The sequence below is a fragment of the Parasteatoda tepidariorum genome, chromosome 8 (genome assembly GCF_982258835.1).
Source record: "Parasteatoda tepidariorum strain Cologne lab strain chromosome 8, Ptep-v5.0, whole genome shotgun sequence".
Taxonomy (NCBI): Eukaryota; Metazoa; Arthropoda; class Arachnida; order Araneae; family Theridiidae; genus Parasteatoda; species Parasteatoda tepidariorum.
This window is the reverse complement of record NC_141762.1, coordinates 74,066,318-74,643,033: the sequence shown is the minus strand read 5'-3', so window position 1 is coordinate 74,643,033 and position 576,716 is coordinate 74,066,318. Positions and strand designations below refer to the sequence as shown.

The window sequence follows — 576,716 nt, the reverse complement described above, 5'->3', positions numbered from 1 at the left end:
ACGACTTATAAGGGGAAAATACATGAAGAAATTAATTCTGGTAAAATTACTGTACCAAAAGGTACTGACATTTCTGGTAATAAAACAAAAATATTCAGTATTTAAACAATTTATTTAATAATTTTTATAGTTAATGCTATAATAAACTACCGAAAATTCTGGTTGTCAAAATTATCGTTCTTATTAGCACACATTTCGTTAAATATGCGAAATTAAAAACAAAATTCAACTGAATAAATTGTATTATGCCATGCTCTAAATTATCATGAAAAAAACATCAAATTTTATTCCATATTTTTAAATTTTTATTTATTTTAATTTTATCAAAATCATCACTGGAGAGATTCAGAAAAATTACAGTGCTTTTTTTGTGTTCCCATAAAGTCAGAAACACGGTATATTTTACCGTATTCTGGCTGTTTTGACCGTACTTTTTTCTTTGGTGTAGTGTTCGTAAAATTGAAGATAGGTTACACACAGGATGACAGGAAAAAAAGTCCTAAAATAAAGAAACATATCATTCAAAGTTCCACAAACTTTTTTTAAAAAATAGGTATTTATATTATAAAATAGGAATGAAATTAGTTATCTAGACAATATTTAATTTGCACGTAGGGTTAACGAAGATCGTTAAGAACTTAGGGTTTCAAGTTAGATTAGTATTAAAGTGTAAAGGTCCGTTCGGTTGGGAGCTGGGCCCATGTCCGAGAGTTCGTGGGTTCGAAACCCGCCGGCCGAACACTACCCGTGTAGTAAAGTGACTGATGCACGTTAAATCTGTCGAGTCGCAAAAGTCCTTCATGTTCCCACAACAAATCAATACCTCTGGGGGTACTGGATTATAGATCGATCGTTCTCTGATTCAGGTACGATCTGTGGATGAATGAATGTATGTATGAATGGGTCCGCCCTATAAACGGGTGTGACGTATGGTGCGAAAGAAGTCGAATTCTTGGCCATAGATGGCGACACTGAAAAAACAAGAAACGCACACTCTGCCTTAAATTTGCTCGGTTTCACCAAGCAGGCTTGTCCATGTGGCAAGTGGCATTAGAAACAACACAACAACACATTAAAGTGTAAACATCAAGTAAGTATCAGTTGCACTCAAGGAAAGCAGGGTTTCTAGAAGCTCCGGTCTCACCCTCAACCTTTCAATATTACAGTGATATTACCAATGGTAATAATGGAACATTGCGAGATCCTATTTGTAAAAACCAAATTCTTGAACCAGGAGGAATCATTGAAGAGCTCGAGAAATATCTTAAATAAAAAATCTTTTTTGATAAAAATCAGAAACTTTATGTGTGTTCTTTTAAAACCACCTTTAATTTTGCTAAAATCAACAATTTGTATGACACAGATAGATTATTTACTGTCATATTTAGCCTTGTTGGTCATACCAAATGTCACTTTCGTTTCCTTTTTTTTTTAATATGATAGAGCTATATCTTCCTCCTGTTTTCATTCTTGAATGTCTGTTCCATAAGATTGAGATACATAAAATGATGGTTTAGAAACCAATCGGATTAACTTTAAGTTTGTGTTTGTCTTCAGATTATATCATGTATTTCGAATAACGTTGATTATAAATTGGGATCAAAAATAAAGTTACAGAATATAATTATCATTGAGCAGTGACTAGCATAGTGGTTAAGTCACTGTACTGTAATTGTGAAGTACTGGGGTTCGACCAGCAATATAGCCTTGAAGCGCAATATAGCCATCTGCGCTTGAAGCGCAGCTTGCGCACAATGCTGACCACATTGCTACAATTATTGTGTTGGTCACAGAAATGTAGAGCCTTAACCTAAGTGACCTATCTGGCCCTTAACTGGCTATTGTAGGAATGATTTATTACTTTTTTTTGCCTCAGAAAGTAATATAATGGTAATTTTTAGAGACATGCATGATTTTGGAAGTATGGCTGTATACGCACTTCGGTTTTAGACGCCTAGAAATTACGCTTGGAAACAAACTTTTCGATGCGTATATATAAATATTTGCTCTTTCTTTATTTGGGTGTGGTGACATCCAAACTGAAATTAGCTTCGGTACTAAAGCTAAATATATTTTTAAATAGCATTTCTGGTTGATATTTGGTTAAAATCTCCAAGCTTAAAAATGTTATATATAACAGGGGGTCACGCAAATGCTGTGGCAAACTTCTAACAAAGTTAGTTCATATCAACAGAATTAAAACTGAAAAAGAACTCAAGCCTGGAATGCATTGTCTTACGCAGCTAAAGGCGATTACCTATTATAACCTGTTCAGAAGCAAAAGAAAAATACAGCTTATTAAAATTAGGCATTTCAAGCGGCGCATAGCAATAGGGGGTTCCTAAGTAATTTGCGGGTTCCTAAGTTACTTGCGGGTACCTAAAATACTTGCGGGTTCCTAAGGTACTTGCGGGTACCTAAAATACTTGCGGGTTCCTAAGTAATTTTAATCCAGATTATGTGTCGTTACTTTTCTAGAGTTTTTTTGCAACGTTTATGCGATAAAAATCAGAAACATGATGTGAGATCCTTCGAAATAATTTTGTCAAAATCAACAGTTTGTAGAACACAGATATGTTTTTTGTAGTAAAATGTTTGTTGGTTAACCTTGTTAACTCATTAACCTTGTTGGTCATACCAAATGTCTCGTCGTGCTGTCTATAATGTCCCAGTAAAAATAAAAAATATATATTTACCAAAATTATTTGAATACTTTTTTTTTACTTTTAGACTTTAATTTAGTTAATCTATTGTAATTTCTATGACAATATTTAATACTGATTAGAATATTTTCAACTGCAATGCAAAAAATTCCTGGCCAAATTAAGCTGAAAAGTACCGACACTTAGAGTGCATCAATCGTAAAATTCATTTTTTTAAAGTAAAATATTATACTGCAATTTTTACAGTAATATTTATTTAATTCGAGTGGCTCAGTTATTATTACTGTAAAAATTGCGGTGTATCATATTTTTATTTGGTCGTTATAGTTTCTGGAAAAAGCGGATTTTATGATAAAAAGTACTAGCACACTGAGTGCTGGAACTTTTTACCGGCACTCACAACGCCTAGTTTTTAACATTGTTTGATTGATTTAGTATAATTTACTTTATGATGTGCATGTAATTTACATTTGTTATACTTCATTTCAAATGCTGCATATAACTTTTACGTTAGATATGGTTAAAAAATAACAGCGATTTTTTTCTCTACATTAAATTTAAGTAAAATAACTATTTTCTTGAAAATCATTTCATAGAACTTTGCACCCTTTATATTTACTTCCTTGAAAGTAAATTTTCCATTATGCTCTAAAGTTTGCACTATAAAACATAGCTTCTAGCCATTGTTAGGAAAAGAAAAAGAAAAGAAAAGAAAACACAGAGAAAAAGTTCGCACCCTAAAAATGCAATAAAGTAGGAGACAGCTTTTTCACTAACATCTTAAGCAAAACTAAGGGTTTTAGTTTTGTGTGTGTTATTGTGCACTTTCACCGGAGTTTTAGAATACAGAACTGAACTAAATTTTTGTTTTCAGCCGTTTGAAATAAATTCAGAGCGATTTTCAGACTTTTCTGATTATTTTCATTTATCTTTTTTTTATTAATATTTTATCAATACAAATTGCTCTCAATGTATTTATTTTAGTATCTGAGGGGATTTATCGTTTAAACAGTTTAAAGTATACAATAAAACCTTTTTTTTGTGCAGTGGATAGGGATCGCATAAAAGAAATCGTACAAAAAAAATTCGAAAATTTAATAAACTCTTACATATAATACGAGGGTTGCTATTTATATTTCTGGCCTAATAATGAAAAATCAAATATGCAGGATCGAAATTGGTTTTATTGTTTTTCAAAATATTCTCCATGATGATCAATACACTTTTGCATGCGTTTGAACCAATTTTCAAAGCACTTTTTCCAGTCCGATTGAGGTAACTCCAAAACATGCGTTTTGAATGCATCAACCGCTTCTTCGGGGGTCGAAAATTGTTGTCCACGTAATTTATTTTTGATGTGTGGGAATAAGAAGAAGTCATTGGGTGCCAAATCAGGGCTCGTAAACATCGGCGGATGACCCATCAGTTCGATCTTTCGCTCCGTCAGAAATGCCTTTGTTTGAATCGATGTGTGAGAGCTCGCATTGTCATGATGAAGAATGATTCGTCTGTTCTTCTGTTGTTTTTTGAATTTCTCCGATGACTTCTGGCAAACAAATGGTCGTGTACCATTCAGAATTGACAGTCCTGCGTTGCTCTAACGCCACTGTTGCCATATGACCGTTAATGCCGAAGAAACAGGCAATCATTTGTTTCGATGTGCTTCTTCCTCGAACAACTTTTGTTGGTTTTGCCTCGTCTTGGAAGACCCATACAGTTGATTGCTGTTTTGTTTCCGGCTCCTATGCATAGATCCATGATTCGTCACCTGTGCAGATGTTATACATAACCTTTGATGTACCTTGATCGTATTTTTCCAACATTTCCTTGCACCAATCGACGCGAGCCTTTTTTTGAGCGTTTGTCAGATTATGCGGGATCCAAAGCGAAAAAAAAAATTTACGCTCAAATGTTCATGCAATATTTTATTGATGCTAGTCATACTAATGTCCAAAGACGCCTCTATCTCACGGTATGTCACATGACGATCTTGCTTTATCAGTTCACGCACAGCATCCATCTTTTCTGGCACAACAACGGATTTTGGACGACCTGCACGGGATTCGTCCTGGATCGAACATCGACCACGATTAAATTCGTTATACCAATTTTTTACAGTGCTGTAGGAGGGCGCTTTATCGCTGAATAAAGAATTAAGTTCATCGAAGCACTCTTGTCTTGACAATCCACGTCGAAAATTATGAAAAATAATGGCACGAAAATGTTCACGATTCAATTCCCTTTTTTGAAAGAGAAGAACTTTTCAATTTACTGTCAACAACACAAATGAAGCTATAATGGTAAATCGTCTGCTGAATTTATGTTTAAAAATATCAAACTTTCGATTAAAATCGTCTGCGGTCGCCTAGCAACACTTACTGTGGCCAAGGACAGAAATATAAATAGCAACCCTCGTAAACAACTTTGTACGATATACTACTTAAATTATTTTTATGCGGTGGTTAGGGACCGCAAAAAAAAAGTCGGACTTAGAAAATACATTAATGATTTATGAAGTAGATGAGAGAATGCTTTCAATTAAATTGAATAATTAAATTAGACTTAAAGAAATTGTAAAAATATTTAATTCTTCATTGTGCATATACATGGAGAAGTTTTCAAATTATACGTTTAATAGTTTGCTGCTATTCATTGTAATCCAAAACGCGCATCTTCTTGTGAGATGAATTGCCTGAAAATCGCTTTCGTCGCTTGAAGATAGGATTTCAATTGATCTGGTTTTTGGTACCATAAAGTCAGTGATCAGTTTTTGGGACGACGGTCGACTGGTCAATTAATCTAACAAATTCTTTAATCTAATAAAGAACTTACGAGGACGTCGCTTTCATTCAAAAGAAGAGATTGATGTGGCTATAAATGCATTTTTTTTCATTTATTCCAAGAAGTGAATGGCTTGAGGCATTTAATCTGTGGAAAGCTCGACTACAAAAGTACATTGATGCTGCAGGAGACTACTTTGAGCACTCCTAAAATTTTGTAAGTGTAACTTTAAAAATCTAGTTGTATCTCAAAAATTTCAGAACTGATTCTGGCTTGTCAGAAGATTGCTTGAAATAAATGAACAGAGCATCGCGAAGTCCGGATGCATCGTTGTCAAGGAGACCACGTAATCAGAGTTCGTCCACAACACGTAGGGGAGAGTCGGGTAGCCCCGCCCACAGTCAATTTCATATGTATAGAATATTTTTTCAAGTCAATGGGCCATCGGACATTAATTGTTGTATTAAAAAAAGATTATTTTCAAAGTTTCAAGTATTTATGCAGCAGTTAACATGGTAAACAATAGTTTTGAAAATATGATGAATACAGTAGTCATGAAATTAAGAAAAATCGGTTGAATGTTTCGATTAAACTTCATTTTAATACCAAAAAAAATTTTTTTCTATACATACAACATTAAAGTATGTAGTCTTAAGTTTAATTTGCACGAAGAAAGAAGTTTATATGTGAAAAATTGTTCGAGTAATTACAAATTTACAAAAAAAATTGGATTTTGGGTAGCCCCGCTCACATGAATGTTGAGTATCACAGCCCAATTTTATTTCGTCGATAAATGTACGGTTGCAAAGATTATTATTTTATTGCTTCAAATTTGAATGTTATATGCATTTTTAACAACAAATATTGTTGTTATTAAATGATAGAATTCACTAAAAGTATATAAATATGTAATAAGTAAAACAATTTTGTGATAAAAATGATAAATGAGGTTTATCTATTGTCAATACATTGGTCACTTTCTTTTACACCTGAAAAAACAGTCAAAAAACATAATTTTTGTAACTGGGTGGGGCTACCCGACACATTTTGAAAAGAGCTGAAAAACATGTTTTTTTAAATTTCTATTTTTTTAAGTTAAACTATTCTTTTTTTGGTTTATTCCTTTTGCATTATTTAATTAGATGGTAAAGCAATAGAAACATACAAAAATATTGATTATTACTCAATATTATACAGACATATAAGCAATTCTCCTTAAGTGGGCTACCCGACTCTCCCCTATATGTACATTGATAGGAAACATTAAACTGGTGCTAACGCCGCTAAGATTCATATACCGCATAAAAATAAATCGCACTGAAAAAATCGCACAAAACCAATCGCACAGAAACAAAATCGCATAAAAAAGGACCACACAGAAATAGGTTTTACTGTACTCATTTGTCATTTAATATTTTTTATATGCGTTGTTTTAAGATGCAAAAAAAAAAAAGAAGAAACAATTAAAAAAAATTCAAATTCGGTCAATAAGCACCAGAATTACTGAGCAGATTTTAATGATATTTGGCGTGAGCGTAGATTTAAACAATAAAAAAAAATCAACAATTGTAATACAACTTTGTATTATTGTGTGTAACATTCCTCGGAGTCGAAAGGTAAGGAACAGTGGTCAAAAATTAGAACTAAAAAATGAATAAATAAAAATAAATAAATAAAAAATAAATAAATAAAAAATAAGTAAATTAGGTTAATGTCGGACATGGTCCAATTCTTACAGATATGTAAGCCTCATGAAATAAAACAGTTCAGTTATTCCTGTTCTATTCTGACACTAGATTGTCTTTAGAGAGGGATTGTGAGTTCTAATTGCAATTCCAGAAGAAGTATTTTATCATTTTTCCTCTTTTAAATCCTTTAAATAGAATTATTGATTATTGGTGCATAAGTTTCAAATAAATGCAAGTTCAGCACATTTTAGGTCTTGTTTAAAAACCTTTCACTAAAATTAATAAATAAACAATGCCAAAGCACATATTATCATTGCAGTATGCCATGGCTACCGCATTCATAAAATTCAGTATAACTATTTATTTTGTAGTTGTTGCTTTGCGTTTCTCGGTAGTAGTGGTAGTTTATTTACGTCCCACTAGAGCTGCATATTAGGATATTAATGATGGTCTAGGGAGCTTCCTGAGGATGGTCTGAAAACATACCTCACATTTTTGATCTTTTTCAGAATGGATGGCTTACCCAGATAGGTACATTAAGAAAATTTCGGGCTCAAATTACGGTATAAATTACCAGGAATATGGGTGCATCATCATAAAATCCAATTTTTCGTAAAATATTATACCATGATTTTTACTTTAATATTTATTTAATTAGAGTGATTCAGAAATTTTACCGTAATTAATTCTGCGAAAAAAACGGTATATCAGATTTTTTGTTCCGTAACAGGTTTCGGTGAAAACGCCACCACCATGAGTATTGACATTTTTTGTCGTATTTTGGCCGGGAATCATTTACAGTGTAACCCGGTGACCTCTGTGAGAAATAAAGCAATTTATGTTAGAGTAGTTTAACAAAAACTGATATCACAAACTCTCGGTCTTTTCGCAGACTACTCAAATAGTCACTCGCCCACTCACTGACAGCTGTTCTGCCAGTGATGTTTGACTTATGAATTTTACTGGGAACTGTGTCTTTACGATAAGTTCACTGTGGGACTACGCTTCTTAATACTTCGCTTTAAATATTTGAAGAAAAAAAGTAATAAGGACAAGCAAAGATTTGCAAAGGGAAAGTAATTTTTTCGACACAAAGAAAAAATATTTGTGCTGACCCTTACCTAATTTTATGGTTCTCAACTATTTTTCGAGCAGTGGTAGAATAGAAACTTAAACTCATTCTCTATATGTTCTTAAAGAGTGCAACATGAAGAACAGTTTGAAGAAAACTACTTTAAATTTGTAATATGCCCAGTAGAAGACCTTTCTGAGCCAATCAGCAGCATTATCTTAATAAATCAAAATGTGTTGCGACATAATCGCTTATAAGAATTTGACTTACCAAATGTATAGCAAAATTTGATTTTGTTATCAAATGGCACCAAAGACCTATACATTACTGAGCACCCATTGTGAAGAACTGGAACTCGACCAACAGCAAATCTGTGTAAAGGCGGCTTGCACACAATGCTGACCACTTTCCCACAATCATTGTATCGGTAATGGAAATGTAGCTCCTTAGCCGTCGTGACCCGTGACTGTCTGTTGCATGAATAATTAAAACTTTTTTTTGCTTTTGAAAGTAACATTATGTTAATTTTCAGAGACAAGCATGATATAGGAAATGAGGTTTAAATTATGCTAGAAAACAATCTTTTTGTTGCATTTATACAAATACTTGTTCTTGCCTTATTCGTGTGTGGGGATTTCAAAACAGTAATTAGCTTCAGTATTAAAGCTGCAGATATTTTTTAAATGTCATTTCTAGTTTTTATTTGTTTAAAACTCCAAGTTCAAAAATGCTATATATAACAGGGGGTCACTTATTTGTTGCGACGAAGTTCTAACGAAGTTAGTTCACATCAACAGGATTAAAATTGCATGCAAACCCAAGCCTATAATGTGTCTCATACGTGGCTTGAGGCGATTACCTATTAAGACCTGCTCATAAGCAAATGAAGAAACAGCTCATAAAAATGAAACTCCCCTAGTGGCGTGTGACGATATCGCTGGGTATTTATTCGTAAGTTATTCCCATCCTGATGATGTGTTCGAGCTTCCCAAGAAGTTTGTAGCAATATTTACGCGACCCCCCCGTTTATATAATGATTCTAAATTTGTACATTTTGAAAAAAAATAGACTAAATGCCATTTAGAAAAACTGTAGCTAGGGGAAGGATTGCAGATTTGAGATCAGTTAAAAAAAATCTCATTGAACAGAAAAAAAAGTTCTCCGGTATTATTTCTTTCAACACTTCCTCTTCAAGCATCTCACAGATAATGCCCATTTTTTCCACAAATGCCATGAATTGAAAAAAGAAAATGTGTATTAAAACAAAACGAACGAACGAAACGAAATGGAATTGCTGCTACAATTTATCAGAAATCTTACGAATTTAGTTGCAGAATGTCACCAAGTCATTTGGAGACGGATAAAAGACAGTGTTTTCTCTTTGCTTGTTGACGTCAGCGTTTTTAAAAATTTAATTTGAGAAGAAATAATCTTTCACCGAGTATTTAATTCTATAGTTTTCTATTACTTGAGGACTTTCTTAGGTTAGTGAAACATCTTCTTGCACTTCTTTTTAGTTAATGTTTAAGTTATTAATATTATTATATGTTTTATATATCAAGTTATTATATGTTTTTTCTTGTATTTTCAACACTTTTATTGTTGGTTGATTTCATTCACTTTGATGTTTTAAGCACTTTTAATTTTTTATTTTATTTATTTTTTTGATTTTGGGGTTTTTCCTATGTGTATCAATCTTTTAAGTTTTGATTTTACTTTTCTGCAGTTTTGTAGTGTTTAGTTCACGTGACAACGGGTGAAACCCTTATCCGCAAACTCCTTTGGGGGTAGGTCGGTTACTATTGGTCTTAAGTTATTACAATATGCTTTATATCACGTTAAAAATAAACTAAACCTTTCTTTTCCCTTCTGTTTAATGGCGTTGTTGGAGAAAGATGGACATGTGATGGCAGCTATAGTACACAATACTAGAACTACCAAGAAGCTTACATATGTTTCAGATGCAAACGATGAGGTTATAAAGCATTTAATATTGCATAGTAATATTGTCCTAGAAAAATTGTTATAGGAAGTATAGAAAATTTTCCATAGATAGAATACAGATATAGAATATAGATAGGAAGGATAGGAAAGAATAACTACTGAATCTATATAGAATATCATCGATGGAAAATATTATCATAGAAATATTATGTTAAATTGTAGGTGTGATTACTGATATTAAATCAGATCAACTAGTTTAATTTGTGATCAGTTCCGAAGATAATCCTTGTGCTCCTTATTTTTAGAACAACCTGCAACGTGCCTCAGGGGAGGATGGTCATAATAGTAATTTGATGCTTTAGTAAGTATTTTTGTCTAGAAAACGAGTTGTTTTCCATCATATCTATCTATCTATATCTATATATATATATATATATATATTTCTTTTACATTAAATTCTGAAAGAGTTTATCGATTTGACTTTTGGACAAATAAATATTACTACATATTCTTTTAATTCTGCTCATTTCATTCACTCTTTTTTGTGGATATAATTGTGTGGGCTGATGAAAAGATTATGTCTTTTTTTCCGGTTTTTTTAAATAAAATTTAATACTTTTTTTTTCTTAACTGTTGTTTGTTATTTTTTTACTTATTATTCCCCCCCCCCCTTTTTCATATGTCTATAATTTTTCTTTGTTTTATCTTCATTTTGAACTTATCTAATGAGTTCTGCTTACTTGCAGCTTATCAGCTTATGCGCAATATTGAAACTTATTGCACACACACACGCACGCACGCACACACGCACGCACGCACACACACACACACACACACACACACACACACACACACACACACACACACACACGCACACACACACACACACACACACACACAACAAATAAAATAGATTGCAAAAAGTAAAAATAACATGTAAATACAGAAAATAAAAAAAAAATAAAAAATAAAAAACAATAAAAGGGGGCTATAAAGCTAGTAGCAAAATCAGATCAACTTACACGGACAGAAAATTTTTCAAGAATGATTTAAAAATGTTTTCTCAGAAAGATTGCCAGATTACAAAATATGAAAACAAAAGATGAAAACAAAAGCTCATATTGAGTGCAACAAGAGGGTAAATATATATATATATATATATATATATATATATATATATATATATGGTGAGAGGACTAGGTCTGTTATAAAAATGAAATAACGAAGGTTTATCGTATCGATATTTATTATTTTCAAGTTCACGTAAAAAGTTTCAAATGTTGAGAATCAAGAAATGCAATATTTTAGTAATTTAGTAATTATACTGTATATTGTAAAAATTTATTTTGCATACTAAGTAAACAGTGTAAAATCTTCTTCTCAAGAAATCTATGGATATAGGAATGATACATAGAATGTAAAACGAACAAGTGGGGAACGTGTTGAGAAAGAAACATTTTATCATTTTTTCCATTCTTAAATCTTTCTCTGCACAAATATAGATTTTTTTTTGCATCTACGCCACATACTTGCAAGTCCAATGCATTTTTAGTCATTGTTCCAAAAAAGGACACTGAAAGTAATAAATGGACAATACTGAAGCATATATCTTATCCGTCCAGTATATCGCGTTTATCTATTTTATAAAGGTCTGTAGATCCATTAAGTTTAGCATTTGTTTTCTTACATTGCTTGATACTACGTTTTAAACAAATGGATATAAAATAGAATAAAAATGTTTGCAACAAAGAAATTCTTTTTCAATAAACAAAATCCTAAAGTTATTTTTTCAGTCCATTGCTAAATGTTTCAGAGAACAGATTTATATTATCAAATATTAAATAATAAATAGATCATCAGAAATCACGAATCAAAGACAAAGATGGCGCAGCATTCTATATGAAGTATTAATTAATAAAAGCGAAATTTATAAGATAGTATGTATTGCATAAATTTTCCCTAGTTATTTGAACCATCTTTCAAGCAAACCCCTGGTCGTAACTAATAATCCCTAGACAAACCCAGAGTCATGCGTGGATACTAGTGACATGCATGGTATATAACTATTCTTACGTCTTCATTCAGGTATTTCAGCGCTGTGGACTTTTACTCATACTATTTTGGTTTTATTGGGGGATCAGGACTTTATTGTTTCATAAAAGGGGTCATCTTGAATTTATATTGCACATTATGACTGAAGGAGACACATTGAAATTTTAAGACTTATTTTTAATGAAGATAATATCTTGAAGCTACACTATTAGAAATTTCATGGAAAAAAAATGGTTAAAACACAAATTATATAAATGCTATTACACCATGCAATTGTTATTTTATCATATACAAGTAAAACAGTCAAAAAACCATAAATATGATGGTATTCAAACTGTTAGCTGTGAAAAAAACCCATCTATTAATGGCTTCACGGAATACGGTTAAACAACCAGAATTTTATCGCACCAACTAAACCCACCTTATAAAGCCACTTAGTTCCTTGCAGCTGTGTACATGTTATGTGTGCATTATCTCAGAGGGCTAATCTGTCATTCTAAAGACCGACAGAACAGGGGTTCGAATCCCAGCGTTGACGTCACTATATTTCTTTCATATTTTTCCTCATAAAGAGTTTCCAGTGTCCGGCGCTCCCAACTTGTGTCCATCCCGCTCCAATGACCATTACCTAGCAGAAAGCCTAGATCAAATTTCCAGCTAAATCTCTTTTTCACGATTTTAGCATCAAGCTAATCATAAATAGTTTAAAAAAAACGTTTAGTTTTGTATTTATGGTCTTATTAGTTGTAAACGATTTCAAAGCCGTTAGGGCAAAAATATTTTTACCGTAAACTTTACGGTTAATTAGACGGACAGACTGCTTTCGGTTATTTTACCATAATTTTAGAAAGAAAATTTTAGCAGTGTATAAAAATATTCTGACTAAAGAGGTTAACATAGACAAAGCAAAATATATCAGTACAATGGTTAAAGAAACATCAAAAAGTAATTTCGATTTATCAGCATAATTTAATCAAGAAAAAGCAAAACAAATACTAAAAATAAAAGATAAAAAAAAAAAAACATATAAAAGAAGAAGAGAAAAAGGCGTTATACATTTGCGATCAACTTTTAGCGATGATTTAAAAATATTACCGAGCCTAAGTAGTCATATTAAATAACATAAAGTTAAGGTAGTATGAATTAGCTGCATAGTTTGATTTTATTTGGTTTCTCAATCACTAACTTGCCTTAAAAATTAAATAAAAAAGTAAAATTACTTAAGAATCAAAGTTAACTATCTATTAAATATCATATAATATCTTACAAATTGATTAAAAATGAAATGAAATTTACATAATGTAATGATTAACTTTTATTTAATGCAGTTAGTTTTTTGTAAAAAATATATTTCTCTCCCCTTTTCCTTGATAGATTTTAGAATCTTAATTGTAGGCTTCAATTATGAATAATTCAAATTGCATTCCCCATGTAAACTTTCTTTAAGAAGAAAAATCATTAATAAATATTAAATACAAACATAATTATATTCATTGTCATTAAATAAAGCTTATTAAAATTTTAAATTTTTTGATCGTAAGTGTCCTTTAGCACAAAACATCTGGGATTCTTAACCTCAGGAGACACATAATAGATTCGCTCTTTTTATTACGATTGCTTGTTTCCTAATAACACCGATTATATTTTTATAATATGGGCGACTCTGCTCTACCGCCGTGGCCGAGAAGAGAGTAGCAGTTCTGGCACTCCTAGCCAATGGGACATTAGCCATGGGACTAGCCACATTAAAAAATAAATATTTCTATAATATTTTTTTATCCTGCTCAGAGACATATCATATATTCAAAAAACGCAGCAAACTATATTTCTTATCACCTGAAGAGTATTCCTTACTGTGAAGATCAAATTATTCAACAAGTAAACTTATTTAACAACATTCTTAAATGTCTTAATCAATGAAGAAAATCATCACCATAAATTGAATTTCAAATAGGACTTTAAACATGTCTTTTAGTACAAAACATCGGGATTTTTATCGTCAGTAGACACATAATAGATTCGCTCTTTTGTTACGATTGCTTGTTTCTTAATGACACCAATTATATTTTTATAATATTTTGTTTTTCCCGTTCAGAGGCATATCATATAACTAAAAACACGCAACAAATTATATTTCATATCACCTGAAGAGCATTCCTTACCGGGAAGATCAAAATATTCAGCAAGTAAACTTATTTAAAAACATTCTTAAATGTCTTAATCAATGAAGAAAATCATCACCATAAATTGAATTTCAAACAGGACTTTGCAGGACAGAGTTCATTCAGTACAAAACATCGGAGATTTTCCTCGTCAGTAGAGACATAATAGATTCTCTCTTCTTGTTACGATTGCTTGTTTCTTAATAACACCAATTATATTTTTATAATATTTTGTTTATCTAGTTCAGAGACATATCAAAAATCTAAAAAACGTAACAAACTATTTTTCTTATCACCTGAAGTGTATCCCTTACCGTTAAGATCAAAATATTCAACAAGTAAATTTATTTAAAAACATTCTTAAATGTCTTAATCAATGAAGAAAATCATCACCATAAATTAAATTTGAAACAGGACTTTAAACGTAAGTGTCATTTAGTACAAAACATTAGGGATTTTCATTCTCAGTTGACAAGTAGATTCGCTCTTTTCGTTACGATTGCTTGTTTCCTAATAACACCCGATAAGACTTTCCGGTTAATTAGATTTGTTCTCTACGAGTCCCAAGCGAGCTTAATCTTAATTCTATGTGACTAGCTGATTTGTTTTCCAATCCAAACATACTGAGAGATTATCAAATAGTTTTATTAGAACTAAACATCAGGAATAATTACTAAAAAAGGAATTGAATATTGTCAAGAAATTCAATTTTATTTATAATTCCTAGAATTTTGAAATTATTGTTCTCCGATTTTTTCTTAGATTATAAACATTTATATTTTTATAGAAACATTAAGGATGTGATCTATGCAAACATTAAGGAAATGTAAAATGTTTGCAGAGATTGGAGAACTCTCTATCTTTCCTAAATTATAGTAAATTAATCTTTTGATACAGATGAGACACCGGTATGCCTTTTATATACTTTTTCGAGATACTCTAATTACAAGCAAAGATATATTTTTGTAAAAGCAGTTAAATAGTTACTAGAAAAATCAGTTGGGTTATGGAAGTTATAAAAATTTGATGAAAAAAAAATCCTGAGTTGTTTGAAATTGTTTTATTCATATTCAAAAAATAATCAATAACTGATTTTGTAAATAAAAGAAATTTTAATAACAGTTAACTGTTTATCTTAGGCCTAAATTACGGCAAATAAGTGCATATTTGAAAAATTATTGTTTGGAAGTGAACCGTGTTTAGAACAGTGTTCTTTTAAAGTAGTAAAAGACACCGGTATTTCTTGCTGTATTTCATAACTATAAATTAGTATTTTTCATAACCATAATATAGTATTTTTCACTTATTTTTACCTAAGCTAATGCAAAATAATATTAAAAAATGTTAAAAATATGTTTTAATAAAAGTCCTATGTCAAAGGGTTAAAAGAAATTAACTTCTTAAATTATTGTAATTAATTAAAGTATACAGAATATATAATCGGAAAATTTAATTACATTTAACTACTGGGAATAAAAAGGTATTTTAATGACAAGAATTGAATAGAATTAATCTATGAATTAAGATTAATTTTAATGACAAAAATTTGGAAGTTTCAATAAATTCAATCCTTTTACGAGCCTCTGTTTTAGAAATAAAATACAGAAAATATTTAAATCAGTAAACTTGCAATTTCTTGCATTTGGAACATTATCAGTCAACCTGACATAAAAGCAACCCAAGGGTTTTTTCGAATACAGAAAATCATTTCACCCTTTCTCTCTTTACTCCCAAATCTTTATTTTATCTTTTTTTTCTTCTCTGAAGTAAAATATGTAAATACATAATCGACAAATTTCAAATTCGACATTATTTTATGGGTCCCAGTACACACAAGGTAATTTACGAAAGAATTGAAAATCATTAAATCAGACGTTCCTTGCGAATTTCTTTCCGATTTCGAATATTCTTGTCTTTCACATTTCCTCTTTTCTTTAACGACTTACTTTTAAATTTCTTTGTTTCTACATTTCATTAAAGTGCAATGGTGTATTGCATTTTCTTGAAAAAACTAATAAACGTTCTAAAAATGTTTTATTTATTTAAAATAAACAAGCGTTTTAATGTTTATTTTTTTACTACAAGATGCATTGTTTCAATTTTAATGTGAAATTGCGATTTAATTACGTTTTGAATAGAGATTTAACGTTTTACAGAGAATGCTCTTTAAAGTGACTGATGTAATAAAATACCTGAAAAATTATTTTACATGAACACAAAAATACTAACCATAGTAGCAAATTTAAAATCTTTTCCTTGAGTAGAAACTTTTCAAATAGATATGTGTGCTATTAATATTTTTGAAAAAAGACTGTAATTAAAATTATTTCTCTAATAGTAAATTTTTGTAGCATTTTCATATTATAATTTGCACAATAAATACCTGCATTGCGCAGAGCATTGTGAAGTTATAGGAGCTATGGTGTGGACATAATATATATATATATATATATATATATATATTATGTTGCATTAGCTTTATATATAATTTCTAAAATCAGAAAAAAATCTAAACCTCAACTTTTTACCTCTTCAATTAAGTTATTTCTGTAAGAGAATCACAGGCAGGAATTTTTAAAGAGTATTAAATTAGAAAGGTAAAACAAAGAGTTTTCAAATATTCGTTTAGAGGTCTTTAGCTTAGGGGGAGCACTGGTCAACTAAATATATATAATCTTAAAAAATATGATAGTGAGAAAACTCTGGAGATCTAATTTTTAATTGAAAGCTAAACTAAGACTTTCAATTTTTTTTAAAAATATTTCTTCTCTGTCAAATTAATGTTTTAACTTTACTTTCAAAATGCAATGCATCTTGTTTGTAATCTTTAATATACATAATTCTTTTCGTTTTAAAGTAAACCAAATTAAGACAGAAATAGTAAATAGTTTGAAACAATAATACATCTGCATTTTGCCTGTAATAATGTGCCATATTCACTTAAGAAAAAACTAAACGTAATCTTTGTTACCATATACACTGATTTAAAGTATTTATTATGAGTGAATGTGCCGTATTCACTTAAGAAAAAACTAGACATAATCTTTGTTACTATATACATTGATTTAAAGTTCTTACCATAAGAAATTTTTTTTAAGATATTAGATTTATTATTTAGCAAGAGTTGATAAAAGTGTTAAACTAAGTAGTACTGAAAGAGGAAACACACTTTTTGCAAAAAAGCATATCATTTTTTAACCTACAAAATGACCAACTTACTTTTTATTCCTTTCTTTTCCTTGGTCTGAAAATGCTTCTTTCAAATCTCAGATTTGTTTACATAACAGAATAAAATCCCTCTTCCACTTGGGTGCGTAAAAACATTTTTCTTAATAAAACTCTACATTTCCTTGAACGTTTTATTTCAAAACTGTCATTTCCTTGCTTTCTAAATAATAGTCTGTAAAAGACGATTGTTTTTCTGAGAATTGGAAAGAAATTTATTTACCAATTGCTGCATATCATTTCGTGTCATTAGAAAATACTTTTAAAACAAGATTACAAACCTATTAAACATGACATTTTTGGAACATTGTATTCATTATCGAAAATTGCTTTATTAGCAATATATATATATATATATATATATATATATATATATTTAAAGGACAAAATCATTTCTTTCACCCCTAAAAATCTTTATCCCATGGCTCTTTATTATGCTACGTTGTTAAATATTCAAAACTACGTTGGACTAAAAGTTGGTATTCATTTGCTAGATACGTAACGTAAAGTTCAATGTTACAATATTTTTGTATTTTCATTAACTCAAAAAATCGGGAGAGAGTTTGCATCAAAAATAGGTGTTATGAAAGCACCTAAAAGTGGAGGAAGGTTTCAGCATTGTTAAATATTTTTACAACATCCAAATGCTAGGCGAGATTGCCCTATAAATTGGTATTTATCACCAAAATATACTGTCATCCACATTACATCATCAACCAATCTTGAAAACTCAACAAAAAAGGAAAATATTTTTAATTAGTGCATTTAAAATAAAGTATTAACCCATCTAAAGTTGATACTGATATTTGAAACAACCTGCAACAGTCGCTCATCCACCCCGAGAGGAGGGCGCAGTAAAAGGAATCATGCATTGTCAAAATTTTGTGTCTTCCAAATTTTGGTATATAAATAGCATTCCGGAGTTATTCCTCGATCATACTTACCAATTTTCATTGTAATCAAAAGAAAATAATGTTTCATTTACCAAATCTTTGGTGCAATGAGGAATGTTTCGCCAAATATTGGTTAAAGAATTATTGAAACTTCTTAAAGTGCATTATTGTGTGTGAACAGTAATTAATCATGATTCGTAGTATATTTAAAACTATTGAAAAAATAGTTTCTTACTAATATTATTTTATTCAAATTTAAGCAATTACAGTAATTTATACTATTTATCAATTCGCAGGAGCATGGTAATGCTTCTTATGCTTCTTAATATTAAAAAAAATTCTTAAGAGTCATTGATAATTTGATATAAACTTTATTTTATAAATATTAAATATACCATATGGATAAATATTTTAGAAAAGAGACGGCAAGGTGTAAAGATCTAGTTACATTCACCATTATTAAAAAAAAATTCAATATATACTCCTTAAAATATTAAAATGTCTAAAATCAATTAAACTACAAGTTACACTTGCAAATAAAAAATCTGAAATATTGTTTTTTTTTTAAATTTTGTTTAAATAACTTATACATACATTTAAATGCGAGTGCATATTTTTTTCAAATTTGAGTTTTTTAATGTAAAACATTTTTATATAAAATCGAAAATTGTTTTTGTGGAAATATAAGTTTTCATCAGATAGAGAAAATAAGTATCAGTAAGAAGGGATTAAGAACTTATCTCTTTCACTAAGTACTAAACCGAAACAAAGATTAGACGGGTGTGTTTCTTATTTCTATAAATAAAACTTACAATTGGATCGAAGTAGGAAAAAAGTTTTGGTCTTGTTCGAGTATTAAAGAAACGATTAAGTTCAGTGAAGTAAAATATTTTACGCTACTACTTTTATGTATTTTAATAGCTTAGGTATAAGACTAGTAAACTTTTGAATGCCACCGGCATAATTAGAACCGATGATACGAAAGAATATTCAATTTCCTGTTATTACAAAGTACCGTCATGTGGAGCTACTAGGTGCAGCGGGGGCTACTTTGTGCAAATTCGAATTTGACACTTTTCAAGTGCTGCTATTTAGTATTATGTTTTTTCCCGCTAAAATTGTGTGGAATTTGAAGATAGAAGTCTCTTCTATTACTACAATTTTTTTTTTTCGAATTTTGAATCTCAGAGTGTGTTTTGTTTATCCAATGTCAACAACTTTCCGAGAACGTCGGACGTCGAAAAGTGTACGTGAGAACTTTAGCTGTGAAATGCAAAAACTTTGATAAAACAATTGTCGTAAGAGCAAAATATTTTATTTATATATTAATAAACAATTATATCATGTTAGCGTTAAAAAAAATTTGAAAATTAATAACAAATAAGCGGAAAATGAAAAAAAAATGCACTTTGGGGCTACTTTGTGCAAAGTTTCATTCGTTTTTTTTTCGACAGAAAAGTTGTCAGACGTTATATATAAAAAAATATCTGGAACGAGAAACTACCGTGGTTACACTTTAGAAAAGCTGCAACAATGTTTGCAAGCAGTTGCTGGTGGTATATCGATTGCAGAAGTTTCTCGCAAGTAGAAAATCCATAGAAATACCATCTCTAATAAAATTCACAAGAAACACGTGAAACGTGCTGGTAAACTATTATTATTCTGGTACAAAGATTTTTTTAATGAATTAATCAAACGATTTAATACATAAAAATATATTTTATGGGACATCAGGTGATTTTGACAGAAACTGAAGAGCAAGTCCTGTCATGTTCATTCAACCATGTTATGTTCAAATTTATCAATATTATTAATGAATATGTAATAATTATTATTTTTGAAATTTCATTCATTTCAATGTTCAAAAATGTATATGGTTTCCTTTTGTTTAAACTCAAATGTTTTGAAATAAACACTCTTTTTAAGAGAAAATTCTTTATAAAAAATTATTTTTTAACGCTGAAAATTAATTTCAAACTAATATCTTTACATATCTTGATGTTTTTCTTAATAAAAATGTCAACAATTAACTTTTTTAGCAATTTTATATCAACATTTTACTAAAAACATGATTATTAAACTGAATTCCTATCGCTGCACAAAGTAGCCCCACTTGGGGGCTACTTTGTGCAAGGTATGTTTTGACTTATTATTTGTAAATATTGCATACAAATATTGCCAATATTGATCAAATTCACTCGTCTGAGTCCAGTTATGAATATAATATCGATAAATTTTACTAAAGTTTGAATTAACATACTTTTTTTACATGTCAAAGTTCAAAAACTGCGAAATCCTGCACAAAGTAGCCCCACATGACGGTAATATAGTGTCAATGTGAAAAAAAACTGCTGTGCTTTTATTAACTATTTATTAACAATAAGTTATGTACATACTTGCGACAAAAATGTGTATTTAATCGCAAAATATACTACTTAAAGTCTTTGTATTTCTTAAATTCATATTATGGCTCTCTAAACTATGATCGAATAAGTAACGTAATATCACCATCCTGTATATTCATTAGAGCTATTATACAACCTTTATTTTTTATTAATTGTGTTAATTTCTACTCAGTTTTCATACAATTAGAATTGCCATGATTTGATGTAGAAGTTCAAATCTCTAAGAGAAAGATTATCTGTACATATAGCATCATTCAAAATGTGACATACAGAATTTACCATAATTTTTCCATGCATTAATAAATAACTTCAGTTTTATCTCATAAGTTCTCACTGTGTTTTTACTAATTGAGTCAATAGAAAAGCGATTTAAAAATATAAGTATCAATCTAAAAAACAAGTTGTGAGTATCAATCTAAAAAACAAGTTGTGTTATATTCCTTTAAAAATAGGAATTTGGTGTTGCCATACGTAGCGGAAATATTAAGATTGATTTTACTTGTAATAACCTAACAAAGGACACAATGTCGGATGATTAATAGTTTATAATTTCGTGTGATAAAACTAATTTTTGATTGTTTAGAGCAGTCTTTCTCAAAGTGGGCTATAGCTCCCCCATAGGGGCGTTAAGGGGCCCAGAAAAAATGGGGGCGTTGATGTGGGTTAGGGGGGCGATGTATAATTTGCAATTTCATTTACTTTATATAATATTTTAAATTTCACTAAAATTGAAACCCACCTACTACACAATAACGAATAATTAGTTTATATTTCTACCCTGTATGATGTTATAAAAACTTAAAATACTTAACATAGATTTCGTAGCATAGCCCGCACACCGAACGCAATCAAGTTGTAACAAGTTTCTGCGGATAGATAAAGGAACATGATCGATGGTAGTTAAAAAATTAGAGCAATTTTACCTTAATTACATTGCACCAGAAATTATTTAAAACATTAGGAAAAGAACTACCAAGCAGAGTTTTAAAATATTATACATACGTAAACTAACATAAATTGAAGTTTTCTTTACTTTCTTTCTTGTTTTTAACATAAGGGCATTTTACAGCATTTTTCTAGCATTTTATACGAAATTACTGATGTAAGAATCATCATTTTTATATGAAATGGAAATACGTATATAATTATTGCTCAAAAAGTTGTGTTAGAAATTTTTTTTTATAATTAACCCATTTCCGTCCTGTGTCAAATAGTATAGTAAGCCTAAACAGTTCACTTATTGTAAACATCGTTTACTATTTCTATATATTATAAATATTAAATATTACAAATAATAAAAACGCTGGCTTAGGCGGCGGTTTTTACTTGAACCAGTTCTAGATTATAAACTTAAATTCTATGAAAAATTACCCATATTTATCTATAATACGAAATGATATTAATTTATTTTCCATAGTAAAATAAGTTATTATTGTTAGTATTATTATTTACTAGTCGAAATATAAAATTTTAATTATCTTATGATGAGAATCTTATCTTATATTAATCAGAAAGGTATTCAACAAAAATAGTTTCGTTCTAATAAATTAGTACAATAATAGTACAATAAAATAGCAATGTATTTTTCTTATAAATTAATATTTCGTATTAAAACTTATTATGTTTGTTTACGATAGTTGAACTGCCTATGTGAAAACATTAGAAAAGAAACAAGTTCCGGTTGCTCCGGAAGTTCATGTGGATCAATTCGTCTGCAAGCGAAAATAAGCTCCGTCTACGGATAAGGTGAATATAAAAGCTCGTAATTTTTCCTATATTTTCATTTGTGGTTTCACGAGCTATCTTTAAACAAGTATTTAAGTTTAACGCTTTATTTACTTATTTTTGAAAGCAAAGTCATGTCGGAAGCAAGAAAGAAGAAACGGCAATACAGTGTAGAATATATTAAGTATGGATTCATAGAAAATTCGACAAACCCATCTTTGCCTTTGTGCCTTCTTTGTTCAAAAACATTTTCAAACGAAGCGATGAAGCCTTCAAGATCATTTGAATAAAATGCATCCGGATAAGAAGAACAAAAATGTAGCCTATTTTCAAGATCTAGAAAAGAAGCATAATGTTCAGCCAAGTGTATCGAAACTTCTTTCGATGGCCGCTAAGCAAGACGATGACGGACTTCGAGCTTCATACAATATCTCTCTGTTAATTGCTCTAACAGGTAAACCACACGCCATCGGAGAAACTTTAATTTTGTCGGCGATAAAAGAAGTTATAACTACTGTGCTCCATAAACCGGCGGCAGATATAATTCGAAAAATTCCTTAGAGCAATAGTTCTGTCCAAAGACGAATTGATGAAATGGCTGAAAACATTCAAAAGTCATTGTGCAGTTGGATGAGTTGGATGAGTCCACTTTACCAACTAATGAAGCATTTTTGTTGTCTTACGTGAGATTTATTAAAGATGAAAAAATATGTCAAGGACTTTTATTTGCTAGAAATTTAGAGACAGACACGAAAGGAGAAACCGTATTTAAAACACTGGAAAAGTTTTGTGATGAAAAAGGAATTCCGTTGAAGAATATTATATCAGCTGCTACAGATGGTGCTCCAGCTATGACGGGGTGTCAAAAAATCTTCATATCGTACTTAAAAAAGAAAATTTCTGATGTACTTGTGTATACATTGCGTTATACATCGACAGCATTTAGTTGCTAGAAATTTAAGTGAATGACTATTTCAATCATCGCAACATGTCATCAGAGCAGTCAATAGAATCCGAAACAACTCTTTAAATGACAGATTATTTAATCAGCTTTGTGTTGATAATGTTGAAGATTTCAACAGATTGATCTTTCACACAGAAGTGCGTTGGCTATCAAAAGGAAATTGTCTGACTCGTTTCTACAATCTGTTTGACTCTGTCATAGAGTTCTTGGAAAACAAAGACACAGAATTGCGCGAAAACCTCATGAGATCAACGAATGATATCGCATACCTGACAGACCTTTATGCATTGCTTAATGATATGAATCTCCAACTTCAAGGCGATGACTTGAACTTAATAAAAGCAAAAAATTTCGTCGCTGCTTTCGTAGCCAAGCTGCTCTTACACAAAAAGAATATCGGCAGGCGTGATAGTTCCATAATATTCCCAATTTATCAGTATCCTGCAACAACGACGACTTGCTCGTCTACTGCCAACATTTGGAAAATCTTCACAGTGATTTCATTGAAAGATTCCAGGACATTTTGAAATTGAAAATACCAGACTGGGTGTTAGATCCTTTTTCAAATGTCAACATAGCAATATCACCCCAGTTGGAAGAAGAACTTATAGAACTGACAACGAAAGAGGAAATAAAAATCAAATACAAAAATAGCTACCAACAATTTTGGCTACAAAAGTCAATTCCGCAGTTGTACCCTGGATTGTGGTCTATCGTTGAACGATTTTTGATAGCATTCCTTTCGTCATATTTGTGTGAACGTGGATTTAGCGCTGTGACAACGCTGCTTACTAAACAGAGAAATCATTTGCAAATTATAAAACGCGGCGACTTGCAACTGTTTTTGAGTAAAATCGCACCTGATATCAACAAACTTATTAAATATCATCAAATTCATCCATCTCATTAGATTAGTATAAAAGCGAAAACTGATAACATATTTATATTGTTTCTTTTAATTTGATTAAAATATAGTATTAATATTATAAAAGTGGGTTTTATTTGCTCTCACTGGTGAAAATTTCTAGATTGGAATGTAAGTTTAAACATCAGAACCGACTAATATATAACTAAATTAATTAAAGTAATGAAATTGTGGTTTTTAAGTTTTAGGGGTCTAAAAAAATGGGGGGGGGCTGAAAAATAATTGATTTTCAAAGGGGGTGGTAAAAGAAATAAGTTTAATAATCACTGGTTTAGAGTATCAAGTAAGAAAACTAGTCCTGTTAAAAAATATTTAATTTTTTTGTGTTAAATCGTATAGAAAACTTGTTTTTTGGGATAAAGAGTGAGAACCAGTGACCAAAGGGAGTTTTAAAGTAAATAGTTAGGTCCGTTGTATCTTTGCAGGTACATTCCCCAAATTTTCTGTAGATTAGTTCAGAAAACACACATACACATATTCATTTGAGTTAATTTGTATAAATGAGAAATCTTAATGATGGCTTTAACTGACAGGCAAAATTCCATACACAAATAAAACACAACGAAAAGTTAAAAAAATATTATTGATTTATTTTTAAAAAATTCTAAAAATTTATAAAAATATTAAATTTATTTAAATAATTTAAAAATGTGTCATTGTTGCAAAAAGCAAGTGCAAGCGAAGATTGCATGTAATTAGCTTTTAAAAATTTCAAAATAAGTTGCATTAAAGACCAAAATGGTCATTTTAAACTTTAGCGCTCTAATCAGATATTGTAAGTTTTATTATTAATTTTTTAATAGCCTAGTTTTTCCTAAAATCATTATTGCCTATTTTTAGCTTTTATTAATGAAATAATTATCAAATTCCTAATAATAATTAGCGCATGTTCTCTTTTTCCGTGCTATCACAATTTTAAAGTAGTTCTACAAAGAAAAAATAGATTAAAATATAGAAAGTGTCACGTCGAATCGTTATAGCTATGGGATTCCATTCCATTAACCATATCACAAATTTTAAGTGTTATTTTTCTTAAAATAATGTATACTTCTTTAAAATCATTACTACATATTTTTAGTTTTTCTTGATGAAGTAATTATCAAACTCCTTTTAATAATTAGCGCATGCACATGATTTTCTTTATTTCTATGCTATCACAATTTTTAAGTAGTTCTGCAAAGAAAGAATAGATTTACCTATAGAAAATGTAACGTCGAATCATTATAGTGATTTGATTCTATAGCATTAACCATATCACAAAATGTGAACGGCAGAATATCGTTACACATAATGCGAACATTTATCTTGATAAATTGTCTGCTAATGACTTGGATTTAGCGTAAGTACCCTATAAATGTTCCTTTGTTAAATGTGTTCTGATATAGGTGATTGCGGTTATAAATGAAGGACAACTTGAGTGTTAGTACCTGAGTTATTTATACCAATAAAAATTTCAAATTCTCTTTAAAAAAAAATAATGTGTAGAAAATTTAGAATTTTCTTTCAAAAATGCATAAAAATATTATTTGATGAATAATAAATTTAAAATTTTTTTTATAAATTTGTAAAATGCTACAATGTTTAAAATTATGAGTTTTAGTGACAAAATTTCTTAGAATTTTTTTTAGTTACATATCTCTTTAATGACCCAGTTTAGAGTAAGCATTCGACATTGAGAAAAAGAAATTTTCTGGTAAAATTACCATATTTACAGATAAAATCATGTCTGTTATAAGAAAACGAAACATAACAGTTAATAAAATCAAAATACATATGATATATGATATTTCTTTTAACTTTAGTTCTTACTTCCCTACATTTATTAACATATACAAAACTGAAAAGTAAATTTAACCAAATAAATGATTTTTGCTATGCGCTAAGGTATCATGCTAAAGTTACTAAATTTCCACACACATACCAATTTTTATCAGATATTATAAATTCATATTTTATTATTAATTTTACCAACTAATTACAAGAGCACTTCAGTAAAAAATGCCAAGTTTTTGGTTATCCCGTAAAGTGGGAAATACGGTAAAAATTGCCATATTTTGAGAGCTTTGATTATACTTTTTTTCTGAGTGTATAAATAACAGTTTGTTAAATAAGTTTAGATACTTTTTATTGCGGATCCAGATATTACGATTCTTAATTACTTTGCAGGCATTATGATGCGCTCAGATTTTTACGCTAAAGGGCAAATTGAATGTTAAAATTTTAATTGTTTTTACACAAAATTGGCGGTTATAATGACAATTATTATATTCTTGAACGTTTAAACTAATAAAGATTATTCATTTTCAATTGAGAATCAAATTCTCTGTAATTTATTAAAAAAAATGTATTTCTCCATAACTGTATAGAATCTAATTTAAAAATCTGACATTCTTTAAGCTGATGAAAAGTTGAAATTATATTTTCTCAGAATTTTACGCTTCTTAAAACGTCTCACTTCATTTTTTTCCGAACATCGCGTTTAAAGTGAATTCTATTTTTTATAATAAGTTTAAAAGCCTAAATGAAATGATAAATTGTTAAACTGAATTAACTTATATAACATGGACTAAAATGACTGATTACAGAAAAGGGGCAAAATAATTAAATATGCTTCTAATAGTTTTTTAAAATATCCCCAAATTAAGTATAATAAAGTAATCTGCCTCTGTTATTTACACTATTCAAACAAAGAATCTAATAAACATGATTGAATGTTTCGAACATTTTTTTTATTTCCAATGATCACCTGTGTCAACATTTCGCCAATTCAGGCATTTACAGGGCAGATATGCTGGCAACTCTTTCAGTGGCACCATATTAAGTGGGCTAACGATGCTCCCATAGTTCGGACAAATAGTACAGAGAATGATGGAACAGCCATGCCTTACCCGGGATTCGAAGCCAGAATCTTCCTCATGCAAGGCCAGTCCCCTGACCTTGCATGAGGAAGGTCAGGGGACTACGCAGTCCGGTCAACCTGTTTTGAGCATTGAGACAGACATATTTTACAAAGTTTATATTTTGGAGCTGAGCACGGCTTTTAATTCGAAATACAGTAGCCCTGCTTTCTCATACACATCTACAGAAACAAAAGTTGTCTGTTATAAAATGTATGTTTGCTTTTTAGCATATATCTTACTCTAATTATGCATTTTTACGTCATTGAATAACAAGAGTGATGACAGTCACTTTACGTCAAGTAGTGCAATTAAGAACAACCAAAACATTCTTGGTATTTCACTAAATCAGGAACTATGTTCAATTCTTGGTGGAAGAAAAAAGTTCTCCCAAGAGTTATATGTTGTATTTTATTGCACTTTGGTGTAAAGCAATTGTCACCACTTTTGGTGCTAAGATACACTATTTTTTTTCTCAGAATTCTGGATTTTCACTAGAATTTCCAATTTAAAAATTAAGTGTGGCTATTAAATTGGCAGTGATGTAAATATATATAAGTATACGACCATTTTCATATCACCTGGAATAGTAGTCTGAGTTTTGTCAAAATGCACTGTGAACATAAGTAAGAAAAGAAACACAGTAAAAAATATAGGATTTAAAATATATGAACAAAATAATATATATATAAGAAGAGTAATCACCAGCATATATAGTGAGCAACTAAATGACTTGACAGTTGATGGTTAAATTTTCCAGTCCTTCACTGTATAAACTTTTCGTGTATATGAATACCCAAAATTGGTGTCACTCGCGGAATTCACTAAGTGTTTCATAACACCACACCCTAGGATAATTCATAGCGTTGTAAAACATCTAAAATATTCTTTGACACTACATGATGTAAACTTGCCAACTCCTTGTTTGTTAGTCAACTCTCTAAAAATTATAATTGCACTAAGATAGGATACACATAAGAATCAGTAAAGTTACTTTTACGACGCCATCTAAAGCAATAATCATAAATTTTGGATGTAAATGTACAATATTTCTTAAATAAAATTAGGTTGTTAATAAAAAATACATACAGCAAAAACAGAATGTAACTATGAATTCGAACAAAACAGAAATTAATAAAGGTTAAATATCATTAAGTTATTTAGTTATTTTAGGCAATTGACAGATTTATGTAAGTCTAATGAGAACATAAATTGTTTTATTATACTACTAGCAACATACAAAAGCATACATTATAAGAGTGGTTTGTCGAAACAATCTAATAAGAATGAAATTATTTGGCAAAAAATAGACCACAGCTATATTTTTTATGAATCATTAAAGAAGATTGATGTTTACTTAACTATGACCACTTTGCGAATTAAAACCGACAAGACGAACTTTTATTTCAGTGTTATACTTTATCTAACCAGACAACAATATTGATAGTGTTTTGAAGTATTCATATTTACAGTATCCTCTTTAATTTCTAATAATGGTCCAAAAACACTTGTCTTGCTTTAAAAACGTGTTTTTCCCTCTCTTCATACAAGAACTTAGATGAAAGTTTAAATATACACTAACTATACACTAAATATTAGGAGTTCTAAGTGCTCAGCCAATAAGATGCAGATCGGTATAAGCTTTATCAGTTGTTGGTGTTAAAATTTAACTCCCCCCTTTTTAGCGCTAATTCTGAATTATTAAACTAATTTTATTTACGTAATTCAAAAACGAAGAAATTCAAAATTTGAAGGGGATAAGTTGAATACAGAATTTTAGAAACAGAAATTTATAGGAACTTGCAAAGAGTTAAAATAACATGAAAGGGCCCATACTCCCTGCCTAAACAAACAAGTATACATAATCCAGATGACGGGTACCCTTTATTTTGTTGGTCATGGATTCAAATCAATCAAAAAATGCATATACATCTGAGAAAAGTATGCTTTTTTGTCAAATTTCGTAATTATAAATATCACCTGCACTATTTAATCACCACATGTCAAGTTAATCCTTCAGTTAACCATTCAGATAAAACCCTAGTACGTTAAAATCCGACCATTACATCGAAAGTTATTCTGGATGAATACTTTTATTTTTACTTTTGTGGGCCATGCATTAACGCATCGTCTTTCGATAAAAATGTGTTGAATAGACCATTCTTTTATCAGATTTAATGTAAATAAGAAATTATATCAGTCAGGATATTATTCAGCAGTAGTTACATTTTTTTTTAAATTTTTATTTGCACAATTGAAGAATTTACAATTGCCATGGCAATTCTATCAATTTAAAGCCTACAATATACGAAGAATTTAGGTACTTACAGTGTAAGATTTATATTTACCATATTTCAATTATTCACAAGACCTACTAACGAAATTTTCATGCGAAAAAGGAAAAGACTTCAACTTTTGAAAAACTAACTTTAACTTCACACTTTTATAATTAAATAGAAAAAGTAGAATATAGTTTTAGGGAATTTTCCGAAAGACATTTACGCCTGATAGCTCATTAAACTTTCCCTTCGTTTTTACCAATAGTTCTTATTGATTATTGCATTAAGCAGCCATAGTCTGACATTAAGGGTGAATGAATGCCAAAAAGATCTGGGGTTGAAAAGTAGACAATGGAAGAAGGGAGAGAATTCCAAGAGTAGGTCTCAATAAGATAAATATCGATGATAATAAATCATCCGACAGTTCTGGAAAAATCAAAATTTGAAGCTATACGTTGACATAGCATTTCCTATTGGAAAATTAATTTCTCTTACCCTTTTGAGATAAAAGAAACATTAACTGATAGTAAATTGAAATGAGAAATAAATAGTCCCCAGAAATGCAAGAAATCTCCCCTTGATGCCCTGGAATCTTAATTTTATTTTTGTGAATGCTGATTCCCTTCTTAACTATAATAGTTCCTCACCACCTCTCAATAGCAGGTGGAAATGCATTTTACCCTGATTTACTTCTCTTGTATACTGGGGTTTTCTCTCATTATGTTTTTCATAATTTTTTTTCTCTCGGCTACTGTGGGTTTTCTAGTTTCGTTTCTCATCTATATTTTTCCTTTTCATTTTTCGTTGGCAACTTTTCATTTTATATTTTAAATTACTTTTTCACCGCATTCGCGTCTTACAATTCTTGAAATCAGGCGACTGTTTTTGAGAGTTTCAAACTTGTCGACTGATATTTCCTATCTATATATTTTTGAAGCGAATGAAGTTTTTTATCAGGCAATAAAAGCATTATTTAAAATCTCAAATTGAAGAAATTTTATTAAAATTCTACACCCGTTTCTAGGTCCCAATGACATAAATTAATCTGTTCAATTTTTCATAATTTTTCTCTCTCGGCTACCGTGGGTTTATTAGTTTCATTTCTCACCCTTATATTTTTCAATTTTCGTCAGCAACTTTTTGTTTTATATTTCAAATCACTTTCGTTTCTTCTCATTCACGTATGGCAAGTCTTGAAAATGGGTGCCTGCTTTTGTACGCTTCAAACATGTTGACTGTTATCCAAAATTACAAATGATAAAAGTTTTCTTTAAAATTATGCCTGTTTTGTTGTCAGAATGGCGCACTTTCATCAGTAGGATAAAATACAGGAAGGATAAAAACAAAGATTACTAAAATAAGACACAGGTAACGCAGTATACCAATAAGATAAATGTTAAGTTTAAAAAGCCAAAATATTATAGTTGAATGTGTATCATTGTAACTCCAAAACACCTTTTTTAAATATCTGTGATTTTAAACTTTGTTTTCGTTTAAATTTCATACCATAACAGAGAATTACTCTCGTAATTTCACACTAACTTATTTTCTTTTAGAATTTGGGTCTAATTTGTTTTCATTTTTTTACTAATTATGTTTTTGTACTACTTCTTTGATGGAGAATAATATTTTTGAGATGACGCTTCCTTATATTAGATTTGATTTGAAGTTTAATGAAAAGATACATGAAATTTATTTTTACCAGTATATTTGGGTTTTGGAAAGATATATTCGTAATTGAATATATTGAACACATGTAACACACACCAGAATTGATCACATTATAACTTTCTACTACTTGTTCAAAAATTATTATCAATTTATTATGTAAAATTATTTATCAATGAATAATTATAATCTTACTCAGTTAATATTTCAGCTATATATGATCAAGAATTTGAAAAAAAAATATCATTCACTATTTAATTTTTACCAATATGATTAGCTAATATTTTATTTTTCATTTATAATCATATTCGTTATTAGTTTTATAGTAAAGACCGAAACATTAATTGTTTTAATTTTTTGAAGCATTGAATTGCTGTCCTATAAAATTCGTGTTTAATATGTTTTGCCATTTCTTTAGATTGTTTTCTCATTATGTTTATTAGAATTGTTTGAAATTAAAGGAGTTTGTTCATAGATTTTATTGGAAACTAAAGTAAAACAATACGCATAAAACATTAATGCTGTAATTACTACTATTACTTTGAAAATTTGATTACATATTATTATTGCATATTTGATTACATCTGATTACATAAACAATTAATGCTATAAATACTATTATTACTTTAAAAATTTGATCAACTCAAAGCATTAAAATTACTAAGGATGTAAATCTTCCCAGTTCTGTTTTACATTTGTCAATATAGTTGAATTCTAGTAACATATATTTGAAATTGTTGAAACAGCGGTTTACTTGTCTTAAGAATTTATCTTCGAATTAAAACATGGCTGGCTTAAATAAATTTTTTGGCTATAAATACTCAAAAAATCAAGCAATATCTTAAATAATTTATTCTTACAGACATGTTTTGTTAAATTACTATTACTCCTTAGTCATATTTCTGGAATTGTATTTGCATTTCATAAATATTCCAATTATTTGGAGACTTAAAATTAATTTTCTTATAATAATATATAATTCGTTAACGTGTTAAATAATTAAAACCATTTTAGTGATCATGCTCTCAATTATCATCATTATTCAATATTTCATGAAAAAAGGTATTTCAGCTCTAACATCAAACAATTCAAATTAATTTGAACTTATCAGTTTAATGCACAACGAATTTCAATGAAAAAAAAGCATTATCAAACTCTTTACTAGTTAAATGACTAGACAGTTCTGATTTGTTTTTATAAATTAGTATTTAATGAAATAGCTGATTAATTTAGTGAATGATTTACGCTTTATCTCATTGAAAAGTCCATTAAAATATGTTTTGTTTATTTTGATTTGTAATTTAATAACTCAACTTTAATGGCAAAATTGTTAATTTATTGGTTGTTACCGGAGCGTTTATGGCAAATCAGAATTTTAAGTTGAAAATAAATTGTTTTTATTGTATTTTGTCGACATTTACAAAGAAATTAAATTTTTATGATTAATAAATATTTCTAGAACAAATTTCCACTTGGAAATAAAAGTTTCGTTTTATAACTCAAAATGTTTATCTCATGTAATATTTTATAAAAGGCTCTATATATTTATTAAAAATATATATTCAAAAAAATTCTTCTTTATATATTTATTACCTATTTATTTTTATTATTTTCATAGAAAAAATTATCGCATTGAAAGATAAATAAACTTCGAGAACGATATATCTTATCATATTCAATGTAACTAAAAGTTCTCAGTTCCATGAGCTAAATTGTTTGTTTGGAAGAAATAAGAAAACTAGAATTTAAGAAACAAACGTCAAATTAGATTAAGATATTGTCCTAGATATTGCTTGAAAGAATTAGTTCACCTATAAAACCGTAGAATGGGAAATGTTTTGTTAAAGTGGTGAGTCATGTTTTCTGTTTTTTTCTGATTTCTGCCTGATGCTTCAACGTTGAAAACGGTCCATAGGGTATATTTTGCCAAAGTAACATTTCCTGTCTGTTTCTTTTCTCTTTTTGAAGAAAGTCATTTGAAAAGTAATGATTATTACTATAGTGCTCTTTTTATTCATTTTCGAAAATTTTAGACGTTATCTGCTACAAAAGTTTAAGGTCCTGCAGCAATATTTTTCATTCAAATATTAATTTTTCATTATTTAATGTATTGTTTCGCTTAAAATATTCACAAGGTTTAAAAAAAAAATATACATCATACACAATTTGCTTTTAAAAATGTTTTAATTTCAGAAATTAATTAATTAAATTTCAGAAATCTGCCCCTTTCCATTTTTTAAACATCTCTTTAAATCTTGTACCATTTTTATACACCTTGTATACATGTTTCAGGAAATTTTGGAGTAAATCTGAATTTTAAAAAAATTAAAAGAGTATAATATTTTATAAGTCATTACAAAAATATCAGTCAAAGCCAAATTGTTACCCCGACAACCAATTCATTAACAAAATATCATAAAAATAAAAGATCTGAATTTTATTAGTTTTCCAAAAGAATAAAAGATATGAACATCATGAATAGACTATGCTGAATGTAGGAAAAAAATAATTAATCTAAATTGCATCTCAGTACCTAGTTTTGAAACTGAATTTCAAATAAAATTGAAAAACGATATAAATTACATCAATCAGTATTGACGAAAACCAAGCAACACGCACCAAATACCGTCCTACTACAACCAGAAACACTTCTCTAATTAGCAAGTGAGTTGATTGTATTCGAGCAATCTCAATTCGCTCCGAGGCAAAGGGAATCTAGAATCAAACATTCCCATTTGTGATCAGACTCGACAATGTTTAAACCCTAATAATTAAACATTACTTAGGCATAGTCACTCTTTAAAATTATACATCTTGTTACTTGAATTTCAGCCTGAATACAAACAAAAGACGTTTACTAAAGTTATTTTGTGATAAATTGCATTAACGTCTTTTGCACCGTCTTTTGTGTCGTTTATTGTATTTATATTTATTGTCAGTTAACATAGTCATAGATTTAGAGAAATATTAGCTTATGAATTTTAGTGTTATTAAATGCAATACGTAGAAAGTATGCATACTACATTTTTTAAAAATTCTTGATCACATAACGGTATACAGTATCGGCACTTTGGGTGCATCAGTCTAAAAATCCATTTTACCTTAAAATCCATTTTATGGTAAAATCTATTTTGCCGTAAATTATTATACCGTAATAATTTTAGCATTTATATTTATTTAATTAATGTGATTCAGTGATTTCATGGTAATTATTACTCACAAATTATGGTATATCAGTTTTTCAAGGCTCCTCTCTGAACGGCCATAGTAATATCTTTGACCCCTGTCAGTCGGCATGAACTGGTAACCCTCTCTTCAAAATTGTGCTTCACAACCGACGAAGAGTATTTTTGACCACGATATATTTAACGGGAACTCTGTAAATATAAACGTAGGCTGGTAAATCGGTAACCAGGTTCCTCTGTAAAACTGGAGCCCCTGACCACCAGCTCTTTAACAGAGGAGTTACGTCCATTCACCGAAGTTTTGTCACTTTTTCCGGAGTTGTGTCACTTATGCCACCAGAGAAACTGGTCAATAACTTATAATGTGAGTGGGCAGCACTTTTGTATGGCGGAGACAAAATTCTTTGATTGCTTATAAAGGTCAGCCACCATTTTGCTAGAAAAGTAAGCAAAGTAGCTATCGAATACTTAAAAAAATCATAAAGTTCATTCATAAATTAAAAGATTCATTCATTCAAATACTTAAAAAATTCATTCTCAATAAAGCTTCAACTTGCACTCACAAAAGTAATTTTAATCCTACTTGTACATCTTCTAATGGAATTCATATTCAATTTTTCCGAAATGTAGTACAAATATGCAGCTCAACTTTTGAAAAAGTAAAAAATTTAAAATATTTCTGAGCTAAAATAGGTAAATAAAAAAAACAGATGCACTGTGCCTATGGTCGAGTACCTAGCTCTATTTTGTAAACGCTTTTAACTTTGATCTGTGATTTAATCCCTTTTTTCGGTGGTAGGTAACCGCTTTCCATAGCAACTATTTCCAATAGCCTAAATTTTTAGTTTTTCTTATTTTTATTTATCATCAGGATCATATTAATTTACTTTTAAAAAAATTGCCTGAAAATTTTTTTTTTGCAAAAAGAAAGTCTACATTACACAAAAATTCACATTCCTTTGAAAACCTACTTAGTGTTATGAAATCAACCCTGGCAAATCCGAAAATCAGCAGAAGAAAACACTAAATCTTCTAATCTCAGAGTATAGAATTTTAAAAAAATCATGCAATTTTTAAGTCAGATTAGCTGGATTAGGGCGAAGTTAAACATGATATCACTATACATGGAAAATTTCACTACATTTTCCTTTTTTGAATTTTCCTGCTCGTAACTCGAATTAATTGGCATTAAATTTACAAATATTTTATTCATTGTTAGTGAACTGAGTTTTCATCTACCGTAGATATTCCTTTTCGTGGGATGGTGTAAGTAGAACGAAAAGAATTTGCGAACAAAGAAATTAACATTGTTTGATGATTTGATTTCGCTGATTCATTGATCCTAATGTCCCACTGCGAAAAAAGGTTTTCAAAATTGGGAAAACATGTGGCAAAATAGCTCCGAAACAAATCCGGTTGAATATGAATACCCCGTATACCCATTATTAAGTATGTCTTAAAGACCATGTATTCATTAGTGAGCATTATTAACATGACACTATACTCAATAATGAACATATGGGATCTTAAAAACGCGACAATATTTGTGCCAGAGCTATTTTGATACATTTTCTCTTAATTTTTCAAAACACCTTTTTACTGTGTTCAGCCTTTTTAAAACTCAAGCAAATGCCATAAATTTATAAATTCTTCTTAAAACAAACTATCCAGTTTAGCTTAGTGCATTATTTTTCAATTTATCTTTAAATTTCTGTTATTTCAAATCAAAATGGATATACGAGATAAATGAGTATGAAAGTTAATTACTTGTTTTTAAATGTATTTATTTAAAAATTAAATTATTAGTAAGCAAGGTAACTAACCAATAGATTTGAAATCACTGTTAAATATGCAATACTTTAGGAATAAAAACTGGCGATGTTAAAATAAATCAATTAATTAAAACACCGGAATAAGTGGCCTGTTTTCCCGGTGTTTTATTCTCCTTTTTACAAATACTTTACACTTTCATAATACGTATCAATAACAACTTCGAACAACGATTTCAATTTGTACAACGTCTTGTCATTTTTATTTTTGTTGGAAAAAAAAGAAACAAAAATAACCAAAAATATATAATTATTTTGCTTCAAATTACTTTTTAGTCAAAACAATAACTAATTATTTAAAATGGATGTACTTAAATATAAGAAAATAGAAGATCAATGAAATCACCTCACATTTTCTTTCAATCCTTTTTTTTTTTACCAAAATCGCATTTCCAGGTACATTTCTTTCGGGATTAATTCTCCCTGGCGGAATGTGGATATTTATTAGACACTTGAGGCTTAAAATTTTAAGGAAATAGATAGAAACTTCTAATAAAAATAATAAGGTTATGGCAATAAGAGATAGTGCCTTCTCCTATCTCACACCGCAAGAGCTACATCGATTTCCAGCAGCTCTGCCGAATAAATTGATTGTTGCTGCTAGTGCCAAAAGCTGCTTATGGGACTAAAAGATCAAAAAGAAAAAGAAAGAAAAACTGACGAAAGAAGGAAACTTTTACATTGCTTAGATCAGGACCCTTTTCTCCTGTACTTAGAACTAAACTTAAATGAGATTAGAAAGCTGCTTTTCTTAAAAAGAATCGGGTTAGAAAGAAACTCAGAAGAAAGATTTTTTTTTATTTTCTTTTGTTAGGGCTCTAAGATGAAAGGAACACGTTCTTAGATGAAATGAAAAATTGATCATAAAACTGAAAAATATGCTTTTATTTATATGGATGGTTTTTGTTCATCTTACATTAAAAACTGTAGTAATTGCTTCAATATATTAAATAAAGAAGCTTAATTAATAATAAGATTAAAAATAAAAAGAATTGATTTATCGAAACCTCAGAAAATTACTTATGGAATACTTAAACATAAACACAGAAATTAAATGGAATTGCATCAGAATATTAGATGTAATGAATCTAAACTACATTTCGAACGTTTTGTTCAAATTTTATAAAAATTTGTCTTATTATGTAAAAAGTATATTATGTAAAAAGTATATTATTTAAAGTATATAGAGTAAAAATACTTTTCATAATATACTTTAGTATGTTATGTAAAAAAAGTATTTACAATGCAAATAAAATTTTAATTTTTTACTTGCTTTAGAAAATTATTTTTTACATGGGAATACCTATCACAACAATGTATCAACTATGCTTAATTTAATAGCTGAAACTACTTCGTTAATCTATTGAATAAATAAAACTAAGCGAATGATAATACAACTTCTTGTTGAACTATAATTCTTATAACTAAATTAGAACATTAATATAATATGAGCAAACACAATTGTCAGCATTTTTTTTAGTTTCAGTTTATCTCTAAATATAAACTGTCTTAATTGCTTTTATTTACTGAATATAGAAAATTATCTTTCAAAATGTTAAAAATGAAGAGTATTGCTTTATACCAATACGAAATGAATTATTTGTTGAACAAGAATAACACACTTCGAAAAAAGTGTAGTCAAGGCTACCAGAATATGCTAAGATTTATCGTGTTTCTAGTTCTATGAGAATACGAAACACCAGCTCTAAGGGGAAAACCAGCTCGGTAATTTTAACCGAAGTACTATGGTAATGATATTGGTAAAATTAACATTAAAATATGGTTTTATATTACACGATAAAATTAGGTGAACATGGTAAAATTAGGTAAATTAGTATTATCTAATTTCGCCATGATACGTTTGTATCTAAATGCAATAATTTTTAATTGAATTAAAAAAGATATTTTAATTAGGAAAATTCTTTTTACATATTTTTAAGCAATTAGGGCTAAGAAATTTTTCAGAATTTTTAATATAAATTGCAAAGTAAATATTACGTTAATATAGACTGAATCTCTTTGCAGATAATTAAACGTATTAGAATACAAGTGAGAAAATCAGATTTTTATTAATACTTAAACTTTACCATTCAGTGATTTTTTTATACAGAAAACTGCACTGTATTTCATTTAGTTTGTATATCGGTACCAAAATTAAACATTCGTGCATGAATGTATCGGAACATAAGAAAATATACGTGAAAGTATAGTTTTTAATATTTTGAATTTCCATTTTCCAGTATAACTAATAAGTTAAATGTGTGTTATAAATGCGAAAACAATTATTAGGTCAATAAAAAAACATGCTAACACTTGTTTAAGTAAAATTAATTGAAGAAGAAAATAGAGAGATTTGTTGTACATAATAGAACTACGATTTCCCTAAAAAAAGTATGGTTAAAATTACCAGAATATGGTAAATTTTACCATGTTATTCGCTCCATGGGAATTCCAAAATATTAGGTAATTTTTATCGAAACTCCTTCGTAATGATTCTCGTAAAATTAACAATTAGATATAGTTTTAGAATATGTGATAATTTTTGATAAAGGTAGCAAAATTTGTAATTTTTTCATGATACTTTAGAGCAAGGCATAAAAACTATTTATTCAGTTAAATTTATTTTTCAGTTTTGTGTTTATGCTAAATATGTGGTAATAAGAACTGTAATTTTAAAAACCAGAACTTTAGGCAAACCAATACTATATAAAGTGAAAAATAAACAAATGAATGATTTAAGTATCGTATATTTTGGTTTTTACTATCAGAACTATGACTTTTTTTACAAGAATTACCATACAATATGGTAATTTTATCAGATTCTTATCTCTGTGTTGTTCTAGCAATTCAAATTAGCTCTTCATATAAATTAATTGCTCTGTGTATTAGTAGAATTAAATAAAGTGCATGAGTAGAAGTAAATAAAATACACGGGTTACCATTGGGAATGGTGCTTACGTAATTAAAGTAAGAAATGTAAAAACGAGAAATTTAACGTTACAAGAATATTTAAACAGTTTTAAAAGATTTCATTCAATAATAAAGTTATCAAACAACGAACTAAATGAATTCCTTATGGAACATAATCAAATACACCGAACATTAACATGAATTACAGATGTAATTTGTTAAAATTAATTAAGCAAAGTAAATTGCAAGTTCGTTTCTATTTGGTACTATTTAAGAGAACCTAAATATAAAGTTTATAAATTAATTATGTGACTGATTAATTGAATTGAAAATCGATTTTAATGAGCATAAAACATTCCATCTCAAAATATTTATGAATATCTTTTGATTTATGATTCAGATAAAGGAAGTTAAGGGTTTAATGACAAGAAATGCTTAAATGTAGTTTAAGGGAATTTGAGAAAATGAGTTTAAAAATAATCTATAGGAAATTTATCAGGTGATAACACTTTCGATTTTGTGAAAAATCAGTCCATGTGAAAATTTATTATAAAAAACTATCGTTATATGAGGATTAATAAAACTTTTTCAGAGCCATTGATAAAAAAAAAGAGAGTACCGTTGCCTTTTATTAAACTAGTTAAAAGTAATCTCTATGTAATTTCGAGATACATTTAGGACAGAATTTGCCACACAAAAATATTTTGAAAAATTATATTCGAAAAAGTTGTTTCAATATTCTTCTTACTCAGACAGTTTAAATCTATAGCTCCTAAGAGCTTGAGGCTTCAAATTAGATAAGTTAAACATCCGATTGTGCTTATTTGAAGTTTTTATTTGAAATTGTATCAGGTTTAATTGTTTAAATTGTTTCAGGTTAAACTATGTTGGAGTAAAAAGGAACCGGATGGAAGGAAAGGAACACACCGGAGCAGGAGTACACAGTAAGCTCTTTTCTCACAACTCCTCTGTGGGATACTATATGTCAAAATTTTGATGCAGAGATCTTCGCTATATCGCTAGCCCTGGAAAATAAGATCAATTACTTCACAAAAGCAGTAATCCTTGTCGACTCCAAGGCAGCTATCTGGGCAGTTGCCATAAACCATGATTCAGATACTCAGATTGTTTCAGAAATTAGAGATAATTTGATTTTTCTCGAGAATGCCAACAAAATTATTATGTTTCAGTGGATCCCTTCGCATGTGGGAATCAATGGAAATGAAAAGGCAAACTAACTAGCCAAGAAAAAGACACTCGAACCACAATGTAATAAACCGATTCCACCAGACTCCCTTAAAAACAATTTTTCGAGAAACTTATGACCGACCTAAAGCGCAACCAAGCAGTAAAATCCCACCGGTAAACCCTGGGCTAACATCCAAAACAGTTGGAAGAAATTTTGTCACAGTCCTCGTAAGAAGGCTGTGGCAAACTTCTGACTCTCAACAGGCCATGACTGCTTGGCAAAGCACCTCAACAAAATAGGTATCCTTCCATCTAGTGAGTGCCAAATCTGCAATTCGGGAACCATGAACACAGACCACTTGCTTGTATGCCCTTTATTGGACAAACAATCTCAACAGCGGGATGATCTCTGTAAACTTTTCTGGGATGCCAGAGATCACATGAACTCTTTGTAAAGACTACTCCTCATTCTTCACTGTACATATATATTTTTTACTTTAATTTCATCTTTGTGTTCTTTTTGTGTTAATATACGTTTGTCATGTCCTTTCCTTGTTTGTGAATGTAATTTTGCTCCTTTTTACTCCTTGTTTATGTCCACTTAAAGCTGAACATTGTATATGGATTAATATTTCCTATAAAACCATATGTAACTACATGTTGGGTTTTTTCCCAGTTAAATCTGTACTTTTGAGCATGACCAGGTAGCTATATTCCATAACACTCAAAGTACAAAATCCTTAATTGATTAAATACAGTGTTTCAACTGCAAAAGATCTGCTTGAGAAGTTTTAACATTGAAGAGGGATGAGCAATATTTGTGATTTTTCTCCTTTAATTTAATTAACTAGTTTCCCTTATGATAAATCATAAATTCTTTGCAAATTCCTTATGTTCCTTGGTTTTTAGTAAGTTTTACAGAGTCTGAGAATTTCATAGTATTAATTTATTCAATAAAATTGCTTAAATAAAAAAAATTATTGTTCTGATATATACCTGGTTTCATTCAACTACGTTGTTTAAAACAAGGTATTAGTATATTTCCAAAAATAGTTTAATATACCCTCTAAAACTATTTTTTTACATTAAATATTGTTCTTTTTATTATTATTTAGAGCAAAAAGGTTAATATGCCACTCAAATAAAAATTTAAGCAATTCCATAATGGTGTTTCTTAGGAAAAATAATCAAATTTCCCTGTTTTTTTCAACTTTCCCTTTCACATGTTATAAAGTTTTTTTTTATTAACAATACATAAAATTTATGCAGAGCAAGTAAAAAATATATTTACCGATCACTTGCTTGAATAATCACCAAATCTAACGAGTCATTTATTTGAACATTGGCTGAACTTGTTCAACTTATTTCAGTTGAAATAATTTGTTTGCTCAATGTGTTATCTCTCTGCATTTGCTCTCACAACACTGTATGAATGGAACCACATTTTTCAGTAAATTTAAAGCTATTCCATTTTAAAAATTACACATTTGTAGCTTTTATATTTATTTATCTTTTATAAAACGCATTTTTAATCTTAATAAAACCTTTTTAAATGAATATATTAGTAATTAATATTCAATTAATGTTATTTTTCCTTATTCATTGAATGTAACGATTAATTTTCTTCTTTATTCATTTGAATTGCATTATTTAGGGGCAAAATCAATTTCATCTTCTCCTCTTTTAGTTGTTTTAATTTTGGAATAAAAATGTTTCAACTACAGGGATGTATTAAATAGTAATGATCATTTTTGTGTGTAATTCATATGACAAATTATTTAAGTTTAACTTTCAATAATTTGGAGTTATCTATACTTTTGGAGGTTTTTTTTCGATAATTTGCCAATAACGGATCTCTTTCCGTAGTCCTAAGCGTCGTATTGAGATTGCACAGACACTTTGGATTGTGCAATTGGAAAAATGCAATTGAACTGGAAAGTTTTGGGGAGTCATTTGTATCAGCGTAATCATTGAAAAATCTGTATGCGTAAACAAATAAAAATCATTTTTTTAACATTTTGATCAAACTTCTGTGAGGTAAAAACCTACTGATCTCAAGATGCATTTCACATAAAAGTAAGGTACAATTAAAAAAAATGAAGTTTAGTGAATGGCACCATTTTAAGTGAGTTTTTTTTTAGAAACTAAATGAAAGAAAATGATAGAATTTTTCGCTTTATTGTTCCAATTCAATTAAAAAATTTAAAAAAAAAACAGTTTTAGTTAATGACTCACCACTTACTTTCAATTTTGCTTTTTTGTTGTTGAAAGATTTGCTTTTGCTTTAAGCAGTGCTTAAGCAGAATTAAATGATCTGACATTATCAAGCAAGAGAGCTACCTTCTCATGTAATGTGCCGGTTGAATTATTTGAAAATCAGAAATAAATTACTCTTCATGCTTCACTTCATCTGAGAACAATTTTTTTAATGATTATGGCACTAGCGAAGCCTCAAACTGACGTACACAACCGCAATGAGACTCTACACGAGGAAATATGTTCTGTTCTACATCAATTTACATATACCATTGCTTGAAAACCATTTTTAAGAACAATCTTATAAAATACGATTGGTACAGAAATTTGTACATAAATTACTAAGTGATACAAAATTCTTTCTCAAAAGTAACCTGAAATCTCCTAATACGCTCAGCCTCAATTTTTCCCCATTTCTGTGTAAGTAAAGCGTTCAAAGATACCATGCACCATGATATTTATCATGCAAACCTTTTACAATTCATATAAATTGCATGATTCACTTTCGATGCAACTTGTAATATGCAAATTGTTCGTATTGTTCCTGTAGTTTCAATTTTATAACTATGTCTCAAGTCAGGCTTAATTCTTATTCTTCTCTTCTTTTCATTCTACAGGAGGTAATGTAAGAAAATGAATTATATATATATATATATATATATATATATATATATATATATATATATATATATATATATATATATATATATATATATATATATATATATATATATATATATATATATATATATATATATATATATATATATATATGTATTGGTCTTATATATGTCATTGGCCTTAATATAGCATTGTGTAGCTGGTATGCAGGACACTACACATAACAAAACTGTTTTCTACATTAAGGAAAGTTTTGCTGATGAAAACCAGAGAGATAATATTTTTACCCCACATCTTCTAGAACTCTTTAATAGTCTAATTAATTTGTGATTTTTACTGTAATTTAAATTTCCATTTTTCCCAAAATGTATATTTTGGATATATTTTGTATACGGGAAAAATATATTGAATGGTGGAATGGCGTCTCTTTTCTTATCCTTAAAACATTTCCACCATTCTTGCGTTAACATCGTTCCATCTACAAAAAGACTTCCTAGCAGAATTAGATTCAGTAGAACATATGCAAGTTTCCACTGTTTACCACATTTTGTTTTCCTGGATTCGAATGAATACAAAATGAAGTTCGAAAGAAAAGAATATTTTAGAATTCGTGGAAAACAAAGGAACTTCTTAGAGTTTCTTTTAAAGGTAAAACTAAGAATTTTGATGGTCTGCTTACTTGAAAATAATATTTTCTGGGTCGAACTTTCAAATATTTCGAAAAAAAATTAGTTTAATAACGCGTCTAAAAATCTTAATATGGTATTGAACTAAAGATGGATAAGCTGCGAATAATGTTCGAGAATTTTATAGACAGTATTCCAAAAAAAGTAAAGTTAAAGATTTATGTAAAATGAAGTATGACATCATTTATTTTTCAGAGATAGTCATAAAATATAAGAAAATACTTATTGAATTTATTAAGCAAATTAACTGTTTCATTCTATTACTTAAAAATATTATTTAATCACTTTCATCATTGTATTTTTACTTAAGAAAAGAAACACATCACATGCATTCTCGTAACTTATGGCTAGAGCTCTTTTAATCTACATTTCTAATACGAGGCATATCTTTTTGTCAGAAAATTTCATGTCAGCAACAGAGACATCCTAGAGGAATTTAATTAATTTACAGAGCTCATCATGTGTCACTTGAATATTTCTTATTAACGTTGGTTTTATATAATAGCACGAATCGTCTGTTTTGTGTTTTTTGTCTAACTCTATTTTGCTCTAATTAAAATATATTCTTTGCTTTGGTATTTTACGTTGTTTTATAACTAAAAAACTTGCTACAGATCCACAGCATTTTTTACGATTGCTTATTTGGCGTTTGCTTTTTATTTAAAATCCACCCCAATGAGCAGATTATTTACCATATACTAATTTAGAACTTTACTAGATAAATCATGTAATTTTTTAATTAACTCAGAAAATGAAAATAACCCCGTGTCAAGTTCTTAGAAGAGCTTCTCTTCAAGTATCCATTTTTTTGGCTACACACATTTTAAAGACTATAAACTCTTCGCAAAGCACAAGCTGTGACAAATGAATTGTGAATCAACTGGCCAACAAAGGACGCAAAAAATCAAAATATTGTATGATAAAATGTATTGGCTTTTGGGAATAGGAATCTAACTACACTCCTATTACTTATTCAACAATACTCCTATTACTCATATCTAGCAACACTTCTATTACTCATTCACTATCACTTAGATTCACTCATTTGGAAATGTGGCTCGTTGTATGTTGCAAGCGACATTACAACTAAAGAAAGTACTCACAGTTAAAAAGTAAGTATAGACCTGTTAACAAAATTAAATTTAAGTTTCTTAGGGATCCTATCAAATTTGAAAATCACTGAGGTATTCACCAGTGCGTTCTTGGTTACATCAAACAAACCAGACATGCTTAAAATTTAAACTTATAGAATACGACAGACTAACCTTTATATTTCATTTTTAAGTGGTAACTTCACTTTTTATAGCTCAAATCACTTAAGCTTCTGCTCATTCACGTTTACCAACTCTTGAGAATGGACATTTATTTTTGAGTACAGTAAACATGTCGACTTTTTATTTCCATCTGTAAATTTTTGAAATTAATAAAGTTTTTTAATCACGTAATTAAGCATGAGTTATTCAAAAAATTTGTTATTAAATTAAACTTTGATTAATTCAATTTCAATTTATTTTCAAAATTAAAAATTTTTTAATTTAATTAATAAAATACCAATGAATGATAAATGAAACACGCAAAACATGCTAACTTAATTTCTTTACAATGTTCTCAAAAATTGTTCTGATTAGCCATACCCGCATGGAATGGGATTACGAAAAATTATGTGCAGAAAAAATATACACTAAGTGGCCAAATTATAATGACTACCTGGCAGTTTTGTACAAAATTAGCTATTGCTTTCAAGTATTGCCGCTAGAGGGTGAGATAGCTAAAACAAGGGAATGCTAGGCAAGTGAGCCATCAATTGCACTGTGTTGAGCATGGAAATATGGGTAAAAACCGTGACTTGGCTGAGTCTGAACCCTGGATGATTGTAGGCATTCGAAGTGTCGGAACTAGTATCAGAAAAACGGCTGATCTTATAAAGTGTTCGAATGCAGCAGTTATTAATGTGTACAGAGAGTAATCGGTGTGAGCCGAGTGCGGAAGTCGTATCGTCCAGCCATTGCTGGATTCAAACTCGAGTCACCACATTTTGAGGCAAGTGCTCTATACCGTTAGTCACCACGGCTCCAGATAGATCTGTTTAAGGTTAAAAATCTGTTTGAATTTATAATGATACGTTGAAACAGGATTTAAGGCTGTATGTCCATCTTAGAGAAATAAATTATTCCTATTAATGTTTTCATGACACCTCCCAACGTTCTAGTAGTGACAAATAATATCGTTAAAAAACGTACATTGTATAAATTTATAAAATTTATGTCTCGTGAATTAATCTAGTAAATCTAATTTTAAAGAAATCTTTTCCAACAAATAAGTCAGTTATTTGTTAAAAGGTGAGATTCTAAATTTCAAATTTAAAACTGAAATAATGTACATGAGAATGTTACATTCTTCTACTGCAAAATACTAAAAAGCTGAGTTTTTTTGCACTGGATGCTTAATTTGATATATTAAAACCTTTTATGATATATTTCTTAAGTATATAGTGCACAATAAGCTGTATTCAAGAGATAAAAAAACTTCCTTTTGAGTAAAGAAATTTCCTTTACGGGATAAATGATGCTTAGAAAGTGATAAGCCTAAGCTTCCCTTCTTATCGGTGAAGCACAAGATATAAATCTCACTCTAAATCTCTTCCCCAGTTTTATTTTACTCAATTTTTCTTTTGTTTTGCCAATATATATATTTCTTTTACCTGAAAAAGAGAAAGAAAAACAGTAATATCGATTTTCTGAAAGAAACACATTTAACAGCAAATTTTCAGAATTTCAGATAAATCAAAGTCTTTTTTGCCGTGTTTATCAATGTAAGAATTAACCTCCAAGTGAAAAAAAGAGCAATAAAAGGATTTTTTTATTTAATTTAGTATTGTGAGAGACAAATAATCTTTTTTGAGAACTATATTAAAACCGGGTTTCTAATTTCATGCCAACTAGGCAATTTTGCTTAATAGCCAAAATAAAATAACAGAGACAGATAAATGAAACTAACTTAATGAAATTTAGCCAATTTTGAAACTCCATGCATCATTCAGCATATGTACCCCAAGAATGGATCGTAGAGGCTCTGATAATATTGCCCAGAAATGATTATTAAGTTTGATAAAAACTGTATGTACTAGAAACAAATATTAATATAAATGTATATCATGAAACAAATATTATAAGAAATATTGTATAATAGTAACTACATAATTTTAGCAAACACAGTGCAGAAAAAAGAGATACTTACCTTATTTTTTGTATGCATGTGATATTGTTAAGTCCTTCTGCATAGAAATCAGAATTGAAACTTGTAGAGCGAATAACAACTTATAAATGGTGGAAAAAATAAATAAGTTGAAGAATTTTATACTTATTTTTTCAAATACTGAAAATGAATTCCTTAATTGCGTAATCATTGAACTATATTTAATTATATTAAACACAGTAAAAAAAATAACAGACACTGAAAGAAAGTAATTTCATATTTTTCGTATTTATGTAATAGTTATCAACTAGTTATCAACAAATATCAACTAATGAATGTTGTAACAAATTGAATAAGTTGAAGTATTTTATGCATATTGTTTTCAAATGATGTTGAAAACATTAATTGAGAAATTGTTAAACTATATAATTATATCAAACACAGTACAAAAAAAATAACAGATCCTTAAAGTAAGAAATTCTATATTTTTCGTATTTATGTCATAGAAATCCTTCTGCAAAGAAATTCGGATTAATAATTCCGAAGAAAATCTCAACTAATAAGTGTTTTAAACAGAATTAATAAGTTGAAGTATTTTATACATATATTTAAAAATACATAATATTAATTGTAACTCTACATATGAAGGTCACGCATAAAGAAAAAAATAATAACACAAGCAATCGCGTGGTATCTGTCATACTCGAATGCTGACATTCTGAGAAATGGAATCAAAATATTCCATAATTCATCTAAAGAAGGTTATAAATGATAAATTAGAGGCGTGGAATAGAAAACTAATTCCAATATCCTAAGGCTACGTGCTTTATTTAGTTATTTATAATAAACATCTAAAGGTTAATTTATCGTAACTCTTTACTACTACAATTTCCCAAGACTATTAGTTTTAATTTTTAAAACTGTTTAGTTCGTGATCCTTAAAACCATCCGTTATTATTAAGATGATCAAAACTTTCAAAAATATATTCTGAACCAAAATAGTTGGATACAGTTAATCGTGTTAAATCTTTTTGTAGATTTATACCTCATTCATGCTGAGATTATGTAACTGGGATTACATATACAAATACAGGAGGGGATCATAAATAGAGAAAACGTCAATGTCAAAAAATATTAAAAACACCAAAAGCAATTCTTAAATTGATTTTGTTATTTCGTTTGGTACATTATACTTGTTTTCATGTTTTACAAATTTTTCCTGGCAGAAAGTTTTATGATGTTTCAATTTCTGAATCTTTTTTTTAAATATTTATTGCGAAGTCAGAGGTAAAACGTTTAAAAGTACATTAATGTAATTTTTTTTAAGTACTAAATCGTAGTTTTGACTTTAGAATGCAAGTTTACAACAACTGTAAAAAAGTCCTTGCTAATGACAAATACGAAATATTTCAAGGTATATAAAGCTCATAAGTATTAATATTTGCAAGTCACTCAAACAATAAATGTAGAAGCTTCATTAATATGGATTTGATAAAGCAAACATGTGACAGTTTCAAAGATGTAAAGTAATCATTTCTAACTTTTCTTCGTGCTTAATACATCCTTTGACGATTATATCCTTCAACTTATGAAATTATATTATTTGTAAGTTTCACAGTATGTTCAGTAATAACATGCTGAGAAAAAAATGCTGGTAAAATTAACAGTCTGTATGGTAAATACATTTTCTTTAAAAAAATAACCACAATTTTGCGGTTTATTGGAAGTTCCGGTTTCCAAATTTATAGTTCTTATTACCACACATTTAGTAAACAAATAAAAAGCTGAATAATAAACTCAATCAAATAAATGGTTCTCATGCCATGCTCTGAAGAATCATGATAAAAATTACCACATTTACCAAATTTTATTGCATAAAATAATATTTTGTTGTTAATGATATTTTTTCCTCAGTGCAATAATCACCGTTTATAAAATTTTATAAAAATATAATAATAACAAGTCTAGACATTAAGAGATAAAATTAATGCTTGATGCGAAATAATAATAAAAATGATATAATAAAAATGCTATCAGAGCAAAGGAAATATCAGAGAAATTGAAAAATGCAATTATTTGTTCGATGAATCTTAAAAACAGTTATTAAAAGAAGCAGTTCCCTCGTCTTCATGTGATCAAAATTATTCTCTTTTAATTATTTCAATACACTATTCGACATCGATAATAGTTAGCTGCATTTTCAACTGTTTACTTCCGCTTGAATATTAGTTAGAGATTTAAATGTAGAACTTAATTTTTAAGCAGTAAGTTTTGATTTAATAATTGAAATTTTTTTTATTAAGGGATATAAGTATAAAATAATGGAGTGATTGCTTTATTTAAAACTCAGTTTGTTTATTTCAAAAAATTTCAGAGATGCACAGATGTATGTTATTGTATTTTCTCAGAAGAATTTTCTTCAAATGCAAGGTACGTTTGTTTTATTAGGTTTCAATTTCGTAAATTTTTGAAACACATTTAAATTACTTATGAAATTTGTACTAGACAATGCTTAGTTAAGTATTGCGGGTATTTCTAAGTGACAAAATATTTTTGTGGGGAGGGGAGTCATTTCAATGCGAAAAATGTGGAGATATTTTCAAACTAGGCATTTTTTTTCTAATATCCTACCAAATGCGAATTTCACTAATTTAAGGATACAATAAAATTTTGGGTCATGTTATGAAATTTTTAAACACATTCCCTGAAAATCTGAATTCCCTAAATAAGAGAAAACAGCAAACGATAAGAAAAGTAAAACGATTATTTTTTGCATCGATTGTCAACTGTATTTTTCTTTTTATACACAGTATTAGTTATCTCTAGACGAAACTTAAATAACATAAAATATATAAAACATTTTATATTATTTTTATCGTTATAATAAAAAAATAAAATTCTTAATATAACTAGAGTTGAAATTGTCTACGTGTTTACAAATATATTTAATATTAAATGATAAATAGAAACAAATTTTAAGTTTTTTGTTTTTAATCAGAAGATTAGCAAATATGACTGCAGCAAGTTTAAATAATCATTGATAGTAAATAGAATAAATTTAACTATTTATTAAACAAATTTTTCATTTATTAGAGCCTTATATACTTCAAATATTTTGTTATTTCAGTAACTGATCGTTACATTATTTATTTAAACTATATATTTTCGCAAATAAATACATATATGAACTCTAGTTTCTTTTAGCCATTAATAAGATATTCACTTACTTTTATTTCAGGTTTTTAAGATATTTCACAAGTTTTAAGTCCACTGCTGAAAAGAATTTTGAAAATTATCTCTGAAAAACTTGTCAATGACGAATGCTGATTGGCTCCTCCCCTTCACGTGCGTTCAGTCACAGTTATTACGTAAGGGTAAGGGGAAAAGTTCCGTTGGACACAAAGCGATTTTAGGCCATCTATCGGATAATTGGTGGTACACAAACAACTTTGTAAATTGAGCTTTTTCACGTTTATAAAAAAATATCTAGTCATATTTAGAGATTTGGAGAAACCGTAAGTAAATTACAATCTGAATTACTAGAAATATTACTACCGAATAAATCACTAGTGATATTACTACCACAACATTTTTATTTCCAATCTCGATAGTACTTGTGAATGGTTGATAACTAATTTTAAACAAAAATATTTTAAATCATGGGACTTTTTTATGTAATTATAATAATCCAAATAAGAAATAAAAATACTAATATTTTTGAAATAAAGAAATTAATGCAATTTATCATGTTTCAAGTAGAGAAAAAATATGTTTTTTTTTTATCTCATTCATAATGGAAGAAAATACAAGATATCATTTTTTCTCCATCTTAGATTTCAAATAATGTCCAAAAATTTGAAGTTTTCATTTATGAAGCTTTGAAAGAAACTCCTTAATACAATCTGATATTTCAAATTCAGAAAATCATAACACACTTTTAGATGTCATTTCATATAGGTTTAAAAAAAATGAAAATATCAAACTTTTAGTCTAAAAAGGATTACAAAAGTAGAATCTCAAATATCACATTTATAATCACATTTACATCTTACTTTTAAAAATGACGCATAATATTTGCGAAGCAAACATTCCTTTGCTTTCAGGCAAAACTAAATTTGTTTTAAAATTAAATCACAAATATTTGGTAAAATTTTTAAAAAAGAAATTGTACTTTAAAATACTTAAGCTACTACTTTTTATTTTATACACGAAAGAATGTATCGAAAAAGCATGCTTGAAAGCTATGTAGTTTATATATAAAAACTACTTAGTAATCCCTGAATAGAATCTATGTGTTTGTATGAAAATAAATCTGTTTCACAAATAAACCATTTCTTATCGAAAATACGTATGGATATTTATTGCTCCAGTATTGAAGAGTGACAAAGAAACGTTGACTGATAGAACATTCACAAACATTTGGTCGTCATTTATCAACCTAATCACGTGACTCAAGCAACTGAAAACCATTAATTATAACGAACACATTTATCACCACAAATGACCTCCTAATGACTTGAATTATTAGAGGTATTAAATCCGACTATCCAGTGAAGTAACCATTGTTGAGTTTGTCAGTCTAAATTTATACATCGATTAAGGTTGAATAAGGCAATGCATCCGCTAATCGTATCTGATTTTGGAGTTATTTGACGGCATGAAAAATTGACTATTCAGTATCATCTATATTTTTCAAAAAAATTTTTTTTTATGTAATGATTCTCAATATTTATCTATAAAAATTTTATACTTTGTGATAATGATTGCTTGCTTCAGCACAAAGAAAAATAGACCAACATGCAAAATATTTAGTGTCTTAAAATTTGAAAGTTCTAAATTCCAAATGTAAGTTTATAAACCGATCGTAAAGAAAATAATACAATATAAATAATGTTTTAATCATAGCTTATGAATTTCGAAAAAACATTTTTAAAAATAATTTCGCATTCAAACTTATTAAAAATACTGTACTTTATAGTAATATTCACTTGGATGTTGCTGTAACTGCTTCCATCCACTTATCTATCAAAGTCTGATAAAAGAAAGCGTAAGAACATAATTTCAGTACGTTACCGAAAATTTAAAACTTGCATTGATTGTATTGTTTTTTTATATAATTAATTGTATAGTTCTTAATCTTTAAAATAAAATTGTACCTTTTAGCCCAAAATATAGGCTGCCCATGGTCTACTTCGTGTCCCATTAAATTACTTTAAAGTAAATTTAACTGATGCATACTATGTGCAATGCATGAGTTGAGTTGAATTTAGGGTCTAATGGCCCAATGTGCAATGCATGAGTTCAGTTTGAAGCAACGGAATTTATACTAATGTATACTAAACTGATATATACAAACTGATATTAATTGTTACGCATGCTGTATTACTCAATCCCCAAAAGGAGCTTTTACAGAGTAGAAACCCTTCACCAACCATTAAAGTATAAAAATTTCATACGATAAAGAAAATTATACAAGCTGCTTTATAATGAATATATATATATATATGTGTGTGTGTGTGTGGCTTAAATTATATTCTTGACCATAGATGGCGCCACGGAAAAACAAGAAATGCACCCTTTGAATTAAATTAACTTAGTTTCACCAAGCAGGCTCGTTCGTATTGGCAAGTAGCATTAGAAACAACAATAACCACAAAGATGTTAGTTGCATTTTTAGTTCATTTTTGAATTTTTAATTCACAACTGTTGATTACATTAAGAGCAAGTAACGCCGATGTTTATTCTGAAATATGGCGTTACTTTTCTTGAAATGTTCATCGAACCATATAATTTAGTTATTAATTGAAACCGAATTAATTTGTCAGCTTGTTTTGGATTGGAACTTGTGATTTCTTGCCTCCGTGAACTCTTGACAGTTCTGTACAAAGAAATGTTGACCTTTAAAAACTCACGAAAATAAAACTAAATTAAAATAGTAATTTATGAAAATGGTTGATCTAACATTAAAAATTAATTCGGATTCATCAGGCAGTTCCTTAGAAAATGCATCATGAGCCCCGTTCATTTTTTAATTATGCATTTTAAATTGTGCCAATTTTCTTCATTACGTTTTATTTAGCTGTGCTGATTTTCGTACATTCGTATTTCGACCTATATAAATTGTCTAGAAAAGCATTCTTCGATCTATGTCCATTTCTTAAAATATGCACTTTTAGCTATACACATTTTCTTAAACGTACAGTTAGAGCGTTGTCCTTTTATCAGAAAATTTTACAATAAATGGTAATTTTTTCCAACATTTAAATAGAGGGTATATATATATTACATAGTGGTTAAATTTCTATATTGAATATAGTTACTTTGAATTTTTATACCCCCGAAAGCAAAAATAATATAAATATTTAATACAAAATTTTATCATAATAGTTTCGGCAAAGCAAAGTAAAAATATAAAAATAGAATTTAATAAAGAATACAACTTATTTTATGAATTCTCAAAAGTAGTATACAATCGAAAAATAAGGTTCAAAAAAAGTTGCTATGCCAAAAATATATTTGTTTTTAATACTTCCGATACGAAATTTGAATTGTTATCTATATATAAAAAAATTCTTAGAACTTTGAACTGTTACTTATGAAAGATGCTATTTTTTTCCTCTAAGCTTTGCCCAGGGGAGAAGAAGTAGTATTTTTCTAAAATGAACTGAAGTTTTACGTTGAATATCATGGTCGAATTGCAGAGCTGAAGTAAATATTTATATTTATTTCAGCTCAGAAGATCGTAAACTGATTTTCATATGAAAAATAACATATTGTATGCTTTATGAATTTATATTTCGAGAAAGAGAAAGAATTCTAAACGTTTAGAGGAGAAACAAAATGGGAGTATATTGTAGGATGAATACTTCAAAAGTATGTCTGTATCCCGTAAAAATATCTTGGAAATATATAGAAGAAAATAATTTTTGTTTTTATTCTGAGTAATTTTTTTTATCTTATGCATTACAATAAATTAAAAAGATTTGGTGTATTTAAACCATTTTTTTTTATTCTGGAAGAATATTCATATTATTTTTTTAATCTCATGAAATATAATCACATAGTTTATAGTAACTTTAGTTATATATGCGACTTAATATACGTACTTAAAGTATGTATGTATCCTTTAAAAATTCCTTTGGATTTTATTGAAGGAATTATTGAATAATTTTCAGTTTTATTGAAAGTGTTGTCAGTATTTTTTCATCTTACGTTTCATAATTAGGAAATTAAATTATTGTGTTTAAACTAATTCCTTTATTTCTGGAAAAATTTTAATATTATTTTAAATTTTAGAAATAATATAAGCGCATCAGTTTTAATAGTTTTAGTTATTTATGTGTTACTAAAGAAATTAATTTTTCTTCATCTTATGCATTATAATAAATTAAAAAGACTTGTTGTATTTAAACCATTTTTTTTATTCTAGAGGAATATTCATATTATTTTTTTTATCTCGTGAAGTATAATCTTAAAGTAACTTTAGTTATATATGCGACTTAATATACTATATATGCGACTTGATATACGCACTTAAAGTATGTACAGGTACGTATCCTTTAAAAATTTCTTCGGATATTATTGAAGGAATTATTGAATAAGTTTCAGTTTTATTGAAAGTCAATTTTTTCATCTTACACTTCGTGATTAGAAAAGAAAAATTGTGTTTAAACTAATTTCTTTAATCCTAGAAAAATATTCATATTATTTTAGATTTTAGAAATAATATAAATACATCAGTTTTAATAGTTTTAGTTATTTATGTGTTACTAAATAAATTTATTTTGAATCTTAAAATGATTATGAATTTATATTTCGAATTTGAATATATATTTCAAATTATGAATTTATATTTGGAATTCATATCATTGATTATGAATTCATATTTCGAAAGAAAGAAAAAAATGTTAACATTTAACAAAATGTTAACAAAAATGTGACATTTAAAGGAGAAACAAAAAGGTAGTATATTGTAGGACGAATACTTCAAAAGTGCGTCTGTATTCTTTAAAAATATCGAGGAGATACATAGAAGGAAATATTTTTTGGGTTTACTGAAAAAAAATTTTTTTTTCTTCTCCTGCTTTATAATAAATTCATTCATTTTTTCAATAATTTTTTCATCAATGATTTTTTAATCTCTTGAAATATAATTACATAACTTATCGTAACTTTCGTTATATTAAGCGATACTGAAGAAATTTAAACTGATATTTTTAAAGGATACATTCCTATCCTTTAAAAATGTCTTGGGATTTTATTGAAGGATATAAGTTTCAGTTTTATTAAAAGTCAATTTTTTTCATAATTAAATTATTTTGTTGACTAATTATTTTGTTTAAATTAACTTTTGTTTATTTCCGGAAAAATATTCATCTTATTTTTCAAACTTTAGAAATAATATACATACATCAGCTTTAATAATTTTAATTATTTAGTTGATACTAAAGAAATTTATTTTGAAACTTAAAATATTGGTTATATTAAAATACAGAGATTAGCTTTCGTAGAATGTTAGATCATGGTAAATAATTAATTTCTTTCCTTATCATTAAACAGCAAATGCTTTGCACACTGCTATTGCTACTGGAAACACTCTGTCTGGAGTTAGTAAGAGCAACAAATAACCGGATAAATTGTACAATCAGGTTTATATTTTTCGAATTTATATAGAATTGCCTAGAGTGAGGTAATGCAAAAAAAAGTTTCACAGAGCAGTATACTCCATTGAATAGTCTCTGCACTGGGAAAAATAGGGTCAAAAATACCAGAAAATGGTAAAATTTACGGTGTTTCTGGCTGTATGGGAGCAACAAAAAGCTCAGTATTTTTTACCGAAACTTGTTTTTCTAAAACTGGCTTTTTATATGGACTTGGTTACTTCGCACAACATGAAGTATTACCGAATGAAGAGAATGGTCAACTCTACTTGAAATGTATGAATTCAAATGGACACATCGCGAGTGCACCCCAATTTGGGTGACTCAAATCATATATAGCTATTGGCGAAGTAATACAAAGAAAATTTTAGCATGCATAATAAAAAATATATTTTTGATCTATGGTAGTTACTACTTTTATGAGCTAAAGTGAAAAATGCTTCGCAAATCGACTGTATTTCAACGCTATTATAAATTAGTGGCATTGCTTTGGTAAATAGTGCAGGTCTTTTTATAAAAATATATCTGTATTCTGGCTAGTACAAACCATAATAAACTAAATTTAGATTTTTTAAAATCAAAAAGGAAAAAAATGATAAAATTCAAACAGTTTTTAACTATAAGGATTAATTGGTTATGCAAGCTAAAAAAAAACATTTTAAAATGATGAATAAGCAAATTCAATCCATTAGCAAGTTTAAAGGAACTCAAAATAGGCATTATCCAAGTCGAGGCAATTACATCCATGTCTAAGGCATAACATATAGTAAATGAAAGTACAACACCATGTAGTATCTTTGACCGACTTTTATATAATTTTTTTTGAAGTGTATGGAGGAATTTGTTCACATAAGAATTAAGGTTAATTAACAAAAGTATATTATACTTTCGACAAAATATTCTGAGCTCGAATTATTATTTCCTGAACAGAAAAATAAAAAGTTAAAATTGACCAAAGGTGCAACAACCTTTCTTATTCAGTTATTACGTTTAAATTGAGTTTAGTGAGAGAGAAATATACACCATTTTTCTGATTGGTACAAAGAATAAGCAAAAATTAGAGTGCATTGTTTTAGTATTTTATGGTTGTAGTTGAAGAAATTACGTAACCAGCATTATTAATAATAATGCCAACATTATTTTAACAATTATTACTTCAATGTTTCTTATCGGATTTTCGTTAGTTGAAAAGATGAGGTAACGAAACATATTGCCGTTACAGTGTGAGTTTGAGATTTAAATTAATAAAAATTCATCAAATTATAATGCGCTATTTCATTTTTCTAATCGTAATATACATATTTTAATGCAGGTACCTGCATAAAAATAAGCCAATAAATTAAAATTGAATAATTTCGAATTAATTTTGAATAATATTTACACTTAAGAAAATGCGAACTACAAACTTTGCATCCTCATAATGTATTCTATGCAACTGAGCAGGAAATTTTATTTAAGAAATGAAAAAATTGATCTGTGTTTCACTATTTAAATTAATCATAATTAATAATAACTTTCTAAATAGTAATGGGTGATTTTTATTTATCAAATTGAAATATAACTACTTAATTGGTTGTATGAGCATAAAATTATATTAATAAACCACTAAATTCGAAACAACAGTGCTATAAAGAGAAGAAATGTAAAAAAAAGTGCAATCTGAAAGGTTTTTAACCTTATAAAGTCTACTCAGTGGCTAAGCCGGGCTTATGAGAAGCGAAATTAACGAGGGATTCACTATTTAATTAAATTATAATTAATATTTATTAATTTAATTATAATTTAATTATAATTAATAACAACGTCTTAAATAATAACATATGATTTCATTTTTCTGGTTGAAATACGTATAAAAAAATAAACCAATCAATAAAGATTGAACAATTTTTAAATTATATTAAAAAGTTGTAAACCATAAAAACTAAAAATTTTGTCAACGTATAAGATCACCATATAAAATTTTGTCACCAAGCTAAACCATGAGATTTTATTTCTTTTAAAAGTAGTAGTAGTATGAGTAAGTAGCTCTGAAATTAAAAATCTGAGTAGTAGGGGGTCTAAGTAATCTTTTATGTGTTGAATATGTAATTCACTATTTAAATTAGTTAGCCAAAATAATAATAGCATAAGTTGTAATTCCTGATAACTTTTTTCTGATTTAAATATTCACTATTTCAATGTAGGTATGTGTATAAAATTAAATTAATCAATTGAAATCGAAAAATTCCAAAATAATATCAAATAGATATAAACTATAAAAAAAATATAAACTGCTAACTTAATAAACCTCCTGATGTCTTCGATGCGTCTGAGCCATGACTTTTTTTTTCTTATAAGAACCGAAACTCACTGAAGCAGATTCTTCTTTGGTGGATACTTTCAATCAAAAGAGAAATGGCGAAATAAATTCAGCATCATTCGTCAAACACGTCACGTATATAGGGTTCTGAAACTGACATGTACCAAAGCAGAAGTTGTCATTTCTGTCCAACTTTTCCAAATATGTAGTGACAGGATACATGGAACAGTTCCAAGGGCGCAGAATGGTACACTGGAGAGTCATTTTGTTCCATTTCAACCTTCGGTCGGAAGCACAGTCAGTTCAAGATATTCTTTTTTTTTTCTTCTAAAAAATACTTCTTTTTTTGCATATGCCAAAAATTGAATTTGTTTTCCAAGCTTTCTTTATTTATTTATTACAAAAAATTACAATTTTCAAAAATACTGCTTTTAAACGTTCTATTTAGAAAATTATGTAGGAAAAAGACATTCATATATTTATAATAACTATTGTATTTAATCAAACGATAGAAGAATTCATTTCGAAAAGAAAATTCTTTAAAAGAATATTTTGCAAAAAAATTAATATCATTTTTTTAAGTTTTTTTATTAAAACTTTTAATGGCTTTAAATTTCTTGCACCGACGACGGTAACATTGTCTTTAAATTAGTTTTTTACTTATTATATTTCAAATTTTTATTTATATTTTACTAAAACTTTACAAAGATATATATATATATATATATATATATATATATATATATATATATATATATATATATATATATATATATATATATATATATATATATATATATATATATATATATATATATATATATATATATATATATATATATATAAGAGAGAGAGAATTATAAGAAATAAATTTACTAAAAATCGCTTTTTTAATTAGTATTTCTAAGGAGGCTTAGAGTAATTAAAATGTTTTTTAAAATAGATAATATTTAAATACTTTATTAAAAATCATCACAAATGTGAAGAGGGATCTGAAAATTTACCTCAGAATGTAATAATGGTTTTAGAGCTTATATATTTTAATACTATGTCCTATGAAATGAAATGTAATGTGAGAGAAAAAGTTGAATTGTTTAATTCTTCTTTAAACATTCTATGCCTGTTTCAGATGAAACTAACTATATGGTGCTACAATAGCTTTTCAAACAAGAAAAAATATTGCTACTATTTAAAATTACTATTTATAACACTTATTGTATATGCAACTGAAAAATAAATATGAAAACAGAATACGACAAGTTAATGAAAAGTAATTGAAAATTATTTTTAGGTTCTTGTAAAGATGGCTTTGTGAGAGATACTACCTGTTACAAAAAGAGCATAATAAGCGTAATTGGTAATTACAGCTCATCTCACAGTTCTTTTTTAATTAAATACCCGGGATTTTTACATTTTAGTTACAAGATGTTTTAGATATTATTTAAGAAAGTTTTATTATTTAGTAAAACAATTCGGTTAGGACAAAAAAGAAGAGAATTGAAAGAAGAGAAAGAAGAGAATAAGACAAAAAAGAAGAGAATTGAAAAGCAATGATAATAATAATTGAAAATAAAAACATTCAGAAATATATTTTTTATTTTGCAGAGAATATGGCTCTGTAAAATATACTTATCCCTCTAATCTGAACTCAAAAGTTGATGTTTTTTTAGTTAAGTATCTAGAGTTATGATCTTTAACTACTCGATGCTTTTGGCAGTATTTGTAGCATTAAATTTTAATATTTTAAAACATAATTCATAAGATTTGTCCCAAACTAACTTTATAATATACGAGATTTTAGAATCCTGACTCTTTGAACTTATTGAATGCACATGAACTAAAAATGTACCCTCGATGTAAAAATATTTGCAATTTTAAAATAGTAACAAATTGAGTTCCAAGTTGAGAAATATAAATGAAATGGAAAATATTCGACAAAATATGACATTTGGCACGCAACTGAGCCATTAGACTAGTTTCGTGCGATTTAAAAATATTCAACTCGTTTTCTTAATTTTAAAATAGCAAATCTCAGCAGTAAAGAAATCGTTCTTGAAAACAGTTTTCTAACTAACTTGATATTTTACTGATCACGTTGAAACTGGACAAACGCAATGTTAAAAGCACTATTTTAAGTGTAGTCTGTCTTTTAAAGATTTATACTAAAGGACGATTTTTAGTATTAAGAAAATAAATAAATAACATAAGATACTACTAATATATAAATTATTTAAATGTTTAAGATTTATTGCAAACTTTTCTTATTCAAAAATTTAAATTGTAATTTTTCATTTTAACTTCATATCATTTAAACAGTTTATTAATGTATCTTAAATTTTAATACATTTTTAGACGATACATGTTTACTGGCATTTTAAACAATTCCTAATTTTTTTTTTGTGTTCTTTAATACAAAAATGATCATGCTGGAACATGTACTGTTAGAAATTCCGGATAAATTTATGGTAAATAGTACTTGCACTCTGGGTATCAGAGTAAAACCTTCATTTTTACCGGAACAGGAAATCTAATATACTGTTATTTTTACAGCAATTGATAACCGTAAAATCTCTGAGACAGTCTAAATCTATAAATATTACTGTCAAACTGCGGTATAATGTTTGACGGTAAAGATAATTTTGCGTGCGTTACTTTAATGTAAAAATGAAATTTACGGAAACTTGGAAATTTCAGTAGCATGGATTTTACGGACGATGCACTTAAAGTGCCGATACTATATTGTATTTTGATCCGGAATTTTTTACAGTGCAATTTATACAACGAGAAGCTGGCCAAAGTTCACTACATTTTAACAGCAATTTTTTTAACTATATTGTTTGGTTTTACTCTTTTTTGCGGTTTACACTTTTTATCCGTTTGGTACTGATTTGGTTTTACATCAAATTAGAAGTAGTAAGTTATGAAGAAGAACTAAAGTATTAAGAAAAATAAATGCAGAATTACAAAGAGTTCAAAAGTTTCATTCTAAGTTATGCAATTTATCATTTTTATAATATACTTTTAGTTCAGAAAAGCTCTTTCGTTACATGCTATGTTTTACTTTAATAACCTTTCTAACTGATATTAAATACTAGAGCTAGAAAAAATAAAGCACGTTTATACAGGAAACAACTTTCAGAAAAATTTATTCCGTTATATGCTTTACGTTCTCTTCTTTTTCTATCTCAGTTCTCATAACTTTTTTCTTTCAATAAAAATTCCTTTTTTCCTATTTTCTTACAATACATTAAGAGCAGCGCAATACATTTCTATGAGGCACAACAAAGTCAGTGGCTTACTAAAGATAAGGGGAAAAAAAGAAAAGGAAGAGGAATTGGAAAGAGAAATCCACACCGGAAACAACTCGGAACATTCCCAAGTAGAGATGAAGTGGTCAATTCAACTACCTTTATTTTTTTTTCAAAAAAAGAAGAAAAGAAAAGTTTGCAAAAATGCACGTGCCCCGACTTACTTTTTTCAGCAAAATATTGTTCTGCAAACTTCATTGAATAGGCAGAAAAAATCGATACCTACCTAGAAAAGTTCTTTTTTTACTTTTTGTTCAAAACATTTCCAATAGTAATTTGTAACAGGATCACGAGAATAGGTAATAGAAAAAATTTTTTGCTTCTTATCGAAATGAAAAGTTCAAAACAATTCCATTCTTTTAAACTACTTTCTCTATTTTTCAGAAAAATATGCACAAGTTTGTTGAAAGAAAGCAAAAATAAAATATATTTAAATTGAAAAGTTGGGTAGGTGCTTGTTTGTTAAAGCAAAACATACGTTTGCATGCACGGAAAAGAAATTGTGTAATAAAAGAAAAGAAGTTGGAATTCTGTAGCTAAAAAAACAGTAGGAAACGCGGATTTTATGAAGAATTTTCAGCGATTATTAAGTGTTATTCAATTCAACTTAATGAAGACTATATTAATAAACATTAAAAACCTTAAGTCAAACAATAAAAATCATGACAGTCATCAAAAACTGCAATTACCTGTCCAATTATATTCCTATGCTTAAACAAAGAAATAATCCTTTACAATAAAGTGGAAAAATTTTATAAATTGAGGAGCATATCTTGGATGTTCATTATTTAAATACATTAAATGTGGCTGGAATAATAGTTGAACACTAACCAGTATAAAGATCAAACTGGTTTATATAATAAAATCCTGTTTTAAGATCAAACTTGTTTATATTTCAAAATCAGAAAAAAATTGCTTTTATTCATCGATATATGATGAAATTAAAGTTTATAGTAATAAGTTAATGATTTTTGATGATATTTTTTGATGGATTAGAAATCTGTAACACATCTATGAGTTATCCTCAAGTATTATCATTATTCCAAAGGATACTTATTATAATAAATCTTTATTTTGATAGGATAAGCATCAAAAAAAGTGTGTTGATTAATATGATGACATAAAGTCACCGTACAGAGTAGCAAATAAAAATGAAATTATTTTAGCTTTATCAATTACGTCGGTACATGCCTTTTAGTTTTGCCCATGATGTTGTTGAATATATAAATGTGCTTGTTATTTTGTTGATTGATTGTTTATTTATCTTATATTTTAAGACCAACAGATATCCAGATAGTCTGTAATAAAAAGGAGGGAAATTTTGAACTTAACTCTGTGTCTGTATTTTATATTGACAACCAACATTATGTTGACTTTATGTGATAAATAGCTGGAAGAATTAATTTATAAACATAAGATACGAAAAACAGATTCCATTAAAAAAACATTCACTTCTTTCTCCTGTTGTTCTAAAGAAAATGCGTAATGCATGGACGATTTTTACCGTTGGATTAGTATTATACAGTACCACTTAATTAATAACTAAAAGGAAACAAAAACAAGAAAAAAGTCATTGTTTAAAGGCTGATTAGCGCATATAAATTTGTTAAATTTCGCTTGCATATACAATGTAAAATATTTCAGAGAATCTTAACAAAAAACTGGTGGCAACTTCTTTTCATCAAGGTTGAGTAATGAACCGGGGTAATGAAACTCCAAAAATGCTCCTCTGCTCTAAGTGGCGTGAAGAAGCTGCCACCGTTTTTGTTTTTCAATTATATCATACTTAATATTTATAATTGCAGTTAGATAAGTTACAGATAAGAGTAAGTAAAGAATTGTAAACATTAACCGTAGTCGTTTGACGGAAACCACAGTTGGTTAAAATAATTCATAAATTGAGTAAAACCATCTCATCTTAGATTTACTTACAGTGGTTTAATAGTGTATGAACGCTTGATTCGGTCTATATTTGAAATCGCACACAATTTTTAGAGGTTTTGAAATTTAAATTATGATATAAAATAAAATAAGAGTTATTAATTTAGGATGAATCAATTGATATACTCTTTCTGGAAATAAAATTGGTTTGTAAATCAAACATATGCGTAGCACAGAGATAATATTAAGACTATAGGTTTAACAGAGCAGAAGTAGAAAGTAATGATGGATTATAAAATTATTTATGCCATTAAAATAGCTATGTATTTTCTCTTAAGAGAAAATGATTTCATTTATTATACAACAGAAAACATACACGCTTTTAATGTGAAATAACATATGTTTCTGCGGGAAATTCAGCATCATGGGAGATGAAAATAAAATTTCCAACTTCTCCTGTTGGAATTGTAAGCATTAACCGTAGTCGTCCGACGTGAAACACAGGTTGTTAAAATTATCCATAAATCGAGTAAAAGCATCAGCTCTTGGAGTTAACTTTCTCATTTCTTGGAGTTTATACTTACTTACAGCCGTTTAATTGTGTATAAATGCTCGATTCACTCTATATTTCAAATCACTCAAAATGTTTTTAAGGTTTTAAAAACCAAATTCGGATAGGTATTACACCACAGCTTTCATAGTGTAATTACACCAGCTTTCTTTGTTCATTTCTATCATCAAACACGAAACACTCCATTGTACTAAGATGAGATATATTTATTGATTGAAATGTGTGTCTATTTTGTACGCATCTTGCTCAAATATCAAGCATAATGGGGATTACCATTAAATATTTACTAATTATAAGTTACCACCCTACAAAAGTGAGTTCTGACTTACACCAGATATACTCGTACCATTCCTAGTAAAAGAAAGAGACATTTTTAAACAGCAATTGAAATTTTGCAACAGAACGATATAAAAGTTTCATATTTAATAATGATAAAATAATTAAATTATTCTTTAGGGAATTTTTTTCCATGAAACATAACGAAGTGATTACTTTAAATAAGGTTGTTAAACAAACACAATTTTAATTAACACACATCAACAAGTGTCAGCTGCATTTGACTCATTTTTTCTTCCTTTTTATGTTTTGTTCCGCAATTAGTGATTTTAAAATCATAAAAAAAATCTTAATTATGCCATTTCGGTAGAGATCTCATCCAGGAATTTTTTTATTTAGTTAATTTTTTCCGTTAATGTTAATTTTTTAAACAGTGTAAGTTGAAATGAAAAACCTAAAGACAAAGATAAGATAAACTGAATAAAAAATTAAATACTCGGTTTTGACTGAAAATGCTTTAAACAGATATGTTTGAAATATTTAATGCTTCTTGTCAGCAATGAAAGAAAGAATTTTTATTTAATTTTAATACGATATTTTTTTCGCATATCATGTAATTCGAAATTCAAAAGTTAGTTCTAAGAAATTAATATATAAATAAAATAAAGAATGAAATAAAATAGTGAAATAAGTGGTAAAAAAATAATGGTAAAATAAAATGGTAAAAAACAATAGTTCTTAAACTTCATTCATAAATTTTTTTTTAAATTAATTTTTTCAAAATTTTAATTTAATGAAGATTAGTATAGTTAAAACACAGTTTTTTATCATTAACTATTATTTTTAAACAGTTGTTGAACTGTGCTTATTTTTATTTGAAATGGAAAATATTTATGCTTTGAAGTTCAAAACCTGCAATTATCTATCCAAAATCTAATATAGACCAATATATAAAGCTTTATTAGATTTTAAGGCTTTTGATTTTGTCAATGAAGGACTAAAATACCCTCAAAAAAGGTCACCTCTGAATTAAATTCTGTTATTGAACAAAAGTGTAACTGTCAATGACCAGAAGAATAAATGAGGTCAATTATGCCTTTAAAACTGGTATGACCATAAAATTAGCTCTGCTCGTAATTTTTTTTTGTAAAAATATATGATAACTAAAATAATATTGTACTTGTAAAAGTCGCCTTGTGATCGGGCATTGACGTTGTTTGAAATTCAGGCAATTTGCTTCTAGAATCAAAACAATACTTAGAACTGTGCAAAGTAGTGCAGTGTTGCCAATTATCCAGGAGGAATAAAACTTTCTGTTCGTTGTCCACGGTCTCCAATGTAGAAAAATGACGAAGCATATGTTCTTTGGTGCAGGCTGGAATGGAACTCTGGACTCTTGGGTTCGCTGCCGTATGCTGTGACCATTGAAAATTATGTACACCCCAAGCTGTGATCTAAACAAAGTGGCTGCTGTTAGAAATTAATGGCACAAATTTAAGTTCAGTAATCGTTATGAAATAGTTTAAATTAAGCATACATACATATATATATATATATATATATATATATATATATATATATATATATATATATATATATATATATAGTTCAAAATATAGAGAAAACAAGGGAAAAATTACAGAACAATGAAAGAAGGCGAAAAAATAATAATAGAAATAGCAAGAAGCCGGAAGAAAAAAAAACAATTCGAAAAAAGGAGAAAAATTTTAAAAAAATTCGGAAAATAAAAGATATAATCTCATCATCAGCTCACACGATTATATCCACCGAAAAAGAGTGCTTTCTAATATTGTATCAATATAGCCAAAGCAAAATATATCAATGCAATAGTGCTAGGAGCACTCAAAAAATTTTTTAAAAATATTACAACACATAAAATAAAACACAATATGTAAAAATATCACGTAAAAGCAGAAAATAAAATATAAAGAAAAAGCGGAATAAAGCATGAAATGAAATCAAAAAAGCGAGTGGTGAATTCAAATGAACTTACATGCACGGGAAATTTTTCAAAAATGATATAAAATATTTTCGTAACAAGATTGCTAGATTGAAAAAAATTGAAAACAGAAGCGCAAATTGAGATAAAAGCCTAACTAGCGGATTTTTGTATTAAAGTGCGTTCTTACTGCATTACTTCGATTTTTAAATTACCAAGGATGGGCCCGAAATAGATATGCGCAAGGTAATATTATACTGGGAAATTTAAAGAAGTTGACAATTGATAGTTATAGAAAATAAATATTTATTTAAGAAAAAAAATAGAAAATAGAAAAGAGTAAGAAACCTGAATTGCCTGTTTTGTGCATAATTTTAGCCACGGATTTGCCCGAAATGGATTTTCACATGGAAAAATTATAAAATTTAACAATGAAATTTTTATAGTAAATAATTTTAGCCACGGATTTGCCCAAATTTCTGGCAAATCCGTGGCCTAAACTATTTACTAAAAAATTACTTTGTTAATTTATATAATTTTTCCATGTGCAAATCCATATCGGGCATGACGGTGGTTTCCATCTACAAACTTTGAACGGTGGTTTCCATCTAGTTTCAAAATTGTTGAATGTTTGCAAACTGGTACCAAAACTTCTAGTATCTTAAATTTCATTCCAAGCTTCAAAATTCCCGGTAAGGCTTCTTACCTGGTTCAAAATTTCATGTATGTTCTTACTGCTTTTGATATCATTTTAATTAGTACCAATATCAGTTTGATAAGAATATTTTGAACTTTTTGCAATAAGGGGATGGACATTAGCGGTCAAAAGAAGCTTCTCACTTCTTACTTTCACAGAATTTCCTTTTAAGAAATATATTTTTGCATTCGGTGGACTTTTTCTTCAAAGACGGGAATTTAGTTTAACAATCAACGTTACTTATTTCCTGCAGTTAGTAATGATTTGCAGGCAAAGATTTTTCTCAAAGGACGAACCTTACCGTATAAATAAACGGTATTTAATACATCACGGAAAAAAAAAATATATATATATACATATATATATATATATATATATATATATATATATATATATTGTTTATGCAAATAATATAATATTGTTCAGTTTTGACCTCGTTTAATTGGGTCAAACTGGATATCTGGTTAAAAGGAAACCATATAAGGGGAAGTTTTCAAAAAATTTGTCGCATTACGCATTATAAATTATTCAAATTTTATTTATGCCCATGTTTAAATTTTCATGCAAAAAAATTAAAATTAAAACGGATCATAGTTGAAATAATTTTAGTTATAGTGACATTAGCTGAAATGAATGAGTTGTGAAAATATTGAAATGCAATGTTTCCTCATATTGAGGGTTTTAATGAGTTGCTCATCATTATTCGGAAGTTAATTTTCGCAAAAGCTAGCTTTGTCTAAATTGTAAATACTATTTGGATGTGGGAACCTCATTTTGAATTACAACTTAATAAATGTACGAGAATAAATGTTCACTAAAGTGTTTCGTAAGAGCTTTGATCACTATAAAAACAGGAGTTATTTTTTAAACTAGATAATTTTGCATGTTAAATCATAGTCAAATAGCGGAGAGTCGGGTAGCCCGGCCCAGCGGGTACCCCCGCTCATATGTATAGAATATTTTTTCAAGATGTATAGAATGTTTAGAATGTATAGAATGTCAATTTCATAAGCATAGAATATTTTCTCATTATTATTTGCTATATTAAAAGAAGATTATTTTCAAAGATTCAAGTATTTATGCAGCTGTTAAAACAGTAAACAATAGTTTTGAAAATATGTTGAATACAGTAGTCATGAAATTAAGAAAAATTGATTGAATTTTTCGATTAAACTTGATTTTAATATTAAAAAAATAATTTTTTCTATCCATACAGCATTAAAGTATGTAGTCTTAAGTTTAATTTCCACAAAGGAAGAAGTTCATATGTGAAAAATTGTTCGAGTAATTACAAATTTACAAAAAAATTGGATTTCGGGTAACCCCGCTCACATGAATGTCGGGTATCAGCGTCCAATTTTATTTCGTCGATAAATATACTGCTGTAAAGATTATTATTTTATTGCTTCAAATTTGAATGTTATATGCATTTTTAACAACAAATATTGTTGTTATTAAATGACTGTTATTAAATGATAGAATTCACTAAAAGTATATAAATATGTAATAAATAAAATAATTTTGTGATAAAAATGATAAATTAGGTTTATCTATTGTCAATACATTGGTCATTTTCATTGACACCAGAAAAAACAGTCAAAAAACATAATTTTTGCAACTGGGCGGGGCTACCCGACACATTTTGTAAAGAGCTAAAAAACATGCTTCTTTAAATTTCTATTTTTTTAAGTTAAACTATTCTTTTTTGGTTTATTCTTTTTGAATTGTTTAATTGGATGATAAAACAATAGAAACATACAAAAATATTGATTATTACTCAATATTATACAGAAATATAAGCAATACTCCTTAAGTGGGCGGGGCTACCCGACTCTCCCCTAAATATTAATGTTTTTTTACTTACATTCAATAATTTATATTTGTTTTATTTTTCTTATTATGATTAGAAATCGCTCCCTTATATCGTCAACTAATTGTTCTTTCTCTCTTAATTGTGTTAATTATTTTTTTATAAAATTGGAAAAATAAATCTTAATAAGTTTCAAAACGTGTGGTAATGTAATGCAAAAAAAAAAAAAAAAGAAGAAAAAAAAAACGTGATACCAACATTTAGTTTTGAGAAGCACTTTTAAAATAAACTGAAAAAATAGTATTACATATTTAATGCTCAGGAAAAAATGATTATAATAGCCTGGGTAATCTTAAAATATAAAAGTAATTCGTTCATAAATGGAATAAATTCAAATTGAAAGTAGACCTTCGATACATTAAATAAACTTAACGTAACGATTCCAACGTCCATGTTCTCATTTCCCAGAACAGTAAATACAATTTCCCTTTTCAATGAGAAATGGACATTGCAGCTTTACAAAGAGCTTTCCTGTCCACCAAAATCTAATTCCATTTATGTTCTCCTTGAGAACATAACTCAATTTCCGTTCCCTTAATCAGGAGGTACAAAAGGTGAATCACTGCTTATATGTCTTACAATCAGAGACGGTACTTCTGAGTTGCTTCACATTATCCTAAATAAATTCTACATCTGTTTGAGAAAAGTGAAGTACTTTGTGTAACAAATCTACGTGTTCTGTTGAATTTAATTGCTTTGAAGGATTATGACAAATAAAACTCAATTTGTGCAATTAGATCTTTCAATAAAATAAGAATAAAGTATAGCCAGATGAAAAAGATTATCTGAGGAGCGTATATTTTTATTGCAGCAAAAATAAAATTGTATTAGAAAAGACGATTCAATCTCTTTATAGGGTGTAAGAAAGCTTGTATGATAAAACTTATAAGGATAAATAGGTATATTTCAATAACTATAAAAATAGTTATAATGAATGGCATGCATTTGCGCATAGGGAACAGTATATTAGCAATCTTCAGCAACTATATCATGAGGATGATCTCGTAGTTGCTAAATAGTAGTAGTATTACGCTTGATGTTTACTTATTGAAAGTAATGCTTAATATGAATAACCAAGAAATAAACATTTCAAATTATTTTAGTAATAGCATCACATTCAATTTATTCACATCATTTACGATTGTATTTTAAAGAAATTTTCAGAATTAATGTATACAAATATTGAAATTTTAAAAACTATTAATTTATTATCATTGCATAATTTTTGAGTTGCATTTTGTCTTTAAATTCTTATTAAAATATTTAGGGTACATACACTCTTGATAAAAAAAAATATATATATATATATTTTAAATTGTTTATGTAATATCCTTAAAGTGATTTCTCTCCAACAAACGGTTAAAAAATATAAATTATTCATTTCACTTTATTAAAAATTAATGCAGATAGTCCATTTATTTAAAAAGAAAAAAAATCCTTGATAATAATAACTATAAAAACGTATCTAGCTTAGACGGTAAATTAACTTACGCTTACAAAAATTTAGGTATTAAGAACGAGAATCTATTTTTGTCGAAAACATGCTGCTAGTTTGTTTTAATAACCGTATTTCTAGACTAATAATATAAGTAGACTGCTCTCGAAATGGTAAAATCACACTCAATTTAAAACCAACACCTGTCTGATTTAGTCACTGAGCACGTGAGGATAAAGGAGGAATGGTAAGCAATGTTGTCTACTTTTTCCAATATTTGGAGATAATAGTAAGTAGGAAAAGAAATTTTCTCGTTCTCACAAAATGCTTTTTGAGAATGCACCTGGAATTTCGCATTTTCTCCACAGCAGCGAAATTTAAGACAAACAATGACGTTAATTACAAATTTACTTTTCTTTAAAAACAATTAAAAATGCAATAAATATCTCTAATATCGATTATATAGCTTTCACTTGTATTTTTTATCTAGCATTTAACAAGTTGGGAAAATACTAGAATATTCAGAGCAAAGCTTAATAACTTATAATAAACACTTCATAACTTAAGAATCTAATCAATAAACAATTCATAACTTAACTTTCGAATACATGTTATTGGGAAAATAAATATATTTTACAATTTTAATTCGCCTTTTTTAATTGTGCCGCAATTTTCCACAGATATCCCTTCCTACTAATATATTAGTATATATATATATAATAATGGTAAATGAATTAAGTATCATTTTCGTCAATAACATGGTAATATTTTACTGTTTATATGCCTCTCTTCCATTAATTCGGAATTTTAATGCAATTTTCTTAGCTCAATTTTCATATATTACCAACATTATTTAATTTTTTTTTAATTTTAATTTTAGAAAATAATTAGCGACGATATTTTTATTTTCATTATTATTTTTGACAAACGAACTAATATCGGTAATTATTTCGAAGGCCATTCACCAAACCATTATTGACGCCTGTAATGCTTAGTTAAATCTGGTATTATATACTTACGATACTAATGAGTTGCTGTTATTATAGTATAATGTGTTGTTATGGTGTTAAGGAAAACCTATTATACTAAAGTGAATGATATAGGTACTGTAGTAATAGAATTTTTACCTCTATCAAAAATTAATTAGTACTCGAATATCACACTCGTACACATTCATGGCAACAGATATACAAACTTTATTTTTTCTTATTTTTTTAACTTTTGTATATTCCAGATTTCATGCTATTAGATTTAACATAATCGGAGAATAGAAGTTACGTAATGTGTGTGTATATATATATATATATATATATATATATATATATATATATATATATATATATATATATATATATATATATATATATATATATATATATATATATATATATATATATTTATATATATATATATATATATATATTTATATATATATATATTTATATATATATATATATATATATATATATATTTATATATATATATATATATATATATATATATATATATATATATATATATATATATATATATATATATATATATATATATATTTATATACACTCATAACTTCTATTACGTAACTTCTATTCTATTGCATCAGTTCCTGTTGAGTGTACATTATAGAGTCTGTAGAAGAGTCTATAGAAGAATATGAATATTAATAATATATCTATAGTATCAATATAAGAAACACTTGGTTTTATTATAACTTCAAAAATAGCAATTCAGTGAAGTAATTTCCCTACCTTGCGAAATTTTTAACGTTGATTTTACTTGCGATAACCAAGCATAGAAACATAAGAAAAATAATTCATTAGAACGTGCTTAAAAACTAATATTTTGATTGATTGATTAGAGTTACAAGCATATCATATATATAACAATATATTAATAAAATCCCATGTATAATGAACATAGGTGGTTTAGCAATTGGGAAAAATTGGTTGAATGTTTCTCCTTAATACACCATTTTCTTATTGAAAAACATAGAAAATTCGGTTTTGCTATGAGGAGAAGACTGCAGAAAAGACATGACTTTTTACGTGCAGAACCGTCAGTGGGTTAAAGTAGACGATATGGTCCAATATGCTTTTGAACCTATTTACACCGAATTCGGAAAATATAGGTTCAGAATTGCAGATTTGTATAAGATATATACAAACATACACACACGTCTTAACATTTTGCTTTATTTATGTAGATTACTAAACGCAAAAACGAAAAGGTTTTCAGAAACCTAAAAACGTAAGAACTAAAATTTATAATCCCCACTTAAATTATTAATATTGGAAAACAAAAACGCCTTCAAAAACGCCTGCTTAATTAAAACATACTAGAGGTCATGAAAAGTTTTTATATCTACCTATTAAGTTTTAAATGAAGATTGTTTTATATATATTCGAGAAGCGCATATTTCAACAAACAACACATTATTGTTATTGGAGACTCGTGCAAATTTATTTCTACATGTAATAAAAAAGAATTTGATCATATAAATGAGCGCTAAAAAAATAAAATATATTCTTTCATTCCATCATGTTTTCAAAATCTCGATTCTTCTTTTAAGATGAGCGGGAAAAAATCCATTAGATTAAATTTCCTGTTTCTTGTTCTGACTCAATATTTAGTGTTTTTACAGTAAAATTCTATGCTAACATCATTTATCTTTAGAAGTGAGTTTCTTATTTTGTATTTTGAAATCATATTTCAAGATGTTGCCTTACCAAAAAAAAAGTAAAATCTTTAGTTGTTCTTTGTTTTAAAGGAAATGTGAGATGATATGATCAATGCTGCATTTTTTTATAGAATAGATTTTTGTCAAAGTGGAAGTCTCATTAAAAAAGAGCAACAATAAAGATTTCAAACAAATTATTCCCATTTGTTTCATTATTTATACGGAATTTATTCTCTGCGTAAAATTTGCTGTAGACAACTATAGAATTTTACATGGCATGTCTCAATCAGAGTATGATAATCATTGAAAATTGTATTGGAGGGACACTTTAATTTAATGTTCTGCATAATGTGACGAACATATATTGTGGTAGATACGGCAACTAACAAAAACATACCATAAGCATACGTCATTCATAAATGAAAGTGGACATGGTTGCATAAGGGAGCAGCTATGTTTTACAGGCATGATTCTCAGACAATCCCACTGAAGTTTGCGTTAATTAAACGAATTCAGCAAAATCAATAGTACTTTTCAAATAAAGTTTGCTTACCTTTTAGAAATTCATGGCTTTTCGAAATTACTTTAAGTTATTTCAATGAAAAAATAGCATTTAAAATTCCAACCTTTCTGCCGCTGTCAAGTTGACGGCAAGACAAGCGAGTATACTTTTGAAATCAATAGTACCTTTCAAATAAAGTTTACTTACCTTTTAGAAATTCATGGTTATTCGAAATTACTTTCAGTTATTTCAATGAAAAAAGAGCATTTAAAATTCTAACCTTTCTACCGCTGTCAAGTTGACGGCAAGACAAGCGAGTATACTTTTAAAATCAATAGTACTTTTCAAATAAAGTTTGCTTACCTTTTAGTAATTCATGGTTATTCGAAATTACTTTCAGTTATTTCAATGAAAAAGTAGCATTTAAAATTCCAACCTTTCTACCGCTGTCAAGTTGACGGCAAGACAAGCGAGTATACTTTTAGAATAAATAGTACTTTTCAAATAAAGTTCGCTTACCTTTTAGAAATTCATGGTTATTCGAAATTAGTTTCAGTTATTTCAATGAAAAAATAGCATTTAAAATTCCAACATTTCTACCGCTGTCAAGTTGACAGCAAGACAAGCGAGCCGCCATTACTTCGACAAAGTACTACCCAACCAAAAAAAAGGTTTAATTTTTTTCTAGTAAAACTTCTAAGTATTTTCAATATTTGGAATAAAAGTAAATGAAATGCCATGCATAAACAAGGATATTTTTATTTTTTATTCTTATTGAAAAGTTTGTCTTGAGTCGTAAGGAATAGTTTCTCACTCTGACACAATACTTAATAAATATGCAAGCTAATTTCAGAAGCAAGCGCTTCTGATCATATTGGTAATAATCTTTTGCAATGTTAACTTTTAGAAAAGGGTATCTATAGGATTTCAAAAAATCTTGATAGTTCATCTTTATTCATTAAGATTGTGCGCACGCACACACGCACACACACACATATATATATTTATATATATTTATATATATGTATGTATGTATTTATGTATATATGTATATGTATGTATGTTTGCGAAAACATTTTTAAATCATTCTTGAAAAATTTCCCGTTCATGTAAGTACATCCGATTTCGCTACTCGCTTTTTATACTGTTATTACTTTTCATTTTATTTTACTTTCTGTTTTTACATGTTATTTTTACTTATTGTGTTCTATTTTATTTGTTGTAATTTTTGTGAAAAAATTTTTTGAGTGTTCCTCACCCTATTGTATTAATATATTTTGATTTGGCTATATTGATACAATATCTCACTCTTTTTTGCGAATATAATCGTGTGGGCTGATGAAAGGATTATATCTTTTTTCTGCCGGTTTTTTTGAATAAAATTTCATCCTTTTTTTAAATTTATTTCATCAGTTGTTTGTTATTTTTTTCAATTATTATTAGCCCCCCCCCCTTTTTTTTCCATATGTCTATAATTTTCCTTTGTTTATCTTCATTTTGAACTTATCTAATGAGTTCTGTTTACTTGCAGCTTGTGCGCTATAAATGAAACTTATTGTTTTTCTTAACTTTCTTCGTGTTTTCTTGTATATATATATATATATATATATATATATATATATATATATATATATATATATATATATATATATATATATATATATATATATATAAAATTGTTGATTAAATTGCTTAATTGTTTGCGGCGTTGCAATTCATATTTTTCAACACCCAACATTTTTTTTGCATGTAATTCAAATTCAAAAGTTTCACATACTCATTTAACACAGAATCTCAAATGATCTGAGCACATTATCTTGCAGTGCAGTAAAATACTGACTTAATTTCCTTTATCCTTTCAATAACACGCTTTGCTGACAAAAAAAGTTTATCAGTTTTTTTAGCATAGTTCCAGGAATTGCATTCCTTGTGTAAGCCTTGTAATTACTTTGGACAAAAGTAATTGTTTGTATCCCCTCGAATGCATTTGTTGTCTGTCAGACTTCTCTTTTCTTTTCCTTAGATTTTTTTTATCAAGCACCAAAAGAGATAACTGGGTGAGAAAAATTAATAAAATGGATAATTCAGTAAAATAGATAATTTAAAAACCGATATCAAAATGTTCATAATGATTTAAATCGATTTTGTTTTTTTTAAATGTCTTACAGAACTCAAAGAGAAATAAGGTTGATTTGGGGAGAGAGAATAACAGAAAAACAAATACTGAAATCAAAAATAAAAAGTAATGTATTCTCTTTACAGTTTTGAATGACTACAAGATTGAAAAATGAGGTTATTATAGCGCACAATGCCGCTTTTACATCCCAGAGAAGATGATACACATTGCTTTATATCTGGATGGGCTGCAAGCCGCCTACAAGGATTGAACCCCTGTTCTTTAAATGAAAACTTAGTGCTTTTAACCACTCAACTATTGTGACTAGAAGCATTGACTAGATGACAAATTGCTTCCGCGTACTCGGAGAAATAAGAGTCTTTAATTTTTTACATTTGAATTATCCTTGCCAAAAATTTTCCTCCTTTTTTGATAATTATTTTGATACAAAGCACGAAAAGGGAAATTTCAAATATTCAACAAAATTGTATCAAATCTCATGTTTTATCTGAGACAACTATTGGATTTCATGAGCTTATTTTATATCTGATTTTAAAATCGTTAGCGTCATACAGCAGGACTGTACAAGGCTTACTACGCTCACTTGACAAGCATGTTTCTCTCTTAAATGTTTTCGCTGTGGCTAAGAGTACTCATTTAGCATTATTTCATTTATTCTTGTACAATAAACTTTGTTAATTAACATGTTTCATCATGTTCAATGATTTTGACGAAATATTTACTCTCAAATAACGAAAAATAGTTATTTCTTACTTTTGGTGAATTTCTCGTACGGAATCATTTCATGAAATATTTTTTTTTAAATACGAAGAATATTTTGAGAGTATATATTTTTGAATATTACATATTTTACAGAGTATGAATACATAGTACATATTTTTGCAGAGCATGAATGAACTCCATCATCATATCCTAGTCTAATGATGGTTCTTGTGCGTTTTGAAATTATTTATATTAGTTTATCATCCAACTTAGAAATCCACATTTTTTTCCATCAATTTTCATAGATACAAAAAATAACTTCAAAAGAACTAATCTTGTGATTTGATGCATTGAAAACTGAAATCTAAATAACTTAATTTGGAATGAAATGGTGCAGTGGGTTATGTGGTTCAGAGCATGAGGCAAAATCTTTAAGATTTTAAAATACAAATTCACCCTAGATATTTAAATCGAATTTTATTTTATTTTTTATTTCTTTTTTGTTTAAGAGTATAGTTATAAGTTATTTTCTTGGTATAGGAGGTATTTTTTATTTAGGTATAAAGTTATAAAGATAGCTAAAGGTAAATCTTTATGAGTTTTGTGTTATCTCCTATAGAAAAATTAAATCAGACAGAAACTGATAATGCAAATCCAAACCCGTTTAGACATTGAACAGAATGGATAAAACAAAAGAATATTTTAATAAACATAAACAAAAGAATGAAATTAAAATAAAAGAATGAATTAGTTTCATTCTATTTTTTTTTATCTAATTCATGCAAAGCATTTTGTTTCTTTCATAAGTGTTTAAATGTAACATAATTTTCCGCCATGTAATTGCAAGCAATAAAGGAATTAATGAAACTGCAACAACAAACATATTAGTATCACAACGCAAATACTTAAATACTTTACTTTACATCCGGGAAATACATTTGTTATTGGAAAAATATTTCCATTCTTAATACTTTAAGTTTTGAATAACAAGACCAAGCATTGCATAAAAATTATATGACAAAAAAATAACTTCTTTCGTCTTTTAAAGATGAAGTTGAGAAACTTCCGAAAGTTTTTATTCAAACCATAGTGAACGAGAATAAGAATGGAAAACTTCGATTTTGACCTGGCAAAAGTGAGCTTAAAGCACTCATTTCCGGACATTTTTACGTTGAGTCCGGAACGTGGAAATGTATTGGGGGAAAGCCATTATCCGAGAAACGAGGCACGAAAGAAAAAGGAAGGAAATGGAAACCACCTACTTTGTCCGCGTTGCACTAGGAAGTAATCGATTTACCTAGCGAATCAGGGCTGTCAAGGTGAAATCGACAGGGAACTGAGAGGTCTTGAACTCTTATTGATAATTTTAAAAGGTTTTAAAACGGCATATCTTTAGCGGAATCGGTATCGAATTTGATAAATTTTCTGTTTCGAAATCAAAGATTCAAAATCAAATCACATTTTATATGGATGTAAAGTTAAAAATTTTTTTATATATATATTGATGAATACATCTTATTTAAAAATAAAAAAATCTTGATATGCATTGTGAATTTTTAAACGCTATCTATCATTTTTGGAGGCTGTTCCGTAATAATTGCCCTTTACAGATTTTTTCAGAATACTTGTCGTATACTTTGTCCGTGTTGCACTAGGAAGGAATCGATTTACGTAGCGAATTAGCTGCCAAGATTACGTAGCTGCCAAGGTGGAATTTACAGGAAACTGAGAGGATTTAAACCTTTGTTGAAAATTTTTAAAAAGTTTTAAAATAGCATATCTTCCACGTTATCATTATGGAATTTTACAAATATTGGAAAAAGATTTCGAAATCAAAGGTTCAAAATCTTTTATATACATGTAAATGTAACGCAAAAATATTTTTATACATGAACAAGTCTCATTAAACGTAAAAATTCATTATATGTTCATTGCCTATTTTTAATAGCAGACTTTCATCAATGCAAGGTGATCCGTAATAACTGCCCTTTACAAATACTTTCTAAATCCTTCTTGTCTACTTTGTCCACATTGAACTAGGAAGCAATTGATTTACCTAATGAATAAGGTTGTCAAGATGGAATCAACAGGGAAATCAGACGTCTTGAGCATTTATCGGTAATTTTAAAAGATTTTATAACGGCATATCGTCAGCGAAGTCGGTATCGAATTTGACAATTGCTGAGTGGAAATTTCCGGCTTCGAAATCAAAAATTTTAAATCAAATTATGTTTTTTTATTGTGGTGAAAGTAAAGAAAACTGTTTTGATAGATGAAAAAATCTTATTTGAAAGTATTTTTTTTTATATATATACATTGAATTTTTCCTTTTATGCATTTGATTCTTAAACGCAAACTTTCAACAACACAATGCTTTCTGTATTAACTGTCTTTACAGATTTTCTTCAAAATCAATATCGCATGAAGTCAAAAATGTATATTTATTAGAAGCTGAGGTTTAATATTTAAATTAGAAAAAAAAGGAAAATACTATTTGATTACGGCAAATTTCAGGGGGAAAGTTGGATAAAAATACTTTACAACCAGTTTACTTTTTTGATCAAACTTGGAAGAATTTTAACAGTTTGTCTCATTTTTTATTAAGCGTACTTTTCTTCCATTATTTGGTATTTGGTCAAAATAAGTGAAAAATATTAAATTTAGCATTTTAATAATTTATGGACATGAAATACAGATGTCTTTTGCTGGGTCAAATGCAAAATCTTCCAAATAATAATTTTCAATCATTTGCTCTTATTTTGTGCTATTTAGATCTAAGAGAAACAATAATTCCTTATTGAGCTTCCTTTAACTTACCAAAACAATTATTGGTAATTTTTTGAATATGGAAAGAAAATAAAATTAAGCTACTTATTTCGATTTTATATTGAAGTGCAAATACAATTCCGATAATCTAACAGAATTTTTTAGTGAACATTAGACTGCCTTTTTTATTATTAAAAAATACCAAAATATATTTTTGCTTGATATTAGAGCTTCAAAAAAATGTAAGGACACTGTAGAAGCATCATAGTTAAAGGGTTAAACTATCATCTTCAGTTTCACCATGAATGAAACAGGTATCGATGTTTTCAAAAAAATTTTTTCCTAACTGCGAGCTTTTTTTTTGTATTGTGGTTTGACTGAAATAGACTTAGTATTTTTATCATTAAATCATTTAAAAAATGTATCTCTTAAACTTTTATTTTATTCAATTATATCCTGTTTATTCATTTCTTAATAAATATGTCAGAGTTCTTTATGCCAGGATTTTAACTTGAAGCTTTAAATCCGCTTATTTTTTATTTTCCCATTTTTCTTTTATACACGCAAATATGTAAAAATATTATAATATTTAAAATAGTTTTAATATTGTAGTCATTTGTAGCTTTGATTAAAATGCTAGTGTATTATTGAAACATAAATAAATCACGCTTGGAAAGAAAATAAAAGTTTGTTTTTTCCTAATTCGAGTGATTATTTTTCAATAATTTATTTTAACGCTCCTAAAAAGTTTTGAAGTTAACATCCTTTAAGCTGAATTATTTATTCATAGTCATTGAACGTAAATTTGTATTACAAAAGAACATAGTAATAAAAAATAATAACAAGTTCAATAATAATAAATACAATAATAATAAATACAATAATAATAAATACAATAATAATAAATACAATAATAATAAATACTATAATAATAAATACAATAATAATAAAAAATTCTATTAGCAATCATGTCAAAATAAGTCTTCGAAATAGTATAGGAAATTTATTTGGAATACAAAAGGTAGATTTTTGCTTACGCCTGCACGTGTAAGCTCAGATTGATTTTACCAAGGATAATTAGAATAACCGCCATTTAAAAACGCATTACACCGAGATTCTATTATCGAATTCTAATAGCTCTGAATATTCCCTTAGTACCGGGGGAGCCACCCCTAACAAAGTTTGTTCCTTTTCGCAAACATCAGGAAAATATTTTTGGAAAAGATATCTCAAACTAATGTTTCCCCAACTGATGGCAAGAATAGAACAAAATGACCCTCCCGAGTGCTATTCCACGCCTTTGGAAACGTTCCATCTACCGTTCTACGACATTTTTGGAAAAATGGGATGGAAATGACATCTACTTGAGTACGAGTCAGTTGCTGGAATTTACAGGCCTGACGTGCCCGACGAACGATGCCAAATTTGTTTCGGCATTTCTTCTTTAATGGATGCCGCCCTTTGTATGGGAATGCAATGGCCTACAATATATTTTAGAGCACTTGTTTGATTTAAAGAAATATAATATTTAGACGTGTTTTTTGTAAGGAAAGAAATGAATTTCATACATTTAAATAAATTCACCATTTATTCCTGTATGTTTTATTTTTTCATATTGATTAGTTCGAAAATAAATAAGGTGATTGATTCTCTTAAATGTTCAATAAATTAAAAGCTCATTGTCATGTACTAATAACTTTACTTAAACTTGGTTGAAAATGTGAATTTGCAATAAATTATGCGCATAAAGAAATATTATAAATTTGAAAGCTAAATCAATTAAAAATTATTGAAGTTTCAGAATATTACAAGCATTTTTATCCGCTTGTAAGATTTTATGCCTTTAAACATAACGATGGCTTAATTAGTAAGAATGCCACGGAACTTTATCCATTTAATATGTGTTAAAAAAATAGTATGACGCCTGGTGGATGAGTGGTAGAGCTTCGAGCTCCCGTCCCACAGGTCCTGGGTTAGATCGTCGGGCCGGGAAAGGTTGACACAGCCTTTCATCTCTTCAGTGGGTCGATAAATTACTACCAAGCATGCTTGGGAACTAAACACTGGGAGGTTCGCGTTCGGCTGACCACCTAACCGGAACATCTGCTCCTGCACCTCAGAGCCAAAGGTCAAGAAAACTGAGATGGGCACAGTAGGTCTTGGCCCTCTGTGGGCTGTAGTGCCACTGAGTTTAACTTTTTAGTTTTTAAAAAAAAATAATATATAGCCTCCATAACGATATACAGTTACAAATTTCTTTTCTTAAGCATAAATATATAGTTAAAAGTAAAATTTCTAAATTAGGAAAGGAATGATAAGAACAACACATCAAATAAATAAATAGGTAAATAAATAAAAAAACAGTGTATGACGTTCGAAAAATCTTTGCAAACTGTTGTATTAAAGTTTAATTGAGGAGTGCAGGTAATGCAGTCGCATCGCATTCCTAAAAGGGGGATCTATTATTTGGTGAGCTATTGAAAATCAAGTCAGTTTTATGAAAATATGCTGACTTAAAAATAATTTGGCGAATGATTAAAATAAAAATATGACAACTGCAAACCTTTAATGGACTTGAAATTTTATGCTTATATGCATGCGGTTTTGAAATGAATATCTAATTTTTAAATTTATCTCCGTATTTTTTTTTGTCCACATAAAAAAGAATTAGATGATTGAATATATTTTTAAGAATTAAGCGAAATTAAAAAAGCCATGATACGTATTTTGAACAGGAACCACGGAAACACAATTAGAGAAATTGCAGATCAATCAAACAATCATAATTTTGCCCGGTGACTTGATTCTCGCTCTGAGGAAAAAAATATAGTCAAAACTATCAGAATATTATAACCCGGATAAATTACAAGGTAAAATTTACTGTGCTTCTAGTTCTATTAGAACACCAAAAAGCTCGTATATTTTTACCGAAGTACTTTGTTAAGGATATTGTTAAAATTAACAACAAAATATGGTCTTTACTATGTGATAAAAATTAATAAATGTGGTGAAATTTGGCAATTTTATTATGAAACTTTCGATTATGGTGAACGAACCATTTATTTGGTTAAATTTACTTTATAGTTATATATTTTTTAAATGAATGTGTGGTTTAAAGAATTTTTATTTTGAAACCAGAAATTCCAGCAAAATCTTTACTATATGAGCGGGAAAATTACAAAATCCTTTGGTTAAATACCATACATTTAGGTATTATCAACCAGAATTCTATTTTCTTCTCTTTTTTCACCAGAAATGGTATTATCATACAGTACGGTGATTTTATAATTTTTCCCTTTGAGCGACTAAACTCATTAAAAGTACTATTCTAAACACACCAATCAGTCTGATCAGTTTAAAAATACATTATTGTTTGTGTATAATTGGATCGAAGTTGGATCGAATCTTTATTGTTGAGCATTTATTTAAAACTAAATTCAAATAATTCAATTATTTCTATTCTAGACTTTAAAAAAATGAGTATTTCAGAATTTGATTTAAAGAGAACTCAAAAATAAAAAAATCAATAATTCCAAAGTAATCTAAAATGCTAAAATGTAGTTCCTATTCAATAACCAAGTTTTTAGATAAGAATATTCATCAAGTCACTAAAAGGAGCAATTTATCATTCCAAACAGAAGAGAAAAAAGTCAAACTGATTTTTGTGTTTTGTTCTACGAAATAAAATGTAGTTGAAATACTCGTTTTTGTAGTTCATGAATTACCGTTTAAGTATGATTAATGGAACGTTTTTCTTAATCGTTTTCTGGGTCCAGAGAACTATAGAAAAAATACATTACTGGTTATTAAAAATGAGGATTTGAAAATGAATATATTGAATGCATTAAAGACATTCAGTATTTCTACTGCAGTTTGAACAACAAAAAAATTTTTTAAAATAGTTTTGTATTTAAAATAGTTTTGCATTTAAAATAGTTTTGTATTTAAAATAGTTTTGCATTTAAAATAGTTTTGTATTTAAAATAGTTTTGCATTTAAAATAGTTTTGTATTTAAAATAGTTTTGCATTTAAAATAGTTTAATAGTTAATATAGCTCAGTGCCTTGTTGTAATATAATATTTAGTAATGTGAAATTTAATTACAACCACAATTTATAAGAATATATTGTTAATTCAATTTTTCTTTTACTTCTAAATTCTTATTTTTTATTGCAAATTAGAAATAGATCGCACATTAGACAACTTTAAATAATGTTTACCGCATGATTTTGTGATATATATATATATATATATATCACAAAATCATGCGGTAAACATTACTTAAAGTTGTCTTAAAGTACAGGTTATGCGGTCTATCATTGAGTCAAATTCTCTAGTATTAGATTATCTTTTTTTGTATAGCATCTTTAAATTACATTTCACTAAAAATTAAAAACAAATCCTAATATTTTTACCTTTCCAAATTACACTGTCGTATGTTATATCAAGAGTTTTTATTTAAAATTTTTGTTTTACTTCAATTTTGTTTAAAATGCAAGGCTATTTCTCTCCTTTGAAACTTTTCCTATTCAATTTACTTTTTTTTTGGAAGTAAGGAAAAAGAATACATTTCTTTCCCAACAAACAAAGTCAATGACTTTCAGAAACTTGGAAAAATTGAAAAAAAAAAACAGATTTAACTCCGAGCACATTTCAAAGCAGAGATGAAGTGGCTACTTTCTTACTTTTATTTTATATTTTAAAGTGAGTTCTCCAAAAAATATACGTGTTTCAAATTTTTTTTTCTAAGTGTACAATATATGTCCAACATTTTGAGAATAGGTAAATGAAAATCAATAACTTCCAGAAAAAAGTAGTTTTTTTCAGCAGCATTTGAAGTTAAAAAACGGAAGTAAAAACAGCAGAACCATCATCAGGTAAAAAAAAGTGTTACGTGGTAGAAAATTGAAGGAAAAAAATAAGCATTTCCTTGAAGTAAAATTTACAGGACAAGTTATACTTACGGGAAAAAAACATGCCATATTCCAAATTTTGCAGTCGATAAAAATAGAAATTTCTCTCTTTAAGCAAATTCGAAAATACAATATTTGTCATTTTATATTTTTCACAGTCTTATGACTACAGTCATTTTAGTAATTATTGAGATTTTTAGATTGACATTATGTTTTATAATCAAAACATAATGCCATTCTAAAAATCTTAATAATAATTGCTGAATGATAAAATTTTTTGAATTAATTAATGAAATGTTGGCATAACACCGAGTTAGAACTTTTTTTTCCAAAAAGTTTAACCGGGAAGTAGAAGTTACATGAAAATTCATTATAAATACAAATACAAGTTTTGATCAATCGCTAAGCAAAATTTAATAATTTATTTTATATTTCAACCATAATTTTAATTGTAATAATGCATTAAAAATAAAAACGCTTTTAAATCATAGGAATTGGAAAGAAATGAAGAAATTATGTAGAATTAATAATTTGTAATTCCTATACTGCGTACGAATGATTAAAAAATTCTTAAGGTTTATTTTGTTGCCATTTTCCAATAAAGCATGAATCAACCGTAGCACCTCGAACAAAAGTAAAATAAACCTTAAAAAAAATTTTTAATTTTTGTAAAGTTCACTTTACATTTCTCGCAGAAACGAAAATGTTAATAAAATAAAATGGTGTAATAAAATGATCAAATTATAAAACTAAATAAAATTTACGTAAACTGCTCTGTTTTAACTGCTCTGTCGATTCTGGTAAACAAGTTTATTTTATATGCATAAATAGATATCTTAAAAATTTTGTTATATTGGAAACGCATATATGAAATATGAAGTCGAAATAAACTGCTGACGTTTGTGCTAAATATGCTTTCTTTTAGAAGTTATTCATGTTCGGAAAATTACAAAACTTTTCGGTGTTTGTCAAATACTTAGTAACAATGCTTCCTAATACTTCCTAAATTATAATATTTGTAATAATAGTGCTATTTACTTAAAAAAACATAATACATATTTTGTACAGAAGAAAAAATGCGCATAGATATATAAGTGGTAATCGTTAAGAATGCAGCAAAAAATATACTTTAAAACAAACTTTAAATTTAAAATAAAACATTGCCTCTAAGAATCATTTAAAAATTGGCTAATTACGCGAATCTCTTCTTGACATAGTGTACGACACCTGCTTAGTGAGAATACATTCATTAGTTTTATCTTCTTGTAAAGAAATTTCTTTGAAGTGGCAAAAAAGAAAAAAAAATTCATTTATCTTGTCAAGTTCTTGAGCTATAATGATCAAGTCTTCTTTACGAAACCACATCATATTTTAATGACGTTAATAAAATTGCTCTGTAATCAATCAAGCTCGTAATTAAGACAAAGTAAAAAGTTAAAAGTTAGAGGTTGATGCAACAGAAGTTGCTAAATTGTGCAAAAGTTGTGACAGCAATGAAATAAGTTATGCATCTAATCTAAAAATTAATTTATTCTAAAAGAATTGCAACATCTCCGAAAAGTATTATTAGTAAAAAAAAATATTTTTAATTCAATAAAAAACTTACGATACCGTACTGAATTTATTGGAGAAATTTAATATTAAACAGGTTCTACAAGTGCGAAAATTAGGTTAATTGATTTTGCTTCAAATTGACAGTGGATTTTCTAAAATTATGTATATATTATAAACAAAAATAATATTCGTAGCATATTTCTGAAGCTGAAAGATATTCAAAAGATTAATTTATTAACTTTAAGAAAAAAATAGACTTAAAAATAGGTCGATAAAAAGTTAGAAAGCTTCTTAACTTATGTCTGTAAATCCCGGTTTAAAAACAAATTCTAGGATTTAAACTGTAAAAATTGAGGTTTTATATTGAGGTTCTGTACTATGTTTATTTTTAAAAATTTTGTCGAGTAGTTCCATTAATTTAAAAAAAATTACGCATAAAATTTCGTTTTCTGAAAATGTGGCTCACATTAATATGTTTGTTTCTAAGTACTGCCAGTGCTTTTTTTCATTAAATATACTATATTTTCAATTAACCATTGTTTCCGGCATATGTTAACATTATCAGCTTATATTACACCTTAACATTAAATAATTAAATTTTTGTCCAATATAGCAGGATTTTAATGATAGCAAACTAGCTTTATATTTGCCGTTACATCATATTTAATTTCCACAATACACTGTTAGAAATTTCTCAGAAATAATTTTGAAATAACAATTTATTAAATTATTATTTTATCATATTTGGACAAAACAGCCAAAATAACCATAAATAAGATAGTATTCAAACTGTTGACTGAGGGAAAAGTCGCTTAATAACTGCTTTCACCTAATTCAGTTATGGAACCAGAATTTTATCATACCAACTTAGCCCAGCTAATGAAGTTACTTAGTTCTTAGCAGCTAAGTACATATTATAGCCGATTGTGCTAAGCTGTAAGTCTCATAACCGACAGAATTGCGGTTTAAAACCTAGCTTTGACACCACACTATTTCCTCCATTGCCTTCAATAAATGAATTCTTTCCAGTGTCCTTGTCACTCTTAGTGCCTATTGCTTAACAAAAAGCCTAACTCTTATGCTCAGATAAATTCCCTTTTTCGGTTTTTGAAACGTGGTAGTTGTAAATAATTTTAAGAAAACAACTTGTAGTTTTTTTTTCATGGTCTTAAAACCATACGAGTTGTAAACGGTTCCAAAACAATAAATGTAAAAAATGTTTTGTTTTGCAAAATTTACTGTTAATTGAATGGACAGACTGCTGACGGTTATATTACCGTAATTTTAAAATGAAAATTCTAACAGCGTAACTAATTCTGTAAAATATATGAATTTTAATTAAAATCAGAATGGTTTACTTTTTGTAGAGTGTCGTTTGATTAAATTTTCCCGATAGCAACGCATATTAATCAGCTCAGTTGAATTTATCTTGCATTCTGTTTTCAGACGAAACTCTCACATTTTACACGCATTGATTATCACAAACGTATCACAAACGTATATAATTCACAGGAAACTAGAAGTTTAATTAAATTACTCAATACCGAACTAGCTCAATTGCTGAAATATATTCTTGTTACGGATTGTCTAAGTGGCAAAAGCTCCTTTAGTCAAAGGAATTATGTCTTGAAATGGGTTAATTTGAAAACTACAATAACTTGAATAAATATATTTTCTTTACACTATTTAAGTAGCTCGAAATATTTATTTAGCTATAACTAAGTGTAATAAATATTTCAGGCGACCTTGTCAAAAATGTATCGTAATGTTTTGATATAATTATTTGTTTTAACCTTTACCGGGTGGTACCTTAATGCACAGAGAAAAACTTCTGAAGCCCATAGCATAATATAGTTTTGCTACTGGTCCGTGTCACTGGGCATAAGTAGTACACTATAAGTGTACAGTGTACAAAAAAACCCATATTAATTAACCTTTGATCTAATGATCTGATCTTCACATTCTAAGACTCAATTATAAAACTTCGAAAAGGTGACCTCAAATATATTAATTAATTAGTGCATATTTTAAGTTACAAAATAAGATGAAAAAATGTACTTTCTATGAAAAAAACGTAGCCTTTTTTGATGGAATTAGATTCTGGCAATCTCGTAAACATGGTCTAGAAGGTCTGATTCAATGTTTGGACTCTTCAATGTTAATTTTACTTTCTGCGTACTGAAGAATAACTCAAGAACTTTTTAAGCGAATTTGAAATATTTTGCACATAACTGTAAAGTTCATTTTTCCAAAGGTAATTGAATGCAAAATTTAACTTTTAGTAAATATTACCTTTAATAATGAGTAAAAACATTTTGTATTGCAAATTATACAAATTTCTACTTCATTTTAAAGAATGCAATTATAAAAAGCATGATACAAATTTGACCGGAATCCTTCAAATACTTCCTTTAAAATAGAGTTTTAAAAATACGACTTTTTTGTTACTTGGATGTCATGGACTTTGAGCCCTGCCCTGTTTTCTCCTCTAAGTGTTTTAGGGAATGCTACTAATATGCTTGTGTGTGACTTAATGGTTCCATAGAACTTTTTTTTCTGTCATTTTCACATTATTTTTCGTTCTCCTGTTATTTGTCTTCTGGTGTCAGAATTGTCTTTAGAGCTCTCAGTTGAAAAGACAAAAATATTTATTTTTTTAATGGCTGAAATTTCTTAGAAATTTATCCAACCACTAAGAAAGATTAAAAACATTTGTAAAATTTTAATGTAAAATCCATATATAAATGGTGAAAACATACAGAGATCGTAATATGGAGACACAATTTTTAAGATGTATATAGTTTTTCCTCATGTTTTATTTTTCGTGCCCTATATTTGGCAGCTAAAATAAACTACAGGTGCACAAGTTTACTAAGAAACAAAATATGGTAAAATTTACCTTGCTTCTGGTTCTATGGGAAAACCAAAGCACTCGGTTATTTTTGCATAAATGATTTGATAATGATTTTGGTTAAATTAACGATAAAATATGACCAAATAAAGGGTTAAAACGCTGTATTTTGGACTTGTAATCCAAAGTTATCGTTCTTGTTTATCAGAAACATTGCCATACAGTACGATAGTTTTTCCAGATATTTTTACCGTGTTTAAAATAAGATGAAAATAACGGACCTTTCTACGTAATATGCCTCCATTATTAAGTCCAGTTAAAGAACTTATCTATTATGATTCTTATATTAACTTAAAATTTGTTTGCTTTTAATCCGTATACGTAATCTAGGAAGGTTAAATACTACAGCATGTGAACCAATCATTTAAAAGCATGATTTGAACCTCGTAAATGTCAATTAATTTTTTTGCCGAAGTAAACGTTTTGTCATTCCTGTTAAATAAATACTTAAGACGTGTTTTATTTCTGTAAATAGTAAAAAGCTAAAATATTTATTTAAATGCAATAAAAAAAGTTTAAACTGATTTATTTTTATACTGTTGTAAATTTTATGCAGCGTAACTTAATTTTAAAAATAGATGTATGACTTAAAAGTGAGATTCGTTTTCAATTGTGTTTTAAGTTTACAATTCAATGTCTAATGAAAAGAAAAACTGAAATATTTGGTTTTTTGGTCACTTTCACGCCATCGCTGCTTTAGTAGACAATTCAACTGATTTTTATGTTTTAAATGCCACTTTTTTCAGTACTGCTTTTATTTTATTTTATAACCGTCGTTGAACAGCTGATATAATTTGGAGCTTAACGTCAACCAATGTTTAACTGAGTATCCTAGTAAATTTGAACTCATATTAAAAGACACGGGAACTCCTGGATCAAGTATTTGTAGAAATTCGCTTTCGAGAGGACTTTTTGATTGAACTATCTTGCATTTGCGTTACATGGAGAGAAAACCCATTAAAATCTCAAACAGCAAGGGGATTCTAACCCATGATCGGTCTACCACTAAAAATTTACGTCAGCACTGTGGAATTGAGCTGGATTAGGAATTTGTATAGACCAGTCATCACTGGGGTTTGAGCATAGGATCCCTTCATTGGAAAGTTAGCACTCTATTCCCTGATTCACCACGACTCTCAGAGATGATTCGTTATATTTTGATGACCTTGAGAATTAAAAGTCTAAATAGTATTACATGGTCCCCAATGCGTGTTTTTTTAACATTATTTTTGGCATCTGCTCTCGAATCACATTAGGGGAAGTCATTACAAATCACTCTGTTTACATGGAATGCGCAAATCGGAAAATATTTCACAAAATTATGTCACTTTACAAACATTAAAACACTTTCTTGCGTTATCTAAATTCCTAAAATACTTACAGTGACTGAAATATTTTGACAGGAATGAAATAAAAAACCAGCCTTAGAAATCCTGCAGTAGGAATGATAGCAATTTATAACATACGTAAAAATGCGCTGTCAGCGTTTCTGATAAATATGAATGTAAGGAAATCTTATGAAATATATTTCACGCTAGCAAAGGGATTTGACAAAGAAAATAAGAGAGAATGAGATTTATACATCCATTGATTTCAGAAATTCTACAAAGTTACGGAGTCTTGAAGATTTCAAAAATTTCCATATCTTGAGGATATGTCTTTCAAGAAAGAGTCATTGCACAGAGAAAAGTGATGTGGCATGGTTTTTATCCGTTATCGGTGGGACGCAAAAATAAATCCTGCTCTAGCCCTCTTGAGCAGTTTTACGTATTTATTACTTTTTCGATTTCTTTTTTTTTGTACCTTCCAAACAGGGAATCTTTTATCGATTTTTTTTAACGATATCAAATTGACAGTCACTTTTAAGATAGTAATATGGGTTTTTCAAAGGCACCTTCGATTTTTCATAAAGATGATCACACCTCATATGCATTTTTTATAAGAATATCTCTTCACTGAGAAAAAATGGTTAAAACTTACAGAATGTGGTAAACTTTACCGTGTTTTTGGCTCCTTTGAAAAACCAAATGATCTGGTAATTTTTACCAAAGCGCTTTGATAATTATTTTGGTAAAATCGAAAAGAAAATATGGTGTGATATATGTGATAAAATTTGTAAATGTGGCGAAATTGGTAATTTTATCATGATAAGTTAGAAAACGACATAAAAGCAATTTATTCAGATGAATTTACTTTTCAGTTTTGAATGTTTCACTAAATGTGTGATGATAAAAGTAATAATTTCGAAAACCAGACTTTCCGATATACTGAAACCATATGTACGGAAAAATTGCCAAATGAAGGGATTAAATATCGTATTTGGTATTATTAACTGGAATTATGCTTTTTTAAACTATAAATGTTATTACTATAAATAATGTTAATTTTACCGGAATTTTTCTTCTCGTATTGAAGTCTTATTTCATTAAATTTCGGTCACAATTTAGTGTTTAATTTATTTATACCAATTAAATTTCTTTAAATACAATTTACACATTTTTCAATTGAAAGAAGAGTGAAATCCCAATTATAAGAACAATTTACAAATTTTCTGTGTGATTACCATCAGTTTTGATGTAGATACAGGATTTTTGCTATATATCGGCTAAAACTACCCTTTCCTACTATGTTTTCAGAATTCATTTTTCCACTTGAATGTAAAATGTGAGGAAAAATATTTTAAGAATTAAAGTCTTAGCACTTTTTCAAGAACCCTTGTTTCCAAGAGACAAGCCCAAACAAAGCAAAAAATCTTGATTTTAAGCCTAATGCAAGATGTAGCGATTCTTGCGTTGTAGTAAAATCAAAAAAATGCACTTTCTATCAGTTTGGATGGTTCAGATTTGGAATTTAATACATTTTTGCGATCCGTTAAATCCTCCGAAATAAGTTTGAGATTTTTATGACTAATACTAGGTTTAATATTTTGTCCAAGCTATTTCTTCTCACCTGTACACCTATTGTTATTTTTTTTAAAGTGCAACTTTATTAGCTGAAAAGAAAATTCGTTATAGTTTTGAAGACAATGAAAGTCATGTAGAATTTTAATTTACACTCGTAAATATAATATTTAGATTGCAAGGGACATTATTAAAAATTAATGTACATTTGCGGTAAAATTTTTTTTTACTGTTTTTATTGCCGCATGCCAAATCCAGCAAGCCTCTGCTTGAGAAACCAAGGTAGAGGGTGCGTTCCTTATTTTCCAGTGGCGCTATCTCTTGAGAAAAAATACAATTTCAGCTACACACAAACATCACACCCCTTTTTATTTAGCGGATCCATTCATACATACATTCATCCACAGATCATAATTTTAACCTGAAACAGAAAGCGATCAATCTCCAATTTAGAACTCCCAGATACATGGATTTGCTATGGGAACTTGAAGGACATTGTGACATCGACAGATTGAGGGGATTTCTTCAATTGTCCATATTCGAACTCCTGTTCTCACGAACACGAGTCCAACGTTTTACCATCCAGGTAATCTCGGCCCAAGGTAAAAAGTTTTACGGTTGCACTGCGGTTTATTTAAGTAATTTCCATTTATCGAAATTGTATAGCAATTAAACAAAGGTAAAATAAACGTGAAAACGCAAATAGGCATGTATATAATTTAATAAAATACAGTTCGAACACAAATATGGTTGTTTAATATGTTAAAAGAATTTATTAAGGTGTCCAAATGGGTTAAAATTGGAAATTTTAGCAAAAATTTCGATATTTTTCATCTTTGAATTTAATTTTAAGCTTTCAAAAACCTTTTAAAATTTTGATTTCTGATTTTTAGATTTGTATTTTGTACTTTAAGTTCTTGTATTTTTTTTTCCGTATGTTAATAGATAAAATCAGAAATAAATTCCTGAAAATAAAAATAAAATGTTTTTTGTCATGTATTGAGTGATTTTACCTTTTTTTAAGAACGTGAATAAATTATATTAAGACAAAATAATTCGAAATTTCCAGGAAAAAAAATTTCGTATTATAACTTTTTTTCCTTGAATTTTCTTACAATTCAAGTTGTTTTATTATCTTTTTTTTTTAATTTTGAATCCATTTTCAGAAGAGCGTTGATTTTGATAAATTTTCTTTTATTTAGAATTATTCATTAAAAATTCAATATTAAACAATGTGCTTAGTTCTATTTTATTGTCTTTTGGAATTCCTTTTAAGATTTTGCTCAAAACACAGGTACTCGCACAATTAACCTAGAAAAAAATACATTCACAAATATACGTAATAATTAGTTGAAGAGTTTTTAGCGTGGCATGAAAAATGTGTAAATGTTTAAGCACAAATTCACACTTTTTTAAAAAAAAATACATAAATATGTAAACTTTACTCTAAATTTATAATTATTAGAGGATTCTTTAAAAAACATAAAATTAAATTTTAATTATCCCTTTTTTTAAAGAAAATATTTTGTCCAAACTAGTTGAAACCTGTATCTTAAAATAAACGTAAACAAATGCACTTTTTTTTACTTAAAAACTTAAATTATGCATTAAGCTTAATCCTTTCTTTTTCTTGCAAGGATTAGCAAAGGATAGTTCAATTTTATAATTAATAAAATCCCTAATGTATGTTGATTCAACCTTGCATAATTTTTCTTCCTATGCATGACACATTTCCTTCAGAAAGAAATATATTTTTTTCCTAAAATGTTTTTAAACATTTGGATTGCATTGCATCATTCACGTTTTTAGGATTTTACACCTGCAACTACTCCTTTTGATCTTTTTGCATTGTAAAAATGTATTCATATAAGTGCAAAAACAAGCATAGAGTACAAAACTACTACATTTTAATTAGATAAAGCAAGACCCCTAATGTATGATGTCCAACTAAATGTTTAATAATGAATGTAGCTTTAATATTTTAATTGCTTGAGTAAAGTATAATTTAAAAAATTAATACGCTCATTTAAAATAAACTTCATTTAAAAAAACCCAACTCTCTTATATAGGAATAAACTTTTTTTTTTATTTTCAAAACATTTTAACAATATGAGGTATGAATTAAGGACTTTACTTGACAGCATGTACAATTTTCATAATTCTGAATTTCTTACTAATAACTATTCCGTTCATAATTATCGCTTTATACTGAAATTAAAAAAAAATTGCATAGTATTTCATTAAACTAAACATAATTTCAATGGTTTCGTTGTATTTCAAAGTACTGTCTTAAAAATGGCAATGATTTGCTTTAGTAGTAATAACCATTACGATCACTAAGGCTGAATTCAGAAAATACAAATGATATCAACTCAATGCTTTGCGATTGCGACCAGAGCTGAAAACCAATATATATATATATATATATATATATATATATATATATATATATATATATATATATATATATATATATATATATATATATATATATATATATATATATATATATATATATATATAATATATATATATATATATATATATATATATATATATATATATATATATATATATATATATATATAAATATATATATATATATATATATATATATATATATATATATATAATGTATCTACCATGTAGAATGATTGGATTAATTAAAATAAGTATTCATATAAATTGTTAGGAACATGAAAATGAAGATTTATATAATAACCAAAGCCTAATTAATTTGTTATGTGTAATGTGTATAATTTTATTCGATTGATTCATTAATCGTGTAGTTTGTCGAAGTTACGTATTCACCATCTGCATCACTTCCCCTTCCTGAATTTCCCTTATACCCTCTATGAACTGACTGATTATTCTGAAACTCAAATTAAACAACTTAGTTTGTACAAATAACATAGCTTATTGAGAAGTCATCCATTTTAATTAAACACAAATACATTATAAATACATTCAAAACCAATAATCCATTCTGTTTAAATACACTCTATCATTTTGAATAAATAGAAACGTATACATATTCAGAGAATGTATGTGTCTGGTTTAGAGACTCCATTCATTGTTTATTCGTTGTTTATAGCGAGCATATCTTAGGCAGGTCCTTATAAACCAAAAACATTGCTACGTGTGTGCGTTAAAATCTGATTATCGCATGAGATGAGATGTACAATTCGGTGCGTTTTAACTATCTAAATTCACTATATCAATAAATGTATTATATCAATAAATATTTTGTTTTATTAAATATGTAATCTACATGAATATAAACTTTAATCTTATAAAACCTTTACATTTTAACGCAACTTTATTTCCTAATCATCCTCCTTGTTTCTTTCTTTTTTAATTCTAGTATTTGACAATCAAATCTGTATATGCCAACACCTAGAGATATCTTTTAAGGAAGCACAGCCAAAGTTCTAAAACAAGTTAAAAATAATATATTCCTACAGCATTTACGACGAAACAAGCTTATTTTTTCTTCTTCTAAAAAAATCAATTTTTTTTGGTACAGTGCGGCAAATCGTCAAAAATTGTGTCCAAGACTTGAGATGTTGAGTTTTCTTTTTCTTCTCTTTAGCTATCATTAACCTGTTTACAAATTGTTAAAACTTACATACTTTTAGACCACAAAATGTAACTAAATTTTCAAGTAGTGCAAAAACATAATGGATTGAACTAAAATAAGTACCGTAAGGATATAAAAATTTAACAGATAAAAACTGTATTGGGAAAAGCAGCTTTTAACTCTCATCTGGATTGAGAAAAGAATACGGAGAAAAAAATGGAAATTGGGAAATGAAAGTTCAATTATCTATATATTTTAATGAATATATATTGCATTGCGTTGTTACATGGTCCGATTGGAGCCATATTTTGCCCTATTTCATATTTTTCAGTTAAATAATATTAACACAAAATGAATTGAACTAAATTTTTAAGTAGTGTAAAAGACGTAATGGAATGAACTAAAATAATTAATATAAAGACATTAGGAATTTAACTGAATTCATAAGTAATAAAGACATAATGAATGGAACTTCAACCAAACGTAATGTAAAGTCGTATGAGAACTAAACTGAGTAATGTTAATTAATAATGAGTACAACTAAACTCATGAGTAATTTAAGGATATAATAAATTGAACTGAAGTCATAAGTAATGTACATACATAATTCATTGAACTAATCTAAAAAGGAATGCAAAGACATAGTGAATGAAACTAAATTCACAAGTAATGTAAAGATGTAATAAATTTAACTTAACTCATAATATAAACACAAAATCAAAGCAAAATAATTTAAATGTAACAAAAATAAATAAATAAAAAGCATGTGCTACTAAAATAACGAAGTAGAAAATGGTTTTAAAAATATCTTAATCACAAATATTGCACTATGTTCAGTATATTTGTACAAACAATACCATTTAAAACTTTTATTGCTAGATTATGCAATGACTGCAAAAATATATTACGCTAAGTTTTCTTCATTTCGTGTTTTCGTGTAGTTTGAGACTTGGGCGATTTTATTGCCGAATCAAGGCGAACAGAGAAAAGAAGTGTAATTGCCCATTCATCTGTAGAGGAATCAGAGAGTTACTTACTTCCCAATGTAGACAGAATTTGAGATAGATGTACTTTGGTGCCATCTGGGTTCGAACCCGGGACTTCCTTTTCCATAACCTAATGCTGCAGCCACCATGGTAAAAGCTGTACACTTCAGTATTGTGTTAGGAAGCATTTTATAGTTACAATAACTATGTAAATTACCGGACAACTTTACTAATTTTGCTGAATGCAGTTATTTAAACTGGGTTCTTTTCCTCAAAAAATGCAGTTACCTGTATGCGCTAACAGTTAGGTTGACTAATTTTACTAAAGTTCATAACAGTTACAGAAACTGAGCGTTTCTTTTTAAGAAGGAGGTGTGACGAATAAATTAATAGCATATTCTCAGTATTTTGGAGATTTCATAGAGTATAAGTACCAATTATTCATTTCATGGTTCGAGAGAGAAATTAACAACTATATGTGCTTAACCGATTTTCTCATTAAAATATCATATTAGTCCATTATAAAATTCTATAAGACATTCTAGAAAAAATAATTCAAAAAAACATTATAGCCACTTCCACTTCATTTTTTTAAAATATTGAGTTTAAATTTAAGTGCGAATTTATTTTTTAAAGGAAATCTATTTCGCTCCTTTCTATAAAATAATTTTAAAAAAATTATAAAAAAAGTATTTTTGCACGCATTAATAAAAAATAAAGGAATATCAATACAATTCCTTCCTTTGCCCAGTAAAAATAATCCTTTTTATCGTTCATGAGACAAAAAAGTATACATAGATATGTAAGAAAGATAATATAAGTAACATTTTACCTTTTTTCATCAAGGCAGGCATATTAAGAAATAACTTACATTTATTCTTCATAATAGCACTCTAACATAGCCAGTAATAACTGATGATATCTACTAACTGGATTTTTGTAGGTTTTCTTTGTGAAAGGATGTATCCTCGAAATGATATCAGAAATGATTTATTTAACATTGCTACGCACAAAAGGCAATGAAATTGGTCAAATGAAGTGATTACTCATAAATATTCTTCCTTTAATAAACTTGGAAGTTTTAAAATCTGACATTAAAAATATTTTGTTTTGAACTTAAAAAATATAAATTTTCATAACAATTGACAAAAAAAAAATTTTAACCGATAAATTTTTGTACTTCCTTAAATTATTGATAATGTTTCTAAAATACAACGCTTTTAGTTATACAAATTTAGGTTTACAGATGACCAAATATCATGTAAAAAATTTCGAATGGAATTACTGTATGAAGTACCAGCACTTTCTGTGTATCATAAGTTAAAAGAACCAGCACCCTGACATCCAATATTTTTTATCTTAATTTGATACAGTGTGGGTCAATAAACTATTGTATTTAGAACTTACGTGTAACTATATAGTGATTCATTAGTAGTTGTTTTCCAGTCTCTTAATTACTTTGAAAAATTAATTTAAATGAAAAATTAAAATTTTTTCAGCCATTGATTTATTTCACTAATTCCTTTGTTTTTTTTTCCAGTTTTCCAAGTAATGTATAAAGTAATAAATTTTAATAGTACTATAATCTTCTATTCAAGCAACTTAACGTAATTCATTACATAAACTGTTATTTTCTTAAGTATTCTATTCAAAGTAACAACTATTACATTGTAAAATAAATCTGTCAAATTTGCGGAAAAAAACAGTTAGCTGGTGTGCCAGTATGAAACCATTTATTTGATTGAAAAGTACTGTTATTTAAAAACGAATGCCTGTTTTATAAGCAGATAAGTAGTGTTATTTTAACGAATAACCAAGTAGTTTTAACAGAAAACTCTGTTGTTTCAACAAAAATTTCTGTTTTTTTTTAACGAAAAAACTCCGTTGTTTTAACAAAAAATCCTTGTTATTTTAACAAAAAAAAATCTCTATAGATTAAAAAAGTTGGTATTGTAGTAAGTACGAAGCCGAGAGCAACCAATCAAAGCCTAGATTCAAATCTGGAGGACCACATTGACAGACGAGAGCTCTGCCTCCTGAGCATTGGCAGCCTTAATGTTTGGAAATGAAGAAAAGTCTTAAGTGGTCTCTATTTCAACAGTCTTACATATTGAAGTAAAAGCATTTAAGTCTATATTAGCTCAAAGTTATAGAAATTTCTAGTAATTTAACTTATCGAAAAATTATATCAAGAAGCAGAAAGTTTTCACGATGTTCAAAACCATGAAATAATTGATGAAAATTAAAAGCAAGTACAGAAAATGATCGTAAAATGATTTTAAAAAAAGTCAAGTTATCTTACGTAAGCAAAACTTCATGGCAAAAAACTAGAATTTGAATTAACAGTTATATCCCTTTATAATTAGAGTTGAAAGCAAAAGAAAACCAGTTTAATGAAAATCATCTTTACTCAGTTACATTTACAAAGAAAGATATACGGAGATTCGAAGAAAAAAATTGGGGATTTTTCACATCTCGTCTGTGATGATTAAAAACAGAAAAATCTGTATTTATCATTAAACAGTTTCTTCTTCATCTGTAGAAAATGTTTTTTTTGCCATGCAACAAAACTATGTTGTGTTTTTTTTAATGTAAAATTTGAGTTTATATTGACAGTATTGGAGTTATAACTGCAACGCAGTTTCAGACAATCTTAGTCAATAAGGCTAAAATTTCAAATCTAATTTGTTTAAAATAGTTAGTAAATCCTATAAATGTATTGTATTGAATCATATAGATTGAATACTGTACATCCTACAGAAATTGTGTAGAATTCTATAGATCCTATTCTACAGAGCTTGGAATATTTAAATCTTCGATTAACATGTTCATATGATCATATGATTCAAAATTTCGTTCCAATCAGATTGCTGTATATAATAATTCATCTGCAGCCACACCATATTTTTGTGACGAGTGTATTTTATTTTTTTGCAACGTGTGGTTGAGGCAACCAAGGCCTGTAAAGGGCTGTCGTGCTGAAGAAGAAGAAGTATTTTAACCACATTTATAAAAAAGAATATATTTTGCTTTGGAATTATAATAAATACTTCTTTAACATATCTAGAAAAATGTTTCTAAAATATCTTCTTAACTAGAAAATATTCTGAAAAGCTTTCAAATTTACAAAGAAATGACTGGAAAAAGCTTTATGAGCAATGCGTAAGAAATACAATAAAGTATATTATTTTGATTGCTTTATTGCAAAAAATATCAGTGACAAAAGTTTGAAAATATAACATTATTAAAAAAAATTACAAAGATTAATGCTACTTTTTAATATAACAGCACTGTAAATTTTATACAACAATTAAAAAAAAATTACTCTTTCGAAAATCATAAAAGTAGGCTATCATTACGTTTAAACATGTTTAAAGCATTCTTCACGAGAAAAAAATCACGTAATTTTGCCGCAAAGCGAAATATTTAAAAGGCAGTTCTATAACGAGTATACCTATAAAAACATTTTCGTAAATGAAATTTACATCATATAAGAATGTAATGTATAATTATGAATATTTTAAGATTCCAGTCTATGAAAAATAAACATTCTTCATAAAAAGCTGCATCAGAATAAGAAATTTAATGGCCCGTATCATAAAATTCTTTAGGATTATAATTAAAAGCTAATTAGCATAGCTAATTAAACGTAATGTAATTTCACGATGTAACATGCCTTTTTTATAACCTTATTCTGCGTCTAAAAAAGTAGAAGAATTTCATTTGTAAGTTCGCTACATTAGCATAATTAATAAAACCACAAGAAAAGCTGTAATACTTTTAACCATGATATAAAGTTTGAAAAATAACTGTGTAATCAAATAATCAAGTAACGAAATGAAAAACACAGTTGCATTTTTGAAAAAAAAATTAAACCCTTTTATGAATAAATATATTATCCGTGTGTCAATGATAAATGTTTAAAACACTTTTGTAAATTGCATAAAAAATATCATGCCACTTAAATAAATTTAAGAAAATCATGAGCATCTATAAAATATTCCATCGAAAAAAAAAATAAAACTGTGTAAGTGTATCATAATATTTAATTAAAACTTCTTCTTTTATAAGAACTTTTGTCCAGTGTCAAGATAGTCTATTTATGTTTTAATTTGGCCAAGATGAACACCAAAAACTTATAGCAATTATATCGTAAATACGACAAAAAGTTATAGATTTTGAGATAATTGATTATTTATTAAGCCTTTGACGATAGAATTTCTTAAAAATATTTTACTTACTATTTTCATTAATTTGTAAGAATTATTGTCAAAAAAAGTAAATAATATTGCAGTCGTCATTTTAAGAATAGTATATGGTTATTAAATACAGCATAACAGATCTGTGTCACTTTTTGCGCTAGAAGTAAAATCTCTTTCAAACATGACTCTCTTCCACATAATATTTTTTTTCAATTTGCAGTTATTCAAATCTGTGATAAGCAATATTCATTATTGAAATTTCTTTAATTTACAAAATAAACTAATCATAAATATTCTAATGTGAATGAAAAAAAAAACTAAAACTAATGTTCTGGATTTCATATTTTAGTACAAATACACAGAGAAGAAATTTCGGAAAGAATTACTACACTGTATGGTACTGACATTCCCACTTTAAGAAAAAAATACATAATTTTGATTATTAAAACTAAAATACGGTACCAAAATATACGTTACTTAAGTTATTCCATTGGTAATTTTGTTATGGTTGCGGTTTACTAGAAATTCTGATTTTCAAAGTTATAGCTCTTATTATGACACATTTAGTAAAAAATGCAATATTCTAAAGAAGAATTAACCGCATAATAGATTTTTAATCCATGTTTTAAAGTATCATGATAAAATGACAAAATTTTGCCGCGTATATCAAACTTTATCAGATAGTATGAAACCATATTTAATTTCAAATTTTACCAAATTAAAAATTACCGAAAAGTTCGGTAAAAGTTACCGAACTTTTTGGTGTTCGCAGGGAGCCAGAGACACGGTAATTTTTACCGCATTCAGGTAGTCTCTACCATCTTTTTTCTCAGTGTGTTCTTTAGTAGCTATTAGACAGTTTGTTTTCAGTTTAGGAATTTCCCAAAATATTTTGGTTAATTGTAATTAGAGCTTCGGAAAAGAAGACTTAAAAGAGACATCAGTGCCCCATTTGCGTAAAAAGGCAAAAATCAATAATAATAAACATTTTTCCAGTAAGCACAGATTCACAAACAAGTGCTTTTAAAACAGACATCTCGTTTAATTTGAGCATTTGATATAGAACTAAAATTCAATAAAAATTTACTAGCAAAGATAAATTTATTTAAATCAAGTTTCCAGCCGTCAAAACATTACCTCATTTAAATACAATCTATTCCTTTCCTTACAATTCACATATTTCTACCTATTTAACCTTCACTCATAATCTTTCTGGCTTTACCATCTTCAATATCCCAGGATTTATAAGAATCTTTATTATTGGGAAATAAACCCCAATCTGTTGGAACCATTCTTCAAATCAGAGAAAAATCCTCAATATTTTGCCTAGATTTATGTTAATTCTCTTTCTTGTTTATATATTGGAATGGAGAAAAGACGATATTAATTCTTTTCGGATTCAGTTTCCAGCCCTGGATTTACTTTTTCAATTACACACTGACTTTTATTTAATACAATATTTTGTCGATTTCAATTTAATTCCGAGCCGAATAATAATTTGAAGAATTCAATAAATCGCTTGATTGAACTGTTGAGTTTAGTGATATCACTACGCCTGAATAAATATGGGTTTTATACAGTTAAAGTTTTCGAAACAAGTGATAAAATTTCAAAAATGTACTTTGCGTTGTTTTTTTTTTTTTTTTGCATTCTACTTATTTACTTTTTCTTTGAACTTTTGTCAAACTTATTTATCACGTCGCTGATGTATTAAAATTGATGCCGATGTGAATAAATAAAGCAATAGTTCGATTTTAAAATTTACAAATTATCTAGAAAATGTATAATTTGAGAAATTTTTATAATTATTTTTGTAGTGTAGCTACTATTACAAAAATGTAATTCCTATTCACTAGTATATAAGACATGTTAACTCGATTCTATGATGGGGTACCATTTGATAGATGACGGTTGACCTTGTCGATAACTACTCACTCCCCACATTGGTGACCTTCGGACGTGATGTGAACACGCCTACCTTGACCGAAACTCCTACTTCGATACGAACACGACTATCTAGACAGTAACGCCCATTTCGATCGGAACACTCCTACTTCGATGGATGGTCCACATTGAACAGTTATTGACTTGCTGCTAGTGACTGCGACATTATCCCCCTCCTCATGCTGTTGCTACTCAGTCTCGATCACACTCGTCGGCTTACATACACTTGACTGCTAATGGGGACACAGGATTGGCCACGACCATGAACTTAATACAGCTCTCACGATCAGCAAAAAAGTACCGTGATCTTAATACAACTCTCCCGACTTCTCACAAAATAGCAATGAATATGAATTAACTAGTGGTATCCGTTCATCGAATTCTATCACAGCTGTAATTCTGGTGGGGGAGTACTGTAAATTATCTACCACTACAAAAATGTAATTCCTATTAACTAGTATATAAGACATGTTATCTCGATTCTACTATGGGGTACCTTTTCATAGGTGACGGTTGACATAGTCGAATTCTACACTTCCCACAATTTTAACTTTTGTTTTTAAAATAATTAAACTTTTGGAATTATTTTTCGTAAGTTACATTTTAACTGTATAATGAGTAAAGATTTTATTATTTGTAGGTAGTGTAGTGAATGTGATATTTATAGAATGCATTTAAAAAAAAAAGGTCTAAGATGCACGGAGAAACAAATCCTCCTAAAATTACCATACTGTATGGTAATGGCATTTCTAATAATAAAAAAAGAAACAAATAACACTCTGGCGGATAAAACAAAAACATACGTTATTTATACCTTTCATTTTTAAATGTTTCCGTTCATATGGAAATGGCTCAGAAGAAACTTTGGTTTTTAAAATTACAGTTCTTAGTACCACACATTTAGTAAAAGCTACAGCACTGAAAAAGTTCATTTAAGTGAATAACGAATGACTTTATTCCATGCTCTAAGGTATTATTATAAATTTATCAGATTTCACAACATTTACCGAATTTTAATATGTTTTATTACTAATTTTAACAGTCTTTCAGTTAAGTTTACCGAGTATCCCTGTTTTATCATAGATGCAAAAAGACGGTAGATTTTACCATTTTCTTGAATTTTAGCCATACTTTTTTTCTCAAAGAGTAAAAATCTTTTCTTCCTCTTTGGCTATATTTTTCATACTTGATAACCTGCTTTTTTAACCTGTTGCACTTTTCCTTTGCATCTCTGAGTTCCCTCTTACTTTTTCTGCCTTAACACTTGACGAAGTTTCTTCATTATAGAGCCAATACATGACTGTTTTTGAAGCTTTATTCCTGTTACAGTATGCATTTTGTAACACCGTGTGAAGTTTATGAAGTTAAACAGTGCAAAAAAAAACTGTCTAACATACTGTTAACCGCCAAGAAATGTGAAACTTTATATATATATATGGGAGATAGTGCAGCATAGGAGTAAATGATGACGATAATTTAATAAACATAACAATTTAATAGAAATAAAAGGTTAGAAAGATATAACAGTGACATGGTGAGAGCTGCCTTCGCCCAGTGGTCTCCGGATTGCATGTGACTAAGAATTAAAATGTTCTATGGTATAAAGTAAGAGTTAATTATAAATTCGGGAGTTTCCCTTCGGGACTTTCCCTTCTGGTCTGGCTGGCGCCTCTCAATGTCAAGAGGATGATGCAACTTCCTTTAATATTACAAGATGGTGGATGACGCAATATTCGCAGTTGTTACACTATGGTATTGAAACCTACATATATATATATATATATATATATATATATATATATATATATATATATATATATATATATATATATATATATATATATATATATATATATATATATATATATATATATATATATATATATATATATATATATATATATACAGGTTCTGAAATAAACCTTAGATTGGCTTTCCCTCATTTGATGAACTTAAAGTAATACTGAAATTTTGAAAACATCCTGTCAATTTTATTTTATGTTGTTATTTTCATAATTCTAAACTAATAAATTTATTTAAAACACATTTTCCAGATTTTTTCTTTGAGTGATGTCACTTAGAAAGAAATTTAGTTACTTCTGCACTTTTTTTGAAAATATTTTGTGTTATATTGCAATTTTTTCATAATATTAATAATAACAGGTCTGGTGTGTGAAATAAACATTTTTGTTCAACGGTGTGAAATGATCCCGACCTACTTTTATAAAGCTCAAAGAAATGTCATAAGTTAAATATTTAAAGTATTGCTTAAAAATGAATATGCGAAAATTAAATTGTTTTCTCAAATTTAATTACAATTAAAAGTATGAATTACTCTTAACCGAAACTATGAAATAAGTCATTTTTAAAGATTTAATCCCAATGAAATTTCTCAAAAACTGATAATAGATATTACATTTCAATTAAACGATAAAACTAGTGCATGGGACTAAAAGAAAAACTCCTTTCTCTGGGATTCAGCCCATTGTTCTTAGAGAAAGTTTTTTGCTTTGACAATAGATGTTAGATCTGTTGCAAAAGAAGTTCATTTGTCATTCTGTTAGTTTTCTCCGTAATTTTGTCTTCAAGGAAGATAAATTACATGCCCCAATGCTGTTTATTTTAGAACAGTTTTGTTTTCTTAACCATGACGGAACGGTGATGTATGGTTTGTGGTAAAAAATGCACTGTTGCGGAGCATTTTATGAACTTATATATACGTTCTTTCAAGTGAGCTACTAGAAAGAGAGAAGTTTCGAAGTGGAACTTATACTAGGATTAAAGACATGTTAGAAGTTTGTATCAAACGAGTAGATAATTATCGCCTTAAATTAACTATTTGATGGATAGTTGCTATTCCGGGCATAATAGAAAACTTTTTTGTGTTTTATAGGAGAAACAGATGTTAGGAAAAAGCATTTTTTTCGCATTAAATAATGGAATGATGGTTCGTGTCTTAAAAAAGTTAACTAATTGCATTTTAATGATAAATGATTTTATATTTTAACATAATGTAAAAATACTGCCTTTTTGATGAATTAGAACCTCTCAAAGTATAAAGTATTATACCTTAAAAGGTACAAGTTCATCAAAGTAGCAGTATTTTTTAAATCACTCGTTGAATTAAATACATATTTTAGGATGTTTTCAAAAAATCTTGCAAATATACTATAGTGTATGGTGATGACATTTCTGGTTTTAAACAATCAGGTAATAGAACCCAAAATATATGGTTGAGCCATTAATTTGGTAGTTTTCCCGCTTATATGGTAACGGTTTACCGAAGTTCGGGTCTTCAAAATTATTTTTTTAAGGGTGGGTATTGAACTTATCGTTCTTTAACATGAAGGTGCCTTAAGTGTTGCTTATTTTACGTTGCCTGGTGAGCACCTTGTGACCAAAGTCACGGAGGCGAGCAACAGTACCCACGCCACACTGCTACAGATACCAGTTCATAGGGTGGGCCACATTCACGCACAACAGAGGACAACACACAGAGAGAAACATCCATGCCCTGAGCGAGATTCAAACCCGCAATCAGGCATGCTTAACCGCTTTGTTACCTGGACGGCTCTTCAAAATTCCACGCTTTTAGTTATAAATATGTTATAATATTATGTTATATGTTATATGTCATATGTTGTAATATACATTTAGTTATAATATTCTTATTACCACGCATTTAGTTATAAATACGAAACTGAGAATTAAATTTATAAAAAATAAATGGCTTTTATGCTTTGCTTTAAAGTGCTATTATGATCAAAATTCCAAATTCTACCACATTCACCAAATTTTACCATGGATCATAAAATCATATTTATTTCTTAATTTTACGAAGTATTATTTACATATTATTACCTTTACCAATGCGTTTTAATAAAAAAATACTAGCTATTTGGTGTTTTCGTGTCATAAGAAACATGGCAAATTATACCATATTCTATTCCTCGGTGGGCAGTCTAGTCTTATCTCTCAATAATATGACATAATTTTTATAGTTCTACAAAAATTTTATTTTGGATGTAATATCAAAAAATTTGATGTTTAATGTGCGTACCAGCCTTTTAGAGAGCTTAAAGGAGCACTCTCTATTAAATTAGAGGGCTGTATGTCCTAAATTACTAGGATGCAAAAGTATTGGTGTAATTTATTATGTTTATCTTTATAATAAAATTAAGAATGTTCAAGCAGTTACGAGGTTATTCAATCATTTCTTTTCTCCATTCTTAAGATTTACGTAAGTTTAAATTTAAGTGTTACTAGTTCTAACACCAGTTTTTCTATTCCCTGTTTAATAGTTTGTTTTGCCCCTTAAATCTAGTAACTAGCAAATATCCTTTTTCCTATACTTGGATGGATAATATTTTAGCTGTTTACATGCCTGATTCCAGGAATATTTCCAAATGAACAGAAAGGCTCCATCTGAAGAAAAATACTCTATAAATGTCTCACAGCTGGACTTATTTATTATTTTAATCTTTATAGTTAAATTATAAATCTTCAAGGAGTTTCAAGGTTTTTCAAACAAGCTATGTCTTTCTCTGTATTTAGATTTATGTAAGTTTAGGTTCGGACGTTGCTAGTTATAACGTCCTTTGTTCTGTTCTCTGTATTACGGTTTAAATAAATAAATCAAATACCCAATAAATCAAGTTACTAGCCAATATCTCTTTTCATTTGTACATGACAGTATAATATTTCAGCTGTTTACTGGTCTAATTCCAAGAAATTATTTTTTTTTTATCAAAACACTTGATGCTGTGAACAATGTTAAATAAATGTTTAATAATATCTTTATAAATTATATAATCTATTTGACACTATTAATACATATTTTTTTAAACTCAGGTTCACAGATATGATCTGAATGAAAAATAAATCTACCTTTGAGCTTTTAAAAATAAATTTTAAATGAAATTGCGCTTTCTGATTCTCACTACAACAGCTTCTTGAGCGGTAGACTTTCTTTCTTTGTATGAATTCCACTATTTCAAATATATTATTTATGAAAAGATTCAAAATCCAGCTTCTATTTAAATAATTCATTAGGACATTTTAGGAATTTTTTTCTGCCTTCTACTTCGTTAGCAAAATAAGAAAATCCCAATTTCTTCCTTTATTTAAGTTTTCAAAATAAATGCTACTTTTTTTTCCGAATTTTTTTTCAATTTGCTAATGCATTTTTTTCTTTAGAAAATTTGGTATTCTAAGTAAACATTTCTTTTACTCCATTTCATCTACGTCAAAAAATTATTAAATCGAAAATATTTAAGCTTTTCTAATGCTTATACAAAGTTCATTTCAAAAGTGCTTTGTTGTAGATTTATAACTAAAAAAAACATCTTCTGAAAATGTAATATACAATGTTTCTTTGTTTTCCTTTTTTGCTTAGATATTTTTCTTTCTCTTAAAAGAAGTTTAAGATTACATTAATTTTCTTTATTATACAATAAATTTATACTTAAAAGCATTAAAAACATTTAGTTCAAAGCATTAAAACATTCCAATAATAGATTTTGAAATTTAATTTTGTCTGTCAAAAAAAAATCAGTTGGCACATTGATATCAGCTTCTTAAATAAGATAACTTAAAAGAGAGAAGTAGTTACAAAAATTTAAAAGATTATTTGTTAATCTTACGGTCCATAATATGTCATAGAAAAAAATATTTTAATACACTTTTTGAAATATCAAAATGTGCTATTGCCTGCATATTTGAATACCTTTTTTGCAATATAAACAGTAACATTCAGATGTCGTTAGTAAATATGTGATGGAACCTTGCATTTTTTAAAACAGAAGTAGTTTTTATCTGATATATATTCAAGAAAATAAACTGTATATCCTCCTTCAATAGATAGCCAATGGATATCGCAGTTTTTAAACAATATAAACATTCGACTTAAAATAATATTCTCTGTTCTATAACAAACCTAATTTTGTTGCTGGACTTCAGGATCTCCTGCTTGCAATGTAATAGGGATGATCCAAGTGAAATAGTACATTTGATATCATGTTGCTGTGATATCACGTTGTTGCGCAATCTCAAGTTGTAATACTGTTACTTAAGAATGCTTTTTTCAGAGTTTTGTTTCGTTGTAGACACTTTTTAGAACGTGATATTGAAAATTCTTAAAAAAAATATTTTATAATATTTTTATTGAAAATGTGACATTTCCTTCTACAATGCTAAACACATTACTCAATTATGCATAACATATTTGAAGATCATTTATTATCAGACATATTTACAGATCATTTATTATACATCATTTATTAACATATATGTGTTTTTGATAGTTTAAATGAGACTCATACACGTATTAGGGATCACATGTGCATTTCATTGAACAATCAACTCTATTATTTAATTAGTAGCTCAATTATAACAGAATCTTAAGTTCCTAACGCATTTTGTAAATACGAAATAGGTGTTTTTTTATCGAAAATAAGATTTTATAGAATTATGCAGCACTTGAGCAAATATCATTAATTTTTTTTTGAAAGTCATGGTAAGAATAACGAAAGTTAGAAATTACATTCACTAAGACATATATATATATATATATATATATATATATATATATATATATATATATATATATATATATATATATATATATATATATATATATATATATATATATATATATATATATATATACTTTATAAAAAGGAGGGCGTACTGGTCACTGTATCCGGTTAGTTTTAAAAAAAATGTAAAAAGTAATCTAATCCCGGTGAGCAGCCTTTATGGTCTTATTAGTCTTTCACATAGAAAGTACGCGATAAACCGATACATTTATACCTTTAACAAAATTTCTATGTAATAACTGAAGAGCAATACTACAAATGAATTGATGATTTTTAACAATTTAAGCAAATCAACTATCAATTTAGAAATCAAATTTTTGTAAACAGTATTCTGAAATTACAAAAAAAAAGAATTCTTTCGAAAAGTGAATAAAATATTATACGATTTCAACTTGCATTGTTTATGATTATTTACGTTAGTTAGGAAGAACTTCTTGATTCAATAAATATAGATGACTTAGAAAATCTAACCATGAATGGGAATGAAATCATTTATTATCAGCCAAATGTTATATAGAAAAGAAGGAAACAGAAAAAACTCATTTCGTTCTTATAGTGTCTGGGAACGATCGATTTAGCCAATAAACCTGGCCTGTTTAAGTGAAATGGATATATCTCAGTTTTTTTCCCCCTACTTCGCAGTTCCAGAGTCAATATTCTTTCTACAACCTTCGATTATATAAATAAAGCAACTAATCATATTAAAGAAACATTTTGATGGTTGTATACTTCACAAGATTGAAATTGTTACAATTCTTTAATTGTAGCAAATGTAAACTTTATTCTGAAGAACTTTTTTCATCCGGATCAATGTAAAACAAATATTTAAAATGTAATGCAAGACGTTGAGTATTCACTCGTAATAAGCCTTTCTGGCATATTATTCTATAGATGCCTAGCTATAATTCTTTTATACACTGAATACATAATTTTTTTTTTAGATTTTAACATGCATTATGGTAATGATATTTTTGATAAAGGAAATATAATTTTGGTAAATGTAGCCAAAATGAAAAATTTTTCTTTTTATTTCTATTTGATTAATTTTTATCTGCTCTTTTTTATTTTAACTTATTTGCAACATCGGATATGTTTCATAATTGATGCCCGTGTGAATAAAACAAACAATAAGTTGATTTTAAAAATTCACAAATTATCTAAAAACGATTTTGATAACTAAAACGATCTGAGAAATTTTGATAAATACTTGAACTTTTATTTTAAAATAATGAAAATTTTGTAATTATTTTTTGAAAGTTTCATTTTAACTTACTGTAACAATAATAACTAAATATTTCATTATTTGTAGTTATTAAATGTGATGTTTATAGAATGTATTCAAGAGGAAGCTCCACAACACACGGAGAAAAATATTCTGGAAACATTATCGGACTGTATGATAATGATATTTCTGCTGAAAAAAAGAAGGAAAAAACATTATTCTGGTTAACACAACCAAAATATACGGTATTTTAACCTATCAGATTTAATTTTTTCCATTCATATGGTAACGGTTTACTGTAAATTCTAGTTTTCTAAATTATGTTTCTTATTATCTCACATTTATTAAGAAATGCAAACTGAAAAGTAAATTTAACCGAACAAATGTTTCGTAGGCTTTGCTCTGAAGTCTCGTAATACAATTTTACACCTATAATACAACTATATTTTTTGTTAATTTTTCAAACAATCATTTCCAAAGTGTATCAGTAAAAATTGCTAAGTTTTTTGGTGTTTCCATAAAGCCAGAAACACTTTAAAGTTTGACGTTATCTTATAATTTTGAACATACTTTTTTTCTTATTTTAGCGTTGAGAAATCGACAATTTAGAGATATGTTGTAATGATTCGTCTGAAATACTGGCAGTAAAAAATAATTATCCTAATAAGCTGTAAAATTACATGCTAGAAATTTCAAATAGAAATCAAGAAAAAATATAAAATACAGTTCAGGCTTATTTTCTTTTATTGGGGAAATGGCAGAAAAGTTAAGTTATTGTGCGTGTTCTACTTCGAAATTCCACGTAAGGACGATATCATGCTAACGAAGAAAGTTTTGAAACAAGAAAAGACAGAGCAGCAGATGAAAAAAAAATCAAAGTAAAAATTAATGGCAGCAGCTGTGGCAGAAAAAGACAAATCAAGGCAGAATAAAATCCAGATTATTTCCTTTGAAGAAAACCCATATTAAAAGATATTTAGATTACTAAATAATGTTCAATTTCAATGATAGTAAAACAGTTAAGAACAAAACAAAAAGGCAAAGTTTAGATTGTGTAAGAAAATCTAGTAAATGGTATGAAGAAAATGGACTCTAATGTTTTTATTATTTTTCATATTACTATTTACTATTTATCATTTTCTATTTTTCATTTACAGCATATCTCTATCTTTGGTATTAAATACTGATTTTAAATAAACGAATAAATACAATTCATGTTGATGAATATTTTTAGAATTATACGTAAAAACAATTTTTAACTCATAAATGAATTTCCATTACTAATATGTTTTTCCTTTTATAAAAAATTAAAAAACTCTAACTATTTTGAAAATTGCTTTATTAAAAATTGCTTTAAGTTTCATCTGATTGCGACCAGAAAAAACTATAATTGCAAATTAACTATAAAATATGGTTTCATATTTTGTTAAAAATTTTGGTAAATATAGAAAAATTTGCTAATTTTTTATGATACCTTACACAGAAAAATTTTATTTGGTGAACTTTACTTTTCTGTTTTATATTTTTTACTAAATGTGAGGTGAGAAAAATTATAATTTGAAAGTTTTTAAATGGCTATTTTTCTATATTTTCCAGCTTAATCTTAAACTTTCCAAAAACCAGGCTGCATTTCTTTTCAAAAACTAGGGTTCATTTTTTTATGATACATAGTACAAATATAACTTTATGGAATAATCGATGGAATATTTCAACTGTCATAGCATAAAATCTAATTTTAGAAATGTACTCCAGTTTTTAGCAGGAAAAAATAAACACACCTTTGCGTTATTATTATCATTTGTAATTATTTTAGAGACAATTAAAAAGAAATCGATGATTTATTTTATGTTTTGAAACAGTAATAAAATGTTGTATTAAATAATTTATTAAAATTTTAAGTCAATGTCTATTGATAAAAAACCCACATTTTTATTAAAAATTGTAACTAAAGGCGTAACTAGCTCATCACAAAATTGCTATCACATAGCTGACAGGAGTTTCAAATATAAAGTGGGAGAAACTTTTGATAAATCTTTTCTGGTACTATCTAATAAAACAATCATTATTGACAAACAAGTCATATCAAAATGTTATTATCGAATAAATATTATTCCGTTATTTCCCTGATAACAATAAGAATTCGTACATTCCAAATCCAAAGCAAGAGAAAACTAATTCCTCGAGACTGTCCAAACTAAGGAATTTTTCCGTCTCATATCTGCAAACAAAACAATTCAACTTACTTTTAATGTGTTGCAAGTCATTGTGTTCACCACTCCCATCTCAAAAAGAATGACAGCTTCTGCAACTGAAATCTACATTTTGAAGTTGTAACCATGTTCAAGAAAAGATATCAGGTTGTTTTTGACATTTTGCTCTGACTGATAACACCCACCCCTCAAGAAAAGGAAACTTGTCAGAATGTAACTTCTCTTTCGTTTAGATACCTTGGAGAAATATGTTACGCATTTGTTTTCAGTTTGTATGTCAAGCATTTGCCCTTATTTTTTGATTATTTTCAAGTTCACACATTTGAACTAGTAGAGAAAGAATTGTTTTAATCCTTCTGTTTCTTGAAACAAAAAAAATAAGCATTACTTGTTTTGTCTAAAAATGCAAATTGTTTTTTCATAACGCACTTGTTTATTAATGAATTACTTACAAAATTTGGGTAACTTATAAAAGTTAAGTAAAACTTATCTTACCATCTTAACACACAACAAATTATATAGAAAATAAAAGCGGATTAATTTCTCTGAAACTTTTCCATGCTGTTTCTAATGCATTTTGAGTCACTGCGTTTACCACTCTCATTTCAAAAATAATGTCAGAATCTGCAAATCGAATATATTAAATCTTCAACAATGAAATTTGTAGGAAAAAAGTTAAGCTTGTTGATAACTTACAAGTATATTTAATTACTTTATTTGTGCTCCTGTCTCATATTTATGACAGATTATTTAGGCCGGTGGTAATGAGCTTCGACGGACGGCAGTCAATCAATTTTTAGAAGGACAGTCTTACATTCTTGTAGGAATTGAATTATTTCTAATTAAAAAGTTATACAAATTTATGAAGAAGTGAGATTTGGTGGGGACTATTTCTGATGTGATGAAAATGAGGAAGTTCCATAGAAAATGAAGAAGTTCCATATTCCAGTGCTCTTATTTGAGCAGTGTGTATCTAGCGTTGTCAAGCAATAAGATAGGAGTCGACATCTTCTACTATCCAGGTTTTTATTTCTTAAGTTGAAGCATAATCTTATCTAAGAAACTGCATACTGAATCTAAGATACTTGCGATGAGATGAATGAGGCAAGTTTCATAAAATAACAGAGGATCATATCTGCGCTAGACCACCAAAAACTGACCAGCAGCTTCTTTAGATTCCCCTTTGTTGATCAACTGTGTTAAACATTTGAGCCTGTCTATTGGATCTATTTCGGATCACAAATGACAATTCAATTCCAAAGTAGATTAAGTTTAAGGTAAGAGAGCAAAATGAAGCAAGATTTCAAAAGCTTCTATTTTTTTATTCAGATTGCGTGGAATACACTTGTACAACACTTTTATTTTTCTAAATTGAACTAAATGAGTTAATGCTACTTGTATGCTTGCACCCTCTTTCAACGATAAATCATTTGTCCTCTAAAGTGGGTAATAATCAACAATGGCGTTTATTTTGTTACTTTTGATTGGCATTTGAGTGACCGCATGACTCATTTGTTAGGTCCAAGTTATATTTTCGAAATTTTAATCAATTTGGTATATGCAACTGAAAATTTGATAACCTAGAGCTAAATACACAATTAAACGAAGTAATTTACCCTTCATAATAGTGGGAATTTCTAACCTTTCTATTTTTATTAATAATATTTTTCCATATTTTAACGGCATTCTATTTAAATATTCATACTTCAATATCACTTCATACTTCAATTTCACTATTTAAATATTCATAACTTATTTAAATATTCATAAAAACGTAATTTATTTTAATAAAAAAGATGGAAGTGTAAAATATTCAACCAAAGTCAAATAATAAGTTGCTATGAGAGTTGCCATCATTATTAAATAAAATTCTTTTCGACGACTTGATATATTTTGTTGATGTAACTTACGAATCGTGCTCAGAGAGATTTTTGGTTTTTTGACATTTTGCTCAGATGGAGAACAGTTTCTTTCTAAAAAAAATTAATAAATAAATCGGGTCAGAATTTAACAACTATTACTGCCAGATATATATTAGAAATATGTTGCATATTTAATTTCAGATTGACTATTATGCATTCGCCTTCATTTTTTAACGTTTTCGAATTCACACAAGTTAATTAATATTTGAATGCATGAATTTTTTTAACCTTTCTGTCCCAGTTTTTGTTCTTAGAAATGAGGAAGAAACATATCTGATCATATTGTCTTTTATTTTACTTCTTTATTTTGATTTTTGATTATTTATGCACAAGGTAAGTAGATGTGAATGGAGATGGAAAAGACGTGGATTTTAAAAATTTTTTTCAGATATTACTATAGTAAATACATTATTTTCTCTTAAAAAAAGCAAGAAATATCATGCATATGTATCCTATTTCCTTCGATATATGATGGATTATATACGCATAGCCTTTTTTTTTTGTTTTACCTACAAGCAAAATAGTTGTGCGTTTAGTTTGAATAATTATTTTTTGCAACATCTTGGAAGTTCTACTCAATCCGAAAGAAAACAGTGCACAGGATGTAAAAACCAGTAATGCTAAAAATTTTTAAAACTTGATTCTTTACCTTAAAACTTATTTACTTAACTTTCTTGTATCATTTCGTATTGACTTATAAATTCTTTACTATTGTTATCTAAAATTAAACTCATAAGTAATAATATAAAAAAGCATTATTGAGTATTTTATAAATGCAAAATGCAATAAACAAAGTCACAAAAGTATTGTTGAAACATTTTCTCTCTCATTTCGTACTATGTTAAATAGCAAAAATGCTTGTTAATTGTTCTTAATTACAAAAGCAGAAAGGAATGAAAATACCTCATTTAAAGCATTGCGAGCATCACAACAGCATATTCCTTGAATAATTAATGCCACTTAAGAATGTGCAAATTCCCCTTAGACAAACAAACAGTGAGCATTTCAGAATTCTAGTGCATGGAGATTAAACAAAATACCAACGACAGCTAGAGTTGTCTGTAAAAATTGTCGTAAAAGAGCTTAGGCAAAGAATATGTGAGAGATAATTTGAAGATAATCTTAGGATAATTGCTTTTGTGCAATTAATTATAAAGATTACACCCTTGAAACTGACTGTTAAAAACATCTCGCCTTTTTGAAGGTAATAACCTGACATAATACCTGCTTTATATATATGTTAACAAATTATGATGGTATAAGCTTTTAAAACATAATCTAATAATATTTTAAATGTCACAAGAAAAATATAATTCGTGAGTAAATAATAATGTGAAGCTTTTATAATGTCAAATAATTCGAGATATTCTCCAAATTAATAAATATCATTGATTGTAGTTGGCAATTTTTGAATACCTTGCTCAGCGAATTAGTTTGCATTCTTCTGTATTAACATGGCACTTTTTTATTAATATTAGATTTCAGTAATCCCATCTAACTTCTTCTATCCAAAATGAGAGGAATATTATATCTTGAAACTAATTCCCCACTAGCCGACCGGCCTGTGCAGGGGGCAGGGAACTGTCCTTTACATTAGAAAGGTCCTGGGTTCGAATCCCGGGAAAGGAATGGATGTTTCTTTCTCCCTCTGTGTGTTGTATGCCCTTTCTCCTTTGTGTGTGAATGTGACACGCCCTATAAACGGGTTGTGGTTGTGTGAATGGCGTGGAAGAAGTCGAATTCCTGACCATAGATGGCGCCACTGAAAAGATGTCCCCACTGCCAAAACAGGCATACGACAACAAAAACAAATTCCCCAATAAAACATATAGTATCCCATTAAAACATATAATTACCCATTAAAACACATAATATGTTTTAATTGCCCATTAAAACATATGAAACTGTTTGAATAATGTACGAATTTTAGTATTCAGTCAGTGGAAGAACTGAAAGTTGCCATAAATAAAGCCAGAGATAATTGATCTTACTGTTCTCAAGAAATTGGTAAATGGTATTGCAGATGGTGTTTCAATGTTGCGGTGAGAAGAATGAGAATCAAATTAAGCAAATTTAACATGTAACATTAATTGAATATTTAAGTGCAATATTTATTGAAATGTAACAAGTACTATTAATATAAGGATTAAAAGAACCCTTGCTCTCTTCGTGTGTGAAGGCATGACTGACTTGCTTATAAAAAGGATGCGAGAAGGAAAGAAATGTACCATTGGTTGATAAAGTCGTCGATGTATCTCAATAGAAAAATGTTAGAGCCAGAATAATACCAATGGTGCAGTATACAACATTGTATATTTCAAATTAAATATAAATGTGGATGTGTTGGCTATTGACACTAACTGCTTTATCTCGGTAGAATACTTTGTCCCTTCCTTTTTCTGCCCCTGTGGACAATAAGTGTGTTAATGTTTGCAAATACGCATCATTCATTTTTTAAACATACCTGTTTCCTACTTTTTGGTTTTAGTTACTTCCAGTTATAGCACAAAATCAAAGTGACTTCCTTTTAGTACGGCACATTATGACTGGAAATTACTGAAGAATTAGAAGGGGAAAAATGTACAAAACACACTGAGAAAAAAAGCATAGCCAAAACTTCCCGAATATAATAGAATTTACTGCGTTTTTGAATATCTGGGAACGCCAAAAAGCTTGGTAGTTTTTACCGAAACACTTTGGTTATGATTTTGGTAAAATATTGTTTTATAATGCTTGATGAAATTAGGCCAATGTCGTAAGATTGAGTTACTTTTTTTTATGTTTTAGAGAAAGACATAAAAATTATTTCTCTGTTTAAATTTACTTTTAAGTTTTATATTTTTTACTGAATGTACGGTAATAAAAAGTATATTTTTGAGACTATTTCTGGTAAACCATTGCTATATGAATGTGAAAAATTCCCAAATGGCTGGTTTAGATATCGTATAGTATTTGATTTTATTAACCAGAATTATGTTTCTTTATCAAAAATGCCATTACTACGTAACACGGTAATTTTACCAGAATTTTTGTATCCGTACAATAAGGAAAATTAAAACACTTTAGATAACTCTAGTACTGTGTACCACCGATCATCTTCAACTAATTTGTCACCTAAAAGTAGAATAATTAATCGTTGATGTTGCAGTTAAGCGCATTAAGAAGAGCATTTGAAGTTGTTTTATTGAGGAGCATGTAACGTGACTCGACGTAGTTAAAGTCGTAATGGCCGTGCATCCCCCGCCTTTTATTGACAGATTAAACGTTGCACTTCCATTTTCATAACTTTATTTACGACATCCTGTTCATGATGATTATAAAAATGAGTAAGAATCATGGTAAACGGAGTCCATTTATCATTAAGATCTCTTTAAGATCACGATATGCGTTAATCTTCGATTTTTACTATCAGGAATGAAGGACATGACTTATCTTAATATACCAGGAGATAAAACAGAGTATAGATCATCTCTCTCAGGCTCTTCAACATGTTTTTTGTAAATAGTAAAACCGAATTTGAAAGCTATAAAGAAATGTTTATTTCAAAAATGCTGGCAAATTGAAACTGTACTAGTAAATCCTTTGGGCGGAGTTTCTTTTAAACGCTGAAAATCACGTTCTTTATTGTTCTATTTTTTAAAAAACTATAGACTTTGATTTTTAAAAAAAAAATAAATTCTTTTAATTCTTAAAAGGAATATTGAACCATAAAGCTATCATCTGGTACAATGACACATCCAATAAAAGAGATATATACCAGATCGTGACAAAACAAAATATACGTTCTCGAAATAGCCATATGTTTCTTTTACTGGTCTTATTCGATACCATTACAAAGATAAATGTAGAATCTGCGATTCATCGAAGTTTTGCAGGGTAAGTTATACGTTACACTTTATGTAATTCTTTGGGACCAAAGAAATGAAACGAGTTTTATTTTCAACAGTGTTTCTTTTATTTTTCTTACTTTAAAACTAGTATTTTAATCTTCAAGAATTTTAATTTAAATAAAAACAGTTTTTAAACTTAAAATATTTTCCTAACGTGCAAAGGCCCAACGGGTTTATCAAGTACCTCTTCTGCAACAAAACAACTGTTTTAAATGGTCAATTTTTCAGCAAATAACTAAGAAACGATGAAAAAAATGTAACTTTGGAAAGTAGTTTTATACGGAAGAAAAGTTGTTATTATGTAACTGCTTTTTAGGGAGCTTTTTTAGGGAATCTTATTTGTTTGTGAGTTTAGACCACTGCATATTTAAGATTTCATTCTCCTGATAAGTTACTTAAGATATCTTATTCTCTCTCTTTACTCAGTCTTTCTTTTCAAAAATATAAAAAATAAAAAATAAATATACTTTTTTTTAATTCTAACTTTTGATCTACTCAGTATAAGGATACATATGATTGTAGTTATTTACGCTTATAAGTTGGTCCAATTTAGTTACTAAAAAAAAGCCTTTTTATGAGTAGTTTGTGAAAATCAACGTTTCATCCTTAATTTGATAAAACTTTACATGATATTGTATTGATATAATTTCGTGCTCAAATTTATTTTAAAGGAGGCATTAAGTTGTAGTATAATTCATCTCGATGACGTTATTTTGTCTAGAAATTACCCTGAAATTAAAAAAAAATACAGAAAAATATCCACGTATTTTTTTTAAAATTTTAAATAAACCCTTTAGTATGCTTATAAAATGTAGAGTTGGTCAATAATTAAACTATATTGATATACTTATGTCAAAATCAGTATTCTGAACAAAAATCAAATAATCTGCTTTATGTTAATGAATAAATTTACTACGTTCCCATTCCTAATAAAATTGTAAATTATCATAAGCTGAGTTATACTAAGGACGCAAAAAAAATCAGTTCAACTTATTAATGTGATAATTTACTGTACTATCGAAAAATTTATTGAAAAATTAAGCGAAAAAATATTTAAATCATATATTTTGAATTTGCTTTAATTATTTCTTGAAACATTTTTCGTCTAAATAAGTAGAATCAATTAATATGTGATATAATAAAACTAAATTATTTTTGAATTTTAATTTGAATTACTTTTATGCTAATGATGCCGATGTGATGAATAGTTTTGTAAGCAATCTAAGTTTTAAAAATGCATAAGTTTTCTCATGGTATTTGACAATCAATCACGCACATTCATTTATACAAATAAAAATATGGTGACATATTGAATTTCTTTTATTTCAAAACCATTTTACAGTGATGAATAAAAGATTTATTGCCTGCTGAGAATTTAATAACGGAGCTGTCAAGATTCGTTTTTCTCTGTTTGAACTGTACTTCATATAATCCAGAAACCCTCCGACGATAAAAAGTTTTACCAGATAAAATGAAACTTCATTTTCATCAAAAATGAATTTAAGAGAAATGGCGGTTTTTCATTATGTTCGCCGTTGAGTCAGCTAATTTTATTGTTTCTACAAAATGACAAGTTCAAGATAAATGACTTGTTACTATTCAAGGTAAGCTGTTCTATTTTCAACTTCTGATAATTAAACAATTCGGCCGGAAAAAGTTGTCCCATACTGCTCATGCATAACTTACTGGCCCTTTAAATATTATATGAGAGGTTTAAATGGACTTAAAATATCTGGTATTGCATACTCTTTAAAAAAAATATATATATATATATCCTATATTTGGGGCCATGGCAGTTGTATTTAGTTGTAATGAAGAAGGGGGTAATAAAGGTAATAATTCAGATTAAAATGTTTAATTCGGATTGTTCGACTTGATTTAACGTTGATAATACCTGGTTGGAAAAATTACCTTCGTTAGCTTCACTTCTCCTCCAGCATAGCAAATTCCAGGTGTTTCACTCTTAAATTTTAAGGCAGAGCAAAACACGCATAACGTATTCAAGTCGGTGGAGACAATAATTATACGTTGAATCATAATAAAATGCACTAAGATTTAAATCAGAATATTGGCTTTACCTGAAGAGAGAAAAATACCAGTTTCTCGATAAAATGAGTATTAGGCATACACAAGAGGTTCCACGTTCAGCTGTCCACCCAACCAGAACAGAACATCTGCGCTTGCACCCCAGAGACCAAGGTCCATAAAACTAGAATAGACATAGTAGTCCATGGCTATCCATGGGTTGTTTTGAAACTGAGTTTATTTTAATAGTTTAATTAATAGATTTGACATTTTCATATTTAATGATACCATAATTGAGAAAATTGACGCATAAATATAAGACTATAGGCATTTTTACCACACAAGCCATCAGTTATAGTTCTGCCATTTTTTAAAAAATTATATATATATATATACATAAATAAATATAAGAAAACACGAAGAAAGTTTTCATATTTTGTAATCTGGCAATCTTTCCGCGAAAGCATTTTTAAATCATTCATGAAAAATATTTCGTCCATGTAAGTTGATCTGATTTTGCTACTCGCTTTATAGCCCCTTTTTAATGTTTTTTCTTTTTATTTCATTTTATTTTCTGTTTTTACATGTTATTTTTACTTATTTTTACTTTTTGTGATCTATTTTATTTATTGTTATTTTTATAAAAAAAATTTTTGAGTGCTCCTCACACTATTGTATTAATATATTTTGCCTTGGCTTTATTGATACAATATCAGAAAGCACTCTGTTTTGCAGATATAATCGTATGGGCTGAAGAAAAGATTATATCTTTTTTTTCCGGTTTTTTAAATAAAATGTCATTCTTTTTATTATATATATATATATATATATATATATATATATATATATATATATATATATATATATATATATATATATATATATATATATATATATATATATATTTAATTTCTTAAAATGGTGTAAACTGGTACACAGTTTTCCTTCCTAACAATTCTTCATAATTGTTTTGCAACTTGAATTTAGTTTCATGGCATAACACTGTTTGTTACAGAGACGTGGTAACAGTTGTTGCATTTTTATGGTATTTAACAAATTTGCACTAAAAAAAAGTTTTTGCGATAATCTCTGTATTATTAGCGTAAATTTTACTATAAACTTAAATAAATACAGATTGAAAGGACTTTACTGCTTCGAATAGAAACCTAGAAATAAATATAAAGAAATGAGTTCATATTTGTTTGTTAAGCCATGACATTTCGTAACTATTACTTCTGCGAAATTTTTTCCTTGTTTGCTCCTGTACCTTCCATATACGAAAAATCCGTCATGTTTTCTTGAAACTCAATTGTTGAATGAAGGAAATTCTTTTTATATGACTGCAAGTTTTTTGAAATTGATTTTTTGTATGTCACTCTTTCAATGTATTTACTTACACTTTTTTTTTCATATTTAACTTTTAAAGTTCTATTATCAATAATAGTAATTTTTGCGATTTTTATTTTGATATGATGAATATTATTTGTTTCACAACAGTAGTGAATTTATTAATGTAAATAAATTTATAAATGTCTGATATGCTCATGATTTTACCGAACAAAAAATATGATTCACTCCGATTTTTACAGTAATATATATTGTAAAATCACTGTAGTTAAAAAATTATTACCGTAAACTGTATGATAAAAAATTATTACCATAAACTGCATGATAAAAAATTTCATAGTGAAAAGGAATTTTGTGGTAAAATTAATTCTACTGATAATGCCCTAGGGTGACGGATTTTTTGCAGTAATTTGATACGGATTTTTTTTCAGTGAGCAACAATAAGAGCTTGATATAGATAGCAATGTTTTCTGCTATCAATGTTTTCTTATGTTCAAACCAGTGATTGCTTGTCATAAATATTCAATAGACAGAAGAAATTGCGCTGCAATTCAGATAGCCTCGTATGCAAATACGCAGCAATATGAGTTACAATTTACGTATTTTAATCATATATTTTTCAAGAAATGCTAAGGATAAGTTACAAATTAACTAATATTGTTCTTATACAAAGCAACCACGCAAAATTTTTTTAATGTGAAAGATTCTAGGAAATATAGTATTAAGCTTTATTTTCTCCAATGGTGCCCTTGTTATTGTGTTTAAATATGGTTCTTATAAGATTTTAGAATTTCCAATAAATTGCAGCACAATACCCATAAAAGTCAAGGGATTTTTTTCCTCAGTGTATTTTCTCCTAAATAATTACAAATATATACGAACTATGCATTTGTTACTCATAATTATTATAATTTTTAAAAATAGAAGTATATTTCAAACTATTTGCATTATTTTCAACTTTGGTATACATATTAAAACAAAATAGAACAAAAATAATTATAAGAGTGTATGTTTTTCTTTTGATAGAATTCATTCCATTTCATTTCATTTCTTTTCTTTTATATTTTATACTTAATAAAACGCTGATGTTGAGCGTTTCTAAAAGGCAGCTACAAAGATTTTCCTTGTAGCTTTATTACTCTTGGACTTTTACTACTTTTAAAAAGAAAATTCGCCAACTAAAGCTTCTTTTACTTTAAGTGTCCTGTAAAAACATTTACAGTTCAAATTTAGGAAATATCATAAAATATAAGTTCAAATCGCCTCGACGAATAGTCGTAAATAGTTCCTCTTTTCTTTGAATTTTAGTTTTAAGAGTCCGAGTGAAGTTTAGAATACGCACAAGAAATTCTTTACTCAATAAAACTAAGTGCCCATTTTCAGACGTACTAAACTATTTTTTTATGTATTAACTTAAATGTCTCTTTTTATTTACGAATGTTTTAGTGGTTTATATCTATTTATGCTATTATTTGTATAAGAAAGTATGGCTATGGACACTCAAAAGCTTTTTATTTTTAACAACTCGCCATGAATAATTATGATGATTTAAAAAATTTTATTACTAAAACACTCTTTGATGTTACTGACCCATGATAAATAAGTTATGTATCTCAGTAATAATTCTGCAAAAGCACGTTTACAACAATTATTTCATTTCAGACATTCTTTTAAATTCAGAAGCTCAACTTAAAAGCTGTTGATATGTTTTTTTTTATTAATTTCCAAAATCAGGAAGAGTTTAAGTCACGAAATTATATGCCTTTTATGGGCATATAATTTAATACTTGCTATAGTGTTGAGATATATTAAGCAACACTTTAATTTCTATCAGTTTTTTCTTCTTAAAATTTTTTTTATCTAAGAATAAAATCACTTTTTTCGATGGTTGTTAAAAAGTATAATATAAAGCACAAAAGCAAAAATTTTGTTTCAATTCATTTCTGATAAAATCTAAAGTCGATATGATTACGAGGTGAAAAACAAAAATCATTTACTCTGAACGAAATGGTAAAGTACGTGATAGAAATTAAATCTATCTTAAATCTCACTATGTCTCTATATGTCTAAAATAAAATTTATCGCAGAATATCGTATGAACGATAAGGTATATCTTATAAATAAGTATATCACAACTCTCTATATATTTAAGATAAAGTATATCTCAATTAATGATTGAATATATCTCTTAAATTAAGCTTATCTTAAGCTTAGTGATCTGCGTGGAGCCAAAATGTCATTACATATTCAACATATTCAAGCTTGTTTAACGTTTCCTGCTTTTTCTTTTTTCTCTTTGAAAAAAAATATTTTGATATATGATGAGTTCTCTTCAAATTCAAAAATACTATAACCACGAAAATAAAGATTTCTTTCCTCTTCCTTTCTCGTGAAACCTAATGTCAATAACATTGAGAAAGGCGAAAGCAACTCACTCAGAGCGAAACGACAAAGTATGTCTTAGAAATCAATTATTTCTTAGAAATCAAGTATATCCCAAATCCATCTATCTCTCTGTTTGTCTATAATAAAATATTTTATAGACGCTTAAGTATGTAGAACAAATATATCTACCTTCGAATCTGCCTAAAATAAAGTATATTTCTTAAAAAGTATCCTAAAAACGAATAGTTATATTTCATAAACTTATAATATATCAAGCAACAAAATATCTTAATGATAAAGTATATCTTATATATTAAGTATAAGTCAAATCTATTTATCTATCTAAAATAAAGTATATCTCAAACTATATTATAAAATTTGAAAAAAATTTACGTTTTGTGTGATCTGCAAGAAATCAAAATGTCATTACTTTTACAAGCTTGTTCAACTCTTCTCGATTTTTTAAAAAAAAGATACTTCGATATATGGTGAGTTCTCATCAAATTCAAAGATACTATAACCACAAAAATAAAATTTTCTTTCCAATTCCTTTCTGGTAAAACCTAAAGTCGATAACATTAAGGTGGTGAAAGGCGGAAGTAACTCACTCAGAACGAAACGATAAAGTTTTCTTAATGAGCACTTGCTCGTTTCCCGCGCTCGTTCCCCACACGCTTCCTAAAGTGGGAGGAGAATGTCATAAACTTTCTTCTAGGTCTTTTGAACGCATCCGTACGTGCTCCTTCATTGATTGCCTTTAAGTTAACTTCTCCTTTTACTTTTGCCTATTTGATTGAGTAAAATTTTAAGGTGGAGTTGAGTAATCATTGAAAGTCTAGAATCTTATTACTAGGTACAGCTTCGAATTCCTTTTAGATGTTGACTTATTCTATTGAAACTGGTAATTTTGATAGCAAAGTACTTTTTTTTTTCCATTTCGGTTGGGTATAAGCGAAGCAGCTCATATTAATTTAGTATATTCATAGATTGAGACGAAGCGTATTGTGCAATATTAAAAATTAGGTATTAAAAATTACGGTATTAAATATCGGCTATTTGGGTGCATCATCCGTAAAACTCATTTTGCCCTTAAATCTATTTCTATCATAAATTTCTGGCAAAATGGATTTCACAGTAAAAAGTACCGGCATCCCGAATGCAGGTACTTTTTACCCTACAATACCATAGTACTGATATGTGAAGTGTGCAATGAGGTGCTAGAATGATTGTTTTATGTGTTCGCAAGCCTTTGTCATCTTGCCTCATCTGTAATGTGATTGACAGGAGCTTCCGTATTGTGTAAAAGACAAATTTTAGCTAGAATGTGGTAAATGCTTGCTCTGATCCTCCTATTAAGAGATTATAATAGTTGAAAGCTGCTGGTAAGAGAAAATTCTCTGTGGTCAAGCCTGAAATAGGTTGTCAAGTACAGATGAAGACTTTGAGAAGGATTACCAAGCTTGTCGCTGGATGTGAGGAATGCTGCTAGGCTTAAGGACAGAAGTTATTATTCACTCACAAATTCTTAAATCTCTACATGAGAAGTGCCGTAACTAATTCTATTTTACCTCCATTGGTAATTTAAAATATAAAGTACAGGAGAAAAAAAGGAATTCAGATGAACCGAGATTAAACCATGAAGCTTCAATTGATGAATTTGAGTTTCAAAATATCAAGAGAAAACAAATTTTAGCATGATAATTTAGTCGCTGCGTAACTCTTCTGTAATTTATTGGTATTTAGTCATTTTTGAGAAGAATAAAAACTTTCAATCTTAGAATCCTCTTGGTTAAATTTTCGTTTATCATAATTCACTTTTTCTATAATTTAAGCATGAGCCACTGTGGCTCGTCTCCGGATACAGCGCTCGTCTCCCGATATCTCAGTATTGGTTGGTTGATACGAGATCTGCTTTCATCTCTCACCGACCACAGTGTTGACGCAATATGTTCTCAGTAGTAGACGCTTCGTCAGTTGGAATCCCCTTGCAGTCGGACTCACCATGGCAGGTTTTATTGGTTTTCTTTTACAAGTAGCGGAAATGCTGGTTAGTCCCATCAGAAAGTCCTCCAAGCTGGCTATTTTCACCCCAAGCTTACTTTTGAAAACATTTAATGCCAGCGTCAACTTAATGCGCAAACACAATCTTTTCTAGGAAGTATTTAATTATTAGACTTAAATTAAACATGTTTGACCCAGGAGTTCTCTTGTCTTCTGGTTTGGATTTAAATTTACAAGGCTGCGGTGTTGAACAAGGTAGTCGTAAGGTGTTTAGCGTTAAAAAAAAGTGAAACTTAACGAAGATTAATTTCTTCTGATATACCTTATTGATATATTGATATGCCATATCGATATTGTGTTTATTGATTTTCTGTAAAATAATTATTTAGGCGTGTTGATAGAGTATGTGTTTAAATTGCATATATTAAAACTACTAAAATATTTATGTTTATTAGTTGCACAAAGAATACCTAGTTTCGTTTTAATTAACTGATCTATTTAGAAGCATTATGTTTTATAATAATATGTTTTCATATTAATATATTTTAGCATTTCTACAGCATTTTATGCACATGACTACAAACACGTTCAGTGTGCAAAAAATGGACCACCCAGAATAACTTTTAATCTATCTATTGGATCTCAAAGAGTTTTACAGATATAGCGAAATACTCAATTAAAATTGCAGTGGGGGTCCAAACTTTGGACCGCTCTCATAACCAAACTATGGGTACCATATTTCCCAGATGGCGGCTACCTCCTATATTTTTGGAGTCAGAAATCCGGATCCATCGTAAAATAGCTATGCTTATTCAAAGAAAGTACGTTTCGATGTCTGGTTTCGTAACTTAAAATATCGTCTGCACTTATTAATTAACATATTTGAAATCACCCCCTCAAACCATTAAGATTGAGTCCATGAACGTTAAGTCCCGATTATTAAATCAGAAGATTTTCAAAGTGATCCATTTTTTTTTGGCACTCTTCTCCCATTGCATTAAACCGTAAAATATTTGACACATCTGAAAAAATAATTCTTAAGTTTTTTAAACGTACTCTTGAATATACAGGGTGTCCCAAAAGGTCGTTTACAAACTTAACATGCTGGTCTGTCATATCATGCTGAACAAGATTTACATAGGAACTTGTGTCCGAAAATTAAAACTGCGACCGCTAGAGGGCGATAATTGCACGAAAACGGGAGAGTGGGAAAAACAATCATTTCAGGCGTGGACGTTGAAGGAGAAGGATGAATGAGTTTAGAGACGCAGAAATGGCCGACATGCATTACGTATACGGCGCCGCTGATGGAAATAGACGAGCCGCGGCACGGACGTACCTAGAGCGCTTCCCAAACAGACGTCAGTTAAGTCATGTTTTGTTTGGACGATTGCACCGCAGATTATGTGAATCAGGTGCTTTCGTAGCACGTAGCCACATCGATCGAGAACGTGCTGCACGCACACCTGTCGTAGAGGAAACCGTGATACAGGAGTATGCCATCAACCCGCAAAGAAGTCTCCGAGAAGGTGAACGTGTCTTGGGTGTAGCTCGTTCCACCATAATGCGCATACTGCACGATGACATGCAACACCCTTACCACTTCCAAAAAGTACAGGCATTGTGCGCTGACGATTATCCCAAACGCATTGCATTCTCACGCTGGTATTTGCAACAGCGGGTCGTACAGCCAGATTTTCCATCATGGATTTTGTTTTCTGATGAATCCTGCTTTACACGGGATGGTGTCGTGAACCTGCACAACATGCACGTATGGGCGCATGAAAACCCAAGATGTACACGTGCCCATGCACATCAACAACGTTTCAGCGTAAACGTTTGGGCTGGTATTATCGGTGACATGCTGATTGGCCCTTACCTTCTACCTGAACGCCTCGACGGAAATACCTATCGCATTTTTTAGAAAGAGTTTTGCCGGATCTGAAGAGTGACGTTCCAGCCGCTACACGCCGAAACATCTGGTTTCAGCATGGTGGAGCGCCTGCCCACTTTTGTTACGCTGTTCGAGAATACCTCGATAGGATTTATCCTAATCGCTGGATCGGTAGAGGTGGACCGGTCCCATGGCCACCGCGATCCTCCGACCTGACTCCCCTGGATTTCTACCTGTAGGGACACATGAAGTCCATAGTGTACGAAACACCTGTAACATCGGACATGGATCTTATCGCCAGGATCGCGGAAGCGGCAGCACGTGTCCGTGACACTCCTGGCCAATTTGAACGGGTTCGTGAATCCATGCGCCGACGCTGTGAAACGTGCATTGTGGCGAATGGAAGGAATTTTGAGCATTTGCTGTGATGTAATGATGTTTTATAATAAAAATCATACTAACACCGCTATCGATATCATTTTTTTTCTCCTCATCCAAACCTGCACTTATCGCCCTCTAGCGGTTACAGTTTTAATTTTCGGACACAAGTTCCTATGTAAATCTTGTTCATCATGATATGACAGACCAGCATGTTAAGTTTGTAAACGACCTTTTGGGACACCCTGTATTGAATGCCTCTGTTAAGCACGATCTTCTCTAAGAAGTATTTCTTTCAAGATTTCAACCAACCAGTTTATATTAATGTTTTAATAGGTGAAATTACGCTGAATTTTCAGGAAACAAAAATTTTGTAAGGAAAATATTGGTTTTGTTTTCTCGGAAAACAGAAAAGAAGATAGAGTAATGTCGGCATGCATTATAATTCTGCGATTTCTTTTTATAAATTGTCGCAAACAAGGCACTTTTATAATTGAAAAATTTCTTTTGGATTTTCAAAATAAATAAAAAAAATATGAAAACATAATATAAAACATAAAATTAACGTTTCTGCAACATCAAAAACTTTGTTTACTTTATGTTTTTCCAAAAATTACGTATCAAGAAGCAACACTAATTGCACATTAATGCAGCAAAAAACAATATTAATTAAGAATTCAATTTCAAACATTTTAGCAGCATATTTACAGTACTTAAAAAAGTTTTAAAAGTCTTAGAATATTTTTTTAAGAAAAAGAACAGTGTCATTAACTGTTTTTTTTAATTATTTTTAACACGAAGCTCATTAAAAACAGCTTAGTTTTGAGAACTCTAGATAATACTTACCTAACATTTAAAGACTTTTGAGAATCTCTAACAAGGTATTCAGTTATTCATTTCTTTAGTGATTAATTTACTTTTCTTTCTTTTATAAATGCAGTAAAAAGTACGTAATATATTTTAAACAATATACTTAACATAAGACAGTTCAATTTTTTGTCTAGTTTTATTCGCAGTTTTAGATATGGAAACGCGTGATTTGTTTTCAAGTTTAAATTGCGCAAAGGAAAATTTTTTCTCACCAAATTCTTAATGAAACGGACTTTTCGCTGAAATTGTTGTTGACATGGAAGCGAATTAAAAGAATTTTATTTAAATTAAAGCAAATAATGAAGTCGATTTTATAAGTTATATTTAAGGATGTTATTGTTGTCTTACGCTACTTATCGATACTAACAAGCTTATTTTAAAGATAAGGGGTGTGCTTCTTCTAGTATTTTCGTTTCTCCATCTAAGACCAAGAATTCAACTTCTGCCACACACGTATGTCACAGCCCGTTTAACTAGGAGGACGCATTTACACAATCCATCCATCAGCTGATCGTAAGTTTGACCTGAACCAGAGCACGATCAATCTCAGATCCAGCACCCCCAGAAGTATTGATTTTTTATTGAAACTTGAAGAATCTTGTGACCCAGACAGATTTAGTATGACCCCAACAGCATAACAACACCAGTCACCATTTTGTATACGAACTCATGACCTTTTGGACATAAGCCTAACTACCAACGGTCCATCCCAGCCGTGATTTTACAATCTAGTAACGTGTCAAGACCCACTCTCCTGTTCGGAAGTTTTTTTTCTAATAGAATTTTAAGAAAAAGAGATTCTAATAGAGACTCTTGGCTTTGCCTGTCAGAGGAAGTGTAGTAGGAAGTTATTCTTAGAGGAGAAACATTTCGTTTGGTATTTCTCTTCAAAAAGAAAAAGAAAGAGAGTAAGAAAAAACTTGATTTTTGATTTATTGTCGTAAGTTGATGTTTTTTCACATATCCAATTATTATTTTTTTCTTCATATTTAGGGGTACAATAACAATAGCAAGATTTTCTATCCAACTATATGAAACTAAGTATTTTATGGAGCACAGATATAAAGTTTCTTTAGTTAGGTGAAAGATATGTATTATAACTTATTAATAAATTGATTTCAGAAAATTAAAATGTTCTTAAACAATAGCTTACTAACTAATGAAGCATAGTCCATATAATAAATTTTCTAATTCAATTAAAATGAATTAAAATTTGTCTTGTTAATTCAATTTATTCAAAAACTAAGAGCTATAAATACAGAGAAATGTTAGGCATCTCTCAGTTTTGTTACAGATAGTCAAGTGTTCAATACATGCATATTGTTTCAAAATTGAAAAAACTAAAAAATTAATTAATGTTGTTATGAAATAGAAAATGAATTCGTTCCTATATTAGTACCATAAACTTTATAAAAAGATACACAAAACGTTATTAAATAACAGTTCTTTAATCGTAAGATTTATTATTTTTATTGTGGAATGTTATTTTTGAAACTGACCAATTTACATAACTATGCTAAGACAACTTAATGATTTTTTTAGCATCACGATAACTGTAATGGACACTTTGCTCTCTTAAAAAATTTAGCACATAATTTGAAAGGAATAATTGAGCAACTTTACAAGAATAGTTTTTATTTAATTGTAAAATGAAAGCGAAATGCTTACTATGAAAAAAGTCGAATTATTTGAATAAACTTTTACCAATCCCGTATAAATAAGATGAGCTCCTCTATATAAAACTGTAAATCAAATTGGTTAAATTAATTAAATTTTGCATTTGCTCGTTATTGAATACAAGACAGTTATTTATTTATTTTTAAATTTCCTTGAAAACATTTTTTAGTTTATGTTCTGTGTTTACGTGGAGTATATGTTCTGTGAGAGATTTCTTCATTGCAGAAATTAAAAATCTAATTTTGTTTATAAAAAAGATTGAATTTGGGTAATAGGTAATCAAAACATTTATTACAGTGTGATTTAATGCTCATGTAATTTAATGATGTGAAAAATATCACAAATTATTTACTGGTATGCAGACTAGGTAATAAGATTTCATTTCTGAAACAGTTTGCCACTGTCAGTTGACATTGTCTTATGAGCAAAATTCTTGTAACTTGAAAAAATTACGTTATTAAGCACCAGTTAGCTTCGCTAGCTTAACGAGAAAAAGGTAACACAAAATACTTTTCTTAAGCTTCAGAAACAAAGAGGAAATTGAAAATAATACTGACCAGCAAGACCTAGAATAACTAATGTTCTCCGACCATAATTTTGAAGAGAATAATTTTAATTTGATAGAAGAAAGCATCGGAGGATGATATGCAAAATATTATGGTAGAGAATGATAGAATATTACAATTAGTTGACACAAATTCGATTAAGAACACAGCAAAAAAAATTTGAAATTGAAAACAAAATATATTATATTTAAGACCAAGTTCTCAAAAAAAAAAATAATATATATATATAAATAAATAAAAATCAGTTCAAACACCATCAATCAAAAAACTTAGAAATGATCTTACCAAAACAAACAGGCAAAAAAAACCGTTCCAGAAGAGGAAATAAAACCACAAAAGGATATAAAAAGCGACATTAAAGAGAAAAGGATGTCTACGGGATAATATTGTAGGAATTATGTAACAAGCAAAATCATTCGGCTCAAATCAATGAATAATTATAATAATTATAGAATATAATTAAATTATAGTAACGGATATATATATATATAAATAAATGAAACGAAAACTATAATACTACTGATTTGAAATTTATAAAAATTACAATAAATTTAACATTACCACGATAAAATATCAATAATATTAAATAAATTAATATATTAATATATGCATATTAAATTATATTTGATATATATTATTCTAAACTTATTATAAATACATTTAAAAAAATATATTTACATTGCACATAAATACATTACAATACATTTAGAAAATCAGTTTTTAAGTAAAAATGAATTATTTAAAAATATTATTATTTGTAATATGTTGGTGAAAGGATATATTTGTATTAGACTCAATTTAGATAAATAATTCATAAATGTTTCCTTGTTTGTTAATTCAGATGGTGTTCTAAATTTTTTTGGAACAAACAATACTTTCTACTAACTTTTATTTTCTCTAATAGCTACTTTAAGTTATTATAGTTTTTTTTTTATTGTTTTGAATATCATTGTATCTTATACGAAAAACATGCCTTATCATTCATATTTCAAATTTTAAAAAAAAAATCTCGTTGGAAATTTTATTTCCGTTCAGTAAAAAATGACTAGAAATAAATTTAAGGTGATTTCACCATATCTATGGTAATTCCTGTTTGTTGGTTGGTTAGCTTGGTGAATTGTTTTCTGATTCGCTTTTATTTACATCCCAAAGATACATATGTATTTTGAAATGCATTGCTTTAAAAATATTTTAAAAACAGCGTTGTCATCAAAATATTTTATCGAAGATTATTATAAGGTGCAAAGTAGTTCATCGGATGTCAATTTTAGCCGTTACTGTGCTTTGATTTAAAATAAAAGTTTGGTTTCCTTAAATCAGCACTTTATTAAAACAAAATCTTGTAAAATAGTGCAAATGCTTTGCTTTTATGCATATTTTAGTAATTTTCCTTTTTACTTTCAGTTTAGAGCACACATTAAAAAGAAAATAGTATTTATTGTAAGAAAAATATTTTTTCTCTCTTATATTTTGGTATGTACCGTTTTGGTATAAGCTTAACAAATGCAGTCATCTAATTATATTTCCCTGAAAAACTAATTATTTATTGTTCATTATTATATAATATTCCAATAATATAGAATTATTATTAGTAGAATCCTAATTGATGGTACGAAATGGCGTGATTTAAAATTTTGGAGCCAACATGAAATGACAAGGAGGGAAATTAAAAGTGTTCAAAGCAAAAGAAAGTATTCTAATTATGAAAATAATTTTTAGTCACACATGCAAAAGGTTTAACATTAAATTATAACAGGTATTATTGCATAGTAATACAAACAACAACATAGAGACAATTATATTATATTGACCACGCAACATCCAACAAGAGAACTTTCAACCACTATAAATTTTAACTTACTTCTTGCTGCTTAAGTAAGCCAACAAAACAGTCGTCTGCCATGATCGAACACATAACCCTCGTCTCTCCGAAAGCGGTATTAGCGACACCTTAACCGACAGCACCACGGAGGTGCAAATTATTGAGAGATAGTAATGTTTTTATTAATTTGTGTTTTTTATTTTCAACTGCGAGATGTAATATTTGTAATTGAGTTCATTCTCCGTAAACAGAACTAAAATTTATGTTCAAAGGACTATAAAAGAGTTAATAAAAAAATTTTGAATGGTTTCTTACTTTAATGAAACTTTAATTTTTTGAAATGACATTGAACAATTAAAGAATTGTTATTGCTTTGGAAATATACTAAGAAATATCAAGCAGTCATACACACATCATTTATTAATTTAAATTTTATGATAACTTATATTGCAATTTATGTTTTATATCTGAGTTTTGAAATAACATGTTCGAATTCTTTATATCCAAATATTTTATTTCCTTTTTTTCACTCTAAAAGAACTAAATTTATTCTTTTAACCTAACTTAAAATCTGTCTTTTTTTTATTCTTCAGAGGGTTGAGCAAGTTAATATATTGCAATCAAAATCAATATCTTTCACAAGAATAAAAAACATTAAAAAAAATAAACAACTAAGCAAAATAAATAAAAAAATCCATATTGGTAACAGCTGAAAAGCTTCATGTTTGGATGGATGTGGTCAGTACATTTTTTAAGGCTTTCAAAGTCCTTTTTTTATTTTAACTCTTACTGTGTTTTTTTTTTCTAAAAATACTTTCCTCTAGCATTTTTTTTTAAATTTCACCACTCAATAAAATTGAATAAAAGCTTTTTTCGCTGAGCAACTGAAATTCACGCAAAATTTATAAAGAGTTAGATTGATACAAGAAAACGCATAAGAGTTTTTTTGCGAAAATTAGAATTAGATGAATGCAAAAAAAAAGAATAAGTAATACATTAAGGTAAATTGTTTATGCACTAAAAAAAGGAAAACAAAATCTAAACATGTTAAAATGAGTTTCTAAAAATAAAAGATGCATCCTGTAAATCTTTATTTTGTATACATTTTATGTATTTTATATATATTACGATTTAATTTATATACATTTATTTCAATTATTCTATATTTCAGTTAGATTTATATTGATTTAAATTAAATTATATGTCTTACTTCTTTACAGATGCTGATAAAAAACGGGGTGAAGCATTTTAAAAATTATTTCCATGGCTCTAAAGAATATTAACAAAACTGCAAGAAATAATAACGGTTATAATTTTCCTTGCTGGTGATTCAAAGGAAAAATTAGATCTTGAAACTTTCAGCAATAGGCCTAAAATCGTCCGGAGACAATCGGTCCAATTTCGCCGAAATATTACTTTAGTAACTCCAAAATTTTTCTAGGTCCAGCTCATGTCCAGTGTTGCAAATTTCTGACTGACCAGAAGAGGGCGTTGTAATCACTCACTCATTATAATTCTGTGAACACTTAAGTGGCAGGCAATGAATTGAATTTGATGGCTCATTGGAGAGTCCCATTTCGTATCATATATTTTTATTGTTTTTCTTATTAAATTTATTTATTATTAAATATGATTTCTTTATTTAATGCACCCATTCACCACTGAATCATTCTGCAACATCCTGGCTCCATGTAGTCAACTTAATGCTGTTGCGCGTGGGATTGTGATCAGGTGAGCATGACCCTTTCAAAGTATGTGATGAAATCTAGAAACTTGTCCTTGCGCTACATTTGTGTAATTTTTGCACTGTGAGTCGGAGGTGAATCATGTTGATCCACTCTATCTGCATAGCGAAATATTGATGGGTCTGTGGAAGCACTATGAAGTAAGTGATTTATGAAGTATCCTGCTTATGTGTCATAACTGCTTTACCAATCTGCCTTTACAAATCATAACCGACTGTGGATTTTGACTTACGGCAACCATGGCAGCGTTACTAGAAGAATCAGTGGAACAGATCCTATAATTTTGTTTATTGTGCAATATCTCCATGGTAAACATTTTCTCGTCTATGAAGAAGGCATAATTTGAGGCACATTCGTTCTTTTCTTCTCCGTAAGTTGGATTCTTTGACGATTTTTAAGTAAGTGAGGAAGTTTCTTGTTGGTAGTTAATAATATTTAAGAAAGTTGGATTTTTTGATATTAAACGACTTGAAATTGAGCTACTACTGTGCTATTTTCCACACCAATTGTTAACTGAATCCAGTAACACGTGTGATTTGTCTCATTGAGATTCTCGAAATCATTCTACCCCATTTGTACAACTTTATTTCTTCACCCTTCATCCGCAACCAACACTTCTGTGGCCGTTGAGGTTTCCTTGAAACAGTTAATGTTTCCTTGAAGTGGTTGATGTTTCTCGAAAAAGTTTGTTGAGATGCATTGAACAAATTAACGATTTTTCAGTGTCTTATCACTTCACCAAATAGTTCCAAAACAGTAGAACGTTTGTTTGACACCCTGAAATAAAATACAATTTGTACAATATTACCCCCCCCCCCCCGAAAAAAATACTAGTACATAAAGTGAGCAAAATTTAATAATGTAAAAATTATTCGGCTGGGCAAACGACAATTGTTTTGGAATTCATTAACGTCTTTGTTATTTTTGTAAACCTGTATTTATATTTAGTTTTTTAATACTTAGAAATTGAACTTAGAGCTAATAATTAATTAAATTTCCTAATATACACAAATTTAAATTTCTGTGTTTAGAGATATAACAGTTTTAAGTCTAACATAAACTCGTAAAATGTTTAAAATCCAAAGAAAAATTTAGAAGTTATAGAAAAATCATGTGACCACTCTTTCTTGACAAAACGTATTCATCATCGTAAAACTGCTCCATTTGCTAAATTGGATTTAATAATTTATATCAAATAATGATACTCCTCGTAGTAAGAAAAGTAGTAATAGGAAATTAAATAAATAAATGGAATTGTCTTTCATATTTAAATATTTTTTAAACCATTTGTGAAAAGTTATAAACTGACTCAGCTGTTTTTGCTTGTAAAAACAGCGCCTACTTTTAAATCCTGTTAAAACTGTTAAATTACTACCAGAATGTATGTATGTATTTTCTTAAAAAAATATTTCATTCAAATTAGCATACTTAGTTTAGGCAAGAAATTTCATAAGAAAAAAATTATATCACTTATTTAAGAAGGAAATTTAGATTCAAAGTATGTCATATAATTAATTAAATAATATGGCTACAAAATTTAAAGACTAAAATTTCATTAAAGTTTCACAACAATGCTATGATTTAAACTTTAAGCATTGCTTTCCGTTAGTTAGGTGTTTTATCTGTTAAGGCAAAGAGATTACTTCATTGCATTTTAAAAAAAAATTTCTAACTTTAGTTCTGACTCTATCAAAACTCCCAGGAAAATATCTCGGCGTTAATAACGTCTACAGCAACGTCTAGGAAAACTAAATTGGACTTCGAAATAACAGAATTTATGCACATATTTAATGGTTCAGAAATTTCTATTCAGAACATTCATGGAACTGAAATAAAATATTTTTATCACACCCAGAAGACAGTTAAATTCTTCAAAGTGAAAGAACAATTCCTTGCATCTACACGCATCAAATGATCATTATAAACCACAAGTGGGTGAAAAGAAAGTTGTGAAGAGTAAAAATTTTATCGATTTGCAAACGATATCTGGTAGAAAAATCTTGCTCCACTAGAAAAGAGCAATGATTTATTTGATAAAATCGATGTTGAGAGTATCATATATCACTGTAAATTATATTTTTTTACGATTTGAAATAAGCTATGATTATTAGTTTTGAGCATTACTTTTTTTATTATTTTGACAAACAATTGAGGAAAAATGCTGAAGTTTCATTTTTTTTTTACTTCCTTAAAATTCCCTTGGAAATATCTAGACTTTAGTAGTGTCCAAGACATAGTAATCAAGACACTAAATTAGACTTCAAACTAACAGAATTTACTTGTATATTTAAGGGATCAGATATTTCTTAGCAGAAACATCCATGAAACTGAAGGGGAGAATGTTTTTCTTACAATCACTCATAAGAGAGATAAATTATCAAAGTGAGAGCATAATTTCTCACATATGCAAGCTTTAAATATTCATCATGTAAACCACAAAAAGCTGTTATAGGTAAAATGAAAATCGTTACAAATTAAAATATTCATTTGACTTGCTCAGTACAATGGATTTAACAAGTACAGTTACTTTAATACACAAACTATGTTATTTAAAAAAATCCGTAAATTTACTTTAGTTTATCTAAGTAAGCCACTCCCCTAGTCATTCGTCTGGAATGGTGGGGGTGACTATGGTTACAAGGTTTAACTATTTCACGTATTGGGTGCATAGTATATGGTATCAAGCTTGGGCTTAACTATTTCAAGTTGGGAAATTATTCATGACAAGTTTTGGCTCAGGACGACAGAAGGAAAGGGAATCAAAAAGGAAACCCACCTCTTTGAAATGCGCTATCTCTTGTTTATTTAGCAGCAGAAGGCCTTAGATTTCATGGCGAGGAGAGTTCTTTCTATAGACAAACTATATGTTAGCAAAAGGGTGGTGTGAGCCAAGAGTAGAATTTGAATGGCCAAACTTTATATTAAAAGTCTTGTCTATTGAAATCATATTTAAGTGCAAAAAGGCTTAAAACTATATTGACTCACCCTTATGAAAATGTCTGGCATGCTAACTTACCAAAACATTACAAGTAAAGACAGCTGATAATCAAGTAAAGTATCATTTCAGCAATGAAGTGGAATTTCAAGTTTATTTATACGATGTTCAGAAGCATCGAATAGCTTCTGAATAGCACGAGAAAGTATAGAAAAAAGTAATGAAATGATTTTTTTTTTAAAAATGTCTTAAAGTTTGAAAAAAGATATCTTATAATAAAAAGGGCTTCATGGAAAAAACTAGAACTTCAATTGCTTGTTTTAATCCGTTTATGATTAGGTTGAAAGTCCGAGAACACTGTTTTGTGAAAGACAATTTTAAACTGGTAAATATGTGGAGAAAGTGTGTAAAAAACGGGAATTTTTTGCTGAACGTGATTAACGATCAAAACTGGGAGAAATCTGTATTCATCTTTAAATATTTTTTTTCTGCAAAATACATGTATTTTTTCTGTGGAACCAACAGTTATATCTTTCCACTGCAGTGGCAGATTTAAATCTATCATTAGTGATCTTAATATAATTAGATAGTTATTTTAGCATGATAAGACGTTTTATTTTTTGTTAAAAAGATGATACATTTTGAAATAAACAAATGCCTATTAAAAATGCATTAATGATAAATTTATTTCTGACTGATATTCATGATGCAATAAATTAGAGCATTCATTAGTCATATAAATGCTAGTCATTATGCTAAGATTTATGCATGAATTAATAACTATGGTTCGTCTAAAGATAATAATTTATGACATAGTTTAAGTTCCATTATTTTCCTTAAGAAAATTTTTAGTTTTTATATTTTTTATCGATTACAAGCTGTTGCAGAAAAACTAAATTTTTACTACCAAGTTCGCTTTATATGGCTTTAATTACTAAAACCTAAGTTAGGAGAAAAAATGTAGTTTTTTTTCAAATAAATTGATTTTCTAAATTCGGATTTTAAAATAATTTTAACTTTTCAGATTCGCTTTACTCTTTTCATTCTTTTGTCTCATGTCTTATGTATTACCAAGATAGTTTGTGAGCTGTAGATTGCTGTTCTGAAATATTTTCAAAGAATATTTTCAAACAAATATTTATTTATCTCTTTTAAAAAAATCTGAAAAAGCAATATTTGACATAAGGAAACAATTGTTTTAAATTATTAAGGAAGGTGTGTGAAAACTAGAAGCAATTTGTTTCTTAGTTACGTGTTTACAAAAGTGTTCTTTAAAGTATTGTTTAAAGGGCTCTTCAATATTTCAAAGCAGTTCGGCAGAAAATACGAAGAATATGAAAACAAACAAGGTTAAATAACTCATTGGTTTTTAAAAAAAATATAACTAGCTATAATATAACAGTAAGCTAATTGTTTACCTATTTTAAATTTTTAAAAATAGCCATTGGATTCTTTAATAAACCAATCTATATTACTTAGTCTATAATACATAGAGTGTCACAAAGTCAAGGGACTTTTCTCTCGTATTAAAAACGGAGCATTGAAAAGATCTGAGATATAAGTTGGGTAGAAATAAGAAATTAGAAGGAAACTATTCCTAAAATAAACAAGCAAACATCGAAATAACTTGTTTGTTAATTTATTAATTTAAATAAATATGTAGCATAAAGATAAGGAGTTTTTAATTTAGTTTTAATTATGCTCAATAATATACTCAGATTCCATAATAACACTTAGTATTTAACGTAAAAGAGCTACATGACAAAGATAAATTAAAATAAAATAAAATAAATAAAGATTGACTAGTTATACTTTTTCTTCTTACATTTTTTTGAGTTCTAAAACTAATGTGAGTTTAAAAAATAAAATTTTAAAATTTGTATCTAGGGAAATTCAATAAATTATTTGTAGAAAATGTAATATCAAAATATCCTTCCAATTCATATAAATCGAATTGTTCGAAACGAATATAAATAAAATTGTAGTTGTGTCTGAAATGTATAAAAAGACGTTTTTGAGAATGAATACGCTTCCTATTTTCAGAACTTTACTTAAAAAAGTAAAATTATTCTCAGAAAGAATAAAATATAACACTATCCAATGAGAGAATGAAACGATTTGAATAAATTTGTGAATGCAATTACGGAAGTTAGCCCGCAAGAGTTGTAGAAACTTTGTATCAAATTTACGGTTTACATCTCGGTTTATTATGTTCAAAACTATAGTAAATCTTGCTGCAATAAAAGATACAAAAGTAATAGTTATTACTTAAAAAAAATTCTTAATAAGTAGCAAGTTATAATTGCGATACTGTTATTTACTGATTTATTTATTTAAAGAATTGCAGTATAACAAAATCTTAAAATTGCTATTACATTTTCCAGAAAATCATCAGGACTAATACGGTTCTAAGTTCCGAAAAGTATTCTTCTGAGCCTGTTAAAAATACATATTATAGCTTGGAAATAATTTTAATGTGTAATAAAAAAGTAATTTCTCTCAGTGAACAGCTATTACATTTTCTAGAAAATCATCAGGACTAATACGGTTCTAAGTTCCGAAAAGTATTCGTCTGAGCCTGTTAAAAATACATATTATAGCTTGGAAATAGTTTTAATGTGTAATAAAAAAGTAATTTCTCTCAGTGAACAGCTATTACATTTTCTAGAAAATCATCAGGACTAATACGGTTCTAAGTTCCGAAAAGTATTCGTCTGAGCCTGTTAAAAATACATATTATAGCTTGGAAATAGTTTTAATGTGTAACAAAAACGTAATTTCTCTCAGTGAATTTTGATCTAATGACCGGATTTTCACCTAGACTAATTCCTCATTGCTGGAAAAGTTGATACTACTTATAATATATAATGACGAATTATAATATTATAATACATAATAACTGATATAATAATTAATGACTAACTGAATTAAATAATGATATTGTCTTCGCACACAACCTAGTTCTTTCTCAATCAGCATACCTTCTCAATCTCAATCAGCATACCCTGGATTTGGATGATTGGTCTTCAAAATACGATGAAAGCCATTATTTTGAAAATATGGTCCCAATAGCTATGTTATGACGATATAAATGGACTGTAAATTTAACGATTGGTTTTAATAAAGTGCGTTCACCATAGAACAAACGAAACAAATTGAAATAACGATATATTTTTAATATCGAAATTATTTATTGAGGAGGATGCTCACTATAGCGCATCCTCTACGAAACGAACGAAGCAATTAAAAAAAAACACAAACATTAAGAAGCGCTCGCCAAATTGGCGAACTATCATGGCGACATAACACATTTTGATACATGACATTTAACATTTTCCCCCGCATTGAATAATTATGTTATTCAATTGATCATCAAGTAACAAAATCCAAAAAGAAATTAGAATTTCAATCAATTTGATATTTTTTTAAAAATAAAACATTATTATTATTATTCAATGCGAGTTCACAATATACAAGTATAAGCAACAATATAACAAATAATTACAAATTTCTTTTTTTTTTTTCTTCTTAAGTATATAAATCAAACAATTAACAAAATCAAAATTATTCAATTGGCAGCAAACACAATTTAGATATCGCACGTTTATATGTACCTGTTGAAGTGCGAATTATAGCTACACGTACATTATTATCTCTACCTTTAATAACTTTTATTATCCGACATAAAGGCCAATTACACACAGGTGTATTGTCTTCCTTTAAAATAGCCATGCTACCTGGGACAATATTACTTTTCTTAAAGTTCCATTTGTATCTCTGTTGAAGGTGATTTAAATAATCACGCTTCCAGTTCTTCCAAATTGCTTGAACAAACTTAGTTAATAATTTCCACCTACTTAATCGATTTAAAGGTACATTTATTTCAGGCTCTGCTATGGCAGTCATCGATCGACCGATTAAAAAATGTGCCGGAGTTAGAACATTAAGATCACTGGGGTCAGCTGATAAAGGAGTGAGTGGTCGCGAGTTCAATATTGATTCAATTTGATTACTAACAGTTAAAAATTCCTCATACGTTAATTTGGTAGTTCCTACTACTCTTTTAAAATAAAATTTAAAAGATTTAACACCTGCTTCCCAGATACCTCCAAAATTAGGTGCTCTAGGCGGAATAAACTTCCAAATTATTTCTTCTGTTGAACAATAGTCATTTAACTTATCTTTCGATTTTTCCACTAAGTTATACAACCTTTTTAGTTCTAAATTAGCACCCACCATATTTGTAGCGTTGTCACTAATCAAAACACTACACTTTCCACGACGCGAGAAAAATCTTTTTAAACAAGCTATTAGCGCATCTGAAGTTAAATCATCTACCATTTCTAAGTGGACAGCCTTAGTGGCCAAGCAAACAAATATCGCGATGTAAATTTTGTGATAGATTCCTTTGCGTTGATTTTTATATTTAATTAAAAATGGTCCCGTGAAATCGATCCCTGTTTTATTAAATACTGCACCAGGGTTAACTCGTTCTGGGGGCAGATTTCCCATTATTTGATTAGCAACTATAGGTTTTTGTTTAAAACAAACAACACAATTATGAAAAATCTTTCTAGCTAAATTTCTACCTTGTAAAGGCCAAAACTTTTCTCTAACAAAATTCAATAAGGCTTGTGGCCCTGCATGCAAAAATTTCAAATGATAATGTTGCATAATCAAACTAGTCAATTTATGCTTTGCTGGTAATACTATAGGAAATTTGGAATCATAATTCAAATTCGATTGTTCCAATCGACCACCTACGCGAATAATATCTTTATCAAGAAAGGGATTTAAAAACTTTAACTTACTTTTTGGAGATACGGAAAGTCCCTTACCTAGCGATTTAATTTCTTCTCGAAACTCACCTTTTTGAACAAAACCTATGATTTGATTTTCTGCTCCTTTTATTTCTGCTGACGACAATGACCCGATCAATTTGTCCCTTGGATTTCTGCAATTAAATAAGAACCTGCGAACGAAACTGAAAATTCTAATTAATTTAAGATACTTAGAGCAATTTTCAATTAGGTTAGAAATACAATTATCATTATCAGTTATCACTAATGAAGTGTCCGGCTGTGGTTTTAGTTCAGATAAATATTCACTTGAGTTATTAGAAATTGTCTCTTTGCATATGGTCAAATTTAAATCTTGTTGCATAAAGGATGGACCATTCCACCAGAGAACTTCCGATTGAAGTTTTTGAGGTTCCAGACCACGTGACACCAAATCAGCAGGATTATCTTCAGAAGACACATGGTGCCATTGAAAGTCACTTGTCAGTTCTTGAATTTTGCTCACTCGATTTGCAACAAACATCTTGAGTAGGTGTGGTGACTGTTGTATCCAAGCCAATACGATGCTAGAATCTGACCACAAGTGAATAGCTGATATGTCAAGTTTTAAACATTTGACAACCTTTGTTACGAGTTTAGACAACAGCACAGCAGCATTTAGTTCCAATTTAGGAATTGTAATTGTCTTCAAGGGAGAAACTCTGGATTTACTACAAAGGAGATTAGATGCAATTTCTCCATTCGATGCGAAGCACCTTACATAGATAGCTGCTCCGTATGCTTTTTCACTTGCATCGGCAAATCCATGAAGCTCTACAACTTTCACTTTTTCCATTAGTACAAATCTGTTGATGTTTAAGTAATTCACTTTACGCAGTGAGTCTAGAAACTGGTTCCATTCTCGAACTTCCTTTATTGGAAGGGAATCATTCCAATCAATCTTTAGAAGCCAAAGAGCTTGCATGAAGATCTTTGCCCTTGTAATCAAAGGTCCAAGGAGTCCAAGGGGATCGAAAATTTTGGCAATAACTGATAAAACAGTTCTCTTCGTATATTTAGCAGGATTGTTGACAGTCATTTTGAAGGCAAAGCAATCAACCTCAGGTTTCCATACAAGTCCCAGAGCTTTTACTTCTTTTGAAGGATCGAACAAATAGTCACTATTCACAGAGTTATAACCTAAAAGTTGGGGATCATTGGAGCACCATTTGTGCAACTCCATACCACAACGAGCAAGCATTTGAGAAAGTTGGGCTTGTAATTCTCTCGTAGTATCCAAAGTTTCTGATCCAGACAAACAATCATCCATGTAGAAGTTGGACATGACGACAGGTGCTGCTATTGGGAATTTTTCACCTTCGTCAATGACCAGTTGCGTCAAAGTTCGTGTTGCCAGGAACGGAGCACAACTTGTCCCATATGTGACTGTTTTCAGTTTGTAAACTTTAACAGGATCATCTGCACTATTTTTCCATAAAATTCTCAAAAGATCTTGCTGTGATTCATCCACTAAAATTTGTCGATACATTTTCTTAATATCTGCTATAAATGCGAATCGATAAGTTCGAAAACGACATAAAATGGAAAATAATTCTTCTTGGACAATTCCGCCGTTCAAAAGTTGAGAGTTCAAAGAATATCCAGTTGAAGTAGCCGACGAGGCATCAAACACAACTCGGAGAGGAGTTGAGCTTTTCTCAGGTCGGTACACACCTTGATGGGGAATGTAGTAGGTCATTTTTGGCTCTTCAGATTCGATCACTTCTTCCATGTGACCTAAGCTTTGATATTCGTTCATAAAATTTTTATAGAGTTCTAACATAGTTGGTTCCTTCACTAAACGTTTATACAACCAGTTTAATCTCCTCAGAGCGTTATTTTTCGAATTGCCTAGTTGAGAATTACTTTTTTCCCTCATTGGCATTTTAACCTTATAACGGCCTGTATCCGTTCTCGTATGATTTTTGACAAAATGTTCCTCACATATTTTTTCTTCGTCTCCTTGGATAGCAATTCCCTCATCAACTGTTTCAATTTTCCAAAATTTTTCTAATGTTTTATTAAGATTTTCGGTTTCTTTTAAAAGCCCACAATAAATTCGATTCTCAGTTTTTGGCATTTCAATTGCCCCACTAATTATGTATCCGAATTCCGAGTCCTGCAATATTATTTTTTGTTCGGAAAGATGTATTCTATTAGGTTTCAAAATCTCGAAAAATACTTCCGCACCCAACAATAGGTCAATTTTTCCAGGTCTATTAAATGATTGATCTGCTAAATTTATGTTTTGAGGCCAATTAATATGGGTAACATCGATATAATTGGACGGGGTGACATCAGTAATTTTTGGAACAATAAGAAGTTCTAAAGATCTCAAAAAACTAAAACTATGATTTGAAATAGTAGTTTTTAATTTAGACTTAACGGTCATTTCTAATCCATTAATTCCAGAAACCGCAAGATTTATTTTTTCTTTCTTTAATCCTAATACATTTGCACAATAAGTAGAGCAATAGCTTGATTGACTTCCAAGGTCAAGAATCGCTCTCAAATATAATCTTTCCCCACTTATAGATTCAACATAAACATTTGCAGTTGCTAATAAAATTGTTTTGCCTTTCATTAAAAAACAATTTGAATTCGAAGCCAATAATTCTTTTTCTTTATTGTAGTTTTCACTCTCACATTCGTTTGGCAATGTGCCATGAACAGTTGAATCGAAAATCTTACTAATGAGAGGCTCCTGCAATGATTGACTAGACATAACATTCTGTTTAGCCAAGGCGCCAGATGTGTTTATTTCCCTTGAAATATGCAACAAACTATTATGCTTTTTCCCACACTGATTGCATAAATATTTCGATGAGCATTTGCTTATATGATGACCTGACATTAAGCAATTAATACACAAATTATGCTTTTTAGCTACATCATACCTTTCTTTAGGAGGGAGTTTTTTAAACAAATCACAAAAATATATTGGATGCGATAAATTACACAAAATACACTTTTTATTTTTCGTATTTAACACGAAGCTTTTGTTTCGAACTTGAATAGGGGGTTGTTTTGTTTTCATTAAACTATTTCTGTGAATGTTTTCCAAAACCTGACTTCTTTTTTCAACAAAAGTTAATAAATTGTCTAATTCTGGTACTTCGGTATTTTCTAAGGAAAGCTCAAATTGTCTCTGACTTTCACGATCTAGTTTTTTCAAAACAATATTTAAAATAATAATATCAGACAAATTGTTTCTTTCAAACTTTAGATTTTTTAAAGCTCTCAAATTTCTATTTACGTTATCAACAATTTTTCTTAAATCTTTAGGCGATTCATTATACAGTTTTTCGATTTCAAGAATTGATTGAATATGGTTATCAACAATAATTCGTTTATTTTCATATCTCTCTTCCAATGCTTGGAATAAAGATAGAAATGTATCATCTTCTGTTTCCAAAAGTTTTGCTTCTCCTTTTAGCGAAGCACGAAGATAATGTAATTTTTCACTATGTGATAAATTATTGTTGTTTCCAATTACACAATTAAATTGATTTTTGAATGTTGCGAATTCTAAATAATTTCCTGAAAATGTTGGAATAGGCACTTCAGGAATACGATAATTACTGCAATTTGACATAGAGGATTGTTTATCATCTTTATTATTTATAGCAAAAGTTGTTTTAAAAATTTTAATGAGGTTTTTAATTCTTACCTCTAATGTTTCTATTCTGGAATCGATATCCAACAAATCTTCTTCGACTTTATCCATTGCAGCTTCATTTTCTACAGTGTCACAGTAGTTGTCACGTAATATGCAAACGGATGATTTAATTTTTTCAATATTATTTAGTTTTGTGTCCAAGTCAATTTCACTATATTCATCATCTGGTTTATTCAACAAAGTTTCTAGACGAGTTAGTTGAGCTTTGATGCTCCCCTTTTTATTATTTAGTTTTTCCATAATTAAGAAATCAAAAATTTGTTCTTACTCAGTCAAATAGTTCAAAATAATCCAAGATACGACATCAAAATTATTCAAAGTTTCCGGTGAGTCGGACCAGAAATGTTATGACGATATAAATGGACTGTAAATTTAACGATTGGTTTTAATAAAGTGCGTTCACCATAGAACAAACGAAACAAATTGAAATAACGATATATTTTTAATATCGAAATTATTTATTGAGGAGGATGCTCACTATAGCGCATCCTCTACGAAACGAACGAAGCAATTAAAAAAAAACACAAACATTAAGAAGCGCTCGCCAAATTGGCGAACTATCATGGCGACATAACACATTTTGATACATGACATTTAACAAGCTAAATAGAACAGTTGAAAAAGGTATTCCTTAATTTCCTTTTTTGAAAACACTTTAGAATTATTTTTAGTTTTAGTGGCGTACAGAATCGGAAAATACACGCAGCTATAAGAATCATTTTCCCAAGAATGATTCCATACGAAAAATTTTAATAATTATTTATATTTTTTATTTATTTAATAGCAGTCAGCTTTGAATTGTACATAGTGAAAATTTCTAATCAGATTACAGTTGAAAAAACCACCTCTCTGAGTGCCGGTACTTTGATCAGAATATGTTACGACACAAAAGATCTTGTATACCATGATTTTTAAATTTGTATTTATTGTAAAATCATTGAATCACTCTCATTAAATAAAAATTACCATAAAATATCCGGTATAATATTTCAAGAGGAAAAATTACGGTAAAATGGATTTTAAGGATGATGCACCCAAAGTGCACCAACTTTATAACGTAATTTGATAAACGGAATTTTATTTATATGCAAAAATTTGAATCATTTTAATTTGATTTCGTAATTTGATTGATATGCAAAATTGAATAATTTTAAAACGTATTCATTTTAAGTGACACAAATTGCAAAATTTGAAAAGAAACGTTAAAATATTTAACTATTTACTTCTTCTCCTGATTATTAAATGAATGCTATTTTTTTACATATAAAGACTATTTTCCTTTTTTTTTAAAATTTGTTAAAGAAAATGTAGTAAATAATATATTAAACAGTTTTCAAGATAAGTTTCTTACTTAATATTAAATCAAACATTTAGTTTAAGTATCGAATATATCAAATAAACAAAACAAATATTACTGAAAATATTGAAACGAGACATCAATTTTATTTTACCTCAAAACCTGCTTATGTAACCAACATTTATCAAAATAAAATCTCATCAAATGTCAAATTTACAATTCAGCTTACTTCGCAGTCTTTCCTATTATCGGGTCAAGAGGAATTTCTCTTCTTTATAAATATAAATCCGTTCCTAAAAACTTTCCAATAAGGTGAAAACATTTCCTTATGAAGAATTTATTTTAGAAAAATGTTTGGCTTTATCTTGTTTTGGACGCACTTTCTTTTTCAAAACCAATAGCGTGTTGAGCAGCGTGTGAACAGTAATAAATTGTTTGTTTCCACGAGAAAATCTTATCAAGAAGAATGATATATATGGCCATTGTTTTGAGTTGAAAAGATCAGGAAAGTTCCGAAAATATAACAAAATGGCTGATGGGTATTTCTGGAAAACTGCAAAAGCGTTTTATTAGTTTTAGTTTCGAAATATTTCATGTAATTAACTTTGTTGACCCAATTTCTTTGATCGAAAATAAAGATAAAAATATTTTAAGTTAGAAGATATATCTTAGATCACTTTTGTAGTGGAAAAAAATAACAATAATAAAACAAATAGCCTAAACTCTGTTATTATATATAAAAAAAGCTTTAAAATATTAGATTGTTTATTCATAGGTTGTTTATTCCGAAATTAAACTTATTCAGATAATACTTCGATTAATATATTTTCATTTAAACAGTGTACATTTTTGGAATAAAAATGTAGAACCATTTTTTTTAATTATAATTTAAGGCTGATAGCATATCAGTTTAATAGTAAAATTCATTTTAACCAATAAAATACTATCCCGCGATTTTTACCGTATTTCTTTATTCAATTGGAATGATTCAATGCTTTGACAGAAATTACAGCTGTAATTGATTCTACAGCAGTATGGAAAGACGATCAGTTCAAAATAAATAAATAAATAAAATTGAAAAAATAAATAAATAAATAAAATTAAAAAAATAAATAAATAAATATTATAAAAAAACAAAAAAATAATGAAAATGAATGAATGAATAATAAATAATCAGACCAATCCGGAACAAAGAAGTTTCTTTTCAAAAATATAGTTTTTACTAGCATTAGGGTCTTTGCACATTATTCCATAACATTAAAAACAATTGCCATTTAGAGAGGCTGACAAACTCTCCGGATTTTAAATCCATTTGCCTATCTGCTAAAAATTTGCAATCTTATTTACTATCCATATAATAGGTAATATGAGTAATAGTTTTCTATTTCATTAAAATACATATATTTTAACTAAAATATTGCAGGCATTCTTCTTTAAAATATGCACGCTATGATCTATGAGAGATTAATTTTATTTTGATAAAAATTCCAGCTTACATCAAAGATAACTAAATGCATCTTATTAAATATTAGCGGCATTTATGTTAACCAAAATTAAGTCCGCTCCAAAACTTTGATAGGATTAAACCGCGAGTTTTACTATAATAACATCTTAATTAATATCCAATTTTAGCGAAGCATTCTGCTATAACAACACTGAAAACATATTAAATGGATTTCAGAAATTTAATTTAGTTTCTTTATAAAGAGATTTCATAATGCTATTTAAATTTGCGTCATACTAAGTATTAAATATTTTAATGTTTGAAAGTGGCCATTTTCGAAAATTGTTGTAACACAGAGAATAATAATAATTTTATATGTATATCTATACAATGCTCTCATTACAGTTTTATATTTAGAGTCATATTATAAACAAAAATTCTATTTTAAAATGATTAAATATATAACATTCTCTTAAAAATAACATTTTCGGTGTAAAAAGTTGATATTTACAAATGTGATGTATTGTAATTATTTTTTATAATGCGAATTTCATATTAACTCTCTCATATGCGCTCTATATATAATTTACTTAGTTTGGCTCAACATAACAATTATATTATTTTACACATTTGACATTAATTAAAGTTAATTAGATGTGTGCACTTTTTTGTCATTACTAACTACACAAGAAACTGATAAAGTTGTTTTTTATTTTAATACAAATTTCTAATCTTTATTTATACATGGTGTCCTCCGTATTTATGGAAATATGTGCTTTTAGAATTCTTATAAAAACGAAAAAAAATGAAGGAAAAAAACACTTTGAGGCAGGAAATTTTGATTTAACTAGGAAAAAAAATCCCTACGAAATCGGACAATTCATATCATAAAAAAGATATATTAAATAAGAAGAGAGCTTTAATTGCGGTCGAAAATAGAGAAGAGTCAAAAGGAAACTATTAAAATTTCGAACAGGTATTAAATGCTGAGGGGGGGGGGGTAAATTACATTTTGGCTGTTTCGAACAAGGTATATTTCAGTCAAGCACAAAATTGTATAAAATCTTGTTACCCAAGTTACTTTTATGTCAACTATGCAGGGCTCGAAAAAACTCAGAAATTTTGCCCGTCCCCGAGGACTGCTTGTCCAACAATGTACCCGTCCTCCTTTGAAACTAACCCGTAGCTTCTAAATAAATAAAAATATAATTTTCGCTTATTTATTACTAGCATTTATATAAATTGCACAATGATTTAGTAGTTACTAGGATTGCAAATACTAGGATTCCATTATACAGTAATAAAAGAAATACTAGGTTACTAATTGTAACCTAGTATTTCTTTTATGAAATAATTTATATCCTTTATGAAATAATTTAAATAACAAAAGTCAAGTTATCTGGAATGTCAATTTATCCGAGAGTACTGCGTTTTTTAAATCACTCATATATGACTTTTGCCCCTTCCACCATCAAGCCTATGATTTACAGAGGTTTCTGCACAAAATCTGAAAGGGGTTTTTCCTTTAGGTAGACGTTCATAATTGAGTTTAAAGTTTCTTGTTTAAGACTAGTACGTAATGTGTTCATTTCTGGTTCAACAAGTTCACAAGTTCACTAGTTCATTTCTGGAAAGCCCCTTTCAACCACTGCAGTACTCCCAGACAGAGAAAACATCAATTCCGCAGTATGTTGCTGTATTTCCAGATTAGAGGGTCATTTTAGAAGTGAGGCGCTAGACTCTTGTAAGATAACAAAAATTGAAAATGTATCACAAATCTTGACGGAAAAATGGCCGTCCACGCGGACGTCGAATTCGAGAAATTTGTTGTCCGCGGGGAATTTTTGACCGCCGAGGACTGGCGGACGGACGGACGGTTTTTTGAGCCCTGCAACTATGCCTCCCTTATTTCATGTTTATTTTTTCAATGGAACTTATTTCAAGTCATCAAAATTACTTAATTAAAATGGATTCCATTTAATGAAATTTACTTATAAAGTAACATTTTAATTCATTACATTACTATTTACTTAGATAAGTGCAAGAGAAGTGAGTCAACGATGCAATGCTTCCGAGTTAGAATATGGACATAGGAAATTAAAGGGGTACGCAAATTCTGTCGTATGATTACTTCAAATAACATTTAAAGCCTAGAATTTTTTTCTACTTTTAGTTTGTCCTTTCCAATTAGTCATACGGATTAAAATAATGAATAAATATTGCATTGATCACAAATTGGAGAATAAAGTTCATATGTGTATAAAATCTTCTAGCGATATTAATATGTCTATTTGTATGAATATTTTCCATATGTTTTATATGCGTCTTTGAAAACAATCCCTGAAGTCCTCAGTCATTCAAATTAAAAAAATAAATTATTACGGTTCTACTACTTATTCCGATTCTTAAATATATTGCGATTTTAGTTTATACTAGGAGGCTCCACCCCCTTCTCGCTGGCGCTCGTCAGCCCCCGGAACTGCTTTCGCAGTTCTTTTCGGATTGCTTCGCAATCCAATGCTCGCTTTGCTCGCTCATTGGATACGTTCTTAACGTCTAGCTTTTGTATACTTTTTTGAATACTGAAGTTCCGAAAACTTTTCACTGCAGAAAATTCTAAACCTGTACATTTCAATATTAATTTGAAATTTCAAACAGTTCACATATTTTGCTTAATCACACTATTCTAAATTTCAGTTGTTGAGAAAAGTAACTGCTGTAAGTTTTGTTTTAAAGTCTTTCCCACCAGAGGGCTAAAGCCATGTGTTGTAAAACAATATGAAATAGTAGTCTGCCACTGAACGCCGGATGTAAAGCATCAGCTTCGATGAAGATAATTTTGTATTTTTAATTCTCTGAAGGGCTCCACCCTAATAATATGGAGTTTGTAAAATAAATGTATATATTTTTGATTGTTGATGAAGCCCATCATTTTGTGTTTTCATCAGTGTTCAGAAGCAGAACAACTATAAGTTTTTTATTTTATCACAAAAATATAAAATGTATAAAAAACAAAGAAAAGAGTAAGAAAATGAGTATAGTCATAGAAAAAGTTAAAATTATAGTATAGTATTTGTCATTGTTTAAGTCATTGTTAACAATTCAAATTTCTCCGAGGCAATTCTAAACCTTAATTTTGTTCTAAATGTCAGTATTCAGACACACAACAGAAGTTTAATGTGTAGTTGCAAAATGCATATATATATATATATATATATATATATATATATATATATATATATATATATATATATATATATATATATATATATATATATATATATATATATATATATATATATATATATATATATATATATATATATATATATATATATATATATATATATATATATATATATATATATATATATATATAGTTTTGATGTCAGCAATACAATGCAATTTTTCCCCAAAACGATTGTATCCATTATTAAATTCAGTGTCAACAATTCAAATTTTTCTGAGGCAACTCTTAATCTCTAAATATTATTTTTTTTAAGTACCCATTTCTAAATGTCAGTATTCAACCACAAAACAACTTAAAGTCCTCAAATTTAGCATGAAATTGTAAAATGTAATGAAAGAGGGTCATAGCAATAATGTATGTAGAAGTAAAGTTAGTGCTGTAAAATTAAAACAATATTTTTAATCAATGAGCCAAGTTCTTCAAGAAGCAGTTGTAGAAGTAGCTGGATAGAAGTTTTTTTATATAAAACTTTTCATAGAATTTTTTTTAAAACACAATTGTTAATCTGGGCATTTGGCGATGCAACACTTATAGAATAGAAGGATTTGTTACGTCAAGCGCTCAGGTATCATAATTTTGATCTAGTTGCGCTTCTATGTCATTTTGATTTAAGTTGCTAAGTTAACTTTCAAAAAATTCTATGGCTGGCAACAGCATTCATATTTTTTAAGTTGTTTATTTTTATTTCTTTTAAAATTCGTTCTTTTTTTAGCGAAATGTTTTTTAACCTAACAAAATTCTTTGCCGACTGTTCTCTGTATATATGAAGAAAATAAAGTAAATTAATTAATTCCTAATTGAGTTTAAATTAAATATTATCATGTTTTTAGGGCATGAATCTGAATTGAAGAACCTGATAATGCTAACTCTGATTACTGTTTCCGTTTTTAAAAGCGCTATATGTTGAGCCTGTTTAAATTAAATATTATAACGTTTTTAGGGCATGAATCTGAATTGAACAACCTGATAATGCTCACTCTGGTTATTGTTTCCGTTTTTAAAAGCGCTATATGTTGAGCCACCTCACCTAGATTTGCCATGTGACATTTTTAGCAGCAATCATTGGTCGATTTTCTAACGTTGCCTTTCAGGGAGTTGTAATGAGGCTTTTTTTTTGGTGCCGTGTAAGTGAAATATATATATATATAGATTGCGATTCTAATTGATAGAGTGATTTTAATATATATTCCAGGGTAAATTTAGTTATTATTCCTAAGTATTTTCTATCAATGATGGAAATGCTAAAATTCTGCAGAATGCCTTGTGTTCTAGACCCATGTATAAATAAGAAAATTTATATAGATATATGTTTTCGTATTATCAATGACAGATTGACTGAAGATTCCTCAATATTTATTCTATTGAATACCTAGGCAATCTGTGAAACAGTCATAATTTCATGTTTTATCAGTCAAATTGAGGCATTCGATCTGTACAATATTTTGGCAATCTATGTAAAATACCGTATTCTATACATGAGCTGTAACATGTATATTAAATTGTATTGTTTCTAATTTGTTTAAATGAGCACGTTTTAGTGCAGAAATTGGAAGAATTTTAAATTATGTATTTAGAGTTTATTTATTTAAAAAAACTTTTCTTTAAAGTATTGTATAATACGAATTGATAAGTAATGTGACAACTAATATATAATTATGACTTAATGTTTAGTAATTCTGCAATGCACCATAAAAGACTGAAATATATATATCTTCTTCTTATGAAATAAAATTAGATTAACCGAAACTTTCTAAACTAAAAGCTTTTTCAAGTTCTGAGGCATTCAAAAAATAAAAATATTCACTTTTATCAAATTTTTGAAGAAGGGGAAACATAATGACATTTTATTATAATTTGTAATATATTTAGACCTTTTAATTTAATCGTACATGTTCTCAATGTAAATGCTCTGACTTAATAAAAGCGATTTAAAAATTCTTTTTGTCAATTATAAAAGTAAAATGTCTATCCTTTTATTGAATTTTAATTCTAAATTTCTTTTCCAAGTGCGAAATATTCTCATTATGAATCTCCCACCAAAGGTTTATTAAAATAGAAATTGTTCCATTTTATTGCTCGAGCATAAGAAAGCAGTAAAAATAGAATTAATAAAGAACATTTTTTAAATTATTCTTATCGGAATAATGCATAGATAGCATCTGATCTTATAATAAGATTTGTCTGAAACAGAGTTTAATAGTTATGTTATTAGAAATTGCTGAATTCGATTTTAAATTTTCTTTATTGTTCTTTTTAAAAGAATATTAATGAACTTTAAAGAAGTAATATTGCTCTACCAACTGTTAGAATTAGTTTAGTGTTAGTAATAAAATATAAATTGTTGATCTGAATAAAGCTGAACGTTTTGTTTCAGGTAAGTTGATGAATAATATTCATAGCATTCGTATGCTTACAAAAATTAGATAAAGAATAAAGTGACAGTTAATGATTTTTTATCAAAAGTTAAAGGGGAGGAATTGAAATACAAGTATGCCTAGACTTTAGTGATTGTTAGAGACAGAAATATAGAAAAACATTTTGTTTAACATTTAGAGCTGAAAATTATTCCTTTTTCAAGCAAAGAAAATAATCATCTACTGCGTTTAATTATCATAATCAACACACAAAATGGATCATTTATGTGTGTTTTGTAGTGCTCTCAAATTTAAGAATGACACAGCTGGAATTTTCTGTTCTGGTGGAAAAGTGAAACTACCAGATTTAACGTCGTCAGCCGAGCCATTATCAACGTTGTTATCAGGCCAAGCAAATCAATTGAAACTTTTCTTGGCGAATATATGCCGGTACAATTTGTGTTTCCAAAGAGCATCATTTGGTGCTGCAAGTATCGGCGAGCATATGGGCAGCCAGATTTCTTTATTACATTTACATGCAATCCTGCTGAGGCCGAAATTGAAGAGCTTTTGTTACCTAGGCAAACATCATCGGATCTTCATGATATTACTGCACGTGAGTTAAAATAAAAATTTAGCTCTATACTTGATTTCATAGTGAAACGTCATGATTTTGGAAAGACACGGCGTTTGATGTATTCTATTGAAAGGCAAAAGAAAGAGGATTGCTATATGATTTGGCTTATTGAAAAAATCACACCTTGAAAAATTGGTCAGCTCATATCAGCAGAAATACCTGAAGTCACCATTGATCCAAACTTATTTCAGATCATCATCCAAAATATGTTTCATGGTCCGTGTGCATCACCATACAAAATGCATCACTGGTTTTTTCACCATGAAATAAAATTCTCATTTTAAATCACAATCGCAAATCTCATTTACACACTTAAAAACAAAATTACAATTCAAACTGAAAGTGTTGCAACGCACGCAGGGGCTAGTCTATATATATTAAAATGAATGTCTGTCTATGTGTCCTTTATAGACTCCTAAACCATCGGACCGAAAGCTATGAAATTTGGTATACAGATAGTTTCAAGCACGAAGAAGGTCACTGTCGACGTTCTAGAACATTCTACGACAAATCATTCTAATAGGATGAGAGAAAAACGAAATGGAATTTTCTGATTAGTTAAGCGTTAGCCATTGTTTTAAATTTAACGAATTAATTTTCGCATATTTTAAAGATACATCAGTGATAATTGCTAGCTTATCATTGTATTTGATCAAAAAATAGTTTATTGCACGTATTTAAATATTTAATTATTTTATATTCGCTACGTCAGATCAATTTAATGAACATTACGTGGTAGCACGCGTGGTCTACGTCTCCTCGGGTTTTTATTTTATTTATATTAATTCTTTTAAACGTGTTTCTAAAAAAATACTTATTTATTAAAACCAACGGTAATTGAAAGGAAGCAAAATATTTATGTTATCAAAAGCAAAAATTAATGGAAAAGCGGTACTAATTCGCTTAGGAGAAACATCAGAAATTGACGCCAAAGAGGCTCAGTCACGCCAATTATGATTAATTAATTTCGGTAATAAATGTATATTGAAATAAAATAATAAGCATTGTACTAGAAAGCAAAATAAATGGAGTAAAAGTATTTATTTGTCAAGATCTAGAAGAACCGTAAGAAATCGTCATACTATCATTGACGACAATGATGCTTAATTAATGTTGGCAATATGCATTAATTGAAATAAAAAAAGTAACTTCTGAACTAAGAAGAAGAAATAAGTAGAAAAGATATTTATTTCTTGTTTTGGGTAACTGTAAAAAAATATGCATATTATTATTGACACTAATGCTCAATCAATACTGATAATGCGTATTAATTGAAATAAAATAAAATAAGCTATGTGCTAAAACTCCAAGCTCTCGGAAGAAAGATTAATTGGAAATTCATTTAAGAAAACCGTAGAAAATCGCCATTTACAGATGACAATTAATTCGTATGTATCACTGACGGTAATATGTACTACTGGTATTATGGTAATTGGTGAATTGATTTTGATAAGAATTCAACAACGGGTTTTCCGTAGTTTCAGAAAATATTTTTTTCCAGTGGTAACTAAGATAGTGCATTAATATTTTGAAGAATTAGAATTAAAAGAAATATTTTCTACCACGACTTGTAAATAATTTAACAGTGAATTAAAGGTCAGATAGAGAAATGGTCATGCTCCAAAATCCTTATGAAGTTCTGATATATATATTTTTTTAAAAATTCGGCTTTAGTAGGTAGCTTCTGACAAATATGTATAATCTCAAATGTTGAAAGGTTATGCTATAAATACCAAATACACTTAGATAGGTATAAAATATTACATTGATATATTTGGTTCGCTTAATTTAGGTAATATATGCATATTGAAATAAGATAAATTAACTATGTATTAGAACGCAAAAGTAATGGAGTAAAGATATTTATCTAGAAGAACCATAAGAAATCATCATACTATCAACAATGATAGTGAAGCTTAATTGATGTTAGTATTATATTAATTTATATAAAAAAACGTACCCACTAAAAAGCAAAAATAATGGAGACTATGTACTTATTCATTTTGGGGAGCCTTAAAAAATCACGATATTATTATTGACACTAATGCTTAATTACTACAGATAATATGAATTGATTGAAATAAAAAAAAAACTATGTGATAAAAAGCGAATTTTAAGGAAAAAAAAGGTTAATAGGAAATTTGTTTAGGAAAACCGAAAAAATCGCCGTTTACGGATGACGCTTACTTATTTTGCACTACTGACGCTAATATGTTATACTGGTATTATGGTAATTGGTTCAGTTTCGATAACGATTCAACAACGGGTCTTTCGTAATTTCAGAATTTTTTTTTTCAGTGGTAGCAAAGATAGTGTATCTAGTGTATGGTATGATAAGATAGTGGTAGTATTTTAATGGATTAGAATGTAAGGAATTTCGTATCTTCACTACTTATAAATATTTCAATGGTGAATTAAAGGTCAAATAGAGAAATGCCCACGCTCCTAAAATCTTATTAAGTTCTAATAAGAATTTTATTTTTTAAAAAAAAAAATTCGAATTTTGTTTGCTGTCACTGATAAATGTATTTTTCGCTAAAGTTTAAAATTGAAGGGTTATGTAATATGTTCCAAATATACTAATAAAGGTATCTTCATATCATATAGATATAGATATCATATAGATATATTTGGTGATTATTAAGATAGTACCATTACTTAGTAGTACATACTGATACTCTGGAAATAATCGTTTTACGGTCCTCGAAAGGGATATCTACCTTAGAAAATTACTTGATAGTGCAATAGCATCATGCGAAATGATACTAAATACATTTTATCTTTGTTCTATTGGTATAAACTACAAAAAAACTGATTTTGCTTACTTCAATAACGCAAAGGCACCAAAAAGGGCGACAAATAATATTAATAATTTTTTTAAAATTATTTTAACTGTATTAATTGAAAAACTTAGTGGAAGAAGCAGGTAAGTTACATTTTCAGAACTAAAAAAAAGTTGCATCCTGACTATTTTATAACCAATTTATTCGAAAGAGGGACAAATATTTCCTTGTTTTTATTTATTTACCCCTGCCTAATTTGAAATAAAAATCATGCAAGCATACTGAAAACTGATGTAATTAGTTATGTTAAGATTTGAGTGGAAGCGAAAATAGTTCTGTTACATTAAACATATCCGTATTGATGCAACCACTTTCTTATTTTCCCTTATTCGTTAATTCCCCTAAAAATTTCACTTTCCTGGTTCTTCCTCCAAGTTCTTTAATTGGAACGGTATATGATTTTCAGCTTTGAGCATGATTTCGTAGTGTTTCTCAATACTGATTTATTGATTCTTTACATTTTTTTACTCTCCTCGTGCGAAGACCGGGTATTCAGCTAGTTGGTATATAAATAAGTAATTTCGGTATTCATAATTTAAACAAAGTATTGTTTCTTTTCTCCCTAAACTTGTTGAATTACATGTTTTACAGCTTGCTTAAGCCACAAATTCTAAACTATAATGGACGTTATTTATTTATAAGCACACTCTCTTGTAAAGCAAACTGCATTATTTTGTCAATAATAACTGCGTTCCCCACTTATTGCTTGTTTAGGGAGTATTTTCATTGCTGCTCTTCTGATCACCATCAAGACAAAAATTGACTCTGATTGGTGAGTTTTTTGTGGGAAAATATATTTCACGAATCAGGTTCTCACACTCCCTCGATGGCGATCAGAGGTGAGTGAATAGCATGCATTGAGAATGCTCACATTATTAGTAAACTTTATGAAGTTTGAAAATCACCTCCTGAATTGTGAATAACTAACGTTCAAAAAATATTACTGTATCATTATTTATGAACTATTATATGAAAGTAATTATTTTAAAATTTATTTCAAATTTTTCCTTTAAAAAAACTATCGATATCAGTAAAACGCTATTACCAATTGTTCTAGAAAGTTTTATTTATTGTTGGTATTATTTATATTGTGATAAACCAGTGGTAATTAGCTGTATTAGTTATGTTTTTATACGCTGTGAAGATTTCTAGATCAAATTACGGATCAATAAATCTGATATACCGTAATATATACAGTTATATCTAACGTAAAATCACTGAATCATTCCAATTGAATAAATATTGCTCTAAAAATTACGGTATAATATTTTATGATAATAATGGATTTTACGGTAAAATGTACATTACGGATGACTCACCCAAAGTCCACATACTTTATACCGCAATTTGATCCCTGATTTTTTACAACTGTACTCAGTAAAAACCGAATGCATGGGCATACTGCATATCAATTGTATGTTGTTTTCGATTATGCAGCCTGAATTGCCAACTATCAAAATACTATCGAGCATAATATTTTGATATCATAATATCATTGGACACATATCAGAAAGTATTAAATCTTAATTAAAAAAACAAACAATCAAAATTGCTTTTTAAGGAACACTGTTAGTTTCTTATCAACATTTTATGTTTTCTAATTCTGCTCATAATATTTTTAAGCATTTGAATCACTTCTATTATGGTGACTTTGTATTATGTAAAATATCTGCCTAACCATTCAGCAAAGCTCCCTGGCCAGAAAAGTCTCCAAATTCACTTTTGGGACAAAGTTATTTCGTGAAGCTTATTTCTACGTTTCAAATATTAAATAAACATTTAATACGTTTAGATAAGTTTAATACTTATAGTGTGTAAAATAATAATCAAGTCATTTGACAAAATTTAAAATAATTTTGTTTAAATAAACCGACCTTTCTAAATACGAAATTACTTAGAAAACCATAAATAAGAATATCAATGACAAAAATTAAGAATACTGATTTATAATAAAAATAATATTTAAATATTGTTTTAAGTTAAAAGAGCATAATATTACGATCAAAAACGGTTAATGTTGAAAATAATTATTTTCGCAATTTTTGTTTTGTTTTAACTACAAGGACTAATTATCGGAAATATTATTTGTAGCTGAGCTACCCGCATTAGTTAACTGTATGTCCCTTATATGCAGCGGAAATAAATGAGTCAAGTGACGGGAAAATATAAAATAAACTACAGTTATTTAAAATATGTAAAATAATAGTAAAATAAACTACACAAAATGCAAAATGATAAAAAGTTTTATTTGTATCATCAAAACATTTTGAAGTGATATTTCGAAATCCATATCTATTTATTTATAATATAAAAGTTTTTTTCCATAGTTTGTAGACACAAGTTACTTTTCATATTGAAAAATATTCACCATGATATAAGACTTTTTAAGTATTCGTTTTTCTGTACAGTGGTGTAATTTGTTTATTTGTTTGTTTTCCCTCTGTTTACAGAAATATCTCCAAAATAAATAATTTTTTTTACTTCATATCCTTTTAGTCCTTCTATAATATTTATTCAACACTCAATCAAATTTTTATACTTATAAAATTTACCAAATACTTAAAGTGTTCAAATAAATTTATAGCTCAGAAAATATGAAATAAAATTTAATGGAAAGTGTAAAATGATTCCTAAAATTTAATTTATAATTTTGTAAGTAAAAGTAATTAAAAATAAATACAAAATAATTAAATAATAATAAGTAAATTAAGCAATTAATTACTTTAATAACACATTTAAAAGTCAATACATGATTAAGATAATTTAAAAATACAAATCTAAGAAATTATAAAGTTTCGCAAACATCTCCCAAAATTTATCTGCCGTAGGGAAAATTTATTTTTATGATTGCAAATTTTATTTGCTAGTTAATAACAAAAATCACAAACAAATTTTTATGCAGACAAAATTTATTTCAAAAAAATATAAAGGTTTAATTATTAAAATAAAATTTAATTTAAGTATTCTAAATCACACCTAACGTAATAATAATGATGAAACTGTTAATTTGAGGAATTCTAAATTCTTAAGAAGTAATTTCGTTGAGTTTGAAATCAAATTAGCAAAGACTTAAGACTGTTTGAAGTATCCGAAATACATACAAAACAAGTAATAAAGGATCCATCACAGAAATTGTTCATAAATTCATTGGTCACAGTCAGCTTTTCCGTACAAGAGTTTCAATGAGTTAAATAAATTATACGAAATGTATGATGAAGTTTCTTGCTCCACTTTTATAATTTTCATAGTTTTTTTTTGTTATCTTCTCATGATAACAAGCCACACTAAGCTCCTGGAAGAAAAATGAATGTAGAGATCACGTTGTTGTGCACAGGCTTATTAATAAAAGTGTCACAAAAACCCGACCCTGATAACTTGTTTATGATAAATGTTGTGTATTTCTTTCAGCAGCATACGTCACTAACTTCACTTTTGAATCGATGGATGATTTGTGATCTGAGGACGACTGGAAAAAATTAATAGTCTTATTTCACCATTAGTCCTCGGTATTGTCCCCAAGTATGAAGATTATAACATCATCATCACGAAGATGAATAATCGTCAGGATCACATTCTGCTATGAGTAGTTCAGCATTGTCTTTATTTTGACTTAAATTACAATTTCTGTAAATAAAAATTATTATTAGTCATTTAGTTCAACATACTTGCAAATAAAAAAAAGCATATTTAAAAATGATTGCGTATAATGTTTGGTAATTACGTTACACTATTTGCATTTTAGGAACGAGTTTAATTCAAACATCATTAAAAATTGCTAATATTTAAATGCAGCGTAAAATTCGACAACAATATCGTGGATGTCAATCATGTCCTGTTTCAACTTGATTACAACATATAAAATCTTATTAGCGCCTTATTAAAGCTGTAAATTTGTCATGTATGATGGTTCTTGGTAGACTTATTAATGACATAAAAAATACATAAATTCCAAAAAATTATTCAGATTTATTTAAACTAATTCCTGAAGTTATACTATAGACAGCGATAGACATATATGAAGTTATAGTTATAGACAGGTCAGTTTTACTTGTTTAAGATTATTCATATTAAACATATTTACGAAAAATTATTAGAGCTGTAAAGTTTTACTTTTTCTCTCTAAAGAAAATTACTGTTTCATGTGAAGTTATAAGAATATTTTAAAAGTAAATTTTTCATAACATAACTAATATATTAGATTTTTCGAAGAATGTAAGTTTAACGCGTTTTCAAGCTCAAAATTTGCAGTTTCGTTTACTTAAAGATGTGTCACAAGTCAAAAAATGCTTCTTGACCAATAATCAAAGACAATTTTTTTAATTAACCATAACATGAAGTTTGATTTTGTATTCTAAAGAGATTTCACAATAAAAGTAAGTAAAAAAATTTTGCATACAGTTGCAAAAAATGAACAGTTAACATTTATAAGAAAAATAACTATATTTCGAAATGAATAAATGAAATGTAGTGGATATTTCAAAATGTATTTCGAAATGTTCACTATTAAAACTACAAATAAGAACAATTATAAGAGGAAAAAAATAATAGCGATTTGCCGAATTGTGGTCGGTTCAATCTCTCATTCAGTAAAATGATGTATATAGCATTAAAATTGATATTTTGGGTCAATATTTAGTGATGGTCATCATGAAAATTGTGTACTGTTAAAAAAAAAACAAATAAATTAAAAAAAACCTTATCTTGCCTAAACCTAAAATTGTTTACATTACAATTCAAAATATTTAATTAAGTGCAAAATTTTTTCAAGTCACTTAAAAAGTTCTCGAGTCATGGTGACATACTTAAAAAGTAAATTTAACATTAAGAGATCCAAACTGTGAACCGCTCTCCCGACCAAACCTATTGGACAATATGTATACCTATATCTTAGGGTTCGGAATTCCAAATCCGTCAATAAAAAAAGGCATGTTTATTTAGAAAATGTACATTTTTGTGTCTGAATTCTGAACTTAAAAAAATAATCTGTACATTTTGATTAGCATAATGGAGGTCACATCCTTGAATCATGAAGATTGAGTCCTTGAATGCAAAGATTCGATCCTTATCTTATTCTTTGGGCACTGAACGTTAGTTTAATGGAATCAATACTCACACATAGTTTTCAAACTTTTGTTTGCCTACTGGTTGTTGTGATGAGCTCTGTATGACTGTCTGCAAGTGCCTGTTTTGCTTGCTTCGCAGTTCTGGCGATGATTTGCGTTGGTGAATATTCCTGCAGTAATGTTGGTTGTAATGATAATTCTTGGGAATGGGGTGTATTTGGAGGACTGTTTTGTAGTAATGGCACTCCAGATGAGTTCTGAAAAGTAAATGCATTTTTTGTTTAAACTATTGGTCACCAAACAATGTAAACACATTTGAATTAACCCTAACAGCAAAATAAATTAGGCCCTCATTGGGCGATATTTTTGAATCTTTGCTCAATAATTGTTCAAAAGGCAGTTTTTTTTCCAATATTGGCCCTATATAGAATTTTTTCGAGTCATCCGATATTTTACAGTCACTTTATGAACAATATCGGTTCTATATAGAATTGTACGATTCACCCGATGCTTTCTATCCATTATTTAGCCAATATGGGTTCTATATTGCATAATGTAGGCCCTATATAGGCTATTCTAGGACGAATATTAAAAAATTGAGCCACCCCAATATTTGTCCCTCGGTGCGTGTTCTCATAGGACCCATATTGAGCCTATTCTGAGCCCAACTGGGGCAAATGTAAAATTGTTGCTAGGGAAATAATATATTTAACAATATTATTTTCTTGGTCTGCAATATTTAAGTTTAAAAAAAATGAAAGAAAGTATTTGGGTAAAACTAGTGATTCGACACATCATAATTCATACGTACAGGATATTTGAAGGACTGCTTTTAGATAAACGAGACTTTGGATGATTTCTAGAACGTAAGGAGTGTTTGTGTTTTTACTTTTAATACTTAGAAATTACGACCATTTTTTTTGTAAAACAAATAGTTCTATATGGCAGTTTTATCATGCTATTTATTTTATTATATGTCAATTGAAAGTTAATATTCTAACTAATCAGTCACTGTTAAAAAAATTCCCCCAAAATGAGGTGACACTATTGTCGCTAAAATGAAAACGAGTCTTTTATGTCTGCAGAAAACAAAAGCATTAAAAACAAACGCAAGAATTCAGATGATGAAAATAGTTTTTATCACTTGTAAAAGTATTAATATTAAATGGTAACAAGAATTTTGTTATTAAAATACTTGATTACAAGCTATTAATATTACACTTAATTTAAATTAAATAAAACGGAAAAAAGAAACGAATCATAGAAAAAGTGAGCTTTATTGCCTCAAATGTTGTCCAATATATCCCACACCTTTAATCAAAGAGCTTCTGCCACCTAACACGAGTTTAAGAACACATTTGTCAACTTTTTCTTTTGCTTACACGTTGGTTGGGTAAATACCGTTTTGACAAAACATGAAATCCCAGTGTGGAAGTTACAGTTAGAGTTGAGCAAAACGAATCATTGAATCTCTGAATCGAATTACTTACTGATTGCGAGAACATGTTTCAAAAAGAGTCTTGCAATAAAATACTTCTATTAGATAAAACTATCTAAGATTTTTTCTTCTGAATGTTCTTTATGTTACTGTAAAATCTGTCCTTATGCAAAACTTAGTTTTAGTTATGGGAGCAGGAGAAACGTGTTTCAAATATTTCACAATGGTAGGTAGATAGTAATTGAATATACTTATGAGGATGTTCTATTATGAATGAAAAATTACAGAGCTGTGGGAAAGTGATAAACAACTGTTTTTAAATTCCTCTAATAAGAGGAAATTTAATAATAATATGTTTTTCCCCGATTTACAACTTGGAATTAAAAGTAAAATGTAGAAAAATGCAACTTTAATGTTGCAATAGTTACTTGTTTTTTTTCCTCCTTACTGAGCTTATATTCTTGGACAATTTTATAGTTAAATCTACATTAAAGTGAACAGTTAATGTAGGCAATTATAGGTATCACAAATTAAGTACTAATAATTAAATATAATTGATAATGTATTAATAATGAACAAGGGGAAATGGTCATTTTCAAGATTATTTCAAACGTTCCAAAATATTTACTTCTTGAATTAAGCAATTATTTTTTCTAAAAACTTATTTGGATCTTCAAAAGTGACAAATTTATTTCAGTTAAGCAAACAGAATGATAAATACAAAATTGTAATCACGTCACCCCTTCCTATTTTTTTAATTTTCAGCATAAAAGAAATACCTGACAGGATGACAAAAATTATAAAAATTGCAATAGAATTATTATTCATATTGATTTTTAGTTAATTTAGTGAAAAATGTTTTTTATTAATATAATTCGTTAAAGCTATATAAAGTAGTCAAATTTAATGCTTAAAAGGCTTTCCAATGCTGAACTACAGGATTATGTGTAAAATAAAATAGAATATATACATTTGAACGTTCAGCGTTTAACTAAATAATTTCAACTTTAAACCGAAATAAAGGATTTGTTGTAGTGCTCACAAAGGTACTATTGTGTTAAACGTTGAACTAAATCATTGGTTTTCGTCTGATCAAAATCTTGGTTCACTCTTTAGCTTAAAATTTTACAAACAGTCAAGTTTTGAACTTGGTTCGACGTCTCACTGAAAAATGAGTATAAAGAAAAACCTTAGATTTAGTTCAACTATTAGCTACAAAAGAAGACGTAAAACTTACAGCACTACAACATTGGTAGAACTTCGTTTTTCACTAAATTGGGAGCAGCTAAATCAGCACTAATTATTTGGTGCATCATTGAACGTTATTTCTCACAGTGTTCGCCAGCTTACTAACAATTTATTTCAAACAGAAACTTTTCAAATAAATTATAAAATAAAGTTTTAATTTGATATTTAAGAAACTGAAACAGTCCATGGATAATTTGCAGTACCTTTGTGGTTTGTGGTTAATGGGTAGTTTGTGGACCTTTGTCGTACTTGTACTTGGCTTAAGCTTTATCAAAAAATAACCCTTTTTACAGTTAGCTTGATTTTGGAGCAATTTGAGAAATTGTAGTTTCGGATATAATAAGCGTGATAAATGATTCAGATACTTTTCTCTCTTGGTCAATTTGGAAGCTTCTCTTCATAAACTTCTTACTGTGTACATTATAGGGACTCAGGACTAAACAAGCTATTGTAGCTTCTTAATATTTGAACCCATTTGAGTAATATTTTTACGGCATAAACACAGCATTTGTATTTTTTTTCTTTACTGTTCACACTTTCCGAAAATTTGCATGAAGTTGCACACACGCTTAAGTCTTCATAAAATTCAATTAAGCACCTTAATCAAACGCAAAGTTTGGCAACATAAATAAGTGCAATTTAAAATAAATAAACTTAGTATTTACCAATTTGCTTCTTGAAAATGAATCTGGCGTAAGAATGCCAGGGCCACTATCGACAGATGACGTCCGCCAATGCAGACCATCACCACATAAATCGTCTTCGTCATCCATCATCCCTTCTTTTAATGGTCCTGTTGGAAACGAAAAGGATTTTAGAAAAAATTGAAGTAGAAATAATGGTATTATGGTGTATCAAAAACATCAATACGTAAAAAATGTACCTGGTATAATATCAGGACACTTTTCTTCACCAGCACAACTGCACGACTTCCAGTCATCATCTGTATCTTTTCTTAATGGTGTTTGGCATCTGAAAAAAATTTATCCTTCAGATGACCCACATATTATTTCACATTTTATATTAACTAGTTCTGAAACATGCATCATGATTTCATTATAAGTGTCAACTTAAAAAATTCGCTTGGATGAATGATTGATATTGGGTTTGTAAAATTAAAAAAAAAATAGGCAAAGCAAAATATCAAATTTAAATAATTTATTGCTAAATATAGTCAAGATACAGTACTTAAAGAAATAAACGGATCAACCTTCAATAATTTTTGATTTAATGATCGTATCGTCATGCTCTAAGACTCAATCTTATGGTTCAGGGGGAGGACCTCGAATATGATGATTTATAATAGGTGACGATATTTTACGTTACAAAATTAGGTGCAAAAATGTACTTTCGCTGAATAAACATGCCGTTTTTTTAAAGGATTCTGATTTCTGACCCCCAAAATATACGATATTATGCCCGTGATTTGGCAGCAGAGCAGGGGAGCGAGAGTGATTTGGCTGGAGAGAGAGAGAGATGATTTGACAGGAGGGCGAGGAGGCAGCAGTTTTGACTCCTGAATGATAATTTTAATTTTTGCTTATTTCATCATATCTCGCCAGCATTTATTATTTATTTCAAACTGTTTAGCCCCCTTTTAACAAAATTGGTTTATCTAAAGGTAATTTTGTACAAAAAATAATTTCAATAAAGGTTTCTTATTTTTTTATAAGATATTTAAAAATAATGAAGAAGATTTTTTTATTTCAAGTTTATAGAATTTTTAAAATTATTTTAAAGAATGTAATTTTACATAATAAAATAAAAAATTTAGTGAAATAGGTCGAAGAGTTTCTGAGAGATCGAATTTTAAATTTACGACATTTTTAAAAATTTATTTCTTATGCATTAACTCGAACCATTACGATTGAAGATCCGATCATTAGATCAAGAGTGACTCGGGGTTGAATTTTTGTGTGCACTTCATTGCCACTGTATCATTTATTTATTTATTAAGGATTTATTTTCAGGAAAAAAAATAAATTTACACCAATAGCAAATAAATTTCCTAATTTAAATCATTTATTAATATTTTTACAATCATATTTTTGGCTCTAGGGTAATGTCTGTATCGCCTGCTGCATTGGAAATAAAAAAAAAATGAAAAAAACAATCATATTTTTTTCTTCTAAAATTGGAAAATAATTTGAAGTTAATTCTTATGTGTTACCAATAGACAGTAAATTTTTCAATAATTGGAAAATTATTAGCAAAAAAAATACGTGATTTATTTTTTAGCCCAAAGCAATTTCTTTACTTAGAGCTATTCTTTTCTTTACTTTTACTTTTTCAAAAACTCATAACTAGAAAAAAAACTATTATATAGATATATATCATTATTCTGGATTATGCAATACTTAACTAATAATTATAAAAACATAAATTTCCTAATCACTTAGACAAAAAACAATTTCAAGCCCATTGAAAAATTGCACTTTCTTTTTTGTATAAAAAGTCATTAGCAATTTTAGACAAAAAGGAATTGGTCTCTTAGCAAAAACAAAACTTAAAAGTCTTATGTATTACAAGAATCCTTATTTTTTATCCTTAATTTTACTAGAATCTAGAAGTTCTATTGGAGATAGATTTTCGAACTAATTTCTTAATGCTATTTTTTCTTTTTTTAAAAAAAAGAGCATCTAATAAGCGTTTTATAAGTCATTAAAATTTTACAGCATATATTACAAGCGCGAGTGATACTTTTTTGTTACTCATATTTCTCCATACGTCTTTTAATTTTTTAAGGACCACAAAAACTTTTAAAAAGGGTTGAACATTATTTTTAAATTATAAAAATGTAATTGTCAATCGCCAATTTACTGAATATCTAAACCCTCCAATAATTGTTACTATTATTATTTTTATTTATGATTAGTTTCCTCTTATTAACTATTACACACAAACTCTAAAAAAGTGTATTTAAAATAATTAATAAAAGCAACACGAAGCATTTCGGTAACAGCCTGCTATGTACCAATGACTTCAGGAAAGTTAATGCTCCACTATTTTGCGACCAACGTGATGATTGTGACAATGTGTTTAGCGTTGCACACAGGCCGCCTTAGCTTCCCAGAGAAGCTGGTACCCATCGTTCTGAAATTCATCTACAAATAAATGTTCCGTGCCTCAACCACTGAACCATCGTGACTCAAAACAATTAATGTTTAAATCGATCAGAATAAACCGTACTTCAGCAATTATGGTTTAAAACCATCAGAAATTAAATCAAGTTCCGTTTTTAATTAAAAAATCAAACAAAAGTTAGTGTCATGGTAAATTTTTAAAATTAAATATTATCCAATGCAATAAGACCAAAGCACATAAATTAAGAATTATCTTATAACTCCTACAGTTTGAAGTACAGAAGAATGATATTTATTAACTTACTTATCATCTTTAGACATATTCTGAGCTGAAATGGAAGAAAAATACAATAAGAATAATGTATATGTGACAATACAGGTATATTAATATTATCATTGAATAATAAGCTTATGCTTAAGTATAAAAATGAATGCTTTGAAAGTCTAATTTTACGTCTTGATAAATTAATTAAGAAGATGCGGTATTGAGTATAAAACGATTGGTAATATGAACGAATGTAAGATAATAAATAATCATTTAAAAAATTTTCTCTGACAAGAATACTAATTTAAACTGAAAATGCTGAAACAAATTATTGTTAAAGTAATAATATAATATTGATTTTCGCTGAAGTTAATTGTATCAGCACATATCCTGCTATCAAACCATTCTTTTAAACTCAAACTTCGTTTATAGAAATTACTAATAATACTGAAAAAAAAACTGTGGCATGTTTGTCAGTTTTCACCTAATAAATTTTTTTTTAATAATCGCGGATTTTAAAAATTCAAAAATGTGTACAAAGAGGAAATAGAACATGAGTTGTTTTTTCAAAAAAAAAAAAAAAATACGCATGAATAAATGAAATATTCAGAAATAGATATAGTGAAGAATTGTCTATTTCAAAATATTATTATGAAAAGAAAGTGGATATTTTCTTTTATTAGTTGAGTATTTTAGAAATTTTCTTTCTGAGGAGAAAGTGTGGTAGTGCGTTTTTATGGCAATGTAATAAATATTATATCCATTTTAGTTACAATATTGATCATTACTCTAAAAGAAATTTCAATCTCATGTATTTTAAAATTTTTGCAAATTTATTTATATTGATGTTTTATTCATAAAATCAAGGTTTTGACCAAAAGTTACTAAGTAAATTAAAAGTTACTAAGTAAAATTTTTGCAAATTTATTTATATTGATGTTTCATTCATAAAATCAAGGTTTTGACCAAAAGTTACTAAGTAAATTTAATTGATGATATGGAATATTTAAAAAAAATTGGTTTTGGATTATATGTTTAAATAAGTTGTTCTGAGATGATTAATTTATATTACTGTATGAACTAAACTTGTAAGACATATATTCTTTAATTATTCAGAAAAATACTTTTGGTACTTAAAAATATTTAAAAAAAATAATTTAATGAATATTTAACGAATATTGTGCATTTTACTTTTATTAAAGATGAATTTATTGGTAAATAGTAAAAAAATTTAAATTGGAATCTAAATGTCATTAGTTATAATTTAAATATTTATTCAAAATGCTGTTGATATCTAATTTTCTTAGTAACAGCTAATGCTTTCTTAGTTTTTATTTTTCGTAATTACTTAAAAAACGAAGGTTTTTAAAAAATGGAGTTATTTTCATAAATCTTAATTTCATTTATTTAAATTTATTTAAATGTATAATTTTGTTTGTAAATAATGTTTCTTCGAAAAAATTTATGTAAATTTAAAAAGCAGAATAAATTAATTCAGCAGATTGTACCCAAGTATGCATTATATTTATACATAAGGCTTTTAAAAGATTGGCATTGTGTTCCATAATTACAAAAAATACAGGAACATTAAAATATGAATTAATTTAGACAACTTTACTTAATTTTAATTTAATTTAGAATTAATTAAACAAATTTAGAATAGAGTAAGGATCCAGGTCAGGCTCTGATACAACAAAGAAACTTACAACTACGTGATAGATTTTACAAAGATAAAATAATGAAACTGTTTAAAATTGTATTGCGGTTTTGCCAAATCCTTGACAAATTAAACTATGCACTCATTGCCAAAATGATCTAATCTGATCAGTTTCTAGAGCAATTTTAGGCTTATGATCATTTTCTAATCAAAATCAGGGAAATTAAATATTATGCGTTTCCCTGAGGGAAAGCTTTGAAATGATTACTCGTTTTATATAGTTGCTCCAATTTATAAGTCAGATTTGATATTTAATTAATTAAGATTACATATAACATGTAAAGAGTAGAAGTTTAAAGAAGGTGTTTTTTCTCATGAGATCAAAATTAGATAGGAGAGTAAGAAAATGGCTTAAAATATTTGAAGAGACATTGTTTTTTAAAATATTTTGATAGAGCTGGTTTCAAAGCCAAGCAGCCCATGTATTGTATGAGTTTATCCTAAATTTCCGTAAAATGTTTTATATTTATGCGCCTCAAAAGGAAAAACACTCTAAACACAAAAGTCAAGAACATTCGAGAACGAAGGAAAATGAAGCCATCGTCTGTTGCTACCCATGCATTGCAAAACCACCTCATTTTTCTTTTTAAAAAAAAAGTACAAACTTAATGGTACTATTGAGTTTTGGGTAAAAGTACTATAAAATAACTAGGATAAGGATATATATTTTTTCATGAGAATTACAAAAAATGGTATTTTTGAAATAGGCATAGGCCATACGAAATACTGATGTCGTTACTTTCTTTCTGACTTTAGAAAAATTCCTAATGGGATAAAAATGTTTTCGATGTAGGCTCTGAGAATAAAAAAATTCCAAGCACATTTTAAAAAGAGGGAAACTACTCTTAGAGTATGACCAAAGATACTTGGAAGAATTTGTTTTTATGTCTGAAGTAGGGGGTGGGAATAAAGTGTATCGTCTTCATCTGAAGGGTGGTGGCTTATGTATCTAAATCCATTTGAAAACAAAATGTGCAAAACATGAAATAAACTTCCTTGGTTTAGTGGCGAATTCTGTATGTAGAAAACGTTCAAGTCAAGTTTATTCGTTTCGTGTTAAAAAAATATAAAATTTCGTTAAATCTTAAAGGGATGATTAGGAAAAGTGATAATAAAAGAGTGAAAAATGCTTTTTTTTTCGAAATGAATTAAAATATAATCAAAAATTAAAATATAACATAAATTAAATCACTCACCAGCCCCCAGCAAAAAATACACTGCAGTTTTTCTACAGAACGGAAGTAGTTTTGTAATTTTTCTACAGTTAACTGCAGATTTTCTGTAATGCAATCTGTTATTTCGTAGCTAAAGTGAAGTAATTTATAAATAATTTATTTCAAAAAAACTTAAAAAAGAAAAACTTAGACCTTAAATCCGTGGTTATTCTGCAGTAAATTTAAAGTAATTATGCAGTCATTGTTTCAGAAGTATATTTTCTGGTGAATCTGCAGAAAAACTTTAGTTACTTTGTATTGTTGTAAAATTGAAAGTCTTTGATGTCTTCAATCTTGCTTTCCTCGTTGATAAATCAACCTTTTATAATGTTTAAGTCTTTTTAACTTCTTTTTTTCCTTTCTGATTATACATTAATTACTCATATTTAGGTAAAAATTATAAACATATATAATGATAACGGTGATAACATACACTGTCTGTATTATCATAAAAGAAAAATTCATAAAATACATATTTGATTTAATTGCAATTATTTATAGTTCAGAAGCATCGAAAACTTTTAAGTAAGATTTTGACACAATTTAACTATTTCAAAATATGCCTGAAATAAGGTATTTAAATATTTTTGTATTTTAGTAATTTTATTACTAAATTTAATTTCTTATAAATTTCCATTAATTATTTTTGACTTAATAAAACTGCTTTTGCACAAAGTTTATGGTAAAAACAATATTGAAGTAAAGGTCAGTAGTAAATATTAATTAGTTAATTCTTTTATTCGAATTTATACTAAACTAGCATTATTGCAGAGCAAAAATTATACCTATTTTGTCGAATTAGAATAAATTTTTAGTTTGGATTTTAAACCAATTTGTATCCAAAGAGGTTACAAAATTGAAATTGAAATTGAATATTTTATCCCAGGTTTTTGATCTTTAAGCTTCCCTTCAAAAACTTATTAATTTCAATCTATTTCTGAAATTTGTCTTACGGAAATAAACTTAGATAATTTAAAACGATATACGTTTTGTATTGGTTTAAAATAAAGTGTTTTAAATTAAACAAATAATTTTGTTTAAAAAAAAATTCATAGTACTTTCAATTGAACCTAAATGAGCATAAGATTTATAAAACTGCTTACTTTAAAAATTCGTTTACAGCCTCTTTCTTTTAAAAATTAAACTTGTAAGAAAAGTAACAAAACTTAGGGGGGAAAAAACTCAAATCTATATTCTTAGGAATCTACATAGTTTTTGGTAAAAAGAAATTAAATAATAATTCATTTAATTGTATTTTTACCGTATACAATCAAAACAATTAGATAACCATAAAATGACGCTAATTAAACTATTAACTCTGAGAAAATTTATTTACTGTGATTTCACCTAATATGATTAAACAAACAAAAACTTTATCCCGCCAACAAGAAGCACCTCATGAAAGCAGTTAGTTCCTTGCATCTGTAGTGACACAGAGGCATAGCCGAGAGGGCTAATTGTGCAGGCAGGATGTGTTCACATATTCACAACAGAAAACTTTCGCGAGTGCTATACTCCGTAATTTCTCCATGTGATCAAGAGAATAGATCAAGTTAAAAAAAAAATCTTTTTTCTAAACAAAAACTATAGTATTTCCTATCACTCACGATAGATGGCACCACTGAATGCTAAGATCTCTATATATTTACTGTCAACATTTTGACAAAATTACTGCAGTTTACAAACTACAGTAATATTGCAGGTGTTTCCGCTTCAAAAATTCTGTAGCGGAATTGGCCAAATCACCACAATCTTCAAACTGCATTTTTTTGTTGTTGATTTTCTGCAGTTTGTTTTTAGCTGGGCCACAAGGAATTGTTTTCGGTTTCCTTTAGATCCGAAAGTAAACGCACATTTAAAATATTTAAAATTAATAATTCCATGCATGCTATTTGGAAAAAGAATTATCTCGTTGACGAACTTGTTATTTTGATCATAACTCAAACTGCCTATTAATGAAAATATAAATACTTCGAAATCCTTGTTTTTGGAAAGGACTTAGCTCAATTTTCAGCTATTTCAATTTTCTTAAATAAGCTTTTAACCACTTTCTATTTCTTTAAAACCTCATTTCGTGTCCATTTTCCTAAATAAGCATTTTGAGATTTTAAAAGCTTTTTTTAAAACATGCAATATAAGTTATTTCTATTTTCTTAAACGCGCATTTTAGGCGTTGTCCAAAATAAAAAGCCCAAGAATGATCTACATATTTTGACAGAAATTCACAAACACACTATCTTAATCAGTACTATTAATAAAAAAAAGAGCTACTCAATGACCAGCTTTTATTAAAAATTTATCAATCTCGTAAATTTTTAGTATAAGTAAACTATTTACTTTAGAAGTGGTTCATACAGTAAATCAATAACTTTTTATTCATATGCATAGTATATATCTACCATATCATACTCATTATATACATTATCTATAACTTTTCTATAAATTAAACTAAGTTCATACCCCGAATTACCTAATTTCCTGCTCAATTTTTGCTTTTTATAAACTTCATGATTTTTGTACTTCAGAGAAACTTTTATATCTTTAGATTATACGTATTAAAAATTTTAGTTTATATATTCAGATGGCAACTTGTAAAGCTTTAATGCAACATTTTATAGTTTTTTTCTTCAGATATTTGCTTATACTTAGCGTACTTTCAAATCTTGCAACTTTAGAATATTGCTTGTAGTACATGATACAGAAATCATAACTTCGGTAGAAAGACCATCGTAAAACAGATTATGGAAAGATATAGCTGAATTTGATATCTTCGTGCTATTGGATTCTGAACTTACAGAAGCTATAAAAATGGATACTTTTCAAGAAGAAAGCAAGCATGTTGATAAGAAATATATGTATGACCAACTATTAAAGAACGCTCCTGTGTATGGTGTATACAATGTCTCTTATATGGGAAATATTAAATTATTTATTGAAATTGTTTCTGAATGTAAGATTCTGTTATTTTTCGTCTATTTTATTGTTTAAATTATTGCATAACTCAAAGTAAAATTAAAATTTTCTTACATCCGCGCATTATATGTATTGAGCAAGCAATACTTTACATATTCTCAGATATATCGCATATAAAACTTTACTTCAGTGTTGGTTAGTTTTTTTTTATTTATTTCTTTTATTACTTTTCATTTTATTTATTTCTTTAATTTCTTTTTACTTTATTTATTTTATTTTATTTTATTTTATTTTATTTTATTTTATTTTATTTTATTTTATTTTATTTTATTTTATTTTATTTTATTTTATTTTGGAGTTTAAAACTTTTTTTTTAATGTGAATCAGTATTTTCGGCTAAAGCTGCAGAAAGATTCACAATAATATTTAAATAAATTTTAGCACAATAATATAGAGTTACTGTGCTGCAAAAACCTGCTGAATTGTAAACATTAAATAAAGCTGTTTAAGAGCATTTTTTGTAGCATCAGAAAAAAAGCCTCTTAAGAAGAGTGTTTTGCGTAAAAATATAGTATTTTTCAAATAAAGACTTTCCTTTTTTCAAGATGTGTAATTCTAAGAATGAAAAAAAAAGAAAAAATATTGCGTCAAGTCCTTTCAAAGCGAGTTCGTTGATTTCTATTTTTCTAGTTCTACTTTCGTTGATATTTCGATTTTAAATATTCAAAACATTAAGTCTGATACCATGGAAACTTAGTAGTTCAACAAACACGTTAGAAGACGTTGAATAACAAAATTTGTCGGATGTAAGGACTATGAGGACGCTGGCTATTTTCAAGTTTAAAAAGATTGACGTTTGATTTTTGGAGAATTGCGGATTATGCTTCACTATGTTTCAATGGAAGATTTACAAAATGTTTGATCTAATGTCGTCATTTAAAGAAATTACATTATTCAACTCTCCATTATTTTTGCACGGAGAAAAAATTCTGGTAAAATTACCGTACAGTATAGTAATGGCATTATAGCATTTCTAATTTAAAAAAAATTCTAGATAAAAAAAAACAAAATATATTGTATTTAAACCATTTATTTTGAATTTTTACTATTCATATGGAAGTGGTTTATCGGATATTCTGGTTTTCAAAATTAGTAATAAATTCAAAACCAACACATTTAGTAATAAATACAAAACCAAAAATTAAAGGTTCTTTTGCATGCTCCAAGATATGACGATAAAAATAGTAAATTTTTACACATATGAAAATTTTCACCGATTATAAAACTTTATAATACCTTTAATTTAAAAAAAATATTATCAAAGAGCTTTAGTAAAATGAATTGAGTTGTTTAATTTTTCGATTGAGTTAGAAATAAGTTAAATTTTACTATATTTCTGGTTGTTTTGACCATATTTTTCTTCTCAGTGTGTGATATATGTGATTTTAAAATACCATTACAATAAATTACTATGGAACTAGTGCTGCATGCCGACTAACTTATTAGTCGGCATGCATTATAGCATTATAAAGTATTCGGCACAATGTTCATTGCTTTTATTCTTCCAAAATATTAACGTTATACTATAAAAAGAGCAAATTTTGAATTTTTTAAGATTTTTTAAACAACGTTGACAAAATAAAATTATGATTAATAGCCATATTTGTAAAATTTTTATTGGTATTATCATCAAACACTTATATTGTACAAATTAACAGACTTTTAATCATGTATGAAGTAGAGATTTTTGCTAGCTCATTAACTATTGAACATTTTACATATTCTAGTTTTACTAATCTTAAAGCAACGTTAATTTTTAGATCAATGAACAATTTAATTACTTTTCTTATGTAGAGTAAAATGGTTTTTACTTACCTTTACGATGGTTGTGCTTTGTGCGAAATTTAATTAGAAGAACTATAATCAGGGCAAGCAAAACAAGTCCAATCACTACAGCTATTAAAACCAGAAGAAATGGACTGAAGCTGACTTGCCAAACATCACCATCTGTAAGGAAAATTATTACATAATTCAATTTTAATGTATCAATGTAGTTTTTTAAAAATAATTTCTTCTAATTTAAGTCTTTCTGGAAAAAATTCACACAATGTTGATTAAATTTTTATACAATTTTTTTTCTCAGTCGAGTTCAATCTCCGAAATTGCTTACCTATCTATGATTTTGCTACTCAATGATTAATTAATTATTATAGAAAAGTGTAGAGTGTTGCATCTTGGATCACAATATGCTTCGAATTCGTGTAACTATTTGCGACACCCAGTAGAAGAATTTTGCATTCAGTATATGTAGTTATTGTCAGTAACAACAGATATTATTTGAATAAAAACTTTAATGTTAATGAAAATTTTAGGTTTTTCAGACATTCGAAAGAAAAAAAATTTCTTTCTGTTTCAGTTGCTGTTTTCTTTTTTAAATAATTTGATAGGGAAATAAAAACCTATTGCTTGAGAACAAAACTAAGCTAAATAAATACCAAAAAAAAATATTATTATATTGGTTTTAGAAAAAAATCATTAATTTTTATTAGTTCTAACAAAATTAAGAAAGTGTACGAGTGGAAAAGTCTTATCTTGGAAAAGTCTCGATATTGTATCTGTGCAATCTCCGTATTGTATCTGGACCAAAGAATGTACTTGATTTGTTTTATATTGCATAAAAATAGCTTTAATTGAATGACTATCCAAATTCAATCAATTAATAAGTTTAAAAAAAAATAATTCAATAAATGCTCACTGTAAAGAATTCCGGAATAAATTGGTCAGTACCGGAACTCAGAATATCGGTATTTTCTTCCTTAAAATCCATTTTTACCATAACATGTATCGGAAAAAAATTCTGATATACGGTATTTTTACAATAATAACTACAGTAAGGTCACAGAATCCCTCTGAATATATAAATATTATGGAAAAATGACAGTTTAATATTTTGCGGTAAACTGGATTTTATGGATAATGGACAAAAAATTCTGGTACTTTATTCCATAATTTGATGTGGAGCTTTTAACAGTGTTATTCAAGGAGTAACATCAATTCCAACAAAAGGTCTAATGTACAGCATATGGTGAACTAAGGAGCAACCACATATCAACTTCAGAAATTTTTGCCAACTTATTGACAAAAAATAATTAACCAGAATGTGACAAAGAATCAACTTCAAAGAATATGGCCAATATAAAAGAAAAAAATAATTTGAATGCAGTTGGATTTATAACAAATCTACACACTGTTAAATGAACTTAGATAATATTGGACGTACCCACTCTTGTTAGACTTTCTGGAATTGTAAGAGTACTACTCCTCAAAGCAATTGATTCACTTCTACCTTTACTATTTACAGCGTACAATATCACAAGATAATCCGTTCCTGGAGGAAGCCCTTGAATTGTAAATATTGGCTCTGAAGAAGTTCTATTTGTTTGCAAAGTGCTAGTTACGGCATCGTACACTTCCAACACAAAATGCTGTGATACTCCTCCATCGTAACCTTCAGAACACTCGATTCGAAATGATTGTTCAGTTTGGTTCATAATCACGCAATTTTGAACTGGATCTGGAGGCCCTGAAAGAAACAACAACAATAATTTGAACCATGGTTTGCATATGTTGCGTAATAGAGTTTCAATCACTTTTAAATACAAATAGGACAGGGGAAATTTTTTTCTTCTTTTGCTTGGGATTTTCAACATATCACAGATACTTTGGATTGTTGATTTCAAATCTGCAATCAGTTTCGCTCACCAAGCTCCAGTTAATACTTTTTAACCAACTTCTTCTAGGGGAGTTAGGGCACAGCATCAGGATTAAAAGTTATATAGAAACCCGTACCCCGAGATATTGTCATAGCGTGATCTCCCATTTTCCTCGTGTGTTTCTGATCAGGTCATAACAGAAAAGCATCCCTTCGAGGTATGAGTTACTATGCAATTTTAATCCTGATGATGTAACCTAACTACCCGAAAAGTTTGCTGCTACATTTAAGTATTCCCCTTAAACACACATGTTTAAACTCGTACAGTTAGTCAAAAAATAGACCAAAAATTTCATTTAAAAAAGGCTGCAATTTCATGAGCAAATCTAATTTCTGATTTGAAATACCGCCACTCTCTTTAAGAAATATCAAGTATTGGCACAAATGTAATCAAAAATTTGTTCCCCAGTGCTATTCAGGATAATGAAGGAGTGTACTAAATTAAATTTTTTATATTATTAAGAAAAAGTATAGTATGAAATAAAAATAATTTACATATTAAGCAAAAATTGACTTTTCTCAAAAATAATGTAAGTTTTCCATTTTTTTATTATTTTGCCCTAAACTAAATATTTTATCGAAACCTAATACTTTAAAGGAACTATTATGTTATATATAAGAGGTTATATAAGATTAAGATTATATATAATATAAAATTATATATTTCAAAAAGATTAAAATGAAAATTGTTACATTGTTTCAATGGAACAAAATGAAAGTTTCTAATTAATGTACATAGATAAAAAATTTTTTAAAAAATGTCTAAATGGCGAAATTAAAGTTATTTTAAACATCATATATATGTATATATATATATATATATATATATATATATATATATATATATATATATATATATATATATATATATATATATATATATATATATATATATATATATATATATATATTTATTTATTTATTTTATTGACTGTTAAGTTACATGTTAACGATATTTATGCTTTGAAAAAAGTTTAATTTTTTCTCTTTATTAAAGAAGATAAAATTCAAAATAATTTTGCAACACGTAATTATTCTTTATTTTATGATTGATTGTGAATATTATTTCCAAATAGCTAAATAACGTAGTTTATTAAAATTTCTGAGTTATTAAAGATTTTATAAAACGATACCATCCGTTGCTTAATCCTGAATTATTTAATAAAATTAGTTGCATATTTACTAAAATATTATTCTCTTTCATTCTATAAAATCCGAAATTCCTTTCAAGAAAAACTTCAAAAAAGAGAGAAAAATTCTTAAGTTGTAAATCTCTTTTTATGAATAAAATTTTTTCCTCCTTTGGTTTTCAATACTCCTTTTTTTTTATCCCAAAGCCTTAAAAAAATACATGATTTTAATTACCCGCGGGAACTACGATGTAAACGCAAGGTTCTTTCTGTCTTCCAACAATGTTTTCTGCAAAACAGAGAAGCGTCCCATAATCCTGTTCTGTCCTGGGTATGTATGTCGCAACACTTCTAAGTCCTTCAGCCACGAATGTTAACACTTGAAGATTGTCTGAAGAGCTGTTGAATTCCCAGTGGAAACTGAGCTGCCGTGGATCCGCCTCCACTTCACATACTACCTTGACGGCTTCGTGCCTTGCTGCACCATAAACCACTTTCTGACCTGGTTTACAGAGAGGACTGTCTGCAGAGAGAAAATAAATCATTTATCAGTACTAGCGGCTTAGGTTTGCTGCGAGGAAATGTAGAGGACTCTAAGATCATCAATAACTCAGTTTTATAAGACCCTTTATAAAATATTGTCTATACATTTATTTATTTATTTCATCGGGAAAAGGTTTTGATATCGTTAAACTCGAAAAAGGTTTTAAAAAATTACATATCTTTTAATTATAAAATAATTGATCTAACACAAATTTTGGTTGTAAGAAAATACATATCTAAGATCATCAATAACTTATTTTAAAAATACCCATTTAAAAAAAAATGAATTACGGCATTAAATTGGGAAGAAGAAAGACACTCTCCTGATCAAACTTTTGGGACCATTTTTCCCAGATTACGGCTACCGCCCATATTTTGGGGGTCAAAAATCCGAATCCGTCGAAAACAAGGCAAGTTTTTTCCACAGAAAATACGTTTTTGTGTTGAATTTCGAAACTTGAAGTATCGTTTGCACTTATTAATCTGCATATTTAAAGTCACCCCTCGAGCCATTAGGATGGAGTCCAAGAACGTGAAAATCAGATCCTTAAATAAAAAGTTATTGAGGGTGTTCCTTTTTTTTCCCCATTTATTTATTTTTATTTATTTTTTTCGAACTGTACATCAAAATCACCGCATTTTTCTTTTTGATTGGAAGACTTAATTGTGAAGGTGGTTGTGAAAAAATACACTAAAAAAGACAAATATATTTCCAGAACGCACTTTGCCTTTCATACAAAAGAAATTGTATTTTTAGTATTTAATTATTAAATCATTTGGTCAAAAATTTACCAATTGTTTCATATTTTATTTTTCTTATCAATTTATATAATCGTTTTAACTTCTAATATTTATATAAATTAATGTTGAGAAATACTAAAGTTAAACATAAGTGGATAATTTTTTAACCAAATGCAAATTGTAATTACGTATTTTTTTGAAAAACAAATATTTAATTAATTCTTAGCACTTAACTGTTTCAAATAAATTGCTGTCCATGTGTCATCTGTTAAGCCAATGTAACTTAACTAACTAAATCCATTCAGAATTGTTGTACTGGAGCTAATTTACAGCCAATTTGAACTCCTAATGCACTTTTATGGTAATTTTCTGGCTGCGAGAAAATTCTATCGAAGCAGGATTTAGATATTAATCAACATATAGTGTTCCTTTGTGACTTTCAGAGCGACAAAATGCTCCATTACGGAATCTCGGCAAAGTAGATTTTTCGAGACTACTCAAAATAACAAAATAGATAACAAAGGCTATGGAAAACGAAACGGAATGGGAATACGAAAACAGTATCCTCTTACAATGGCTTGTCCTTTTCTTTCACAAAATAGAAGAAAAAAAGACATCACTTTGTCCCGAAAAGACTGTTCTAACAGAATTAGACGTTGTACAGTTGCTTGTATTCTTTCCGAACTTTTTTTATTCCTTTTTTTTCATCTTACTTGCATCAGTGGATGAAAAAGAATATTGAATGAAGTAGTAAGGATTCTAAATATCTAGCCATGCGGAAGTTGGCACAACGTGCTTTAAGGAACAATCCGTATAAGCAACTACGATAGATCCTCTTTTTGTTCATTCCTTGTAATGCTATATAGAAAGCCGTCTAAGACTAGTAAACCTGTTTATTTTATATTAAAGATTTTATTTCAAATAGCAACATTTAATAACTACATTAAATATTCTTTAAAAAGTAGAGTGACTAATTTACATAAACAGAACTGTCCAAAAAATCTTATATTGTACTGTACTAATATGTATTTTTTGCACTTTATATATTCTATTTAGTGAACATCATTCAGAATCTTAACTGAAAATAATCTTGCCATTAAATTGTATTTCTTCTTGCATTCTATCATTTTTAGCTGTTCTACAAGCACTGTCATTAACGCTGTTAGAATCATTGGGTACCGAAAGCTAAGAAGAAAAAAAATAGTCGTAAGGACAAAGTGGGATATAAGAAACCAAAACATGTTTGTTTAACTCATGAAACTTGGTAAGGCGTCACTCACACAGCTGGAGGAGAGCTGAGCGTTGTGAGTTCGAATCCTAGAAGAGGACAGAACGGCCGGTACGCATGCGCAGCAAAGTGTTCGTTTAACCAGTTGTTAGTGAAAGTTCTCTCGGTGGTTGGTGTGTGGAAGTTTGGAAAGGGGTTTACCAGTTTAGGCACCGTTCACCTCGTCTGAACCGTGGTCAAAAGTACGTGGCATTTCTGCCATGGTTATTAAAAGATGGAGGCCCGAAAAACGGGGAAAGGTGCTTGGCTATGATATGGCGATGTGTGACAAAACTTGAAGGTTCGTCTAATAATCCTTGTTCAATTCATCTCTGTTTCCTCCAGTCTTCATCTCTTCTGATTCGTTAAGTTTTTATAGTGTTTTTGTTTTTTCTTCTGCCACTTGCGATCTTTGTTTGTATACTATATCATTGCGATGGAGTACAGCAATTTTATTGAATTTTTTTTCTCATTTGGACACGTTACCCATCGAAGGTAAAAGGTTTAATAAAATTGAACCCTATCAATGAGAAAATTCTGAAGTTTCCTACACTCGTTTCTGGTGAATAAAAATATAAATAACTATATGGGTACTATGTTTAAACTTTTTTTAAAATAATTTATACACGGTGAAAAATTCTGGTAAAATTACCTTAATAAAATTTCTGGTTAAATAAATAAACCTATAATTCCGTATAATAAAACCAAAATATACAGTATTCAAACCATTCATTTGGTAATGGTTTACAAGGAATAATGGGTTTAAAAATGTTAGCTTTCATTACGACATATTTTATAAGCGAATACAAAACTGAAAAGTAAATGTAACGAATAAATGTTTTTTGTCATGTTCTAACAATATTTTATAGTTAATTTTACCAAAATCATTACCAAAGCACTTCGATAAAAATTACTAAGCATTTAGGTGTTTCCATAGATTCCGAAGATTTATCGTATTCTGGTGGTTTTGACCATGTTTTCTTTCTCAGTGTACAAACGATATGCATAAAATAATACACAGATATTAAAAATCGCGTTGATAATTCTTATAGAACTCCATTTTTCCCAACCTAGCTAACTCTTATAAATACTTTGATTGGATTAAAAATAAAAAAAAATTAAAAACTAAGTCTAACGAAAATTAAAAACTAAGATGATAACATTGAACTATGCGTACTATTCAATAAAAGTTTCGAAAAAATTTTTATTCCTCAAGAATAACTCTTAATAGAGTCGATAAAAAGTCCTAACTGGATTACATATTCTAATATATATAATACAATTTCCTAAAATATATCCCAAATTTAAATCTTCCTCACTTGTCACTTTCTATTGCCATGACGAATAAAATGCAGAAAAAGAAAATGGTTTAAAATGTAAATTTGTTTGTAGTGGTATATCTGTTACTTGAACAATGAGAAGTTGATTCTTTTTATTTTATTTTATAACCGTCGTTGAACAACCAACCCAATTTAGGGATTACGACTTCTAATGTTGAAATCCTCAGCCTTGTAATTTTGAACCCAATCCAGAAGGCAAGGGAACTCCTCGATCAAGTATTGTGATAGATGTTGCCTTCATGGAGATCTTTTGGAGGGAACAAACCCGCATCCACATTACATGTAGAGGAAAACCACGAAAATCTCCAGTGGTTAGCCTGATTGCAAGTAGACTCTAGCCCATGGTCTATCTACCACTGATGATATTTCACTGTGGTTAGTGCGACACGGGAGCGGGATTCATATCGACCCGCTATCGATGGGATTCGAACTCGATTTACCTCATTGGAAGGCGAACGTTCTATCCCCTGAGCCACCAAAGACACCACAAATAAAGGAAATAGTATTAGTAAATAGCTTACATTGAACTCTAAGTTGAATACCATTGCTTTCGCCTTCGCCCTCGCTATTGCTGGCAACGCAAGTATAATGTCCCCTGGAAGTCTTTTGCACTTTTTGGAGAACTAGACTTTGATTACTGACGATAATCCCAGCAGATGTATTAGTTTGAAGCTCTTTACCTCCGAATCTCCAAGCAATTTCACTAACCCAAGGACTGGCAATGATGCTGCAATCGAGATAGACATCGTTCCCTTCCTGGATATGGGAATGCCTAAGTTTGCTGCCAAGGCGAAGTGTCAGCTGAGGAATATCTGAAATGGAAGAAGTGAAATAGATGACATATCAAATCAATATTTGTGCAGACAGATGAAAATGCAAAATATAATTATTTTGTTGCTTTATAAAATTGCTCATGAATTTTATTAAGAACTCTGGGACAAAACCTTTTTTAAAATCTAAAGAAATTTCGAATGTTTCTTTTTCTAGAAAAATGCTCTAATTACCATAGGTTTACAAATCTGTCACAAAATCTCTTCGTTCCATTATTTAAAGAAAGCATTGTGCCTAAGTGAACAAAATATTAACTTATAAAAACCTGATGAAAACTTGCTTGGTAATTATATAGACTTCAACTAACTGCGTCTGAAACAGTTTATCAATAAGTCATTAATTAATTATTGTTGTATTTAATCTTTTATGTAGGGAACTATCAACAAAACATCACAGTGATCAAAACCAAGTATCATTCTCCAAAGTTTGCTGAAAGTATGACTCTTTGAGCATTCAACAAACTCATAGCATAATGCAAGCAAATAAAGTTTCCTTAATCGACGTAACTAAAGTTTCCTGCACCAAAAAAAATGTAGGGTCAAAAATGCTTAAATGCTTTGTTTATGACTTCGGTAAAAATAATAAAATATGATTTTGTAATATGCATAAAATTAAGCAAAAGTGATAAAATTTATTGTTTTATCATGATGCCTTAGAGCATGGTTAATAAATAATTTGTTCGGTAAGATTTACTTTTCAGTTTGGAATTTCTTACTAAATGTGCGGTAATGAAAACTTTTGTTTTAAAAACCAGAATTTCCAGTAAACAGCTACCATGCGAATGAAAAAACTACCAAGTTAATGCTTTAAATAACGTATATTTTGGTTTTATTAAGCAGAACTATGGATTTTTACCGAGAAAATTCATTACTTTACAGACAGAACGCTAACTACATCAGATTTTCGTATAAATGCACGTTATAAAAGTTTCCCAAATGCACGTAGCTAAAGTTTCCTAAATATATGTAAATTACGTTTCATTTACCGTTGATACTTGGATATTAATCAGATAAGAAAGGTGCAGTGCTTTTTATTTAGTTCTTGAAGCATTGTTTCTAAAAATATTTTTTCCATCTTAATTGCTTAAATATTTTGGAGCATATACACAGTTTAGTTAACTTATATACAGCTTAATTAAACTTACATTTAATCAGATATACAAATTTTTTGTAAATTCATTAAAAAATATTTTCTAATAAAAGTAATAGTTCCATTAGGAGAAATTAGCATGTTAGAACGAAAAACAGAAAACAATGTTTGTTATATACAGCTTACACAGTTTAATTAACTTATATACAGCTTAATTAAACTTATATTTAATTAGATATACAATTTTTTTTTTAAATTCATTAAAAAATATTATCTAATGAAACTAATAGTTGTATTAGGAGAAATTAGTATCTTAGAATGAAAAAACGGAACACAATGTTTGTTTTTTCAGCAATTGACTTATTTAAGGAAAATAATTTTTAATTAAGTGTTTTATACTAATTTTTAATTCGAGAAAAACATGTTAACAGAACCTAGATAAAATAAAGAACAATTTGGGTAATATTTTATTTCAAAAATGTAATTATTTGCTTAATTCTTTCTTAATCATTTGACAGGCCAGATAGTTTTATCTAGTTCATTTTTTGGATACCGTGATTTATCTAGTTCATTTTTGGTACACCTGAACAATTATTTGGGGATTAAATTTGCGGAAAACAAAGAAACTTAGAGCAATCAAAAAGCAATTTAAAATCTCATCAGTTTATTAATGGTTTTTATTTAGGTCTATAGAGTGTTATCATTAAATAAAACGCTGATGGTCAATTTTGGCTTTTTGTTATTAGCTAAAACTGTTAATTTTATTTTGTAATTAGAAAAATTTTGAAACGATTAGAATGGTTCTAATTTGGAAAAAAATCGATATGATTTATAAATTGGGCCAATTTGATATTCGTTATTAAGTATATATGATTTCCTTTATTTTGATGAACAATTGATATCTAAAATTACAGGATGTGCCGCAAAGACCCGCCGTAATATATAATCCTAGAATCGTTTAAAATATGAATAAAAAAGAGTATGCTTATTGGGTGTCACAAAATAGAATTAAAGTGAATAATCATCACAATTACTTGTATGTGTATGGAACATCAAAAAACCTGTCTGATTGCATACTAAAATTTGGCGATTTTACGAACTTCTTCATTTTTAACTTCTTTCCGTTTCCTCCGTAGTCAAGCAAATGTTTCCCTTAATCACACAAATTTCCTTCCCCATAGGGGCAAGTTTCTTTCCACAATCAAACATGGTTAGCTTTATTAAACTCTGAAGTGTAGTTCGATGAAATCAATGAAGTTAATTTTGAGGTTTACAAAAGTCGTTATAAAGAAAGTATCTAAAAATAATAATTTAGTACTGCGCTCTTCGAAATTATAATGAGAAAATAATATATATGGTGTTCCGTAAAGACCACCTTTGATAAGCACTTTTAGAATCCTTATTTAAAAAGAAGACAAAAAATTTAGCCTTCGTTACAAATTAATAATTAAAGGGCAAAAACTCTTCCAAAATTGAATCACTATTGAAGAAGGTAGAGTGGAAAAAACACCTGTTTTGTTGAAGGCGACAGGGATAAATCGAAAGACGATTATCAGTAGAACCTACAGATTTTTATTAGCATTCAAACAGTTTTTTGGTGTTATGCTTATTTTTCTTCCTCAACTGTGATTTGTCAAACTTCGATTGCGACTTGAAAAGATTTTCCCCACGCTTATGTGCTAATTTCTGTCTTCCTATAATTATTCAGTTTTGACTTAATTTTAAAAAAATTAAACATTTGTATTTGGAGTGGTATTTGCATAACACAAAAAACATAAATTCTGTAATTTTGTACTGATTTTTCAAAAAAAAAAATAATTTAACAAAGAATTTTAATCATGAAAAAGTATTTTAATCTAGGAAGCAATATTTTAAGTTGAATATACCCCCAAACGAAAAATAAGTAAGTATAGTTTATTAAAACAAATTAATAAATCGATGAAACTTATATAATCTCAAAATTAATTATCGTTTAAGTTTTTATCCTAAAATTGTACAAATTCATACGGATTATTCAAAAGGGTATATTTCTATAAATTAAGTTACAGTAATTTAGAAAAAAAAATTAATTTTTTTTTCCAAATAATATATATTTTTAATTTGTAAATACATTTTGAACTTTTATAAAAACTTAAATTTCTAAAAACAATATAGACAATTCTGAATTCCTCTTTGGAGCATTGTCCTTAATAAAATTATTTTTCTTCTTCAAAAAGCCCTTTTAGGAAATAAAGATACAAAATAAGATAATTAAATTAATCATAAGAATATCCTTCTTAAATAGTTGAATATTTTCTGAATTTTTTTTTTAGATTTAATAAAAATGAATTCTTGAACAGAATTTTAAGGAAGTAAGACAAATAAATGATATTAGTGATTTTTATTAGTTTAATTCAAGCGTTGTCCTCATTCTACGTTATCTTTTCCTTTTTCCCCCTACTCGTACTTTTTTTTTTATGAAAAAGATTTCAATAATTGATTACAATTGTGTCATACGCTATTTTTTCCATAACAAATGACTTTTTTACAAGATGTTGTTCTTTATTTTTATTTTACACTCTTTTTTTACTTTGGTTTCAAATTCAAATAATTTAAATTAGTATTTTTTCTGATTCTTGAGTTAATATCATCAAGATTTCTTTCCGTATGCGTAATAGCTAAAGAATTATGAAATATTATTACTAAAGTAAAATTTATTTTTCTTTCAACATGAATGAGAAAAACGAAATAGCTAAAAATGTTAATAATAAAACTGGAACAATGTATTAATTTTTAAGATAAAGCATGCAATTGTGTACGGAATTTCTCTCAGAATATTTAAATGACAAATTTATTTAGATTTAAAATTCAAATTTCATGTCTCAAGATTTTTCCCTTGAGAAAACTTCATTTAAAATATTCCTGATGTGCGTTTGTAGAAAATGGAAATTTAGCTCAAAAGGACAGCAAACATTTTCAAAGCAAACTCAATTCATAAATTTTCATTATGATTAGATACATTTTAGCTTGAGAATGGTATATTTACCGGCTTAAATAACATTAATAAAATGTAGCTTTTAAATTAAGCAGGTAGTGAAAAGAAACATTGTTACCATGCATATCTAAAGACTAAGATTCCCCATAAAACTCATGAGAGTTTCATAAAAATAATGATTTACTTCTGATGATACTTTTTCTGATGATACGTTTTCTGAGATACTTTTGATGATACTACTGATGAGATACATTTGATAAGATAATTTAACAATTTTAGAATGTTTGCTGTTCTTTTAAGCAAAGTTTCTATTCTCTGCAAACCAACACCAAATTCAATATATAAATTTTCATCATAATTAAATAAATCTTAGAGTGACAATCATTCACTTTCAGACGCAAATAAAAATAATAAAACCTAGCTTTAAGCTTAAAGACGAAGTGAAAAGGAACATTATAACATAATACTGAGTTCCACCGTAAAACTCATGAAAGTTTCATACAAATATAGTGAAAGTTTTGCACTTTTGTAAAAAAAAAATGAAACAAGGAGCAATGATAAGAAAAATAAAGTAATTTTAGAGGAAAAGTTTGGTCGACAGCAACATTCCTTTAAATCGTCACATCTGGGAGACAAATTCTTATCATTTGCCTAATGAGATTGAGTCCTGTTAACCCTTCGTAACTCAACAACTCTGATTTAAGAAATATTTACGCGGATGTTCGAATACATCATATTAAGCGTGTAAAAAATAATGAAAAAATTAAGTCTTTAAAATTAAAAATTTATTGATAAAAAGCATTTGTTGAACATCTCCAATATCGTGAAATAAAGCACAAAAATTCCAATATATTTAAAACTTCATGTGAAAAATTTTGAAATTGTTGTTTTTATGGTCATAAGGTCTCACACCACATTTTTCAATCCCTCCTTAGCCAAATATACAATCAAGGGGATTGTTGTAAAAAAATTGTATATCCTGCAATTATGTCGTGGAACAATTCTTGCTAAACGCATTATAATATTGGCAGCTGCACCAAGACTTGGGTCCCCCGAGTTTGCAATATTTTCTTTACATGAATTTAGTTCGATTTTATAGGTAAATTCACCTCATTATAGGACTGAATTTTCATGTATGTTGCAGATATGTAACGCCGTGATAGAAAGGGTTAATACAGATCTCAATTAGCTCATTCAAGACGTGGGTGATTATAGACTAGTTAACAAAACCTTTGATATAAAAAAATAAAGAAACAGAGAAAGCTGACCGATTAATATGACCGAGTCATATCACCAAAACGAGAATAACTCAACATTGTTCAAAATTTTTCCAGTAATTTTATTCTTTTTTTGGCAGTATTTTATAGTTATAATGGTAAAAGTCTTAAGTGAATTTTTGGAATGAGTTTTGTGTATGACAGTGCAAATAGTAGTTTGGCTCTTTTATAACATGTTATTTTTACCTTACTATTATAACATTCATACTGCAATATTATAGCATGGACAGTCTTATTAGGAAATGCATATAATATATGGTGAAAATAAGTTTAATCGCACCTGCTGAAATGTTACATCGCTGTTGAGTTGATATACCACCAAAATGAATTATTGTCCAAACATGAGAAGTTTATTTTTTAAAGGTTAATTTTTTATTCTATTTAAGTTTATTTTTTAAAATTTTTAAAATTTTCATATAATGTGATAAAACACATTTCTTCTTCATAAAATCTAAATAGTCGTCTTCTTTTAAATCTATCTGTGTATTAAAAGGCAAACAAAACTATCATTCTCGAAAATTTAACACGGCATGCCAAATTCTCCTTCTGTATTAAAAACATTTTAAATTAGGTTCATAAATATTTAATCGAAGTTTACTCGCTTTTGGAATCTAAATCGCATTTTTTCTTGCATACAAAAACCATTACTTTAGATAAAACAAAGTAAAAAAAATACATATGGATGCGCATGATTTTGTTTTGTTTAACATTACGAAATACGAGTCCATTATATTTCTCTTAGTAAAACAAAAAATAAATCAATGCATATCTTAATCGAATGTTCGAGGGGGAAACAAAATGCTATTGAAAAATGAAATAAAATATCAACTAGAAATAAAACGATAATAATTTTTAATGTAACATTTTTCTTATAGTTCTTTCAACAGAGCAAATACTTAATAATTCCAAGTACATTTACAGCTTTCATTTTCTTTCTGTGAATTTTCAAGTTAAATGTTACTAAAGTAACACTCCTTCGGGTTATTTGCTTAAACGATTTTTTGTTTTACTTACTTATTATTTTTACAAGATTTAGTATAATTATGTCCTTTGTATGCTTTATTTATAATTTAACTCAATTTAGTTAGAGCATTTTTGAAAAAAATTTCGAATACAATTTATTTATATAATTGACTTTCTTCAGATAAAAAATTGAGATTGTAAGATTCTTGAAATTTTCATTAAAGTCATGAATCTAAAATGCACTAAAGCGTTCCTTAATCTAATTACACAAATTGCATTCATTGGTAAAGGGAGCATTAAAAATTCACCTAAAAAATTTAAATCTTTACAAAATTTTTATTTTTTTAAATCGCAGTCTTTAGTAAAACTGTGCACTTTATAAGCATTAAAAATGAGATACAATTTCAGAACAATTGATTCAAAGTTGAACAGAAAAATTGATAAACTGGTGCAATTTTAAAATTACACCAGTTGCCATCTTAATTTAGACTGAATCATGTTTTTGTTCAAGTTGAGCACTAGTGACGTATAATTACATTTAAGCAAAGTAACATGAATGAACTTAACTCCATATCTACTCCACTCTAAGTACTAATATTACATTTGAAATTTACATTTCCGTTATAAATTTGGAAAATTACTAGATTATAATATTGAAAGTTGAAGCATATTGAAATTTGATACTGGGTGCATTGTAAAAAATCCCTATCAAGTTAAGACATAAAATACCAGCACATTGGGTGCATCATTCTTAAAATCCATTTTGCCGTAAAATCCATTTCACCTTAAAATCCATTTTACCTTAAAATCTATTTTTACCGTAAAATATTACTTCGTAATTTTTTGCAATAATAATTATTCAATTTGAGTGATTTCGTGATTTTATGGCAGTTATTACTTCAATATTTATGGTATATCAGATTTTTTGTCCCGTGAAATATTCCGGTAAAAATGGATTTTACGATAAAAATTACCTGTACCCTGTATGCCGTTACTTTTAACCGCAGTTTAATCCTGAACTTTTTACAATGTATAGCATGGTTCCTAATATAATGACTCAGTGAGCTCCATAAATTGTAACAGAGTAACTAAATAAATTTATTTTAGTAAATCATCTTTTTTTTTTTTCAATTCTAAGTTAGTCTAAATTGTTCGACTTTACTTATGTTCATAAGTTACTCTTTAAGCATAGCTTCCGAGACATTCTGTTGACAATAAAAATACTTTTCCAAAAAACAAATTTATAATCTTCTGTAAAAATATTAAGACATATATGTTTCTTCCCAACCTAATTAAAACAATTAATATGCATCCTATGCCAATTTTTATGCAAACGACCATATGTGATTTACATTCACAAAAGCGTTTTCAAGTAGGTTTTAAACTGATAGCAATCGATGAATTTAAAATTTAAGAATTGTTTGAATTTCATTAAAGAAAAATCTACATTTCAGTTTCACAGATCATATTATAGTATTCTATATCGAAATTTCATAATGATATCTAAAAATTTGTAAGCCCTTAAAAGCATGATCAAAATAAAATAAACTCAGGTTATTATTATTTTTACAGATCTAGACATATTTATTATTTTATAATTAGATATATTTTTTATCATTTTCCAACTACCTACTTTACGCAGTATTAATAAATGAAACAGTTTAACAATATAAGTTATGGGCAAAACTTATTTGAAATTTTACTTTCATTTATTTAAACGAATTTATAATGCCTGTTTTAGTTAGAAATATTTTTCATCATTTGTTCACAATATATTTTGAAAATTTTAAATTACGTGTCCTTGCTTATCGCATATTTAGAATAAAATTACGAATGTAAAACGTAAAAAGTAAGCTTTCATTTTATTTATTTTGCTGAAATTTGAGAAAAAGATCTATATCTTTATATAGTTAAATTTAGTAATAAATTTATTAAAATATAAAGCGAAAGAATATTAACTTTCAGATTTTTTTTTATATATTTTTATATATATTCTAATTTTTTATATAATATAATAGCTTTTCTTTTTGTTTTTACGTATTCTTTACAGTTACCTACAGTGGACCTCAAGTTTCCATCCATATTCAATAGCACTCCCAGGAATCAATGGATTTTCAGCTCTACAAGAAAGATGTTTTCCATTATCGTCACTAGATGGCGTCATGGTTATTATACTTGTTGTAACATTGCCGTCAACAGATATATTGTCCTTTAGAGCTTTCAACTTTGATGTCCCTTTCCACCAGGTAATTACGGCAGGCGGTCTTGATCCAGTAGCTCTACAAACTAATTCTACTGTCTTGTGAGCTGACAAAGGTTGTCTGTCCCCTTCTATCATAACATCTAATGGTCTAACTGCAAAGAGACAAGCAATGCTTATTAGTTACACGTACCTACGTACGATACAATATAATTAGCATTAGCTTTATTAATCAGATATTAAATTTTTAATACATTTTTTCAATATTCGTTGTTTGGCAAATAATTATGTTAATAGATATTTCATAGTGAATTGTGTTATTAACTTAAAGTAAATGAATAACATTCAAATTTTACTATTTGCAAAATTTTTGAAAGACGGAAACTTCCATAAGCGAGGACAAATTGTGAAAAAATGCTTGCGTAGAAATAGGTAATGATGTATTATTTAAAGGAAAATTACAGGCTCCAATTCCTTCTTTTTTTTAAAAAAAAATTAATTTGGAGGTTTTACTTCCTCGTCCTTCCACCCTTCGTCGTCTTTACACCCTATTATTGTAATAACTACTTATTTAAAATTTCAGTTTGTTTTTCCTTAAAAGTCGATATCTTTTAAAACAAGAGGAAAAAATGCTGATGCATTACATGTATATAGTAATTGTATGAAAAACATTTTGTTAATGTGTTGATCATGAGAAAATTAACTTATACCTGGATTTTTAAACTAATCAACTACGCATAATCAATTTGGGAACACAAAATGTTTGGCACAATACGAATAAATAAATAAGAAGACATTTTACTCACTAACGATATTAATTAATTTTTTAACATATTATAAAGTTTCAATATAGATATTAAGATTTTGATAAGGCAAAATCTAATTTACTGCTATCTTTGTTTCTCTTCAGTTTCAGCATTAATAACTTACAAAATCAAGAGATCGAATGAGATAGCTAATTTTTTTCCCACAACAATAGCATATCGTTATTTAAAACAAAAGGAGTGAGGGAAAAAAATAAACTGAAAAACCTACTTGAACTTGTAAAAAAAAATTTAAAAAATTGGATTTTCAAAGCGAAAGAAAAAAAAATCTTACGTTATATTTATAGATAACAATCGCCTTTTAAGAAAGTAAAATTTTACCTAGGCACTTGCATTTTTCTGGGCTGCAGAGTAACTTGCATGGATGGTTCTTGTTGGGCAAAACAAAATTGTTAAGCAAAAAATTAAAAAAGGAAATATTTGCTAAAAAAAGTATTTCAAATTGTATAATATTTTAGGCACGTGAAAATTAAAATTGTTTTGCTAATAAATAAAAGTGACCATTTCAGTACGTCCAGCTAAATTTCCGCAGACTGCAGAATTACTAGCATTTTTTTTTCTTTTTTACAGAAGGTTTGAGAGCTATTATTTTTTTAATTAATTTTAGAATGTTAATATTTTTTTATTGCAATGTACTCCCTGTCGAAGTTCATAAAAATCACTGTATTTTAAAAAATCAATGTCTAACTAAACGCAGCAAAACAAAACAAAGAAGGCCTAAATAGCGGAAGGCTTTTGAGTTTTTTATTACATATGTTAAAATTTTGGAAATGGCAAATCAGTTTATTTTAATCTTAAATGTTCCATTTTAACTGATATCTACTTACGTAAACATCTGCAAAGAGACAAAAATTTATCTTAAATCTTTTCGTTCTTATAAACTATAAAAAGTTCTGAATCAAATTACGGTAAAAAGTACCACCACTTTAGAGCCAGTGTTTTTTTTTTTTTTTTGTCTTAAAATCCATTGTTACTTTGGTGGTGTTGATCGCCATTACTAATATTTTAGTGGTGGTTGAGCTATCATCATTGACTTTTGGCCGTTACATATACGTCTTAATTTGGATGTAATATGAAATGATAATTGTCTCAGAGAAATAAATAAAATCGTTTAAAAAAAATTGATTTATTAAATATTGAAAATGCCCATAATTTAAAAATAATAAAGAAAATAAATATCTTAAAGGGTTCAAGATAAAACACTCTCTTACATCGCGATTTTAGTTAGCATGAATTTAGTTAAGAGAGTGATATTCAACGGTTGGGACAGAGGGAGGCCCGAAAGGATCCCCCCCCCCAGTCACCACACATTTGAAATTGAAAGTGAATGAATTTGTTCCCAAAGAACAACTAGGTGCACGGGAAACAGATCTAAGGTTGCCAAATTATCGAAAGATAACATAGCCAAAATAGAGCCAACCCCCATAATCAATATTAGGTTTGAAAATACTTTGGCAATCGCGAATCGCCAAAATGACTGTGAGAATTATTATAACCATGTAACTGAAACATATTTGTGGTAAGAAATTAATAATAAAGAGTTATAAATAGATTTGTTTCGATTAGGTGAGACAGTGAATTAATGAGTCTAAATTAGTATTGAAATTGAAAGTTAGCCATTACATTCATCGATAAGAAAGGAATAAAATATTTTATGCTCGCTATTTATAAAAATTAACTAATTGGTTTAGTTTATTTAAAATTAGATTAGGGATGATTAGAAAAATAAGTTTAAGTAATTAAAGAAACCTTAAAAGTTAGGAAATATGTAATGTCCATTGTGCCATCACAGTTACCGGAGCATTGCTGAACAAAAATACCTGATATACTGTGAATTTTACATTAATAATTACAGTATAATCACAGAATTTCTCTAATTAAATAAATATAACTGTAAAAATTGCGGTATAATAATTTACAGTAAATATGGATTTTGCACTCAAAGTGCTGGCAGTTAATATAATAATTTGATCCGGAATTTTTTTCAGTGTAGTAATTGAGTAAGGCATACAGTTAAATTTATACTTATGTCATAATTTTCTGTAAAATATCGTAATATAAAATGTGATTCTAAAGCTATCATTGGGATTGAACTGTATAACAAGCTTCAAAGCTATCGTCAATAATAAGTTTCATCTTCCGTAAAATAATAATTTTTATTTTCATTTATTATATTTTATTACCAACATAAAGCCATCTACCCTAATAGTAGGGAATTAAAGCTAATTACTTAAATTGGAATTGCATTTATAAATTGATTTATAAGTAAAATCAGTATTTCCTAGATATTTTTTAAAACGTCTAAGAACGTGCCCCATCATTTATAATATCTCATATTTTATTTTATTTTATAACCGTCGTTGAACAGCCGACCAAATTTTTTATGGGTTTACGACTGCTAATGTTCAACTCCTTAGCCTTGTAATTTTGAACCCAATCCAGAAGACAAGGGATTTTCTGGATCGGGCATTGGGGGAAATTTTCCTTCCTGGAGGATTTTTTGATGGAGCTAACCCACATTTGCGTTACATGGAAAGAAAGATCACGACAACCTCCCACGTTTAGCCTGAAGGCAAGGGGACTCTAACCCATGATCCGTCTACCGCAGAGGACATTTCACGTCAGTACTGTGATCGGTGCAAGCCGGATGCGGAATTCGTATCGACAAGGATTCGAACCGTGTTCGCCTCATTGGAAGACAAACGTTCTATCCCCTGATCCATCGCGGCTCAATATCTCATATTTGTATCAGTCTAATATTATTTAATAAAATGCGTAATTTTAAATTAAAAATACAAAAAAATATGCAAAAGCATTAAATAAGTACGCATTACAGGCATTCATTTCTCACATTAAATATACACGCCATATATAAAACTCAGACATTTTGAGAATTCCCTTAATCATAAATGTTCGATCCATTTTAGTCTGGATTTCTAATTCATTTGCATTTCTTCAAATGCTAAGCAACTGCTTTTAAGCTCTGCTGAGCATTTCGTAAATAATTCCTCGCAAACGTATAAGCGAAAGCCTGAAATATATTTTCGGGTATCATCCAAGCTGATTAGATTTATTTGTCTCTTTTTGTTTGCTCCGCCATCACAAAACCGAGAAGATTATCACATCATCCTCAACATAAGTAGTGAAAAATGATCACATTCAGCTGAGATAAGCTATGTCCACTCCAAAAACACGCAATAATAGAGACCATATACACCGCGTAGAACATTAACACGTTACGTAATACATCATTTCTAACTGACACAAATCCACAGAGTACTCTTATGAGTCTCCTATCAAACTAATGTGTTGTACTGACTTACGCGATTCCTAAAAGCTGCTTTCATAATTTATTCAGAAATGAACACGATGTGGTGCACGTTCCGACATGACAAACGAACTTGAGCGTAGATTATTTGTGCAATTAATTCACATATTCGTTCTACAGCTCCCGTAAAACGAAATAGAGCTTGAAGGTAGAATGCATCAAATGGGGCAAGAAAAAGAAATTTAAGTGGCGCAACAAAATGATAGCAGTGTTGATATTGGTTGTGTGCCAAAAACAATTTTGGTCTTGTTTGCTAATGTAGCCGTAAATAGGGAATTTCCTCTCTTTTAGATATATCTTGAAAACAGTCCCTTGTATTTTTATTGTTCTAATTCATTGTTTGAAAATTTGTAAATTGTATAAGGTTAGGTACTTTACAAACAATATAAAAATCTCAAAAAAGGTAATTTTTTAGTATAAACTGAAGAGTTTCTGTTGAATACATCACTCGCTCAAAAATCTTTCTGAAAGATTTTATCATTTCTAAGTCATTGTTCCTGTGAAGCCTTACTAGGCAGTACATATTTCCTAGCTTTAGAAATTTCTTTAATTTTATAAATTTAATTTTTTTAACCATTCCTAATCTAATTTTAAATAAACTAAATCAATTATTTAACTTTTATTGCATTTTATGAAAAGAAAATAAATATTTTGCTCTCCTCTTAACAATTAATGTAGCGGCAAACTTTTTAATTCAATACATATATCAAACCAATTAACTCAATGTCACGACTAAATCAGATTTCAAAATCCATTTACAACTATTTATTCTTTATTTCTCTTAAAACCAAAAAATTTCGGTTAATGGGTCATTTTAATTTTCAATGTCTTTTTTTGATCTTTTTGGCTACAGCCAAATTAATTTTAAATTTAATATTAATTACACCTAGTTGGCTTTGTTTTTGGTAAGATTATTTTTCAATAAATCATCAATTACGGATCTCTTCCCATACTCCTAACTGTCTGTTGGGAACAATTAACTTTTTAATTTGGTTTTTAATTAGGCTGTTCAAGAGGGATTTATCTTCCGTGGACTGTCGTTATTGATATTATTAAGCAAAGTTTATTATTTCACTTTATTCGGGTAAAATATTCCTTTAATTTTGGATCTCGAGCTCTACAAATACTATTGAATAAAAGTTTTATTATGATTCAGTTTTCATCATCATCTATCTTTTTCATGATCTTAATTTCATCACAATCTTCAATAAGTCAATTATACCATATAGCTTCAATCAAATAAAATTTCGTCATGATAGTCCTGTTGCTACGTAGATATTTTTTCTTTAAAACTTTAAATTAAAAGTGAAACAATGGTATACTATTGATAGCTTAATTAGAAAAAAAAATGCTGTATTTAGTAAATAATGCTTTTTTACATCTGCATTTTTAATTTGTATTAGCATTTTACATCAGAAATCAGGAAATTGTAGTAAGGTATGCACCGTAAAAAATTCCAGATCAAATTATATTTAGTTATTTTTTACTATTCTTTCATCAAAGAATCCCATGATTCTTGGCAAAACGCGAATTCTAAAATATTTGACGAAACTGCTACTCACCCTGTTACTTCCCGTTTCTCAAGTAACTAACTGAAAATGTGAACTCTGCCCTTTTATTCAACTTTTAGATTAAATTGTGCATCTTAGGTAGACTGTAAAATATTCTGGATCAAATGGTGGTAGTACCGACACCATGGGTGCATCACTTGTAAAATCTATTTAACCTTAAAATATTATAGTATAATTTTTGCATGAATATTTAGTTAGTTAGAATGATATTTATTTAATTAAAGTGATTTTATGGAAATTTGATTACTATAAAAATGGCTATATAAAAAAATTTTTTTTCACGTAACTTGTTCCAAGAAAAATGGATTTAATGATAAAAAGGAACCGGAAACCTCAGTGTCGGTACTTTTAAGAATAATTTAAGCCGGATTTTTTTTTACAGTGTGCTTTGAGCTTTATTTTTTAGCAATTAAATAAATTTGTCCGTACGTGGAAGAAAATTAGAAATTCGTTCACTAACTTAAAAGTGAGAAAACTTTTTTAAAAAAATAGGTGAACGAACTTATCTATATGTCCCAAATTTAAGCGTAATTCTACAGCCAAAGATCCTCTTCCTTAACAGTTATTTTTCAGATCCCCACAAAGCTACTTTTTTTTTTTACTTTTTTTTTTCCACACCTTAACGCTAATTTGTTACCCACAAAATGTGTGGTCTTTGTCTTCATTTTTAGAAGGATTCTTAAAAAAAAACCCATCAAGAACGACTTTTTAGATCACCTTAAGTAGAGAAACATAAAAATTAGTTAGAAATTAAACCTAAATGCGAAAAAGACCACAAAATTTGTGATCTTTGTCTTCATCTTTAGAAGGATTGTGAAAAAAAAACCCATCAGGGACGACTTTTTAGATCACCTTAAGTAGAGAAACATAAAAATTAGCTTGAAATTAAACCTAATTACATCATGACCAATACGTCGAAATTTCAAACGACAACGACTTAGTTTTTGATAAAGTTTTAAAAATTTTATAATCTGTTCAGATTATTTATAAACTTTTTTTTTAAAATTTTCTCTATGAACATCGTATTACGACAATGTATGAATTTTCCCAGACATCTTTCTAAATCAAGCATTCATCTTGTCCCTGATTGATTATTAATTGGATGCAATTACACAGGGTGTGGTTATGAAGCTCCAAACGTGAATGAAGCAACAATCTGAGAGTTCTGGGTAGGAGAGGGTATTTTCAAATCTATTTGAAAGCCTTTTCTCATAAAGGTAAAGGGAATATTGAAACAGGATAAGGACAAACAACTATCTTTGAAACAATTACGAAAAATAATTGCAGTTTGAGATTAGCACAGGTGTAGATGTGGCTTAAAATTACGCTCCGTAATTACTTCTTTGGAATCTATTTGCGGGGCCTCACACAAAGAATACAGATAAGGCTAAATTACGTTTTGGGTGGGCAATCGGTATTTACGTCAGTAATATCAACAAAATAAGATAAATCGAATAACCCTTAAATATTGATAGATTTATACTTTAAATAGTCTGATTTTATCTACTGATAAAATTTGATGAATATAGATTCAATATTGAGTTAAAATAAGACATCAAAACATATAGCATGAATTACTTTTAAACTAAAACGAAACAATCTTTTGATTTTTTGTGTTTTAAAACAGTTTAAAAATTAAATTTTATGGAACTAAAAAAAAACAATTCTCCTAGGCCATTATATAGGGAAGCATGATGCATTCAAATATAAACCATATTACACTTTTAATATAAAACCTGATAAATTAAATCATGTTTATGTAACACTAGTGCTCAGCTAGAACGAAAACTTGATTCAATTTAACGCCTGAGTAAGATTGCGGTAAATTTGTTCCATATTATGGTTATTAGTACCAAAAATTTTGGTTCAACGTTGAACCTATTGTTTTTAGGGTATAAAGGATTTTTAATACACAAAAAATAAAGAATTTTATTCATAATTTGATTATCGGAGAAAAATAATTTTGTCCGATTTTTGTTGATAAATTACTCAATAGTATTTTTAAAAAAAATCTTTCATAATTCTTATAATATTATAAGCATTAAATATTCAAAGAACTATAGTACTTAAAAATTGCTAAAATTACTAAATATTTGTATTAAAGTAAAAATTATTATTAGTATTACTAAATCATTATGACATTTTTTAATAGTTTAGCAGGCTAAACTAGTTAATAGTTTAGCAAGTTAAACAGGCTATTATGTTTGGTCAAATCTTAGAATCAAAATTATGATCGACTAATCCTATAATTAAGATTGCTCGAATTTCAACAGGTGTTCTGTGTCAAAAAAATCAGATGTTCTGGGCAAAACAACACTGCAAAAAATTCCAGATGCCGGTAAACTCAGAGAGATAATACTTTTTACGGTTAAAATTCATTTTTACCTTAACATGTTACGAAACAAAAAATCTCATGTACCGTAATTTTTACAGTGATAATTACCTTAAAATCATTGAATCACTCTAAATAAATAAATATTACTGTTAAAATTACGTTTGTAATGTTTTACTGTAAAATTGAATTTTCCGGTAACGTGAATTTTATAGATGCTGTATCCAAAGTATTGCTACTTTATGACGTAATTTGAATATACAATGGTTATAGTTTTGACCATCACGTTTATAAACATTTATAAGCATTTTGTTTCATATTTACGCAACGTTTACCTCCAATTAAAATTTTCGCCGACTTCTGACATAAAGTAACAGACGCACACAATATTAAAATTTAAAAAAAAAACGTTTTTATAAACTTTTTATTTTAAGCAAATTAAAGAAAAAGAAATAAAATATGTAATAATAATAAAAAATATGTAACGAAACATTTGTTCAACTTCAATTTCACAATAAATGTTTTTCGTCTCTATCAGCAATTTTTAAATGTCATACCAGAGTGTTAACACATGTTGTATGTTCTTCTTTAATAAGTAAATAAAAAATTGAATTACGACCCAGGAAATTGCAAAACAAATCTTGTCATGAGATGATCAAATCATACATTGTTTATTGTCTTGCTGATTTAATAATATAGATTTTTACTGATCAAAATGAAGACGGATCATACGTTAGATTTATTCATCTGTCTGGAAAAATATAGAAAGGTTTCGTAGTTTTCCTCTTCATCTAATGCTAATTCGAGTTATTTTACATTAAAATGTCTTACATTAAATGCTAACTTGGATTCAAAATTAAATGTTGAATATTTGCAGCTGCATTGCGCAATAATTATTAGCATTACGAGTTTTTAACATTAGTAGCTCCTGATACTGAAAATCAAAACGCTTAGCTTCCGTTTAATCAATTTTTGACAGTGAAACATTTAATAAAAAATAATAATTGTAGGTTTTTCTTTACTAATTTCAAATAACACTACCAACAGGGAAGTAGTAGTAGCATGCAAGAAATTCTTTAGCTTAAGGAAAACAGAACGAGATGCAGAACGGAAATGGAATCTTTTTCAAAGTTGGTGCCTTGGAAAATGTCTTTGAGGGCACGTAATTTTTGTTCATTTTTGCAATGAGCTGAAGAATTGATCGAAGAAATAAGCAAAGAAGAAAAAAAAAAGAAAGAAAGAAAGAAGCGCTGATATGAATTCCATTCCTCTCACTAAACTTCATAAATATTCCAAACCCCCTTCCGCAAATTCTTTCTCGAGGGTATGAACGGTTGATAAAAATTCTAACCACATATTTCTCTGTGTTTGCATGAAGTTCAAAAGTAGTGAAAGAATTTTCCTCAAATTTTTATTTTGTTCCATTGGTAAGACAAAAGTAGTTTCGTTCTGATATTAAATTTTGGAATATTTATTGAAATAAATGTAGACTATTTTACGTAATGTAACTGTTCAATATTTGGTTGGAGATACTTTTAAAAAAAAAAATTAAATATTCGTTCTGTATTTTTACTTATGTACACATACATCTTTAAAGGTTTTTTTAAATTTGGGTGGGATTTTGGATTTCATCTAAAAAATATGATACATATATTTACTAAATGTTATATTTCATGTATGCGGATAAAATATTTTTACTCAAAAACTGAATTGAGATATTTTTTTTATTCTAAAAGTTATTATAGTTAGATCATCATTTAGGCAATCATTTAGTCATAGTATCTTTTTTTTTATTTACATTGAATAAAAATAAAGCTTACAACATTATTACTTAGCATTTGTTTGCAAATGTGAACTACTTAAGGACTGACTTATTTAAGGAAGGACTTAACATATTTAATCCAAATTTAAATTTAACAACAAAATATTATTATTATTTTTTTATTCAATTTATTATTATTTCAATTTTAACATTAAGAGACAATTATCTTTTTTTCAATTTTAACATTAAGAGACAATTATCTAAAAATTATTTCAAAATAAGGCTTGAAGACTCTGTATTTAGATCCGTTATATTTCTTTTTAATAATTCTTATTTCAATAAATGTAAATTTAGATTTAATCTTTCAAACAATATCTGTAAAATGTCATGCTATTCAAAGTATATGTTAATACTTCAAAGTAATACTTTTAAATGAGAAAAATAACTTGACTCTCTGAGCAAATAATTCCTTAAACATTTTTCACACCATACTTAATTTTCTTAACAAGAAAATTTTCTACACCACCTTTTTAATCTTCTATCATATAACATATATTTGTTCAACTTATATTTCTAACATATATGTCTAACATATATTTGTTCAAAGGATCACAACATTCTGTTGATGAAAATTTCGGGATTTATTGAAGCACATCAACTTTATTTGAAATTTTAAAAGATGTTTATCTTTGAAAGGACCTAGAATAAAATTATTTCTCTTAAAAATATGATTTTATAGGCTTAATTACACTTTATAATAGCAATTGATATGATTTTTAACTACCCGCCATTAAAATATAAAAATCCAAACGTACGGGAGGAAACTACATTGATCACCTATGAAAACTAAAATGACTAATATAAATAGAATGCTTTCATTATGAATGAATTAATTAAATACCAAAAAATACCTCTGTTGAAAACGGTCGGTTTAATTTTTCTGTTTTGAGAAGAATACACTATTTATTGTCAAGTATTAAGAGAAAATAACCACATTGACCGTCGAAGAATATGGTAGCTTTTTTTAAAAATGAACTTATAGATAATACTGTTAATAAAAAGAGTCCTTATTTTACGACTGTCACTGTTTAGGGAAAAAAAAACGTAAAATAAATGATTTTAACAAGAGATGGAAAACCATAGTAACAGTTTAATAATAGGGCTGACTTTCGAAATTATCTATTGAACATTGAATAATTGAAAACTACCTTATTTTTATATGGTTAGTGTGGTTTTCTCTCTTAAGAAATATTTAAAGGGAAAAAAAATTTTAAATAGACAAACAGCATCATAAATATTTATTTTTACTTGTCGAAAAAAGACACAGCGTGAAAAACATGCACAAAACAAAAAGTTAACAAATTCTAAGTGATGCAAAGTTATCCAAGAAAACTTCAGAAAATAATATTACAAAAATGGAACAAAAACCTGGAAAGTAGAAAAGAAATTTGGACTCGTTTCCTTTGAGCGGAACAAACGCAGAAGGAAATAGATGTGAAGACTGTTTTACAAAACGTACCATTCTGTTCGAAACCTTTTGCAAATTAGAAAATCAAACATCTCCGACTTGCAACCAGAGAGCCATAGAAAGGAATTACGATTGAGAACTTTCGAAAGTAAGAACTAGATCTTTCTTTTCTCTTGTGGATCCACAGAAACATTCGATTACTTAACAGTCTTTCTAAATTTTTGCTCCAATTTCTTACGGTGGAGAAGAGATTTTTTCATGTATAGGGTAGTAGCAGGAACGAAAATTTCTCGCCATTACGGAAAACGACTGAAATGCATGTTAGAAGAGCTAAATTATTTTTAAAGTTATTTTTTTCTCATTTTACAAAAGGCAATTTAATTCTTCTTTCTAATGCTTTTATCTTTTTTGAAAGGAAAAAACTGAAACGATAAAAACCAAATCCTTTTATTTGTAATGTAAACTTTTGTTTGAAAAGTGTTTTTGATTTCAAATAAGTTGAAGAAAAAAAACGATTGTGCAAGTGTTGCATCTTTGAATAAAATGATTTATATACACTAATATTTTTTTTCCAAAATTAAACGATTTTTTATTATTAGATTTTAATATATTTCAGAACTATTTGTATTTTAGTTAAATTATACTTAGTTGCTTCATACTAAGCTGGAAATTTCAAGACACCTTAAAATTAAAAGAGTTATTCTATTTTCGGACCCAGATGGATGTTTTCCATTGTATAACTGAAACTATAGTATGGTTGTTTACTTTAGCAAAACCCAAATATCAGTATAAACTCTGTGTTTGGGTGTTCATTGATTCTGTTTTGACAGATGAAGATTCTCCATTATATAATTTAAAGTATGGTTGTTTAGGTGATATTATTAATGTTTCTTTACGTTGTTTAGCTTTAATTATATATGTCACAAAGTCCATTTTTCCTTCAAATCAACTTTAAAATGGTTTAGGGTATAATGTCTTAAAATTTTAGAAACTAGTAAATTTTTATGTTTACACATTTTAATGGCAACTAAAAATAATATTAATATAAATGTTACGGAGTGAGTAATAAAACTATTTCTTTTTCAAAAAATATTTTAAGAGTTTTCAATTTATGTTAATTAGTACCCATACCATACCATTAAATATTAGTACCCATTAGTACTATAAGCACTAATTTTATCACACATTCTGGAGAAAAAAAAAGAGCAGCAAAATAAGCAAACGCCCATAAATGTATGATTTGAAAAGAAAATTTTTCAAACATCCAGAGAAAATCTAACTACACAGTTCGTGGAATATTCAATCTCGAAAATTTTATATTTCGAAATATTTCTAAATACTTAATCTCTTGGATAAAAATATAAAAACAAATACAATACATAGTCCTTTTTGTTTTAATTTTAAACTACCAAAAAGAAATTTGAACGTGCACTAAAATAGTGATCTGCGTCATGTGTGAGGAAAATTCTTAAATGACAACAAAAATTCTTAAATGACAACAATTAATCAAAATCTTTAATTCTTCCTGTAACTTTAACCATATTATCTTTTACTCAATTTTTTTTCAATTTTTCTGAATTTTAAAACTCATTAAAATACTTCATGATCTTAAAATAATAAATAAATAAAATGAGACCAAAATAAAGCCCATTTCGGGTGATATCTGTTTGCAGTATTCTAAAATTAGAATACAAAAATAATCTTATTAGAAATAACTAAAACAATATGTTTGTATAATTTAGTAAAGAATAAAATATTTTATTTTTACGACAAATTACAAGAGGCATTGAAAAATTAGGTTTACTTTTTTTTCTTCTTTCTTTCAAAATTTATATTATTTAACTACATTTTTTTAAAAACGAACGATACAAAAAACTACATTCCAGTATAGTTTTGACATTAAGATATCAACATTTTCTCCTTCCCAAGACACCCGTCGAGCAAGCTAATAACATCGCAACGCCCATCAGCGGTGCGATGACAGAAACGATCTCATTTAAGATAAGAATAAAACATTTCTACAACGAAAAGGTAAAAAAGAATAAGATTAGATTACAAAGATGACAAGAAAAGATAGCTTACAATTTGGATTATCTTAAACGTGATTTAGCACATTAGATAATATCGATAACCTTTAACTTCACCCCATAACTATTTTAACAACAATTTTGAATCATACAAAAATGAATTCAGAAAAACAAGCAGAACGGAATTAATTTGTGGACTGAGTTAAAATTTATACTGCGATTGCTTTCTTATGAGAGGAATTAATTTTATTATTCATGTACAATGCGGTAAAAAAAATAATAATAAATAAAGTAAATAAAAAATTATAATAAATAAATAATAAATGGACCACCCTGAATTATTTTTGATCTAATGATCGGATCTTCACTTTCTAAGACTCGATTTCAATGGTTCAAAATTGTGACTTCAAATATCCTAATTAATTAGTTTAGACAACATTTTAAGTTACGAAATCAGACGCAAAAACACACTCTCCCTGAATAAACAGTCGTTTTTTTAGAGGATTCGAATTTCTGACCCCCAGCCGCGATCTTGGACATATGGCCCAAATGTTTGGTCAGGAGAGCGATCTGAAGTTTGGAACCCTTAATCTTAATTTATTTTCACCATGTCTCAAGAACTTTTGAAGCACATTGAAAAGTTTTTTGCACAAAATTATACATCTCCTTTATCCAAAGATGATTGAATGCAAAAATAATTTGTAGTAAATATTTATTATTTTTATTAATTTAACTAATAGTCAAGAAAGTCTGAATTGCAAGTTATACAAATTTGTAAATTAATTTAATGAATACAATTTTAAATGGCAGAATGCAAAATTATTGCAAAAAACTGTCGAATAGTTCCTGAAGAATTGAATTTTAAAAATGCCACTTTTTTGAAACTTTTAATTTTATCTCAACTTAGATTGTTTTTTATATATGCTTAATGTTGCACTTAAAAATAGAAAGAAAATTCTCTAGATATTTATAAATTTTTTCATTGGGTCTTTTAATATCAAAAATTAATAATAATAAAGCTTAATATCCAAGCAAATTTGAAAATTGTAATCAAGTGTTTTCATGGAATTTCTCTCAAAATTGCCCCTTTCAAAAGGAGTTAAAATTGTAAAAAAATATAAATTTAATTAAAACATTTAATTAAACTTTTGAATTAAAAAATCTTTAAATTTAACTTAAATTTAATATGTAATGTCAGGAAAATTCCCTAATGCATGACAGGAAAATCTCTCTCTAATTTAAAATGTATATATAGTGCTCTGTTAATTAAATTATATATTAAAACTGAACATCGAACTACTATGTCTTAAAGTTGAATATCATTGATTAAAAAATTAATGAGATTTCATAAAAAATGCCTTTTTCAAAGATATCAATGTATTTTACATTCAAAATTAAAATGAAAAAATTATAATAAGAGTTAATAACCTATAAAATATTAACTTTTGCAATTTTTGCTTCAATTTTAAGCATACTGCATACAAATTTACTAAGAAATATTTGTTAATATATTTCACTAACTTTGTTTTAATAATAGGCTGTTTAGTATAGTTAACAGAGTTTAGTGCATTAACTTAGTTTTTAAATTTATTTTATATAAAAATAATATTTTAAACCAAACAAGTTTCAGATGCAATGTTAAACATAAATATATCATGTTTTACTTTAATACGATTTCTAAATAATTCATTTAAAAATTTGATTATTTAACTAAATGCTTGATTTGAAATTTAAAAAAAATGTGGTTTAGAAATGTGTACAGAATGAATTATCAATTTAAATTTTAAAATTGAATTCCTTTCATTCTTTATAGTTTTACACCAAAAAGAAAAACAAGAAATAAAAGTTAATAGCTCAGAAAAACGATTTGACCTTCCATTACAAACTTACTAAGGAACACTTGATAATTTTTTTTAAACTTTGTTTTAATAATCTATTGTTCCGTGGATTTATCTACATAGTTTTCATTTTATATAATTAGTAATGTTTGAAAACAAGTTTTAAAGGCAAAATATTAAAATTTAAATACTTCATGTTAATCCTTAATGCTGCTTTAACAAAATTTTCAAATAATTTGTTTAAAAATTTATAATTTGACAACTATGCTTTATTTAGAAAATAAAATATTGTTTAGATATTTTTCTGGAATAAATTATCAATTTACCCTGTAAAATCGAATTTGTTAAATTCTTTGTGGTTCAGTTTTCTTAAAGAATATGTGAAAAAAGTCACTATACGACCAAAAAAGAAAGCAAAGGAATCTGAAAGTAAGAAGATTTATAAATCCATTGATTCTAGAAAGCCAGACTGAGTCAAGGCATTCTATAGATTTCACGAATTTCCATATCGTGGAGTCCATGTCTTTTTAGAACGTTGGTAACATTCGGCATCCCAGTTTCTGTCCTTTATCGGCAAAACGCAAGAAATAAATCTCTCTGCGGCCCTCTCGAACAGTTTTATTCATTTCTTTATTCACTTTTTTGCCTTTTTGAGAAAGATACTTTTATTGATTTTCTTCCAAAGATAAAGATTTGACAGCCACTTTTTGGACGCCAATATGGCTTTTTCCAGACCAGTTTCGATTTTTTGTGAAATGTATGTGAGGCGATTGGTGCTAAAAGAGTTAAAGTAACTTAAGGTGGATTATGAAATTCTCCAAATGGTGGTTTAGAACTTTTAGAATCAAATTTATTTCTCTTCCACTAAAGTTCTTTCTTTTCCTGAATCAAAGAGATGCCAAAGATTCCTGTTTTTTTTCTGTCCTTATTTTTTTATCATTTTTTGTTATCGAAATTTATTAATATAATTTTTTTTATATTCTCCATTGAAAAACTTTGATGTAAGGATTTTAACTATTGAATAAAAGTATTTTAAAGTATGATCTTATGCTTAGTATTCTCAATACAGAATAGTCTTTATTTTTACTTTTTTATATATTTTTATCTGGTGAATAGTTTAGCTAATCAATTTCTTAAAAAGAAAATTTTGCAACGAATGAAAAATATAGAATGAATTAAACCGGTTATCCACAAATTTTTTTTAAAAGTCTTCAGTGAAAGTGGGTTCTTACATTCATTGTAGTTTCTCACCTCTTAAAATCAAGTTGGATACAAAATCAATTTAAAATCAAGTTTATTTTAATTAAACGAATTCTTAACGAAAATTTTATTACCGAAAATGTTGCAAAATATTAAATAACGAATAATCACGTCCTTGTACTGTTGTCACATAATTGTGAAAACGCTGTGCGCTTTCTTTTTTCATTAAATAAGCTTAAATAATAAAATTAAATCATTTCCGCAACAGTCCGATTGTGGGTCAAGGTTCTCCTGAAAGTTAAGGTTCCACAATTTCAAGATTAGCAACATGATTGAGGCAATGTTGTGAGCATTGCGCACGGGTTGTCTTTACATTCCAAACAGGCATTAAATAATGATGAGATTAAATTAATTAAGATAAATAAATAAATTATAGACTTTTATTTGTTATTAACAGATTTATTAACAAATATTTTAAAAATACAAATGAATAATGTGGCAATAAAATTACAAAAAGAAAACAAAAATTTTTTGAGTGATCCAGTTAAAGAATTCAGTTAGTGAGAATTTTTTTTAGTAAATTTTATTAATGTTCAAATTAACTTTAAAAAAGCGACAGAAAAAATTTAATTTACTTACATTTAAGAAGCAAAAAATGTTTTAAAATAAAATAATAAAAAAATATATAAAAAATATCAGTTATTTAAAAATTATATTACAAATATTTTTTTTATATATATATGAAAATATTAAGTATTTGATTCATCTAATGATTTTCGATTATTTTTTCTTAAGTTATTGCTCTATTAAACCATTTTAAATCTATTCACCTGCTTGAATTAAATTGTTTTATTTATCTTTCATTCTATTTTCTAATAAATTATAATATTTTCTTCTATAGTCATTTTTCTATTAAAACATTTTTAATACTTATTTATTCTATTTCTCCATCCTCCATTCTAAATCCCTATTAGATTTCTCTTTACTTATTTTTAATTCTATGTTCCAAAAATGTATATTACAGGATTTCAATTTTTTTTTAATTTTTTCGAATGTTTGAGGTGTATATTATTTCAAGAAGTGCATTTTTAGAACACTTACAACCTATTTGTAACCAATATTCGTTCCTAGTCTCTAAAATAATGTAATGAAAAAAAATTAGCTCGATAGGCTATTATATTAGCAAGAAAATAATTTTGCACATTTTTTGATATCAGAAAAAGAAGCATGAAAGTAGTAATAAAATTAACTTTGAGGTCATTCACTTTATTCTTTTTCTCAAAATACCGATAGAATTATCGCAGCTGCTCTTGAAATCTTTATATTTCACAACATGGCATTAAAATATCCGCACCCTACTTCATCAAGCACAAGTTCTCATAAGAAATAACATAAATCAGAATTTCAAACAATGTATTGTTCAGTATAGACTTGCTTAAGACTTCACAGCATCGATTCCTGTGAACTCACATTTCATGGTGATTGGTGGATTTCATCGGTTCGTTAAGCAGGACCAACAATTGAGCCCACCCCCTACCGTGATCTCAACGGCACGAGACAGGAAAGCGGTAAGCAAACGATTGAAAGAGATCATAATTTGACCAGCGGGATGCCAAGGCAGGTGGTTACGGTTAAAGATAAAAAATAAAATGAAAGAACCACTGGTGTTGACAAAGCGGTCTATTCATTTAGACGGGGAACATACAAAAAATGAAACAATATTTCATGTTGTAGAAAACTTAATAAAGAACATTGTTTGATAACAAACAAGTTCAATTGCTTCATTACTAAATTTGATCAATTCTGTAAAGAGAAGTTGGATGTTTTTCGTTAGAACAGCCTTTGTGCGATTAATTGAAAGCCACTTTAAATTGTTTACAGCAAAAGTAATACAGATTAGCCTAAAGCTATCTAATTAGCTTTTATTTTCTGAGCATTTGAAATATAGTATTTATAACATCGAGTCGAAAATTAGAATTTGAAGAATGTTTTGAGAAATAGTCTCATGCAAATAAGAATTGATTGCAATATAAACAATGAAAGAAAATTCACAATTTCTATTTTTTTGTAATTAGGCATTAAAATATAGATATGTTGTAATCTAGATATTTATGCAGTTGCCATTTTAAATTTGCAAATTTCATGACAAAAATTATGATTGATATAAATGTAAACCTGTGTAACAAGTTCAATATTTTGGGTCAACTGTGCTATCGGTTAAAATAACTTTGATGTTTATCGAAAATCAAAATTTCGCAACACAGAAATGTGCCCATAACATTTTGACAAACCAGTCGGATTTTGGTTGAGTACAATAGAGTCCTTCTAGTCATAATGCTTTGTTGGAGTTAACCAGATTTAACGCAACGTACGTAAGCCACAGATTTTAGAAATTACAATCACATATTGTATATTTTTCTTCTGGTAAACGTAAAAACTTTGACGTCCACGCTTTTAAATATTTATTTTGCTAATAATGCATTCAAATACATATTTTAAGATAATCATTTATATTCTGTTGATACTTAGAATTATTTTTGAACAATTTTAAATTGGTAATTTACGAGATTCAGGAAAAAAATGAGCTCCAAAAGTGAAAATAAATTGTTACATATTCTTCCTTAACTATTTAAAGGAAAGAAAATAAATCCCTTAATTCAAATGAGAAACATGATTGTTTTTAGAGACATATTATCAGTCACGATTTAACTATAATGTTTACAATAATATTTCTTGTAGGTATTTTTTTATTAAAATAAATTATTTTATAAGATATAGAGAAACTGATATAGATTGTTTTCTGAATGTATTTTTAATTCCTTGATAATGAAAGAAAAGCAATTATTTTTTGCTTACTTAAAATAATTTTTTATTAAAAAATTTTATTATATATTAGTATAGTAGGAATGTTTCATTTAAGACTGTATTAATGGAACAAGAATTAATTTACACAATCATATGCTTTCACAGACGTGAAAACTTGAGTTTTTAAACAGTAACTGTTTTTTAATTGTTATTTTAATAAAAAATATTATGCGAATAAAAATGTAAGTTATTTTTATGCTTTGGAAGGCTTTATTGTTATTTATTCGTGTATTTTTTAAAATATAAAGAAATAGTTTCCAACTGTTATATGTTCGTTTTACTAGTTAAACTAATTCTGATTTACGATATTTAGTTTTTAGTTTAGTCAAAATCCAGTAATTCAAATATATTAAAATTCGTTTTTAAAAACAAAAACGTGTATGAATCTTCTTTTTCAAAATGAAAATCTTTTCAATAAAAGTGAATCAAGTACATTTGAACTTGTTTCAAAACTCAAATCCTAGAAATGGTGCTTGATAATTCAAGATTTGAAAGCTTAATGAAATAATTCTGAATTAGCATATTTAGTTTCAATGCTGGCCCGAAATTCATGTATTTACCCTATACTAAATCATACATTTCAAATAAAAAAAAATAAAAAAAGAATACATGCTTTTAAAAATAAATTTTTTTTATGAAAAAGAAATAATTCTTTTAAAAATTATTTCCTAGAAATGATGTTTGATAATTTTACATTTGATTGTTCGCTAGCTAAGCTAATTCAGATTTGATATACTAAGCGTTATAACTATCCGAAAATTTGTTTTTGTCATTTAAATTAAGGTATATTTTACAAGTAACACATACACACAAAAAATGACCAGTTTTTTAAACTGCACATTTTTATCGAGAAAGTGAATCAAGTACATTTGAACTTGTTTCAAAAATCAAATCCTAGAAATGGTGCTTGATAATTCAAGATTTGAAAGTTTACTGAAATAATTCTGAATTAGCATATTTAGTATCAATGTTGCTCAGAAATTCATGTCTTTACCATATACTAAATCATATATTTCAAATATCGAATAAAAAAATACATGCTTTTAAAAATAAAAAATTTTTATGGAAGAGAAAGAATTATTTTAAAAATTATTTCCTAGAAATGATGCTCGATTATTTAACATTTGATTGCTCGCTAGCTAAACTAATTCAGATTTGACATACTTAGTGTTATAACTATCCGAAAATTTGTTTTTGTCATTTAAATTGCAGTATATTTTCCAAGTAAAACATACACATAAAAAATGACCAGCTTTTTAAACTGCACATTTTTATCGGGAAAGTGAATTAAGTACTTTTGAACTTGTCTTAAAACTTTCTTCTTAAAAATGGCGCTCGATAATTCCACTTTTAAAGCCTTACTGGTTAAACTAATTCTATTCCTGTCTTTCATTCAATGTCAAAGGAATTTGATCGTTTCAAATTTCTAAAACCCTTGACCTATTCCGTAATTTGACATGTGGAACCCCGATGTTTTAATAATCGATAGCAAATTACGATGTCATTGCTATCTGTCATGATTGTTGTGATGTCGAAATTAAGTGAGCTTCTTACGGCAAAATTTCTCAGTGGGAATCGAACTGTAATTCTATTTTTATCTTCAATTTGATTTATTTTTATTTTTTAAACTGTTCTGGGAGTTTTTTTTTCTTCCTTTAATCTTTCAGAGAAAAACAATTTCTTTTCTAATAGAATGAGTATTTTCAGTCATATATTTGCTTTTGAATCCTTGATTTAATCAGCTTTGAAAGGAAAAGAAAAGCTTTAAAAACAAAGACGACATTTTGCAGAAGATTTAATGGTTTGAAAGTATTATTTAAATAAAATGAGTTGTCTTTGTGCTGCGTATAAATAAGGTAAAAACAAACATAATTCATCGCAAATGTTTTTCTTAATGTTAGTTTCATGTTAGTATTTTATTTGTGCCTTTCAAGTCTTTGTTTTTACTTTGTTTCCAAATAAAATGTCAGAAATTTCGGAGTATTAAACCAAAATATGTTTTAAGTTTACTGTAACTTGAAGTATGTTTTAATTTGAGTTAGATTATCGTACTGCTGAAGTACTTAATTTAAAACTTATACCTGGTAGGACGTTCAGAGGTCATTTTATGATCCCACATGCATTCTGCAAGTTCAGACTCCTGGTAAAATATTTCTACATCGATTTTTTTTTATAGTGTAGTGAGTTTTCCATCCTTATCTGCCTTGTGTGAATAATTAGAAATAATTCTCAGCATTTTTTTCTTCCCCAAAAGATATTTAATCAGTTTCCAGGGCCATAGAATAAAGTCATGTGTCTTCCCCTTTGTTCTAAAACCGCATTTCTCATTGATAAGTACAGAGCACTAATTTTTATTGCCAGTATAAATGATTTCTACTTGTTTATAATGTTCCGGAAAGCTTTGCCGCAATAAATACAATAAATGCTTGCTCTCTAGAAAAAATTCACCTAGTATAGTAACTGATGGCGTTAATTAACAGTGTATAAAATTAAAGACACTGCTAATATGCTTAAAATGGTTTTGTCTGCAATCTCCAAAATTGAAATAAAAAGCTACTTCAAAGAAAATTTTGCCCAAGGAATCAAGAACTATTGAAACAAGCAATTTGCGCGCATTTTATTTATGTATTTTATTTATTTTTTTGCAGGGAAAATATAATTTCTATGCGTAGTAATGTATACAATTTTGTCTCCAAGAAATTAAAATATAAACAAGCATTAATTCATACATTCATATTTGCAGTTCCACAATCATATTGAGCATAATATAATGAATTGCATACTAGTTATCAGATAAATAAATGTTCATATGTTTTGTTAAATTTTATAGCAAAAACAATGGTAAAAATTCTCAAATTTTTAAACATTAAATATTTATTGTCTAAGACTCAAATGTCTTATATTTTAAATGGAAACAATAAGGCTTTATAACCGAGCATGAATGAATTTAGTAGTGCATTTCATGACCCCCGCGTGTCTTAACTTTCACTCAGGAGACTCGTCTTTTTTCTGGTTAATTATGGTTGCCACAAATTTAAACCTTACTGATGGTCCAAAAGTGTAGGCACATTTTTAATATTTTCGGATTAATTTATGATTAATAATTCGCTAATCAAAGGGATCTTAGAGATAAAAAGAAGATTTGAATGCAAACTAAGCTGCCATTCTTTAGTAGTTGAATTGGTTCTTATATGTAAGCAAAATTAGCTGTGATTTCTTGCAAATGAACGTATGGAATATTTTTCTTCACTCTCTTGAACTCTAAGGAAAATATAATGAGAAAAATTGAACTTTTTTAATATGTACTGTAATGCGGATGTAAATTATTGACACAGGGAAAAGACGACTAAAAAAAGTATGCAATAAGTTTTTTCAATAATAAGAAGAAAAAAAAATGGAAATATAGCAATTGTATTTTTGGTTGTGGAAAACATTTGCGCTGAGTAAGCAGAATTGGTGATGGTTGATTAGGACAATCATGACCTATTTGAGACTGCAGTGTCAAAGAAGATTATGATTTTGTGTTTAGTTTATTTTATCGAAATGCAAAGTGATAGAAAGTAATATAAAATAGTGATTCTGATAATTTCAATTATGACCGATGGTACTGTGAATTAATTACAAGAGGACCCACAATACTCCTTAAGCAATTATTTTTTGAAACGAGTTATTATTGCTTGGGATGCTTTTGTTTGGGTTGCATTATTATTGTTATTGGGACACTTTTTAATTTGGAGTTTAGTTTAGCTATACTTCCATGACAATGATTATTTTTACAGGCGTATTTTAATTAATTTTAAGAAAGCCTAGAAAACTCTTAATTCTTATTTAAGATATTTTGCTTAAAACTCACTGATATTTAAATGCGACTACGCATCAATGCACAAAATTGCAGCACAAACTAAGATATAAATAGTTTAACTCACAAAAGGATCCACCTTAATTGCAAACTAGGAACAAACGTATAAAAAATTTAAAATTTTGAAAATAAAAATTTATAATGAGAGAAAAATTAAACTGAAAAAATATTAAAAAAATAAAAAATTGCCCTCCTCAAGCTATTATCTTCCACTTGGGAAAAAAAAAATCAATGGGTCATTCGCAATTTTTGGGTATTCTTGTAAGCCCAAACAGCCTATTGAAGAAGAAGAAGTGCGACATTTTTAAACTGAATGCTAATGAAGAAAAATAATTATCTTATCATATAAATGTTATAATATTCATCAATATAGGAAAAAAAATATAAATATTGTGTAATGTTTATATATTATACAAATCATTTTGAATTTTTTTCATGGCAACTATTCTTAATATTTAGGTATAATAAGAAAAAAATTCTAATTGATTTTTTGAAATCATTACTTTCGTTATCAATTAATAATTATTTAATCATTTATTAATTGTCTTCGTGGGAAATATTTCGCGGATTTGCTAAAAATGAAGTGAGTAATCGTCTCAGGCATTTATCAAAATTGATAGTATGTCAGTTAAACGTGATCATTAATTTATTAATTATGGGTATTATAAAAGCTCTCACCTCTCACCTTCTCAAGCATATTTCAGTAGGGAGTAGAAATAAATTTAATGACTCAAATTACATGCTCATTCGAAACTGTTGGAAGATAATTTTCCACTTTAAAGAAAATTATAGGCTTTAATTGCGTAACCTCATTATTTTGTAAGTGTCTAGGAAATTAAGAAAAAAGTAGCTATCTTAATGATCATAATGTTAATAAAAGTTTATTTTTTTAATAAAAATGTCAGTAATATATATATATATATATATATATATATATATATATATATATATATGTGTGTGTGTGTGTGTGTGTGTGTGTGTGTATACACATATATATAGATAGATAGATATCCACTCGTTATTTCTTTTTATAAAATAAATCGTCAGCAGCAAAAATATGATTGTAAAAGACAGTAATTTTCCAGAGAAATTTATTATATGGCTTAGAGTTCTGTATAGCATAGTAAATAAAAACATGCGTTAGACTAATGAGTAACATTCACATTTATGTCTTTGGCATATACGGATAAATTAATTCAAGTAAAATTACCCCCCCCCCTCTGGTAAAAAAGAAAGAAACACATAATTCTGATTGAGCCGAAATATACAAGAGTAAAACCATTAATTTGGTATTCTTCTGTTCATATGGTAACGGTTTACCAGAAATTCTGGTTTCCAACACTAGAACAACCGGATTTCTTACTTCCCAAAACCGCCATTTGGGGTCGGTGTGAAATTGAAGTAGATGTTACTCCAAAGTAAATGATTTTCATATTGACGAGTATCGTTAAAAGTACGATACATAAAAGGTTTCGGAGATTAATATATTTTTTTATTGTTTATTGACTTACTGACAATATCTCAATACACAATGATATTGTATAATATAGTACTCTTTGTCGGTATCACACAAAAATGAGAGGAAAAAGATACGAATATAAGCAATACGCATTAGCCCACGCGTGTTTTAAAACTTGGAAATTCTGTAATCAGTTAGACATTAACAAGCTTGTAGAGTATATCAGCATGGCAAAAAAGCAGCAAGAAAACATCTACCTGGTTTCTAGTTCTGGCTCTTTCATATTTATCAAAAATTTTGCTACGTCCCTTGCAAAGTTAAAATGTATGTATCTTTTATTTTAGAGACTGAATTTTCTTAAGTAGGTGCTATATGATGTGCAAAACAATGTTTCGAAAATTCTTCAATAAGCACAAGAATGAACTCACAAATACGTAATTAATAGTAACAAAAGATTCCTTTAAAACTGCCCAAACTTTTCGGACAGCAATGTAATAAACGTTGCAAAAGAAGTCCATTCTACCTGCAAGTTTCACATCATGTAAAATAATTAAAATAACGTTTGTGTGAAATTGTTATCGCTGATGTGCTAACATTTGGTCCTGTTGTATTTAAAGTAATTTAAGTAATTTGGTTTCACTTTCAGAATTACGGTTTTCTTAACCAGGAAGGTCCTTACTAAGCAGTGCAGTAATTTTACTGGATTTTTTTTTCTCCATGCATGATTAAATAAGTCATATACCCTAATGAAAACTATTTAAATGATGCTCAGCTGCGTGAATAAGACGAGTAATGATCTGAATTTTAATTAATTCAACTCGTAATAAAATAATAATTAGATGTTTTTTAATTTATTTTGAAATGCAATGTTATATAATTATGCAATATATAGTACAATACTACTTACAATTCATATCAACCGTGACAGTGGCTGAAGTTGGCACGGAGACGTTGTTATTGGAAGCCTGACAAGATAAGACTGCCATTAAATCATGTCTTTGTAGAGAAGATATCAACAATTCATTTCTTACAACGCTATCTGTCATTATATCATAACTATCATCCAGAAGAACAGATTCTCTCCACCATGTAACCGAAGGAACTGGCTGACCTGTAAGGTAAATGTTATTTATTAATTTGGAAGTGGTACACAATGAAACAAAATGGCTGACCTTCAAAACAAAATGAAACTTTATACATGAATATAACAATGCAATCAAAGCACTTTCTGAATATTTTTTTTTAAATATATTTTTTTCTTATCTCTAAAAGAACGTTGGAGTAAGCAATTTAAACAGTACACTTGAAGCTTAAATTGAAAATGGTGAAATAGAGGAAAACAAAAACTTTTTGAACACTTTAAAAAATTTAGGCTCAGATAACGGTAAAATTTTCGGGCATTCAGGGTAAAGGTACATTTTACCATAAAATCAATTTTAACCGTAAACTGTTTGGGAACTAAAAATCTGACGGATGCTGCACCTGTATTATTATTATTGTGTTATTATGACGTTTTTCTTATACCGTGATTTGATCCGAAATTCTTCTGAGTGATTGGCAGGCATCCATATGGGGGGGGGGGGGCGTTAGCAAAGCAACAAAACGTAGCGAAGCAATTAAGCGCAATTAAAATGGTGTTTTAGCATAACAACGTACACAACACATTCTTCAATTTAATCTCTCGCAGAGAAAAAAAAAAGCAAAATTACAGTACTGCATTGCAGTGGCATTTCTTGTAAAAAAATTAACAACTCAATTCTGATATTAGAAACCAAAATATATAATATTAAAACCATTCATTTGGTAATTTTCCCTTTCATATCGTAATGGTAGTAAATTCTAGTTTTTAAAATTATAGTTCTTATTAAGATCACAATTACTAAAAACTACAAACTAAAAAAATTTTAACCGAATAATGGATTTAAGTCATGCTTACAGGTTGAGGAATTTTTACTTTATTTATCACATTTTATGACAGATTAAAAAACTATATTTTATAGTTTATTTTAATAAAATCATTACCAAAGTGCATTGGTAAAAATCTATTGATATTTTTAGTGCTCCCATAGTTCCAGAAACACGGTGAATTTTACCAAGACCATACCTCTTTTCTCAGAGCAATTTAGTTGTAAATTGAAATAAATTTTAAATTGTTAACATATACATGAGTCATTTCAATAAGAGTTATGCTTCTTTTTTTTATTCATATTAGTTTCAATTTATGCATTTAGTACAATGTTCTTCAAAAGTACGTGCTGTAAAATTATGATTTAATATATATATATATATATATATATATATATATATATATATATATATATATATATATATATATATATATATATATATATATATATATATATATATATATATATATATATATATATATATATATATATATATATATATATATATATATATATATATATATATGTAAATGTTTGAAACCCCTACTGTGGTTTATCGCAGTATTTACCTCATAAATTTTCTAAAATGGTTACAGATTTTAGTTCTCAAAGAAAAATGCTTATAATAATTATTGCATTATAATAAGATTTTATTCATCAAAATTTAAATCCAAACTGAATTTAATTTATTCTTTGAAAGGAAAAAAAACTGTCCTAAGTTTAAACAAGTATTAAAATTTCCATCTTTCATCAATATATTTATTTTCATTTTGATAATTCAACTGCCAAATATCAAAATAAATCAAATTCATGTTTCATTTCTTAAACTGAAATATAAGCGAAAAAAATCCCAATATGTTCTCATTACTTTATTAAAACTTTATTTTTCAATATTGTGTATATTATATTACAAAAAAGCTTTTACCAAATCTGTAAGTTACTATTTCGTAAGTTCTCTATATCTAACACATTGTTTTACTATCTTTTCCTTTATTCACTTTTATTAATTTATTTATTTTCAAATAATGCTATGTTTATGACTGTACTACTGCCAATTGTAAGATGGCTCGATTTTTGAAAAATAAATAATTCCGTGTGTTAATAAATAATAATTCCGCATTTCATTAAAATGTTATAAAAGCTGAAGTTTTGTAATGTATCAATGAATATACAGAATAAATACAATAAAATCCATAAAAATTAATTAAGCATTTATAAGTTTCAATTCATTGTTTATGTATGATATACGATAAAATTATCCAGGAATAAACTTTCAAAGAAAGAAAATTTCATCCTACAATTCATAACAGCAATTTCCGTTATTAAGTTGGGGAGAATATATTAGATAATAAGGCTTTTAACTGCGGCTAAAATAATCAATTATTGTGAAAGTTCGGCTGTCGAATTCATTAGCCAAAATAGTAGGTATGCAGATATGCCTTTGACATTTAATGTGTTTGGCATAAAGGCGAGATGAAAATTCCATTCTTTGACGTAATGGTTCGATTTCCAGGCATGGACAAACATGTTGAGGTGCTCAAAGCTGCCTAAATAGAGAATTTAAATTATCAGTCAGAGCATTTATTCCGATTTTATGGCACATTCTGATTGAAGAGAAGAAAAGAGCCATTCATTCACTTAAAATAAGCGAGTAATAATATTTAAGAGGAAAAATCATTTTTAGAGATTGGGGAGTGATTTTTAGGAATTTAGAGTACTCGACGGGTAAGCGTTTTTGCTGATTTATGCTGACAATATGCTAAAATATTTTCAAAACAAAAAAAAACAAAAAAAACTTATCCCCTAAAAGAAATTTATTTCTATTCCAAAATGTCTATTACTGAGACAGGAGAATAGTTTTGATCACTCAAACCTTGCACGGAGAAAAAAAATATGGTCGAGCATGGTAAAATTTACTGTGTTTTTTGCTCCATAGGAACATCAAAAGCTCATTCAATTTACCGAAGCACTTTGGTAATGATTTTGGTAAAAATAATAACAAAATATAGTTTTATAGTATGCTCTAAAAGTTTTCCTATGTTGTTAAAATTTGGTAATGTTTTCATTATACTTTTGAGTAGGGCATAAAAACGATTTTCTGTTATAATTTCCACTATAAAAACCATTCGCTTAAATTTAGTTTTAAGTTTTGTACTGTTTATTAAAAGTGGGATAATAACAACTACAAATTTGATAACCAGTACACCGTTATCATATGAACAGAAAAATGTCCAAATGAGTAGTTTAAATACCATAGTTTTTTGTTGTTATTATCGGAATTACGATTTTTTTTCAACCAGTAAAGTCACTTCCATACAATTCGGTAATCATGCCAGGATTTCTTTTTTGTATGACACTCTATAGTGTCTTAGGAATTTGAGACAATTTCGGTTGGAAAATTATGTTTTATCAGATGTCAAAAAATATTTTTAATTATTTTTTTAATAAAATCTTTTTTAATTAATAATGCTTAATTATTTTTTTAAAATTATTATTCAGAAAATCTTTAAGTTTTCGTATGACATAAAGTGCTTTCTTTGCTCTGGATACCTCATGTTTTTATTTTTGAAGTACTGATATTTTATTAAATTTTTTTTCCTTGAAGTTTTAATATTTTACAGGTATAATTCTTTTCGTAGAAAGTACATATAAGTTATTATGATAATACCATATAAATATTATGCAGATTTCGGCAGAACATAACAAAATTTTGCCTCAAAAATATAATAAAGTGTAATGTTGAACACATTTCATTTCAGGTTGCAACACAATATTATTATGTGCAATTTAACATACCTCCACTTGCTCCAATTTTTTACATTTTTGCAAAATAATGGATCCCTACTAAGCAATAATTTTTAGCTGTAGAGATTATTACAACTCTTATTATACATTTTTGTTCATAGTATAATTTTTTTTTGTTTTCTTTCATACTATTGATAATATTAGTATTTTAAAGTCTTAAATACAAAAAGGGGTTAAAGAAAACTAATATTTTTCAAACATTGGAATATATAAAAATTGATGTAAAGAGACATTGTTTATCCATATAATTGTCTGTTCTTTCCTTTTTTTTATGTTTTTTATCTAGCACATATTTTTAAAAAAAATGTACGTTCAGTCAAGGGAATTGGAAAATGCATATAAATAAGAAATATTTCAAGTGAACAAGTAAATAATATTAATAAATTTAATCAGCAAATAACTGCAGATTCTGGGTAAGTAAGTAATTAAATTAAAACGAAACTTTAGTCCTGGAAGTATTAGGAACATTTTCAACTAAGAAATGTTTTAAATATCCCAATTTATAATTATGTGACAATGGGTACAAATAGCGATATTTTAAAACGTAGAATTAAGTTCATTTATTTCTGAAAGTGACAGCAACGGTTGGTAAACCCTTCAGGTACTAATAACGAAACAGTTCAATTTCGACTTTAAAATTCTGGAATAGTGAAAAGAATGCGAAACCAAGAGTCTCGTTAAAGTATTGTGATTACTTCTCAAATTCCTTACATATCCAATTCCGTTGCTGCAAGGGACATTTTCTCGAAGAAAATGGGATAATATTTGGTAGCAATTAAAAATGATATTTTCAATTAAGTTTAAAGCGATACTGCAGGGTATTGATGGGATCTTTTCGGTGTTTATTTACTAAACTCCGAAGAAAGGTGAGATCAATACGATTGGTTAATTGAAAACTGTGTTTAAACATTTTGTAAATGATTAATATGGAAATAATTATGAAAATTTGAAATATAATTGAGGATACTTATAGAAATTGCATTCATTATTCACAGAATTTAACATTAATTATTAGTAATTATAGGAATAATGACTTGTAATCTGTTCAACAATTTAAAGTGATTACAAGAATAATGTCATTTCCACCTAATAATGTTAAAAAAATTTTATAGGTAATATCAAAATTAATTTAACATTGGATTTTAAGAATGTATCTTTTATATATAAAATAGAATGAAGCAAAGTAAATCTAAGTATTTATTATAATTTAAATTATTCACCTTGTTTGTTTAAAGTTTGAAATGATTTATTTAGAAAGGGATTTAATGTTAAGACTCGAATAGAAAATGCTTAAAAGTCAATTTAATAAACGTATGAAGATTCGTAAAGGGGCAACAGGTCCTGGGTTCGATCCTCGGGTCGGGCAAGTCAGACTCAAACTTTTACCCCCTCAGTGGGTCTATAAATGAGTACCTAGCATGCTTAGAAACTAAACACTGAGGGTTCCGCGTTCGGTAGACCACCTAACTGGACCTAACTGGAACCGTTTCCTTTATTTGTTTTTCTTTTTTTGACAACTTCTTGGTTTTAAATTTGTTTTGTTCTCATCATTCACATCTGGCGAGCTTTGAGAATATGCGCCTAGTTCTGAACGCTCAAAGCATGTCGTGATTTTTCGTATTAAAGCAATTGAAATCTTAAACTTAGGGATGTTATTGGTACCTGAATAAATCATTTACATTACAAATTATGAAAAGGGGAAAAAGACGACATGTTTTGAGCCTTAAAAATTGGCTCCCATTCTATCAGTACTCATCATGTGTGAATGAAAAAAAAAATAAGAAAAATTAAAAAAACTAATTTCTAAGATATTGAGAACGCGAAGTTGTCAGCAAATAAATAAATAAATAAATAAAAATAGAATGTAAAATAAAAGGAAAAAATAAAGCTAGAAAAACCACGGTAGCCGAGAGTAACCATGTTGCACAATTTCAAAAACTTAACTCCATTATGCTGCGGTTTAGTTTGAATAAAAATGTGCTTCAGTTTACCAATTAGGTTACGATAAATTTACCCAATTTTATGTTTCAAAATACCGATGGTATAACTCAACGCGAAGCCTGTTTCACTGAGATAGTATTGCTGTTATATAAAACCAACCATCTGCACGATCATCGATTTTCCCAGTGAAGTATATCTGTTCTTAATGATATTCCTACACCTAAAATTATAGGTTTGTAGGTTTACTGTTCTGTATCCGCCAGTAAAATGTTTATGTAAATACAAAAAGTAATTTTTGAAAGAAATTTCTACCGAACATAAATTTGAGCTTTTGGCTTGTTTAACATCCCCATAAACAATTCCTGAATTTTCAGTTCTGTTTTCTGCTGCCTTCTTTCATCATATTTCGAATATTTATTATAAAATGCGAATTAAGTTTCGAATGCCTTTTGAGGAATAATCTAACCGAGAGTAAATCTAACAGAATAATCTCTCTAAGTAAGTTTATTTTATGAATCATTGTTTCATTAAACTTAGTGTCACATGTGATAGTTTTTTTTTTGGAGAAATAATACGCGATAAATATATCGTCTTAATTGTACGCTTTCTATGTTTACAATCAAATTCACAGTACGATTTAAAATATTAATTGATTTCAGAAATTAAATAGACTATATAAAGTAAGATAGATTAATTAATTATGAAATTACTGGATTATGCGAATTTTTTTATATTTATTTTGAAAACCAGAATTCCTGTGAAACCGTTACAATATAAACGGAAAAATAAGCAAATGAATGATTTAAATATTATGTATTTTAGCTTTTATCACCGAAATCGTGTTTTTTTAATTTTATCTTTTTAAATCATAAATGCCATTATTACTGTGTATGGCAATTTTACCAGAATTTTTTATCTATGAAATAAATACATACACCTTTAATATTTTTTGAAATATTTAAAAACAAATTTTGATTAATAATTATCTAAACTTGAGTTTTTTTTTTAAAAAAAAAGGGAAAAAATAGCTAGTTGTAATATAAACAGAATAAAAACCAATCACAATTCTTTATAACAAAAATGTCGAGTCTACCACAACAGAATACAATTTACCTAAATGGATAAACAGTATTAATTAATTTTGTACTAGGAGTCTCAAAAATGGCTGACAAGTTATGGAAATTAAGTATTTAAAATTCAAATGAAAATTTTATTAAAATTAAGTGGAATTAAAAGAAAACCGAATGTCATTAAAATTACGGTTTAATAGCATGATAAAATTAGTATCAAATATCACCAACAGATGGCGCTCCCCAAATCCATACAAAAAAAAATTATAGGGCTCTTCAAGTGCAATCATGTCTACAAATTAACTATCATTTTTATTCAAACGGAAATTTAGCATTAAAGTAAAAATTTCACCAGTAGAATTATCACAACACAAGTTTTAAAAAATAATATGCAAATTACAGGAAGCCTACAGATAACGACAGTACGTGACAATGACGAGAGCGTAAGAAAGGTGTTTCCAAGGAATAATTGCAAATAATTACAATTGTTCATAAGAGTTCAGTAAGTCACTCAGTTCCATAACTGGATAGTTATGACACGAAGGACACATGTGGGTGACTTCTTATGTGATAGAATTATATACCTCCTGGAATGTTGACATACACATATTCAAGAATTCGAGGAACTTGGAATTGCCCAAATTGTCGTCTCTAGGCTTTGGAAACGATTCCAAGATGTTGGAAATATCAGTAGACGTTACTGTATAGGTCACATCCCAAGTTACAATGCCGAATGGTAACCGGTATTTGACAGTGTCTACTAAATGAAACAGATGGAGCATAGCAACCAAGCTGTCAAGTCAGCTATCTGTTTTAAGGTAACTGTTTTAAGACAAGCCGTGTACAGACGTTTAGGAAACAATGGTTTGCTGCTCGTGGTCTTGTCAAATTTGTTTCGCTTATGGAAGCTCACTTCCGTCTGCGATTAGCCTGGAGTAGACCACATGCAATGTGTATATTATCAAGTGGTCTTGTGGGATGTTTTCCGACTAGCACAGGTTTAGCTGGCAATCTGATTCACGTCGAATTTTCATATGAAGTATCCGTTACCACCAAGAAAACATCATTGAATTACACCATTTCTGTTGTTCATGATTGATCGCTCGTGATGGAATTATAATCGGCTTCGAAACAAATCAGCGTGTTCAAGTTGAAAACATGACACTCTAAATTTATCTTGACATTATTCTGAAGCTACATATACGCTTATTTAAAGGTTCCATGGGCATAGAATTTGAGTTTATGGATGACAACACTCATCTTCACCGAGCAAGCATTGTAAGCGAATGCATTCAATTTTAGGATATCACATGTACAGAATAGTCAGCATTCTCGCCAGAATGGAATTCGATAGAACTTGTGTGGTATATACTTGACCAACGAGTTGTAGCTCGTCAAACACCTTTTATGTGTGTACCGGAACTTCAGAGAGCATTCCTTGCTGAGTGAGAGTAGTTGACCAAATTATAATTTGATATGCAGGATGCCTATAGACGTAGTAAGGACTGTATTCCATTGCATGGAAAACATACAATGTAATAGCCATCATACAAACTATGTAATATGAAGTTTTCGAAAGAATAATTCTTTATTACTCTTCCAGGGAGCAAAGCTCGTTGCTTTTATGATTGGAATCACACATACACCATCTCTTCTGTACTTTATCTTTTATTTAAATTAAGGGTTTTAGGAATAAGTCACTTTTGTTTCGTTTCTGAAATTTTATTTTCCGGAGATTTTAATTGCCGGCAGATGGCATTATCCTTAATTACTATCATGACACTATTCTTAATGGTACAATACTCTTTACGGACATGATTGAAAGACATTTAATTGAGTGAAAAAATGTCAGGAGTTAGCAGCTTCATGTGCTTGTGAACTTCGAATTTTACTGAACCGAAAGAAAAATGAGCAAGTTTATCAAGCAAAACACAGGTAACCGCACACTTTTATTTTGCGAAATTTTTTCTTTAATTGGGTTTATAAATTATCAATCATTTTTAGGACATCCTGCGTCTGTTTATTTGACAGTCCTCAGAAAATGAGACTTGGTTATTTAAACAATATAAATTGTTAGGTTATCTGCATAAACATTTTATTTACTTACCGCCTTTTACTTCACACAAAAGAACCAATGGATCTCCTTCATTGTATGGACCTATTAGACTTTGCAAAACTTCTTTATTCCTATCTGTAATCATTGGTTTTCCAGGTGGTACTGTAAAATTTTTGCAAGTATTAGTGTTTCTTGGTCTGAAAATATAACTAACAATACATTACTTTAGCTTTTATACTCCTATAATACTCTAGTTAACTAAATCTCTATGTCAAAAATATCCCAAATAATTTTTCGTGTTCTAAGCCGTTACAATATCATCTGGAGTATTATGTTATCTGGAGAAAACTATTTTAATTTACTTACCGTGTTTATCAAAATATAATATGGTTAAATTTTCTTTATTTTTAATTCATTAAACTTTTGTATATTAAGGATTATAAGGAAAAGCATCAAATAACTATCATTTATATAAAGTAAAATAACTTTAATATATTGGGTTATTTTCTGTTGACCGTTCTTAAGAAAATTCAACTTATTTTTTTTATATAAAAAAGCGTCTGTCACCACAAAATTTAAAAAAAAAAAGAAGAAAAATATTTATAATGAAAAGTTGGGTTTACCCGCTACTAACGAAAAACTACCATTTCTTGTAATAATTTTATTAATATTGCATGTTTACTTCCTGCTTGTATAATACGAGTATTATGCTGTATTAAAATTCGATATTTAATTATATTTTACTCTTTTGTAAACTGTTATTTCTTATTACGACATTTTTCTCTAGATTTATAAAAAAAATATCGTTATTACCACAAGGACTCTATACATTAATCTTATTTAACCCTTTGATGCCGGCGAGACATTGATGTCTCATATATATTTTTTCTGACTCTCTAATTACATCTAAAAATATATTTTTGTATTTTTTAATTATAAAAACCATTATAACAGTTACTAGAAATTATCTAATGTATTATCGAAATTATATTTCTACTGAAATTAAAAAAAATTACATAAAAAAATAGTTTGAGTTTTTTTATGATTTATGTTTAACGATTTATCAGTAATTGATTTTATAAATAAAAGAAATTTCATTGATGAATAATTGATTCAATAAGATCTAAATAACAGCAAATAAGAGCAAATTTGAAATTGTTTTGAAATGAGCCGTGCTTAGAAGATTTTACCTTTAACCCAAAAGAAGACACTGGTGTATCATGTTGTATTTCTTAAACATAAATTATTAAAATGCTAAATATAATATTTTTTCACTTATATTGATGCAAATTAATACACAACAGTAAAAAATACATAAAAATATGTTTAATTAATTGTCAAAGGATTGAGAACAAAAATAAGAAATAGTTTGTTTACGCATACTATGTGACAACTACAAGGAGATAAAATAATGACAAAGTTAACTTACCCACTACTTTTAAATACACTGACATATATCTCGTTCTTGCTTTTTTGAAGTCTGCTCTACATTTATATTCGCCTTCATCTTCCATCATAGCTGGATCAAGTTTTAAATAGGCTGGTCGATCTGATATCGTTAGATGAGCTCTGGTATTTAAACTGTCTTTTGCTGCATGGCGTGCCTGATCTAAACTACCTTGCCTAGCATCCAGGCTATAAATTGGCGTTGTGGATTCATCTTTGTACCAAAGAACAAGGGCTATGGCATCTTCAGCATCTTCTTCTCCGGGTGGGGTTATGTTGCAAGGAAGGTGTACTGGTGATCCTGCAACACCAAGAACTATCGTTGGCGCCTCGGGTGTTTCTAAAAGTAAAGAAAGTCAGATTAGTTGGTGTAAATTTAAAAAATTGTGTTAAATTACTACTTGCTAGTAGCTTACGTTGCTTGAATTTTCATTCTAAACTTATAGTAAAATAACCGGTAGCAGTATCTGATAAACCATAAATTTTACGATAAGGAATATTTTAACCTTTGCGATTTTGAAACCATTTATAGCTAGTATAATTTTTAAACCATAAATACAAAACTATGTGTTTTTTAGCCATTTACAACTAGCATGGTTTCAAAATCTTAAAAAGGAAATTTAACTGGACATAGGAGCTAGGCACTTCGTTAGGCAATGGGCATTCGATAGTGCAGAACCCTTGAAACTCTTCATGTTTTGAAGGGAATTGAGGAAATATTATGGTGTCAACGCAGGGACTCGAGCTTAAGTTCTGTCGTTAATGAGACTGACAGATTAGGCCTCTTGATTGTAATGTATACGCTGTCACCAGAAACTAATTATCTTCATTATAGCTTTAGTTGTTCCGATAAAATTCTGATTGTTTAACCGGATTTGGTGAAGGCAGCTCATAAACTCACAGTTAGTTTAATTACCATCTTACACTCTATAACAAAAAAATCGACACACCAAGAAGGAGTAGTCCGATTGAAACGAAAATTGGTGGATAGGAAGACAATGTACAGAATAGTAAATGATTAAAATTTCAGAACAATTGAATATTTAATTGCAGAGTTACAGTAACAAGTTAAACCCGCCTCTAGCCTGGATACAAGCTGCTACATGGCGCGGCATGGACCGATAAAGCTCCCGGATGGTCTCTTGCGGTATTTCCTGCCAAATTCGATCAAATTGCTGAACGAGGTCATCAACATTCCGCCATCGCCTTCCCATCATGTCCCAGACATGCTCGATGGGAGAGAGATCTGGTGATCTGGCAGGCCAAGAAAGAGTTTGACAAGCTTGCAGACAGCTCATAGAAACACGTGCCGTATGTGGTCTGGCATTGTCCTGCTGAAAAACCAGCCCAGGGCGCTGCAAAAGGAACGGTAGCAAAACAGGTCTTAGGTTGTCGTCGACGTACCGCTGTGCAGTAAGTGTACCTCTAATGACGACCAAAGGGGTCTGGCTGTCAGAGGAAATGGCACCCCAGACCATATTGCCTTGATGAGGGCCTGTGTGGCGTGCAATAGTGAAGGCAGTATCCCCCCTCTGCCCTGTGCGTCTCCAAACACGTCGTCGATGATCATCAGGACACAGTTGGAAGCGGGATTCGTCGCTAAGGACTATACGTCCCCTGTCGCCACATTCATGTATACGAAATTTCAAAGCAATCGGATGATTGCTTCTTGGTGCGTCGATTTTTTTGTTATATAGTGTATTTATGATTATTTGACTGTTTGATTTGAATATGTTAAAATTAAAATTTAAAAAATTATTATTTATTTATTTTTCCCAGAAATTTCCAACAGTTTAGGCATACTGTCATAAGTATTGGAAAAAATAATTTAGTATGCCCCATTAATTTAATAGGGCGATATACTGGAAAACCATTATAGTAACCAATTATGGGAAATTCTCTATTACCTCCATAAGTAATTTAAAGTTAAAATACAAAAAAATATTGAGTTCAAATAAACCAAGAGTAAAATATGAAGTTTTAAAATGCGGACAAATTTATTTTAATATTAGGATTTATAATTTTAGGATCGCATATTTTTCTATTTCAAAAACATTTTTCTCAGAACTTCTAACTTCATGGTTTACTCTACATTTACCAGAACTCACTTTTGTTTAAACAATAACATTGAAAGGGAAACAAAATTTGTCACACAAAGTTTCTCTCTCGTTATAGTGTCCTCTTCAGTATATTTACTGCTGTAGGAGAAAGGGTCAAAGCAAAGCGTATAGTTAATCATTATGTATTAATTCAGACCAAGAATTACCAGAGACCATATCGAAATATCTAGGTCATTTAATAAACAAATTAATTCAAACACTTTTCTTGAAAATCATAGAAACCATGATTAGTAAATTTTCAAAAAATATTATAATATATTTCACAAAAAGCAACTGTAAATACTGAATTCACTAAAAAAAAAATTAATAAATAAGAAACTATCATAAAGTTTTTAGTTATTCTATTTGGACTAAAATATAATTTAAAATACGAAATAAAGTAGGAATATAATTTTTATTTTTCATTTGCATCTAAAAAAAATTCTTATAACTTTTAAGAAAAAAGTAATGAAGCTTAGAAATAAAGTTAGTTATTTAAATAAATAAGACAACAAATACGAAATAATTAACTTCAAAAATGTTGTTGAAGATAAAAAAAAAAGTTATGCAACTTTATTTAAGATACATTAAGTGATCTGTTTAAATAAATAACAATCGAAAAATATGTTTTACGTAAGCCCTTGACTTACCTTTTGAGATTTGACAACGTTGAAAACAATTAAATTGAAAGTAAATGTAATGAGAAATTTAATTATTATCTCGAAGTATTTTCATCGGAATACATTAATTAAGTCATTATGAATCATTATAAATATGAAGCATTTTGAAAAGGTGAGTGTGAATTAAGTCTTGCGTAAAGATGATGCTAAAAAAATATATTGTGTTTTTACAAGTTCGCTTTAATCCTACATATTCTGGAAATTTAAGTGCGAGTTGTTCAGATATTAAAATATAATCCGCCTTAAAAGGCCATGTAAGGATATTTTTTTAAAAGTAAACAGCTTTCAACGAAAGTGTGGTTATTGAATATCTTATCAAAATTCAAAGTAAAGAGCTAAAAAAAAAATTAAATAAAGGAAAATGTCTGGTTAAACAGAAATTTAATTAAGGAGAAAATTACAATAGCATTTATCTTGTACTTGAATTGTATTAAATTTAATATATTCCGCTGTTATTAATTTTAAACTTTTTTCTTCATTAATGCAAGAATTAAAGTAATTGCGATTATTATAATACAATTTTTTAGCGTAATTAAAATTTCAGAAAATAAAATATTAAAATTTGCTTTAAAGGTAATTATGCTATCTTATCTATTTATTATATTAATAGCTATTTAAATTATTTCAGAATTTTATTAGATTTTAAAATAATAATTTTCGAAAGATTCTAAATTAATTAAAAAATAGATAAATTATCGACTTACTGAAGTAATTTTAATATAAAGATGAGTAGTAATTAATTACTAGACAAGGTCCATAATGAGAAACAGTTTTTAGGTTCCTCGCGAATTTTTCTCGTGATTTTACTTCATTATTATTAGTATTTAATTATTATTATTATTATTATTTTGTTATTATCAATTTTTCATTATTATTATTATTTCAGTATTATTATTTATATTATTTAATTATTATTACGCTTATTATAATAACACATTTTCATGAAAAACATACTTCAAATTTTGAGTTACCTATTCAAGTTGCATAAATATCACTACAATGTTTGGAAAGGATATTTGAAAGAATGACAAAAAAAAATACTAAGTTTAAACTATATATTAAGAAAATCTTATCTACTATAAAAAAAAAAATTCATAAAAATCTCCCGCCACACTGATATTACTGTGTTTTTTATTTTAACCAGTTATTTACTGGCAAATTAAATAATTAATTTATTCTAACTGTGCAAAAGTCACGTTGTTAACTGCCCAGTATTAAATAATGCATCAAAATTAGAATATTTCAGTGTTGCTCGTAAATGATTTATAGCTGATAGGGTCGATAAATGTCATTTGTTATGCCGTAGTTGGTTATTGATCTAAAGTCAACAAACTATATATTACGGCTAAACAGCTGGGAAATACCAAGCTGTGATGACATCATTGACGTTATGAAAGCGATATCTCTAATATTAAAGCCAAAACCAATGATTTATTTATTTATTGTTTCCCTATCGCAAACGTCAATCAAAATTCACTAGAGGCGAACATGAATTTGTGAGCAAAATGAGTACTTTTTAATGAGCATTTTAGTTTTTATATATCTTACCATGACCATTTCAAACACGAAATATGTTTTTATAGGAAATTTTAATATATTTTGATACATGAGTAATTTGAGATGATTTAATATTAAGACCCATTTTTCACCAAAAGTGGTATTTTTACAAAAGAAAAAAAGGTTCCTTAGTACTGTTTCTAGATAAGCATTTAAAAGTTTATAGAATTTTGTCAAGATAACTTCATTACACACAAAAACAGTTTATTTTTTCCATGTATAAAATAGGTTTTTATCTCAAGATGTTCTTTGAAAAAATCTGGAAATATCTGGATTATAATAACGGAAACAATTGATACATAAAATGTCTAGGAGCCAAAAAAAAAAAAAAAAACGACATATTTTATAAAATCCGTCAATACTAGCTTTTTTGCCACAATTATCTTGAGATACCTTATTCATTTCGGAATTAAGCTCTTTTAAAAATTTGTACTCGGTGAAAAAAATTCTGGTAAAATTACCGCACTGTATTTCAGTTACATTTCTGGTAGTAAAGAGAAATATACGATATTTAAATCATACATTTGATAATATTCCCGTTCATATGGTAACGGTTTAGAGAAAATTCTGAAATTATAGTTTTAATTTCCACGCATTTAGAAAATAATATAAAACTTAAAAATAAATTTAACCGAAAAAATGGCTCCATTGTATCATGATAAATATACCAAGTTTTACAAATTAACTAGTTTTTTCCCCAGATTATAAAACCATATTTTATTGTTAACTTTACGAAAATCAATACCAAAGTGCTTCGGTAAAAATTAAGATGGTTTCTTCATATACTCCCATAGATTTAGAATATGGTAAATTTTATCATATACTGGTAGATTCGAGAACACTTTTTTCTCAGTGTAGAATATGATATATGGTCTAGTTAAAAATTTAAATTTATATAAATGTCATGACATATTTGAATTTTGTTTAATTTTTTTAATTAATAAATTATTATAAAATTTTATTTAGCATTGAATTGCATTAACATCAATTTTGTTATATTTATAACTTATGTAGTATTTAAGTTGATTGAATAAATTTTTAGAAGCTAAATATTGCAGATCGTGTTGTTTTGTAGATTGTAAAATTCGACAACACATTTACTACTTGGTATATATATGACGGTGAGTTGCTATGTTTTTCCAGTACTAAATATTTCTATAGTCCCCACATGTTTATCTAAAATAAAAATTCAAGCTGTCACAGCATATTACATATGAAAAAAAATCAAACTTTCCATAAACTGAAAACTTGTGCACAACGATACGTTAAACATTATTCTTCAAGATGATATGGGGGAAATAGTACAAAGCAGACATACAAAACAAATAAAAAAAATAGATAGAGAAATATACACAAATGCTATCTACTTGAGAGTATTGCAATATACATGGTAACGGTCCACCGGAAATTCTGGTTTTCAGAATTAATTGTTACAACCACGAATTCAGAAAAAAAAAATACGAAACTGAAAAGTTAATTTAACCGAATAAATTGTTTTCGCGTCATGCTCTGAGATATGAGTATAAAAGTACCAAATTTTGCCACATTAACCAAACTTTATAACATATTACAAAACAATGTTTTACCGAGTTTTTTGGTGCTTCCATTGAGCTAGAAACACAGAAAATTTTGCCATATTCTAGTAGTTTTGAATATTTTTTTCTCATCGTCATGCTTATAAAATGCTAATGCAATGATGCATCTGGAAAAAATTTCTAACAGTGGATAATTTTTATTTCTTTTACGTATTTACATCCAGGGGAAAGATCTCGCCAAGTAGAGGATACTTTTTGTACATAAAAATGTTTATTACCTTAAAAATATTTAAGCTTGTTCATTGTAAAAGCTCGGAATTTTTTTTTTCGAAACTTGCTTTGCATGTAGTTTACTATTATAGCTTTGACTCGAGTGTAAAGCAAAAAAAAAAAAATTATTTGGGCCAAAGAGTTTTAAGAATGGGCAGAAAATTTGAGGGATATGGTTTTAAAATATTCATTTCAGTTTGATGAGAGCAGGTTACACAAAATCAAGGTATACTTTATTGACTTTTCTTCCTCTCTCTCTTCCATCGTTATTTTATTTTTATTACGCGAGATAAAAGTTTCAACAGTGTTCCTCTTTTTGCAAAAAGTATGCGAAGTTTTAAACTTTATAGCTATAAATTCAGCTTAGTCTTAGCTTATCCAACTCTTGTGATAAATCTTCAATATATCTTAATATATTTGATACTTTTAAACAATCATACGATATTGCAATTTCATTAGTATTTGTTTTTCAAATTCTTACGTTTTTGATAATATTCTCATTTTTATAATCTTAAAAAGCTCTTCAGGATTTACTATAACCAATTAAATCATTGTTAAAATACAAAAATTGTATGGTATTCCTCAATTTCAAATTCCTCATTACTTTACTCATATGGTAAACAATTTCGCACAAACCAAGTTCTGTATTTCATTTTGCATAAAGTCAATAATTTTGAATCTAGTTTTGTAGACTATAATGCAAGCAAGACAATTATAAACAGTGTAATTGGTAGAACGCGCAATTGCATAGAATGATATTTCTGAATGTAGTTTCATATTTAAATTGTGTGGAATAAGCTCTTTTATGCAACAAATATTTGAAAATCCTGCTAAATCAAGAAAATTTTAAATATTTTTTAAATTTATTAACATCATTCAATCTAAAGTTGAATTTTAAATTATCGCAATAAACTAGATATTATTCAAATTAATAATTCAAATGTTCCGTCATTATTAGAAATTTAATACTGTTATAAAAGGGAAATCCCCTTAACAACTGTCAAATATTCTTGCTTGCATAGACATGCGATGGCATAATTCACTGGTCGCACCTCCAAGCCAAATGTGCTAATGCTTTTGTTATAAAGTACTTACAATACCAGAAGGCCAAAGGAACTCCAATTGACAAGGGAGATTGCTTTGAATAAGGCCAATATTTCCCTGTCAGCGCTTATTTCATTCTCTCGGACCGAGAATTAGTATAATGTAAATCTGGGGTCGTTACAACGCATAGTGATTTCTAAATTTAAGTTAAGTATGTAGATGAAGATTATGATTCATTTATGTATCAAGTTTTAATGAATTTTACTACTGAAATTTAGAAAAAAAATCGACTCTTCATTTAAAACAAAAGCTGCAATATTTTTATTAGTTTAAATTTGGTTCTTAATTTAAAAAATAAATTGTTGCCCATTTGTTGCAAATTTGATAGATTTCGCGAATCTTGTTTGTATAATAGCAATTTCCTAGTTTCACGGACGGTATAAAAATTATGGTAAAATTATTTTACTGTATAGTATTGGCATTTCGAGTGAAAAAAAAAGCATAAATACTTCTTGTTAATAGACCATAATTTTTTCCAGTATATAGCTTCTCAATTTGGAAATTAAATAACTCTTATTTATTAATTAAAGAAATTCTAATTAAAAAATATTTTATTACTTGTCATTCGTTGCGAATAAAATAAAGTAAGTGACAGTTACACAAAAAGTCTAATTGGATTTTCGACTTCAAAATTTTATTGTATCCTTTTCTTTTGCATCTTTAACAATTTTATTAAAAAATCAAGATATAATATTAGTTTGTAGATTAGTAATGTTTGCATTATAATGAAGATATAATATTAGTTTATTAATAAAAAAATAATGTTTTACTAATTTGCTTCAGTTTAAAAAATAAAATATTGAATCACCTTTATTTTTAGTAAAAAGTTTATGTTTGCAAGTTTTATTATTATTTTTTTTGGAACAAAGGAACAAATGTACAACTAAGTGGTGGATTAGTAAGTATTTTTTTAACTAAATTAGTAAGCAATTTGTTTGAAAATAAGAAATCGCAATGCAGTTGAAAACTTACAGTCTTTTTTTAATTACTTACTATTACAAAAGACACATGCTCAAACTCGACAACGTTTAGTTGCTGTAAATACTCCTCAAATCATGTATCAACCACTGTTGCTAACAAATTTGCATAATAGTGATAATAGTGGACTGAACTTAGGATGGAAAACTTTTGTTAACAAAAGTTGGACTAAGATTTTGGGGTAAGTGTTTTCTCGTCATGGGGGGAGGGTTTCATGCGAAAGTGATTTAGTTTTAAGAACAAAAAATAATAAACTTTGTATTAGTTTAATTGCCCCACTATTTGGATCAGACGAAAACCCATCTTACTTACAGGACTGAACTTAGGATAGAAAACTTTTGTTAACAAAAGTTGGACTAAGATTTTGGGGTAAGTGTTTTTTCGTCATGGGGGGAGGGTTTCATGCGAAAGTGATTTAGTTTTAAGAAAAAAAAAATAATAAACTTTGTATTAGTTTAATTGCCCCACTATTTGGATCAGACGAAAACCCATCTTAATTAAGTTCAAAACTAAAAGAATACGCTGTTCGAGCCTTGCATCCGATGTGTATTTTTATATAATAATAAACGATAAAAAGACACTTCCAAGCTGAAAATTACGGAAATACGGAGTTAATCTTTCAGAAAACCGTTTGAAAAAATAACATAAATTTGTTGTTATGATTAAGACATGACGGAAAAAAATATTAATTGTCCAAAATGTACTTAATCAAGCATCAATAAAATGTAAAGAATTTATTTAATTGGTATACATATTTCTTAAAAAAGTTCTTTATTTCTATTATTATAAACCAATTATTTTCATGATTTAATTATTAAGATATTATAGAGCTTAATGTGCGAAATAAAACACAGATTAGACAGCTATTTTATTTCCTTCGAGGAAGCAATATCTTCTTCTCGCCGTTATACTTTTCCTATTTTTAATTAGAGCTGATCTTTTTTATTTTTAAAGAAACTAAAAAAAAAAACGGTTTCTTTATGCTTATAAACTATGCATGTTTTAATCTATTTTTATTGAAATAGGAATTTCAAAGAACATAATGAGTAGCAATACAGGAGCTTAAATGAAGAAGCTATGAACAAGATTAAACTTCTTTATTGTGAAAAATCCTATCCTAACGCTGATGAGGTATAATCCCACATGAATTAAACTTAATTGCAAACAGCAAGACTACACTTTTAAAAGAAATGCTTCTTAGAAAAAAAAATGGCTGAAAGTCTTAATTTGAATTTTTTTAAACATCGTATTACTCTTCAGGAAGTTATATTTAAGGTTTGCCGTTTGCAATGAGAAAAAAAAATGGTTATATTCAGATAACTTTTTCGAAGTGGCTGTTGAAAAATTTGGCAGAAATACGAACTAAATTAAATATTTTGAGCTGTCTAAATTAAATTTATATTTCTTTTTTGTCTGGGAATTCAATTATATATAATATGTGCTTAAGTTCTGATTTCTATGTTAGAAAATAATAAAAGGCTGTAACCGTAAAAAGTGGAAATTCTATACGTAAGCAAGTAAAATAATTATATTTAAAGATCAACTCAAAATCATTTTATAAACTAGAGATTTTGAAATAGCTAAGTTTTTGAATTTGATTTATTCTGTTTGAATCCAATTGATATTGATTGGCTAAGGTAGCAACTTCTGCTATACTAAATTACAATTATCCATTTTGGAATCAAAAAATCACACCAAGAAAGAGTCTAAGCGAAAGACTCGGCACAAATAAGACTAAACATATGAATGCACGAATAATGCCTAACATAAATTAATGAATTTAATGATTATGCCTAAGCACAAACTACGAATAAATTTCTCGACTGTACGAACTATATATTAATATCGAAAGAATAGGCATGCATCAATGAAAATTATTAGATAAAAACTCAGTATCTTGAGCATATCAGAGTTGATATGGACTAGTTTGTTTGTGCTGGGGTCGAGCAGGCCATATTATGCTTCCTCGGGAGCAAAGGAAAAATAAAGGATGTGTGTTGAACTGATTGTAAAAATCTTTGTTTACAATTAGCAACAAAAATATGAAAAATATTTTTATTTATATCACTGAAATCAGTCTATGACTAAGTAAAAATAATTTATTCAGAACGCAATAAGCTATTTGCCATTCAATTATATGATTTCAACAAATGCGAGAAATAACGAAAGAAATACTTTCTGATTAGCTAAAGAAATATTTTGAACATAGCACCAAAGCACGATATAAGTATGTTAAGGATATACGACATGAGTATGAGGCTAGGAGTCAAGTGAGATCTTAGGAGTAAAATTGGAAAACGCATAAGTGAGGACGTAAGTCCTGCTGAATGCAAATTACTTGGTGTAAGAAATTAAAAAGATTAACCTTTTGTTTTCTTGTGGAGATTGAAATGAATCATTGGTAACTGTAAATTCAACCATAAAGACACGCAGAAATGTCCATGGATTTCAACCTCTGATCTCAACTCATTTGTTTCACCAGATTGAAAAACTAAGAAGCAACTAAATTATATTCTAATTAATAGCATTCTTATAAGCTCATTTAAAAATGTTCGAGTTCTGAGAAATAGTGATGTCAAACCTGATCATTAATTGGTTACGGCATCCTTAACGCAAAATGTGAGATTAACACTAAAAATTATTGGACAAAATTGTATCAGTTATGATTCAAAGTTAATCTCTCACATGCTCTCATAGCTGTATTAAAACGATGAAACTAAGTCCAATAATATAAATTTCATTTTGTGTTAACATAATTTTTTATTAATGAAACCAGTGTGCCAACATAATAAAAACATACTTTTATAATATTTACAGCCTTTTTTTTAAACAGCAATTTCAATATTTTCATTATGAAAGAAATGCCATTATTCATACCACATTACATTCAAAATTCCCTATCTTCCACATCTACATTCACCTAAAATAGAACACACTAATTTAAGAAACGTTATCCCAAATGATTCGAGTTGGCGAGAATGTTACTACCTATAATTTGCTTCACTAAAAACCGGTAATTTTCTTACACGGGAATCCGAAACTGTTTCTACAGAAAGTAAGACAGTCGTATGTTTCTGACAGGAATTTTTCTCAAGCAAGTGTCTTTCTAACGTACGAAATGTGACGGTCAGACACCCAGCCCTTTGGCGATAGTCATCTATCAAATCTTGGCGAACAATGCCCATCATCGGTTGGAATGATAAATCAAAAGGAAGGTGTGGAGCCTGTCATCAAGGTATCTTTTTGCAGTTTCAAAGTGTAGAACTAGAAGAATAAAAGAAAGAGAACTGCACTTTTTTTCCCTTTTTGCTACGATATTCAGTGAAGTACTTTTTTTTTTCAGAATTCTCGAAGACTTTTTTTTTTTCAATTTTAAGTGGGTGTATAATTTTCCTGATGATCTTTTCCGACTGGCAGCGGAGATCGAAGGATAAAATTTCAACAAAAAAACTTTTCAACTTTAAAGTAAAAAGAAGGTAACAGGCATATAATTTCCTTTTTTGTTCTTAAACTCACTGTACAAAGCTTGTTTTTTTAATTAACGAAATATTTTTCTGATTATATTGCAAAATGGTTATAATGAATTATAATGCATATTGCGAAAAGTATGCACCAATTGGTTTACCTATCTCATAATTAATTAATCTTAATTTGTCGAAAAGTTCTTCGTTTATTGACGTATCAACTGTCAAATTTAAAAATGAAGAAAAAGAAAAGGTGCGCAAAAAAGTTATATTCTGACGATGATTTTTCACCAAAGTATAAATAAATTAATTTAACTTATTTATAATAATAAAATAAAGTGTTTGTGTGTCGTGTGTCACTTTTCTCTTAAACTCTTTGAGCTAGAGTTCTGAAAGTTACAAAGGGAAAATTTAGTAACCGCACCTAAAATTTGTTTAAAATTTTAAATTAGTTCATTTGTAATTTTCCCATTGGTTAAGCATTATGTATTACATTAAATTAAACTATATCTTGATTCAATAAAAAAAGGAGCTTATTGCTAGTCGTTTTTCATATTTATTTATTTTTGTTTGATGTCTTAGATAAACTAAATGAGTAATTTGAATATGGTAGCATAGGTGGACTACGTCACTTTAATAGTATTTCTGAAACTATCTGATATTGCGTTTTCATACTGTTTGTACTTACATTTTGAAAACCATCAACGTTTTCATAAAAAACAACAACTTAAAATTGCCAAAAAGTAAATTACAAAAAGGTTTTGTAGATAAATTTAGCAAATAAACAAATGGCATAAATTCGTTTTGGTAAAAGCTAAAAAATTACCAAACTATTAATGACGCTAATAATGCTTAATTTATTTTGGTAATGGGTAATGACTAAAATAAAAAATAAATTAAGTACTAAATAGCAAATTTAATGGAAAAAGTTATTTATATGTTTATAAAACACCAGAAAAATCACCATATTGTTATTCCCGTCAATGTTGATTAATTAATTTGGGAAAAGGTACTGCTTGAAACAAAAAAAATTAAGCAAGATTAATAAAAAAATTGTACTAAACCGTTTAAGCGAAAAGAAAGAAAATCACCGAACTTGTTTGAAACCAATGATGCTTAATTAATTTTGGTAATATTAGGTACAAATTGAAATAAAAAAATAATTTCAATTGAAATGAATGGAATGAAACTTTAAAAAAATTCTAATTCGTTTCAAAGAAATGTAACAAATCACGATGATACTTAATTAATTTTTAAAATAGTCGCTACTGATATTATGGTAATTGGAGCAGCTTTAATAGGTATCAAATATATTTATATAGATATAATTGGATGATTTGGTACATATTAAAACACTATCAACACTTTGCAGTTTTAATATAAGCACTGGAAAAAGTAGTTTTTTGCGGCCCCACGTAAAGATAAGTACATTAGAAAATTGATTGACTCTGATAAATTGTTACAATTATCTGTAGACATAAGTAAACAGCATCATGCTAAATGATACTGTATGCAGCTAATTTTTATTATGATGGGATGAACTACTAAAAACGTGTTTTCCAGAATCTGTTAACATCTGTATCCGGTTGAACAAATAATAATAAGTAATAAAACATAATATATTTTAACTTTATTAAGTGTGTTGATATAGATCTTTCAGTTTTTTTTTTCTTTTGAAAGATGGTGTGTTGCGCACTGATTCATAAATTGTTAACTTTTTTTTTATCCCGTATGAGGAAAAGATATTCATCTAGTAATTGTATAAGACTTAACTTGAATTATTCTTTAATACTTTGGAAAAAATTTTAACGAAAAAGAATCTAAATGATAAAATATCAGCAATGAAACTTAAGCAGCTAAAATGGAAAAAAAAGTACACCTGTGATTTATATTCTAATAATAATTGAACACATTTATCTAGATTAACTCCGTAATACTATGGAAATTTTTTATCCAAAACACTACAGCATTAAAATTAATTAAAAAAAACTAAGCGATAGAAATTAAAAAAATTACATATTTAATGAGAAAAAATTTGAACTCATTACGCACTTTTTTTTTTTGAATGAGTTAAATACAGCTTATTTTCTTCAAAGAAGTTTTTCTGCCATTGTTGCACAAAATTCATCTGAAAATTCATTCGTAAAAATTTTGAAAATTGCTTAACTTATTTTTCCAGCTTTTCTTTTCTTACTTTTTATTTACTTATTCATTCGTAAAAATTTTATTTTAACAAATTTATAAAGTATTATTTATTTTGAATTAAAATTGGATATTCATGAGCGACTCCAGGCGTCTTTAAATATTCTATGATTGAGTAAAGAATACTTATAGGTATTAGTAATGTCATGAGGGTGAATAAGTATGAAAATGCTGCTGATATAATCTTCAAATTTTAGGATCTCTTCAGTTCGTTAACTCAATACTGAAAACTCATTCACCGTAAATCCTTGAGAACTTTTGTCTTGCTTTTTTTAAAGGTTTCCTAATAGTTTATGTGACGTTAATAATTTTTTTTAACTCTAGTTAGAAATATCAGAATGAATTATTTATTGGTGTCTCTTGAGTTAACTAGAAGTAATTGCACTAATCTAATTTTTTCCTTCTTCTAATTTATAAATTTTAACCTTCCTTTAGGACTCTGAATTACATTTAAATATTAAAAGTCTTAACGTATACATTTTTTTTAAATCCTTACAAAACCTAATATGAGAAGAAATAGAGGAAATTAACAAAACTTTTCGGTCAATATTTAATTATTTAAAAGGTTTCTATGACGTTGAAAAAGTCGAGAGTTTAATTCGCGTGAATGGACTTAACCGTTTAATTAATAATGAGATGGAATAAACTTAAGGAATTTAATGGGAGATTTTATCGGCTGAATAATTTAAGACGACACAAAAAATGCCTGGCTGCAACCCTTCATTAGGAAGTCTCAACAAGGTGACTTTAAAACTTTTTTTTCTGTGAAGAAAAAAAAACTATATTGGACCGCTGCGAGTTTTATTGAATTTTCAGGTGAAAAAAGTACGAGTGCAAAAAATGCACTGTAGAATCACGAGAGGAAACACCAAGAGCGAAAGGTATTAAAATTTAATTTTATACTAAGTCTTGCTACTTAAGTTATTTTTTTCCTCTTTCCCTCAATCACATGAGACAGTTTTTTTTATAAGTGATTGAAGAAGGTTATTATGGTTAAATGCTAAAAAATTAAATGTTTAATATTGGGAAATATAATTTTAAAAGATTAAAGACTGAAAACAAATTTAAACTTCGATTGATAATTGTAGTGAGTGAGTAAAAATTATAAAAAGTTCATTGAATAAATTTCCGGATTAAATAACGGTAAAAAGTACCGGAGTGCCGTTACTTTTTACCGTAAAGTCCATTTTTACCGGAACATATTATGAAACAAAAAATCTGATACAATGTAATTGTTACAGTAATAATTACCGAAAAATCACTGAGTAATTCTAATTTAAAATATTACTGCGAAAATTAGTTTAATATTTTATTGTAAAAATGGATTTACAGCAAAATTGATTTACGGTAAAATGGATTTTACGGTAAAATGGTTATTACAGATGATGTACTCAAAGTTACCATAATTTGATCTGGAATTTTTTAGTGTTTAAAGCTTTGCATAGGGGAGTATTTTTAAAAAATAAGTCAAAGAGATAATAAATGATACTGTGAGTATTAGTTTTAGTTCTCAATTTAAAATAAGAAATTAAACATGAATCGAGAAAATATTTCTGATTTGTCACATCGACAAATACCGAATTCCGAAATTTCCGAATTCATATACATGTAACGCATCAACACTACACCATAATTTATAGACTGTGTGCACGAAATTTAGATCTCATTGATTGACAAGAATTTCCAATATGTTTGCCACCATGATCACCGAATTTATCTTCCGCTATTAATTTTATCGTGCAAGGGGAATTTTGAAATTTTCCGTTCAATACTTGCATTCAATCATTAAAGTAGGATTACCTATGTCGTTAGAAACATGCGCGAAACCCAAACAATTCTCAGAAATATTTGCCAATCCATATAAAAGTAACGGCTGAATTTCCGAACTAGATCTATAGCAGGATTGGGTCTGAGAAATTTTGCTTTCTTTCTTTTGATTTATGTAGGCCTGATTAATTTCTCTTTTATTATGGCTTGTGCGAATTCTCTGACAGCAAAGTATCTAACTATTAAAAGATCTTTAACATTCAACTAAATAATTGGATATTCAATTAGTTCCCAAATGAGTTCTTAGACACCTACTGTTGCGCAAAGACAGAAAAGGTAAAGTATAAACACTGAAGTTTCATCAAAATCCTTTTTATATCGATTCCTCTGCAATTTTTATTTATTTATACAATATAGAAAATTAAAGTCGACGCCCAGTGATTGTGAATCTCCTGCGTAATGACAACAGAGACATTTATAAAATTTTATTCCAACTTTTTTTATGTTTTTATTTCAAACACTTTTTGTTGTTGACTCTATTACTTTCACTTAATACATGTATTTCTTTTTCTCCATTAAATTTAATCTTAATAAGTTTCAAACCTGGCAAAAACATTTAACTTCGCTAATATTAAATGTTTCAAATATAATTAGATTATAAATATGTTTAAATGAGAAAAAAATTGAAACCAATGTGATCGAACCAAATTATTTTGCAATATTAAGTTGTAGTAGTGAAATATAAGATAAATTTAATTATTGATACTTATTAAACTTGTTGAACTTGTTTTTGTTCCCAATAAAGTTTTTGTTTGTTAAAAAAAAAGATACAGTTAAGGAGTAGAATTTATATATAAAAAACGTTTACGGATAACCCTTTGACACAGATGGGACATTGGTTTCTCCTTAATATTTTTTCCGGTGCTTTAATTGCAAGCAAAATAATATTTTGGTATTATATTTATTAAAGAAACAGTCAAACAGAAACTGAAAATATTCTCCTAGATCATCGAATTATATTTTCAAAAAATATAATATCCAAAACAAGTAACTAGATTTATTTCACTCACATTCAAATATTTATCAATAACTGTTTTTGAAGTTAAAGGAATTTCAATGAGTAACTATTTCTTTTAGATCTAAACCACTGCAAATAAGTGCAATTTTGAAAAATTATTATTCGAAAGTGAGCCCCGTTTAGAAGATTTTACTATTAATACAGAAAAATACACCAGTATTTCAAGCTGCATTTCATAATCATAAATTATTAAAATGCAATATTTTTCACACATATTGATCTAAATTAATATAAATTAATGAAAAAAAAGGAAAAATATGTTAACTAAAAGTAATTCTACGTAAACGGGATAAATTAATGCTTTTTTTATTGATGGAATCAAATTTGAAATTAAAGATCCATTTTTAAAAAATAAAACCTCATACACTACATGAAAAAAAATATTTATAACCTTGATAGACTCTATATGTACGTTTAAAATGTAGTTTATGTTTACAATTTAAAATTGTAATTAAATAGTGTCATTACAAATAAAGTAACATTTTAAATACATTGTTCTTCTTTTAAAAAGCAAAATGCCATTTTTTTATAAATTAAATGCATTGCAGGAAAAAAAGAACATGTATCAACTGTCAGACAATTTACATGTCTCTTTAGTAAAATCGCAATCTTTAATTTAGATAAATACATCTTTCACAACTTTTTGAAAACTTAATGACCATACAATGAAAAGAAACAAAACGTCAATGGCCTGCTCTAATAAGAACGTTTCAAAATTATTCTACATTAATGCCATGCTACCAATGATTCATGTTCAAAGACAAATGACATATTAATGCCAATTTCTCCCAAAAGCATTTGTAACAATTGCTGAAAGTCTGACTCAACGCTTTAAGCATATGCATAAGATATAAATCAATACTAACTGTATATTTTTTTATCCAACTCGATTACACAGGGGGAAACAATCGGAAATTAAGGGGCACTGCTAAAGGTTCTAATTGTTAAGCATTTGTTGGGGCGCGGCGGATTAAAATGGGTGGTATCTGGTCCACGAATTCCGGGGTTGTTAATTCGGAGCATGGTGTTATTCCATTGTTTCGTCACGATTTCAGATCCATGATTATTCTCGTATCAGAAGTTTTTATCTGCGCGCTGAAAGATTTCGGTGTTACGCGTTTAACAGCAGAGTTATGTGTGGTCTATATACAATTATATTTAATTGTAGCAATTCGATGATTTTTAAAATTAAGCATTGATTGCCGGAAAAGTGTTTGATAATGTATGTTTGCTTTAGATAGGGCTTCAGGGTGGGCTTATTGGAGACCAAAGCAATCTAGAATGAAGGTAATTGATACACATTAGTTCAGTTTAAAATGTATCAGAAACAATTTTGCTATAGTAGCGGACAAAACTTAAAGAATACATTTTTACTTAAAGAATGCATTTTTACCAAAAACTTGCCAAATCAGTAAACAAAAATGTATAGTGATTAGTCTCAGTCTATTTACGCCTAGCATAATAGAGGCTTTTAAAGAAATGTGTAAATTCTCCCTAGATAAAACGTGTGCAAATCATAAAAAGATTACAAGTTTACTTAGCTAAGTATAACTTGAAAAAAAAATTTTTATTTAGTTTTCACTCAAATGAATGTCAAACTATTTTTTTATTAAAGTATAAAATTGTTTGACATTTTTTATAAGAGCGGAATATAGTGGTTTAGTGATTTTTTTCAGTAAGTGAATAAGTGATTTGAAAACTGTTTTGAAAATATTCAAACAGATTTTATGTTTCAAATATTTTGAAAACTGTTGCTATTCAAAAAAGTACTAAACTAATAGCATCCATACACTTTCTATGGTTTTCACAAACATATTTTTTAAGCATAATTGATCTATCTACTGAAAGCCATCAAACTTCGCACATATTTTACTAAAATTAAATTTTATCAAATGAATTTCAACAGAAACTTTTTTTTTAAATAGTGAAAAGCATTATTAAAGTACCTTGGATAAACAATAATACGAATTAAAATTTACATTCGATGCAAAACTGAGGGGAAAAAATGCTTTTTTCCTAAAATGTTTTAACTTAAGTACTGTGTTAAATTAAAACTAAACTAAACTAAATTAAAACTACCAATCTATTGCTTACACATGGAAGTAAATTATATTATATAATAAAAGCTGACGTCAAAGAATTTATCGCTAATTATTATCATATATTTCTGCTGATCAGATATGCTCTTGTTGCGATAGAATTAAGTATTTCAAAGGAGATTTGAGGACATAATATGATAAGATTTTTTTGTTATCTTTTAAAGGGTTATATTTATGCCTCATAATTAAATTTATTACAGTAAATATAAAAAAAAGGTGAATGTACTAGCAATTTAATATTAACGAAAGAATTTCTCTCATAACTTTGGCACTTTTCCATTAAGCAGACAATAGAATTACATGTCCATTTTTTTCTGGATGCATAAATCTTGCTAAAATTATTAGTGATTTGACAATCCGCTAAATTTCAATTCATTAGTTTTCTACCATTTGGCAAAAGTATGCGGGTTTTTCCTCTCTTATCAACAAATCTTCAAATCATCGTATACTACTACTTCTTTTTATTATGTATACCGATTAATATAAATTATCACCAGGAATGAATGAATAATTCTGTTACGTATAGATGCTTACCCAAATTCCATTTTCCCAAATTATGTACAATAACTGCTGAAGGTTCTAAAAATGCACTGATTTTAGCCTCGATTTGAATAAAGTAAACTAACTTTAAACAGGCATTGCAATGAATTAGCACAATGAAATATTTTAAAAGTTATATACTTGATTTAAAACATGTATATTTCAATTTCTTTGTTTAAATTTGATTGAAATTTTAGTGCTAATAATATATAGAGTGCTCGCTTTCAAACGAGGTGAACCGGGTTCGAATCCCAGCGAGGACTGGGATATGAATTTCGTTCCCGGCTTGCACCGACGACAGAGCTGAAGCAAAATGTATTCAGTGGTAGATGGATCACGGGTTAAAGTCCTTTTGCCGTCTGGATTACTGTGGTAGATTTTCGTGGTTTTCCTCTCCATGTATAGCAAAAGGAGGTAAATTCCTTCAAAAAGTCCTATACGACTGCAAGTTTCTCCCAATACTTGATTTAGAAGTCCCCTCTTGTCTTCTGGATTGGTTTAAAAAGTACAAGGTTATGGTGTTGAAGATGTCTAGTCGTAAGTTCAAAATTCGGTCGGTTGTTCAACGACGGTTATAAAATAAAATAAAATAATTTTATTAGAGTACTATAAAATAAAGAAAATGATAATAAATAAAAAACTAATAAAAAAACTAATGAATTTAGTCAGTTGTCTCAAACTAGGGATCATTTTACTGACGAATAAAGCACTTGATGAAAAGGCTCTTTGTGACTATTATTTGTCCACTGTGTTGTTGGTAAATTATCCACACATAGCTTCGAGAGCGACAGTTTTGCATGGCTGCCATACAGTTTTGTATGCAATTTTGTACGATTAATTTTGGTTCATTTAAGAATAGCTCTTGTCAATGATTTTACATTCTCTTCTGTTCCAGTGTCCTTGTTTTCATTTCCATTTTGATCGTCCTACGACGTTGTTGAAATCTCTTATTTGTCAGTCACTGACTTCGCCACAATTAAGATTATTTTAATACCCTCCTTCACTTCATATGTATGTAGTTATTGCAAAATGCTGCACGCATGCGTTCTTCTCTGCTGAATGTGAGTTTCAAATGCTCAATTGAAAGGAGCTTTCGAACGTTAATTTCAAGCGCTAATTTTGCTTACTAGGCCCTTATAAACTGAGACAAAATTTGCTCGAACTATTGGCACTGAAATAGTTTTTTTAATTGTTTGCTTCTAACATGTGCCTTTTTAAAAAAATTGTTGATTAGATTGAAAAATTTCTAACTTTTGTGAAAATCGTAATATTTTATAGTTACATTTTTTGCACAGCTTGTTAATTGTAAATGGAAACAAAAATTGGATTAGAAAATAAAAAAAAAATAAAAAAAATTTTTATGGTATAATTGCACTGTTCTAAAATAGTACGTAATTAATTTGATATTTTCTTAAAAAATGTTCAACTAGTTTTTTTTACTGATTAATTATCTATTTCCTTATTTAAAAAAATAACTCGTTTGTACTTACTCCTACATAATAAAAATCTTTCAATGTAACGTTAAAAAAATGCACATTATAGTATATCTTTGATAGTAAAGTAAAAAAATAAATAAATAACTTCCCAAACCATTTTAGCATGCAAAACTTTTTAACAAAAGAGCTTTGAATAGGAAATATGTTATTCACTACTACAAGGTAAAGTAGGGCTTTACAAGCAAGAAAATATTTCATGCTTTTTACTGCATTATTTCCCCGCTCTATGTGGTGATCATCTACGCTTTCATTAGAAATAGTAAACAAATCTTGAATGGCAAATCCGCCCTTAAACCCAGTAGGAAAAGCGGGGATTAGCGGTGAAAAGATGTTGACGCATTTTAGAAGTCGGCTCTGGATTGATATAAAAAATGGTATGAGTTTCTTTTTTCTTTTCTAGAGACTTTATAAAATATACATTCATCCTTCTTAGAACCACGCCCAAGATATCTTATACTTATTCAATAAATCTTTCCTCTAAAAAATGAGGTTGTAAAGTATTTTTTTAAGAACAATTCTATGGTTTGAAAAAAGTGATGAAAAAAAAGCTTAACTGGATTAATGATACATAAAAAATTCTAGAATTATACTATAATAAATCCTATTGGGTAGTATATCATTTCTTATAATACTATTACTTAGTAGACTATTAATACTTTTGTTATAATTAAAAATATGAATTTTTAAATATATTATTTTGATTTTACAGCCGGAGTTGAAAAACCAACCTGATTCTGAGTTTACAATTACCAATGCTCAATTCCGTAGCCTTGTTATTTTGAACACAATCCAGAAGACAAAGGAACTCCTGAATCAAGTATTGGGAGAAATTTGTATTTGATGGAACTAAACCGCCTTCGTATTACATGAAGAAGAAAACTACGAAAACCTCTCACGGTTAGCACAATAGCAAGTTGACTCAAACCCATGATCCGTCCACCACTGGAAATATTTCACGTCAGCACTGTGGTCAATGCGAGTCGGGTGCAGGTTTCAAATAAACCAGCTGTCGCTGGGATTCGAACCTCACTTCATTGGGAAGCAAGCACTCTATCCCCTGAGCAACCACGACAAATTTCTAAATATTAGAGCCATTATAATGAGCACTAGATTTTAAATGTATTATTCAAAGTTATATAAAAAACTAGGGGCAAAGCACCCTTATCTGTGCTGTCAACCAATCCCGATTATTGCTTCTCGCAATAATTGCTGTTTTGTTGAATAAAAGTTTTTTATTCGAAAATTGAAATTGTTCACCTAAAGTGTATGATTTAAAAATAACTACTTTATTGTATGGTTTGAAAAAAGTATGCAGTTGTGACAAAAAAAAACAACAACTTAACTTTATTAATGATGCATACAAAAAATCTAGAATTATAGTAGAATTATTATATTGCTTAGTATGCTATTAATACTATTGTTACTATTAGAAATAATATTTCTTTTTAAAATACTAGGACAATTAAAATGAGCACTAAATTTTAAATGCATTGAGCAAAGTTATGTAAAAATTAGTGGCCTAATTAAATTTTTATTGCGATTACAAATTTGGGAATTGCACAACCGTAATTTAATATTTTCGTTTACTAAGCAAGTAGATATATTTAATACAGTTAGTGCATTCATCACATTGTGCGAGCAGCTGATCAAATCTCTTAATCATTTAACGAATCTTTTGATCTATTATTTTTTATACTATAACGTAGTTTACTCTAAAAATAACAATTGTTAAACGGTCAATAAATTTAAACACCAATTTAAACAAGGTTATCTTAAAATGTAGCGTATAAAGGTAATATCCTAAGATTATGTTGTAATAAAGAAACAACTCATTTTAGATTTAAACTCCTAGCTTAGAAAACAATCAAAATCAACCAGGTAAATACTTTTAAATTTGGGACCCAAAAATAAGTAACGGGAAAACGATACTTTTAAGACTTTTATAAATAAAATAATAATGGTAGAAAAACTATTTCATTGTTAGAATAAAAATATGCATCTTTTAATTCTGTCTATCATAGAGAAAAAAAAAACTTTAAAAATCGCTGTTTGGATCTGATTTTCTACTTTTTACAGAAATTTTTTTTTAGTTTATCACACCGTAATAATTAGTTACGATAGGATTAAAAATTTGTAATACCCGATACTAAATTGTTTCAATATATCAAAATAGTTTATAATTAATTACAAATTTTACTGCGCGGTGAAAGAGATTTTAGTAAGTTTATCGTACTCTACGGTAATGAATTTTCTGGCATAAAAAAAAAATCTGGTATTAAAAACCAAAATGCGTGGTATTTCAACTATTCATTTGGAAATTTTTCCGTTCATGTTGTAGCGGTTTACAGGAAATTCTGGTTTTCAAAATTATAGTTCTTATCACTCCACACATAGTAAAAAGTGCAAACTGTAAAGTAAATTTCTACCGAATAAGTGGTTTGTGTGCCATGATAAAATTACCAAACCATGATAAAACCAGGTTATTGAGGTAATGATTACCAGGTATCATGATAAAAATTACCAATTTTTTTCCATATTTAACAATGTTTTAGAATACTATAAAACCTTTATTTATCCCTAATTTTACTAAGATCATTTCCAGAGTACTTCAAAAAGAAATTTCCAAGATTTTTGGATACATTTTACCATATTCTGGTAGTTTTGAAGATATTTTTTTTCCTCAGCGCTTTAATAAATAATAAAAATTTTATTGCAATTTGTCGAAATTGTTATGTTTTAGTAAATAGAGCATTCTTAATATTAAATTGAGACTTCCTTCAGCATTTTTATTCCGGTATTTATTACAAATTAAAATTTACAAACATCAAATTATTCACTTGCGGAAATTAGAGAAAAAATTTGAGTGTAAAATAAAGTCTAACTCAAATTTTATGTTTAAAAATATGATATTTAATAGGTAAAAAGAGTTGATTTAAAGTTATCGTACCACTCAAAACTTGATGTATTTTATTAAATGTACCTCGAGGTTACGAATAGTGCGTAGTTAAAATAAGCAAACATTATTCTTCACTAAAAAAAAAAAATCTTTTTTTTTTTTTTTTTTTAAGGAAGGAAAAAAAAAGGATTTAAGAAAGGTATTGAGGCCTTAGCTAGAAGACGTATAAAATTATTCTTTCGTTAAAGAGAGAGAAGACAGAACACCGTCATCAACAGTCACTTGGGCATTTTCTCTCTTTTTATTGAACGTTCCTAGATCGCCATTTTTTTCCTTCACTTTTACTTGCTCTTATTGGCTTTATTTTTTCCATCCACCAGACAGTGATCGAGGTAAAGAAAGGGAGGCTTAACAGCGATCAAGTGACGGCTGTTTTTTTCCCCCTCCCCCTTTTATTTTCACCTAGATTGAAAGAATCAAAGAAGTCCTTCAGACTATTTAAGAAAAGAAAAGAAACGTTCAAGCATCCACTGCTGAGGATATAACAAACTATCAATGATTTCTGTCACACTAACAATTCATTGTTTGGAACGTTGTAAAAATTTTTTACTGCTTTTCGGTGTCTGTTTCTTTGTCTTGGTGAAAGAGTTGTCTTTTGTTACTAAATTACTGTTGTGGTATAGGTTTTACATCATTGAGCAGCGAAGCAATTATTTGGTGTTTTGATGCATTGTGAATGTTTTAGTACTTGGCAAGGATGTAAGATTACATAATACGAATACGTCATGATAAATAGCTGAGATTATGATTGTCAAAACAACAAATCATTACGAATGAAATATTACTATAAAATCCTCGAGACATTTCAGTATATATATATATATATATATATATATATATATATATATATATATATATATATATATATATATATATATATATATATATATATATATATATATATATATATATATATATATATATATATATATATATATATATATATATATTCCATAAACACAATTTCGAATGAATTTTTTGATATCTTGCTAAAAGCTTACTAGAGCTATAAAGTGTACATGTTTTAATGAAACATTTTTCCAGCTAGCAAAATAATTCTCCACATACAAAATACATGTGTCGTAAACTGATTCCAAAAGTCCCTTAGAAAGTAGTCGAATTTTTTAATTAGCCTTCCAAACAATATAACATAATTGAATTACGGTAAGAGCAAGCAAATGTAGTATGATTATTACTTGATTCAATTAACTTTATGGCACTTCTAAACAGAACTGAAAATTAAAAAGGAACTTAATCGGAAGACGAAGAGTACTGGGAAAAGTATAGGACAAAGATACGTGCTTCCATGTTAAATTTTTCTTGTAATGGCTATGCATCGAACTATACATGAAGACTAGACACGCAGCGAGTAATTAATAGGAAATGTGAATAAATTAAAACTTCAAATTAGCTCATGTTCATAAATCATCATATATGTATTTAAGTATTACATTTTATAAAAAGAATTCAAGATATTTCTCCATGTGTAATTTTAAAAAAAATGCAAAATATTTTTTTTGAATCTGATATAGATTTAGTCTTGATATAATCAATTCTTATGTTCAAAAGTAGAAATGAAATGTAAGCTAGATACTTATAAAAATAAGGAATATTAACTTAAATCTATCATATGAACAATGCAATATTTTACCTTCCGGGCTACGAAAAATAATTTGTTTAATATGAAAAAGAAGAAACTGGTTTTTGGTGTTAATAGTTATAAAGTTAATATTTCTAAGCTATTTTATTAAAATTTTATCTTAACTTTATCTGAAGAATTGGAAACAAATATATTAATGCTCAGAATTTAGACTTTCAATGTTAACAAGGCTGAAGATAAAGATTACGAAAATTTATTAAATTTGTGCATTTAAATGTGTTAAGTGTGTTATCTTATTCTTTACTTTTTTTCCCATTTTTTTAGAAATGTGCACACATTTTAAAGTATGCATATTCCAGCAATGAAATTCATTTAATCTTGTTTCTTCTCTTTTTTTTTCCAAATTGATTTGGTTTAAAAGGAAAATTCTTCTTCAAATTATTTGATTCTTTTAAGTTTGCTCTTTTTATAACTATTTTCTGTGAAAAGTATGCTCATGCCAGACATTTATAATCCACAATTTTTTTTCTCCATTAAACTGACTCTTCCAACTTTTAATTTAAGCTGATAAATAAATGGATACATAAATCAACACAGTGCTAAGAAAAATAAAATGTGCTGTTGCTTTTTTAAGTCCAAATAATTGCACTTATTGAATAAGCACTCCACAAATTATGGCGCCATCTGTTAGAAATAAATTAAAACGTGAAAAACCCTTTATCTTTCATTATTGATTACCTCCAATGGGCGGATGACGGAGGAATTCGATTCTTCAGCATTCAAATATCCCGATTATGAATTTTATTTGGTATATAGATTTTATTCGCCGCATTAAGGTTGAAAATATTAAAATACATATTTATATGAAGATAGATGTACTCTTACATGTTTGAAATTCTAAAACTTACTAAGATACATCAAAAAAGTAACAAACGAAAAGTAAATAAATGAATATTAAACTAAAAAAGGATAAAAACTTGTTTTATATTTCTTGAAGTTTCAAAAGTACTGAATTCATGGTGAACTCATGTTACACATGTCCTTTAGTGAAAGAGAAAAAAAGATGATCGATAAACTTTAAAAGCTTTTGAATATTTTAAATCATCAGAGCAGGCTAGGCTCATTATTTTCAGCCAACTTAGAACAACCATTAATTTTTCCTATTCCACTGAATGACAAATGACAGAATTATGGAGCAAAAGTCGGCGTGCATGCTTTAATTTCCCCCGCCCCGTTTGATGGATGGTAAAATTTGAAAACATATGTACATGTTTAACAATGCCTCCCTATTATTGATCATGATTTTGACACTCAATACTTTTTCTAATATCATGGACTAAAAAATCTAGTCACTAATTTCCGCTAAACGCCTATGCAGTCAAAAATAAATAAACTTAAACAAGGCTTTTTGTAAGCCTAATCGTCTGCCATCATTTTCTCGATCCATGGAGTTCTTTCTTAAGTTGTCACTAAACATCCGCCGTATAAACTGCGGGAAATGATGGATATGCTCCTTGACGGGGTTCAATACTGGCTTGCTGATGACAATAAACTCTACGAAAAAATTCTGATATAGAATTTTTGTAATCGATATAAGGTGGTGATGGATCTTTTTATATTCTCCCATTCACCCAGCGCACTAATAATTGATTGATAGTTCTGTAAGGTTAGTTGGAAGTTTCGAATGTTTGGATATGCATCGATGAAGGTAGAAATAAATAAATGTAAGAAACACGATGTTTATAGGAAAATTTTATCGTTCGTAAATAACTCAAAAAAGTAAATTTATTCAGGAAATATTTTTATTTGAGAAAAAAAGACTGGTGTACTTAAATCATAAAACTGTTAAAAGTGTTTGAGTTTTCAACATTAGGAAGTTAATGAGAACATTTTGTAAAGTAAACTTTTGAACGTTTTGTCACGTTTCAAAAAAAAGTATTTAATATTATTATTATGCTTGTTGCTAAAAGTAATATTTTAGCATTTGCTAATAACTCCCAAAATTCTGTTTAATATTTTTATCATATTAATAAAGAGAGGTATATTTAAAGCTTTTATATATACTGTTTGTACTAATAAATGTTTAAGAAAATGCTGTACTAATAAATGTTTAAGAAAATGCTGTACTAAAAAATGTTTGGTACGATTTTAAACACTTTGAAAGGTTAGTTAGCACTGGAATGTTACTTGAAAGGAACGTTCGGAAAGTTTACTGGAAATTTTCTAACGTGGGACCGGTAAAGATAGCAATAAAGATAGCGCTATTTGAAATAGTAAGATAAAGATAGTAAAGATTGACAAGCACCGGTAGAGATTGCGATAAATAAATTGTAGAAACTTGGTGTTTAAATAAATATTTTATTTACTTAAATAATTGGAAAAAGTAATTTTATTATAGAAACTAAACTTATCAACAAAAAGAAAAAAAAAACTATACTTGAAACATTAAGATTGGCTACCTTGGAAAAGCTATTTGGAAGATTCGAATGGTTTGTCATGCATTTATAAAAGTAGAAATAAATAATTGAGAAAAAATTATTTTTAAAGAGGTATTTTGCAAATTGTATATAACTCATGCAAATTTAATTTCAGAAATTTTTTTCCTTGACGAAAAAAAAAAGCAGTGCATTTAAAAGATTAATATGTTTTTATATTACTACCATTAGTAAATTATTAATGAGACTCTGTGTATTTGGTACCCGGTGTAATAGCTTTAAAGAACACCGGAAGTTTAAGAGAATCAATTTGTTTTAGCTAAAATTTATAAGATACTTCATTTCTAAATGCTTTGTATTTCCTGCCAAAAGTATCTTCAAGATATTGATCATTGGGTTGTATCATTAAATTCCTGAGTAAAGAAAAAAAAAGTTAAAATGGGCGAAGTCCGACATGATATGTGTTTGCTTTTAGATCCTCCAAAAATATTTTATGTTTTCAACTAAATACTTTTTAGGCCCTCTGAAGAACTATTACGACTTCTTTCAACATTTTCATTCCCTTGTTGAGAAACAAGGTGAGACATTGTTTTTTACTTGAATACAATAAGACATGATATTACGTTACATTGATTTTACTAATCTAATGTTATTTATTCAGAGGCAAAATTAGTTTAAGAACATTGTAGATGACTATTCTTTTTTTCGGAAACTGATTTTCTAAAACATTTTTTCTAACTTGAAAATCTTTCCTTCCACTACCTGAATCTTACCAGTTAAAATTAAAAGGGCAGGATTTAACCTGAGGGCAAAACTATACAATGTTAGAAATTTCTCGGTGAAAATAGTTAAATAACAATTTAATAAATTTTTATTTTACCATATACAAAAAAAAGACAATTAAATTAGCATAATTAAGATGGTATTCAAACTGTTAACTGAGATAAAAATCGTTTATCAACTGCTTTCACTTAATTCGGTTAAGTAATCAGAATTTTATCGCATCAACTAGACCCATCTAATGAAGCCACTTAGTTCCTCACATATGGGTGCATGTTATCGACGATAAGGGTAATTTGTCAATCTCATTACCAACAGAACAGGATTTCGAGTCCCATCGTTGACGTCACAATATCAACATATGAAAAGTTTGCCACTACCCAATTCGTGACCCTGGTCTTCTGGAATGCGATACTCTTATTCACACATAGATGGCAGCACTATAAAGCTGCAAAATTATTTCTGGAGTCCTGTTAAATTTCTTTTTCTACGGTTTTGAAATCTTGCTGATTGTAAATGGTTAAAAATATTGTATAATTTTGTATTTATGGTTTTTTTGCCTTGCTAAATGTTGATGGTTTCAAAACCATAAGAGTAAAAAATGTTCTTTGCCGTAAACTTTACGGTTAATTGGATGAACAAACTGCTGTCGGATATTTTACCATACTTTTAGAATGAAAATTCTAACAGTGTAACGTTTGCAAAAACTTTTTAAACATAGGCAAAATTAGTTAAAGAACATTATAGATGGCTATTCTTTTTTGCGGAAGCTGATTTGGTAATGCGTTTCTAAGACTTAAGAACCTTTCTTTCCACTACCTGAAATTTACTAGCAAAATTAATTTGATGCGTGAGCAAAACTACAATTGAAGACAATGTATAAACAAGCAAAATTATACATATATATACCATTAAACATAATATAACATTAAACATTTCAAATATTGAATATTGACAAATTTCAAATATTGAATTAATAAATTTGAGTGTTTAAATTGAAAACTATAGAAACTTGAATATAATCAAATTACCAGGTACCCAGTACAACTATATCCACAATACCGTTTTTTTTTTAAATTAATTTTAAAATTTTTATTTAGCTGTCTTGGCCTCGCTAAATGATATTTGCCAAAAATACCGTCTGCCAAAAGTATAAAAAGTAATAAATCGCGTTATTTTTTTCAGTTTAAAAAAATTATTTTGTAATCATTTCAAATGCATATGATCCCTATACGCAATTTTATGTTATAAAATAAATACATGATATCAAAAAGTCGGTACAATTTAATAGATTGTATTTCAGTGCGTTTATCTTCATGTACTGTATTATAAAATGATATCAAATAATAAATTTATTACAAATAAACATCAATTTTATACTTAGTTTTTAATTTTGAATGTTATTGTTACTTTAAGTATGGCTGAAAAAATTTATGCCCTCCATTTTAATAAATATATGACAAAAATAAATTAAATGACAAAATAAGCTAAATCTAAATAAAATAATTGTCAAAAAACGTTGTGATTTACGTTAAATGTACCTCTAATAAAAAAAAGGAATAAAAATATCGTTAATTAAGAGACGTTTAAATAATATATAGGTTAATATCCTTATAATAGTTTAATTGATTCTTTTCAATGAGACAGCATCGACTAAAATGACAAACGATTTAGTTCCTTTATCTGTTTTATGTTAATAAAGACGGAGAATAAATTTTATGATTTAGTTCTTTTTGAAACTATTATAATGACTTGAAGTTTTAAATAATTGTAAGTTTTGTTAAACGGTAATACTTTTTTCAAAAAGATAAAATATAAAAAATAAAATTTGTGTTTTTTTATGCTTGGAACTATATTAAAATAAAGAAAAATTTTTTTAACAATTTAATTATGAACGACAATTAATTGATCTTAATTTTTTTTCCTTACTTTGCTAGTTACTTTGTTAATTAGTCGTTAAAAATACTTTGTTTATTAGTCGCTTACTTTGTTTATTACTTTGTTTATTAGTCTTTAAAAACACTTTGTTTATTAGTCTTAAAAAATACTTTGTTTATTACTTTGTTTATTAGTCACTTACTTTGTTCATTAGTCGTTAAAAATATAGATATTTGTTTTGAAATCCACTCTTTTAGAGTTTTTATTCTGAAATTATGGTAAAAATAACCGGCAGTACATCACTACTTGTGGGAAGGGAGATGGTATGTATCGCTGGCGTCTCGATTGTGAAAAATTGTTGAACATAGTCTAATATTTTAAAAAAAAAACATTTAAATAAAAGAAATGGCTGCTCAATAGAAAAAATTTATGTAATTTACTGATTTTGAAAAAAAAGCACTGATGGTAACGCAATGTTTAAACAATTAATAACAATGCTACTTAGATTAAGTTTTTATAAGACCTGATTGGTAATAAATATAAACTAGGAGGCTCTGCCCTCTGCTGGCTAACGCTCGCCAACCCCCGAGAATTGCTACGCAATCCTATGTGGTTCACGCCGGGAACCATGGCTCGCTGCGCTCGCTCGCCAATGAACACAATGTTCTAGCACAAAGACATAATATATTATCATCAAAGACATAGTATTTTATCATCAAAGACATAGTATTGTACTTATGTAGAAGAATTCTACCAATGTTCTTATTGGCTTTTAAAAAAGTATATTAGCTATTTAGATTGTACATGGTGAAAAAATCAAAACATTAGCTAAATAAGAAACATATTAGCAAAATAAATTATCAAATATTGCTTCACTAATATTCTGCATTTTAAAGCGTGAAAATTCAATGCACAAATAAACGCGAAATATAAAAAATTTTAATACAAACACTTAAACGTTTTTTAGACGTTTAGGTAGCTCCCAGTAGAAAAATAGCAATTCAACAGCGGCCTTTTAAAGCATTCTCACTTCAATTAATTAATTAATTCCTAATTGAGTTTAATTTAAATATTGTCATGTTTTTAGTGCATGAATCTGAATTGAACAACCTGATAATGCTCACTCTGGTTATTGTTATCTGGTTGCTCACTACGTGCTCTTGCGCGCCGAATCCAATCAATTAAAAATGAAAACTGTTGCCAGCGCGAGAAAAGAAATATCATCGGTTTTATTGATACATGATGCGTACGTATTAGCGTTTTACATAATATAGATATTGTGACTGTAGACTGTATTTTGTTTATTTCTGTTACAACTGTTATAATGCATACGACTAAATAAATATTCATTTTAATTACTAAAATTGTTCAAAATAAAAATACTATTGAAAATTTGCCAAATTTTGTGATAATTTCTTTTAAATTCAAAACCCAAATAAAGCCAAACCAATAATAACCAAATTTTATTCTTAATTTAGACAAAAATACATTACATTTCACCATATTCAAGTAGTTCTGATTACACTTTTTCCCTCAGTTTGAAAATAAGACTTTATTTGGCTTAAATCATATTAGTTACTATTAAAAATCAAAGGAATCAAAGCTTAAAAAAGTATCTTCTGCCTATTAGAAATACACAAAAAGTTATAAAAACACATACACTTATATATAAGTGTTCAAAATTCACTAGTCAATGTCGATGGTTTCACCATATAAAATACGTAAAATGTGGCTAGTCATGTACATGTTTTCAGTTATATAGATTTAAAAATGCTTTAATCACTGAATTCTTGGTAACTGAGAATTAAATCTTACGAGAAACAATCATATTTTATGTAAATTTATGATACTTTGAAGCTGATATGTTTAAATGATTGTCTACTGAATTAGAATGTAACAGTGGGGAATTTAAGCTGTTTAAACTAGAGTTGTGGCAATTCTTAAATGAAAGAATATTTCGTAATTTTATTTCAATTTTAAATTAATTTTTATAATTTGATAAAAGATTCTACTCTAGGCTAAAAAGATTTTATTCGCAAGCGACAATGTTAGCCGCACTTGAGATGCTTTCTTTTATCATATTTAGATGGCTTAAAATTTGCGTAAGAAATAAACTAAATAAATAAATGAATAAATAGCATCTTCTCGCATAATATTGCTGTTTTCTGCAATATACTTAAAATATTTAAAGCATTTCATTGTGAGAAAAATAAATGCAATATGAGAATTATAAGTCAGACAAAACATAAAATGCAATGAAAGAATAATCTTACAAGTACAAGTACTAATTAAGAAAGTTAACATTGCATTATACATAATTCCAATCATAATTAATTTCATGACAAAATAATTGCAAATAAATATAAAATAAAACTTTTTGGAACTTAAAAAAAGACAGAATTTCTTAATTTCATTTACATTATATTACAAATTTTACAATGCATTATGGTTTAGTTTTGAAGCAAGATCTCATCCTCGCGTTATTAACAGAACAGAATTATATATTACACCTGAATCCTGAAATCCAATTAAACACTTTAAATGACTGTCCTTAGATGGCGCCACAAAAGTCTTGGAAATTGCTGAAACTGAGATAACCGGAGAAACGGGGATGAAAGTGAATTATTTTTATGACTTCAAGAAAAATAAGGAATTGGTAAAAAATACAAATGAAAGACGCGTTAAAATTTTCGAAGACATGGCTAGAAAAAGTGGGAATTAAAGGATTTTAAAACCATTTTTATAACTTAAATAGTTTTAATTCGATATAAACTTCCCTTACAATATGTTGATTTCGCTTTGTCGCATTTAATGCTTGCAACTTAACTATCACGATGATTACATTATTAATTAAATACATTATAAAATGCATCTGTAAGCAAATTGAATAAGTATATGAATAAGTTTTTAAATGCATTTCTTAAGAAATAATATCTTTCAATATTTTTTATTCACAGTAGGCATCCTTACTCCTATAATAAGGATTTTGTTACGAAACTTGGTGATAATATTATAAACTATATTTGCTGTGTTTTGAACGAAAACTAAATTACTGTTTAAGTACTTCTGCATCATAGAAGTTAAATGATTAGCCACATTTTAAATTTCATTAGGTAAATGTTTTTAAGAATATTTCCGGAATAAAAGTAATATTAACCACTATTTCCATTTAGACAATAAGGTGTTTCTATGTATTGTTCTTTTATAATGCAAAAATTCTGAAAACGTGTGTACTACCTACCTGAAAACAATAGCAGGTAACAGTTTAAGGTTAAAAAAATTTTTTTTTGGAAAAGTGTGGTCTACCATTGCATTGCTTCAAGACTTTCAGTTTTGAAAAACTTGTCAAAGTCAGTCAATTCGCGATTCGTCGTTATTTTAGTTTCAAAATGGCTTTGGTAAGACAACGTTTTGTATGAGGAAAATTTTTTTAAAGTATTTACAAATAAATATTTATTAAATTGAATATTCTTATAAATGGAAAAAAGTTCATCAATATGAACAAAAGTAAATTTATTCCAAAGCAAAGAACGAAGTTAATTAAAAAAAAAAGACTATATTTAATATTTTGGTAGAAATTACGCTAATTAACGTCGAAGACGTTAATTAACATACAGAAAAGTCTGGAAGACGAGAGAATTAAACAGTAAAAAAAAAAAAAATCAATAAAATGCGAGGTGCTTGAAAATGTAGAGAAACAAGAATTTTTTAGAAAAACAAAAGCTAGGGGAAAATCTGGAGAAAAAAGCTAAACTTAATTTTTGAAATGCAGCCAGGGGCGGAAAATGTAACGTTGCATCTCAAAGGCAAGAAAAACAAAAGATGTTGACACTTCGTCGAATTTGGCGATTTAATCTCCGATTTGGCGGAAAGTTTTCTTCTTTATGTTTATTTTTATCCACTTTTTATCGACTTGACAAATAGACATTGTCACAGTTGTGGTTACGCCCATTTTTTTTCCTTATTCATCTTTTTTTATTCCACCAAACTTCTTAGAGAAAGTACTTTTTTTATCATTTTGTATTTCTTCCCATCGCGAACAAAACTGTTTAAAAAAGATATCGGGAAAAATTTATTTTCTTATTTACAATTGAAACTCGATGCAGCCGCAACGAATGCTGCATTAGAAATTCGCATTCAACACTGCTGTCTCCAAAACACTCATACCATTAATTAAGTTTCCAAAACGAAAGAGTCAACAGTATCTAAAGTATAAAATTAAAGCCAGCATAGAATGGGAAGAGCGCAAGTTTTCACTCAATTGTTTTCCCATTACAAGTTTAACTTCTTTTTTTATCATTGTTCGAATGGGGCTTTCTACCTCCCATTCTAATTTACTAGCGATGCTACCCGATTTGTTGATTCAGTCACGTTCCAAAAAAGTAAATAAACAAAATAAAATTGAAATTGAAACTCAAATCTAAATGAAAACTATTCGAACTGTTTTTGTCGGATTGGGAATGAAGCTTATTTTGAAGATTCATATCCTGTAACAATGACATTTGAAATTCACATTCCAATTAAGAGAATATAGGATTTTTATTTTGTGGAGTTATGAAGTAACAATTTAAATATTTGTGAATAAAATGATTTTAAAGTAGCCCTACTAGGCAAATACATACACATTTGTGTACAGATTTCAGTCAATCTAAATGAAAACAATTCAAATCTAAATTAAAATTATCCGTACTAATTTTGTCGGATTGGGAATGAAGCTTATTTTGAAGATTCATATCCTGTAACAATGACATTTGAAATTCACATTCCAATTAAAAGAATATAGGATTTTTATTTAATGGAGTTATGAACTAACAATTTAAATATTTGAAAATAAACTGATTTTTAAACTGCCTTACTGTATAAGTACATGTGCATTTGCGTACTGATCTGTGTCCATGTCATGAATAGACACATATCACTTGGTTAAAAATGCACATATGAAATTGTATGAATTTATTGTTATAATTTTTATTGTTTCTTCCTCACTCAAAGAACTCCACAAATATTGCATATTTGCAATTAGAGGTTTTACAGAAATTATTTTTGCTCGTTTATTACACAAATTGCACACGATTCAAGTCTTGTGTGGATTTCAGAACATATTTCATAAATAAATTACATTAAGACCTTGTTTAAAATTCTCTCCTTGTTTTCAATTTCCTTAATGTCTCAGATGAAGAAATTCATTGTCTATTTGATGTCTCATTATCAATTTGATTAGAATTCTAAGTAACAAATACGAAAAGAAGAAAAAAAAAACATTTGATCAAAAATTTACATTTGAAATTTCGAGAGTGTTTATTTTTGCGCAAATTTTTTATCTTATTTTAAATTTTAAATTTTGTACTACATATTTTGCAGAAGTTATTGTATTGGTTATTTGTGAATTGTATACTTAATTGTTTATTGCACTAAAAGTGCCAAATTCGCATCGGCTAAATTTTATATGATTTCAAAAGTATAAAGGGGCATGAAATCAATAGATAAAAAGTTCATCTCAGAAATATTATGGGTTTATTATTTTGCTCATGTTTTTTTTCTCTCTCATTTTCAATCAAAAAACTCAAACATTGGATATCAGCAAATCATGTCTCAAGACGTTCAGTTTGCTTGTTCAATTGGGTACTTGCAACATAAGAAGAAGAATACGTGATTAGGCCCGGCCATGTGATTTAAATCAGATTTAATTGGATAACTCTAAGCGACGTCATGCGTGGGAGTTGAACCTGATGAACTTATGAATCTTCGAGATGACGTCACTTACAGGTATCCTATTCGCAAATTATGCAAATTATTCGCATGATTCAACTCCTAAACAGAATTTCTATTAAGATATCGCTTCTATGACCAGGTCAAAACAATGTTGATTTTTATGTAAAATATATTAAATACGATAAAAATTCAAACTTTTAAAAATGATCAAAACATCTAGTCAAAACTCCCTTCTAAAATTTCATGAGTACATATTCAACTCTTTTCTTTATACCTACTTCAATTTAAGAAGTCCACAAATATTGCATATCGACGATTCAAGTCCTTTGTGGGAATTCTGTTTGCTTCGGCTATCATTAGGTTTGCGGCCTCTTTGTATTTTCGTTCATATTTTCAAAATGCATTGATATTTTATGTTATATGCGTAAGAAAGCTCGAGGGTGATATTTTCTCCCATTTTTTTTTTCTTTTTATATCCTTTTTCGAGAAAACAAGGTTGAGTATATCACCTGATTTGAATAAACTTTTTGTTCACATACGTAGGTATGGAAAAATAAAGAAAGGATTTTGAAAAAAAAAAATATATGAAAAAGAAAAATGAGTTTGTTTTTTCTTCAAATTTTAGATCGCTTTTCTTTGTAAAAATATGGTCCTCATTGTAGTTTTATGCTTTAGAAAAAAAATTATAGTTCTATTTACTCAAAGTAAAGGTTTATAAGATGTAAAGATTTTTATCAAAATATTTATCAAAACATTTTTGAAAATATTATTGAACTTTATCAAAAGGAAATAAAAATCTTTATTATTTCAAAATTTATAAATTGACTTTAAATAAAATAAAATGAAAGCGGTATAAAATCTAATGCAGTTCAAAAATATTTTTACCTAAAAATATTTTTTTTGCTGAAAGTTTTAATTTTAAACTGAACTAAAAGAGAGTTTATAAAATTAAAAACGATTTGCATTAAAAAATAAGCACAAAGAATAAAATTATTGAAAAATTTTAATGAAATAAAATATACTTAAATATATAAATTGAGTTTGAACTAAATAAAATCTATCAAAAATAAACTTAAAATCGATTAATTTTGGCGAAAATTCAAAATTGCTATAAAGAAATATTTAATTTAGGAAGCTAGAAACAGGTGTGTATGGTAGCAATTAGTCCAGTTTTAGAGGAAGAATTAAGATTTCCATTAATTTTGTGGAGTCATGATTAAAGTATTGGAATTTTTGTGTTGTAAATTGCGTTTGTGAAACAGGGATTAGTCTACTAATATATTGAGCATTAATTGCTTTATTTAAGGAATATTTTTATAATAGCCAGTATAAAACTGACGTAAAATAATAAGCATTTCCCTTGTTAGGGGAGAAGAAATGCATTTTTAAGAGATGCATTTTTTTGAAACTATTAACGATTGGATCGATGAACTACCGGGCTTCCAAAAATCCCCAGTCCTAACACCAAGAATTTCAAATTGTTATAGAATGAATAGTTCTTAACGGACACTTATGAGCATGGGAAGAGATCCATAGTCGATAGATAAAATAGTCAAAAATAAAAAACTAATTCCAGCTTTATTAAGTGTTACATTTAAAATAATTTTACTACAGCTTAATGACCAAGAAGACCATGGTATTAATACAACCATGTTACCGAATCACTTTCTGCTGTTAGAAAAATAAAGTGGCTTAAAGTAAAAAACATATTTTGATATTCGCTTAAGTCGAGACAGTGAATTAATGAGTACATTTGTATTGGATAAAAAAGTTGACCGTCGCAATTACTAAAGAAAATAATTAAAATATTTATACTCGCTTTATATAAAAGCAGTAAAAATTATATAGTTGGTTTAATTTAATTATAATAGGATTAGGAATTATTAAAAAAATTAAATTTATGAAATTAAAGAAATTTTTGAAATCTAGGAAATGTGTAATGTCTATAATGGCATATCATAGAGTGAAAAATGTTTTTTACATGATTAATACAACTATTTATGTATCAATATTTTTTTTAGATTATTATTTGTAGTTTTTGATAGTTTGTTCATCACTGCAGCATAAAAGAAGCAATGATTTAATAATGTTAATTTCACGTTCGAAATTGTTTCAATGAAAAAGTTAAATGTTTTTGGAGAGTTCTTTAAATTTGGAATTATTCTTTATAACATGATTTGCTTTCATTGAAATTCTCGTTCCTTTAAAACGAAGCATGCATTTCTATATCACCGAAATAAAAAACTGCCCAAGCTGAATGAAAAATCCAGAAAATTATTCTTAATTTCATTAGTATGCTCACTTTTATATGTTCTAAATAAAAATAAATAAATGGATAAAAATAATTATAAATAAATAAACTTTATTAAAACCTTTTTGCTGCAAATAATAAAATTGAGATTCATTTATTAGTTTTTATCTTTAAAAATATTAAATTAAGTACTGCTAAGTCAAAAAAATGATTTCTGCTGAAATTTTCGCTGAGATTAAATGCATTGTACGGTCTTCTTTAATACGAACTTCTCACTTAATCTGATAATCTCAGCCCTCTAATTTTGAAGTGAAACGTTAGTATACTGAGCCAACTTTTGCCTGATCTTAACTCAATTAAGACTAAAGAATGTATTAACTCCCTCCTAGTATAATACTGAAGATAGTTTGTTGTGCTTTTAGCCACTTACGAGAGTTTTATAAATAATAATATGGACAGTCCATCGTAATTCTTAGTATCTCATCTATTTTTCATCGTCAAAGGGTAGCTTATAGCTCTCCTGATCCCATAAATGGGTGAAAAAAGTTTCAAAGGCTTAAAATATTCATATCATGCACTTCGAAACTAATTTCTGAATAAATACGAGTCTTCTGAAACTGCTTTTCCGAACCCGTTTCTCTTTTATATAGCTTCGCTTCTTACATTCAAATGATTAGGCTGAAAAGATTTTTTTTCTCCACTTCACTTCTGGCCTAACTAATTAGATTTACTCATCGCTAAAATATTTATCTTATGCTTACAGTGCTGAATCTTTTAGAGAGAGATCGTTTCTCAAAAATTGAGAGGCAAAGCAAGAAAAATAACGAGAAAATTATGCATATCATATTATCCAAAAGCAATAAATTTTTCCGGTTAAGCAAACAAATATACTTTCTCTTCATACTATTTAAAAAGAGTATAAAAAAGAACAACAAACTGCTTTCGCCATTTACTATCACTCCTCGCCAGCTATACATGGTTCAAGGCACGCGAAAACCCAAACTTTCAAACAAAGATAATGCCCACGGCAGTTTCAAGTAGCCAAAACTTCAACAAAGGGTTTGCAGTCTCTATCGATTAACGATGAAAATAGCTGCGCATCTAAGTATTGGCGAAGTGTAGGGTAGCGAGGATAAGTCAGTTTCGCCAATTTCCTGGATAACTCAGAGAGAACGTTTCCTTCCACTATTGTATTTTAATTTACAAAGTTTTGGAACTGTTACTTCCTTTAATCTGAAACACAATATTTTTCTATGGTTTTATTGAGAGATTCGGGCTAAAAAAAAATTTTTTTTTTCGTGAATTATTGAAACTACCATAAAATACTCCATTACTGTTCTCGATTACTTCTTATCACAAATATCGAAATATCAAATAGTGCATAAGCAAGTCAATTAAAACTAATGAAACGGTATGTAAATATCAAATTGACTTATTTCTGGTATTAATTGAATTGGATAAGTTATTGAAATAAATGTTATAAGTATTTAAATTATTAAAAATATTATAACTTCGATGCTTAAAATTTATTATAATTTAGTATGTAAAATTTGAAAAAGAAATTTATACTTTTAAAAAGAAAAATTTAATTCAAACTCATTGATAAGTTCTATCTATTAAAAAATAATTCGATGTTATATTTAATAAAACAAAAGCTATAGATGTAGTTGATTCTAGTACCATTTTTTCTTAATTCGCAAATATTTTTTTTTTTATAAAACTTCTTTTCTCACGATTATGACACTAGTTTTTTTTTAACGAAGCCATGTAAATTAACTTTAGAAAGACGGATAGAGTCAAGTTGGTCCCTCTGTCACTTTTTTACTGCTATTTAGTTTGAAAAATAACGCACTGAAAGCGTTGAGTATATTTCTCATAAATCTATCACTCCTTATCTCCCCCTCTGCTGACCAGAGAAGTGGTCCTCTCGCCGTTCAAGCTCTCTACTCGCCTCTAGCATCCACCATGCCAAAGAGGGCAACCACAAACGATTTGTAGATTACAAATTTTCAATTTGTTTTTGTGGGGTATCTATTTCATTGAGGAAGGCAAAAACTGATAGTTATGAAACCATATAACCCACAAAAAGAAATTGAAAGAAATGTTATATTCCAGAACAACAAATTGAAAAGGCTTTCCTCATATTAAATTCTTCATAAATCTTGATCTCCGCCTCTGCTGACCCTATGGGTGGTCTTCATATGATCTGATCCCCCACTTTGCAGTGACCAACCATGTAAAAGAGGGTGGGGGTGCAAACGATTTGTAGTTTACAAATTTTGTGGTGGGTCAAGTTTCATTGATCGAATCAAACCATCTTGCTATCTTATTATGGTAAATATCCCATAATCCCATATAGTTTTGGGCTTGGCATACAAAGACTATTTATTACCAGTTTCATTGAAAAACAAGAGTATTTCAATGTATGAATATAGATAAATAATATTTATTTATAAAGAAAAGGAAATTCAATTATCTGAGAAACTCATGTATACCTACCTATAAATGAAGACGGAGTGGTCCGTTTAATCAAATATTTTCACTAACCTAAATCGAGTAAAATTCAGCAGAATTTGAAACATGGAATTTCGAATATATTTTAAAAGTTTGGATGCCTAATTGATCTACGCTTAAACAATCGGGGAAGGGCCAAACTGGCACCTTCTATCTAGTCTACAGCAATGTCCAGTCTTGCTAGTGATAAAAGTATTTCTGGTCTTCAGAAATGGTTTATCGTAATTACTTAGAAATTATGCATTGCATAATTTCTAAGTAATTACATTATTTAAGTAAGTATTTACAGTAATTACATTAAAATTATGAATAATGTAAATCACGCATTACATAATATACATTAGGATGCTGAGATGAAGTTTCTTAAAGTTTGATGCTTTAAATGAATAAAAAATAGCATCTTAATATTAAAAAAATGTAATCCATTTTATGCATACATATTAGATGCATAGTTCTCTTCTTCTGCTAGTGTAAATGAAAAGAAGTTATTCTGTTTTCTGGAAGAGAAAAAAATACTTAACTCCAAAGATATAAATTCTCGACAACAACTAGTATACGCAGCAGAATGAAAAGTTTTAAAATCGAGTAGGTATTTATATATTATAAAAGAACGCGTGTGGAATATTCCGAATTCAGTAACAAAAATGTTTAAAGATTCGCTCTGAATACCAATGTGTGCATCATCAGAATATTTTTAAAAGGGTTTGCAAAAAATAACATTTTGATTCTTACTAGGTACAGTTTTGGCCGTTTGCTTCTAAATATATATAAACTTTTTTTTTCGCATGGCAACAGTTGCAGTTTAGCACACTTTTCGTGGAAAGAAATTTTTAGTTTTCTTCTGGCTATAAAGAATTCAAAGTCTTTGGTAAGTGTCGCAGATGCAAGAAATTTATATATTCAAGAAACACACTTTAAAGTTTATTTATAAAATTTCTAAACTTCTTACGAGTTTACGAATTTTATTTCCACCGAGTTTCTTTCATTTGGGGGGAAAAGAATGACATGGATTTTGAATAAAAGAATCCATCTCGTCATAAGGAACGAAAATAATAAATTGCGCGGATTTAAACGAAATACATTTTTATAGAGGAGCTTTAAAATGTATTTTTTGATATTTTGTTCAGTTATTCATATTAGAGGAACGAAATTTTAACGTAATACTGTAATCAAAGTATGAATTTTAATTTTTAAATTAAAAAGGAATAGTGTAACGTTGTTACCAAGAACGTTTTAACTAATGTAAAATGATAGCGTACGTGATTGAATAGAAATTATGAATGAATAATTTAATAAAACCTGAGGCACTACTTAAATTGATAGAACAGAATTATACAGATCAAATTTATTAGTTTCAATCATATGAATTATGAATTTTTAAATTTAAGAGGAAGACTGAAGCGTTGTCACAATGAATGTTTCAAGTAACGTAAAATGATTACATGCACAATTGAAAAGAAATTAGGAATGTAGAACTTAATGAAACCAGGGGCATTACTTTAAAATATAGAAAAAATTCATCAGTTTTAAACATATGAATTGTGATAGATATAGATATAGTTCAACGTTCTTACCATGAACATTTTAAATAATATAAAATGATCACGTGCATGACTGAATATAAATTATGATAGAACAATTTGTTAAAATAAGGAACACTACTCAATATTAAAAATATGAATTGCTGATTTTTAAATTAAAAATTAATTGTGTTATGTAGCAACGATAAGCGTAGTATACAATATTGTTATTTAGTAGGAAGTATTGAAAAAAAATTGTGTGCAAGACTAAATAGAAATTATAAAAGAACATCATATTTAATAAATTTAGAAATACTTCTTACGTAGCATAATAATTTTATTACTTTAAATTTGTCAAATTTTGGCTACTATTTTGAAATAGCATGTTTATAAAAATATCACAGAATGATAAAAATGAAAGTGGAATTATTTTTAACATTTTAAAAGCTACTTGCGGTAAATTATTTTTACAATATAAATTTTCAGTCCTCCTTAATTTCTGTCTCTTATATTGTCGATTGGTATATTGTGACTATCGTGATGGATTAATTATCAAAATGTTTAGAAAAACATATTCTAACTTAAAAAGGAAGCACCTTTGCCAAATTCAAATTGTGCATTAATTTGCTATTATTAGTTATGAAAGACAAGGAAATTCATTTGTAAGAATTTTTTGCAAAAACGAAATCTGCTATGAATTCCTTAAAGTTAAAAGAAAACACCGACAGTAAATAATACATTTTTAAGCAAATAATAAGCTTTGAAAAAAAGTCATACTTAATGGTGCTGTTCAAGAAATAAAAGACAACATAACCAGGACTTCTAATCATGTTTTATATCAAAAATAATTATAAATGGTTTTTTTTCCTACTTTTAGAATTGCATAAAAAAAATTACTAATCACTAATACACAGAAGTGTAAATATCTTATCTAAAGTCTTTCTCAGATAACTACTACTAAACTTTATATTCTTTTGAACAAAGCCCGTTTATGTAAAACCATTTATATCATCCATTCCTTTGAAACCTTTCATTTTTAAACCACCTCACAATGTAACAAGTTTGTAATGGAATATAAATTCGAACAAGTGATTACATTAAAACAGTACGGCTTTTCTAGATATGTCTTTCAAGCTTTTAAAAGCACAAAAAATTATTAGAGTGATACTTTGTTCCATTTCATTTATCTTATCTCTAACATTGTTCGCCACTATTGGGATGAAGAAATAAAAACTCTCAAACTTAATGGGCAAATGTCCAAACCAATACATGGTGATGTTATCACGCATTGTACAGATTCAATGGAAACTGTGGCCCACCCTCCAGAACACTGTCTATAATCAAGATAGGGGAATAATGTGCTGACAGTTTTTATCGTCCAGATCTCGCCAAATCTCTGGGATGTGTTTCTTCGGCACCATTTATGCCAAAGAAAAATAGAAAAGTAAGTTTTGCTGCCGTTCCTTCTAGTTTTTGCTTGAAACAAGCCTATAATTTCTTTGAATATAAAATTTAAATCATGCTCGTTTTTTCATTATTTAAACATTAAACACATTTAGTTGTTTATTCAAGAAGTGAAAAAAAAATTGATTAAATTATTAAAAAATTGATGTTTTACATTTCTTTAAGGTTTAAAAGTGCCGTGTCCATATGTTATGATATTACAGTGGAAAGAAAGCTATAACAATAAAGTCACATGCATAAAAACTTTGAATAACTATTTCTGAGTTACGCCATTTTGAAATTATCCATCACTAATATATTTTTTCCTGAGTTGGACAATTTAATTTAAAAGATAATTCCTTAGGACTCACTATTTTACACTCACTTTTATCTTTAAATGATCTAAATATATTTAAATAAATAAAGTGTGTATGATCTAAACTTTAAAAAATTCCTGACAAAATTACGGGGAAAGGTGTCAGTAATCAGGTTGCCAGTACTTTTTACCGTATGATCTATTTTTAGGGTATGATTTTACGGAATAAAATATCTGATATACTGCAATTTTTATACAGTAATATTTACTGAAAAATCATTGAATCACGGTAATTAAATCACTACGAGGTTGAATATGGAAGTATAGTAACTGAGTTAAAATGTTTTTTCGGTAATAGTTAAATTATTGTAATAAAAACGAGGAAAGAAATGAAAGAGAATTTCTTTTTTCATATTGATTTTTTGTTGTTGCTTATTTTATAAGTAATCTACAACCTATCCACATGTTTCAAATTAAAAAAAAATAACTGCGTTTGTGACGCTTATTTTTAAAAATATTTCTGCATAATAGGGCATTATTTATTTTCAATTTGCATAGATGAGGATTTTATTTAATATTTCTCTTTTTATATAAATAAGAAAGCAAAACATCAAAATATTTATGGTTGCTTTCAGATTAGAATACGTTAAATGAGATAAAAATGTGTCTAGATGCGATGGAAAAAATTATGTTAAATAGTTTAACCATCATAAATTTACCACTTTCTGCGTAATTTACTGCTTAAATTCTAGCTTTGGGAATTTCAATAAGCAAGTTTTTGTTACTAAACGTAAATTTTTTATCCGATATTAAAATAATTATTTTTATTCCATTTGTTTTGATCGCAAAAATAATTATCCTGAGATGCTAAAAAAATTAAAAAATTTCTAAAAGTTAATTTTAGCATTTTAATAAAGACAAAAAAATATTTATCATTTTCATTTCTTCTGAATAACATATATTTATAAACTCGAAATATTTAAAAAAGACTTTCTTGATTGCTTTTTTTGTAATTCATATTATTTTATTCCTATCCAATTCACAAAGTTTATTATTATTATTTTTTTATCCTTTTCCAAAAACAAAAAAAATTTACTGTTGTATTTTTTAGTCTTTTTCTTTCTACAAATATGAAAATGAAAAAAAAAAAAAAAAAAAAAAAAATGAGTAGCATATAAATTTTTACCTCAATGTTCAAACAGCGAAAATGCCAAGTATTTTAATTACTTTTTCTGTAGCATATTGCGCTTCAAAGAAAATAAAATTTTTTAAGCAGTTTCTTTTTTCTTTTCTTAGCTCTCCTCAGTTAATTAAATTTAGAAACTTGAAAATATTATCAGTTTGAAGAATATTAAGCGTAATAAGCAATTTAAGCTGTTTCTTCTTCTTCTCTTCCTTTTTCGTGATAATAGGGAGTTACTGTTGAAATTTGAATATATTTAGTTTTCTTCGTCTGACTTATTATTAAAGAAGTTATTTCGGGTGCCGATCTCCTTCACCAAATTAGATGTTTTCTTAAACTAAGTGGTTGTTTGTTTTATACTGTCAACAGTGCACAGCACACAAATTCACTTTGATTTTTTTCTTTTTGTTGTAAAAATCTAAATGTTTAGAAGTAAAAATTTTGAGTTTCCTGGAACAAGATTAAATGAATTACTGGAACACGTGTTTATATTGTATTTTGCTAAATTGAAGTTTTGAGCTGGCCAATTTCTTAAATACTTATTAAATGTGTTGAATTTGATTTTTTCAGCATTAAAAAGTATATAGAATTCATTTTTTACAATTCTATGGGGAGGCTTTTTTTTTAAAAAAAGCGCAATAGCAATTATATAGCAAGGATATACTTTGTGCTTTGTAGATTAAAGAAAAAGACAATGTGAATGATGCGCATATGAAAGTACATAAATTATATTTGGAAAGTACATTTTATTTATGTTCTTTCCTTTGTGTTTTAGGATTTATTCATTATGCTTTTTTTACGTTAGTCGCAATTTGAATAGTTTAAAAAATTAATGCTTTTATTAGACATCCCTAAATATTAAATTTTTTGAAGAATAATTTTAATGTAAATTAAAATTACCTTATTTCAATTTATCTTCAAAATGCTTTGCTGTTAGATTTAAAAAAAAACATTTATTCAACTGAAATGCTATTATCATTAGATTTCAAAAAAATATTCATAAAAAATTCAAACAATATTATTTGGATTCTTGATTATAACAATTACTAAATAAAAAAAAATTCAAATTTGAAATATTTTTTACGTATACATTTTCATCTCATTTCTTTAACATTTGTTTTAAGGTTGAAAAAATGTGAGAAAAATAGTCATGGAGGAAAAAAATCAAAGTTCCAATTTTACTTGAAGCACAAAATGAGGTAAAAAAAGTCTCATTGAGAAGACAAAAACATACTTTTTTTTATATTTTTATCAAATTTTTAGGATATGACTTACTTATTAGTGATGATTAATAAAATAAAAAGATTTCAAAATGCTTGCTAACTTATTATTATAGAATTACATTTGCAAAGAGAACAAGTATTTCCCTATTATTTTTTTTTCATAATATTGATTTTAAAGTTTTTTTTTCTTTATATTCCTCAACAATAAAAGCACAATTTAAAAAAAAAATATCAGCCTACCTTTAATTTGCAAATTTTAAAAAGCAACATAATTTAAACAGAATTGTAACAGAATTTCAAGGAAAATTACTGGAAACGAAATGATACAACTAATCCAAATCAAAAAATGTTGCCATCAAGGTCGTTAACTGAGCATGCGGGATATAAAATTTAGATCCAACCAAGCAACAGATAATGAAGTACTGAGCCTTTGGAAAGCATTTCTCGGCTGTTATTAAGATGATGATGTCTAGGTTGCAGAAACCATGCAAGAATTCACGCTGTTCCCTTAATTTTGTCAGTTTTATCCCTGCGGATGATAATTTGCCGCGTTAATGCACCACATTTTGACCTTGTGATCTGCCACTAAGTGTTTTCATCTCAAATTGTCCCCACTTGCACGGTCATTAGGATGATACGATGTAGTTGTATTCTTCGAAAATATCACCCAAATGTAAATATGCATGCATTATTACATCCCAACGAAATGTAAATATTGCTGCTGGAAAATGCTTTAAATTATGAGGTATCAATAATATTTAGAACGTTTTTGTTTTGAAAATGTGTTTATACAAAAAGAAAATGAGATAGGGGAGATCAAAGATCTCAAGCTATGAATATTTAAATCGAAATTGCGTACAAAAGTGCATTAAAATGGTTCTTGCCATGTTGATCACTGCTGTGGCCTGTTGACGAGAAAAAAAGAAAAAAATAATAAATAAAAGAAAGACGAAAAAGAGGTAAAAAAAAATACTCATGATATATGCCAATTAACTGGTGCAGCAAAATCAATCCTCATTTTTAAAAAAAAATTTTTTTTTGGATTTTCTTATGGCTAAATATTCCTTTTTTAAAACTACCCGACCCCGTCCTGGTAGATTTATTTATTTATTATTATTTTCTACTCATTAATTAAGATCTTTGATTTTCTGCGATATTTGAAAAACAAAAAAATTAGAACTACTTAATAAAGTTTCGTTTTTTTTATAATTTTTCTTTTCTATTACCTATTAAATATTTCAAGAAGTACTGTTCAACCACAAGTAATTTATTTTCCTTGATTTAGTACATTAATATTGTTTTGCCCTCTATCATCATCAAATCATCCCACCAACAAATTATCTTGCCAAAAAGAAGACAGTGTAAAATGAAGAAGATGCTGGTAACGATTACTTATTACCGTAATTTGAAAAAAGGCTAAAAAAATACTCTTTTGAATATGTGGTTTTATGTTGTCCACGTCTGACGAAATTTTTAATATTGAGTTTTCACTGAAATTACAGTATTTCAAATATAACATAAACAAAATTAATCTGTGAAAAAAAATTAAACCTGTTTTTTTTTTAATTTCAATAATATTTTAATAAAAAATATTGTAATTTGTTATTATACTTTCAAAAAATGAACAGATATAATTACTAGATAAAAAGAAAGAATGGGTCGTAATATGGAAAACTAATAAAGGATATTGAGAGGTATCTTACCATCGACATTTAACTTGCATCTATTTTAAAAACGAAGTTAGCATTTAACAATTTTGAAAGTTCAGAAAATTTGGATCAATGCAAACAACCCAACACTTTAAGAGTCATAAAGTCGTACAGAAACAAATGAATGGAACGCATTTTTTGATGCAAAGATCTTGATTCGGCAAAAAAATTAAATCTCAAAGAATGAGGAGACGAGAAGAAAATGCAAACATGTAAGGAGATAACTCATGTAACGAGACATGTAACTCATGTAACATGTAATGAGATAGCGTCGAAAAGAATTTGATTGTGTTGGGAGTGAATAGGCAGAGAAACTTGGCAATGAAGCGTTCTGCATGTAAGAAGTAGACTGAGATAGCCTTGGATTGCATTAGGCTGTAGTGCTGAGAAGGAATACCGGTTATATTGTCTTATGTTAATAAACTGAACTGGAGGTCGCATTGAATAAATTCCAAAACGCTTTCAGAAAAGAATGACTGTTTATAAGCTTCTAACTTAATCGCTATGGAGATGTAATATATCAATTTTGAATACTACTTATAGGACTTTTATTCTACTTTTTATAACTTAAAGCTGAGATTCCCTTATTATGGTAAGCAATTAAGTTTCAAAAAATTAGAAATTTTACGAAATGTATCACTAAAGTTCATTACTGGAGCCGTCATATCAACAGTCATTGATCGAATACTTTTATTGAGAAGCAGCAAACCAAATAATATTACCTTTGAAGCAAGAGCTCTAAATCTCTATGATAAATTAATCAGAACTGGAAATCTTTACTGGAATGACTATCCAATAAATGAAAAAAAAAGAGAAAATAAAAACTGTTTTGTTCAGTTTGTCCAGTATTTCAGACTGAATCTTGAAGTAGCTAATCCCTCAAATATGGTATGAGTTGAAAGAAAATTATGTTTTTCAGTTACACTTTTTAAGAAAAACAACTTAACAAATGTTTTGTATGTTGACAAAAAATCAGCTCAACAGTTCAAAAGCAACTCAACAGATGGTGTTATGCTCTAAATGCTATTGTCACCAAGTATCCGGAATTTTAGCAGTTGCATGTTTACATAGATAGCTCTTTTTAGGACTCAATAGTTCGACATTGTAAGTTGAGGAGTTTTTTTTTTTTCGAACAGATTTTGATGGAGAAGTAACGGCTATTCGAATATTGCTCTTAAACATTCATTGATGTTTGAAAATAATCTTGATAAAGTTCTATTATTTTGCGATTTGTTTAATTAATTTGTCTTCATCAGAAGAAATCTCTCAATTTTGGTGGCATTTGTGGAAATTGATTTTAAAAATGAAATGCGTGGTACTTCAATGGATACCTGGCCATTGCTTTATTTTTCAGAATAAGCAGGCTGACAGTCTCGCAAAGAGGGCGTGTGACAAATTCAAATGCGACCTTCGGTTCTATCACTCCACTTCATCGAACTAGACTTTAAGCAAATGGTTGATCAACATTATAAAGCATCAATTCATGATAGGACAAAATTAAAGCCCTGGATGGCTGAAAAACTTTCATCAATAGTAAGCAAACAATGGTAGTAGCCCAATACAAGCAACCAATACTAAGAGGCTAATGGTGTCTACTTATTATTATGTAATACTAAGCAGTTGTTGCCTACTTGCTTTGCTCAGTCTTTTAACTGTAGACATGACTGTCTGGAAGACCATCACCATCGCATTGGGATTGTTGTAATTCCTAGCTTCCCCTTTTGTAATTCGGGTGATCTTATCTACCAGTCATTCTGTAATTCAGCAGATCTGATCTACCTTAGTCGATATGTATCACTTTACGGTGACAATGACACAGCGCTTTACTTGAGTGCCAGAGAAATTTTAAGATAATGACTTCGATCAATTCCTTTAGTTGTATTTCACTTTAATATTTACTATTGTTTTTGCATATTTTAATTGCATATTTTATTGCATATTTTTTGCATATTTCGTTGCCTATTTCTACTGCACATTTTATGCCATGCCAATGGAAATAAAAATTTATAGTGAGGTCTTCATTATTTGGATTTTTATTATTGTTAAAAATCCCTTATTGAAGGATTACGAAAGTTCTCATTTCCGATACTTCAACAATGCTAAAACTGTATATCATTATTTATGACAATCATTTCATCTCGATATTAAGGAATTTTGATAGAACCTGAACTCTCAAACATGAAAAAAGAAAAAGAAAAATGCCTCCTTACTCGTGTGTCATCTGTGATGCATTCCAACATTCTTTTATCGATTTTAAAACTGTATGTACCGTATTACAGGATAATACAGGGAATCATGCTTTCGGTTGCCACGCTGCCTTCCCGGGTTTGATTTCCAGGCCAACATTGAATAAAAAATTATTATTTTTATTTTTGTTGTTTATTTTAATCAATTTTGTTGATCGAATTGTAGTATTAAGTCTGACCGTTTTTTAAAAAAAAATAATATCTCTGAACAAGTCAAGATAGTATTTTTGTTATGTGATGAAATTTTCGTTTGAAACATTTTCTAGGAAGCTGTTTCGGGAAACACGAAGATAAATTTGTTAATTTTAAATCTGTATTTCTCACAGCAAACGTGTCGAATATTACTTTCGTAAGCTAATAACGTTAAACGTAACATAAAACTCCAGGGAACCTACGATTTCGCGAATTAAGGCAATATATTTTAAGTATTAATTACCATTCATTTTAATTTTTCACGAAGAAACTTCACAAATAAGTGGGGATTATTGTTTTTTTTTTTAAATTTCATTATCTATATATAACATGAATTATTATTTTACTGCAATAAAAAATCAGATTTTAATTTTTTTCTTTCTAGCTAACAAAAAAAAATTCTGCTGAAGTTCTTAACATGAAATTTCTAAATTTTTGGGAGAAAAAAAATATTTTTAAGGCATTGCACAGTTACTATTTAATTCTGGTGTTTTATGTCTACTGTAATTCATCACTTTTACTAGCTAAATAATATTTTTAACTAATTATAAACTCTTGAAGCGTGTTGTCTTTCTGAAATTATTAATATATTTACATACAAAAGCGACAAACTACGGAATTATTATTTTTTAAATTCTTTCTGTTCTTTAGCAAATGGCAAAAAAAGTAATAAGTTTATAAAAAAAATATTTTATATGCATGATTAATTATTACTTTATCTTATAAATAAGTTTCTTTTTATGAGAACGGAAGCTTATTTTTACTTACGCGTCTGGGAAGCTTTATTTATACGTTGCAGTTAAATGTGATAAGAAAAAAAATAATTAAAAATAAATACGAATGCTTATTTCAAATTTTTCTCGACATTTTTCTCATTTTTAAAAAATACACTTTTACGCGTTAAATTCGAATGATAATTTGACAAAAAAAAAATGAAAACACGATTACAATTCTTTTTCGCGCACGGATTGTGAAAAGTTGTTTTTTCTCCGTTCATCATAAAAGAGTTGGAAGCATTTGTGCTGAGATTTAAGAATTTATTGTCACGCACTTAATATTTAACTCACGAGTTTAATTTAAGTTTTTTTTTTCCTTTCATTTTGAGTTTAATTACATTAAAATGCGACAAAGAGCAAGGTAAATGCTAATTAACTTTTCGCCCAATTCGTAATGGTTTCCCTTAATGACAACACATTTTGAAAATTTATGCGGTTAATGAGCTGATGTTAAATGTTTTTAATTGCTAAACGGATGAACGCTTAGTAACAGTTAAAAATGTTTCATATGCAAATTCAATCAGAACATTTTCCGTTAATTATATTGAGTCGTGCAAGAATGAAATTGCTTGTTTCTGTACGCGATTGATGAGCAAATGCTGTGATTTTTCTAAATTAATACCAAAATTATTAAAATATTCCGGAATTAATGCGTTTTCTTAAACGCAATTTTACGATTCTATTTCAGTTCTTAAGCACTTAATGAGAAGTTTCATGCTTCAAAGCATTTGAAAATGTATTTAATTTATTTTTCTCACGATAACAAAATAATTTAAGCAGAGATATAACTTACAAATTGAAATACATTTCGATAATCAATAATCTAAATTTAGATACGTGTTAAAAATCTGACTACAGGTGCAACAATGGAATCGATAGAACAAGAGCACGAATGAACGTCTGGGTTTCAAATATTTATACTTTTTATACTTTAACAAGCGTTGGAATATATGATGGGTAAAAATAAAATAATAATAATAATCCTGGTCAGAGTATATTTACATAAATACCTATTTCTTATCGTTTTAAAAAGGTTAATAGTGTTAGCTTATACCTTACATCGCTATGAAGAAAAAAAAACGCATCGATTAAAAATCAAGTTTACAAGCGTTTACAATCTAAAATAGAGATTATCAATTTGAACATTTTTTGAAGCTATTATTACCAAAAAGTCCTAACCAAAGCGATTTTAGATAAAAATTTCAGTTCTTTTATTTTTAATTTTTTTATTTTTATTTTTTTATATTTATTTTTTTATATTTATTTTTATGTTTCCATAGAGCCAGAAACTTGGTAAATGTTGCCATATTCTGGAAGTTTTACAAATACTTTTCAATGTAGTTTTAAAACCTTAAATATGTGTCACTCAAAGTTAATAAATTTCGTAAAACTAAATAGTATTCGTCTATGGTAAATGTTTCCTGTGGGGATTCCGTACCGTGATTTTTTGTCCGATGCATATCATGTCCCATGATATTTTGTCCGCATAAGATTATGAAACATCATATTTCGTCCAATAAAAAATGCTTTATTGCCCAAACTTTAATTAGCCCCAAAATAGTTGTACAGTGTTGTTCCATTATAATTTTTTTTTATAACTCATGTTGAACACTCGACCCAATTCTGAGTTTGCAACTATCACTGTTAATCTCGTAGCCTTGTAATTTTGAACCCGACTTATAAGACAATGGAACACGCATTGGGACAAATTAGCCTTTGTGAAGAAATTTTTGATGGAACTAACATTCATTTGCGGTACATGCAGAGGAAAACAACGAAAACTTCTAAAGTTAACCCGATGTCAAGGAGATTCAAACCCATGGTCCATCTTCCATTGAGGATATTTCACGTCATAACAGGGGTCGATGCAAGACGAGAACATAATTCGCATCAACCAGCCACCGCCGGGATTCGAGCCTGTATCCACTCATTGGGAGGAGAATGCTCTGACTCCTGATATAATATATACTTGATCTATTGCGGCTTTATTTGTTTTTATTATATTTATAGTGATATTAAATATCAACAAAATTTTGTTGCGTCTTATCCGTGATCATCCGCCCTTCATTAGGTTTGATAATGAGAAATCTAATATATATATATATGTATGTGTATATATATATATATATATATATATATATATATATATATATATATATATATATATATATATATATATATATATATATATATATATATATATATATATATGTATATATATATATATATATATATATATATATATATATATATATATATATATATATATATATATATATATTATTTTTTTATACAATGAAGCTTACACGCTGAAAAGTTACATGCAAAATAATTATTAAGTGATCCCCCTGCTAAATACCATATATTCATTGCAGTTTTCAACCTTGAAATCATGATGTAAGTTGCAATGCACTTGAAAAAGATTTTTCATAAAGATTAAAGTTACTACAGCCTTTGAAGCATTAAATAGTTAGAATAAACAGATTGTGAACCTATCGCGTGCAAATGACAGCCCGGTATTATTAATGGTGGACACAAGTTATTAGAAACACTCGCAGGTAAAGTTAAACAGTTCCTATACAGACGAAAAAAATCATTAAGCCATCATTTATCTAAGAATAATGTGTAAACATAAGAAAAGTGTCATCCGTGTTTTCGCTTAAGAGATTCACACGAAAGGAACAATGTTTTTTCTTCATTCTTTCACAAAAAGAAAAGATTAATTTTTTGGGCGTCAATCTCAATTACTAGAGTGAATGAAGTTTTTGTAAAGGCCTATTCAACCAAAGTTTCTCTGTCTATGACGAGTCTGGAAGAGTCTTGTGGTGAGGAAAAGTGGTTATTTCTCTGGCTTAGAATAAAGTTTTTGAAGGTCAAAGGTCAAATCAAGGAGATAGCAAATAAATGGAACTTTTTTTTCAACTTAGTAATAAGCATTTATACACTAAGCATTTTGGCGTTTCCTTTATTGAAGCTATCTATAACTTTTCTATTAAAACTTAAGTAGAATTTGTGAAAAAACTTTCATAACAATGAATATTACCCAATTCAACCTATCATAAAACCTTATATAACTTCATTCTCAAAAAAAATTTTTTAACGTTGAAGATAAATATCAGTATTTTAAACCATAAACATCCGTTTCGTAGAGGTTACAGCTATATAATTTTTTGACCAATGGCACAATGCTGGCAATGTAGTCAGCCTAGCAAAAAACCATCTTATACTTGAAAATTAAGCAGGCGTCCATTGATCAGTGTCCCCAACTGCCTCTGGGGATCAAACCCCTGTTCTTCACATTCCGATGGCTCAGTGACTTTTACCACTGAGACATTCCTGCTATATCTGTATCTATGGCATTGTAAAAATCTGCTGCAAATCTCAAAGAAGTATTAATTTGAGCCATAAGCAGAAGCATTTTATAGAGAAAACTCTCTAAAGCTGGATTAAATTTCACAGTAGTTTGAAACCGTTTAAGATTGCAGAAAATTTGAACAAAGTTATGACTTTACACAATATAAACTTTGATTTTTTTCAAATTATTGGAAATTTGCTATCTAGAAAGAGATAAACAAACAGCATTTTAAGTTGCAACATTTCCCCTGCTTAGTGATTTATTTATTTTAATAATTATTTCTGTTTTCTTAAAACTACGTACTCTAAAAATTACCCTCAATTACTTAAACCAACTGATTATTGCTTCGTCTGAATGAGCCAACAGTTCAATTCGCAAAATATTCAAGATATTGAATTTAATTATTAATGTACTTTCACAATTATTTGTAATATACATACTTTCAACATCTTCTACACACTTTATCTTTGCTACATTTTCGAAGCAATATTTTTTTTTCTTGAGTTCTAAAAAACATCCTTAATTTTCAAATGCGTAATTCTTTTGCGTATAAGTTGTAAAAGTTTAAGTTGTATAAGTTGCGTATAAGTTGTATAAATTGTAAAAGTTAGCGTATAAGTTTGTAAAAAGTTTTTACATTCATAAAATAAATATTTTATTTTATAATTTTTTGGGAAGACTCTAGTTATCACACAATAATATTCTCAAAATATATATATATATATATATATATATATATATATATATATATATATATATATATATATATATATATATATATATATATATATATATATATATATATATATATATATATATATATATATATATATAAATAAAATACAAGAAACCACGAAGAAAGTTAAGAAAAACAATAAGTTTCATTTATTGCGCATAAGCTGCATGTAAGCAGAACTCATTAGATAGGTTCATAAAGAAGGAAGATAAAACAAAGAAAAATTATAGACACATGAAAAAAAAGGGGGGGGGGAGAATAATAAGTAAAAGTTTTTTTTCTTTTACTCATTATTCCCCCCCTTTTTTTTTTCATATGTCTATAATTTTTGTTTGTTTTATCTTCGTTTTGAACTTATATATATATTTATATATATATATATACTCGTATATAATTTTCGCAAAGAAAAATTAAGATAAAAATATTAAACAGAAAAATACCTTAATATGCATTGTAAAAAAAATTAAATGTACAGTTGAATCCATTTTGACATTGAGATAAACTAAATACATTTTTAAGTCCTGAACTGTAACTATAAAAGAAATATTGTGTAAAATTTGCAAAAGAACAATTGTTTGAAGGGATTGGTGCAAATATGTTATAAAAATTTCGCTTGTTTTTCAAACTCAATAATTTTGCAATGTAGTCATATCTTGGTTCTAATGCTCTTGAAAATATACATTATCTATACATAAACGAACAAAAAAATGAAGAAAAAAATATATAAATGAGTTTAGTCAAAAAGAAAATAAAAATAGTACTATATACTGTAAAAAATATGTTTACCTCGACACCGAAAATGGTAGCAATTATACATAAATTTTTTTTATAGCGTTCCATCATAGAAAAGAAAATTCTATCTATAACAAATTCTTTTAGACACACCCATTCTATGATGAAACTATTGCAATTTACAATAATATAATTATTTAAAGTTTATCAATTGAAGTTACTTACAAAGTAAGTTTCAAATCACAAATATAATATAAATATAATGTTGAAAATTACAGAAATTATGAAGCAAATTGTAATTCATAAAGGAAGATTTTATCCCTCCTTTGAAGAATGTATGAAAGAACGTTAAATGCGTAATACAGTAAATGAACATTAAGCAGAGAAATGTCAGGTATTTGATTTTTATCTTGTTTCCTTCTCAATTTTCGAAATGGTAGTATTTGATGTAACCGCCAAAATCTAGAATCGGGTGCTTTTAAAAGAATTCCTTTTAAACTTAAATTTTAGGAATGTTAAGCACCTTTCATAAAAAGAAGCGGCATTTCCTAAGAAATACATAATCACATTCTCCATTTAAGGTGTACATCAAAAGCACCATTTCAAAGAGCACCAATGATGAACAAATCTTAACTTAAGAGTTTTTATTCAGTTATGCTGATCATATAACACTATATGTGTCAATTTTTCTACTATATAGATATTGAAATTAGAAATAACTATTGAAATACTGTAACTATTGATTGACTATAACTATTGAATAATTATAATTACTTGAATAAAAACTACTGAAATCAGAAAATCCCTTTATCAAAACTTATACTTATATTTTATGCTTTTTCACATAACCTTTTCCGTTAATCTGAAGCTCATGAATTTGAGTCTTTATTCAATTATGTTAAAGAGATGCTTTATCTTTCGCGTCATTTGTAAAAAAAAAAAAAAAGAAAAAAAAAAAACAGGAGAGAGAAATTCCTTTTTTATTTTTTTATATAAACTCTACTAATACTCTGTAGATCTTAAACTAAATCTTTTATCTACTTATGCTGTCGAGATTACTCGCTGTTATTCGTCAAATATAACAAATATAACTTAAATTAAAAATAAATCATTGCTCCAAAATTTACAATATCATATTACGATTTTTTGGGGTTTGATATTTTTATTAAACAATGGAACAAAAATTTGAATTGTGTGCTACCTGGAAATTGTAATATACATAATTGAAATTTAAAAGGCCTTATTAACAAAAATTAAATTTTTAATTTGTATTTTTTATTGAAAGCAAAAATGTCGTTTCGCAACACGATGCCACAATGATCCTAGGCAGTGTGCTGTCTTAGTCAGTGAGCCATTGTGGTGTCGATTCATCCTGTAGTATTTTTCTATTGTTGTTTTCTTCTTTATTTTCTGCATGTCTGATACAAGTATTTTAGTGCAGTACAAAACAATCACCTATATTATTTATCTGTTTAGTATGCTATTTTAGCATTGTTCCCAACATTATTTTTCAACCAGACTGAAGAAGTCTGATTATAATAGAATGGTTTCATTTTATTTTATAACTGGCGATGAACAGCAAACCCAGTTCTGAGTTTACAACTCCAACTAAGAGACAAGGGAACTCTATGATCAAGTAACGAAATAGCCTTCGCGGATGCTTTTTTGATGAAATTAACATGTATTTATTTTTCAAGTGTGAGAAACCACTAATACCTTCCACGGTCAACCCAACGACAAGCAATTTTAACCCATGGTCCGTCTTCCACTAATGATATTTTATGTCAGCACTGTGGTTGGTGCAAGCTAGGAGCAGAATTTGTGCCAACCATGGCAGTTCACTGGGATTTGAAGAATCACCTCAAGAGTGGGTGGCAAGAGCTCTATCTCCTGAGCCACCTAATTGAATGGTCTTATTCTATTTTATAACCGTAGTTGAACAGATGACACAAATTTGAGTTTAGGACTAATAATGTTCAACTCCATAGTCTTGAAATGTTGAGACCAACCCAGAAGACAATGGAACAGGTATTTGGAGAAATTTGCCTTCGTGGAGGACTTTTGGATGGATTTAACCCACATTTACGTAACACAGAGAGGAAAACAACGAATACCTCCCACAGCTAGCCTGTTGATAAGGGAACTCTAATAGAATGATTAAAAAATAGATTTAAGAATCATTTTAAATAAAAAAACAGATGGTATAAAGGGGCTCATTAGATTCAGAAGTCCACATAATTCCTAGTATTAAGTTCAATTTTGAAGAAAAAAATCATTGTTACTTGCTTTATGGCTAAAAAGCTGGAAAAAAATTAGTGTTTGCAAAATAAAATATGAATAAATTTTATTAAGAAATAATAAATTATCTACAATTTGAATTTGAAAACGTTTAATTTTTTTTGAAAATTAAAACACTCAAAACTAATTTTAATAAACCATTTTGCTTTATGTATGTATTTTGTTTTTGCATATCTGATGACATATTCTTGAAATTACCGAAGAATATTGCGCAACTAAAACTTACTTTATAATAAGGGATAAAAGTTGTATACATTTTTAGATTAACCAAAAAAGACATCATTCTTAGTTTCGAATTTCTGAAACAGCTTTACATGTTTAAATATGAATACTAACAAGTAGTGACATGCTTTTATCAGTAGTAAAAGAATTTAGGATAAATTTTGTCTCGCGAGAAGTGTATTATGAATATTTTATATTGTTTGAAATACGAAAAATGGAAATTCACCGATAAAAATTTACTTTTTACCAATAAATTTAAAAGAATATTTTGCATAACCAGTATAGGATATATATTTTTTTATTCATATTTATTTTTGTTGTATGTGTTCCGACTATAAGGATAAGAATGTTTTCGCAACTCTCTGAGAACGAGGTTGTTTTCTTGGATTTTGCTTATCCGGTTTATTTTATTCTCCTAGCTTATTTAAAATTTTGATATAAAGTGACAGGAACATTTTAAAAAGTTATAAACTCCTGTGAAGGATCTAAAATATTTTCACATCTTAAAGAGTTGTTTTGATATTTAAAAACAAGTAAGTAAATCAAACCTTTTTTTTTCAAAATTGAAAAAATAATTAGAAATATTAGCTGCATAATTAGAGATAATATTTTATAAGATTTATTTGAACTTAAATGGGATTGGATAGTATATTTCGATAGTGAAAATTTTTCGATAGTGATTTATTTTACAAGCTAAATAAAAAGTTTATCTTAAAAACAATTTTATTCGAGAAAATAAAACGTACACAATATAATGATCCTAACAAAAAAGTAACTTACCTGTTTGTTGCATACACTGTTAAAAAAAAAACACCGATAATAATGTTTGAGTAAAAAATCAGTGTATTATGTAACATTCTCATGTTTAAAGATTCTTACCCATGGCATGCAAATCTATTATTTCGATTTAAAATGTCAGTTTTTAATAAGACAGCAAAATGTCTATTCATTTGATTTTAAATTATATATATATATATATATATATATATATATATATATATATATATATATATATATATATATATATATATATATATATATATATATATATATATATATATATATATATATAGATATAGATATATATATATATAGATATATATATATATATATATATATATATATATATATATATATATATATATATATATATATATATATATATATATATATATTTGGTTCATTCTGTAGTTTTCAAATAATAAGAAAAATTAATTAATTTAAAATTATAGATCATGGAAAATATACGTAATATATTAAATTCCATTTATATTTAATATTAAGCTGGCCAATTGCTTAAAAGTACAAAATTAATATTGAGGAAAAAAAATATATCAGCATAGTCTAGCGAAGTAAAAAAAAACTTAGCTAATAATTATTGCTACTGTATTCAATATTAATTTCCTCTTTTAGATTACAATATTTTTCATAAAAGTATGATTCTTTATTTATAAATAACTGCTAGTTCAAAGTATTAGATATAAGCAAATGCTTAAAATTTAAAAGTAAACAGACAATGGAAGGTAAATATGGATCATAAGTCTTTGAAATTTAATTTACATTAACAAATCCCAATGTTACTATTAGATTTTGAATTTTTATTTGATTTAGAACAGTCTGTATAAGCCAATAACGGTTTTTTACGCTTCTAAAGCCGTCAGTCAAATAGTGAAAAGTTTCCTTTATTTGATAAAGGAACGTTATGTTTATAGAGGAATTATGTTTATACAATTGTAAACATAAATTAAGTTCAAACTGTATAATCAAATTTAAAGGAAAATATTCATCTTACTGAAATAATAATAATAATATATTCATTGAAAGAAGTGAGTACGTAAATAAATGTTTATTTTTCATTTAAATCGGGTATTAACGTATTAAGTTAAGGGGTAAATTTTTGGCCATACGAAAAGTTCCATAAAATATGTTTATCTTATTTTTAAACATTTATTTATCTGAGTCGCAACAGATGCGATATCAAGTACAACCACATGTGATTTAAGTCTATGAGCTATTTACAAGTAATATAAAGAAACATTTACGTAAAATGCTATTGTATATAAAAAAAAGTATTTTATTTATTATATGTATATATATTTTTTGTGGTTTCAAATTCTTCTCTCTTGATCTATATGCTATTATGATGTACAAAAGAAAATAGAAGTTTTTTAGAATGAGTTACAAAATATCAACTAAGAGAAGCATGTTCCATAGTTCTAAACATAGAAACCTCAATAAAGAGAAAATCCAGAAGAGGCACAGTACAAAAAAATAAATAAATAGAAACTCATAAAATATAAATAAGGCTAAGAAGCAAACAAAAAAATAAATCATAGAATTTTCTTCAGATTTTTCAGGTTATTAATAGATTAAAAACTTTATTCGCTTAAAGAATATATAAATTGGAAATAACAGTCCAGATGATTCGAACGCTTAAAAAAAATGACTTATTTTCAAAACTTGCCAGCCGTCAATTTGAGGAAACAAAAATGATTTAAAATATAAAACGTGAAGTTGCTAATGAAAAATGAAAAAATAAGTGTAAGAAACAAAACTGGAAAAACAACAGTAGCCGAGAGAGAGAAAAAAAAAAGAAAAGCAGAGTGACTGAGAGGAAAAAATCAGGGTAAAATGCATTTAAAAGAGCTATGGAGAGGTGGTGATTAACTAATGTCGTTAACATATAAGTTTCGGTTTTAATCCAATAATATCTAACCGCTTTTGTGTTATTGTTTTTTCTCTGCACTTTGTCAATATATAATTAATTAATAATATTTTAAAAAAATAGCAAAATTATATTTCTTTTTGGATTTTACCTCCAATCACATTCAAATAGAAGCGTTTGACCCAGTTTATGTACTCTTGAAAAACCCCTAATAAAAGGAAAGTTTATAGTTCAAGTAAAATTCGTAATGTTAAAATATATCGAACTATAAAAGCTATCAAATGTACAAATTTAAAAATTGCATTATTCTTCGATAAAAAAATTAGAAAAATATTTTTGTGAAAAACATGTCAGATCGACATGTTTAAGCGACACATTTTGGCGTAAAATTATCTTCAAATTATTATAAATGCTTCAACTTGAAATTGGTGTGAAATTATAGATTTAAATAATAAAATAAGTCACTACATTGCAAACTGATTCCGTGTAGCAGTGTTTCCCAAACTTATGACTTTTGTGTACCCTTTCCAAATTTTTCGTAACGCTGTGTACCACTAATAAAACACTGAATCTATTTTTTACTATAAATTGCTTAATTTGCTTATATCTATATACGATTAGCCTAAGATTTCTTAGTATTGCAATATATCTCATTTTTATTTTATTTTTATCTTGTCATTATTTATATATATTGCCAATATTTAAATAAGTAGACCTAGGGTGATAGGCATATTACTTAAAGATTTTACATTAATTGAAATAATTTTAGAACCATCCGATATTTTTAATTACCAGAAAAAATTATTGATCTGAATTGTTGATAAATACCCACAGAATGCATGAGCATTTTACATTTTTTATTATAAATTTTATTATTAATTTTTTTGAACATTCTATTAAATTTAGACATTTATCTAAACTAAAAAGATTAGAAATTTTGTTTGAAGCTCTCTTGACAGTAAAATTTAAATTCTAGATTAAATATTCCTGTTTTAAAGAGAGATAAATTTTTTTCCTCTCGAATTGAAAACTTTCAGAGTCGAAGCAATTTGCAATATTTGTCATTTTTCTACATGAAAGGACTCGAAAATGTTTATTAAGTGATGGATTATTTTTGTTTGAATTTTATATTTTGACGATGGAAAAGATTCTTTAAGCAGATGTGAATATTTTTAAAGAAATGAACTACATTGCTTTCTAGCTGATTTACATTTTCAGAGTTCGCATGCTAAATCTATTTCTGTACGCTGCGAAAAATATTCTAAAAGGCTTTGTTGAGAATATTTGTACTTACAACCATTTGAAAGCTATGAATTAAATCTAAAGACAAATTTCAGACGAAATATTTCTTGCATTTAATTTCATACCGGTTCGTGATATTTAACTTAAACCAATGATTGCTGCGTCAATTTTCTTTACAACTTTCACATTATCCAAAATCATGTATTTTTCGCTCCGCAGATTACAAGGGAAGTTAGAAATCAAAGAAATATGCTTAATGTTATGAAACACTCTATATATGAAGTTGTATAGGTCACAGTCAATGTATGAAATATCATCATTCCATGGAATGCCGAAACATTTTTTAGAATGTATGGCATTTTTAGACAACGTCTGAAACACATGTATTATATACTTTGCAAAATCATTGTTTAGAACGGTTAGGCAATGTATTTAGGGAAAAATGATCTTTTGGCTGAGTATGAATTACGAGAATCGTTAATACTTTACTTGTAGGATTTTCATTCGTTATTCGGTGGAATATCCTGGTTATATATTTTATATTTTATGAAAAACGTTGGACAGCCGACGTAATTTTGAGTTCGCGACTATCAGTGTCCACATCCGTTTCTTTGTAAATTTGAACCCAAAGCTGAAGACAGGAGTACTCCTGAAAAACCGATTGGGACAAACTAGATATCGTGGAGAGCATTTTAATGTAAATGGCCCGAGTTTGTATTACATGGAGAGGAAATTCGAGAAAAACTCTCGCTGTTAGCCCGACAGAAAGAAGATTCTAACTAATTCTTTGAAATGACAAAGCAGTATGACATTTCGAAGGATTTAATTTAGAAGTCACAGGATATAATTTGACTTGAATAAACTTCCTTGATTGGTTTACTGCTTTAAAGATATCATTAAAAATCTTACTATATTAATCAAATTAAAACAAAGTGAAAAAAAAGTCTTTTTTTTTAAAAAAAAAATGTCATATAAGCAGACATTCATTCATTTCGATATAACAATGAAGCAAATATAATAAAGGTACAAAAATACACTAAGAAAAATATTTCATAATAGTAGCGAGAAGATCTAAAGACTATCTATATGATAACTTTGTCATAGTAAAATAATAGTAGACTCCCAAAAGCAGCACCTACTATAATGAAGGTGTTGTTATAAGGCATCAGAAAAAGGATTTAATAATATTGCCTAAGAGATAATTTGTCTGCTTATATATATATACTCTAAATCACATCTCATCTCCTAACGAATTTACATTTCATTTTCGAATAGAACATGCCATTTATTTAAATTTTTAACTCTTGGTTTATTATAGTTTTTGTTAAATCTGTTTGAATTAGGCATTCTAATTATCTTCCGTATAATAAAATCTAATTTTTTCAGAAATAAATCTAGGGATAAATCTAGGAATCTAGGAAATAAATCTATTGGAAATTTAAAGCACAGCAGAATGACAAATATTATATTTTCAAGCAAGTAATTTGTCAACTTAAATTATGATTTATGTAAAATGGGGAAATATTTCCCTAAATTGAACCATTAGTTTTACAATTAAAAAATCTAGCAAAATTAACCCTAAACTGAATTTATTTAGCGTTGTTTCAATATAAAAGAATCGAAACACTAAAAAATCAGGTTAATGAAGAGATAAGCTCAGCGGCGAAAAAAAATTGATGATTCTGAGCTCAGCCAGAAAAACAATACCGTTTTTAAAGTATAAGGACAACATTAAATCATTCAGTACATGAGGAGAGTTATTATTAATATCTTTACTCTGTTATTATATTGTAGCTCGGTTTCATGCAATTATAGAATGACAAAGAGAATTTTGTTCTGCTCCGTCAATTTTTCGAAAGGAAAGGGAAATGAGAGATCTTCTGACAAATCTTTCGCAATGCAATTAATAAAACCGCTTAGGAAACTGTACTGTTATACAGCTTATTAAATTTTTGATTCAAAGCCAAATGTGATCATTTCAAAGCTTTTTGGCTCCTCATTGATTTTTTTTTCCGGCTCCCTATTATTTTCTTTTTCGATAAATTCCTTTGTGTTAGGAAATATGTGAATTTCAAAAGATTCTAAGTCTTATTGGGAAATTTTAATTAGTGATATCGTTTTTGGGCTTTGTTTTATTGCATGCAATGAAATTAGTTTACAAACGTTCTTTTCAAGCTGATAGTAAGTATAGTTATTTAGTTTCTAGGGTTAATTTTGCAGTCTCTTTTAATACATTTTACTCCGTCCCAAAATCTTAAATTCAAACAAAATACATTGATTTTTAAAAGCAAAATCAGCATGTTAACAAAACTTCATTTTCATGTGATGTACTTAACAGGAAATTAATAATCTGGTAAAAATATTTATTTTATCATGACTTTGAAAAAAAAATAAAAGGCTGTCTCAAAAGTTTCAGCACAAGAGGCAACATTTTACAGTCTTAAAACAATCTTACTTGGATACTGATCATCAATTATTTTAAATAGCATTAAATATACATTTTTCCATTGAATAAATTAGCTTGTGTTATAGGAGAAAGAATGCCATGCTTTCTTAATAGACTATTGGAATTGCTATATTGTTTACCATCTCTATATATTTTGGGGGCTGAAATGCATCAAACGATTTTAATTGGATTTAGATCTGGGCTCAGAGCAGGTCAATCTTGTACATTAACATTTTGGTGAGAAAACCAATTTTTTGTCGAACGTGAAGTATGTATCAAGTTATTCTCTTGTTGAAATATACAATCAGTTCCTTTATTAAATTCATATGCTCCACAAACCATTAGAAATTTGTCTCCTTTCTGCCTGCTGAAGAAATTCATTGGCTCTTTTCGGAGCTAATGTCAATTTGAGTTCCACACTTCAGGATCATCTAAGTTCCATTTTTTAGTACCAATCATTGAGTAGCACAGTTAACCATTTATTGCCATAAATTAGTGATTTTTGCCCAGTTCATTCTTGCTAGTTTATTATGTGGTTTAGGTCATGGCTTGAAGTAATTTTATATTTCAAAAGCACACTTGCATTCTCGAATACGTCTATCAATGGCATCTTTATCTACTGAAACACTGATAGCATTTTCTTATTTGGAGAATGGACTTATTTTTCCTTGACATTGATTTCCGAATTTGCTTATTAGTCTGAACATTTGTCACATGTAGTCTGCCAAATTTCGAATTTTGGCTGATATCATCTTTTTTCTTCAACATTTGATAACTACTTTTTCTTCAATCTATTTAAAATGCTAGAAATTTAAGAAATGTCATTTTTATCTGCTTTTAACTTATAAACTATTAACTTCGTTTCTTGTGAGTTCTGTAGCTTTCGTCATAGTCAGTGTTGAAACTCTTGGTCAGAAAAAAAAATCTGATATCTTCTTGCTATGAAGTAAATACGTCACTTCTTTCAACATATCACTCATTTACTAAGAAATTTCTGATGTTCTTTTCAAATAATCATTATAAGCAAAATTTTTAAAAATAGCAATATTTAATATTAATAACAATTTTAATAATTGAACATTTCTTAATAATATTTCATTTCGATTATAATTTAAGAATTCACTCGTAATCATGTCACATATACTAGAGACTGTCACATATGTACTGTAATCATGTCACATATATACTGTCATGTATACTAGAGAATTTCCCTACGTACTTAAATTTTTGAGGGAGGTTATCACACTATAAATACTCAAAGGTGGGTCTGTAGTCGTCGCATTGTTTTTTTTAAAGCTTAAGAGTTAGGTAAAAGCAGAAAGCATTGACTCGGTATTACCGATTATTACCAATATGATCGGTATTACCGATTACAAATTGGAACTACTAATTTCTTTATAAAAGGGGATAACTATTAATTTCTTTATAAATTTGTTCGATATTTTTTCATATATAGATCACTTTTCATGACTAGACATTAATGGGCAACTCAAGATAAGAAAATAAAGATATTCTTTTTCTTTTTTTAAAATAAAATTTTATTATTTACTGATAATATTTAAATTGGGATTTTTGTTTTATTCATCATAAAATACTTAGTATTGCAATTTAAACCTACTTTAAAATATTACTCTTGATAATTGATGCATGAAAACTTTTAAGAAGAAAATATTTAGGGATAATTTTAAAGAATGAAAATATTTATTTTTTAAATAGACTCTTGAAATAAAACATATGAGTATCAAGCAAGCGTTGAAAGGTGCAATGCAATAGATAACCCCTTAGCTTTCTTGAATAGCAAACCTGTCATAACCTCACAATTTATGACAAAGCATTAAAGTTCTGGAATTTAGGATAGAATGATTCAGGAGTGATGTTTGGGGGCTTCTAGAAAGGGCGGAAATAGTTGGATTTTCAAGTTCCTGTTGGGGGATCACTATTTTACCCCAGCACATATGCAATTTAGTGAATGACTAAGAGTTGCTTCCACCCCTTTGTAGATGGGCTGGCGTTTTGAGCATTCAGATTTAGAATTAAAATGGTGTTCGAGTGGTAGATATCTTCATTTACTAAAAAAAAAATTGGATCGAATTACGGTAAAATGTACCGGTACTCAGGTTGCCCGTACATTTTACCGTTGAATCCATTTTAACTGATACATTTCTTTTTGATTTTACGGAGCAAAAGATATAATATACGGCAATTTTTGCAGCAATATTTACTGTGAAATTACTGAATTTTTGTATTCAAATAAATATTACTGTATGACATTTTTTGATAAAAAGTGATATTGCCGTACAATGGATTGTGCTCCCAGGGAGCCTGTACTTTTTAAAGTAATTTGATCTGGAGTTTCTATATAGTGTAACTCCTACCAAGTTAAAGATATATTTCTGTTAAAGTAGAAAAAAGAAACTTAAGGGTGTTTTTTTATTTATTTATATATTTTATTTATTTATATATTTTATTTATTTATATATTTTATTTATTTATGCATTTTATTTATTTATATATTTTATTTATTTATTTCTTTGTTAATACTTTTGATAGAGGAATTTTTATTGCACAGTAGCACAAGTTGTAAATTTTAAAACTTTGTGTCACTAAATAGATAAATGTTATATTGACTAATTGAATTTCTTTTAATTAATGACCAAAATAAATTCTTCACTTACAGATTCCAATATTTATTTTTTAATTTATTCAGCATTGGATTTTAATTCAATGTATTTTTTTCATTCAACATTTAATGTAGCACAATATTTGTTTTTATTTTTTTGAAATTAAATTTTAATTAAATTGTATATTTTTATTTGTTTAAAATTTAATTTTGAATCAATATTTATTTTTATTTGTTCAACGTTAAATTTGAATTCAATATTTATTATTATTTGTTCAAAAATAAATTTGAATTCATTATTTATCTTTATTTGTTCAACAGTAAATTTTAATTTAATATGTATTTTTATTTGTCCAAGATTGAATTTTAATTCAATATTCATTTCAATTTATTCTAATTGATAACGTTATGTCTTTGCAACTATGTATTTATGCGTTAACAGTGTATTTACAGATATAAAGGTTAATTGAAGACAAATTTATTATTACGTTAATTAACAGAAATAAAATATCCCGAATAAGTCTCCCAATTAATAAGATTTTTTCGGGACGTTTTCACTGAAGGTTGATTTCGTTATTGAATCATTTAAGGAATATTATAAAATCCAAAAGTAAAGCTACGTAAATTAGTATTCTGAATAGGTACCATGCCTGTTGAATATCAACTGTAATTCGATATACTAAGGTAATAAGTTCTCAGTTAAAATTATTCCAAGGAAAATTTTAATTGAGTAGAAAAAGGAATGTGTGCTTTAATAAAACTGATTGCATAATTAGATTGAATAAGTTTGGTATGTATAGAGAAGTTTAGATGATTATGAAAAGTTTAAGAAATGCAAAAGTGTGTAAAAGAACAAAATTATATTCCGTTTATTATTTTTTAATGTGATGGTTTCACAAGCCAAAATAATTATTAGAAGATTTAGAGAAAGACTTTTAATTGTAAATAAATAAAATAATTAAAGAAACCTTTTATGTGCACTAATGAATGTTGCCACACAATAACAAAATGAACTTTGAAAAAAAAATTAAAAATTTAGTTGGAGAAACGAAAGGTTAAGTAAATGCGTACGTTGACTACCAAACAAAAAATTTCTTATTACGGCAAAATTAACATTAGAAATCCAACATCCTGAAGATGCATATTTTGTGAAAAAAATAAGATTACCTGATTTTTAAATGTTAATTTTTTTTATATTTATTCTGAATCCATTTTATTCAAGAATTGAGAAAAAAAAATATTTAAAGATTTTGTGAAAAGTTTCCTTTCAAAAATTTTTAATGGGAAGAAATACATAATTAATAAATAATTATATTTCACAAAGGAATCTAATATACAGAATGAAATTATTGAGATGCTAGTTTGAAAGAATTTGAAAAAAAAAATCAAGCTAAGTTTTAAATAAAATAAGCTTAGAATTATTACCAAAAGTTAATGCACATTTCTTTAATGAAAAAAACTGAGGGAAAAAATAGCCAATTATCGCTAAACTGGTTTTTAGTTCAATGCTGTTGCTTAACGTAGGTAATTTCAAATGACAGGAATAATATATTCGAATTTAACGACGTTATTTCTGACAGAATTATTGAGCTAATTACTTTTACTTAAAAGTAAAAGTTTTTGTACTTCATTTTTTTTAATCATCAATCTGTAAATAATGGCTCCTCTGTTGTCAAATAATTGACAGCTAATAATAATTTTTCATAGAGGACGTGAACACAATAAACTTTTGTTTTCAACTTCAATTTTTTCAAGCATCTTGAATTATGCAGTTTCCTAAATAAACGCATTTCACTTTAACTCAGTTTTAATTTCACCAATGGCATTAAGTATTATTTGATAATATACATATAGCTATATAAATGTCTAAATAACATTTAACATGTTTATAATATTTTCTGAGCTAACCATACGCTATTCTTTAATGCCAGAATTATCATTTATTTTTTAACAACTTTGATTTAAAACGATAAATAAAAGAAGAAAAATAAGCAATTAATATTGCTAATAGTCCTGCTATTTCCTATTTTATAAATACTCAAAGTTGATTTATTTTTTTCATTTTCTAAAGAAATGAAACTTGTAACGATTTGAAGCATTTTCTTATAATTTCAATTGTTTTTATTTAGCTTTCTAAAACAACTATAAATTAATCGAATAAATATACCTAGTGTATTAAAATAAGCCAATTGTCGCTGAATCTTCTACTAAATAACTATCAACTCTAAACGGAGTAATTTTATCCGAAAAATAATACAAAATGCAAAATGTTTTTTTGGCTGGGTACTTTGTAAAAATTAAAAATATATATTAATTGATTCTTATTGAAAAACACTCGGCCGACTCCATTTACATCGATTGACAAATACGGGGTCAATAGTATATACGGCTATAATGTGTTCAGCATTGCCCACTGGTCTCCCGAATTTACCACACAATCTGGCACCCATCCACCTGATTCAGAATTGGCTACATGCCACTTACGGGATTAAAACCTCCGTGCACTAATGTGTGCCATCACACATCTCGTAGTAATACTTTTAAAAAAAATTTGAAAGATATGCAAATGATTTAATATTTACCTTCACTTTCTTTGTCTCTTTTTAAAAGTCATTTTAAATACATTGTTTCAGCTGGCCTTGATACTATATATTATACACTGCAAAAAATTCCGTGGTATTAGGACTTTGGCTGCAATATCCGTAAAATTCCTTTTACCTTATCCATATTTACCGTAAAATATTATACCGTATTTTTTGGTGTAATGTTTATTTAATTTGAGTGATTCAGTTATTTTATCATATTACTGTAAAAAATTAAGGTAAATCAGAATTTTTGTTCCGTCACATATTCCGGTAAAAAGTACCGGCACACTGAGTGCTGGTAATTTTTACCGTAATTTGAACTGGAAATTTTTACAGTGCATATTAAGTGGCTAATATTTCAAAATATTAAAATCTAACGCACCTTAAACAAAAATCATGTATATTACTTTGCATTTTGTGTGCATGGAAGTAGCAATTCTAATTGTATTTTACTTTTTTGTCTTGAAAGTTTTTTTTATTTATTACAGCATTGCTTTTTTTTTAATAATTTGCTTTTGCATTGTTTTTTTTTCCGGAATAATGCAGAAATTATGAAACATAGATCTGATTGTCTACACTGCGGCGAATTCTAATTCTTTAAAATTATTGAGAAATCCGAAAATTATGACGAACTATTATTATGTAAAAAAAATTTCTTTTCGCAAAGATTCCATAATGGTTTGTTTTTCCATGATGAATGTCGTGAAATGATAATTAATCTTTTTTGTCAGATGAAAATAATCAGACTTTCAACTGATAGTTAATTTTCCCTTTTTTGAACAGATAAATATTCAAAATCATCCCTTCAAAGTACATTCTTTTAAAACTTTGTATGAAAGGATGAATATCATATTTGTTAGCCATCTCTGAAATTAGATACTTTTCAGAAAAAAATTATAAATTGTGAACGCGTCAAATGCAATGAAAAAAAATCCTTCAGTTACATCATTGTTTAAAATTATACAAAGCTTTATCTCTTAGAAAAATATTATATATTTTTATATATCTGAAACATCTGATTTTATATATCTGATTCCGTGTAGTAAATGAATTTGTTTATTAGTTTTATGTAATTATCAATATTATGAATAAAAAAAAAATATAGTTATGATAAGTTAATGTGATTATCAAACTTAACTTGATTTAATTTTTCAAACAGCATCTAAATGTTTTTAACAATAGAATTGTAAAAAAAAATAGTATGAAAGCCATTAAGAGGAATAAAAATGTTCTTTCAGTTATGAAAATATTTTGTGAAAATTTTCTGAGATAATTTTTTTAATTAAAATATCTGAAAGATGTATCATATTTGCACAGAAAAAGTCGTTCTTTATAAAGGAATTACAAAGAAACAGTTATTTAGCATAAAAAAAGATTTAAAAAAAACAATTTTTCAGATTATTAATTGGGATATAAATACTATTTATTCAGAATTAGTTAGAATTATTTTAAATTGTAGCTTATACAAACTTACGTAACTTATATAAACTTAACGTAGCTTATATAAACTTATGCTTATATAAACTTACATAAACACATTTATTTTATGAGTGAACGGTAAATAACTGTTTACCTACCATTAAAGTAAATTTTTTTCCATGAATGAAATGTAAACAAATCTTTCCTAAAAATAAAATAAAAGTTCTTTTGAATAAATTTAAAATATATACTTGGAAATTTTTTAGTACTTTTTCGTTCATTATAAGTACATTTTAAAGTAATGAACAGGACATAATCTTAAGTTTTCATGCATTTATCGTAAAACCAAATGTCAAAAGTCACACCTTAAAGAAATGTATTTTTTAATATACTTCATGTCTCTTTCATACTAACCAAATACCAACATTTACACCTTAAAGAAAAGAACAAAATATATTCTTCAATCCAACAATTATCTGGGGTGTGCACGCAATTTTGAAGATGATTTTCGAGACAATAATCATTCAATTTCAGCGCCTGAAGCCGTGAAGGGGCTACGCATCCCTCTTCACACCATGCAAAGGGAGGGTCTGCAGATATGTGAATAAAAATAAAATTAAAATAATAGCAAAAAAAATTATATAATGTAGGCTGGCATCAATTTTGGCTATTAGCTTTAGAGGCCATCGCCAATTCAAATCTCCGAGATGAAATTTGATATTTTATTACCTTTGAGAATTGAAGCGAAGGAAAGAGAAGGTTACATAATGCGTCGGGGAGGTCAGTAAAGATAATATGCTGAGTGCTTTGCTGTTTGGTGAATTAAAAATGCATGAGGTTCACCCACTGTTGAAGTCATAACTAATTACTAAAGACAGCTTTTCGGTTCCAGTGCTTTAAGTGAAATTGCTTTGTTCAGGCGCGACACGCGGAATTGAAACTTCATGAGATGAGCTGTAGCTTTGCAATATGAAACTTTTCCATCAATATTCGTTTGCATCATATTCAACTGTTGACTTTGTAACTCACTTTTTTTCCGATTTCACACTCCAAAATTAAAGCAATTAGAGATAAATATCTAATATGTACCTTTTTTTTATTATAAATTTTACTTCACTTAAGAAACCCGTGTCTCTTACAATATGAAGAAAGACGAATTTCAATTAATTTTATTGATATTAAAATCCCAAACCGAGTAATTATAATTCTATAAAACTTTACAATTGTTCGGTTTAGAATTTTAATTGCAGGCTTTTAGTAATGTCATGTAAACATTATTTTAATTTAGAAATCCATTTTGCACCTTTAAAATTGATACAAGGACTTATTTTAATTTGATAGGGTTCTTATATAAAATTTTGTCTAGAAATATTAGTGTATTTTTATAATAATGAAATAGGGATTTAATTCATTTTTAAATTTCAGTAACTCGCTATTAAACATAAATAGAACCTATGGTAATAATTTAAATAACAGAATTATTTAAACTTAAAGTTTCATAGGATAAGGACTCTATAATTTTGTTTTAATGCTATATTCGAGTTTTAAAAACTCATGTTATTTCTTAAAGTTAGAATAAAAAATTTGGAATTTTTAGATAATTAAGACAGCAGAGCCGTGTTAACCGTGCACGTTTTACATCATTTATGGGAAATAAATGTTACACAAATTGTGAAAATTTTATTAATTTTATATTATTATTATTATTGCTGTAGAACAAAATCAAATGATTATAGTCATACATTTTTTTTTCTTATAATAAACTTAAATTTTGTTCAACGCTGCTTAATAATGTATAATTCATGCAATAATCGAATTAAAAATAGAAATAAACTAAAATTTATAAATGAGTTATTTTTAAAATGTATATAACGAAAGAGAAAAAAAATCAATATAAACTTTTCTTTGGTGATTTTAAAATTTCAGAACATATTTAATATATCAGTCCAATTAAATTATAAATAACGTTGAAACAGCCGCAAACCACGCGGTATAATTGAACAATTTTTAGCAAGAACAATTTTTGAAGAATTTTTAACAAGAATTATAGAGGCTAAAACTTGAAAGAATTAAAAATATATACATTAAAAGCGTAGTTTTTTATTAGTTGTACTACAATTCTTTGTTTTGCTTACAGTTTTTTTTTTTTGCATGCCTTTTTTGATACAAAAGTGTATAAAATTACAGGATTTCACATTTTTATTACACCATACATTCAGTAATAATAACCATAATCCACTTTGATCTACATGGAAGCATAATTCAACGGATGACGGTCTGAAGTAGGGGTGAGCAAATTTTTCAGCTCCTATTGACAAAGCAGAATAAAAAGCTGAAAAATAACTATACAAAACAAACAAAACCTTCTATTAAAATGCAGTGTAAGCTACTATTACGAGAATACCACCCATGGCGAATGTTTACTCTTATTTCTCATGAATACCAATGCAAAATATCCACACAATGTTTAACTTATGCAAGCGGAGAGGATGTGAAATTCAATAACGTCTCATGAAAAACCCTCAACACGTAGCTCTCTTTCATGGCGGCATATGATGTAAAAAGGTGATGGAAACCGGGAGGCGCGGTTTTTGGTTTATCCCCCCTTTTTAGGAAAAATTTCGTCCTCCCTATTTTGACCCACGAAGACCTCTGATTAGGGGACCCAAAGAGAAATGTGGGGAGCCGGGTGCGAAAATTACAGTAATTGCTTCTGTGGGGTTATTACTGATGTTATGACCTTGTATGCCTACCACTGTAGTTTTGCGCTTCTTGACATTTTGTTAGATTTTTGGTTTGTTTTTATTTCACATGAAATCTTAAGTAAGATGTGTAATGGGAAAATTGGATGAACCAGACGATGATATTTTTCGTTATGCGTTTTGTTCACGCTGATTATGAAAATGTGGAACTAATGGTAACATAAATGGGTGTGATAATGGCGATTTATTGACCCCTTAAATACGGAAATATATGCTCGTTCTGTTTTCATATCTTTTTATACCGTGAAGTGAAATGAAGTAATTTAAAGCAGTCTTATATGTAAATAAATGCGCAATTTTAAGTAAACAATTCACTTTTTTTTAAACTTGGTTTTGCTAAGCTGTTTGTTCCATAGGTATTTCGTAAACTATACTTTATTGAAACCGTTTTATTAAAATGTATAAAAAATATTTTTAATAAATATTTTAACAGATTCATCTTGATATAATTTCATAGAAGCATACTTTTTGTTCACATATTTTTTAAAAAACGTCTTAGTCTAATATACAATTCAAAACTTTTTAAATATATTTTTGTGTCAAATTTGAGTAGGCAATGGAGTTTTCTAAGAAATATTGTTAGTAAAACTAATTTAAAAGGTTATAAAATATATATGAGATTTAAAAATGTTTTTAGTTTATATATATTCCAAGACCAAGTTTAAATCAAATATACAATAAACTTTTTTTTATCAAAACTGTTTTCAATTATATTATGCCTCATTTACATTTTTCCATTACATTACTATCGGATACGAAAATGTCCTTATGAATATTGTATTTATTTAAGTGGAAATAATACAAACAAATTGTATATTTACATCTATATTCAGCATTTTGAATTGTTAAACTTTAAGACAATCATAGGAAAATGAAGTATGAATTCATATAAATGTTAATTTATGGATATGTAAAATAGGATTTAAATTAAAATAATTTATGAATAATATACTAAATTACACAGTATTTTAAAGAGAGTGAAAAATATAAAGACATGGAAGCAAAAATGTACTCTTCAATGAGAAAATGAAATGGGCAAAAATACTAGAATATGGTATAACTTACCGTTTCTGGCTCTATAGGAACATTAAAAAGTTCAGAAATTTTTATTGAATTTCTTCGGTAATGAGTATGGTAAAATTAACAATAAAATATAATTTATTATGTGATAAAAATCAGTAAATGTGGTAAAATTTATTAACTTAATCATTATATCTTAGGGCAAGGCATAAAAATGACTTATTCGGTAAAATTTACTTTTCCGTTTTGTATTTTTCAATAAATGTGTAGTAAAAAGAACTATAATTTTTAAAACTTGGAAATTTCTGTATGCCGTTACCATATTAATAGAAAAATTATCTAATGAATAGTTTCATTTCTATATGTTTGGTTATATTAACCAGAATTATGTCTTTTTAATAGAAATGTTATTACCATATTGAATGGTAATTTTACCAAAATTTACCAAAAGGCAAAAAAATATAAAATTTCATCGAGTATTAATTTTTATGGTTTCATCTTCACACAGAATAATCATTAAACAGTAACAAAAAGCATTAACTGAAATTCAAAAAATGAATTCATTATAAGTAAATATAATAAATCACTTATTCAATCGGTTGGAAAAATTAATACTTATTGAAATTAAAGTGGTTTCTATATTTTGACTTGTATTATTTCGAATTTTGAACAATTCAAAACAGAAAGTTTCCAAACAATATTGATTATAAATTGAAGTAATTCAGAACAGAATTGTTTACTCTCTGATTTAAAATTTATTGTGTTTCACGTAAATTCATGAATTTTGTATTCTTACTGTCTGAATGAACATACAAGTTAGATCACGTGGAATATGGTTATCGGATTCTACCTGGAGCATTTATAATAACTTATTATAAAATTCAATGCAAATCCCTCACAAATCTGGCAAAATAAATTTTCATTAAATTGTATCTAGGAGGCTTTTGCATTATAGAACACAAATTGATGAAATATTAAAATATTTCTGGAAAATAGTTTCAAATAAGTCACTAGAAGCTTTTCTCTGTAAATTTATTTGGCTCTACCTTTGTTAGAGGGAATTTATTTTAAAATGTTCATAACATAAAATTTCAAGAATGATTTGAATAATACATGAAAAATATTTTAACTTTTCCTTGTTAGATCTGATACTCTTTCGTATGAGAAGACGAAACTTTATTTTAAGTTCTATTATTTCGTTTAGGTTGTGTAATCCGTTGAGTGCATTTATGTTATTAATTTATTTTTAGCTAAATAAAAGTATATCTTAGAAAAAAGAATCACGAAGAAAAAATTAAAGCTGATACCTATCATATTTATATCTTTTCAGTTATAATTTGCCTTTTTATTCCAAAGAGAAAAAGAGGTAAAAATTCTTCGTCTTCCTTTTTTCCACCAAAAAAAAAAAAGCAAAAGGTTTGTGGTAATGATAATAACAAACACATTTTTTACCAATGTGAAGTATTTAGCAAGCAAAAATATTGCAGATTAGTACGCGAATGTTGGATCACATTTCAACACTTTAAAATTCCATATTAATAAGCCTTGTAAATATTAATAAAAAATAAGTACACTACACGAACAAATTAATTTCCTTGGTGACTATGCTTAGCATGTAATTATGTAAAATATTTAAGGATTATTAGTAATATTCACAAATCCTAACAATATTAAAATAATAAAAAAATTGATACTCTACACGAACAGATGAATTTCCTTGCTGACTATGCTTAACATGCAACTGTGTAAAAAATTTAAGATTTATTAATAATATTGACGATTCACAACAATATTTTCTCTCCATTGCCCATCCGATGAGCACTCGTCCTTCCGGTATCACTGGAGTAAATTTGCTGACCACCCTAGATGGGTCAACGTTGCTTCCACAGTAAGGACAGAGGGAAGAATATGCACGTATTGTCCGGGATTCGAACCAACATCCTTTCTGATATGAGGTCAGCACCCTGACCACGACACTGTCTGGTCTGCAACCCTAACAATATTAAATTAATAAAAAATGAGTGCACTACACGAACAGGTGAATTTCCATGCGGACTATGCTTAGCATGCAACTGTGTAAAAAATTTAAGAGTTATTAATAATATTGACAAATCCCAAAAATATTTTTTTCCATTGCCCATCCGATGAACACTCGTCCTTCAGATATCAGTGGAGTAAATTTGTTGGCCACTCTTTTAGGCGGGCCAACGTTGCTTTCATAGTAAGAACAGTGGGAAGAACATGCACGCATTGTCTGGGATTCGAACCCACATCCTTTCTGATATGGGGTCAGCTCCCTGATCACTACACTGACTGATCACCAACCTTAACAATATTAAATTTATAAAAAATTAGTACACTACACGAGCAAATAAATTTCCGTGCTGACTATGCTTCGCTTGTAGTTATATTAAAAAAAATTAAGACTTATTAATAATATTCACGATTCCCACTAATATTATAGGAATTTTTCGGTAATCAGCATTCAATTGCAAAAATTTTATCAGACTTTATTTTTTGAAGAAAAAAAAATTTTATTCCAATATTTCCAATTATGAAACAAGACAATAAAAATTTAATAAATATATTCATGATTTCAAAATAATCACTTCATAGAAATACCATTTGCCATACAGAAGAAAGAAAAGGCAGCTAAAAAACCAAAATGCAATCTAACTCTGAAAACCTCAAGTAGACGTCAAACAATAACTGCAAATATTGACTTGGTTACTCAATTGACTTACTCAGATAGGGCAGGATTTTTATCTAACGCTGGAAAAGAAAAAAAAAGAAAAAGAAAAACTGGAATATAGATAAAAGCTGTTAAAAAAAATGTGACGACACATTTCAATTCTAGTCGTAGCAAGTTTTGAACAAAAGACGTAGAGAGAGAAAAAAAAAATTATATTGCTTTGAAGTGGGGAGCGAAACACTCATAAGTACGTTGTGTTTGAATACAAGGCTAACAGATGGTGTTTGAAGCATGCGATGGCGCGTTCCTTTAGTCGCCAAAGTGTGTGCATATGTATAGATAAATGTATGAAAGGAAAAGTTTGGCAAAAAAAGGAAGGGAGCAAAATACAATAGTACTATTGGTATTCATGTACTTAACAGTTGCAAATGATGTTGAACGTCAAAAAAAGGAAATTTGTCATATTGCAAGGTGGGCAAATAAATAGACAGGAAAATTCCCATCGAGTTACAACAAGGGACTTAGTAAAAATTGAAGAAAAATATAGGGTGGTGAAAAATTTTAAATGTTCTGACTGACATTATCTTGTGAAACTGCAGTGATGGTTACCTAGAATGAAACTCTTGCTTTTCATGTTTCAATTGCTGTTCTATCATCCAACCATTCCTAATTTGCATAGCTGATACATATAACTTTCACTGGTGGATGAATTAGTTGTTAAAATTCCAGAACCGTAAAAATAACAGTAAGAAATCTTTATAGTTTCACCCACTATACAAATAAATGGCTTCATTTCCATTTAAAAATTCGGATTTGCGCTAATACATTGTTCAAGATTTCTGTCTTCTACCTAATATTTTAGATATCCAAGACCTTAACTTTAAAAAATGCTTGAATTCGAAATATAAATAGATAATAAACTAAGCTTACTTAAACATAAATTTGTCTTCTTTTTTAAATAATAGATATAAAATTACAAGAGATTTGATCATACATAATATAATTTAATATAAATAAGATTATAAAGTATAAGTATTTAAGTCAGATGATCTTTTAGTTACATTATCACTACTCAAATTATATATTAAATGTTCCCCTGAATTAAATGAACTTTTTTTTTTTTTTTTTTTTTTTTTAATGGCGGGCACTTGGAGCTATTGTCCATTGGCCACAGAAAGTGCCAGAACTGCTAATTCTCTTTTCGTTACCCAGTGGGCACCTGTGGCGAAGCCACGGCGTTGGAACAGCGTCGCCCACGTCACACTACCACAACCCGTTTATAGGGCGGGTCACATTCACACACAAAGGAGAAAGGACATAGAACACAGATAGAGGGAAAGAAACATCCATGCCTTGCCCGGGATTCGAACCCAAAACCTTTCTGATGCAAGGACAGTTCCCTGCCCCCTACACAGACTGGTCGGCGAATTAAATGAACTAAAAACTAATATCCTGAATGTTTATGTCAATATATTAAAGTAAGTACTGCTGCTGATTATGGAGGAAATGTGTATTATCGTAAATATTATAACTGAATTGTATATTGCACTGTTTCTACTAAACGAAACTTTCTATAACATAACTAAAATTCCTATTATGGAAGTATTTTGTTGATTTAAGACAAAAACACATAATTGATAGAAATAACTTAAATTAAATAATATTTAATGCAAAATGAAATCAAATATTTCAGATTTCTGAGAACTTTGATTTAAAGACTGATTAGCTTAAAAAACTGGATACTAAACTAAGCCTACTTAAACAGAAATTTGTCTTCTTTTTTAAACGAAATAATAGATATAAAAATGTTAAAGATGCTGACCAAACATAATGTAGTTTAATATAAATGAGATTATGAAATATAAGAATTTAAGTCAGATAATCTTTTAAGTGCATTATCACTACTCAGTTTATATAATAAATGCTCCCTTGAATTAAATGAACTAAGAAGGAATATCCTGAAGTGTTCATGTCAATATTGCTATCCTTATTATAAGTCCCACTTGAGATTTCCCAGAACTACTTCAATGCCTTCCTTCGGTTTTAACAATTTCGGTTTGACAAGGGTGAAGAAATGAAGAAAATATTTTATTTTATTTCTTTTTTTGCTGCGTTATATTTTTCTTGTAAGTTTCTGTCAATTAGCTGAGGACTTACGTCATATTATATAAAAATACTAGTGGTTTAGAAATAAATTGAGATATAATATTTGATAGGAATAATTTCCGTCTTATCGTAATTAGAATGCAGATAAAACTAACAGAACTGATAGTAAATTTTTTCTAAGTGGTGTATTTTACTTATATCCGAATAATTAGAAATTCTATTAAAAAATTAAGGTATGTGTTTAATTAAATTACACTCTCTCTTTTTTTTACACTCCACTTAAAAACCACATGGGAAAATATTAAATATTATAATTCTGATACTTATAGTGAAAAAATAATTAAAGTAAATTAAGATATTAAGTAAGTGAATTAAATAATTTTCAGAGCCATAAAATATTAATTATGGCATTGTATGTAAAACTAATTTGACTTACAACTGATTAAATACTGCTTAAAAACTCTATTTTCATATACTATTTCGATGATTTGATTCAATATAGTTAATTAATTAATTTAAATTGAATTATAATAGTTTGTATTTTTCAAACATTTTCACTTTAAATCTATTATGAATTAAATAAAAATATTTTCTTTTGATAACAGAGTGCTAAGTGTCGTGTTAACATTGTTTGAAAAGTTTTACTCAAAAATAAATATATATTAAGTCTCATTTTCTCATTAAGATCCATTTCAGTATCTAAATTCCTTTTATCATAAAATGCTTATAAATGAAATAAATTATGCTTGTTTAACTTTACAAATAAAATTATGCAAAAATAAATTGTTTAAATGAATCTTTTTTTCCTTCGAACTTATTATATTCTTCTGCTAAGGGTTTAGACATAAAAACTCAATTTTAATTACAATTGAAGCTTGAAAAAAATATTTTTATTGTCTTATTATTAAATAAAAGGAGCCAAATACTGTTAATGCCATTTTTGAATCAATTTTTACCATTTATAGATTAGTCTATTATTATTACTGGAAGTAACTAGGCCATTTATAATTGACTGTTTAATTTTCAAGAGTTTTGACTTGAAGGTTCAGCAGCTAAATATTTTCTTAGATCCGTACACAAAATATATTTTCTCTTGTGACTTAAATAAAGTTAAAAATTGGTTCCGAATAAGAACGAAGTAAATTTTCGCAGTTCTTTGGGAAAGCAAGAAAAAAAGAAAAAAGTTTTTATTTTAAGTTACTTAAAGATACGGAAAGTACTATTTTTTTCCACATAAAAATTTCCATTAATTTCTATCTAGATAGAATCAAATTACTGGAAAATGAATATTATTTCCTCAGTGCTATGACAAAATTGATCACAAAAATATCATGCTCTCCGAACTATTGGAAACAGACTGTAAATCAGACAAGCTATATCATCAAAACAGTGATTTACAGTATCATGCGGGAAAAAAAATCTTCGTAGGGCCGAATATATTACGGACCAAATGCCGCCAAACAAAATATCTTTTAAGTAATCGTGCTTTAGTGTCTGTCTTGGAAAAAAAAAGTTTCCGTAAAACTTTAAAAATTTGTATTTACTGCAGCATTTACGAGCAAAATCAAGACTTACATGATCAAAAATAGCAGACTATCGAAAATTTTGCCATGCTTAAGATTCTATGAGAACCAGGGCACGAAAAAACTCCGAAATTTTACCCGTCCCCGAGGACGGCTTGTCCAACAATGTACCCGTCCTCCTTTGAAACTAACCTGTAGCTTCTAAATAAATAAAAATATAATTTTCTCTTATTTTTTACAAACATTTATATAAATTGCACAATGAATTATTAGTTACTAAGATTACAAGTACGAGGATTACATAATACAGTAATAAAGGAAATACTAGGTTACTAATAGTAACCTAGTATTTCTTTTATGAAATAATTTAAATGACAAAGGTCAAGTTATCTGGAATGTCAATTTATCCGAGGATACTGCGTTTTTTAAATGAATCAAATATTACGTTTGCCAGTTCCGCAATCAAGCCAATGGTTTTTAGAGGTTTCCGCACAGAAATCTGAAAGGGGTTTTCCATTTAGGTAGATGTTCATAATTGCGTTTAACGTTTCTTGTTAAAGACCAGTACGCAACGTGTTTTTTTGTAAGTTCATTGCTGAAAAGCCTATTTTAACCGCTGCAGTACTCCCAGACAGAGAAAACATCAATTCCACCATGCGCAGTACGTTGCTGCATTGTGGGTCATTTTGCTGCATTAGATCTTTTTAAATAGTTTGGGCTCGGTGGGCTGAAGTTTTCTAGTGTTTAACGATGTAATGTATCTTAAATTTTAATGACACCCATTAAAATTTAAGATATATTCCACCGAAAATTGAAAATGTATCACGAACATTAACGGTAAAATGTCCGTCCGCGTGGACGTCGGATTCGAGAAATTTGTTGTCCTAGGGGAATTTTTGATCGCCGAGGACGGGTGGAAGGGTGGTTTTTCGAGTCCCGATGAGAACACAAAGAAGCTTAGTAATTTTTACCAAAGCCGCTTTATAATGATTTTGCTAAAATTAGCAATCGAGTACGTTTTTATATAAAGTGATAAAATTTGGTAACTTTACTCATGGCACCTAAGAGTATAGCGTAAAAAATAATTTATTCGATTAAATTTAATTTTTAGTTTTGTGTTTCTTACTAAATGTGTTGCTGTTGTTTCTAATGGTATTTTCCAATACTACGAAGCCTGTTTAGTGAAACCAAGCAAATTTAAGGCAGATGATGTGTTTTTTGCTCCTCAGTGGAGCCATCTATAGCCAAGAATATGACTTTAACCATACACAAACGTCGCATCCCGTTTTTCTGAGAGGACACATTCTCACACCATTCATCCGCAGATCAAAATTTAGAACTGAACCTGAGGACAATCCATCTGTGATCCAGTACCCGTAGAAGTAGTGATTTATAATGGGAAATTGGAGGAATTTGTGATTCAGCAGATTTAGAGTGCATCAGTCAGCATTTACTGCACGTTGAGTCTTCGACCGGTGGAGATTGAACTCACCACTACTTGGGCATGGGCCCAACACTCAACCAACTAGGCTATTCTGGGCTAAATATGTGTTAATTTAAAAATCAGAATTTTTGGTCATTATCATATAAATGGAAAAAATACCAAATGAATTTTTGAAATACCGTATATTTTTATTTATGAACCAGGATTCTATTTCTCTCTCTCTCTTTTTTTTAATGTCGTTATTATACAGTGCGGTAAATGTACTAGAATTTTTCTCTTCTTGTAAATGTATTTCTTTTTTCTTTATTTTGTTTGAAGTTATGTTAATTTTATCGGGTAATCTCTTACTAGAAAGCATCTAATAAAATTTAAACGAAAGCCGTTTCAAGCAAATTTAAAGAAGATACCAATCTTTAAAATAACAGTCCTGTGTTCCTTAGCTATTTTTCCTGGAAAAATATTTTACGCAATAGAAATATAACTTTTTTTCTCTCAATCCTAAGCATATTGTATTTCTATCCAATTGATCTGAAATGCACAGTTTGTACAACGGTCAGATTTCACTCTTGGATAGCGATCTAAAGATAACCACAATTCCTGGATTGGGTTAAGGAAAAGATCAAGTTTGGCGTTGAAGGCAATTTACTAATGGACAGAAGAAAAAAAGATACGAAACCCTTCTTGTCATCATGTTCACTTTCGTTAGGTCTTCGCGAGAATAAGTTCTCAACAAAAAGTTCTTCCTCTAACATACTACGTGAAAAATTTCTATATTCTTATATGATGATTGTTTCGAAAAGTTCTGAGAAAAAGTTTCGAACAGAATTACATCTGTCATCGAGATCTCATATTTCAATTCTTTAAAAAAACAGATTCTTTGTAAAAAAAAAAATCTTTCATTGAAATTACGTAAAAAAGAACATTGTGTTAAGTTTTGTTGGAGTTTTAGTAAAGCTTCAGCATTGTCAGGTCTTACTTTAAGAATGCTCCAGATATTCTTGTTCTCATTTCTATCACATTTTTGAGAACATATAAAAGAAATAATTTGGTTTACTACTCTGAAGAAAGAGCTTCGTATGTCTTTTTGTTGGGATATTTCTAAGCATAGTGTAAATTTTTATTCTAGAGCAAGTCTTTGTAATTTTTTATTGAATTGTGTTGACAAAAATATATATTTTTTGTTAAATCGAATAAATAAGCTAAATACATACATTTTTAAGAACAAAGTCTGTATATCATAAATTTAATAGCTATTATTTTAAATTATAGTTGAAAATTTTTTATTTGGGAAAAGCTGACATTAAGAAAAAGTTATTTTTATATATAAATTTCAATCAAAGTTTAAAAATAAAATTCATATTAAATTTCCGGGAAAATTTATGTAATTTAAAAGAATAGAGTAAATTTGTTAATGGACTAGTAGATTTAAGTATTTTTTAATTCGTGTATGGGCTTTGTTATAAAGAAAAGTACATTATTTTCACAACTTTATTTTATTGTATGGGTTTAGTGTAGGTTTTTCTAAAAAAAAATAAATAATTCGGTTTAAAGTTTAACCACAATATTGCTAAGTTTTATCTTAATATTACAGTACTAAGCTTTAATGTGGTGGTAAATAATGCTGTTCAAATTGATATGTATTATCAAGTAAAATATAAAAATAATATAGTAATAAATCTGCATAATACGTTCAATGTTGTACCATTTTAAGGTTGCACTAAATTAGGAATTTATTAATGTTCAAGACACTCTGAAATCTAGAACAATGTTAGTTGATTACTTGGATCAAGCGATAATGTGCAAACTAATTGGGACGGTGAAAAATGTTCCATTTCAGGACAACTATGTATTTTTAATGCTTCGCCCACTTTACGCATTCATAAATGCTATATTTTTATTTTTGTTAGCAATGAATTCGGGAAGAAGTTTCAGCATTCAAATAATTGGCTAGTGGATATATTCCTGATTTCAAAGTTGACTTTTATAGTACTTTTAGCACAAAATATTTATTCTACACGACTCTTTAAAATATTCCATAAGTTTTCATTTGGAATCATAAGTCTACATTTATAGGTACTTGATTGAAAGCTTTCATCGGGAGCTAAGTTATTAGTGTCATTTGTCGATCAAAACTTCTCCTGAATTGTGTTTCAAATGGCGTTAACAGTTTATAAAGTCAAATGTAAATCTACAAAAATTTTATCTTTTCGAAAATTAAATGAATTTTTCATTGCTGTGCATTCAGTTATAATAGGTATAATTAATTGTATTAATGTGTTGTTATTTAATGTTGTTTTATGATTATCATAATTAAATACTAAATAGTAAAATTGCTAAAAATAGAGACAATTATATTTACGTTTAAAAAATAGACATTATTTTCTTTTTATCGATTCAAATTAGTAAGGAAATTTGTAAATGAGTGTGTTTTGTAAAAATTAATTGGTAATTTCAGTAAACTTTCGTTACTCTGCTTTAAAGCTTTAGACATACAATATGTTACTACTATGTAAAATATATTTTATCTCGGTTGATGTCCCGTAATTCCATGTAGTGATTTTGGTATAAAATAAGTATTTTTTTAAAAGCTTTTATAAAAAGAGAATTTTTTGAAATAAGATGAAATGCAATTGTCAGTAACTTCTGGTTTTTAAAGTTTCATTGATTGATGCGGCGCCTAAACTTCTAACAATAGCAGCTTGTTCAGCTATTAAAACTTTGCTGACTTCCAGCTGCGAGAAAGACAACACCAGGAACAACCTCCCAGCTACTTTACGCGGATCGTGATGTATAAATTTTACACTTATTGTGTCAGACGCAAGATGGGAAGAATTCCAACCATCCAAGAAGACAACTGAATTTTAGAAGAAAAACTGGCTACTGAACGTGAAAATGCCTGTCGATGAACATTCTAGCGAACAAAGGATCTACTCTCGTCAGTTCAGACGATATTTAGTCATGCGAAAATGGACTTGGCCCATTTATTCTCTTTTATTTCAGCGGATGAACTTCTAGGAACTTTTAAAATAGCGACGATCGATAGATAGCTTCGAGAGACGCATTTAGATTCTTTTGAATATCAACGAACAGAAAGTTTTATCCTTAGGTATCGCCTGGTTTTAACTCCGAATCCTTGAGAGATTCGAGGAAAAGAATGCTTATATAGTCTTGACTTAGATATTTCAGAATTCTAAGTAAAAGAATTGAAACCTGCCTGAACATTCTAAGCTATCGACGCAAGATCGTTTTACTTCAGTCTCTCGTTAGACACTCAATGAATCTGAGGGGAGAAAAAAGTTCGATTTGTGTTTACAGTTCAGTTTTGTTTGTAATCTAGAGTTTTCTGAGAACTGTTTGTTTTCACAAAACAAAACATTTCCATTTTCATTAAACTTTTGAGCGATTCAGAGGCAATCTAACTTAATAGTACGAAACAAATGCTCCATTTCAATAAACTTGGTCTCAATTTTTTTTTTGATCGAAAATGAATGAAAAGTATTAATTTATTACGGAAATGTGCGCTTTTGAAGTATGTTAAATAATTTGAAATAGCATTTATACTGTTCAAGTCTAGATTAGAAAAAGATCAAATTTAAAAATTACTTTAACTTTAAATTAATTTTATTAGCTAAAGTTATTTTTATTAGTTTTATTTTATCAATATAATTTTATGTTGCATCCCCAGTGTAAATTTTCTTAGATCGTCGCCCTAGAGCTGCACAATGGGCATTTGGTAACGGAATGTGAAGCATCCGTGAGGATGATTCGAAGACAAGCCATCACAATTTTCTGAAACCATAGATCTGATGGGGAGGGAAATTCCCTCTAGATCCCTGAACCCACTTTACTGCTTAGCAATCGACCACTGGACGTATAATACGAGCACGTATATTGCCTGCACTGGTTTGGTCTTAGCGGAGTCGATGATTGAACTCCAGCCCTTCCTGACCGGAGTCCGATTCCCCAATTACTGGAAAAGATGTAAAAGATGTAATAGTTGACACTAAGTAGGAATCGCAATTTAAACTTGTGAAATATAAGTATTTTTTAAATCACTGAATCCAATCCGGCAGTTTAAGAGACGAAGTATTGCTCTAAAATTTCAATTTTGCCATTCCGGCCACTTTTATATATTGTTTTTAATTACTTTGTATTTGTTAAATCCTGACTCGCCAAGCACTAACGAGTTATTGGTGTTCCTTCAATATCCATATTTTCCTTCCGTATACCCCTTTTTAGCTTAACTTTCTTACAGCTAAATATCCATATTTTAGTGATGATATAAAGCATTGATCGCGCACACGAGCCAGTTTAATGCCATAATTTAGACTGATTTACTTTTACCGCCACAATTTAGACTACCACAATTTACAATTCAGTTTATTTCTTTACTTTTGTAAAGCATGGGTTATATTAACGCTATGTATTGTTTGATTTCAATAACTACATTTTATTATAATTTAATTTTAATATTTAATTCCTTAGTATACGAAGCAAAATATTTACAATAATTTCTCTAAATCTTCTCGAAAAAAAAGCGTTATTGCAGCAGATTAGAGATGGAATAATGATCGCTGAGAAAGCTAAATATGTGAACAACTTGTTTTCCCATTGCTAACCAAAAATATATTGTATTTTTGTTGAAAGAAAGAAAATCCATACAAAGAAAAACATTTAATGAATAAATGAAATTTAAGAAATTTACTTTCATAAAAGTTCTCTGTACAAATCCCTCATTACAATATTTATTCTTTAGTTTTCTGGTTTCACAAAGACGAAATTCATTAGCTCGCATATGAAAAAAAATTGATGCGACTTCTTTCCATCTACATCTGAATACTTTGTCCATGCAGTAATGGAAAGATGGAAGAATATTTCGTTTTTGGTCCGATATAAGATTTGATACGCTTTAATAAAACGGGAGGATAATTCAAATTAATTGAATGAGGTCTCATTGATGCGGCTTCTTAATAAGGAAGGTGTTTGCTCAAGCGTTCATCTCGTTACCACTACGAGCTTAATTACGAGGTGATCTGGGGAAAGTTTAATAAGTTTTGACATGAGTAACTTTTGTAATTGAAAACTTTTGGCTATAATTTTCGTAAGACCTATGAATATATTTACCATTTTAAGAGTAAAACAATGATTGCGAAAGAGGAAATCGTTATTGAAAAAAATATACGTGTACAAAATATACTTCCTTAATAAAATAAGATTGTTTACTCAATGTAACAGACAATGGTTCTAGAAAAAAATGCCAAAATAATCTGAAACCTTTACTAATTTAATTAAATTACTCATTTTATTTTTCATTAAAAGAACTTCTGGAATCATTACTAAAATATACTCTTAATTTTAAAGGCAATACAGTTATTTAAATATATTAAAATAAATATGTAATTGTGAGAATAATTGTGCAATATGTGGAAATTAAATTGTGCAATATGTGGAAATTAAATAATATATATGAATAAAATATACTTCGCTGATAAAATATATTGTTATCTCAACTTAACAAACAATGGTAGTTGAAAAAATTGTCAAAATTGAGCTGAAATTGTTTCTTATTATTTCTATTAAACTACTAATTTAATTTTTCTTTAAAAAACTGTTAACCCATTATACTGCATATACTCTCCATTTTAAAAGAAATACAATATTATTGAAAATGTATTAAAATCAATGTGGAATTCATATAAAAATTAATATGTATGCATGAAATATAAAAGAGATTGTTTTTTTCAACATAGTAGACAATGATAATAGGAAAAAAATTCCGAAAACTATACCGAAATTGTTTTTTTTTATTAAATGTTGAAAGTTATTAATTTTTTTTAGAAAACAAACTATTGCACATTACTTAAATAAACTAAAATATACTCTCACTTTTAAAGACAATACACTTATTAAATGAATATGCGTTATATGTAGAGGAATGCTTCCCAGGGTTATCCCGACCACTAGATGATAGACAATGACACTAGTAAGAAATGCCAAAACCTGCCAGAAATTGTTTCATATCAAATCTAATAAACTACTGATGTAATTTTTATTTAAAAAAATCTTGATACGTTACATTGCATAGACTCGATAGCACTACAATTATTAAAAATGTTTTAAAATAAATATGTAATTTATGCTAGTTACGAAAAAGAGTTCCTTTTTCCAGTGTAAAAAACCATCTTTTTTGTAATTTTTTCTAAAATAAGGCTGTCATAGCATGTATGTATTAATGTATTAATGCATGTATGTAAGGCTGTAATAGCATGTATGTATTATGGGAATGAAATTAAATCGGCTATTGTTGCAAAATCAGTATTTTTGCCAATAATTCTAAACATAATATAACAACATTTTTGTACATTGTCATTTATGTTTCATTTACTTCAAACCTTTGGAACACTAATTCAAGTAGGTCAGTCACTTTAAATGCATATCTGGACAGGTATGTATTATTTTAATGGTTAGTATTGCTTATAAATTTTACTTGTAAGATAGTTTTGAAAGACCCATTCAATACAGAAGTATCAGAACTATTTTTTCTGCAACCTACAACTGCAAGATAAATTTCAACTGCAATCATCGTTGCAGACGTAATTATCGTTCTTATAAAGAAGAGGAGAAATATCAGTCTTTTATATTTTTCCTAAATAGCGTTTGTAATTCTATAGGAAGCCTCGGTATCACATAATGTCTAGACAAAATATGTAATAATTCTCATATTTCCAACAACTTTGTCTTCAAATGTCCGGTATTATCTATCGAATATCTATCTGACATTATATATTTTGTAGAATCATACTCTGACGGTAACAAAGATACATTTTGATGCAAAAGATACGAAAATATGAATAAAAATTTCATCAAAATAAGCAAAAAAGAAAGAAGGAAACGAAATTTTTTTTTTTAAAAAAGCATCGATTGGATTTTGCGTGTCCATGAGCTTCTGAATTTAATTTCTCTCAATTTTTTTAATTTCGTTCAATTCCTTGAGTTGTTTGGAAGCAAAAGCATCAACAGACTACTTTTGCAATTTAAATTTAAAATTCATTTTGTTTTCATATAGATTATTTTAAACAAAACATAGATTCTGAATAAATGCATATTTAAAATGTGTAATACTACTTTTAATACATCTTTTTTTATTAAAGTATTTTGCACAAAATCAATAAATATGTCTCACTGTTTTTGACAGTCAAAATTTCTTTTTTTTTTTTTTTTCAAATTCATTTTAGAAGAAAAATTACTTTTATAATTGAGTTAAACCATTATACCACCTCGTAACTCGTTCTTAAGTAGTAATTAAACTGATTTATGTGAGGGTATTCATTAGCACAATAGAAGTAACAATTTTAATCTTGATTGATATCCACTGAAAAATATTTCTTTCTTACTTGGTGAAATAAACACGAGTAATTTAAAGCAATTCAACCAAAATCAGACATTGATCCCCCTAGCTTTAATTTCCTTTAATTGACTTAAACGAAGATCGGGAGCCGAAAAAATAATCTATAGCAATTATCGATCTTCTTTTATGTACAAAAACCATTTAAAGGTCATTTGGGCGCACTTTCTCTATGCTTAATTATACCTTTCAAACAGCTTTTAAACAATGCTTATTTCTTGACAGAAGAGTAAACAAGACGCTAGCCTTAATCTGCTTCGTTTCAGCTTAGAATTCTTTTTTTTTCTCTACATTTTACCCCCCATACCAACGTTTCATTTAAGTACACATTACGCGGCTGAAAGCTCGCTATAAATGAGCTAATTCCCTGATTAAATCAATCCTTTTCGTCCGAAAATTCCTAGTGGTAATTAGTAAAACTCCTTTAGTTTAATAGTTTTTGAAGCCACGAGAATTTTTCCTAGTAGGCAATCAGATGCTTGGCGATTTTTAGCGGCCATGAATAATGTAGGAGATTCTCTCCTACTTCTGCTACACGCAAAAGTGAACTCTCAATTTGGTATATAATAATTTATCACCCCTTCGCACTGTTATTTTTTTCACCATCTTCTTTTTCTTTTTGATATAATATTTACTTGCAACTAATGATTTTTACGTTGTCAGCTATTTTAGGAATATACGCAGTAGCTAGTAAAGGGCACGATTTGGGGCGTGGCGTGTTGAAGGCTTAAGAGATCTAAATAATCTTTTTTTTCTGTTAAGATAAAGGTTCTATCGAGTTTTTGTGGTACTAGTAACGATATAATCACGTTTGGCAATTTTTCTTGTCGTTTGACTGAACTTGTTAGATAAGATTAACAGCATCATGAAAAGGAAATTTGATTAGAATCTAATGTACTGGCAACATAGATATTTTTTTCTCTCTTTAATATCTGTAACCTGCATAATTAAAGCCTTTAGCGTGTACGACAGGCAATCCAACTTTTCTAAATTATACCGTGCATACGAGACGCTAACACTTAAAGTCTCATTTTATCACGAAAATGAGAAAATTACTAAATTTTGGAAGGTTTGAATATGTTTTGATGTCTACTTTTTAAACGATTTGAATATAAATCATACTTTATTATTTCTGTAGCGAACATCCATTGAAGAGCTTGGCTCCATTTTCACAAATTGTTAGCATGAAGTGACATTAAAAGATATGCGTAGAAATTAGAAAATATTTATGCTGTGCTTTTATCGCACTATTTGCTGAAGGATTTAACAGTTCCTAGAATTTTGTCAAATCCTGGAACCCGGCAAAGACTGAATATTTTTCTCTACCGGTTCAAGTTAAAAACCGGTTCCGGTTCAAAATTTTATTTTTTACTCAGCCGTTTCCTTGCACTAGATAGAATTTGGATTCATTAACCGGCTGGATATTAAAATATTTCTGAAAAAGTTTTATAATTTTCTATAAAATAATTATTTTAAAAGATATAGTTCTAAAAAATTTCATTTTGCCCTAATTTAAGTAAAAAGAAATGTTTTTATTTTTAGATTTTTTTTCTAAATTATTTTTTTTTTAAAAAAAAGGTTATAAAAAATAGGGATAAATGTCCGGATGGAGAATAATTAATGTAAAACTTTGTTATGAAGTGGAGATATTTTCTGATAGTTGACTTTATAATTAATAAAATTTTCAATAGACTTTATTAATGTAGCTTCTGTTAAACGAACGATATTGCAAAAACTACGGCATACTTATAATGTGTTCAACATCTGTGTTCATGTGCTAATATAAAATGTTATAACTATAAAAGATTAATTTTTAATCATATAAACGTAATTTATGTGAAGTGAGATAAACCTTAGCCTCAGCCCTTAAGCCTTTAGAATATATAGCAGGTAGAATAGAAGTATTTCCGAAACTGTTAATATGAATAGTTTTAAGGTTGCTATAATTCTGCATATGGCTGCGTCGAATTTAAATTACTGTTTCCCGGCAATAGCTGCCCAGTAAAATATACCAGTTGAGGGCACCCGGTTCTTGTTCTCGAGGCTAAGGAACTGGCTCTGAGTTCCCGGTACCGGTACTGAAACTCTTTTGCCGGGTCAAGGTAATAATCGAGTAAAGCAATATGGCCGGGAAATTACTGGATACCCTGTACATATCTACTATTTGCATAAACAGAAGAAGACTGGAAGAGAATTATCTAAGCTCAAAAAAGTAAACTTAGATTCCTCTTGTAATTGAACCATTAATCTTTTTTTATAAATGTTACTACGAACACACTGATAAATGCGGTGTAAAAATAGTATTCGATGTCATCTTTTTAAATACATAAAGCAAATTCGTGACCAACGGCGTGATTGCTGCAGTTTGGTCAGCACTGCACACATTTAACCTTTACTTTTCAGATAAGGAAAATATCCACCGATTTGAAACTAGGTGGACTTGACGAACTCAAGAGAAAGTGATTAAATTATAATACCAGTTTCTTAGACATCTTTAATAAGATCTAGAATATCTAAGTTTCCACATCGATGTTCGAATTAAATTATAGTATCATTTAATCACATTTAAGAAGTCCTGCACTATGATGTTGAACTTAGAAGTATTCAAAATTTGCTGCATATCTATACATAATAATAAACGCGGCTGTGTGTGTGTCTGTAATCACAATATATCGCCCCAGAAGCCTCACCCAGGCACGAAACTCGGCACATAATTGTGTTTTGACATAATGAAGAAGCATTTTTTTTCTTTTTCAAAAATTTGGATTAGTTTTTTAGTTATCAGTCATTTTGTAAGAAAATGTATGCTTTTTCGTCCTCAAAGAGCCATATTCAAAAAACTATTAAAAAATGCATATACTTTTCTCCACTCTTATAAATGTATGCTAATGCGAACCTTACAATTGAAATATTAATTTTCGACAACTTAAACCAATAATATACGAAGGAATTAATAGTTTAATTGCAAGGTTCGCATTAGTTTACATTTATCAAAGTGGAGAAAAGATTAACTTTTGTATTAAAAATGTGGCAGCATATTCGATACGTAAATAGAACGTTTCGCTTTGATATATTTGACGCTGTTCATAATTGTTATAATAAGTTTTTCTTCTTCTTTCCACGCTCTTTTTTTTCTTAAGCGATAATTTTTGTAGCGATTTAGAAATAGAAATTGATACCATGAAAAATTATATAGAAATAGAAATTGATACCATGAAAAATTAATTCGTTTTCGTGTTCTTTTCATGTATTTAGCATTTTAGTTTCTTTTTTCTTAAGCGTTGTAGCTATATAATATATAAAATAGGAATTTAATTGTTTTTGAAGGAGCAATCACACTTACCTTGGATCTCTTTGGTTTTTCTATTCTTTATTTTAACAGTTTTTATTAAATATAATTAGTTATTTAAAGAAAGTTTCAGTTTGCAGGTAAGCACTTAGATTTTAATATTGAAGTTTCATGATTTGCTTTCATAGTAATTGTTGTTCAAAAGTATTCGGTGACTTCTTAAAAACCCGATTACTGATATGTCAGAACCGCCTTCCAAAAAACTTTGTATTTTGTCAAAGAAAAAGATATTAAGAGATTCTCAAAGAAGAAGAAGGGCCCAAGAAACGTCTGTGGAACGTCAAAGAAGGATGGAACATGACCGAATTTCGACAAGCAACTGGATATGAAGACAAAATTGCATGACAGGAACACTTTAATTGTCCACTAATCTTCAGATTTCCTGCTATGTTTTAAAAAACTTTATTTGTGAAAACCTTTAGCGTGGCGGACAGCTGGCCGTCGTAGGCGGCTAGTTTGACTAATATTATAATTTATCACGACTCAAACTTTCTAATAGTGTAATTTTGTTAAACTTTAATATTAAAAAGAAAGAAGGTTTTATTCAAACAAATATATATATAAGCAAAATTCTCCAATATAAACGAAGCACTTCGCCTAGATTTAGTAATATACTTTAATTAATTTCATTTTCATGCTCTGAATTGCAAAGAATAATTACAAAGTAAAATAAAACTCTTCTAAGAATAAAGTTATAAATTATATTTTTGTTCAAATCTCTATAAAAATAAGGATGATTTATTATTCGTAAAAGATGATTTATTAAATATTTCTATAATAAAACTCCTTCACCTTCATGAATCTTTCATTCTTTTATTTCATTAATAAATGCTCTGTTACGAAGGTCAATTTTTTTTTTAAAAAAAAAAGACAGACTCATATTTACAATGTAACAATGATTTGTCAAATTATTTAATTCCGAGGCTCAAAACTTTCATATCCCTTTCCTTAACATAATAAATAGATGTCGTTTTCGGTTTCTTTGATGAAGAAAAATAAAATAATAAAAAAGAACGACACACTCTAGACAATAAACACAGCTTTCTTAAGATATAAGATTAAAATGGAAAACAGAAAGTGTCAAAGCTTGTCCATGTTTCTTTTCCGACGTTGTCTGGAGCTCTCTGTCAATGCATAAAATATGCGTTTGGGTTTTAATAACAAACAAAAAAGTTCGCCCCCTTCAAAACATTGTTTGAAGAGTAAAATCGAGGAAGATATAAAAATATTACGTTCAAACAATAGAACTGTTTGTCTTTCATCTTTTGTTTTCAACTGTCTCAGCTTTTGAGTTCGAGAAGCGATAAAGATATTTGTAGCTTTGGATTTTAATTTCGAAGATTTTAATAAACTGGATGATGTTTTTCCGGCGACGGATTGTGCGTGTTTTTAAGCAAATTATTTATTTCATACTTTATTGTAATGTCGTTTTTTACAAATATAAAGATTTTTCACTTAAGATGAAGTATTTTTGAACACTGATAAATGTTTCTTACTAATAATTTAATTACTAAATATTTTTGTAAAGTAAATGCATAAAAGTAATTAGCTGTTTCGACTTTTATTTAGTGTATTTTACTGTGCTTTTTAATAAGTTAGAGTTGTAAATAACTTAATTATTTATTGCGACACTTTGCTTTAAAAGCCGAAAAAGCATCATAAAAGCGACATATCCTGAAACATTGTTAATTTCATGCATCGCAAGTACTTTATTAGACTTTCTAAATATCGATATACTTTAAAAATTACATTTCATATGGTACATCGTAAATATCATGATTTTCAATAAATACTGAATGTTTGAAAATCACCGAAAATGTTTGCAACAAGATTAATATCAGAGATAAATATTAACTACGAAAGTTTTGCAACAGTTATCGACGACGTTAATTAAAAAATATGGTATTACACTCAGTTTCGATAATTTTTCTTTGTGCAACGAAACCATTCACTACGAAATAAAAATAGTTAAATTAGTAAAATTTAAAAAAAAAAGCTGCAATATATCGAAGATAATTGATATTTACACACAATAAAAATTTTGGAATAGATTACAGTATAAAATACCGGAATTTTGGGAGCATCCTCTATAAAATCCCTTTTACCGTAAAATCCATTTTTACTGACAAATATTGTACCGTAATTTTATTCATAAGAATGTGCCAAAAAAGTACTAGTGCCCCCAGAGACGGTACTTTTTACCATAATTTGATCCAGGACTTTTAAAGTGTGGATGAAATATCACGATATTGAAAATTCTCCTAATTTCCTTTCTTATTTAAAAATTGCCTCATTGTAGATAGTAACACAAGCTGAGAATTAATATTTGTCCTAAAAATAATTCTTCTTGTTTTTTTTTTTCTTTTTTTGAATCTTATAACTTAATTGTAAGAAAATGTTTCTTTTATATTTAGCTAAATTCTAATAAAAAAGATTTTCACAAAAGACTGTCCCCAATTTTACAAAAACATTGGTAAGAGCACAATATACGGTAAAAAACTTAAAATCAGATAATTGCTAATAAATACCTGATAATAATGAGTCACAAAGATTTTTCATTTATTTTTTTACTTTCGAAATGCTAAAAAAAAGTATAGAATGTTTTGTGCAGCTTTGTAACGTTTTGTGCAGTTCTTGGACCTGTGTCTGCATAGACGAAAGAGATAAAAGAAAAAAAATAATATGATTTTATGAAATTTGTTTTTGTGAAATGAATGCAATAAATAATTCAGAATTGGGTTGTTAGACACTTACACACAGAAAAAAAATACTGATAAATATAGAAACGACATTTCTGGCAAAAAATATACTTCCAATAATTAAAACCAAAGCACCCTGTCTCTAAATCATTCACTTATTGATTTTCCCATTCGTATAATAATGGTCACCAGAAATTCTGTTTTTTAAAATTATAGTTCTTACTACCACACATTTAGTAAATACAAATCTTAAAAGTAATTTTAACAAAATAAATAATTTTTCTGCCCTGCTCTAAGATATCATGCTGAAATTATTAATTTTACCATATGTACCGAAATATATATTGATGTTAAAATACTTATATATTTTAAAATCACTCCTAATGTGTGATAAAACCAAATCACTTTGGTAAAAATTTCCGAGCTTTTTTTTATCATATTTTAGTAGTTTGGGGCTATACATTTTCTCTCAGTGTACGTATGTGTAAAATTTAACGCGTTTTCAAGAAAGATATTTTGTTTCCTAATGTAACAGATTTGACCTTTTTACCTGATTTTATTATTTTTTTTCTGGGGAATTTCAGCTAATAAATTTTTCTCTCAGGATCTGTTTAAGATTCCATTTCTTAAATTTTTTACAAGCTTTGAATTCTTTTATCAGCCCATTAATGCCCGGCCATTTAATGTGGTCAACGTCTGAGAAACATTTTTTTTTTTTAACAAAAAGTGGTGATATATATTTTTGTTAATATTAAGTGAGTGATTTTTTCGTTTATCTATCACTTAATTTAGATTTAATTATAAATATTCACGTTTAATTGCATTATAGTTGTCAGAATATTGTTTCCACAAAAGAAATCCTAATGATGAAACAATAAATATACCATTTTTTCATTTGTCAAAATAAAATAAAATATCCTTTTAGAATGATAAAAGACATAAAATAGTTAAAGCAAGAATGAAATTTCAATACTTATAAAAAGGCAAAGGAAATGATGAATTAAAAAATATTCTTACGCTAGACTGGAGAAAACGCGGTTATCTCTCATATAATAAAAGTAAATTGAAAGTTAGGTTGTTTGGTAATGATTAAAGAACGCGTTTTCTGGAACGCGCTGTCTGATTAAATCTAACAATTTCGTATTGCATGTCAACTCTACTAGAGATCCTCTTAATTGCTATAACTGTACTGGAGGGTTGTACATGGGATTCTCTTTAGCCGCTGATACAAATACTCCGAAATTTTGAACTTTCTATAATAATTTTAAGAAATTACTTTACAAAATAATCCGTACGAAATAATCCTTAAGAAAAATTTTTTAATACCTTTTAAGAAGCAAGAGAAGTGACATACGAGGGTTGCTATTTATATTTCTGGCCTAATAATGAAAAATCAAATATGTAGGATAGAAATTGGTTTTATTGCTTTTCAAAATATTCTCCATGATGATCAATACACTTTTGCATGCGTTTGAACCAATTTTCAAAGCACTTTTTTCAGTCCGATTGAGGTAACTCCAAAACATGCGTTGTGAATGCATCAACCGTTTCTTCGGGGGTCGAAAGTCGTTGTCCACGTAATTTATTTTTGATGTGTGGGAATAAGAAGAAGTCATTGGGTGCCAAATCAGGGCTCCACGGCGGATGACCCATCAGTTCGATCTTTCGCTCCGTCAGAAATGCCTTTGTTTGAGTCGATGTGTGAGAGCTCGCATTGTCATGATGAAGAATGATTCGTCTGTTCTTCTGCTTTTTTCGAATTTTTCCGATGACTTCTGGCAAACAAATGGTCGTGTACCATTCAGAATTGACAGTCCTGCGTTGCTCTAACGCCACTGTTGCCACATGACCGTTAATGCCGAAGAAACAGGCAATCATTTGCTTCGATGTGCTTCTTCCTCGAAAAACTTTTGTTGGTTTTGCCTCATCTTGGAAGACATTGCTGTTTATTGCTGTTTTGTTTCCGGCTCATATGCATAGATCCATGATTCGTCACCAGTGTAGATGCTATACACAGTACCTTGAACGTATTTTTCCAACATTTCCTTGCATCAATCGACACGAGCCTTTTTTTTGAGTGTTTGTCAGATTATGCGGGATCCAACGCGAATAAATTTTTTTTACGCTCAAATGTTCATGCAATATTTTATTGATGCTAGTCATACTAATGTCCAAAGACGCCTCTATCTCACGGTATGTCACATGACGATCTTGCTTTATCAGTTCACGCACAGCATCGATCTTTTCTGGCACAACAACGGATTTTGGACGACCTGCACGGGATTCGTCCGGGATCGAACATCGACCACGATTAAATTCGTTATGCCAATTTTTTACAGTGCTGTAGGATGGCGCTTTATCGCTGAATAAAGAATTAAGTTCATCGAAGCACTCTTGTCTTGACAATCCACGTCGACAATTATGAAAAATAATGGCACGAAAATGTTCACGATTCAATTCCATTTTTTGAAAGAGAAGAATTTTCAATTTACTGTCAACAACACAAATGAAGCTATAATGGTAAATCGACTGCTGAATTTATGTTTAAAAATATCAAACTTTCGATTAAAATCGTCTGCGGTCGCCTAGCAACACTTACTGTTGCCAAGGCCAGAAATATAAATAGCAAACCTCGTATTTAAAAAAATTCTTGAGATAGACTGGATAAAATGCGGTGATCTCTCGTATCATAAAAGTAAATTGGAAGCATGGTTGGAAGAATTAGTGATGATAAAAGCACAAATTTTTTGGAACAAGCTTTCTGGTTAAATCTTAAAATTTCGTATCGCATGTCTCCTATAGAGATCGCTTTAAATTCTATAACTGTACTGAAGGCTTGTACTCAAGATTCTCTTTAGCTGTTGTTATAATTCCTCCTAAATTTTCAACTTTCTATAATCATTTCAAAAAATAACTTTACAAACTAATCCTCCAGAAAATGTGGAGTTGGGGTTTTGGAAGATTTACTCCCCTTAAAAGAAACGTTACCTTTTAAATTTAATAATTATTAAAATATTTCCGTAAAATCATGACTAATATTTGGTTCAATTGTTATTTTTTACATTATTGATATTAATACTCAACTCACTTTTTGGCATTGGACGCACTGTAATCTTATGTACCATCAGGCACATATCCTTGCTACTTTTGCCCAAATTACAGAAGTTAGAAATTTAAGAAATAGAAGTTTAAGAAGCTAGAAATTATATGAAAAGAAAATATGTAGTTAAGTGAAAAAATATAAAGTTTATAAGACAGATTATATTAATTAGCAACAAAATTAATGTTTGAAGGATGTATTTAATAATTCTACATCGTTTACTTCATAAGCTAATTTACATTGCTCACATTTTTTAATTTCAAATTTACAAGCTAAATTGAATTTTGAATATCAAAAACTAAACAACACGTAACAGATGATGCATTAAATGATAAACATCCACCTTTATACAATGGTTTATTATTTATTTAAATTGGCTTTTGGCCAGGCTCGATTACTTAGCATTAATAAATAATGCGCTATAGGTGGTAATTAATTATAGATGTGAGAGGTACACAGCATTTCAAAATTTATTTCCTCTTTCAAAAAAATAAAAAAACTACTTTCCTCTTAACTGATTCGACTTAATAACTTTCTAAAAATCAGCTTGCTTTCTCAGCGGAGAGTAATTAGAATAAGATTAATTTATTTTCAACGCGAACTAAGTACTTTTAAAGTTGTAATTTGTTTTTTTATTTCAATGGACGCTAAATTAATAAAACGAGTAATTTGATTGCTTATGATGAGAAATTCAATATCATTATCAGCCGATCTTGACAGAAAATTCATGAATATATCTTCACTCTCAATATTTTTCTTTTTAATCAAGAAGCTAGCTTCTGTTTTTGAAGCAAGCGTGCTACTATAAAAGCTAGAGTACAAGTTTTCGTGACTGAGACTCCCCATACCAATTATTTTCTTGAGCCCATAGGTCAAACCACTTACTTCTAGTAATTCATTTTGTGGAATAACCGAATCTTACTTAAAAGATAAACGACGGCTGAAATTTCGGCAGCAAGCTACTCATAAAGATGGATTAGCTTGGCAGTAATTTTGGATTTCTTCGGAAACTTCAGAGTTAGTAAAAAACTATTTTTTTCAGTTTCAGTAAATTGAAATTTGTTATCTGAAGATTGCCGCTAAATTAATTTGTCTTGTTTGTTTGAAAAGATATTTTTGGGCTCGGCTTGACTCTGTATGATTATATTTCCTTGAACCCTTTCAGATAGGTATGTAATTAAATTTCAGATTCATAATTTTTTTAAAGCGTTAGTTTGAAGGATCACGTGTTCACCTTGATTTACATGAGAACGTCGATCGTAAAAAGATTTTAATTAAAGTTGATGATAAATGATTTTAATTAGTTCAAGATAGTTCACAGTTTCAAAACTGTATTATATTACAGCACAGTCAGTACAAAAATTGCCCTTACAACAAACGTAAAATCTATAATAATGTAATACTTAATACAGAAATAGTATCCATACTTAACTAGAAACTATTAAGATTCAATTTTAAACAGTTATTAAGAAATCTGCAATACTTCCTTCATAAATAGAGACAGGACAGAAAGTTCTTACACCATGCTTATTTTCCACAAGATTTGTCTTACTCACAAGTTTGATTGTCTTCCGAATCATTATAAATATAAAGTGTATGAAGGTGTATTCTTAAAGCAAAAATTGTTCAGTTGGACTTATACTTAGAAATTTAGATGTTAAGCGAGAAATATATAGAGCAAATAAATGAAAGATATGATGTAAAAAGATAAGATGAGTTGAAAAAGAAATAATATATTAATGATTATGTATTGTTTGTGTTTATATTTAAATAACATTTTAATTAGTTTACCATAATTGTGAAGACATCGATGTCAAAATGCTTTGTTTGTTTCTCACATAAACTCTTTGTATATTATCTGTGCATATGTTTTACTAAATATATTCTGACCTATTTATGTTATGATACTGATTGATTGGATATTTATTGTCAACTAAAACGTTTATAAAAAGAAAAATCTGAGGACAACAGTTTTTTTCCTACTCCTTTGTGATACCGTAGATTTTTTCCCACGTAAGTGGAGTATTGATTCTGAGTGGGAAGATAGAATCTTCCACGTGGTATCTTATTTCGATTAAGAGATACCAGAAAGTCCTTTCGGTCAGTGGATAGTTGGAGCGTCCGTCAGTATAAAAAAAATAAAAAAAACGAAGAAAAGAAGAGTTTATCTGGTGAGAAGAAGCCCTTTATCAACCCAACTCCTCAGCAAGCAGCTCAGAGTCTATAAGCAAATAGACGGGCTAATGGATGGCTCCATCTTCTCAAGCAAATCAGGGTCTGAGAAAAATAGTTCCTGTCCCGTTTATTGAACTATAAAGGGACGATCTACAAAGTATAATTTGTTTTCCTTTTGTAAAGGAGCTCATTAAAAGTAAGCACTATTTAATGTGGGATTTTAAGAAAATATTTATTTTTTAATTCAAATTAGGAAATATTTGACTCCAATGCAACAAAATGTGATATTAGACAGAACTTGACGGGAGTTTTTATTATAATCAATTTTAGATGGGCAATTGCGTCTTTTAATGTATATTTCAAAGGTGATGATTTTTACATTGAAATTTCTAAAGCAATGACTAGAAATGATAATGTTAATACACAATAATTCACTTTGATCTTAATACGAGCCCAAATTTACTAAATTCAACCAATTATACATTTGTAAATGAAATTCGTTGAATTTAGGAAAAGCTGAGTAAGAACTGGTAGCCAGCAGATAAACTTTGAGCTACACTGTAATAGTCAAGAAAGACCTACCATATTGGCGTGTTATTTTTGATTAATTCATGGAGTCTGTGTAGAGAAGTTTGTTTTACTATGTCGAATTTTTAATGTTCTTATATTTTTAAGCTATCTCTGTTTACTTCACATTAGAGCTATAAAAATTGTTTTTAATCTAGATAATCATGCGTTTACTAAAGATTCATACCCTTGCACACAATAATAATGCAACGATAATAACAAACAATATTCTTCCAATGGCAACACTCTTCTATTTAGTTCCGATAGCCTCTGCTCCGGGGTAAGACTGGATGCCCCCTTGATGTGTGTCTATGATGGGCCCACAAAAGCTGCAGTGCAGAGGAGGAAGAAGATTAAGACAAATGTATCCAATCCCAAAAGGTCTTCGAATCGTATTAACACACTTCCCCCTAAATAAATGGTCAGTTGTTATTTGTATTGGTGTTGCTATTAGTCTTTATTAATTGACTTATATTGGGGTACTTGAGTTTTTATAACAGTAGAAACAAAATTGTAATGAAGATTCCTCATTCATTTTATGTGGAGTTGAGTTTTCTTTAACCGTAATATATTTTTTTCCTGATACGATACCGTATATCAACTTGCATGGGAAGTTTAACATAATACGTTTTAAAAAAGTGGAGGAAGTGATAAGACAAGTCATACTCGATGCCCATATTCGATATACATGTTATTCTATTCATAACCATATAAATTGATATCCAGCTTTTATTTCTTTACAAGAGACAAACTTCGTAATATTGAACTGTTTCATAGTTTTTAATATATAGCAGATCTTGTTTAACATGGACTTTAATTATAATCAATAACATGATTTAAACTCAGTATTTATATATTTTTCTACACTCTTAGAAATTTCGCTGTAAAAGTGGTTTAATAGCAATTTATTTAATAGTTATTTCACTATATTTAATTGCTATTTCATTATATTCAACCTTAACAGTCAAATAACCATAAAAAATGAAGATATTCAAACTGCTAAGCATTCGAAAAAACTTTATTGATTGTTTTTACCTAGCATGGTTTAATAACGAGAATTATATCCGTGTCAACTAGGCTCACTTTATAAGGCCATTTTGTTCCGTGAAACTAGGTACATACTGTAGCTGAGAGAGTTAATCAGCCAATCTCAAGAGCAGTTGAAAAGGGATTAGAATCCCAGTGTTGACACCACAATACTTCTTCAACACATGAAAAGTTTTCTGTGTCCTGCTCTGTTCAATCAGTGACCCTGGACAATTAGATTACGAAAATATGATTCACGCATAAGTGGTGCTGCACCCACAGTAATCCAATGTCCATTAAAATTTCCCTTTTACGGTTTAAAAACAATGCTAGTTATAAAATAGTTATGAAACCGTATAGTTCTGTATTCTCAGTTCTTTAATCGTACCAGTCGTAAACGGTTTTGAAACCGTAAAAGGAAAGAAATGTTCACAACCATAAACTTTATAGTAAATCGGATGAACAGACTCCTGGCTATTATTTTACAATAATTTCAGAATGAATATTCTGTGTATCTATAACATTGAAAGATGTAAACAATAAATTCACTCAAATAATAAACAATAATCTTCTGCTATTGAAATGTTATTACTTTAAAAATGTTTTAAATAAAATACATTTAAAAGCATACTCAATAAGTTTCTTTCACGAATTAACTGTATTTAAAATAAGTTAAAATGATAGTTTAAATGCTTAAAAATATTAATTTAAAATATATATTAAAATGACAAAAATTTATTATATTGCTTACATAACTACTAAATATTATATTCATATAAAGTTTTTAAAATAGCAAAATCATTATCTTGTTAATTCTTTTTCTTTAATAATGACAGAAATTTTTTAAAGCAAGATCATTATGCGAATAAAAAGAGAATTTTTCAAAAGAGTATAAAATATAGTTCGTTTTGAATATACTTGTGAAAGTATATGACAGAGTTTAAACTCAAATGTTAGTTTGATATTATTACATTTCTTAAAAGATATTATAATTATAATTTGAAAGTTTTAGTTGAGAATGTAACGTACGTATAAAAATATAGTACTTTAATTACAAGCTTTTAGAAATATTTTAATAGTTAAGTAGAATTGTTTTTTAAATTTAAAGCTTTTTAAGCTCATTTTTTTTTAAATTTAAAATATTGTAAGCATTATTTAAAAATATTAAAAAAACATAGAGGATTATTTAGATTTTATGCTGTTATTATATTATGCTGTTCATTATTTTATTCTGTTCATTATTTTGCTCCTGTTTTATGGTCGAATCACAATTTTATTTATTCCACGTTCAAGGCATAAAACAAAAACCAGTATAATCATAAATTGATCTTAATTTCAGCAAAACTGCATGGAAAATCCCAAAATTTGAATTAACAGTTTTAATCCATTTATGATAAAGGTGTAAAGCAGAGAGAAAGTGTTTTGAAAAAAAACTGCTTTAAATCATCTAATGTGTGAAGAAAATCCCTAAAAAATTATTTTTAAACAGTTTTTTTTTCTATAAATTATAAATTTTATATTATATTATATTATATTATATTATATTATATTATATTATATTATATTATATTATATTATATTATATTATATTATATTATATATATATATATATATATATATATATATATATATATATATATATATATATATATATATATATATATATATATATTAGGACGTTAAGTAATAGGAATTCCTTTGGACGTTAATTTTTTTATTCCTCATTAAAGAAACAGCAGTAAATTTTCTATAAAATGAATTTTCATCCAGGGGCAATAAATGTTCTTAAGACTTCCAACCTATTTAACCGTCTGAAAGGATATCACTCATCAATAGCAGAAACACAAACATAACATGTTTTCACATCCATTACTCGCCCTCCTTTTGCCTTAGGGTAGTCAAAATATGTTATTAACTCTTTGCAGAAACATGCTGTTGAACATCTTACAGTCATGTTAATAATGCACAACTCCTTTATTAAACATTTAAGATAGTTTCAAGCCAATGAACCGCATTAAGACTTAAATGATTGTCTGTCAGAAAGAAATGCTCAGACATTGCCTAACTATGTCTAAAGGGCTTTAAACGTTGTGATTCTATATCTTCATAATAAATAAAGTTTCATATATTAATTAGGAACTAATAACTGTATGGAAATAATCATTTGTATTATATGTTCTTGAATATGAGAGTGCCTACGAATCCTGAATATTGAATTAAATAATACTGAAACTCTCGTTATGGTAATGTTAATATGTACTCATTATTTAAGTAATATTTCATAGAGTAGTTTATGGAATTTGCTAGAGCGCGTAGAATTGATCTGTTGTGAACAAAAGTAATGTAAGTCAAACATCAGCTTTTGAAATCACTCGTTCTTTACGGGGAGTTTTAAAAACTTGAATCTTGAATGAACTAAAGCTTGAATGATTATTTAAGGAACTAGTTAAATTAAAAACACATTTTTTATGCAAAAATATTAAAATATTTTTTATTAAAATAACACCTTTTATATGAAAAGTGCTTTTAATTATTATTTCTAAAAGTACAAACATAAAACATTCAGAAACTTAAGGAATATATTTAGTTTTATGATAGAAAAAAATATTTAATCAAAACATCAAAAAAATATTAAAACCTGATTTAAAAAGCAAATTTTAAAATTCTTTTAAATTTATAATATTTATTATTTTGTTTGTGAAAAAGCCAAAAATGTTACAAAAATGCCTTATTTTAAAAAAAAAAATTAAATAAAAAAAATAATAATAACTGAATTTTGAACTGGTTTTCAACTTTCAACCTCTGTAGTCTTCTTTGAATTTCAAAATCATTTTATCCATAATGCTTGATAGGAGAACATTGCATAGAGGAGAAATATTTCCTCGAATTCGGAAATTTTGGTTGAGCTAAATAGGTTAATCGCTATAAAATATTAATTTTTTGCAAGTTTTAAAAATGGAAAAGAAAAAATAATTTGTCGAGAAAAAGATTAAACTTCACTAAAAAGAATCTTATCAAAATATTATACTTTAATAGTCAGGAAAAATTTCTTGCGTTTATTTAAAATCATTGTGCAGTCTATAAAGGGGTAACTTACTCCGCCAGTAGCGTTTCAGGGGTTGTGAATTCGAACCTGAAAGCCGACTAAGTAAACATCGTGTAAACGTGACAAGGTGCACGTTAAATATGTTCCTGCTGAAAGCCCACTCGTTGATTGCTAATTGCAAGTTCGTAGCATGAGAAACCTGCTCAGACGACTTTGCTGAGGGCAGGCTGCTTTTGCTTTCCTCCGTGAAATACTTGTAGATATCCCACAATTACAAATTGATAATTTGTAAGCTACAAATCGTTTGTGGTCTCCCCTTTTTACATGGTGGGAGCTAGAGGAAGGGGGTTTGAACGGCGAGAGGACCACTCGTCTGGTCAGCAGAAGGGGAGATAAGGAGTGATAGATTTATGAGGAATTAGAATGCAGAACGCCTTATCTTAACAATTTGTTCTTGTGGAATATAACATTTCTTTCAATTTGTTTTTGTGGTATATCTATTTCATTGAGGGACGAAAAAGTTTCTAGTTGCGAGCTTGTAATCAATGTAATCATAAATACGCAGCATTCTCACTCTAGTTGTTAAAAGAGCTATGGAAGACAAGGCTTGATACTTTGCCATGGTTGGGTGATATGGGTATTATACTATAGTACTATAGTAGAATTATGGTGGAAATCCTTAAAGTTTACCGGATGAAAATTCGTTCATTTCATGATGCACTTCACACCTCCCGAGAGTCAAACCGGGTGTAAAATTTGAACTACTAGTGTCCAATATAATTGAAATAGGGAGTTTCATTCCTTAGTCCCGTACTAAAAGATAAAGTGGCGATATTTTTATCATCAATTAACCATTTTTTTAATTATTCTACCGTCATCTATAATCAAATATGTAACTAGCAGAGTGAACCATATTTCCATGTAAACACATCCAGCATGCATGTTCTTATGACCATGTGTTACATTTCCCAAATAATTAATACTAAAGTGAACTAAAGTTATAAATCGTCCGGAGATGGAAAAAAGGAAATATTGCAATTGTAAAGGGATTTTACAGATATTAGATTGAAAATACTAAGAATTGTGAACACACTCTAAACCAACAATCAAAAATATAATAATTAAATACAAGGAGAGTGATTAAAAAGACGGTATTTCTAACGTAATTAGAAAAAAGTCAGTCTTTTGAAATGCAATTTATTGGCAAAGGGAAATTTCAATGACTTCATACTACAATTATTGTTATTATTTTTTAATTTTACTCCAGTATTTATGTGCACGTTTTGTCTCCATTGTGTCTCTGTTTATATAAATAATAATAAAAATTAAAAGTTATAAGCATTACAACATAAAACGATTTTATGTCGCGTCTTACATTTCATTTTAAGACTAAAAATCAACAGCCGGTCCAATTCAGAGGTCACTATTGTCAATATTCAACTCCATATTCTTGTAACTTTTAACCCAATCCAGAAGACAGGGGAACTAATGAATCAACCATAGGGACAATCTAGCCTTCGTAGAGGACACGGAGACAAAACTGCGAAAACCTACCACGATTCTCCCGTTTCCAAGAGGATTCAAACCCATTGATCCATCAGCCACTGAGAATATTTCAAACCATTGGTGCGAGCCAGGAGTGGAATTTGCATCAACCGGCTACCACTGGGATTCAGACCTGGCTTACCTAATTGGAAGGCAAACGCTCCATCCTCTGTGCCACCTCGATTCAATATAATGCTATGAAACATGAAATCTACATAACCTATGAAACCTACATTTATAAGTGACAAAAGCCCCACAATATGAAAACTGTCTTTGATAAGAAGAATTCAATTTTAAAGATTTAAGAAACTATTAAAGGACACAAGCATTATAGGAAATCATAACATAAAACATACTTTATCTGAGATCTGAAATCGTTTCAAATAAATCTGTTTCGCGAAATGAATACAAATTATGTTAAGATGTGTTCAAATATTGATTTTATATGTAATAAATTAAAGAAAAACAGCTTTAATTAAAAAAAAAAAAACGTTATATAAGAGTGTTTTCGAGAAGCTTTCAGCGAGTAAAATTTTTCGGTATACATTAACATTTTCTTTGCTTGGCCGTGCATGCTTAGTGGCAATTAAGTATCCTTTGAAAGCAAGTAGTACAAAAATAAAAAATAAAAAAACACTGAAGTGTCTTTAAAAAGCAGCGAAATGCCGCAAGAAATAATAGGAAACAAGTTTTTTTTTTTTTTTTTTTTTTTTTTTTTTTTTTTGATCGAGTATGTAAGTTTTTTCTCTGTACTAAAATTTAGTTAGTACAAAACGATACAGAAAATAAAAAAAAAATTAAAAAAAATAAAGAAAAAAAAAAAAAAAAAGTAAGGGTTTCTAAAAGCATTAAAAGCGCTTTAACAACGCAGATAAAAAGTTGAAAAAAAGTTTTTTTCGTATTATTTTTTCTAGTTCTTCCTTTATAAAAGCACACGTTCTTCAGTAATTAATTTCAATCACATGATGATATTATGCTTACTACATGTTTAAGGTATTTATGTTTCATGGTTAAAAGCATAATCACCATTCTAATATAACTATATTATACGGGATCGGTCAGAAAAATTTATGTTGCAAAAAAGTATCATAAAACTGATCAAAAAATAAATTCAAATTTTACGTATCCTCAAAGACTTTAAATCATTTTTTTGAAAATCATTTATTTTATAAACTATTATTTACTCAATTAATTTAAAGTTAATGAAAAATTTAACTCATATGTAACTGATTTTGAAAAAAAAGCTCTATTTCAAAACAATGGAAAATAAATAACAAAAAAAATTTCAAAACAAATAAAAACACAATAAATTACAAAAAAACAAAACAACTCACCACATTCCATATTACTATAATATAACTTCCTTACCTGAAAAGAAAAAATAAAGATTCCATAAAATTGAATAATATTGATCAAAATATATTTTCACAATGTCATAATCTGTAACTATGTTATGGATACAAACTAGGTTGGAATCTGATCTCACTTGATATAACGATGTATATTTTACAGATTAAAATAAATACAGCTTTACATTTAATTTTCTTTTGCAATTAATTTTTAATTCAATAGCTACTTTTTCAGTGCATGTTAACATACTCATTTAAACACGTTTCTGTTTTAATAATAGAGATAAAACTAAATTCCAGACAATCTTTAATGACCATCATCACACGGTGAAATAACATTTAATTCACATTTCTATTGAAAAATAACAACCCGTACTGAATTGAGAAAAATTATAAAACTAAGAGCATTCATTATCTCCTGTAATTGGCATGTAAGAGCTTATCTACTAATTATGAGGCAAATATTATTCGACAGAGCTGTAATTTTTGTAACTTTATAACAGAAAATAATTCTTAAATGTTTTGATTAATATTTTTGATATTACATGAGATAAAGCCTTGCGTTTGATTGAAAAGATCCACACGACATAAATACTAATCATACAAAATATACCTACATATAAAATAAATATACCAATAGTTGTTTAGCACATGTATACACATATATCTACTATTTGAAGAGAACGGAAAAATATTTAAAACTCTATGGAAACTTTGAAACGCAATAATGAAATATTTGATTTAATATTCAAGGAAATAATAGTGAGTGGTTAATTTAATACCACGGGCCTGCAGAAAGTGCTCTTGCACTGACAGCATGGTATGGTTATGGCATGACATGCTTGCCAGTGCATTCCATCCTGTTATTATATTTTGGACCTTCAATTTGGTATTTATATATATATAGATATATATATATATATATAAAAATTCAAAATGAAGATAAAACAAAGGAAAATCATAGATATATGGAAAAAAAGGGGGGGGGAATAATAATGAAAAAAATAACAACCAACTAAAAAAAAAGAGGATGAAATTTTTTTAAAAAATCCGGAAAATAAAAGACATAATCTTTTCATCAGCCCACACGATTATATCCGCAAAAGTTATTGTTTTTCTTAACTTTCTTCGTGTTTTCTTGTATTTATTTATTTTATTGTATATACAGGTATATATATATACAGGTATATATATATATATACAGGTTGTATATATATACTAGGAGGCCCCGCCCCCTGCTCGCTAACGCTCGCCAACCCCCGAGAATTGCTACGCAATCCAATGTGGTTCACGCCGTGAACCATGGCTCGCTGCGCTCGCTCGCCAATGAACACAATGTTCTAGCACAAAGATATAGTATATTATCATCAAAGACATTGTATTTCATCATCAAAGACATAGTATTGTACTTATGTAGAAGAATTCTATCAATGTTCTTATTGGCTTTTAAAAAAGTATATTAGCTATTTAGATTGTACATGGTGAAAAAATCAAAACATTAGCTAAATGAGAAACATATTAGCAAAATAAATTATCAAATATTGCAGTTACTCGCCTAAATTCAATTAAATGTGTATAATAAATTAGTTAATGATAGAAATTCTGAAAGTTTTAGAGAAAATTTTTATTATTTAAAAATATAAACTTTAAACCCTAACTTTTCCTTGTGAGATAATAACCCTCAAAAAGTCTTTCATTTTCAAGAACACAAAAATTTGTTTTATCGCCAAATGAAATATTTTTTGGTGATCAGCATTATTGAAATCAATTTCTATATTAATTAACATTTGTGATAAAGTACATAGCATTTTAGAACAAAATAAGGATGTTTTACATACAATAAATTAAAATGCATGGCTGTTAGCATTACCCGAGAAATACGACGTGGAGGTCGCCATGCTGCATTTCTAATCAGGGAGTTTTGATTTTGGCAGTTCCCCTTGCCTACTGCCAATAGAAGTTTCAATTAAATTTTTTCCAAAAAACATTTTTTTCTGCAAAGCTCTAAGAAATCTTCTGCAAAGCTTAACACTTCTGCAAAGCTTAACACTAAGCATTTAGAATTTCTTTGAAAACACAATTATAGATTTGGCATCTTGGAGCAATTACTGAAAGGCTGTCAAATGACTTATTGTCTATGACTAAAAACTTGTTTAGTCAATACTAAACTGATTTTCTCAAAAGTCTGACCTTGTGACTTATTTATAGTCATGGAGAAGGCCAGCGTAATTAATTCCTAATTGAGTTCAAATTAAATATTATCATGTTTTTAGGGCATGAATCTGAATTGAACAACCTGATAATGCTCACTCTGGTTATTGTTTCCGTTTTTAAAAGCGCTATATGTTGAGCCACCTCATGTGACATTTGCCATGTGACATTTTTAGCAGAAATCATTGGTCGATTTTCTAACGTTGCCATTCGGGGAGTTGCAATGAGGCTTTTTTTTGGTGCCGTGTAAGAGAAATATATATATATAGATGTTGTATATATACAGAGAGAGAAGAAGAAATTATAAAAAATTGCTTTTAAAAAATAAAAGAAATAAATATATATATATTGAAAAAAAATAAACAAGGAAGAGATGTAATCTCGTCACAGCAGCTCACATGATTATATATGAAAGCAATAGTGCTCTCCTGATATTGTAATAATATAGCCAAAGCAAAGCAGAACAAGCACAACATAAACAAAGAAAAGTAAACAATAGACCTCGACTATATTGATACAATATTAGAAAGCACAATTGTTTTGGATATAATCGAGTGAGCTGATGATCAGATTATATCTTTTCGTTATTTTATTTTCCTAATATTTTTTTAAATTTCAATTTTTTTATACATATACATCCTTTCTTAAACTAAAATATTTTTTCAATATTTTTAATATCTTTTTTCTTTTCTTTCAAATCTATGTACTTGCAGCTTATGCACAGTAAATGAAACGTATTACTATTTTTCTTAGTTTTCTTTGTTAATCAGTTTTATTTATTTTATTATGTATACACTCATGGACAAAAATATTAGCGCACCAAGAAGGAGTCGTCAAAATGACACGAAATTTTACATACGTAATGACCAATTTGATATAAGTAAATGATTAGAAAATTTAAAGATTATCGTTTTTCTTTGATTTTCTAATCATTTACTTATATCGAAGTAGTCATTATTTATATATATATATATATATATATATATATATATATATATATATATATATATATATATATAAATATATATATATATATATATATATATATATATATATATATATATATATATATATATATATATATATATATATATATATATATATATATATATATATATATATATTTATATATATATATATATATTTATATATATATATATATATATATATATATATATATATATATATATATATATATATATAAATATATATATATATATATATTTATATATATATACATATATATATATATATATATATATATATATATATATATATATATATATATATATATATATATATATATATATATATATATATATATAAATTAATACATTAATAATAGCACGCTCCTCTTCTATAACTAGATCCTTAGAGAAAAATTAGAAACAAATATTTTTTTTTAAATGCATAAGCTTTATCGCGTTACTCAAAGAGAATTATAAGCGCCTAAAATGTATCAAAACGATTTAAAAACTTTGAAGCAATTCATTTTTTTTCTTTTAGCTAAACAAGATTGAGTGCATCCAACAGATTTGGACACGTTTACAACAGTTTCAAAACAAAGCAAAAAACTTATTCAATCTGCAATCCACTTATAAACTTTTCCTTTATACAAAAAAAAAGTACAATAACTATGAACATTCTGAAATTCTATTATCTAAACGCGATTTTGAAAAAGAAACCCTATAGCAGAAATTTCGATCAAGAAGAAGAAAACAAAATATTAAGAAAAAATCTATCCTAAGAGAAACAAAAAAGGAACGACGATGGTATAAAGTTCCGGTAAGGTAGTATGTGTACCTGAAATTCCGGAACTTTAACGAAATGTGTTTTTCGAGAATGTAACATGCTTTGGAATCAAATATAGAAAAAAATCGAGCTGTAAACATGAAAAGAAATACCAAAAAGTAAAATAATCATTCTCGAAAAATTCCATACAAGAAGATTGTGATGATGAAAAAATTCTCATTACAAGTTCTAACTTCGTTTCAATAAGTGATTCATTTTATATTGCTGTAAGTGTTTTTCTCTACTTTTTTTTCTTGCGAGATCTACTCAAATTTTAGCCCCTACTTTCCCTAGTCTGGAGAGCTGAGATTGAGGAAATAAAAACAAGCATAAAATAAATATCAAATGAAAGAAGTAACTCTTGTGCATTGCTTGGCGTAAATTTTTTGAACTTTTCTTTATATAACGGGAGAAATCCTTTAAGAAAAGACTTAGAGGCAAGCGTGAATTTTTTATAAATTTTTTTAACCTAATCCTGAATTGGATATGGTTAAATCTTTTTCTATCCAACTCCAAGATAAGGGAGTGAATAAAAAATGGAGGAAAAGTGCTTTCCCTTCGACAGTTGTGTATTTTTGAGGGAATGTATTTACTGAAAGTGCAAGTTAATATTTGTTCGGTGAAAATATTTGTTGGTGGAATTGGATTCTTTTTTTCTATTTTGAATGTAAAAAATGCAAAAAAGAGAGCATTGGATTCGCTTTATTATTTTTTTTTCATGCTTTAATATTTCTTACTGATTACTATAAAAATACATTTAAGAAGTGTGGATTGAAATTAAATTACACATTTTATAGCTAGATTGCTAAAATCACTTTTTTATATAACGGATTTCCTGTTTAGCTATAATTTAATTTACTTAAAAATTAAATTTAGAGTAAGAAATGCAATGTTCTAATATTAAAATGCTAAGATATGCAACGATTTTTTGCTTTTGTTTGAAATCCGGAATTTTGTTTGTTGCATGCAATTGAAAACAGAACAGTAACTTTATTTCTTTAATACATCTTTACAAATTTTACCTTCACAAATTTACAATATCTTTACAAGTTTTACCTTTACAAATTTATAATATCTTTACAAATTTTACAATAAAAATGTTTGATTTTACTATACTAAATGTGGGGAAAATAGCACTGAAATACACTTGTCTTAAGCTAGATTTTTAACAAAATGTTTTTTAATTTTAGATTTTTATTCCAGTTAATAGTATATTATTCGAATCATACAATTAACAGTTTTAAAATTAATATTCATTTCAGTTTTTAGTATAACATTTAGATAAATCGATAATAGTTTTAATGATACACTTCTGTTAAGATAGAATGTACTTCATTAATTAAAATCTATACCGATGAAAGAATTATATATTTTTTTTAATTTGTTCAGGATTGTATGTGTATTATTAATATCTATAAACTACTACAATTGCTACTGTTTCCAATTAAATAAAGAAAATATTTGAAATATAATAATTCTTCTGGTTTTCCTTAAAAAATGCATATGAAAATGAGGTATGTTGTCCTTTGTCTATAAAAAAAGGAATTTCTTTTTTACCGTTAATAAGAAAAAATATTGATGATAATCGAGGAATATTATTTATTATCGTTTATATTAATAATTACAGGTCATTGTTACTAATAATTACCAATTACTCTCAGTGATTTATAAACTTCTTTTATAACTGGAAATAATGGCCAGTAAATGTATTTAACGCGATTTATTTATAATGCTTTACAAACAACGCGATTATTAAAATAATTGTTTGTCTAATACTACTCACTCAAATACTATTTTTTAAACTCATAAAAATACGTTTGAGATAACTACATAATAAATTAGCGATATACAAATTCTAATTTGTAGGTTGTCCCCCATAAATAAAAAAACCCCGTTAAATTTAAGCAGTTTTTTTCTATAGCTACAGCGAAACGATGGTTAATTAACCAAATCTTATAACTGCAGACATCTGGATATCTTCTTCCATAACAGTTGTTTATTTTTAAGTATGTATATTTGATAAGATGTGATAAAAATGTTGTTAACTCAACTAGACAAGTACAAAAAACAGTTGTAAAATTTTAATTCCTTTTTTAAATTTAAAATAAATGCAAATATGCATTCTGAAAAAAATAAACACTGAGAAAAATGCATGATAACATCTTGTAAAATATGGTAAAATGTTTCGCGTTTCTGGCCGAAAAGCTCGGTAATTTCTACCAAAACGCTTTGGTAACTATTTCGGAGAAATTAAAAATAAAAAATGGTTTTATAATAAGCAATAAACTTTGATAATTTTATCATAATACCTTAGAACATGGCTTAAGAACAATATTATTTAGTTAAACCTACTTTTCCAGCTTTTTATTTTTCACTAAATGTGAGGCAGTAAGAACTATAGTTTTGAAAAAAAGAATGTCCAGCAACCCGTTATCAGATGAACGGAAACATTACTAAATACGGTATAAACCAAAATTATGTTGTTGCTTTTTTAAATAGATGTGTCATCGCCAAATTTCAGTAAGGTAATTTTATAAGATTTTTATTTTTCCCCGTGTACATATCAAATCCTTTATTTGTAAGACAGAATCATGTTTCCCGAATCAATAACTCAAACTATATATTGGAAGAAATGAGAGTGTAAACTCGATTTTAAGAATACAAATAAAATGAAAAGTATATTGTTACAATTCTCTCATAAACATTTCAAAAATAACTCAAGAGTAAAAGGAAAACAAAATGCGATTTTTTTTCTTCATGGAGAACGGCAGTAGGATAGTATTTGTAGGTTGGCAAATACACACTTCAACAACTTTATTCAAAATGTTTGATACAAATTTTTCATCAGACTAGAACAAATTTGTTCCTTTGTCACGAGTGTTTTTAAAATCTAACTTAAGTGATGGGAGGAATAACATTTGTGAGCAGAATATATGTTAGATAAAAGTACAATTACATATATCTTTTTTTGCACATATAATATCTCGAATCAGTTTATTAGAAAATGATATAGATTGAATGCTTAATGGATAACGTTTTGTCATTGATATTTATCTTGCTCAAATTCATTCAAATGGAATTAATAGCATTTATGAATTGGATTCAATCCAAGATATGCTCCTATTCGGGGCTGATCTCTTGATATTGGATAAAAACAAGTGGAGCGAAAACAGTTTAGATTACTTAAATATAAAAACAAAATGATAGATTGTTTTAGAGTTTTATCTCATTTTACAATGTATTCGTGAGTCAGTAATTTGTCTTTGTTTTAAAAAAAATTCAAGGATAAATGGTGCTTTTTTAAAAAAAAAAAAGCGTTGAAATATTAGTTTTTTTGATTATATTTACGAGTTATTGATTTAAGAAGCATTTTATTTCTTGCAAATCGCCTTATTTTCATCAAGTTCTTAAAAAAAATCAATTGCTCTGTAACGACAATTGAATTTTTCTCCGTTAGCAAGAAAAAGATAAGGTGGATTTCTTTTTTTAGAAAATCCATCGCGTAAAAATTTATGCATTTACTTTTTTTCCAAAATTAATACAGCGCATTTAATCCTGTCAAATTAAATAGATGCTATTTTTTTCAATGGAATCACTCTAATTTTATAAAAAAGATTTTAAAAAGGATCAATGTTTCATTTCTTCCAAAAAATTTATAATTAAATGACAATTTGAAAGACAGATTGATGAAACTATAGTTTTTGATAATATTTTCAAGCTTTTTACTGAAACAATATCGTTCATTTTTACAAAGACCCTTAGCTACATCAGGTTTCTAAGAGTTCCATGAGCTGCTAAGTAGCTGTTGAATTTTCCTGCAGTAAAACATGGCTGAGATAGGGCTACGAAGTATATACATTCCTTGGATGAGAAGAAAGAAATGTGTCTTATCTTCTTTTAATGTTGTAAAAAATTAATTATTTATGTGTACTGTGCATTTAACTCTCCGAAGAAAATCTATTTCATGTATTGCAATGAAAAAAAATTGCAAGCCTTAAAACCGATTTACCACATTTGGTTAACTAAAGTTTTTTTCTTTTATTTAAGATTTTTAACTAAATCATTAAATAAATTTAAAATATTTATATAATTACAACTATCTATTATTAAATAAATTGTAACAAAATAGTTAATAAATTATATATTTCTGTTTTTTCAATGAAATGGATTTTTTAAGAATAAATATTGTTTAATTTTAAAGACAGAGTGATGAAGTATTAGGCTTTTGATTATATTTAACAGCTTTTCATTTATTTTTTCAATTCTTTTTGGATGAGAAGAGAAAAATGTGGCTTATCTTCTATTAATATTTTATATTAATTTTTATTAGAAACCTTAGCTACATCAAGTTTCTGAACGTTCTGCATATCGGCCACTGAATTTTTCTACCGTTTAAAGAAAGTAAGATGTTCCTAAATGTATGTTTATCGTTTTGAATACGAAGAAATAAATGTGGCTTACCTTCTATTAATATTGCATTTTCATTTTTGTAAATTACCTGAGCTGCGTCCCGCTATTATATAAATTTCTAAAAGTTACGGGAACAGCAAAGAGGCCAGAGAATTTTCTTACCGTAGAAAAAAAGTAAGATGGCTTAGAAGTATGTTTATCTTTTTGGAGGAGAAGAAAGAAATATGGCTTATTTTCTTTTAAAATTGCAAAGCAATCTGAATTTATTTATTTTCCAATTTATATTCTGTGTTTTACTCAGACGTTTGTTCTGTTTTATGAAGTTTCAATGAAAATAAAAATCGCAGCCTTGAAAATCAAATCTCCATATTTGCTTGACTAAAGTTTATTTATTTAAGCTTCTTAATTAATTTGTTATACTTAAAATATTCTGAACATAATTTTACTATAAAATTAGTACATAATTTAAGTTCAGAATATGATATACAATTACATAATTTTGATGATCTGGCTTATTTTACGTCAATTAATATATTTTAGTATAATGACACCTAGATATTTTGAAATGAACTTAAGTAATCTTGCCTTTAAATTTTTCAAAATTTTAAATCTATGTATTACTGGAATGCATAGAAATATATTTAATTATTGTTAATCCATGGCAAGTTTTACAACAGTTTTTGAGGTATAAAATCAAAAAATCAAGACGGGAAAATATATTTAATTATTTTTACTCCATACCAAGTATTATAACAGCTTTCAAAAACATAAATTCAAAAAAAATTATATTATCTATCTAAAGTAAAAATGATTTTTTGTTTTTGTTTTCCCTTCTTCCGAATGAAAACGATTTTGAAGAATTGAATTATTTTTTTTTTTACCCTTTTTGCTCATTATTTTTGTTAAACATATTATATTATGGACAGAGAGCAGAAGATAATGAATATTTAATTGCCATAATTTAAAAAGCCGCTCTATTCAAAATTTTATCGTTTAACATAAGATATTGTTGCAGGTTAGATCTTACCAAACTGATGAAAATGTCGCAAATATGTAGTCATACTTAATACTTGGACATTTATAGGTCTATTAGTCTCAAGTAATACAAAGGATGACAAATTTCTTCTTGCACTGCTGTCTAGACAAGTCAGTTAGTGATTCCTAGTTATTTTTTACGCGAAATCAATTGAGAATAAGCCCAAGAAACAGGATAATTCAGAATTTAAGAGTTATAGGAGATTTTGTGTGTTTATATTATGTACTTGAAATCCGTTGTTTTCAGTTCAGTGTTAAAAAAAACATAGGAAGCAACATCTCAGATCTCTAGATAGCAATGTTTAAATTTTACCCCTTCATATTTCTTCTATCTCAATAAATTTAACATTACTTATGAAGCTCATCTCGGGAAAGAGGTGATGAGACATACATATAATAGATAAACCACAAATTTTAAATCAATTTTCTAGATTTCAAAAATTATTATTTTCGTGTAATAAATCAAGAGTGATTGAAATGTATGTGAAAAAATAATATGCATAGAATGATAAACATAAAATATAAATTGAAAAAGGAATTCTATGAGGAAAATGAATAATGAAGTAATTATTTTTTGACAAATTTATTTTATATTTTAAACGCACAACAATACAGTTTATTTTATTCGAAAACTTATTATTGAATTTAATACCTTGCTAATATTAAATAAAATAAATTAAAAAGCTTGCTTTTACCGGAAAAAAGTTAATATTTTAAAAGAAGAAAATAGAAGTACAAACTTGAGATTGTACAACTCAATGCCATTTCAAAACTTTTCAATTGCGTTACACTTCATCAAAAAAATAATAATAAAAAAATAAGTTGAATGCAAAACTAACTACATCGCAGCATGTATTTGAAAAATAAATTTGAAATATTAATCTAATAATTTACGCATGATAGAAAGCAATAAAACATTCGAATATTTATATTCTATTAATGTACTTTTTTAGAAAGAAAAATTGTTGTTCATATGTTGATTTATGATCGAATATCGCACTTCATTCGACTCAAAATTTTTCAGCAAACGATGATTACCTATGTGGAAGAATCACTAAATTTTTTATGGTGAAACAATTCTGAAACAATATATCTTTTCGAAAGATAAGTTAATGTATGAAAAGGGGGAAATAATGAATATATCTATTTAGTTACGCGTAGAAATTAATTAAAATCGCCGTCCTTGGCAACAGAAAAAATATATTCAGGAAGAAAAAGGGGAGAGTTAACAACTTGCTGAAGTTTTTCAATTTAAAACTGAATTGAAAATAAAATGATTGTAAAACAAATAATGACGTTAGAGAAATATTTTAGAGAGCTTTGTATTTATAAGGAAACTAACTTCTAACTTTTTCCAAGAAAAAATACAGTAAAGAGAACTTACTAACAATATTGTATTGAAGAAAGTTAGAATTTCACATAAAAGGTATAAAAAAAAAGAAAATATAATTCTGTTTCTTACAAATCGAAATAAATATAAATGGGAATAAAAGTTAAGAAGATGTCTATAATACACTTTTTTAATAAAAATGATAAAGCAAAGATGTCAAAATTTTATTGAAAGAAAAAAAAACTTATTAGAAATAAGTATTTGACTTCACTAAAAAATGCATATTCTTCAGAAAATAGAATCAATATTTTTTCAGAAAGAAATTAATATTTCATTGTTACTCTTAGAGAGAAAAAAAATAAGTAATGAAAAAAAATATTTCTGCTTATTTATGATGAAGTTTGACGAAAGGTACGAAACACTTAACGTCTTGAAAAATATATTTGGGTCATTGAAAACAAAAAAAGATCCTTTCTGATGCGAAACATTGATCTAGTAAACTTTTTGCTAATGGTGTTAGAAAAAATTTTTCTTTGATAATCAATTTTAAAAAAAAAATTATTATTACTTTGTAATGTTATTTAATAAATTTCACAATGGTTTTAAAGGCTTCAAACGTAGGTACATTGTTTAGTTTATGGTAATTGTAAAATAAGCATATTCGTTGAGCATAATTGTTGAAACACCTAAGAATAGCTTACTATATCACGTTCCATAGTGATCAGAAATTTAATATGTTGAATGCTTTAAAATCAATATTTTTCGAGATAAAATGTTTCAAAGCTTAAGTTGTCACCGTATGTCCTTGTTATCCACGTTCTGGTCATATGCCCGATATTCGGTTACTCGATAAGTGAAACGTCCGATTCCCTTTTCCTGATAGCGCATTTGCTCAACAGATACGTTGCCCGGCAATTCATTTTTCCAACAAGTACATTTGCCCGACTACTTAGTTTCTTGAAGAATTCGTTTGCCCGATAGGCATGGCATGTAAGGGAAATCAGTATAAGATACAACTGTTTAACCTTTAAAATTAGGCTGGGATACTTATGGCAAGAAATTGCAAGCGATATTTAATTGCTGTTTATTCAGTAACTATTAAAGTTGTAAAAATTTTCCTCTACATAAAAAAGGACTTGGGAGCAACCAAAATTATAGTTAGTTCTGGATGGAATTAAAAGGTTAGTAGGTGCATTGTAGAACAAATGAGTTCTCCGGCAAATGAATTAGTCTGATAAACGTATCTATCGGGAAAATGAACTGACGAGAACATGCACCTGACAGTCAAACGGCGCCGGGCAATACAACTGTCTGGCAACCGATTATCAGGAAAATATAGGGTGATACCGAATTCATGGTACAAACTTTAAGGGTAGATACAGGACGTTGTAACAATCATTTATTGTAAAGGAATGTATGGGCGTAACTGACGAGGTGAAGGACAAACAGGGGAAATAAAATAAAAGATAAACTGAGTTATCGGTTTCCTGATCGACGAATGCCGAATCAGAGAATTTTTCATATCGTCAACTACGTGAAACAGGTTTGTACCACGTCACCAGACACGAACCTGGTCGACGAAGAGTTTTACGCGGTCTATAAGCCTGGAAGAAAGAATCTTTAAAGTTTTGACTGACCGACCCGAGTCAAGAGCAAGAGCTGTTGCTAATCACGTAAGTGTGAGCTTATAGAGTGTTAAACGTGAGCTTATAGAGTATAAGACAGCTTATAGAGTGTTAAACGAAAATCGCTTACATCCCTTCCATTTTCAGAGAGTTCAAACTTTCGATATGGCAGACTATCCCCTTCACCTGAACTTCTACCACTGGGTGGTACAATGTGCTTTTCAGCCGGACTTCATAGCTCATGTGCTATTTACAGATGACACGACGTTTACAAGCAAGGTGTCTTTAATGAGCACTATACCCATGTGTGGGCAACCGAGAATTAACATGCGCATCAACAACGATTCTTTGTGAACATGTAGGCTGGTATTGTTAATGAATTTTTAATTGGCCCATACTTACGACCGACTCGATTTAATGGTGAAAGTTATCGTATTTTACTGGAAACGGTGCTACCAGAACTACTACAGGATGTTCTGATCACCATTCGTATGTGGTTTCAGCATGGGGTCGCCAGCCCACTTCAGCACTGATGTGCGCACTTACCTGAATGCCATCTTTGGGGCGGTAAGGATCGGGTGTGGTGGACCAGTCCCTTGGCAACCCTGACCCCCCAATTTATTGAGTCTCGACTTCTTTATGGGGACATCTGAAGAATCTTGTTCATGCGACTCCACTTAACTCAGATGAGGATCGCGTTGCTCGAATATCAGAAGCTGCTGCACGTGTGGGGGAAATACCCCACATCTTTGAAAGTACGCCAATCAATCCACTGACGCTGTCAAACATGTATCACTACTGGTGGAAGCAATTTTGAGCAGTTATTGTAAACATTACACTTGTCAACGGCGCTTTCAATAAACACTTTGTCTTTACTTTCATCCATAATTTTTCGCGTTTGCGCCTCACTGCGAGCGTCACTTGTGCCCATACATTCTTATACAATAAATCATTATTTAAATATCCTGTACCTATCCTTAAAGTTTGTACCCTGAACTCAGAACCCCACTATATAACAGACCTGAAATATATAGAGAATATTCTAAAAGTAAGATCTTTGTAATAAAGAATGATACAAGCTTAAATCAATTTTCTGTATACGAAAAATTTAAAAAAAGCAAACAATCATTATTCTACCAGCTGTAAGATGGTCAAATTGTTTCATGGGTATTGTGCCACTTTCCGATCTGGAACGTGTAACAATTTAATATTTAAAAAATAATCAGTGTTTAGACATAATTGCGTTTGAATAAGAAAAAGCTATTATAATGTATTATGTTACACATAAATGAAACTAGAAAATTTTACTGAACGAAAATGGAAATTTTTAATCAAATATGTATGTTAATCATTCAGAATAGGCAATTTTGTTTCATGTATTCTCCCCTTATTACCAATTTTCCATTTTTCTTCTATCAAATTAACTTGAATTGTAAGTTTATTAAAATATTAATCCTCATTTCGATTTATTTTTCCAATGAAGTGCAATTTTTAGTAGGTGATCTGCAATAAAAAAGAGCATTAATACAACACCTTATAGTAATAAATCCCGACTTTACTCTGCAAATATACACTGTATCTAAAAGTAAATTTTATTGGCAAATTTGTTTTCTTTTTAATCCGACTTACTCTGCAAATATACACTGTATCTAAAAGTAAATTTTATTGGCAAATTTGTTTTCTTTTTAAAATGTTAACAATTTTAGAAACATAATTTTTGTTTATCATGTAATTTTAAACAATGATTAAAATCATAATTTATTCAGTGTTTTCTTTTGAAAATACCAAAACATAAATATAGCCTCCTAATTTAGTTAACAATTATTCCTATTAAAAACAGCTTTCACTTAATTATGTTGCCATGCTGAGCCTTGAGCTTTTTCGCGTTCGTAAACTAATTACTTTATTATCTTAGGATGAAAAAAGTTTTGCTCGTAGTTATTACCGAACTCCAAATTTCAGCTGCTTCTCGATATATTTATTTATACGTCAGATCTATATTAGGCTGACATCCCCTGTGGATAATGTTTAGATTAAACTTTTATCTAGATGCAGATAGTTTAGCACTGGCAAAGTGAGGTAGAACGAGTCAGGTATCCCTTTTGAATTATTAGATAAGATTTGCAACTGTTGTTCGTCTAAAACGCGAGGAAATAAACGATGAGATTATTACTTTCGCTTGAGTTCGAAGTTATTTTGGCAGTCTGTCAAATATGACAAAATATTTGGAGATTTTAATCATAATTTGTTTACTTAAGCTTAAAGGATATTAGCAAATAAATTTGAGAAAAGATAGATTTTGATAATAAGGGTGTAGATTTGTTTATTTTGTTTTGTAGTTGAAATATATCGTCTGTGAGTTTCTTATTCTGTACACAGTTCGAAATGTGAGTTTAAAAAAGTAGACTCAATTCGAAATGCGTGTCTGAACACAGCTCGAAGTGAGCTTTTAAGGAAATGGAACTTCAAAGTGTGCATGTTTCTACCCAAATTTCTGTCATATTTTTGGAATCAGAATATGAACGATAAAGTTCTTTTAAATATCAAAATCAGTTCAATGTCAGTACAATACCACTATTATAAACTTCTAGGACCTGTGACAATTTCATAAAAAAACCTGTTGTATGTTTATATACGAAAAAAATATTGATTTAAATTAATAATTAGACAAATTTTTCAGCAAGTGGAAAACAAACCATTGCGAATTTGTTCGAGTCAATAAGTTATTTTTTCAAACTTATTTTTTATTCCAAAATCGGAATCGAATGCCATGTTCTTTTTTAAATAGCTAAGTTCAATTATTAAAGAATGTATTTCATGTTGAGTGCATTTTCCTCAACGAGCATTTTGAGGTGTGTCCACCTTCCTAAAACGTGCCTTTTGAATTATATCTAGAATAAAAAGCACCCTGAAGTTATAATTGAAAAAGATAATAGATATTATAAATAATCATATAAAATGTTTTGGGAACTATTGTGTAATTACTTGAACGAGGGTGATACCCATCCTTTAAAAGGACTCTGGGCATTGCTCCTATATATGTCTTTAGCAATTTTCCAAAATTTGCACTTTCCGACATCACACAGCAGCTCAAATAGAGCTAATCATGTTGCAACAAGTTTTTCGCGTAAATTCAATAGCCTTAAAGAATATTTTTTAATCTAAGTTAAAATTTTCAGATTTTTAACACAAGTCATATTAAGGAAAAAAAGATTATTGTTGTTAATTTGCCAATTCAAAATAATTGTTTTCCGTCTGGGGTGCATTGAGGAAAAAAACAGAAAATTTCTCAAATCTTTATTACATATAAATAACTTGGAGATTCTGTCATATATTCGTCGTCATTTTAAATTAAATAGAGCTTAATTTAAGTCGAACGTTTATCAGTAGATTTATATTACTTTTATATATGGCTGGAAGAGCATTTTTTAATGATGATTAATATTTTATGATTGTATTTTATCTGGTGTTAATCAAGTAACTGATAGATTCTTTGTAAATATTAGTCAATATATGCTATACCAGAATTCAAATTACCGAATTTCTTATCGCTATATATCGGACTAAATTGCTAGAAAATTTTGCGTGCTATAAAATACGACTGTGACATTTTTCTTAGTTTTCTTAGTTCTCACGATAATTTTCTTCTTACATGCACCTTCTTAATCTTAACTGTAACAACCAACACGCACGTGACCTTAATTACGACTGAAGAGCTCATTAGCACTTTGAGAGAATTGCCTCTTTTGTTTCAAAAGAAATGGAAGGCACTTGAATTTTCTTGACATTTATTACGAACGCAAACATCATTTCAGGAAGTAAGTTCATCGTTTAACTTTTTGAGCTACATTGTCAAATAATCGGAAGATGAACTTTCTTAATTGTTCTCAACTAAGTATAGCACGTGTTATCTTTTTCTTTTCTTTGATCACCACAACTTTGAATAAGCTATACTATTCTTTATAGACACACTGTATAAACTGTGATGATGTCTCTTCAAATTTGGTGAAGAAATAGTCTAAATTGAATTATTTTTTTCTTTGAATTAACAGTAAATTGAGCGTTTATGTATAATTTAAAGTGTGTATTTACATCTAAGCACGATTAATAGAAAAAACAAACACCAAGATTCAACGCATTTACACTATTAATAATTTTTTTTCTTCGAAAACGGCACTTTTTAATTTTGTTTGGTTGTTTGGTTATGCTTGGAATTCGTAAGATGGCAACGATTGATTGCTTACTTTTAAATCATAAGTTGTAAGTTTCTTCTTCTTCTTCTTCTTTTTTTTTTTTTTTTTTGTCTCATACGCGTTGCTAAACATTCACCATAGAAAAGTTTCCCCAGAAGTTCATTTTTAAAGAAAAGCATGTATGTTTTAGCTGTGTAATAAAGACAACTACTTTCATCTTCTGCAATGGTCTCGCTTTGATCACAGAACTGAAGCAAAATATCTTTGTGGTATTATCGCAATTAATTGAAAAATAAAATAACCAAAAACAAAGCCAACTCTGCGTAAGTAATATTAAATTTTAAATTAAATTGGCTATAGCTTGATCGCCAAAGAAAGATCATAAGAATTAATATAACCCTGTAATTGAAACATTTTTGTGGTAAGGCAATAAAGAGTTATAAATAGATTTTGGCAATAAAGAATAAAGAATTTCAAATAGATTTAAATGTTTGATTTAATCCTGACAGTGAAATAATGAGTTTTACATTTGTATTGAATTAAATAGTTAACTGCTACGTTGGTTGTTAAGAAGAGAATAAAATATATTTTATTTGCTTTCCATAAAATGTAATAAAATTAAATAATTTGTTTCATCAAATTAAATTAGATTAGGAATGATTAAAAAATTAAATTTATAAAATCAAAGATATTTAAAAGCTAGGAAATGTGAAATGTCAAATATGGCATCACAGTCCTCTTGCGGCCAGACTAACCGTTTGAGGTTCTCGTAGTTTTCCTTTCAATGTAACGCCCTTGTCTTCTGGACAGGGTTCAAAATTCCAAGGTTACGGAGTTGAACATTGTTAGTTGTAAATTCAAAACTGGGCTGCTCAGTGATGATGTTAAACAAATTTATATTCTCCGAGCCACGGTGGCTCAGGGGATAGAGCATTCACCTCCCTAGGAGGTCAACCAGGTTCGAATCCCAGCTGTGGCTGGTTGTTACGAATTCTGCTACCGGCTCACATCGACCGAAGTGATGACATAAAAATTTCATCAGTGGAAAGTTTGAATTGCTATGCCGCCTGTCTTACCGAGGAGGGTTTCTGTGATTTTCCTCTAAATGTAACGAAAACGAGTTTTACTTCCATCAACACGATGCTTGTTCCAGGAGATCCCCTGTCTTCTGGGCTGGGTTTAAAATCACAAGTTCATGGAGCTGAACATTGTTAGCTGTAAACTTAGAATTAGGTCAGCTGCTCAAAGCCGATTATGAAGCGTAAAATAAAATTATGTTCTTTGATATTTAGTAATTTTTAAATATTTAATTTCTAACGGCATCTGTTCTAGCCTTTTTCTGTTAAGCCTAATTCAAATTAGTCTTTCTTTTCTCTCAGTTAAGTGCGTAGGGTTAATAAACGATTTAAACTTACAATCAAGTGATTGTTTCGTGTATTTTTTTCAGAGAGAGTGAGAGATAAATGATGATATCTCAAATATTTCATTTTTTAAATGTATTTCATTGAAACAAAGTAGTTCATGTTCAACAAAATACATTAAGGAAATAAGTTGTAAGATTTGGATGAATGGAATATTTTTTTTGTAAACTGAAGTAATAGTCACATGAGAAATTCTTACCATTTTTATCTGCACTGTAATAAGGGCTAAAAATTTTAGCAGGCATTTAAAAATTATTTAACATTGCACATTCTGAGTATTACGAAATCGTATCAAAACAGAACAATTCCATGCTCTTAGAAAAATGAAAAGTACAGAAGCAGAACTCAATCGAAAAGCCAAAAATGGAAGGAAAATCCATTAGTTCCTTTTTTCCACTTTCCGATACACACACGCTTCACGCAGAAGTAAAAACGTTCGATTTTATCTATGTTAGATGACACGAGGAAAGAATTTATAGTTCTTTTGATTTACTGTTTTAACGACGTCTCTGGAATAATCGAAGCCTATAAATACTAAAACTAACTTAAAATTTAATGTTTTGTTGACTAATAAAACATTGTTTACTGCGAAATGCGATTGTTGTTGATGCGTTACGCTGCTTTAAGTAAAGTATGAACTGAGCTTTAAATTTAAAAATGTCATTCGAGATTTATTTGTTGTGATATGCAGTATTTTTATCATTTTTCACGATGGCCATCGCGAATGCCCAAAATAAAGTTAATGCTAATAAACTAGAAGTAAGAATGGCAGTCAGAATACTAATATAATTTTCAAGAACTTTACGAAGCAAGTAACTGTATTTTTAACTCAAAAATAAGGTTAATAGTAGTTAAATAGTTTTTTACTTTTTAAATCTTATATAAACTGCATGAGATATAATAATTAAGGATAGGGAATATTATATGCGTACTAATATTTATATGTAATGTATAGCATAACATTAATGTCCAGAGAGATTATATAAATTATTTCAGAAGCACCAACAACGTAATAATAGAAAAGTATAATTTGGTTTCAACATCAGTATAATATTGAATTAAAAAGAAATTAAAATATTTTTGAAAAAACTTAAAATTTGATGATGATTTTATTTTTTTAATATTTTAAATTAATAGACTTTTATCATTCATTCAATTAAAAAAATCAAAATACTTCTGAAAAAAACATTTTGTTCACCAATCTCCAATTTTCTTTTAGTTATGATTGTTATTTGTTGTGTTTTAATTTTTCAGTTTATCGTTACTAAAATCATAAGTATATCATTAAGTATCGCTTCCCTTTTCGTCATAATGGAAATGTCAAGAGACTTAGTTTTAAAAAAAGTTATTGTTTGATTAAAGGCTAATTTAATGAATATAATTAAATACATGCAAGTAAAATAATATCATTGTATCGTTTAGAGCTTGTCTATTGCATATATTATAGTACGAAATAAAACAATTATATCAAAATAAATTAATTATGAGAAATATAAGAAAACTTATTTCGTTTTGTAAATCTTTTATAAATCATAATTCGTTTTTTCTAATAAATTATGCGATTAATGCAAATTATTCTTTAATAAAAAATTTTTTTATTTTAATTAAAAAAAATTAAAGGTGCGTGCTTGTATAATTTTAAACTTGCTTAATTTATTATGAGCCTATATTAAACACCGTTTATTTATTATTTCAGGACATGTTTACATGAGTATGTTTTATCAAAATTGTAAATAATATTTCTGATATAATAATGTCTTTTTATGACAAAAATCAACTTGCTATATTTATTTTTTAAATTTTAAGATCTCGAGTTATATTTTAAATCAAACATTTCATAATTCGTATATTTATAGTATTAATAGATAAATGCATCTAATGTACTTTAATAGGGATACGTATACAATATACTTCAATAGAAATACGTGCCCACTGTAAGAAATATTTATGTATCTTGGCACCAAAAATCGTGGCAACTACTTTACACCAAAATGATGCTCCATAGAGTGTTTCATTACACCAAAAATATTCTTGCACACTACTTGGGGTAAAGTACCCCCCACATTTTTCTTTCTGTTTTCAATAGCACTAAAATTTATAATTACAGTGAGATATGATAGGTTGAAGAATAAATAAAGTTACTCTTACGACACAATATAAATTAAGAATCATGATTTCAGAATACAAAAATAAACTAATTCTAAAAATAAAATTATTTGGTGTATCAAACGTACACGTAGCAAAGAAAGAATATCAAGATGAACTTGAATTACGTTTAACAAAACAGAAGCTATTAGAAACTATGTACGACAAAATAGCTTAGTACATTTCACTGAGATTTAAAGAGTAAAACATAATTATCTTTATTACACAACTAGAAACAAACTATCATATTTTTACGGTGACCCTTTGTTTTGGTTGATGTAAAGCAGCGTCGAAGATTTCTACTTTCTCACCAGTTTGCATTCAAATGTAAACAATCTAAGATGATAATCAAAGCCAACTAACATCGGTGGTTTTACAGTGAGATGTGAATATAATTCTCATCTGGTGTGAATTTGACGAATGCTAGGTGTAAGCTAATTCCGTTATAAGTGTATTGATTTATATTTAATCCTTTAAATTGTGTATGAAAAATCGATTTAGTGTTAACCTAAAGTAAAGTTCTTCTTTACACATCATAATATCTTTACACATCATATCATTCTTCTTTACAGTCATTCTTTACACATCATATGAGGGGAGACTCAACCTCATATTCAGAGAGATATTACATCACAGTTTTTACAATGCACAACATGCTGCATATGTATTTTATAGTATAATGTATTACAAAATGCATGTATAATATAACACACATATAATGAATGATACATACTACATTTCATATCATGGTTAGATTCAGCTGAACATTTCACAGAACAATTCCTTTGAGAAAAATTCCTCAGAATGTTCCATTATAACTATTTGTAATAAATATTTTTTAAATATTTGTCATAAATGGACTCGTTAAGGTCACTATCGTAATCTAATGGGGAAAAAAACAATATTAAAATCTAATCAATTCGTATCAAAGAATATGGTATTGAAATCCTCAAATTTGGTGGCGTTATTGCCGGAGAGGAAAGAGATCAGGTGTTTAAATTACGCAGAGAAAAAAGTGTAGACGAATCTAACAAAATATAATAAAATTTACCGTGTTTCTACATCTATGGGAACACCAAAGTACTCGGTATGATTTTCCGAAGCATTTTGGTAATGATTTTGATAAAACTATCAGTAAAATATTTCTTTAAATCCTGTGTTAAAATTTGGGAAATGTGAAAAAAAATTTGGTCATTTTTTATGATACTCTTAGAGCAAGTACCTTTATTCGTCTGAATTTACCTTTCAATTTCCATTAATATGGTATTTTCCATTACCATATAATGGAAAACTTTAAAATGAGATAATTAGTGTTTAAATAACGTATATTTAAGTTTTAATACCTGGATTATCGCTTTTTATTTAGTGTTTTTTAATTAGAACTGATAATACCATACAGAACGGAAATTTCGACAGATTTTTTTTTCTTATTGCTGTTTTGATATTTTTAACACCACCATGCTCAAAGAAAATTTTTTAAATTTTGATTATAATTTTATATTTTTTTCTTATTAGTATGCATCCCTTAATGTATCTCAACAAGAATTTTAAATAACACACAAAGGACATTCATTACAGAATACCATGTATATTCTAGAATAAAATACACCCTATCTATCTTAATCTATAACAATTTTACTTTAAATTTGAAACATCTCCCAACCATTTGAAAAATATATTCTCCAATGATGAACTTATTAAAGTTTGAAAATCCAATACCCCTTATTATAAGCATCTTTTAAACTTTTCTGAAATAAAAATCTTTTCTTTCCAATGCGCAAATTTTAAGTACCACTTCAATGATCCTTAGACATTCTAGCCTTATCAATAAAATCAGCGTAATCTGATAACTTAAACGAAGAGGTTCATAATTTGGAAACTTAGGTAAGTGTGGTAGTTTGTAAGAGGGCTGCGGCATTTCCATGCAAACTTTATGATGCATCTGGTTCCTACATGTATAGACACGCTAGATTCTCGGACCAGAGAAATTAATTAGCAGCATCCTCTCTATCTACGTCCTAATTAAATACGGAGTATAAAACGTAATGCTAGGAGTCTCCTAGTAAATAACTGGATGCTGCAGAGTTGCTGCCCGATAAGCAGAGCAAATGTAAGTTTTCTAGTGGTATAATTTCTGCAATGAATTAAACTGGGAAAGAGCGTTTTGCTATTATCAGTCTGCCTAAATATTCATTTGATATTAATTATTCAAGAGAGTTTACTTGTTATGGATGAGGTAAAATGTATATTACATTGTCGTGTGTGTGATCTATAATACATGACTGATAAGGACACGTTATATGCAAGGAATTACTGATGAAATTCATTTATGAAAGTAATTCTTCATTAAAATAAAGTAAGAAAAAAAGATACCCATGAGAAAAAGGAAATTATTTATTAGGATTTGTAGTTATTTTTCGTAGAGTATTGTAAAGAAATACTTTTTTCTCCTTTATTAAAAACGTTTTTTTTTTCTCACTGATGGCATGGTATTCATAATGTTACTAACTAAATACACGTTCCTGATACGGGAAAAAATATAACAAAAGATCTATAGGCATAAATCAATACCTCACTTTAAATAATTCTACTTTTTCAAAGCATGTTACTCATCCCGGTAACTTGATGATATTTGCTTAGATCAAATACATTCCTTGAAACTCGACGTCTATGATCACAATAAACTGTACCACGCTCCATTTCAATAAAAAAAAAATTGTTGCTGCACTGAGAAAAAAGTAAGATCAAAATTACCAGCATATGGTAAAATTTAACGTGTTTCTGGCTCTATGAGAAAACCAAAAAGCATTCGGGTCTATAAAACACCAAAACACGTTTTACTATTGTAAGTTTGCCTAAATATTAATTTCATATTAACTATTCAAAAGAGTTTACTTGTTATGGATGAGGCAAAATGTATATTACATTTTCATGTGAGAGATCTATAATATATGACTGATAAGGACATAGTATTTGTAAGGAAAGAAATATATTCGGGCTCTACTAATATATCCACTGATACTGATATATTCGGGCTCTACTGATGATGAAATTAATTTATGAAAGAAATTCTACAGTAAAATAAGTAAGAAAAAATGATATCCGTGAGAAATAGAAGAAGAAAATTATTGATCAGGATTTATAACTTTTTTTCATGGATTATTATAATGAAATGATGTTTTTCATTTACTAAAAAGGGTAGTTTTATTAATGATATGGTATTTATAATGTTGCTAACTAAATATATGTTCTTTGTATGGAAAAAATGTAAGCACCAGATCTATAGGTACAAATCAATATAGTACAACCGTACACATAACTGATTGCATATACCGACACAATTTAAAGAAGAGTTGAAATAATTCTACTTTTTCATTGTATGTTGCTCATCTCGTTAACTTCACGATATTATCGATATCTCATTAACTTCACAATTACGCTAATTTTGAAAATAAAAATTTGAAACAAAAATCAGAAATTTCTGTAGTTTAACAAGAAGCAATCGATAATGGTAAACCTAGAAGGCAGAAATTTTTGTTCGAAATTGGCCTCTTCAATGTATTGTTTGAAAATATTGAATTTCTTTTCAGATTTTTGGTCAAAAAATTCACCTTGAGCTAGCTGTTCATCAGCGTAACACAAACGGTTCTGTAGTAAAAAGCGAAAATTTCACATAAAAACGGAAAAGACACAAAATCACTTTAATATTTTGAACGGAATAATTTCCTTCATTCAGGACAAGTAAACTATGCAATTATTATTAATAAACTACGTTTGAAGTAAACCAAGGAAATATCACTTATGAAGTTATCATTCTTTTAAACCTCAAGTAGACAATGTATGCAATAAAACAAAAATATTTGTGTGATTCATATATTTATATATCAAATATGTTTTTTTTCGTTATTTATACACTTTTTTATTCACTTATTTGAAATTAACACTCACAATGAAATTTAAATACTTACTAACACGAATTATCATTAATTAAGCGGATATTGAAGTAAAAATAATTAAATGGAACAAAAACACAAGTGCAATTCATATGATTATAAGCTTAAATTGCATTTTATTTTCATTTATTTATTTGCCTATCAACTCTTATTTATTCACTTATTCCCTTATATTGTTATTTATTCTCTTCTTCCATTTCTGAAAGAAGTATAAGCAAAAGTAATAAAAATCCCCCCCCATTAAGCCAGTATCAGATATTAAAAGTTTCCAGAATTTCCTTGAATTGAAAGAAATGTTCCTCGAATTGTAAGAAAAAACAAGTGATGTTTGATTGTATTTATGAACCTCACATGCATTGTTATAGAATATTAAGTACATTTTATACTTTTTTTATAAATAATTTGCGTTTATTTATCTGTTCATTAAAGCAATCATTTAAATTTTAATAAAATGTAAAGCAAATAAAAAAAACAGTATTAGGTATATCTTTAAAATAAATGACAGCAAAAAATATAATAAACTACTCATTACTTTACATAAAGACATTGCATCCCATATTTACTGCAACAAAATAGAATATTTCTAAGAAAAAGTTTTATTTGAAAGAAAAAGTGTAATGCATGCAAATTAAAAGAAGTAAAAAAATAATTAGACATTTTAAATCTCTATATTTTTTTCCACAAAGGTACCTAACATAGTTCACAAACGCTTTTATTTTTCAGAGAAAATATATTATTATTTATCATTATCTAAAGTATGCTTTTAAAAAATATCATCTATAGATTTGATAAAAGACAGGTAAAATCCAAGTCCACTGAGGAAAACATAAAGAGCGAAATTTTGATTCACTATTTCTTAATAATTCAAATAAAAAATAATTAACCTTGTAACGATGTTTTGCTTTAAAAATTTTACTTTGTATGAAAAGAAAAATTTTCTAATAGTTACTGTGGGGATAAGATAAAAATACGTTAAAAATGTATGTGAAAATTTTACACAATTAATAAACTTCTTTTCCATGTATTTTGCCTTTATCACTTTTTAATCACGATTTCATATTTCAGTAAAGAAACGTTAACGGATAATTTAGCTCAGAGGAAAGGATGTTATGCTTGCCATTTAAATGACTACTTGTAATGGTTTTAATGCCAAAACGAGTGTAGCTTTCAGGTTGCCAAAGATATACAACCATTTTTCCGACTTAATGTATTTTCGAGTAACGATGCATTCAGAATATTTAGTTTACTAGAATTCTTACTCTTTATGAATGGTTTTTCTTTCCTCGCTTATTAGCAGCGAGAGATTTCAAAGAGAATTAACTCATCCCTCAGCGCTCCTAAATAATCAAAAGTTTTAACTTTTAAGCCGTAAAAGATGCTATTTTCCTCAGTGAAAAAGGCAATTAAGTGTCGTATTCTATTTATTTATTAGGCTGTTAAGAAATATGAAACATTTATTTTTCATTCCCTTCAAAATGAATATATTAAATAAAAGATATTTAAGATAACTTGAATACATACGTTTGCTTAAAAACTTGAAAAATAAAATTTGTTAATTTATGATTGGGCGATATAAATGTAAATTAAAAGTGACTGCTTTTTAATTTTGGCTTTAAATATATATTTTTTTTCGATCAAATTATGTTTTGTAAAATGAGCGATTAAATATTGTGCATTTAATCAATTAAGTTAATTACTGTTGCCTGTTGTTTTTAGTGATAAGTAAAATCTGGAAAAAATAAATTTAAATTCCTTTTAGAATAAACTTTAAAAATACTTACGTTTTCTTATAAAAATTTCTATTTATATGTCTTTATTTAATTTTATTCGTCATATTTCTTAATACATACTATTCATATGAAGATATATAAAATGCTGCAATATGTAGGTATTAACAAAACAAGTAATAGCTATTTATAAAGAGCAAAAATTTGAAATAAAAGCATTTACTGAAATTTTTCTGAAAGATTCTATTTTTCTTTCTGAAAAATGTAAATATGCACGGCATTATATTTATGTAAAAGGCTGGTGAGCAATAAGAAAAATTTATTATTCCATTGCTTTAAAATAAAATAAAAATGAACTTATTAGAAATCAAATGCAGTCAGTTTAAAATGCGATAAAATTTAATATTTGTATAAAAAAATAAATTAAAAAAAAAAACAATATTTTTGAAAAATATTTGTCGCAACAAATCTATGTTTGCTTAAAATTTGCAATTTCTTAAATTTGGCATCGTATTAAAACTTAAATTAAATGAAAGTAAAAATGGATTATTAACATTTTCGGGAAGTAAAATATTGCAATTGCAAAAGAAAAGAAAATTTTTTCTTATCAAATTGTTTTAAAGGGCGAAGCAATTCATTTTTATTTTCATTCATTAGTTCACTATATTTTCATTTCATTTATTTATATGTTAATTTTATAGATACAATTATGTAAGTATATGCAAAATGGTGTTATATACGATACAAATATTCGTGAATTAATTTTTAAAACGGAAGGTTTTACCATTTCAAGCTTATAAGTAACAACTGCAGAGTTATCTACTGAAGAAATAGTCAAAACTACTGTCAAATGTACTGAAAGTACCAGTAAAAATGTTATTTAATCATGCAAATATCTCTGAAAATTACTCGCGTTAAAGATTCTTTGTTTTAAGTATGAAATATGACGAAGATTTTTCAAAAAATATTTTGAATTTATAAGACTTTTAAAAATTTAAGCTTATATGTAGTTCATATGTTCATGTAGTTCATATTTTAAACATATATGCTCAATTTTAAGAAAATATACATTAACTTTCATTAAGAACATTCATTTTTTTAAATCAATATCCTTAATTGTGAGGAATATTCATTTGCTCATCTATAGCAATAAATGAAGTAGGAAACTAGATCACAGATTCTAAGTAGAAAGGTAAGTTTTTATCCCTAATCCGAATAATTTGTTAACTTAAATGTTTAATTAGCGAAAAAACAAAACAAATTTGATTACTAAAGAGTTTTTGTTGTTGTTGTTGTTGTTGTAAAAGTGTTTCAAGAAAGATAAAAAAAAATTTCTCGGAATATTATTGTTAGAATAAGGTTACCGACTGATTTTGACACATTTTTTTCAAAGGCTTATTTAAAATGTAAATGTTATGTTCAAAAAGTTGGGGTCCTGAAATTCTAAATTTTAAAGAAAAGTTTAATTATTTTTAAATAGTTTTCATAATAAAAGCAAATTTCAGATAAAAAAATGAAAATTGCTTTTATGACACTATCAGCTTTACAACAAATTGTAATGCATAAATGTAAAATATCTTTTTTTTACAAATCAACAATGTGATTATTTGTGATTTGACTTACCTGTGATTGAAAATTAAAACGACAATGACAATAAAACTAAATATTTTAATTGAATCTCGAATATTTAAAAAAATTCTAAATATCTCTTTATAAAGCTTGATGATAATAATAAATTCACACTTTGACTTTAGTTTTTAGTACAAAACATTGTATAAATTATAGATACAAAATTTCAAATAATTCTGTAAGAAAAGCTTTGAAATATGTGCCTGCGCAAAAGAAATTTTCTCAAAACCAACGTTCCTTGGAAAATGCAAGAAGATTTTAAAGTGAAAGAAAATTCTCAGAACAAAAAAAATTATTATACAGTTAATTTCTGAAAATCATTTTTATTTATCTTAAAAATATAATTTAATCAAATAAAACAAAAGGTTAAAATGCTAAAATCATGGGAGAAAAAACATTTTCGTTTCGTTTTTGCTAGTTAATTTCACTTTTAAGAACGGAGATAATAAATTTTAAAGGATTTTGAATGGCTAATGAACTAAAGTTCATAAATGAAAAATAAAAAGAAATATTAAAGAAAATTTTTCTTCGAAATTGTCGGTTTTTACTCAATCGGATACGTTAAGGTTATTTCTATATACTGAGCATAATATTACGAATAACTTTTTTTTTCAGTTCGTCAAGTTAAAAAGACATAAAATTGTCTGAGATATTCCTTCCAAGTTCAATAAATACAAAACAGCTTTCTCACTGACAAACAAAAATCGACATTAAATTATTCGAACAATTTTGATACATCTAATAAAACTATAATCAAGTTTATTCATATTCTTATTACAAGAAAATCATCATATTTCAGAGAAATTATCAGAATGATGAAAATGAAAAAAATTCATACTAGGAAAAATCTTGTACTAAGAATAATTTCATCAAAATAAGCGGAAATTTATTCCTTATACATATTCATTATTCTAGAGAAAATATAATCAGGATCCATCTCTTTATTCAAAAGCATTGACAAATGTGTAAGTCTAATATTGTTGTATTTTCTTCAAGTATCGGAGAAAACTGATATTTAATAAAGAAAAGTAAGTATACAATGTGTAAAAAATATTATAAATATGGTATTGTAAAATCATAAATACGAAATATTCTCTTGATATTTAAAGACCGTTGATTAAATATAAGAGCGTTACTGCTTTTATTTATTAATTTTGTAACGTATTATTTACAGTTCCGGAATAATGGTTCGCGTTGCTTAATTTATTGTAAATTAATAAATATAACTTGGAATTATAATGATTAATATATTCTGAAATAATTAGGATCAGTAATAGAAAATTCATTGAGTGATTATTTTAAATTTTTATTTATACACGGAGAAAAAAAAACAAATAAGTAAATTCACAGTTCTGTATGGTAATGAAATTTCTAAAATTTAAAATACATAAATCTTAATTTTGAAATCAAAATACATTATTTTTAAACTATTCATTTGGTAATTTTTTCGTTCGATTTCTACTGTTACTATAAAGTAACGGTAGAAATCGATACAGTAAACAGTTACTCCAGTAACTGTTTCGAATTCGATTTCTAAAAATCATAGCTTCATTTCCACATACTGAATAAAAAATGCAAAGATGAAAAGTAAATTTTTCCAAAAAACTTTTATTCCATCTTCTTAGGAATCACGATAAAATTGTCGTACATTATCACACATTATCTCGCATTATATGACCATATGTAATTGATAATTTCACCAATATCAATGCTTGAGAGTTTAGGTAAAAAATACCGAGCTCTTTGGTGTTCCCATAGTTACAATATACTAGTAGTTTGGAACTTACCTTTTTTCTCAGTGGATATAAGTAATGCCTTTATTTGAATATAATTCATATAAGAGTTAAAGAAAAGTAAGCTTTGGAAATAAAACGAACAATTCCATGTTTTTTTCCTCTTTAAGTGAGCTGCAAGTATTATATACACTTGAAGGATTGTAGTTAGAGAATATTGGTCAATTTTTACTGCATTTTAAATTCTAAACTCAATTTTATGTGTACACATATAATGATTAAGCTTAGTTTAATTAAATTTTTTAAACCCACCTTACAACAAAATTATTTCGTACTTAAAAATTTTTAAAAGGTCCAGAATTTAGCCAAAAGTGCAGAGGAAGAATTTGAACAAAAATGCTGATTAATGTTTTGATAAAAAAAACAATCTATTATATAGAAAATAAATGTTAACGTTATAATGATGCATGGTACATTATGATACATGATTATTATAGTCTTAGGGACTACAGAAGTACTGATTATGAGTTTCCTTACAGATAAATAACTATACTAATTAAATAAGTAACATTTTGATATTTCCGTTATTTGCTAACTAAATTATCAATAAAACTTTATTTTGAAAAGCAAATCTATGTTTTTCTCTAAATAAAACAGTTAAATTAAATATTTGAATTCTTTTTTAAATATTTCTAATAGATGGAAAGTGTAAAAAAATAAATCTTTTCATTTTAAAAAGGTATGTTTAGTTTATGTTTAAAAAAATGCATGTACGGTATCTTATTGCAAAAAAAGTATTTAGTTTAGTTTCAATTTGAGTTGCAAATAAATTGCAAGCTAAAAATAACTGAGAAAACTTACGGAAACGAGAATTTGCTGTCCAAATATCTTGGATATTGATTGAAAGTGTTTTTTCGAACGAGAAGTTATCGCGAAAGCCAACGAGATTTAATCATTTTCGTCATCATGCTTTTTTTTCTTTTTTTAATATTTATTTCACATCAGTAGCAAGGGAAAATCTGTTAAAGCTTTTTCATTAATCAATTTTGAGACCGCCATTTCTTGCAGAATATATTTTATTGCAATATAAAGAATTCATTTTCTTTCTCTACAATGTTTATTCTGAAAAGTTCCATAAATTAAACTACTTTCATCAATTCATACAGATTAACTAAGCTTAATAATAATTAATATTCCTTAATAAAATGCATTAAATTTATCAATATTATTATTTTAAAGAGAAAATAATATTTACTAGAGAATCGGAATAATGTCAGCGAAATTATTAAAAAGCATTATTGTGTATTTTAACTGGAAATAATTGGAAATAAGAGAGAAAAATTAGGTTTGTAAAAAAATGTATTCTGCCATTTACTAACTTTGGGATGATTCTAATTTAATGATGAGTATTGTGCATTAGGCTACGTACCATGTCGTGTAAGATATAAAAGAAAATATGGAACAGTTTAAAAATCTATCTACCTAATTTCTTAAGATTAAGCCTGAGCTTACAAGCAAATAAAATTGATTTAAAATGACGGACAACCAAATAGTTTCATAAAATGTTAGCATCAAGTATTTAGCACGAAGAAAAAATTCCGGTTAAATTACTGTTCTGTATGCTAATGACATTTCTGGTTAAAAATATCTATCTATCAGGTCTTTAAAACCAAAACATATGGCATATAGACCATTCATTTTTAAATTTTTAGGATCATGTGGTAACGGTTACCGTAAATTTGGTTTTTCGAAATTATAGTTCTTATTAACACACGTGGTAAATAATATAAAGCAAGGAAATAAATTTAACTGAATAAATAGTTTTAGTCCCCCACTCTAAGGTATCATGATAAAATTACCAAATTTTGCTACATATACCAAATTTTATCACATATTATATTACTTTATTTTTAATTTTTACCAAAATCTATACCAAAGCACTTTAGTAAAATTGTCGAGCAATTCGTTAATCCAATAGAGTCAGAAACATGGTAAATTATACCATATTTTAGTAGTTTTCACCGTATTTTTTTTCTCAGTGAGGTGTCTCTCTTAACATTCTACGCATCTATCGCATGCTGAATAGATACACTTTAGGCGTGTCAAATTAATTTGATGAATATATACTACTTTGCTGATTTTGCTACTTAATTACTTTCAATAATAAAGTTTATAAGTCATTAAATTACATAATATAACCTGTCCGAAATATAATTATTATTACAAATCTAAATTTTTATTTGAATTAAATGTTAACCCTTCTTTGCATGATGATGAAATTTCGATTACAACATTTTCTGTGCAATTTATATAGAATACCCCAAATAATCTTCCTAAAACCATGTGACAGAAATTAACATCACTATGCAGTTGTTTCACTTCTAATGTATGACGAAGTTGTTTTTATATTATGTTATTTTTGTAGAGGAATTTAGAAGAGAGGGATATCGAAGATTACTTGGACCAGTTAGATGGTGGTTGGCTATCAGAAGATGGCCTTGGCAACGAGTACCATTATTCAGATTAAATTAGAAGATTATTGCAAGGGGAGAATAATAATTGAGTTTTTTCTTCTTTAAATTATCATCAAGAATAAAAATTTTACAAAAATATCTAATTTTCTAATTTATTTTGTGCTAAGCTTATCATGTAAATTTGCATGTTGATAGGTATTTCCCTCACGCAACTTTTTAATTATTTTAATTTATATATTTATGCCAGGGTTATCTTAAATAATACAAAGCTGAGTGCATGAATTATATCACCCTGATTTATTTTATAAAAAAAGGAAAAACAATCATACAAAAAAAGGGTCAAATTCTTAAAATACACGTATTTTAAAGAAAGAAAAACAAAATGAACCTCACATGATGTTTTCTAAGTATTACGATTATAAGCATTCCTTCATAATATGGTATAGAAGCAAGAAATATAATGAGAAACATACAGAGGCATAAAAATCGATATTATTTATTTATTGAGATTGATTTTGACTTAAAGACGAAGAAAATTGATTTTAAAGACACAGAAAACTCAATAGTTAGGTAAAATGTCAGCACTTGTAAATAGCACTCTTAATGCTTTAATGTTTCCTATAAGCTCGCTGAAATATAATAGGCAAATCACAAAGTATTGAAAATATATCTACTTATAGATATTTTCCCTCATGTGCAGGCATGTTATCGTTAAATGAAAGGATTTTTTTGTTAATACTGCTGAGAACCAATCTACCAAAATTATAATATTTTTCCTTTTTAAACTGATATTATTATTATTATGTTGCTTAGTTGTACATTCTACTGTAGATAATAAATCAGAAAAACAGAATTGATTCATTATTCTTAATTATGGGATTACGGGAACAAGAACCTAAGATTTAAGATACTTTAACTTCTTCGAGTATTAAATAAATTTTCCCAATTAACACTTTTCACTAGGTGTTCCAGGTTGCACAAAAACGTGTGCGAATTTTTTGAATTAAAAATAATTAGGTGTAGAATCTACTTATTTAATAGGAAAAAAATAAAGAGAATAAATAATAAGATTTTAAAATTCATAGAACAGTGAGATTTAGCTGATTATTATTTATTTATTTTCGTCATTTATTTTTATCTGGATGAATATTTACTTTATAATAATGTTCTAATAAAGTGATAAAAAGGAAGAACAGTTTACTGTATTCAGATTTAAAACCTTACAATTTAGATTAGGGTAAATCAGACAACATTACTGTTCAAATCGTTATGTGTTGAAGCTCGCTGTTATAAACAAATACTTTTATGACGTATATATTATATCAAGCATTAAATTATACATTTTGTTTCTTTTTAAATTTCTACTTGCTATATTTCCTAGATATTTGAAAAATTTATGACTCTAATTTTCTAGTGTAAATAAGATAATAGGTAACTAATAAAAAAATAATAGAGATTAATCAATAAATATTAACACATTGCATACTTTTTCCATTTTTCAATATTAACAAATTGCATACTTTTTTCATTATGCAGATATTTTTGCTCATATTTGTAGAAAGAAAGAGCATTTTTCCTTTTAAATAACTCTTCTTATACCTTCAGATCAGTTACATTCATTGAAATCGCAGTGAATGAGCATATATTTTATAATGATAATTTTTTAATAAAGTGATAAAAAAGCAGAATAATTTTAGCTTAAGGTTAGTCCGGCAATACCAGTTATCTACTCGTTATGCGATGAACCTGGCTGAAATTGACAAATATATTTTTAACGTATACATTTCGTTAAACATTAAATTGTACATTATTTATTTTCTTACAAATCTTTGGGCATCCCAAATTTTTATTGCAGTTATTTTCTTAGTTTAATAATAATATGAAATTGATAAATAATAATAGTAGAAAAATGATCTATAAATATTTAAAAATGCATACATTCATAATTCATGAAAATATTTTCATATTTGATACATATTTGATACAAAAAAAAACTCTTTCCTTTGAAAATTATTATTCTTTTGTCTTCCGGCCAGTTACATTCATTGAAATCAGAACTCAATTTCCGATATTATCTCATCTCTTTGAATAAAAATTATATCTAAGAAAACAAAAATTTGATAGGTTGTACTGCATAACTATATGAGCCCAGAGCTTTTGGCCTTTTTCCAAGGGAACCGCAATAGAACGGAAGTATCAAGCAAAACGAAAAATTTCCAATTTTCTTCCTTCAGTATAACAATGTTGCGAATCAATCTTTGGCCAAAGTTATTGCTACTATCAGACAGGAAAATAAGCTACTGCTTTTGCATTAGCCTGTCTCGCCGAGCTTTGTTATGCTTGGTTTCTTTTTCTTTGTTAAGGCATTGTAAGGTAAATCCAGATGATGCTCCAGGGCTCTTGCATGTCCTTTATAAATTGCTCTTCAGAAAATGTAATTTTTTTGCTTATAGGAATCATTGTAAACTATAGAGAGGAGAAATAAACTTCTTTTTTGTTTAGAACACAAAAAAATAAGTGAAATTTATATGATCGGTTCATTTTATTTTTAGATTTTTTCATGATGCTTAACATTTTAAACCGGAAGATAAGTCAGCTTTCTTCTGACTTAAAATGCTGTAATTTAGAGTTGCAAAAATCTAAAAATTGTGGGTCAATTCTAATCAACTCTAAGGAGAGTGGTCATTAACACTTTGAAGATTGTAGCTAAATCTAAACTCGAATTATTGAGAAAGCTTACACAAATTCCATATGCATTTGCTCCATCCTTGAATTATTTTCGACACTTTTGCGTCAAGTGATCAGATTGGAAACCATTTAGAAGAATGATATTTTTTTTTTCTAAATTTCGTGCCTGGTAAGCTATTTTACAATCCAGTGGTCTTTAGTCACCCCCTCTCCCTTTTTGAGAATTTTCTTCTTGACTGCAATAGGTTCCAATTGTAGGGCAGGCTTTTATTTTTTTAAAAAGTTTTTTACCTAAATTGAAAAAAAAATAGAACCAAGTTTTTTTTCTTTCATTTAGGAATTTTGAACAGGAGAGCAGGATATTAAAAGCCACTGGATTGGAAAAGCGTGCCCGAGAAAGTGATTTCACCTCCCACGATGTTAAACATTAAACGTTAATTGTTTTTAAAGACATGCGTGTTTTTTGCTTGATACAAAAGAATATATTCTTGATAATTTACATAGATATTTCTATTGTATCAAATTATTTTAAAATATTTAACTTGTATCCGCTTCATTTATGTAAGGCCTAGTTAAAATTCATATTATTATCTTTGGGGTGAGAGTCTGCTTAACAAACCAATTTTATTGTAAGAAATAGTGTAAATAAGCATCATTAATTAATGTTTCTACTTTATTTTGTATCTTAAATTACTGTAATTACATTAATTTTCGTGAAAAATAAAAATAAAAATGGCATCGGTTACTAGAAGCGGGAAGGAGCATTTTTTGATGTAGAGAGAAACACCTAAACGCATAAGTTATGCATGATATTTCACAACACTAGTTTGGTGTCATGGAGGTGCCAAAATTGCTAGCGTTGAGATACATTTAAAATTTTTACAGAGAATTTTTTCTTTTGTGAAATTTTTGTAATTTGAATATTGTAATGAAATTAGAAGCACGTTATTATATTTTTGAATAGATTTTCAGATAGAAGCAGTTCAAGCAACTGAACTTAAGTTGAATTTTTTGATGACTTAATTTTATTTATATTAAATTACTCCTTTATAAATTTTCATAACAGTTTGCACGTGATTCCATTTTGCAGTAGTAAGATCAGAAAGGACTTAGATAATGCAATGACGAAGTATAATTTTAAAACAAGCTATTGAACTCTGAAAGCAATTGAATGATTTTTTATAAATTAAATAAAAAATCTCCCTTTTTTACTCATCAATAAAGTATTACTTTAAGCTTTTATATCATTATATGTAATGTACGAAACGGATATACTAAATGAAATTATTAGCAGTATAATTATAAATAGTTTACATCTATTTTAACAAGAAAATAAGTATATACTCAAATCATATATATACCAATAAAAAAAGCATTAAAAAACAACAGCGAAACAAAAAAAAACAAATTATTATTTTATAAAGTTATACATTTTTTTATGTAATTATATCTGAAAATCTTTAAAATAATGTTTTGCAAGTAATTCTTTTTACAGTAAATGAATATATAACTTGATATTTTAAATTGAAGGGGGAAAGAAACATTTAAAACAAATACAGTCAGTCACAAAAATCTACATACACTGATCAAAATAATGGTTTCTCAAAAAGCAATTAAATTTCAATTTTAAAAATCATATCACTCCTTCAGTTTTCTCTAAAAAATTTGTTTTTCACAATAAAAATATTCAGAAATAGTAATTTCTAGATAATTTTGTGATTTGTATAGTAATTATCAAGTCGCAAAAGTCTGCATACACCTGATTGGCGGTCGGAAAAAAATTTGCATACGAAGTTATTTTGGAAAATTGTCTTTGTTTGAGATTACTTGTTTTGTTATCTATTCTAATCTTCATTTCCCGAGATTTTTTTGACATTGTAACTTCAACAAAATGAGTCAGAGAAAGGAAACATCTTTAGAACTTCGAAATATGATAGTAAGAATGAAATGTGAAAAGAAATCTTATGCAGAAATTGTAAACAAAAAGTCGGTCAACTGTTCAAACAATCTACAGAAATTATGTTATGCGTGGAAATGTGCTTAACAAATATCAATGTGGTCGTCTAAGGAAGCTTAATGATCGTGATGCAAGAACGTTAAGAAAAGTTAAGAAAAATCCGAAAATTAGTGCTCCAAAATTAGTGAATCAAATTGCAACAGCTAGTGGAAAGAAAGTGCATCCAGAAACTGTTCGTAAAATTCTTCGATCAGCTGGCTACAATGTTAGAGTTTCTAGACGAAAGCCGTTCATTTCATCTACTAACAAACAAAAGAGACTTGATTTTGCCTCTGCACATATTGACCAAGATTTTAATTTTTGGAAAACAGTTGCTTTTACAGACGAGAGTAAGTTCAATGTGTTCGGGAGTGATGGCCGCGGAAAAATCTGAAGGAAAAAAAACACAGAAATGAATCCCGAGAATTTGACTCCAACTGTGAAACACGGTGGAGGCAGTGTTATGGTTTGGGGAGCAATGGCGGCCGCTGGAGTTGGCAATTCAGTGTTTATCGATGGCATAATGAATCGATTTGCATACCTGAAGATTTTGCAAGATAATCTACTTCCATCGGTTCGAAAATTGGGACTTGGGAACAACTTTGTCTCCCAGCAAGACAACGACCCAAAACATACAGCTAGGATTGTTAAGGAATGGCTACTCAACAAAACGCCTAAACAGCTCCATTCGCCACCACAGTCCCCAGACCTTAATCCCATCGAGCACCTTTGGGAGGAAGTTGATAGGAGAGTTCGGGAGCAATCGGTAACAAGCAAGGAAACCCTAAAGAAGGCAATAGAGCTTGCATGGTCTTAAATTACACCTGAGACGACAAAAAATCTGGTTATGTCGATGCCATACCGAATTCAGGCAGTTGTTACTTCAAAGGGAGGTCCTACAAAGTATTAATGCTACATTTTTTGGCATTTAATTCTGAAAGTTTGTATTGTTCTGTCTGTGTATGTAGACTTTTGTGACTATATAATTTAATGTGTCGTTAATTTTTGTTATTTTTTAACGAATTTGTTCATAAATTTTTTTTGTTAGATATGAGTTTTTATCCAAGATGTTAACGAAAATAAAGTTGTATATTTAAAAATATGAGTAAAGTGCTAGATCTGCAAATATTAGCGGGTGTATGTAGACTTTTGTGACTGACTGTATATCTTATAAAACTACATTTATTTCAGGAATAGTTTTAATTTATTGCAGAAATAATTACTGACCTTCACGTTTGCTTGTTTATAAAGTAACATTCTTCTTTGTAAAGAGATACAAGTCAAATGACATTGTTAGAACAAAAAAATTAAATTAGTAAACTCAATTTAATTTGATAAATATTGAAAAAGACCTTAACAGAGTTGAGACATACATTATTTTAATTAAATATAATCTTATGTTAAAGTTAAATTTTTAAATCATGAGTCAACTGAAGGAAGAGATATATAGTAGCAGAGGGAGAAATGCACAGAAAAAAGATATGCATAGTAATATAGCTATTATCGCGTAAATTCTATCCCTTGTCTTATGCCTTGAAAAACGTTATTGAATTTATTGAATATGGAAATTAGCATTTAATTAACTGGTAATACAAACGTAATCAATATAAATTTAATAAAAGGAGAAAAACGACCATGAGTTATTCCAACAATTGTAATATATGTTTATTAATAGTCGTAACAACTCAGCTAAATATTTTATTCAACTACAAATATAAGTACGTGATATAATATTATTTGCAACATTTCATTTTAAATATTTTTGAAAAAATCTATAATATTTAGATAATATTAAAAATGAGCAATAAATATATCAATAATATTAAAATTACAAAACAATACAAAAATATTAAAAAAATTTCTGATCATTGTTTTTTCTACTTAATAATTATTAAAAAAAGTAAAGCATTTTCACCCTCCAGGTGGATATGGAAGTTGAGGCTTCACTATTTCGTGACCAATGGTATGATTGAGGCAATGTGGTTAGCATTGTCCACAGACCACCACCTTTACTACCATGACCAGCTGGTACCCATCGATCTGAAGTTGAGTAGGCTTTAAGCCGACACTGGGGATCGAATCCTACTTCTTAACAATGACAGTTTAGTGCCTGAATCACTGAGCCTCTAGGCCTCTATTTAATTATTAGGTAAAAATTAATTCTTCATTTTGAAATTAAGTTTTAAATTATTTGTAATTTGAATTTAGTAAACATTTATATCACCGCAGTCTAACAAATAACGTTAAGTAAATCATGTCATCATCCTTAAGTCAATGAATCAGGAATAAAATTTCTGTAAGTTTTGTTAGAGAATTTTTAGTACTGTTTTTATTCTTATTAAAATATGAACTTTAAACATTTAGCATTTAAATTTTCAATAGCTCTCATTAAGATACATGTTTCAGAATGTTATTATATAAATTTTTTCTTTACTATTAAGAAATATTTTTAAAATTTGTATTTCATTATTATGTAAGTAAAATATTTTATATATTTATAAAAAACTATGGTTCATATAAAAATTGAGTAACTTTTATGTAATTCGATATCAATCAATATAGGTTACTTATGATATATTTTTTCAAAAAAAAATTCTAATGTTTAAATGTCTTGATCAAATTTCCAAAATTTGTTAATGAGTTAAATTTTCTGTTCATGTCATCTAATTAAGAAAGTAATTAAGCTTTCAATGAGAGCTTAATTTCAGAAATACATTAAGTTCAAAAATACATTAGATTGTGAAAATTATTTGGCTAATTTTATTTTTACGGAAAACTCTCTAGTAGACGAATTTCATTAGATTAGTAGAAGCTTATACCGACTAAGAAAAAGAAACCCTTTTCCAGGAAAAATCTCGCATTTGCTTACCTGGCTCAATTCTTCAATTAGGTTCATTCTAAGCTAAGCAAAAATAAAATACTTCCCTATGTCTTCTCGGAATGAAATAAATTATCCCGCGGAAGTTAATACATGTTATCTCAGTGCTGTCTCTAAGAATACTAAAAGATAGATGAGGCAAGGCAAAGGGCACTCCAATTAAATGGGTGGCCATTCAGGAAATGGCCGTTAAGACCATGACACCACACAAACGGGGTAAAACATATTACGTTAGTTAAATGGTTATTTAATCGGGTTTTCTCTATTGTGCCCTCTCAAGTCATTGGTCAAGCCTCAGCAAGTATGGCGAGAGGGAATTTCAAATGGGCTAATTCCAACGAGAAGTGATTAGTGGTTTGAAGCCACTGGAAAACGCATTAACTTAGATTTGCATCCTATCTCAGATGCATGATATTCACATACACTCACACATTAGACAAGCGAAATGAGAAGGTAGTCGAGTTGAAGCAGGATAGCATATCCAATATGAAGTCAGAGGCTGTAAAGTGAGATCGTGATCTTGCTTAACAAGGTTATGTTACAGATTACAGGGTTCTTGTGAGGTGAGAAGCTCTGCAGATGAATCCGAGGTGAATATTTGAGTGCCAAATTGTCAATTCATCTGCGCCCGTAAACAAAGCAATCATATCTTTAAAATATTCAGATATAAGATTAAGTTATAGGGAATTTACGCTGGAAAATTCAGTAATAGTAGTTTAAAATGTAAATATAGTAAATAAACACTTTTATTAATTGCGAATGTAATTATTCACTGCTATGAATACACATTAAGAATTTTTAAAAAAATGTAAGGCGTAAAAATTATATATTGCGACCGAAATTTAACCATGCGATGATCATTTTAATAAGAAGGGCTACAAGTCTAAGCATGTAAATAAATTCGACATTATTTTACTTTTTGTAAGGGATAAAAGGATAAAGGACAAATGTATAGGAGTGTATTAGAGTCTAAAATGTTTATAAATTAAACACTTCCACACTGTGAAAATGTCTGGGATTAAATCATGATAAAAAGTACCGGCACTCCGGGTGACGACTTACCGGTTCAGGATGTTACGGAACAAAATAATCTGATTTACCTTATTTTTTTTCAGTAACAATTACAATAAAGTCACTGAATCACTCTAAGTAAACAAATAGTACTGCAAAATTCACTGTGCAATATTTTTAGCAAAAACAGGATTTTATGGATGATGAATCCAATTTGTTGGTACTTTATACTGTAACTTCATCCAAAATATTTTACAGGACATTCATTTATTGTGAATGAAATTATTCACTATTGTTAAAATGCATAAAGAATTTTTTTTTGAAAAAATATAAAATGTGCAATTTTTAGCGCAGAAATTGTTTTCAAAAGTTATCTAGGTGATATTTTAATGGAAAAGTTTTTTAAAAAATATTCACTTAATACATGAGCGTTTGTCATTTTGGAAGAATTTATTTTTACAATTTCTTGTTGGAAAGCTGATCTTTATCAAAGTATTTGGATAAATGAGTGAGTTATAGGAAATGTATGCTGGACAATGTTAAACGTTTTCAAACGTCATTATAGTTTATTATAGTTATTAATATAGCAGTTATTAATTAAACGTAATTAAACGTTTACTTACCAAACATCTTCACACTGCAATGAATTCCTAATCAAATTACGGTAAAAAAATACGGGCCTCAGGGTGCCTGTTTTTTTATCGTAAAATATATTTTGCCGGAAAATGTTGGGGACCAAAAAAGTGATATACCGTTATTTTTACAGTAATAAAATACCATAAAAATCACTGAATCACTTTACTTAAATAAATATTGCTGTAAAAATTACGGTATAGTAATTTACGGGAAAATGATTTCCTAAGGATTAAATTACTTTATAAAGTAAAATTAAAGTAAATCAATAAATTACTTTATAAAGTAATTTAATCCTTAATTTTTATCGTGCATTCATTGTAAATTGAATTATTCACTGTTTTAAGAATACAAAAAGAATTTCAAAAATTATAGTGTGCATTTTTAAAGCAGTTGTCAATAGTTAAAAATGTAATATTTTAATAAGAAGTGTTTAAAAAAAACATTTTTTTTTCATTCAGGAAAAATGAATTTTACAAATACAAATCATTGATGTTTCTTAAGAGGAAATTATTCAATCATTTGAAAACTTGAAAAATTGATTTGTTTTCAATCTTTTTAAAACTTGTTTTAAAAATATTGAGAACAAATCAAAATTACTAAATTATAGCTTTTTTTCAGTTAAATCCTTTTCTCATGCTAACTATGCTGTGTTTTAGTGAATAGTGATGTAATGTAATCGTGTTCATGCATATCAAAAGAATAAATTATCTAAATCAATAAAAGAGAAATATATGAAAGAAACAAAAAATATCAAATTTTACTCTGGTTTCATCAGATAAATTATATTTCAGCTTTAAATTTATAAACAATGGTTTCGTACTTGCACTGACTAAAGTAACAAAATCCTATTTAATGCTTGTCTGCATTTATACAGTTTCTTATATCGAGGAAAACTTTTTATGTATTTATGTATTTGTATTATGTTATATGTATTATTATGTATAATGTTATATGTATTTTATAAGTATTTATGATAAAATTCGTGCATTTTATACCCGATACAGTTACAAACATAATGTTAGTTTAATAATAACATCGTGTCCTTTAAAGGAAAAAAAACTAGTTTTACAGCCATATTTATTCTAGAAATAGTTCTAAGTATTATTATTTGAGGAAAATTTCTAGCAAGCTTAAATTACTTTATATTTACGAGTCATTTGTTGTACATGATTTAGAAAAAAATCAATATCATGAAATTTTTTTTTGATACATTTTTATTTTAAAATGCTGAAGTAAATTTATTAAAATTTAAAGGAGCTACGTAATTGTTGAAATTTAGTTGTAAAAGTTCATTCTTAAGAAATAGTATCAAATCAAAATTAACAACAAAAAAAACTGCCGTATATAAAAAATAAAAATACTGCTAAAGGCAATAATTATCGAAGGGGATAAATAAAAACCATCTAAATGTATAATTTCCTATGTCTTCACAAGAAAAAATCGTTAAACTGGCTAATTAATTTTAGGTTTTATTTCTTCTCATTCCGAAACTGTAATTGTTGTAATTAATTATTATTTTATTTTATTGCTTCAAATGTAGCCTCAAATTTACTGTTTACAGTATTTATTCAACTTAAAATAATAACCCAATAACACTTTTTTCATGGAATCAAGTTAAGAAAATTATTGCAAAAACACCAGAATTAAACTCTTTGATAATTTAAAAAATAAATAAAAATAAATAAATAAATAAAAACTGGAAAATTTTACATATTTGACTGTTTAAGAGCAAGATCATTCTCTCTAACCGTTTTTATTCCTCCAGATGAATATAAAGGGAGATCATTTGTCATTACACAAAGATGAAAATAGGGAAATTCGCCAAAAAAGAGAATACATTAATGCGCCAACTTAGGTAGAAAAGATTGCCAAGTTTATTATTATCTTATTTTTGTGCATACCATTTTGCTTCCTTATTTTGTGCGTCATTTGTCATTTTTTATAGCTTTCTATCTGGGACAAGTTTTTTTCTTTCTTAGGTAAATAAATGCACCTGACTTTTCTGGCTTTTACAGGGAAAATGATCTCTTTCATTTTAGATAAATTCTCTCCACAACTTTTAATATTTGATGGAATTTTCTGAGATAAGATTGAAATCATATCATAAGAAGTAAATATTTTTCTGATGCTTGAATCGCAAATAAAAAACTGTAATAGTCCTTTCTTTATACATTTTGATTGATTAAACGTATATTGGATTTCTCTAATGCTTATCGAAATTTTAAACTGCCCTTATAGGTTTGTATATTCATAAATCAATGTATATATATATTGATTTATGAATATAGACTTTTTGCGGATATAATCGTGTGGGCTGATGAAACGATTATATCTTTTTTTCCGGTTTTTTTTAAATAAAATTTCATCCTTTATTTATTTATTTTTTTAAACTGTTGTTTGTTATTTTTTTACTTATTATGTCCGCCCTTTTTTATATGTCTTTCAAACTATATCCTAAAGTAAAGAAAATAATAGTAAAATTTAAAAGTAAATTAAGCTAAATGTTCATCCAAACACTTTGATTATGCAAGAAAATGTTTATTCCAGTTCAAATGATCAATATCATTGTTCTACTGAGAAATTCCTACCAGTGCAAACTGACACAATGATAGAAATCTTAAAGCATGTTTCAAAATATTGCCCAACCATAGTATAAAACTAACCATAGTATTATTAAACTTAATACCTTGCTAAGTCAAACTATATCGCGGCATTCCCAGAACTTATTTAGTATTCCCGATAATATGGGCGAAAATATGACTCAATTGATCACCGAATTACGGTTGTAATAAATTTGAGTATCTTTACGGTTCAAGCTTCTAATTTTGTAGTTCAACACTCTGATAATGTACACTGTAAGAAATGAATTCCGAAATTTCTCGGAAGTTTCTTTGTTTTTTACAACACAGTTTCTTGATATATGCTCAGCACAAAAATTTCGTCAAAGTGACGAAGTATCGCCAATTCTGCTTGGAAGCGAATTTCGGTGAAATTAAAGAAATATTTCGTCATTTTAATTTTCTTGCAGAAAAAAACCAGAAAAATATCATCGTTGTGCCTATTATATGTATAACTTTTCTACTAAGCACTTCATCGTGGATAAAATAAGAATAACAGAAAGGTAAGTAACACGCATGCCCGATGCGGGATATTTCTGGTACGAAGTCAGCACCTTGAAAACCAAACACCTGGTCAGATTGTTTCGTCATTTTATTTTCAATCGTCAAGTGTCTATTCTAGCTTCGTCATTCTAATTAACAATCTCCCATAACGCACTGCGATGAGGTGAGGGAGCATTTTTTTCATATGTTTGAGACTTCACATTTTGTCAAAAATCGCGTGATTTTGTGACGAAATGATTCTCAAAATTTACAAAATACAGCTCAAGTCAAAAGTGAGAGTTTTATTTCCGAGAGTGAATTTCTTCATTCTTAACAATAAGCATCCGAAATTGAAAATATACTTTAAAATTCATTCCATAATTTAAAAATAAGAAGGATATTTGTGGAACATAATGATCTAATAAAAAATAGCTATAATCTGATAAAAAAAAATATCTATATTTTTTTTTCTAAACGAAGCACCACTTCAAAGCTTATATTTATACTGCTAATCGCAAGTCGTATTTATTTCTTCAAAACTAAAGTAAGGTGATAAGATTATAAGGCAATTCTATTGACAAAAGTGCCCATACAATATCAGATATATAAGGAGGGTTAATAGAGGGTCAGTTCAGCAAATTTAGCTTCAGGAAAATACGCATTAAGATACGGCGTAGGAACAATTTCCGCTGTCTAATATGTTTATTATCATGATCACATCAATTAACTCATTTTATCAAAAAATTTTCTTCAAATTTATAACTACAACTTGGATAATACTTTCATGACATTAGATAATTTTATTTTTATTTCTTAGAATTTCTAAAATATCGTAAGTTTACTCATTTTATCAAAATGTTTTCTTCAAACGTATTACTACAACTTGGTTAATACTTCTTACGATATTGGGTAATTTTATTTTTATTACTTTAGAATTTATGAAATATCATTAGTTTCTCCTTTTATCGAAATGTTTACTATAAATTTGTCACTCTATCTTAGCCAGTATTTTCACGATATTGGGTAATTTTCTTTTTGTACTTTTCTTTGAAACTCCTTAAGAGCTGTTTTGTATTATTTTAAATGTTATAGTTTTATTTGCATACATTTATCTACTTAATTTATTTATTTTCTTAGAAAATACCTTTCAAAGCGAATTAATTTTCTTAAGGTCCCTTGTTGAAAGTTTTACTGACGAATCGTTAAATTTTTACAAAGGGTTTCAATTTCCTAGGTTTTGATGTAGTTTTATGTCTTTCGAAATTCTTACTGCCTAAAAATGTGTTTTAAATTTTATCGAGAAAATTTAAATTTTAAACAGGAAATATAAATTCATATAAAAAAATTGGTCTCTCATCGGTGAATTTTCTTTTTGTGCTAACTGTTTCTACTTAACTTATCCTTTCAAACATATTTAATTAGCACATAAATATCAAATTATAAAATCTAAAATAATGAAGCTGGTTTCGTTTGTTGATTTTTCTAATTATCGTCCATATGTTAATGACTTCAATTAATAGATGATTTTGTGTTAGTAGCATGAAGCAAAATTCGAAACGAAAACCTTCATTCACTAAATAAATAAACATACAGTAAAAAAGAGTTTTTTTAAAATTCAGAAAACATTAGTCAGAATAATTCCGAAACAGATAATAGTCGCATTTTTTCATTTTTATAACCGGCATTGAAAAGCCGGCATAATTCTAAGTTTACGACTATTAATGTTCAACCTCACAGAATTGTAATTTTGTACGACAACAGACGATAGAATGCAAAGGAACTTCAGAATTATGGATTGTGAGGCAAAGTAGTTCTTGTGGAGGACTTTTTAATGAAACAAACGCACTTTTGCGTTACATATGAAGAGGAAAACCGAAAACCTCCCACAAAAAGCGCTATCATGAGTGGATTCTGACAAATGATTCGTCAACCGCAGATGGCTTTTAACATAAGTATTGTGGTTGGTGCGAGCAGGGGGCAGAAGTTGTATCAACCAGCCTCCGAAGGGATTCGAACGTGGGTCACCTAAATGGGAAACGAACGCTCTATCACCTGACCGCGGCTCAAACCTAAATGCTATGTTCTAAATAGCCATGTCTTTGTTAACGACGAAAAGTATTTTATTAATATAATAATGTTATTTATTAATATGATAATATTATTTATTAATATAATTAATATAAACACGTCTCAACTAAGGATATTTTGCTCGAGCACAGTGGTTTGTTTTAGCCTGAAGCAGAATTCTCAATATCCATCAGCTGTTAGAATTTGAGAGCAGGAAATTTCAATGTGATGCAAGCGCTCTATCCTCTGAGCAACTATGCTCAGAGGATATGGCTCAATAGTTTAATTTGGGTCAATAGTTTAATTTGAAAATTACATGCATTCAAAATTGAAACTATATTCATTTTTTAGTAAAATTTAGAGAGAGAGAGAGAAATATGTGATGAGGATGTTCACAAACTGAAGACAGGATTTGAACTAAAGACGTCCGGATTGATAGTAGGAAGCTCTAATCATAGTAATTGTATAGTCCAGGGAGCATTTGGAACTTTTATAGGGTGACCGCCGTACTGACACATTATGGCAAATTATAGCGAGACATCATCCTACTAGGAACAGTAGGACATTGGTTCGAATCCTGCTGACAGTCCTCTCACACATTTCTCCCTCTACAAGCAATTTTCTCAAAAATTAGTATAAGTTGTTTCAATTTTTAACACATGAGATTATCAAATTCGACTGTTTTTTTTTTGTCTTTCGGTTGACACATGCATGTTTAATTTTGAGAAACTTTCTTTGCGGTGCATAAGACGTAATGAATAATAGGTAGTTGCATGGCAATAATTAACTAGTATAGTAACTACTGATAGTAACTACTTTAAGAGTAAACCCTTTAAACCATTAAAAATTTAATTAAGTTCGTGAGAAAGTGATAGTTTAATCAATGTTATTCAGGTGCTTTGCTTTTTTAATTGATTAAACGAAATTTTTTTTTACAATGAGTAGAAATCTTAATGAAACTTGTGTTTCAGTTAAAAAAATAAGTACAACTTTCAAAGCTAACGATAGACATAAATCTGTGTCCAACACACTTTTGAATATCTAAGGATAATTTCACTTCAAAACAAGTTTTTATGTTATTTCTTTTTTTAACTTATTTTTTTGCGGTTTGTGAGAAAAGTAACATTAAAAGAATTCTTTTCTTTATTTAATAAACTGGGACAATAGCCTGGCGAACATCCAAACTGTAAAAAAAAAAAAGAAATGTAAAAATTGAGGTGAAAGGAAGAAAAAGTAAAATGTTACTATGCAAGAAAATTTCCTTTTTCCTAGAACATAAATAAAAATTTTAAATAAAAATTCTCGATAGAAAAAAAAACAAATTTTCAACCCCCTATTCCTTAAAAAGGCATTCATAAGAAAATAAACATCTGTCTTAGGTGAAGAAAATAAAGTAAGGTGCAAATGTTACTTCCGACAATACCAAAAAACTAGGACGATTTTAGAATTTTGAAAAGAAATAGACTAAATGAGGGTCCTGAATAATAATGCTATAAAAAAGTTCTTTTCCGTTTTTGCAAAGTGCTTTCGTGATAGCTGCGTAGAATGCATCAATCATATACAAAACAGATTCAGAGTTCATGAAAGAATCATCAATTTTTAAGCAATGGAATTTTTAAGCATCATTGTATTACAATATTACTATATAGATACATGAGAAAAGTAGATATTAATTCCTATCTTAATGCACACATTTTGTTTTTGTAATAATGATATTAATAATCGCAGATAGTTATTAACTGCTTTAGAAGTTATAGAATTTATCCGACTGTCAATATCCACCAAAATAATTCGACAGTGTATAGTAATTTAAAATTGAAGAAAAATCTATACGTATAAAATTTTTTGGAACCCATGAATCCAATAAGAGTTTGAATCCTGGTTTATGCTACTTTTGACTTGTATTTCGCTCAATGCTGCCTCGAAGCATGTAAATAGATATGCAGATTAAGTGTTGGTGCTCATGTCGGTTGGATCCTGTTGATGGGTATAATCTTCAGAAATATTTCATCGTCAATTAAATTCTTATGCTGCACTTTGTGAGAAACAGCGATCCTATGAACACCGGAGGATAACAAAAATAACAACAAAGAGATTCCGTCTGTTCAAGCGAAAAAATATTGTTCTGGTCTAGTAATAAAAGTTTAGGTTTACTTCATATATAAGAAAGCTTTCATGGTAATAAGTTTCCTCCAAATCACTACTTATGATGAGTTTGTCTTCAGAATAAAAAGGGGAGTATTATTACCTCAAGTCTATTTTTATAAATAATTCGCTCTTTGGCTGTGAAAAGATACACATGCTTTTGCTTCTACAAATTTTGAATCAGAGTTATTTTCATTTGCAAGTTGTGTAAATGAAAAATGAATTAAGACTTGTAGTTTAAATTTTTAGCACTTTTAACCATAGGTAAGCCACTGGTCAAAATTACAAAAAGGTTGCTATTAGTGTCTAAAACTTTTATTAAACCTGATTCAGAAGATATTGATGATCGGTTTTTCTTTAAGACCCCAAGGAAGTATTATTTTAACCAGTCTCAATCGTGTTTATTTAATAAAATGCATATTTACTCAAATATTCAGCATCTTCTGAAGTATGTGAAGTACTAGAACTTTACTGCTTACTACAATAAGTACTTATTAGTTTTAATTATAGAAATAGGATACCGCAATAAGACTTTATTATTTACAATTATAGAATTGAGATACTGCAATAAGCATTTCTGAAAAGTATATTAGTACCGTCTATTTACCCGTGCTTAGGGTTTTCTTTTTCACATTAAGAACTCAGTAAAGATAATTTTTCAACCGAATTAAAGCCATATTAGCGTCAATATAAGCGAAAGGTAATTTAAAAAAATATAAAGATAAACAAATGTAAGATAATGTTAGAAAACCTTTGATTAGATATTATTAAAATTCTGTTTCCTATCAATCTAACAGAGCGACTCTGTTATTTTTTGACACTTTTGAAAGGTATAGTGCTATTAACTGATATTCTATAAAAATAAATTCCTTAGGAAAAAAACTTTTAAGAACCAAAAATTTTATTCAAAATACAAGATGACTTGGACTTAATACAATACAATTAAAAATTAATTGCTGTCAAAAAAATTTCAAGAAATAGGAAGAATAATTACGATACTTGATTCCTTATTCAGTTTTACCTCACAAATTAGTAAATGGTTCATCTCTCAAATAATCAAATGGTTATTAACCGTTAAAAATTGGTTTATGTGAATATTATTCTCGCAAGTTTTAAGATTTGGTTCCAAACTAGATTAAATAAAAAAAGAAATTCGCTCAAGTATTAAGACTGATTTGTGAGAAATCAGCCCTCATATAAGGGTATGTGGTAATTTAGAATGAATATATAACACCTTTTACGACTGTTCCAAATTTCTGTTACAGTACGTAAAAAGTTTGATCATCTTAGGTAAATTGCCGTGCACAATTATGCCAACAAGATTTTTCAAACTTACAAACAAACTTTAATGGAACTATATTGTGATCCTATGTTATTCTCAACTTGGGAAAATATTGAAAGAAATTTTACAATCTGGCAAATAAAATTAAAATGTCAAGCCATATTTCTCATAATGTAGTTTTTTAAGTATAATTAACTACTTATATACGCCTCATTTTTATTTTGTATTTTATATCAACATGGTTCTTAAAAATTGATTTTATTTTATAAAAGATATCGATTATCTTGACACAAGTTTCTGAAAGAGGAATCATAAAACCAAAATTTGACGAAAACTCCAAAATTGAAGCTAATATTAATATTTTCAAGTGAAAAATATTTTCATTCCTTACATAAAAATTCCATTTTTTGATAATCGACATAATTATTGCCCCGAAATAATTCATTCTTATCATTAAACTAAATAATAGTTGTCTGTTGATTTTTCGCCGAAATATCTTTCCTATTTATGATATTTTCTAAGCAAAATAATACTTTAAATCTTAAAGCTTCTACTAAAATTATCTGACGAGCAAAGAAAATGATAATAAGTTTCCTTTGTTTCAACCTAAATTATGCGTTCGTGGAAGAAGCCAATTAAAACGCCAGTTGATAAGGATGTAATTAATTCATTCGAACGTATGTTGGCAAGCGCTTGAATTACAAATACAGTGTTAGCATCAATAAAATATCTTTGATTAATATTCTTTTGAAATGATTTATTTGAATATTAACTGATTATTTAGTTGATAAGTGCAAACTATCACTTCTTATCAGATCATTACTTATATATTCCCAGTAATTTTCATAATTTAGATTCTCGAGATCCGTTTTTTTTACTGAAATCAGATAAGAAATAAATTAAAAACTTGCAGGTAAGAATTGTTCTCTAAATTATGGAAACAAAAATTGTTCATTATAATTTCGAATGTATAATTTATTTTTAATTGAAGTAGATATTGGTGGAAATTGTCAGACTAATAATGCAAGTGTTAAAGGAGGACTTTCTTAGTTACAAAATTTAGCGTGAAAAACGTTGGCGATTTTGAGGGCTTAAAGACTGACGTTCAGTATCAAGACCAACCAGTACGTGAATTATGAAATAAAAAGCAGAATTTTTAAATTAAAACTAACAACAGAATTTTACCAATAAAAAAAGTAAAAAGAAATTCAGTTGAAAAGTGAAACATGAAGAAAAAAAAAAACGGCGCAACCGGCATTGAACAGTCGACCTAATTCTGAGTTTGAACTATCAATGTTCACTACTGTAGCCTTGTAATTTTGAACCCAACCCAGATGACAAGGGGATTCCTGGATTAAGCATATGAAGAAACTAGCCTTCGTAAAGAACTTTTTGCAGGAAAAACCCGCACTTGCGTTTCAACCACATTACATAGAGGGAAAAACCGCGAAAACTTCTCACGTTTAGCGCCACAGCAGGGGACTCTAACAAATAATTGGTCAACCACTGAGGATATTTTACGTCAGCAGTGTGGTCGGTGGGACTCGAGGGCAAAATGTATATCAAATACATATGGCTGGGGTTCTAACCTTGGTCACCTCATTGCGAGGCGAGTGCTCTATTCCATGAGTCACCACGATCAAAGGATGAGTGAAGCAGATCCTTCAATTTTTTTTTAAAATTCATTATTCAAGCCCTTGGTTATGAGCGTCTGTTTTGAGTGCTCAAAACATGTTTCCCTATCATTTTTAATCAGCTAATAGTATTTTTCTGTTGATAAACATACCTTGCAGCTTTTGTTCTAAGGGGCTATTTATTTAAAAGTGCACTCTTTAAAATCTATTAATTATTATTGAAATACAGTTAGTTTGTTGTTTATTTTCTTTATAAGCCAGTGTTTTTTATACCTAAAGCGGAAAACATAAAATACATTTTTAATTATCTAAATGGGAGAATCCTTCAAAACAGGATGGAAAATCGCATCGATCGATGTTTTTTGCGCCAGAAACCTCGATATTTCCATAAACTCGAAATAAAATTTTCATCTTTCGATGATCGGCGGGAAATAAGCTCATAACATAACTCATCCTCATCATTAAACTCCATTCCAGTTACTCCTTGACTTTTAAGAACAATATCTCTCATTTTTGAGATCCTTTACGAGAAAAAACACTTTAGAGCTTGAAGCTTCTGCCAAAATATTCCTAACCCACAAAGAAAACGAGCTTCCTTTTCTACAGCTTCTTTTCAAGCCAAATGAGAGAGTCTCCGAAGAAGCCGATTAAAGGTCTCTCGGATAATGGTTTTAGTAAGTCGTGCATATGTTGGCAAATGCTAAAATCCTTCACTTGAAGCTCGTGTCGGCTTTCATGCATTATTAACGCGGGGTCTAAGCTTTTAAGAAACTGTTTCTCTCTAGCGAGAAGACTTGCCTGCATGTTCACGAATACATTAGGGAAAGAATTTGAAAAGGCTACATTTCCATCGCCGGCCCACATGTGTAAAAGTGGTTGTTTCAAGAAATTTTAAAGAGTAAAAGGACGGGAAGCTCCTGCTTTGGAATGAACATTGTTTGCTTTGAATTTGCATAAATGCAAAATACTTTGAGGGGTTATAACTCTAGGCCTAATTGTTTGTAGATATAAATTTGTTTATCTGAAAACTTTGAGCTATTCATTAGTAATGATTCAAGTGTTAATTAACCCTACTTATAGATGCAAAAAAATTAAAAGAGTGATGATGGCTTTCACTTCATTTACTGCATCTTAAATAAAGTATATTTCTGGATATAATAATTTAAAATGTTTTTTAAACAAATTAAGGATAAAAGTTTAACTAAGATAGAACTGTTTTTCTTTTGTAAATAGTATATTTTTCATTAAAATGAAGAATATTAAAATATTATTTATTTAAAAATAAAATAGTATTTTTATGTTACTTTTTATTTTATTAAGCTTAGTAATCTTGTGAAAAAATTAAAGACCACAATATATCACTTTCATCTGTAATGATAAATCTAAATGCCCTAAATTTGTAAAAGTGCTTCAAGAAATTTTAAAGAGTAAAAGGACAGGAAGCTTTTACTTTGGAATGAACATTGTTTCCGTTGAATTTTCATAAATGCAAAATACTTTGAGGCATTATAACTCCGAGCCCAATTGCTTGTAGATATATATATTTGTTTATCAAAAAACTTTAAAAATTTGACCTATTTATTAGTAATTATTCAAGTATCAATTAATCCTATTTATAGAAGCAAATAAATTAATGAATGGTGATATCTTTAAATCGATCTACTGTATCTAAAATAAAATATAAACCTAGTTATGATAGAAATCTAGTTATGTTTTTTATACAAATTAAAGTTAAAAGTTCAACTATGACTGAGTTAATATTATTTTCCCTCTACGACCTATATATATTTTTACAAAATGAAGTATATTAGAATATTATTTGTTTTAAAATAAAAGGTTATTTTTATTTTATTATTTATTTCATTAACCCTTGTGGTGTAATAAAAGAAGGCTGAAACAATTAACTTGTACTTTTATGTGATGAGAAAACAAACTTATGATAAATACTCCAAATTCTAGCAGATAGATACACAGAATAAAATATAGTACCCAGCATTTAAACTGTATCACTAAGTATTAAAACAAATATTGGAGTAATAAATTTTAATTTTAATTAGGCATCCCTTCATTTCTACATTTTAGGCATTTTTTCTTAAAATAATTTTAGCTTTCCCATATTATTTCTAAGAATCAATAATTTTAAGCAGGGATTTTAAATATTAATTAACCTCGATTTCAGCAAATGTGTTTATTTAATATTTTTTTAATTTTATCCATTATAAGTAGAAAATACATCAGGAATGTTATTTTCGATTTAATAACCTCACAAAATATAGTTATGATGCATTGTATCCTTTTTTTATTTTATAAATTTTCTTATTACCCCGTCGTTGAACAGCTGACCTAATTTTGAGTTTATGACTGCCGATGTTCATCTCCAAAGCCCTGTAATTTTGAACACAATCCAGAAATCAAGGGAGCTCCTGCGTCAAGTATAGGAGAAATCTGCCTTCTTGAAGGTCTTTTTGATGGGTCTAGGTCGCATTTGCGTTACTTGGAGAGGATAAACATGAAAAAACTCCTATGGTTAGACTGATGGCAAAGAGACTTTAACCCATGATCATTAAGGATATTTTACGATACTATTAAGGATATTTATATTGTCCCGCAGTGGACTGATAGTTAAGACACGGTTCTCATCAGATCACCGAAGTCAAGCATCACTGGCTGCGGTCAGTGTGCGGGTGGGTGACCCACTTGGATCAGTCTGCGTAGGGACCGAGGGTGTGTGGTATTGGTCCTCGTTAAACTGTGCTACCGTAAAGTGCTCGACTTCGCGTGCAGGTCGTTGGGCTACCGAAGCGGGGGTGCCATCCCCTCAGCAGAGGATCAAAATTGTGATGGCATGTCTTCGGATCATCCTCAGGGATGTTTCCCAGACCGTCGCCAATAGCCCATTGTGCAGCTCTAGTGCTACGTAAATCAACAACAACAACAACAAGGATATTTTACGTCAGCACTGTGGTCGGTGTGAGATGGAAGCAGAATTTATATCAACCAACCACAACTGGGATTCGAATCTGGGTCACCTCAAGGCAAACGTTCTATCCCCTGAGCCATCACGGCTATGATATATTATATGTAAATTCAAAATCACAAAGCAAAAATAATTTTTTTAATTACACAAAAAAAGTCACTTGAGTTAAAATAATTTGAAGTTCTTAGCTCATCTTCAGCGTTTATTTGGAATAATTCAGAAGAATTTTTTTTTTTTACTTTTAGTAATATATTTGCAAGAAAAAAAATATAGAAAGTTTTACAATGAACAGTTTTCATTAAATGTAACTATTATGTAATAATGAAAATTTATAAGTTATTTCCAATTTCCAATGCAAAAATTGCAAACAAGAACTTTTTATAAAAAACACCTTTTAATAGATGTTACTATTATGTAATATTGAAAATTTAAAAATTAATTATATTTTCTGCTACAAAAATTGCATAGAATTTTAGATATGTTCTATAACGTTAATTTATTTTTATTTATGAAAAGGTATTTTTTTTAGTTTAGATAATCTGAAATACACTAAAGATCTTTTCAACTGGCATCACGATTCCCTAAATATTTATCGAGTGCCACCCATTTCTGCACTTTTGACAATAATACACCACGTCATCTAATATGCAGCCGTGTTTCGCAAAACATCTATCTGATGCGACAAGTGTAATATCGATGCAAAACACACACACCTCATCGATATCGAGTCAATTTAGCCGTTGAGGCAAGGATAAGAATTTGAAGGGATCGAACTCACAATTTTACCTCTGTATCTACTGGAGTTGAAAATTCGCTTCGACTCTAGTCACGTGACCAAGCGAATGTGTTTTTTTTTTCTGTTTTTTTTTTCCTGTAAAGAAGCTTGAGAATTTTTTTTACAATAGTTCTTGTTTTCTTTTTTCACTTTATTCAAAGAAAGATGACGGTTAATGATTAATCGATATATTTCTCGAAACAAACTTTTACGTCCTTTTTGCTTTGAATGCTCGGATTTTTATAATTCTTTTTTAAAAATACATACTTTTTTCAATTGTATTTTTATAAAGAAAAAAATATTATGTTGATTTCATTGTTAATATTTCAGGTTATTTATTTTTTTCCATCTTAATTGTTTCTCTTTACTTTAATTTAAAAACAAATTTTTTTTAAAAAAACAATTCATATCAGAAAACTTTTAAATATATATATATGACAATGATAAATTATACAAACTAAATATTCTTTCATTACAGTTAATTAGTTTTAATTTAAAATATGAAACTAAAAAAAGAACTTTTATGAGCGATTAAACTTTTTTGGGGTAGCTTTAAAATTCAACTTATGCATTTGAATTTTTCGAAATTTTACAAACGTTTTTAAGACCTGAATAAAAATGAATTTTAGAACTATATCAATTTTTGCAAATGAAAATGTGTTTTTTAAGCAAATTTTGCAAATTTGTTTTAAAAAATAATCTATTCGAATTCTAGTATTTCCAAAATTTCTAATTGAAATGGTATAGAGCATCTTTTACAAATTATTATTCAATGTCAAAATATCTTAAAACAATAAATAAATTTAGAAATAATAAATTAGACATAATAAATTCAAAAATAATTAATTAATAAAAACAAATAACAAATTTAAGTCAAAATATATACGCTCATTTTCAGAAAAATCGGTTCAATATTGAATTATTATATAAAATTTCATTACAATGTTGTATGCTATAGATACATTAAAATATAAAGCAATTCCAATTTCCGGAATGTTAATTAAATGCTACTGTTAAATTTTTTAATCGTGCATTGATATAATGGAGATTTATTAAGATATCTGTGCACTCTCCAAGCAAAATTGATACAATGTTAAGCCATGAAACGATGCAAATTATTTGCAATATTGGCAAAGTGTTTAAAAAAATGTATCATGTCCTTACGAACCATAATATCATGAGATTAAATTCAAAAGAGTAATAATAAGGCAAAACTTCTCGCCGTAAATATCATTAAAAAAATTGTTCAATATTATGGCGCAACACTCCCAATTTTCAATTATTTCATAATTTGTGATAAAATTTGGTAAATATGGTAAAATTTAGTATTTGTTTCATGATATCTTAAAGCATGACATAAAAAACATTCATTCTGTTAAATTTAATTTTCAGTTTTTATTGTTTTACTAAATGTCTGGTAATAGAAACTATAATTTTAAATACCATGATTTCCGTTAAAATCTTACCATATGAAAAGAAACCTTTACCATATGAATGGTTGATATACTGTTTACTTTGGCTTTGTTACCAGATATATCTTTACCATACGGAAAATCTTACCAGAATTTGTTTTCTCTATACACGTTTGTGAAGTTTCTTCCAAGTGCTTATAAAAGAAACTTTAAGCTTATTAATATCTAATAACAATAATAACAATAAAATCAGAATAGCAATGTACAGATCATATTCAATTCGAAGTCCTATATAGTCCTTTGTTTTGCCTGAATTCTTATTTTTTTTGAAAAAACTGAGTGTTATAAGTAAATAAATCATAATGGCGCATCTTTAATTAATTGTCTTTTTAAAACATCAAATGAAAGCAGCCAATATATAATAAAATACCAAAGCGAACTTGTTATTTCAAAAATTGTTATGTTAATATGACAGAAGAACTTTAATTGCGTACTAATTAAGATTATGTTGAAGAATTAAAAAGGTTAAGAAGAAAAAATGAGATTTCAAAATAAATAAATCATTATGCTATTCATTTAATTAAATTATTCTTTAAGCCACGAAGCAAAATTTATCAATAATCAATAATACATAAAAATAACATTAATTCTATTAATATTTTAAAATTCCATTCTTAAAGGAATGACTTCAATTGAGAATCCATTAAGATATTTTGTTCTGCTTGCGAGTTTCGTTTCTTACGCTGGTGCTAATCATATTTCGCGATTCAGAAAATGGACGATTTCAAACAGCGATCTAAACAAATTGCCTCGTAAGGCTTAAGTCTAATGATCGGAACTGCAGAAAATAGAAGAATTCTCTGCAAAATTTTAACTTTTGTAACTGAATATTTTAAGTAACAGTCTATTTATTAACATAATGTACTCATTTACCTGCTTTTAACGGCAAATGAGAAAAATAAACTTAATGTACTGCGTGAGTATATTTAATGGAAGTGAAAATCATCTGCTCTAAGAAAACTGAAATCGATTACTAAATACATTGAAAAGTAAGTTATTTGGTGAAATTTAAGAGGAGGTGATTTAAACATTTTTATTTTGCATTCATTTCTCATTTAAGACTGATTTATATTCAATTTAATGTTCAGTAAAAGTTAAATTAAATGTAATATTGAGAATGTTTTAAATATAAACTGATCAAGGAAATGTCTTGCTAGAAGGAAATTTTCTAATTTGTGTTCCTGTTAAATTATTTAAAAAAATAAACCTTCTTCAGCTATAAATATTTTCCATAAACAAAGTGTGTGTTATTTTTTTAAATGTAATATTTATAATCTAATTCTTGGAAGTCAGGAAACATATGGTCTGTTATTAAGGAAACTCTTGAATTGGGTTACACAAAAATGTATAAATAAAAGTTTTAAAACCGAAATTCGGAAAAAAATACAATTTAATTTGACAATAATTGATTAAAATATTTTAACATTAGAAAAAAATCTTAAATTCAATACATTTAATTAAAGTTCTTAATAGAACATTGCATTTCTGAAGCCAATTAAGGATTTTATTCCTTCATGCAATGAGAAAAAAATATGATCAAAACTATCAGAATATGAAAATTTACCCCATTTCTGGCTCTTCGGGAAAACCAAAAAGATCGGGAATTTTTCCAAAGTGCTTTAGTGCTGATTTTTTTTATGAAATTAACATAAAAATATGCTATTATAATAAGTGAGAAAATTTAGAAAATGTGGTAAAATTCACTAATTTCATCATAATACCTTAGAGTAAGGCATAAGAACGATTTATTTGGTCAAAGTTACTTTTCAGTTTTTTCAGTATTGTATTTTTTTAAATGTGTGATAAAAAGAAATATAATTTTGAATGCCAAAATTTCCAGTGAATAATTATCATATGAATGAGAAAAAAAATCAGATTAATGGTTTGTTTTTGTTGTCGTCTCTATATAAGTGATTCATATTTCCAAAAGTTTGGAGAATGAAATTTTTAAGTTTCCTCATCTGAGGACGGTATAGAATGTTCTCTAATGCTGCCGAATTTAAACAGTGCAGTTAGAATGGCCTGCTAGTTGAAAATGTGCTCAGGCTTTAATTGGATTCCGAGGCATAGTGAATGATTTAAATACCTTATATTTATTTTTTCTTAAACCAGAATTATGTTTTTTTTTAACAGTAATGTCAATATCACATACAATAAGGTAATTTTACCCGTTTTTTTTCAATGCTTGATTTTCAATCAATAGTATAATTTTAATGCTTAAACATTAAACATTGTTTGCTTGGAATAGGACTTAAAAATATACTTAGTAAAAATAATGATTATAAACGTTTAGTCTAGACTTCAAAAATTTAGTTAAATTTGTGTTAAATTTTGTGAAGATATCGATGTCTGCATCTCTCTGAAATATTATCATATATATATATATATATATATATATATATATATATATATATATATATATATATATATATATATATATATATATATATATATATATATATATATATATATATATATATATATATATATATATATATATATATATATATATATATATATATATATTCTTACGAACGAAATTAATTAGAAATTTCTAGATTGTGCAGCACTTTTTAAATTCTTTGATATAGTTTTTGCAGATCTTCGTTCGGAATAATGCATCGTTGTTATTTTTCTTTCAAAATTAAAGCTTTTAAAGTGGAATTAAATGTTTATTTCGCAGTGAATGATATGCTTGAAAATATGCAGGTATAGAAAGCTTTGCGCGAGTTTCAAGAAGTAATGTATTTTAGAATTTTTAATAAGCTCCTTCAATATTTAGGTTAATGAATAATTTTGATGACGATAAGAAACAACATAATTTTTAATTAAAAACACTAAATTTTTCAATGAATCTATACTATTACGTAACTGTAACATAAGTGTACATAAATACTTCATTGTATTTTCCCATCTATATAAGTATAGGTAATCAATGTATTATTATTACTATGTATTACCAAAAGACTGGTGTAACTAAAAGAAATGCTGTTTCTTTTCATGCGAGTCAACAGGAAGTTTATTGCTACAATCATAGTTTTTCGATATCTAATATTTATAAGGTATAACAGCTCTAACTTTTGTCAATATATATTTCAATCATCTGCTTTGTTTTTTCTTATAAACTGCAAATATTTTTTTCAGATATTATAAGCAAAGTGTTAGGAATCAGTTTATTTCTCATCAGATATTTTTTTTTAAATTTACAAATAGCATAGATTGGCATAATAAATATTATGATTCATATTTGGAAAACTTTTATAATTATTTCAGCCCATTTTATAACATTTATCTATAAATTTAAGAAATCATAAAATCAGGTTTGATCGCTCACTGTTCTCCAATTATTTCAGATTATAATTTTAGATTATGCAAATTTTTACTGCGTTTCTAAATTCGAGCTAAATCGGCGAAATAGTTACCGAGTAAGCCGTCGAATGTTTAATTTTTGTCAAAACTATTTGAATACACCGTTAAGAATTTACCAACTTCTTGAAAACAATGTGATTTCATCTTATTATCTGAGAAATTTCTTTTATTTTCAGTTCGAGCACTGTACATAAAACACCCATTACCAAAATATTCACAAGTCCCTAGTCTATTTTTCAAGGTTCTATATTTTAACACCCATAATAGGAATGCAACGCTGACCCTAATCAGACGCTGTGGACAGCATCAGATCTGATACCCTTCTCTTCAAATTTTCAGCCTACGAAAGAACTAAGAAAGAACTTTCTGCTACGACAGATTTAACAAGCACCATGCAGCGTATAAACCTCGACTGCTTGCAATATTGAACTCACGATCCCTGGATCTTCACGAGAGGAGCATAACCAACTGAGCCAAGTTAATTCCGAAACTAGTTTCAATGAAAATGCTATACCATACACTTCAAAGAAGAAATCTATTATTAAACTTTCAAACATGTTTAACAACAATAAACAAATTTTCAAAAATGTTTAACAACAATAAACAATCTCAGCTCTTACACTCTATGACAAATAATAAATTTCATATTTTTCTAAACAGTCTAGCTTTATATTTAAACAACTCAGTTTTCTTTTATTTATTATGCGGGCTACACGGCCTTTCGAATACGATTTCTTTCGCGGACATTTATTTTGTGTTAACAAATCAAGTCGCGCACTTAACATAAATGCATTGCCACTCCAGATCAAAGGTAAACATAAACCAAAATGACGTTTTTGAGCGCGGCACGCAATCCATCGATACATTTTTTATTTTGTATTCATGGCATTGTTTAAGTGTTTCGTGTTGTGCGTGATTCGCCCTTTCTCTGTCTTTTCCTTCAAGTATTCTTTTGAGTTGTCAGACATTTTGGAAGACTTTCGAATTCTGGAGAACAAAGGAGTGTTTTTAACTTCGTTAGATAAATTGACCACGAGTGAATAAGATAGATTGAAAAAGAGCACGTTAAGGTGCTATTGATCAAAGTAAAAGATAAGTTAGTTCACACATTTTGCGTGTAGCAACAGCATATGGCCCTAAAACGGTTTTGTCGACTTACGCTCAATGAAAAGATTTATTCATGTATTCTCAAAGGTGTTTCACACTAACAAAAGAACTGCTGTTGAGTAAAAAATGATATTCCATTAACACCAGTATTATATTAGAATTCTGACGTTCATATTTTAATTAGTTGAGAAAATGTATTTTTATTTGTTTAAAACATATATTTCTGAAGTTTAAGATTGATAAACAACATTTTACAGTATGTTCATGCAGGGTTACAACACAACCGAGTATTTTCTATGTCCATGTTTTGTGCCATCTTAATTTAAGTGCCTTATAAAACCATTAGTTTTGTGGAAGTCATGAGATCTTACTTTTTTTATTACCCTAGTCTTTGTTTAATCATTAAAATATCTTTTAAAAGAATAAACTGTACAATATGCAAAATATTCCGCTTCTCTGAATGTTAATTTTTTTTCTAAGAGATCATTCAAAAAGCTGTATGTAAGAAATTTTGAATTTTAGTGTTGTGAGTATTTAATTTTACAGCTATATTAAAATAAATTAATATTGTTTAAGAAAGTGTTGTGCTAACGTCTTACATGATCTAAGGATTTTAAGAAGGAATATAAATCAGATATATTAGATTACGTAAACGAATAAAATCAGCTTCCTTTTTTTGGTGATTCTTGCACTATTGTATTATTATGTTGAGTTGCTCTGGAAGTAAATTCGTTTCTTCCTAAAAGAAGACTAATTTTTCTCAAAATCATTATAAATTTTGCACATGCTGATATAGGAAGTCTTATTTATTGTTTTGCTGAAAAAATTCAATTGATTATAAGCAGTAGTATTCGGTTGGTGCCCCTTTAAATATAGATAGAGAAAAGCAACATTTTTGCAATCGCACAGGTAAAAATGATGTAAAAGCAAGAAAAAAAATTTCGTCTGATGTATATGTATGTGATGGATTTAAAGTGTTTTAGTGCCAAAGTTGTTTGAAATATTTTGATCACTATGCACTATGCCAATTTAGGATGGTGAAGACACAATAAAGACAATAATTGATGCAAACTAGTGAATAATAACTCTTGAAAGCACTGAGAAATAAAATTAGTTGAATATGACCGTTTATGAAAACTCTTAGGTGTATTCTCTAAGCTCAACTCATGGTTTTCACATGACTGCTACGAAAAACAAAATCTTGACTTTTATATCAAAAGTCGAAAAATTTTCCATTTTTGCGTCGCAATATCACTGGGAACAAAAGTGGACTGTTTTAAACTGTTTATTCGGGTCACTGCTAAAATTGTTTGAGTGTAAAACCTTTACTTAAAATAAGAGGATCAAAAACCCCTACATTAGTTTTTTTTCAGTATAGAACAAAAATTTTATTAGCTAGAAATCGTGCTACTACCAGAAAGATGACAAAAATTTTTGAGGCAGAATGGAAAGTACAGAATTGGATAAAACAAAACAGTTATTCACTCTAAGAAAATCGTTTTAATATTTAAGAATGAATAAACTAAATTACTTTTCGAACAACACAATATTCTGTTTCAGAGAAGTGCATACAATTTCAGAAAGAATGCAAATATACTCTCTTAAAATGAAAGAGTTATTTCCCCTACTCAAAAAAGAGTTAAATTTTTTTAACTCCACTTGAGTGAAATACATTCTTATTTGAGCGAAATTCTTGCTTTGCATTAACTCAAACTTGAGTGGTATTTATTAAGTAATATTTGAGTGCTTTCAGCTCAAACTTGAGTGATATATTTATTATTTAATTGTGTGCGAGATATAAGCTGGAATTTCTATCGTTTTATTTTAAAAAGCAAACAATAATAAATCTAAATAAAATTGTTATGTTCTGTGATCTAAATAGATTATGTCTTCCTTTTTATTTTACGTTTAATTCTTTTTTTTCTGGAGAATATGTCATTTAGTATTTTGAATTAAGAAGAATTAAAACAACTTTTAGTTCACAGCGGTATTTCTGAAGAAGACGCTGTTTTACTTTTCAGTAAGTAGATATACTTCGTTGTTTTTATTTTGAAAATACTTTTATTTTGAATATGTTATATATAATTAATTAGCTGTAATTTAAATTAGCTGTTTTTCAGCTTTTTTTAATAAAATATACTATTCTTTTAAATTATTTGTCAAAAACAAATTTTAAAATTGAAAGTGTTAAATGTGGATGATTATGAAATATTAAAAAAATTTGATTCCCTGCTAGAATCTTTGTCAAAGCATGTGGGAATATATTATATCTGATAAGAGTTTTAGAATTTTTTCAGATTTCATATTAAAGTTTTAACATTTTATTTTAATATAATAAATTTATATCCGTGCTTTAGTTTTTTTGATGTATAATTTTGGTACAAAACATTTCTGGATAATTAATTTCATATCATTCTATACTTCTTTTATAAAAGATATTTACGAAATAATTGTTCATACAGTCTATAATTGCTGTTATTTAAATTGCTTTCTATTAATAAAGTTGACTGTCTTTAATTTATGAAAGTTCACATCTGCAACATCCATTCATTCAAATCAGAATCTTCAGATGTTCAATGTATTTTATTATAAATATATCATTAAAAGAAAAAGTGGAAAATATTATATTTAAAAAAATTAAGCAGCATTTTGAATCTTTCTGTTTTTATCCTGTTTTTAGCTTTTATTTAATTGGAATTCAGAATCAATACTATCTTCTTATTTCATAAAGTATTTATCACATTATACAAACTATTTTTCCTTTGTTGCTAGCATAAAAGTTCTTACCACTTTTCTTTTTGAGGCAAAATTGAAAATGCAGAATTAATATTTAATTAAAAGTACAATGCTAATTAAAGTATTTGAAAATGCAAATAAATTAGAATTTTACAATAGTTATAGATTAATAGTAAAAAAATAGGAGCAAAATCAAAAGTAATATTTATTATGAGATATAGTTCAATTTGAATTTATATACCTATATCCCACCTGAAAATAAACTGTAGTTATTCTGCAGAACTGAAGTAATTTCGTAGTTTTTCTAGAGTTAACTGCAAATTTTCTGTAGTGCAATCTTAACTGTAAAAACACTGCAGTTATTTTGCAGCCAATGCGAAGTAATTTCTCAGTAATTTATTTCGAAAAAATTTTAGCTATTGTCTACAAAATTACTGTAGTTTAAGTGAGGTCACTTGAAAATCATAAATTTAGAAAAAACAGAAACTTTAAATCCGTGGTTATTCTGCAGTAAATTTGAAGTAATTATGCAGTCATTGTTTCAGAAGTATACTTTCTGATGAATCTGCAGAAAAACTGCAGTTACTTTGCATTGTTGTAAAATTGAAAGAGTTTGATGTCTTCAATCTTGCTTTCCTGGCTGATATATTAAATTTTTATAATGCTTTTCTTTTTGATTATATATTAATTTCTTACAATTAGGTAAAAATTCTAAACATATATATTGATAACGGAAATAACGTATACTATCTATATTCATAATGTAACGGGTAGTTTATTTGTAGCACTAGATGGCGCTACCCCTCTATCCCAAAAACGATATCAACAACTATTTTTTTCTGGCTTAATATGAGATGACGCAGGACGAGCTCTGTGAACCATCCTGGTTCCCCTTTTCCTACTCATTTTGAGTAAAAACTTTCTAGTTCTTTTTGTTAGTTAATGTTATGTTTTTTTTTACTCTTTATTGTTAAATGTTTAATGTGATTTTATAATTAAAAATATTGAGCTCATAGTGATGATATTTTTATTTCATCATCTTGCGTCTATTACAATTGGCGCCTCACGTTGAGCGCCATTTATGTAGTGTAACGGAATATCGGCTAGCTCAAATACGTTGTAAATTACGACAAAAGTGACTAAAAGTGTGCTTAATAAAGAATTTTAATTAATAACCACAGACACAAACATAAATTACACTTAAATGAAAAGTAAAAGAAGGAATTAAAATTTAAGAAAACTCGGGGATGGGGGAAAAGTCATGTTTATAGTTTCATATCTGAACTTGAACTGAGTCTCGGTGGTGAGGACATAGGTGGCCCCACAGGGCATCGCTTGGTTGCTACAGATTTGCTACAATAATAGTTAAAATTCATAAAATACATACCTGATTTAATTGTAATTATTTGTAATTCAGAAGCGATACAATTTAATTAATTTAAAATATGCCTAAAATTAGGTATTTATATTTTTGTATTTTAGAAATTTTATTAAAAATGTCGTTTTCACTAATTTTTATTATTTATTTCTCTTTGACTTAAGAAAACTATGTTTGAGCAAAGTTTATGGTAAAAACAATATTACAGTAAAGTCAAGTAGTTAATGTTAATTAGTTAATTTTTTATTCGAATTCATACTAAGCTAGGATTATTGCAGAACAAAAATTATACTTATTTTTTTCTAATCAAAACATATATATAGTTTGGATTTTAAACAAATTTATATCAAAAGAGTTTGCAAAATTGAGTTTGAAAAAGGGTATTTAATCCAGATTTTTTAGCTTTTAACGTCCTCTTCAAAAATTTATTAATTTCACTTAGTTTCAGAAATTTGTCTTACAAAAATTTAGGCAATTTAAAACAATATACCTTTTTTATTGCTTGAAAATAAAGCTTTAGAAATTAAACGAATAAATTTGTTCGAAAAAAAATGACTCATAGTATTTTCAATTGAACCTAAAGGAGCATAATATTTATAAAACTGCTTACTTTAAAAATTCGTTTAGCGCTCCTTTCTTTTAAAAATTAAACTTCAAAGAAAAATGACGTAACTTAGGGGAAAGAAAAAAAAACTCAAATCTACAGTGGTTAGGAATTTTTCATAAAAAAAACCTCTTAAGTAATAATTCATTTAATTGTTGTTTTACCGTATACAATCAAAATAATTGGATAACCACAAAATGCTGCTATTCAACCTGCTAACTCTGAAATTTTTTTTTAACTGTGTTTTCACCTTATTTGATTTAACAAATTAAAACTTTATCCTCGCCAACAAGACCCAGCTCATGAAACTAATTAGTTCTTTGTAGCCGTCTTGTCACAGGACTGCAGCCGAGATGGTTAATCGGTCAATCTCACGACAGACGGGAAGCCAGTTCGAATCCCAGCCAGTGTCGATATGCTCACAGCGAAAACTTTCACAAGTACTATATTGTCTAATTCGATATTTAAATTAATAAACGTTAAGATAAAAAAAAATCCTATCGAAGGCTTTCTCTATCAAAAGGAATTTTTTTTAAACGAAAACTATAGTATTTTTTATCGCTTACGATAGATGGCACCACTAAATACAAAAATTTCGAATATTAACAGTAAAAATTTTGACTGCAATTAACAAACTGAAATACTGAAAATCGCTCAAACACGTGTTAAAATCACTCAAGTTTGAGTGAAAATGATTCACTCAGGTAATACTGAAAATCACTCAAACTCGAGTGAAAATAACTCAAGTTTGAGTGAAATTTTTTTCACTCAAATTGAGCTATTTCCATATAACTCTTTCACTTGAGTGATTTTAACTCAAGATGAGAAGGCCGGTTTTTTCTAGATGAAAGAGTTAAATAGCACTCAAGTTGAGTTATTTTCACTCGTTCATTTTAAGAGAGTAGCCAAATGGGTTATATTCGCAAAAATTCTTTCCATGGAATATATCCTCTTGTTTACGACGTTTTCCTGATGTCAAAATTTATTTTTTTAATTTGAGTTTATTTAAATATTTTTCCCCATTTAATGTTTAAGTTATTCGAATTCATGCATGGGATATAATTATAACTTATAAGATGTAAGTTTCAATAACATATTTTAGTTAAATCAATAAGCAGGGAGTATCAAGTAAATATCACAAATATCATAACGAATGGGTTATAAATGTGTATTTGATAAAAATGCATATGAATAAAATAAATGTGTGATCCTTCATTGAGTTTTACTTTAATGTAAAATTATTTAGAATAATATATAAAAAGTAAAGGTCAATAAAATTTCAGTAAATATTGCATTTGAAAAATTTTATTTCGAAATAAAAACAATATAATTTGCTCTTAAAAAGTGTAATTAAGTTTTCTTTCTTTACTTATATTTCATTCGTAGTGAATTTAACGAAGACTTACGTGTTGAATAATTCATAAAATGTAAATTTTAACAATATATTTTAAGATGAATCTGTAAGCACGAAGAATTAAAAAAAGTGTTAGAAATATGATAACGAATTGCTAATAAATGTTTATTTGATAAAAATTTATATGAATAAAATGGATAAAATAAATATGTGATCCTTAAGTGAGCTTTACTTTAATACTAATATAAATATATTTAGAATAATGAATAAAAAGTAAAGATCAATAAAATTTCAGTAAATGAGGTATTTCAGAAAAAATATTATTTTGAAATTAAAAAAAATCAATAATTCTCAAAAGAAATATAATTAAATTTTCTTTCCTTACTTATATTTTATTTATAGGGAATTTAACGATGCATTACTTGTTGAGAAATATTCAAATTCATATCATTTGATAGGAAAAAAAGTTGTAACTCTTACGGCAATAGAAACTAAAACATATTTCAATTGTATTTGCTCTTTTCTAAAAGTGATTCGATCAAAAAACCTCAGAAAAGCCATTTATTGTTGTTACTTTAAATCTTTTTTCTTTTTTCTCAGCTTCAGGGGTTTATTTTTCTGGCTTTATGAAAAAAGTACTTTTGAACATAACTATTAAGAAGGGCAACAACAAAAGAGAGAAGAAAATTAAGAATTTGCACACAAAAAAATTTGCAACAATGCCAAAAAAAAAATTTGCCGCAACCACTTATCTCACATTTCCTGATCACATTATACATTCAAGTTATTGCAAATAGAACAAAAGAACGTGATGAAATATTGAAAGAAAAATGCATTTTTTCCTTTTTTCTTCTCAAAGTTCAGTAAAATATTTTTACTTTCTTTTTGTACAAACGTGAAAGAAGGCACGTTTTTCTCGTTAAAATTTATTTAATAACCAACCAAAATGGGAAGAAGAGCACTTTCTATCCAGATTTTTATCTACAATTTTCCCCATCTTTTCCCTTTTTCCCCTCCTCTTATCTTTGAAAAAGGTTTCTTTAATGACATTGGAACGGTTTGAATTGTTTCCACCTGATTTAAATAGTGTGTTGTAAGAAAGGAAAAGAAACCACATTTTTATACAGAATTGGTTCCCAGTGGAAGAGGGCAAAGAAGTATTCTTTTAGTAAATGACACTGACAGCGTTTTGAAATTGTTTTTCAGCGGTTTAAATAAATTTCATGACATGAGTCGAAGCATCACTCAATTCTACTAAATGATATGGGGAAGTATTTTTATTTTTTCAGAAAACAAATTGTTGTTTACACCTTTTGGAGAGTTCGTTTGCTAATTAAAGTTGCTTAATGCTAAAACATTTTTTTTAAAGCTCAAATCAGGAAAATGATAATTAAATCACTCATTATTTGTTTTATTTTATTTCATTATGAAAGTATTTGGGTTTTTTCATTCAGAAAATTGAAGAAATATAAAGTCTGTGTCGCTAAAATTTATTTAAGCATCTTAGTCATATAGGGTAATTAACAAAAAAGATTTTCTTACGTTAATTTCTCTTTCTATCAATAAATTAGCGTATTAAATAAATTTTTATTTCGCTCTTGCTGAGTTATAACTAATTTAACTTGTGAATCTTTCGCTATGTAAACTTTAATTTGTGAGAACTTTTCAAAAATTTTTGACACATTTTTTGATTTTAATATATTTTTAAACAATTTGTAAAGAAATTTAAATTTGTAAGGAAATGAAAATTTGTAAGAAAATATTGAACCTAGTTTCAGAAATTCTTTCTGATAGTCATGTACCCTCAGAAAATGAATTGAATTTTACTTATCGGCAGTTTTGAGATATTTGTGAAATTTTTGATTTTCAAGCAGCTGAGCTGTTAAACTAGCTAATGTACAGGAAATACAAGGATCGGAAATTACATAGCTTTGTCCCAGATTTTGAGGTTTTATTTAGTAACAAAAACGCTGTACCATTCTGACTATTGCAGAAAATTTCTTCCATAAAAGAACAAACGCTTAGAAATACTATTCCATATTCTAATAAAGACAACAAAAGCTGATTTTAGTAGAAATTTATATACATTATTGCTTTATTAAACTTTTTTAAAGGCTATATTTATTAATTTACCCCGTTGAAAGACATTGTTTCTATCGAAGCTAGTAATTCTTTTGGAAATTTTCGGTACACTATCTGAGCTATTTTCACACCCATAGGCATGATCACATAAATCACAGAAATCTAACCAAACACTTAACAATCTGGGACACTATTTTTTAGAAGCCATAGAGATTCCACTCGAATTCGTCCCCGATCAGAACGAGAATAACCCTAAACAAGATCAACGAGAACAACCCTGAAATAAAAACCTGTTGCTAAAATTCTCAAACCACAACTAACTAAAGAATTTCCGCAACGACTGATTTATTGAGCACATTCTGGATATTGCACGCTGGTGTTTATTCGACTGCCCCGATGGAACTCACAACCCTCTGCTCTTTGCCAGCTTAATGAGCAACCTCTTTCTGGATTGCACCCGAGGAGCACTATCTACAAACGGATTTATTCTCCAATAGAAAAAGAAACTTATTTTAGTATTTATTTCACCAGTTTAAATAAAACATGGGATATCAAGTTAAGTTTGTCATTACAATTTTTTTCTGCTTGTTCTTAATATATTTGAACAAAAATCTTTTTTCATTGTATTTAAGAATTTATTTTACTGATAAAAAAAAGCGAAAATCCTACTAAATGTTCGTTAAAACGTTTATTTGTTTCTAACTCTAATTTACACTTCTTTCCAATTCGTCAATTCAAACTTTCATATCCAATTAAAAAACAAAGCATATTTCGTAAAAATATAAATTAAAGTTAATAAAATTGAACTTTTAAAGGAAGTTTTTAAATATAGAGCAGTATAATAGCTGATAAAAAAATCTGTCACCAAAATCAAAACATGAATAGATTGCTCAATTAATCATCTCCTTTTAGGACTTTGCTCGAAAGTATGACATTCTCTGCTCAAATAAAATGATTTATTGGTAATTTGAAGAATAAGGTAAAACTTTAAAAGCCTGTTTATTAGCAATTATTTGAGAGCAACCATCAACTAACGTCCATAGCAACCATCAACTATGAAATGTAAAATAAGCCCATGACTCTTATAAAAGCTAAGATTTTTCTTTAAGGTAAACATGTTTAATCGAATTTCGAGTTAACAAAACAAGGCATTATTAAAAAGACATTATTTAAATTGAAAAACAGATTTACTCATCTAAATTTAAATGTTAAGAATTTTATTGGTTTTAATAGTATTGTAGAATTTAAGATTTTAATTTAAAAAAGTTTCGAAGTATAATTTTGACGTTTCTAGAAAAAATTGTGAAACACGGTTATATTTCAAATTATTATCCAGTACCTATTTTGAACATAAATCTGCTATATTAGAAAACATTGCCTGTTGGATTTCTTTAAACTAGCAAGATGCATAAAATAAGATGCCTGAAACTTCATTTTAATGTTTTTTTTAACTAAATAATCAGTTTATTAATTTCAAAGAAGCATATATAAATTTTCAACCTGGGAATTTGTGAAAACTGAAAATTCACAGGAAATTGTTTTCAAAAATATACCCACTTTTCAGATATTTCAAAAGACAATGCTTCCAGCTATGATTTAAACTATGGAACTATGGATTTATAAGCAAATATAAATCATTAGTTCCTAGCTGGGGTTCTGCGGAGCCCTAGGGTTCCATGGGTGGATCTAAAGGGTTCCGATAGTTAGAACTTTTCTAAAAAGGAAAGTCAGTAATAATTTTTGTTGCTTGTAATTATATTTAAATCCAATCACTATTTTTTTAATATTTTGGTTATTCTCATGAAATAATTAAAGAAACATTTTAGTGAGAAAAATGCATGAGTTATGAAGAAAAAAAATAATTGTACGAGTATTTTCTATCAAACTTTTCAATTCGTATAAAAAAAAAAGAATTTCAAAAAGAAATGTACTTCCCTGTTAACCATTCAAATTTTTTTTTCATTTCAACTGAAACCATAAATTGCCGTATTCATTTTCAGCTAATGAAGAAATTGATTTATGGTTCTCATTGAAAGGCTAAAATCAAATTTATAACTGGACTAGAGAATAAATGTAGACCTATAAATTAAACTGTCTGACGTAACGCTTAATTTTAAGACAAGTGTTGATAAAACGGTGGAAGAATTCATTAAATTTCTCGTATTGAATATTTTCATTATAATTGGCAGTTCTTCTTAAGTTGAAATCATTGCAACTGCTAATGAACTTTATTTACTAACTCGTGGATTACATCAAAATATTATCGTTCGTTTTGGGTTCCGTAGTAGGAAGAAATTGGAGCCACTGATTTCTTTAAGTAGTTTAAAAAAAAAGACTTTTCAAGCCAATTTCATCCTCCTCTACGAATTGTGGGGCGGAATTATTTCGCTTTCTATTAAAATTTTGAAAATTTCTGGCTAAATGAACAAAGTTTAAGAGAGTTAACATTATTTTAAAAATAGTTCAACGTTTATGATTCATGGACCCCAGTTATGATAACAATGAATATATTTATTAGAATAATGTTATTTTTTGAAGAAAATCTTTGAAAGTAATTTCAATGAAAATAAATATAATGCATAAAATTATGCCCAAGAAGGGGAAATTTTTTCTTATTTATTTCGAAATAGAGAAAAATAAATATATTTATTTTTTTCAAACAACAAAACAAATTTTTGCAGAAGCTCCTCAGTACTGCAGTGGTAGTTGCAGATTATTGCACAATCTGCTGATTATTTTTCATTTACGCTTTCGCTATATTTTTAAAAAATCAAACAAATAATAGAAAAGTGGTTTCTAAAAAAATAAAGCTGATTTTAAAAAAAAAGAAGAAAAACTATAATAAAAATATAACTGCAATTTTTTTTAATTTCCTTATTGCAGACTGAAGAGGCTTCTACGCTCGATATCTTGGATTCTAATTTAAACTTCTAATTTGTGTTCTCTCGTTATTTATTATTTATTTATTTATTATGTATTTAGCAAAATTTTGGTGGTATAGTATTATCAGATAGCACAATTTCTTTGAAAAAGAAGTAGAAAATATAGGGCTAACTTTATTAAATTTGGAGAAATAGCGCTTGATAATTTTTAGAACTTCTTTGAATTTTTCCTCAAAACGTTTTTTTTTTATTATTTATTTTTAATGAGCTGCATAATCGGTCTTGCCGATAAGTAGACCTAGTGCGTTCTCCAGAGGTGGTATCCACTCTTTCAGGACCACCACAAGGGATGAGATACCGTTGGTCATGTTCATTTGGACGTCTAGCTTCTGCCACACTAGATGGCAGCTCCGAGACTCTATTTTGGATGCTAAAGTGCACTAGGAATTTAATTTTGCCGGAAATGCCAAGAGCCAATAAGGCGCACCAGGGATCTTTTACATGCCGCATAATCATACGACATGGCCGCTGAGGATTTTCTGCATCCGGGGATCAATTGTCTGGGCCGGGGATCGAACCCGCAGAGTTGGGCTCAGAAAGCCGACGACAAACCAACTGCTCCACCCAGCCCCTTTACCTAAAAACATTGAAGCAATAAAATGATACGAATTGTGTTTCGTATTAGTAATTTAGAACTACACGTTTCTCAGTTTTTAGATTTCTTAAAATGTAGTCCTTTTGCTGTTTAAGAGAGTGAAAAGCAAGTTGGACGACGTTGAAAAATTATTTTAATGTTATTTCCTGAAAATAAATACGCATCAAAAATCTAAAAAGTAATAACTGTTTACTATTTAAATCTCTTTGAAAAATAGTTGTTTGCAGAATCACATCGACACAATTTTGTGGGGAAAAACTAATAGAAAATCTAAAATGCAGCAAGCTTTGTATCTCAAAGTCTGTTTCGGTGACAGACTTATATAGTTGACTGGAATATAGAAAAATGTAGGAGAAAATATCCATCTCAAGTTTTTTTGTTAAAAAATTAAATGAAAAGAATTAAAAGCATATTTGGAATTTCCCTGTCTGTCTATCTGTGTGTCCTTGTCTGTCTGTCTGTCTGTCTCTCTCTCTCTCTCTCTCCATATATATATATATATATATATATATATATATATATATATATATATATATATATATATATATATATATATATATATATATATATATATATATATATATACATAAATATAAAACATATATATATATATATATATATATATATATATACATAAATATAAAACATATATATAAAGAAGTAAAATATTAAGTAAAAATAGTAAATACATTCTTAATAAGTAAATCTATTTTTTCACACAAAAGCGCAATAAAAATAAAATAATTTATTGTTAGAACAATTTCCATGAAATTAATATGATTCTTTCAAATCTTCGCTTTATCTACGAAAATATTAAATTTTGACTTTTAATATCCTCTTCCAGTTTTTTCAGAGAACTTTCTGAAGCGGAACAGAATTTAAAGTAAATATAACTTAAGAATAAATCAACTGTTATGTAAACACTTTCAAATTACCACTTTAGCTATTATCTTGGACGGATAGCGTGGCGATTACGAACATAAACGCTTTTTACTTTCTTTTTCAGAACATAGAAAATTAGAAGAAAAAAAAACTCTCTTTCGATGGAAACATCTCGGCTTTATTTCCATTTTTCTCTTGAAAGCAAATAGAGTTTACATGCTACATAACCATATTTATCTTTTAAAAGAAACTGAAAAGTTTTAAAGTACTAACGATAGCATGATAAGCTTCATGGGAATATTAAAATTTGAAGCTAGAACATTTTTGTTTTTCTTCTGGTGTATTAATTGTTATTGCTATGGTTTGAGACAACACACTTTTTTATATGATTTAGTTTTCTAACTTTTAATAACCACTTTGATTGCAATAGGGTACCGTTACATAATAATTATTTTTTAATAAATATAAAAGTTGATATTTGTAGAAGGTTTGATATTAAATGGAGAAATTTTATCTTAGTTATCTGTTCTTGATGTTGCTTTAATTATTTTCAGTTGCTACTTCTACGCAAAGTGTCAATTAGAGAGAACCAAGTTTTGAAATAAAAATGAATGTATTTGCAAATTTACTAAATTTCTGAGTTACATTTAAAAGAAAATGTACTACCGCGACAACAAAAGGACATTCATAAATATTAATATTTTCAATTTCAAATCAAATAGCATAAACTTAAGTAGTTTAAAGTACTCTTTACTTCGCTGAGAGATTTCTTCAATATTTCTTTCCTCAGCAGGGAGAAATTCCTGTCATCGATGTATATCTTCAACACGGAAGTACATTAACGGAAATACATTAACTCCGAATCTTAGAGAAGCACTCACCTATACCGAGAATATTTCGTTTCATTAAAAAATATATGAATGAAATTTTCTTCAAGTAAGATTTTATTTAAAATTAATGTTTTAGCTTATTATTTTGAAATTATTAAGTACCTTACTAGGTTATAAGCATTTTCTTCCGATTAATAATATTTAATGTTATTTAGTATTGTTTAAAGAATCAAAACATCATTTAAAAGAAAATGCACTACCAAAGCAAAAAAATAAAATTCATAAATATTAATATTGTCAACATAAAACCATAAAGCCAAAATTTATGCAGTTAAAATTCTTCTTTTACAGTTTGGAGCATTTTCCTCAATGTTTCTTTGCTTAGTAGTTTCGATTTTATGTCTTCGATAACTATCTTCACCATGGGACCTATAGACAGGTATATCTACGATGCAATAATTCCGAAACTAAGAAAATCACTCATCAATAGAGAGAGTTTTTCTATTGATTAAAAAAGATATTCATAAAGTTTTCTTCAAAAAATTTGTTACGTTAAAAAATTATATTTTTATTTTATATTTCAAAATCTCTGCACTGTAAGAAAATCCGGATAAATCTATGGTATAAAATACAGGAATTTGGAATGTGAAATCTGGATTTATGAATACAGGACTTTTGATCATCCGTGAAATCCAGTTTTAAAACATAATACAATACCATAATTTTTGCAGTAATTTTCCTTTAATTCGAGTGATTTAGTGTCTACGGTAATTATTACTGCAAAAATTACGATATATCAGGTTTTTTGTTCCGTTATGCGTTCTGGTAAGAAATACTAGCAACCTGAGTGCTGGTACTTTTTACCGTTATTTAATCCGGAGTTTTTTACAGTGTATAATCTAAACTTGATTTCAAAATTTTTGTTCTAATCAATTACATTTTTAATGTTATAGAGTAGTCCTAAACAAAAAAAAAATTACTAAAACGAAACCACGCAAAAATAAATTGGTAATTATTGATATTTTCGTTGCAAGTCAAAAAGCCTAGGATCGATTTGTAAAAACAGTGATTACGGTATGGAATCATTTTTCCGATTTTTCCTTTCTTAACGGATTCGATTTTCCGCCATCGATGTATATATTTTCTCCATCTCCAACATCTTCACCATGGGACTTATAGATAGGACTTTCTATGAGGCAATAACCCCGAATCTTAGAAAACCACTCATCAATCCCGGGAGGCTGGAACGAATAGCCATAATATTTCGCAGGGGCTTATATAAATAAGCCTTACTTCGTATTTTCCCGTTGAATGTCATTTGGCGTTCGCGATTGAAGCAGCAGTCAAACTAAAACAAATGTTTGTATCACTATTCGTTTCCACATTTTTTTCTGCTAGTTTCATTTATTATTTCTTGTGGTCTTCCAATTTTTTTTCGATATTTTATAATATTTTTCTTTTTTCTTTTGGCCTTCGATTCGTCAAGAAAAGAAATCGACTGAGCTTTGGACTGGTGGAGAAATGAAATATTGGATGAATGTGGAAGATTTTGGAAAGAGAAAAAGGTAAAAAGAGACTTATTTCGTTCTCTATTTTGTCAAGGCGGGGGATTATTGCTTTTGAGCAGAATTGTGGAAGCTTCGCTGACCCGTGATGTATTATTTTTTCCGTCTTTGCAATATTCCTTTTCAGTTTATCCTCGATTATAATTTTTATCACGTCGATTTTAAAGTATATTTTTCTCCATCTAGTTGATGTGATCAAAACAAGAAAATATTTTCTATAATAAAGTTGAGAAGTATTGTGAAAGAAATTTTAAAACTGGATTTAGGAAATTCAAGACTAAGTTTTAAATAAAATAAGAGAAATGGAATCGAGCGTAAAGCATTAAATAGTGAATTCTGAATCTGAATTGAAAATATGATATTGGTTGAGCTATAAAAATAAATTTAAGTGCTATTAAAATAACTAGTCTTACATTAAGCCATAAATAAAAAAAATTTATTAATAAACCTAATCTGAAATGGAAACCTAATCTACCTTTTTAATATATATATATATATATATATATATATATATATATATATATATATATATATATATATATATATATATATATATATATATATATATATATATATATATATATATATATATATATATATATATATATATATATATATATATATATATATATATATATATATACCGACCGGCATATAACTGCCAACCGGCCAGTGTAGGGGACAGAGAACTGTCCTTGCATCAGAAAGGTCCTGGGTTCGAATCCCGGGCACGGCATGGATGTTTCTTCCTTTCTCCTTTGTGTGTGAATGTGACCCGCCCTATAAACGGGTAGTGGTAGTGGTATATATATATATATATATATATATATATATATATAGCTTTTGTCTCTATATTTAACTTTCTCGGAACTTTCTTCGTTTTTGAAGAACCAGTTTCAAAGTTCATGCTCCGAGCGAAAATTTTGTCAGAGAGACGAAATAAAAATCGTATCTTCTTCAAGGAAACGAATTTTGTCGAAATTAATGAAATATTTGATCATTTTATCCCCCCTTCCCCCCAAAAAGAATAAAAAACTTAAACGTCCCTATTGTGTCTTTTCTAATAGTCTTATTTATCTTAAGCACTATATAGGTGCACTATATACTCCAATGCCCGAGCGGGATTCTAACTAACTTCTTTTGGCTAGTTTCTTGATCGCTATGCAGCCGGTAGGCTTAATTTGTCACTTAATTTTTGATTGTCTAGTTTTTATTCTAGTTACTTCATTTTAGTTAACAATCTTCCACAATGAACCATGATAAGGGTTCGATTTGAAGAAACATTTTCGTTATGTATTTGAGATTTCGCGTTTTGTCATAAATCACATCATTTAGTGACTAAATCACTAAATGATGTGATTTATGACAACTAAATGATGTGATAAATCACTAAATGATGTGATAAATCACATCAAAAGTGAAATTATTCTCAAAATTAGTGAAATACTGCTCAAGAATTGCTGAAGAATCAAAAGTGAGAATCAATTTTAATTCTGAGAGTGCACATATAGTGATTTTTTATATAGCACCTTTTTAATTCTACATATATTATTATTTTCCCCATTCCAGCAATCGTGATTCTAAGAAAACTACACTATATCTCGTGTCACATATAATATTTCTTGATTGTATCTCTAACAATCAAATGCTTAAAAATTCATAAAAGTAATTCATTTTTAAGGAACTTAATTTTTGCTAACTATCCTTACTTTAGAAATTACAACAAAAGCATTCTTTTAAATATAATGTATATTTTAATAACTCTCTTGATCAAGCTATGCAGTTTACCCAAAGAAACAAGATAAAGATAAAAATGTTTTGATTACGCATTTATTGTGTGTGTAAAATGCTTAGAATCGTTTTTTTTATCCTCCGTTGATAAAATTACTAGTTTCACCGTATGTCACTTTCGCTTGAAGCTATATTGTTACGTCTTTATTTAAAACACCCGTTAAATTTAATTAACACGACGCATAAAAAATGCCGATAATAAAATTTATTTTTTAATGTATTATGTTTGAATTATTAATTACAAGTATTAAAACAAATATTTTAGTAATATTGATTGCAAACGTTGTTAAAAATAAGAAAAAAATGATATTTAATTTGCTTCTGGCATTTGCAATCTTATTTTTATAACACATAGTTTTAAGGAAAGTTGCTTTTATAAAGACATCATGTAGAATTTTGTTTTAAAAGCGCTAAAAATAATTAATTAATTTAATAAAGTTGTTAAATTCATTATTAAGGAAGCAATTTTAAATGCCTTTGAACTTTTATAAGAGAGAAATTATTTTCTAAGCAAAATTTTTTAATTCAAGTAAACTGATTTTCAAAATTTCACTCAGTGCAGTAGCTAGTAAAAGTGGTTTTAAACTGAATTTATGTCATGTATTTTCAAGCAGTATTATTTGCTTCAGAAACCTCAAAATTAAAAAAAATGAAAAATAATTTCATTACATTTAATTAAATAGATAGATTTAATAGAAATAACTTTTGCATTTGAATTTGACACAATGTTCTTAAGAGAGTAAAACTTTAAGAACAAAAGCGTTTCTTTTAAATAAATTTTCTATGAAATTACAATTAACTATCACATGGAGTTAACATTAATTACGTTTCTCAATTTTTCTTTCTCTGAAAAATTATTTAATAACATGATACAACATTTAGCAAAGTTTAGTAACATAAGTTGGTAACATAAGTTTAGTAGTTTAGTAACATAAATTTTATTATTATATGTTCTATCTGGTGGATTTTGGGAAAGTAAAAGGAATTAAGTTGCGTTAAAATTGAAAAAAAATTTAAGTAGTATGTTTTGTTCGTTAAAAATCATTTCAATTTGAAATTTTACCCCAAAAATAAATTGATTAGTTAACTAGTTAATTACAACTCTTAATTAGTAATTACAACTCTTAGATTAATTAGTTAATTACAACTCGTTATATGTTTATTATATAATAAAATTCATAATATATTCTGTTGTGCATTAAGAAACGGTAACACCTTCTAGAAAATCGGAAAGAACTGGCATTCCATTTGCCAATTCTATCTGGAATAGATATGCAAATCCTTAGAATTTTAATTCTGATTAAATTTAAGACAGTTTCTTTCCATATTTTCATAACACAATAACTATGCATATATATATATATATATATATATATATATATATATATATATATATATATATATATATATATATATATATATATATATATATATATATATATATATATATATATATATATATATATATATATATATATATATATATATATATATATATATATATATATATATATATATATATATATATATATATATATATATATTATTTTTTGCATACATATTTCTGGCTGTAACTAATGATGATAATAATTTGATGAAAGTAATTTACAATGACTGTAACATACAAATTTTCCATGTATAAATACCAATAAATAAAAGTATGAAAAACATTTGCTATTTTAAAGTTAAATTGGAGATTAAAATTTTTTGGTAATTGAAACAGTTTCTGTTAGCTATCTGTTATTTAAATCAATAAAGTAAGTTTTAGAGTTTCATCAAATCAAAACATGTTCAGTGCAAAATTAACTTCAAAGTTCTTGGAAACGAGCCTGAATAACTAACTAACTAACCTGAATAGATTCAAAAATGTTTCTGAGATATTGACTATTTTCAGAAACATTTATTTAAATAAAATTGCCTGAAAAGGTGCTTTTGTTCTGTTGCCTGAAAACGTGTTTTGATTTATATAAGAATTATATATCTGAATTGAACTTGTTTTTAAAACATGCACAGACTAACATGAAATTTATAACAATTCGTTTGTATAGGATTCAATATGTTTTAATAAACCAGATAATAAATTCAATAAATTAAACAATTTTATAAACCTATATAAAGCTATTTCATAAAATTAACTATCTCTATCTAAAGTTTAAACAATCAAGTTAATCTTATTTTTAAACAAACCCCTTTGAATACATATTTTAGAACAAATATTACTTACATTTAAGTCATCTCAAATTAAATTAACTTCCTTTAAAAAAACTAATTGCTTTCACTTTTACTAACTGAATAAATATTAAAAATTAAAATAATCTGGAATGTTAACTACTTTTAATAAACTTTATACAAAATTATTTCATAAATTTAACTAACTTTAAGTAAAGTTTAAGCAATTAAGCAGAACTGATTTAGAAACAGGCCCTTTTCAATACAGGTTTGGGTACAAACCTTACTGACATTCAAGTCATGTCAAATGAAAATAAATTCTCTTAAAATACAACTAATTTCCGTTCACCATTACTGACTGAATAAATATTAGTAATACAAATAACCTGAAATGCAAATAACCTACGGTTTATAAACTTCATATAAAGTTATTTTATAAAATTAACTAAATTTAAGGTGTAAATAATTAAGCAGAACTGAGTTGTTTAAAACAGGAAAATTTTTAATATGGAGTTCAGGACAAACATTATTGATATTCAAATTAAATTAGATTCTGTAAAAATACAGCTAATAATCAAATTTACTTTCTCCTTTACTGACTGAATAAATATTAGTAATACAAATAACCTGGAATGCAAATAATGCACTTATTTCGGACAAGAGTTATTTACAAAAGCTAATTGCCTCTTTATTCCTTATCACAAAACAGCCCAACACCTGTTTAATTAGTAAACATATCTAACTAACTATCCCAGTAACAAGCATTATCATTTTTCGCTCACGTAAGGAAAACTAAAAAACGAGGAAAATTAAATTTCATCTCAGAAAGTTTGCGCCAAGAAATTCCGTAAATTATTTCTCATTTATTTTTAAGGAGATTTGCATAAATTTCTCTTAGAGAGAGAGAGAGATAAGGCAGAGCATACATGACAACTTTTGTCTTAATTTATATCGATAGCCTTTAACATTTGCTTTCTTATTCCTGCAGTTTGAAAATTATAATAAATTTAATTTCAACTAGTCAAGTGCCTCTTCGAAGTACCGCGCTTTCATTTTTCGGTTGAAAATAACGGGTAAATATAATGCTAGCCTCGAGGACTTGCCTCAAGAAAGTTGACATGACAGTAACTTTGTTGGATACGTTATGGTGTGGGAAAAGATTGGAATTTAAAATGAACGACTTTCAGTTTTGTGAAAGAGTCTCAAGAAAAATAAAATGTGGCATGAAATTTACAAGCATTTAATCTAATGCGACAGGTGTTGAAGATAGATTATTTCAGTGGTTGGGTCAAGGAAGATTATATTCAAACTAGACACAAGAGTAGAAAACATCTTATAAAATGCATAGAAAATAACTGAAATACATTTATTATCAAATTTACTTTCGAATTTAAAGTAAGAAATTATCAGGTTTTGGATATTGAATAGATTTTCATTCCATGAAAGATACACCTTTGATTTGCATGCCATTGAAGACGCATGGTTTTATATTAAATATGAATAGTATTCTATATACGAATGAGAAAACAGTAAAAGACGTAATAAAAGTCTACTTTGCTCCGAAAACATGGAATTTACTAGTCATAGGAAAAATTAAATAATCTGTAGTAATATAATTATTTTTTAAATGAAGTAATAAGTTAAATAAAATTTTAAAATAAGGTAATAAAACTAATTTTTGACTATTAACTTTTTCAATTTATTGCTAAATCCCATTTGCTAAAAATTAATTTCTTCCTAAAACATTTTTTTTTTTTAATTAAAGACTGTTTATGTTACAAAATGATAATTGAAAATATTTTATCTAACTATTAATAAATGAATAACACCATAAGTCACTCATATGAGGAAATAAGTTATATTGGATACAAAAACACTGACATTAATTTCTGAAAATAATTGAAATATGAGTATATTTCATTTATTTCTACTTAAATAAGATATATTTTAAATTATTATCATCAAGCAAGAATGTGTATAAAAATTTTAATCTTACAGTGGCTTATAAGTTTATTTAATAGTGCAATGCAGAAATTATACCCTTAATTTAAGATCATATAAGTATGAAGAAGATCATGATCACACATTTTTTTTCGTATTTTGTTTCTAATATCCAATCTTCATTAGTGTGATTTTTGCATTTCACATGTAAGAGAACCGATATTTTTTATTGAAAAATTCTTTTTTATCGGAATATGTTATGCATGTTATTGGAGCATGTATAATGCAAAATCCATTTTTATGGAAGCATGATTTTTGCTATTAAGTAATAAGATCTTAAGTAGTAAACGGAATTATTTACATGACTAATATAATATTCAGCTTGTGTTACTATCAAAAAGGCAACAAAGGGAGAAAGTAGTGAAAATCTTCTATACCGTAATGTATCACCTTTACTCTGAAAAATTCCAAATCAAATTACGGTTAAAAAAGACCTGCACTCGTGGTGCCAGTACTTTTTACTGTAAAATCCATTTTAATCGAATCATGTTATGCATCAAAAATTTGTAATACCGAAATTTTTAGAGTAAGAAATACCCGAAAGCTACTGAATCAATCTAAATAGATAATAGAATGATATTTTACTGCAAAACGTATTTTACAGATGGTGCACTCAAATTTCCTGTGTTTTATACCGTAATTTAAACCGTAATTTTTCTATAGTATAGAGGGTATTTTTGGTATAATTGCATTAAAATAACTTATTACCTCGTTTTCAGCATTAATATGTCTGAAAAGGCATTCGTTTTCAATGCTTCCATTTTTTACGAACTAGTGTCCCACTCACTATTTTAAACAAACAAACAAAAAATAAAACACCTATTAGGCACAAAAAATCAATCAGATTTTGCTGACTGCAAGCAAATTCTAAATAAATTTTACATTTATTAACGTAATCCCAGATTTCCTTTAGATTTAATCAGAAGACATTTTATAAAACATAAAAAGTCAAAATTAAACTAATAGTTTCCTAAAGTCGTTAAGTCTTGGGAAATATTATAAGCCCGGATCAACTCGGAGATCATTTTTCTATCTAATGCAAGGTAGTATCCGTTTTTTCCACAAGTACACATTTGAAAACCTATCTCAGCACATTGGTTAAAAAACATATATTTTCTTACCGTTCTGATCCATTAAGACTAGGCTATCCTCTTTTCCGCAAATGTCGCTGGAACTTTAATGCACCCGGAAAACGACTTTCGGGGCAGTAATGTATCATATTTCTTTTTGAGACCTTTACTGGAAAACGAGTAAAAAATAAAAGCTTTTTTTTTCGTCTCTTGAAAAGACGACGCGCTTTAATTTATCATCAGATGCGTCATAGCTTTCACGGATTCTCCTTGTTTGGCTCTCACTGAGCGGAATAATATTTCCTTGAAAAAGATAGATCTAAAAATAAAAGTAATTAAAATTCGAGTCTACTTTCAAATCAATTTTATCTAATGGCAATCATATACTTTAGATTTTTTATTTCAAATTTACAGAGATTGTTTTGCAGGTTATTCAGTTGGCTTTTTGTGAGGTATTTTTAATTTAATTCTATCAAAACTTCAAATGTAATCTGTTATATATTTTCCAGAGCATATGTCGAGCACGCCAGATCATATTTTCCAGAGCACGCTCGATTCCAGCTTATTTAATTTTTGCTTTAATTACAAGAATATCTCGGGACATATCGAAAGGTAAATGATTCTAACATAGTTTCAAATAATATTTTACTGATCTGTATAAAGGTTAAAATGAAAATCTTCAAGTTATAAATGCAAGACATAAATACATTTTTGTCTTTAATTTTTTTTTAATTCACGAGCTGCATTATAAAAGTACTTTATAAAAGTTGAGCATTATGAAAGTTCAGGACTAAAAAAATGATTCAGTGACTTAACGGTAATTATTACTGTAAAAATTGACGTATATCATATTTTTCATTCCGTAACATGTTCCGGTAAAAATAGATTTTGTGGTAGTGTAATTTTATAGTGTAGTTTTTGACAATCTTTCTGACAGTTTATAACAACCCTTCACTTTTCCGTAAATAACAAGAAAAATTCTATGAAAAAAAACACAATTTCTGTAAAAACATAAGTTCTCTAAGACTACATCTCTAGCAACATGAAACCATTATCAAAAAAGTATGCATAAAATTGACAATGTTTTGTCTTTAGTACTCATAATTTAACAGAAAAATTAAGGCATGACAAAAAGTAATAAAAAACTTTAAAATTAATTCATGAACCCTTTTTTTTTTTCATCTTATTCCGCCTTCTTATTATAAGATACACAATTTTCCAGGTTCTTTTAAAATGAGTTTCAATTGTTTAAAAATTGAATGATTAATTAGCAGTTCTAAAAAATATTGTTGCACCGATAATCTTAAGTACAGAGCACAAACACGTCTTTTTCAATGTTTAAACTTATAAAAAGTAATATATCGTTTCGTCACGATCATCACAATTTCGTTTAAAGCCGAACGAATAATAATAATGAAACACATACTCAAAAAGTGCCGATTTGGTCTAAGAATCAAAGATTAAGAATATAGGATGAAAAAGTTTAGAATAGAAAATAGAAACAAATCCAGAAACAGACTTTATAGATCAATCTATAACTCAGTCATCAAGGATTCAAATTTGTATATATATTATAAAAATTTAAATGTGCGTATGGGAAATGAATTTGCAGATTATAATATAAAATAACTTATTTTTTTAAAAGGAATAAATTATCAGAATTGTAAATTAAGGTTTTCTGATTTAATCGTATTTAAAGCTACTTCAAAGGAAATTAATTACTATATTATTGCAGGTAATTGGCAGAGAAAAAAAAACTAAACCAGAAAAATGGACATTGAGTAAATGACTTTCCTGTTCACCAATTTTAAAAACGAAAAATTACTTTTCTTTATTTTCCATAAAGGAAAATGTAAATTTTTTTTTATCTTTAACTTTAACTTGTTCTCGTTTTTTTCCCATTTGTTGTGTTTTTTATTAAAAAAGACTGCAGAAAAAAATCTGCACATGTTTTGATAATCTGCAGCATTTGGGAATACTGCAACGGGTTTCTCAGTACCTGGTATAATTATAACAGATGAGCAATCTTTAAAGTGTTCAGGGAAATCTAAGGAAAATAATCGTATATTTAAAAATAATTTTTTTGTCAATAGTTCCTTCATAGGTACTAGTTTTTCCCGTTGCTTTGTAGTCAACGAATTTGTCCTAAAACAGTATTTCTCCGTAATATTGCAGAGAGTTCGCTTGTAAGTAACGATTAGAAAATTTATATGATCAAAGTTTGAAACTTATGAATCACAATAGTAAATCAACTTTTCATTCTATAAGAGATACAATAATGATCAAATTTTCTATCAAATTACGACATAAATAACGCTTGCAAAAAATTCAATATTTTTATTCTCATTTCATATATGAATTTTTACATTTCATTTTGAACATATTTCGCGTAAAAAGTTATTATTTTGCCACTAGAATGGATGAAATCACAGGAAATGAAAGTCTATGGGTATTTGTTTTTAAGAAAAATACGCCAACAGAATCAAAGCAAGACAGATGGAAAAGATTTTAAACACTTTATCAGTCTGACAAGTTCATTTTGATATGCTTATTTAAATCACTAAACTCATTGAGTGGACCTTATATACATATACATAATTTTGTCTGAGAATTCGTGAAAATTCTGGTCAAAGTATGAATCTCCATGATAATGCATCTTTTCATTCCGTAAGTGATACAATAAAGCAGCTATTTCCAAATGGTGTTCCATGCAACCCTGTGGTTTCATGGAAGATTCACAGGGTTTTTGAGTTTATTTATTTTAAGTGACTATTGATTTTGAAACTTGTAATTATACTTTCAAAACAATAAACTATAATTTCTTTGATAGTTTCATTATTTTTTATGAAATTATTTAAGTGAAAACCCAGACAGAAAAATTGGCAAAACTCATAAAAAAATGCATCAGTATTTCTTGCCGAACTTTTCAATTCAAAATAAAATGACAAAATTCAAGACGGGTAAATTATGCTTTTTGATAACTAATCTCAACTTTTAAAGGAGTTTTTTTTAAATAAAAACTACAATTCAGCATATTTTATTCATTTTCAGCTAATTCAAGCTACAAAAGCAAATTGGGAGCTTGACTAAATACCATTCTCCAGGCCTGCGAATTCAACTGTTTGACAAAAAACCTATTATTTTTAGTGTTTTATTGATCGAGCGATTATAGAAAAAAAATCATTCTTCACATTAAATACTAGCAAAACAATTAGAAATCGTTCTTTGGTCCATATGTTCGAGATTGATAATAAATTTCATTTATATATTTCAGTTTCCACCTTAAGATGTTTGATCATTTAGGGTAACGTAGCCATAAGATATTGGAAACAGCTGCAATAAAGAATTTATCAATCAAAATACGATATAAATAACACTCACAAAAAATTAATCATTGTTTTTATTCTTATTTCTAACATGAATTTTTATGCCTTAATTTGAAAGTGTTTTATTTTGAAAACATATCATGTAAGAAGTTTTAATTTTAATGATAGAATAGATGGAATCGCAAGAGATGAAACTCTTTAAGCATTTATTATTTCTAATTCTCCTACAAAATAAAAGGATGACTGGTAGGAAAGGCTTTAAGCACTCCATCAATCTATCAAGTTTACCATAAATTGCTTGGTTAAATCAATAAATTCATAGAGTGAGCCTCATACTATATAATTTTATTTAATAATTCCTGAAACTTTATTCCATTTAATATCATTTATTTTATCAAATAGTTTTCAGATTTGTAAAAGACATTACAGAACCTCTTCAAGAATAGTCTCGATGAGGAAGCGATTGTTAACTCAGTGTCAATCAAGAATAAATTAACCCCAATTTTGAGATTCCTCGAATTTTCTCAATCTCTGCATTAAATCCATTTCAGGAATAGAAAATTCGGATGATCAAAACCTAAATGTAATTCAACTCACGACTTGAATTAACTTTAATATTCCTTTAGGCATTAGAGCAACTACATGAAACTGTATATTTAAATGTTTCATTGGTGAGAGTCTGTAGAAATTATTAGATATTTTAATAATTATAAGCTCTCTTGTCATTTGATAAGTGATAATGCACTTCGATAGACGAGACAAATATTTAAATTACTCCAAAGAGACCAATTTAACTGCAAATGGAATTCCATAGAATTCAGTATTTGGCCTCATTCACTAAGTTATGTCAGTTGCATTAGTACGAGTGAGAAATATTAAGTGGGGTGGAATTTCAACTTTAATTACGGTTTTTAAAGAATGCAAATGAATTAAGTAATTAGAAATAATTAAGGCTTAATAGAAAACTCCTTAACTGTTTATTCCATTGTTCTTAGTTTTAAGAGCTCCGCAATGGATTCCTTTACAGAAATTAAAGGTATGTTTAAGGTTTGTATGTGGTTGTTTTGAGGTGTCAAGGATGTTTTGAGGTTTGTTCCAAGTTGATAACAAAAAGAACCTTAAAAGTTCAACCTCCCAAGATGTATTATCTATGTGTATGAGGTTGTTTTATTCACGCTTGAGGCTGTTTTGCGGTTGATGGAAATCTTCTTTATTGCAACTAGCTTTGGGAAGTTATTTTTGAGGTGTATCAATTATTTTTTCTACGCTTCAAGCTGATACGTATATTTTAGATGTGAATAATTTCACCCGATATGAACTAAAATTATTTTTGAGTTATATATGAGGTTGATTTTGAGAGGTTGAAATGAGGCAGATTAATGAGGTTATTTTTGGGTCAATGATTTTTTTCTGATCAATGAGATCAATTCTTTAAGCCCTAATTTGGAGATAAATCGTTGTAATCTTAGTAGGGTATTGATATTTGGATTAAATTTTCGCTCTTTTTGAATCATAATAACATTGCTTAATCAAGTTTGAAAAAGTAGCACCTTAGCACCTTGTTAATAATGAAACAAAAATATACTATAAGATATGTTTTCATACTCTGCGAAAATACAATAAGTTCATAGCTTTAAAATATTATTTAAGTGTTTTTTTTTTTAGTTTTTAATCGGAATTCTGGGTTGAAACTTATTCATATAGGTCTATTTCCCCTGCTAAAAAGAAAGCATTTTCAGAGCATCCCGTTGTGAGCCAGGGGAAAGCTGTACGTTACGATTACATAATTTCTTGACCAACGCCGTGATTGCGAAGTGTCAGTATTACACGGGACTTTCCTAGCACTTTACTTCCAAGATAAGCTATATAGTACCGACGGAAATGAAGATGGGTATTTTCCCTATTACCAAGCTATTTTGGTGGTATTTTTTTGTCCCTACTACCAAATTAATTCTTCCACGTAGTTTTCCACCTATTACTCAGATTTTATTTCAGTTTATTTCTTTCAACACCTGCTTTGCAATCTTTATTTTATTACGCATATTTCTTAGTGTCATCATGTGTTTTAAAATGCTGCTTATTCAATTTCATTTTAACTGTATCTGTAACCATGCATCTTTCTTGTAACTTCTTATATAAGCTACCAGTTCAATTCAGTTTTTAGTATTTAAAGTTATATTGCTAGTTAATTAACTAGTTTATATCTTCCTATTACCTCATATACCAAATGTCCGAAACAGTTCCTTTTCTTTTTTTGGTAAAATCTTGTGTTTAAGCATAGGGCTTTTCCCTAATGAATATAGGAAGATACAGCATTTTCCTTTGTTAGAGTCTCATTTTGTCTGCGTAATAATTCTTGATATAATTATTTCAGAAATTTATATTAAATGCATAAAAGTAAAAAGAGTAAAAGATTTTGATAACATTACAGCCATTTATAGTAATGCAATTACAGCCTTTTATGGTAATGACAGTTCTGGTAAAAAAGAAATCATAATTCAAGTTAATAAGTTAATAAAACAAAACTATACGGTATTAAAGCCCTTCATTTTCGGATTTTCCCCTCATATGTTAACGGTTTAGTAGATCTTGCTTTCAAATTTATAGCTTTTATTACAACACATTTAGTGAAAATCACAAAACTGAAATTTTAATTTAACCAAAAAAGAGTTTTTACGCCCTACTCAAGATATCAATAAAAATCAATCAAATTTTACCATGTTTAACAAATATTACCACATTTTATAAAACGATATTTTATTGTTAATTTTACTGAAGTCATTGTCGAGGCACATCAGTAAGAATTACCCAGATTTTTAATGTCCCTATAGAGATAACTGATTAAATTGATAATTATTTTCAATTTTTTTTTCTTGAACCTCTTCAAAAAATACTTATATAAGTTAATTAAAAGAGAGGGAATAAAATGTTTATATTGATTTTGTAACAATGAATAAATAGCTTAAGATTTTACTTATATTCATAATAATTTCATAATATCCCCCAAGCTGATTTGAATTAGCTGTTGAAATATATTTTCAGACTTTGATTAGCATTCCAAAAGGGAGAGGTACTGCACAAATACATACGAAATCATCTTTTCATGCATACAGATTTCGTTTTTAACTGTGTCATAAATGGATCATAATAAAGATTCTCATGAATTATAACACAACGATAACTTATCTTTGAATCTATAGAAACTACTCAAAAACACAGTACTCATTAATTCATTTCATTGTCATAAGGCCTATTCCCAATTATAAATTTATAAATAAATTCATAATCTGGTAATCATCTGAGAATCATTTCTAGAGAAAATTGTATAATTTGACTGCAATTTTGCTGAATAAATCATTTTTAGTAATGAATAAAACTCTGGAATATATTTTTTTTTCTTATAGGAATGTATGCATAGCGTGAGGAGGTCACATTTCTTGTTTTTAGAAGGCAGTCCATTAATTTTAAATTTTATACATACAATTCATATAAATATGCATACATTTTAGTTTTATTTTATAACCGTCGTTGAACAACTGGCCCAATATTTGGGTTTACGAATATTAATGTTTAACTCCGTAGCCTTGTAATTTTTGAATCCAATCCAGAAGACAAGGGAATCAAGTGTAGGGAGAAATTTTTCCTCCGAGGAGAACTTTTTGACGGAACTAACCCACATTTGCGTTACATGGTGACGAAAACAACGTAAATCTCGGTCGTATTCGGAATTCGTATCGACCTGAGATTCGAACCCGGCTCACCTCATTGGAAGACGAATAGTCTATCCCCTCAGGCATCAGGGCTCAAATATGCACATATATAACGCACTCTACCCCTATGTATAGGAATACGTAAAACTAATTTTGGTAATATTTTGATGAATGTTATATGGAATGTATGAAACTCTGAGATGAATAGTACATTTAAATTTTTATTTAATGATTCATTGAAAAAATAAAAGTAAAGACTAATTTTAATAAATTTATTTCTAATATTTTGAATCGTGTCTAACTACAGATTAGCAGAAATGTCTTATACTTTATTACTGTTCCAAGTTTAGCCATGTTAGATCAAACCATTTTAATTGATGATGGTTAATGGTTAAAATTACATATTTATATGGGTGTATCTGACCAATCATCTTAACTTGGTCAGATTGGTGGGTACTGGTAGGCTTACCGCATTACATGGTAATGAGATTCCTGGTAAAAGGAAACATTAATTTAGTTAGTGAAACCAAAATATACAGAATTCATATCATTCATTTTCTGATTTTGTTCATGTGGTTACGATTTACCATAAAGTCTAGTTTTCAAATTTTAGTCCTTATTACCACACATTTGGCATGCAAATTAAATAATTTTAAATTATTGTTAGATGGCTTAAGTTGCTTGCTTTTATGGGTATATACATGTAACCAATCATCTCAACTTGGTTAGATGGGTGGAACCATCTAAACTGTGTTTCAGATTAAATGACAAAATTATTTAATATGACACTTAACATTCTATCACCATTGCAAGAGAGTGGCACGATATTAAGTTTCACGGTTTTTACTTTAAGATATTATGTTGCATATTATGGTTAAATATTAAGCCGAATTTTCTTTGAATGAATGATGTTCATTTCTATATTAAAAAATAATACTTTAATTGATTTTCGGGAAAAATTATTTTAAATATTTTGCTTTTAAATGCAAAGATTTCATTAAAAGTACTTACACTAATTACTTTTATTGTCAATTCTATCATTCGGTTGGTGTGGAAAATCATGATTTAATTAGAAACGCCTGTTAATTATTCTTTTACAAGTGAAATTGTTAATTTCCTTATTATGCGAAAACATTTAAAATTAGATGGTTAATTTAGCAATAAAATATTAACATGTTAAGAAACATATCGATTTCTGTTTTATCGTTGTTCTTTTATTGGCAGCACTTTGTTCTTTAGGTAAATGAATCTGTTTAGGAGAAATATAATTAAAAGCTTTACTGCTATCATACATTTTTGTAGTCACATGTTAATTTTTGAAGTCATTCTAGATTTAAACAAGATATTTAGCATTAAAAGTTTAATGTGAAAGTACTTATCGCAAATTTGGCTGTTACTTAAAGTCATTATTGACGTAATCTTAATTTCCATCGCTATCAGCAGCACGCGTTTAAAACAAATTTACAATAATTTCATTAAAGTCTTTGTTCCTGCTAAGCAATCAATGTACAAAGTTATCAGTCGAAGAAAAATGAAATAACCGTGGAACCAAAAGTTTGCAATGAACACAACTTCATACTTAATAGCCAAAACCACGACCGATATCGATTACGATGAAGTATTATCCCATTATCTATCGATTCGGTTACAGTTCCGAGACAATATTTCGCAAAGACGAAAGGGTATAATTAATTTGGTAAAACCCACGTGACCTAGAAAATAAAAAGGGTGGGAATTCAAAGCCCCCACATGAAAGTGAAATTAATATAAAACGCCCAACGCTGATATGGAGTGGGGATTTTTATCGATAATTAGTTGAGAAAACTTCTGAACACCATAGGTTTACCAATTATTGGTTTGTTCATTGGAACATTTTTTTCCTTCTTTCGATTTCGCTTTTTAATCCAGTGTAAAACTTTAATGCATTATTGATGTCTGTTGTTGAAGATTACTACAATCAAAACCAACTATTGCAATTTCAACGGAGAATTACATTTTCTGAAAGAGGAAATGAATGAAAAATGAAAGGCTTTGATTTGTTTTTGTGAACAAAAATAAAAGTGTGAATATGTATAGATGACAAAATAACCATTAAGTGCGAATTTCAATATTCATTGAAACAGAATTCATAAACCACGATTAGGTTTTCCATATTTTCAAGGATGTAATGATAGAATTATGTGGAGAGAATTTAGAACTTATAGAAACAAAATATTAGGAATTTTGTTTTAATGATTTGATATTCCATCGTTTTTTTCTTCTAATGTTGTTAATACAAGTAGCGTAAGGAAAACGATTTGATAATTTGCTCGAATGTCATAGAATTATTTTGGATTCCTTAATTAATCTTTTAAACGTAATATATATTTAATTTACGAAGCTAGTTTTATTAAAAGATTTTTTTCTATTTATAATTATTATTTCATTGAAGATGTGTATTTTATTTATAAATTGAAATTTGCTTATTTCTCTTTTTCTTTGCGTCATATTTAAAATTTTAATTTATTTACATATGATGTTTTATTTACATTTCATTTTTAATTTATTACATATTTCAATTGAACTAAAATAACTTAAAATATCATTGAATTTGACAGAGATTAAAACATTATTTAATGGAAACATATAGTAAGTAATTTTATAAATTAATAACATCAAATAAGGTGAAAAATAACTGTCAATAAATACTTATATTTATTTGTTTTTGCATGAGAATCCACGTAATTTTAGATGAGAAGAGTAGATGATGGTTTTGCTGACCAAATCTTAATTTTATACTAAAATATACAGGCTGGACGGTGGAGAATACCAAAAAAATTTATTCTACAGATCAAGTAATTAGCTTTTTTCATGTCTTTCATATGTTTTTAAAAATAAATTTTATTTTTTTGTGGTGTTCTTTCAGTGCGTTCTTTGAATTCTTATCGACAATAAAATTTAGAAGCTGGACTTTACATAACTAACTCAAATGATAATTTGTTGCAACATATTATAAATACCTCTTATAAAATAATAGAACTGATTATTCCAATTATTTGCATGTCATTCTTTCACAAAGAAAAAAAATAACTTGTAAGATATATGCTCAAAGAGTTTCAGTAATTGAAAAAGTTACATTTGTTGTTTTTTTTGCATATTTTCTTACATTACGAATTAACAAACACTACGAATTACTTTCGAAATTACGAATTACCATCGAAATTGATAATTTCACTTGTATACGAATAATTAACAGGTGTTTCTAATTAAATCATATTTTTCTAACTCAAACGAAAGATAGAATTGTAAATAAAAGTAATTGGTGTAAGTATTTTTAATGAAATCTTCGAATTGAAAAGCAAAATATCTACAATAATTTATCCCTACGTATAATATTTTACCTTAAAAATGGATTTAGAGGAAACACCAAAAGTGCCGGTACTTTATACCGTAATTTTATCAGGAAATTTTGCAGTTTAATATGAGACACTCATTAAATCTAAGTATACATTATAAAAATTACTATGTTTATTATTATTATATTTAGGGCGCATATGAACAGGGTAAATCAGTAGGATTCAACTAAATCCATTGCAATAATTCGCTAATTGCGCATCGTATTCATCGTGATATTAAAAGCTTACTTCAATGATAGTAGTGGCTTAAAAGTAGGTATGTGTTTTCATTGTAACAAATCACTAATAAAATTTTTGTTCGTAAACAATCAAAGAACTCCCCATGGATGGTCTGAAAGAGTTTAGCGGCAATAAAGTAACAAAGATGTGAATTCGCGGAAAAGAAGACATGAAAACAGACCCTGGCTCGGCAGTGAAAAATATTTCTGCCAATTCTATGTGACATGTAAAAATATAGGGACTATGTGGTTTTTAGGGAATCGTAGCTTCAAAAAAGTATATATCCAATTTTTAGCGACTGAAATACTAGTCACTTCAATCACTTGGGTATAATTGGGAAGACCTTTGGAATTTTTTCTCGAAAGTTAAATTTTTAAATGAATATTCACATTTAATGATTTATTGATAAGTATTCTAAATTTTGTTACATTTAGTTCAGCTTTATTTTTTATGTCTGTAAAAAATGATAATTTAAATACAATTAATGAAAGGGGAAGTTTAAAAAGTCTTTAGATCAATATTTTTCTAAGTTTGTATAATTCTTGGATTTATATAAAATTCTAGTATTTAATAAAATAGTGGATAATTGTAGGATTCTCTCTCGGATAATCTTGGGAATCTTGGATAATTCTTGGATTTGTATAAAAAATATATGCCAAATTTCATAATTTTAAATATTATTCTGAATTTAATTATTAAAGTTGGTTAATTGAATAGCTAATAAAAAGTATTTAAATAGCTGATGCTTTTCTTTTCTTTATTCAGCAACCTGTTTGCAAATTTTAAAATGAAATGAAACGGATATGGTCGTAATGATACGAAATAATAGTGATAGCCTTAAAAATATAAATAATGTTAATAGTGATAGTAGTACAAAAAAGTTAATAGTGAATGTATTTTTGTATGGAGGAAACATGAAAAATCTGTAGTAGTTTCTCTACATGCAACAGCAGCCAAAAAAATCAACCAGAAAAACATGTATATTGAGTAAAAATGACCCAGAAAAAACCGTTGTTTATTCTTCTATTAGTTGTAGTGCGGATGTGCGGAAAAATAACCTTTCTTCAGTATATAAATTCATTCTTTTTTGTTAAATAGCAGAGAATATTTGCTGTGTTATAATATTCGTTATTTATCATAAAGTTATCGATAATTTACCGGAGTCCGAGATTATTTTAATAAGACGTTTTTAATACGCATTGGTACTATTTCATGCAAAGACACCTTTTCGAGATAGATGTAAGGGATTTAGAAGGTTTTTCTCAACAACTTTTTCGATATTTTTTTAAAGAAAAGGTATGCTATCATATGTTTTATTCTAAACAATTTGTTATCAAATAAAAAACGGCACTCAAAACGCTGTGGGAAAAGCATTTAAACCCATTCACAGACTAATATACTCAGTTTCTTGGAATCGTTAGCAAACTCTATTTTTTTAAAGTAATTAATTTAAACTTGTTTTTTTTTTAAATCTTTTTTCCTCGGCCTATTTTTTTTTCAATTGAAGCATAAGCTTGCTCTACTTCTAAAATTATTTTAAAGTGAAAATTTGGGAATTGGTTTGAGTACAGCATGTTGTTTGAACTCATAACACTTGAATACTGGATTTTTTTTGTGTGTAAAAATATTTGTTTTATGAAAATTCGGAAAATAAGATATTTAAATCTAAGAACACTTCTTATTTTTCAATTCCTTGGCGCTAGTATGTTTTTAAGATGAAAATATTTTACTTCGTTTTAAAATTAATTCCAAATCATTTACTTTGATTGTTATGACTTTTATCTACATCGTAGTATAAGTTTTCCTTCAAATTTTTGGTCAAAACAAGAAAAAAATTATAAAGAGTTTTTATTTAAAAAACATCTAAGCTTTTTTTAAATTTCTTGTAAAAAATTAGGACTCCTAAGTTTAATTTTATATAATTAATAGAAATAAATAAATTTCTGTTCAATTATGCTTCCTCGAATTAATCTAAATCATCTAGACCCCTTGAAACTAAAACTTTTACTTTCTGAAATAACACAGCTGTGCTTTAGATTTTTGCAAATTTAGTTTAAAACTATTGATTTTGCCCAAGGGCGCCGGCAGAATAATATAAAAGGGGGTGCAACCCTCTTACAAACTACCCCCCCCCCCAAAAAAAAACATTAAAATATTCTGTTATTACATTTTGTTTTGTTATTACATATACTTTCATCTGTTAATTTTTTTCAAGATACATTTCTTCATTGTTAACAAGATATTTAAAAAAAATTACGAATTTCTTGTACTTGCAAATTTTGGCACGAGAAACTGTATTGATGGCGCTGGCATAGCTACTGACTTTGAAACAAAAATAACTACAAACTGTAGCTTCGTATACAAACGTGTTTGTGCACGCTTAACATTGGTATTTATTGCGTTGAGGAAGTTTTACAGTTGTGAGAAGTCAATTTGTGTTACACACTTTTGTTAAACTAAATAACTAATAGAAAATATAATATTATTTATATTTTATTAAATGAAGTTTAAAAATATAGCTTAGATATCTGCCAAGATTGTGCATGCTCAGTGTGCATAAGAAAAAAAATCAAAGATGACTCAGAATTCATTGAAAAAGTTATAAACAGATTTGGACAGCAAGCAAGACGATTACAATTCTGCAATTACAATTTAAATTTTTTTTAATTGTTTCGTATCAATAATTACTTAATTATTTGTTATATAATTAAGTAATTATTGATACGATATAATAAAAATATTTTTTAATAAAAATATTTTATAACAAAATTGTTTTTCTGTATCTTTTCAATTGTTTAAAAAAAAGCCAGGGGAGGATGCAAGTGCACCCTCTTGCATCCCACTGCCGGCGCCTTTGATTTCGCCTTAAGTATAATAATAATAATAATAGACATAATAATTTTAATAATATATACTTAGATTTAGTGAGTGTCTCATATTAAACTACAAAAAACTCCAAATCAAATTACGGTATAAAGCACTTTTGGTGTATCGTCTATAAAATCCGTTTTTAACGTAAAATATTATCACGTGATTTTTACAGTAATATTTATTCAATTACAGTGATTCAGTAATTTTACTGTATTTATTATAAAATTACTGTATATACAGATTTTTGTTCCGTAACATGTTTCGGTCAAAACGAATTTTACAGTAAAAAGTACTATTACCTTTAATGCCGGATTTTTTTTCTTACCGTAATGTAATCTGAAATTTTTAGCAGTGTAGGATCGTTTCTTCTCATTACAAACACCTAAAATATTTGCATTTTCCTTAGAAAAGCGCATAGTTTTTTTTAACTATAGCAATATTTCAAGAAGCATAAATTTTCATTCAAAGAATAATACACGAAAATCAAGAAAGTGGCTCACACAATAAATATTCCAAGTGTTTAGTCATTTATTCATTCATTTGATGTCAAATAACTCTGTATCGTCAAACGTAATTGCGATTATTAATAACACCAAAGAATATTTCGTAATTATTTTCCGAACTAAACAAAATGCAAATGAAAAAAGGAAAAATTCTTTCTGACGCAACTCCTCTATGTTATTTGCCGGTTCTGCATCTAGCGGTAACTCGTCCGGAAATTCCCCTCCCATCAAAGCAGACCAATAGAATAACGAATCCGATTCGTGACTCACGAGTCAACCACGAATTAAGAAAAGGGAAGGAATCCGTTAGCGAAACTTTGCCTCCGTGACGAGAATAGGAACTTCACAACTTCCAGGCATTTAGTTGATATAAAAAGTGATACTACGAAAGACGGAGAAACAAGCAGAAAAATCAAAATTAATGACGGTACCTGCTTCTTTCCCAACATAAAACCGCAATGGCGCTTCACCGGAGATAAAAAGAAAGGAAGAACCTTGGTAATGAAAAATGGCTTTCAGGAAATAATATAAATTTAATAATACCCTTAATAACTTCAGCGCCTTCCATTTTGTTGGAGTGATTAGTCGCTGTGCCTTGTCAGTGCTTTTAAACGTGTGAACTTTTTTCAAAATTGGTTAGATCAGACTAAAAGCATATGTTGAGGTACTGAAAAGGAGTTGTCTTTTTAAAATTCCACACCATGCTTGCTTACCATGGTGTAGATATAAAGTCTTATTGTTAGATTAGGGCATGCTCGAAATCGGTTGTTTATGCCCTAGTGTATTACTCATTTCTTGTTATGGGGGGTAAATTAAAGTCGCAATTGAATCACGCTGCTACAGATAACCCGGCAATGGTGCCTTAAAACACCAAGCACGTATCAAAGTTCCAAAGCAAGTTCTAAAAGCGTCGTAAATTCTGCTTTATTTTCGGTGCTCAGCACGTCTTGGAACGCAAATGAAATTTTAGAGTATTTTGTGTTTAAGTGAATATTTTCATGACATAAAGGACGAGTAAACTTTACTAAAAGATATATGGGGCTTAAGGTCTTGTGAAAACAGTTTAATCCCTCTACCGATAGCGTATACTTATCGGCTGAGAGCATGCTGTTTCTTTACGATGTTTATATTTTCTCCGATATTTATGGGGGAGCTATATTTAAGCCAACAATTTATTTTGAAATTTTCTAGTCCAAAACATATCTTCTAATTCAATTCATACACTTAAGCCAAACCTGTGCTAGCGAATTTAATTAGAGAAATGGATTTGAATTAATTTATGCAAAATTCATGATAGAGTAATATATCAAATATCCTGTTTGGATGTTGAGCGATATCAATCTTAATTTGAGGTTTAATTTTAGAGAGGGCAACGGCATCGCATCGCATTTATTAACTTATATTAAACTAACAAAAATATAAATTAAAAATCACCATTCCTTGATGCTTATGAATTATATTTAGTTCACACTAATTAAGTAGATGGAGTTATTTAGCACTAAGCAACAGTAACAACATAAGACTTTTTCTCACCTAATAGCTTTCGCTTTAACTCTTGTCTTTTCTTAAGTATAGCTTTTCCAATCTGGTGTTTTCACTCATTTTATAAACAATGTTTTAAATTTGTAAGAAATTGTAGTTTAAGATAAGTCAAAAATCTAAACAAAAACTTGGAAATATATGTTTTATGAATTTTGTATATAAGTAATTTTTTTCACTTGCTAAATAAAGAGGAAAAATGGTTTTATAATAAAGTGTTATTTGGTTACATTTTATTAGTCAATTATTATTTCGTGTTAATACTAGGCAGACAAGATTTATACCCCTTTGAACCATTTATTTACATAGATTTTCAAGAAACCTTGAAAACTATATATTTTTATAGATATATTGGTAAACTGTTTGAAATTTTAAAAAGTTATTTAATCAACATTGAAAAACTGCATTCCACTAATCAAATTTTTATAAAATTTGTTTTTAAGGAGAAATTTTATATTTTTTGTATAAAATATAAAAAAGATAAAATTTCTCCTTAAAAACAAGTTTCATAAAAATTTGATTTGTGGAATGCAGTTTTTCAATGTTCATTAAATAACTTTTTATTGTTTCAAATTTGGAATGTGAACATGGCATATTTGAGGCCTATTAAAGTCATAAATAAAGTGAGAAAATATTGCATTTCACAGTAATAAAATTATTAAATATGCAATTACCGGTTTTTGTATACAATTTAAAGTAAAACTAGTTTCCTTTTGTGGAACTTTTAAGTTAGCCGGACTCATATATATGCATAAAATAATTTAAGATATTTTTACTTTTTATCTACATTTAAAAAATACAATTATTAAATAAGCTTTTTAATATTAAATAAACTTACTAACATTTTCTAATCTGAGTTTAACGATAACGGCTCATTCGAACAAACTATATAAAAAAATATCAGCGAAATTTTATCTAAATAATTAAATTTGGTTGCTACGGAACCAAATAATTCTAGACAAGTTTATTGTTTAAACTGTAAAACTAAAAGATGGTAAAACTTTTTTTATTACATTTCTTAAAGACTTTCCTTTTTATTCAGAAAAAGGAAGAAAGTAGCTACCATTTTAACTACGAAAATATTGTTTCATTTTTCAAAAATACTTTTCAAGTTTTATTAATATTTAGTGAAATCTTTAGATTTAAGAATGACTTTTTAACAAAAAAGTAATTATGGAATTCAATATTGGATTAAGTTTTTTTTCTCCTTATTTTTCTTATTAGATATTTTTCTTAAATGCTAGATAAAAAGATTCATTTCAGACGTATAAAAAATTTTATTAATAAAATTAGGAAAAAAATTTTGTTAAAAAATTTTTTCGTGGTACAATGACTTCTTTAATATTTCAATAACAATTCTTTTCTCTATTTAGGACATATTTACTACGAAAAATTTAATAAAATTTCAAAATTTAATATTATTTAATATATGAATTATACAAGTTAGAGCATGGGTCGCCAAACTTTTTTCATCATCGACCCCTATATAATTTTTTGAAATCTCCATCGGCCCCCATAAAAGTAATTTTCCGTTAATTAAGATAAAATTCTATTAAATACTGTGTTTGTACATTTATTTCATGATTTAAACATTTATTAAAGTAATAGTGCATTGCGTAACAATAGTTTTATGAAAAATATATTAATATTGAAATTTAAATACCTTAATATTTATTAAATAATAAGTAATTATAAATAAGTAGAAATAATAAGTAAAGTAACTACAGATTTATTGCTTCTTAATCAATGACATGGGTGTGTCTGGTGTTTTTTTTTCCTGCAAGGTTCGTTATATTGGTTTCAAAATTGGTCAATTTTAATCTTAAATCCCCTCGAAACTCAACATTTATTTTATTTCTGTACTTAGCTAAGATTGAATTTACGTGACTGAAACCGGCTTCAACCACATAGGAACTTGGAAAAGCTAGCATAAAAAGGCTGAGCTATTTCATAAAGTTCTACATATTTTTGCATTTTATTTATATTTGTTCAAAATTTACTTATTGTTAAATTTTTAAAAAGCGTCTTTGCTTCAAGATCCGATAATAATTCAGCAAACTCATTTTGCAGGTTGATGTCCACGTTTTTGATGATGCGTTTATTAATTTATGTTCTATAAAGAAACTGATTTTAAGTCAATTATAAAAAAAATTCACAAATTTTACATACTCAATTAGATATTTGGGATTTACGTAATAAGAAGAGAACTGTTTTTTCTTCGACCCTTCCGATTCGGATCGACCCCCATTCGACCCCTTGGCTCAGATAGACCCCCAATTTTGTTAAATAGACCCCTGGGGGTCTATATAGACCACTTTGGCGACCTCTGAGTTAGAGAAATGAGAATTAGTTTAAATTTATTATATTCTATCTCACTTACTAGATGCAGGGACTGATTACTATGAATTCTCAAATTTCAACTCGCGCTTGGTTCATAAACCTGTCAAGCCATATGTGATAAAAAATGTAACTGTCAGACATAATAATGAGTTACATAATAGTTTCAAAATCAGATAACTGAGTTAATGAACACATTATTCTAATTCGTCTTGATAAAATACAACTACAATTTACTAAAATACAGCATTGCTTAATCAGATATGTTACTTCTTACAGAATCTGGATAATTTTCAACACATCAAAAAAATTATTAATAGAAATTTGCACAAATATAATTTAAAAGCACTTTTTCGTGGCATAATAAATTTGTTAATATTTTAATAAAAATTTTATTTTATCATTAATAAAAATTTGTAACGAAATTTTTTTTATAAAATTTGTGAAATAAATATTATTCCATGTACAAATAATATATAACTTTTAGAAAATTGTTTTAAGCTTAATATATTCTAGCTCATACTCTTGATGCGGTGACTGATAATGAGGAATTCTCAGAATTCAACTCGCGCTTGGTTCATATACCTGTCAAGTTAAATATGATATAAATGTAACTGTCACACATAATAATGAGTTACATAATAGTTTCAAAATCAGAACACGGAGCTAATGAAAGCTTTATTTTAACCTGTCTTGATAAAATACAACTGCAATTAACTAAAACACAACATTGGTTAATCAGATATAATGTTTCTTACAGAATGTGGGCAATTTATCGATGCAGAGTATTGTTATGAATTAGAGAGAAATGTATTATATAAACACAGCTTTCTCTGACTATTACAAATATACACTGTTATATTTTTAATTCTGAAATGAAATTAAAATAACCAGCAGTAGTTTGTAAATTCAATTAATCTTAAAGTTTACGGCTATGTACACTTTTAATATTTACGAATTTATAAATGTTTTTAACTATTATGGTTGAAAACACCATAAATACAAATCAATACGGTTCATTTAACTATTTACAACTAGCATTGTTTCAAAACAGAAGAAAAAATTTTTACTGGACATTGAAGATAGGAATTTCGTTCGGTAATGGGCATTGGAGTTAGGCTGTGGTTGAGTTGTGTTTTATAAAATGTGCCTTGGAATATGGCTTTATTTTGTTTGATAGTTTCACTTATCGTAAGAGATGGAGAATACTAGACTTATTTGTGTTAAACAGCATTATGGTGCGGTTATCTATAAGGGAATGATAGTATCGTATTCAAAAATAGAGGAATGCAGGGCACTAGAAGCTCTTCACATGCTGAAGAGAATAGAGAAATTATTGTGACGTCATTGCTAGGTCTTGAACTCGCTATTCTGTCGACAGTGAGATTGACGGATTAGCCCGCTTGACTTTAACATGTATCCAACTCGAGGGAACTAAGTGGCTTCGTTAGGTGCACTAAAATATTGTCTAATGCTATGTGATAAAACTTGTTAAATGAGATAACGTTATCATGATACTTTAAGGCATGACTTTAAAACTATTTATTCGGTTAAGTTTCCTTTTTTGTTTCGCATTTTGAACTAAAAGTGGTGTAATAAGAACAACAATTTTTAAAATATGAATTTCTAGCAAACCGTAACCATTTGAACGGAAAAAAATACCAAATCATTGGTTAAAATATTGTTTATTTTGGTTTTAATTACGAAACATTTTTTCTTCTTTTATCCAGAATTGTCCTTACTTTAATAAACAGTTCATTGAATAAAAAGTAGAATAACATAGTATGTATTCTTTCATAATAACTCTTTTTAAAAACAGATTTAATGGTATTAACAATTTATGTAGAAGTGAAAGTAATGTCTCGTAAAACTGTCTAAGTACTGTCTTGTGTCACAACAACTTCCACTTATTTGGGGGAAAAATAACCAAAAAATACAGAAATTTCTTAACTATTCCTAATAAAAGTCTCTTAAGATTTTGAATAAATGTGACAGTCAAAATATTCAGCTTTTATTTTCTAAAGAATTCATTTTTCAATAAATAAAAATCTTTTTACAGCCGCAAATATCATATAGAAAAAAAATTGAATTGATAAAGAAAGAACTTATAATGTGTCAAATTAAATTATATATGAATTTTTGATCTTTATCAAAAGTTCACAATGCGTAAAATTAAGAAAGCAATGCATACTTGTTTCGAGACATCATAAATTTATGTATTTCTTTCTCTTAAGCAATTCATGTTTATTATAGTTATGAATTATCTTGCTTCACTATATGCTTTGCTCCTCCATCAAATATTTTAAAAAATAAGATCTATAATTTTTTAAACCATAAATTTCTAAAAGATGCTATTCTGAAAATATTACTATCAATTGCAGATAACCTTAAAGCAAAAGGGAATTTATTATATATTATATTTTCCATTTGTTGCGTTATTTCTAAGTTATAAGATAGTAAATAATCGGATGCATTTGCAAAAAACTTTGTAAAATTAAATTTTAATTTATTTTATGTTATCATTAAAAATTACATTTTAAATATTGATTCATTTGCTTTATCGAGAAGTATATTCATTTTGAGAAAACTTTTAAAGGTAACACCGAAAAACAATATTAGAAATTTTCAAAACCTTTTTTAAATAAATTAGTATTCTTAGTATCTTTGTGATAATTTCTATATATGGTACAATGAAAAACAAAACAGACAAAATTGTATGGTTTGTTTTCTCCTGTATAAGAAACCAGAATTTTATTCTCTATATTTATAAATTTGTTACACAGTTAGTGAAAAGAACGTAACTAAAAAATTTATAAATTCCGGCTCTGTATCAATCATTCTATTGGATTAATATATCTTCAGTAGTCTGCTCATTTTGTTTTTAGACTGTTTAATTTTGCTGCTGCATATAATGATAAAAATATCTGGATTTTCGTATTTAGCTGCAAATTTTTAGTTTGAGGCGCCATCTGTTGTTGAACTTTAGAAGTAATTTTGAATCAAAGAGTAAGAAAATCTTGGTTTCTGAACCAGAACGTTCCAAGCTGTACCTTTGAATCTCTTTTCATTTTTCTTCAATTAATTTTTCAAACAACTGGTAATTTTTGGAATACCTGGTTTTTCATAAGCAAACTGCATTGAAAAAAATCCTTATTTTACCTTAAAATAATTTACCGTAGCTTTTACAGTAATATTTAATTAGAATGATTCATTGATTTCACCTTAATTATTACTATAAAAATTATGATACATCGAATTTTTAATTCCGTAACATATTCTGGTAAAATTGGATTTTACGGCGGAAATCCGGCACTCTGAGTAATTACTTTTTTCCGGGAATTTGATGCCGAATTTTTTTATTGCGGGAAAAGTTAAATAATTACTAATTCAACTTTTCATATAATTATACGTATTTACCTAAAAATTGGGAAACAGATATTTGACATATTTAGCTAAAGCCCAAAGTATTTACTTTATACTTCAACTCACTTGGTACTATCCATTTCTGTTAGAATTCTCATCTAATCGATTTACGGCACTTTAGAAGAGTGGAATGAAAAGATGGTTTTAATCATGCCTTAATGCACATATTAGGTCCCCATTTTACTTGAAGAAAATTCTCTGTCTAACGAACAATGCCCAATAATGGAATTTCATGCTCAACAAACCACGGAGACTTCCTAATAAAGGTATTACCATCGTTTGGAAAATCCAGACCTGTTATTTTCTCTGACACCCTCTAACAAATAATCTGTTGAGGAAAATTAATCACGTTTTTATTCTTATTGAAGCGCTTATTTTCAATAATACATAAGCAGCTTAAGACATGTTATATTTACGGCATATTTAACGCCTTCTATGTGTTTGAGTTTTTTTTTTTTTTTTGTTAATAGTTAAATAAGTAATTTTTTAAAATAACAGTTTTCTCTTTCACACTTTCTATAAAATTTATTTTAAATAATGTCTTAACGTTTTGCTTAAGTTTGTAAAAAATGATAAGATGAATCTGAAACTTAAAGCATAAACTTTAACGAAGTATATAGTTTTGACAATAATAAGAAATTTTTTATTGTATTTCTAATATTTTTTTTCTGCTTTTGAGTCGAGTTTGATAATTAAAAGGGACTTAGTACCAGCAAAACAATTATTAATGAAAGGTCTCTGATAAAGTTCTTTGTAAAGTTTCAAAAATAACTTCGTAACCTTTAAACTTGGTCAACTTTAAAAGAAAAGAATTTCTGAAAGTAATTTTCATGATATAACTAATTATAAAAATAATGCCTTATTAAAACCAGTTCTGAAAATGTCCTTGGAATTTGATTTGGTAAAATATATTTTTAAATTTAAGTAAAATGAACATCCGGGAACATGACAAAATTATCATATTGATGACCAAATCACGAATGTAAAATTTTATTGCAAAATCCTCTATAAAAACTATTATAATCAATCCTTTTATCATTATGATGCGTGGAACAGAGTGGAATAATTCAGGAAACAGAATGAAAAAAAATCAGAGACGATTTTTAATCAGAGTTAAGGAGGGGCACAAATATCCTAAAATTCTTTAACTCTTTCGGACACATAACTGTCCTATCAAGATAATTACTTTAATGCGTTGTAACTTGAACTGATTTCGTAACCCGACAATAGTTCGGAAGATAATAAAAATATCATTTAGATAAAAATTGTACATTATTTGTCTCATCATCTCATTACAATTTATAATTTAAAATTACAAGTTTAACTGCACTACAGATTATTGAAATTTTCTTTTCAATAACCTGTATTAATTTTTTTATTTAGTATTATTTTTATTCTTGGACAATTTAATCATTTCGATGCATCAATAATATTTCCAGTAAAAGTATTTTCTTTAAAATAATGTATGATTTTCTAATACGTTATAGTAAATAAATTATACTCTTTGTAAAACGAATCAAACCTTGCGTTTTATTTGAAAGTATTATATACTACGTATTAAATTTTCAAGCTATTGCTAAAACGAAAAATATTAAACATTTCATGAAAGTTGAAATTAACATTAAAAATAACATTACTTAAAAAAGAATTATTTAGATGGTTATAAATGTGAAAATGTTTATGGCTTGCATTGAATTTTAAAATGTGTTACAAATAACAAAACCAATTGTTTTCATAAAGCGTTGGTGAACTTCTTATGGATAAGATGCTAATTAATAAAAAATTAGTGATTCATATTACAACAAAATGCATACCTATAGTAATCTAAAATGTATATAACAATAAATATTAATCTTACAAGCAATTTGAAGTATGAGATATAATTTAAGTGTATTGCTAATAAAAAAATAATGTTATTAATTTCAGATACTTTTTAAATTTACCGTCAAAAATACAGATGAATTTAAATTACTCTATTTCGTGTTGAGCTTTTTGAATTACTTCTTCGGGTACCTTTTTGTATTTTTTAAGCTTATATCTGATTTAAATGCACTTAGGTACGTGTTGTCGATTTCTAAAAAACAACTCCTAAGGGATATACTTAGATTTTCGATGAAATTTCTAGTTATAAAACGTTATTTTATTACTGAATATCTTATATTTTAAGCATTTTAAATTTTTTTTAGATACAGTCATTATTAAAATGTAAAACACGTGAAAAAACTTTAACTTATGTGACATCAATTGTATAAAACTTAATTTGAGTTCGAGGACAGTTTGAGATTTTCTGTAGTTATGTAAGTAGCCAAAGTCTTATAATATATTTCTTTAAGCTCATAGTCGATACTGCATAATAGTTATTACTATCTATACTGTAAATATTTCAATGCAATTCAATATTACCATACAATAAGTATGTTTCTTGCCTTGATGTAAAAGTAGAATGAAATTGGATGTTTTAGTTAAGTAGCATAAATGCAAAAGTGTTCTATTTCTTTTTGCTAAAATACCTTTAACTATTATACAAAATCGAAAACACAAATTGTGATACATTATACTGGATTCTTCCAACTGCTTACAAACCTAAGATATTTTTTGGTACTTTAAGGTGATTTTTCAAAATTAGAATATTTTTAAAATTTTTTTTAATTGTTTCCATATTTTTTAATATTAATATTTTAGTAATAAATAGTAGTGCGTTTATCATCTTATGATCTAACGAAATACAATCTGATTTTGAAAGTAAAGCCTTTTCCATTAAAAAAATAGTTTATTAAAAGTAATAGAATAAATTTCTTACATATAAACAAATTAATTTGACTTAATTATTATTTTTTCTACTAAAATGCAACTAATTAAAATATAATACTTACAGTAGGAAAACATATCATTCAGTTTTCTACTGGAAAAATTTGCTATATTTTTTAAAAATATGATTTTGCAAAAAATAAAAACCATACAATTTAACCATGGTACCACAATAAAAGCATAAAATAAAACATAGTATGACACCTTTTCTCTTTTCAATCACATACATCTTAAGGTTTTCTCAGAATTGTGTTGAGTTTGCTACAAAACTAATTGTTAACATAAAAACTTTTCGAAATAATGAATAAGATCTTCCTTTCCCTTACTGAAACTTTAGAAGAAAAAATACATTTCCACTTAAAGAGTTTTGCACAAACCAAGTAAAGGAAATATAAAATGAGTTTAAAAAGTTCGAAAAAGAAACTAGCTTAGCCAAATATAAAAAGTAGCTATGGTAAAATTATTATTTGGAAAATATTCGCATTGAAAGGAAAACAAATCTGAAATTTCTAAAATATTTCATGTAACTTGTTCTCAAAATTTTAATAAAATCTTAAATATCCACAGAAAAATTAAGATAAATTGTATTATTTTTAATAAGATTAAATATGTCTTATAGTCTAACTGTTATTTCACCATATTCAGCGAAATTAAATATTACTTGACATGAATAAGAGAAAATCTTCAAATTTGTATTTACTACAATGGAGAAAGATAAGTAATGGATAAACATTATAAGTTTGATTAATTTTGTTGTTTTGCATTATATGAACAAAAATCTCACCTCCCACATACTCAACTTACTCCCACCTACTATTATTAGGATTGACAGGAAATAAAAGAACTGCATCAGTTATTTTTTTCTGAGTTTAGAGTTCCAATTTTTTGAACTACGCAAATTAAACAAAAATATATAAATAACTAAATAATTGTGCATTAAAATTTAGCCTAAAAAATTCAATGTATTTTTATTACATTCCAAAAAAAATTCTGAAGGAGAAAGTAAAACTTATCTAGTTAATTACAAAATTAATGATTTTTTTCTATCACCATGCAATTAGACAAGCTTGACTTTTTCAATAATGCTGCTGAAAGAGGACCAATTCAATAAAAAATGAGAACTTCGCCCAAATCGCTTAACCACATGTTACCTGTTCGGAAAAAAGGTTCAAAGCAAAAGTAAATTATATCTAGTTAAACAGCATATCTATGAGATTTGTATTATCTAAATGCAAAATTAATGATTTTATTTCTGTCACCATGAAAATTTCTATTAAAAGAAATCTTTACCTTTGCGATTAAGTTGCTGAAAAGTGACCGTATTAATAAAAAATGATATTCTGTGCCCATATTAATTAAATACATGTTACCTGTTTCGAAAAAAAAATGCTTTAAGCAAAAAATATAACTAATAATATGTATTTTGACGTGCGTCAAAAATGATCAAGTCTTTCATATCAAAACATCCAAAAATGCATATTTTTAGACAGAAAATTATTAATAGGAAAGTTAAGAGAAAACTTATAATACACTGCATAATATTCCTAAGAATTCTGATGATAATTTTAAATCTAATGATACTTCTTACTTAATATTTAATTTTAAGAAATTCAAAAATTACTACATTAAAAAATTTAGCTGCTTCCAAAAAACACTTTAAGCACAATAAAATTTTATTGTGTATTTTTTTTAACACAAAATCACATATTACACATATAAGCATTGTAATTTCGAACACATTACAAAAAAAAAATATCTCACAAACGTTCATGAATAAAAGTAATAATTTTTGTTATTAAAAATTTCTATTATTTCCTCTAAAAATTATTACTGATCAACATAATTTCTTATATATTTTTCTCACCTGTTGTCGTTGATGTTGAAGAACTGTCTGCACATGGGAATGTTACATAGAAAATTAAAAATAAAGATCCTATTATTAGATGCATATTGTTGGAAACTTTTTATATAGAAATCCCACTTTTAGTGTTTGTATATACAAAATCACTATATTCTTGAAAATTCAATTCCACAGCAAAAAGGAGAAAATACACCCCATATCATGCATTGTACATTTTACACATCTTTGCATATTTTTTAAAAAAATTTTCTAATGTTATTTACATTTATTTCTTTTAATTTTCGTAATTTTAATACATTAAAATCCTGTTTTGAAGCAATATATCCAGTTGTTAATTTTTACCCCGCACACATTTTTAACGCAAACAAAAAAACAATTCTTTTTTAGAAACAATAATCAACAATTTTGATTATCCGGCACAATCCTTTGATGAAAGAGCGAAAGAAATTAAAAAATATATTTCACTGTCGCTGGAACAAGTTGCGTGGAAAAACAAATCTCACCCAACTAAGCCAGCCGATCGGCCTTTTCTAAATGTTTCGATCAGGGGTCGGACTACCCAAAACAGACGAGTATTATCCAGACAGTGGCTCCCTCTACTTGGTCGTCAAATTGTGCATCTTGTGGGGGTCGCGGAGGTGGGTTTTCGGCATCTGAGAGAACAAGAGGGGCACAGTTGTTCTAACACCTGGTTGGTAAAATGTATTCAGGGGTCTGGGGGATGATTTGACAGGGGCTTGTCTTGTTTGAGGTGCTCTCGTTTGAAAAATCGTTGAGTAGCTTAAAGATGCTGATACGTATGATCGGTGATCTTTAGATCAGTGGAAGTCATTTTACTATTTATTTTTGTCTTTTTTTTATCAGATTTTTTACCGTTTCATCAAAGAGAATAAAACAAATTTAAAGTGAAAAAAAATATTTTATACCATTTCATTACATGAAAATAGTTTTTGAAAACAGTTTTTTGAAAGAGAAGTAATTTGAAAGTGAGGGCAGTCAAATATGAATATCAGAGTAATTTAGAGTACACGTAACTGCTTCAAAACAATGCTTCAAGAGGATGGAATAATAAGGAAAAAGTTGTTTCAGTGGTGTTTTTAATTTTTACATTATGTTAAAATAAAAAGAAATTCAAGTTTGAAGTCATTAAAACAAAGCAATATCAAATGTTTATAGGTGCTATTTTGATTTATTAAAGTGGTAATTTAAATTAAAAGGTAGGTAAACAGATTAATTCGTAGCAAATTAGTTTCCTTATTATACTTAATATATTAAATAAATTTTTTGTCATCATGAGTTTTTATTTTCTTTTTCAATAAAACAAGACAAATCATAATGCATTTTCACTAAACCAATTTAATTTGATGCATCATTTCAAAATATTTTTTTGCCAGGTAATAAGCCCAATGTTTCTTTCCTTATTCTTTTGCCACCTTGACGAATTCCTGAAAACAAATATATTTTTTTTCTATTTTTTTTAATAATTTTATTACTTAATTTTATAGTTTCAAACTATCAATTAAAGCAATTTAAAAGTGATGACTAAAAATATTCTTCTTTTATTATTTAAAAACAAGCAAAAATGATTAAAAAAAAAGTTATTTATAACGAAACTAATGTTACGCTATGCAGGTTTTTTCTTTTACAATTAATGGATAAATAAAATATTTCCCTCTTATGCAATGAAAATAATCTTAAATGAACGACGGTAAGGGGTTCATCTTATATACACTAACATGCCAATATACACACTAACTTATATGCACTAACCTTTCCTTATATACACTAACTTACCAAAACTTGAATAATTACATGAATGTGCTCATTTGCTCATTGCACATAAGCCTCATATAAATGATTTTAAAAATTCCTTCCCTGTATAAATATTTATAGACTGTTATAACTAGCCATGGAGAACTAATTAAATGTGTTTAGTCCTACAATGTGATGTTGTTTAATCTGCTTACATAATATTGCTAATTTTTTTTCAATTTTGCGAATTGCTCATCCTTTATTAACAAATATTATTCCGAACAATACAAACAAATACATTATTATAGATTGATTGACAGCTGCAATTTTGTAGGTCAGCTTTTAAGAAAAGTAATTTTGGACACAGAATTAAAAAAAAATCATGCGGAATATTTCAGAATAAGTGATTAGAAATTATTTGTTTCGTTTCCTCTTGTAATAACTGAATCTCACAGAAAACTGATTTTTAATAAATATTTTTATTGCATTTCCAAAAAAACATTTAATATTGCAAATATTAGTCATAATGTATGTTCATTAAATTTTCTTATAAGAAGGACAAATATTTACGTTATTTCATATTGAAAATTTATATATGTAATGCAATTTTTATCTCTCAGATCTTACTTCTTGTACATATTCAGTCTCATTACTCTAGATATTATATTTAATTTAAAAGTTGCTTTAATTTCAAACAGAACTTAAAACAAAATGAATTTATTTTCATTAATTCAATAAACGCAAACTCATTAAATTAAGTAATAGTTCGCGGAAGTCTCTAACTGTAATTAAAGCAAAAAGAAACACCTTTGAATTCCATCAAATCACTTTCGGGTATAGTGAGCATAAAGGCAATTTTTAGAAATACCTCCAGGACGTCCAAGTTTCGTCACGAAATGAATTAGTTTCGATGCTTTTCATCCCGTCTTCCTCCTGAGAGATTTTAAGGATTACGAAAACTATTTTGTATCTTACTTAAATATTATCTACTGTGTATTTATTGTTTACTTATTTTTTGACAGAAATTATAATTTACATGTTATGTTCGGTCATTTAGGAGCAAACGTTGGCATTAAAATACATACGTAGAAATCTTAGGTACAAGACGATCATCAGTAAATTTATTGAAATTTTAATAAAGAATTAATCTTAACCTTTTAGCCCTCTATTTTTTTAAACATTTTGCTTTGCATAGCTACCGATTTTTAGCAGTTCATTTAATAAATATTCAAATTTAAGCAAACACACATGCTTCCCTATTTTATAATACCTATGATATATATAATGAATGTTTTCATAGATAAATTGCTAATAAATATTTCAAGGGAGCTGCTACAAATAAATACGTTATTTAAGCTACGTTAATTTTATATTCCATTACATCCTAACAAATTGTCTTATCTGATATACATTTTATTGCATCTCCTTCATGAGTTATTTCCCCAAATCCTTTTCAAACATGTGTGATAGTATTCAGCTTTATCACTTAACTCGGTGCCACGTGGCGATACATTGATCATACACGCGTTGCAACTGGCAGCTGATTTCGATGATAAATAAACTCCCATTTACTACAGCTGTTTCCACAAAATGCACTTTGTCGCCTTATTCGAACCACGATTCCCCCATGGTTAGGAAGATGACAAAAAAAAATTAAATGTTTTTCCAAGTCGTCAAGAAATATAAAAGAGATAATTTTGCTTTTATTATCAGGAAAAATAAAACATGTCTTATGCTGTTGCTGAAAATGTGTCCAACTTAATCGGTAGGGTTGCACTGATAACCAACTTAATTGTTGGCAATCTCATGTTTTTAATAGGTTGACACTGAACGATAACACCATCAAATTTTATGGGCGTGTATCTAGAAATGAGTTAATATACCACCCATAACTACCTTTTTTATGCAGTAATAAAATATCTAAGTATTTTTTCTTCAGCGGCGATCAGTGATGTCATTCTTATCTTCCATAAATTTGATATTCAGTGCTTATTTAAGGCAAACGGTGATTTTAGGAAGATGGAAGTGATCTTGGCGAGTTTGTAAAGAAGTTAATCGCTACTACTTTCGCAGCGATAACGAGCTTATGACAAATAAAAATCGAGAGTTCGATATGATGTGTGCTTGAATGATCTTAAAAGATGCGATGGAGTGTGATAGATTGTCGCTTGGAAGTATTTTATTTCATAAAAGCATGCCATGGTCACTTTGTGAAACTAAGTTACAGAAACATATTTTTTGTTAATTTATAAAATACGCGTGAATAATTTAAATGTTTTATTTGTCATTTTTTTACAAACATTTTAAAAGCAACTGGTTGACCCTCAATCTAATTCATTTTTTTAAATCAGGCTCTTACGACATTAAAAGGATCTCATTTGAAATTTTATGCGTTAAGTTTTTAGCCACACTGAGAAAAAAATTCAGTTGAAATTACTAATGACATTTCTGGTAAAAAGAAATCGGTAATGAAAACCAAAATATACAATATTTAAACCATTCATTTAGTAGTTGTTTTGTTAATATGGCAAAAATTTACCGGAAAATCTGGTGTTAAATTATAATAGTTTTACTACCAAACATTTAGTAAAAAATATAAAACTGAAAACTAAATATAACCAAATAATGGCTTTTATGCCATGCTCTAAGGTATCATAATAAAACTACAAAAATGTCACCACATTTATCAAACTTTATCACATATTATACCAAATTATATCGTTAATTTTACCAAAATAAATATTAAAGTGATTCGGGAAAAACTAGTCGGATTTTTAGTGCTTCCATACAGCCAGAAATACGGTAAATTTTATCATATGTTTGAAATTATCCAGGAAGTTTTAATCATACTTTTTTTTCTTACTGCAAGAGATTGAAAGTTAGTTAGGGGAAGTGTAAACGTTAGTTTCTTTATCAAAATTTTGTCACAACAGAATCAGAATTTATAAATATCAGCGTGTATCTTTCTAGAAAGTATGCTTTTCACAAAACTTAGTAAAAGCTTTATAATTGAGTATCATTCATTTCTTATTCTGATGGCAGCACAATTTACATGCATTCTTAAGTTCGACAATATCTTTACGCAAACTTCGAATGCTTTCATTCAAATATTTGTATTGAATTTAAAATGCAAAATTTGTTTTAACATACGTCTGCAAATGTTTGCATCAAGCCACTAGTGTGACTGGAATCCACAATGCTTCCATACTTTCGTTGTTTGAAATTGTTCAAACCCCTGAAGCCAAGAAATGTGATTCTTTACAATGTAAAGCTGAGACAAATGCCTTGAATGTGACATTACTAATAATTGCATGAATTTGTGAGATTTTGATATAGCAAAAGAGAAAGAAAATGTATAAGAATATAAGAGTAATCAGAGATAAATTTTGTCTGAGGTGAGACCGTTTCAATAATAACTAGTTGTATTTGAAAAAAAAGTGAAAGATGGAAGAGGACATGAGTCTCAGAAGACATTTACATTTGTTTCTATATATTACCATATCTCAGTAAATACTCAGAAATTGATTTATTACACTGTTTCAGAAAATTCTTTACTCATGATTCCAAGAACTTAATATACACTATATGACAAAAAAATCGACGCTCCAAGAAGGAGTTGTCCGATAGAAACGAAAATTGGTGGATAGGAAGACAATGTACAGAATAGTAAATGATTAAAATTTCAGAACAATTGAATAATTTATTGCAGAATTACAGTAACAAATTCAATAAGATGTTGACCCGCCTCTAGCCTGGATACAAGCTGCCACACGGCGTGGCATAGACCGATAAAGCTCCCGGATGGTCTCTTGCGGTATTTCCTGCCAAATTCGATCCAATTGTCGAACGAGGACATCAACATTCCATGCCAGATGCAATCGCCCTCCTATCATATCCCAGACATGCTCGATGGGAGAGAGATCTGGTGATCTGGCAGGCCAAGGAAGAGTTTGATAAGCTTGCAGACAGTTCATAGCAACACGTGCCGTATGTGGTCTGGCATTGTCCTGCTGAAAAACCAGCCCAGGGCGCTGCAAAAGGAACGGTAACAAAACAGGTCTTAGGATGTCGTTGACGTACAACTGCGCAGTAAGTGTACCTCTAATGACGACCAAAGGGGTCCGGCTGTCAGAGGAAATGGCACCCCAGACCATAATGCTTTGTTGAGGGCCGGTGTGGCGTGCAAGTGAAGGTAGGCAGTGAAGGCAGGATCCCCCCTCTGCCCTATGCGTTTCCAAACACATCTTCGATGATCGTCAGGACACACTTGGAAGCGGGATTCGTCGCTAAAGACTATGCATTCCCAGTCGGCATCATTCCAGCCATATTTGTTCAATACATTCATGCATACGAAATTTCAAAGCAATCGGATGATTGCTTCCTGGTGTGTCGATTTTTTTTTATAGAGTGTATTTATTTTGGATAAAAAATCAATATTTCAAGCATTTTTCAAAGGTAAGTATGCCTTTATCTGTAAGAGAACACGAACGTCAATTATTTACTCATTATTTCAATTTTCGTCAGCGTCATTAACGTCTTTAGCATTATTAATTTTAATTTTCTATTTTGAGTTTTCTCCTTTATGCAGTTTTCTTGCTTGGAATAACATAAAAAAAACCACTTAGTAATTAAAGAAACAAATCATGTTACATTGAGTAAACTCCACTTTCAAATAACAAATAAATATCGTAAGATTCCCAACATTTTGTGAAGTTGTTATTTAGAAACTAAAATGAATATGTTTAAAATTGTTCCGGATATAACCCTTTCAGTTCCATCGTGACATGTATGTCCCACATTAAAAAACACTACTGGGTCATATGTGTCCTGTCTAAAAAACCAGGAAACACATATGTCCCATCGTATGTCCATAATTGCCCAAATTGTTGATTTTGTTTTTGCAGAATATTGGGATTTTGCCTTATTTGATCTATTAAATCCGTAATTTTCCTTTTAATGGAGAAAATAATTGGCCTTGAAAAGGTTAATGGACCTTCATTTACGAAAAATAGAATGAAAGCTTTTCTAAAAAACTTCTTAACAAAGTCTGAGACTTGTTTTCAACAATGCATTAGAAATGAAAAAGTATTTTCTTCAATAAGTTGGAATTAAATCATATCAAAACCTTATGTTTTATTAATTCTTTATTTGATTTGTTATTTAAAAAAAACGTGAAGTTACAAAAAATGTCACATAAATCATCATTTGAAAAAAATATTTAAATTTAATTCTACATTAATTAGCTTGCTCAAATAAATTAAAATAAGTCAAAACTAAACATTTGGATTACAGTGAATATTTAAGGGTGAAAAAAATTTTAAAAAATAGAGAAATTTTTATACTAATTTGAAATACGCTGTTAATTTTCTTTCTAAATGTTATTTATCTTAATTAAACATTTTGAAAGATTATGTCTAGTATTTTTCCTCATTGAAATATAAGAGTTTCAATAAAGAAATTTTTTTCATAATAATTATTTCTTCATGTTTTTTTACGTATTAAAATGTTACTTTTTTAAGACTGTAAAAGAAAACAGTGTGAAATTTGCCAAGGTTATTTTAAAATCTTATATACACTTTTACATTTAAAATCATCTTGAGAAAAATGCAAAATAGTAATGATTAGCCTTTTACTCTTAATTACTTTAAAAAAAATATGGAATTAAAAATTTATTAATTTTGCTTCACACTTTTTTAAATGCACTTTTTTAAAAAAAGAATAGCAAAAGTAGAGTATACCCATAGCATGGGGAGAAATTTACTAAGGAAACCATGGAGTTTTTGGTTCAACAATTGGTTAGTTTTATAGCGCAAGTTCATTACAATGAAAGCTCAGTGCCTTTAAAGAATAAGCCATTGCAGATTAGCATAGATGATGATCATGATTGTGGATAATGAAAAATATGTTTGCTTAAAAATAATATTTATTTTTAAATTTAAATTTCAAGCACATCGTATGTTAAAATATTCTGAATTTTAATTTAATTATTAAAAATGGCATCATTATTACTATATCATTATCCATTATTAACATTACTTCATTTGCAATAAATGATGTAACGTAACTAAAAAGCATTATAAAGTTTACCCACATTAAAAATAAGAATGTTGGTATAATTAATCTCTGAGAAAAGTATTAAAAACGGAAAATTTTTAAATTAACAGTTAAAATTATAATAAAAATTCATGGGACACATCTGAACCTATATTTTTCTATACTTCACCAATTAATAACAAGAATTTTTGCATAGCAAAAAAATAGTATACACATTTTAAATAATCCTAATTTGATTGTAACAAATTTTGAAAGTTTTTAATGCCCTCTATAATTCATGCCTTGAAGCAGGATTGAAGAGAGATAAAGCAGAATTACATAGAGAAATGAAATAAATTATAGTAGTCCACCAAATTTTAAATGAGGAATTGAATGAATTTCAAATATTTTATATATATATTTAAAATGTTCTAATTTTCATTTAAAAAAGCGTAATTTTGTTAATTTAAATTAGTCTATACTAATCCATATCGTTGAGATTAATCTATAGCTCAAAGGAATGGAACAAAGGTAAATGCTATAGATCTCAAAGTATTCCCAGCTGGCATATTTGACTCTAATATGAGAAGTGTGCCATCCTATAACTATTAGTGAAACAGGAAACACTTCTACAATATGGAATGTTGCATGATTTACTAAATTGACTTCCAGCAGACACAATGAACCTGAACTATGTGAATTTAGCTTTACTACTTTAAAATTATAGTTCTTCCCTTTGGCAAAATAAATCTTATGATTTGTAATATTTATTATGATCTCAATATTTCTCGCAATGAAAAATTTATGCTATGGTCTATTAATTTGCTATTTTAATGTCTAAAATTAATAATAATATAGCAATTTGAATATTACTTATTGGAAATAAAGTTTATATCATAAATTATAATAAATATTTTGAAGAATTTAAAAAGTTTTACAATAGGTTTATTGTACATATTTGATCTTTTTTTATAATATTTGATAATTTTTTGGCCATCAAAATTGATATATTGTGTAAATATTTACGTTTATGTTAAAGAGTTGAGAATATTTTGTCAGAAAAATTTACATTACCAATTTATTTTTAAGTACATTAACCATTTATTTTTAAGTCATGTTCGAATTTATATTTACTGTACAAATGATTTTACCTGGAGTATAATAAATGTCCAAAAAGAGAAGACCAACTCTGTACATAAATCAAATAATATCATATAATTTTAGAGCAAAATAACATTTGTGAAACTTTCTTTTAAAAATTAAACATCTATTTCTTTTTCTTTTAAGAATGCGCAATGAAAAGTGTGCTTTTAGATTAAAAAATTTCACTTAATAAGGGAATAAATTGGTAATTATTGGAAATGAAGAAATAATTATTCGATCAATAATTTATTACATCGTGGTAAAAACAATTATCTGTGAAAAAAAAGTAATTTTTCGTCTATAAATGTTAAATGTATATTCATAAAGTTTTGTTATATACATAGCATACGGATGAAATATTTAAGAAGAAAAGAAAAAATGAAAATCAGTAAGTTCATTTACATGCTAATTTTTTTCTAAATTAGTTTTTTATTCATATTTTTCTTCAGAAAATGCTTTAAGTGTCAAACAATTGGAATTATAAAGAAATTTTGCAGTATTCATTTAAAAAGTTAAAGGAGTTAAAAATAAATTTCCTTTAACCTTCGCCAACAAAACTACAATTTCAGAAGCATCCTGTAAAAACTCTGTTTTTGTGCAAAATTCTTTGCATTGATTTACAAGTATGATAAAAAACGTAATCATTTTCAACGATTCTATAAAGTTTTAAAATTGATTGGATATAGCGGCAGATAATGAGTTAAGTTAAACTTTAGTATTGCCTTCGGGTTAACCTACAGAGAAAAATTACAGAATTTATTTTTTTCAGTGACTAAATAAAATTTACAAATTTATTTTGTTTCATTTTATTCATTGAAAAGTGTTTGCTTGAACTTTAGCAAATTTAGAATTTTAGTTATGAAATATTTTTAAAACCAGAATTTTGAAAAGTTTTCCAAAGTATATTCTACTTTAAGCATTATTTTTTTAAATTCAATTTTATTCCCTCTCCCTCCCATATGCATATGAATATTGAATCCTATAATGAGCGTATTGCTTAATTTAGATAGAAAATATGCAGTACTTTGTGAAATGGATATCTTTCAAAATTTGGGAAAGAAAAATATAATAACGGCCAAGGACATAAAATCAAAAATAAATTCTTCTTCAGCAGTTTGTAATAATAGTAATAAAAAAACTTGTAAGAATGCAAATGTAATAAAAACTTGTAAGAAACAAATGACTCCAGGAAAGTGTTGAAAAAGTGCAGTTGAAACTATGTTAAAAGCCATAAGCATCTTACTGAGTCTGTCACAGCTGGTACTCTTTGGCTGGCGAGGAAAGATGATTTATTACTTCTGCTTAGAACGATATTTTCCATCTTGTGAGCATTAGAAACTGAAGATTTGGTCTCGGGATAGGGTGTGAAGCCGTAAAATTCGTTATTTTATTTTTGCCGAGTATAATGGAAATTTCACACTTCTTCAATCACAAGTCTTACGGTTAACTGGAAACAATATGAGTATTGATTTAGGACTCAATATTATAAAGCAAAATTTATAAAAATATATCTTTAGTTTAGATTCAAGTAACAGAGCTTATTTTATTAAGGAATTAATAAGTCAGTTGTAGCTAAAGGAAAAATTATTATTTCTTTCAAAAATTAGTGACGCTCAGTCATAATTTTAAAGATGGCTAGTTCAATCATTGTGCGTGCAATGCGGACAACTTCGAGGAAATTGATGAAATCATCACGAAATCGTTAAGCTTGTATTCTTTGTCTCAAAAATTACATTAAACATATTTTTCATATGTTTTTTTTTATTATTTTGTATTAGGTTAAGTCATAATAATAAAAAATAGTATATTTGGAATTTGAATAACTTATGGTTATATGAAATACAACATGAAACACGGGTTTCTTTTTCTGCTATAAAAGTAAACTCTTCCAAGCACGACTCACTTCCAAAAGTAAAAAATCTCAGAAGTAAAACTCTCACTTTTGACATTTCAGCATTCCTTGGGCAGCATTTCATTAATATTGAAAATTATTTCGTCGTAAAATCATCTGAATTGTGATGGAATTCTCAAATTTATGAAAATGTGCGCTCAACTCAAACTTGGGGGATTGTTAACTAGAATAACGAAACTGGAACAGACATGCAATCGAAACAAAAGCTAATCGGATGTATGGTGGGCAAGGAGTTGGCCTCGTACCAGTAAGATCCGCGGTTCGAATACCGCTTTGAGCGTTTATGTAATTCATATATCTGATCTCTCTGTTGTGCTACATTCCATTTATGGTGCTGCGGTAAAGTTATACTTAGAAAAGTTGGATACATTGGAAACTTATTCTTAAGCACTACAGTCTATTATAGGCCAAGGCCGTCCCAATAAGCTTTTGACATCTTGATCTATTCTGAGCCATGGCCTTCCAGTTAGTCATTCCTATTATCTTTAGGTCCCTCTCAACTGCTTCCAGCCACCTAGTCGGTAGACGACCCCTTTTTCATGTACTTTCTGTTTTAAAACTTTTTTTGCGAGGTTTTGGTCTTCAGACATTAGAAACTACCATTTTTTTCTTTGAAAAAATGACGAAATATTTTTTTAGTTTTGACGAAACTCATTTCCTTGAAAAAGTGACGATAGTTCTTTCATCACTTTGAAGAAATGTTTGCTCTGAGTACATAGCAGGAGACGGTTTCGTCAAACACGAAGAAATTTTCCTGGTTTTTTATAGTGTAATATTTCGAATTCGCTGTCATTTACATGCAAAATAAACATATATATACTTGAAATTTCTTTAACTTAAAAATTTGTTTATTGATAAATTTTTGGAATATTAAAAAAAGAAGAAAAAAAATCAAACAAAAAATTTAGTATTTAAGTAAAAACATAATTTCGATAATCGGACAGATTCTTTTAGTAAATATAAGACTATTTTTTAATGATTAATAAGCAAGTTTTTGTTTTTGCTTGCAAATGGAGAGCCAGAAAATATATATATATATAAAAGGGACACACCGGCGTCCTTTATCCAGCAAAGAGTTAACCTTCACGGTCAACCAAGCCACGAAATGGATATTGCTGAATTTACTATATAACACAGAATAGTAGAACATTGAACAAACAACATGAAAAACAGAAGACTAGATTCCCATCCTGAGACTCTAAATTCACATCATGGAGGAATAAGCTTGGTTGAAATGCCTTTTCGTTGAAGAAGGGGCTCGATTCAATCTAAGGCGGCAATGGCTTCGCATCACAGCTTAGTCGCGATTAGAAACCGGCTGCGATAGAAACCCGATTAGACACCATTTTCTATGAGTCAGATGCAAGGTATAAATGACACTAGAAAATGAATAGATCCTCCTCCTTGTTAATGTTTACGATAGAGTTTTCAGGTGTTCTGTATCATGGTGTTACTACTAGGTTGGAATCTTTTTTTTTCTTTTGCACATCAAAATCTTTTGTGTATCGAAAATAGTCGGTAAAGGTAAACGTGATTTTTATGAAGCCTAACTAATTGCTGAGCGTCTAAAACAAAAATTTAAAGATTTTTTTCCTGAAAAAATATGAAGATTAGAAAAGTAACGAGTCTACTGCATTTGATGAACATTTAATAATTTATTCTAAATCGGTATGTTTTCACGATGCACTGTAATTAAAAAAGTTAAATGGATAATCAGTTTTCTTTCTGAATCTAGAAATAGTTGAATGCCAAATAAATTGTTCTGCATTTCGTAAACTAGTTGCAAATCGATAGTTTTAATATGTTCATCAATCATATCTTGAAAGCAAGAGGAAAAGAAAATTCTGCCGATCTGACCATGATGCGTCGAGGGTTAAAAAATAAAATAATAAATAATTTTATAAGCTATATACAGACAAAGTGCTAATTACTGGATTTTTTTTATCATTTCTATTGACAATATTAAGAGAAAAAATTTAAACTCAGTGACACGACAGCCCATAGAGAGCCAAGGTCTACTGTGCCTATCTCAGTTTACTAGACCTAGGGGGCAGGAGCAGATGTTCCGGTTTAGGTGGTCAGCCGAATGCGGAACCCCCAGTGTTAAAAGAAAACTACAACAAAATAATGCAACGAAACATATTTATAACAAGCATAAAGGGAAAAAAAACATAGAAAAAGAGAAAGAAGCAGCTTTGGTGATAGTTTGTGAATTGAAAAGGCTCCTGGTTTCCCAATAGTGGTGCGCAAGAAAGCACTTGGTTAAAGCTCGGCAAAAGATGAAAGGGTCATCATCCATTACTCTTTCCAAACTACTGAGACTGATAATAGGACTTGGAACTCTATGCAGAAATTGTGCAAGTGTTTTGTGAAACAGTTATGGCCAGTAGCAAGCATCAACTCCGCCATCATTTTACATCTGGGCCATTTTAAGACTAAAGATAATTTATCATACCAAAACTTTCGAATTTTTCAACGTGAAAGGTTCTTTTTGAACTCCTCACACAGGGTGTTTTTGATAAATTGCTTAAATGTTCCGAAAAGATACTTTGGAAGGACATGCTTGTTTAGTGAAGGCATCCTTCAAATAATTATGATGAAGTAAAAAAAAATATCTGCAACCTGTTCAACAGTGTAATAATATGTATATCTAAAACGATCTGTAATGAGATAGAAACAAATCCATGTCTGTTTCAATTGCTCTAGACCTCGAGCAATTCTTAACAATATAATTCGTTTCTTATTTGCACTTGATGGCCTACTCCTCACCATCAATATAAGGTGGTACGAGTCATGAGACTACGCAAGTAAATTGATACTATTAATTTTTTTAATGAATTTGAGAAAAAAAAATCGAATTACAGGAATTTACTAATTAGTGATAATAATAACCGTTTCTTTTTATTACTTATTTTTACAGTATTCTAACTAAAATAATTTCCATTCTGTAATATTTCAAAGAAACATAAATTTAAATGCTTCTTTTTTAACTGTTTTTTGAACGAAAAATGGTACATCAAACTCATTATATAAAAATATAAACATGTTTAATAAACCTCCGATATATTAAATTTAGATAAAAGAAAATTTACTATGATAAAAACAAGATTTTTACGCAGAGAGCCTTATTGTTTATGCATTTTTAATTTCGATAGATTCCTTTTTCTTCTAAAAAAGATTTCGCAATTGTTTATATCGAAATGCAAAGAGTATACATTGTATATTATGTCCGCAGTATTATGTAAATGACTTCCCTGATTTTTTTTAAGTAAAACTATTCTTTCGTTTAAATAAAAAATAATCTGAAAGTTTAGTTAATTATACTAGTTTTTAGTTAAATCATTCGATCAAAAAATTCTGCTAATTATAAAAAGGTAGTAAAATGATAAAAAGATTTTACAGTTTCATGCAAATGCATCGGAAGTTCATTTTAGATAGAAAATAAAATTTATTTGAACCTGGAACATTCAGCTCAAATTAGTAAATAAAAAGATAATATTGATGAGAATCTGTATTTTTTTAAGCATTACCTCTTTTTTGAGGCAAATAGGAAACTTGGTGTTTACATAATAGTCCAAAAAATAAAATATTTCGAAAATCCTCGATGTAGTTAACATAAAATATGCAGCGAGTTTTTCTAAAAGGCTTAAAATATAATTGGCCAAAACTTACTTACATAAGTTCGAAATTAAGTTAGCTCTTTTGACTAGAACTTATTTTAATGTTTTGCAAAAATTTTCTTTCAATTATCTTTTTCCCATCCCATAAGAAAATATTTCCGTTTGAATTTTAGCTACAAAGTTACTTTGTTCTTTATTATAATAATATATAATTCTAAATATTACAAAATATTTTTGTTCTCTAAAACTCTACAATGAATTGTTAAATATAGAAAATAAATTTTTAAAAGATTTTCATATTTAAATATTTATTCTAAATCATTAATAGTTTAAAATTTAACAAGAGGTTTGTACATTAATTAGAGGTTTGTAATAATTGCATCAACTTTATATATATATATATATATATATATATACATCTTTTTTAAGTATCAATCACTGAATATGTCAAATTTAGTTAACATTTTAATTTTGAAAATAAATGCTAATAAATCTAGACATTATTATAATTTACGTAAATTACATCTTTATACCCCAAGCTATCAAACAAAATTTTGACTTAAAAAATAAGCTAAACACTGTGAATTCAATAATGTTAGAAATTTTCGAGCGTGTTGAGCAGTAAATATGATTTGAATTTGCAGTAACTTTAAAATACTATGGTGTAGAAACAATTTTATCGCACTTCATGAAATTGATAACTCAATATTATGGATCAAATTAAACCAGTACATAGTACAATTTAACAACTTAGTGCAGTTACAAGGGAATTGCATGGTTTTTTAAGTTAAACAAAAATATTCCTTATCTTGGACACCGTAGAAAATCTGAATTAAATAGCGGTTATAATTGCTGGCACCCTGTATGCAAAGTCTGTAAAATTCTTATTATCGTAAAATTAATTTTTAACGGACAATTTTACACTATAATTTTTGTAGTTTTGTTTATTTATTTACATTGATTCAGTGATTTTACAGTAAATATTACTCTAAAAATTACGGTATATTAGATTTTCTATTCTATGAAATTTTACTTTAAAAATGGATTTGACAGAAAAAAGTACCGGTACTCGGATTGCAGACTTATTACCGTAATTTGATCCAGAATTTTTTATTGTGTATTTGGATAAACTTTTTTGAGAGAATACTTAATTTTAAAAATGTATGCAAAGTACTTACAAAAAAGCAATTTTACAATTTTATTTACTCCCAAATTCAGAATTAATATATAAACTCAATCAATTTTCTTTTTTGAGCGAAGTAAATTATTTTATTAGCTTAAACACTACTAATTCAATGCACTTTAGATTCTTGCCATTTCATTTTAATTTATTTTTGCTTATTTATTTACAAATCGAAACATTTTTAGAATAGTTTAGAAGTTTCGATCAAATTTATAAAAAATATTTAGAGTATCTCTTTTATTCAATCTGGATTAGAGCAATTCCCTGGAAAATTTAAACAAATCCATTTCTTGATTCAGCATAATCTCTTTACCTTAAAGAATTTGCATACGGTGTCTTTTTTCAATCAAGAAATGCTTATAAATTGTCTTATTAGAGACATACGTTCGTTTGTTTTCATTGTCTTTCATTTGAAGTCATTTATTTTATGAAAATGCATTGCTATTATGTTTTATAAATATTTATAAATTTGTTAGAATATTTTGCCTCCTTTCCCCAGAAATGCGGAAATTAGGCAATAAAAGCAACCAAACAATTTATCTTTATGCATAAATTCAGAGGTTTTACCCAATGCGGTAAACGTCCTCTTCTTTATCAGCTCTACAGCCCTTAGTGGGTTTTGTGTTTCTCTATAACAGAGTACCATGTCTCTCTTCCCAAATTTTTTTTTAGATCTTCCTATAACTGTTATAATTTTAATCCATCTACTATTATACTATAATATAAATTATAATATAATATAATTTTAATCCATCTACATTTCTTTATGTTTTCCTCTTTTCTAATTATTGTGTAATTTCCCTTTCATGATTTTCTTAAGAATGCTTGTTTCCTTCATTTTTCAATATTTTTTACCCACTGTGTTGCATTTGCTGCAATAAATCCTCTCATTTTTTAAAAATTTTATTTGCATTTTTTTCTAATTCTCATTCAAAATATTTTAATAGATTTTCGTCTCAGCATCATAAAACCTAGATCTCAGATACATACGTTATTAAAGTTTTATGTATCTGCATTTTACATTTTCTGGAAATCAACTATCTATTTTTAAAATCTTTTCTTTGAAAATACTGCGTTATTTCTGCATCGCATGCTTGTAAATGCTTACAAATGCTTGCTTATAAATTATAGATATATGTTCATTTGCTTCATCTGCCTTTTATTTAAAGTCATTTATTTTATAAAAAAAGAACTGTCCCGATGTCTTGCATTTATTCATAATGAATCAATCTGCAGTATTTACTTTCTTCCTCCGCATATAAGTAAATGATGCAATGTAAACAAGCAAATAATTTAACAGTGTATAAAATTTTAGAAATTTTACCTATTACAGTAAGCAGGCACATTTAATAGATTAATTTTTATCTCTTCTAATCATGACATAAACTTTATTTACAGCCACATATTTTCGCTTTAAAGGAGAAACCAAAGTTTTGAATGTGCTGGATAAATGTAATTCGCTTATTACTTTAAAAAAAAAAATATTGCAGTTTTTTTAACCGATGATAGAATTGAAACTGCACTAAATATATATTCTCCTACTTTCCAAAGCACTATAGCCTGCTGCACTTCAAGGCCGTCCTGAGTAGTTTTTGCCATCTAGTCAAGCCCACAGCACGACTTTTCCACTTTCCCTTATTTATGATAAAATTTGAGTCAAGCCACCTTATTGACAGTCTTCCTCGTTTTCTGTTTCCCAATGTGAGCTTTCTCATAGGGTCTATATTATCTGATCGGAATAGATCTCCGAACCATCGTAATCTATTGCATATGATGACGTTAACAATATCAGGGTGATTAAACTTCTGGTAAATTTCAGAGTAATGAGTGCATAAATTTTATATAGCTTGTAAACGTCACTGTAAATATCCGGATTTAAGTTAAGGCCTGTTCGATATGCTTACCATCATTGATTATTTCATGGAGCAGACAAGTAGCAAAATTCCGCATGACCCGCATAAATATTTTTTTAATGGTAGGCACTTGGGGGTAGTCTCATTGGTCACAGGAATGCCAGAACTGCTACTCTCTTCTCGTTACCCAGTGGGCACCTGAGGCAGTGAAGCAGCGACGCCCACGTCACACAACCACAAACCCGTTTATAGGGCGGGTCACATTCACACAGTCACACACAAAGGAGGAAAGACATAGAACACAGAGAGAAAGAAACATCCAGGCCCTGACCAGGATTCGAACTCGCTACCAGTGGCTCCGCAGTCAGGCACGCAAACCACTCGGCCACCAGGTCAGCCCCCGCTTAAACATTGGAACATCGATGCTGTCATTGACCTCCTGAATGTCAATTTTCAGTTCAGCAGTAGTTTTGGAGTTATTTCTGTTCACATTGTATTTAATTTAGGCACACTAATCCGTTCAAATCCGGATTTTAAGGCGGTCAAGCGATTCCCAATCCAGGGACCTCTGGGTACCCTGGATTAGCCAATATACAGTCTTCAAAGTGCTCCTCCAGAACAACAAATGGCTGACAACAAAAAGTAGAGTGGCATGCGCATACTAAGTCCCATCACGCCTTCCGGCCAACCACGAAGTTTGAGCAACCATCAAGCAAAGCGTTCTGACCTAATGATAGTTTTATTTCATGTAGTTTAATAATGGTCACCCTGTATTTGAATAATACTATTTTGTGTGAAAGTATACAGGCATTTTATACAGCTAACGTACATTATAACAATATTATTGAAATAAACATGATATGTGTTTAAATTAAATATTACATGTTTACATGTTAAATTTTGCATGTTAAATTAACTTATATATTAATTACATGTAAATATTACATGTTATTAATTACATGTAAATGTTACACACATGTAAACATTACACGTTAATATTAATTACATGTAAAAATTACATGTTAATTACATGTAAATATTACATGTTAAATTAAATATTACATTTCATGTTAGTTATATATTATTCAGAGATTTTTTTCTAACAATACAGAAAAATTAATTTTTTTCAACGCTTTTTTTTTCAACGGAAATAAGCATATGTACCTAACATTTTAACAGTTTTATCATAGTATTTTTAGTAACAATTTCCTGTTTTCATTCACTTATTTTGATCTTACATAATAAGATTATAAGCCAAACATCCATAATAAAATTAGTTTACTTTCGTGAGGATTAAAAATGTCAGTCATATTTTTTAGGCCAAAAAAAAAAAAATACCCAGCAATACAGATAAATTAATTTTTGAACGACATTTCTATCAACTTTAGCATAAAAACAGTATTCACCTAATAAATGTATCATAGTATTTTATGCGAAAGTATCTCGGCTTCTTAGATAGCTGAAGGGTTAACTACTTTTCTGAGGTAATTTCGACCCTCTTCAGTAGAGCATAAAAACAGGTTCTTCGAAACTTCATTCACACACCAAGAAAGAAGTGTTTACAAGGACATAAAATGTATTTCGTTTTTATGTTCTCTATTCAAGACTTAGGTGGGTAATTTATACCTCCATTTATGGTCATTATTTGTCACTGATAAAAAAAAAGAATGAAAAACGAAAAAAAGAAAAATGAAATAAAAAAATATGGTTTTCATTCCTTTTTTTTTCGTTTGCTTTTATTTTGCCCATTTCTGTTTTAAACAGCGTTACATATTTTCAGTGATAAATACTCACTTTATTTTTAGCATTTTGTTGAACAAAGAAAAACTAGGTATCTGGTAGATAAGGGAAGATGGTCTTTGTTTACATTCATCAGGCATTCAAGTGGAAAGTAATTTGTTATACTATTCTACGCAAAGTAAGAAGAGTGTTCTGTTTTATTTTCAAAAACAGAACAAGTTTGTGTATTTAATGATATAAGTATAAAATGCATTTTATTCTTTCCCTGACAGAAAAAAACTGTTTTATTTATTTTTCATTGCAATTTCTTTATGATTTATCTGTATTAAAAATAACTTTCTTCCAGTTGCAAAATGTTCCATTTTTCTTTACCACTTTTTTATTCGAATAGCATTTTTTTGTTTTTAAAATTATAATATATGTTATGCCATTGGATATATTGTAGTGCGTTGAACTATAATATATATAAAATTCATTTCATTCTTTTAATGTCAGAAAAAAAGCTCCATTTATATTTTTTATTACAATTTCGTTGTGGTTTACATGCATTAAAAAAAAAACTTTCTTCCAGTTGCAAAGTGTTAAATGTTTCGATATCGGAATATCATTATTTTCCTTTTCTTAAAGAAATTGTAATGTATGTTTTTTCTTCAGATATTATGTAGTATGTTGAACTATAATATTTGTAAAGTCCGTTATTATTTTACTGTCGGAAAAAATGCTCGATTTATATTTCATATTGCAATTGCTTTGTGATTTATATGCATTAAAAATGACTTTCTTCCAGTTGCAAATTGTTCAATTTTTTGATATTGTAACATGCGTCAGAAAAATGCTCCATTTATTTTTTTCTACGACTTCTTTGCATAAATTTATATGCATGAAAAATATCACTCTTCCATTTCAAAAGCGTTAAACTTCTCTTCATTGCATTTATATAGGATAAGACGTGAGAGCTCAGTGGTTAAGGCACTGAACTGTGATTGTGAAGAACTGGGGTTCGATCCCTGATGGTGGCTTGAAGCCCACCCAGTTTCAGATCAATTGGTACCAGCTTGTTTGTGAAGTAAAGGCAGCTTCTGCGCAGTTCTGACCACACTTCCACAATCATGTTGTTACTCTTGACATTGTACTGTCTTAATCTCTATGACTCTCTGACCCAAAACGGTCTGTAGCGGAAATGCTTTCCTTTTCATACATTTGTATTGGAGTATTATTATTTAACTTTCCTTTTTTTCAAAAAAAGTGAAATATATGTTAGAACGTTAGATATTTCGAGATGCCTATATTTTTGCTCAAATTTTCTTTAATTTAATATACTACGGAACTATATTTCATGTATTTCTTGAATTTGATTAAATTATAGTATAGTTACGATTTAACTTAAGTGCAGCTATTTATTTTATAAGTATATTGGATCGAATGTTCCGTATGATTTAAATTTTAATCTAAAGTGCCACATTTATAATATTCATTGTTGACAGTTATTTAAAAAAGTGTATTACATACTTCCAAATCTTTTAGTTGCTTATTGTTTTTATATAATTAGTAACTTAATATAAAAATGTATAAGTCACGCTAGGAAATGTAATGCATGGTAAATATAATTTTGGTAGAAATACGACGTTATATACAACTACATGGATATTGAAAAGCTCTGAGATTTCTTACAACAAAAGAAATTATAACGCAAAGGTAAATAATTGATTTTTCAACTTAGAGAGATTCAAAAAGAAAAAGTAGATTTTTTCTTGCACTAATAATACATCTAATGCATTGCTCAAAATTGTTAAAATTTCTTTTAAAAATTTTCTGTTTGTATAAGTTTACTAGTTTTTTAAGATGTAATTGAAACAATCTAATCACACGCAAGTCTCAGTAAAGTCATAAGTGTAGTATCAGTCATAAGTGTAGCATAAGTATCAAATTATTTTTTTCTGATCGGGTTCAGAGTAATCGGAAATTAATATTTTTGCCTTGTAATAAGAGATATTATTTTAAAACTTTTTAAACTCCTCTGTAGGGCAGTAATCGTGTTCACTATACACCTATGACAAAATCAAAGTACACAAAATGATACATAGTGTGGCAAAAAAAAAACTTGGACTTTAAACTTGGAAAACCACATTTCATTATAGCTATTTTTTTTTCAAATTAGCTAACTAATCAAAGCTAACTAATTTCTTTTTATTTATTGTTTTCCTTTCTTTTTGTCTGAAGCTTTAATTATAAAACATTTTATAATTTATCTCGTTTTAGAGTTTTGGTTCTTCAAAATGTCGATAAAAAAGGTCTGCTATTTTTGAGTATCTTAAGTAAAGAAAACAATACTATGATAAAAGTGTGCCCAAAAGTTTGGACTCTCTAAAGCAGTATCTTAGGTGGGAATGAGATAGATTAAAGGCAGATCAGCGGCCCATTGCTGAAAATTTCAATAAGCGTTTGCGCCTCTGCATTACTGAAAAAGACGACTACTTTAGAACCAATTAAATTTATTAAGAAGTTGAAGTTTACTTTTACAATTATTTCAAGTATATTGCTAATTTTTTTAATTTAAATAAAATTAAATGAAAAAACTGTTTTCTCATTATGCTTTTTTTGCCACACTCTCTTTTAAAGGTATCCCTATTTTAATTGAATTAGACGATCTGAAAATTCCTAAAGTTAATAAGATAAGTAACAAAATATTAAGGATTATTTTTAAATAGGAAATATGCTAAGAAATAATGCAATATTAAAAAATTTAGTGGAATAAGAGTAAAAGTTATTTTAAGGTACGTTTAACATAAAAAATTAAAATTTGAGATTATGTCGTAATCAAACTGTACAATCAGAATTAAAAATGGAATCACATGATTTTGAAAGATTATTTCATAAAAATAACCTTTATTTTAACCGAAAAGTACGTTTTTTTTAAATGGCAAGGAAAACCAAAATTTTATAACATCGTTTCCCCAGTTGTAGTTTCCTTTGCAAAATAATTCGTCTTATCGTAACAAGCATCATGCACAGTTCTCTTGAGAAACTTCATTGACAATCTTTGAGAATGCTATTAATTTTCTTTTAATTTTTTTTATCCAATTTAAACTTTAACAAAAATATTATTAAGCATTATAAAAACATTTATCTAAAGAATAAAATGAGTTAAAATTAACATAATTCTTAATGAATATTCATTCTGCATTTATATTTCTTAAGCATATAAAATAAAAATAATTCATATTCATGAATATTTAATGATTCCATGAAACCGAATACATACATAAACAAAGCTTTTTAATTGCTTTTAGAACATGTCATTATTTTTTTTAAAGAACTGGTGAATTAATTTAAATAGTTCTTTTCTATATATATATATATATATATATATATATATATATATATATATATATATATATATATATATATATATATATATATATATATATATATATATATATATATATATATATATATAAAATCTGTAAAACTAAATATTAATATAAATCAAAACTGTGTAGACCCTGATAAACCGGATAAGTGCAAATGGCGCATCAGTCGGTTTTGATTTTCATATTGCAAAAGCGGAAAGCCTCTTTTCTTTCTGCGCAACTTTGACCCGTATTCAGTAATCTAATTGATGTTAGAGAGTCAGGAATTATTATAAAGTTGGAAACAACATTATAAGCATAGAAAACAGATTTTTTTTAGATAGGTTTCATTTAAAAACTAACTTTAGACAGCATATTCAACTGTTTTTGGAAAAGATTAATATTAGAAAGCAATTTGAATAATGCGTTTTGACAAGTAGTAGGCTGAAAAACGTATCTATAAAAACTTTATATAAATTGATTTGCTCAGATATTAGAAAGAAATTGCTGATAAACTCCATCCTCATAATTTTAGCGACTGTTGAAAATAAAACATTTAAAGTTAAATATATTAAGCTGATTATTTTTCAGCATCTAATTATCACATTGGCATATTCTTACAATATTCAAATTATTACTTAAAACTATATAACTTAAGCGACTCACTTTGGTCGTTCTCTAAATGATCTAATACATAAAAAACATACATTTAAATAATAGATTTCCACCAAAAATTCCAATATCTTTTTTTCTTAAGTGTACTTCAGCATCGTTTTGTTGCTCTAATATAACCATCATGCATATCTAGTTGACAAAATTTGTTTAAAATTGTATAACTTTTAAATTTCATGTTGTGTTCGTGATCAAGTGGTTAGTGAGTTGGAGAAAAATTCTTTTTTTTTCTTTCTTAATTATGAAGAGCGTGAGTTCGAATCCTGGCTAACGTACTTTTTGTCCTCTTTATAAATACGCTTATTGGGGTTTTTTTTCTTAAAAGTTCCATGTAATTTTTTTTTTAAAATACAGACACATGCATTAGTTTACAAATTTAAAGTTTAATGTTAAAGTTTTAATAAAATTTCATAAAATTAATTTAATATTAAAATTAATTAAAATTTTAATTCAGTAATTACAAATACTTCTTTGTTGATAATAAATATTATTAGAAAATAAGATATTGTTTGATCATATCTAAATATATATATATTTTTTTTATGTATGAACATTATGGAATATTTAAATATCCTTATATTTTGAATTAAAAAGATTTAAAAAAGCAAAGAGCAATTTAATATATTTAAAAAATGGTCTAAGAAAGTGGGGAAATTTAATTTTTCAAAAATTATACAAAAGAAAAGCATAATAGTTTCGTCATGAGTATTTTGATGCTCTTGCAAACTTAATTATTGGAGATAAATATTAAAGTTCAGGCAAATTATATTTTGTTTTATTCTTAAGCACTACATTAATTCTTGATCATGTTTTGGGAAAATACTTTCACCCGCAACTAAGTTTTTTTTTACTTCTTGATCAACTAATAAAATATGATTAAAATATCATTGGAATTAAATAATTACTAGATGCTGATTTATTGAATGAGATAAAACGAAAATATGATGAACAATATGATGAACAATCATAATGATATGATGAACAATCATAATGAATTGTTTTATTATAATTTTTTTATGATTTGGGAGTACAGTTAGGAAAATCGAGAAACACTGCATCATATTTTTAACAGCAAAACAAGCAAGCTTTCTTTGTGAAATCCATCTGAATAATTTATTATAAACACAAAATAAATAAAATGATACTATAAAAAAAATCTATAAAGTTATGCTCAAGAATGTTAGTCAACATTAAATGTATGGCACAGAAATCAATACTTTCAAAACAGATTTTTTTCTCTAAAACTGACATTCTTTTTTCTTTGCAATTTCAGCCACTAATAGCCGCTATTTTCTAAGTACAAAAAAAATAAAAAAGTGAGACTTTAAAAATCTTTTAAATAAAAAGCAAGTCGAAAATGTAAAATACTCGAGTTACTAAACTTTTATCGCAAAGCACATGTATGTTTTTCCAACTTTTTCTACGTCCTAATACTTGCCGCAGTAACAAACGCATCTACCTTCTGCGTATAAAATTTTGCCGCGAAAGACCAAATTGCTTAATCTTTGATCGTACGCTAGGAAAAAAGAAACATACAGATGAAGAAACAGTGAAGTAAAACATAACCGTCAGGATCCCTGCTGAAACAACCTGCCTCCAACCGATTTAACACCCTAAGTTGTTCTGACAAAAAGCTTTAAACGATGGAAAAAGGAGGCATATTTTGGAGAATACTCCAGCATTTATAGCAATGTGGGATGGTGTTGGAGAAAGTAATATGCTGTTTTATTCCAAGCTTTCTTTTAGAGGATTGGATTTTTTTATTATTATTTTTTTTTATTGGGAATTACTTATTTTGTTCTGGAAGTTGTAAAAATTCTTTAAGGTTGTATTTCTTTTTCCTTTTTATGAACCTTATAAAAAAATAAAAGCTAAAATTTGAAATTTGCTATAAATAGGCGTATAAGACATTCTTAAATGAAGCAAAATATCCTTAAAAGCTTATAATGTATTGGACAAATACTCTCATATGATTGAGTAAACGTATGTTTGTGTAGTATTATTTAAAAAATCATATGTTATTTATATAAAAAAATATGTACATGTGTAATAAAACTGAATTTTATATTTTTCTCCCATCTTATTTACACATTTTTATTTCGATTACTTTACTTTCTCTGTATCACTATAACTATTTTCATACTTAATATCAAATTGATATGCATGCACTATTGAATAGAAACCTAATAAATTTATTGATTGAAACAATAGTGGTAATTTATTTAAAATAAATGCTGTATTTTTCACTAAATATCTGTTTGTTATTTTTGACGAATTTTTAAAATAGGAATACGATACGATTTACACAAATTTTATAAATTTCTCAGGAACTGTTTTGTTTAAATTTTGTATTTCACCATGTGAAACTTTATTCTTCAAAATTATGTAAAAACTTATATACCTCACGATTTAAAATTGTTTCGACTATTATTAAATATAATAATAATAAATAATAAATAATTGCTTAAATTTATTTTCAGGTTGAAATTATTTTGATGTAATCGAATAATTTTATAATTTTGAGCAAAAATATTTCAATCTACTTAAAATGTTCATGAGATATACACAAAATGACAAATTGGCATAAAGGAGCCAAACTTCAAAAGGCTGTCCTGATCTAACTGTTGGGACTATATTTCCCTGATTGGAACTACCAACTAAAGTTTGGGGAACAAAAATCCAATTCGTATGGAAAAAAAGGTATGTTCATTCAGAGAAAGTACGTTTTCGTGCCTGATTTCGTAACTTGAAATTTCGTCTCATGAATTTATTAATATATTTGAGGTCACCCCTGTAATCAACTAAAACGGAGTACTAAGGCGTGAAAATTTAATTTGAAAATCAAAATTTATTCACAGTGGTTATGTTTTAGTTTTATTTATTTATTTCATTTTTCATTGTGCACTGTGCATTCCATTTCATACATATAATAATATGCATTAAGAAAAATCTGATCAAAAACATTATAAAATATTATAAACACTATAAATTGTATGTTCAAGTGTGAGAGAAAAGATTGAAAAAATCTGGCAAATTACTGTTAGCGAAGCCGGAAGAAAAAAAAGAAGAAAAAAAACATCAAAACCAACGTGATTACAGGAATAAATTTGAAAATCTTTCTAATAATCACCTCTTAGTTTTCTTTCACAACGAAACATGCTTCGATGTTTTTATCTCTGATAATCACCATTAACTTTTCGACAAGGTTTGACAGCGTTTTAGTTTTTCTGCTTTTTTTTATTAATTTGCAAATATAATTGTGTATATTTTTTTAACCTCAATTTTATCAAGATTCAAGAAAAAATGCATTAAAGTATTCATTTCGCCCTGTATAATCTAATTTGATTTCAATGCGAAATAATTTCTATAACTACATTTAAATACTTTATTTTGAAAAATATAAAGCAATTAAATGTAAAAACTTGTTTTATACCCCAAATATAAATGATTGATTATCTTGCACCCAAATACCTCTTAATGGGCAAATAATGCATAAATTTAATGATAATTTTTAATAATTTTTTTATGAATGATTAATCTATAAAATATTCTATCATTTGGTTTATGGTCGATTATTGCTATATAAAAAATTTAGCCTAAGTCGCCATTCATCATCTTATACAATTAATCGATGAGTCAATGGCCGATTAAAAGGATTTTTTTATGCAGGGTGTTCGAAAATTATGAAGACAGTTAAATGTCTCGGGAAACATGCATCAGATGAAAAATCGAAAAGTTAAAGTGAAATATTGTCAAAAAGTACATTTAATGATATGAAACTAGATCCTTTAATCCCAGCGAGAAGGATGAAGGGAAAATTTAAAATCCTTATTCTCAAATTAATTGCAGGATTGAATTCTCCCGGGGAAAAAAATGATGATGTATAGGTTTCTGCATTTTGGTTCACTGTAATATAATCACAAAATGTATATGAGGTGCAAATTATTTAGAATAAAAATAACTCGAAAAATTCATGTCAGGGAGGAAAAATAAAAATAGACATTATTAATAAAAGTAGATTTATTTCTTCTTAAAGTTGATTTTCATCTCAAATTCGATCAAAATTCTTGCACTGAGAATTTTATTATCTGAATATAACAAAGTTTATCACATTTCAGGTTGTATGGGAACACCAATAACCTCCGTTATTTATTCCGAAGAGCAATGGAAATGATTTGGTAAAATTAACAATAAAATATGATAAATGTGGTATTTGTTAGTTTTATATTGATCTCTTAAATCATATCGTAAAATCCATATATTTTGCTCAATTTACTTTTCAACTTTATATTTTGTACTAAATGTGTGATAAATAGAAATGTGCACAGAATGTGTGATATTTTGAAAACAAATTACCAAATTAATAGTTTAAATACCACATATATTTTTGTTTAATTAACCAGAAGAATGTTTTTTTATTAGTTGCGAGGTACTTAATTATCATACACTACGGAAATTTTACCAGAATTATTTTCCCCTTGTGGATATAGTTTTGAAATTATGCGATAAATATACGGCAATTTATATGAGTATGCACACAGGTTGAGGATTGCCTACGAAATAACTAAATACAGAAAATAAACTTAATTTTATAAAATGCATAGAATAAAGTGCTCTAAAAGCAAAAAAAAATTCATTGATTTAAATTTTAAAAAATTTATTTGCCTTTTTTAGAACGAATTCTAATTTCTGATTTTTCGAATTCTAATTTCAAAAGTCAGTAATCGAAAAATCTATTCTAACTTCTATATCAATCAATTTCTAACTAACCATGGAGCCCAAGGTAGTTATTAGTCAAAACTGTTCGGGAAAGACCCGAACTGCAAAGTTTGTAAAATTTATGAAGATATCGAACACATACTTACAGTCTGTCCTGCTTATGATGATTTAAGAATTAAAATTTTCCCGAGAAATTTCAACTTTGATACCATTAAAAGAAACTGGAACCAAAAGAAACTAAACAATGGAATTGAAGAGATTTTTAAAAGACTTTTTGAAAACAGAATGGAGGATCTCGCCTAAGCCGATCCTTCATCAGTATTCCCTGGATGCTCCAAAATGGGGGTGGGACAGGGTAAAGCCGAACTAACTAGCTATCCCAAACTGCAGCTACTCTTTACATTTTGGGGGTCAGAAATCCGATTCCGTCGAAAAAAAGGTATGCAAATTCATAGAAAGTACGTTTTTATGTCAGATTTCGTAACTTAAAATATCGTCTGCAGTTATTAATTAGCATATTTGAGGTCACCCCTCAAGCCTTGAGTCCTAGAACCAAAAAATCCGATCATTAGATCAAAAGTAATTCATTGGGGGATCTTTATCACATCTGTTTTTTAGGTGACTGAATTAGGAAATACTAATAACATTTACTTTACTTTCTTGTAAGTTCCAGGAATCCCTCTTGGCTCAAGAATCTTATCAAATTCGAAATTTGAATTTAATATCGTCATCGGTATCAAAATATTTTGCAAAAAATACCCGTTGCTTTTTCAGAATTTCTCCGTGTATTTAACTTTCGAAAGCCGTTTTGTTGAAAAAGTGGTTATTCTCCGTATTTTACCCTCATTACAAATGGATTAAATCCTCCAGATTAAACTATTAAACTCAAGTTCTTGTCAACAAAGTTGTTCATAATACTTTTCGTAATTTAAGTAAAGAAAAGTTAGTATTCATTAACAGGAAAATGTTATTAATTATTGAAAAATTGCTTTAATTAGTTTTTTTTTAATTTTGTTAATTAACAACAACAAAAACAAGTTTAAAAATGCTTGATTCCCTCGCATTTTATTTACTTGGAATCATATTAAAATATTATTGAAAACAAAGTTTTTATCACAGTAATCGCCTCTCGTACTTCAGCTTTTTTTATATGTATAGATATATTTATCTTATCTTTTTACTTAGTTATTTATAGTGATTTTACAATTATTCAGAGACACTTTCTAAGATAAACTGAAACTGAGCACAAAGTATTTTATTAATGGCTTTTAAACAGCTACTGTAAAGTTCACCGAATAAAAAATATTGAAAAAAAAAATAATTCTTCTCTCCACTTTACCTGAATTAAAGCATTTGCACTTTCTAATCTCGTTAATGGAACAGACACTGAGAATTTATTGAAAATTTGTTTGGAACTTTCTGTAAAAACTTAAACTATAAAATTGTTACATTTTAAAACAGAGTCTGCATTCTTATTATTTTTGCTAGATTAGTTTATTTTAATTAAAGAGTGCTAGCGAGCGAGTATCTCAATGAATAAACTGTTTGTTAATTATCTTGCAACATTTTGTAACTTTAATTACTTTTTCTTGTTGAATGCATTTTTTATATCTAACGGTAAAATGGATTTTAAGAATAAATTTATCTGATAATGACTCAACATTAGTTAATAACTCCAGGTTATTACGTAACTTAGCGCTGCGTAAATAACCGATACATTCAGAAGTTCACGCTACAGTAATTTGATAAATACGAAATGCTAATTAATTCTCGAAATTCATGCCTTTTTCTTAACGTTCCATCAGGTAAAATCGGAGCTTATTTTAGCGTACGACATGCAACAGAAAATAAGAAAAGAGTCGTTTTGTATTTATGACAACAAAAAGACCTATCAACTATGAAAGGTTCAAAATTCAGTCTGTATTCGCATCTTAAGCTGCATGCCGCATTTCAAAGTTGCCATAGCAACCGGTAACGGTGAAAATACCAGCTTATAGGAATGTGCTTTGCGCGTTTTGACTTTAAGGTTCTTTGTTTTCTGTTCAGTACGCATTTTCTTCATTTTTCCTTTCTCAGAAATATTTTTGCTCCTTTATTATTTTTACTCTAACTTTTTCTTCCGAATGTTTCTAAAATTCCGATAAATAAAGATCGGAGTGCCACAGAGTTTCTGGTAGATTATTTTCTATTCTTTATTTATTTATTTAAAAAGAAATTCTTTTGTACGCGCGAAAAGCCATCATTATTTGGATTCGTGGATATTTCTCTTTGCTCTCTTGTATGACTCCAATAAGAGAATAAAGGTTCTTCTCCTTCTGAGGAAAAAAAAAGAAATTTTTATGGATTCCTGAAACAAGAATTCAATTCATTTCTTCTCAAATTCTTTTTAGATAACTGGATTAACTCGAACAAGAACAAAAAAAAAAAAAAAAAAAAATAAGCTTTGGGTGGCAGTATCGATATTTCATACAAGGTAATATCGATTTTCTTCTCATATATTCAGTGGTGTGGTTTAGAGATAACATTGTTGATTTAAAAGCTATACTTTTCCGAATTCCTTTAGTGGTTAATTTTTCTGAAGTAACTTATCTATTGATAAGGTAAAAACTATACATTGTAACTTTCCCATTTGAAAAAGACTGTTTTTATTTAAATTTTGTTCTCTGAGAAATATATATAGTCATAACTGCTAGAATACAGTATCATTTACAATGCTTCTCGGTCTATGGAAACACTGAATTCTCGGTAATTTTTACTGAAGCGCTGTGGTACTAATTTTAATAAAATTAACAATAAAATATGTTTTTTTTTTAAATCATACGCTTGGTAGTTAATGATGAGGTAAATTTGATAGCATTTCGCAATATTATCATGATATTTAAGATCATGGTACAAAAATTGCTTGGTTGAACTTACTTTTCAGTTTTGTAATTGTTACTTAATGTGCAGTAATGCATTGCCGTGACCCCACCTGTAGTAGTAACAAAAGTAACTGAGTTCAAATGAATAATACTGGCTTACTTTTCTTGGTTTTCTTGGTTTATTTTGGGCGAAATTAAACAGAATCTCAGGTTTTTGATTGGTTGAAATTACATAAGCTAGATTTTATTCCACTTAAACCGATAGTCATGAAGATTTCTAAGAAATCGGCAACTGATCAAGGAATTAACTTAAATATTGAAGAACAGCAGATTAAGTATTTGGATATAGTTGTCGATCGCAAACTGCAATTAAAGGAACATATTTCTTGTATTTTCAGTAAAAGTGAAAGGATTCATCTTGGAATGCTATGAATTTCAAATAATACATTTGGAGTGAAATCTGATGTTCTTCGGTTGATTTATAAACACGGAATCGTTCCTTTCATATCTTTAGCGTCCTATTTTTGGGTCTATTGCTAAAGAAAGAGAATAAACTGTAAACTTCTTGTCATTAAGGTCTTGTTATTCTGCCTCTTGTCATTAATGGTACAGGACTATTAGTTAAGAAGCAGTGTTTACTATTTCTGGTCTATTATCTAGTGATTTAGTTATTTTGAGCAACCTTGAAGTTGAGGATAATTACTTGAGTACTTCCTTGGCACCCTTGATGGCAATCTTCCGGTAACATGCCTGCCTCACCTGTCATTTAGAAAATCTAACACGCTTATTACTTATGCTAGCGAAGTCTTTCTAGAATATAAAATAATTTCTTTCAAGGATGGAAGTAAATTGTTTAAAATAGTTGGACTTGCCTGCGCAATTTATAAAGACGGAGTTGAAAAAGTTACTTTCCAACATCGATTAAGAGACAAATGCTTTGTTTTTTTAAGTTTAACTGCTGGGCTTAAATCTTGCCGTGAAATGTATTACAGACTCTATTCAGCAAAATAAGCATCTTAGATATATTTTCAGCACAAATTCACATGCCTCACTTCCTATTTTGCGTGATACAATTTCTGTGAAAAGCTTGTGGTGGAAATTCAGTCAATTGTGTATTCCCGCGATGGTATTGAAATCCATTTTTCTTATGTTCGGGACCATAGCTGTGATCTCGGCAATGAAAGAGTTGAAGCCGTGTTGATTCAGGAGATAGAGCGCTTGCCTTCCAATGAGGTTCAAATCAAAGCCCGGGATCCAATCCCAGCGATACGAATTCCGCACACGGATCGATCCAACCGCAGTGCTTACGTTAAATATCCTCAATGATAGGCGGATCAGGGGTTAAGAGTCCCCTTGACATCAGGCTAACTGTGGGAGGTTTCCTCTTCATGTAATGCAAATGCGGGTTAGTTCCATCAAAAAGTCCCCCAGAAAGGCAAATTTCTCCCAATACTTGATCAAGGAGTTCTCTTTTTCTTCAGATAGGGTTCAAAATTGCAAGGCTACTGCGTTAAAAATTAGTAGCCTAAACAAAGAATTGGGTCTGCTTTTCGACAACGGTTATAAAATCGTCGGTTATAAAATTAAAAAATCGGGTCAGTTGGCTTAAAATGCGACTTGCCTTGATAGTGATCTTTTGATCTCTGTCCCGTTGTCCTACTGGGAATCTGTTGTTAGTAGGAAAATAGTTTAAGACTGGAACACTGAATTCTTAACTTCACCAAAAGCTGTGTGGATTAAAATGCATTTTTTAGTGATTTTTCAGCTTTTGAAGTGCATGAAATTTTATACAGACTTCAAATAAACTCATTTTTGCAAGACAAAGAAATTTTAATAGATACTTGCTTAGGTGCAATTTAGTAAATTTTAATTTTTATCCTTGTAGTCAGGATGCTGACACTGTAGAAAGCATTACATTGTATTGTATTGTATTGTATTGTATTGTATTGTTCAAGTCAAAAAGAAAGCATAAAAAAGGAAATGAGACACTCAGGTATTTCTTGGCCATCTGCTGTGTCCTTGTATGTTAAATGTACTGAAAACTTAAATATTTTACGAAATTTTATTCGAATCTTAAGCTTTTAATATTGTTCGGTTTCATTTTAATTTACAATTCTCTTTTGCCCTCTTATATCTTTAAGCCTCATGTTATATTTTGTAGAGCTTAAAGAGTTGGGGAATAAATTTAATTTAAAAAAGCACTGGCTTGAAAATAAATAAGTTGAAGTATGCAAGTTATTACTTATTTTTTTTCTCTCTTTAATATATTTTTACTAAGGTGAATTGTTGGCCATGAGGAAGATTCAGAACAAAGATTTTGAAAACCAGAATTTTCGGTAAACTATTGTCATACGAATGGATCAAATGAATGGTTTAAATACCACATATCTTAGTTTCACGAACCAAAATTATTATTATTTTTAACCAGAAATATCATTACAAAATAGTACGATAATTTTACCAGGATTGTTTTCTCCATTAAAATTTTGGCTTTGTAAAAGTTCATTCATATACTCATGGTGTAGCTGGTTACTTGTCTAGCATATACGTCTCTATATTTAAAACTCTCGTAACTTGATTTGTTGGGAGACAGATTTAGTATCTCAAAAAATATTTAGTTCAGTTACTTCTTTATTAGCAAATTTTGACAAATTTATATTTAGCTAATAAGCGACTGCAAAAATTTGCATGAAAATTGAAAATTATCAATACAAAATGTTACATAAGGAATAAAGATGGGGTCACTTTTAACTTCCTTTTGCCGCAAAAAAGAAAACATTTAATAAACTACATATTTTAAACTTGAATGCACATTATGTCCTACATATTGTGAACTTGAGAAGGGTAAACCAACCAGTGAAGGATTACTACCCAGTGAAGGAACATTTCATATATATTGATTAAAAATAAGAATTTGAAAGTTTTTCTTTAGATTGATTGGTAACAATAGCTTACTGCCAAACAATAGAAAGTCATCTAGCAATGTTTTGGATTACCTGGTCAAACAGACTTCTCTGGAAAAAATTTTGAATTTTTTATGATCGCTGCAACACCTTGCTTCTTTGAAAAAATTATATGGTGAGTGTTTGTATTTATATGTTTGAAGTGGAACTAATTGCATGTAATAGTTCTATTTTTCTCACTGTGAAAAAGAGAATTCAAAATATAGTTATTGAAGTTACATTTTATTTTTTTAAGCATCATAGCATAATAAAGTACTGAGATAAGGGGGTGTTTATTCACTGGATCACATAACGATGAAAAACCAGTGAAGGAACAAGTGCTCCTTTACTGTTTTTTCTTCTAAGTTAATGAAAATAAAAGATAAACTTTAATTTTCTTGTACCTTTAGTGATGTTCCGCATCTAAAATATGTTAAAAATACGAAAAACAACTTCTTACCAGTGAGGGAACAGGCATGTTTCTTTACTGGGCATAGATTTCCCAGTGAATGAACAGTGTGTGTTAATATGTTGACACTTTAATTCTCAATTCATGATTAAAAAAAAGTTAACATTTTCCATATATTTATAAGTTATAATTTCAAGAACAGGCTTGTTTTTAAATATTTGTATGGCTTATAAATTCATAAAGAGCATTAAAAAATAACCAAAATTAAGTGTTCCTTTACTGGGTGTTCATTCACTGGTAAGAGCTGTTCCTTCACTTGGTCTTCTTACTACTTGTTATTTGAACCTCCAAAACATTAGAACAATATTATGTAAGTTCTCCAAAAATTTTTTACATAATTTGCAATTAGTAACAAATATGTTGACACTGTCATTTAACTAAAATTACGAATTTTGAAATTAATATGATTTTTTAAAAGGCAAGCGAAGCTTAAGTGTTCCTTCACTGGTTAGTTTACCCTACACACTATTATTTTTATTTTGAGTTATTCCTACAATTAGTGAAAATTTTCATGGTTTTGTTAGACTGTTAATTTTCTTGAGAACTTAAATGCTATTGCTTGAAATCTCAAAACTAACCGTTTATTGAGGTTGAACTATTCAACCTATAAAATATGACTGAAAATGAATTTGAAAAATGAAATGTACAGTAAGACTTAGGAATTTTTTTTTTATCTTGGCTGCTCTCCATTAGTTCACCCATTGGCTAGAACCTATATAATTTTTCCCAGTCTACCTTTTTGACTTTTAGTGGAAAATACACAATATTTTAATAATATTTTCCCTCGTTTGGTGGAATGTTTTTATTATTTGGGATTGTTTTTACACATAATTACTACAACTTTCTTATTATTACATAATTTTCCTTTCCTTTTCTTTTTTTTTTGAGAAAACTTTCAATTTCTGTAATTACTTTCATTTCTTGTGAATAATTTTATCTTATAATACAAGTTACTCATTTCGATGCAAATATTAATTTAAATATTAGATCGTTCAAGCTTCAATTGTAAGTTGATGTTTAAAACATAAAAATTGAACCAAATTTAATATTTCATTTCCAGACAACGTTTAATTGGCTAGAGTAAAAGAGTGATTCATGATTATTTAACTCGAGTTGAATAAGACTTTTATTTTCCTGAATTAATAAAGCTGTAAAATAAAATTGCTATCAGTCATCCAAAACCTTTGTAATTTCTTGTTATTTTTTAAAATTGCATTCACTTACATAGTACAAATAAGCATCATTTTAATGTAAATAAATTATACAAATGCCATATTTTTTAACAGATATAATTAAACTGATAGTAACAAAAAAGATTTTTAATAAAGTCATTCTATAAAAAAACACATTTTAAAATCAACTATGTCAGAAATGTAGAAGTTTTAATTACAAAATCAAACATATTACAGAAATTGGATAATACTATAGATTAAAAATATTTCACTTCATTGCTTACTATTTTGAAAGCTGTTTAGCCATGTTTAAATGGAAGATAGATTAAACGAGAATGAAATAATATTTTGAAATAAAATTAATCTGTTAAGCTTCAAATGTTAAAGTTTGAGGATTAGCTTTTTTGTATTTTTAAAGTAGGCGCAAATTTAATGCATCTCATATTGTTTTCTAATTAAAAGAATTTTTTGGGGGTATTAAAGCTTGTAGCAAGAACAAAATCGTAATTAATTGCGGAATTCTATTACAAATATGCTTCAAATAAGTATTAATTCAAAGAAATGAATGAATTGAATCAATAAAGAAATTAATTGAATAACGAAAGAATGAATGCAAAGAAACATACTCATACACACAGAAAAAAAAATGGTTAAAACTAGCAGAATATGGTTAAATTTACCATTTTTTTTGGCCTTCCGGAAACATCAAATTATCTCGATGTTTCTTACCGAAATAATTTGATAATTATTTTGATAAATTTAACTATTAAAAAAGGTTTTATAATATCTGATACAATTTTGTAAACGTGGAAAAATTAAAATGGTAATTTTACCATGATATATTAAGGTATGTATAAAAACATGTATTATTGCTATGTATTAAGCAAAATTTAATATCACGTATAATTCTAATTTAAACTAAAATTTAAAGTTCAAATGTTAATTTCAGTTTGAATTAGAGTTTGATATTATGCACAAGAGATTACAGTTTCATTTTCATTCTGTGTTATCTAAATAATACAGATCGTTTCAAGTGTATTTAGAATTACAGTTACAATAACAAACCAAACCGGATGGTTAATACTGCAGATAAAGTCAACATAAACATATTTAGCCTTGCTAATGATAAAAAGGTACATATTTGTAACTAAAATTAATACATAAAACAACATAAAATAAAGCTAAATTAAATTATATTTATTTGCTTATAATATAAGCTTGTTAACTAACTTTTTTTAAAAGACTACGTATAATAATTTAATTTGTTCAATAAATCTATCAACTGCAAAATGATTTTGGTGCATGCATATCCTTAAAGTATATCGTTACTCAGTGACAGGTTTAAGACAATATCACGATTTTTCAACGTTTTATCTCTTTGTAGTAAAGCAAATGAGGAGGACTAAGGCAAAAACAACTTAAAGCTCTCTGATTTCACTTCGGGTAATAGTTTAGAGCGTCAAACGGGATTAATTATATTTTTTTATTTATTTGCTTAACTACGACCTTCGATGTTAAAATAAATATAAGAGACGCAGCTATTCATTGTAAATAATTTTGGAACAAATTAAGGTAAAAAGTATCGATAATCAGGGCACCAGTACCTTTTACAGTGGAATCCATTTTTATCGTAAAATAAAAACGAAACAAGAACTCAGATATACCGTAATATTTATGCAGTAATATCTACGGTAAAATCACTGGAAATAAACAAATAATTTCGGATCAAATTAAGGTAAAAAGTACCGACAATCAGGGTACCAGTGCTTTTTACATCAGAATCTATTTTTACCGTAAAATAAAAACGAAATAAGAACTGTGATATACCGTAATGTTCTTACAGTAATATTCACTGTAAAATCACTGGAATTACACAAATATCATTGTAAAAATTGCGGTAAAAATTTTTTTTGTGGTATAATTCACCTTATCTGTAGGCGGGGCTTATTTTCGCTTGCAGACGTAATGGTCCGCATAAACTTCCGGAGCAACCGGAACTTATTTCTTTTGTAATGTTTTTACTTAGGCTGATTCAATCATCGTTGATTAATATGAAAAATTCATTTTTGGGAAAAATACGTAAAAGTTAAATAAAGGTTCTTTGAATACATAAAAGTTAAAAAAGAAATAAAGGTTCTTTGAATACATAAAAGTTAAAAAGAAATAAATTTTCTTTGAATACATAAAAGTCAGAAAAAGAAATAAAGGTTCTTTGAAGTGTGTTTGTTTTTAAAGTCTAAATAACTGAATATAAAGATCTATACGCAAACATTACCTGGAATTATTACAGAATAAAGCTCTACGGTATTATTTTTTTTTTTTTTACATGGGCTATATTTGTTTCTACTCAGTGATGAAGCAAAGGGCCCATGCTATCCCTCTCCAGAAATTTTGAGTTAAAAAAAAATATATAATCTGAACAAAACGAGCTTTTCTGTATATATTTCTTAAAATTTTTCCAAAAATAATTTTTTATCTAATATATACAGTATTATTATTCTTTAAATTTCAAGATTTCATCAAGCGTAATTTAAAATAAAATTGGTATGTTCCCATAATGTAATGTAAAATTTAAGGTAATATCTGAATAGAGAAACATGACTTTTAATACTAAATAATTCAGATTCGTGTGTGCTATATTTGACATACAAAAAATAAAGTTACTTTAAACCAGAGGTGGCATTTTATGTGGCACACAAACTTAATTTAAATTGAAAAAAAAAATTTTTTTTGAAAGAATTTTAAATATAAAATAATTAGTAAAAATTAAAACAATACAGAAATCACATTAGTGTTTGTATCCTTCCAAGTTTTCACCTTATTATTTGTAATTGTAAAATTACTTCATTAAAAAAAAAGTAGTAATTAAATGTAATTTTCTGTTTATTATTTTCCTGCTCATTTAAATACATAAAAATGATGAGCAAAAAATTGTGATTGGTTAAATGTTAGCCATTGTTTAAATTTCACTAGAAACAATTCAAGATTTTAAAGATAACATCTGTGATATTTACTAACGTATAGCTTTATTTGATCTAGAAAAAAAGTTACTGTACGTGTAATAATTCAATGAACAACATTAATACGATAGCACTTATTGACTTACATAAAATTTATATTAATAATTGCCATGTTCAGGATTTTTTACACTAAAAGTGGTGCACAAGATGCTCCAGTGTTGACCACCCCTGCTTTAAACAATTAAACTCCCGAAAGAAAAATAAAATAAATGCATTTTAAGAAAATTTGATGAAGTAACATGTCTCTTGATTTTTTGTTTTTTTTTGTTTGAGTGCGGGAATTGAAGATATTGCTTTTATTTAAGAAAGAAAAAAAAATCCGTTATGAAGAGTTATTTTTTGAAGAAAATAAAATTTCTGTTACAAATTTACAATAAATCCACATTTTGTACTTCTTTTAATGTCATGTCTAAAAGTTACAAGTTTTAAGCTGTGCATATTTTTAGAACGCCATGAAAAATTAGTATATCTGCGAGGTAAATATATCTTAACTTAATATTTAGCCGCTAGAGACCGGTGTCTTTTAAAAACCTAATTGTATTTCATATTTTAAACTTTAAAATATCTCTCCAGAAAAAGGATCAGAATATTATTTTTTCTATAATATATACTTTATATTATTTTTATTGACAATTTTTTCTTGCCGTAATCATTCAACTTGTGATAATAGAAAAAGCTCATTTCGATTTAATGAAACAGATTTTTAAATTTCCAAACAACAAATGCTATCAAGATAAGAGAAAACGCCAGCAATGTTTGGAAATCTAATGCAAAACATAATAATATGAAGGTTATAGCGATGTAGCGGAAGTTCGTACGGACCGGGTGAAGTTACTTCCGCTTAACTAGTTGTTTGTTTGTTTATTAAGAAAACGAGGTGAATAGATGTTCAGTGTACCTGCACGCGGGGTACTTAATCTTTTTACCTTAACTTAATCAGGAATTTTTTGTAGTGAAGATGCTGGGATCGAATTATTTACCTACCGGTTTTGTTATTCTGAGTTTATGAAATTCGTATAGTATTGTGTATTCGTACAGTGCTATTTTTAAGTTAAAATTTCATCTTTGAGAAGCACAGATAAATTTATAGAAGTGCAACGCAAGTACCGAAAAGTACTCCATTACGCCAATTATTGAGTGATTTGCATTATATAAGTATAAAAAGTTACGTGAGGCTCTTCTAGCAGATAAATTAAAAATTCGGATCATCTGGTTCTTGACGTTAATAAATATAACAATAATAATAATAATAATAACAATAATGAAAAGTAAGTATAACAAACAGTGGAATAATGCATTAAAAAGACCTTTTTTTAAGAAGCTAGCTAGCGTTTTAGTGTTTTCGAAAATGGAATTTTGATAAAGAAAATTCTTCAAAAAAATTGAATAAAAAAGATTGTATTTACTTATTGAATGAGTTTAATTAATTTTTTATTTAAAGAAATAAAGAAAATCAGTACGCTATAAAAACTCCCTGATAAAATTATTGTATAAAATATCGGTACTTTGTGTGCATCGTCTGTAAAATCCATTTTTTCCTTAAAATTTTATACCATAATTTTTTCAGAATTTTTTTTAATTTGAATGATTCAGTGATCTTATGGTAATTATTAATGTGAAAACTACAATAAATTAATTTTTTTTGTAACATTATCCGATAAAAATGGTTTTTACTGTAAAAAGTACCGGCATCGTACCTTTTTTCCGCCATTTATTCAAGAATTTCTTACAGTGCTTACACGTTATAAAATGAGCTTTTTTTATACAAGTAAACAAAGAGTGTGTCCCGTCAATTCATTTTAGAAAATGCATGATTTCTTAAATACAAAGTAAGTACGGAAAATGTATTTCAAAGAATAAGATTAAATACAGAAGTGACACACAAAAAATCAGTACTCAATCATTGAAAAAAAATCTACAATTGCCAAATTAAGACAGTAAGTTAATCACATTAGTTTTTTTTTTGAGCAATAGAAAATATTTCAAAGATTCCATAGTCAGTAATCGCATTGCGGTGAGATAGTTTCATATCTCAGAAGAGAGGAAAGCAAGCGTTAGAGAGAACAAAACGAGTAGAGAAATTGGAGGTAAAGCAAAGAAACTCTGTAAAAAACAAAAAACGAAATAGAAGCAGCGCTGAAGCAAAAAAAGAGATTTTTAGGCCTTTTCTATTGCTTGATTTAGGATGTGTATTCTGCGTGTCTTAGAAAGACTGGGCTAAAAAAAGTATCATTTTTCTTTTTGATCGTCTTTCTTCACTTTCCTTTCACTTCCTTAGTTCTAAAAAGCAGACTTAGTGAAAGAGAAAGTAAAGCATCAAGGCTAGGTCTAATAATGTCGGCGAGCTGTAGAGCTAGATCAAAGTTTATTTAGGCTCATGGCTATATTACTCTAAAAGGCATCCTCGGAAGACACTGATGGCCCCATTTCAATTTTTTTTTCTTATTTTTCCTCCGTCTCGTACTCTCTGGAGTGTGCTTGAGGACATGATTTTAGTCTGTGAAATAGATTTTGAGATTTTTTTCCTATTTTCTAATCTTATCTTACTTTTTAAAGAAATTGATTTAAAATTTGCTAGCTGCATTATATGGAGGTAGCTCTAACCATGTATTTTATAGGCATTTATTTTATTTTAAACTCAATTTTCACTGAAATAATTTTTATAGTTTTTTCTACTTTCTCATTTTATCTTTCTGAAAAGAAATGGACACAAAATATATTAATTATGCAATATGAATGCAATTTTTTATGCTTATTTCCAAGGGTATACCTTTTATTTTGAGCTAAAATTTTTATGATTTAATGCTGATGCTAATTTTCTCTGCCTCTGTCAAGGGCAGTATTTACATTTAATATGTAAGTTTAGTTTAATAATTTTTTAATGCAATAAAAGACACATAAAACGAACGAAAGAGAAAAATATTTTTTTTAACTCTGAATTTATCGTTCTTTGCCATGGCAGATGTGTTGTTCATCTCGCGTTGCATGGTGACCAAAGTTACGGAGGTGAGCAACATTACCCACGCCACACTGCCACAGATACCCGTTAATAGGGAGAGCCGCATTCACACATCATACACAAAAGAAAAGAACAAACAGAGAGAAACATCCATGCCCTGATCGAGATTTGAACCCGCTGCTATTGGCTTTTCAGTTAAACAAGCTCACCACTCAGCCATCTGGCCTTGAACATAGGATAACCAAAGTGGCCTCTGCAAAAGAAAGAAAAGTACTCAGACTTTATCAAACGTGAAAAATGAAAGTGGTCTAGGTGATCGTATCCTATCCTTAATTTTATCGTAATTAAAATAAACATTTCGAATGCAGTAATGATATGTAAAAAACGATCAGTAATGATATGTAAAATGTGTCGTGTTAAGAGAGCTTTTGAAACGTTATGAATTTAACACTTAAAGACAACCCGAAAATATTCTTTTAAAAGCATTCTGTTCAATTAAAAACATTCCCAAAATCTCAGCCATAATTTGCATAAGTCCACAAGTTTTTATCGTAATTATAGTACAAATTAGAGTTTCAATTCAATACAAAAAAATAATAATGGTTGGCGATATATATTTTGGGAGACACTTCGAACTAGGTCATACCTGAAAAGACTTTCTTGCTTTGTAAATCATGCATGGATACACTGGGTAACAATTTTGATGTATCATAACCAATTTCAAATTTGATTAAAAGCATTTTTTTTTAAATTATACCAAATGTTTAGGCTTAAAAGTCTAAAAATTTGGAAATGTAATTTGGAAATTTGTAATTTATTGTTGTAATCTGACCTGATTTTTCTATTATTATTATTTTACAAATATTTTTAATTATATACTTTATTTTTTCGCTATTTCATTATTGTTATTATTATTTTATTATTTTTATTATTGTTTTAAAATTTTTATTATTTCATTATTTATATTTGTGTTTATTCTTCTTCTTATTATTTCGTCATTTTCATTATTTTATTATTATTTTTATTATTATATTATTGTAGTTATTAGGTATTGGGTTTATATATATGCTTGGTTGGTTGGTGTCGCATCCTCTATTGAATCATATTTCATGGTGTGCTTGAATAGTTTTTGTTATTTCTATGGCATTAAAAGAATACAAATATATATATGCTAACAGCCAAGAAAAAATTTTTTCAATACATCAAGTAGTTTTTTGAAAAAAGTGTAACAAAGCAGCATTAAAACGCAGTTTCAAAAAAACAGCAATTAAAGAAAATATCTTACATAATTTGTATCGATGCCAGTAATATGCTAATTTTTCAACATATAAATAAAACCCACAACCCAATTAACTATATAATAATTAACTGGAATTGTCCCAAAATTGAATATTTCTTATTCGACAAATTACCATATATACATATGTATCATTAAATATTTCCTGATTACGTTAATTTAAACTGTAATTCTCAGTGTTTTTCAGAAAATCAATAATTTTAGACTTAGTATAAATCAAATTTTTTTTTACTAAAATATTGCAAAAATAAAAACATATGCATCAATCATACACGGTAAACTATTCCGGGACATATTACGGAATAGTAACGCCATCCTGCACTCAGGATGACAGTACTTTTTACCAATAAATTCATTTTCACTGTAATATGTTACGAGACCAAAAATCTAATATACAGGAATTTTTACAGAAATAAATACAATAAAAATCACTGCATCACTAAATAAATATTGCTGTAAAATTTGCGGTATAATGTTTACGGCAAAAAATGAAATTTACGGTTAAAATGGATTTTACGGAAGATGCACCCAAAGTGCCGGTCATTAATATTCGAATTTTATCCGGAGTTTCTTACGGTGTGCATATTAATATTATGATAAAGCACTACAAAATGAATAAAGAGTTTTATCAAATTCTAAACATTACATAATTCTAAAATAGTACAAGAATGTAAATAAATAAGGCCAGTGTAATACAATATTAAATTTATAACAAAATTACCATTTAATTCTTCATCATTTAAATCGTTTTGAAAAAAAATATTAATATACTTAAAAAATATATTTCACAGTATTTCTATTAAAGCATTACATGCGTTTTTTTTTTTTTTTTTGTATGGCTTTATTTTTCAAACAAGTATAATCTTCACAGTTTATCATTTTTCCCACCACAAGAATGAGTTAGTTTAGCTGAGATTCTCTGACTGCTCAACACCCCACAGAGAACAAAATAAAGAGGAAGAACTGTCCCTCAACTGAAAGGGGGGGGGGGTTAAAAAGGGCCAAATGAAGAATAATGGTGAAAGTGCGCCGGGGTTAGGAAACGTACTCACATTCCTGTGTACTCCAGATAGGAAGCTTCACGGGTACGTGAATTCGAATATGGACTAAATTCAGGATCCCCCATGCGGGTGTTTTCTCATGTGGGCATGTTCTAAAAAATTCTTTGGGTGCTTGATAAGGCGTGTATGGTGGTACATAGTAAAGCATTTGATACAGATGTTGAACTGGTTGGAGGAAAAATGAGAAGAAAAAAAGAGACTATTATTGTCCGCCTCTCTTAAGTGACTAACTGAATTTCTGGAATTTTTTAATTTAATAATTCTACATCTAAATAATGCTTACACTTTCTATAACAGTTGTTGATATATTTATACATGTGATGAAATAGAGCAGCTTAGCTTAAATAAGTATAATGAAAAAGAGAAAATATCCAGTTATTCTTTATGTACTCTTAAGATTTTTTTTTTTTTTTTGATCTAATGAGAGACATAGATAAATATATTTAACATAGATAACATAGTACGAATATGTTTAATATATATTGTGAATCCACCTAACCATAAGTTTCTAATAATTAAAATCTATAAAAACCAAATCAGTTTTGTATGAAACTATTTTTATAATAATAAATCAGTTAAAAATAAATTAGATATGTGACAATTAGGTGAGTTTAATTAGTTTCAGTAATATTGACAGTTGCTGCTTTTAATTAATATCAATTCTTAGAAATAGTATACTTAACGTAATGAAATTTTTAATTTCATTATGAAGAAATTTTCTGTTGAAAAATTGGATCGGTATTGCTATTTTTAAATTTTTTTTCTCCATATTTCTCAAGTTATTCTATTATTGGAGGGATAAATACTTTCTGAAGTTCTTTTCTTATTTCGAAAGATATTGTAAAACTCAAACATTTCATTTAACTTTAAATTAAAAATAAAATCTTGAAAAAATGTTAGTTTGTAAGAAATTGATTTATATTTATTGAAAAAAAATTAAATAAATGCATATATCTTATAAATATCAAAATCTTTGTCTTTTAAATAATGATAAAATAGACTTATATTCGGCACGCTTAGAAAAAAATGCTAATAATTTAGTATTTTTTTTTTTTGTAATTTATTTGTAATTATTAATTTTAATAAAATAAAGGATATAAGGAAAATATGAGTACGAATGCTAAATGAATCAATCTAGAAATTATTTGATTTTACCAAGGCATTTATTATTTAGTTTTATACAATATATCATCCTCGCAAAGTCAACTCTTCTTTTTATAAATGATTTTTTTCTAGAAGTCAACTCTACTAGGGGGATGAAAACAGGTAAGCCTGTCAACTCTATGAGAAATTTAGATACATCAGAATTTCAGTGAATGAGAAGCAGACATTTTTACTTTATATTACAATTTAAGAAATTTATGCCAGCAATTTAAGTGTGATTCAGTCAATGTCGCACAAAAAAAGAAGGAGTGGGAAAAGAGGAACAACTGTTCTAGGGTACGGAATTAAAAGTTCGAACAAAATTCTTTACAGACATATAGTTTTATCTACAATTTTTTAAAGGAAATCGTAGATAATTTCTTAAAATCTATCCAAGAACTTTTATTTTTTAAAAGGGTTTTCAAAATTCGACAAATTAGGAACATATATATATATAATGTATATATAATATATATATATATATATATATATATATATATATATATATATATATATATATATATATATATATATATATATATATATATATATATATATATATATATATATATATATATATTAAATAAAAGATTTAAGTAAAAATTATAAAAATGACCATCAAATAAATTGAAAGATGTTTTATTTAGTTGCAACAAAAGTAAACTCAAATATACTATGTGATTTACCTGTCTTTAAAATGCAGTTCTTTAAAACACCCAAACTGGGAAGTAAGTTTTCTTCAAGTTTCTGTGAAATGAAAGTTTAAATATATCTTACAAACTTAAATTAGAGCATTACTTTAAGTATCTAATCAACGATTCTAGAACATTCATCGTATTAAACTTTTCAGCTGGAATAAAATCCTTTTAAGAGATGCCGCCAAATTCAATTAAAGTGTTGTTGCAAAATCAATATCACGCTTTTCATGGGCATTCTCTTTTATTGAACCCGTATCGGATGCAAGATAATAGAAAGCATTCGTATTATATTTTCGTATTATTTTTAATGAACCATGGAGTTAGATACAATTAAACACAGTGTTCATGATGCGCCCTGTAATTATTCATGTTTGACAACAAATAACTGTTTGAACTAAAAAGAAATGGTCTAGAAAATGCAGTTGTTTACCGAAAGAGATTTTTCATTGCAAAAAATGAATTACATTAAGGTCAAAATGTAATCACCTTTGGCACCTTCATTTAAGGTGAGCCAATAGGAGGTGAACATCTATAAATGAAGTGTAATACCTTTTGGGGCATTCTCTATAAAACCTGATTTATTCGTTGACTGAGTTTACATTCATTTTTCGCAAACATTCATCTTTTCACATAAATCTTGTAAAAAAAGTTTTGACTAATTTAGTTTGATAAATAAATTTTAAAAATAAATAAAAATTTTGTTCCATGAAATAACAGTACAACGAGAATAATTTTAGTGAAATATGTTTGTCTTAATTTTTCAGAATGCTTTTATTAAGAAAATATATATATTATAAATTTTCCATGAAATATGCTTTAATTGAATATTCATGATAATTTTACAATCTTTTGATTCTTCATTGTTAAGATATTTCGGGAAAAAATTAAATTAAGGGGGCAGTTGAGTTTTAAAAGGTTTTATTATCTTCATTAGACTTTTTTATTACTTTATTCTTTATTATTTTTTTCCTTATTATTTTATTCTTTTGTATTTTATTTTTTGTTTTTCTTTATTCTTTATAACTTTATTTTCATTATTTCTGGTGTATCATGAAATTCAAAATTTAAAATAGAAGCTATCTTACTTTTAAGCCTAAAAATTATAAACTCTATTGTACAATAAACAAATTGAAATACAATTAAAATAATGCATTTAAAAACAAGAAGTCTTCAAAATGTAAGAAAAAGTTCAATAATCACTAATAAACAACATTTTTAATAAAATTTTTGTTTATGCTGGTAGAATTGAGACTGGAGCAAGTAGGTGAAAATGGCTTAAAATGAGATAGCTCTCTAATATATGACAGCCTTATTGTAGGCTTAGATATACAATAAAGAATAAAGAATAAGTATTATAAATAAAGAATAAATATTATTAACAAAGAAATAAATACTTGAAACAAAGAATAAATATTATTCCGTATTTAAAACTGTTTTTCTCATAAAAAATCAAATAAATATAAGAAAATACTATAATATTAAATCAAAAATTTTTAGTGGCTCTTTAAAAACGGGGAAAATTTGTAAAATGGTAACTTTTGGTTCTTTCATTTCAAAAGTTTTCCGACCCCTGGCTTTGAATATGACCGGACTCATTGACCACAATCTAAAATACATATGAAGACTGTGCAAAGTTGACATTCAGGAAACAGAACACTTCTACAAGCTATAATGAAAAACAAGGATAATGTTTAGGAAAATTGCCTTTGGGATTTTAAGTTCGTCATTAAAATGTATTATTTTCAGTCAAATGTAACTGCTTAGCTAGATTTTAAATTTACTTTTCAGTCATAAAATTGTCCTGAAATAACCTTGGCCCAAGAACAGTTATAGATTACGTATTTATTATGTGAATGTGTTATTTTAATGCTGCTCCATATGAGCACATGAGGACATCTTTTCAATACATTCCATATTTGTTAACGTTTTTATTTTTTAAGGGGAGGTGAATTTTTTTGTTTCAAAAATTCGGCAAACCTCAAACGATTTAAACCCTTCAAGTGTAAATTATAATATTGAAAAAATATTAATAACGGTTATGTTCAAATCTTGATTTTAAAATTGGTGTCTCGCAATATGAAACTCTCGTATACCTAATTAAACACATGTATTTTAATAGTTAACATCATTTCTTAGAGCCTCAATCATTCATTCTTTTTATATGATTTATCTATAAAAAATTACTGTTTCAGATAAGTCTTGGTATTTTATTTCTGTTACATATTCAACAAAAATGTTGTCATTTATTTAATTAAATTTTAGCTTTCAATGGAAAAAAAATCATATTTTTTTGTTAAAAAATGTATTTTACTCATGTAAGGAAACTATATATTAATAATACGAAAATTAAGGAATTAGAATAATTTTTCATCTATTAGAATAATTTTAACTATATCATGTATTAGATTAATTTTATCATATATAATTTTATGCTTATATCCGCTATATTAACGACAGTTTTCTTAAAAGAAAACTTTCCAAAATAGTCTCTATATCTATATTTTCTACCTTAGATCAAATAGGAAATTAATTTTAACTCTTATTTTACTTGCTTTCTTTTTCTTATATATATTTTTAAAGAACTTAATTGTAAGAAGGAAAAAGTATGCAATTTCGTGACTAAGATTTCATATTTAAAAAATGTAACAGATTTGGGGAAATTCACACGAGACTTTTAAACAAAAAGATGTGATTTAAAGATAATATAAGATATTATAATTGCTAGAACTACAAAATATCTCACAAGAGCTTCTTGGCATGACTTCCTTAGCTTCTGTATTATATTTTAAATATAATTTTTCTTGTTCTTATTTAAATTCTACTATAGTTTAAAAAAGATCATGATAACAACCATTAAAGAGCCTTATTAGTCAATTTCATGAGAGAGGGAAAGTTAAAAGTTATAAATTTACTCAGCTTTATAAATAATCAGAAATTATTTTTATGCGTTTAAATTTGGTATAGATAAATATTAACGAAATACGCTTTTAGCTGATATATTTATTAAATCCAAGTGTTATTTGTTTGAAATAATTGGATGGGAAGTCACCCAATTTTTGAATACTTATTATTTTTATATATCTACAAAGTTTTATTTAGACAATATTTTCATTATAGATCATTTCCGCTTAGAGGAAGATTTCAAAAATGAAAAATCTCTGATTTTATTTGCCCTCTTTTCTTATTACCTATCAATTTTTTTGAAATATTTTTCTGCGAGTTTTTTTATTTTATAAATAAATTAATTGAATCACCTAATGCTTCATAGCACAAGATAAGATAATTTATATATGTTACTTACAAGGCAACAAATTATTTGTTGCATTTACACAATCACCTGATCTTCCCTAATTCGGGTGAAAGAATTTAAAATCGGGAATTAGTTTTGCTTCTAAATATAAAAATTTGTTTTTGAATAACATTATTCGTCTTTTTTTCGTAGAAATGAACAAGTTTGAAAATGTCATATATATAAGGGAATCGTGTAAATGTTGCGACATACTTCTACAAATAGAGCCTACTGCGCATAATAGAGCCCCTTTCGGCGTATGGCAACGTTTCCGGGTGTAGGTTCCTTTGCATTGTTATCCTGATCATGTCTCATAACTCCTTGTCTCATATGTCTCATATCCTGTCATGTATCAAAACTTATATGACCCCTATTTATAAATAGCATTTTTGAATTTGTAAACTTAGAGAAATGTGGAATATAAATTTTATTTATAGAAAAAAATCTGCGCATAGTAATTAAAATAATAATTGGAATTAATAAAAATATGTAATTATAATAATAACAGGACGTAATGATTTTCAATGCAATCTAAAATTTTACTGAAACAAAAGCAAAATAAATTTCCATAAGCTTTTTAATATTTTTAAAAACATGCATGGATTTGTTGAATTAAATTTTAAATTTCGTCTCATGGCAGGATGGGGATTTTTTAGATAAATAGGATTTCATACAATACCCCCCCCCCCTCACCCATAGATATTTCGGAAAAAAGGAATGCAAGAACGTACTCGAAATAATTCTTTTTTTCTATACCTCAAAAACTAGTTCAAAGGCCCATGCAGACCACCCGATTAGACAAATGTAACGTACCACAATAGTCCTGGGGTGCTCTTTGGTGCAATTCTACTCGCTTACGCTTTTTTTTTTTTCCATTTGTATTTAACTTTTTTCTCCAGCCAAAGTGCAAAGAAACGGAGAATACCAAATGATGAATCGTATCGAGGAAGGTCTCTTGAGGCGTTTGATGTCTGATAGATGTGCACAAAAAGGGATCCGCCCCCACCCCTAAGGAGTACCTTCCCACCTTTTCTTCATCCCTGATCTTTTGTGTTCTCTAGAGTTGTGGAATCTCCGAGAAGAGTTGAGTTGTGTATATAAATTCTCAGTGGAGAGTTCGAATCACTTGCTTATGTTTTGTTAGTCCGGTCTTTGGTAAACAGGGCGTGAAAATAAGCTTCCAGTTAAGGTTTTCTTGTTGTTTCGTCTGTTGCGACCTATTAAAGTTCTTATTTATCTTGCTTTTTTCTTCTTTCTTTTCTTTACTAAGCTTCCTTACTTTGAGAGATAACAAGTAAATGCCATTTTAATTGAAAAAATAATTGTGTAGATTTCACGCAATAATTGTTTCCAATTTATGAAAATAAAAGTATTTTTGAGATAATTTATGAAAAAAAATATGTAAAGAGAAACTATTATTTTCAAATTGAAATTTTATGCTGTTATTCTCGTACCCAGGGATTTAGCAAATAAAAAAAAAGTAAGTTGGCAAATAAGATCAAAATTATAAATTTTAAAATAAAAGCAGAAATTATATAAACTGAAATTTAAAATATGTACACGATTCAATCAGTGATGAACTGTGAAAAATATAAATTATAGCTTTTAACGCAAAAAAGATTGATCTATTCATAATCAATATTGACTGACACTTGTCTTCGGGATCCTAGACTCTTTAAATTTATCGTTTATATTAATTTTTCAGTACGAAAATGTTTTGTATTTTCGAATTATTAGCTGAATTTTAATTTTTATAAAAGCTTTTCGTTGAATATAAATAATTTTTTGGGATAATTTTTTAAGTTTTAAGGAAGAAACTGATTTTATGACAACAACTAACTTCAGAATTTCAAGCTCAATACTCAAATATTATTCTTAATAAGAATTATTTAATTAATTCTTAATAAGAATTTATTAAGTTATTCATGGAGCACGAAGGAGGAAATTCTGTTTAAATACAGTAATTGTTGGTTAATGTCATTTCTTTTCTAATAGAAAAAAACCATAATTCTGATTAATTAAAGTAAAATAATTTCCTGGAAATTCCGATTTCTAAATTATGACCGAGATTTTAATCGACGATTTATTAATTCCTGATTTATTATTCCGTGATTTTCTGGAATTTTCCTGCTGATATTACCCGTATAACTTTAAATTTTCACGATAAAAACATTTTTGAAATATTTTCGAAATGTTAGACATTTCATTTGTGTCTTTATTTAAAACTGTGTATTTACGATACATTGCACTAAGTTTTTAAATGTTGGAAAAATAATATATTTTTACATGCTCATCCGCAAAATAAATAATTACAGAAATATTTGAAGCTAATAAAATAATTAATGAAAATAATTATATTCCGAGATTGAAATCAGTAATCAGTTGCATATATGATTTAACCACACACAAATACAAGTCACACCTGATAGAAAGTATTTTTTTCCGTACCCTTATGTAATCGTTTTATTTCCAACTATAAAGTTTTAATAAAATTCAAATGCCTGAGTTATCGAAATTAGCTGGCAATTATTACTTTGTATATTTAATAAATAATTGCTTTTTTATCGCTTAATTTACATTAATAAATAATTTCCAATTTCGAAATTATTACAAAAGTATATTTCAAAAATTAAACCAAAAAAAATGCAAATATTTAAAATTGTCATAGACTATTACGGTTTAATTATTTTAAAATTTAATAAGAGTGTCGTGCAATTGGGCAATCCATTTAAAAATGAGCTCAGAATAAAATTTGAAGTTCCAAGATTCCTCAGTTCAAAAACATGCATGGAAAATGTAAACATAGAGATACACGAGAAAAATATTTTAAATTTAAATTTACTTTTAAATGTCGAAAACTGAAAAGAAAAAAAACAAAAGTATGATTTTACTTAATCATTTTTTCAAGTTTTAAAGACTAAATATTTGAAAAATAAATTATCCACGTCATTTCAAATTTATTAAAAAATGAAATATTAAATTTAACTGCGTTTCTCAAAGAACTCTCATCAGCTGTCCTACAAAGGTTGATGAAAGAGGATCAGTATTGTTCTCGAGCCTGATGGACGGAAACGAAGCAACTTCACTCATGGCTAATCATCCTTGAAGCACTGGATGATTAGGCAAACAGCTGCTTCCCATGGAAACATGCTTGGTTCAACGATTTGATGTTCAACATATGTTCAATCCCGCAATCAAAATATGAGACGCAGTTCCAGGATACGCAAATTTAGTTATTTATTTTTAGCCACTTATATCTTACACAAGAGATTTAGATATGGTATGTTACTAATTGATTTGTCTAGATAACACTTCGTTTTACGAGTAACTCGAAAAGATGAATTGCTTCAGGTTGTGCTGTAACCAATTACCTAGTAAATTTATATATATATATATATATATATATATATATATATATATATATATATATATATATATATATAGCCAAAGATATATTAAATTATATAAATTTTCCTCATGATTACTTAATTTTTTTTCCTAAAACTAATAATTTGTAATAAATAGTTCATTGAAGAAATTCTTTTCTCCGATCTCTTATGCAAAAAAAAAAAAAAAAAAAAAAAAAAAAAAAAAAAAAAAAGCAGCATCAAATTATGGTAAAAAGCACCGACATTCAGGAAGGTAGTCCATTTTTACGGAAACGTGTTACTGAACAAATATTCTAACAGCGTAATTTTGCGCAGAAATAAAATAAATATTACTGTAAAAATTACGGTAGAATATTTCATGGTAAAAATAAATTTAAGGGTGAAATGGATTACACGGATTATACGCCCTAATTGTCTGTACTTTATACCATAATTCCATTCCGGAACATCCTACGGGGTAATATTGGAATTAATTTTTCAATGATTATTAGAATTCATTTTTAAATGCGGTCTTATTGTAAAATCTATGCTTGCTTACATTGCTCAGCTAAAATATTGTTAAAATCAATGCATTATTTTTTGTTTAAGTGAATCTTTATAAAGCTAAAATTGCTTTTAAAAAGTTATTTTTTCTAAATTTAGCTTTTAACATAAATGTTGAAGAAAGACACGAGAAAAAATTATATGAATACGTTTTTTTTATCGGTCATGGTGTTTTTTTTTCATATTTATTGCTAATATATTAAAATTTTGATAGGAAATGCGAATGTTCAAGGAAAACAAATGACGATATTTTTTACTAATGATAATTTGCACAAGCTATTTACTTTTGTGTCTTCTAAAAACAGTAAAACAAATAAATAATTAACAAAGTGAGTAGCACTTATAAACATGAGGGAAATATTTTTATAAATTTTATTTTGTTTAAAGCAAAATGCCCTAAGTTTAAAGAAAAAAGGAATTGCATACATGCTAAAAGTTGATAAAGGGAAGTTGCCTTGCGTGTTAAAGTGAGCAGACTATCTTAAAGCACTTTTCTATATATTTAATGATGCTAAATGTTGAACTCTTTATAAAGCATAAAAGGAGTTATGGAAAAATTTTGTAATATTTTCTTGAAAATAAAGATGTGTGCTTTGAAATTTGAATCTTTTATGCTTATTTTAAAAATTAAAAACACATAGGCAAAGTTTTGAAATTTTTATTCTCCGGAAACTATTAATTTTTGTCACAAATAATGATCCGAACAACTATTTAAAAAGAGTTTATGTTAATAATAGGTTTTAGAGCAAAGAGGGAATCTTTACCTCGATTAATCATAGAAAATTAATATGCTTAACGTTGACATTAATTTTGAAAAACGTAAACCAAAAGTAAGAAGAACGATATTTCTAGTACGGAAGAATGTAATAACATATTTTCTTCCATCAGTATATCAGATATTATATTGTATTAAAACAACAATATATTTTGTTTGCTGTCGCTGCTTTTGATGTTGTTGATGCCTAGTTTGTATCTCGTTGATATCTATTATTTCTGTGTTAGATCTGTGACTGATGTGTTAGGTTTTTTTCCCGAAACATTCTATTTCTATTCTGAGTGAATGTGTCCATAATCAATAGTAATGATATGAATAATATTATAAACTATCTTAGACTTGTGGGGGTGGTGTTATCGATCATGCCAACCTTCATCTATCAAAAGGTACCTCGTGATCGAATCAAGTTAGCATGTCTTATATACCTGTAAATTGATTAATTTTCGTAGTGGTAGTTCCCCCACCAGAATTTTATCAGGGATAGAATTCGATGGAAGGATACCACTAGTTGCTGTACTTGTGAATGACCGGGAGAGAGAGTCACCGGGTTTTTTGTTAGAGTGCTGAAAGTGAGAGGTGTATTAACTTCACAGTCGTAGTCCCTCCTGTGTTGCCTTTAGCAGTCGAGTGTACACGTTGCGTGTATGAGTGAAACTGAGCAGCAACAGCGTGAGGAGGTGGATAATGACGCAGTCACAAGTAGCAAGCTAACGGTTCAATGTGGACTATTCATCGAAGTAGGCGTTACCGTCAAGTTATATTGCGAAGTGGGCGTTATTGCATGTTCAAATCACATCCGGAGGTCACCAATGTGGGGGTGGTGTTATCGATCATACCAACCTTCATCTATCAAAAGGTACCTCGTGATCGAATCAAGTTCATGTCTGATATACAAGTGAATTGGTGATTAATTTTCGTAGTGGTAGTTACGCTACAGACTTTTAGGATAATGCCACGATGCTATTCAAATTCAAGTTATATAAAGGATTTTTCTGTCTTTCAACCTTAATTTACCATTGGTGAAGACCAAGGAGGAACTCAAAGTCCATTTAAAAAAAAAATTATTGGATTACTATCTTTTTCATTTTGAGGTTTGGCAAATCAATAAGGCATTGACAAATCACTAGTTTTTGAATAGATATTTTCAGTTACTAAGTTTTGACATATCAATAACGCAAAAAATTGGTTATCCCCGAAAGTTTTGACAGTGAAAATGAGTCGAACTGTAGATAAACCCATCCTGTCAACACGCAAATTCGTTTTTTTTTTTCGATTTATCCTTTATGGATGTAAATCTATTTTACCTCTTGGTCTTCAACTGTAATTTAATTAGAACTGTTTACTTTGTGTTGTAAACGGTTCAACTATATTTTTCATAAAGTGATTATAAATAATTTAACTGCATTACTGTATTTAAGTATTCCAGAAAGTTAATTTGTCACTAAAATTTCTGATTATTAAAACAACTGTACCACATGACTGGATGGTAGAGGTTAGTGAATTTGCTAGACAAACAGGTTACCTAGGTAAAATTTCTGGCTATGACAGAGAATTCTTTTTTTTTTCATTTTGCAATGCACTTTTGAGAGAAAAAAGAGTGAAAATTGTTTTTTGCAATTAAGCGTGATGCTTTAGACACAATTGTATTCGCAATTAATTAAATATTGTAATTTATTAAATTGTTCACTGGAAAAGTTTACGTGAAAAAAATTGCTTTCAACTATTTATTTGGATTTTTGAATCTTTACTCTTTGCAGTGTGTCCATTCTTACCATTAGAACAAAAAAAGCAACTTAACAAACTTTTATTTACCTCAGTATGCAGTTCAATTTAGAACTAATAAAAAGGTATGCGTAATAACTTAAGGAAATATTTTTATTACTCATTGTTTCTTACATTTAAATAAGTCAAACTGATTTCCAATTTCCTTTTTTTCACGAAGAATAAACAATCGAAACAAATATAAATTCTATTTATTTCTCTTAAATTAGAATAATGAAGAAGGAGATAAATAAAGTTATTTAAATTTACATTGTTACCATAAATATAAATGAAATATACAATTACGAGCATAAAAAAATCTCCATTTCTCATTATATTTCTCGTGTTTTTTTATGCTACATATTTTATTTCCTTATCTATCTTAATGAAAATGAAATGTATAAAGAAAGAAAATAATAAAACAAAAAAATGTTTGATTAAAAATGGACTGAAAATACAATGCTTATTGATCTTGCAATTTATTTCTTCTCTTTTCTACTTATATGCAGCTGACATTGTTCTACCTTTTCTCGGCTGTGGGAAGGACTAAAATACTGTTTAGCTGTTCTCAGAAGTTTGTGGTTAGTGGCAGAGTGGATTTTCTAGGCCACAGCAAAAGTGATTAAAGGTTCGCCCCGTGACCACAGAATCAATTTACAGTTAATTATCGATCTTCAATGGTTTTTCTAAAAAAATTGCCGCTTCAAGTGCTGAGCAGGCTTTGGAACTTTGCCCAAGAGGTATCACAGGGACTATCGTCAAATATAAAATATATTTTAAAACATGATTTTTTGTTATAAAAAATATTTGTATAGCATGGTGGATTTTAAGTTACTAAATAAAACACTTACGTCCTGTTTTGTACATCATAGAATAAATGAATTTTCTACATTAAATGAAGCAATTTTAAAGCGAATGTTACACGAATAATAACATTTTTAAATAATGCAATGGGGAAGTTAATATTTTAATCATCATCATTTATTTAATCCTTAACTTTCTTACATAATATATTTTATACTGGTAACTAATTAATACGTTTTACTTCATGCTTTTTTTCCCTAATATTCACAACAGTTTTTAATAGAACGAAATATATCAAACGAAACTCTAACACATAAAACTAGGTTTAAAACTTTAAATACAAATTTTGAAGGATAAATAAAAGACTAAAAGAGTGTACTGAAAAAACTTAAAAAAGAGAAATTTTAACGACTTTCTCAATTCTAGTATCTACTAAGGTTAAAAAAAATATTTGATTTCGATTATTTTTAATTAAAAATAAGGCGGTTAAGAAATTATTTTAGAAAATTGCGTAAATAAAATGAAAAAAAAATTTTTTTTAGAAGTTCAACCGGGAAAAAATTGCATACATTTATCAGTTGTATTATATTTAGTTTCAGTTCGGATTCTTTAACTTAGTTGTTTCCCCATAATATAAGAATTCACTTAAAATATTTTTTTCAATAGTTATAAACTGTAAAAATAGCACAAAGCTTGCTGTCATTAGTCTCCAATTTTATCTACGAAATGAATTAAAAAGTTTTATCAAAAATGTATAAAATTGTGGTAAAACTGTTTGATTTTTAGTTACGATTAAAAAGTTTTAAATGTTTTCAAGCGCTAGAGAACCCTATCGATTCCCACGCAGCCGAATCTCCACCTGTTTATTCCCTTCTCGCCCTGTTCAACAAATCTCGCCAAGAAAACTTAAATTAAAAATAATTTGGATTTTAAAAGCTTAAATGAGCTGCGGTACCAACATATATATATATATATATATATATATATATATATATATATATATATATATATATATATATATATATATATATATATATATATATATATATATATATATATATATATATATATATGTATGTATACGCATAAATAAGATAATATACACATATTGGGCTTAATATATATTAGTAACATTTATTATTAAGCGCTTATTAATAGTTAGCACTATTTTATGGAGTGTGAGTTTTTGTAACTATACATAAGTAATTGCAGTCAGTTTATTGGATTTAATGAATTAAGTCAAAAACGAGCCAGAAAATGATTATTACTTTATTAAAGTTCTTGTCATCAAATTTGCCTTAGAAAGCATAAATATAAAACAATATTTATAAGAGTGATGACATTTAATAGGTTTCTAAATTTCGATTTAAATAACATATGTTGCTTGAACATACGTAGGATCCTTGCGGAAAAGGAGCGAAAGGGAGTCCCGAATATACTTTTTTGTGCATGATTTAGAGTTATTAAAATACGAAGCTAAGACTATTACCAAGGAAAGGTCTAAGTATTTAGTTAAGTTTGTAAGAGAATGCTGTTTTAACTTGCTAGAGTTTTTTTTTTTCGTCCAAAATTGAAATACTATTTTCGAAGAAAATTTTAGGCAGTTATTTAAAATTAAAATAATTTTAATAATTATAGTGTTTTATTAAATATAATTTTAAAAAATGGGGCTGGATTTAAAGTTGAACAATGGATAACTCTTGATCTAATGATTTGATTAGCACGTAATAGAACTATATTTCCATGGATCAAAAGTTTAACTTCAAGTATGTTAATTTATGAGTTAATGCGATATTTTAATTAACGAAATTAGAGACAAAACCTTGCTTTCGCTAAGCAGACATTCTTTTTCCATGGATTGAAATCCTTGACCCTCTAAATATGGCATGTAGTCGTAGTCTGGAACATATAGTCTTAATAGTATACGAGGGTTGCTATTTATATTTCTGGCCCTTGCAACAGTAAGTGTTGCTAGGCGACCGCAGACGATTTTAATCGAAAGTTTGATAATTTTAAACATAAATTCAGCAGACGATTTACCATTATAGCTTCATTTGTGTTGTTGACAGTAAATTGAAAAGTTCTTCTCTTTCAAAAAATGGAATTGAATCGTGAAAATTTTCGTGCCATTATTTTTCATAACTTTCGACGTGGATTGTCAAGACAAGAGTGCTTCGATGAACTTAATTCTTTGTTCAGTGATAAAGCGCCATCCTACAGTACTGTAAAAAATTGGTATAACGAATTTAGTCGTGGTCGATGTTCGATCCAGGACGAATCCCGTGCAGGTCATCCAAAATCCGTTGTTGTGCCAGAAAAGATCGATGCTGTGCGTGAACTGATAAAGCAAGATCGTCATGTGACATACCGTGAGATAGAGGCTTCTTTGGACATTAGTATGACTAGCATCAATAAAATATTGCATGAACATTTGAGCGTAAAAAAATTTGTTCGCGCTGGATCCCGCATAATCTGACAAGCGCTCAAAAAAAGGCTCGTGTCGATTGGTGCAAGGAAATGTAGGAAAAATACGTTCAAGGTACATCAAAGGCTGTGTATAACATCTACTCAGGTGACGAATCATGGATCTATGCATATGAGCCGGAAACAAAACAGCAATCAACTGTATGGGTCTTCCAAGACGAGGCAAAACCAACAAAAGTTGTTCGAGGAAAAAGCACATCGAAACAAATGATTGCCTGTTTCTTCGGCATTAACGGTCATGTGGCAACAGTGGAGTTATAGCAACGCAGGACGTTCAATTCTGAATGGTACACGACCATTTGTTTGCCAGAAGTACTCGGAGAAATTCGAAAAAAGCAGAAGAACAGGCGAATCATTCTTCATCATGACAATGCGAGCTCTCACACATCGACTAAAACAAAAGCATTTCTGACGGAGCGAAAGATGGAACTGATGGGTCATCCGCCGTACAGCCCTGATTTGGCACCCAATGACTTCTTCTTATTCCCACACATCAAAAATAAATTACGTGGACAACGATTTTCGACCCCCGAAGAAACGGTTGATGCATTCAAAACGCATGTTTTGGAGTTACCTCAATCGGACTGGAAAAAGTGCTTTGAAAATTGGTTCAAACGCATGCAAAAGTGTATTGATCATCATTGAGAATATTTTGAAAAACAATAAAGCCAATTTCGATCCTACGTATTTGTTTTTTCATTATTGGGCCAGAAATATAAATAGCAACCCTCGTAGTAAGGAGTGTAGGTGAATGGGTGGACACCTTAATATCTATTTACTTCGTGCGTATTTCACTATATCTTGGGGAATAGTGAATGGAAAAAAAAAATTCACCCAATTGTAAAAGTATTTCTTCTTAAAGATAATTTCAAGAATAAAAAATACCATTTATTAAGGTACTGTAATTTAGCATCTTTTATTATTTGTCTAATAATAGTCGGAAAAAATCAGTTATTATATAAGAATTATTGACATCATTTAATTCATCCATGAATCATTAGAAGACGAATTTTATCAATAAAATAATAGTAAAGAATAGAATAATTTTAAATGAAAAATTTAAAAATTTTGATCGAAATTGATCGAATTGTTTCTTAGAATTCAAATTTAAAGGAAACGCTTCTTTTAAATGTTCAACTCCGTAACCTTGTCATTTTGAACGAACTCCAGAAGACAAGGGAACTCCTGGATCAAGTTTGGGGGAAAAATAGCCTTCTTGGAGGACTGTTTGATGGAACTATCCCTCATTTACGGTTCATGGAAAGAAAAACCATGTAAACCTCCCATAGTTGGCCTGCATGCAAGTTGACTGTAACCCATGATCCGTCAAAAACTGTGTATATTTTACGTCACCACAGTTGACGTTTCTAGCCGGGTGTGGAATTCGCATCTGAAAAAAAAATCTTTAATAACTGGCAAAACTATTGGAACCATATATTTGAGATTGCTGCTACGCGCAATATTTTGAGGTTCAGCAAACTAAACCAGTCGAAAAAAAAATTATTATTGTGCCTCATTTCATAACTTGTGGCTGAGTGCAATCAATGTGAGTTACAGTTTTGTAACTTATGGCACTTTTCTTGCGTGAGATATATTCCTACCTTTTTGTAAAAATGAAAATTGAAAAAAATATTACTTTTTGAAAGTATCTTGACACATAATTATTATATTTCGTTACAAATTACAATAAAAATACCAAGAAATGCAAATTTAGAAATAAAATATTAAATAAGTATCTTTACTATCGGATAGCAACTTAGAGTTATAAATGTATTTTTTAATCAATTATGTGTCGAAACCTTATGTTCAGTTTTAATGAGATTCCGTGATTGCTAGTTATCGAGAAAAGGAAACAAGTGATTGTCAAAGTAAGATTTGTCGACGGTATGAAAGATTATTACTCAAATCCAGATGACAAAGTTTTGTCATTTGCCTTGATATTTTGTTTCATTCAATTGCCTTTTTTCTAATTATTTGAATAAAATATTTCACAATAATTTTCAGACATTGAGAATTATATCAGAAATGTATTTCAGATTTGAATATTTAGTTCATTGACATGAATAATGAATTAGTTAAATATTGTTTCAAACAGAATTTTTATTAACAAAATTATTTTAGGAGTGTAAATTCACTATGATTTCTCTAACATGAGCCAGTTTTGACTACCAACTTAGGTGATTTTCTTCTAGTAATCGTGTAAAAGTTTCGATATAATATTTAAAATTGAACAAAAAATAATTATAAAAAGTGTTTCTCACTTTCGTTGGTAAAATGTTTATTGATTACGCCATTTATCAAAATATTCCTGAAGCTAACTAGTTATGCAAACTCTATCTATCTATCTATATATGGGTCATTCTCACGAAAACTGCCATTTTTCAGTTCATAAAATCCCAAAAAAGTAAAGTGAATAAAAAGCTCTGAAACTTTTTATATTAATAGAAATGTGTAATGACATTATAAAGAAAGTATATATCCTATAAATTATACTTAATATTTAAATTAATTAATTTTTAAATGATTAATTTATAATTAATTAATTTATAATAATTAATAATTAATTAATTAATTTAATAAATAAATTAATTAATTTAATAAGTTAATTTACTAATTTTTTAATTTATTTTTCAAATTAATTATTTTCACTATTTAAAAGTGAGGGAATGACAATAATAGTGAGGGAATGATATTTTATTTTAATACATGTTTTTATTTAAGTTACATCTTCCTAAAGTTTGAAAATGATAACATACTAAGTATATCTAATATTTATTATAATTTAGTCTTATATATTTAATAGTTTTTACAGGTTTGGGAAATAAAATTGGCTGGCACGATTGAACAAAAAAAAATTTAATAATATACTCATCTTGAATCATTCCCTCCCTTCAGCGTCATTCCCTCACTTTATACACAAGTGAGGGAATGACGAATTCAATAAAATTTAAAAATAACAGTTAGGCCTAATTAATTTCCGAAGTCAATCACATACAATTATATTCATACAAGAAAGCAACATATAATTATCCACTTTCTCGATGAAGTTGTATTTTATTTTACTCTAAAAAATGACATGAGGGAATGACAAATGTAAAACATTTTACCTGGTTTGATTCATTCAAATTTATTCCACAGCAAAGCTTCTTTAAGTTGAAGATGGAAACATACTGCAATTTTGTTCTATGATGCCAGTTGTTAACTTCTGAAGTTTTTATTAAAATATTTTTATTCTAAGAAGATTGCAGGTGATAAGAACATTGTTGTGAGGGAATGACGCGAAACACTGGGGACAAAGTTTAAAATAGTGCTGTGTTAATATTTTTATCAGAAATTAAATTTAAAATTGAAATTAAAATTTTCTGAATTCTGTATTTCAGTATTCTGAAATAAAGAACACGAATTTGTAAAAAAAAAAATTTTCATTTCAGAAACAATTTTTTTCTTTTTTTAAATCAGCAGTGGGGACAGGTGAGGGAATGACATATTGGTATATTTTAATTACCTAAAATAAATAAAAAATAAAAATTGATAATTTTATTTTTATTCTTTTGTTAGCTTGCATTCTGAAGGACACTTTCCCTGAATTTTTTTTCTTCGTAAGCTGTAAAACAAACATAAAATATACTGGGGACATGAAAATGACTGTTTTTGTGAGAATGACCCATATATATATATATATATATATATATATATATATATATATATATATATATATATATATATATATATATATATATATATATATATATATATATATATATATATATATATATATATATATATATATATATATATATATATAAGTTCAAAATGAAGAATAAAACAAAGAAAAATTATAGACATATAAAAAGAAAGGGGGGGATAATAAGTAAAAAAATAACAAACAATAGTTTATATATAAATAAATAAAATAACAAAAATAAAAAAAAAGAATTAAATTTTATTAAAAAAATCTTTTATTTATATATATATATATATATATATATATATATATATATATATATATATATATATATATATATATATATATATATATATATATATATATATATATATATATATATATATATATATATATATATATATATATATATAAGTCTCTAAAAAATCACTATTTTAATCATTATTCTTCATTTTGAGTTTCTTTTTACTTCATTTTAAAAGAATTTCTGAAATACACATAGAAAAACGATGACAGAAAATATCTTTGCTTATTTACATGATTTCCATGAAATATATTTTCAAATATCTATATTTTGAACTAATATTGCAAATATTATTATTTAAATTTTTTTTTACCTAATTGTTTCAAATGTTAAATACAAATATGAGATTGAATGCTACTATCGTGTGATTTAAATCTCAATTTATGAATCAATGAAGATCATTTGATTCTATTAAATGGTGTATACAGTTTTACATCCATTGAAGGACGCTAGCGAATAACAACTGTTTCTATTTATCATGTATTTTAGCATATATCATATATCTTAATGTTACATTGTTGTTATTCATTCTCAACTGCGGATGTAAGTTCAAATCAGCGGATCAAAATGCTCTTTAAATAATGCATGTTTCGTGGAAAAAACATGATAGGCATATTCGAAAAAATTTTGAATTATAATGATGAAATTTAAAGAAAAAAGATACGTGTTGGTTTCTGACAAATGTTCTACGAACATAAACTTGAAAAAAAAATAGTGCAATTCATTTAAGGTAACTGAGTTTCCTGAAAAGATTCTGAGTTAATAAATGTAGTTAACAAAAAAGTTAAAATTCTAGTTTGTAATTAGGTTAAATTTTTAACTTCATACCGTAACTATTTCAAGACAAGAAGAAAAAATGGGAAAGCTTATCCATCTTGTGACAAGTCAAGATTCTAACAAAAACAAAGAAAAATCTCTCAAAATTAAAAATGAAGAAAACGATGAAAGAATTAATGATTTTACAAAAGCATTAGAAATTGAACATATTACGCATTTACAATATTTTGTTCGCAGTGGGGATGGAGTGAGTAATAGGTTCTAAAAAGTAAAATGTTTTTTTTTTTAAATTAACCAAAAAGACATGCAATGTAAACCATGCATCCATGAGCAAAACTTCATGGTCCCCTGTTATAAAATACCTCTATAAATAATTTTGCAAAATGTCTTATGGTTAAAAAATTTTTGAAACAATATATTATATAGAACTTTTAAAAATTTTATACTATGTCCACATTATTCAAAATAACAAAGCATAAGTAAGGCAAGTATGTTTATTCTCTACTGCTAAAAAATACGCTCAAAACAAAAACAGGCCATATTCTTGCTCTATATGAACACCAAAATTCTCGGTACTTTTTGCCGAAGTGATTTGGTAATGTTTTGGTAAAATGAACCATAAGATTTGGTTTTATAATATGTAAAAAAATTTAATAAATGTATTTAAATTTGGTGATTATATCATGATACCTTAGAGCATGGCATCAAAGCAATTTATTTGGTTAAATGTTATTTTCAGTTTTTTTAATATTTTTCACTAAATGTGTGGTAATAAGTGCGAAACTTTTGAAAACCAAAATTTTTGGCAAGCCGTTACCAAATAAACTGGAAAACTACCTAATGAATGGTTTAAATTCCATATAGCTTAGTTTAAATAAACAAAACTACGTTTTTTCTACCAAAAAAGTTATTACTGTACGATATGGTAAGCTTTCTTCGAATATTTTGAAAGAAAATGCGTGTTTGAAAGTGATAAAATTAGCTTTTTAAAAGCGTTTAAAACATTCACTTGTGATGCATTTATTTTTTAAAAAAAATATCTAAAACATAAATTGTTGTTTCGTTCAAAGGAAAATATTGAAACATTTTTGTAATATTTTTTTCATTTCAGAAAACAATGACCTGTTTAGGCAAGTAAATGTCTTTCGACTTTATTTTTTTCATCTTTAGAAGACAGAAATGTTTTTTTTTTTTAAATTGTTCTTCAAATTGCGACTTATGTATTTAATTCCTCTCTCTTATATAATTAAATTTTAATGAATCATAAAAAGTGACCGCGACAAGAATTTTAATTGCATTTTAGTAATTAAATTCTAGAAAATTATTATTTAAGACCTAAAAGATTTAATGAGAGATGTCAGCTCTGCCAATTAAATAATATTTTTATTTATTCTTCAATTTTCCTTTAAAAGTAATAATATTTTCAATAAGGCTTTATTTGTTAAGGACCAGTGTCTAAGATAAAGTTTTTCTTGAGAGAAATTATGTCACTGCTTGCTGGAATATTTTGAAGAAAAAAATGTTTCATGTTTTATAATGTATATGTTTCATAATCTGCAATCCATTTTTTTTTTTGAAATATGAAACTCATGCTTTATTAAAGTAAGGTATCTCTTATTTCATATCAGTTACCTTTCATTAGCTTTTTTTTAATTTATAGAAGTTTTCCACTGCATTTACGCAGAATAATTAGATTTATATGATTATTCATTTTTTTTAAACTAATTACAAATTTTTAAATTTGATTTAAGAAAATTATCGTGGCATTTTGTCGTATTGTCTTAATTTGTCTAAGAAAAAGCTTTCTTGTTTCGGTTATAAAGAAGGAGTTTAAATTTCCTTTATCCATTAATTTTCCATTAATTATTCACATAATTTAAGAAAAAAAACACACTTATTAGGTAAGTTAAGTTTTTCAAATAAAGTATTTAATTCATAAAAAGCTTTTAAACTTTACACGACAAAACTTTAACACTTTTTACTTTTAATTTTTTGTTTAATTTAAGCAAGTTTTTAGCATAAGTATACTCATGAATCACTCCGTATCAAATTACGATATAAAGTGCCGACACTTTCGGTGTATTATCCGTAAAATTCATTTTACTGTAAAATCAATTCCATAATTTTACAGTAAAATAATATACAGTACATTTTACATTAATATTTATTTAATTCGAATAATTTAGAGGTTTTAAAGTGATCATTACTATAACGAATTACGGTACATCAGATATTTTTTTTCGTATCATGTTCGAGTAAATATGGATTTTTAGTGCAATTCGATCCCTATTCTTGTGCATTGCATTCGCCAGTAGTGCTTAAATCGTAATAAATTTATTTAACTAACGCAAAAAACTAGAAAATTTAATGTTTTTTTTGCTTAAACTTCTTAAACTATATTAATATTTTTTTTAGGATATTATGAAAATACCTTTAAAAGCAATTACTTATTTTCCTGAGGGAATGAAACGATGAAAAATAGTAAAATCTTCTTTTGCATCTTACTAGTTTACTCTTAAAAGTTTCTTCTTCTTTTATCTAACAAGCATCAGAAAAACATAAAAATATTCGTACCCCGCCTCTTTACTCAGTTTCATATTTCGATTTGGACTATTTATTTAAAATGACAAAAACTATTCGAATTTAATCGTAAGGTATGAATTTAAAGTTTTTATATATATTTATGAAATATAATTCAGAAAAAAAAGATGTTTTTGGTTAGTTAATTTTTTTTAAATAAAATATAAAAATTTATGAGAACATTGTTGAATCTTAAATTCTCTTTTTCTGTTTAAAGGCATTTTAAGCACAATTATAATCGTAACCAGGCAGTAATTTTTATCGTAGTTGAATTTGGAACTTTTTGTTATACATTTTCAAGCAATTCTTAAAAACAATAAATTTATTTAAAAATAATAAAAATATATTATTAATAAAAATTGACAAAAATCAAAATTAATATCTTCTGAGCGATAACTTCTCAAAACTATTTAATAAAACATCTTTTTTTTTTTTTATAATATAATGAAAATCCCTTTAAAATCAATACTCTTATTTCCCAGAGAGAATGAAATGACAAAAAATAAAAGAAGTTAAATCTTCTTATTAGTTTTCTCTTAAGAGTTTTTTTTCTCTTCTTTTATCAAGAAAACATCACAAAAACAAGAAACATTTGTACTCCGCCTCTTGAATCAGTCTCATCTTCCTTTTTGGACTAAGCCAGTTCCGGCAGCTATTATATCACTTACATCCAACAAGAAAGACAGGTACTCTCTTTCTCTTACCTTCCCACTTTTTGGTAGCGTAATTAATAGTTCTTGTGGGGATTCCAGGGTAACGCAGAAGGTGCAGCTGTTTAAGGGTCAAAATTTGATTTAGAAAGACGAGATAAAGAAAATAAAAGTTCGTACAGGACACAAAAACTTTTCTCCTGTTTTCTTGATGGGGCGGATAACACAATTATTAAGAGGAAGACCTGTCTTTCATTCTTAAGACCTTATAACTTGTTTATATGCGATTTTTTTTTGTCTGTTGTTTCTATTCTTAGTTTTATTAACTTAATTCACATAAAGAAAGGATTTTCTTTTTTTGAGTTTGAATAAGTTTAAAAATAAAAAAGAATCTTTAAATCTAAGTTTCCCGAAAAAAATTTTTTGATTCATCTTCAAAATATTTTAGGTGTTTTTGACGTTTATTTGAGGTTGTTTTTTGAGATTGTCAAGGAAAATGAAGAAAGCCATGGTTTGAAATCCTTTCACTTGAAACAAAGCTAAAATTTTAAACTGTGCCAGATTGCCGGAAAGAATTTTCTGGGCTTCAAAACTGACAAATAACTTAAATATTATAAAGTTATTTACCTTTTTTTAAAAACAAAAATCACCGAGTTGGCTATATTTTATGACACAAATGAAGATTATTAAAATCACTCCCTCGTTCTCAGTTTTTGTAAAATTTTATGATGATGCGGCTATTTTTGGTGCAAAACCTCACCTTATTTCCTACATCATGTGTTTTTTTATACCTGTTGAACCCCAAAACAATTATTTTTGTGAGGGAAGTTACAAATTTCAAATAAAATATAATTTAGTTTGTACTGAGAATCATTCTTAAAGAGGGTTTACTCAAATTTCTTAAACATGGATTCCCTACCTCGTAAGCAGGTTGAACAATTGAGGTTGAGTCACCGAAAGTAAAAAAAAAACGATCATTTGATCAAAGGTTATTTAGGGTGGTTCGTTTATTTTGTTAAGCATTGTACTTAACAATACGTTAAAAAACGCACGGCAATTTAGACAGTTTTTTGACGGACGTTTGGAGTAAGCTTTCGTGTCTCGCAAACTATAGAGGATACTAGAAAATGTGGTTCTCAAAGTCGTAGACAATTGTTTTGAATCAGTTTGTATACATTCATGTTAAGCAGAAGCTGAGTAAGATGTACCAACATTTATAATTTTTTGAGTTAAAATGAAGAAAAAAAATATCGCTATTCCGAATGAAATAAATAAATAAATTTCTATACGAATAAAAATGATAAACGTTAAGACAAAAAATAAATCGAAACACTCCTGTGAAATTGCTACACGAATTAGACTTTTTACGTAACGCAAATTTTGCCTCCTTGGATGGCATGCTTAAATTTTAACGTTATGCTACCAATTTTTGTGTCCAGAAAAACAATTTCTCTATTTTATTTCCTCCTAAGTTTAATTTCTCAGTTTTGGAAATAATATTGCTATATGCAACAGTATGGTTGCCTAATAAGTTTTCTCATTGGACGTATTGTCAAAGCTTGTTATAGACATTTAATCGTAATCGAGCATTTTTTTCCTATTTACTGTTAACAATAGTCAGTTGGTGTTCCATTGTTATACACGAAAAGTAGGTCATATTCATTTGTCTTCTAAAAAGTTGTCATACAATTTCTAAAGGAAATATGCAAATTTTTTTAAAGCGTACTTTTCCCAGTGCGAATAGATTTTCGTGTGAAATATAGTATTCAATAATTAATCCACGATACAATTATACCACCCATTTTCAAGAACGTTTCTAATTTTATCTTGATTTTTGTGACATTCTTCTTATATCATATGTTTTGAATTCTTTTGATATACCAAAATAGATGCGAAACATTTGAATTTTTCTATTTTGCTTGTAATATTTTCTAGAACTTTTTTTTTCTATCATCGTTTTTCCTTGTTCCTGTTTTTAGATGCAAAAAAGAAAGGAAGTGCTTTTAGGCGCCAGAAATATTTCCTTTTAAATTCTTCCAGATCTTCCCAAAGGCAATAAAACTTTCGTTATTTATTGCAATATTTAAAATATTTTTATAATCCATGCAGAACACAGTAAAATATTTTCGCACTTCGAATTTTCCGTTGACTACAGCAACAAAACATCAAAACTTCTCAGATTGAAATGGGATTTCGTTGTTTTAAGTTATGTTTTCAATTATGAATCTTTTTTAAAGATACTTCTAAAACAACATTTTTCTCGAAATAACTTAATTATGAAAAAAAACGTATTACGTTTTGAGTTACATAACAGAAGGATATGAAGACTTTAGAGATTTAAATTTTCACACCGTTCGAAATTTTTCCAAACTTTACATATTTTATTCAAATATTTTTTCGAGGTAAGTTATTAAATGTATATGTATTACTGAAAATACATAACAAGCAAGTTTGTTTGTTCAATTTTGTTCACCTTAATATCAATTTTACTTAAATGCTGTCAGTTTGGTGCAAGCGCTCATGCTCTACGTGTAAATTTTATGTCTGAAAATCACATATTTGTGTAAAATTGCATACTTTGAACCAGGATTCACAAAAATATTGGAAATTTATTAATATACTAGGAGACTCCGCCCCTTGCTCGCTAACGCTCGCCAACCCCCGAGAATTGCTACGCAATCCTATGTGGTTCACACCGTGAACCATGGCTCGCTGCGCTCGCTCGCCAATGAACACAATGTTCAAGCACAAAGACCATAGTATATTATCATCAAAGACATAGTATTTTATCATCAAAGACATAGTAATGTACTTATGTAGAAGAATTCTATCAATGTTCTTATTGGCTTTTAAAAAAGTATATTAGTTATTTAGATTGTACATGGTGAAAAAATCAAAAAATTAGAAACATATGACAATGAGAAATGAGACAAACAATGAGAAACATATAAGCAGACAAACAGACAAGACAGAAATGAGACAAACAATGAGAAACATATTAGCAAAATAAATTATCAAATATTGAAGTTACTCACCTAAATTCAATTAAATGGGTATAATAAATTAGTTAATGCTAGAAATTCTGAAAGTTTTAGAAAAAAAAATTTTTATTTCAAAATATAAACTTTAAACCCTAACTTTTCCTTGTGAGATAATAACCCTCAAAAAGTTTTTCATTTTCAAGAACACAAAAATTTGTTTTATCGCCAAATGAAATATTTTTTGGTGATCAGCATTATTGAAATCAATTTCTATATTAATTAACATTTGTGATAAAGTACATAACATTTCAGAACAAAATAAGGATGTTTTACATACAATAAATTAAAATGCATGGCTGTTAGCATTCCCCTTGAAATACCACGTGGAGGTCGCCATGCAGCATTTCTAATCGGGGAGTTTTGATTTTGGCAGTTCCCCTTGCCTACTGCCAATAGAAGTTTCAATTAAATTTTTTCCAGAGATCATTTTGTTCTGCAAAGCTCTAAGAAATTAACACTAAGCATTGAAAACACAATTATAGATTTGGCATCTTGGAACAATTACTGAAAGGCTGTCAAATGACTTAACTCTTGACAGGCCAACATAAAGTTGTCCATGACTAAAAACTTGTTTAGTCAATACTAAACTGATTTTATCAAAAGTCTGACCTTGTGACTTATTTATAGTCATGGAGAAGGCCAGCCTAATTAATTCCTAATTGAGTTTAAATTAAATATTATCATGTTTTTAGGGCATGTATCTGAATTGAACAACATGATAATGCTCACTCTGGTTATTGTTTCCATTTTTAAAAGCGCTAAATGTTGAGCCACCCCAGGTGACATTTGCCATGTGACATTTTTAGCAGCAATCATTGGTCGATTTTCTTACGTTGCTATTCGGGGAGTTGTAATGAGGCTTTTTTTTTGGTGCCGTGTAAGAGAAATATATATATAGACTAGCTGAATACCCGGACTTCGTACAGGGTGAAAACAATGTTTCGATAAATCAAAATCAGAATTGAAGAACTGATTTTGACATTAACAGTTATTTTTTCTTTAATTTTGGCTTATCAGTTGTATTTACTTTTTAACTCTTAAACCAGGATTCACAAAAATAATGAAAATTTATAAATATACTAGCTGAATACTCGGACTTTGTGCAGGGTGAAAAAAAAAGTTTCGATACATCAAAATCAGTATTGAAGTGCTCTACAAATTCATTCGCAAAACTGAATGTGAAATGCCATTTCTATTAAACACAATGAGGGGATATTTTCCAGTACTTGTATCTTCGAAGGACCGTAATATATCTATTTCCTTAGCATCGAGAATAAAAATGCACAATATTGGTGCAGGTTCAATTTCAAATAGGCATCAACTTTACTCATAAGAGACTTTGAACCTATTTTAGTACATTTGGTACCTGCTAAAACTGCTCCAATTACCATACCAAATTTTGGCTTCTCTTATTATATACAAAAATCTGAGCTGCCTTAAAGAAAGCACTTTCGATACTACTTTTCCTTTCAGTTTGCCTGGTTAATAGTTATATCTGTGAACTCTCAGTATACTCTTGACCCCTCTGACATTGAAAATCTTTTTTTTACTATATGAGAAATTGAGTGAGCTATGCAAACAGAGCCTATAAATTGTCAATGGTCGAAGGTGTCGAAATCTGAAATTTTATCCAAAGTAGAGCAATTGAAACTACTAATTAACTAATATCACAGTATTATCAATTTCCACAACGTCTTTATTTGCACAGAAAAAGGCTCAGTTCTGCGCTATGTGCTTTGTTTGCAACTAAATGGTGCTTCAGTGTAGAATTTTCCTTTCAATAATTAAAAGAAAGACCAAAATTGGAAGTTTTCATGTCTCCTGAATCTTATAATATGAATACAATATGCTGTTTGCTGCTTTAATTGCAGTTGATAAATTTTTATTGCTAGTTTTAGTTACGCTAATTATTTTATTATACTCATTTAAATGTTTCAAGACAAATGCTTTTAAAAAGTATTTGGGTGTAATTTAAGGACAAAGTATCTCTTTGTCCTTAAATTACCTCAACCCTTTCCTTATATAAATTCCACACTTGTCGATAATTACCCCCAACATCACTTATGCCTAAATATCATTGTTGCCACTGTCGGAACTCTGATATTTGTATCACGTGATTGATTTCGCCTCCGCTTCCACTAAACCGACGTCAAGTTGCGTAATTACGTTGTAATGATCTGGCACCCTCATGCTAATGGACAGCGTTGACCATATTAATATGGACATTAATGCCATTCGAATCTCTCGCCCTGTTCTTAGGCATCTACTGAATAACGGTGTCATTCAAGACGTGGTGCTGATGTCTAAGACAGTGCTCTTTAATGCGTGAAAGATTGTGTCAAGTTGGAAATTATATGACGCTACACGGAGATCTTGAAGTTTTCAAATTAATGACGAAACTGTCAACATAGATCAAAACAACTTATTTTTGACAAGATATTTATCAACCGCTGAATATGATAAATGGTATTAAATTAAGCACCGTTAAAGAAATTTCTGTTCATGATTCAACTTAATACACATTCAGTATTTTTGGAAATGAAAGTAAGTACTATTAAAAGTTATTAAGATATGACAGAGTGTATTCATATATATATATATATATATATATATATATATATATATATATATATATATATATATATATATATATATATATATATATATATATATATATATATATATATTATGTAATACAGTTTAATTCGGTGTTCCTCGCTATATTACATTAATATATTTTGTATCATCAATATTAACTCAATTTCAGAAAGCCGATGAAAGTTAATGATTTTTACTCTTACTATTTAGTTGACCTAATAAGAAGATTTAAATGCTCTCACACAATTCACGGCAATTGAAATTTTAAAATTTTACACCTAGATTAAATATTGATTCATTTGTGTAAAATAAATCCTTTTCGAATAAGTTTCAGTGTTCGAAATTATACTGTTTTGCACACCCTAACCACAAAGATGAAACAAATCGAACAAAATATAGATGTGAACCATTCCATTTGTCAACAACGCTAAACAATAACGAAATTTTGTCAACAACGCATTTCTTCATACTCAGCTATTGTAAATTTTGTACCATTTCTTGGCATGTAATACTGTTGAGATAAATCTATAGTTCTAGTCAACATATATATCAAGTAATTTTCTACTATACTATCTCAAAGCACTATCTACATATCGTATTTCCAACACATTTGCATCCTACTATCTCCTAATGACAATGTGTTATGATAAACAGAGAGAATAAACAATTCTGATTGCAGGTTGCAACATCCTTAAAAGCACATTATCACTGATTAGATATGCTTCACGCTGAGTTAATTGTTCAAAAGACGCCTAAATTTGAGATCACTTAGAGCTATAATAGCTATTATACATGATACTTTAATTAAGCTCTCGTGTTATATATATATTAGAAACTATTTGCTCCTGGTAATATTTTACATAATTCTTTCTTACGAAAAAAAAATCTCTAAGCAAACACTTTTTAAATGAATTTGATTATACACACATTTATTCAAAAAAAATTTATTATATATTTTGAAGTCAACATTTAAGTAAGAAAATAGCTTTTATGTTTTTATACTCTGTAAAAAATAAGGTCAAAACTACCAGAATTGTGTAAAATTTGCCGGGTTCCTGGCTCTAGGAGAACATAAAAAAAAGTCGGAAACATTTTCCGAAGGACTTAGGTGATGATTTTGGTAAAATTAACAATTAAATATTGCTTTAAAACATGCGTTAAATTTTGGTAATTTTGTCATGATACTTTAAAGCACGGCAATAAAATCATTTATTCAGTTAAATTTACTTCTCAGCTTTGAATTTTTTACTGAATGTGTGGTAATAAGAACTACAATTTTAATAACCCGAATTTGCAGTAAGCTATTACCATATGGAAGGAAAAATTACCAAATGAATGTTTTAAATACCGTATATTTTAGTTTTATTAGCCAGAATTATGTTGATTTCTTTATCAACAATGTCATTACCATGCAGTGAGGTAATTTCACCAGAATATTTTTTTCCTGTGGTTAAGTATTTTCCCAAGTTGTATGCTTCGTGATCTCCCAGTTTGTATACTTGTATTTTTGCATGTTTTGATAAGTTAATGTACATAAAAAAATTCTAAAGATTATGATTATTTTATGTGAGTTTGTTTAAAAAACAATATGTTTAGTAGAATGTTAGTTTCTAGCTTGAATTGAAGATTGTATGGATGCTCTTTTGCAAAATAGATTATTTTCACTGATATTTATGAATTTTGGCACACTTTTTTTATAGGTTGAAATTTTATATGCTTTTCAGTTTAATGGATTTTTAATAAAAAAATTAAAGTATTATTATAATTATTTAGCAGAGTTGAAGGTAAGAAAATGCGATTTTCGAAAAATTGGAAATTTTAGAGAATGCTCATAGGAAAAATAAGTACTATACAAAGCATTTAACTCCACCATGAACATATTTGCTAATTTCAATTAGATTGCTGCTTTAGATCTTTCGAAAATCACTTACTTCACAAATAGATGCAAATTTTTTGCTTCTGATCAATTATAAATAATGGAAAGAACAAAAGTTCTCTTTTTCTAAGAGTTTCATTGACCTTAAAATTAAAAAAGAAATATTCTTATCGTGTTATATTTTAAGACACAATTAGAAACGCTTAAGCACACTAGAGAAAATTTAACGAAAAATGTCCTCTGCGTTGTAATATGCTAAAAGAAATAGACCATAAAACCATAATCACGTTGAAATAAAAAATTAAATTTCACATAAAAAATGAGTAAAATACAGTGATATACAAGCATATCTGATTTGATTTAGTTAGCGTAATGCAAAATTTAATGAGCCGTAACACAAAAAATTGCATAATTCAATCTTCTTAAAATTAATGAACTGAACAGAGAATATTAAGCGTATGTATTAATGAGTAATCTTTTTTTTTAACTCGTATTTAAACCAAAAAATATAATCAATATATATTTTTATTTTAGAATAAATTCATGCTTATTGAATCTCTTAATTTATTTTTTATAAAAGCATATTTTTTTCTTATAACTAAAATTAATACCCAAATCTGTATTGTTAAAATATTTCTTTTAAATCATTAAGTTAATGACAAGCATGTTTGGTCGGTTCTATGTAAGAAGCAAAATTACGTAGTCTAAGTAAGAAGGGAAAAGCAATTAATTTACAAATGTTTTGTTTTGTGTAAGCTTTTTTGTCATAGATATGCTACTAATTATCCTGTTCAAAAATTATTACAATTAGAGCCTATGTATTTAATTTATTTTGTCACTATTTTGTTACTTACTCATAATAAGACATCTTTTCTATCTTTCGCAGATTTATTATCATTTGAACCTTTTGAAATAACACTGCTGTGATTTGTGTGCTATACAAGGATGGCTTAATAATACAAGGATGACCTAATAATTTACACCGATCATGCGAACTACATTAGATATATAAGTTATGTATCATAGTAACAGCTATGAACTAATATTAATTTTAAGAAGAGTGTCTCATATTAGGCACTTTTTTCTCTATTTCAAAACTGTTTTTTTTTTAATATATTTACTAATATCATAAGTCAGGTGCGGAACAACACGGCCCAATTACATAACAACAACGTAGTTTTTTTTAATTATTTAAGAATTTATATTTAAAAAAAACATATTCGTACACTTAGAGAAAAAAGTGTAGTCAAAACAATTAGAATAAGGAAAAATTTACTGTGTTTCTGACACTATGGAAACACCAAACAGATTAGTAATCTTCAACGAAGTTCTTTTGTAATGATATTAGCAAAATTAACAATGGAATATGGTTTTATAGTGCACGATAAAATTGAGTAACTGAGGTAAAATTTGCCAACCTCATCACGATGCTTTAGAGCATGACATAAAAATCATTTTTTGGATTATATTATTTTCAGTTTTGTAGTTTTTGTTATAAGTACGGTAATGAGAAAAATAATTTTGAAAAACAGAATTTTCCTAAATCTGTTACCTCATGAACGGTAAAATAGCTACATTAGTTGGTTAAATACCGTATATTTTGGTTCAATTAACCAGATCTTTTTTACCAGAAATGCCCTCCCTATACAGTATAGTAATTGCAACAGAATTTTTTCTCCGAGTATTATTTGAAGCAGTTTAAGGTATTTCCCTCAAGTTTTGGAACTAATATGTTCAATAGGGAAACATATTAGTTTTTATTCCCATTTTCCTATCTGTATGAAACAGAAAATAATATTATAAATTTGTCAGAGGAAAATTATTTAGTTTCAATTTCAGTATCACAAAATGACATTTTCAGTCAACATAGTCCTTTATTCTTGACGATACATCGGTGACATCTAAATAATTAAATTAATAATAAATTCTCGCTTTTCGCGCTGACATTCAAATGAAATTAAGGTATTGTTCTTGATGATAAATTGTGACATATAACGAGTCAAATTATTCTTTCTGTAGATTTTGAGTATGCGTCTTGAAGCTTTGCGTTATTAAATTATTCTTATCAACTCATCTTTTTAATTTCTCTTGATATTTACAGAGTTGGAATATCTTAGGTTATAAGCTAAATCAGTTTCATTTGAATGAATATAAATTCTTTATACCATGAAGCTTAAAAAATGATTATCCTTTCAACAATCATATATTAGAGTATTTAATCTCTTGTTTTTAAAATATTAGAGTTATCACGTGATAAGTATGTAGTTACACTTTTAATGCTATGCTTATCAACCTGGTTTACAAGGTACCTAATTTATCTTTCCAATATTATACCAATATTAGTTGATAACAAATATTAGTTGAATTGCTGTTTGCAAACAACGCTTCAGTCTTGCCAATTTGTATTCGAGAAAAAAATCGAAATGCTTTTTTTCAAAAGCAAAAATTCTGGTCAAAATTACATTTATAGACTAAGCACTAGATCTGTACTACACGGCTAATTTAAACTTTCTGAGGATCACCAGAACTTGTTGCAGAAAAAAAATTTAAAAAAGCAATAAATGACATTAGTGCAAAATATAAGTGAGAAGACCTCAGCACGGGTTACTATAAACAGGAAATTCGGTCCCTGAGTACTCCAAACGTAATGACATCATTCGTATTTTCCCCAACTGAGCAGTTTAGACAGAACGTAGAGAAATCGTTCTTATTTTTCCTCCACTAAGGAATTTATTGTTGTTACGACAAACTACTAAATTGATCCGTGCTGAGGCCTTCTCTCTTCCAAGAAGTGTTGATTCGGAAAGCTCTTTAAGCCGCAGAGATGAAGTTTGGCTGCCTGTACTTAAAACCGTCTTTTTTCATGAATTCCCATTTGTTCGAAAATTGTTATAATTATAAGTGCTTTTCTTGAAACTTTTATCTTTCAAGTACAGTTGATACTTTTTTTTTTCAAATCCAGGTAATTTTCCATTTTGTTACGATAAACAAATTAACAAAACGTTTATAAATTAAATATTAATAGTGAGGTGTTTACATATTTTTTACAACTATGTCCAGTTTATAACAATCGTAGTTGTATAAATTGGAATTAGTTTCACACAGCTTATCTTCCAAGAGTTAACTTTTCAATGAAGAATTCAGACCTTAAAAATCTTCTGTGACCAATTTTTCTTTCCTTTGTGTTCAACATCATACTAAAATATCACACTTAGTTTCATTAGAAGTTTTAAGTTGCGTTAATATCGCTACCGGGTGTTTGAAATGATATTTTTTTTTTTTTTAAATTTACCACTTCTTTTTGGGTTAATAAATATTGCAATTTTAGTAGAACATATCAATTTTTGTATATATTTATATGCTAGGGTTACATAACCTTTTTAAAGTTATATCTGTTATTAAAACACGCAAAGTGTTAAGCCTTGAAAAAATTCGTACTTAAAGTTTCATAATATTTACTCCTTTTTCATCAGAAAACGTCGAATAAACTGTTTAGTAGGGCACTGGGCCCATGTCCAAGAGGTCATGGGTTCGATCTCCGCCAGCCGAAAACTCCCCGAAGCAAATGGTGACTGATACACGTTAAATCTGTCGAGTCACAAAAAAAGTCCTTCATGTTTCCATAACAAATCATACTTCCTTGGGTACGTTTCCAGGAGTTTCTTTGTCTTCCGGATTGGTTCAAAACTACAAGGTTGCGGAGTTGAACATTATTAATCCTAAACGCAAAACGTTGGTCTGCAGTTCAACGACACATATAAAATAGAACTGTTGCGCCATGGTACCTCAGGAAATAGAGCGTTTGTCTCCCAATCAAGTTAACGGGGTTCGAATCCCAGTGATGGTTGGTCGATACGAATTCAGCACCCAACTCGCACTGACCACAGTGCTGATGTAAAATATCCTTAGAAGAAGACTGCGTAGGGACCGAGGGTGTGCGGTATTGGTCCTCGTTAAACTGTTCTACCATAAAGTGCTCGACGTGCAGGTCGTCTGGCTATCGAAACGGGGGTGCCATCCCCTCTGCTGAGGATCAAAATTGTGATGGCATGTCTTCGGATCATCCTCAGGGATGTTTCCCAGACCGTCGCCAATAAACCATTGTGCAGCTCAATTGCGACGTAAATGAACTACAACAACAACAACCCTAACGCCCGTATTCACCAACACGGATTACCTCCGGGTAATCTATGGGTAAGAGTAAAATCACGAGTTTAGTGCGAAACGATATTCTCCAGCCGAAATTTCGCCTAACTCGCAGATTTCATCGACAGTTCTGACTCTCCGGGTAACCCTCCGTTTTTGCCGAGTTATCGGAGGGTAACCTATTCACGAGGAGCTTGTAAACAAAAAAGATGGAGGATTCTATCGCTGCGTTTGAGCTTGAAGATCTTGAATTTCTTGAAACTGTTGAAAGAAGGGAAAGATATGTCCCAACTATCAGAAATAATGACCAAGAAGAGTTAGATGAAATAGACTTTTTTGAAAGATATCGCTTCTTAAAACCGACGATTGAAGAACTGATCTCCAAAATTGGCAGTAAGTTGGAATCTGATACAGATCGGAACAATGCCTTAACTCCAACGGAAAAAGTTTTAACTGCTGTAAGATTTTATGCATTTGGAAACCAGCAAATAACATGTTTATATTATATAACAGCACGTGTTTATATTATATACAAAGTCACATGGTTTTACCTTGCCCAATCAAAGGCCTCGTTATATTTCCTCCAAGAGTTAAACTCGAGTTGTGAAATCCTCTGTTGAAAACGGTTGGAGAATAAAAAGCGAGGGTTAATCCGAGAGTAACTCTGAACCGTGGATATTCCGATCCCCGAGTTACTCTTGAATTTTACTCGGCGTGGTGAATACGGGTGTTAGAGGTAGACGGATTATGGGCTAGAGTCCCGCTGCCATCAGACTAACCGTGTGAGGTTTTCGTGGTTTTCCTCTACTCAAATGCTGTAAAGTTCCATCGAAAAATCCTCCACCAAAGCAAATTTCTCCTAATACTTGATCCAGGAATTCTCTTGCCTTCAGGATTATATTCAAAATTACAAGGCAAAGAAGTTTAACATTGATAGCCTTTAAGAAATATTGGGTCAGCTAGTTCAACGATGGCTATAAAATTTTTAAAGAAAACGAAACTACGACGGTTCATTTACATTTCCTGCTACATCATTAAAATTACTGCTAGTTTAACTTCATTAATAGTGTTGGTGAATGCTTTTCAAATCTGCGCATGATTTAAGCGTTTAGTGCTTATTTACTTATTTTTTCACCCCTTACGAAAAAGAGAACAAATGAAGTCAGCTAGTGAGTTATAATCCCACTACTATATTTTTTAAATTACCGATATTAAAAGGACAGATGCGTAGAATGTGTTTGACAAAAATAACTGGAAAAAATATATGTGAAAAACATCAATAATTACTTGGATAGTTAAATAATCCTGTAATTCACGATTTAAGAAATTCACATATTTATCCCAGACTAAAGACTAAAAATTCGTAAGCTATTAAGTTGTTAAAAATTCAATAACATTTGCAATAATTACAAAAGTTGACATTATGGTGTTATTTACTTTTTTAGAAAGAAAAGCAAACGTTTATTTTGTCTACCTTACTTCTAGGAATATGTAATTCATTGCTACTACATTCAAGTTTATTGTTAAGAAGAAAAAAAAGTAAAAATCTGAAAAAAAGTAAAAAAAGAAAGAAAATTGGTAAATGACGTGTAATTTCCACATGAAGCTAATATCTGCAATAATTTATTAGTAACATGTTATTTACGCACAACAGAAAAATAAGAAACACTTTTTTAAGCAAAAAACTATATTTGAGTGACATAAAAGAATCACATTTATTTAATTTTGACGAATATTTACCCAAAAAAAATGACCGTTATAATTCAAATGAATATGTTTCTGTTTTTATTTTTATTTTGAGGTATTCCTGATTTTCTGTTTTTTACAAAGATATTTCCCTGCACTATTTGAGCCATATATTTAATGGAATTAATATTAAAGTCTAGACCTACAGACTATGACGTAATTTAAAGTTTTTCCTCTTAAGAGTGAAGTCAAGAGCAGAAAAAATAATTGCTTATTTTTCTATAGGGTAAAAGTCATAAATTTTATTGTGATTTTGTCCAAAACTTTTTTGATGGATACAAGTTAGTCAATATTAAATTTAAAAAAATGAAATCACCTTTGTTGTTTCTACCAATATATATTGTGTATTCCTTAACTTGACATTCTGAAACATTTTTTCTTCATGATTTGGATCATGATTTCAGGGATTATTTTTAAGAACTTTTAAATTATTGTTTTACTTCTTGCACATATTTCATTTTGTGCTAAATAAACTGCAGCAGCTGCTGTAAACTTATCTCAAAATCTCCTTATCACGATTATTTAGAAGCAGTATATACTTATATTGAATCTGAGAAAGCATTCAAGTATCTAATGCTAATTTGAAGAGAATTCGGTGATATTCAAATAAAAATTCGTATTTCTTTAGGATAAATACTATGGTAGCAAAGCAAATTCGACATTCTCACAATAAAACTCTATGGTAATTAACATTTTTAAATACAATATATTTAATTTTATAACCGTCATTGAATAGCCGACCCAATTTTCGGGTTTATGGCTACTAATTTTCAACTCCCATGTCTTGTAATTTTAAACTCAATTCAGAAGACAATGGAAACTCTGGATTAAGTATGTGAAGAAATTTACTATGGGACTATTTTATGGAATTAACCCACATTTACGTTACATACAGGGGAAAACCACGTAAACCTCCCATGGTTAGCGTGGTGGCAAAGGAACTCCAACAGGGAGACTCGAAATTCTAACCCATGATCCGTCTACCACTGAGGTTAGCACTGTGATCGGTGCGAGCCGAGAGCGGAATTAATATCGAAAAGCCATCACTGAGATTCGGACCCACTTCACCTCATTAGGAGGATAACGGTCTATCCCCTAAGTTACCTCTAAGTACAGCATAAGCATTATGAGAGAAATATGCTCGCCACTTTAACTTCCTTTATGGCTTTATCCTACATTTCAGTGCTGCCCAACATTTTGATCGCCTTTGTCCGGTCAACGTTTGATAATTTTATCACGGCCCACTTAGAGAGAATGTTTTTATTTAATATTTTTGATGTAAAAATTTGAAATGAACTGAAGGGTTAATGCTGAATCATATTGACTAACCCCCCCTTTTTCGGAGCTGAAGGTGCAAAGTAGAAAAACTACTGTCTATGACGATTGAAGCGAAGCACGCCAGCTTTGTACCTTTTAACTTTCACACAATGCATTTCATATTTTCCTCAGCCTTAATAAAATAACCACACGATTTTTTTTTATTTGGCTGCTCTGTAACATTTTTGGATTTGTACTTTCAAGATTAATGAATTTAAAAAAAATCTCCCTAAACTTTTATATCTTAAATTCATTATTATACGAATTATAATGGTTTAGTACAACACCCCCACAGAGATTTTTTTTCTTGGATCCACACACCCATTAATTTTATTGTTTATCGGGTGAACTCAGATACCAGGGTCATCAAGTTTCCCCCCGAACATAAGAGGCAATGCAATTCTAACTCTTGCATACCGTGATTTAAGTTCTTGTGGTCTAGTATTAGAGGAGACTATTTCCTGAGAATGGAAGTAGAGTGTCAGAGTTGTTAGTACGTCCGTATAGGGATTTTTTTGTGTGCAAAATAAGCAGAAAAAATCAATGGTAGCAAGATTAGCTGGCAGATCAAGCATTTTTCAGAGAAAATTCTGAAGCTCCATGTGACTTCAGTACCAGTGATAAAACTTCCATAAATTTCAGTTAACCCGAACTCTAACGTCAACGCTATTCGAGCTTCATCGCGCATGTGCAAACATTTTCTAACAAACCGAGGTATCTTTAAGGGTAAAAAAAATAATGCTTGCGTTATGAATAGTCAAAAGTCTATGATTTTGTCAAAATTTCTCTTTTATTGTATTTCTTAAACTACTTGCACTAGTATTGCACAATGTGCTTCGATTAGAATAAGTAAAGTGTTTTGCCTGTATTTCCGTTATTGCACTTTTTACACTCGCGGGTAATGTTTTGCAAAACATTTATTGGATTTATTACTTTACAATATTTGAATCATATTATGGTTAAAGATTGTAATATTATGGCCAATTTTTGCTAAAGTGCAATATATATTTGCGGAACATTGCTCCATTTCAAACCTTGACAAAATTGTATCATATAACGGTTCACGTTAAAAAATATCATAGCTTAAAGCAAAACAGAATTCTCATAGGGAGAACTATTATTTATTTGCAAATACGTAATATTGTAATTATTATAGCATAATAAAGTGTTATTATTTGCGAATAATATTAAAATTATTTGCATTAATATTTTTTTGCAATATTACACGAGGAAACTTAATTTAGTTTTGTTATTATGATATAAAATAAAACTCATTAATTTCTTTAAAAGAAACTAAATAATGCATTGAAAGCCTTCTTTCGGCACCTATAATTGCTGGGAAAGTATTTAATTGAATGTTGAATGCGGGACGAACATAGAATGCTTCTCGATCATTTTAATGATACCTTAAAGAACTATTTTTCATTTCGATTTCCTTTTATCTAAAAAGAAGAATTATTATTTCAGTATGTATATGTTAGAGATGCCGACTAATTGAAAATACTTCATTCCTCCATTCAAATTAAATTACGATGGCGTGCCTTGAAGTCAGAAATGATTGCTTCGGGCTATCTTAGAAAACTTCAATAAATGCAATAACTCACGCAGATACTGTCAGATATTATTACCAAAGTAAATTATTACTTGACTTCTACTTATGATTATGTTAAAACTGCCGATATAAATTAATGTTCAAAGATGATTGAAAATAAAAGCATTGTGTTTGTGCTTTTTAAATGAATCAAGAGATAATATTTTTAAATTGTTTTTATTTGAAGTTTATATTGGTTTCCGATGGTATTAAAAATAAAGTGTGTAGTAATATTAAATTTCATTTGATGTTTAATGATTTTTCACACTGCTAAAGAGATATTAATTAAAGGATTACAATTATAAATGTTTTTCTTTACGAAATTTAAATTCTTGTCAATTATTTTTCTTTTATCCAATAACCAATTATGACCATAAACTTACTGTTTAAAATTGATAAAACGTTAATTATCCTAAGAGTGTTAAAATTGTTAGAAATTAGCATTTGAAGGAAATTATTAAAGTAATTTTAAAATAATAAAGGGGAATTGCCTGAGAGAAATGTTAAAAAAAAATTCTTCACTATACAGTATTGTAATGTTTTCTCTATATTATAATATTAAAAGAAAGACATCTAGCTTTTAACTTAAAGAAAACTGAAGAATTACAAATGAAACGATTTTATGTACATTTTTTGTAATTTTTTGAAACTTAGTTGTTTTTTTAATCTTGTAATAGTTTATTTTTTGATAGATTCAGTTTATAATTCGTACTTAACGTCATTTTTCCTTAATTATTACTAATCCTTTTATTAAAAGTTGTTGCATCAAACTTTAAACTATTTCATTCAGAATATTACACTAGAATATAAAAGATAAAGTCTTAACGAATAATAAAATGAAATTCATGAAATTATAGAACTTTCCTACTGAATGTGGTTTGATCGTTATACTTAAAATGCACCAATCTAACTCTAAATTTTTAATTATATATTTCGTATGAATGTATAATTATGATGAAGAAGTGTCAAAAAATATTCTCAGTGCAGGGTTGGAATTTCTTTTTAAAGCTAAAATGATTAAAAGACAGTTAGAAACATATTAATATAAAAAAGGAAAAAATAACTCCGTTCTTCTCTTAAGATAAAAATCGATTAAAATTATCAGTATGTTTTCGAACGACATTGTCTGTACTACAGCTCAGAGTCAAGAGACTGACCCATTCATTTCAAAATAACTCGGCTCATACGCTTCAAAAAATCTGCTCCTACATGCGTATTAATTCTTGACAGATTGTAAATAAGGATTAGAATAATGCGTTCATCTTTGAAATATATAATTGAAATTTGCTCATACATTCTAGCACTAAAATATTTGACTTAAAACTTTAATATTTTTTGAATAGAAGCTATCTAACATTTTCCACTCCTCTCATGAATATAAATAATTATGTATTAACTGTACATGTCTCAAATGAGGCCTTTGGATTTCAAAATTAAATTCAGCTGACATCACTGAATATTTCGATTGAATCAGGAACGCCATTTATGGGTGAGCATATTTATAGTAACCTCTAGTTAGTGTTACTTGATTAAAACCTTCAATGTTAAAAAATGGATACGCAAATTTTACATAACTTTCTGGTTTTTGACGAAACCGTTTAATGGTATACGCTCCGAGCGAACGTTTCGCCAAAGTGACAAAATAGCTATCACCCCCTACTTTGAGACTTCATCAATGGCAAAGAAATATTTCCTACTTCTATTTTTTCCACACAAAAAAAGTTAGTGACTAGTGTGTCTAACCTTTTCTAATAACCATTTTACCGTGGGCACCATACAGCTGAGTCAGTGTCACCTTAACAACACAAGAAAGACTTATAGAGCAGAAAGATAAATTTGACCCGTGTCCAAACCCGGGTTCTTCTTGGCATGAGGCCTACTTCTTGTTCACCATAGAGACCGGTCGACTTAGTTTCGATGGTCTAGTTTCTTCCTAGTATCGCCATTCTAGTTGACAATCTCCCACAATACGCAATGATAAGGTTTCAGGTTGAGGAATCCCCATTTTGTTACAAATCGGGTTGAGCATTTATTTTATAATTCCCATTTTGTCACAAATTGTGTGATTTCGTGACGAAATAATTCTTAAACTTTACGAAAGGATTGCTGAATCATCAAAAGTGGGAGTTTTAGCTCTTGAGAGTGTTCATCAGCTTCAGAAATATAAGATTTGGAAATAACAGCCTATAGTGTGTGTACAGTCCACAATTAGTACCTAATCTGCCGTATCATCGTTAGAATCGTATGTATCGTTTAAAAATGCAAAGAGGCAGAGTTATATAAAAATACAGCAGAAATTCATAATTTTTAAATTAATTAGATGATACTGTGAATAAATTCGAATTGATTAACTGAATATTCTATTATGACTTCCACAAATCATGAAAGGTTTAACCCATTCTTAGGAAAAAATATTTTTTCAATATTTTAGTTTAATATAAATTGCCAAGTTGGAATTATTTATTAGCCTACTATATTACGTAATTAAAAACTTCATTTGCTCTAAAAATCCAAAAACGAGAAATAATAGTCATATTTCAAGCTCTCAAAAACATTCGCCACTTTTCAAGATGCCTCTATGCACGTTAAATCTGTCGCGGGTTTAATGTACTCCAAGTACCCCATAACAAATCAATGCCTCTGGGGGCAATGACCCAAGAGTTCCCTTGTCTTCTTGATTGGGTACAAGGCTGCAGAGTAGAACATTGGTAGTCGTAAACATGAAATTTGATGGTCTTTTCAACAACGGTAATAAAAAGAAATAAATAAATAAAAAAATAATAATTGTGATCGCCGCAAGGATATCACAGGTTACCCAACGGCAAAATGATTGTTGTTTAAATTTTTTTGGAAAAGCAGCCTTATTGTGTACTCCTCTTGGGCATCTTTAACTGTTAATCCTGAACTGCTCGGTACATAATTTCGTAGACATATTTGAATGCAACTCAGACACATTCTGTGTAAATTATTTGAATGATTGAACGGACATTGAACAGCCAATCGAGATCAATATTAACATTTTCGGATTGGTACAATAGTGTTTTAAGGAGATTGTAAGCTGCATCAAACACCCGTTTCAGATTCACAAGTTAATAAATGAAATGGGACTTCAAAGCTAGGTATTATTATTATTTCTTTTAAATTTTACATGAATAGTGAATGGATCATTTATATTGCGTGGAAGACATTCTGAGTTTTTGAGCAAGACACTGGGTGCGTTGACAATGGTTCTTTTATTTGCATGAAAGGGGTTCGGACAGCCATCATTCGCTCGTCGGTAGGGTTCAATTGTGCCAACTAGTTTGGTTTTGGCTTTTTCAGTCTCGGTGAGTTCAGACCTGGCATCGTTTTTTTTTAACTTCAACTTTAAATTTTTGGACCGTGTCGATCAGTTTGGGACCCTCTTTATTTGTGATATTCACCTGAATTAGTATTAAGAAAGATCTAGTTTGAACTTTAGGTTGTATTTTCTGATTCTTAATTAAAACAATAAAAACAAAAATATCGTCCAAATGATGAAATTCTCTTTTATTCACAACTCAAGAAGTATTTATGGCAGGGGTGTCAAACTCCTGCCATAACGCATGCGCACTGTTTACTATTATTCTTGAACACAGTTGAAAGGTGTGATGATGTCCAAATGAAATGCGCGCGCCATCAAGTCCTAAACAAGACCCATTTTTCCAATGGGTAAAAAAAAAATAAAGATCTGTCTATTGCACCAATTATTGTTATGAATAAATTCATTTTGCAATAGTAAAGTAACTTTCGGTTTTGCCTAAAGTGGGTTCTGTTCAGTTTTGATAGGAATATGACGGCTAAAAAAATGTTATCAAATGCAGTGGGAACAAATTTTTCTTCTTTTGGAGGAATTAGGAAAAATTTATGCAATGAAATAAATATTATATATAAATTTCTATTTGAACCATTATATTTGGTTCTATTTGATTTTTTTAAAATTAATTTGAATTATAATATACTGAAGAGTCTCTGTCAAGCATAAACGACCTGATGCTTTTAATTTCTTTTTGAGTTTAGGCACCACAGCCCGGTATAACCGATCTGATGATTGTTTTAAAACTAAATGCTTCTACATATAATAATATAGCATAATGTTAAGGTGTCTTTGCCCAATATACATTTGCCCGTCACACTGATGATTTTTTTAAGGTTTAGTTTGAATTGGTTGAATAACTACCACTATAGTACCGAACCCCAGAAATTGATTTAATAAGATCAACGATACTGAGTAGATCAGATGCAAAACGCTGATTCTGACATAAGTTGGCGGAATAGTGGTGGATATATATTATCGACGATCGCTCCAATAGCCACTGATACTTTGTTTTAGTATCCTTCAAAAGTTTCATTGGGATAGTTAGCATTTTTTTAATGTTAACATGTGTTGTACTGAGCATTTTAGTATAAACTTAAACACGATAACCATGTTTTAATGAAACATATAATGTCACGTAATCACTTAACGAATCGAGTGATTATGTGAATTTGAAAAATAATCACTATTTAAGAAATATTTGAGCTCAGGAATACAAATAAATTGACAAAACATGTGACTCAACCAGAAATATTTCTGTGACCTGGAGGGTGACCCACATGTTATTTTTATATTAAACTTAACAGTTAATAATTCTTGAACTAATTATAAAATGTTATTTCTTCCTGTAAATTTTTCCATACGTTTTTTCTTTCCAAGTTTTTAAGTATTACGGTTTTTGAGCTGCAAAACAGAATATAAAGTAAAAGTTGAACACCAATAGCGGTATAACCCTTACTGTTTTTCAATAAAAAGCAAAATAGCTAACCTTAACCTGCCATTTCAGGCACAAAGTTTTTTCAAACACATCATTTACAATAAAAGATTGTCTTAATGTCTTACGTTTGCTGGAATCCTTTCTCATTTCTGAAACAAATTAACATCAAGGAAATAGTAAAACAAGAAAATCTTCTTTACCTTAAAGCTTTTTACCTACAACTTTCCTTTAGAATTTTTCAGAATTCATCTACTTATTTTTTACTTTACTTTTTGCTATTCTCATTTATACTATTGCAAAACTTTTATACTGAGTTTATGTGTGCCATGTTTCTCAAAAAAATAAAAAAATTAGTTGATATTATTATTGTTATTATTTTATGAAAACGATAAAAACCAATTTTTCATTCTAATGATAGTGCCAATATTTTCGAAACTGAGCAAGGGATTGAAATGTAAATAAAAGAACAACGGAAGTTGGTGAATGGTTTGCCGAGTTCTGTTTTGAAATTTCAGAATTCATTTTAAGTAACTTTCAAAAAATCAAGTATCTTCAATACAAGTATCTTCAATAGAACATGCTGCTAGCTGAGAAAACTGAGCAATGTTTTTATTACCAGCACCGTTTGAAGCAAAAACGTAACGTAATCTGAAGACAAAATTAACAAACGTGAAAACAAACAATTAAATTCGATTGGTCTATCATGAAGAGGGATAAAATTACCATGCAAGTTTATTTCTAATTGGTAGGGGCATCTGAACGCATTTTTTTTTTATAAATTTTTTAAAAGTTTGTTATTTTCTGATTTGAGTTAGTTTGTAGTACATTTCTATCACTTGGAAATACAAAGCAAATTTTACAAAACTATCACAAAATTTTTATCCTCAACTTTTAAAAATTTAATTATGAATTCATACTTCAAATTAATAATAAATTTATTCAATTGGTAATCAATTTATAAACAATTATAATGTAAATAAAAGTAATATTAAAAAAAATATGAATAAAAATAATAAGAATAAAATATTAATTAAAATTGTGAGACAATGAAATAAGAACAGAAATTAAAACAAATAAATAAAACCTTATTTCTCACTCAAGCAGGTTTATTGCAATATCTTTGCAGATAAATTTCATAAACGAAAATTATAATTCTATTTACTTATCTATTAAAGTCACTTTTCATACTAAAAGCATCGGAGTCATTTCATTTAAATTTATTTTTTAAAAAAAATTAATTTCTTTTGAAATGAAACTTATTAATAATATAATTTCAAAGTTCAAACTTAATAATCTTTTGTAAAATGCTCAGGTAATCCCTTCAAGATGTCTAGACTTTAGATTTTGTTTTCTAAAAATCTTTACCGTGTTAACAAAAATGGCTACTTTAATAAACATTTAAATCTCTAATTTAATCATTTAACTTTAGCTTTAAATTTTGTTTATTTGATTTCATATCTTTTAAATTAATAAATAAATAAAAATTCATTAAAACTTTTACATTTATTTTTACGGATAAATTCTTTGTACAATTTGGTATTAGTGTTTAGATTTATTTTCGTAGTTTTTATAAAAAAGTAGAAATTTGAAACGGGAGTTATTGAAAGTTATTTTCCCAAATGAAATTACAATTCAATTTTTTATTCTTTCTGCTTATATATTTCTTGTAGAAATTTCCATTTCAATAAATTATTATTTGAAATGCAGCTAATTTATAATTGCATTTAAAAGTAATTCATATTGTTTTTTTCATTTATAGTTGTTTTGCATTTTTTATAACTAATTTTATTACTTCGAAATATTTGATGAAATTAATTCTAGAATCATTATTTTCAGGAAAGTATATTTTTTATTTCTGTCTTTTTAAATGTATTTTGTAAAATTAAATATTCTGACTTCGCATGGTTGACAAACATAAGTTAAAACAATTTAACAAAGTGGTTTGAAGTTTTTATGAAAAATTAGAAAAAATAGACTTTTTTTTAATATTTATAAATTAAATAACTGTATTATATTTAGTATGTTCCAATTTAAATTATATATAAGTTATTTGTTTGCTATTTACCAACTCAAATGTATAAGATAAAATGCAAACGTTTGGTTTTATAATACCTGAAATTTATCTAATTATGACAAAGTGGTAGCATGATTATTGCGGGTATTTTCATTTTACAGGTCTGAATTTGTTATAACTTAAGTAAAAATTTTAAATTTACAGTTTTACGAAGTTGAACAAAAGTCCAGACGTAATTCACTTATAAACCACAAAATATATTTTTTGAAATCCAAATTTTGGTTTTATTTATGCTTTGCACAGCCTCGAAAAAATAAGTGTGGGAGTCCTTTTATTTATCTGAACATAAGTCCAGACGTTGTAATTCACTAATAAACCGCGAAATATATTTTTTTAAATCAAACTATGAATCCTTTCATTTTTCGTCATATCTGAAGCCTTATAAACTTCAATAAATAAGAATCAATGATAAATATAATTGTGAATCTCATAATTCCAGGATAAATTAGTGATCTTTTCGTGTTTCTTTATTTTTTTTGCATTCAACACAGACGTGAACGTCAAAACAATTTTGCGATAGAATTGGTAAAATCTTCTACGTTTTCTGCAGTATTTAGTATCACATGTAGTTCAACGTCTTTTGCAACACAAGAGAGATTTTGCATTACGTTTACGTTACTTTAAGGGTAACGCTAGCACTATTTTCCACTCTTTAGCGATGCTGCGAATGCTCAGAAATACCATATTGCATCTTACAAATAGGGTGGATAGTTTTTACGAAACATTTAAATAGTGCAAAAACGCAAAAAAAAAAAAAAATGTGTATAACTCAATCCAAGTTTTTGTAATTCTTCTAGACCTCTTCAGTGATATAACTAAAATCTATTTAAGTTACGAATTTAATGGCAAAGAAGGAAAATATTTAAAACCTTACAGAATGATTTGCAAAATCGTCGATGAACGTCCCTGAGGATAAACCGAAGCAGCCCTAAGCTGTTCCAGTATAACGTAAATAAAGTACTACTACTACTACTACTATTACTAGATTTTGTTTCTATGGAAATATCACCGCTTACGTGATTGGTCATCGAGTCTCAAAAGGACTTACTCACTTGAGTTCCCCGTCACAGCGGTAGAGATCTGTGAAATACAGAAATCTCCCAGCAACACCAACGTAATTGTCTCAGTCACGGGTAGGAACACTCATTTGGTATTTAAATGGGAAAATTTTTAAAGATAAAGATTTTTTATTCTTTATAATTCATTTTAATTGTATTGTAAGATTACTGTACCTTGAATAACACGAAACATGAACAATGTGTGCTTTTCAGCGGAGCAGTTTCGTATTCAGTATTCGTACACTTTAAAAACTGTAGTGTAATATTTTTCCGAATAAGATGTTGAAAAACCCAAAAGCTCTGTGACGGAACACGGTATTTGGATTTAACACAAAATGGAGCATTTATATAAGATTTAAAGGAAGTAATTCAAATTTAAGCATTCATAATAGAATTAGCTTACACCAAATTCTCATTCATTCACAAAACGAGAATTATTATTCCTCTCGAAAACACCGATGAGTTGGCGCTCTTTTTATCACCAGAAGTTAACTTTCGTAATTGAAAATTAACTGACGAGACTATGCAGCTGTTAGTGGATTGTTGTGATTTGATTCAATTATTTGTAGTGTCTGTAGTTAAAATCGGGATGCATGTTTTTAAATGTGTAATAAATATAATTATATTTTATTTTTTAAATATTTGCGAGCTGTTTTAAGGTATTTTAACTTGTATAATTTCTATTAGCTTCCGCTCCGTTAAGCCTTGTTCGAGTTCATCGTTTTTATCTCTGTACTTCTCTAATGTTTGATTTACAAACTAGTTTCATTTTGTAAATTGGAGCATATATCTTACTAAATTAATGGTTCTTACTATATATGATATCGAAATAATTCATTTACTGACATGTACTTTTATCTGATATTAAAATACTCATAAGTTTTAGTGCTAACTGAAAGCATCTCATTCTAAATCAATTTCTAGCTTTATTTTATTCTTTTAGAGCAAAACAAGTTATTTATTGATAAAAAACTATCAATAATAGCGGAGATATTGATTTTTGATACTATCCCTTGAAATGTTTGAGTTCTTAGTGTGATTTTTAAATTATTAAATCATGTTTGGAGTTAAATTCAATAAAAAATATCGGTAAATAAAAAACGGTTTTGGCAGTAAAATACAAATCGCGTAGGTAATTAAAATAAATTGACCTCTTGTGGTATGTCACGGTAGCTTATCTTTATAAAACAATAAAAATTTAAAATAAGTAAGGCAAAATCAATTTCTTCCTTTATTAGTTCCCTTTAGAGCAAGCGAAGTTATTTATTGTTAAAGAACACAATAATTAAATTGGAAGGTCTCCAATAGTAAAAAGGAAATATCTCACAAAAAAGATATAATGACGTAGTAAATCAGAAATTAGTTTGGTAACAGAAATAATCACAAAAAAAATCTTAGGAAAATACTATTAAACTAAAATTCCGCTCCTTTTAAAACCTTTAAAAAAAGCAACCATCAGAAAAACGCACCTCTATTCAATGGTTTTCAATCAACATACTTCATCCATACACACACTCTCTCCAAAGGAAAAGTGCAATCCACAATCAACCAACTCTCTAAATTTGAAGGAAAATTGCTCTCTCTTTTCCTGATAATTGGTTTATAATTGGGTGTGAAAACTTCCCTTTTCCATCCTCAGCACTCTTTTGCGTAATCATGGATTTCTCCCTCGGGTGAGATAATCGGGATGGATGGTGATGACTGCGTTGCTGAAAGAAAGCAATAAAATAACAAAAAGTGAACGTGATAAAAATGAGACTGCAAAGCATAACAACGGACCTAAATGAGCTCTGACACCCTCTTTAGGGCTTGCCGTTATTACTATAGTACCGTGATGCACCACGTGATTTAGGAAATGTAGGTCTTTTGCTGGGCTTTGCCCTACGGGATAAAGTCATAAATGGTTGAATGATGTATAACTTTCCAAAATGAGGAATTTAAAATTTGTATCATGTAAATTTATGTAATAAATAAAAAAATCCAGGAAATGAATTCGGATGTCATCATTTTGAAATTTATTGAAGGTTGAACGGTTTCGTTTCTGGAGCACTTTACAATGGGGAAATTTTAAAATCTATCTTATTTAAACTTTTTTTTTCAGTTTTTTTTCTTCTTCTTTTTGAAAAATGCATTTGAGAAGTTTATCTTAAAAATAGCGCAAGTAAAAGAGTATTATTTGTATTGCAATACAGTGCAAAAGAAAGAAAACAACACAAGAATAAAGAGAAAAAAAAATTGGTCAAATTTACAAAAATATGGATAAGTCATTGTAATAAAGCATAATATCAAACACAAATGAATGCTTGAATACTGGTTGGTGGTAATTGTAATGTATTATGAAAAATCATAAAATATACCATACATTATAGAGAAAAGAACTTATTTTTTATTACTTTTCATATAGAATTAATTAAAATATATATATATATATATATATATATATATATATATATATATATATATATATATATATATATATATATATATATATATATATATATATATATATATATATATATATATATATATATATATATATATATATATATATATATATATGTGTGTGTGTGTGTACATTAAGGATTATTTTAAAACGTATCTCAAGCATTTTATAAATAAAGCTTTCCAGATACTGTTTTCATTTCTTCATAAGCTTAGGCAAGAATGTTTTAGAAAGTTCCATTTTCAAATACCGTCATGTGGGGCTACTTTGTGCAGGTTTTCGCAGTTTTTGAACCTTGACATGTAAAAAAACTATGTTAATTCAAACTTTAGTAAAATTTATCGATATTATGTTCATAACTGGACTCAGACGAGTGAATTTGATCAATATTGGCATTATTTGTATGTAATATTTACAAATAATAAGTCAAAACCTACCTTGCACAAAGTAGCCCTCAATTGGGGCTACTTTGTGCAGCGATAGGAATTTAGTTTAATAAACATGTTTTTAGAAAAATGTTGATATAAAATTGTTAAAAAAGTTAATTGTTGACATTTTTTATAACAAAAGCATCTAGATATGTAAAGATATTAGTTTGAAAATAATTTTCAGCGTTAAAAAACCATTTTTTATAAAGAATTTTTTCTTAAAAAGAATGTTTATTTCAAAACATTTGAGTTTAAACAAAGGGAAAACATATACATTTTTGAACATTGAAATGGATGAAATTTCAAAAATAATAATTATTACATATTCATTAGCATTTATAATATTGATAAATTTGAACATAACACGGTTGAATGAACATGACAGAACTTGCTCTTCAGTTTCTGTCAAAATCACCTGTCATCAATGAAAATCACAATCAATCCTATAAAATATATTTTTATGTATTAAATCGTTTGATTAATTCATTAGAAAAATCTTTGTAGAAGTAAAGTAATAGTTTACCAGCACGTTTCATGTGTTTCTTGTGAATTTTATTAGAGATGGTATTTCTGTGGATTTTGTACTTTCGAGAAGCTTCTGCAATCGACATACCACCAGCAGCTGCTTGCAAACTTTGTTGCAGCTTTTCTAAAGTGTAACTGCGGTAGCTTCTCGTTCCAGGTATTTTTTTCATAACGTCTGACAATTTTTCTGTCAAAAAAATAAATAAATAAATGAATAAAAACGAATGAAACTTTGCACAAAGTTGCCCCAAAGTGCATTTTTTTTTCATTTTCCGTTTATTTGTGATTAATTTTCCAATTTTTTTAACGCTAACATGATATAATTGTTTTTTAATATATAAATAAAATATTTTGCACTTACGACAATTGTTTTATCAACATCTTTGCATTTCACAGCTAAAGTTTCCACGCACACTTTTCGACGTCCGACGTTCTCGGAAAGTTGTCGACATTGGATAAACAAAACACACTCTGAGATTGCTTTAAAATTTGAAAAAAAAATTGTAGTAATAGAGGTGACGTCTATCTTCAAATTCCACACATTTTTAACATGAAAAAAGCATAATACTGAATAGCAGCACTTGAAAAGTGCCAAATTCGAATTTGCACAAAGTAGCCCCCGCTGCACAAAGTAGCCCCACATGACGGTATTGTAATTTAATTATTGATTTTATGTAAATATACAAATGCAGCTTTTCCTTGAACTCAAAGAATTTGAATTCAAATATTGTAACTAAATTTATAGAAGTAATAACACTGGGGCCAATTGTTTCTCTTGTGTGCATTTTTCTTACAGATCTTATATACTCTTGTATCATAAATTTAAATTTTCAGTCTGCTTCTCTTTCCAGGGTACATTTTCTTCAAATAAAAAATGACACTGGTAGTCTATATTTTAGCCGCAAAGGTGGCCGAGTGGTTAGCGTGCCTGACTGCGAAGCCAATGGCTGGGGGTTCGAATCCCGCTCAGGGCATGGATGTTTCGCTCTCTCTGTGTTGTCTTCTGATGTGTGAATGTATGAACGTGGCCCACCCTATGAACGGGTATTTGAGGCAGTGTGGCATGGGTAATGTTGCTCGCGTCCGTGACTTTGGCTCACAGGTGCCCACTTCGCAACGATAAATGAGCAACACTTCCGTCATCTTCTAAGGCGAAGAATGAAAGCTCAGTCCCTGCCGTTTTTTGTTTTTTTTTTAAAGTCTATATTTTATCGAAATATGTTAAACATCCTTATGTATAACAGGGGATCGCATAAATATTATGACAGACTTCTAAAGAAGTTAGAACATGTAATCAAGTTTAAAATTGCATATGCACCCATGCCCGAAAATGTCATCATACGACGCTAGAATCGCTTCTATATTATGAAATGCTTCTTCGTGTGCTTCTAGGCAGATCACAATAGAGAAGCATCCTCCCTCCGAGGTCATTTTCGGGCATGAGTTTCCATGCAATGTTAATGCAATAATGTGTTTCACCTCCTCTAGAAGTTTTTGAAACATTTACGCGACACCCTGTTTTCAAACTTGTACATTTTGACAAAAAATAGACTGAAAACAAATTTTAAAAAAGTCTGTAGTTTTAGAAGCAAAACTAATTTCAGAATTGAAATCTCCACTGCCCTAGGGTAAGGCAAGATCAAGTATTTATATAAGTGTCACAAAATATATATTTCATATATATGAAGAAAAAAAAATGTCTAAATCTATTTCTATCGATTATTACTATTAGGGACAGTTTCTTTCAAAAATAAAAAAAATGACGCTCTTCTTGCTAACTTATTATAACGATCTCTGTGCTTAGAATGGTAACGTTTATAAGTTTGTGTTCTTACATCCTATACATGCAGCAGAAAAAAAACAGTAAATGCACTAAAAATGGAAATAAAAATAATGTAATTAAAATTAACTGAGACTCAAAAGCAAAAAAAAATTTAAAACAATGTACAAAAAACATATTTTTACTTTAACAACAAAGTTGCATTTTTTTAAACAAGTACATTTTCTTTTTAGACAATAAAAAATGCAAATAACGCTCTCAACTGACAACCAATCGAAAAATTTACAATCAGATTTTTTATTCGGAAATATGTTCCTGTGTGGAATTTCGCGAAAATATTTCCGTCGAGAACTTCATTGAAAAATACATTTCTATTTATACCACCTATTTTAAAAAAGTTCTGTCTTAAATTTTTATCCCAGTTCATAGTATTTTCTCATTTAGAAGTAGCATTTGACATCAAACGATGAAAATAAAATCATTATTACTGTCTAATCTTTCTCACACTGAATTTTAAAGTGTACCGAGAACTGTTTAGGATGCCTTAAATGTCAACCTTTTGCATTCTTTTTGCCCTACTCTAAAACATGGAAAGATAGGTTTCTCCTAAAAGAAGTACTGATTATGTGAATAAACAATATAAAATAAACGAAATGAGATAAAAGAATACGGTTTTATTCCCAGATAGAAATGAAAGGATAGTTTTAATGTTAGCAACAACCATATCACAAAACTTATCAAGGTTTATAAATGATTAGCAAATAAACCACGTAAGACTTCACGAATGAAGGTTGGCCTGATCATTAAGTTTTCAACATAAGCAAAATATTGCATTTTAAATAAAATCTGGAATGTAAAAGAGGCAAACACAAGGTTTACAGTAAAAGCTGAAAAATTAAATATTTTTTTTAAAGTTTTTTGTAGGATTTCATTACATTTTTAAGGAAACAAACTAGGTGTAATAAAATTTCTACTGAGTTTAAAATAATGATTAATTAGTCAACCTTTCTATTTCAAAAAAATGAAACGACAACATTTGTCGTAAGGTTGTCTGCCATTTGTGATTACTTTTTGTAGACTAAATTGTTATTCGCATCACGGTTCAAAATTAGAAATAAAATACATTCTCAGATTAGGTTTCTGGCTAGAAAAAATGGAAAACAAAGCTTCATGCTGAATTTCTAAATCTTTTCAACAGGGATATATTTTTGAACTGGTGTCTATTAAATTTTTAATTCAGATACAAATTATTTAATTACCTACTATTTGCGATCTTAGTGCAAATAGTGGTTATTTTGAAAATATAATTTTGTAGTTTTTCTCTCTAACTATCATCCCATCCCTAGCAGTTTAAAAAATGTAAAAAAATCACTGGACTTTTCAAGTATGTTTCAGAAAATCTTCTTTATTGATATTTTCTTTCGTTCCTCCGTAAGTGATTTTTTTTCTAATCATTGCTCATTTTCAAGATATTCAATAGTATGGAAGTATTAAGAAATTTCTTTAAAATTATCATATCTCTGGAATTCATTTTTAGTTTTATGTTTTGCGTGTAATGAATTTTTGGATAACATTTCAATACATACTAAACCAAATATTGCAATTACTTCTAACTAAAATATTTTAATGTAAAAATACACGCATAAAAAATTCTGGAGCAATTGACGTACTATATAGTAATGGCATTTCTAGTTAACAAAACCATAATTTATAACCATTTTGTTTCATAAAACCAAAATAATAGACCATTTAAACCATACATTTGGTAATTTCGCAGCTCATATGTTAACGATAAATCAGAAATTTTGTTATTCCAAATTATAGTTCTTCTTACCGCACAATTAGAAATAAATGTAAAAATGAAAAGTAAATTTAAACAAATAAATGGTTTTATGCTATTCTGTAAAGTATAATGATGAAATTTCCAAATTTTAGTACACTTAAAAAATTTTATCACATATTATTAAACCCTATTTTAATGTCAACTTTATCAAAATCTTTGATATTACGTTTCGGTAAATATTACTGAGCTTTTTTGTGTTCCCTTAGAATTAAAACGGGGTTAAATTTTACCAAACCATATTTTTTTTCTCGGTGCATTTTTAGTTCAAAACTTCTCCTTTAAATATTTCAATAAAATTTAATCAATAAAATCTTTTACTTCCAAAGAGATTTGTTCCTTCAGCTCCCTATTTATTTTTTCTTTTAGATTGAAGATAAAAAATGGCATCACCTATCTTGTTACCTTTATAGAACGTATGCGTGATTAGCAATCTAAATCAATTTTCACAGTACTCGCCCAAAACACTTAGGCAAAGAATTTTCTATGCGTTCGAAGACAATAATTACCAAGCTAGTTCCATTTCTTTTTTTGCTTTATCTGTATTTTTTTACCCTCCCGCAGGGAAGCTTGTTCCATCCTTACAAGCTGTCCTCTTTTCTTGTTCTAGGCACTACTAATGAAACCGAAATTCCTTTGGAAGACCAAATCAAACTTTTTTTTATATCATTCCCTAAGAGTTTTTCTTTTTTTTCACCCTGTATTGCATGTTATTGCACTGAATATTTCTTTTTCTTTTTTTCAAACGTATCTAAATTCAGAGAAACCAATTTATTCAGAATATGAATCGGTGTCTTATTTATCATTTATGTAGAAAATAAAATGTTTTCATGTGAGAATCCTTCTCCATATTCACATTAAACCTAATTAAAAATATTGCAGGTATGTCATTTTTAAGCATTGAATAATAAATAGTGACTTTTTGCTTAGAATTAAATATATACATATGGCATGAGTCAAAATGATATAACTTATTTTATAAATATTTAGTAAGCTTTCATGAACATTTTTCGAAAAAACTTTGTCAACGAGATAATACGTAATACGGACGAGATTAAAATTTATAAGATGTAAATAAATATTAAAAATACTCAAATATAAGAGGAAAAATAATAATGTTATTCAAAATTCAAACCCAGCAATATTATTTGCTATCTATTCTCATGATCTCTAAATAAACATACATATATTGAAATTTGTAATGATGTTGTATTCCATTATAATACAAAATAAAGAAGATATACATAGATATTTAAAATAAAATAGAGGAAAACAAAATATTGCATGAAAATATTTAAAAAAATTCAGGCCTATTCTACTTAGTAAGTTTTCACTATATTTAAGTACTTATTAATAATCTCAAAATTGAAAGAATGTGGTTATCACAGCAATATTATAGAGACGTAGATTTTATACAAGGAAATGAAGTAGAAGTTGCGTAATTGAAGAAATGGTAACTTTAAAATTGTAAATATATATGAAAGGATTACAAAAAAATTAATTTGAAGAATCTTTAGTACGAACATTTTATTTTTCAGTTATAAAGTGCGTTCACTATTTAAAAATAAGTAAATGTTTTAAATGTTATTCAGTTAACTTAAATTTGATATCCAACATTCACTTGCCATATCCAATATTTGAAAAAAGAATATAGTATTTTAACTGAAATAATAAATATATTTCTAGCACTTTGGTAATGATTTTCAATATAAATATATAGAAAAAATTCCAGCAAAATTACCATACCTTATATAATGGCATTTCTAAAATATGTATTTAAAAAATCGATTTTATAAAACTAATATATAAGGTGTTTAAACCTTTTTTTAATATAACTTTTTTATTCCTATGGTAACGCTTTACCTAAAATTCTGATTTTCAAATTTATTATTCTTATTACCGCACTTGTAAAAAAATACAAAACAGAGAAGTAAATTTAATCGAAAAATTGGTTTCATTGCACCTTTGCATATTATTGCATATTTGCTTATTATGCTAAAATTATTACATTTTATCAGACATGATAAAATCATATTTTATAGTTAATTTTACCCAAATCATTAACAAAGAGCTTCGGTTAATATCACCGAGCTTTTTTAGTGTCTCCAGAATGTCAGAAACCAAGTAAATTTTACACTATTTTGATCGTTTTCAGTATGTTTTTATCCATTACAGTGTACCATGGTCGTTAAATAAAATAAATAAATTGATAAATTTTCTTTAAAAAAATATTTCACACTTCCCTGATTTCAATAAAGCTCTTATTTGGCAAATAGAAAGTGTGAAACTTGTTATCGAAATAAAATTATTATAAAAAAGCTTTGTAATGTTGAAGAAAATTTGGTAATGATTTTCAAAGAATTAACAATAAAATATTGCTTTATAAGATCGGAAGAAAAATTAGTAAATCTGGTAGTTTTATCAAGATACCGTAAACTATATTATGGCATAAATTGCGTTTCACTTTCGTATGTTTTATTAAATTTGAGGTGATAAGAACAATAACTTTTTAAAACTAGTATTTTCAATTAATCGTTACCATATGAATGGAAAAAATACCGAACGTATGATTCAAATACCGCATATTTTAGTCTTTATTACCACTTTTATTATTATTATTATTTTACTAGAAATGTTAATACTATACAGTAAGGTAATTTTACCAGACAATACCTTATTTAACTAGCACAGTACCTAATTTTTACATAAATATGTGTAAAGTCAAAAATTTTTTTGTATGCCGCAACACATATTAACATTTTCTGGGAAATTATTTCAACTGACTCATTATTTTAAATATGAAATAAAAATTTCCAACAAACTGAAGAGAAAATGTATACTTCGTAATGTAACACTTCATTAATACGTAAAAAGTTTGCGTGCTTAAAGCACTCGAAAATACTTGGCCATTCTCAAGATTCTCGTAATTCACTTCAGGTGAGACGGGAGAATGGGTGTCTATTTTCGAGTATTCCAAACGTGCTATGCCTTACCAAGTTTATATTTTTTGAAGCTAATTAAGCTTTATTTTTATTTATTGAGTGAAGTACACATATTTTTCTCCAAATGTACAGAGATCTTTTTTTCCTGTGGGATTTCATAATACCTCCAAATATGAGGCTTTTAATTCCTAAATTTATTAGTCTTTTACATTATGCTATATCTGACATGTCCATTGTGTGTTTACATCAATATTTAAAACTTTTTATCATAAAAATCATAACACTTTTATGCAAAAACTATTGTTTTTATCTAACTATGTAAGCACAACAATATAAAAACTATAAAAAGATTAATAAATGAATTCTGTTTGTTAAAGTGGAAAAAAAAAATAAAAAACTTAACAGCAAATAACACTTGACGAGATAATATTTATAAGTTTGGCTTTGAAAGCAAGAAACTTTTATTTTGTCTAAATCGCAAATATTGGAAACGATGTTAACTGTCTTTAAAACGTAAATAAATTAATTTACATTGTAACATTTACTCGTATATAGTAATAGTAAATATAAGTTTAGATTTTAGTTTCTTCCGGAAAAAAAAAACTAACACAGAAAAAAAAATCTGGTAAAATTACAGTAAGGTTTGATAACATTTCTGGTAAGAAAAACCATAATCCTGGTTAATAAAGCCAAATTATACTATATTTAAACCATTCATTTGGTAATTTTTCCAATTATATGGTGAAGGAAAACCAGAAATTCTAGTTTACAAATTTGTTGCTTTTTTTACTACGCATTTAGTATAAAATACAAAATTGAATAGAAAATTTAAAAGAATAAATATATTTCATGCCAGGCTCTAAAGTAACATAATGAAATTTACCAAATTTTACCTCATTTATCAAATTTTAGTAAGCGTTTTATAATATGCCCCTGTTTTATTGTTAATTTTACAGAAATAATTTCCAAAGCGCTTCGGTGAAAATCACCGAGAATTTCAGTGTTCCCATAAACCCAGAAACACAATGAATTTTCCCATATTCTGGTAGTCTTGACTATATTTTTTTCATCAGTTAATAATTCATCTATGATTTGTTGTTTCTAAACTATTGTTGCAAAAAGAAGTAAAAATCGCACAGAAAACATCATATTTCATCTTAATTGCACATAGCAATATAAACTAACTTCAGAAAAAAAAATATCCCGATTTTATTTAGAATAATAGTTTTTCATTTAATACACGGGCAAGGTAAACTTTGCAAAAAAAAAAAAAAATCATCTAATGATAAACTGGAACCATCATAACTTTTATTCTAAACTAACTCAAACAGAAAGTAAACACCATTTCCTTTCTGATAAAGCAAAAACCAAGATCTGAATATATATTTTATCAAAAAATTCCTCATTAACCTCAGGAAAAAAAAAGTTTTTTTTGTGTGTGAGAGGAAGGGGAATGTAAAATACGATAAAAAAAAATACCATTTCTCTTTTTTTCCAGTGCCGTGGAACGTCATTTTCTGACCTTTATTATCGAGAAATCAGAGAGTGAAAAATTGGGTCAGAGAAAAAGGTGCCGAAGTGAGAGAAACCACGTGATCAGTAAAAGAGAGAGAGATGTAATTGTCATCTAGCCGCTCACACCCTGAGGACATTTGCGTGAAAATTATATGCATCAGCAGTCAAATCTGAAACAAATAATCGTTATTTATCACGTCTTTCCCGTGTATATATGTTTTTTTTTTTTTTCAATATTAATTCTTACCTTGACATCAAATTCTTTAATTTTTTTTAATCAAACTGAAATGAAAGAACGTTATGTATGTATTATACTAATCTTCGCATTATACTATGTAATTTTAAATACTGTATTGTTTAAAGTTTTAAATTTGTTATTCGAGACAAAATGACGTGTTTTTCTAATTTTGAAACGACGCAATACATAAAAGCTTATTTCTAAAATGTCTCAAAATATTTCGCACTTTCAATTTTTAAAAGTATTGACACTGTTCAAATTTTACAATTTTTGATCAGGCTGAATTCAAATAAAATAGCAAAATATAGTTCTTTTTTCGTTAGAATGTACAAGTACGTAGATGAAATGAGACTTATTAAATTTTTCTCGAGCCGTGACCGCTTAGGGGATAGAGAGCTCACCTTCCAATGAGGTGAACCGGGTTCGAATCCCAGCCATGGCTGATCGATACGAATTCCGAATCCGGCTCGCATCGATGCTCGCTTGACGTTATATTTCCTCAGTGGTAGACACTATATATCTTTGATTAGAGTCCACTTGCTCGCTGGTGAAACGTGGGAAATTTTCGTGGTTTTCATCACCATGTAACTCAAATGCAGGTAAGTTTCATCATCCATCAAAAGGTTCACCACTACAGTAAATTTCTAACAAAATATTCATCCAGGAGTTCTCTTGTCTTTTGGATTGGGTTCGAAATTGCAAGGCTACTGACAAGGGAAACTAGGGAAGTGCGACTCGCCAATTTTGAAATAAACTAGTGGCATGTATGACTTATGAGGAATAATTTTTGGAGGCAACATTCGTTTCGGCCCATAGAAAGTCCTATGAGAGATAAAAAGTAATTCAATATATAGAAAATTCGGTATTTTACTACTTCAATGCAGACTATTAGTTATTGAAATTATCTCATACATCAATTAATTTTGTGGTACTTTCACGTACTATATAATGCATATTTATTGTCAAAATTGATTTCGAGAATTTTATATATCTGTAGTTTTGCAGAAAAACCTGTTAGGTTAATTTAAAAAAAAAAAATTGGCATCAAATTTAAAAAAAAAAATTTTTTTCGAAAAATTTTCCAATATAAAAACAAGTGAACAGTAATAAGTTTCATTTATATGAAAGTTGAAACATAATGCGCATTTTCCCAAACTGGTGGATTTTTTTGTGAGTATAGCTTATGTAACATCCAAAAATGTGATTTATAAAAAATAAATTTTTTTCATATCAAATACTATATCTTGCAAAAAAATCTGAAATAATTTATGTGATTGCAAGAAATTAAATTGCATTTTTAAAAATAGTTTCAAAATTTTTTCGGCGGGAAATTTGAACTTAAAATTTTTTTAATATTTCAATTCGATTTTTTTCATAAAAGATCAACTGTACTGTATACACAAAATTTGAGGTGATTTGTCACTTTAAGGTGGAAAATCCGTTGATATCTATGTCCTGTGAATTGTTCAATATTTTGTCAAAACAATGCTATTTTTATAATATTATTCATGCAATTATTTTTATATCAGATATCATAGCTAATTTTTGAAATATTCAACTTTTAAAGTTGACGTTCTCCGATCTGGACGCATAGGTTAGAGTAGCGCCGCCATATAGAATAGCACGGGCCTAAAACGTGTAGTCTCTTGTTTTTTGGCTGCTCTACTCAAAACTATGTTTCAAGATAGGAGGATCCCAATTTTTAAAGTTAAATATTTGACAATAAATATGTATTATATAGTACGTGAAAGTACCACAAAATTAATTGGAGTATGAGATAATTACAATAACTAATAGTCTGCATTGAAGCAATAAAGTACCGATTTTTCTATACATTGAATTATTTTTTATCTCTCATAGGACCTTCTATGGGCCAAAACGAATGTTGTCCCCTAAAATTATTCCTCATAAGGCATACATCCCACTAGTTTATTTCAAAATTGGCGAGTCACACTTCCCTAGTTTCCCTTGTGAGTTGAACCGAAAGAAGTAGTAAACCGAAAAAGCAGTAAAGTACTTTAACCGAATGAAAATGGTTTTTATGTCGTTCTCTAAGGTATCATGATACAATTACTAAATTTTCACCTATTTATTAAATTAAAACTCTTCCGTTAGTTTTATCAAAATCATTACTAAAGCTCATCGGTGCAAATTACCATGTTTTTAGGTGTTCCCTTAGAGACTGAAAAACGGTAAACTTAACCCTATTTTGGAAGTTTCAATCATATTTTTTAATAGTATGCCCAAAAAATATTTCAATCTTCCTCTCTTTATAATCGTATGCTTAAGAATTCGTATGATAGCTCATTTACATCGATGCGATATTTTTAAACTACTTTCGGAGTATCCCTATGATTTTAAAAATTACAGAATTTGTTTTCCCAGTTTTGAGTTTTGTTCCTGAATTAAGATGAACGTTGATAAACTTTGGTATGATGATCCTATAATATTGAACCTGATAATAATAATAATAATAATAGCAATAATTAAATTTAAGATAGTAATAATAAAAAAATAATAATGAAAAAATAAAAATAATACTAGTAACGCATGATTAATATTCAAATTTCTTTCGTTGACAATAAAATAATCAACTGTAAATGAATCACATTAAAATTGTTTATTATCACGCGTAATGTTATTTTTTTCAGAATAACTCAAAATATCTTAATAATCAGAAAAGAATATGTTGTTATTATAAATCAAAATACTTTGAAAGCTCATGAATCACATTTAGTTTTGGATGGCAACAGTTTTATTTATCGATTCACACAAAAATAATAATTCTAATACTTCAAAAAGCAATTTAAATTCGGTATAAAAAATTAAAAAATGGTTTACTTTTTTATACTTCTTCAAACGAAATATGGTTCAAATTAAAAATAAGCTAAAATGCAGCTAAGCTTCTGAAATATAGTAAAATCAAATAGTTTAGAATAATTTAAACGTTCTTCCAAGTCAGCAATTTTATTTAGAACAGTAAAACCGAAATAAAACTGATATATCATATTTTTCCAAATGCTTTTACCGAAATGAATTTCGAACATTTATTTCGATATTTATCTTTCAAAAAAGCTGTATTTAGAAGTAATATAGTTAGAAATAAATCTTCTTGAACTTTGAAATTCCCACGAGCTAAAACATTTTAATTCTCTTTTCAAATTCAAGCTAGTGACTTCAAAGAATCAAAAATAAAGAATCTGGAATGCATTAAATATTTAAATATATTGACACAGCATAGATCCAAATAAAATTCTCTACCAAACATTTATGTATAGTTCCTGGATATGGAAATGATGATAAGTGGATGGTAGAATATTAAAAATCATTATGTCTACAAACAAACTTTATGTCCTATAAAGGTCAAAAAATTCAAGCAAACATTTAAGATTATTTTGAATAATTTATTGAATGTCAATTGATCTTATATTCTACAATATATATATATATATATATATATATATATATATATATATATATATATATATATATATATATATATATATATATATATATATATATATATATATATATATATATATATAGATAGATAGATAGATAGATAATATAAATTTATTAATGATAAGCGTCATTATTTCAGTTCTTCAGTTTTATAGGGCAAAGTTCTTCAATATTCAAGTATTTTAGTTTTTGAGTCATTAAACAAACACAATAAATCAAATTTGGCACACGCATGAGGAGATTCATTTAATTTTATAACTGGTATTGAATATCCGACTCAATTCTGAGATCAACTTCGTAGCCATGCAATTTTGAAACCTACCCAGATGACAAGAACCCAATCCTTGATCAAGCATCATGTTAAAATAGCCTTCATGGGGGACATTTTGATGAAGCTAACACACGTTTACGTTAGGAGATGGAGAGGAAAACCACGATAACCTCCAACGGTTGTCCTGACGTCAAGGGGATTCTAAGAAATGATCCCTCAGCCATCGAGGATATTTTACATCAGCACTGTGGTCGATGCGAGCTAGGAGCAGAATTTTGTATCAACCAGCCTTCCGCTGGAATTCAAACCTGGGCCACCTCTTTGGGAGAGGAACCCTCCATCCCCTTGAGCAACCGTGATTTATACTTAAAGGTTATACTCTAAATATCCATGTCTTGTTAATTAAAGATGTTTTATTAATTAAAGATACCTAATTAATTTAAATTTGACTTTTTTCATTAAAAGGTATAGATTACAAAGCCCAACACTGACTTTTTAAATATTTTAGTCTTTTGTTTTCAAGAATTAGGAAAAAAAACAAAGCATTACCGAAAAAAATAATAAATAAATGAAAAAATGTAATTGCCTATTCCTTTGTTACTAACTATATGTTTTTAAATAAACATTAACTGCTTGATCATAATGATTTGCATATTCAATATACTTTGTGCATGTTCAATTTACATATTACTTTCCAAGTAAATCAATTGATACACTTGTATAATTTCTAAATATAAATTAGTTATGGGTAATGTATTATGAAAACAAGTTTATTTTTTAAAGAACGTAACTTATGCCTGCTGCAAACAAAATAAATACATATATCAGCTGTAATAGGTAATATGAAACATCAAGGAAATATATATAAATCGAAAAATCTTTAAACCAGATCAGAAGAATATGCCATTATACTTTAAGATAAGCATCATAAAAAATAAAAATAAAAAAACAATCTCAAAGAGGAAGATTCTAAGAAAAATATGAGAAAGAAAACAATGAGGAGAAACTTTTGTCTTGAAATGTGATCTAGGATTCCGAGTATCGTTCTATGGATGATATCCCTGTTTTATTCTAGAACGCCTTCTACTGTCACCCTGGGGCACTATTCCTTTCAAAATAAATGTTATTCTCTCGCCCCTTGATCGAAAAGTGACGTGGAAAAGAAATCACAATATTTGACTTCGAACTTTTTCTTGCTGCGTTAAATGGGCTCTAAAATTTACATTTTACGGGCGAATTGCGACTTCGTCTTATTAAACAGAGCTCAATCGCTCCCAAAACGCCGCTTAAATCGCCGATTGTTCCTCACAAATGTCACACCAAAAGCAGAATTTGTATTTGGCGTAACAAAAATGCAAGTGATATCGTCTGTTTTTACGTTATTTGCATAGTGTTTCTCACTTTTATTTTTTTGGTATCAAAAGTTATTAGTATTTACTAAAAACAAATAGAAATATTATTATGATGAAAATTTATTTTCTAATGAAGAGTCTTAACAATAAAAAAGAATATTTATTTTCATGTTTCTTTTTGTAATTGCTGTAGTAAAAATTAAAATGGGATGAAAATATTAAAATAGCAAGGATGTATTTTTGTTATTTTTTTAATTTCTTTAATTTTGTTTCATTATTGATTTTCACGATTTTTCAGTTTGGAGGAGAGGAGATGAAAATTGATTATTTGTAAATGGAAAATTTTGTATGAGGTTGAAAATTATTTTTTTGAAATTGGGAAATTTTGCATAGGATTGAAAATTATTTATATATATATATATATATATAAGGAAAATTTTGTATGAGGACAAACAAAAAATATTGCAAACTTTGGTCTTTCAAAAATACAGAAAACTATAATATCAATTCAAAATTAAATATCTGTTTGATTTTACGAGTGACCTTTTATGGGATAAGATTTAAGTTTATTTTTTCGTTATGATCATTAAAACATTTTTATGGTAAACATTACATCCATGGTAAATTTTCTTTCAGCTGCAGTAGTAACTTAAAATTTTAATATATATATATATATATATATATATATATATATATATATATAATAAAATGTCTTCAAAGGCTGGAGATTCCAAGAGAATTAGGCTAATTCAAGTGAATAGACATCTTATTATTTTTGAACAAGTCATTTAGCAGCTTACGTTGGATTTTTCCACATATTACACTGATCGTTTCTAACAGAAGGAATATTGGGAATTTGCACAGATTAATCTAGCCAAAATTGGAAAAATGCAAACATTTCGGATGGCTTCCGCAATTTGTCTAGGGATTCTGAAAGGAATTAGTTGCAAGAGTATCTGTAACGTTATCAAACGTCATTCAAACGAGAAAATTTAGAGATCTTGATTTGTTCAAAAACATTTAGACCATTCAGACTATGGGGAATTTTCGGGAATTTCTGAATGAGTATGTTTCGAAGAATTATTACTTATGAACAGCAGAAAATAATCTTTCTAATTGGAAGCTTGAATATTTATGTCTCTTTGTGAAATAATGACTTTCTACGTCATAAAATGAATAAGAGCAATCTATTTTAATCTTAAGAAAGACTCGTATGAGACATTATCTATCTATCTAATATATATATATATATATATATATATATATATATATATATATATATATATATATATATATATATATATATATATATATATATATATATATATATATATATATATATATATATATATATATATATATATATATATATATATAAGCTTTCTTAACTAGATTAGTTATTTATTAGTCATTATTTGCTTATTTTATACTCCCTAATAGTATTCTGCCTTTAAAACGCCGTACACCAGAAATTTTTTTTCCTTGTATCAAGTCAAACATTCATTTCTAAAATACTGAAGTATATTCAGGTTTAAAAGATATATTTCAGTTTGGACCTAGTTGGAAGATAACTTTGCTTTTTCATTATTTCGCAATCTAATTAGTATTATGTTTTATGTAACGCAAATAATTTTCAGTCGCTTTCATTAAGAAGAAAAGTGTTTAGGAACGCACCAAACATTTTCTAACAATCCCGCAAACATTTTTCTAACTTGCATCCGCTATCTACGATTCATTACAGTGCTTTGCAAGTATAGCATGTTTTGTTTATGGAAATGTAAAAGGAAAATCAAGTTTAAAAAAAAATTCTGTTTAAGTTGAGAGGTCATGATTGATGGTAGAACGGAAAACTTGAACAATTTACTGCATTGTTGTTTCTTCAGGGATAACGTAAAAAACGTGACAAAGTTATCATCGATAATAAATGTAGTTACTTAAAAATTTTATATTCGATCTAACCGCATTTCCAAGAGAAATAAACTTTTAATCATCGAAGATGCATACTCTACTAAAATTTTATTTCAAGAATTTTTATTAATAGACTGTTTTATTTTCCTTTTTTTTTGTTGAAAAAATAATACTTAAAACGTAGACAAGAGATATGGTAACATGTGAGTAAATATACTGTAGTATAACAAGTGAGTATATGTTCTGAACACTATTTTATAAATTCTATATTAAGCAGTTCGCCACAGAGTATTCTAAATTAGTCATGAGGTTTCCTAAAATTTATAACAGGAAAACGATTAAGGTTAGAAAAATAAATTCTAGTTACTGTTAGAGTTCTATGTTATGATTCCATGCTCCATTTTTCTTTCTTTTCAGAAGGCGCTGTGGATAGCAAATCACTAAATCAATAAAAAAATTCAATGTGTGTAATTCTATGTATATAATCTATTCCATGTATCTATATATAAATAATTTTTTAAAAAAATGAATGCAGTTACTGTACTAATAGAAAAATTTTATCTGTCAGTTACTATATCAGTCAGTGCCATTGATCGAAAAAATAATTAAATAAATAAAATTAAAAAAAAAACTAAATGCATAATGACCCTGCAAGAAAATTCTTGCTCTGCCACACAAATTGTTCATATTATTCATATAATTCATCATATTATTTTTTAACCATTCATGTTTTGCTGAATTTCTAAAAAAAACATCAGTTTAACTAGAGAGACATTGCGCACTTATTAACAAACGTGATGGAAGCAGGACATTTCGAGTGACTAAAATGGATAATTTAAAAATGGCCGATCTTGACCGATATTTTAAACTAAGATTTTCAGCAAAGTATGAAAAAACATGAGTCCATTATTGTTTCAGGTTTCAACTTGGGCATTGTTTTTGGGTCTGATTAAAATTCAGAAAATTCCTTAAATGATTTTTCGAAATTTACAAGAAACTTTTTTTTCCAACAAGGTTTATATTACTTACTCTTGTTGTCGTTGTACCCAAGGCGCAAAATGAAGCACCATATGGAATTTTATGCTAAATATTTCCAAATAAAGATATATAGTCGCAAACTTTATGTTATAGATTTTAATTATTAAGCGAATGCTAATAAAATAGGCCTGTAACTTTTCAATTATAAATATAAATACCACTCTATAAAATTTTTAAGGACCCTGCAAAACCTGATTAAATTATTTATTGACTTACTTTCATTTTATTAATATTTGAGTGAACATAATTGCAAAAAAACATTATTTAGAATTCCACCTAACATGGTATTCGTTTTATATTTTAATTTACAACCTTAATCTAGAAAAATAATCAATAAAAGGGGAAAAAAATATTGAATAATTTTTTTTTCAGCATTTCCTTACCTTTTCTCTCTAAGAAGGCGTAACTTTATGCGTAAAAATCCAATGAGAACGACAACAATGATTGACCACGCCTCATTACCTTTCGCTAGAACCAAGTAACTGCTGGAATGGTCAGTGGGAGGGTGACCACCAAAAAAACTGCGCTAATTAATTGTATTTTAATCTCTTCAAACAAGATTAGATAATGGTTTAAATTGAAACAAATAAAAATTAATGTTGAACAAAAAAATTAGAAGTTTTTCATGTTTGCTTTCTATTTAAAAAAAAAAACAATTTTCTATAATTTATTGTAATGTTAACCCAAATACTAAAATCTATGAAACTTACAATAATATTCTTTTTTGAATTACTTGGATGCTCCGACTCATGCCCTCTTTACTCATCAACACACGTGGTTGCCTCTCATTCAATGTCTTTCCTTATGAAAATAGATATTTCATTTTATATAAAGATCATTTTGTTGATAAAATATGCATATAATGGAATGGAAGGAAATATTGTTAATATGTTTATTGTAACGAAATAAACGATTAGATGGACTTAAAATGTTTGTTTGTTTTTTTTGCTTTTTTAGTCTCCCATATTGAGAAAAAAGAACAAATATTTAAAAAAAATAAAGAAAAAAAAGGTTTATTATCCATGCTATACATTAAAGCAGGCATTGCGTTCATTAAAAATATTAATTGCAAGCTAATACGCTCACATCATGAGGTTTGATGCCTGTTTTCTTCTTCGAAATTAAACATTTTATCAATACATTGCTAGAAAACACGAAAACTTTTTATAGTAATTTAATTTTTCTACAAGTAAATAATTTATTTTATGAATAAAATATATTGACAAGTATACCATTTCCATTTATTCATATACATTAGTGTCTTATTTTTTAAGTACGGATTTTCTGGAGGCTTCATTATCAACATTATTAATTTTTCATTTCGTAAAGCTAGAGAAAAAGCTTACCACCTTTAAAAAGGAAAAAAATCTTATTGATATAATAAAAAAAATTAATGTTTCCACTAACGAAACATTTATTGAATACCATACGAAAATTTTCTGGTTTTAAGAGATAATATTAATTAAATAATAATTGTATCTAATGCGCTTAAAAAATACATTTCTCTTAGATTTCTCTCAGCAATTATGCATTAAGACACGAAATTCAATACTTTTTTTAGAAGAAAAAAAAAACTATCAGAATGCATCTTTCTAGTAAGAAAAAAAAATATAAGTATACAAAGAAATAAAAAAACGATTTCTTAAGCAAAGAATATTTTCTATTTTTTTTTAACTACTTCCTGAGGATATGAAAGAAAGGAAAGATCCTTAAAACGTGGAAAAAACTGGTGAAAAGCTAGAAATAAATCGATGTCTTTCGCTTCGATCAAACTTACATTCTACGACTTTTTTTATTACTCAGAGATGAGATGGATTCGCTGGTAATTGCAAATCGAATGTTCATTACGTGTCTCTGATAGAAGTAAGGTCATGTCTTATCGGTAAAGGTTCATAAGAATCTGTCAACTTTTTCTTTTACTGATTGATGAATAGGTTGAGTAGTGACAGTTATATCTCATAAAAATGACTGATACCTAATTTTAATTACTTGTATTTATTGTTAAGCGATATGGAAGAATTTACTTTTGGTTTTACTTCTAATCCTAATCAGGTTGGGTATGTGAAGTATTATATATGTTATACTGAATATTACAAAAGCATGGGGAAATATGAACCTTAGCAAAGTTTATTTAACTGGATTAGCTCTTGTTTAGCGATACAGAAAAATTTGTTTTTAACTGTACTTCTACCCAATAATTAAAAAAATAGTAATCAAATAAGATTCGTCTTACTTTTGCTATAATGAATATTGGATAATCATTAATTATTTTTTTCCCAAGTCTTCCGGTCGAATATATAATTTTCCGCCGAGAAGCTCAATATTTATTAGCTTTCGTTTGAAAGTTGTCAAGTGCTGAGAAAAGGAAAACGCTGGTCTGAGATACACAAATTATCAAGTGGTTTAAATTCATAGCATCTTTAGAGAAACAGTCGAACATCTGCAACACCAATTTGGTAAACTTCAACCTAAAGGCATACCATGCAAATTTATAATGTTTGCAGAGAAGAAAGGATGGACCTATGTAATTAAAAAATATTATAAGTAACTTGAGAATGATGTTTTTTCATATTTTATCAGTAGATTATAGTTATTTTTAACATAGTTTTAGATTATTACAACTTAAATTGTAGCTCGCTTAATATTAGATCAGAATTGATTGCATGATGTTCAATAAAATAATGTGAAAGTCCGTATATGTGTGACCTCCTTATCTAAATGATCCCTTAAATTGTCAAAAGGGGCAACTTTGTATAGTTTCATTTAGTTATAAATTTTCATACTACGCATGCCTTGACGTATACGACACAATTGTGTAATGTTAAGATAATACCGTATTAGGAAGAAAAAAATGCCAGTGTTTCAGTGAAAATCGGTAGTCTTCATTGATCCAGGAAAGGACTATGAACAGTTGCTATTTGATTACTCTAATGCCGTAAATAAATTAGATCATAAGTTTTATTAGTAATGCATATGGGTGATTCTCACGAAATATGACAATTCACTGTCCCTTGCTTCTAGATCAAATACTATAATGCTAAAAGAACTTTTTTTAGAAAATTAATAAATAGCACTGCTGTTAGCATTTTAAAATGACTTGGCACTAGCATTGACTGTTTTTGTATAGTTAAAAAGCTTTATTGAGCTTCAAAATGTCATGTTTCTGGCATGTTTCAAATAATGTTTCCAGTAATAACTAGCTTCAAAACTTCCCATAAATTTTTCAATATCTATTATTTTTATCTCAACCGGTGTAAGCATTTCTAGAATATACGTAATTGGTATTATTTGCAAAAACTTCAGTTTTTTCAGTCAATAATTTGTTTGTCCCAAGAAAATCTGTCATTTTCCTGGATACTTTTATTTAGTGGCTTATAACCAAAATATATAAAGCCAGCTATCAATTTCTTATGTTAATAGATTGATTAGATACCGTCTTATATGAACATGTCTTGTTGCATGAGTAAAGAACCAATTTTCTGGTTCAAAATCTATTTCAAAAAGTTTTTCAGGGTGAGTAGGTTTTACTGTTGTCATTTTCCTGGCTTCTTGAAATCATTAATAACATAAACTACATAGATTTATCTGAGTTATTTTAAGAAATCCTGTTGCTCTCTGCAGAATTTAAACGTCTTAGGCCAAAATATTAAATGAAATTAAAGTTATATGCTATAAAGTGGCTAATTTGTCATTATACTGGCTGTCATTTTCCTGGCCTATGAATGCCAGGACATTGAAGAGCTACCAGAATTTTTTTTAACTGCTAATACTGCAAGGAGGGAAAGCAAATATTAACCTAATACTAAGTTTATGTATGATTATAATATACTTGGGTGTAATCAAAGTTATTTATTTATTTAATGATTGATTATTATCCACAATTTTATTCTGTACATATCAGCAACAAAAATTTTTTTGATTCTTTCTACAGTCGCTGAAAAGAATTCATTTAAGCAATTTATGGTCCATCTGACATAAAGGCTTAAGTTGAGTTACTTACTATTGACTTAAAATTACTGTTTTTTAAACTTCTAAGCTAATATGTCATTTTCCTGGCATTCAAGATTTGGTGAAATTCTATTTTATTTTTTTTCTCGAGCAAATGTGTCGAGCTACACTGCTGTCTGTAAGATATTACTAAGTGTAACTACAGAAGTATAAAAAAATTTTTTTAGATCTTTCTGAAGACTTTAAATTCGAAGAAATGTTTTGGCCCGAATTGTCATGTTTGAAGAGAGTCACCCATGTATATTGAACTAAAGGTAATTATATAACTGAATCGATCAATGTTTCCCAATTTTCCCAACTTGGCGGAAAACCGTCATTATAAACAAAGCTTACAAAGACAATTGTGAACATATTAGCAAATAAAATGGGTAAGTGGAAAGAGCTCTCGCCTCGAGCCGAGTTCAAATTCCAGAGATGACTGGTCGACGCGAATTCAATATTCGGTGCGCACCGACCACAGTACTGATGAAAAATATCCTCCATGATAGACCTCCATGATAGAAAGGAAGAAAACAGATTTGCGTATGACGTTAAAATTAGTAACTATATGTTGAAATTGATTATTTAGTAAATCCCCTATCTTAAATTATGAATTTAGTTACTTTATTCTTATTTGAAAAAATCAATGGGAAGTACTAGAGCAATATTTTATAAATGCATGTGCCTTTTATAATTTAATCCATGAATTGTAATTAGAAAATTTATTCTTCTTAGTTGGCATTCAACTAAAAGTAATTTCATAAAGTTAACCTAAATGTTAAATAAATAATGGATTATAGTTTGGATTTAAATATAATCACAGATTTCAAAAATGATAAAAAAAAAACTTCCTAAATACAAAAAACCTAAGTCTTGAAGTCATTTAAACTCTTTCACGGAGCACAAGGGTTGCACGGAAAAGCTTTTCGGAATTGCTGAAATCGATGCTTAAAAAATATTTGTCCAACCACCAATGCTTAATATTTCTTAAAATCAAAACAATTTAAAAATAAATTAAAATCCATAAGATATATATTTTTGGTTCTTTTATTTGATTTCTTCCAACGAATAATTAATGTACTGCATTTGATTTTTGTATTTTAAAATGTCCTTTCTCCGTACTATTAAGGCGACAAAGGACTTTCGAAATTTTTTTTAGAGATTATCAAGGGATTTGTTTGAAAGTCTCTGTATATATTTATTTTGTTCATAACAACTTAGATACAAAATTTAAAAAAATATTTTAAGCATTAAGAAATTAAAAAAAATTTAAATTTCGAATTTTATATTATTCCTCGCGTATGAAATTTTGTTACAATGACAAAATTCTTTTAAAATATTACATATTAGGTAATATAAAAAAAATTGGGATTATTACTTTTTTAATTTTTTATTATTGAAGCAAATAAAAATCAAAAAGCAGTAAAAAACCAGCATTTTTTGAAAAAAATCATCATACCGCTGTAAAATATCATGCAGGAAAATAATATTCCTTACTTAATTCAAAAAACTTTTCCAAAACAATTTTAATAATATTCATTAGTATATAGCACAAAATTCACAGGTCAATAGAATGAAATTAATTTCGATGGAACAATATGAAATTTGTAAATTTCTCAACAAAAAAAAACAACAACAAAAAAAAACATTTTGAGAAAAATGACTTTTACTACTTTCTTATTCCAGGGCGTCAAAGGGGCGCAGTCAAAACTGAAATGACCACAACTTCGTCAACTTTGCTTTATATCAAGAAAAAAAAAATTTTTTACTGTCCAGTTAAATGCCTAGATTTTAAAAATATAAAAAGATTTCTTGCCAAATTTTTGCTTATTTGAAAGACCCCTTGTTACCTTAATTCCTTTTGATTACTTTTCTAAATTCGGTTTAAACATAAGCTTAGGTTATTCACCCAAGACAAAAGCTAAAATCAATTTGAAGTTGAATTTATCAGTTAAAATTCACTCTGTTTTAAACAATAAATAATGTTCCTAATTATCCAGAAAATTTAGTAAAGAAATAACTTCAAAATATGTGAATTTAATTTCATATTTTTGAAATACAGTTTCATTCTAGAAGGGAAACCCCATTTTCCTTTTAGAAACTGATAACAGGGCTATTTATCACACTCCACTAAACCATTACTTTTATTGAAAAAGAAAAATTTCGCTGACACCATTAAATTTGCCCTCCTTTAATGCATTTAATGAAACATAATGAAATTTATGGTCCAGTTTGACCTGACCCAAGTAACTTTTAGGTAATAAATGAAATTTGAATCGATGCTTTAATAGCTGCGGGGGCCTTTTCATCTTTTGCTAATGATTTTCCCTTGTGGTACACGTGATTGAAAATTTACCATCATATACAGAGATGGAGTCACTATTTCAAAGGGTTTATTTTATTTTAATAAATACTATTCTCTCTTAACGATTAAATAAATGAAAATAGAAACAAAATATTGAAATCGTAAATGCACTTGAGGATATGATGGCTTTAAAATATAACAAAATATTCTATTGTTTTGAGAATATAAATGAATTTTTTTTGTAGTATATTCACACAAAAAATAATATATTATAAAAGCATATTAAGAATATAATTTCTTTTTCTTGAGATCTTCATCAAATCCTACTCAATATTATACATTGATGACTAAGATGTATTAACAAGTATATTGTTAAAATAAGCCTGGATTCTTTGATTTCATATTACCGCAAAAAATATTATTCAGGAAAAAAATATTATTATAATTCAGATAGAGTTGTTTGGAATTCTTCGCTAATAGTGGAGCTTAGCCCCAATAGTACAGTAGGTAGAACTTTCGTCCACTGAGGATTATTATGGCGCATGATGCTATTTTTCAGTGTTCGATGCCATCGCTCTATAAACCCATTGCATGCAGGATTGTAAGATGTGGAGTTCGGCGAAAAGAGATGACTCGAACTGACTTCCTTGATCTGTAATTATTATTGACGGTGTTCCAAAGCGAGAAATCCAACCACTATAAATTGCTTCTGCAACGGTGTTAGCTTTAATATCAGGCACCGGTATGGCTTCTGGACAGCGAGTAAACCTGTCTATTAGGGTTACACAATATCTTTGTCCTTCGGAAGTTATCAAAGGTCCAATTATGTCCAGAAGAATTTCGTCAAATCTTTTTGAAGTTGGTACATAACTCCCCAACCGGTTTATGCACATGTCTCTGTATCTTGGATCTTTGACAAGATATACAGTTTTTAGTGAATTCTTTGATATCCTTGCTCAATGAAGGCCATGAGAACTTTTTTGTCGCTAGACTTGCTGTAGCTCGAGCACTTGGATGACATAAGTTGTGGATTGTCGAAAATATTACTTTTTGAAAACTCTTTGTGACATAAGGCTTGGTTTTCCTGTAGAAATGTCACAATATATTTCTTTATCGGTTCCGAAAACATGTAATTTTTCAAACTTTAGATTAGTACTTGATTTTATGAGATTTTTGAGCTCCTCATCAGTTTCTTGCTCCTTGGCTAGTGCACTAAAATCAATCGTTTCCGGAAGGACAGCTTCTTCAACTCTTGATAGTGCGTCAGCTACTTCATTATCTACACCAGAAATGTGCTGTATATCAGTAGTAAATTGGCTGATAAAATCTAGATGCCTCATTTTTCGTGATGATGCTTTATCACCTTTCTGCAGAAATGCGTAAATTAGAGGACGGTGGTCAGTGTAAATGGTAAAACTATGTCCTTTTAAGAAATACTTGAAATGTTTTACAGCAGAATAGGCTGCTAGTAGCTCTCTGTCATAGGTGCTATAGCGTGTTTGAGTGTCTGTCAACTTCTTGGAGAGAAAACTCAGTGGTTCCCAGACACCTGAAATATTTTGCTGCACCACACCACCAATATCATGATCAGATGCATCGACCATTAAAGCTAATTTCGCTTTTTGATCTGGATGCGGCAATAATGTGGCAGAGCATAGTTCTTTCTTACTATTTTAGAAAGCTTGATTAATTTCTTCCGTCCAATTTATTATTGATTTATCATTTTTCTCCTTTCCTTTGAGAAAATTTTTAAGACAATTGTAAAAACAATTAATGCAGATTAAATTGTACAATTAATGCAGAATATGATGAGTAATGTAACGTTGCTTCAAACCTTTAGTAAATTAACTTGTCAGTATTATGTAAAAAAAGCAGAAAGTATAAGTTCAGGGTCCTTCTACATGTAGAAGGGTAATCAGCACCATATATTATGGTTCAACTCGGTTATTAGACTGAAATATAAAATACAAAACACGAGAATTTATTAAAAATAAAGTATAACAGAAAACGAAAAACGCACTTTCAGTAAAAAAAAAGTTGATTAAAAGTAAACTTTGATTAAAAGTTGACTTTAAAAGTAAAGAACAGTCAGTGCATGTTTATGCAAACCTACTATGATTGGTTTTCCACAAATTTATTCAATATATGTTTTGTATTACAGATTAAACTTTTCGCAAATGATTTTTTTTCTGCAAAATTTCTTAAAAGTGCAGTTAAATTCGGAGCATAAACTTATACTCAATGAGTTAAACTTGCAAATTAATCGCACAGTGAGCCCAAAAAATATACTTCCCTGAATAAATGTTGCTCTAATGTTTAAATTTATACATACTAAGTTCGATTTTTAATGTTACAAAGTTTACAATTTATTTGAAAAATATAGTCGCTATAGCTTAATCAAAAGATGAATAGAAAGTTTTTTAAATCAAAAGTAAAATATTTTAAAAAGGCATCTTATTAAATATTTATAATTTTTTTACAAGTACGTATTAAGTAATACTAGATATTGATAATTTTATCTAAAAAATATATAAGTAACGTGTATAAATTGAAAAATTTTGAAAAATATAAATGTTTAACAAAAAAGTTAAAAGTTAATTTTTTTTAAAGCATAAAGGAGTTTCTCGTGAGTTTCATTCAGCATTGAATTTAATTAGCATTTTGCATGAACTTCATTTTAGCATCTGTTATTCTCAGAAAACTGCATGAAGACAGAAAAAAATGTCTAGAAAAAAATGATATTCAATAAAAAAAAATTACAGTACTTCAGTATCAATTAAAATTTACGGTAAAAAATCATTTTTACACTAAAATGTTTTAGTACCCTGAGAACCGGCATTTCTTTTCTCATAATTGGATCTGAAATTTTTTTGCAGTTTACCTTATCTTTATATTGTGTAAATTTTAGTTTCCATCAACAAGAATCCAATTTTTAACCAGTTTAAAACCCTTTTTTTTAACCACTTATGATTTTGGACTTAATGCCTGCAGACTATCTTTCATTAAGTAAACCATTATTAATGCACCTATATATGATTTAAACATGTTGTTTACAAATAATATCGTACGCTAGCAGTTCTAGACGTTAATCAAAGTAGGCTTTTTTCATAAATTATTGAATGATACAAGTTAATATAATAATTATTTAATGCAAATATATGAAACATTTTTTATGTCAGTGTAAATTTTATTTGTTATTTGCACTCACCCAAATTTTGATATTACCCAACCTTCTTTTTTTAAACCTGTATTGTGTACTAAATAATTAAAAACTAAATGTTTTTGTGTTATTGTGTATATCTGCGTTCTCCCTCTAAAAAGAAAATGATTAATTAGAAATTTCATATCTATATCATGCAAAATAACACCATTGCTGTCAAGCAATTCGTTTTTATAAATGCGTCCACACATGATTCATAGTTGGTTGTTTGTAACCATATTCATATATTTATAATTCAGGGTTTCATGCTAAGTAGGAATTTTTCCTTAATGATTGAACGATTTACGTTAAAAAATACTTTCGAATTCATAGAGAGGTACAATTTGTATTTTAGATTATAATTCAGTTCCCAAATTGATACCCAAATTTAATGTATTCCATTTTATAAACCACATTTCTAAAATGAAGCTTCGTTTTTGTATACAAAGTTATCATGAATTACTAGCTTTTCTCAAAATTGTGAAGACTTGATACCACCTTCAAGAATTTAACTGATAATTGCATGCCATTGAAAAACAAATCTGTAAAGCAAAAAATTAGCAAGAATGCATCTAAACAAGATTTTTGACAATATGTTCACAACCTATATTATATTCACCATCTGTAGTAAAAAAACAAACAAACCTTACCGGAAGTATTGAGGTCCTCTTCTGACGTCATAGTATTGACGTGACTATTTCTTTTTTCGGACGTTCCAACATATACTCGGAATACTCACTTGTTCCGAATATATTTTTTGTGTCGTGTTTTGGCGTAAAAATATGTTCTTCATATTTTAAAATATCAGATGAAGAGAGGAAAAAAAAGGAGTTTGAGAAATTATCCTATATTGATACCCAATTACCTGATTGTTGAAATGCTGATTTGCGCAATTTAGTTTGCACCAGCAGAAATTCTTCGACTTGAATCTTCTACCGGAAGTTGATACAACCTCTACAAATTCTGCCTCCTACCGTGGAGAGCATGAAACACTGTCAGGAAAGGGATGAACAATAACAGTTTAGGATGCCATGCTAACGGGGTTTTTTACATCTATTATTTAACGATAATGATATGTTAAAAAATTCTACTAATGCACAAATAGGTAAATTTTTATGTTTGTGTAAATTTAATTGGCCTACTACTTTAAAAAAAATAATAATGTCTTAACTTTTTGAGAAAATTTTCGAAACTGAAATCTATAATTTGCGAAGGAAAAAAATCAGAATAATTTTTAAGCTAATGCGAACAATTGATTTCTCCTTCCAGGATTAAACTCATCATTACATCTGAAATTTCAGACCTCTTGTCCCCAGAATAAAACCATATCCGTCAGGAAAATCATTATTATAAATGCATCTGCACATGATTTATAGCAGGATGCTCTCAACCGGCATCCTACAATAACAATTCAAGATGTCATGCTAAGGAGGAGTTTTGCATCAATCATTAAACGGTATGTATTCAAAATGCTCTTACTAATGCAGATAAGTATATTTTCAGTAATTTTTTTTATTCAGTACAGAACATATATATTTAGGAGACAAATAATCTCTTACTCCGTTACTTCGTTTATGTAATCGGAAAAGGGTAGTCAGCAATCAACGATCTCGAAGGAAAAAAAATACATTCGAGATCATGATTAGGGTTCTTTTCATCGATAGAAATGCATCTGTCATTAGGTAAGGAGTAACGATCACTTGGAGCGGAAGTACTGAAGGACTCGAAGATAAACTTACATCCGTCGACTTTTCTCGAGTCATTTGAAATTATAGATTTTGAAAATAAATGGATGATAACAAGTAATTCCGAGAAAGTTTCGTAATTTTGAGAAGCAACTCAAAAGCTTTGTCGCAAATTGCTTGCCTATCATTTTAACCGGTTAGCAAACATCCCACCCACGCAATTCTAGTAAATTTAGTGCGTAGGAGATCTGAAACTTTCTTGTTGTGTAAAAGGAATGCAATTTTTTTTAATGATAATAAAATACAGCTGTGCGTTAAACCCACTTTTGGGGCAGCAAAATAAATGCAGTTTATTAAAATGAACTCCCATGAAATGCAGAAATATAATACATATAGACATGGTGGTTTAAATAAATGTAATATATACTATGCTAAGAGGAATAATTTTTCAAGCTAATATGTTAAGCGGAATATTTTTTTAAGAGGAATAAATTTCAAACCGTGTATCGAAATAACATATTTTCTGAATTTCTAAAAAAATTCTGCTATAAGCAAAAATAATGTATTAATAATATTTAATTAATATAGAGCCGTGGTTTCAGAATATGTACTATTAAGTGAAGAGGATCGTCAATTTCTTTGGATTTTTAATTATTTCAATTAAAGAAGAAATATTATAGAAACTGACAAATTTGAAATATTTTGCCTGACACAAAACCCGGTTAAAGTTTAAGATATGTTTAGGAACTCACGTCTGCATACGTGTATGGTCATTTACAATAAAATATTTAATACATAACTCTAATAAATACGAACTATGAGGCACATGTTTAAATGTTTGCAGTAAACTTATATTTTTGTACTTCTTTAAACTAATTAATGCACATAAAATAGAGGACTGGTAATAGATATCGATGCACTCATTCGATGTTTTTTTCCTGCTCAAGTGGAGCAGGAAACAAACTTTTCTTAGCATTTTATATGTTCAGATATAGACTTTCTATATACATGAGTTTGGTTCTCATTATGTTTCTTTGCATCCGGGTATTCCACAAACTCAAGAAGGCTTTATTTAGTTGGGAATCACTGCATATGTATACTAATTATTTATTTATTTTCTTGGTGACTTGAAATTCTAACTCATATCATGGTGTATCTATTAATATAAAGCCTTATCGAATGATACAAAAAATAAAGGGTGCACTTTAGCTGCTATGATTGTTTAGAATGTTGAAAATATGATACTTATCCACTTTGGAATGTAGTAAGAGCCCAATTACAACTGTACCTATATTAGGCACCTAAACTGGAATAATAAGTTTTCAAAACCACAGCACTTACAATGGCATATTTGATACCACAGTTAATTAAGCATCAATGGAGTATTTTACAGCCTTCGAAATAAGTACCGATATTATTTCAGTCACCAAAAGTGATTTTAAAAATATTGTCGTTACTAATTACTTTTAACAATTACAACTGATTTTTTGTAAAAGGAACAAATCTAAATAAAAAAAAGTTTTGCATTAAAAATAAAATAAAATAAAAATAGTTTATACTCACTGCCACCAATGATGCATTATGAATTTTAGCAATAGGTACTACTGGTATTATGTTAATTTTTTTTAATAGATAGAAGATATACTAATATTATTACCCAAATACTCATTATAGGTACTATGAAAATAAGTTTTTACGGCCCACTGAAAGCGATAAGTACCTCACAAAATTAATTATTATTGTAAATCTTGACTATTAGGAGTTGACCTAGAAAAATAATATCATACTATATGATAAGGAAAACAATTATTCTTTATTAAAATGGGATACCTTCAAAAAGATATATTTAGCTACTTAAGTAACATAGAATCATAGAGAAAAGCTACAAATAATAAAACAAATTTAATAAAAATAATTGTTGTAATGAAAAATATTTTATATTAAAATAAATAAAAATATAATAATGAAAGATATAAATTGTTTTAGTGCACGTAATTGTGTCGGCATATGTATTTTAATTTTGTGCATGATTTCGTATTGTCGATTAATACCGATTCATTGCTTATTTACTTTTTTTTTCACTAGATATAAGGTCAGGTTTTCGCCTAGTGGTTAAAATAAAATACATTTATTATAGCAATTAACGTAATAACCACTTATAGGCGATTCTTATAAGTTGTTATCACGTTACGCTTTCATATTATAAATTCTTATTTCATATAATTGAATATAATAAAATACTTTATTCATGTAATAAAATACATTATGTTCTTGTTTACATTTAAAAATATATCTCTATAGAAGAATTTTTTTATATCTTGATCTATTGAATGACTCATATAATGGTATATAAAAACAAAATTTTAAAATTTATAAACTTAACTTAATATTATCAGATATGTATTAAAATTTAAGCTTCTATTATTCATTTTAATATAAAATATCTGTATCGTAGACTCTTCCTAAGTCATGAAGTTTGCTTTTTTACAAGACAAGTCAACACTTCTACTCCATTTTTTTAATATACTGTTCTTATCTCTCTTTTTTCAAAAAAAATATACATTTATTTATTTTATTGATATAATTAGCTAAGCGCTGCAAAAAAAAATCAATAAATCGGTATTAATCAACAAAATGGAATCATGCACGAAATTGAGTAGCATATATCTAAATAATTAATAAATCTATAACGTTTTCAATTAGTTTGTTCATTTGTTGTTATTTGTTATCCTTTGGGGTGCGTATACGATATTCGATTAAGCAAAATACGCTTCCAAAGCTCAACTCACCTAAAATAAATATATAAATAAAAAACAATAACCGCACGCAGTTAAGGCTGATTAAGGATATTACTCGCGAATAACTAATAATCCTACAAATTTCTCCATTAATTTTACTCTTTTGTATTATGCTCGATAAGTGCCTTTCAAAAGTGAAAATATCCTTCATTAGATAGAAATATTTTGACCATTTTAATTTCTAAGGAAGTAACTGGTTATTATTAATATAAACATTAATAATAACTATTAATCACTTAAGTGTTAGAATTCTCATTCCAAAATTAGGTAAAATAACCGGCATCAATTTATCCATCCTATTAACCGTAACGTTTACAGTTAAGTGCATTTTTTACCTTTAAGGTTTCAAAAGCGTTTACAACTGGTATGGTTAAAAAACTATTAAAACAAAATTATACGGTTTTCCAACCATTTAAAACTAACATGGTTTCAAAAATGATAATAAGAAATTTAATTGGACATTGGAAATATTTTAGCAGTTTTATGGTGCTGCCATCTATACGCGAATGAGAGTACCGTATTCTTATTGCGCGGGGCACAAATTGGGGAGTGCAGGACGCTGGAAACTCTTCATATGTTGAAAGGAATGGAGAAAATATTCGGATGTCAACATTGGGACTATAACTCAAACCGGCGTTCTCTCGATCATGATATTGACAGATTTGCCCTCTCATCTATGATATGTACCGATTTGTAAGGATCTAAGTTTCTTCATTAGGTGGGTCTAGTTGGTATGATAATATTTTGGCTGATTAACTGTATTAGGCAAAAGCAGTTAATAATGGTTTTTTGTTACAGTTAACAGTTTGAATACCATCTTAATTTATGATTATTTGACTGTTTCGTTTGAATATGGTAATATAACAATTAAATAAATTGTCATTTAATCATTTTTCCAAGACATTTCTAATAGTGTGCACTGTAAAACATTTTAGTAAATAATTGTCACTTTTTATTGTGTAAAGGTAAGCAAAATACATTTTAAAGTACTGAATTGTAGTTATCGTGCAAAAATGTATATATATATAAATTGGCAAAATAACAGTTATTTGAAAGAATTAGCGTGAATATATAACTAAAAATGTGCTTATTTTTAAAATGAAATTTTTTTGTATTGAAGGCAATAAACTTATTTGAATGAGCATGAAAAAATTTGTTACCCGAAAACAAACACGTAAAAAATGAATAAATAATAAAACAGAACTATAACATTGAGAAAAGTTAATAAAAATGCGTCTATATGCACTGTAAACTATTTTAGTTTACCTTAACTGCGTGGCAACTATAAATTTTAACAGTCTATTTTTAACTATTAAATTTAATTTTATCAAGTTCAGAAGCAGTTAACTATTAACTAAATTGACTTTGAATTTTACTTTTGGGTGAGATTTCATTTAAATCCTTTAAACTCTCTGAATTTAGTTATTATTTATTTTATTGTTCAATAAAGACATAATCTCTGCAAACAAAGCAGAATTAATGATGATGAAATGCATTTTCAACACAATACCTTTACATTCCTTTTCAATTGCATCCCCTAAATTAAAAATCAATGCATATAAATCAACAATATAAAAAAGAATGAATAATTAAATCATTTATTATCATTAATATCAATAAAATGAAGAAAAAAAACAAAGATCAATTTCTTTAAATGAATTACTTTGAAGAGATTTAAGAGCTTTATTGCTTTGAAAATTCTTCTCAAATGCAATTTGAAACATCAGGGCTCCATTTTTCATCGTCTTTTGACTTAAGTCAGTGTTGTTGTAAATAGCATTTTGCCTAATGCAAAAGAACTCTTTAACCTCAGAATGGAAGACTCCTTCGTCGCATCTTTTCGCTCAGTTTCTTTCAAATTGCTTTGGAGAAGTCATTAATCAGAGTGTGTAAAATATTACACGAAACATCAACTTTCATAAACGGGGGAAATTTCAGTTTTCTGAATATTATACGCCAAAAAGTGGCTTTGTGAAATTTGTGAGAAACTTTTCAAAAATATAATATTGGTTGGTATTTTCTAGAATTTTTGATTTATATTTATTTTTTCACTGTTTTGTTTCCTTCATTCTTTTGAAAACTGTTCCATTTTTCTTCATATGATATTTAATACCAAAGCTAGAAAATTAATCTAATCTAACTTAGTTTGGATTGAGATATATCTAAGTCGTTTTTAGTATGTTCCCCTTTATACTGTCGTTTTATTAGTTTTATGATTTAGTAAATGGTTGAAACGGAAATTTTATTACTTTAGTTTGAGATAATACCTTTTGAATAAAGTAACAATATTTTAAATTAAATCATCCAATTTTCACTAATACTAATAAAAGTTTCTGTCTTTTTGAGTTTAGAAAGCTTTATGTCTTACTGAAAAAGGTTTCTATCCAAATCGAATTTACATACTTTATTAAATTTGTTCAAGCAGTAAAAGTATTAAATACTGTAAAACACTAGTTTAGATTTACTTGAATTGCTAAACTGTAAGATTTACATAAAAGTAAATTTTTCAGGCATTAAAGTCTTGAGTTTCAATGTTTCGAAATTTAGTAGAGCAATTCCTTTGATGTTTAAGATAATAATATTTATTTATAGATATGAAGAATGCTGTCCGTTAAGATTGTAATAAGGGAAAATAATCAATCAAATACTTTATTTCAATATTTTAAGAATGCAATAATGGCAGTTCTGGGATAATAGATACAATAGAAGAACATGCTATTGACTTTGTAAAAAATGTGTTTAATAAATTTACTGTTATAATAATATGTTTTTGCATGTATTTTGAGAATTCAAAGTGCAGTTATGCAGTGAATAGATATTCTTGAGTAATCATTTTTGAAAATATCAATACATAGTGGGTAATACAATTGACTTTTGAATAAAATATTTTTGATCTTTTGAAAAAGTATTTTAGGTTTTTGAATAAAATATTATATTTATAAATGTAAAACGAAAATTGCTTTATTTGATTAGTTCTGCTCTTTATAAACTGAAATTTGTTTAGAGATTGAAACAATTAACATTTTAAAATTTTTATTATATTTTTATATATTCACTGATATGTTTCGGTAGTGATTTATTGATTTATTCTTAATTCTTTTGAATGAAGTGTAAAGAATTTTTCAAATAAGAGATTCGTTTTGATAAGAAGTTGTTCAGTCTTGATCGCACATATATTTTTAAGATATTTGTTAATAAAGTTTAAAAAAAGTATATACGTTAAGGAATGCAATCAAAATTTGACAAAATAGTTCGGGGAAAAGCTGGACTAAAAATATAAAAACCATTTGTGATAAATGGAGAATACACTTCCAATTTTTGACTAGCAATCAAACTGGTTTTAATGTTTTACAGCTAGCCGGCTTTTCTACTGATTTGACATAGTTAGATTGTGTGATTCATTGATTCATCCTTTAAATAATAATTTGTTACCAATCAATATGCATGCATTTCTTTACTTTAATATGCTTTATATTGTTTTAAATATAAAATAAAGGAGGTGATTTGAAAGCTAGCAATACATTTGTAATAATTTTGTTATAGCAGATATATCCTTCAAATTAAACCGCAAAAAAAATAATTTTTAACATTAGTAATAATTTTTTAATCAAAATTTTTTATAAAAATAAAGTAATAGTTTTAAAGTTTTTTTTCTTTCAAACTTTGGTTTATGGTGCATATTCGCCAACTATCTATTCAACTCACCTGTTAGCATTTTGTTTAATTTATTGCGTGTAGATTTTATGGCGATTTAATAAAGTATTATGAAATTGAGCTTAAACCCTTAGCTCCACCAGAAAGATACAGGGAGCTATTCGAGCATTGCTTCGGCTCGTCACAGTGCTGACGTAAAATATTTTAAGTTCTATCATTGATTAGTTTTCTTTGGCTGATAAGCAAGCAGTAAAAGATGTTGAATATTCTTCATATAACTCGGATTCGGATTAGTCTCTATAATAAATAAATCATTGACTAGAAGATTGACCAAACGGTTCATGATTTCAACATGGTGAATAAGATGAACATTTTTGAGGTGTATGCAAAACAGAAAAATCTGTCTTCCAAAATTATTTGTAGTCAACCCTGTGTGCAATAGAGGAGTTGGCATGCTTACATCAGCAATATTAAAATGGCATAATTTATGTACCTTTTTTCTTAAAAAATTGAAAAAGTATTTATCATGGGAATTTTGAGTTTTTTATGGAGCTTAATTGTGCACTTTTACATATACTGAGGTAATAATTATGTAAATAAATACTTTTTTCTGAAGAAAAAAATACTGAGCAGCGCTGTAAAATGCCATCTTTCGGTCCGTCATTCACAGTTAAATAGAAAAATTTAATAAATTATCTCAGAATTTTCACCTCAGAATGTGTAAATATGCATAATAAATGTACATTGTTAAAATTTCAAGGCAGTGTATCTTATAATTTTTAAGAAAATAGTAAGCGAAGATTGAAAAATAACATTTTGAGTAAACGCCATTTCAATGTAAAAATCTCACATTTCTGAAATATTCTGACAATGCTTCTAATTTTTTTTCTTCATTTTTGCTAATATATTTTCTAATTTCGCTTCAAATGTTTTTTTTTCATTTAATTTTTCCATTTAGTTGTTACTTATGTCTTACTTAATTTTAATTATTTCTTAACTTCTTTCTTGTTAGTTTTAGTCCCCAAAATCCCATTTTTGCTTGCATAAAGTACTTGATACAATACACGTCAATGTTAAAATAATAAACATGCTCACCTTTGAAGAAATTCAGACTTTAAAAAATTATAATGAGGAATAAATAAGTACTATTATCTATTGTTAAAGTGTTACTCGATAAATATAAGTTCAAATACCATATATTTGAACAATTTAATATCACAGAAAACAATAAAAACTGCAGTGTCTTGCATTTCATTGTGAGAATTTTATTTTGGTAAAAAATATTAAATCAGGAAATATTTATGAAATTATGCAAGTCTATTTAAATCCAATAATGCATTTACTTGTCAATTG

General features: G+C 28.1%; 2 protein-coding genes across 2 annotated transcripts; both read right to left on the bottom strand.

Annotated features, from left to right (window-relative positions):
* Positions 1 to 140,993: 140,993 nt before the first annotated feature.
* On the bottom strand, positions 140,994 to 146,186 carry LOC147806314 (uncharacterized). The gene is made up of 2 exons (XM_087149623.1): positions 144,914 to 146,186; positions 140,994 to 144,826 (listed from the first exon to the last, which is right to left on the bottom strand). Exons 1-2 carry the CDS (start codon positions 146,184 to 146,186, stop codon positions 140,994 to 140,996), a joined length of 5,106 nt encoding a protein of 1,701 aa, XP_087005749.1.
* Positions 146,187 to 159,996: 13,810 nt separating this feature from the next.
* LOC107447219 (neural cell adhesion molecule 1-A) lies at positions 159,997 to 447,672 on the bottom strand. The gene is made up of 14 exons (XM_043045385.3): positions 447,138 to 447,672; positions 228,581 to 228,937; positions 227,203 to 227,313; positions 218,280 to 218,483; positions 192,698 to 192,994; positions 184,027 to 184,317; positions 179,850 to 180,137; positions 177,993 to 178,295; positions 176,588 to 176,719; positions 168,908 to 168,932; positions 166,404 to 166,492; positions 166,186 to 166,313; positions 162,885 to 163,091; positions 159,997 to 161,395 (listed from the first exon to the last, which is right to left on the bottom strand). The coding sequence occupies exons 1-13, from the start codon at positions 447,220 to 447,222 to the stop codon at positions 162,894 to 162,896; spliced, it is 2,508 nt and encodes an 835-aa protein (XP_042901319.2). The 5' UTR covers positions 447,223 to 447,672; the 3' UTR covers positions 159,997 to 161,395; positions 162,885 to 162,893.
* Between the last annotated feature and the right edge of the window lie 129,044 nt (positions 447,673 to 576,716).

What these genes read in the sequence shown, in the direction of transcription:
- LOC107447219 (XM_043045385.3), bottom strand. Translation starts at nt 447,222, where the DNA reads ATGCATCTAATAATAGGATCTTTATTTTTAATTTTCTATGTAACATTC. An exon ending in ATGGAAACTTGAGGTCCACT is followed by an intron (nt 184,318 to 192,697) that starts GTAGGTAACTGT and finishes CTTCCATTTCAG; the next exon opens with ATATTCCTCAGCTGACACTT. An exon ending in AGAAAGTCTAACAAGAGTGG is followed by an intron (nt 176,720 to 177,992) that starts GTACGTCCAATA and finishes TTTTCCTTACAG; the next exon opens with ATGGTGATGTTTGGCAAGTC.
- LOC147806314 (XM_087149623.1), bottom strand. Translation starts at nt 146,186, where the DNA reads ATGGAAAAACTAAATAATAAAAAGGGGAGCATCAAAGCTCAACTAACT. An exon ending in TGGCACATTGCCAAACGAAT is followed by an intron (nt 144,827 to 144,913) that starts GTGAGAGTGAAA and finishes CAATTTTATTAG; the next exon opens with CAACTGCAAATGTTTATGTT.